The sequence below is a fragment of the Corythoichthys intestinalis genome, chromosome 3, assembly GCF_030265065.1.
Source record: "Corythoichthys intestinalis isolate RoL2023-P3 chromosome 3, ASM3026506v1, whole genome shotgun sequence".
NCBI classification, from domain to species: domain Eukaryota; kingdom Metazoa; phylum Chordata; class Actinopteri; order Syngnathiformes; family Syngnathidae; genus Corythoichthys; species Corythoichthys intestinalis.
Window position 1 is genome coordinate 55,808,727 of NC_080397.1, and position 576,716 is coordinate 56,385,442.

General features: G+C 39.7%; 13 protein-coding genes and 2 long non-coding RNA genes across 27 annotated transcripts; 4 read left to right on the forward strand and 11 right to left on the reverse strand.

The window, feature by feature from the left end:
- Nucleotides 1–4,220: 4,220 nt before the first annotated feature.
- On the forward strand, nucleotides 4,221–10,960 carry LOC130913770 (coiled-coil domain-containing protein 42-like). Of its 2 annotated transcripts, XM_057832613.1 has the most exons (6): nucleotides 4,221–4,426; nucleotides 4,518–4,662; nucleotides 6,986–7,078; nucleotides 10,026–10,208; nucleotides 10,299–10,520; nucleotides 10,605–10,960. In XM_057832613.1, exons 2-6 carry the CDS (start codon nucleotides 4,531–4,533, stop codon nucleotides 10,845–10,847), a joined length of 873 nt encoding a protein of 290 aa, XP_057688596.1. In that variant the 5' UTR covers nucleotides 4,221–4,426; nucleotides 4,518–4,530; the 3' UTR covers nucleotides 10,848–10,960. The 2 variants fall into 2 exon arrangements, with proteins under 2 accessions (XP_057688596.1, XP_057688595.1); XM_057832612.1 differs by lacking the exon at nucleotides 4,221–4,426 and having other exon boundaries at nucleotides 4,427–4,662.
- A 1,999-nt stretch (nucleotides 10,961–12,959) lies between these two features.
- Nucleotides 12,960–28,759, reverse strand: LOC130913725 (dynein regulatory complex protein 10-like). Its single transcript, XM_057832539.1, has 5 exons — nucleotides 28,525–28,759; nucleotides 19,201–19,861; nucleotides 17,088–17,309; nucleotides 16,936–17,007; nucleotides 12,960–14,994 (listed from the first exon to the last, which is right to left on the reverse strand). Exons 1-5 carry the CDS (start codon nucleotides 28,533–28,535, stop codon nucleotides 14,695–14,697), a joined length of 1,266 nt encoding a protein of 421 aa, XP_057688522.1. The 5' UTR covers nucleotides 28,536–28,759; the 3' UTR covers nucleotides 12,960–14,694.
- On the forward strand, nucleotides 28,231–73,658 carry LOC130913724 (two pore channel protein 1-like). Its single transcript, XM_057832537.1, has 27 exons — nucleotides 28,231–28,495; nucleotides 28,701–28,795; nucleotides 32,731–32,867; nucleotides 34,852–35,028; nucleotides 35,099–35,212; nucleotides 37,142–37,272; nucleotides 39,249–39,337; nucleotides 42,366–42,400; nucleotides 42,498–42,556; nucleotides 42,630–42,729; nucleotides 42,827–42,943; nucleotides 43,021–43,145; nucleotides 45,982–46,030; nucleotides 46,104–46,167; nucleotides 46,240–46,284; nucleotides 46,358–46,414; nucleotides 50,243–50,296; nucleotides 50,425–50,497; nucleotides 50,586–50,693; nucleotides 50,766–50,927; nucleotides 55,274–55,389; nucleotides 59,833–59,879; nucleotides 59,943–60,011; nucleotides 60,092–60,188; nucleotides 60,288–60,421; nucleotides 67,448–67,540; nucleotides 73,079–73,658. The coding sequence occupies exons 2-27, from the start codon at nucleotides 28,702–28,704 to the stop codon at nucleotides 73,220–73,222; spliced, it is 2,490 nt and encodes an 829-aa protein (XP_057688520.1). The 5' UTR covers nucleotides 28,231–28,495; nucleotide 28,701; the 3' UTR covers nucleotides 73,223–73,658.
- Nucleotides 73,659–93,850: 20,192 nt separating this feature from the next.
- Nucleotides 93,851–109,093, reverse strand: LOC130913539 (death-inducer obliterator 1-like). Its single transcript, XM_057832214.1, has 7 exons — nucleotides 108,167–109,093; nucleotides 107,934–108,056; nucleotides 107,653–107,752; nucleotides 95,452–95,640; nucleotides 95,111–95,349; nucleotides 94,945–95,068; nucleotides 93,851–94,011 (listed from the first exon to the last, which is right to left on the reverse strand). Exons 4-7 carry the CDS (start codon nucleotides 95,636–95,638, stop codon nucleotides 93,851–93,853), a joined length of 711 nt encoding a protein of 236 aa, XP_057688197.1. The 5' UTR covers nucleotides 95,639–95,640; nucleotides 107,653–107,752; nucleotides 107,934–108,056; nucleotides 108,167–109,093.
- A 13,301-nt stretch (nucleotides 109,094–122,394) lies between these two features.
- LOC130913242 (uncharacterized) lies at nucleotides 122,395–123,834 on the forward strand. Of its 2 annotated transcripts, none has more exons than XM_057831700.1 (2): nucleotides 122,395–122,471; nucleotides 122,850–123,834. In XM_057831700.1, the coding sequence occupies exon 2, from the start codon at nucleotides 123,229–123,231 to the stop codon at nucleotides 123,787–123,789; it is 561 nt and encodes a 186-aa protein (XP_057687683.1). In that variant the 5' UTR covers nucleotides 122,395–122,471; nucleotides 122,850–123,228; the 3' UTR covers nucleotides 123,790–123,834. The 2 variants fall into 2 exon arrangements, with proteins under 2 accessions (XP_057687683.1, XP_057687682.1); XM_057831699.1 differs by having other exon boundaries at nucleotides 122,397–122,471; nucleotides 123,197–123,834.
- Nucleotides 123,835–155,772: 31,938 nt separating this feature from the next.
- LOC130913239 (mitochondrial import receptor subunit TOM70-like) lies at nucleotides 155,773–240,277 on the reverse strand. Its single transcript, XM_057831695.1, has 14 exons — nucleotides 240,252–240,277; nucleotides 238,595–238,793; nucleotides 227,687–227,860; nucleotides 227,462–227,588; nucleotides 213,836–213,924; nucleotides 213,611–213,759; nucleotides 202,339–202,558; nucleotides 188,221–188,355; nucleotides 179,413–179,520; nucleotides 179,220–179,342; nucleotides 179,056–179,153; nucleotides 172,923–173,063; nucleotides 171,772–171,898; nucleotides 155,773–157,207 (listed from the first exon to the last, which is right to left on the reverse strand). Exons 2-14 carry the CDS (start codon nucleotides 238,712–238,714, stop codon nucleotides 157,175–157,177), a joined length of 1,644 nt encoding a protein of 547 aa, XP_057687678.1. The 5' UTR covers nucleotides 238,715–238,793; nucleotides 240,252–240,277; the 3' UTR covers nucleotides 155,773–157,174.
- Nucleotides 240,278–243,183: 2,906 nt separating this feature from the next.
- LOC130913243 (uncharacterized) lies at nucleotides 243,184–290,256 on the forward strand. 2 transcript variants are annotated; one of them, XR_009062735.1, is made up of 4 exons: nucleotides 243,184–243,314; nucleotides 244,289–245,305; nucleotides 271,673–271,829; nucleotides 282,940–290,256. It is a non-coding gene; the product is annotated as an uncharacterized LOC130913243 (long non-coding RNA). The 2 variants fall into 2 exon arrangements; XR_009062734.1 differs by lacking the exon at nucleotides 243,184–243,314 and adding an exon at nucleotides 243,689–243,870.
- Nucleotides 290,257–291,057: 801 nt separating this feature from the next.
- On the reverse strand, nucleotides 291,058–346,244 carry LOC130913237 (mitochondrial sodium/calcium exchanger protein-like). 3 transcript variants are annotated; one of them, XM_057831689.1, is made up of 15 exons: nucleotides 345,818–346,239; nucleotides 343,572–343,724; nucleotides 336,115–336,167; nucleotides 335,797–335,854; nucleotides 335,601–335,706; nucleotides 335,365–335,532; nucleotides 327,160–327,273; nucleotides 327,027–327,092; nucleotides 311,718–311,848; nucleotides 311,502–311,643; nucleotides 311,285–311,406; nucleotides 311,057–311,210; nucleotides 307,611–307,691; nucleotides 299,887–299,951; nucleotides 291,058–292,105 (listed from the first exon to the last, which is right to left on the reverse strand). In XM_057831689.1, exons 1-15 carry the CDS (start codon nucleotides 345,974–345,976, stop codon nucleotides 291,923–291,925), a joined length of 1,755 nt encoding a protein of 584 aa, XP_057687672.1. In that variant the 5' UTR covers nucleotides 345,977–346,239; the 3' UTR covers nucleotides 291,058–291,922. The 3 variants fall into 3 exon arrangements, with proteins under 3 accessions (XP_057687672.1, XP_057687673.1, XP_057687674.1); XM_057831690.1 differs by lacking the exons at nucleotides 299,887–299,951; nucleotides 307,611–307,691 and having other exon boundaries at nucleotides 311,022–311,210; nucleotides 345,818–346,244; XM_057831691.1 differs by lacking the exons at nucleotides 299,887–299,951; nucleotides 307,611–307,691 and having other exon boundaries at nucleotides 345,818–346,242.
- Nucleotides 346,245–346,401: 157 nt separating this feature from the next.
- LOC130913236 (acyl-CoA dehydrogenase family member 11-like) lies at nucleotides 346,402–380,484 on the reverse strand. Of its 2 annotated transcripts, none has more exons than XM_057831688.1 (15): nucleotides 380,452–380,484; nucleotides 377,523–377,812; nucleotides 368,258–368,481; nucleotides 368,063–368,162; nucleotides 362,023–362,140; nucleotides 361,788–361,930; nucleotides 361,575–361,727; nucleotides 361,374–361,468; nucleotides 361,183–361,282; nucleotides 359,325–359,465; nucleotides 359,169–359,261; nucleotides 351,923–352,030; nucleotides 351,674–351,845; nucleotides 349,535–349,601; nucleotides 346,402–349,454 (listed from the first exon to the last, which is right to left on the reverse strand). In XM_057831688.1, the coding sequence occupies exons 2-15, from the start codon at nucleotides 377,793–377,795 to the stop codon at nucleotides 349,334–349,336; spliced, it is 1,908 nt and encodes a 635-aa protein (XP_057687671.1). In that variant the 5' UTR covers nucleotides 377,796–377,812; nucleotides 380,452–380,484; the 3' UTR covers nucleotides 346,402–349,333. The 2 variants fall into 2 exon arrangements, with proteins under 2 accessions (XP_057687671.1, XP_057687670.1); XM_057831687.1 differs by lacking the exon at nucleotides 380,452–380,484 and adding an exon at nucleotides 379,240–379,259.
- Nucleotides 372,876–375,824, reverse strand: LOC130913244 (uncharacterized). Its single transcript, XR_009062736.1, has 3 exons — nucleotides 375,484–375,824; nucleotides 375,254–375,394; nucleotides 372,876–374,683 (listed from the first exon to the last, which is right to left on the reverse strand). It is a non-coding gene; the product is annotated as an uncharacterized LOC130913244 (long non-coding RNA).
- Nucleotides 380,485–383,096: 2,612 nt separating the features above from the next.
- Nucleotides 383,097–441,058, reverse strand: LOC130913235 (ATPase MORC2-like). Of its 3 annotated transcripts, XM_057831684.1 has the most exons (29): nucleotides 440,962–441,058; nucleotides 440,338–440,458; nucleotides 436,255–436,308; nucleotides 432,740–432,774; nucleotides 432,601–432,669; nucleotides 426,289–426,379; nucleotides 426,040–426,148; nucleotides 425,704–425,863; nucleotides 419,028–419,139; nucleotides 416,219–416,344; nucleotides 416,063–416,142; nucleotides 415,882–415,964; nucleotides 415,700–415,785; nucleotides 413,731–413,871; nucleotides 411,353–411,507; nucleotides 407,018–407,092; nucleotides 406,611–406,739; nucleotides 406,423–406,528; nucleotides 404,215–404,347; nucleotides 404,059–404,145; nucleotides 398,887–399,129; nucleotides 397,205–397,453; nucleotides 396,901–396,975; nucleotides 394,981–395,062; nucleotides 387,192–387,330; nucleotides 386,932–387,099; nucleotides 386,683–386,776; nucleotides 384,076–384,264; nucleotides 383,097–383,983 (listed from the first exon to the last, which is right to left on the reverse strand). In XM_057831684.1, the coding sequence occupies exons 2-29, from the start codon at nucleotides 440,403–440,405 to the stop codon at nucleotides 383,915–383,917; spliced, it is 3,207 nt and encodes a 1,068-aa protein (XP_057687667.1). In that variant the 5' UTR covers nucleotides 440,406–440,458; nucleotides 440,962–441,058; the 3' UTR covers nucleotides 383,097–383,914. The 3 variants fall into 3 exon arrangements, with proteins under 3 accessions (XP_057687667.1, XP_057687668.1, XP_057687669.1); XM_057831685.1 differs by lacking the exon at nucleotides 407,018–407,092; XM_057831686.1 differs by lacking the exon at nucleotides 396,901–396,975.
- Nucleotides 441,059–447,270: 6,212 nt separating this feature from the next.
- LOC130913240 (transmembrane protein 248-like) lies at nucleotides 447,271–469,980 on the reverse strand. 3 transcript variants are annotated; one of them, XM_057831698.1, is made up of 7 exons: nucleotides 469,838–469,980; nucleotides 460,029–460,195; nucleotides 455,598–455,853; nucleotides 449,805–449,898; nucleotides 449,573–449,714; nucleotides 449,351–449,497; nucleotides 447,271–449,267 (listed from the first exon to the last, which is right to left on the reverse strand). In XM_057831698.1, the coding sequence occupies exons 2-7, from the start codon at nucleotides 460,188–460,190 to the stop codon at nucleotides 449,247–449,249; spliced, it is 822 nt and encodes a 273-aa protein (XP_057687681.1). In that variant the 5' UTR covers nucleotides 460,191–460,195; nucleotides 469,838–469,980; the 3' UTR covers nucleotides 447,271–449,246. The 3 variants fall into 3 exon arrangements, with proteins under 3 accessions (XP_057687681.1, XP_057687680.1, XP_057687679.1); XM_057831697.1 differs by having other exon boundaries at nucleotides 449,357–449,497; nucleotides 469,833–469,980; XM_057831696.1 differs by having other exon boundaries at nucleotides 469,833–469,980.
- Nucleotides 469,981–473,375: 3,395 nt separating this feature from the next.
- Nucleotides 473,376–494,255, reverse strand: LOC130913238 (putative phospholipase B-like 2). 2 transcript variants are annotated; one of them, XM_057831692.1, is made up of 12 exons: nucleotides 494,032–494,255; nucleotides 493,868–493,961; nucleotides 493,611–493,769; nucleotides 490,941–491,041; nucleotides 490,644–490,858; nucleotides 486,054–486,148; nucleotides 485,783–485,943; nucleotides 485,589–485,684; nucleotides 485,435–485,506; nucleotides 481,716–481,868; nucleotides 481,463–481,625; nucleotides 473,376–473,924 (listed from the first exon to the last, which is right to left on the reverse strand). In XM_057831692.1, the coding sequence occupies exons 1-12, from the start codon at nucleotides 494,235–494,237 to the stop codon at nucleotides 473,754–473,756; spliced, it is 1,686 nt and encodes a 561-aa protein (XP_057687675.1). In that variant the 5' UTR covers nucleotides 494,238–494,255; the 3' UTR covers nucleotides 473,376–473,753. The 2 variants fall into 2 exon arrangements, with proteins under 2 accessions (XP_057687675.1, XP_057687677.1); XM_057831694.1 differs by lacking the exon at nucleotides 473,376–473,924 and adding an exon at nucleotides 479,182–480,664.
- Nucleotides 494,256–496,334: 2,079 nt separating this feature from the next.
- Nucleotides 496,335–517,749, reverse strand: LOC130913962 (probable RNA-binding protein 19). Its single transcript, XM_057832958.1, has 24 exons — nucleotides 517,601–517,749; nucleotides 515,878–516,060; nucleotides 515,681–515,794; nucleotides 515,554–515,592; nucleotides 513,129–513,357; nucleotides 512,754–513,004; nucleotides 512,616–512,675; nucleotides 512,429–512,507; nucleotides 512,238–512,309; nucleotides 510,703–510,909; nucleotides 510,477–510,607; nucleotides 507,238–507,365; nucleotides 507,054–507,150; nucleotides 506,856–506,966; nucleotides 501,908–502,108; nucleotides 501,770–501,839; nucleotides 501,563–501,699; nucleotides 501,430–501,490; nucleotides 501,253–501,332; nucleotides 501,121–501,176; nucleotides 497,181–497,297; nucleotides 496,999–497,104; nucleotides 496,791–496,911; nucleotides 496,335–496,716 (listed from the first exon to the last, which is right to left on the reverse strand). The coding sequence occupies exons 1-24, from the start codon at nucleotides 517,634–517,636 to the stop codon at nucleotides 496,634–496,636; spliced, it is 2,769 nt and encodes a 922-aa protein (XP_057688941.1). The 5' UTR covers nucleotides 517,637–517,749; the 3' UTR covers nucleotides 496,335–496,633.
- A 4,953-nt stretch (nucleotides 517,750–522,702) lies between these two features.
- Nucleotides 522,703–565,650, reverse strand: LOC130912816 (solute carrier family 2, facilitated glucose transporter member 11-like). Of its 2 annotated transcripts, none has more exons than XM_057830884.1 (12): nucleotides 565,461–565,650; nucleotides 553,787–553,885; nucleotides 547,665–547,825; nucleotides 545,209–545,333; nucleotides 545,009–545,138; nucleotides 541,263–541,411; nucleotides 540,860–541,053; nucleotides 540,598–540,708; nucleotides 529,747–529,848; nucleotides 526,500–526,575; nucleotides 526,283–526,410; nucleotides 522,703–523,048 (listed from the first exon to the last, which is right to left on the reverse strand). In XM_057830884.1, the coding sequence occupies exons 1-12, from the start codon at nucleotides 565,503–565,505 to the stop codon at nucleotides 522,848–522,850; spliced, it is 1,521 nt and encodes a 506-aa protein (XP_057686867.1). In that variant the 5' UTR covers nucleotides 565,506–565,650; the 3' UTR covers nucleotides 522,703–522,847. The 2 variants fall into 2 exon arrangements, with proteins under 2 accessions (XP_057686867.1, XP_057686866.1); XM_057830883.1 differs by lacking the exon at nucleotides 565,461–565,650 and adding an exon at nucleotides 554,094–554,234.
- Between the last annotated feature and the right edge of the window lie 11,066 nt (nucleotides 565,651–576,716).

Genomic DNA, 576,716 nt, shown 5'->3' on the forward strand with positions numbered 1-576,716 from the left:
GTAAGTTTTGTTTGACTCTTGCCCTTTTGATCCCCAGTGGTTTTGGTTGTACTTTGTGTTTTTGATAGATATCATTAAAACGTTTTTTGAGTTCATCGCCATCTGCCTCCTGCCTTGCATTTTTGTTTCTCTGCTTTTGGGTCCACACAACCTGCCTGCCCAGCATTTCCTGACAGTTTGAAGCCTGAAATGTGGCGAAAGGTTGCAAGGTTCAAGGGGGGCGAATACTTTTGCAAGGCACTGTATAATGCAAAATGCCATTGAATAAACCTGATGCAAGTATTTTGTGGGTCTGATCTGATGCAAGTATTTTGAGGCGCCATTTGCTGTAGCGTGTTCGGGCCAACATTATCAGAAGCATCTGCAAGACAAAAGTGTGATATAAAGTGTGACTTTTGTGCTTGAAGTTAAAAAGTCACACATTTCACATTATTAACACTTGTCACTCACACCATCAATGAGGGCCATCATCATTAAAGTTTCATATGTACAGTGGGGCAAATAAGTATTTAGTAGGGCTGTCAAACGATTAAAATTTTTAATCGAGTTAATTACAGCTTAAAAATTAATTAATCGCAATTAATCGCAATTCAAACCATCTCTAAAATATGCCATATTTTTATGTAAATTATTGTTGGAATGGAAAGATAAGACACACGACGGATATATACATACAACATACTGTACATCAGTACTGTATTTGTTTATTGTAACAATAAATCCACAAATGGCATTATTGACATTCTTTCTGTTAAAGTGATCCACAGATAGAAAGACTTGTAGTTCTTAAACGATAAATGTTGTAGTTACAAGTAATAGTAATTTTATATTGAAACCCCTCTACATGTTTTCGTTTTAATACAATTTGTAAAATTTTCAATCAAAAGTAGAGTTCATATAATAATAAGAAGAAGAATAAAAATAACAATAATAAAAATAGAGTGAACAGTTTTACGTGTATTTTGCATAGCTATTTTGATATGGAATGCCAGTTCATTTTGCATTGTTGTTTAACTGTGTGTCAGAATAGGGCCTCATTACTATAGGCTAAAGTGCCGAATAATATTGCACGCTCCACTTTTCAGTTTTTTATTTGTTAAAAAAGTTTAAATTATCCAATAAATGTTGTTCCACTTCACGATTGTGTCCCACTTGTTGTTGATTCTTGACAAAAAATTAAAATTTTATATCTTTATGTTTGAAGCCTGAAATGTGGCGAAAGGTTGCAAGGTTCAAGGAGGCCGAATACTTTTGCAAGGCACTGTGTACATATATATACATATATATATATATATATATATCGTGCAACCGCTTTTGTTTCAACCCAGCCATTAAAAAAAAGTTAATTAACTATATCTATTATTTAAAATGTCATTTTTAGCTTAGAATCATTAATTGATGTGTAATATTTCGTTTTTTTAAAAAATGACTTTAAAAAATTATTCCCTCGCATATTTTAAACTTTTAAACAAATTACTTCAGAATGGAAAAATGGTGTCTGTAAAAGAGTCACGGATATCTGCGTCATAACTATCGCTTAATTGTATTTTTATGTTACTGTTGCATTTTCCCCGATATGTTATCTGATTAATAACTGATCCAAAGAAAGAAAAATTGAAAAAAACAAAAAACACGTTTAAAAGGGTAAATATATGAAAAAGAACATCTCGACCACTCTTTGATGTCTGCAATTTCTGCATCATGACCCTTGTTATATTACCATGTTTAACCCATAAAATCCCCCAAAAATCTGGCTGTGACCATTCCCCTCTGTGTCTTGACACTCGATGATACATGCTACATGGAGTTTTTTTAGATCGAAACAAGGTAAGTACGTGATAATATCTCGTTAAAATCATGACGTCTCTATATGCTCTCGCGTGTTCTCACCTCCAGTTAGGGTTTCGCTGTTTAAATTTTTTTTTTTTAAAAATGCCCACTTTTCAAAAAATTTTCCCCCAGAAAATTAAGATTTTAAGCATAGGCGGAGTTTGGCTTTTGGAGCGGGGGGGGGGCCAAAACATGTTGATGACCCCAAAACGCAGTGTCAGCAATAAAATTAACTTACAAGAATATTAATAATAATAAGTTGAAAATGAGCGTTTTTTGTTTCCCATTATTCTTGAGGGGAATTCTAAATCAGGCTGCTTAGGACAGCTATACTTTTCGCCAAGATCGTCATCCATTGAATATGGTACGCCAGCCGGTGTCGTGCCAATGTAGTTACCCCAGTCAAAATTGTGTGCCCTGGGCGGAGCCATATGGAGGTAGATTTGTGTCTTCATTATTCGATCCCCCAAAAAGTTGCTTCAATCAAAAAAAAGTTGCTTCAAGCAAAATGTATATTTTCAATATAAAAAAGTCACTTCAATTAAAAAAATGCAATTTTTCTTAGATTTTTTTTTTTTTTTTTTTTTTTGATTGAAGTAATGTTGTTTGTTGTTGTTGTTGCGTTTGGCTACATTTTGGCCGGGACATTTGTGTCTTTATTATTCAATCAAAAAATAAGTTGCTTCAAACAAAAAATATATATTTTCAAAAGAAAAATCACTTCAATCAAAAAAAAGAAAAATTTCAATCATAGAAAAAAAGTTTTTGAATGCGAAAAAATATTTGAGAGTCAAATATTTGCCTTTGAACACTTCATTTTTCATTAAAAAAGTTTTTCAAACCTTTTTGTGTGACATTTGTGTCAAAATCATTCAATCCCCACAGAAGTTGCTTAAGTCAAAAAAACATTTTCAAATAAAGAAAAAAATCATTTGAAAAATAAAATTGCCCTCCCCTAATTTTTTTTTTGGGGGGGGGATAATATATGCAAAGCAAATGACCGTCTAAGGTGATCGTCACAAGATCTGTTTGAAAAATCATTTTGAACCATTATAAAAATATTGTTTTTTGTTCATTTGTTCATTTCATTCATTTTTGTTGTTTGTTTTATTGCTTTACAACTTTTATATATGGCGGAAAACACAGACAAGACTGAAAAAGCAGTTTCTGCTCTTGCACTCCTCTTTAAAAGAAACTGCCGTATTTGAAGCCAAAACAACTGTTGTGTTTGATAGAACAACATGTCTATATGCAGCCATAGCAGATTCATGGCGCATAAAGCCTCCGAACTATTTTTAATTTGTCCGTTTTACCCTGAAAACTCACGCAACCGCTTTTGTTTCAACCCAGCCGTAAAACAAAGGTAATTAATTATATTTATTATTCAAAATGTCTGTCGTTTTTAGCCTATAATCATTAATTGATGTCTCATATTTCGTTTAAAAAAATAAAAACGACTTTTTAAAAAATTATTTATTACTTTTAAACTTATTATGTCACGATGAAAAAATGGCGTCTGTAAAAAAGTCACGGATATCTACCTCATAACTATCGCTTAATTGTATTTTTTTGTTACTGTCGCATTTTCTTGATATTTTAGATGATAAATAATCGACCCAAACCGGGAAAAAAATTGAAAAAAAAGTTTAGAAGGGTAAATATATGAAAAAGAAACTCTTGACCACTCCGTGATGTCTGCGATTTCTGCATCGCGACCCCTGTTAAATTATCATGTTTCACCCATAAAATCCCCCAAAAATCCAGCCGTGGCCATTCACAGCTGTGTCTTGACACTAAAGGATTCATGCTACATGGAGTTTTTGGATCAAAACAAGGTAATCACTCGATAATATCTCGTTAAAGTCATGGCGTCTGTAATTCTGCTCTCGCGTTCTCTCGCCTCCAGATGGGGTTTTGCTGTTTAAAATTTTTTTTTTTTCTAAAAAATGCCCTCCTGTTCAAAATTTTTTGTCCCCCAGAAAATTGAGATTTTAAGCTTTCCAATGATGTATCACACATGCATATTGGACAATTTTGAAAGTTGGCTAAATTGGGGGTCTCAGAGCGGAACTTCAATCACCTGAGTGTTTTCCGCCATATATAGGAAAGTCAATTACATGCAATGACACTTTTCTGCCACAAGGGGGGCCTTGACCCCCTCCCCCCTTAAATTCCGCTTATGATTTTAAGCTTTTCAATGATGTATGACACATGCATATTGGACTATTTTGAAAGTTGGCCAAATTGGGGCACTCAGAGTGGAACTTCAAGTCACAAGTTTTTCAAGTTTTTTCCGCTATATATATTTTTTTGCCACTGTTCAGTGAAAGAGCTTTAGTTTTTGTTTGTTAAAACTTCCTTACAAAATTTGAGTATTTTGGTGTAGAACTCTTGTTTATGTAAAGATCCTAGCGACTGTCTGGTGGTTACCATAACAACGACCAGAAGCACCCCAGCGTCGACAAAGACTTGGAAAAGTGATACCAATACAAGCCAAAGTACACTATCAGAGCCAACCTTCAAATTCAGTAGTTGAATTTTGGACATCATATATTAATCATCTCCGAGTTTCCCCGAGGAGAGCATTTCACACACAGTAAGTTGACACGAAACCGTGAAACTCGGCCACTGTCCGCGTGTCAGCCATCAATGATCATTAACACGCTCCTTGTTGTTGTGCGTTCAAGTGTGAAGTGCAGCATGTCCGAGGGTGGACGCTGCGTTGTGACGGCGAGGAGGAGGAACTTCGACAGGAACGACACGCTCAATGAGCTCATAAAAGGTCGTCTTGAGCAAGAACATCTAGTGGCCGTACTGGAGCAACGCGCACAGGTGGCTCCCCAATCTCTGCTTAACCCTTAGATCAGTACTTCTCAAATAGTGGGGCGCGCCCCCCTGGGGGGGGCGCAGAGCGATGCCAGGGGGGGCGCATGTGTCCTCGGGGAACATGCTTTTTTCTTTTTTTCTTTTTTTTTTGCCGGACTGGAATAAAGTGTACTTGCACATCCACTCAGTGGGTGGCAGTGGCGCTCTCATTTTCAGAGTGCGTGCAGTATTTTTGAACTAAGGAAGGGCACTCAGCACACAGAAAACAGATATGAAGAGCAGTGCGCCGCCGCCGTTTTCGAAAGCCGTTTTCCGACCGGACTCACTCACGCAGCGACCCACTGTCTTGTCCGGTTCTCACGTCGCCGCCCGAGAAGTGCCATTTTCGGCTTGGGATCGTCACGACGACCGCCCTCACCTACGGTTCTACCTCGGCCGCCGAGAATGCGCTTTTTTCGTGCCGTTTGCCTTTTAGCTTTGACTTTTAATACAGTGGGGTGATGAGGAAAGACTACTGTTTACTGTGTCTGAAAATAATTATAGCGGACTGCCAGAAGCCAAATCAATTAAGACGCCACTTAAAGACATTCGACCCCAATCTCATTGATAAGCCGCTTGATTGTTTTTCAGCGAAAACGTGTCGAATGTTGCCAACAATAGTCCTGCTTTGTCAGTGTTATATCAGTAAACCAGTGAGCATTGTTAGCATGCTCATTGCAAAATGACTCCACACCATTGCAAAGGAGGTAATACTGAGTGTGAGCAGCAAAAATAAAAACTGTCCTTCTGTCCAAGGACACTCTTTTTTTTCCTTTATTCATTTTTGTTTTTTCGGACAAATTTTTTGGCATATTGTCCTCATGAGTAAATGTTTCTAATCAATTTGAATTTGTTATTATTTACGGATTTTATTACATTTTATTTTTCTGTATCAAATGGTCAAAAATACTTTGAGTGTATTTTTACAGTTTGAATGTGACTTTTTTTTTTAAAATTCAGGCAAATTGATGCACGTCAAGTCTTCTCTGTTACAAACAAAACAATGTTAAAAAAGTTATACTTTATTATAAGTTCATCTGTTACTTTTTTTCTTTATTAGAAAAAAAGGACACAATGTTAGGCAGATGCGTATTTATAATAGTAATTTTATAGACGAATAATACTATTTACAGTGGCGGCGGAGAGTTTGGGGGGGCGCGAAACATTTACGTCTTGCTTGGGGGGGGCGTAACAGAAAATAATTGAGAAGCACTGCCTTAGATGCATTAGTGCAGGGGTCGGGAACCTTTTCGGCTGAGACAGCAATCAACACCACATATTTTTAAATGTAATTCTGTGAGAGCTACGGAAGCATATTGCATTCACATGAAAAAATTTTTAAATGGGGGGCTGTTTTTTTGAAAAAAAATTTTCAACTCTCCGTTTTTCTGACATTTATTTTTGGGGCTATTTTTTGAATTAATTTTTTTTTCAACCCTCCGTTTTTCTGAGTAATTTATTTTTAAGGTCGTTTTTTTTAATTAATTTTTTTCCCAACTTCGTTTTTCTGAGTCATTTATTTTTGGGTTTGTTTTTTGAATTAATTTTTTTCCCAACTTTGTTTTTCAAAATAATTTATTTTGGGGGTTGTTTTTTTAATTAATTTGTGTTTTTCCAACCTTGTTTTTCAAAATAATTTATTTTCGGGTTTGTTTTTTGAATTATTTTGTGTTTTTCCAACCTTGTTTTTCAAAATAATTTATTTTTGGGTTTGTTTTTTGAATTAATGTTTTTCTTGGTAGCCATTAGCATTAGCCAAGCTCAGGAAAAAATATTTATTTGAAAAACGACCCTTTGAAGGTCTCGCGAGAGGTGTCTTCCAGTATTGAACTTGCAGGACAGAGTTCGCGCGAGACTTCCAAGTGCTTGAATTTTGAATAAATATTTTTTCCTCGGGAGCCAAGCTCAGGAAAAAAAAAATTAATTCAAAAAAACAAACTCAAAAATACATTATTTTGAAAAACAAAGTTGGAAAAAAATTAATTCAAAAAACAAACCCAAAAATAAATTATTTTGAAAAACAAAGTTGGAAAAACACAAAATAATTCAAAAAACAAACCCGAAAATACAACCCCAGAATGGAACCGCAATGGTGCTATTTGTTTTGTGCTAGGTTTGTCCTCATGTGTGCTGCAAAAAAATTCGTTTGTGCTAGTAAATATTTTGTTTATTGATTTACTTTAAAAAAATGTCCTCAACATCAGAGGGCAGCACCCCACTTCCCGCTTCACTGATAACAAAATTCACAAAATGACAAAAGTAACCTTGTGCCTTTTGTTTCCCTATGTAGACGTTGGAGTGTTTGCAACGATGTGAAGATGAGCTACTTAATAAAGTGAAGACAGCCAAGAAATTACTCACAAACCTTGTTAATTCTCCAAAGGTACATTAGATGATAACTTCACAAACACTTTACATAAGACCTCATGATGACGCTCAATATCAATATCCCCCCCAAAAATTTGTGGAGTTCACACCTGGCTGTTTTCTCAAATCATGACATATTCGTTAGGCATTAAGGCAGGTAAATTATCATGAACTTTAAGGCTAGAGCACAAAGGAATGTTTTTATTGGGGACTCAAATCCCTTGAAACGTATCTATTACTGTAATGAAATTTGAATACCATTTCCCCCAAGTACATTTAGCATTTCCTACATGAAATCTAAAGCAACACTAGGTAACTTTTTAACCTTTATAAAATATTTTCATAACATTTGTGATGTCGACTTACAACTAGTTGAATGACACCTCTTTTATATCTGGAGGGGGTCTGTATCACTTTCACCGGCACTAATTAACTTTGAGGAGGGTGGCAGGAACTCTGCCACACAAAAAACTACAAATGTGCTGACTGCTTTACGGGATGGCCATACTAAGCCACACGGTCGCTAACCATCATATGTTATCATTAGCCACAATTGGATTCTTTACCATATTACCAGTGTTGTTAATAACGGCGTTACAATATAACGGCGTTACTAACGGCGTTTTTTTTTTCAGTAGTGGGTAATCTAATTAATTACTTTTCTTATCTTGGCAACGCCGTTACCGTTTCTGAGGACGGAAAGGCATGCATTACTATGCGTTATTATATTGGTCGAAAAGTCTGAGGGAGACGGACGGACTCACCGAGACGACAGAGCAGAGCAGGAGTGGGGAGGAGGCAAGAAAGTTGTAACGCCGAGCAAACGCGATGCTAGGTAGAGGTAGCTCCAATAATACATGTTGTAGCCGATAGGCTACAAACTACGCCCAAATGTTATGGTAGATATGGTAGACATGGTAGATATCACATATAATGTATATACAGTGCCTTGCAAAAGTATTCGGCCCCCTTGAATCTTGCAACCTTTCGCCACATTTCAGGCTTCAAACATAAAGATATGAAATTTAATTTTTTTGTCAAGAATCAACAACAAGTGGGACACAATCGTGAAGTGGAACAACATTTATTGGATAATTTAAACTTTTTTAACAAATAAAAAACTGAAAAGTGGGGCGTGCAATATTATTCGGCCCCTTTACTTTCAGTGCAGCAAACTCACTCCAGAAGTTCAGTGAGGATCTCTGAATGATCCAGTGTTGTCCTAAATGACCAATGATGATAAATAGAATCCAAATGTGTGTAATCAAGTCTCCGTATAAATGCACCTGCTCTGTGATAGTCTCAGGGTTCTGTTTAAAGTGCAGAGAGCATTATGAAAACCAAGGAACACACCAGGCAGGTCCGAGATACTGTTGTGGAGAAGTTTAAAGCCGGATTTGGATACAAAAAGATTTCCCAAGCTTTAAACATCTCAAGGAGCACTGTGCAAGCCATCATATTGACATGGAAGGAGCATCAGACCACTGCAAATCTACCAAGACCCGGCCGTCCTTCCAAACTTTCTTCTCAAACAAGGAGAAAACTGATCAGAGATGCAGCCAAGAGGCCCATGATCACTCTGGATGAACTGCAGAGATCTACAGCTGAGGTGGGAGAGTCTGTCCATAGGACAACAATCAGTCGTACACTGCACAAATCTGGCCTTTATGGAAGAGTGGCAAGAAGAAAGCCATTTCTCAAAGATATCCATAAAAAGTCTCGTTTAAAGTTTGCCACGAGCCACCTGGGAGACACAGCAAACATGTGGAAGAAGGTGCTCTGGTCAGATGAAACCAAAATTGAACTTTTTGGCCACAATGCAAAACGATATGTTTGGCGTAAAAGCAACACAAAACCTGTTGGTATCTGCACAAGACCTGAGACTGGGACGGAGATTTATCTTCCAACAGGACAATGATCCAAAACATAAAGCCAAATCTACAATGGAATGCTTCAAAAATAAACGTATCCAGGTGTTAGAATGGCCAAGTCAAAGTCCAGACCTGAATCCAATCGAGAATCTGTGGAAAGAGCTGAAGACTGCTGTTCACAAACACTCTCCATCCAACCTCACTGAGCTCGAGCTGTTTTGCAAGGAAGAATGGGCAAGAATGTCAGTCTCTCGATGTGCAAAACTGATAGACGCATACCCCAAGCGACTTGCAGCTGTAATTGGAGCAAAAGGTGGCGCTACAAAGTATTAACGCAAGGGGGCCGAATAATAGTGCACACCCCACTTTTCAGTTTTTTATTTGTTAAAAAAGTTTAAATTATCCAATAAATTTTGTTCCACTTCACGATTGTGTCCCACTTGTTGTTGATTCTTGACAAAAAATTAAAATTTTATATCTTTATGTTTGAAGCCTGAAATGTGGCGAAAGGTTGCAAGGTTCAAGGGGGCCGAATACTTTTGCAAGGCACTGTAAGTCTTAAGTTATTTCAAGAAATCTCATTGAGTAAAATCGATTTCAAGCGCTGTAGCAGTAGCAAAATTAGTGGAGTGTACCCCACCTCCACAACATTGACGTCTTTTCACATTACTTACAGTGGCTGCTGCTCGCAGGAAAAACTTCTAATATCCCTCGTCTTTGAAGGGGGGGGGGGGTCACTTTAGCAGCCAATCAAACCTGCGTTTTAGGGGAAAAAAATGGACTGGCACATTCATAGAGTGAAAAGGGGTCAGTGTAAGTCTGAACATAATAAAAGTACTGTAATTCACTTAATAATGGTAGGATCAATTTTATCCTTACAACATATAGGAAGATAGGAAGGATATATAGGAAGAAATTACCTATATAACTGAAGTCGTTATATAATGCAAATAAGGTTGCTTAAAAGTTGGTGGGGATAATATGAGCATCCTGAAAAGTTGGTAGTGTTATGTCCCTACCGTCCCTATGCAAACACCTTTGGGTTTTACTGTAAATGACTGTCTTTTAAAGCCAAAATATCCCCTTGTGAAGGAACAAGCTGCAGATCAAAATGTTAAAAAAGCAGAGAAAGAAGCCAACGAGAAAGAAGTCGAGATGAAGATGCTTAAGGAAGAGTACACACAAATGCAGCACACAAAACAGGAGCTCCTTCTTCGCATGCAAAGTTATACAGTTCATCAGGACTACATGCAGCAGGTGGTAAAACTAACTCGGGTAAGGTAACAAAGTCACATGATTGCACAGCAACGTGAAGAGAATCGGTTATGTAATTTTAGTCTCTGACATGTTTGTGTATGTGAACAGTTTGAAGATGAAGCATCTCTAGCAGGTCATCTGGAGAATCTTCTTCGCATCAGGGAGCAGCTTTGTGAGAAGCAGAGGTTAGCAGAAGATCAGATGGACCAGCAGAGGAAAGCCCTGCTGACCTTTAACAGCCAGCATCACATGATGCTTCTGCAATGCAACAATCAGCTGGCACAGATGCACCGCAAACTGGATAGGGCCCATTCTGAAGCAGAACACTGGGTATTGAACCTAATGCCCATGAAAAGGAATCTTATGTTGAATGTTGTACCATAGTAATTGTTTTTCTGTCATTCCTTTATACAGGAGACAAAGTGGAAGCACATTCACAGCACTGCAGCCAAGGAAACGCTCTTACTGGGACAGATCAAGATGGCGACACTCAACCTCTACGAGTTGACGGGCGGTGACATGGAAGGAGAGAAAGGTGTCCCTCTGAATGACAATGACACACAACTGGACAAGGTAGGTACCCTGACGGAGCAACTACTGCAGCAGATACAGTGTATCACAAAAGTGAGTACACCCCTCGCATTTCTGCAGATATAAGATATCTATTCATGGGACAACACTGACAAAATGACACTTTGACACAACAAAAAGTAGTCTGTGTGCAGCTTATATCATCGAGTTAATTTACTTTCCATTCAAAATAACTCAAAAATTAGCCATTAATATCCAAACCCCTGGCAACAAAAGTGACTACACCCCATAGAAGCTACGTACATCCCTAAATGTCCAAATTGAGTACTGCTTGTCATTTTCCCTCCAAAATGTCATGTGACTCGTTACAGGAGTGCTGTCAGCATTGCTGCAGAGATTGATGCATGGCTGTCACCCCAGGAGGAAGAGGCTTCCTCCTGGGGTGACAGCTATGCACACCAATTTGATGCAGAGTGCAGCGCAAACACGGCACTCCCCATACGCATAACACGCACTGCGCGTAGGGCACCAACTCTGCCTGAAGGGGCACAAAAAAAAAAAAAAATCAAGTTTGTAAAAAATCCTAAAAAATAGTAATTGTAATAATAACAACAATATATAGTATTTAAAATAAAACTTTGTAAAGCCTGATAAATGCAATTAATACAAATATAAGTAACATAGGCTCATTATTTACACAAAAAAAGAATCTCCTGTATGGCCCTCTCGTCAGTCTACCTTTGGTGCCGCCCCCCCCCCCCCCCCCCCCCCCCCCCCCCCCCCCCAATTCCCTAGTGGTTTGCTCCATTATGCTTCAGTCGCAAATTTGGCAGAAGTTTTATTCTTGAAAGGAAATGTCATCGAAAAGACAACAAGAGTCGGGGGCGGAAAAAAAGAAGAGGAAAAAGCAGCGAGATGATGCCCGCGCATCACTTGCAGGTAACAATGTTGTTGTTTTTTTTTTAAACAAGTGTTTATTTATTATCAGCTACGTTTACATGACTACAATAATCTGATAACTGGGAATAACCATGTAATGACAATAATGAGATTTGACGCATTTACGTGCACTTCAATGATGTGATAATCAGGAAAAAACTGGTTTACATGTTAAGTCAATAGTTCGATTTCTTTCCAAGTACATGATGTAAAACTCTTGGTCTCAGCATAGGCCTTCCTCCATGTTTACCAAAAACCCATGCTTGCTTGAAGTTGTCCCACTGAACCTCTTCAAATGCGAGTTGTTACACAAGCTCGCTAACTGCAGAGTAGGCCCATAGGCTGAAAGCGAATCAGTTTGGCGTCCCTAATTATAAGGCCTCTCTAGCGACATCCGTTTTTCCATTTGTACACATGCTCAGAGATGTAAAATAGCTGTGTTTATCAGATAAAGGATAGCGGATCATGCTCTTTACATGACCACTTGAATAATCTGGTAACTCCAGAAATCAGGTTATGAACGGTTTATTAGTGTGCACAACCAAAAAAAAAACACTCCAAAACGCTGTGGTGGAAATGATGTGACTTGCAAATTCATTGCACAATGAAAATTAAATGGAATGTTACGAGACATACCGGTAGTGGTTTTATGCAACGACTATGTTGATACCGAAAATTTTCCATTAGTAAGAAGCCGTAGTCATTTTCGAGAGGTTCAGAGGCCAAGAGCGACATCTACTGGTGAAACTAATTAGTAAAAAAAAAAAAAAAACAATCTTAAAGCTACAGTGCCTTGCAAAAGTATTCGGCCCCCTTGAATCTCGCAACCTTTCGCCACATGTAAGGCTTCAAACATAAAGATATGAAATTTAATTTTTTTGTCAAGAATCAACAACAAGTGGGACACAATCGTGAAGTGGAACAACATTTATTGGATAATTTAAACTTTTTTAACAAATAAAAAACTGAAAAGTGGGGCGTGCAATATTATTCGGCCCCTTTACTTTCAGTGCAGCAAACTCACTCCAGAAGTTCAGTGAGGATCTCTGAATGATCCAATGTTGTCCTAAATGACCGATGATGATAAATAGAATCCACCTGTGTGTAATCAAGTCTCCGTATAAATGCACTTGCTCTGTGATAGTCTCAGGGTTCTGTTTAAAGTGCAGAGAGCATTATGAAAACCAAGGAACACACCAGGCAGGTCCGAGATACTGTTGTCGAGAAGTTTAAAGCCGGATTTGGATACAAAAAGATTTCCCAAGCTTCAAACATCTCAAGGAGCACTGTGCAAGCCATCATATTGAAATGGAAGGAGCATCAGACCACTGCAAATCTACCAAGACCCGGCCTTCCTTCCAAACGTTCTTCTCAAACAAGGAGAAAACTGATCAGAGATGCAGCCAAGAGGCCCATGATCACTCTGGATGAACTGCAGAGATCTACAGCTGAGGTGGGAGCGTGTCCATAGGACAACAATCAGTCGTACACTGCACAAATCTGGCCTTTATGGAAGAGTGGCAAGAAGAAAGCCATTTCTCAAAGATATCCATTAAAACAGCGGTCTCAAACCGACTCCACAAAGGGGCGCAGTGGGTCCTGGTTTTTGTTCCAACAGATCCAGCACAAACAGTTCAACCAATGAGGTTTCTACTAACATAAGCAGCACCTGATTGCAATCAACTGATTACACTTGTAAGAAACCAGATTGGTGAAAAGGTATTTGTCTCGTTTGGTTGGAATGAAATCCAGTACCCCCTGCGGCCCTTTGAGGACCGGTTTGAGACCACTGCATTAAAAGTCTTGTTTAAAGTTTGCCACAAGCCACCTGGGAGACACACCAAACATGTGGAAGAAGGTGATCTGGTCAGATGAAACCAAAATGGAACTTTTTGGCCACAATGCAAAACGATATGTTTGGCGTAAAAGCAACACAGCTCATCACCCTGAACACACCATCCCCACTGTCAAATGCCGTATTCCAAAAGCCATTTTGCCATATACCAAAAAAATGCCATATGCTAAAAGCCATTTTGCCACATGTCAAATACCACTTTTCGTTCTCGCTATCTCTTCATTTTAGGAGGCTGACGTTGGATCACTATTCAACAGTCCCATGTTGCCATCATGTGGTTGAACAAGGAAACAGCAACTGGTGGGTAATTTGTGTTCTAGTTTATCAATCCTCCGCTAAACAACTTTAATACAAGCTTACTTGGTAAATGTGAGGTGGAAAAACTTGGAAAAAGCTCAGACTTTCCTTTCTACTACAATTTTGTGTATATCTGCTGCTTGGCTTGTCTTTCACTGGGAAGAAAGGTCACTAAACCCTTTCATATAAAAAATATGATTTTTTTTTTTTTACCCTTACAAGGCACTCATTTAACTCATCATGCTTATCTTTCAGTGTCATTGACAGCGCTCGACATCTAATCCCTTTTGACTGAGAGGGGCGAATGAACACAGATTGGATGTCTAGCACCGCCAATGGCATTGAAAGATCAGCATTCACGGCCAGTCCTCCCAGTTTAAATGAACTGGAAATCTATCACCGTTAATGACATGTAATGAATTAAACACTATGACAAAAAACTACTTTAGCGTGTACATCCATTTTTAGTCATTTAAGTAGCTTTTAATAACATTATATAAACTCAGAAAACTATTACAGTAAAATACTGTAATATAAAATATACTATATGTAATTAATCATTTCAATGATACATATAATATGTAAGTTGTCCTCTGTAGTGACCACTGTCCCTGAAAGGGGTATTACTATAGTACAAGGTATAGGTTGACCGCATAAACCAACCAAAAAGTGTAAATATACACTAGATAAAAATGCTTGTTTTTTTCCCACTGTCTGGACTCAGACTAAACTTTTCCTGCTTTAGGTCAGTTAAGATTACCAAAATCATTTCCATTTACTTTATAGCTAGTTTAATGAAAAGGGTTTATAAAGCAGACTTTTCCTTGCTTCAAAACTAAAGTAGGAAAAGTTGAGTGGCATTCGATGACATTAAAATCTGGACTATTTCTTCTTCTTGCCTTTGCCTTTACCTTTGCCCTTGCCCTTGGCTTTCTTTTTGCCCTTACTACTAGGTATGATGGGGTTAGCGAGTAACATCTTACGAGTACAGTAGCCCCTCCACCATGATTGACAATAGAGAGCAACCTTGAGCTTGCACTCAGAAACTCTTTTCTCATCTGCAATCCGCCGCCTCTCCATGATGTGGTCATATTCCTTCTCCAGGTCTGCGTAAGGCTCCTCCAACCTTTTACGTTCCCCCTCTTCCCTCTCGACATCGATCTGACATAACTCCAGTTCAGTCTGAGAGACAAAGACAGTGAAGTGGATTAGATCACTTTGTGGATTGTCACAATTTCATATCCAGTTCTAGATTTTTTTTTTAGATTATGTCTCTATAAGAGGAAATGCATCTATGATTGAAATTTCAGATTTCTACCTATTTTCTAAGTGGGTGAACTTGCAAAATCACAAGGGGTGCAAATACTTCTGCTCACTGTACATTATTAAAGGGATCCTCTATTCTTAAGACATAAATGTTAGTATGAGTTATAATAATTTGATATTAAAACCCCTCTTAATGTTTTTGTTTTAATAAAGTTTATCAAATTATTTTCGGTGATAGGTCGCCATTCTTGTTACGTCGCAATGCGTGACGTCACTGGTCCCGTTGGCGAAATTCCAGCGCGTCACTCGTTAGCTTTCCCAACATGTCGTCAGTTCTACCCTTCCTATTTGAACCAGATCTGAAAAGTGAAGAGCAGGACAGCACTGTCGGTCGTTCACAAGACGAGCTTCAGGGAAAAATGCGTGCAGCAAATACCTGATAAGACAAAAGTTGGGCAAAACTGGTGATGCGAGAGAGTCCTGTTGTGAACTCCGGTTGGGAGCGAGAGTGCATGCTGTTGGGATTCGGGAACTCCGGTTTTATTAGCAGATATTCAAGGTAAGCATATTGCATTTTCAAACGTTTTCCCAATATAATTATGTAGATTGTTAGCATCCAGAGCTGTCGTGTGCTTTACATACAGTACAGGCCAAAGAGCACACCTTGTGTAATCCAGGTCGTGTACATTGTAACGCGTGGTAACTAGGATACGTGTATAAAAGTACCAGAAAGGAGAGAAGCTTCCACTTATGCACATTCATTCACAAAAAATAATATTTCCACCTTGACCACTCTTCACTCGGGAGCTCAGCAGTACGCAAACACGCATTGCCTGACGAACTCCAACATTGTTGTAAGGTCCACGTCAGAGTCACTGTCGTCACTGTAGCGTGCCATAGTGCATTAATTATTTAGTATGATTTGGGGAAAACTCCCACGAAGAATAGTCAACAAAAAAGATAGCTATACTAATCCAAATCCACGTTTTTTACTCACTCGAAGATCCAGGAATTAGACCGATCCCATTGCAATATCGCAGCCGCGATTAGGCCGTCGATTCCACAAAAGAGACTGATCCGAAAAGCCGCTGTGGGACCGACGAATAACAATAAATGGACAGATCCAAAACCATTATTGCAGATGCGATGGGACCCTTACTTGACTGAGGATCCAGGAAAAATGTTCGGGCGCCAGTTGTAACGCGTGGTGGGTAGGATACATGCATACAGGGACCAAAAAGGGGGAGAAGCTTCCACTTATGCACATTTATTCAATAAAAATAATAATTCCACCTTGACCCCTCACTTCACTCCCCTTTATTCCATTTGACTGGAAATTGCATCCAAAAGCAGCACATCGTGGCATTTTACTTCGCGAGTTTATAAGCAATTGTTGAACACGCTACACATTTGGAAAGATACCAATTACGTCATCACTGCGAGCCCGGAAACCATGGTGCCAACTAACGGTCAAAATATGGACTAAATATTATGAAATATTGCCATTGATTTAACATTTTATGAGTTTATAACAACATTTTTTAGTACAAGAGAACAATTGTGGTTTATTAGAGCCTACATGTATTTAAATCAGAGGATCACTTTAATAATATAATACTTGCTAACATTTCTTGTTTTTTTGATGACCAAAAATGCTCTTTCGTATTAACTTGCTATACTATACATTGGGTTAAACTTCTTAACTGTTAACAAAAATAATAATTCCCAAAAGTAGTCACTTGCTCTATAAAAGGCTAAAGAGCTTAAGTGTCAGCTTTTGAATAGCTGTCCACTGTAGTAACTAATATCCATCAAAGGGTGAAGTAACAAAAAAAGAAAAAACTCAAAAGTTTGTACCTGGTGTTCTTCTATTTCATCGTCAAACTTTTGGAGCAAGTACTCAATTTCCATTTCCACATTTTCATTTATCTGCCAAAGAAGGAAAAACAGGAGGTTCATATAATCCCAGCCACATAAATGATGTCATAAGAAGCTATAAAAGTGCACACCTCTTGGAGTGTTTTCTCCCCCTCTCTGAATTTAAGTGTCGAAGTGTGGATTCGGATGTTGAGTCGGTCTATTTCCTGCTGGATGCTGGTTTGCTTCTCTTGCGACGCCTTGATGATGGACTGGCATTGTTCATCAGCGAGAAGCTGCCAGTCAACTGGTTCTATCTGGTTCTCCTTAAGAAGACGCTCCAAAGTTTGGATGTCATCTGTCTTCTCGGAAATCTAAGAATCCAATCCAAGAGTTGGGAGAGGTCACACAAGTGCTCTGAGTCACGGTATTTTATTGCTATTTCCAACAAGGGATGAATAAACAGTGGACATGCCCCTGTTAAAATACTTTTCTTGCCAAAGTAATGTGGCAGTTTATATTCTTACATAAAAATGCATGTGATGAGACACTAATGCTATCTTACAGAACATTGTTTCTATGACAGTATTGTATCTTTTCTGGAGTGGAAATCATTTTCATTTCGGTATTCACCACCCTTCTACAGTATCTTCTAAAAGTATCTGAACCTTTTGGAATTTCTCACATTTCTGCATAAAATCACCATCAAATGTGATCTTTTTGTCAAAATCACATAGATGAAAAAAAACGGTGTCTGCTTTAACTAAAACCACCCAAACATTTATAGGTTTTCAAATTTCAATGAGGATAGCATGCAAACCATGACAGAAGCGGGAAAAATAAGTGAACCCTCTACGTAAGGAGAGTTAAAGAGCAATTGAAACCAATTTTTCCAAAACAATTTAAGTCAAGTGTGTGCCCAATCACTGATGAGTGGCTTAAAGCTGCCCTGCCCACTATAAAACACACACCTGGTAAGAAATGTCTTGATGAGAAGCATTGTCTGATGTGCATCATGGCTTGGTCAAAAGAGCTGCCTGAAGACCTGCGATCAAGGATTGTTGACTTGTATAAAGCTGGGAAAGGATACAAAACCATCTCTAAAACTCTGGATGTTCATTAATCGTCAGAAAAGTTGTCTACAAATGGAGAGAGTTTGTTGCTTCTCTCCCAGGGAGGTGCCGTCCACCAAAGATGACGCCAAGAGTTCAGCGCAGAATAATCAGAGAGGTAAAAAAAGAATCCTAGAATGTCTGCTAAAGACTTACAGAAACCACTGGCACAGTCTAACATCTATGTGGACACATCAACTTATGTAAAACTATGCCCAAGAATGGTGTTCATGAGAGGACTCCACGAAGAAAGCCACTGCTGTCGGAAATAAAACAACAACAAAAAAAACACTGTTGCTCGTTTAATGTTCGCAAAACGGCAGTTGGACACTCCACAGAAGTTTTGGCAAAATATTTTGTTGACTGATGAAACCAAAGTTGAATTGTTTGGGAGTAACACACAATGTCATGTGTGGAGGAAATATGGACCAGCTTACTAGCATCAACACCTATTCCCCACTGTGAAGCTTTATGGAGGGAGCATCATGATTTGGGGCTGTTTTGCTCCCTCAGGACCTGGACAAATTGTAATCATTATTGGAAGAATGAATTCAAAAGTTTATTAGGATGTTTTGCAGGAAAACCTGAGGCCGTCTATCAAACAGTTGAAACTAAAAAGAGGATGGATGCTGCAACAAGACAATGATCCAAAACACAGAAGTAAATCAACTTCAGATTGGTTTAAGAATATCAAAATACATGTTCTGGAGTGGCCAAGTCAGTCTTAAACCCCATTGAGATACTTTGGCATGACTTAAAGACAGCGATTCATGCCAGATCTCCCAGGAACCTGACTGAACTACATCAGTTTGGTAGAGAAGAATTGGCCAAGATCTGCAGAAACAGGAATCTGGTTGAAGTTACTGCAGCCAAAGGGGGGCACAAAAAATTGAATGTGATGGTACTTATTTCCCCCCCTTCTGTCATTGTTTGCTTACTATCCTCATTAAAAAATGAAAACCTATAAATGTTTGGGTGGTTTTAGTTAAAACAGACGTTTTTTTTCATCTGTGTGATTTTGATAAAGATTAGCTCACATTTGATGGTGACTTTATTCAAAAATGTGAGAAATTCCAAAAGGTTCAGATACTTTTTCATACCACCGTACATTACATTTTGGCAACACGGAAGATGTGATTATACAACGTCTCACCTCCACATCTTTTTGTATGATAGCTGCTGCCGTTTCTTCTAGTTTGACTATAAGTTCCGTGTCAGGTGACACGGTCTCAAGGGCTAACATAATTTCCTCTTCTGGGGTGGTCTGCAACCTTTCCATCATATGCACATGAAATTTCTTCAGTCCCACTACGAGTGTGGACTCCATCTCCCCGACGTCAATGCTAACCTCTGGTCTCAAACCCAAAAGGGTGTCAGGGTGGCTGCGGAAAAACCGGAGCAAGTCCCTGACAGAGTACTTGAATTCCCTCTCTAGCTGAGCCTTCCTTTTCCTTCTGGCACTTTCTTCTCCCGCCGGTCCACCTATGATCTCCTGGAAGTCATTGGAAGATTCCAGCCTTTCGCTTAACATTTGATGCGCAGCGAGAAGTCTGGTAAACTCCTCTTCTACATCACCACATGGACAAGCTAATTGGGAGAAGCCAGAAAGGGATGATACGATCTCTATTTGACTGATGCAGTTCTCCAGAATGTTTGAGACAGTCTGGGCCTCGGCAGAAAGAAGCCTCTGCTGTGGCACCTCATTGACGAGACCAGCTTCCCAGTCGTCGTCCTGCTGCAGACTGGGGGACAAGCGCGGTGGGCTATCCTTGTCTCTCTCCCTCTCCAGCAGCAGAACATCAGACATGCTGTCACTGATGGAGAAAAGAACCGGGATGTGAGACTGCTGATTTTGAATAATGGGATCAGTGTTGTTTTCATCAACGATGACGAGAACGAAACTAATTCGTCAATGAACACTTTTTTCATGACGAAGACGAGACGATAACAATCTATAAGTGTGTTTTGGGAGACTAAAACATAATGAGACCAATCCAGTTTTCATCTGACGAGAACAAGATGAAAATGCGCAATGGTTTCTGTTACCGTAATTTTCGCACTATAAGGCGCAACTGACTATAAGCCGCCGCACACCAAATTTGACATGAAAACGACATTTGTTCATAGATAAGCCGCACTCTACTATAAGCCGCAGCCTTCCTCACTGTATTATGGGATATTTACAAAAGATATTAACCGATAACACTTTATTTGACAGCGGCATCTTAAGGCTGTCTAAGACCAAATGTACCACCATGAAGCTTCGAACCAATTGGCTGCAAAGCGTAACGAATTAATAATTAATAAAAGAAGCCTCATTTGGCAATCACTGTTCCCTTGGAGGAGACAGTCAACTTCTGCTACCACCTGCTGTCAACACTGTTGTCATCCAACATGCCTCTTAGCATGCATTCCAGCCCTACAGATATAAATAATAGTCAAAATGCATGTACTGTTCAAATTATTTCTTCAGTTACTGTTCCAGTTGTTTCATTAATTGCTTGTTACACGTTATTTGACAGTGGCGCCATAAGACTGTCATTAGACAATCATAATTATGACATGAGACTGTCATGAGCATTAATGAATGTTTATAGCAGATGTCTTTTAGTGTTATCCGGCAAATTCTCACATTTTGAATGGATGTAAAACATCCAAGATGGACACAAATGGAGTTAGTGACATAATTTGCCAGATGACACTTAATGACATCTGTCATAAGCATTTAGTAATGCCCATGATAGTGTCATGCAGGGGTCGCGTTAACCGAATATTTTCCGTCGTTGACCGTTTTTTTTAAAACGGTGACGGAAAAAACTGAAGTCCATCTGTCATTTTGACAGGTTGCAATTCACACCCCAGACCACAGGGTGGCGAGTGAGCATATTAATTAGCTATTGTCTCTCTTGATGCATGACGTCGTTGGCCTTACTCGGAAAAATGTCAAAGCAACTGAGTGTCCGAAGTTTATTCAAAAAGCCCCAAAACGACGATGGAGTTGATTAAAGAGGTGAAAAAAGAGGGACTGCACAAGCGGGCACGCAATACAAGTCCATGCGCACTTGGAGGAAGGTGTGAGACTGCGTTCAGGCAACACAGCAGGTGAACTATTAATTTCATTGTTCCATATGTAGCCTTCCTACTGGGGCCACAGTCAGCTGTTTTTGTCACTGCGGAGAAAAAGTTACATATTCATCTGCTTGATGTGTGATGGCACGGTGTGGATTCTCTGTTAAGCTTGTTCGGACAGAATATTAATTAAAAATGAATGAAAACTAAATATTATTGAATATGTCATTATTATCATTTTAAAAATTTAAGTGACGGGTAAAAATAGATTATGACCGGATTTTTATGACCCTGTCAGTCAAAATGACAGACAACGAAAAAGTCTAGCGCAACCTCTGGTGTCATGTTATAACTATGACGGTCTTATGATGCCACTGTCAAAAAAAAATGTGTTAACTATTAACCCAAATAAATCAACAAATAAGCCACACTGGACTATAAACTGCAGGATTTAAAATGAATGAAAAAAGTAGCGGCTTATAGTCCGAAAATTACGGTACATGTTCATAATGTATGACATTTTGTGTAGTTGGCCTGCATCGTAGCAGCGTCTGGTTGTGTCACTCGTGACGTTTTGCGCCCCGCCCCCGTCCCAACTCACCAGTGTGTCGTTCCAGTCTCCAGTCAGGCTCGCATACATGGTAAGATTTGTTTTTTTTGGCCAGAGAGAATATGCAATGTTGCTTTAGGCTTTAAAGGCCTGTGCTGAGTGATCATCACACATTAAATGTAACTCATAGCGTTAGCATTAAGCTAACGCTAACAGCGAGCATCCTCTAAACTGTGGGACAACTGTTTTTTTTTTCATACCGTTTGTGGCGTTCAGGTGTCTGTAATTAACTCATTCACTCGGCAGCAATTTTCACCAGAGAAACCCCCTTCGCTCTTGGCCGTTTTACTGGATTTTGACTGATTTTGCAAGCAAGGCCCACAGAAAATTTTGTTCTATTGCTATATAAACATTGAACCAGCCGAAAGAAAGATTAGACTTTCTTCTTTCAGCAGGAAAAAAAGTAAGTTCGTATCTTTTTCCATTCTTTAGATATCAGCATTAGAAAATAGCTTAGTTTGCGCAATTTTCCAATTTCTAATGAAAAAACAAGAGAAATTGAGCTTTTTGTAAAAGCATATATTTCAAACATAACTTTGACTTTAACACAGCTATTTTTTTCTTTTGTGACATCCCAAACATCTGAATAATGTTCCCCTTCTACAAAATAACAAACAACAAGACAAATAGAGCTTTGGATAGCAAAGTAACAATTTATTTACACATAACTAAACTATTGAACTGAGAGATGACGCTGTTGTGGCCGCGGCTGTATCGGCAGACGGGGTAAAAATTTTCCCTCATCACCGCCTCTCTGTCTCATCAAGATAGATTTTTTTTTAATCTTTCTTTTGTAGTGACCACTACCTCATAAAATAATTCACCTAGGGAACTTGTGCGGGGCATGTGCCTTGTGTTTAAATCGTTCTCCGCATTTTTCTCACGCTTCTTACTTCTTCCTGACTATTTCTCTTCATTCATTTCCTTTCGTGGTCCGATATGAGTTCTTACCAAATGCGCAACTGCCCTCCAGTGGCCAGTTTTATTGTTTTAAAATGGATTTTGAGCATTGTGCTTTGGAGCAAACTTGCATCAGAACCTAGAGATGTCTGTTGTGAAAAAAAAAACGTAAAAGACGTATAAATACGTTTTTGGGACACTTAAACAATTAAAAATAGAACGTATTTATGCGTTTTAGGGAGCAAATGAGTTAATTGAAAATAATTTACTGTTTTCCTGCTGAGTGAGTACTATCATCAAGTTTGTGTTGTCCTTGTAGATGCTACAAGATCTGCTCATCTGTCAATGTTCAAATACATAGTTGAATAGAAATAGTTGGAAACCTTTATTTGTTATTTTTGGAGTTTTTTTGTTTTTAATTTTACAGACCCAAAAATGTTTCTTAAACATCAACTAAAACTAGACAAAATTAGTCTTGAGTTTTCGTCAACAAAAACTAGACGAAACAAATACATTTTGAGATTAACAAAATATGACCAAGACAAGTATTATCATCTAAAAGATTAAGACTGAGACGAAAATGAAAAGGGCTGCCAAAAACAACACTGAATGGGATATGACAACACATTGTTAGCCTCTACTTTATAACAAAATAAATATCGATTGTGAACGAAGTTATCATCTTACTTGAAATTGATTTTTCTAAAAATTTAATGGATCCGCCCCAACATCATAGGCGGAGTTTGATTTTTGTAGGGAGGGGCAAAACATGTTGATGACCCCGAAACGCAGTGTCAGGAATAAATGTAACATTTACAGTTGTGGTCAAACGTTTACATACACTTGTGAAGAACATAATGTCATGGCTCTCTTGAGTTTCCAGTTATTTCTACAACTCTGATTTTTCTCTCATAGAGTGATTGGAACAGATACTTCGTTGTCACAAAAAATATTCATGAAGTTTGGTTCTTTTATGACTTTATTATGGGTGAAAAGAAAAAAGTGATCAAATCTGCTGGGTCAAAAATATACATACAGCAGCGCTAATATTTGGTAACATGTCCCTTGGCCATTTTCACTTCAATTAGGCGCTTTTGGTAGCCATCCACAAGCTTCTGGTTGAATCTTTGACCACTCCTCTTGACAGAATTGGTGCAGTTCAGTTAAATTTGATGGCTTTCTGACATGGACTTGTTTCTTCAGCATTGTCCACAAGTTCTCAATGGGGTTTAAGTCAGGACTTTGGGAGGGCCATTCGAAAACCTTAATTCTAGCCTGATTTAGCCATTCCATTACCACTTTTGATGTGTGTTTGGGGTCATTGTCCTGTTGGAACACCCAACTGTGCCCAAGACCCAATCTTCGGGCTGATGACGTTAGGTTATCTTGAAGAATTTGAAGGTAATCCTCCTTCTTCATTATACCATTTACTCTCTGTAAAGCACCAGTTCCATTGGCAGCAAAACAGACCCACAGCATAATACTACCACCACCACCGTGCTTGACGGTAGGCATGGTGTACTTGGGGTTAAAGGCCTCACCTTTTCTCCTCCAAACATATTGCTGGGCATTGTGGCCAAATAGCTCGATTTTTGTTTAGTCTGACCACAGAACTTTCCTCCAGAAGGTCTTATCTTTGTCCATGTGATCAGCAGCAAACTTCAGTCGAGCCTTAAGGTGCCGCTTTTGGAGCAAGGGCTTCCTTCTTGCACGGCAGCCTCTAAATTCATGGAGATGCAAAACACGCTTGACTGTGGACACTGACACCTGTGTTCCAGCAGCTTCTAATTCTTGGCAGATCTGCTTTTTGTTGATTCTCGGTTGAATCTTCACCCTCCTGAGCAATTTTCTCTCAGCAGCAGGTGATAGCTTGCGTTTTCTTCCTGATCGTGGCAGTGACAAAACAGTGCCATGCACTTTATACTTACAAACAATTGTTTGCACTGTTGCTCTTGGGACCTGCAGCTGCTTTGAAATGGCTCCAAGTGACTTTCCTGACTTGTTCAAGTCAATGATTCGCTTTTTCAGATCCATGTATGTATATTTTTGACCCAGCAGATTTGATCACTTTTTCTGTTAACCGATAATAAAGTCATAAAAGAACCAAACTTCATGAATGTTTTTTGTGACAAAGAAGTATCTGTTCCAATCACTCTATCGGAGAAAAATCTGAGTTGTAGAAATAACTGGAAACTCAAGAGAGCCATGACATTATGTTCTTCACAAGTGTATGTAAACTTTTAACCACAACTGTATACTGTAGTATATCTTGACACTGTTCGTATTCAATCCTTGGGTCATGCGCAGTTGTTGTTGAAGCTTTTGAAAGCTGAGGTTAAAAAAAAATATTGTTATCTTTCTTGCCTCCTCAGGTGTAGTTTTGGCAAAGCAAAGCAAAGGACCGTCTCTAAGGTCACATGATCCGTTACAAAAATAAATTTGATCTATTATGAAATACTTTGTAGGAGTCTTGTTCATTTCATAATTTTTCTGGTTTGTTTTATTGCTTTACAACTTTTATAGACAACATTGTAAGGCTAGGCCTTTAGTCTAAAGGGGAAATTCAGAATTTTTGACATTAGGAATAATCTTCAAGTTAGTGGGGGTTTAATTATTCGGTGGAGTTGATTTCAACAAATTCCATGCAGTTTGTCAGTTATTTGTTAGTTTCAGGGCTCCGGAGTGGCTATGCTAGCGCGAGTCAATGGTGCCTGCTTAGAATGCCAATAAAAAAAAAAAATGATATCAACAGATCTAACATGGTCAAGTAAATACAAAATGCAGATCATTGTTCGAAATAACCAACAATGTCACACCAAACTGCCGTAATTCATTTCATTCTGCAGGACTATTTTTTTTAGATGCGTAATGCAACCAAAATAGAGAGGAGTGCTTCGGCCACTCGTGCTCAGTCTGCTGGGAGTCCCTTTTGCCCCCCCCCCCCAAAAAAAAACAGCGGTGAGAAAAACAAATGTGATATCACTCTGCCCTGTTTGCCAAGACAGCCTGTTCCCTTCAGAGCTGCCCAATTACAAATGTTGCTGTTCATACTACAATTATCGATATGCAATGATAAGTTTTGATAACTTTATCCTGAAAACAAAGCCAACATTGTTGATTGCATGGGTCATCGGTGATTCTCATACATGCATGTTTTTTATTGGTATGCTAAGCAGGCACCGTTTACTTGCGCTAGCTTAGCCACTCCAAAGCCCTAAAACAAAAAAATAACTAACAAACTGCATGGAATTTGTTGAAATCAACTCCACCGACTAATTAAACACTCGCTAACTTGAGGATTAAAATGCCTATGACAGCAAAAAGCATGTTTATTTCATATTTTCCGCGGTATTTAATGCTCCTGAATGAAATGGACCCCTTGGATGTGTGTCAAAGCGATCGATATATTTATTTAGTTGTTTTTTTTCCCGCACCATGAAAATGAGCGACTTCCTGTTTTGACGAGGATTGCTAATGTGACGTCAGCGGGATAGTCATCGTCAGTATACAGCCAATGCTACAGTATGCAGAACGACTGCGGATTCAGCTGATTTTGCGGATTAATTTGTTTATTTTTCGCATCACGTCAGCCAAACGGCTGCAGAAAAATGTTGCTGCACCAGGGAGAGGCATGTGAGCCTTTTTGGGGTTTCAAAAGGTTCCCATTTACCGGCAGGTATTCACCAAAGCAAGCCCTACTACTGCGGGACCACTGGACTTACGAGGAAGTGAGTAAACTTTGTGTTTTGTATTATGTCAAATACTGGGATCATTTTAATACGGAGGTGGCTTGCATTTTGTTGTTGACATGCTCCATGTCCACTCGGCCGACGACCGGCGGCCTGTCGCACACCCCCCCTCCGGGAGAGCACTATACCTATTGCCCTTTGGTGTGCCCAGTGTTCTGTCAAATTTTCCACCCAATCAGAAATTGCAACTTTGTGTTAAAAATGGCCGGGTTTTACAAAGTAAACTCCACAAACTTTCTTTAAATAAAGAACTATTTATTTACGTTTGATCCTGGATGGGCATGTAGAAAAGCTCTCCTAGGCTCAGACACATTCTGCCATGTTAGCTGCACAACAACTGCTGCTGCTCTCCTATAACTCTCTCGCTGTTTACGTCTTCGCTGTGTCGTAAAGCACTATTTTGCCGTATTCGTGTTGACCATGTGGCAGCTACGCGCTCCTCCGACATCGGCCGGTTTGCTTCCCCGCAATCGTGCCCTCTGCCCTCAGCAGGGAACAACGAGCTCTAACATGCTCGCCACCGGCCGGGTTGCCAACCGGTGAAGACAATCGATAACCCCGCTACCGTGTGAAATGATCCGGGCTAGTTATGTGTTATTTATCGTTTCAAAGACTTTGAAACATTACTTGGTTCAGGTTAGCATGTTGGCTAGCTGTCACGCCTCTTGTTTTGTTTACATTCTCCGAAACCGGGGCAGGTAAATGACAAAAGCCCGACTAACTACAGTGGCATAAAATATCGTTTGGGAGGTGCGACAGTAAAGGTGAAGTAGACAGTTTTGACCATTACGGAGTAATTTTGCCATGTCGTACTGAATAAATGCATTTTTATTATTTCATATTCCATTTAGCACAAGACTCTTATTTGTCATTACCATACCATTTATTTAGCTATTGGGGAAAAACACTTGGATAAAAAGAATATCCTGTAAAAATATTGGAGTAGAGAGACTGAAACAATTACATTTTGCGGATGTCTTCCTCCCATTTTCCGCCTTCTGAATAATTCCCCCTCAATGGGCTGTATAGTAAAAAAGATGAAACCATTCTCCTGCCGACGTCATCCTCCTCTTGGGGATGCTCGAGCCCCATAATGGTCGGCGTGGCTAACCGTCAGATTAAAAATCTAATTTCTTGTCATCTGCGCTTTGCTAAATTGTTGTGTATAGTTGAATCATCTCAAAATATGATTATAATTCACATATTAATGCTATTCAAGACTTTTTCTCTTCTCCTGTCATACGCACTTTAAATTAATTTATAGGAAAGTCAATTACATGCAATCACATTTTTAAGCAAGGGTGGGGGGGGGTCATTGCCCCATCTGCTCCCCTCAATATCCGCCTATGCCTAATTACACTGACGACGACGTAACCGTCCAGACGTGTTTTTTTTTTTTTTTAAATGCACTTTCCATACTTATTCTGCATTTACATGCAACCATTTTAAAATGGTTGCATGCATCCTGATCCATTCATTTAATTTATTAAAGTTAATAAGATTCTGTTCTGATTCTACTGGAAGAAATAGCACAATATCACTATTATGGTCTTGGTTAATTGGCAAATAATAATTTTTAAAATAATTTACCAAAGGAAAATATTTCATATGCACTGGCCAAGATTAAATAGAAAAATTTAGAAACTACAGTACTCTACTTACGTTGGCGTGTCAGCCGCGTTCATACTGTTGCTATGATACTATCAACAACAATGGCGGCTCCATGAAATTCTCAAAATGTTCATGTACAACCATATCATCTATTAATAGGCCCATTAAAATATGTATAGAAATAAAGTGTTTATTGTATTGGGGACTTTTATTTTGAAATTACAATGCGACAGCTTGCCGTGAGTCGCTGAAATTGTCGTAAAAAAAACAAAACATTGCCACACCAAAAACCGACTTGGAATCAGAACTAGATTTAAATGCCCTACGTCCGTCAGCGTTGTTGCTTATGAGAAAATAGTCATCAAATAACTAAAAAGTTGGACTATTTTTCCAGCCTTCCAGATTCTGAAAATGCAGCGATGGACACAAGAGGACAGCTTCGGCTTGTGACACTTCGCCAATTGATTCCCTGACAGACGTCCCCTGCGTGCTAGGACACGACCAACGCTGTAAACAACAAAGAATTTTCCATACTTACTTGATATCCATTGCTTGTTTTCTCTCGGTAGTTGACTTGTTAGCTTCACGTTAGCGTTAGCTCCTTACCGCTGTGCACTTCTCCCGTGTACCCACATAGCTAGCTAGCTAGCTAGCTTTACAACTATATTTGCCTAATTATGTCGGGATACGTAATGATGTTTTATGTGTATTAAGAATGGAAGTCGACGACGATGACGTGCCTCTCATCCTCACATGGGACGATGCAAACAGCGGTCTACTTAATGAAGACCCAGAGAGGGGGGACGAGAGTGAGTACAGATATTTGTCTTCTTCACTTTTTGGACCCCAAATATAAATAATATTTTTCTAAATAGTAAAAATAACATGGAATGAATCAATTGAATCCAAGATGGTGTCCTGTACTGATGGTCGAGACTCTGTGTGTTAACCCTTTATAAAGCAAGTGATTGTTTTTGGTAATTTAAAAATAAATTAGATTGATTTTTTAATTAATTTTGTACTTTTCCGGGCTTGCACAATAAAATAAAATGTCTCCTTTTTAGGCTGGATACAGAATCACTAAATATACACCCATTGGCTCCCATTTACGTGATAGGTGGCCTATTCATTTGAACTGGGAGGGCTGACAGTGATCGTTCTCTGCCATCCTTTCCCCGTTAAAATGGATTGGACATCTATAGTCGTCCATGACACTGAAACATGATCCAATAAGCCATGAATGTACATCAAACTTAATTCATATGGTACAGCTTTGTATATAGCTATTTACAGTTGCAAATTATAGTATATGTACTAGTAATTTAAATGTCAAATATCTGTTTTCGAGATTCATAATCATGTTACACCAGTGGCTCTCAACAAGGCTGTCTTCACACTCCTTGTGGCATAAGAGATCAAAGAAGTTGGCCAATTTTATTTTATAAGAACATTTCAACAAATGGCAGAAGTAATATTTGTAGTCTCGCTCTGCCAGTAACTTACAAGCAGAACACTTGAATAGCTGTAATAAAGAGCATTAGTTTTTTTGTGTTGAATTGAAGAGGCCCAGATTTCACATTTAGTGTTTTTGAGTACTTGAAAGCAACACTAGGTAACTTTTTAACCTTTATAAAATATTTTCATAACATTTGTGATAATATGTCGACTGACAAATAGTTGAATGACACCTCTTTTATATCTTGATTGAGTCTTTCACCAGCACTGATTAACTTTAAGGAGGGTGGCAGGAACCCAGCCACACACAAAAAAAAGTACAAATGTGCTGACATTATGGCATACGTCACTTCCCCCTTTCATTATAAAGACGGAAGTCGTTGCGAACGCTTTCGCACGAATTCTGTAAAGATGTCAGCGCAACAAAAGAGACAAAAAGTCTGAGCAGGAGAAAACAATGGTTGCTACCAGGATATACAGAATAAACATTGGCCCGGGTTTCACTCGCTGGCATGACACCCCGCCCCCACCCCTTAAACGAACTCGGGTGGGGGAGTTAGCCACACTAAGCCGCACGGTTGCTAACTGTCATATGATATTGTTTAGCCACAACTGGATTCATTACCTTATTACTATTCATCCTTCACACAGCCCCTGGAAACAGAAATGTTGTTTAAGCCATCTGCAGGCGACCGGGTGATTGATTTTTGATTAGTTGATGATATTACGACACTGTGCGGCTGTGCGTTGGTCCTCATGGGAAACGCAGCACTGGTCTTCATGGGAAACGCAGTCTTCCTTAAGGCAAAACACTGCCACTTTTGTCCACTGGTGTCGCTAAAATCGACAAAAACTGAAAAGTTAACAAGTGTTGCTTTAAGAACAGGTCATCGTTATTTGCATTCATTATTTCAGACTTTTTGGTTTGGATTGGTAGTGCGCTGTTGGTATCATATATATGATATATACGTGTATTTCTGTATGTACAGTGGGAACCTCTTGGTACTTCACGATACGATACAATTTGCAATACAAAGTTCACGATCTTAATGATCTCATGATATGGCGATACGATTATCGATACATTGGTCAGGAATTCTTTCCAGAAAACAACTTACGAACAGAAAAACAAGCTTCATCCTTCTGCTGTAAGTTTATCACTATTTCAGGGTCACCTCTTGTTGCTTTTGGGGCATTTTATTGGTCACTTCCTGTTTAATTTTGGGTTGCAGAACAGGAGGTGACTCATGAATGAATAGGCAGCGACTCAAACTCAACAGGAATTGACCAGTAAATGCCCTAAAATAAACAGAAAGTGACCTGTAAATGCCCCGTAAATCGGAAAGAATGACAGTGAATGCGCTGGTTTCGAACGAACGAACGTTCATTTGCCCTTCCTGGTCCTAATGGACTGGGCGTCGAGCGCCGTCAGAATTAACTGAAACACTATTATGGCGAAGGATTTTGGTAGCAACTTGTTGGTTCCTTTTTTTTTTTTTTTTTTTTTTTTTTTTTTAAACATTGACACCTTTTTAAAACGATATCTTGATTCTTGGCACGAGCATATCGCTAACCCTTTTTGATGCAGAATATCAAGATATATCACCATTTTGATATTTTGTCACACCTGTAATAAATATACAGTATATACCGTATTGGCCCGAATATAAGACGGTGTTTTTTGCATTGAAATAGGACTGAAAAAGAGGGGGTCGTCTTATATTCGCGGTTTAGACATTATACCCATTCACGACGCTAGATGGCGCCAGATATCATTGAAGCGATGTTCTGTCATGACAGATCTCAGCTAATTTTTAGTTTAACCAGTTTGCATTGTTTTATTCCAGTGTTATTCCTTATTCTGATTTGTTTCAAGACTACAGTTACAGTTAGACTTCACTTTGATGGTTAATGCAGTTATTGCAATTTTGTTGTTTCATCACAATAGATTAGTTTATTTACATTTCGAAAACCAGAAGCCATTCATTTACGAATGTGATTGCACTTTAGTTTACATATTTAAATGATCAGATATTAACATTTGAATGAGGCAAAAGAACATGCTTTGTTGCTCAAATATATTGTTATAATCATTTGTTTCGGATGTACTGTAATTATTTTCTGTATAAAAATTAATTTGGTGTTCAAAAAGTATTTTTTCAAACTTGTCTCGAAAAAGAGGGGGTCGTCTTATAATCAGGGCCGTCTTATATTCGGGCCAATACGGTATATACACACACCAATTAGCATTGCTTCAATAAAGTGTTGGATCAATACTATTTTTTTCCCACCTGTAGTCCACTTTTGTAGGACATGCAAGCATCCTCTCAGCCTTTTGTGTCACTCTCCATAAAAGTTACATAGTGACTCATCAGAGAAAATGTTGCCTCAGCAGAATCCTCAGCCCCTCCTTGGTGGTCATGTGTAGCATGTGTGTGAATTTATGCTGTGTGCAGTATTCAAAGTGTATTTTGTGCTTGAGCGGATCAGGACTGGGCATGAACAGGAAGAGAAAATGTTGTTTTCAAGAATTCCGGAGACTGAGGAGTGTCTGATTAGAACGAAACATTCTGTTACTAGGGAATATCCTTGGCAGACTATTCCGAACGGACGGAACTCTTGAAATTGGATTCCTTGAATGAGACTGCAGTGATTACAAGTCATATGACGGGTCACATGATGCGATTTTCAGGGATCATAGCTCTTTTTCATGACTCTTTAGATCAGTCAGAGTTTTTGCTCCAAATGTGATTGTTCCCTGACATATCATGGATTGAAATAGCCGAAAGTGGACACTACTTGTGCTCCTTTCCGCATTAACGGTGAAATGGAATTTGAGCTTCACACTGTAGTGTCACATATCGACCACAAAAAAGGCTGTGCCTGCCTTTTTCAGATTTGAGTGTTTGATTGTGACAACATTTTAAGGCGTTACGCCTGAATCATGGAATAATTCACTTTGCGGAGGATGAGAACAGAGCGCAAGCATGCAGCTGGAGAAGCACAACATGTGTGTTTGTGGAATGTTGGCTATTTGTGTTAGGAAGCTGAAACAACTGTAGCATTGCAAATAACATGCTGTGGACTTCCATCACAGAGGAGCACACACACATGTAGATCTAAAAGGATCAATGGAGCATTTAAACAGCTATCTCACATCTTTACAAGATTCGAGAAGCAATGAGGTGCCTTTGGTGGTCTCCTCCTATTTTGGTAGGAGAAGCTGTGTACTACAACTGTGTTTATGTCTGATGTTTTGTTAACTCTTCTTTTAAACTTTCTCCACCAGATGGTGATGTGGGAAACAATGACGTAGTAAATAGCGGTGTGGTGTCAACACCTGGGCCTCAAACCCACCGAGCACACAACGTGACTTTGCGGCAAAGCTGGGAGATGAACTACCAGGAGGCGGCCATCTACTTGCAGGTATTCACGTGCATGCCTGCAAGAGTACTCTATTGTATTTGCAAGCAGAGCTGCGGCATCACATGATTTTATGGTTTTATTTCAACGTGTCAAAGTCGTTGATTGTGTTATTTTGAAGCTTCAAATGGTGCAATTCCTACAGAGGGTTCAGGAGTGAACTGTATAAAGGCCAGTGTTGTTAATTTTACTTTAAAAAAGTAATTAGTTACAGTTACAAATTACTTCTCCCAAAAAATAATTGGTGGTAACTCAGTTACCTCATTGTAAAAGTAATTAGTTACTCGGCAAAGTAATTGACGTTACTTTTTATGTACTACACGTTATTACATGTTACATTCTATAACATCTTTCACATAAGCATTCTATAACAATTTTCACATCAAACAATAGGAAAACAGTACATTATTTTCATCTAGCCGTACCAACTTGGACGACACAAACTGTTGGCCGGGAGTCAGAGGTTGCGCTAGACATTTTCGTTGTCTGTCATTTTGTTTGTCAGGGTCATAAAAATCCGGTCATAATCTATTTTTACCCGTCACTTAAATGTTTAAAATGATAATGATGACATATTCAATAGTATTTAGTTTTCATTCATTTTTTAATTAATATTGTAACGCTTGCTTGGCGGCGAAAAATTAGACACGGAAGTCGTGGTATTTTTCTCCCTCTTTTTACTCTGCTTACCGCCAACAACAACAGCAAAACAACAACTCCGCCCCCAAAGAAAAATAGGCAACTATATAGACCCCAATCACCAACGTCACACAATGATCTTAATTGTGGTTGTCAGCCCAAAATCTTCTAAATATATATTAAATGCATCTTACCAGGTATAAAATGACTACTACATAGTCTGTGGTGATCGTTTGGTGCCCAGATTTCTTGTCGAATTACAGCTGTCCATCTCGCTCTCCTCTTCGGGTCTCTCAGAATACGGTAGAACTTCAAGTCTCTCCGTCTATCTTCTCTGTTACTGCAACCAACTGCCACACACGCCTTCACCATTTTGATTATTAATGTTAACGAGCAGAAAAACACGCCGTAATAGGAGGAATGTACGTAGCCGTAACAGATAAACATGATGTGTTGACGGACAATTGGGCGGCACCAGTCAGGAGGGCGGAGTTGTGACGTCACGTGGGTTGGGTCTATAGAATGTTCTTGTAAAAAAAAAAAAACACAAAAGACGTATAAATATGTTTTTGGGAAAATGAAGCATTTAAAAATAGAACGTATATTTATACGTGTCTGTGAGTAAATGAGTTAATACTACCTGTCTGCAAAGCCATTGTCAGTGAAATGCTCGGCCCTAATGTGGTAAAAGACATTGCTAAAGTCCTCCTGTTTGATAATTCTAAGCTTTTCAAGCCGAACCATTCTAAAAAAAAAAAATTAAAACAGAGAGACGCTGAGAGCAGGTGAAGAAGGTTCCTGCCAGGATATCGGCTTTGTATTCATCTAAACACACTTAAGTTTCACACTGAGTAAGTATAAATACTGAGAAATGATTTTATAATCAAACATACTGTACAGAAACTAATTTTGGAACATTTTTGGTTTGTGGTGTGCCGCAAGATTTTTTCCAATGTAAAAGCGTGCCGTGACTCAGAAAAGGTTGGAAAAACACAGGCAACACCATTTTTGCGTCCAAGTTTGGCCTACATGCCTAAACTCATTGCTTGCCATTAACAATGATAAACGTCCAAATCATTTATAGTGGTGGAACTGGCTGTGAATGTTCACCTTTCAGTACCATTGACAACATCAGACTTCCAATCCATTCTGACTTGGTGGCTGGTTGGCTTCCAGTCACTCAGTCAAAAGGGATTGGAAATCTAGCGCCGTCAATAGCAGCCAATGAGTGCCCTATAAAGGGTTTAATGTATGCTTCTGTGAGTCTGGGGGGAAAAAAAACTTGTTGAATTTAATGTTGTAATGTTTTTTAAATGAAAGTATCTCTTTTTGTGACGTTCACCTATAGGAGGGAGAGAACAATGACAAGTTCTTTACCCACCCTCGAAACACCAAAGCGCTGGCAGCATACCTTTTTGCCCATAACCATCTCTTCTACGTGATGGAGCTGCTGACAGGCCTATTGCTCATGACGCTGTCGCTGTGTGAAGCTCCTGCGGTGCCTTCGCTGCGCCTGGACGTCTACGTGAGAGAAAACGCATGCATGTCAAAATAAATGTAAAACCTTCGCTGAACATGTTCGATCCCCCGTGCAGGTTCACGCCACCCTGGAGCTGCTCGCTTTGGTTATTGTGGCATTTGAGCTGTGCATGAAGCTCCGCTGGCTGGGCTTCCACACCTTCATACGACACAAGAGGACCATGGTTAAGGTATTTAACTGATGTGGCGCTTATAATGTTCAACAAATCTTGATATATACAACCCTAACCCTATTTGTACATTCAAGATAGTCAATGGATAGCCCATATGCGGCGCATTCGCTGCTCAACGTGTAGTTGCGCCACTGGGGATATACAGTGTGGCAAATAAGTATTTAGTCAACCACCAATTGTGCAAGTTCTCCTACTGGAAAAGATTAGAGAGACCTGTAACTGTCAACATGGGTAAACCTCAACCATGAGAGACAGAATGTGGGAAAAAAACAGAAAATCACATTGTTTGATTTTTAAAGAATTTATTTCCAAATTAGAGTGGAAAATAAGTATTTAGTCACCTACAAACAAGCAAGATTCCTGGCTGTGAAAGAGGTCTACGGTAACTTCTTCTAACGAGGTCTAACGAGCTCCACTCGTTACCTGTATTCATGGCACCTGTTTTAACTCATTATCGGTATAAAAGACACCTTTCCAAAATCTTAGTCAGTCACACTCCAAACTCCACTATGGCCAAGAACAAAGAGTTGTCGAAGGACACCAGAGACAAAATTGTAGACCTGCAGCAGACTGCGAAGACTAAATCTTCAATAGGTAAAACCCTTGGTGTAAAGAAATCTACTGTGGGAGCAATTATTAGAAAATGGAAGACATACATGACCACTGATAATCTCCCTCGATCTGGGGCTCCATGCAAGCTCTCACCCCGTGGCGTCAAAATGATAACAATAACGGTGAGCAATAATCCCAGAACCACACGGGGGGACGTAGTGAATGACCTACAGAGAGCTGGGACCACAGTAACAAAGGCTACTATCAGTAACACAATGCGCCGCCAAGGACTCAAATCCTGCACTGCCAGACGTGTCCCCTTGCTGAAGAAAGTACACGTCCAGGCCCGTCTGCTGATCGCTAGTGAGGATTTGGATGATCCGGAAGAGAACTGGGAGAATGTGTTATGGTCAGATGAAACCAAAATAGAACTTTTTGGTAGAAATACAGGTTTTTCTTGTGTTTGGAGGAGAAAGAATACTGAATTGCACCCGAAGAACACCATACCCACTGTGAAGCATGGGGGTGGAAACATCATGCTTTGGGGCTGTTTTTCTGCAAAGGGACCAGGACGAATGATCTGTGTAAAGGAAAGAATGAATGGGGCAATGTATTGAGAGGTTTTGAGTGAAAATCGCCTTCCATCAGCAAGGGCATTGAAGATGAGACGTGGCTGGGTCTTTCAGCATGACAATGATCCCAAACACACAGCCAGGGCAACAAAGGAGTGGCTTCGTAAGAAGCATTTCAAGGTTCTGGAGTGGACTAGCCAGTCCCGACCCCATAGAAAATCTGTGGAGGGAGTTGAAAGTCCGTGTGTCCCAACGACAGCCCCAAAACATCACTGCTCTAGAGGAGATCTGCATGGAGGAATGGACCAAAATACCAGCAACAGTGTGTGAAAAGCTTGTTACAGAAAATATTTGGCCTCTGTTATTTCCAACAAAGGGTACATAACAAAGTATTGAGATGAACTTTTGGTGTTGACCAAATACTTATTTTCCACCATGATTTGCAAATAAATTCTTTAAAAATCAAGCAATGTGATTTTCTGTTTTTTTTCCCCCCACGTTCTGTCTCTCATGGTTGAGGTTTACCCATGTTGACAATTACAGGCTGCTCTAAAATTTTCAAGTTGGAGAACTTGCACAATTAATGGTTGACTAAATACTTATTTGCCCCACTGTATATGTTAATGTAAATGTTGATGAAAGCTAAATGAAACTAAAATGTAAAAACAGAAATACACACTGGTTATAGCAGTGAATACTCATCTTTCAGTGCCAATGACAGCGCTAGAGGTCGAATCCATTTTGATTGGGAGGGGCGAATGAGCAAATGTGTCTTAGTTACAGCTCCCATCTCTTTTTCCAGTCATGTGTGTTGCTGCTGCAGTTCGTGGAGGCCATAGTGGTTCTGGTCCGACAGACGTCCCACATGCGAGTGACCCGCGCCCTCAGACCAATATTCCTGGTGGACTGCAGATACTGCGGCGCTGTACGCAGGTGAACCATGTTTGACCAGCTATGAATTGCTGTATACGCAAACATAAAAAAGTTGAGAGGTCAATGAGATTTTATTTACCTTGTTGCAGTGTTTCTGAATATCTTACTGGTTTTTTTTTTTAGTTTTGGAAAAAAAAGTATTTACATTAACTTATTATCTGCCGTTGACCGCAATGGACGGCTAATCCATTTCATCTGGTCGAAATGAGTTAGAAATCCATTGCAGCCAATTGCAGCCAATGAGTACAAAAAACCCAAGGGTGACCCAAAACCTTTGAGTGCTAGTCACTAATACAGTGCCTTGCAAAAGTATTCGGCCCCCTTGAACCTTGCAACCTTTCGCCACATTTCAGGCTTCAAACATAAAGATATAAAATTTTAATTTTTTGTCAAGAATCAACAACAAGTGGGACACAATCGTGAAGTGGAACAAAATTTATTGGATAATTTAAACTTTTTTAACAAATAAAAAACTGAAAAGTGGGGCGTGCAAAATTATTCGGCCCCCTTGCGTTAATACTTTGTAGCGCCACCTTTTGCTCCAATTACAGCTGCAAGTCGCTTGGGGTATGTTTCTATCAGTTTTGCACATCGAGAGACTGACATTCTTGCCCATTCTTCCTTGCAAAACCGCTCGAGCTCAGTGAGGTTGGATGGAGAGTGTTTGTTAACAGCAGTCTTCAGCTCTTTCCACAGATTCTCGATTGGATTCAGGTCTGGACTTTGACTTGGCCATTCTAACACCTGGATATGTTTATTTTTTAACCATTCCATTGTAGATTTGGCTTTATGTTTTGGATCATTGTCCTGTTGGAAGATAAATCTCCGTCCCAGTCTCAGGTCTTGTGCAGATACCAACAGGTTTTCTTCCAGAATGTTCCTGTATTTGGCTGCATCCATCTTCCCGTCAATTTTAACCATCTTCCCTGTCCCTGCTGAAGAAAAGCAGGCCCAAACCATGATGCTGCCACCACCATGTTTGACAGTGGGGATGGTGTGTTCAAGGTGATGAGCTGTGTTGCTTTTACGCCAAACATATCGTTTTGCATTGTGGCCAAAAAGTTCAATTTTGGTTTCATCTGACCAGAGCACCTTCTTCCACATGTTTGGTGTCTCTCCCAGGTGGCTTGTGGCAAACTTTAAACGAGACTTGTTATGGATATCTTTGAGAAATGGCTTTCTTCTTGCCACTCTTCCATAAAGGCCAGATTTGTGCAGTGTACGACTGATTGTTGTCCTATGGACAGACTCTCCCACCTCAGCTGTAGATCTCTGCAGTTCATCCAGAGTGATCATGGGCCGCTTGGCTGCATCTCTGATCAGTTTTCTCCTTGTTTGAGAAGAAAGTTTGGAAGGACGCCCGGGTCTTGGTAGATTTGCACTGGTCTGATGCTCCTTCCATTTCAATATGATGGCTTGCACAGTGCTCCTTGAGATGTTTAAAGCTTGGGAAATCTTTTTGTATCCAAATCCAGCTATAAACATCTCCACCACAGTATCTGGGACCTGCCTGGTGTGTTCCTTGGTTTTCATAATGCTCTCTGCACTTTAAACAGAACCCTGAGACTATCACAGAGCAGGTGTATTTATATGGAGACTTGATTACACACAGGTGGATTCTATTTATCATCATCGGTCATTTAGGACAACATTGGATCATTCAGAGATCCTCACTGAACTTCTGGAGTAACTTTGCTGCACTGAAAGTAAAGGGGCCGAATAATATTGCACGCCCCACTTTTCAGTTTTTTATTTGTTAAAAAAGTTTAAATTATCCAATAAATGTTGTTCCACTTCACGAAATTTCATATCTTTATGTTTGAAGCCTGAAATGTGGCGAAAGGTTGCAAGATTCAAGGGGGCCAAATACTTTTGCAAGGCACTGTATGTGTATATGTAATATGAGTTTGTCAGCATTACCACATGTGGATTTTTTTCTGCAAAGCTAATGAATTGTATTTCTCCTCTCTGATCAGAAATTTGCGGCAGATCTTCCAGTCGCTCCCACCATTCATTGATATCCTCCTTCTACTCCTGTTCTTCATGGTTATATTTGCTATCTTGGGTAAGTAGCAACATCAACCCATACATAGACCTCATCACTCGCACACATTAAGATAAAATTCAGAATAAAATGATTGTAACGGGTGCACGCAGGTCCGTTGTGTGCGTTGCATGGGAAACCATGCGGCTAGAGCTGCTGGCCTGGGCTTTCATCAGGGTTCCAGACTAACATTTTTTACAAGGAGCACATTGGTCCCTACCTTAAAAATTTAGGGGAGCTAGCCAAAATTTAGGGGCGCACACTGTGAATCGAAATGTTAAGATTTTCTCAAATTTTCTCATTTCAACCAATAAATACTCCATAATAAATGCGTAAAATTACAAACTTATGAATCTTTATTTTATTCTCTGTCAGTTTTGACATCAACCAGTGTACTGCTTACATTTGAGGTTAACATGGGATTTTTAGGGGGAGATCCAGCTGTAACATGGATGCGGATTGTACCATTTATGACCAAAAAAAATAAATATATATTTCCAGTGATCTCTCGCTACTTTGCGCTTCAAACTTTGCTTCAAACTTCGTGCCCACAGTCCATCAGGGATTTTTTTCCCTCATCAAAAAAAAAAAAAAAAGAATAAATGCAGTATTTTATAGAGCAGGCGTAAATCATTGTTTAACTTGTTAAATAGTTGTTGTGGCAACTCATTGTGTGTCAGTGAGCAGCTTGAGCGGATTTGAGTGGACTCACTCAATGAAGCATTTAATAAAGACAAGCATTGTTCTACTTTATTCTTGTTTAAAAATAATATGGTGGGACATCAACATGTTTAAAACTTATCATAATTATTAAATTTTAAGTGCTTATAAACCATTTATTGAAAAATACAGTATATATATATATATATATATATATATATATATAAACAACGAACAAACAACAACATAAACAACAAACGAACAAAAAAAACATTTGGGAGGTTTTTGGGGGGCAATACTATGCAGTTTTTCACTTATTGAGGCAGGATCTGGTCCCCATTAACTGCGAAAAACAAGGGGTCACTTTGCATGAAATTGAAATTAAATGATTATCACAGAAATTCATAATGGGTACTGTTAAAATTACCGTAATTTTCGGACTATAAGCCACTACTTTTTTCTCTCATTTTGAATCCTGCGGTTTATAGTCCAGTGCAGGTTATTTGTTGGTTTATTTGGGTTAACACTAGAGCTGGGCGGTAAAACGAAAATTTACCGGCACCGAAATTCTTCACGACGACCGACGTAATTTTAACCATGATGGTAAATTCGGTAATTTAATAAAACAAGAAAATATAGTCTTTTCATCCCGCTTTGACTCAATGTTCATTCCCCTTTAAGAAAGCAGAAAGTGTGCTTACGTATGGAGTCACGTGGTTATCAGGAAGCCAAACAAACAAGAGCCCTGTGGCTAACGCTAGCAGCTAACGCTACAAGCAAACGTGATGGAGTTGGGCTTAAGGGAGGTTCGCCAAACCTTCACCCGACATTAAATAGACTCTTGGCGGCATCCAGACAGGCTTTCACCCGCTGTCCTCCCTTGTTCTCACAATTTTTCAAAGAGGATGCTTTCAATGCTTTCTACTAGTAGCCAAGACACAGGGTAACGCTAGTGGCTAACGCAAGCGGCTAACGCTACAGATAAACGTGATGGAGTCGGATAGCGGCTCTAACCTTGGCGAAACAGCTGAACTTAATGAGTGGATTGGGCACGGACTGCATCCAGCAATTAGTATGTCACGTTATTGTGTATCTCTGTTTATGTGTGATTTCTGATGGCTGTTGTGACAGTAAAGCATTCAGCATAAAGTACAATCCAACAGTGAAAATTTTAATATGACTGTTTAATGGCTCCAGCTATTTTTCTGTATGTGGTTAATTCTGTGTCATTAGATCAATGCAGCTTTAATGTGTGTGTGTCTGTGTGGGGGTTCATGTGTGCTTGCATGTATCAAAAAATGCACTGGGGAAAAAAAAAACTGAAACCTTGAAGTAAAGACTTGTGTTAAGCAAATATGTCACAGCAGCCATGAACAATAAGTTGTCTTTTTGAAGTGTACTTTATAAGCTGTAAGTCATTTGTATTACAATGACATGTTTGCACAGGCATGTTGATTTTGACAATGTACGTTGTTCAAGCCATACAAGCTGTTATAAATGTTCATACTTGAATTCTTATTGTTTACAATAAATTTTTGTATACTCAATGTTTAGACTGCATGTACGATTGTTAAACATATTAAATTGAAAGCTGGTAAATAAATCAACAAGAAACGGTTAATCTATTTCATGCATTGATTCAGATTTTCAAATTATATAACAGTCCGCTTGGGCGAATTTATCGAAATCTGCTCAATTAACCGCGATACGTGCTTAAGGCCATATCGCCCAGCCCTAGCTTAACACTTTATTTGACAGCGGCGTCATAAAACTTTCATAAGACCGTCATAATTATGACATGACACTGTCATGGGCATTAATGAATGTTTGACAGATGTCATTAGGTGTCAGCTGGCAAATTTTGTCCCTAACTCCATTTATGTCCAGCTCAGATATTTTACATCCATTCAAAAGTGAGATATTTTCCCGAATGACACTAAATGACATCTGTCATCAGCATTCATTAATGCTCATGACAGTGTCATGTCATAATTATGACAGTCCTATGACGGCACTGTTAAATAAAGTGTTACCAGTTAATATCTTTTTGTGTAAATATCCCATAATACAGTGAGAACAACTGCGTCTTACAGTGCGGCTTATCTATGAAGAAATGCCGCTTCGTGTCAAATTTGGTGGGTGGCGGCTTATAGTCAGGTGTGCCTTATAGTCCGAAGATTATGGTAATACAAACCAACTGAATTCGAAATATTAAGGTAGGATCAAAAAAATAATAATTTTGAAATATACTTGGCTACTATATGTTTGCTATATGACTTTTTGCTGCAGATTTTCTTAAAGTGATTCACCTCAAATATGTTTTTTTTTTTTTTTTCCAAAAATGATTATCAACTTTTTTTATTGTTGTTTTTTGTTTGTTTTAATCTAGGATTCTGCCTCTTTTCCACAAACTCATCAGATCCGGTAAATTTAGATTTAATTTCTTTTGGTAATGTTCTCGTTTTGAGATGTTTGTGTGTATTCTGGCTAAATTTCTGGAGCATCTGTCTCGTCACCACAGTACTTCAACACACTGGAGAACAGCATGGTCAGTCTTTTTGTGCTACTGACCACGGCAAAGTAAGCGCAAAAGCACCATGTGACAGGGAAATAAACAACCATGAGTTATACTTGCCTTTTTTTTCTTTTGTAGTTTTCCAGATGTGATGATGCCAGCTTACTCAAAGAACCGCTGGTCTTGTATATTCTTCATTGTGTACCTGTCCATTGAACTCTACTTCATCATGAATCTGGTAGAGCCTTGCTTTAAGTCGTTCAAGCGCAACATGACTGATACAATGGTTCTTAATACTTTTCCAACCTTGTTGTTGCCTCTCCTGCACCCTCTAGCTCCTGGCTGTTGTGTTTGACACCTTTAACGATGTGGAGAAAATGAAGTTCAAATCTTTGTTGCTTCACAAACGCTCTGCTGTTGACTACGCCTTCCAGCTGTTAGTCAGCCGCCAGGTATAATTATAATAAGAGAGTACGTGTTTACTCCTCCACAATGACCAAATACGTGCTGTTCCGCCTGTTCCCTTCAGAGGCCGACTGGCGTCTCGCTGAAACAGTTTGATGGCCTGATGCGTTATTACAGACCGAGGATGTCTGCGAGAGACCGTTTCCTCACCTATAAAGCTCTCAACACCTCTGGCGCGCCTATGCTGAGGTGAATGACTCACCGTCTTGACTTCAAATCAAATTTTGCTTTGTTACACTTCTCATCTTTAACTCATTGGCTGCTATTGACAGTGATAGACGAACCAGATCTGCTCGAAAAATAAACTGATTTTTAGGGAAGTCCCAATCGCATAATTTTGCATCCAGTCACCTGACTTTGAGAATCTGCTGATACGAAGTCACCATCCGATACCGAAAAAAGTTTTTTTTTTTTTTTTTTTTTTTTTAAATTTGAACAAAAGTTCCAAACAGTACTGTACTGTTTACAGTACTCCCTCTTCTGCTTTTTCCAGGAAAGGGCACAGGTTTGCAACTTTGCGTGGGAACGGTAGGGACATAACACTAGCAACTTTTCAGGATGCTCAAATTGTCCCCACCAACTTTTAAGCAACCTTATTTGCATTATTAAATGAGTTCAGTTAAATAGGAAATGTAGATTGTTTTCCCATATGTTGTAAGGATAGAATCGACCCTACCGTTACCATTAAGTTAATTGTTTCCATCATGTTCAGACTTATATATCCCATTTCATTTGCTGGGCGTGCCGGTCTATTTTTTTCCCCCTCAAACACATTTGATTGGCTAATGACTTGCATTTATTTAAAGCAACATTAGATAACTTTTCAATCTTTTCAACTTTTCAACCTAAAATATTTTCATCACAGTTGTCATGCCAACAATATGCCAACTGACAACTAGTTGAATGACACCTCTTTTATACAGTGGGGAGAACAAGTATTTGATACTTTGCCAATTTTGCTGGATTTCCCACTTGCAAGCCATGTAGAGGTCTGTAATTTGTATCATAAGTTCTCTCCAACTGTGAGGGACTGAATCTAATACAAAAATCCAGAAAATCACATTGTATAATTTTTAAATAATACATTTGTATTTAACTGCATGAAATAAGTATTTGATACATTACCAACTAGTAATTATTTCGGCTCTTAGTACTTTTTTAAGAACCCCTCCTGTTCTCCACTCATTACCGGAAGTAACTGCACCTGTTTGAACTTGTTACCTCTATAAAAGACACCTGTTCACATGCTCAAACAAACAAACTCCAACCTCTCCACAATGGCCAAGACCAAAGAGCTTTGTAAGGACATCAGGGATAAAATAATAGACCTGCACAAGGCTGGGATGGGCTACAGGAAAATAAGCAAGCAGCTTGGTGAGAAGGTAACAACTGTTGGAACGATTATTAGAAAATGGAAGTTCAAAATGACGGTCAATCTGCCTCATTCTGGGGGTCCATGCAAGATCTCACCTCGTGGGGCATCACTGATCATGAGGAAGGTGAGGGATCAGCCCAGAACTACACGACAAGACCTGGTCAATGACCTGAAGAGAGCTGGAACCACAGTCTCGAAGAAAACCATCGGAAACACATTACGCTGCGATGGATTAAAATCCTACAGCGCACGCAAGGTCCCGCTGCTGAAGCCAGTGCATGTCCAGACACGTCTGAAGTTTGCCACTGACCATCTGGATGATCCAAGTGGTCCATGAGACCAAAATGGAACTTTCTGCTCTAAACTCTGCTCGTCGTGTTTGGAGGAAAAAGAAGGATTAGTACAACCCAAAGAACACCATCCCAACCGTGAAACATGGAGGAGGAAACAACATTTTTTGGGGATGCTTCTCTGCCAAGGGTACAGGACGACTGCACCGTATTGTGGGGAGGATGGATGGGGCTATGTATCGCCAGATCTTGGCTGACAACCTCCTTCCTTCAGTGAGAGCCCTGAAGATGGGTCGTGGCTGGGTCTTCTAGCATGACAACGACCCAAAGCACACAGCCAAGGCAACTAAAGAGTGCCTCCGTAAGAAGCATCTTAAGGTCCTGGAGTGGCCTCACGAGTCACCAGATCTGAACCCAATAGAAAATCTATGGAGGGAGCTGAAAGTCCGTGTTGCCCGGCAGCAGCCCCGAAACCTGAAGGCTCTGGAGAAGATCTGCATGGAGGAGTGGGCCAAAATCCCTGCTGCAGTGTGTGCAAACCTTGTCAAGGACTACAGGAAACGTTTGGTATCTGTAATAGCAAACAAAGGTTTCTGTACCAAATATTAAGTTCGATTTTTGTGATGTACCAAATACTTATTTCATGCAATGAAATGCAAATTTATTACTTAAAAATCATACAATGTGATTTTCTGTTTTTTTGTATGAGACTCCGTCCCTCACAATTGAAGAGAACTTATGATACAAATTATAGACCTCTACATGCTTTGCAAGTGGGAAAACCAGCAAAATCGGCAGTGTATCAAATACTTGTTCTCCCCACTGTATCTTGAAGGGGTCTGTATCGCTTTCACCGGCACTGATTAACTTTGAGGAGGGTGGCAGGAACCCTGCCACACAATTGTGTCTCTGGTGTCCTTCGACAGCTCTTTGGACTTGCCCATAGTGGAATTTTGGAGTGTGACTGACTGAGATTGTGGACAGGTGTCTTTTATACCGATAATGAGTTAAAACAGGTGCCATTAATACAGGTAACGAGTGGAGCCTCGTTAGACCTCGTTAGAAGACGTTAGACCTCTTGCTTGTTTGTAGGTGACCAAATACTTATTTTCCACTCTAATTTGGAAATAAATTCTTCAAAAGTCAAACAATGTGATTTTCAGTTGTTGTTTTTTTTTTCCCCCCACATTCTGTCTCTCGTGGTTGAGGTTAACCCATGTTGACAATTACAGGCCTCTCTAATCTTTTCAAGTAGGAGAACTTGCACAATTGGTGGTTGACTAAATACCCCACTGGCCCACTGTATGTCTATCACTCTCAACGAACGAGTTAAATGTGTGTTTTTCTCTCTTTTTTGTAGTCTTCAGGACTTTTATAAGTTCTATGAGGTGACGGGCCTTAAATGGAAGGTAATGAGCAATCATGCAGTTTAACATTTCAGATTTTGTGGCAGCTGATACAAATAAACATTGTATTGTTCAGGCACGTCGCAGTGGAGAGCATTGGTTTGATGACCTCCCGCACACAGCCTACATTATTTTAAAAGGCGAGTTCTTCACATTCCCTTTATCTTCTCCTCCTAAAGCTCACAGGCCTCTGTTAACATGCAATTTTACAGGAATCAACCTGCTCGTGAAATCTAAGGCCTTTAAGTACACCATGTGTAAGTATGTGAGCATTTATAATGAGTTCATTCATACTGTGCACGTGCCTCACTTTGCTTTTTCACATGACAGATGTCGTTGTGGCTATTAATGGCGTTTGGATACTTGTGGAGACATACACTCTTAACAGTAAGTCACTTTTCTCGCAATGCCAATGCTTGAAATGAAATGAACCCTTTCAGGGACAGTTCTCACTTCAGTGGACATCTATTCAAATATCGTCATTAGCTTAAATAATTCACTGCCATTTAGGCATGTGCCGGTGTGAGATTTTGACGGTATGATCACCTTAAGCAAAAATACCGCAGTACCACGGTATTGAAATTATAGCACTCAATATGTGTTATTTTGAGATGTTTGGGTTTTTAAAAAAAAAAAAAAAAACACCTTTTTTACATTGAACAGGATTTTCACAACATATTTGCAAATGGCGTACCGCACGCAGGCTATTTTTAGACCATGACGTCGCATCGTAAAGCGGAAGTAAAGCCGAAGTGGGACATTATAGACCCGCCCTCGCATAGACCCAACGTAATCCGGTAATCTTTCAAAAACAAACATGCCGATCACGCATTGCTTTTTTGGAACTTGTAGAAACGACTCTAGACATTACGACACATGAAGGATGTTTTCTTCATACTTTTTCGGAAACCAAAAACTCGAGAGGAAAAAATGTGAAGACCGAATCAACTTGCACGGACTTTAACACCAGCTCTGCGAATCCGTTCACGTTTCATATGCAGTAAACATTATGTTGGGTTGGCATGGTCTTTCAGAGGACAAAGAGGTAAGCCATTTTTATATTTTTAACTTATTTTTTTAGCGTAACGTTGTGCCGTACTGCTTCTGTCTGACACTGAATGACCTTAAAAGAATTACAATGGTATCTGACTGCCACTGTTACCGTTTCCGTTATATATATAAAAAAAAACAACTTTAGTAAGGGGGAAGTGTAAATAAATTATAGGATTAAGATGTGTTATCAATGAAAAAATGAAAAGTGTTCGTTGGCTGTCACTGAGTAGCATTTGCGATCGCTACACAAAGCTAACTAAATTACCCCCAAGAACGGTAAGAGACGCAGGACAACCAGAGGATATATAAGAAAGACAGAGCTGATGGTAAAGGATAACTTGTTGAAACAGGAGAATGTCATTGTCAGTCGTGTCGATATAAAAGCTAAAGCTATGCTTAGGTCGGCTGGTTTTTTCGTCTTTTACAGCCTTCAACACTAAAGCCATCTCTTTAACTGAACATTTTTAGGTTATGTTCTATCTTTGCCAGTGAATTTGGCACCAGGCACATCATTTTCAGAAAAAAATTGGTAGGTTTCACTCTGTAAACATCTCCTTCGTACACGATTTCCATTCATTTCCTATTAGGGACAAACGGTGGCTTGTCCTTATTTAGCAACAGTAGCTAATGTCATAAATATTAATGAGCGGAAGTGACGTGTTGCTTCAGTACGCCATTGGAACATAAACATGAATATAATGTTAAAATAAATATAAAAATAACAAAAAATAAATAACTGAACAGCCTCTCTCAACGCAGTTAGTCTCCTGAAAGAAAAAACACCACTGGCTGTATTATGAAAACATTATTTTGAACAGATGTTTACAACGACGAAAGACTTTACAAAAGTAGCCTAATGGTAGAGAGGAAACTAGTTAGCCGTAGTGGCATGCTAACTAGCTACGTTATCTGCCTCATTAACAAGCTTACATTCTAGTATTTGTTTAACCATCGCTAGACACACTAAACACGCTGGAGTGAACTCTCGTAGCTGGTGGAAAACGTTCATGACTGCGTTTACTTAACTTACCGTAATTTCTGGACTAGAAGGCCCACCTGACTATAAGCCGCCAGCCACCAAATTTGACATGAAAACGGCATTTGTTCATAGATAAGCCGCACTGGACTATAAGCCGCAGTTGTCCTCGTTGTGTTATGGGATATTTACACCAAAAGATATCAACTGGTAACACTTCATTTGACAATGGCATCATAAGACTGTCATGAAACCAAATGAACCACAATTAAGCTTTCAACCAATTTGGTGCAAAGCCTTATTGTTTTAAAAATCTTCATTTCGCCATCACTGCTCCCTTGGGGGAGACAGTCAACCTCTGCTGCCACCTACTGTCAACACTGTTGTCATCCAACATTCCTCCTAGCATGCATTGCGGCGCTACAGATGTAAAAACAATCAAAATTCATGTTCTGTGCTAATTATTTCTTCAGTTACTCTTCCAGTTGTTTCATTAATTGCTAGTTATGGTATTTAGTAACATTTTCTTGGATAGTGGTGCCATAACACTGTCATAATTTTTACATGACACTGTCTTAGGCATTATTGAATGCTTATAATAGATGTCGGTTAGTGTCATCCAGCAAATTATCTCACTTTTGAATGGACGTAAAAGATCTGAGCTGGACATAAATAGAGTTAGTGACATAATATGCAACATGACACATTTTGACATCTGTCATAATAATTCAGTAATGCCCATGATAGTGTTGTGTCATGTCACAATTATGACGTTCTTATGACATCTTATAATAATAATAATAATAATAATACATTTTATTTATAGAGCGCTTTTACCGGTGCTCAAAGGCGCTTTACAGTTGAGGGAAAAAAATAAATAAAACTCACACAACGTGAGCAGTACAAAACAATAGAGGAAAGAATTACACATTAAAAGCTAGTTTAAAAAGGTGAGTTTTTAACAATTTTTTGAATGTGGGAAGATCAGAACAGGTGCGGATGGTTTTAGGGAGTGCGTTCCAAAGTGAGGGGGCAGCAATGGAGAAGGCTCTGTCCCCCCAAGTACGGTGTGTTATTTGTGGGGGCAGTGCGAGAATGTTTCCATTAGATGAACGGAGGTGACGGGAGGGGGTGTGGGGACAGAGAAGGTCCGTGAGGTAAGGAGGAGCCAAGTTATTGAGTGCTTTGTATGTGAGAAGGATGATTTTGAAATTTATCCTGTGTGAGATGGGAAGCCAGTGCAGTTTGTGAAGGACGGGGGTAATGTGATTCCTGTAGGGGGTACGGGTGAGAAGGCGTGCAGCGGAGTTCTGGATATATTGTAGTTTATTGAGGAGTTTGGCTGGAGATCCGAAAAGAATGCTGTTACAATAATCGAGTCTGGAGGTGACGAATGCATGTATGAGGGTTTCTGCAGCAGAGTAGGTGAGGGAGGGGCGGAGGCGGGCTATGTTCTTAAGGTGGAAGAAGGCGGTTCTGGTGATGTGGTTGATGTGCTGATCGAATCTTAGTTTATTGTCGAAGATGATACCTAAGTTGCGGGAGTGTGTTGAGATAGGGAGGGTGTAGTTGTCGATGGTTATGATGCCGCAGTCTAACAAAGTGTTACCTATTAACCCAAATAAACCATGAAATAAGCCCCACTGGACTATAAGCGGCGGGAGGCCCCGGGGACGACCCAGGACACGCTGGAGAGACTATGTCTCTCGGCTGGCCTGGGAACGCTTTGGGATCCCGCCGGAGGAGCTGGTTGAAGTGGCTGGGGAGAGGGAAGTCTGGGCTTCCCTGTTAAAGCTGCTGCCCCCGCGACCCGACCCCGGAACAAGCGGAAGATAATGGATGGATGGATGGATGGACTATAAGCCGCAGGATTCAAAATGAGTGAAAAAAGTAGCGGCTTATAGTCCGAAAATTTGGGTAAATTTTGTGTAAAGTGATGGATGATGGTCACGTAAATGTGAAATCATGTTGGACTTGCTGCCTCCCCTGGCAACCACCTTCCGCAAGCATGTCGGGCCTCCTCTAATCCGCGCCCGTCTGTTTCTTTTCGGTAGCCGAAGTACTCCCATACACTTTCTTTTTTGAGTCACAGGGGGGTGCTCAGGTGTAGTTTCAGGACAACTTTTTAAGGAAATAAATTGTATATGATACGTTTAAAGAAATTTGACTTGAAATCTCTTCTGCAGGCAGTTTCTCCTGGTCAAGATTGGTGCCATGGAGTTACATTGTCTTTCTTACAAGTGAGCAGACTGCACAACCTCATCCACAGATGTGCAACTGAATCTTCTTCACATTAACTATAATCATTCTCTTGGCTGTCATCTCACTTGTTTGAATTTCTTTCTAACGCTTCTCATTCCACGTTCAGTTTATGGTGTGGAGGTGCTATTGAAAATATCCGGTTTGGGACCATTGGCTTATTTCAGTTCCGGATGGAATCTGTGAGTACTGGATGTACATTAAAGCAGGAGTGTGAATATTGATTTCAGTCTTCTTGTATGAGCATTTGGTTGTCCTCTTTGTGTCCAGCTTTGACTTCTCCGTTACCGTATTTGCCTTTCTGGGTCTGATCGCGCTGGCCTTCGACATGGAGCCTTTCTACTTTATCGTCGTGCTACGACCCCTTCAGCTGCTGAGGTGAACGTGCAGCTTTCTTTTTGACGTGTCGAGAGACCTTTCTGACTAATTTCACCTAATGCTTCCCTGCAGGTTGTTTAAAATCAAGAAGAGGTATCGCAATGTGTTGGATACCATGTTTGAGCTCCTCCCCAGGATGGCAAGTCTCGGTTTGACCTTGATCATCTTCTACTACTCCTTTGCAATTGTGGGCATGGAATTCTTCGCTGGTGCCGTCTACCCCAACTGCTGCAAGTAAGTCGGTGAACTTGTGTTGCTCTGGTCTTAAAGGAACAATACACCAAGAACTTTGGAAATGACAACAAAATAGCAATTTTTTTTCTGTGGAAAAATTATTCACACCTCATAAAACCCGTGTATGGGCGTGTGTGGTTACCATGGTAACCAGAGGCATACAACTAAATGGTTATCTCAAAAATATGAACCGCTGGTGTAAACTATGCTATTTATTGTTGATATTTGGTAGGTTAATGCAACTCAGAGAAACAAATGCTTTGAATGAGTATTTTTGAAAAATGCTATTTCCTGTTGCCATGACAACCATTAATGCCCAATCAGGATTCACATCAATATCTTAAAACTAAAGCACATAATTTCAAAATAACTCTTTGTGGAGCAAGTGACTATTTTTTGTCATTAAAAAAAAAAAAAACAAAGACTTCACTTTGACATGTGGACATCAAATTTCGGGTCAAGTAGGCCACAATATTTCATAGTTATATTACAGTATTACAGAAATTTTATATAATACAAGTGTGGCCTACATTAGCCAAAATGGATGTCCACATATGAGGACACCAGGTCTCAATTATACAGTGAGGAAAATAAGTATCTGAACACCCTGCGATTTTAAATCCCCACTTTGAAATGATGGGTAGATTTCAAATTTTAATGGCAGGTGCTTGTCCACAGTGAGAGACAATCTAAAAAAAATCCAGAAATCACAGTGTATGATTTTTTAACAACATATTTGTAATATGAAGCTGCAAATAAATATGTGAATACCTGTCTATTAGCTACAATTGTCGTCTCAAAGACCTGTTAGTCGCCTTGAGAAAGTCCAACGAATAAGTGGGGTGGAGGTGGACTTTTTGAGTCTAACTTTTTGACCTTTTTGATGCGGTTAGCTGCATTTAAACAGCTGTCCACCCTATACACCACAAAGAGCGATCCAAAGACACCAGAGACAGAATTATAGACCTCTACAAACCCTGTAGGGTTTCAGTGAGCCTAAAAATGGTGAGGAATCAGCCAAGAACTACACAGGCGGAGCTGGCCAATGACCTGAAAGGAGCTGGGAACACATTTCCAAGGTTACTGTTGGTAATACACAAAGACGTCATTGTTTAAAACCCTGCTTAAACCAGCACATCTGTTTTTAGTTTGCCAATGACCATTTGGATGATCCAGATAAGTCACGGGAGAAAGTCATGTAGTCATATGAGATCAAAATGGAAGATTTTGCTCTTAATTCCGCTCATAGTGTTTGGGGGAAGGAGATTGATGAGGACCATCCCAAGAACACCATCCCTACTGTGAAGCACAGGGGTGGTAGCATCATGCTTTGGGGTGTTTTTCTGCACATGGGACTGGAAGACTGCACGGTATTAAGGAGAGGATGACCAGGGCCATGTATAGACCCTACTCACATGATGTCACAACCACGCCTCCGCGCCATATTGTCAGTCTACTCGTCGTGTTGATGCATTACCGCTACATACATTCCTCCTATTATGGCGTGTTTTTCTGCTCTTTAACATTAATACTCAAAATGGTGAAGGCGTGTGTGGCGGTTGGTTGCAATAACAGAGAAGATAGATGGAGAGACTTGAAGTTCTACCGTATTCCGAGAGACCCGGAGAGGAAAGCGAGATGGACTGCTGCAATTCGACAAGAAAACTGCGCTCCGAACGATTACCACGGATTATGTAGTAGTCATTTTATATCTGGTAAGATGCATTTAATATATACCTGGAGGGTTTTGGGCTGACAACCACAATTAAGATCATTGCGAGGCTCATCGCCGACAACATACAGTTTCAAATTCAAGATGCTTATTTGTTCCACCATCATTATTTTTTTTAATAATATTTAGCTGGTAACAAGTGAAAGAAGTTAAACAGGTGTGTCCAAACCTTTTGCAAAGGGGGCCAGATTTGGTGTGGGGAAAATGCGGGGGGCGACCTTGGCTGATTTACATAGAACAATATATTTAAACAAATTTTAGCAAGCCCTTCTGTGTGTCACCTTTGCTTTATTATTTTTTTTAAATCATAATTTCAACAGTCTCGTCTTTGTGGCTTTCTCTTTCGACACTCGGACTCTTGGGAAATACTGCTACTGTGAAAAAATAAACTAGCTTCAAGTTGCTATAATTTCTCGCTGCGTATCTTTCCTGTAATGTTGTCGTACATGTCAGCGTGTCTTGTTTGATAATATTATTATCGCGTCACATCGAACTTTTTGAAAACAGAGACTGTCGCTTTGCAAATGAGGCAGACACAGTTGTTGCGTGTTTTATTGAAGAAATAGTCCAATATCCATCTATCCTTGAAGCGTCGGCCATCGCAGTCAACTTTTATTGTCATCATCATCATCATCATCAAAATCAAAATCATATTATTTTTTATTGTCGCTATTTTAGAAATCACACAGGGTAATGTTGCTTAGAGTGCTGCTCTTAAAAGTTTTTCAAGCTTTCGGGAGAATAGGCTGAGTTTCTGTGGACAAGATAGTTGTAGCTATCAGGGTAGCAATTGTCAGGCGAAGACAGCGGGTTGAAAAATATCGATTTAGGCATCAAATATGGATCTGGCGAATGGATAGACTGAAGCTTTTCTACATAATGCCTTTTATGCAACGCATCCAATGAGTTTACAGCGTCTGAAAGCACCGGGGCTTCCATGAATTGCTCTATGAACTGAACGACTAATTGAAGCCATTGAGAATAGGGCTAAACAGGGACGGACAATATGGCGGCCGGGTACAGCGACACGTCATTCTGTGACGTTGGTGAGTAGGGTCTATTGTCAGATTTGGGGGAATAAACTCTTTCCCCCAGTTAGAGCATTGAAAATCGGTTGTGAATGGGTGTTCCAACATGACAATGGCCCAAAGCAGACAGCCAGAATAACCAAGGAGGGGGTTCGTAAAAAGCATGTCAAGGTTCTTGCCAGTCTCCAGAACCTAAACCCTAAAGAAAATCTTTGGAGGAAGCTCAAACTCTGTGTTTCTCAGTGACAGTCCCGAAACCTGATTGATCTAGAGAAGATCGTTGTGGAGCAGTGGTGCAAAAGCCCTGCTGCAGAATGAAACGTTGGACTTCTGCAACTGCAATCAAAGGCTACTGTACCAAATATTAACATTGATTTTCTCAGGTGTTCAAATACTTATTTGCATGAGTATAATACAAATAAATTGTTAAAAAATCATATACTGTGATTTCTGGATTTTTTTTTTTAAGATTGTCTCCCGCAGTGAACAAGCACCTACCATGAAAATTTCAAACCCGCCCATCATTTCTAAGTGGGAGAACTCAAATACAGGGGTACCTCTACATACGATCGCATCGACACACGAACTTTTCGACATCCGACGTAAAATTTGACTCGCCATTTGTTTCTACATCCGACGACATGCTCGAAATACGACGACAATGGCAGCACCGCAGACGAATGCACGGCGGATTTTCTTGTGTGACAAATCAACACTCGTTTCAGAAAAGGTTGGTACAGGTGGTGAAACAAGGAAAAAGTTGATGCTTACCTTCTAAATGAAGATGCAAATGACAGAAAAATATGAACGTAGGGTGGGCATCCGTGAAATGGCTCAACAATACATCTCCACGGTCCTCCTCCGACCATCGTTCGCCAGTCTTTATAAGTTAAGCTGACAATTCTTATTGTGGTAACATCTCCAGAGAAATTGCCAACTTCGCCACGTTTTTATCATTTATTTCACAACTTATTCAAAACAAAAACACCTTCTGTCTGCCGCAATTGACGGTGTTCTCAAGAAAACATTCAAAGTGAAAGTGAAAGTCAAGCTCACCGGTCTGTCTCTGGCACGTCAGCCCCGCGGTGCGTTCAGGGTCAGCAAAAAACGTCGGCCACATTAGAACCCGATTCGTTACATTAATACAGGAATTATTATTATTATTATTCCGATTTTGATTTATAATTTATTTGTTTTGCTATGTGTAATTGCCATTTGTAATAGTACCAGCAGTATTTTTTAAGGATTTAGTGAAGGTTTTTGGGCTGTGAAACGAATTAATGGAATTATAATGTATTCCTATGGGAAAATCCTGCTCGACATACGACCATTTCGACTTACAAACAAGGTCCTGGAACGGATTAACTTCGTATGTAGAGGTACCACTGTACTTATTTTCCTCGCTGTTATTAAAAATTTTATATGGACAGAATGGTGGTTTTGGTTGAATCGGTAGCACGTCTGTCTCACAGTAATGAGAACAAGGGTTCTATCCAGTTTTCATGTTCTGAAAAAAATGTGATATTGATGTCATTTTCAATGTTCTTGCTGTAAGAAATAATTATAACACACACTTTGATCCCCAGCACCAGCACGGTGGCTGACTCTTACAGGCAGGGCAACGTCACACATGGTAACAAAACCGTGCTGGAGGAAGGCTACTATTATCTCAACAACTTCAACAATATTCTCAGCAGTTTTGGTAAGAATTTTTTAAAATGTTGTGTTTACAGAGTCACCACACTTTTGTCATAGGAGTGTGACATCTTAGGCACTCCACGATTCGATTCGATTACGATTCAGGGTGCTACGATTCGATTTTTGAACGATGATCACGGTAGTAGCGATGATCGCAATTATCACGATTATCTCTGCATCGTACATTACTGATTAATAAAGTAGCCTAACAAATTTATGTCCATTATTTTATTTAAAATATCCTTATGATTCAACAGGAATGATGGAAACATGCCCATACAACAAAAAGCTGCCCTTAAGCTTTTTTATTCATCTATTTTTTACAAGAACGTGCAAAAACATTAACCTTTTTAAATGGAATACTTATTTCTCTCAACAATACAATAAAATTTACACTGGTGGATTGAATTCCACATTTTCTGGACACAAAGTGTCTTTAGAAATAAGACTTCTTTTAACCAATATACAGTGGGGCATATAAGTTTTTAGTCAACCACTAATTGTGCAAGTTCTCCCACTTGAAAATATTAGAGAGGCCTGTAATTGTCAACATGGGTAAAGCTCAACAATGAGAGACAGAATGAGAGGAAAAAAACTGAAAATCACATTGTTTGATTTTTAAAGAATTTATTTGCAAATCATATGGGAAAATAAGTATTTGGTCAACACCAAAAGTTCATCGCAATACTTTGTTATGAACCCTTTGTTGGCACTAATGGAGGCCAAACGTTTTCTGTAACTCTTCACAAGCTTTTCACACACTGTTGCTAGTGTTTTGGCCCATTCCTCAATGCAGATCTCCTCTAGAGCAGAGTTTTTTTGGGGCTGTCATTGGGCAACATAGACTTTCAACTCCCTCCACAGATTTTCTATGGGTTTGAGATCTGGAGACTGGCTAGTCCACTCCAGGACCTTGAAATGCTTCTTACGAAGCCACTCCTTTTGTTGCCCCAGCTGTGTGTTTGGGATCATTATGCACGTCTCATCTTCAATGCCCTTGCTGATGGAAGGAGATTTTCACTCAAAATCTCTCGATACATGGCCCCATTCATTCTTTCCTTTACACAGATCAGTCGTCCTGGTCCCTTTGCAGAAAGACAGCCCCAAAGCATGATGTTTCCACCTCCATGCTTCAAAGTGGGTATGGTGTTCTTCGAATGCAATTCAGTATTCTTTCTCCTCCAAACACGAGAACCTGTGTTTCTACCAAAAAGTTCTATTTTGGTTTCATCTGACCATAACACATTCTCCCAGTCCTCTTCTGGATCATCCAAATGCTCTCTAGTGAACCGCAGACGGGCCTGGACGTGTACTTTCTTCAGCAGGGGGACACGTCTGGCAGTGCAGGATTTGAGTCCCTGGCGGCACATTGTGTTACTAGTAGTAGCCTTTGTTACTTGGGTCCCAGCTCTCTGTAGGTCATTCACTAGGTCCTCCCGTGTGGTTCTGGGATTTTTGCTCACCGTTCTTGTTATCATTTTGATGCCACGGGGTGAGATCTTGCATAGAACCCCAGCCTGAGGGAGATTATCAGTGGTCTTGTATGTCTTCCATTTTTTAATAATTGCTTCCACAGTTGATTTCTTTACACCGAGCATTTTACCTATTGCAGATTCAGTCTTCCCAGCCTGGTACAGGTCTACAATTTTGCCTCTGGTGTCCTTTGACAGCTCTTTGGTCTTGGCCATAGTGGAGTTTGGAGTGTGATCGACTGAGATTGTGGACAGGTGTCTTTTATACCGATAATGACTTAAAACAGAGGCCATTGATAGACCCAGTCACGTGACGTCACAGCCACGCCCCCGTGCCATGTTGTTCGTCTACTCATCATATTAACGCATTACCGCTTCGTAAATTCCTCCTATTGTGGCATGTTTTTCTGCTCATTAACATTAATAATCAAAATGGTGAAGGCGTGTGTGCCGGTCGGTTTCAAAAACAGAGAAGATAGATGCAGAGACTTGAAGTTTTACCGTATTCCGAGAGACCCGGAGAGGAGAGCGAGATGGACTGCTGCAATTCGACGAGAAAACTGGGTTCCAAACGACTACCACGGATTATGTAGTAGTCTTAAGATCATTGCGAGGCTAATCGCCGACAACATACAGTTTCAAATTCAAGATGCTTATTTGTTCCACCATCTTTATTTTTTGAATAATATTTAGCTGGTAACAAGTGAAAGAAGCTGGCCTCGTCTATGGATCATCGGTTAAACAGGGGTGTCCAAACGTTTTGCAAAGGGGGCCTGATTTGGTGTGATAAAAATGTGGGGGGCTACCTGGGCTGATTTACGTAGAACAATACATTTAAAGAAATTTTAGCAAGCCCTTCTGTGTGTCACATTTGCTTTATTATTATTTTTTTAATACATAATTTCAACAATCTCGCCTTTGTGGCGTTCTCTTTCGACCCTCGGGCTCTTGCGAAATACTGCTGCTGTGAAATTAAATTAACTTCAAGTTGCTTTAATTTCTCGTTGCGTATCTTCCGCGACTGTCTCTTTGCAAATGAGGCAGACACAGTTGTGTATTTTATTGAAGAAATAGTCCAATATACACCTATCCTTGACGCGTCGCAGTCACCTTTTTTTTTTTTTATTGTCGCCATTTTAGAAAATTGGAAGTAAAGGGTCACACGGGGTAATGTAATGTTGCTTAGAGTGCTGCGCTTAAAGTTTTTCAAACTTTTGTGAGAATAGGCTGATTTTGTGTGGACAAGATAGTTGTAGATATCAGGGTAGCAGATGTCAGGCATACACGGCGAAGACAGCGGGTCGAAAAATATCGATTTAGGCATCAAATATGGATCCGGCGAATGGATAGACTGAAGCTTTTCCACATAACGCCTTTTATGCAACGCATCTAATGAGTTTACAGCGTCAGATAAACACTAGGGCTTCCATGAATTGCTCTATAACTTGCACGACTAATTGAAAACAATGAGAATAGGTCTAAAAAATGATGGACAATATGGCGGCCGGATACAGCGACATGTCATTTTGTGACGTAGGTGATTAGCGTCTATAGAGGTAACGAGTGGAGCCTCATTAGACCTCATTAGAACAAGTTAGACCTCTTTGACAGCCAGAAATCTTGCTTGTTTGTAGGTGACCAAATACTTATTTTCCACTCTAATTTGGAAATGAATTCTTTAAAAATCAAACAATGAGATTTTGTTTTTTTTCACATTCTGTCTATCATGGTTGAGGTTTACCCATGTTGACAATTACAGGTAATCTTTTCAAGAAGTAGAACTTGCCCAATTGGTGGTTAATTACCGTATTTTTCGGACTACAAGTCGCTCCTGAGTATAAGTCGATCCAGCCATAAAATGCCCAACGAAGAGGAAAAAAAACATACAAGTCGCACCGGAGTATAAGTCGAATTTTTTGGGGAAATTTACTTGATAAAATCCAACACATAGAACAGACATGTCATCTTGAAAGGCAATTTAATATAAAAATACAATAGAGAACAACATGCTAAATAAATATACAGTGTACAGTGCATCAACAACAAAATGTGAATATACGATACGCTACGGCTCGGTCCTGGCAATACAGCGAACTCCCAAAAGACAATGCTGGACGTCCGTATAATTTGCTGAATCAATTTGGTCCTCGATAGAAAACAGGTTCGCATCAACGTAAATAAATGATAATTAGGTACTATTAGTAATAAGTAACAGGTTAGCATGCGTTCGCTATCATTAGCACATCGTTCAAACAACCACACAACTGGCTCTAAGTGTCCAATCGCGGGTGGAAAACACAACAACAACAGAAAAGATGATACACGCAGGCGTTGCCTCTGTAGAGATGATTTAAAAGCATAAACAATGAAAGTAGGTTCGCAGCCGTCTATTCTCTCTCGCTGTAACTCCCCCACTCACTCACTCAGAGCTACGTAGCTGTCCGTCTTCTTCTGGCGTGTGAGCACCCTTCTCCACGTAAACAAGTGCGAGTGCGCCTTCACGTGGGCGTGAAAGCGCCACAAACTAAATGCATCCATTTCAAGATAAAAAAGTCAATAATACAATTGAACATACACTACCAAAGTCAGAACGCGAACGTGGCCATAGCTATAAAGAGTTATTCAGATAACTATAGCATAAGAACATGCTAACAACTTTACAAAACCATCAGTGTCACTGCAAAACACCAAAATAACATGTGAAATTATATCATAATGTGTTAATAATTCCACACATAAGTCGCTCCTGAGTATAAGTCGAACCCCCAGCCAAAATATGAAAAAAAACGCGACTTATAGTCCGAAAAATACGGTAAATACTTATTTGCCCCACTGTATTTGTTGTCTTGCCACATAACTGTTCTATTGATATCTCTCAGCCCCTTAGTATTATAATACCCTTTCATGTGATGAATGTAATACAATTTTATTTTCGCCATTTTCAATCATACGCACATTTTTCCTATTACCTTTAGTGACTCTCTTCGAGCTGACTGTGGTCAACAACTGGTACATCACAATGGTGAGAAATTGATCACGTATCACTTCGCACATAGCGTCCACTTGACCACTGCCTCCTTTGTAGGAAGGTGTGACCTCCGAGACGAGCCACTGGAGCCGTCTCTACTTCATGACCTTCTACATCGTCACCATGGTCAGCCTTGACATCTTTAGTGTCACCAAACACCTTTCACTTTACTTTCTTGTCACTCGTAACATTGCTTTACCCCCCAGGTGGTTATGACCATCATTGTGGCCTTCATCTTGGATGCGTTTGTGTTCCGCATGAACTACAGCCGCAAGAACCGGGAAACCATAGAGAACCCAGGGGGTGAGAAGCTAGGTTTTTGTGTGCCATCACATTTGTCGGTCTTCCATTTGTTTAGTATAAATTAATATATTCAACTCATTTGCGACATGTGCATTCTAGATGAGAACGGAATCGTGTTTGAAGTAGAAGTGAGCCGAGCAGAAGCTCTGTCCACTTTAGAGTTATACAAGCAGATGTGTCCAGCGTCCCTCGGCTCGCTGGTGGCAGTCGTGCAAGTCATGGACCGCATTGGGGTAAACAACAAAAACATAGCCATTACATTTCCGTTCCTCAGTGAAGTTGGTCCCCCGTCAGCTGCAAATATGAAAATGATGTCAATCGTTTGTGCTGGTTGCGCTGCTATCATTTTAAAGATATTTATGTTGACATCACATTAGGGCTGCAGCGATCGAATATTTTAGTAATCGAGTAATCGACTGAAAATTCTATCGATTAATCGAGTAATCGGATGAAACAAATATATTTTTAGGTGAAGAGCAATTATAAATATACATGAGAAAACAAGACATTTAATCTAATCTTGAACCATTTTCAGTCAATCAATGTCTTTATTTTCAATGTATATTGTTGAAAACAGCCAACAATTACATCTCAGATGTAGCTAGAATTAAAAAAAAAGACTAATTGACTGCTTTCACTCAAAAAACCTTTAGATCTTATTAAAAAAAAAAAAAATTTAAATATATATATATATATATATATATATATATGTATATATATATATGTATATGGCGGAAAACACAGACACGGCTGAAAAAACAGTTTCTGCTCTTGCACTCCTTTTTAAAAGAAACTGCTGTATTTTAAGACAAAACAACTGTTGTGCTTGACAGAACAATATGTCTATATGCTGCCATAGCAGATTCGTGGCGCATGAAGCCCCCAAACTATTTTCAATTTGTCCGTTTTACCATGAAAACCACCGTTTACAGACGTCGCGCAACCGCTTTTGTTTCAACCCAGCCATAAAACAAAAGTAATTAATCATATTTATTGTTCAAAATGTCTGTCATTTTTAGCTTAGAATCATTAATTGATGTCTAATATTTCGTTTAAAAAAAAAAACGATTTAAAAAAAATATTCACTCACATATTTTCAACTTTTAAACAAATTATGTCACAATGAAAAAAATGGCGTCTGTAAAAAAGTCACAGATATCTACCTCATAACTATCGCTTATTTGTATTTTTTTTGTTAATGTCGCATTTTCTCCGATATGTTAGATGATAAATAATCGAGCCAAACAAAAAAAAAAGAAGAAAAATAACGTTTAAAAGGGTAAATATATGAAAAAGAATATCTCGACCACTCCTTGATGTCTGCGATTTCCTTATCAGCACCCTTGTTATTTTACCATGTTTCACCCATAAAATCCCCCCAAAATCCAGCTGTGGCCATTCACAGCTGTGCCTTGACACTCAATGATACATGCTACATGGAATTTTTGGATCAAAACAAGGCGAGTAGGTTATAACATCTTGTTAAAGTCATGGCGTCTGTAATTTTGCTCTCGCGTGCTCTCGCCTCCAGATTGGGTTTTACTGTTTAAAAAAAATTTTTTTTTTCAAAATGCCCTCCTGCTCAAAATTTTTATTCCCCCCAAAAATTGAGATTTTAAGCTTTCCAATGATGTATCACACATGCATATCAGACAATTTTGAAAGTTGGCGAAACTGGGGGTCTCAGAGTGGAACTTCAAGTCACCCGAGTGTTTTCCGCCATATATATATATATATATATATATATATATATATATATTAGGGCTGCAGCTATCGAATATTTTAGTAATCGAGTAATCGACTGAAAATTCTATCGATTAATCGAGTAATCGGATAAAAAAAATTTTTTTTTCTTTTTCTAGGTAAAGAGCAATTATAAATATAGATGACAAAAATACATTTAATCCAATATTGAACCATTTTCAGTTAATCAATGTAAGGCTAATATTTTAGTAGTCGATTAATCGATAGACTAGTTAGTTCGAATAATCGAGTAATCGGATAAGGAATATAAAAAATTAGAATACCTGAGCTGAACCTCAAACATTATAAATTTATCTTAAACAAATGAGAATCTATGTAAAACAAAAGAACAATTGGCTAACTTACATAGAAAAAGTCCACTAGCCTAAATGCTATAAAATGCTAAAGTTTTTTTTACAATGCTCTAAAAATTGGTTCAGACACATATTCCCACCCAAAAAAAAAAACGGCTAAAAATACCTATAAACTAGATTATAAATGCATTAAAAAAAACATTAGCTCAAACTAAAACTTAGCTTACGTTGGTCTTAACAGGGAGCAGTTGGATCCAGCCATGTGAAAAAAGGCGGACCAGACAGCAGTGTGTCCACCCTAATCAATAAAACTCAATGCAAACACTTTCAAAATAAACCATTACAATGCCACTTTAATTAAACGAATACTCGAGGCAACAAAATTTAATTCGAATATTTTTTTCTAATCGAATACTCGAGTTAATCGATTAATCGTTTCAGCACTAATATATATATATATATATATATACTGGACTGTCTCAGAAAATTAGAATATTGTGTATTCTAATTTTATGAGACAGTCCTGTATGTTGGTGCTATCGTCAACTGGATGTACAGTATATATATATATATATATATGTATATATATATATATATATATATGTATATATATATGTGTGTATATATATATATATATATATATATATATATATATATATATATGTATATATATATATGTATATGTATATATATATATATATATATATGTATATATATATATGTGTATATATATATGTGTATATATATATACAGGACTGTCTCATAAAATTAGAATACACAATATTCTAATTTTCTGAGACAGTCCAGTATATATATATATATATACCTAAAATGCTGTTACGCTTGATAACACACATCACTTAAAAGTCATGATTTTTTTCCCACGTGTTTCAATTGAATTTTCTAGTTGTGTTTTAAAGCCATTTTTAAGTTCTAGTTAAGTTTTAAGTTAGTCTAAACTGTAAGTCCTGATAGGATTTTGAGTTTTTGCAATGTTCAAGATAAATGTATGATACAGGCTGTATTGGAGCACATTAGGGACCAGTGCTACTTGGTGTTTTATCCAGCAATGACTACTGAGCTAAAATTGATCGTTAGCATTATTGAGTTTTTATTTTACACCCTCATCACTCCACAACGCTATGTTATGTTAAAGCCTGTATGTAAGACACGTTAGCCACGCATCGAAAGTGGTCATAATTATTAGAAACCTAGCCCTCGCAGGGCTAGCCAGAGGTTGCGCTAGACTTTTTCGTTGTCTGTCATTTTGACTGACAGGGTCAAAAAAATCCGGTCATAATCTATTTTTACCCGTCACTTAAATTTTTCAAATGATAATAATGACATATTCAATAGCAGTGTTGGTCAAAAGCGGTGCGTTACTTACTTAACTCTGAATAAATTGAAGAAACTACCAGCCATGTTGTGTCTACTCTCTGCTCTGTTGATTTGTCATCCAAGACTCGGGGTGCGTTCAGATTTGAGAATAGCGCACGTACTTCTGACTCCAAGCTGTTTGTCCCTGCTCATTCAATTAGGCTACGTTCATACTACAGGTCTTAATGCACAAATCCGATTTTTTTTGTCATATCCGTTTTTTTGGCGTGCCCGTTCAGACTGCTTTTGTCCATTGAGACCATTCAAGTATTACGCATGCGCTCTAATTCGCTGTCCGACACGCGCCAGTGCGCAGAAGCATCAAAACAAATGACAAGTCATCCGTCATTCCAGGGATATCATATTTTGCTTTTCAAAGGGAAGAGACAAATAACAGACATAAATAATCCCCGTTTAAGCTTATATTCAGTTTATATGGATCGATAGCATGCATGATGCACGCACTGTCCGTCCATGTCACACTGGCAGTTTGCCCCGACTCTCCAACACGGGCTGCAGCCAGACCCCTCTCCCGACTCTCGGCCGTGTAGGAAATGTTGAAATATAGCTCACATAGAGCAGAGAGAAAACCGATCATTCTCATGCTTATCCTCAACCCATTTTTACTTTTTTTATGACTGTTGTCAAGCCCGGCCCTTCCCCAAAAGCCGTGTTCACTGCAAGCTAGGCGCTAAGAACGCACAGCTGAAATCAGATTTGGGACACTGGACGGTACAGACCGCCGCGACAGTCTGGAAAAATGTGGCCCTGATCGGATTTGAACCACATACAAAAATGCCAATGTCACACCCCCGTACCGGTGCCCTATATTCGGCTTGGACTCCAGGAGACTCCGATGGCTGGATGGAGCCGTGGTGGCCATTATTCTTGCTTCATACTTTTATCCCATTGGCCCAATCGCCTGTCACTCAAACACACGGGAACTAGCGTTGAAGTTGAATCTTTGTGTCAAAATGATTCAATCGAAAAAAAGTGCCTTCAAAACTTTTTCCACTTCAAAAAAAAAAAAGTGTTCAAATTTTTTTCCATTTTGAAGTAAAAAGTTTTAAACTTTTTGCTTTTCAAAAAGAGTGACACTTCAATTAAAAAAATGTATATATTTAAAATAAAAAATATATTTTCAAAAAATATATATTTTTGCAAGTGATTTTTTTCTTTGATTAAAAATAGTTTTTTGATTAAAGCAACTTTTATTGTGATTGAATGATTTAGACACAAATGTCCTACCCCTAATATGGCTCAAACACAAAAAGGATTGCTTCAATCAAAGAAAACAGTTTGAATGAAAAATAAAATGTTCAAATGCGAATTTCTGAGTCTCAAATATTTTTTCACATTCAAACTTTTTTTTCTACGATTGAATTTTTTTAAATTTTTGATTGAAGTGATTTTTCTTTTGAAAATATAATATTTTTTGTATGAAGCAACTTATTTTTTGATTGACTAATAAAGACACAAATGTTCTAGCCAAAATGTGTTCCAAACGCAAAACTACATGACTTTAATAAAAAATGGTGTTTCAATCAAAAAAAACTTGACTTAAAATCCAAAAAAAAAAGAAAAAAAGTTTTCAAATATATTTTTTGAGTTTAAAATTCATTTTTGCATTCAAACACATTTATTTGATTGAAGTGACGTTTTCTTGGATTGAAAATATATATTATGATTGAGGCAACTTTTTATTTGATTGAAGCAACTTTTTTTTTTTTTGAATAATAAAGACACAAATCTACCTCCATATGACTGCCGAGCGGAAAAAAAAGCTGCCGAAAACCACGAAGAAGAAGCGCGTGTTTGTGCATTGCAACTTGATTACAACCATGGACACGGTGCGGCGGTGCTCAAAAGTTTGGCTTAACTTAACAAAAAAAACAAAATGACCAGTCAGCTCAGTGCAACATTTGCAACACAACTATATCATGCAAAGGTGATTGCATGACCAATCATACACAATCGGCTTCAAGGAATATAGACCCTACTCACCGACGTCACAGAATGACGTGTTGCTGTATCCGGCCGCTATATTGTCCGTTTCTGTTTAGCTCTATTCTCAATGGTTTCAATTAGTCGTTCAGTTTATAGAGCAATTCATGGAAGCCCCGGTGCTTTCAGATGCTGTAAACTCATTGGATGCGTTGCATAAAAGGCATTATGTGGAAAAGCTTCAGTCTATCCATTCGCCAGATCCATATTTGATGCCTAAATCGATATTTTTGGACCCGCTGTCTTCGCCCTTTCTGCCTGACATCTGCTACCCTGATATCTACAATTATCTTGTCCACACAAAATCAGCCTCTTCTCACGAAAGTTTGAAAAACTTTAAGAGCAGCACTCTAAGCAACATTACCCTGTGTGATTTCTAAAATAGCGAGAATCAAAAAAAAAAAAAAGTTGACTGCGATGGCCGACGCTTCAAGGATAGGTGGATATTGGACTATTTCTTCAATAGACCCTACTCACGTGACGTCACAGCCACGCCCCCAGGTCATGCTGTCCGTCAACCCGACGTTGTAACACATTGCCGCTACATATATTGTGTATGATCATTATTGTTAATAATTAGTATTGTATTCATTACGAAAGCAGTGTATTACATTTATATTTAATGTTTTTCCTGTTAATTTAGATATACGTTTGTACAGTATATGTTATGGACTACAAATAATATAAAATCAAATCAAAGGGAGTGTGTGATAGTTAATATTTTGAGGTTGTTTGTGTGTTTTGCTTTTTTAGACAGTTTACAATATTATTAGCATGTTTTACTGTCTGAATATGTCATTTCTGTTTGTTATTTATAATGTTTTGTGTTTATCATTTAATAAACAGGTCAGTTTCTTGTTACCAACCATTATGTGTTATTCCAACTCACCTAATTCAGCTGGCAAGTTGTTATCAAGACTACAAAAACCCTTTTCAACATGAGTCTGACAACTAAGTAAGGAGGCTAAATAACTTTAAATTAAACTTAAATACATGCTCAGAGAGGCCGGTATCGGTATTGGCCAGTATCGGTATCGGAAGTGCAAAAACCTGGATCGGGACATCTCTAATCAATACTGTTGTTTTTTACTTAAGAGGCAGGGTCTATTGTTTTTAATTGTGATTTCTTAAGTATTTATGAATTTAAGAGTAAATATTTATCGCGTTTAAATGGGTGTACTTGATCTATTAATATATACTGTATTCTCACTGTTATTGTAAATATGTTTTTAAAATATATGGGGGCGCAATAATATCGCATATCGCAATAATTTATGAGAATGATTATCGCACACTAAAATTTGTTATCGCGACAGGCCTAATGTCAATGCGCTGTAACACTAAGTGTTTTGTCAAAAATCACAGCCACACAAAAAAATTGGACGTGCATAGCTGTCACTGGCATGTACGTGAATGGCCAGCAAAAATAGCATATACCGACAACAAAAAAATGCCACATACCAAAAAAAAAAAAAATGCTACTGGTTTAAAGCGTTATTTCTGACTTTTTATGATAGATAAGTGCAATTTTTTTTTTTTTTTTTTTTGCCAGCTCGACTGTGCCCCAGTATTGTATTAGGTCTAGTGATGCCCCTGAACGATAGACACCATTTTTAGCCATTTTTAATTAAATGGGGTCTGATTGACCTCTAAAAGAGTTGTGAATATCTTAAAAATGATAGCAGCACAAACGTAGCACTAATGATTGACACCATTTTTATGTAAATTTGTGTCTGATGTAGGGTCAACTTCATGGAGGTCATTTTCATTCCTACTTAAATAAAAACTAAAAAAAAAAACTGCCTGTCCTTTTAATTTCAGAGCGAACAACACTCATCTTCTCTATTATACCAAGGGCGAAGGTCAAGGACAAAGTGTGACCTAAGCATGAAAATGTATGAGGAGGAGATGCAGGTAAGAATTAACACAACTAGAAGCATATTTTTGGCATTTTAGTCCGAGTCATCTGAATTTGAGGATCTGCAGATAGAGTCCTGATCCAAAACCTTGGAAATGAGTGGGTGAAAAAAATTAACAAAGCTATCCCAACTTAGCCATATAAAAATGTTATTAGTGCAGCAGTGGTTTCAACGAAGAAAAAAAAAAAAAAAAAAAAAACATCTTTTTTTTTTTTTTGCAAATCGGTCGTACAACACACAATGAGGTTGCAGGCAAATTACTAGTGCTTCAACGATTAATCGATTAACTCGAGTAGTGCTGCAACGATTAATCGATTAACTCGAGTATTCGATTAGAAAAAAAATATTCAAATTAAATTTTGTTGCTTCGAGTATTCGTTTAATTAAAGTGGCGTTGTAATGGTTTATTTTGAAAGTGTTTACATTTAGTTTTATTGATTACGGTGGATATACTGCCCTCTGGTCTGCCTCTTTTCACATGGCTTAATCCAACTGCTCCCTGTTAAGACCAACGTAAACTAAGTTTTTGTTTGAGCTAATGTTTTTGATGCATTGATGATTCAGTTTATAGGTATATTTAGCCTTTTTTGTGGGAATATTTGTCCGAACCATTTGTTAAGAGCATTGTAAAAAAAAAAAAAAAAAACTTTTGCATTTTGTAGCATTTAACCTAGTGGACTTTTTCTGTGTAAGTTAGCCAACTAACTGTTGTATTTAGATCCTCATTTATTTCTTTTTCCAATGGACTAGGGTTAGGGTTTAGATCCTCATTTAAAAAAAAAAAAGTATACCGTTTCAGGCTCAGCTCGGGTATTTTAATTTGTCATATTCCTTATCCGATTACTCGATTATTCGAACTAACTAGTCCATCAATTAATCGACTACTAAAATATTCGCTAGCTGCTGCCCTAAACTCGAGTAATTTGTTTAGAAAAAAAGCTTCGAATCAAATTCTGCTGCTTCGATTATTCGTTTAACTCATTCACGCCCAGCCATTGTCAATGGAGCAAGGCCCTTCGCTTCCGGCCGTTTTACTGGATTTTGACTGATTTTGCAAGGCCCACAAAAACTTCAGTTCTACTTCTATTTAAACATGGTACCCACCAAAAGAAAGATTAGACTCCCTTCTTTCAGCAGAAAAAAAGTACATATCTTTTTCCATTCTTTAGAAATCAGCATTAGAAAATAGCTTAGTTTGAGCAGTTGAGCTTTTTATGAAAGCATACATTTCAAACATAACTTTCCCAAACATCTGAATGTTTTCCTTTTACAAAATAACAGAACCAACAAGACAAATAGTAGTGATGCATGATAATACACTATACACTATACTATAATACTGCTCCTTCCACCCGATAACCGATAATGTCACGCCGATAATTCTTTTCAAATATGTATGTAAAATTTTAAAGTATACAAAGATCAAATGTTACTGTGCCAAAATGTAATTTTGTGCTATTTTTTCCACATCAAATGTGAACAAGTAGTAAATTCCAACATCTAAGCAATGGCATTGACATTGTGTAATGGTAAGCTTTTGGCAACAATTACTTAGAGAGTAAACACCCAAGTTGCACAAAAATGCCTTTAAAACTAAGCCCTTCCTAACATATATCACATTACTACAGTGCAAAAACACCTCCTTAAAACTAGCAGAATTGGAAAAAACTGTTGATTGCGCACATTTGGAGGCTAAATCAAGTATATAATTATCGGATTGCATTATCGGTTGAATTTAGTTTTATCTGGATTATCTGGGTGACGTCATAATTGCCATTATCGGCCGATAATTATCAGTTACTGATATTATCGTGCACCTCTAACAAATAGAGCTTTTGATAGCAAAGTAACAATTTATTTACACATAACTAACTGAAAGATGACGCTATTGTGGCCGCGACAGCCAGTTAAACTTTTCCGTCATCGTTGCCTGTCTCAAAAAGATGAATTTTTTTGAGTCTCTGCGGGCTCTGCTCGCGAGCAGCACGGGCTCAATGTTACGCCAAGGTTTCTGACTTGATTTGTAGCTGTAAGTGACATTGTGTTAAGTTCCCTGCTTATCTTTGACCTTTCCTTTTTTGGCCCAAAAATGATCACCTCTGTCTTCTCCACATTTACCTGGAGAAAATTCTGGCACATCCATTCATTGATTTGATGATTGCATTTACTCAGGGAGACTAAGGGACTATAATCATGTGGGTACACAGAAATGTACAGTTGTGTGTCATCTGCATAGGCGTGATAGGGAGATGTCATACTGTTCCATTATCTGAGCTAACGGAAGCATATAGATGTTAAATAAGAGTGGTCCAAGAATTGACCCTTGAGGGACTCCACACGTGAATTTGGTTCGTTCTGACTGATAGTTTCCGATTGACACAAAGAAATCCCTATCATGTAAATAGGATGTGAACCACTGAAGAATAGTGTCAGTAAGCCCTACCCACTGTTCCAATCTGCTGAGTAGTATGTTGTGATCAACCGTGTCGAACGCGGCGCTGATATCCAATCGTAACAGAACAGATGATTTGCCTGCATCGGTATTTCGACGAATATCATTTAGGACTTTGATAAGCACGGTCTCGGTGCTGTGTTGTGGCCGAAATCCAGACTGAAATGAGTTAAAAAGATTGTTTTGCATCATAAAAGTCTGGATCTGTTCAAACACAACCCTCTCGATAATTTCCCCCAGGAATGTCAGATTTGATATTGGCCTGTAATTGCTGATGGTTGAGGCATCCAGATTAGGTTTTTTTAGGAGAGGTTTTATTACTGCAGTTTTTTAAGTCTGTGGAAACTCCTGTTTGGAGAGAAGTACAGTGCCTTCAAACAGACAACTTATTGTTAATGGCCGCTGTGACATAATTACTCAACACAAGTGTTTACGTCAAGGTTTCAGTTTTTTTTTTCCCAGAGTATCTTTTAATACATGCACGTTAAGGCTGTCGCAATATGCAATAATTCCATTTATCGCACGGTAAATAAAAATGAAGGCGATAATTTTTCCGCTGCGATTTATCGCCCGTGCGGCTGACGTGCTGTTAAAAGTTCGGCTTCCTTGTTACCAACAACGCAAAATGCATTTTAGTTCTGTTTTTAGTTTAGTGCAGTTTAAGTTTAGTGCAGGTGGGGAAAAAAAGAGAAAAGGTGACGCTTACCATTGAAATGAAGACGTTAATGATAGCAAAATGCAAGTGTGCATCCATGAACTGGGTCGTAGAATGCCGATCTCGGCCGGCGGTCCCCCTCCGTTCGCCAGTCTTTATAAGTTAAGGTGACAGTTCTTATTGCGGTAACATCGCCTAAGAAATCGCCAGCTTCGTCAGGTTTCAAATCATTTATTCCATCAACTCGCCGAGTTTCCACTGCTGTTGACGCCAGGATCGAAACAGAAAGTAAAATAGCGCTCTCCTGCTCACCGTCAGGCCCGCGGTGCGTTCAGGTACACTAAAAAAAAGTCCGCCACATTACGCGGTGCGTTCAGGTACACTAAACAAAGGCCGCCACATTAGAAGCCGATTCGTTACATAATTACAGGTACTGTACGGTATTATTGTTATTATTGCTATTATTATATTATTGTTATTCTGATTTTTATTCATATTTTATTTGTTTTGCTCTTTGTAATTGCTATTTGCAATAGTAACAGCAGTATTTATTTAGGATGTAGTGTGGGTTTTTGGGCTGTGGAACGAATTATTGGAATTATAATGTATTCTTATGGTAAAATCCTGCTTGACATACGACCATTTTGACTTACAAACAAGCTCCTGGAACGAATTAACTCCGTATGTAGAGGTACCACTGTATTACACATGAAACGCCATAGCAGAAGCTATGAGGGGAAACGTTTTCATTTGCCTAGATCAGGGGTGACCAGTCGATCGCAACGCTAGTGTGGGTAGCTCGCAGCATCAAAAAAAAAAAAAGTTTTTTTTTTTTTTTTTTAATGTACATAGTTGATTATGTTATGTGAGCAAACATAATTTACCGTCCATTTTTTATTTATATTTTTTTAAATGTACAGCTATTTGTGTTTTGTGAGCAACATATTTTTTGTAGTTCACCCTCCTCTCTTAAGGTAGATCGCGGGAGGTTGTCTCATTTAAAAGTAGATCTTGGAGCAAAAAAACATTGAGCACCCCTGGCCTAGATGCTTAAATTATTAAGTGGAATTTTATTTTTCTTAAAAAAACACATTTTATTTCTTCTGTGTTTCTGTGCAGTATTAATATTGTTGTCTTTTCCTAAAAAGTATTTTGGAATTTAAGAGTAAACATTTATTGCGTTTAAATGGGTGTACATGATCTATTAATATATACTGTATTCTCACAGTGTTATTGTATTTTTTTTTTAATGGGGGGGGTGCAATAATATCGCATATCGCAATAATTTATGAAATAATTTATCGCACACTAAAATTTGTTATCGCGACAGGCCTAATGCACGTACATATACACCCCCCACACAGACACATACACACATTAAAGCTATATTGCTATTTTGCCAATGAAACATTTAAGACTTTGCACAGAATAAAGCAAGCACATACAAAAGATTCACTGTTGGATTATAATTTATGATAAATGCTTTACCATCATAAAAGGGATAGGCTATCTAGAAATCACACACACACACACAGATACAAAATAACGTGTAACACTGATTCCTAGATGCAGTCCGTGTCGACTGCAATCCACTCATTAAGTTCAGCCGTTTTGACAAGGTTAGAGCCACTATATGACTCCATCACGTTCATTTGTAGCTAGCGTTATCCTGTGGCCTGGCTTCCAGTAGAAAGCAGTGAAAGCACCCTCTCCTGAATGTGTTGTTCATTATAAATGACACTAAGTCGAGTAATGAACGAAAGAGCTGGTGCTCTCATTTATTAGCCAGCAACTTCGCTAGGCTTGGTTTTTTTTCTGTTGTTCGACATACCGGAAGTATCTATCCAAAAACTCCTCCCGTCAACACTCAACACAAATACAAACACATAGCGCCCTCTGCTGCTAATAATAATAACAACATCCATAATTTCACATATCAGGACACTGAAATCTTGAGAAAGCGGGCGAAAGCCCGTTTAGAGGCCGCCAAGAGTCTACTTAATGTCGGGTGAAAGTTTGTCGAAGCTCCCTTAAGTCCGACTCCATCATGTTTGCTTTGTAGTGATGGCCGCTAGCGTTGGCCTACCGGGCTTCTGTTTGTTAGAATTCCTGATAACCATGTGACTTCATACGTAAGCACACTTACTGCTTTCTTAAAGGGGAATGAACATAACCGAACAACAGAGTCAAAGCGGGATTAAAAAGACTATATTTTCTTGTTTTATTAAAATTATCAAATTTTCCGATATGGTCAAAATTACGTCGGTTATCGTGAAGAATTTCGGTAACGATAAATTTTTGATATGTTGCCCAGCTCTACGTCTAGCGTTGTCAATGGCAAGCAATGTGTTAAGTGACTGCCTTATAAAGGGTTAAGTCTTGCATACTGTTGAGTTTTCATATCCTGCATGTCACTCTTCTTTCAGGAGTGGTATTCAGAGTACTCAAGGGAAAACCTGCCTCAGCCAGACCAAAGTCAAGGACCCGACTCAGACAGTCCCACCTCCAGTCCGCCTTTTGTGCCTGCGCCTCAACTAAACTCACATACTGGACGTTACAGCATTAACTAACTCCTGTGACCAATGACCATCACACTCACTTCTTCCCACGCTGGGACTTGCTGGTGTTTTTTGAACTGATAAGAGATGAAGACATGTCTCTGGACAGACAAGATCACTGTACAGACTGGCAGGTGGTGCAGCGTCATATGAATGGGACCGACCTGCCAATACTTGTCTTATAGTATGTAATGTACATATAACACAAGAATCCTTTTGTGACCTAATTTAAACAAAGTCGGGCTGCAGTGGAAAATGTCAATTATAAAATATAGCTAATTAATTTCTTCAACATGTTAACAATTGATAAATTAGCCATGTTTTTCCAAATGAGCCCAAATAGCAATAACCATGTAATGCAGTAATTCTCTTATTGTGAATTACTAGGTATTAAGTCAGTTTTTGTATATTAACTAAAACTCTTTGTACTGTATTAAATTATATTATTTCTGTGTAACATAACGCCTTTGGAGTTGGTGTTTAAAAATTATCTTTTTCGTCCCAATGCCTTTAAATTAGTAGCTCAATGAAATCATAACCGAGTTTTAGCAGTTTCCCCTAGGATTTTTTTCGAAGCTGTGGTGGTGGTGGTAGGCTTCTTCGGAGTCGGACAGCCCCACCATGTCGTTCCGCGGAAAAATTGCCTCATGTCATGATAAATCAGATTTTTGATTTTTTTCACAAGAAGAACCATAACAAAGATCTTCGGAACGTGACGGTCTATATTAAGAGTGTGACAATATCTCGATACAGCGATATATCGCGATATTTTGCAACCCGATGGGTTATCGATATGCTCCCGCCAAGAATCGATACTTTTATTTAACATATTGGCCATACAATGGAGTATTGATGCTGTAAACTGCTCAATGTATGTTGAGCAATTCCTTGGCGGTCCACTAGCGGCGCTCGGGAGTGTCGGTGAGGGTAAAGTGCGCAGAAGTTGTCTAGAGAAGAAGAGAGGAAGCTCCAAGTGGGTTGAAAAAATAAAAAAGCTCCGTGAGAACGGTGGAGGAAAAAATGAGAAAAATATTGCTACAAATCACACATGGGGACACACTTTAGATTTTACACCAACAAGAAAGGAAGTAAGGTGAACAGGGACTTTGCTGTATGCAAGAATTGTCTAAGAAAAATAAGTTTCACTGGGAGCTGGTGACGTAGTGGACACCGGAGATTGTGAGCTTCGCTTTCATCACTTGAGGTAAGAAAGTTTTGCAATGTAATTGACTTTTTAATTTACATGTATTATTTTGATGACATTTGGTGTTGAATGATATAAAATAAACCAGGACCCTAAACTGGATGAAAATGAATATCGAACAAGCCCACGTGAATTTACCGATTTATTTGAGAACCAATTTCCATCTAGTTTACTACACAAACTGTTATTACTGTCATTTTGATACAATAAGCTATAAAAATGGTTTGAATAGGTTCCAAGATATATAAAGTGATGTGCATGATTATTAATGTAGAATTAAAAATTAAAAATAGGTAATTATTGAATTTTTAATTTCTATACATTCAATTCATATTTTTTTTAATTCAATACTTCCAACACAAAATAAATCAGGATTTCAACTCAAACGCTATGAAGTAGCTAATATTTTTTGTTTTATTTTGTTGTTTTTAAGGTGAGGAAGACTGTGACTGAGCAAGTCTGACATCTTAAATGCTGAAGCAGATAGCGGAAGTGCTCAAACCAAGCAACAAAGGTCATATACGAAGAAAAGACCCACCAATTTTATCATTGCCCCACTCCAAGCTCAACTGCTGACACCTACGGCACTTTTTATTTATTTTTTTTTTTAAAGATTTAAAACTTTAAAGAAATTAAGGGTGCCATTCATCATGATCTCTCCAAGCGATATCAGTGGTGGTGGTTGGTTTCCTCTATATGTGCAGGGGCACAATTTGCAGTAGATTTATATTTTACAGCAATGTTGCACAGAAAAGGTGTCACTGTTTAATAAATGACTTAAACAGTATTTTTTCTATTTTTAAATATCTTTTTTTTTTCCGTTTCAACAGTTGTATCGTAGAATGTCATGTATTCAATTTCTGACCAATATATCGATAATCACTATCGTGATATAATCGTTATCGTGAGCTGTGTATCGCGAATCGTATCGTATCGTGAGGTGCCCTGAGGTTCCCACTCCTAGTCTATATTTACAACGGTGTACATGTAACGGGTACGCGCAGGTCCGTTGTGGAGCATGGAAACCTCCCTGCTGAGTCCTTCATGTAAGGACGCAAGCGGCTGTGCCGTTGGCTCGATCTTATTGGCGCAGTGGTTACTGGTTACTGTCCTTGCCTGCTGTGTGGAAACGTCGCAGCGTGCGGGGTTCGCGTCCCGGCCTAGTCAGAGGTGGGAGCAGAACGCAGGGCGGCGCTGACACACCGGTTACATACAGTTTTAGGGCCAGATAAAAAATAAAATAAAGGACTACGAGATGGGGCTGGGCGATATGACCTTAAGCACGTATCACGATAAATTGAGCAGATTTACCTCGATGACGATAAATTTGCCCAAGCGGACTGTTATATAATTTGAAAATCCGAATCAATGCATGAAATACAGATTAACCGTTTGTTGATTTATTTACTAGCTTTCAATTTAACTCATTCACTCCCAGCCATTTTCACCAGAGCAAGGCCCTTCGCTCCCGGCCGTTTTTGTACGGATTTTGACTGATTTTGCAAGGCCCACGGAAAATTCTGTTCAATTGCTATATAAACATGGAACTAGACATGTGCCGGTTACCGGTTTCACGGTTTACCGTGGTGTGAAAACGTCGCGGTTTCAAAACCACTAAATTTTTCCGTCAGACCGTAGTATTAGTAGTAGTAGTAGTAGTATTCGCCATTTTTCATGTGTCAAAAACGCAGCCAGAAGTGGCGTGGCGTGGCAGCACTCACCCCCTCCCGTTTGTTGTTATGTGTGAAAGTGACTATCGGCTAAACAGCCAGCGAACCCTAAACAAATACTCCAAACATAAGGCTTCTTTTCTTCAATTTATTGAGCTCTCAAATCGTGGTAAGTGGAATATACAAGATGAATACATTTAAAACGTTGTACAATTGTATTTTTCCAAGTACAGTGTGAGTAGCTTCAACAAATTAGCACTAAAAAGTTCGCCAAAAACAAAACACATATTTTCCTTTGAAATTCGATATACAAACTAACTAAAAGCTTACAAAGACGAATGTTAGCCTAGGCTGAGCTGGGAGAGCAACTTCGTCGAGTGTTAGAGCCGCAGAGTGAGAAAACAAGCTTGATTCGCTTGAATGAAGGGGAAAAAAAGGCATAGCATCAAAGATCGTTAATTGAGGAAAGATGATTTTGCCCTAAGCACAAATCCATGTTCGTTGGATCAAGGAGAGGTCTCACTCCCAATGATTTTTTTTTTTTACTTTTTAGATGAAACCTTTCCACAACAATATTTACATTTTAACTAACTTATACATTTTTAACTAACTTATTAACTTTTGAATTCTTTGTTCTTTATAATTCAAAGGCATGACATCATGTAGACTAGAGTTGACATAGTGGTAGAAAATGGTGAAACTTCACTTGAGCTTTTCAATCCTCCCAAAAAATTATGCAGTATATATATTTTTTTAATTTATTCAGAAGTTTTTACTTTTTTATAGAAATTATTTTTTTCTTGCTCTAAACTTAAGCAATTTGAGCTGTGGCTGTGGGTATAGTCTGTTATATTTTAATTTTATTTAAAATGTTTTTTTTATTGATTATTTTTTATAATATATGAAAATATATATATTTTTTTTTTATAATTTGCAACTATGTTCTAAAAAAAAAAAAAAATCCTGTTCAATGGAAAAGAAGTTTTTTTTTAACCCATACATCTCAAAATAACACATTTTGGAGCTATAATTGCAATACCGTGATACCGTGAAACCGTGGTATTTTTGCTCACGGTTATCGTACCGTCAAAATCTCATACCGGCACATGCCTACATGGAACCCACCAAAAGAAAGATTAGATTCTCTTCTTTCAGCAGAAAAAAAAGTATGTTCATATCTTTTTCCATTCTTTAGAAATCAGCATCAGAAAATAGCTTAGTTTGAGCAATTTTCCAATTTCTGATGAAAAAACGGAGAAAATGAGCTTTTTGTAAACGCATATTAACACGGCTATTTTTTTTTTTTGCTTCAGTGACATCCCAAACATCTGAATGTTTTCCTTTTACAAAATAACATGAACAACCAGCCAAATAGAGCTCTTGACAGCAAAGTAACAATTTATTTATGCATGATTACTGAGAGATGACGCTTTGTCGCCGAGATGACGCCGTTGTCGCCACGTCAGCCGTGTAAACTTTTCCCTCATCATTGTCTGTTTCACAAAGATGGATTATTTTTGCGTTTCTGCGGGGTCTGCTTGGCGAGCCGATTTACCGAGCGTCTCACTCGTTTTGCGCAGTCGTCCAACGCCTGGCCTTCCAGCCGTCCTCTCGTTGTTTTGTTCGGTCGGAGCGCCGCCTGACATCATGCCGCCAGCGCTCCGACCATGCTGCCCGGCCGTTTACTGCTGTTGAATCGAGTTGCCTGGTCTTGCAAAATGCGCTACTGCCCTCCAGTGGCCAGTTTTATTGCTTTAAAATGGGTTTGGAGTGTTGTTCTTTGTTTTTCCAGATACAGCGAAAGGTATATATGCTTCTTATTTAAAAAAAAAAAAAAAAAAAAACGCAAAAGACGTATAAATACGTTTTTGGGACAGTGAAGCATTTAAAAATAGAACGTATTAATACGTTTCCGGGAGCAAATGAGTTAATATATTTAACAGTTGTACATGGTCTAAACATTACGTATACAAAAATTTATTGTAAACGATAAGAATTCAAGTTTGAACATTTATAACAGCTTGTATGGCTTGAACAATGTACATTGTCAAAATCATTATGCCTGTGCAAACATATCATTATAACACAAATGACTTACAGCTTGAACAGTACACTTCAAAAAGAAAACTTATTGTTAATGGCTGCTGTGACATACAGTGCCTTGCAAAAGTATTCGGCCCCCTTGAACCTTGCAACCTTTCGCCACATTTCAGGCTTCAAACATAAAGATATAAAATTTTAATTTTTTGTCAAGAATCAACAACAAGTGGGACACAATCGTGAAGTGGAACAAAATTTATGGGATAATTTAAACTTTTTTATCAAATAAAAAACTGAAAAGTGGGGCGTGCAATATTATTCGGCCCCCTTGCGTTAATACTTTGTAGCGCCACCTTTTGCTCCAATTACAGCTGCAAGTCGCTTGGGGTATGTTTCTATCAGTTTTGCACATGGAGAGACTGACATTCTTGCCCATTCTTCCTTGCAAAACAGCTCGAGCTCAGTGAGGTTGGATGGAGAGTGTTTGTGAACAGCAGTCTTCAGCTCTTTCCACAGATTCTTGATTGGATTCAGGTCTGGACTTTGACTTGGCCATTCTAACACCTGGATACGTTTATTTTTGAACCATTCCATTGTAGATTTGGCTTTATGTTTTGGATCATTGTCCTGTTGGAAGATAAATCTCCGTCCCAGTCTCAGGTCTTGTGCAGATACCAACAGGTTTTCTTCCAGAATGTTCCTGTATTTGGCTGCATCCATCTTCCCTGTCCCTGCTGAAGAAAAGCAGGCCCAAACCATGATGCTGCCACCACCATGTTTGACAGTGGGGATGGTGTGTTCAGGGTGATGAGCCGTTTTGCTTTTACGCCAAACATATCGTTTTGCGTTGTGGCCAAAAAGTGCAATTTTGGTTTCATCTGACCAGAGCACCTTCTTCCACATGTTTGGTGTGTCTCCCAGGTGGCTTGTGGCAAACTTTAAACGAGACTTTTTATGGATATCTTTGAGAAATGGCTTTCTTCTTGCCACTCTTCCATAAAGGCCAGATTTGTGCAGTGTACGACTGATTGTTGTCCTATGGACAGACTCTCCCACCTCAGCTGTAGAGCTCTTCAGTTCATCCAGAGTGATCATGGGCCTCTTGGCTGCATCTCTGATCAGTTTTCTCCTTGTTTGAGAAGAAAGTTTGGAAGGACGGCCGGGTCTTGGTAGATTTGCACTGGTCTGATGCTCCTTCCATTTCAATATGATGGCTTGCACAGTGCTCCTTGAGATGTTTAAAGCTTGGGAAATCTTTTTGTATCCAAATCCGGCTTTAAACTTCTCCACAACAGTATCTCGGACCTGCCTGGTGTGTTCCTTGGTTTTCATAATTCTCTCTGCACTTTAAACAGAACCCTGAGACTATCACAGAGCAGGTGCATTTATACGGAGACTTGATTACACACAGGTGGATTCTATTTATCATCATCGGTCATTTAGGACAACATTGGATCATTCAGAGATCCTCACTCAACTTCTGGAGTGAGTTTGCTGCACTGAAAGTATAGGGGCCGAATAATATTGCACGCCCCACTTTTCAGTTTTTTATTTGTTAAAAAAGTTTAAATTATCCAATAAATGTTGTTCCACTTCACGATTGTGTCCCACTTGTTGTCGATTCTTGACAAAAAAATTAAATTTCATATCTTTATGTTTGAAGCCTGAAATGTGGCGAAAGGTTGCAAGATTCAAGGGAGCCGAATACTTTTGCAAGGCACTGTATATTATATACAGGGGTGCACATAAGTGGTCCGCATGCGCGCATGCGTACTGGACGTAGACAAACGCACTGGCCCTCAACGGCTTCCATACGCTTTTGCGTACCGATGGCTGACCACCGTATTTGCGGCGGACACGAGAAAATAACTTCTCAAAATGTCGAAGAGGCAGGCCACACTGAGTAATTACTTCCGTGTTCCCCCACCCCCGTCAAAAGACAGACGACAGAGACGTCACCGGCGCTACCGAAAAAAAGGACTTCTGCCGAAAAGTGGCTACAGGAGGTACCGTGGCGAGAAGCAAATGATGCTCGCACGGAAATGCGGTACAAAATGTGCCGTGAGAATCCCAATGTCGCCGATGAGAGCAGCGCATTTTATGTAGGGTCAAAGAATTTCAGCCATCCAAACTTTGAAAAGCACGAAAAAAAACAGCATGTGGCAATTAAGCAAACTATCGATGTCAGCCACGAGCCCACTCGCCCTATGGACAAGTCACGGAATAAAGGTAATGAACAGCGACATACACTGACAAACGTGTTTTTGCTCGCATTTTACAAAGCTAAACATTGCACGTTTAATGAGGTCTTATGAGGAGGACATCCCACTTTTAAAAAGGCTTGGAGTTAATGTGGGAACCGCATAATGCCCTTTATTTTGAATTGGTGCTTTTATGTTTATTTCTTTACATTTCACTTCAAAGTAATGGCAATTTTGTTGTGCCAGTTGATGTTAATCCAGCATTAATTGTTAATATAATTAATTAAAGTTAATTGGCTCTAAGTAAAACTTGTCATAAATTTATCGCATCAGGCGGGTCGGCTCTCAAGCTCAATGAGGACCAAGTCACATCTCCAGGTCCTCCTCTGAGTACCTGGGCGAAAAAATTATGTGCACCCCTGAATATGAACTTACGTTTGATCATGGAAGGACTTGTAGAAAAGTTCTCTTCAGATACATCCTGCCATGTAAGCTTCACACAACAGCTGCACACCGCGCTCACCATTAAGGACTTCGCGTTGTCGTTAAACATTAATTAAGAAGCCCGCTTCACAAAGATACGATGTTGAAAATTGTAGCAAGGTTTTCAACGCTCTTGTCGCGATGTCAGGATATTCCAGAATGACTTTAATCCAGAACCTCGGTAGAGTTGTTGTCTCAAATGTACGTTTAATAAGGTCGCCGTCATTTGCGAGCTCTCTGTTTATTCACAAACGGGTCACGAGTCCACTCCTTCGCAGTTCGTGGGTCTTCGAGGTTGTAGGCTTGTCAGGTGCCCTTTTCGCCGTAAAAATATTTCCAAAGACGTCTGTTTTCCTGTTATCTTCGCTCGTGTGGAGGCTAATTATTTCCGGGAATAAATGTGCTGCGTCGCGGCCTAGTAATACGCTATTATCGAGGACAAGCGCACATAGATATATTATATACACAAACAAGATGTACTGTTAGCCGTCCAATCAGTGGACTTCTATGACACAATTGTAATCTATCCCGTAGTATTATATCTAGAGTAGACAGATATATTGGTGTGTTAAGCAGGGGCACAGGGTCAATTCAGCCAGAATGCGGTCGTTATTAAATTATTTTTTTCTTTGCGGCCCGGTCGCAAATGCGCCACGGACCGGTTCCGGTCCGCGGCCCGGCAGATGGGGACCCCTGCCCTACAGTATGACCAGCTTACCAGTTAAGCGTAAGAAAAAGAGAGGCAGGGAGCAAGGTGTTGAGAGAGAGTTGTGCGAAGAGCGCCATGAAAAGTGGCTGTGTCCCATGCTGGTTTTAGTTTTGTTAATAAAAGTCTCCAGCAAAATACCATCCAACGTGTCACTGCGTTTTTATACACATCACCACCTCTCTGAAGTAAGCATCGGGCGAATCGACGACAACAAGCCACGTTAATCGCCTGTCCACTACACACTACGGTGCAGAGTTGCAATTACCAAAAAGTGCAATTGGAAACACAGTGTACTTCCGCCAGCTCTCTGATTGGTCGGCTTTGTGACATTTTAGTAGCGTGGGCTGAATTAAACGCGCAGAGAAAAAAAATCCGACAAGCGCAGCAGTCGAGAAATTGGGGAAGAGCTGGAGGTGTGCTCAAAATCCATTATTGCTCGCATATAACGCCACAGGCAGAGTGGGTGAGAGGGGCGGTCCCGTAAAGCCCCTAAATAACAGGGCGCGCAACTGAAAATGCCTTAATTTCCGGTAAAAAGGCACATTGTAAATGGGCTCGCTTCCGCTATCCAAACAGCTAAACATGAAAAGGTTCACACTCCAGATGTTTTCAGTAATCCTTTATGTGTCTCTTTTCATTTTTATGAAACCAATGAAAAAATACATGCAATCAGCAACAATGCTGCAAATAACAAAAATGCCATCCATATATGCAAACACAATTAGCCTGTATTCAGTAGTTCTTAATTAGAAATATCAAACACATTTCCCCTCAAACATGCAACCTAAAGACAATATAAAGAGTGTAATTCTCAATTTGACAACAAAATACTCACAAACATGGCTCTAAAGACCACAAATGCCACTCAAGTTGTGAGAGTGGAGCTGCCATGTAACACACTGAATCCCATTTGAAGAACTTCCTATTTGCATTTTTCTTCTACTGTTTTAGAACCAATAAATAAAACGGCCACAAGATGGGGCGCTTCAGCAAGTGATAAAGATACAACCGACAATAAACATAACACGCAGTTTTTTGTTTTTTTTTTTGCCATGCCCTCGCGTGTCACTGGTTAACCCTTCGCGTGCTAGTGCTGACACGCGTGTCATAGGTTGCCGATCCCTGGTTTAACATAATCAAAATCAACACTAATAGGCATTATGGCTCATACAATTCCGGCCCCTAATTATTGTGTTACCGAAAGTATACCAATAATTACCATTACGATCATACTCCAATTCAATGACTACAAAAATACACATCATTGTCACATTGTAATTCAGTCATAATTACACTATAATAATAAATGCTTCATAAAACTGCATACCCTACCAGTAGGTGAAAGAAGTTAAGAAAAGAGTGAAAGATGTGTAAGACGAAGTTACTTGCACATGGCCTTCAGTCAGATGTGGAGCATTCACGTACCCATTGTCCATTGGCAAGGTCTTTAAGTCGTCTGCACAGTGCATAAAGGGCAAGGGGCAATGTTGCAAAGAAGAGATGTGCTTCTTAAAGTTCTGCCTCTTGCAACAGGCAAACCTTGCTGATAGGTCTGTTCAAATGTCCAAACTTGGTCTTGATCCGTAGCATGCGCACAAGTCCTTTGCTGTCTGTGATGGTCTCAACGACTTTGCCGATCGGCCAGGAGTTTCGTGGAGCTGAATCATCAACGACGATCACGATGTCTCCTGAAGAGAAGTTGCGTCTGGTTCGAGCCCATTTCTGCCGCTCCTGCAGTTGTGTAAGATATTCCTGAATCCATCTTTTCCACAATACATCCGACATGTATTGTATCTGTCTCCATCTGCGACGAGCATATGTCTTCTCAAACACTCCTGGTGGCAGTGATGGTTTGGAATTGAGAAGCAAAAGATGGTTTGGCGTTAATGCTTCAAGGTCATTAGGATCTGTAGAAGCCATAGTGATTGGTCGCCCATTGAGAATCGCTTCAGCTTCACAGAATACTGTTTGAAGTCCTTCTTCGTCCAGACTCTGCAGGTTTCAGGTAGAATTGAGAACTTTTCGCACTGACTTGATCATTCTCTTCCATACACCACCATGGTGTGAACCAGCAGGGGGATTGAAAATCCAGCGTATTCCTTTCTGGAGCAATGCATTGTGGATCTGCTCCTGATTCCAACCTTTAATGGCCTCCTTCAGCTCACGTTGAGCCCCAACAAAATTGGTGCCGTTGTCTGATCTTAGCTCCTTTATTTGTCCACGTCTGGCAATAAAACGGCGGAGGGCATTGATAAAGGAATCTGTGTCGAGTGAGGATGCCACCTCCAGGTGAACTGCTCTCATGGTCAAGCATGTGAAAATCACGCCGTAATGCTTCACCACACTCCTGCCACGCTTCACTCCAAAGGGTCTAAAGTAATCAACTCCAACATATGTGAAGGGTGGTTCGTCAGGTGAAAAACTGTCCGAGGGAAGATCAACCATCAGTTGTTGCCCAGGAGTAGCATTCAAGCGGCGGCAAACAACACACTTTGACAGAATCTTTCTGATTGACACTGTGGCGCCGGGAATCTAATATTTTTGGCGTAATTTGGATAACATGTAATTCCGGCCACCATGTCCTATCTCCTGATTTACATGTCTGAGAATGAGATTGGAGATGTGAAAATCCTTGCCAAGTATAATTGGATGCCTCTCTTCTTCCGGCATGGCTGCACGGCTGAGACGCCCTCCAACTCGCAGTACATCATTCTCCAGAATGGGATTGAGTTTATGAATGTGACTTTTTCTTGACATTCATCCCTCTTCTCAAAAAAGAGATTTCCTCTGCAAATCGCTTTTTCTGGCAAAAGCGGATGATCTGCATTTCAGCATGAGCCAGTTCTTCCACTCAGAGTCCAATGGCTTTCTGAGTGGTATGTGGATCACTCATTTGTTTCTTCTTCTTGCTTTGAAGCCATTCTTTGAATCTAAGCACCCATGCTGCAGCTCTCTTTAAACCAGTCCAGGTTGAGTAATGGTTGATGAAGCGGGTCGTTGGATCCACTTCCTCCATTATCAGAGTTGCGTTGACACTGATGCTCTTGACTTCACAGTCTTTGGGCGAGATTTCTTCCAGTCCATCTGGATTCCGAGGCCATTCTTCTTGTGCCTGCCGAAGAAATGAAGGTCCAGCTGGCCAGATCTCATTCTTCAGAAAGGCTTTCACTGTCAGACCTCGAGAAGCCATGTCTGCTGGGTTGTTCGCAGAATTGAAGTGTCTCCATTGCTGTACTTGTGACACCTTGGCAATCTCAGAAATTCTGTTCGCCACAAAGGTTCTGAATCGTGAAGTTTTGTTATTGATGTATTTTAGCGCGGAGGTGCTATCCGTCCAGAAAGTGGAGTCTGCCAATTCCATTTGCAGCTCCTTCCTCAACACTGTGTCCATTCTGCTCTCCGTTGTTGCAGCTGTCAACTCCATGCGAGGGATTGTGGATGGCTTTAATGGAGCCACTCTCGCTTCCATGACGAACACACAGTGTGCCTGGTCGGGATTGTTATGTAGTAACAAGTTCATTTTATTTTTGGATTCAAACTGGACCTGATTCCTTCCGAACTGGACCTGGACCTGGAACTGGTACCCCGATTCTACTGGGTAGAAGTGCCTGGGTTGGCCCTGCCGGGTGGTGGAGAAAAGTGTTGTTACAAGAAACAATTGTAGAAACAATTGCTAATAACCTGACTTTTAATTATTCAATTGGTTTCAGAAATGGCTAAGACCCTCCAAATGATGTTGAATGTACAAAAATGTATTTGTTTCACTGAAAAAAGATTAATCATTTAAAGGGGAACTGAAGAGCTTTTCAGATTTCGCTCTTAAAGGGGAACTTTGAAGTAAGGTTGGCCAACCATGTTTTTGAATAATATCAATGGCTAAACAATTATAAGCATATTTTCATTATTTTTTTTTACGCAACCCTTCCAGATTCTTTGTTTAACCCATAGCAACGCCCTTGACAACGAAAATGCTTTTCTTCGGCAATCTTCGGAAATTACGTCACACCGGGAAGTGCGAGGGAAGTCCGCCATAGAACAGTATTGTTTGTTGCATTGTTTCTCGGTAAGATGCCACCGCGGTGTGTGGCCATGTTTTGTTCTCACTCAAACGAAAAGTTGTATGAGTGGCCAAAGGATAGCAGGGCACGTAAATGGACATCTTTCGTTCGCACGAAGCGAATGAATTTCATGCCATCATCGAGTAGTGTTCTCTGCTGCAAACACTTCGAAGATGCCTGCTTCCTTAACCGGTCTGCTTATGATCAAGGATTTGCCAAAAAGTAAGTGTGATTTTTGGATAGATGACTGATGACTTTGTCAAAGCAGAGGCTGCCAACTGTTGTGGAATGAACAGTATAAGCTAGCGACGTTAGCCGAGGCTATCCCCGATCATAGTTGTTGTTGCGTTCGCTAGGTTAAGCGTGTTTAAATTGTGCGTCATCTACGATCTTGTCCGAAAGGGTTAATCCACTATCAATCGGGAAAGGGGTGTGGATGTGCACATAAGCGGGTCGGCGTCGCGATAATTCACGGTCATGTTGCAGATAGCCTTCTAGTTTGTGTTTCGCCGCTTTGCGAGAGCCGCTGACAGGTGACAAGTGTTGCTTTTAATGTCTGGCAGCGAATCAGCGAGCGCGCAGGCCACGCAGTGAATCATGGGAAATGTAGTCTCGGGACAACACTGAATTGGTGCTTTGTAATCTGTTCGCTTGTGTGAAAAAACTACATTTCCTCACGCCATTAGACGCCACTTTGTTTACTTAATGATGCCTCAAAAAAGTGAAGAAAGTCATCGGCGACTGTGATATAGTGGATATTATTTAGTTGTAATACGGGAATTGACCAGTAGAGTGTACGCATGTCATTTAGATGTGTTATTGTTTGTGCCTTACTCCTTCACTAAGAGAAAAACGTTATTGTTCAGAGTCACTTGGCAAGACGTTGAGTAAAGTTGTAAAAGCCAATAAAGGTGTCGTGTGGGTCACTCGGTCAAGATATAACAACGATTCATCTCCTCCCCCGCCCCCCCAACGTTTTTGTTTTATTATTTAATATGCACGAGAGCTGCCGGATCTGCCAAAGTGAACATGAAGTCTGATTTTTTTTTTATTTTTTTTTTTAACAATGTCATCAGATAGACAAAACCATAAAATTATGTGCAAATGCCTGCATCTTCAAATCATGAAAATAATAACAGCCTATATCTTACCAATGTTGTAATCTCGATGGGTCTTGTATCCATTCCATGTCAGGAAGTCTAGGCACATTGTTGGCATCCTGACTGGCGTCTGGCTAATAACATAAAATTCCAATCTCCTCTTCTTCCTCCAACTCTTCAAAAACTTGGATCTCCTCCCTTGCGCTTGATCTATCGCTGTTTGGATCATTGTTTGAAGGGCTTTGTATGGCGGCCGTATGTATGGAGGTGCCATCGCGTTCCCGGTGTGACGTATTACTTCCGGGTTCGTCCCCTTTCAGGCTCGAACTTCGGAAACGCGACTATTTTGTCAAATATACAACATATAAATTATTTTTTCATGCTTTATTTTTTGGACAATGTTTAATTACTTTACTTGTGACCCTATTTGGCATGTGAAGAAATTAGTTCCAACTACAGCTTTAAGTGTTTTACTCAGTTGAATTGTATTAAATGCGTCATTCGCTCTCTCAAAAAGTCACATAAAAAAAAAAAAATTTGACCGCGTAGTTTTTGAGTTATGGCCATAGCAACACCATAGCAACGAGGGACGCGCCGTCCTGCCGACCCCTACCTCGTGACGTAACTTCCAGGAAGCCTCGCCACCACTCAACACGGAAATATAGCACCACGCTAAATACATATTTCCCACTGCCATTATTATTTTTCAATGTTGCGCTAGTCCGTTGCTATCCTAACTTTGTGTTGCTTACTAAAATTATGCTCTTTGATGTGTGCCGTTGTGTGCTTGGTATAACATGTTGTGTCACAATCTGACAACGAAAGCTAATGCAGATTCAACATAAACCTGGTATTTATTATTGCGGCCCATTGAATATTTTTTCAGAATGTAATATAATTACAATATAATACATTAAACAGTCAACAAAATGTGTCAATGTTGTTAACAATTTATGGTTTTATTTTTCTTATGAAATTCATGCCCCTGTCAGTGCTTCAGCCTCCGCAAGTTTGGCTCTCACGTCTGGGATCTCCTGATGACACAGGCATACTCTTGGAAGGGTAATTACTTGACGGTTTACAGCAACACCTGGAAAATAAAATGGTTTTGTCATTTATTTTGAAATATCAATAACATATCATTCATTTAGCCACATTTGGGCTAGCTTTATCATATTTAGATCGGTAGGAGCTGTCCCATTACCTAAAATCCAGTTTTAGCTATGTGTAGAGCATTCATTTAGCCACATTTGGGCTAGCTTTATCATATTTAGATCGGTAGGAGCTGTCCCATTACCTAATATCCAGTTTTAGCTATGTGTAGAGCATTCATTTAGCCACATTTGGGCTAGCTTTATCATATTTAGATCGGTAGGAGCTGTCCCATTACCTAATATCCAGTTTTAGCTATGTGTAGAGCATGGAAAAATATACAACCATGTAATCGCATTCTAATAAAAAAATCACGATGCTGGACTTACCACTCACTCTCCCGTTCGTGAAGTGTCGAGCTGTCAATTGGCGTCATGACGCCATCTGCTGTGTCAAGTAAATCGCTGTCATCTGACGCCTCAGGTTCAAACATGTAGGGATTAATTGTAGTTCATCTTTCCTGGGAGCTTTTGCCATCAGTAGCGTCACGAAAGAGCGATCCTGAATGGTTACCTTTGGTGGAAATATCACTGACATCGTTGTTGCTGCTATGTTAGCTGTGGGTAGTCTTCTGTTGCCTACGTCACACTTCCGGGTTTGCGAAGGGACCATTAACGGAGTGCAAAAAAACTAAAAAAACGCAAATTATCCTTACAATTACGTGTTGATAATGTCATGGTTGTTTTGATGAACTTGTCCCAAGTTTATATTCATAAAATTACACCAAAATCCGGAAAGGTCTTCAGTTCCTCTTTAATGATGACATAGAGGTCAAATTTTGGCAAGACAAGTTTTTGTGTGAAAATTGAACAAAAAGTGTACTTCAAATTAAAAACTCACATTTTTTTTTTTTTTATCGAGTTAATCACAGCTTTTCTGTAAATGATTGTTGGAATGGAAAGTTAAGACACGACTGATGTATACATTCAACATACAGTACATAAGTACTGTATTTGTTTATTTTAACAATAAATCCACAAGGTGGCATTAACATTATAAACATTCTTTCTGTAAAAGGGACCCACGGATAGAAAGACTTGTAATTCTTAAAAGACAATTGCGAGTTATAGTAATTTTGATAGTTTGTATATTGTGGCTAAATATTGTCATCTAGTGTATTTGTTGAGCTAAATTAATTTTTTGAATAGAGTTTGACCACCAACGCCTGAGTATTATTTTGCATAGCTATTGTGATTGGGAATGCCAGTTCTCTTCGCATTGAGCGCTTTTCTTTTTGTGAACATTATTTTTTTTTTTTTTTTGTTTGTTTTTTTTGTGCGAGATAGGAATATTATTTTTGTTGTGCTTTCACTAAATGATACTGTAGCGGCTTAACTGTTCTTAACTGGCCAAATGCATGATGGGATGCTGGGCAACCATGACTGTCGGTGGTGGCTGCAAATGGTATATTTTCTCCGCGTTGTGCTCCATAAAGGGTGTTAAGAAAAAGATCATCTCTCATTCTTCCCCACATCGATCGCCACGATAGTTTTAATTGTTGTGGGAGAGATGCTAAAATCCCTTTTTATGTTTAGGAATGTTAGAGGCAGCTAAGATTTGTGGATATTTCAGACTGTTTATGTTGCCTTCCAACCTGCAGATCTCTCGAACACCCCCATACTGGATGTAACCCCAGACCATGATTTTCCCACCACCAAACTTCACTGTTTTGTGGCAAAAAGTGGATTTTTCAGATGAATCTTCCATTGCATTACAGCACAGTCGCCGCAAATGTTGCAGGAGACCTAGTGGAGCCCGCATGGATCCGAGATTCACTCAGAAAACAGTGACGTTTGGTGGTGGCAAAATCATGGTCTGGGGTTACATCCTGTATGGGGGTGGTGCGAGAGATCTGCTGGTTGGAAGGCAACATAAACGGTCTGAAATATCAACAAATCTTAGTTGCCTCTTACATTCCGAACCATAAAAAGGGACAAATTCTGCAGCGGGATGGTGCTCCATTGCGTACTTCAATCAAGATCCTCCAGGACTGGCCAGCCCAGTCTTCGGACATGAACAGGATGAAAGAGGAAGCATGGAAGGCGAAACCCAAGAATGTTGATGAACTCTGGGAGGCATCCAAAACTGCTTTCTTTGATGTTCCTCATGACTTGTATGAATCCTTGCCAAACCGCATGGATGCAGTCCTTCAAGCCCATGGAAGTCATACAAAATATTAAATTTGGATCTCACAGCACCACTACTTAATTCGCTTGTGTTATGTAACATATTTTTGTATTTGAAGTACCGTAATTTCCCGAATTTAAGGCGCACCCGTGTATAATGCGCACCCCAAATTTACTTGTAAAATCTAGGGGAATTTATTGTACCCGTTTATAACGCGCAACCTGATTTTAGCACCAATAAACAGAAGAATACAAGAAAACAGAGCTCGTGTACAGATACAGAAATGTCATTTTACTGACTGGTGAAACACAGCACAAGCATAGCACATTGGTAGTTCAAAACATGACCATAAAGTGACAATATTTACGGTAATAATATGATTTGACAACTTCTCCAACTTACCAGAATCTAGGAGAAAACAAAACAGATGTGACTTTTCTTTTAAAGGCTGCTGTATAACTTGCTCGTTTCATCACGATGAATAAAAGTTTCTCTCATGGATTGATACGGTAAAATGAAAGTGAGAATGTCAGTCGGAAATCCGTGAGAGCGCATCGCTGTCAACACGACAGTAACAATCGGAACTATTGTTATTTGGGTTTGAGTTTCCCGAGGGACAGATATAGTTGACGGACACAGGAAGTCTGTGTGCTTACGTTTGTTATGGTCCGAGTTAGGGGTGGGCGATATGGCCTTAAATACGTATCACGATAAATGGAGCAGATTTACCTCGATAACGATAAATGACGATAAAGTCGCCCAAGCAGACTGTTGTATAATTTGAAAATCTGAATCAATGCATGAAATACAGATTAAGTTTCTTGTTGATTTAGTTACCAGCATTCAATTTGATATATTTAACAATTGTACATGCAGTCTAGACATTAGGTTTATAAAAATGTATTGTAAACAATAAGAATTCAAGTATGAGCATTTATAACAGTGTGTATGGCTTGAACAATCTACATTGTCAAAATCCATATGCCTGTGCAAACATGTCATTGTAACACAAATGACTTGCAGCTTGAACAGTACACTTCAAAAAGACAATTTATTGTTAATGGCTGCTGTGACATAATTATTCAATACAAGTGTTTACTTTATGGTTTCAGCCCCCCCCCCCCCCCCCCCAAGTGCATTTTTTAATAAATGCAGGCATACATGAACCCCCAAACAGACAGACAGACACACATTAAAGCTATATTGATCTTCTGCAAATGAAACACTTAAGATTTTATGATAGCAATAATGACACAGAATTAAGCACATACAGAAAAATAGCTGGGGCCATTTCTCGGTCATATTACAAGTTTCACCGTTGGATTGTGCTTAATGCTGAATGCTTTACCATCACAAAAGCTATCAGAGAAATCACACACAGTCAGATACAAAATAACGCGACATAGTAATTGCTAGATGCAGTCCGTGCACAATCCACTGATTAAGTTCAGCCGTTTTGACAAGGTTAGAGCCGCTATCCGACTCCATCACGTTCATTTGTAGCGTTAGCCGCTAGCGGCCGCTAGCGTTAGGCGCTAGCGTTAGCCTGTGGCCTGGCTACCAGTAGAAAGCAATGAAAGCACCATCTCCGGAAATCGTGAGAACAAGGGAGTACAGCGGGTGAAAGCCCGTCTGGATGCCACCAAGAGTCTATTAAATGTCGGGTGAAAGTTTGGCGAACCTCCCTTAAGCCACACTCCATCACGTTTTGCTTGTAGCATTAGCTGCTAGCGTTAGCTTGCCGGGCTTCTGTTTGATTAGCTTCCTGATGATCACGTGACTCCCTACGTGAGTACATTCACTGCTTTCTTAAAGGGGAATGAACATAGGCGAACAACACAGAGTCAAAGCGGGATGAAAAGACTATTTTATTGTTTTATTAATTTACCGAATTTACCGACATGGTCAAAATTACGTCGGTCATCGTGAAGAATTTCGGTGACGGTAAATTTTCGGTTTACCGCCCAGCTCTAGTCCGAGTTGGGGAGCTGCAATAAACGTTGACTCAAAGGAGTTCAAGAAACTAAATTCTGTGCTTTATGAAGAGTGAAAAAAGCAGAATCTAACCTGGACGAAATCATTCGGCCGATTAGAGTGAAGTATTACCGAGACAAAATGGTGTACGTCACGTACCGTAATGGTCGGCAACGGGTCGCCGCATACGTTTCTTCAACACAACGTGGCCGTGTCAAAAAAAAAAAAAAAAAATTGGCATATATATATATATTTCTGTCTCCGTCCATGTAGCCGTTTATAATGCGCACCATGATTTTACAAGTTGATTTTGGGGGAAAAAAAGTGCGCGTTGTATTCGGGAAATTACAGTACATTTTTTTGTTCAATTTTCACACTACTTTCTGTAGGCGACAAAACTTTTGTCTTGCCAAAATTTGACCTTTATGTCTTCATCAAATGGTATATCTTTTTTCAGCGGAAAAAATATATTTTTGTACATTCAACATCATATGGGAGTGTCTTAGCTTTCATACGAGCCATTTCTGAAACCAAGGTTATTAGTAATTGTTTCAACAAAATGGATAAACGACAACTTTTGTCAGGGACTGTATAGTTAACCAAAACAATAAAAAAGAATCAATTTAATCTTTTATCTTACGGGGGTGGGGGAGGAGGCACGCTTCCCTGCTGGGTCTGCTGGGCCTGCGCCAGGCCCTAGTCCCAGGTCCTGGTACGAACTCTTGCTGGAAAGTAGGAAGAGATGATTCAGAAGTTTGTATTTCTTGTGGATGATTGTCCATATAATTTTTGTTCGGATATTCCAATTTAAATTTGCTTATGAAACCCAGAAACTTATTCTGGAGGTTTTCAAAATGTTTCTTTAGTAGTTTTTGAAAACAAAGGTTTGAATTGAACGGTGTACCACCTAAACCAGGAGTCGGGAAACTTTGGGGCTGAGAGAGCCATGAACACCGCAAATTTTTAAATGTAATTCTGTGAGAGCCATAAAATATGTTTAAAACTAAAAACACAGGTAATATGTGCATTTTATGCCATTTCAACACTTTTAAAGTACAGTCAAAATGCACATTTCAACACTTTTAAAGTACAGTCAGTCTCTGAATACTTTTTAATAACTTAAATAATAATTACATGAATACCTTCCTTGTATTGTAGTCAATACAATGTGTAACAGCATAAACTGCATGTACACTTTTTGCTGGGGACGGGACATTAATAAAACCAAACAGACTGGGTGAACGGGGGTCAGGGCTACATTTCTCACTAACGCGTACCTAACTAACTGATAGGCTAAATGATCAATGCAAAAATAAATCTGTATTGACTTGTAATAACTTTCACGCTGCAAATTTATAAAGTCTTAATCTGATCATTTTTCTTAGATCTTTTTCTTAAATCGAGACGAATAATTTTCTCCATCTTGTTTTGAGTGTTTAAGACTAGTTAACAAAACACTAGCTTAAAAAACTAGCTAATAGATTCATGGGTCAGATTATTCAATTTACGTTTGGTAAGTATTACCATTTGTTCTTATTAAGCCCATATATCCAAAGGTTGGTAATTTTTCACCAAAATCAAGGGAAAAATGCTTTCAAATAATGTTTTGAACGTGATAAATTCTTGAATTAAGAACATTTCTGACGAAAAAAAAAGAAAAGGTTTTTTTTTAAAGATTAAATATACTCACTTTTTGCCTGCTGGGCCTGCGGCCGGCCCTGGGCCTGCGGCCGGCCCTGGGCCTGCGGCCGGCCCTGGGCCTACGCCGGGCCCTGGGCCTGCGCCCGGCCCTGGGCCTGCGCCCGGCCCTGGGCCTGCGCCGGGCCCTGGGCCTGCGCCGGGCCCTGGGCCTGCGCCCGGCCCTGGGCCTACGCCGGGCCCTGGGCCTGCGCCCGGCCCTGGGCCTGCGCCCGGCCCTGGGCCTACGCCGGGCCCTGGGCCTGCGCCCGGTCCTGGTCCCACTTTTTGGCCGCCCTCTTAACCCTGTCTTCGTTGGGGCGTACGTATCTCCCATAAGCATAGAACATGAGGGCCTCTTTTGAGGCCTGACTACTCGGTCCCGGGTCCTGGTACGAACTCATTGCTGGAAAGTAGGAAGAGATGATTCAGAAGTTTGTATTTCTTGTGGATGATTGTTCATATAATTTTGGTTCGGATATTCCAATTTAAATTTGCTTATAAAACCCAGACACTTATTCTGGAAGTTTTTAAAATGTTTCTTTAGTAGTTTTTGAAAACAGGTTTGAATTGAACGGTGTACCACCTAAACCAGGGGTCGGGAAACTTTGGGGCTGAGAGAGCCATGAACACCGCAAATTTTTAAATGTAATTCTGTGAGAGCCATAAAATATGTTTAAAACTAAAAATACAAGTAATATGTGTATTTTATGCCATTTCAACACTTTTAAAGTACAGTCAGTCTCTGAATACTTTTTAATAACTTAAATAATTACATTAATACCTTCCTTGTATTGTAGTCAATACGATGTGTAACGGCATAAACTGCATGTACACTTTTTGCTGGGGACGGGACATTAATAAAACCAAACAGACTGGGTGAACGGGGGTCAGGGCTACATTTCTCACTAACGCGTACCTAATTAACTGATAGGCTAAATGATCAATGCAAAAATAAATCTGTATTGACTTGTAATAACTTTCACACTGCAAATTTATAAAGTCTTAATCTGATCATTTTTCTTAGATCTTTTTCTTAAATCGAGACGAATAATTTTCTCCATCTTGTTTTGAGTGTTTAAGACTAGTTAACAAAACACTAGCTAAAAAAAAAAAAAAAAAAACTAGCTAACAGATTCATGGGTCAGATTATTCAATTTACGTTTGGTAAGTATTACCATTTGTTCTTATTAAGCCCATATATCCAAAGGTTGGTAATTTTTCACCAAAATCAAGGGAAAAATGCTTTCAAATAATGTTTTGAACGTGATAAATTCTTGAATTAAGAACATTTCTGACGTAAAAAAAAAAGTTTTTTTTAAAGATTAAATATACTCACTTTTTGCCTGCTGGGCCTGCGGCGGGCCCTGGGCCTGCGGCGGGCCCTGGGCCTGCGGCGGGCCCTGGGCCTGCGGCGGGCCCTGGGCCTGCGGCGGGCCCTGGGCCTGCGGCGGGCCCTGGGCCTGCGGCGGGCCCTGGGCCTGCGCCGGGCCCTGGGCCTACGCCCGGTCCTCGTCCTGCGCCCGGTCCTCGTCCTGCGCCCGGTCCTCGTCCTGCGCCCGGTCCTCGTCCTGCGCCCGGTCCTCGTCCTGCGCCCGGTCCTCGTCCCGGTCCTGGTCCCACTTTTTGGCCGCCCTCTTAACCCTGTCTTCGTTGGGGCGTACGTATCTCCCATAAGCATAGAACATGAGGGCCTCTTTTGAGGCCTGACTACTCGGTCCCGGGTCCTGGTACGAACTCATTGCTGGAAAGTAGGAAGAGATGATTCAGAAGTTTGTATTTCTTGTGGATGATTGTTCGGAAAAAAAAGAAAAGGTTGTTTTTTTTAAAGATTAAATATACTCACTTTTTGCCTGCTGGGCCTGCGTCCGGCCCTGGGCCTGCACCAGACCCTCGTCCCGGTCCTGGTCCCACTGTTGGACTGCCCTCGCAAGCCTATCTTCGTTGGTGCGTACATATCTCCCAAAAGCGTGTAACATGAGGGCCTGTTTTGTGGCTTGACTACTAAGTCCCGGGTCCTGGTACGAACTCATTGCTGGAAAGTAGGAAGAGATGATTCAGAAGTTTGTATTTCTTGTGGATGATTGTTCATATAATTTTTGTTAGGATATTCCAATTTTAATTTGCGTATAAAACCCAGACACTTATTCTGGAAGTTTTCAAAATGTTTCTTTAGTAGTTTTTAAAAACAAAGGTTTGAATTGAACGGTGTACCACCTAAACCAGGGGTCGGGAAACTTTGGGGCTGAGAGAGCCATGAACACCGCAAATTTTTAAATGTAATTCTGTGAGAGCCATAAAATATGTTTAAAACTAAAAATACAAGTAATATGTGCATTTTATGCCATTTCAACACTTTTAAAGTACAGCCAGTCTCTGAATACTTTTTAATAACTTAAATAATAATTACATGAATACCTTCCTTGTATTGTAGTCAATACGATGTGTAACAGCATAAACTGCATGTACACTTTTTGCTGGGGACGGGACATTGATAAAACCAAACAGACTGGGTGAACGGGGGTCAGGGCTACATTTCTCACTAACGCGTACCTAATTAACTGATAGGCTAAATGATCAATGCAAAAATAAATCTGTATTGACTTGTAATAACTTTCACACTGCAAATTTATAACGTCTTAATCTGATCATTTTTCTTAGATCTTTTTCTTAAATCGAGACGAATAATTTTCTCCATCTTGTTTTGAGTGTTTAAGACTAGTTAACAAAACACTAGCTAAAAAAAAAACAAAAAAAAAACTAGCTAACAGATTCATGGGTCAGATTATTCAATTTACGTTTGGTAAGTATTACCATTTGTTCTTATTAAGCCCATATATCCAAAGGTTGGTAATTTTTCACCAAAATCAGGGGAAAAATGCTTTCAAATAATGTTTTGAACACGATCAATTCTTGAATTAAGAACATTTCTGGCGAAAAAAAAAGTTTTTTTTTTTAAAGATTAAATATACTCACTTTTTGCTTAAAATAAGTGTTTGGAAAAAGAGCCAGCTGAAAATTTTATTTCAAGAAATCTGAGTAAAATTTACTTGAAGCACTGCCAGATAATTGCACCCATTTCTAGTAGATTTACACTGACAGCAAGGGAATTTAGACATCAGCCAATCAAGCGCGCGTTTGAGGGGGAAAAAAATGGTGTCAGTCTAAGTCTGAACATAACGGAAGTAATTCGCTTAATAATGGCAGGGTCAATTGTATTCTTACAAAATATGCCAAGACATTCCAAATTACCTCTGTAACTGAACTCATTCTATAATGCAAACAGGGTTGCTTAAAAGTTGGTGGGGACAATTTGAGCTTCCTGAAAAGTTGCTCGTGTTATGTCCCTAACGTCCCTATGCAAACCTACACCATTGGTCCATTAACAGAAGGGCTATAATTGTTGTGGTAATGTCGTACGTATTAGGGCCAAATAAAAGGAAAAAGAAGTACTACGAGATGTAAATTGTACTATTCCTAGGAGAGAAAAAAGTGGGATTATTACGTAGGGTAATGTAGCTGTATCAGCTACGCATTTGACATACATGTACCAAAGCTGAGAGCCATGACATTAGCCTGGCTAATGAAATACTGTATTTCAAATAGATCTTTGTTATGATTGTTCTTGGAAAAGACAAAAAAAAAAACAAAAAGAAAAATCTCATCTGTCATGCTATGACACAATTTTGCCGTGGCACGACAGAGTGAGGCGGTCCGACTCCGAAGTAACCCACCATCCCAGCTTCAAAAAAATCCTAGGGGAAACCCTGTATTTATAAACAATTACAAGTTTTCGTGACAAAACATTTAACTTCTGCATTTTAGACACTACTAGCATTCACTCGTCGTCCGCTCGCCATTACGAAGACATCCGCAGTCATACATAAACATACTTAAAGAGTGACATATTTCTGACCTATATTAACACACAGTACACATCACAATCATCCTGAAATAAAGCAATCCGCTAATATACACAGTCAAATTATGCCCTTTTTCTCACCTGAAACAAGAAACGGTTTTATATTGTGTTTAATTGTGTATATACTTTTTAATCCATTCTTTGTGTAAGTGTGTGTGCACTCCCTCCATAGGGCAGCTTTGAATCTCATGACACTTTGTGTAATGACAATAAAGGCATTCTATTCTATTCTATTGTTGCACAGACGGCTCATTTCTTATTCGCTCTAAAATGCGAACACTTATTGCCCATGCACGCCGAGAAGTGAACCCTGCCCCCTGCTGGTTTCAAACCGTAAGTACAACAGTCTTCTCAGCCTGAAACTTGCGTGTATATTTTCCACAAACAACGAAATAAGATGAAACATTTAAAACATAGGGTGAATCTATCTGTGGACACATAAAAATTAGGGCTGTCAAATGATTAAAATTTTTAATCGAGTTAATTACAGCCTAAAAATTAATCGCAATTCAAACCATCTATAAAATATGCCATATTTTTCTGTAAATTATTGTTGGAATGGAAAGATAAGACAAGATGGATATATACATTCAACATACGGTACATAAGGACTGTATTTGTTTATTATAACAATAAAGCAACAAGATGGCATTAACATTATTAACATTCTGTTAAAGTTATCCATGGATAGAAAGACTTGTAGTTCTTAAAAGATGAATATTAGTACAAGTTATCGAAATGTTATATTAAAACGCCTCTTAATGTTTTCGTTTTAATAAAATTTCTAAAATTTTCAATCAAAAAATAAACTAGTAGCCCTATTCTGTCCTCAATGTGTGTGAGTACACAAATTGACAGAGAGCGAACATAAGTTCCAAAAAGAAATCAGACTGTGTGGCAAAGTTGCATGGGCTTTACTGAAGTCATCTCTTTTTGACAGTAGCACATTTCTTGTATTTTGGTAAAACTGAAAATAACAAGGCAATGTGTGAATAACTTGCATAAATCACAAAATAATATAAAATGTACACACACGTGTCCATTTGAGCAATAGCACTAGCCAATTAGCTCACAAGCATCTAACAATGTAACTGCATTTGACCATATATGTGAACAAATTCAAATACACATCATCAATAACCATCTAATGCTCATGAATATAAAAAAAGGAGGAATATAACTCACAAGCGATGCATGTGTTAGACACAAACAGTGTGATGGGGCTATGAGAACTGCCACTGAATACTGGATGCGGACGTTAGCTGTTCTGAATAGCACTGTCTATTAGTGTGAGTTCGCGTCGACATAAAATCACGTCAGAAAAGCGCGCCGAAACCCAAATAATCAGATGCACTGAATCGCCAGCAGAGGGCGACATTACGCCACATAACATATGCAAGTCACATCCAAGCGCCAGCAGAGGGCGGGAAAAACTCCATAAAACACAATTAACAAGTTGGCCTTTCACTGTACTAACATTTAAATCTGTCTGAGCGGGCCTAGTGCGTTAATTGCGTCAAATATTTTAACGTGATTAATTTTAAAAAATAATTAACGCCCGTTAACGCGATAATTTTGACAGCCCAAATAAAAATATTAAAATAACTATTTTAATATTATTTAATTATTATTTAACCTTTGTCTTGTGTTGGGGTCGGTACCGACCCTTTTGCAGTTTTAAATAATTATGAGCACTATATATATTTTTGGGTATCACATTAAGACTGACTTTATCAGCAACATCAATTAAAATGTTTTGAATTTTGGAATTCACCCCCTTTTTTTTTTAAATGATCACATCTTCGCTGAGGATGAGGCTGGGGACTCAGAGCAGCAGTGGGATACGGAAGACCTGAGTTCTGAGGAGGGAGACGTTGTGGAGTATCCATCGAAAGACACATCATTTCAAACATATACATCCGAATGTGGCACTATCTGTCTGTTCCTTCTGTCTGACTAAAAGTATAACAGCATTGAGCATTACCATGAGATTGGTAAAACTCCTTCCTGATCTCCAACCCAGGGCCAGAGGTGAAGGTGGATGAACATTTACTCCCTTTCCAAAGAAGATGCTCCTTTTGGCAACACATGCCCAGCAGGCCCACAATCGGGAGAACCGGGACAGTTCCCGGTGGGCCGGCCGGACGTTTGGGCCGGTCGTGATACACATTTTTAACGAAGCTTTCAGTTAAACTATTTACTAACGGTATTAACGCAACCCGCTTTGCGCAAAAAATTGTGGCCCTTCTCGCATTCCGTAGTTTGAAATTCGATACCCCGCAACAGGCTCCCATTCTCCAATGCCGCCAGCTCTGCCTCTGGGAAAGAGTATCATGATATCGTCCTGTTGACTTGATTCTGGAAAAACTTAATTTTGGGTTTTAATGGCCGAAATGGGGCACGTTGAGGCAGCATGACGAGCGTGAACCCGTCTGGCTATTGGCGCGACCCATTATCGTTGTTTTTGAGCATGTTTGGATAAAAGTACAGCGATAAACCTACCGGCTTGTTAGCCGCCCGAGCCGCCCTATGGGCAGGCAGAAGCACTCGGAGGCTACTGCAGTCAGACCAGCCTCACCCTCGGGGTGAAATCCCCTGGCCTTTGTATTTTTCTAGACCAAAATGTGGCACTCTTGTCATTTATTACTGCAATACACAGCAAACGTAAATGAACATGCAGAATGAAATCATTTTAATGAGAGCACCACTAAAACTTCCACCATGGAGGCTCCAGGCACTATTTTTGGGCACAAAGATGGAGGATTGGGGTGAAATCCACGTTCTCAGGCAAAACATAAGTTGGGCATTTTAACCCAAAACATTGCACTCTGAGGTGGACTGATGAGCATGAACTACCCTGAAATTAGGGCTGCAGCTATCGAATATTTTAGTAATCGAGTAATCGACTGAAAATTCTATCGATTAATCGAGTAATCGGATAAAACAAATATATTCTTAGGTGAAGAGCAATTATAAATATACATGAGAAAACAAGACATTTCATCTAATCTTGAACCATTTTCAGTCAATCAATGTCTTTATTTTCGATGTATATTGTTGAAAACAGCCAACAATTGCACCTCAGGTGTAACTAGAATAAAAAAATTAAAAAAAGACTAATTCACTGCTTTCACTCAAAAAACTTTTAGATCTTATTAAAAAAATATATACTGTATATATATCTTACCTAAAAATGCCGTTATGCTTGATAACACAATAAAACAAATTACATTGTGTTTCGCTCTCATAAAAAACAGGCCACTAAACAAATCTGCCTAAACATAAACAGAGAAAACATAGAAAGGGTCGACTCTACAAAATTTTTGGGAGTCCATATTGATGAGTGCCTTAATTTTAGAAAACATATTGATGATCTTACACATAAACTGTCAAGATATGCTGCTCTTTTCTTTAAACTGAGACACTATCTCCCACTCTCTGCACTTCTCATTTTGTATAAATCTTTATTTGAACCACACTTACAATACTGTAATGTCATATGGTGCAACACATATCCGACTTATTTAAAAAAGCTTGAAATACTACAGAAAAAAGTTATACGTGCCCTAACATGGTCTGAGTTTAATGCTCCAACTAAAATAATTTTTCACCGCCACCACCTCCTGAGGCTTAAAGACCACAACTATTACCAAAATGCTTGTGTAATGTATCAGATTATCTATCGACTAAATTATAAATTAGGTGACCTCGTCCCAGTCTGTACTCCTCAACACACATACACTACCAGAAGAAAACATCAAATCACAGGGAAAAAACGAAGGCTAAAGTGTACAAGCTTTAGCATTGTGTGCAAAGGACCACAGATTTGGAATGAATTGGATGAAACACTTAAAATGTCACACTCCATCTCCATCTTTAAGAAAAAACTCAAAACTCATCTCCTAGCAATGTATATATAATATGCTGATTATTTGAATAACACTACTGATGTCTCTTACCAAATCCAATGTAACCAAAATTTTGAAATTGTCCACAGTTAATTGTGTGTGTGCCTGCGTGTGTGTGTGTGTATGTGTGTGTTGTCTAACTGGGCCCCTGCTAAAAGCTTTGAATAGCTTCTTTGGAGTGTCCTATTTGCCCATCTTAACATGTGAACTGCTAGCGTATGATTATGTACTGTATTTGATGATGTGCGGATAAACTGAAACTGAAACACACATCACTTAAAAGTTAAGATTTTTTCCCCACGTGTTTCAATTGAATTTCTCTTTGTGTCAAGCCATTTTTAAGTTCTAGTTCAGTTTTAAGTTAGTCTAAACTGTAAGTCCTGATAGGATTTTGAGTTTTTGCAGTGTTCAAAATAAATGTATGATACAGGCTGTATTGGAGCACATTAGGGACCAGTGCTACTTGGTGTTTTATCCAGCAATGACTACTGAGCTAAAATTGATAGTTAGCATGATTAAGTTTTTATTTTACACCCTCATCACTCCACAATGCTATGTTATGTTAAAGCCTGTATGTAAGACACGTTAGCCACGCATCGACAGTGGTCATAATTAATTGAAATCTAGCCTTCTGCAGGGCTAACGTTACGTGAGCTAGTAGCGACAGTAACGTTAATCTTATTTATTAGCGCTTAGCGCTCTTTATTAGCGCTTAGCGCTCTACTGCTTTAAGATGGCGGCTGTTTACTAACGCTGCCCAGACGCGGCCGAGTCTGTCAATGCGCATATAGTTCAACATACATGTGATCTCTATGAAACGCATCAGACGCTACCTGTACCAACGTAGCATCGTGCGGGCTAGTATTTAGCAACGTCGGCGTCGTTTATGGCGGCTGTAGTAAGTTTTTTTTTTCCTTCTCCGCACGTGACAGCGCGTTGTCCCGCACTAAAAGTAGTCTGAGCAAAACGTGATGCTTAGAGCTGTCAAAATAAACGATTACTCGAGGTGAATAAAATTACTCGGATTAGTTTTTAAACTCGAGTTACTCGAGTACTCGTTTCAGCTCTACCTGAAATACACAGGTGTCTGAACTGTATAAGTGCATTTGGACACAGCCGTTTTGGTGAGTTCAATTATTCTTTCAATCAGTCATTCAATCTTTCACATTTCATTTTTTGCGGTAATTGTATGTCATGAATAATATGAAAACACTCATAAGCAATGATATATTACATGATTTTTTTTGGTTTATTTAAACTATATACAGTACGCCCCCAAAATTCTGAATAACAAGTAAAAGTTGTTTTATTTTGGTCGATTAAACCAACAAAATGGAGTATGTCAATTTGCATGTACCACAAAAAAAAAAAGAATATGATGAAAAGCCTGTTTTGTACACACTTGCCACATGTGTAATTTAAAACACCTGCAAAAAGTTCCTCATTCTTTAAAAAGTCAGTCTAATATAAGGTAAAATTATAGCTAGTACCCCAAAAATAAAATGGTAACTTCACACAGAACCCGCGCTTGAGCCCTTGATCCCAGAACTGTCAGTAGATATGCTCTTCCTCCGTGCCTCCCTTTTTACAAGTTATTTGGGGAAAATTCGTATTTGATTCATCCCTACAAGTGTAAAGGAACTCTTTTCTTGTTTCAAATGAGGCTTAAATTTGATGAACTCCTGTGCTAATAGGTGTATTTACAAATTGAAATATATCATTTATGCATTTTTTAAAAATTGCAAGTTTACTATTGACATCATGTGATTAGTCTCGATTTAAAAAAAATTAATCGCTTGACAGCACCATTATTATTACAATATTTTAATAAGGTAGGTCATGACATAAAGAGGGCCGGTCTGTGGCACGAAACTCCAGGGCTGAAAATGAGTCCCACTCCGGCCCTGATGCCCAGGAAGGCAGGAAAATATGGCATAAAAATATGGGCAACCTGTGACGCAGAAACAAGCTCCGCCTGGAATCTTCAGATTTACACTGTCAAATCTGCGAGTGGCATTCTCCATAAAAAACAAACATACAAACAAACAAACGGTGGCATTCGCCAGCCCTACCTAAACATCATCCAAAACGCCCACAGAGAAATTACAAGATTTTCCCCCCCTTTTATTTCTAACTAAATATATATGGGTCGAAATTGACCCAAACACCATATATGTTCCTATAGTTGATAAAAATATTCGAATTAAAATATATACAACTATGAACATTTGACCGATGCCTTCTCTTATCCCTCAGGATAGTCTGGTAGCATGACAACCTTTACATTATTTATCTAATTGTCTTGGGATTTTTGGAAGTTTTTTTTTTTTTTTTTTTTTTTAATATTGAACGAGTATGCTGCCTAAAGAAAAACCCTCGATGGGTACAAGAAAAATATTTAAACCTTTTTTTTCCTCACAGATGAAGAATCCTAACAAGTAACCGAGAGAGAAAAAAAACATTGGATCATAATAACAGGCATGAAAATGGGTCAGGGGTTAAAAAGGTGAGAAGGGTGTGGAGGAAATATGTTCCAGTACACTGTACACCCCAACAAAATATAGAGCTCTGTCGAGCCACACTGTGTTTCATCAGGGGCGTGCAGAGACCGGTGGAGGGGCGGGTGCTCGTAGATCAAAAGGAGCACATGAACAAGTATTTAATACACCTTATAACAACATAACTTCAATCTTCAACTGCGACTGTGACATACTTTAATTGGGAGGGGGCAACAGTGAATAGAAATCTAAACTGTCATCAACACTTTATGACTGACTCAGTCAGTCTGCCTCTTTTCTTCCTTCAACCTCTGCATCAAAACTTCCTTCCTCAACTTGTCCATCTGAGAACAAACCACATCAGATGGTCACTGACCCACCAACAGCACAGTTTTCTCAAATTATTTCATTATTATCCATACTTAACAACTCTAGCACCTAATGATTAATAAAGCAATGACATAAAAATCTTATAGAAAAATAACATTGTAATTGTGTTTATAATTGGATTTAATACCCGACTATCCTTGCAAACTTGTTCTTACCAGGTCTGCTATTCACCCAGCTGATGAGGGATCCACTGCCTTTAGCAGCCTCATCCAACTCCTTTTTTTATCCCTCAATCTCCCTTCCCTACGACGCATGTCTATGTAATGAAATAAATATTTTAAAAAACAGACTCCCCGGTGGCTTTTAGTTTTAAAGCTTTCTTAATTTCTTTCTCTCTCAATAACGATTTGTGTTTGTATTATTCAATCAAAAAACAAAGTTATTCCTATCAAAAACAAAGTTGCTTCAATCAAAATACAGTATATACTTTTAATCCCCAAAAAGTCACTTCAATAAAAAAAAATGTTTTTGATTGCAAAAATAAATTTGAGACAAAAAAAGCATTTGAAAACTATTTTTCTTGATTGAAACAAATTTTTCCATTGAAGTAATGTTGTTTTGCATTTGGGCCACATTTTGGCTAGGACGTTTGTGTCTTTATTATTCAATCAAAGAAGTTGCTTCAAACAAAAAAATTTATATAAAAAGAAAAACTTTGCACATGTGTCAATCACTGTTTACCAAAGCCTGAGAGGGTTTGAGTAGACTCACTATGAAGCATTTAATAAAGCCAAGCATTTTCTTACTACTTTATTCTTGTTTAAAAATAATTCGGTGGGGCAGTAACATGTTTAAAACTTATCATAATTCTTACATTTTGAAGTGCTTGAAAGCCATTCATAAATGATACTTTGGTGAAAAAAGTGAAAAAACATGTCTTATATATATGTATCTTTTTTCCAATGTAAAATCTGAATAAATGCATTGAACACGCACAAAAAAAGGGGAGGGGGGGGGGCGCTACTTCACGGTTTTCACTTATTGCGGCGGGTTCTGGTCCCCATTAACCGCGAAAAACGAGGGATCCCTGTATTTCTGAAAAGCTTTAAGAAGCAGGACTTTCCCACCACTCGTCGGGCCGGTGTTGTGCCGACACAAATCCAAATCCAAGCCGAAAATAATGCGTCTCCGGCGGACGACGGGAGCGATGTGAGGCGCCCCCTCCATCCGAGAGCATGCCGCTTAATTTGACTCAACAGCGTGGTTCTTCGTTTGTATTACCGCTAAATACACAAGCTTGACGCCAATTTAACGGGAGCTATTTTTTTTCATGGGAGATTTGGCTAGCTCTGGCAGTGTTCAACGCAAGCTGCAACGAATGGCAGTAACTTTTTTATATCGCAAAATGTGAAAACGATTGAAACCATTACTCACCAACTTCAATCTGCTGGCAAATACAGGCAAGTGTGTATGCTGCGCTCTGGTCTGCCCCGGTGTGGATAAGGCCTGCTTTTTGTTTTCGCAGCTTTGCAATGCAACGAAAGGCTCTCCGAGCACTCCATGTACAGTAAGGAGTGCGCGCGTTTGGAATAATGGAACGCAGCTTGGGCCGATGATTGGTTCTCGTCAGCGAAGCATCTAGAAGGATTTGCTGACTGTGCTCTTAAGTGCTCAGTTTACGTACCAAGTTAATCACATGATGATAATAATAATAATAATTAAATAAAACCTCCCGACCCCCCCTCCTCCCAAAAAGAATTTCTCCTCGGATCTACGCAATTCACGTAGGTCGTCCTTTTTGACTTCAAAACGGCGAATTTCGCCGAAAGGTGAGAGATTTTCATGCCTGTAATAAATATTTGTTTTTTGATGGTATTGTATGGCAGATTTAAAAGACGGGTCAAAAACCACCCGAGCACCGGGGAAAGTAACAGAAAGCTAAATATTTGTTTTTTGATGGTATTGTATGGCAGATTTAAAAGACGGGTCAAAAACCACCCGAGCACCGGGGAAAGTAACAGAAAGCTAACACAAGACGATGGTTAAATAACAATGATGTCATATGAAAATAGTAGTTTTAATATTTTTGTGTCCACAGATAAATTCGCCCTATGTTTTAAATGTTTCATCGTATTCCGTTGTGTTTGTGGAAAATATACCTGTACCCCAAAGTTTCAGGCTGAAAAGACTGTTGTACTTACGGTTTTAAAGCAGCAGGGGGCAGCGTTCACTTCCCGCGAAGCAGCAGCCGTTGGGTTTTATTAATGTCCCGTCCCCAGCCAAAAGTGAACATACGGTTTATGCCGTTACACCTCGTATTGACTACAGTAGAAGGAAGGTATTAAAATAAGAATAAGCACTAGGTAAAAACTTGAAGCTACACCATAAAACAAGTGGAAATATTATCTAAACACCATTCGCAAGAAACGTGAAGCTTCAAATTAATCTTAATACTGTAGATTGACAAGCACCCAAGTTAGCAAAGTCAGCAACGTAGCTACTTGATTTTTTTTTCCTGATACTGAAAACATTCCCATGTTGCTGACATGTACTTCGTCAACATAAGTGAAAATAAAATATTGTGCTTAGTTAGAAGCAGGGGCGTGTCTAAGATTTTTTTCTTGGGGGGGCCAAACAGGGTCACAATCTGTAGAGGGGTGGCATATTTTACTGTAGGGGTGTAACGATACAAAAAAAGTCACGATTACCTCGGTTTTGGGGTCACAATTCGTTTCAGTAAAGTACAGGAATAACATGTTAAACCATTTGCTTGCTCAGCATGTTGTTTATTAAAACAAAACTCACATGATCAAATCAAGGATTTGCTTCCTCATGAATGATTAAAATCCTTACCTAATCACCCCAATCATGAATGAATACCCTCTTGAATATTACTGCAAATGCAGTGGCAGCATGCAATCATGGCCTATGTAAACTGACTGCAGGCCAGCGTTCAATACAGCATTGTATTGAACCTAACATTCGATTGCGAGCGGTTTGGTAAATATACATGTACTTTTACACCCCTATTGTATTGACATAAAATGGTTTAAAGTTTCCAATGATAGCTTCTGATTTTAGGTGATGACAATAATGACCAGTAAACTAGATTACAAGTAATGACTTCATCAGGGTTAGGGGTTAGGGGCCATTTGGGGGCCCTTAGCAAAATAATGCCAAGGGGCCCATACTTATGGCCCACCATTTCATCACAGTGTACTGTGAAACCCATACATGCAATCCAACCCATACGTCCATATTTTGTATATTAATCAGATTTTGTTACACTGCATACTTCAAACTTCTCACCCCAAATGATTGTCAGTACTTACAGTAGATGGCGCAAAACCTTTTTCTAAAAGAGGAAAAGAAATGGGAAATGTTGGTACCATGAGCTGTTAAAGGATCTCTTCCTCCCTGCCTGCACCGTCCTGGGATACATCCTCAGGTATGGCCGTGATGGTCCATCGGCTGGGCACCGTGATATATCTAGGAAAAAATATATATATTATTTTTTTAATTACTGAACGTTTTTATGCAATGGTAATAAATTGTAAGTGTTGTTGTGACCTAATCCTGGGTCAGCAATTAAATAATGCACCCAACTGCTTCATCCATATTTTTTGTACAAGTTTTCCTTAATCTTCAAACAAAACTAGAAGTTAACTACCTGATGACTGGGACGATGTGGGGAGCGGAGAATGTGGAGCCTCGTCTGTGTCGCTGCCACTTTCACATATAGACGCTTATGGATCCTCATCTGAATGGCTGTCACCCTCACAGATGAGAATCTCTGACCACACAAAGAAATATTCAATTAATGCATAAACATAAGGACTATATTTCAACTTGTTGTCTTACAGATAAGTACACATTTAGAACTTAATTTTATGATATATTTACCTGCTGAATGCTGTCCTGAAGAGGATGCTGTAGCCCCACTGTCTCCAGCAGCTGATCTTTTTTTCTTCTTGACAATAAAGAATGTCTCAATGTTTTGAGATCTCTTCATTGTTCTTTCCCTTATCTGCCCGAGAAAATGAGGCCATAATGCTCAGGCATTTATCATGTTGAAAAAAACTAAAATCACAGCAAACGCAAACAAACTCAAGTGAAAATTACCCCAAGAAAAAGGCAAGAAAAAGGAAAAAAACTACCAAGTTCTAATCAGTTAAATTCTTTCAAACGATTCGCGCTAGTGTTGCTAACATTAGCTTCTTAACTCGAAAAAGCAAGTATCCGCCATTGCGTAAAGTGTTCAAAATGCCTCAGACTTCAGCGAGGCTCGTCGGGGTCACCAGTGAAGCGGGATGCGTTGTTAAGAGTCTTTATTGCACAATTGCTGTGTCCAGCTCTGTAACTACTCTCTGTGAACTCTCGTACACTCTCTCTAATGAGCCGGAACGCGCGCAGCTCTTTATAGTTTCTGTCACGTGACTGACGCAGCCGGTAACGCGCACGGCCAAATGGACACTCAAGTATGGTGGGTGAATTGTGCCAAACAAAGGGTCACCACACAGGTCCCCCTAGAATTCACCCACACAGGACGCCATGCGCAACCCGAATCAACAGCACAGAACGGAAGGGTTGCGCGGCCAGGGCGTCAGTGGAGAACGACCGAACGGACAGTCAGGCGGCCGTCCAGGATGCCAGATGCGGGACGCCCAAGCAGAACAGTCTGGAGGACGCCCAGGATGTCAGTCAGCGGGCGACCGAAAGCGACGGTCAGGCAGCCGTCCAGGACGCCAGATGCGGGACGTCCGAGCAGAACGGTCTGGAGGACGCCCATGACGAAGAGCGCGCCGTGCAGCACCGCGCAGGCGAGGCCGGAGAAGCGGACGCCAACAGAGGTGTTGCTCAGTGGCGGTAGAGGAAGAGGTCGAGACGTGCGACGAGCAGCACCAACCAGTCGAGGCTGCAGACAAGGGCAACGAGCACGGCGGTCGGAATGGACTGGTCGAGGCCGGAGACGAGGGCGACCGGCGTGGCAGTCGGAGTCGCCCGGCTGTGGACAAGGGCGACAGGCGAGACGAACCAAGTCGACCGGTCGTAGCAGGAGCGGGGGAAACGCCGAAACCGGAGCGACGCCATCGTTGTCCAAAGGCGGCGGACGAGGAGAGACGTCGGGGACGACGTTCGCTGGCCGATGTGCAACCTCGGAGACTTCCGGAGGCGCCAGCACAGCAGCAAGGCTAGCGGCGATGGCCAGCGACGTAGGCTGAGGACTGACCTCGGAGACTCCCGGAGGCGCAGGAGCGAGGTCAGAGGCAGCGGCGTCCAGCGGCGCCGGGAGAGGAGTGACCTCGGAGACTTCCAAGGGCGCAGGTGCTGGAGCGACGTCAGCAGAGGCCAGAGACGCAGGCACAGGAATGACGTCGTGAGGAAGGCCAAGAGCAGGCTCAGTGTCGACAAGACGACCAGGGCCGGACGGGGCGCCGTCGAGTAGACTGGAGACGGACGGGGCGCCTTCGAGTAGGCCCGAGGCGGACGGGGCGCCGTCGAGTAGGCCCGAGGCGGACGGGGCGCCGTCGAGTAGGCCGCAGGCGAGCGCACCGTCGTCGAGTAGGCCGCAGGCGAGCGCACCGTCGTCGAGTAGGCCGCAGGCGAGCGCACCGTCGTCGAGTAGGCCGCAGGCCGGCGCCGAAGCCGAGAAAGCCAGGGACGGGCGCAGCGGCGTCGGTGGAGAGTGGCGCCGGAGGCGAGGCGAGCGAGAGCGGGGCCGGAGGCGAGACAGAAACGTCGGCGTCGGGAAGTGCCAGAGCGGAAGCGCGCGGCAGTGGCGCGGGTACCGGGACAGCAGTACGGCTGCAAGGAACCGGGGCGGAAGTGCCGCCATTTTTGGCGGGAACCTCGGGCAGCAGGGAACTTCTGAAGTCGGTTCGTACGACGGCTCAAAAAGTCTGAGGAGGTGCGCCTTGAGCCCCGTGTACTTGTCGACCTTCGGCGGATAAACCACGAAGTGCTGTGCTCTGACCACCGTTGAGTACCCGAGCGCGGCCACCACGTGGTACAAGCGCATGGTGTCGTCGGAAACACCACGGAGGACGTTAGCGAACCACGCGGCCGCAGAAGACTCGTTGAATGTCGCCAGCTTGAAAAAGCAAGTATCCGCCATTGCGTAAAGTGTTCAAAATGCCTCTGAGACTTCAGCGAGGCTCGTCGGGGTCACCAGTGAAGCGGGATGCGTTGTTAAGAGTCTTTATTGCACAATTGCTGTGTCCAGCTCTGTACCTCTACTCTCTCTGTGAACTCTCGTACACTCTCTCTAATGACCCGGAACGCGCGCAGGTCTTTATAGTTTCTGTCACGTGACTTTGACGCAGCCGGTAACGCGCACGGCCAAATGGACACTCAAGTACGGTGGGTGAATTGTGCCAAACAAAGGGTCACCACAACACAAACGTTACCCAACCACCTGTGACATGCCTATACATTAAACACTAACATTCACATTTTTTTCAGTTTGGACATTCTCACTTACCTCAATTATGAATGGTGTTTAACCACCGCCGTGGTAGTAGTGTTCTCAAGAACAATATAAACACCAAATTGTCCAACTTGGTCTGTTGTGAATGCATGATATTGACGTTCCTGTGCATCCTATTCGCCTAAAGTCACGTGAATGAGGAAAAAGTATTCGATTGGCTGCTTCCTCCTCGACGCCAAACTCAGTCGCAGAAAGTTCAACCAAACCATCTCCTTGGTGGTGCGTTAAATTTGACGAGCTACAGTCAATTTGGCGTCATCGCATCGCCCCGACGCGACATGTGTGACACGTTCACATTTACTTTCATGGGAGCCCGCGGCGCGACAAGCAAATTAAGCAGCCGGTGTGAACGTAGCTTTACTGAGGTGGTGGTTGGTTGGGGGTGCACTTAGGGTGGCCAACCAAATTTCAGGCCGGCCACCCTTGTGGCCACGCCTATGGTTAGAAGATAAGTGTTAAACCATTGTTCTTACCAGCAACGCAAATTGTTTTTTTTGTCTTGTTTTAAGGAGCAGAGAGCCTTCTTCAACGTCGCGCCCCGCCGACTCAAATGAATGCTGCCTTCACATGCGCTGAGAAAGATGAAGCTTACTTTCGCTAATTACTAAGTACGAGTATGTCCTGTTCGTTAGTGTTGTATCGGTCTCAAACGATTCGTTCTTTTTGAACGAATTGTTTGGGTGAACGAGACCGAACTAATCACCATCTGCACTGATTCGTTCTATGAGGTTGGTGCTTGTTCGCTGCGTGGGAGGGCGTTGAGCAAGCGGCAGCGTCTTCTGACATCGCACACGACCAATCAGACGCCAGCCTCATCGCGGGCAGGGGAGGGAGCGGAAACAGAATCAGGGCGTCTGTCACTCACTTCCACGTGTAGCCAATAAGCAGCCAGCGTGCAGGCAGGAGGGCAAGACTGAATTATGTCACTTGCCGTTCAGTGACTCGGTCCTCCGGAGGCTCCGGTTCCTGACCTAGCTTGCTGCTAACTTGACTTTGCAGTAATGCGGTGAACGAGTCAAAAAATGAAAGGAAATGACTTTGTCACATATTTGTTAATGTGGAGCCTATCAAATGCTGCTCAAACAGACAAAAATACCACACAAACCTAGCGAGCATGGTTTAGTGTACTACTTTTTTCAACAGACTCGGGACTACATATAATGACATACTATCAAATTTACAGTAGTTTAAAGAGCATATGACACCAGAAAAAAAGTCTTAAATGGCATTATTATGTGAATTAGAATCATATTTTGAGACGATTCGACTATATACAACAATTTAGCAAAGTGCAGATGACGAGAAATTAGTCTTTTAATCTGCCGGTTAGCCACGCCTACCATTATAGGGCTTTAGCGTCCCCAACAGGTGGATGACGTCAGCGGTAGACTGGGCTCATCGGTTTTACTATTCAGCCCATTGCGGGAGAATTGTTCAGAACGGGGAAAACGCGACGAAGAGAGCCGCAAAATGTCATTGTTTCAGTCTCTCTACTCCAATATTTTTACAGGATATTCTTTTTATCCAAGTATTTTTCCCCAATAGCTATATAAATGGCTTGAGAAGGACCAGTCAGCCCGTCGAGGGGGAACTATTCACAATGAGGAAAACGCGACGAAGAGGGCGGCAAAATGTCATTGTTTCTGTCTCTTTACTTCCATATTTTTACAGGATATTCTTTTTATCCAAGTATTTTTCCCCAATAGCTATATAAATGGTTTGAGAAGGACCAGTCAGCCCGTCGAGGGGGAACTATTCACAATGAGGAAAACGCGACGAAGAGGGCGGCAAAATGTCATTGTTTCTTTCTCTTTACTTCCATATTTTTACAGGATATTCTTTTTATCAAAGTATTTTCCCCAATTGCTAAATAAATGGCATGGTCAAGACAAATAACAATCTTGTGCTAAATGGAATATGAAATAATAAAAATCCATTTATTCAAGACGACATGGCAAAATTACTACATAATGGTCAAAACTGTCGACTTCACCTTTACTGTCGCACCTCCCGAACGATATTTTATGACACCTAAATCGGACATATGTCATTTCCCTTCCCCGGCTTCGGAGAATGTAAACAAACCAGAAGGAGTGACAGCTAGCCGACATGCTAACCCGAACCAAGGGATGTTTCACAGTCTTCGAAGTGGAAAATCACACTTAACTAGCCTGGATTATTTGACATGACGACCCGGTTGTCGATTGTCTTCGCGGATCGGCAAAACGCCCGGCGGAGAGCAATTTACAGTTCGTTCCCGGGAGGAGGGTGGCTGGAGTTGTTGTGCAGCTAACGTGCTAACAGCTAACTGCTAACGAGCATGAGGAGAGCTTTTTACATGCCTATCAATGATCAAACGTAAGTTGTCCTTTATTTAAAGGAATTTTGTAGTGTTTACTTTGTAATCACTGTATTCGTATTTGACATAATACAAAACAAGATGTTTACTCACTTCCTCGTAAGTCCAATGGTCCCACAGTAAATATCCACGGTGAATGGGAACCTTTTGAAATTCCAAAAAGGCGCATACGCCTCTTCCTCATACAAAATGATTTTTCTGCAGCCGTTTGGCTGGCGTGATGCGAAAAATAAACGTATTAACCCGCAAAATCAGCTGAATCCTTCGTCCTCATACACAACAGTACACTGTAGCATGAAGAGGACGTCTTCTACCGTACACGTCACAGCGCCCTCCTCCTCAATGCAAGACCGAAGCCGGAAGTCACTCATTTTCCTGGCGCGGGATTCAAAAAACTAAATATATATAGCGATCGCTTCCACACACATCCAAGCGGTCCATATCATTCAGGAGCATAAAATACCGCGTGTATTATGAAATAAACATGCTTTTTCGTGTCACAGGCACTTTAAAAGACTTTCGCAGGTAGCTACGAGGCAAGCATAAGCTGAGTTGCGGTCGCGTGACGGCAGTGCGGGGGGAGAAAACTCATTTTATGGAGGCTTCATGGCAGCGATATTTACCTCATACGTGCACAGAAAAAAAGAATATTTAGTATGATCACCATAATACTGATTTGCAATGAAACTGTATATACATTTCAATTTTTTCCGACTGTTTTATTTTCTTTCGTGTCACAGCGTGTCGGGTGTTAGTTGGTTTGACAAATTATGTCCATCCGTCCATCATGTGCTACTCAAGCGCCCAAAAACAACGCACGCGGACACGGGAGATGTCGCAATATGTCTACATTTTTCTTAACAGACTAATGAGAGTAGAAAGGCAACTTCGTAAAGAGCAAACAATTATTTCTCGTCAGCATTTGACGATCTGAGATGAGGGGACGACAGGGGAGCTGACCGGATTATTTTATTTGTTAATACCAGTGCAAAAATTCAATACGATCATCTTAATACTGATTTGCAATTAAACTGTCAAATATCAAAATGAAGTATTGTTTTTATTTCAGAGCAGCAACATTTGACAACTAGCTATTTACACTTTAGTTTTAACAATAGTGACCAAAGATAATAGTGATGAGCATAAAAACTAAAATACAACAGAGCGAGAGGTAAATATGATGTGTTGGTTGTTCCATATTTAGAAATTAAACTTTCGATTTATCTTTATTTTCGTGACAGCAAGCATGCCGCGTTGGCTGGTAGCAGCAGCATTGTATATGTGATCAAGAACATGCTAAAGAAAGTCCATACGCCCCCGACCCCACACCCCCACTCCCCCCACAAAAGGAAAATGTTTAACCGTGTCCTAAATCGAAATGCAAGCACGAGCCATGACTTTGATCCCATTGAACTAGGACAGACGACGCGGAAGTTCTCCCTCGCTTTTGCAGCAGCGGGAGGGAGACGAGGCTGTTTGTGAAAGCAGAATGATATCGCCTGTCACTCATTTCTGAAACTACGAAGAGTGGTCAATGAGGAGCCTGTGTGCAAGAGAGGGAGGGACCAGGCAATGTCACTTCCCGTTCAGTTATACTGCGAAGCGGTCTTTGGTGATTCGTTCGGCAACGTCACTTCCCGTTCACTAACCGAACGATTCATTTGGGCGGGGAGGGATATGAGGGGGGCGAACGAATCTTTTTACTGAACGAACCGGAATGGGTTCGTTTACTCAAGTGAACGACAGATCCCGTCACTACTGTTCATGTGCTATAGACTCTACCTACCGGCGTCACAAAATCACGTGATCGCTGTATTGTTCCGCCCCCTTGTCCGTCATTTTGTGTCTGTATTATCAATGGTCTCAATTGATCGAGCAATTTATAATGCATTTAATGGAAGACCCGGTGCTTTCGGATACCGTAAACTCACTTGATGCGTTGCATAAAAGGCGTTATGTGGAAAAGCTTCAGTTTATCCATTCGCCAGATCCATATTTGATGCCTATATCGATTTTTTTCGACCCGCTGTCTGCGCCGTATTTGCCTAGCATCTGCTAGCTACCCTGATATTTACAACTATCTTGTCCACACAAAATCAGCCTATTCTCACGAAAGTTTGAAAAACTTTAAGAGCTTGGAGGCTTATAAATACTTCGTTGCTGGTTGGGTGAAACAGGTCCTCGTCCACGAAAATTCGGCAGGAATCTATCTTGTGCTTGGAAAGGCGAGTTACGAAATTTTCAATTCAAAATCTTTTGTTCTTGCTAACATCCACTATGAAGTCCAATGTATTTCATGTCATTTGTCAACGGAGCTAGGGCTTTTAATGTTTATATGGTTTAGCGATAGCACTCTCACTACATACATACGTGTATGTTGTCGGCGATTAGCCTCGCAATGATCTTAATTGCGGTTGTCAGCCCAAAACCCGCTAAATATATATTAAATGCATCTTACCAGATATAAAATGACTACTACATAATCTGTGGTAATCGTTTGGAGCCCAGTTTTCTCGTCGAATTGCAGCAGCCCATCTCGCTCTCTCCTCTCCAGGTCTCTCGGAATCCGGTTGAACTTCAAGTCTCTCCGTCTATCTTCTCTGTTATTGCAACCGACCGCCACACACGCCTTCACCATTTTGATTATTAATGTTAACGAGCAGAAAAACACGCCGTAAATAGGAGGAATGTACGTAGCCGTAACAGGTAAACATGATGTGTTGACGGACAATTGGGCGGCACCAGTCAGGAGGGCGGACTTGTGACGTCACGTGGGTAGGGTCTATTGCGGGGTATCGAATTTCAAACTACGGAATGCTAGAAGGGCCACAATTTATTGCGCAAAACGGGTTGCGTTAATGCCGTTAGTAAATAGTTTAACTGAAAGCTTCGTTAAAAATGTGTATCACGACCGGCCCAAACGTCCGGCCGGCCCACCGGGAACTGTCCCGGTTCTCCCGATTGTGGGCCTGCTGGGCATGTGTTGCCAAAAGGAGCATCTTCTTTGGAAAGGGAGTAAATGTTCATCCACCTTCACCTCTGGCCCTGGGTTGGAGATCAGGAAGGAGTTTTACCAATCTCATGGTAATGCTCAATGCTGTTATACTTTTAGTCAGACAGTCAGAAGGAACAGACTGATAGTGCCACATTCGGATGTATATGTTTGAAATGATGTGTCTGTCTTTCGATGGATACTCCACGTCTCCCTCCTCAGGTCTTCCGTATGCCACTGCTGCTCCGAGTCCCCAGCCTCATCCTCAGCAAAGATGTGATCATTAAAAAAAAAAAAAAAAAGAGGAGGGGGGGGTGAATTCCAAAATTCAAAACATTTTAATTGATGTTGCTGATAAAGTCATGGAGTCTTAATGTGATACCCAAAAATATATGTAGTGCTCATAATTATTTCAAACTGCAAACGGGTTGGTACTGACCCCAACACAAGACAAAGGTTAAATAATAATTAAATAATATTAAAAGTTATTTTAATATTTTTATGTATCCACAGATAGATTCACCCTGTTTTAAATGTTTCATCTTATTTCGTTGTTTGTGGAAAATATACACGCAAGTTTCAGGCTGAGACTGTTGTACTTACGGTTTGAAACCAGCAGGGGGCAGGGTTCGCTTCTCGGCGTGCATGGGCAATAAGTAGAGCGAATAAGAAATGAGCCGTCTGTGCAACAATAGAATAGAATAGAATAGAATAGAATGCCTTTATTGTCATTACACAAAGTGTCATGAGATTCAAAGCTGCCCTATGGAGGGAGTGCACACACACTTACACAAAGAATGGATTACAAAGTATGTACACAATTAAACACAATATAAAACCGTTTCTTGTTTCAGGTGAGAAAAAGGGCATAATTTGACTGTGTATATTAGCGGATTGCTTTATTTCAGGATGATTGTGATGTGTACTGTGTGTTAATATAGGTCAGAAATATGTCAATCTTTAAGTATGTTTATGTATGACTGCGGATGTCTTCGTAATGGCGAGCGGACGACGAGTGAATGCTAGTAGTGTCTAAAATGCAGAAGTTCAATATGTTTTGTCAAGAAAACTTGTAATTGTTTATAAATACAGGGTTTCCCCTAGGATTTTTTGAAGCTGGGGGTGGTGGGTTACATCGGAGTCGGACCGCCTCACCCTGTCGTGCCACGGCAAAATTGCGTCATAGCATGACAGATGAGATTTTTCTTTTTGTTTTGTTTTTTGTCTTTTCCAAGAACAATCATAACAAAGATCTATTTGAAATACAGTATTTCATTAGCCAGGCTAATGTCATGGCTCTCAGCTATGGTACATGTATGTCAAATGTGGAGCTGATTACAGCTATATTACCCTACGTAATAATCCCACTTTTTTCTCTCGTAGCAATAGTACAACTTACATCTCGTAGTCCTTCTTTTTCCTTTTATTTGGCCCTAATACGTACGACATTACCACAACAATTATAGCCCTTCTGTTAATGGACCAATGGCGTAGGTTTGCATAGGGACGTTAGGGACATAACACTAGCAACTTTTCAGGAAGCTCAAATTGTCCCCATCAACTTTTAAGCAACCCTGTTTGCATTATAGAATGAGTTCAGTTACAGAGGTAATTTGGAATGTCTTGGCATATTTTGTAAGGATACAACTGACCCTGCCATTATTAAGCGAATTACTTTCGTTATGTGCAGACTTAGACTGACACCATTTTTTCCCCCTCAAACGCGCGCTTGATTGGCTGATGTCTAAATTCCCTTGTTGTCAGTGTAAATCTACTAGAAATGGGTGCAATTATCTGGCAGTGCTTCAAGTAAATTTTACTCAGATTTCTTGAAATAAGAATTTCAGCTGGCTCTTTTTCTAAACACTTATTTTAAGCAAAAAGTGAGTATATTTAATCTTTTTAAAAAAAACTTTTCTTTTTTTCCGCCAGAAATGTTCTTAATTCAAGAATTGATCATGTTCAAAACATTATTTGAAAGCATTTTTCCCTTGATTTTGGTGAAAAATGACCAACCTTTGGATATATGGGCTTAATAAGAACAAATGGTAATACTTACCAAACGTAAATTGAATAATCTTACCCATGAATTTGTTAGCTAGTTTTTTTGTTTTTTGTTTTTTTTTAGCTAGTGTTTTGTTAACTAGTCTTAAACACTCAAGATGGAGAAAATTATTCGTCTAGATTCAAGAAAAAGATCTAAGAAAAATGATCAGATTAAGACATTATGAATTTGCAGTGTGAACGTTATTACAAGTCAATAGAGATTTATTTTTGCATTAATCATTTAGCCTATCAGTTAATTAGGTACGCGTTAGTGAGAAATGTAGCCCTGACCCCCGTTCACCCAGTCTGTTTGGTTTTATTAATGTCCCGTCCCCAGCAAAAAGTGTACATGCAGTTTATGCTGTTACACATCGTATTGACTACAATACAAGGAAGGTATTCATGTAATTATTATTTAAGTTATTAAAAAGTATTCAGAGACTGACTGTACTTTAAAAGTGTTGAAATGGCATAAAATTCACATATTACTTGTATTTTTAGTTTTAAACATATTTTATGGCTCTCACAGAATTATTTAAAAATTTGCGGTGTTCATGGCTCTCTCAGCCCCAAAGTTTCCCGACCCCTGGTTTAGGTGGTACACCGTTCAATTCAAACCTGTTTTCAAAAACTACTAAAGAAACATTTTGAAAACTTCCAGAATAAGTGTCTGGGTTTTATAAGCAAATTTAAATTGGAATATCCGAACAAAAATTATATGAACAATCATCCACAAGAAATACAAACTTCTGAATCATCTCTTCCTACTTTCCAGCAATGAGTTCGTACCAGGACTCGGGACCGAGTAGTCAGGCCTCAAAAGAGGCCCTCATGTTCTATGCTTATGGGAGATACGTACGCCCCAACGAAGACAGGGTTAAGAGGGCGGCCCAAAAGTGGGACCAGGACCGGGATGAGGGCCTGGCGCAGGCCCAGGGAAATACAGAAATACAAACTTCTGAATCATCTCTTCCTACTTTCCAGCAATGAGTTCGTACCAGGACCCGGGACCGAGTAGTCAGGCCTCAAAAGAGGCCCTCATGTTCTATGCTTATGGGAGATACGTACGCCCCAACGAAGACAGGGTTAAGAGGGCGGCCAAAAAGTGGGACAAGGACCGGGACGAGGGCCTGGCGCAGGCCCAGGGCCCAGCAGGCCCCGGGCCGGACGCAGGCCCAGCAGGCAAAAAGTGAGTATATTTAATCTTTAAAAAAAAACTTTTCTTTTTTTTCGCCAGAAATGTTCTTAATTCAAGATTTGAAAGCATTTTTCCCTTGATTTTGGTGAAAAATGACCAACCTTTGGATATATGGGCTTAATAAGAACAAATGGTAATACTTACCAAACGTAAATTGAATAATCTTACCCATGAATGTGTTAAGCTAGTTTTTTTTCTTTTTTTTTTTTAGCTAGTGTTTTTGTTAACTAGTCTTAAACACTCAAAACAAGATGGAGAAAATTTTTCATCTAGATTCAAGAAGAAGATCTAAGAAAAATGATCAGATTAAGACGTTATGAATTTGCAGTGTGAACATTATTACAAGTCAATAGAGATTTATTTTTGCATTGATCATTTAGCCTATCAGTTAATTAGGTATGCGTTAGTGAGAAATGTAGCCCTGACCCCCGTTCACCCAGTCTGTTTGGTTTTATTAATGTCCCGTCTCCAGCAAAAAGTGTACATCCAGTTTATGCTGTTACACATCGTATTGACTACAATACAAGGAAGGTATTCATGTAATTATTATTTAAGTTATTAAAAAGTATTCGGAGACTGACTGTACTTTAAAAGTGTTGAAATGGCATAAAATGCACATATTACTTGTATTTTTAGTTTTAAACATATTTTATGGCTCTCACAGAATTACATTTAAAAATTTGCGGTGTTCATGGCTCTCTCAGCCCCAAAGTTTCCCGACCCCTGGTTTAGGTGGTACACCGTTCAATTCAAACCATTGTTTTCAAAAACTACTAAAGAAACATTTTGAAAACTTCCAGAATAAGTGTCTGGGTTTTATAAGCAAATTTAAATTGGAATATCCGAACAAAAATTATATGAACAATCATCCACAAGAAATACAAACTTCTGAATCATCTCTTCCTACTTTCCAGCAATGAGTTCGTACCAGGACCCGGGACCTAGTAGTCAAGCCACAAAACAGGCCCTCATGTTACACGCTTTTGGGAGATATGTACGCCCCAACGAAGATAGGCTCGCGAGGGCGGCCCAAAAGTGGGACCAGGACCGGGACCTAGTAGTCAAGCCACAAAACAGGCCCTCATGTTACACGCTTTTGGGAGATATGTACGCCCCAACGAAGATAGGCTTGCGAGGGCGGCCCAAAAGTGGGACCAGGACCGGGACCTAGTAGTCAAGCCACAAAACAGGCTCTCATGTTACACGCTTTTGGGAGATATGTACGCCCCAACGAAGATAGGCGTGCGAGGGCAGCCCAAAAGTGGGACCAAGACCGGGACGAGGGCCTGGCGCAGGCCCAGCAGGGAAGCGTGCCTCCTCCATTAGCACACAGAGTTTCACCTGACGAACCACCCTTCACATATGTTGGAGTTGATTACTTTGGACCCTTTGGAGTGAAGCGTGGCAGGAGTGTGGTGAAGCGTTACGGCGTGATTTTCACATGCTTGACCATGAGAGCAGTTCATCTGGAGGTGGCATCCTCACTCGACACAGATTCCTTTATCAATGCCCTCCGCCGTTTTATAGCCAGACGTGGACAAATAAAGGAGCTAAGATCAGACAAGGGCACCAATTTAGTTGGGGCTCAACGTGAGCTGAAGGAGGCCATTAAAGGTTGGAATCAGGAGCAGATCCACAATGCATTGCTCCAGAAAGGAATACGCTGGATTTTCAATCCCCCTGCTGGTTCACACCATGGTGGTGTATGGGAGAGAATGATCAAGTCAGTGCGAAAAGTTCTCAATTCTACCTTAAACCTGCAGAGTCTGGATGAAGAAGGACTTCAAACAGTATTCTGTGAAGCTGAAGCGATTCTCAATGGGCGACCAATCACTATGGCTTCTACAGATCCTAACGACCTTGAAGCATTAACGCCAAACCATCTCCATCTCCAAACCATCACTGCCACCAGGAGTGTTTGAGAAGACAGACACATATGCTCGTCGCAGATGGAGACCGATACAATACATGTCAGATGTATTCTGGAAAAGATCTTCAGGAGACATCGTGATCGTCGTTGATGATTCAGCTCCACGAAACTCCTGGCCGATCGGCAAAGTCGTTGAGACCATCACAGACAGCAAAGGACTTGTGCGCATGCTATGGATCAAGACCAAGTTTGGACATTTGAACAGACCTATCAGCAAGGTTTGCCTGTTGCAAGAGGCAGAACTTTTTAAGAAGCACATCTCTTCTTTCAACATTGCCTCTTGCCCTTTATGCACTGTGCAGACGACTTAAAGACCTTGCCAATGGACAATGGGTACGTGAATGCTCCACATCTGACTGAAGGCCATGTGCAAGTAACTTCGTCTTACACATCTTTCACTCTTTTCTTAACAGCTTTCACCTACTGGTAGGGTATGCAGTTTTATGACGCATTCATTATTATAGTGTAATTATGAGTGAATTACAATGTGACAATGATGTATATTTTTTTTGTCATTGAATTGGAGTATGATCGTAATGGTAATTATTGGTATACTTTCGGTAACACAATAATTAGGGGCCGGAATTGTATGAGCCATAATGCCTATTAGTGTTGATTTTGATTATGTTAAACTATTTCTTTTGTTTAAGAGCCTGGTTATCTTCCTTTGCTTACTGTTTGACTGTCACCTTTGGTTTCTGGTAGGTGTGGGCGTGGTTTTAGGTAATCAGCCTTTGACACATTTCAGCTGTTATGCCTACTTCAAATTGGGCTGTCAGAAGGAGCCAAGTCAGTTGAACACACAGAGCGAGGGGGTTACCTGGCTCAAGGCATATTTTCTGTTGACCGTTGTTTCACTGCTGCACGTTATTGTTTAGTTGTTTATTTGATTAGAAACCACAAGTAGTATTGTTTGAATTTTGAGTTGGAATAAACACCTTAACCCTTTGATGTTTAGCTCGACAATTTGGTAGATCACATTTTGTGTCCCTATATTTATGGTATAATGTGTTGAACTGAACTCAACCTGATTGTGTCCTCTCTACAACTTGGTTGAGATATGCTGTGCGTAAAAAATCCACTAGAGGTCACTGTATTTTTCGTTAGTAAGAGTTTTCACTCATCCTTCTGCTAGCAAGGTTTCAACAGAAAAATCACTCCTGACATGTGGGCAACTTTTGGCTACAATATGACAGGTAGATTCTTTTTTTCAACATATTTGATCTTCTAACATGTTACTTTACAGAATCATGTAACTTAATGCAAGATAAAACCACATTATAAGAGTCAAATAATTTTTCATGAATGTGCTTGATCAAACGGTTGAGTTGTCACTTGATGGTAAAAATTGGTATGGAGTGACAGCTCAACCATATGGTTACTACGGTGAATTTATGCAAATTTTATTGAAATATAAATACTTCTGTTAATCCATTGTTGTCAATATGTCACTTATATAATGATAATAAATTTATATAAAATGGTGCATGATTAAATTTTTAGCCTTCCATTTTTTTAATTCTATTTTTTTAGATTAGATTCAAAAGATGAATGCTAAATATCTTTGTTTCAAGAACATGGAATTTTCTGGCCTTTGTACCAGAAGATCCTCAAGACTCTGAGGCTGATCTGAGTGATGATGACACAGTAGGGGATCCTGATTTTCTGCCCAAATAAGTAGAGTTGATCGGGGATCTTTGCACTCAATCTTCAGATGAAGAGTTGCCCTCTAAAAGCACATCTGCAAAGAGGAAGAATACCCTAGAAACATTCAAAGAAGAGGTGGATGAGGCTCCCTTTTCACCCCCGGTGTCAAAAAAGAAGAAAACGTCAGAAAAGAAACAAAAAGAAGCCAGGAGGATCTAGAAGCATGTAGATATTGAGGAATTCCAGGTCCCTGATTCATGTTTTGCATCCCCAGATCCTGTCAAGACACTCTTCCAGTACTTCAAAATGCTCTTGACTGATGGGATGATTCAACATATTGCTTTTCAAACCAACCTGTACTCTGCCCAGAAGTTGGGGGATCCCATCAAACACAAACCTAGTGAGATTGAAGATTTCCTGGGTATGCTATTTTTCATGGGTATTCTTCAATTTCCGACCATAGCAGACTACCGGTGCCCTGCATCACATTTTGACGTGATTGCTGACATCATGCCAAAGAGGAGATTCATGCTGTTCCGTGGCATTGATCTTTCCGACATGCTAGTTCACCTATACAAGACCCCAGCCAAGTCAACCCGTTGGTACTTCCCCCTGTTTGGATACGCCCTAGATCTGTGCATCTCCAATTCCTGGCTGGTCTACAAGAGAGACTGTGGCCTTCTGAAGGAAAAACCAATTCCTCTGAAAATGTTTCGCTTGGATGTGTCCCACACTTTGAAACAAGTCAACAAGCCAGCATCCAGAGTAGGCCGACTACCGTCTGCCAGTCCACCAAATATGTCCTGTGAGAAGAAACACTTTTCTCCACCACCCGGCAGGGCCAACCCAGGCACTTCTACCCAGTAGAATCGGGGTACCAGTTCCAGGTCCAGGTCCAGTTCGGAAGGAATCAGGTCCAGTTTGAATCCAAAAATAAAATGAATTGACAGACCAAATGACTGACAGCTTCGACTTTCAATGTGTTGTGTTTAAAGCCAATTCCTACACAAGGCTAGGCATGTGCCAGTATGAGATTTTCACAGTATGATAACCTTAAGCAAAAAATACCGCGGTTTCAATATAAAATTATTGTAACTCATACTAACATTCATCTTTTAGGAATGACATGTCTTTCTATTCGAGGATCCCTGTAAACCAGGGGTGCCCAAGTTGGGTCCTCGAGAGCCCCTATCCAGCTTGTTTTCCATGTCTCCCTCCTCCAACACACCTGAATCCAATAATCAGGATTGTTATCAGGCTCCAGCAGAGCTTCCTGATGAGGTAATCATTTGATTCAGGTGTGTTAACGGAGGGAGACGTGGTAACCGGGGGGGGGAAAAAAACGGATAGGGGCTCTCGAGCAAGGGCGTAGGTTTGCATAGGGACGGTAGGGACATAACGCTACCAACTTTTCAGGACGCTTAAATTGTCCCCAGCAACTTATCAGCATTATATGATGACTTCAATTATATAGATCATTGAAATTGTCTTCCCATTTTGTATTAGAATTAACCCTACCATTATACATTGACCCCTCTTGACTTGCTGAATGGGCTAATCCATCCCCCCGCCTCAAACCAAGTTCGATTGGCTGATGACTTGACATTTACACACGTTCACAGCCGGTGTTCTGACAACTTTTTCACCCTGATACTATTTTGCACCCGAAGCTTTTGTGGTGGTGAATAAATGGCACTCTTTTAAATTCAGTTGGACTCTCAAAAGTTATCCAAAGGTGCTAAATAAACAAGAGATTAATTAGATTATTTTTTCGCAAGCAAGTAGCTCTATCGATTTCACCAATGAGACGTCGCAAAAATAATCACAAGACTCCATTGCACCAATCAGAGGCAAGTTTGCCGTTCTAGCTTCACGCAGCCTGCTGAATCATGTGGTGTCTTTAGCACCGTAAAAAATGAAGTATTTGATATTGAGCGCTGCTCTCGACATGACTCGAAAGTGCGGATTTCAACCTCTCTCCCAGTTTTTATTTGGCACTGATTGACCAAGGAAAACCGGATATATGCTCATTTTAATTTCTAAATTGTAATTATGAAATAACTCTTCACTATTCAAACTAGGAATTATTTTCTCCACCAGAGGGCGTCAATGCTCTTTGGACGAATAATGCATTTTTTTTTCCTCATTGGAATTCAAGGTATTTTTATTTTCTTTATTGTATTTATTTATTTTTTATTATTTCTTTGGCTTAATGTGGTTATGTGTTATTGTCCAGTATCATTATAACAACGGTTCATATACCATTGTTTAAAAAAATCAAACAAAAATAAGTAAGAGTAACATTTTCAGTAACTGCTTGAGTATTCTTTTCACTGTATACTTGTACTTGGGTACATTTTTTGGATGACTACTTTTACTTGAGTAATATTATTTTGAAGTAACGCTACTCTTACTTGAGTAAAATTTTTGGCTAATCAACCCACCTCTGCGTTTAAATATTGCAATTTAAATTTGCTTATAAAATCTTTAGTCTGGAAGTTTTCCAAATGTTTCTTTAGTAGTTTTTGAAAAGAAAGGGTTGGATGGAACGGTGTACCACCTAAACAACCAATACATATGCACTGCAAAACTTCACCTTCTTAAAACGGAGAGAAAAAAAATTAACTTCCCTTGTTTTCAGTGTAAATCTACTAGAAAGAAGTGAAATGATCTGCTAGTGCTTCAAGTAAATTTTACTCAGGTTTCTTGAAATGAGAAAAATACCAAGCAGAAGATAAGCTTAACAGACTTATTATAAGAAAAACGTTGGTATATTATATATATATATATATATATATATATATATATATATATATATATATATATATTAGAGCTGTCCCGACTAGTCGACATTGTCGACGTCATCGACGACGTAAATCCGTCGACGAGCGCAACATCCCGTCGACGGTTAATAAAGGGTTAAAAAAATATATGCGTGGAAAGTTCTGAATGTCGGACGCGCTCCGTATGCAAGCGGGGAAAGCGGCACAAAGCCAAAAAAAGCGCACCAGAGTGTCCAAAACATTGACTTATTTCAAAGAAACAAAGGAAGGTACACTCTTTGTCTTGTCTCTTCAATGCCAAGCTTGGCTGCACGTCGGCCGTGAATAAACACCTCAAGCGCCGTCGCTCAGTTTGTAAGTCCATCTAACTAACTAACGACATGTTTTATTGAAGTTGCTAAGCCTGTCGCGATATGCAATGAGTCCATTTATCGCAAGGCAAATAAAAATGAGGGCGGTAATTTTCACGGCTGCCTTTTATCGCTGCGCGCGTGCGTGCGTGCATACATTGGTGCGTGCGTGCTGATGGCATGTGAGACTCCTTTCTCTTATCAACACGCTGTAGAATTAAAGTTCAGACATATAAAATAAGAAAACACATCTATATTAAACACTGTAACGTTAGCATTGCTACACTGAGGTGAATGGGGGGAAAAAGGCAACCTACCGGTACTTTAGCCTGCTATGAAACATTGGCTGTCGTCTCGTGAAAGCAAACTTGCGGTTAAAAGGTGACATTTCAAACATGAAAAATCGCTGGTTAACAGCATTTGCAAACGAAAAAAATGGCCAAAAAAAATCTATTATTGACACATGCAATGACAAAAAGGGCTTTTTTTGCGGAGTGTAAAGCTGAAGTTAGCGGTTTAGCGAACGTACTTCCGGTTAGCGGTTTAGCCAACGTACTTCCGGTGAACATTTCAAAATAAAAGCATGTCATGTTCGTCATATAAATAACGATTTCAGGAGTTAATCCCGCATACTTCAGAATTTAGATTCTACACTAAGAATACCTTTAAAATGACACCTTTATGAAAAATCTGATTGGCAATGAATAATTATTATAATTATTATAAAACTATTACATATAGTACCATATTATAATATTAAGGCTAAGTGTTTTTTTAAGGATTGTTTTGAATCATGTTGGAAAGGCGAACTCAGTGTTCTGAATCTGTTTACATTCCATTGTTTTGCACTAGTTAATTCTACCAGCATTTGAACTCATTGTTTATTTGTGATTTATTATTGTTATTTACGTGTTTATTTGTACTTTAATAAATAATTTAAGTGTTCCAATGTTTTTGTGAATTGATAAGCGTCAACAAAAATTTAATTGCTAAATTAGTAAAAAAAAATTTTTTTTTTTTTTTTTTTTAATAGATTAGTCGACTAATCGTAAAAATAGTCGGCTGACTAATCGGGAGAAAATTAGTCGTTTGGGACAGCCCTAATATATATATATATATATATATATATATATAATTATTAATTTTTATTTTTTTAACTTGTCAGAAATGTTCTTAATTCAAGAATAGATATTGTCCAAAAGATTATTTGACAGCATTTTTTTTTTCTTGATTTAGGTGAAAAACGAACAACTTGTAATTGTATGGCCTTAATAAAAAAAAATACTGTAGTAATATTTACTTCAAGTAAGTGGAAGAATCTGACGCATTAATCTGTTAACCAGCCTTTAACACTCAGGACAACATGGAGAAAATGATTCGACTAGATTTAAGAAAAAGGATCAGATTAAGACGTTATAAATTTGCAGTGCATGCGGAAGTTAAATAAATTTGTATTTATTTTGCATTAATAATTTAGCCTATCAATTAACTTGGTTCACATTGGTGAGAAGTGTAGCCGTGACCGCCGTTCACCCAATCTTCTTGGTCTTATTAATGTCCCGTCTCAAGCAAAAAGTGTACATGGAAGTTATGCGGTTATATCGTCCCTACCAATACTGGGACCAAACCTACGCCCTTGGGCACACCATGCTTTAAGCATTGTTTTACGTGTGCGCCCTTATTCCACCATATATTACGCTAGAATATGGCTGTATTTGTGTTCAATACTTTTTGTTGTGACGTATTCCTCCTCAGCTGAGAAAGAGAGAGCGAGCCGTGTGGAGCGCGCAGATGCGAGCCTGTCTTTATAAGTTGCAGTGTTTCCCACTAATGGACGAGACTGTGGCGGCCCGCCACAGTCTCGTTTGGGCCCGCCACAGTCTCGTTTGCGCCCCCCCCCGAAAAAAAAAAGATACTAATCAGATGCGTCAGTCAGCCGATTACACAGCTGTAGCCCACTCCACTCTACTACCCGCGCGAGCGAGAGCAGCATTTTAGAGCAGTATTTTATTTATTTATTTATTTATTTATTTAAGAGACGCAAGGGGAACGAGTAGGAAGAATGGGAGAACGAGCGAGATAGCGAGAGATAGCGGTCGCATGTCGTAGCAGCCCGCTGTTATTTTGTTATTGTTTCTCTCTATTATTGTTACCACAATCGAGTGGTTAAGCAAATACAGACTTCTCTCCTTCTTCCCCATATCCGGGGCATTACAATAGTTTCGATCGGACTTTTCGGCGAAAGTGAGCGGTGGACGGAAAGCAAACTTTGATTGAACTTGCGCGGAGAGGCGGGGCCCAAAATAAAGCCTTGCTCTATTTTCAGAGCGTTGGTCACAGTAAAGTATTTATTAGTTCAAGCAGAGTAAAATGATACATATTCACGGTGCAAGAACGTCGTTTCCGTGTCCATCGATTGGTAAGAAAAGGCTGTTTGTACGAGTGACGTGTGGGCGCTCCCGTCGGGGGGACATTTCGCGTGGAGTGGCTATTTTTCGGCACAACACCGACGCGCCAACTTCAGACAATTATGGCTGACGAAAGTTGGATAAATGCGCACCCCCCACACACACAATTTCGCGAGCTCTGGGACACTCGAAAAATGACTCTCTTACCTCTCCTTGCTAAGTTAATGGTACCTCGATGTGCGTTTGTGTGGAAATTTAGTTAACGAACAACGGGGAAAAAACTATTCACCTTCTCACCGAATCAAGAAAAACTCTTTACACGGCCATTAGAATTCCCCCTGTCCTGTAAATGGGACAGTTGACAGAAGGACTGTTATTGTTGTGGTAATGTAGTACTTATGAGGGTCAAATAAAAAGAAAAAAGGAGGGCTACGACGGCGGTCTGAAACCCGCGGCTCTTGGGCCGCATGCGGCTCTTTAGTGCTGCTTCGGAGCTTTTTTTTTTTTTTTTTTTTTTAAATGGAAAAAGATGGGGGAGGGAAATATATTTTTTGTTTTAATAGGATTTCTAGGAGGACAAACATGATACAAACATTCTTTCAATTCATTAATATTGTAATGAAGTTAAACTTGTGGTGTCATCGTACAACAGAGTAGTCACGTGGTGCGCGATAGGATCCATAGCAGGGAAAATAAACATTTAATCATGAAGGCTAAATATTTCTAGTATTTCTAGCCAACTTAGTCATTTTTATAGTAGGCTAATATAGCTAGTATTGATAATTATAAGGCTTGTACAAGGCTTTTAATTTTTTGCTGCTCCAGACATACTGTATCAGTTTTATTTTGTTTTTTTTTTTGGGGGGGGGGGGGGGGGGGGGGGGTCAAATATGGCTCTTTTCAACAGTTTGCCAACCCTGAGTCACTACGAGATGTAAGTCGTACTATTGCTACGAGAAAAAAAGTCGCATTATTACATAGGGTAACGTAGCTGTACTCAGCAACGCATTTTACATACATGTACCGTAGCTGAGAGCTATAACATTAGCCTAGCTAATGAAATATTTCAAATATATCGTTGTTATGGTTCTTCTTGGGGGGAAAAAATAATGAAAAAAAAAAAAAATTCGCCGTGGCATGACATGGTGTGGCTGTCCGACTCCGATGCAGCCCACCACCACAGTTTCAAAAAATCCTATGGTCAGAGACCCTCCCACCACAGTCTCCTAAAATCCTGTGGGAAACACTGAGTTGCCAATGTGCAAATAAGTATGTCAGTTCAAGGCTAAACGTCAAGACACGCAAGACAGTCTGTGTTTCTTTTTCTTTGGCTACTTCAGGTGCAAATTTGACCAATCCGTGTTTATGAATCTTTTCAGTGTTTGGATAATACACCAACAAAGCTGGACTATTTTTATCGTAGCCCACAAATACACCCTGTTCACATCTCGACTCCAGTTTGTCTTTGTCTTGTTTGTAAACAAAACAGACTGATCCAAATTTTTGTAATTTGGCTACATTTGGTTCTTTGCCATTTAGCAATTGATATGTTTTCTTTGTACGTCTACTGTAACACCTATTTTTCACATAGGCTGCTGTTTGAATTGCGTAATTCCACAATTTGTCTGGAAGTTTGCCCTCTATCAAAAAGCATCTGCCCATTTCATATAGTGTTCTCCATTCTCTCTCCGCAGTGCCATTTTGGTACGGTGAGTCGGGTGACGACGTTTCATGTCTAATCTTAGTTTTTCTCAATAGTGCTTGAAATTCTCTATTTGTGAATTCAGTGCCATTGTCTGAACGAAGACATTTGACTTCCCCATAAGGTGCTATGCCTGCCAAGAATTTTTCGGTCGCTTGTATGGTGTCACTTTTAGACTTTAGAAAATACAATATGGTACCGGAAAAGTCATCGGTAAAAGATTGTGCATATCTATGCCCTTCTATGCTTGGTGTTCGCATAGGACCTGTCAAGTCAGTATGTATCAGCTCTAAGGGTTTCTTAGCTTTTCTATCTGGCTCCCTATTTCTCGATTGTGTAAATTTTCCTTTTCTACACACTTCACAAAATGTCGACTTTGCATTGCTCATGATTTTCATACCTTTGACTACACCTTGTAATTTTTGTACGTCTTGGTAGTTGCAGTGGCCCAAGATTTCGTGCCAGGTCTGTATATCATGGCTCACACATTGTTTACATTGATCAACAACATTGTTTTCAATAGTTGGTAAGTAAAACAAGTTGCCACTTTCATGGATGTCAAACCTGGTACTGTCCTTGGTAACGATGTGACTGTTCTCCTTTTCAAAGATGATTTTGGCTCCTCCATTTGTCGCTCGTCACTAAAAATAAATTGTGAGGATATGAAGGCATGTACAGCGCCTCCCGCAGGTGCGTTGTGTGTCGACGTCCGTTGCTGTCTTCGAGGTAGATCACCGCTGTTCCTCTGCGTTTCTTGTTCCATCTGCCAACTCCACTGAATGGGATTCCGGCTTGAATGAGTCGTCGAAACTTTAAATTTTTCCGATGTCATTCACGATGTGCGATGTTGCTCCTCCGTAGGCCTGTTGCGATAACAAATTTTAGTGTTCGATAATTATTCTCATAAATTATTGCGATATGCAATATTATTGCGCCCCCCCCCCCCGATTTTATTGAAACCAATTTACAATAACACAGTGAGAATACAGTATGTATTAATAGATCAAGTACACCCATTTAAACGCGATAAATATTTACTCTTAAATTCAAAAATACTTGTCAAGAAATCACGACTAAAAACAATAGACCATGCCTCTTAAGTAATAAACAACAATATTGATACCACACAGAAACACTGAATAAATAAAATGTGTTTAAGAAAAAAAAGCACTTAATAACTGAAGCATTAAGGCAAATGAAAACTTTTCCCGTCACAGCTTCTGCAGTGGTGTTCCATAGGGATGCAACGATACAGTTAAGTCACGGTTCGGTACGATTTTTGATATGGGGGACACGATTTTCGATCCAATTCAATACATTTAATGCTCTGTAAAAAAAAAAAAAAAAAAAAATTTTTTTTGTTTCGGGTTTTTTTTTTTTTTTTTTTGCTAACGAGCAAAAATTAAATTGCCATCATATAAACATGCATTTTAGTGCATAATATTTATGTGCTTACTTCTTACTGATCTGAAAAAATGTTGTATAAAAGTGCTGAGAACAATCTTTACTATTTGTAAAGTGAGGCAGGGCACAATGTTGACTGCTACAGCTCTCTTAGCAGCTAGGTTCACTACATGAGCAAGACATCCTATTTGTGGTCCGTAACCATCTGTGTCACGTACTGAATTAACAATATTTGCAACATTATCTATAGTCACTGTTATGGATTGATTTGGCCTTCTTAACTTCCATTCAGTCATGACAGTTTAGAATTCATCGATGTAGTATATGGACTACGTGTCCCATAATCACTCTGGGCTGATGTAGCCAATGGCGCGGGACATAGCACATCTAGTTTGCCATTTCATTATATGGTAAATGGTGTTATACTTATATAGCGCTTTTCCACCTTTCAAGGCGCTCAACTAGTGTGTGGGCGCATTAAAAAAGTTAGCAAGCGCCGCTGAAGTCACGTCTGCTCATTACTACACAACATCAGCATATGACAATCGACTTTCATAAACAGGACGAGTTTGAAGCACAGCGCCCTTAATTTCATTCAGCTGTTCGTTGCCAAAGCGAGGTTGTTCGTAGCAACCAAGTCGGTAACAATGCTTTGGCAGACTTCGTTGTAAATATCCGGCGTTGTGCCGAAAAATAGCCGCCCCGCGTGAAATGTCACTCCTGACGGGAGCGCCCACACGTCAACAACACCGGGGCGCCGTATATGGTCCACAGTCACTCCGGAGCACTGACGCGGCCGGTATACGTTGAACAATAGGATATAATGGGAACGATTGGCTCCGGTGCTAGTTTTTGCCAGACCTGGAACGAAGATGCATTTTGCGCAGTTGGTAACGTGGAATCAGAACTTTTAACAGCACGTCTGCCGCACGCGCGCAGGCGATAAATCGCAGCGGAAAAATTACCGCCTTCATTTTTATTTATCGCGCCATAAATGGAATTATTGCATATTGCGACAGGCTTACTCCTCCGTCGACCATAATGCCTTTCTTCTTCACGTTGTCCGCTGGTTTCTCCTGCTTTCTGTGGTCGGCCTTGAAGAACTGGTCCTGGTCACTCGTTTCTTCCTCAGCGACTTGTCTTGCTCCATCTTGAGCTCCTTTTTTCTTGTAAATTGATTCGTGGTGAGTGTTGCTCTTACAATGTCCGCACCACACTTTTCTGGAACATGTTCTTGATTTGTGTCCTTTTGTCCCACATCTATAAAAGATTATGTCAGCAGCATTCTCATCGTTCTTGGTGCTGGTGTGCTTCTTGCTGAAGTTTCGTCCTGGCTTCACACAAGTTTTCATCACGTTATCCGCACAGTCTGCTGCTGATTTCATTTTTTCTGTCTTCTCTTGAAATCAGTGAATGTGATATTGTCTTCATTCTGCGTTACGTGTACAGCAAGGGGTTTGAAGGACTCTGGTAGGCCGTTCAACATCATGGCTATAGTCAGCCCATCACTCATTGTCTCACCCGCATCTCGCAGAGCAGTAATGAGGTTTTCTGTTCTTATCATGTAGTCTGTTACAGTTTCATTTTCAGCCATGCTTAACTCATTTGCTCCCAGAAAGGTATGAAGACGTTCTATTTTTAAATGCTTAACTGTCCCACAAACATATTTATACGTCTTTTGCGTTTTTTTGTACAAGAAGCATCTAGAGCAGGGGTCTCCAAACCGGTCCTCGAGGGCCGCTGTGGGTCCTGGTTTTTGTTCATACCGATCAAGCACAGACATTTTAACCAATGTGGTTTGTACTACAACAAGCAGCACCTGACTGCAATCAACTGATTACACTTATAAAACACCAGATTGGTGAAAAGCTGTGGTCTTATTTTGTTGGAGTGAAATCCTGCACCCACTGCGGCCCTATGTGGAATAGTTTGGAGACCACTGATCTAGAACTTCCGCTCTATCGCCAAAACAAAAAACAAGCCTCAAAACCCATTTTAAAGCAATAAAACTGGCCACTGGAGGGCAGTAGCGCATTTGCTAAGAGCCCACAACTCAATTCAAACACTACAACTTTATTTGGGAAGTTAGCAGAGCCCCTCCGCAGCTTGCTGCTCACGTCCACTGCACGCTCGAGTGTCCTGCACGGAAACGCGCACGGCCAAACCAGTTCCCCCCCAGGAACATAACTTCCCCTGGCGAACGAGACAGTGGTCACCACAAAAAAAGACTTAAAAAAAAAATCCATCTTCACGAGACAGTCGGCAATGAGGGAAAAGTTTAACCGCTGTCGCAGCCACCAAACGTCATCTCTCAGTTAGGTAAGTGTGAATAAATTGTTACTTTGCTATCAAAAGCTCTATTTGGCTGGTTGTTCATGTTATTTTGTAAAAGGAAAACATTATTCAGATGTTTGGGATGTCACTGAAGCAAAAAATAGCCGTGTTAAAGTCAAAGTTGTTTGAAATTTTGGCATTTACAAAAAGCTCCTTTTCTCCGTTTTTTCATCAGAAATTGGAAAATTGCTCAAACTAAGCTATTTTGTAATGCTGATTTCTAAAGAATGGAATAACGTATGAACTTACTTTTTTTTCTGCTGAAAGAAGAGAGTCTAATCTTTCTTTTGGTGGGTTCCATGTTCATATAGCAATAGAACAGAATATTTTGTGGGCCGTGCAAAATCAGTCAAAATCCAGTATAATGGCCGGGAGCGAAGGGCCTTGCTCCGGTGAAAATGGCTGGGAGTGAATGAGTTAAATTTGTATACCTCGCTGACCAAGTTATTATTCTAGGTTTACTTTTACCTGAATAATGTTCCCTCAGGATTTTAAGGGCTTTTCTTCCATCGTCTGCTGCCTCATGTCTGATCAGTGATAGGCTTTTATCATCCAACAGCCTTATTAGCTCAGCATAGCAATCTGCATTTTTCGCCATATCTTCAGCAAGCTGTTCAGCGTTGGCGCCATCCCCGGGCTCCTTCAGAATTGTCCTTTTCAGCTTACGAATGTGCAAGTGGCCCAAAAACCTTGTTTCCCTCAACTCATATTTGTCTTCTGAACCATAGAATACAAGCTGCGTCGTGATTATTCCAGCCATCGAACTTGCCGCCATCTTTCCTGACTCGCGCCGTCGCCGCCTGAGGCCCGTCAACCGTTAGCTTGACTTTCACTTGTTGCGCTAGCTCGTTAGCATTCACGCTTAATAACACGCCACTTTTTCCGTGATATTTAACAAATCCACTTAGCTCCACCTTGATACACGTAGCTTTACTGGTGGTCTCACAGGAGTTCCGCGTCTCTTCTTCGCGTTAGCTCCCTCGGTAACTTCGTCCGACGAGACAACTTTCACTTTTGCTCGTGTTCAGGCTTCGCATCGTGCTCTGGGCCCATAACCTGTGACGAGGTTTACACGCAGTGGTGGCAACCTCTCGTCCGTACGTGGTCACTGCGTGGAAAAATAGAAAGGACTTGTAGTCAGCCTTCACGTGCGTATTTATTTGCGCATTAAACTTACAAATGCAATAACAAAATGCTGGCCTTGGCGCGCTCCACACAGCTCTCTCTCTCTCTCTCTCTCTCTCTCTCTCTCTCTCTGCTGGGGAGGATTACGTCACATAAAGAAAAAAAACTCAAATTCAGCCACTTATCACCGTAATATACTGAGTAAGGGCGCATACTTAAAACAATGCTTAACACAACCACAATTAAGATCATTGCGAGGCTAATCGCCGACAACATACAGTTTCAAATTCAAGATGCTTCTTTCTTCCACCATCATTACATTTTGAATAATATTTAGCTGGTATCAAGTGAAAGAAGCTGGCCTCGTCTACGGATCATCAGTTAAACAGGTGTGTCCAAACCTTTTGCAAAGGGGGCCAGATTTGGTGTGGTAAAAATTCGGGGGGCTACCTTGGCTGATTTACATAGAACAATATATTTAAACTAGGGCTGTCAAAATTATCGCGTTAACGGGCGTTTATTATTTTTTTTAATTGATCACGTTAAAATATTTGACGCAATTAACGCACCCGCTGGCATATTGCCTCAAACATTACAATGAGGCCGTTTATGGACATTAAGAGTGAAGAGAATGCCACCGGCCGCTTGGTGGCAGCGCCGTTCCATACTCATGTTATTTCTTCTACACGTGGGAGAATTAGTAGTTGTGAGACGTTTATGCTGTATTCACAATGCAATGCAGATTGCTATATGTGCTCCACAAATATTTCGGTAAGTTTTCTTTCTTTTAGTGGCAATTATTTGTCTCCTGTTGTATTTTGGGTAAGATAAGTACAGATATATGTTATACAGTAAAGGCGAGTGGACACAGGCATTCTTTGGACCGCGCCGTTTATTGGCAACTCCTTCACAACAAACATACAGTGGGGAGAACAAGTTTGGCAGTGTATCAAATACTTGTTGTCCTCACTGTAAGTATCGTTTAGTGAAAGGAATATTATTTTTGTTGTCTCCAAAAAATAATAATGTTCACAAAAAGAAAAGCACTTCAGTCTGTAGTAATGAGGCCCTATTCTGACATAGTTTAACAACAATGCAAAATGAACTGGCATTCCATATCAAAATAGCTATGCAAAATACACGTAAAACTTAGACTTTGGTCACTCTATTTTTATTATATTAACTCTACTTTTGATTGAAAATTTTACAAATTTTATTCAAACGAAACATGAAGAGGGGTTTTAATATAAAATTACTATAACTTGTAACTATACCATTTATCGTTTAAGAACTACAAGTCTTTCTATCCGTGGATCACTTTAACAGAAAGAATGCCATTTGTGGATTTATTGTTACAATAAACAAATACAGTACTTATGTACAGTATGTTGTATGTATATATCCGCCGTGTGTCTTTCCATTCCAACAATAATTTACAGAAAAATATGGCATATTTTAGAGATGGTTTGAACTGCGATTAATTACAATTAATTAATTTTTAAGCTGTAATTAACTCGATTAGAAATTTTAATCGTTTGACAGCCCTAATTTAAACAAATGTTAGCAAGCCCTTCTGTGTGTCACATTTGCTTTATTATTATTTTTTAATTCATAATTTCAACAGTCTCGTCTTTGTGGCGGAGAACGGTACGTTGCCCTGTCGCGGCACACTGGTCGGACCCCGATATCACCCCCCAGGCGCGGAGGCTGGCGGTCAAGTGGACGGCCCGCGAATGACACGACACTCATTTAAAGCTGAAGCGATGGGGCTGCGGCGACTCGCCGGTAGTCCACTCGCTTACTGGGCAGGCTAGTGTCGGGCCACTCGCCGACCACTCCCGTACCGGCGCGTCGCGCACACTCCGGTTGGAACCAATTGCCAACCGTCACGTCAGGGCAGCGGGTGAAGTTCACCGTTTTGAATCACATTAAGCAGCACGGCACCGTACTCCGGTGAAATGCCGATGTCACACCCCCGTACCGGTGCCCTATATTCGGCTTAGACTCCAGCAGACTCCGATGGCTGGATAGAGCCCTGGTGACCATTATGCTTGCTTCATACTTTTATGGCATTGGCGTAGCCACCTGCCACTCAAACACACCGGAACTAGCGTTGAAGTTGAATCTTTGTGTCAAAATGATTCAATCGAAAAAAAAAAGTGTGTTCAAAACTTTTTCCACTTCGAAAAAAAAGGTTTTAAAACTTTTTGCTTTTCAAAAAAAGTGACACTTCAATAAAAAAAATTATATATTTCAAATAATATGCAAATATTTTTTTTCTATGATTAAAAATAGTTTTTGGATTAAAGGAACTTTCATTGCGATTGAATGATTTAGACACAAATGTCCTACCCCTAATATGGCTCAAACACAAAAAGGATTGCTTCAATCAAAGAAAACAGTTTGAATGAAAAATAAAGTGTTCAAATGCGAATTTCTGAGTCTCAAATATTTTTTCACATTCAAACCTTTTTTTCTACGATTGAGTTTTTTAAAATTTTTGATTGACGTGATTTTTCTTTAGAAAATATATATTTTTTTGTTTGAAGCAACTTATTTTTTGATTGAATAATAAAGACACAAATGTCCTAGCCAAAATGTGGTCCAAACGCAAAATTACATGACTTCAATCAAAAATGGTGTTTCAATAAAAAAAAAAAAAAACTTGACTTTAAGCAAAAAAAAAAAAAAATCAGTCAACGAAAAAGTTTTCTAATATATTTTTTTGAGTTTCAAATTTATTTTTGCGTTCAAACACATTTTCTTTGATTGAAGTGACATTTTCTTCGATTGAAAATATATATTTTGATTGAAGCAACTTTTTATTTGATTGAAGCAACTTTTTTGGGGATTGAATAATAAAGACACAAATCTACCTCCATACGATTCCTGTGTCCCGTCATTATATTGACATTTACACACGTTCACAGCCGGTGTTCTGACAAATTTTTCACCCTGATACTATTTTGCGCCCGAAGCTTTTGCAGTGGTGAATAAGCACTCTTTTACATTCAGTTGGACTCTCAAAGTTATCCAAAGATGCTATAAATAAACAAGAGATTATTAGATTTTTTTTTTTTTGCAAGCAAGTAGCTCTACCGATTTCACCAAAGAGACGTCGCAAAAATAATCACATGACTCCATTATACCAATCAGAGGCAAGTTTGCCGTTTTAGCTTCACGCAGCCTGCTGAATCATGTGGTGTCTTTAGCACCATAAAAAAAAAATGAAGTATTTGATATTGAGCGCTGCTCTCGACATGACTCGAAAGTGCAGATTTCAACCTCTCTCCCAGTTTTTATTTGGCACTGATTGACCAAGGAAAACCGGATATATGCTCATTTTAATTTCTAAATAGTAATTATGAAAGAACTCTTCACGATTCCAACTAGGAATTATTTTCTCCACCAGAGTGCGTCAATGCTCTTTGGACGAATAATGCTTCATTCATGTTTTTTTTTTTGCTCTTACGGAAGCGTATTGCATTCACATGAAAATTTTTTTTAAATGGGGGGCTGTTTTTTGAAATAATTTTTTTCAACTCTCCGTTTTTCTGACTAACTTCTTTTTGGGGCTGTTTTTTTAATTAATTTGGTTTTTTTTTTAACCCTCCGTTTTTCAGAGTAATTTATTTTTGAGGTCGTTTTTTGAATTAATTTTTTCCCCCAACTTCGTTTTTCTGAGTAATTTATTTATTTATTTATTTTTTTTCCAACTCTGGTTTTCTAAATAATTTATTTGGGGGGTTGTTTTTTGAATTCGTTTGTGTTTTACCAACCTTGTTTTCAAAATAATTTATCATCGGATTTGTTTTTTTAATTAATCCCCCCCCCCCCCCTTTCCCAACTTTGTTTTTCAAAATAATTTATTTTTGGGTTGGTCTTTTGAATTATTTTTTTCCCCAGCTTTGTTTTTCAAAAGAATTTATTTTTGGGTTTGTTTTTTGTATTATTTTTGTTCCCTGAGCTTGGCTCCCGAGGAAAAATTTTAAAAAAAAAATTTTCATTTATTCAAAATTCAAGCACTTGGAAGTCTCACGCGAACTCTATCCTGCAAGTTCAATACTGAAAGACACCTCTCGCGAGACCTTCAAAGGGCCGTATTTCAAATAAATATTTTTTCCTGAGCTTGGCTAATGCTAATGGCTGCCAAGAAAAAAAAATGAATTCAAAATTCAAGCTCTCGTGAGTTATCGAGGTACTTGGACGTCTCTCGCGAACTGCGACCTAGTGATGGGCGATACCAGTGATTTTGGATTCGATCCGATACAAAGTAATACCAAGGCCAAATATTGCTATCCTGATCCGATATCGATACCGGAAGTTCATATTTTATATATATATATATATTATATATATAGATATATATATATGTGTGTGTATATATATATATATATACTTTATATATATGTATATACAACCCTGCAGAGTTCTCAGCCATTCTGATTATATCTAATGTACAACAACAGCAAGCACTCAAAAACTAATAAAAGTCTCTTTGTGTCAAATATGCATTGCAATGGAAAAACTGCTGCTTTTAAGAACTAGCAAAGCAGTTTCCCTCCAAACTCACAAACCAATCCATCAACAACAAAATCTGATTAATCAGTCTCACTCTATAAACATGACCCTTAAATTCATATGCACAGAAGATTTCCCTGCTACACGTTGTATTTGATCAAATTTTAATCTACCTAAATTAAATATTTTGAATCTAATTAAAGAAGGGATTAATAGTAGCATGTTACCGCCCTCTAATGATAGATCATTGAAAACAAATCGAATAAACAATAGTCACTTGCAATTAAAAAAAAAGGAATAATAGCTCATGTTAGAAATACAGTGAGATGTGTGTGTTTAAAATGTTAAGTAATAACTCATATATTTTTTATACCCAACTTGCTTGCTAGTAGTTCACTTGACTATCCTATGGAATGTGATGTGGGCTGATTTGTCCTCATTGTATCAAAAATCAATAAAATGGAGACTCACATTTAGGTTACAGTAATACTTCACTGTTGAATATGGTCATTTTACCGTTTTTATATAATGCGGTATGAACTTTGCTTTTCACAAACAAGATGTAGCTATAACTTTCCATTACAAAGCATATTCAATAGTGCTGCAAAGTTCCTTTTATGTGAGATGACAAAAACACCATATTTATCGTTTCATATTGCACATCAGCCACTAATGCTTATATCGTCTCTGATTATCTATTAGCACCTACGTTACCTGGATAAGTCCTGCCTTTCGCAATCGCCCCTTCTAAAGTACTTTGCTTTGCTTCGGCGGCGTGCTCTTGTCTTTTCTTGTGTCCTCCTCGGCTTGAGCGGCATGTTTTTCATTTAATTCGTCGTGTGCTTCGGGATGCACGTTTCTTAAGTGTTTCGTGAGGCTTTTGGTGTAACCAGAATATCTGACAGTTTTGGCACAAACTGTGCACATAGCCTCGACCTTTCCGGATTTTGGTGTAATTTTATGAATATAAACGTTGGACGAGTTCGTCAAAACAACCATGACATTATCAACACGTAATTGTAAGGATAATTTGCGTTTGCACTCCGTTAATAGTCCCTTCGCAAACCCGGAAGTGTGACGTAGGCAACAGAAAACTACCCACAGCTAGCATAGCAGCAACAACGATGTCAGTGATATTTCCACCAAAGGTTCAGGATCGCTCTTTCGTGACGCTACCGATGGCAAAGGCTCCCAGGAAAGATGAACTACAATTAATCCCTACATGTTTGAACCTGATGCGTCAGATGACGGCGATTTACTTGACACAGCAGATCTGACAGCTCGACTCTTCACGAACGGGAGAGTGAGTGGTAAGCCTAAATCCAGCAACGTGATTCTTTTATTAGAGAGAATGCGATTACATGGTTGTATATTTTTCCACGCTCTCCACATAGCTAAAACTGGATATTAGGTAATGGGACAGCTCCTACCGATCTAAATATGGTAAAGCTAGCCCAAATGTGGCTAAATGAATGATATGTTATTGATTTTTCAAAATAAATGACAAAACGATTTTATTTTCCAGGTGTTGCTGTAAACCGTCAAGTAATTACCCTTTCAACATTATGCCTGTGTCGTCAGGAGATCCCAGACGTGAGAGCCAAACTTGAGGAGGCTGAAGCACTGACAGGGGCATGAATTACATTAAAAAAAAATAAAACCATTAATTGTAAACAACATTGACACATTTTGTTGACTGTTTAATGCATTCTGTTGGTACAGTGCCTTGCAAAAGTATTCGGCCCCCTTGAATCTTGCAACCTTTCGACACATTTCAGGCTTCAAACATAAAGATAAGAAATTTAATTTTTTTGTCAAGAATCAACAACAAGTGGGACACAATCGTGAAGTGGAACAACACTTATTGGATAATTGAAACTTTTTTAACAAATAAAAAACTGAAAAGTGGGGCGTGCAATATTATTCGGCCCCTTTACTTTCAGTGCAGCAAACTCACTCCAGAAGTTCAGTGAGGATCTCTGAATGATCCAATGTTGTCCTAAATGACCGATGATGATAAATAGAATCCACCTGTGTGTAATCAAGTCTCCGTATAAATGCACCTGCTCTGTGATAGTCTCACGGTTCTGTTTAAAGTGCAGAGAGCATTATGAAAACCAAGGAACACACCAGGCAGGTCCGAGATACTGTTGTGGAGAAGTTTAAAGCCGGATTTGGACACAAAAAGATTTCCCAAGCTTTAAACATCTCAAGGAGCACTGTGCAAGCCATCATATTGAAATGGAAGGAGCATCAGACCACTGCAAATCTACCAAGACCCGGCCGTCCTTCCAAACTTTCTTCTCAAACAAGGAGAAAACTGATCAGAGATGCAGCCAAGAGGCCCATGATCACTCTGGATGAACTGCAGAGATCTACAGCTGAGGTGGGAGAGTCTGTCCATAGGACAACAATCAGTCGTACACTGCACAAATCTGGCCTTTATGGAAGAGTGGCAAGAAGAAAGCCATTTCTCAAAGATATCCATAAAAGTCTCGTTTAAAGTTTGCCACAAGCCACCTGGGAGACACACCAAACATGTGGAAGAAGGTGCTCTGGTCAGATGAAACCAAAATTGAACTTTTTGGCCACAATGCAAAACGATATGTTTGGCGTAAAAGCTACACAGCTCATCACCCTGAACACACCATCCCCACTGTCAAACATGGTGGTGGCAGCATCATGGTTTGGGCCTGCTTTTCTTCAGCAGGGACAGGGAAGATGGTTAAAATTGACGGGAAGATGGATGCAGCCAAATACAGGAACATTCTGGAGGAAAACCTGTTGGTATCTGCACAAGACCCGAGACTGAGACAGAGATTTATCTTCCAACAGGACAATGATCCAAAACATAAAGCCAAATCTACAATGGAATGGTTAAAAAATAAACGTATCCAGGTGTTAGAATGGCCAAGTCAAAGTCCAGACCTGAATCCAATCGAGAATCTGTGGAAAGAGCTGAAGACTGCTGTTCACAAACACTCTCCATCCAACCTCACTGAGCTCGAGCTGTTTTGCAAGGAAGAATGGGGAAGAATGTCAGTCTCTCGATGTGCAAAACTGATAGAAACATACCCCAAGCGACTTGCAGCTGTAATTGGAGCAAAAGGTGGCGCTACAAAGTATTAACGCAAGGGGGCCGAATAATATTGCACGCCCCACTTTTCAGTTTTTCATTTGTAAAAAAGTTTAAATTATCCAATAAATTTTGTTCCACTTCACGATTGTGTCCCACTTGTTGTTGATTCTTGACAAAAAAATTTAAATTTTATGTCTTTATGTTTGAAGCCTGAAATGTGGCGAAAGGTTGCAAGGTTCAAGGGGGCCGAATACTTTTGCAAGGCACTGTATATAGCTATTGGGGAAAAATACTTGGATAAAAAGAATATCCTGTAAAAATATTGGAGTAGAGCGACTGAAACAATGACATTTTGCGGCTCTCTTCGTCGCGTTTTCATCGTTCTGAATAATTCCCCCTCAATGAGCTGAATAGTAAAACCGATAAGCCCAGTCTACCGCTGACGTCATCCGCCTTTTGGGGACGCTAAAGCCCTATAATGGTAGGCGTGGCTAACCGGCAGATTAAAAAACTAATTTCTCGTCATCTGCGCTTTGTTAAACTGTTGTATATAGTCGAATCGTCTCAAAATATGATTTTAATTCACATAATAATGCCATTTAAGACTTTTTTTTCTCCTGTCCTATGCTCTTTAATCTTTGCGTTAGCGGGGGTTTAATTAGTCGATGGAGTTGATTTCAACCACCATTGACTCGCGCTAACTTAGCCACCCCGGAGCCCTGAAACTAACAAATAATTGACAAACTGCACGGAATTTGTTCAAATCCAACTCCAACGACTAAATAAACCCCCGCTAACTCCAAGATAAAGGCTAATGTCAAAAATTCTGAACTTCCCCTTTAAAATAAAGACCTAGCTGTTAAAATATTGTATATAAAAGTTGTAAAGCAATAAAACAAACAACAAAAATTAATGAAATGAACAAGAATCCAACGTATTTCATAACGAGTCAAAATCATATTTCGAGCAGATCATGTGACTAGCACCTAAGAGACTAGCTTTTGCTTTGCTAAGCCAAAACTACACCTGTGGAGGCAAGATGGATATTTAGAATTTCTGTAACCCTAAGCTTTCAAACGCAACCAACAACAACTGAGCTTGGACAGTTTTATATATATATGTATTAGGGCTGTCAAAATTATCGCGTTAACGGGCGTTAATTTTTTTGATTAATCACGTTAAAATATTTGACGAAATTAACGCATGCACTGAATGAGCCGCTCTCGCATTGCCTCAAACAGATTTCAATGATGCCGTTTATGGACATTAAGAATGAAGAGAATGCCACCGGCCGCTTGGAGGCAGCGCAGCGCCGTTCCATACTAATGTTATTCCTTCTAATAGTGGGAGAATTAGTAGTTGTGAAACGTTTATGCTGTTGCTTTTTGCTCCACACATATTTCGATAAGTTTGCTTTCTTTTAGTGGCAATTAAGTGTCTCTTGTTGTATTTTGGGTAAGATATGCACAGAGATATATCTGTTATAAAGGCGAGTGGACACAGGCGTTCTTTGGGCTGCGCCGTTTATTGGCAAAAGCTTCTGCAACTCCTTCACAACAAACAGAAGTATCATTTAGTGAAAGCAGAACAAAAATAATATTGCTATCTCTCAAAAAAAATAATGTTCACAAAAAGAAAAGCACTTCAATTTGTAGTAATGAGACCCTATTCTCACACAGCTAAACAACAATGCAAAGTGAACTGGCATTACTCAGAGTTTGGTCACTCAATTCTTATTATTGTTATTTTTATTCTTATTATTTTATTAACTCTACTTTTGATTGAAAATTGTACACGTTTTATTAAAACGAAAATATGAAGAGGGGGTTTTATTATAAAATTACTATAACTTGTAACTATAACATTTATCTTTTATGAACTACAAGTCTTACTATCCGTGGATCACAAACAGAAAGAATGTTAATAATGCCATTTGTGGATTTATTGTTATAATAAACAAATACAGCACTTATGTACAGTATGTTGTATGTATATATCCGTCTTGTGTCTTATCTTTCCATTCCAACAATAATTTACAGAAAAATATGGCATACTTTAGAGATGGTTTGAATTGCGATTAATTACGATTAATTAATTTTTAAGCTGTGATTAACTCGATTAAAAATTTTAATCGTTTGACAGCCCTAATATGTATATATACAGTATTGGCAAAAGTTTGGCGACACCTCAAAAGTGGATACTTTGAAGAATGTAGAATATAAAACCTGCTTTCAGTTATTTCACTTTTTTTTGCCATTCCACCTGTACATTCATTATTTTGATGTATTCAGAGAGGATTTACAATAGTAGTGAAAATATATAAAACGTAAAAATGTTTAGGTGTGTCCAAACTTTTGACTTTAGTTTCAGTCATCAACATTCTTTGCCCCCAGCCCCACAAAAGTTCAATTCAATTCAATTTTATTTGTATAGCCCTAAATCACAACAAGGATGTCTCAAAGGGCTTTGCAGAGGCAATATAATACACAATCAGAAACAGCAAGTAAAGCAAACAAAGATGAATAAAGCAAGTTCAAGTCCTGGGCATCCCCGATCCTTAGACCCTCCATGTCGGCAAGGAAAAACTCCAAACACTCCAGAGTCTTTGGGAGAAAATGTGACACCTTGGGGAGTACCACAATCAGGAGAGATCCACTCCCAGGACGGATAGACAGGAAGCACCAGGACTGCTAATGGGAATTAGCAGGATGCAGTGGAGTAAAGGAACAAGAAGAGGTCCATCTAGCCAGATGAGACGGGGGTAGTAACGAGGACGTCCATCCAGCCAGGGGTCCGGACAGTCAGGAGGCTGCACCTGAAAAATAGCCCCTCCCCAGAGGGAAGGGGGGAAAGGGGACACCGGGTGACTAGTGATGAAGAGACTAGACAACAAGATATTAACAATGGAAAATAGAAATAAAGTAAGACAGTTGGTAGGTAGAGTGAGAAAAAGGAGATAGAACTCAGTGGCTGTACTTCCCCCAGCATTATAGCTTCTAGTGCAGCTTAGACTAAACTGTGAGTCTACTCCAACTTCAACTAGCCTGACCATAAGCTTTGTCAAATAGGAACGTTTTTAATCTCATCTTAAATGTGCAGACTGTCTCGGCTTCTTTAATACTAGCTGGATGCTGATTCCATAAAACGGGGGCTTGGTGGCTAAAGGCTCTAGCTCCGACAGTACTTTTAGAAAACCTGGGAACAGGGGTCGCGTTAACCGAATATTTTCCGTCATTGACCGGTTTTTTAAAATGGCGACGGAAAAAACTGATGTCCATCTGTCATTTTGACAGGTTGCAATTCACACCCCAGACCACAGGGCGGCGAGTGAGCATATTAATTAGCTATTGTCTCTCTTGATGCATGACGTCGTTGGCCTTACTCGGAAAAATGTAAGGCAACGGAGTGTCCGAAGTTTCTTCAAAAAGTCCCAAAACGACGATGGTGTTGATAAAAGAGGTGAAAAAAGAGGGACTGATGCAGTGGAGGATGAAGGACAGCCTCTGCAACAATCCCACTTGAGACATTTGATTATGCACAAGCCGGCACGCAATGGCGTACCGCACGCAGGCTATTTTTAGACCGTGACGTCGCATCGTAAAGCGGAAGTAAAGCCGAAGTGGGACATTATAGACCCACCCTCGCATAGACCTGACGTAAAAAGTGCTACTTTTCTCCGGTAATCTTTCAAAAACGAACATGCCGATCACGCGTTGCTTTTTTGAAACTTGTAGAAACGACTCTAGACATTACGACACATGAAGGATGTTTTCTTCATACGTTTCCGGGAACCAAAAACTAGGGAGGAAAAAATGTTAAGACCGAATCAACTTGCGCGGACTTTTAACACCAGCTCGGCGAATTCATTCACGTTTCATATGCAGTAAACATTATGTTGGGTTGGCATGGTCTTTCAGAGGACAAAGAGGTAAGCCATTTTTATATTTTTAACTTAATTTTTTAGCGTAACGTTGTGCCGTACTGCTTCTGAAAAGAATTACAATGGTATTTGACTGCCACTGTTACCGTTTCTGTTATATATATAAAAAAAACAACTTTAGTAAGGGGGAAGTGTAAATAAATTATAGGATTAAGATATGTTATCAATGAAAAAATTACAAGTGTTCGTTGGCTGTCACTGAGTAGCATTTGCGATCGCTACACAAAGCTAACTAAATTACCCCCAAGAACGGTAAGAGACGTAGGACAACCAGAGGATATATAAGAAAGACAGGGCTGATGGTAAAGGGTAGCTTGTTGAAACAGGAGAATGTCATTGTCAGTCGCGTCGATAAAAAAGCTAAAGCTATGCTTAGGTCGGCTCGTAGCCTACCTACTGGGGCCACAGTCAGCTGTTTTTGTCACTGCGGAGAAAAAGTTACTTATTCATCTGCTTGATGTGTGATGGCACAGTGTGGATTCTCTGTTAAGCTTGTTCGGACAGAATATTAATTAAAAATGAATGAAAACTAAACACTAGTGAATATCTTATTATTATCATTTTAAAAATTTAAGTGACGGGTAAAAATAGATTATGGCCGGATTTTTATGACCCTGTCAGTCAAAATGACAGACAACGAAAAAGTCTAGCGCAACCTCTGCCTGGGAACTACCAGTAGACCTGCATTCTGAGAGCGGAGTGTTCTGTTGGGGCGGTATGGAACCAGAGCATCGGTGAGATAAAATGGCCCCAACCCATTGATGGTCTTAAATGTAAGAAGGAGGATTTTAAATTTAATTCTAAACTCGACTGGAAGCCAATGAAGAGCCTGGAGCACAGGGGTGATGTGCTCTCTTCTATTGGTTCCTGTTAAAAGTCTTGCTGCTGCGTTTTGGCCAAGCTGAAGACCTTTTCGAGAACTTTTAGGACAAGCTGCAAGTAGGGAGTTACAGTAATCCAATTTCGATGTAACGAATGCGTGAATTAATTTTTCTGCATCGTTTTTAGATAAAATATTTTCAATTTTGGATATGTTGCGCAGGTGAAAGAAGGCCGTTCTGCAGGTTTGTTTAATTTGAGCTTTAAACGGTAAGTCAGGGTTGAATAGAACTCCTAGGTTTTTAACTATGGTGCTGGAGGCTACACTTACATTGTCCAGAGTGACTATCTGGGCAGCTAAAGAATCTCTCACACTTTTCGGGCCTATTATAAGGACTTCTGTCTTTTCAGGGTTAAGTAGAAGATAGTTAGTGCTCATCCAGGTATTTATATCTCGGACGTAGGTGCTTAGTTTGTCCACTTGCCTGATCTGCTCAGGTTTAATTGATAAATACAGTTGTGTCGTCAGCATAACAATGAAAGTTAATGCTATGTTTTCTGATGATACTACCTAGAGGAAGCATATACTGGACTGTCTCAGAAAATTAGAATACACAATATTCTAATTTTCTGAGACAGTCCTGTATATTGTTCTATGTAAAGGACGTCAGCCAAGGTCGGCCCCCCACATTTTTACCACGCCAAATCTGGTCCCCTTTGCAAAACGTTTGGACACCCCTGCTTTAAATGGTGGATTAATGTACAGGACTGTCTCAGAAAATTAGAATATTGTGTATTCTAATTTTCTGAGACAGTCCAGTACAGCGTAAACAAGATGGGCCCGAGGACCGATCCATAACTAACTCTAGAGTACGGTGATGATTGCTGGTTTAAGTTGACAAACTGGTACCTATTAGATAAATATGATTTAAACCAGCAGGGCTGCTCCTCTAACGCCTATGTCACATTCTAGTCTCTGCAATAAGATGTTATGGTCGATTGTGTCAAAGGCTGCACTTAGGTCCAACAGAACCAGGATCGAGACTAATTCAACGTCAGCGGCTAGTAACAAGTCATTAGTTACTTTGACTAATGCAGTTTCAGTGCTATGATGAGCTCGAAAGCCAGACTGGAAATGTTCAAATAAACTATTGTCCTGTAGGTGCTGACAGAGCTGTTTAATTAGCACTCTTTCAAGGACTTTGAGAGAAATGGTAGATTAGAGATAGGTCTATAATTGGCCAAGATGTCAGGATCAAGACTAGGTTTTTTCAAAAGCGGTTTAATAACTGCATATTTAAATGACTGCAGCACGTAGCCAGTAACTAATGAGGTATTTATTATATTTAGGATAATGTCAATAGCTAGAGGCAGGGTCTCTTTAAAAGTTTGGTTGAATCATCCACAGGAGAGCTCCAGCAAAGGGCGGTGGGACGGGCGGCTGGGCAGAAACTCCATGCTGCAGTCCCACTGCCCTAAGCCAAGCTCTCCTATTTTAATGCATACATTGCACTACCCTCCCCTCACACTCCCATCACGGTGCTGGGTGATGGCTGCCAGTCGGGAACCTGGCAGCCACAGTAATAGGGTGGTAGGTGGGTCCCACACTTTTTCCACATGGCGTGGCTCCTGGGGTGTGGCCTCCCTTCTGCCTGGGCTGCCGGCCGTGGGGGCGGGTTGGGGGGTCGGGGCTCCGATCTTGCATCGCCCCGTGGCCGTTCCTGGGCGTTCTCCTGCTTCCGCCTCCCCCTCTCTTCTCTGGCTGGGCATCCGCCTTGCGCTCCGTTGCAGGTCGCTGGCTGGGCGCCGGTGTATCTGCGGGGTGTCGCCTGCACCGGCGGGGGGACCCTGCCTTGCCTGGGGCTTGGTGGGCCGCTGGGGGTCCCGTGGCGTGCTGTGGGGTTGGGGGGCTGCGGCTGTGGCTCGTGGCCCGGGTGGGTGGGCGGGCGGGGGTGGGGGTAGACGTGGGGTTGGTGGGGCGTCCCCTCCGGCCATCCCTGAAGGCCAGTTGATGGGTGCGCGGGTGGCCCGGGGGACCACCCTGGGTCCCGGGGGGGGGGGACGGCTCCTTTGCTGGGCTGCAGGAGGAGGGATGGGCTGCGCTTCGCCCCCCGGCCCCCCGCCCTCCCTCCCCGGGCTGGCTGGGTGGGGGCCGTGGCCCTGGGATGGCGCCCGCGCGGCTTCTCCGCCCGTCTGCGTGGCTGTCGCGCGCCCGGTGGGGCTTGCGTGCTGCTGGATGTGGTAGGGCATGCTCGGGTTGGGGGTCCCGGTGCTGGGATTGGCGATGCGGCGGCGTAGGGTTGGTCGCCAACGGGCTCACACTCATAAGAGATTCACACGATTACTGGGTTCTAGATCACAGAACTGATTTGTGTACACTCTACCCCTTTCAAGCACTTGGCTTATAAGCTTATAGACACCCCCACCTACATCCCCCCACACATGGTGTAAACCGGAAATACACCTCGCTGACGATAGCACCAACATATTAGTGACTCGTCTAGTTGTTCAATGTATTTCTTGTTTTGTTTGTGTATGTATTTCTTTTCTTTCTTCTTTTGTATTCCTTTTCTTCTGTCCCCCCATAATCCCTTCCTGTTCGCTGTTTTGTCATAATAAAAAGATATTTTGAATGATCACAATGGGAGTATGTCAGACTCTCAATGTGAAACATTAAAACTGTTCAGACTATTCGGGCACTTAGATTTCCATTCTCTGTGTCAAACAGCTGAACAGGACAGGTTTAAAAAAAAATAAATAAATAAATAAATAAAAATAAAAGTTTGGTTGGGATCGGGTCTAGGAGGCACGTTGATGGTTTGGAGGACATTATAATTGAAATGACATCGATTTGGTCTACAGTGGTAAAGTTATTTAATATTTTAGAGGGGTTTATAGGAGATTCTGAATTTTTAGTCTGCACTTTATCAGACCTAGTAGTTGGAAGTAATTCATTTATTTTATTTCTAATAGTTGCAATTTTATTGTTAAAATTTTTTAGCAAGTCATCACAGCTAAAGGTGGTTGGGATATAAGGTTCTATTGAGCTGTGACTGTCAGCCTTGCTGCAGTGCTGAACCTAGGATTATTTTTGTTTTCATCTATTAAGGATGAGTAATATCTGGTTTTAGTTGTGCGCAAGGCCTGTTTATAAGTCACTAAACTGTGTTTCCAGGCAGAGAAAGTGTGCTCTGTGTTGGAACGGCGCCAAAGTCTTTCTAATTTAATTGTTTAAGAGAGCGTGTTTCAGCATTATACCAGGGAGAGGCTCGTCTCGGCTTGACAAACTTTAATTTAGGGGGAGCGACAACATCGAGAGTAGTCCGCAGAGTAAACATAACACTATCAGCAAACTCGTCATTAACAGCAATGCCGGACATTATTCCTTCATAATCAGATGAAATGGAAGCAAATATTGGCTGAATTATCGGTTTATACTCTGAAACAGAGCGATCACATAATGTCCTTTTCATCTGAGTTCTAGTCACTAGTGAAATATGAGTTCTAGTCCCTAGTGAAGGATTATCTTGGAAGCACAAACTGAAAGGTAATTAGAAAATGATCAGACAATACAGGGTTGTGAGGATGGACACTAAGATCACTGATCTCTGTACCATAGGTTAAAACCAGGTCCTGGGTGTGCTTGTGACTGTGAGTTGGTTTATTTACATTTTGAATGAAGCCAGTCCCATCTAGTAGGTCATTAAAGCCTTACCAAGAGAGTCACCGTCATTATCAACATGTATATTAAAATCCCCTACAATTATAATTCTATCCCTGCTTAGCAAAATAATGGATAAAAAGTCAAAGAAATCTAACAAAAACTGTTGAGTAGGGACCAGGGGGACGGTAAACCACTATGAAAAGTGTTGAGGTGGTTGCAGCTCAACGTTTCATTCGTAGGAAGAATTAACGGAGAATAAGTTGTCTTTTAGCCAAAACTCGGCGTATTTAATTCCCCTTCACATGCGGATACATCCTCTCTCATTGCTGTCTTCACAGGCGATCCCACAAATCAAAGTCGCCAAAGTCAAACACAAAGAAGTAATAAAAGTAGCACTTTAGACAATTAAGTCCCATTCTGCCATCTTGTGGCGAAAGGTTAATATGTCAATAATAACAAGCAATAGGAGCATTGTTTCCACATCAACTGAGGACACATTTATGAATACAAAACATTTCCTCCACCATTTCTCTCAACAAAAAGAACTGGTTTTTGGTTCTTCCAGTTAGCATCTATAATTGATAGCAATAGACTTTCAAAGGAGTTATAAATGTAATTAGCTTTACTTTTTGGGCTCATACCTAAACAAGATATTACTGCCACCCCCCCACCACGGACCGTGCTTCTAGCTGCGTGAAAATTCATGTGACTTTGGGTTGTGGATTCATTAAGTCTAAAAAAGTCATCCTGCTGAAGCCAAGTTTCAGTCAGGGCCAAAATATGAATATTATAATCCCCAATTAAGTCATTAACTAACAGAGATGTGGGCGAGATTGACCTGGTGTTTAATAATCCGCATTTTCTATATTTATTGAAAGTTATTTTATTTTCACTGCAATCAGGGGCTCTATGTATTAAATTTTTTGGCCTCGTTTCTATAGTACTCTGTTTTCTACTGTTCACTATACGAGGCACGGACACAGTCTCTATCTTCTGTCCTAAATGTTGGATTTGTGACAGCGCGGAAAAAGACGAGTGATCACTATTAACAGAGTTGTGTTTTACACTACAACACTGGGCCCGGGCCCCCACTCTGGACTGTCACTTTGGGAGACTAAGGCTACGTTCATACTACAGGTCTTAATGCACAAATCCGATTTTTTTGTGTTTTTCCGACTCGAGTGAGGCATTAACTTGACGGTCTGAACGTGACAAATTGCATAGAACGGGACCATTTCAATTCCGATCTGGGTCACTTTCGTATGTGGTCTAAATCCGATCTGGGCCACATTTTTCCAGACTGTCGCGGCGGTCTGTACTGTCCAGTCCCGCAAATCGGATTTAATGCAGCAATTACGTCATCAAATAGCGAGAGAGTCATTACCGTAGCGATGCAGCTGTGCGTTATTAGCGCCTAGCTTGCAGTGAACACGGCTTTTGGGGAAGGGCTGGGCTTTACAACATTCATTCATTCATTTTCCATGCCGCTTATTCCTCACGAGGGAGGTGCTGGAGCCTATCCCAGCTAACTACGGGCAGTAGGCAGGGGACACCTGAACTGGTCGCCAGCCAATCGCAGGGCACAAGGAGACATACAACCATTCACCCATACACTCATACCTATGGACAATTTAGAGTGTTCAATCAGCCTACCATGCATGTTTTTGGGATGTGGGAGGAAACCGGAGTTCCCGGAGGAAACCCACGCAGGCACGGGGAGAACATGCAAACTCCACACAGGAAGGCCGAAGCCTGGGATTGAACCCTTGATCTCAGAACTGTGAAGCAGACGTGCTAACCACTCAGCCACCGTGCCGCCTTTACAACAGTCATAAAAAATAAAAATGGGTTGAGGATAAGCCTGAGAATGCTCAGTTTTCTCTGTTCCAAGTGAGCAATATTTCAACATTGCCTACACGGCCGAGAGTCGGGGCAAACTGCCCGTATGTGTGTGTGACGTGCACGGACAGTGCGTGCATGCTATCGATCCATATAAACTTTGAATATAAGCCTAAACGGGGATTATTTATGTCTGTTATTTGTGTCCTCCTTTTGAAAAGCAAAATATGATATCCCTGGAATGACGGATGACGTGTGTCATTTGTTTTGATGCTTCTGCGCATGCGGGTCTTCTTGGTCAGCGCGTGTCGGACTGCGAATTAGTGCGCATGCGTAATACTTGAACGGTCTCAACGGACAAAGGCAGTCTGAACGGGCACGCCAAAAAAACGAATATGACAAAAAATCGGATTCGTGCATTAAGACCTGTAGTATGAACGTAGCCTAAGTTTGGCGGCCATGTTTCGAGTTAAGAGAGCAGCACAAATCGGATGAATGCCGTCGTTACGTACGAGGCCGGGCTTCCCCCAGAACGCATGCCAATTATCAATAAAGACTGTCGTTTTCTGGGCACCATCTAGACAACCAGCAGTTAAATGATGAGAACTGAGAGTACATCTCATCATTGACCAGATTAGGCAGAGGACTAGAGAATGCTACGGTGTCCGCCATCGACTTAGAAAGCTTACACACCGAGGCTACGTTTAATTTAAGCACCTCAGACGGTCTCCGCTGGGCGTCGTTATCGCCTGCGTGAATCACGGTACAGCGGAACCTCTTCCTACTCTGCTTTAAGAGCCTGAGGTTTCCTTCGATGTGACCGACTCTGGCCCCTGGGTAACACCTGACAGACATCGCCGGGTGGTTCAGCCGGTGTGTCGCTGGGGGGTCAAACCTATTGCTGACGTGAAGCTGCTGGTGCACTAAGGTTGTGTGTTTACCACTACGCTTCCCCCGTACAGTCACAAATCCATCCTTAATTTCCCCCGGCTGCACGGGGCTCGCTGGGGGGCTAACTGCGCTAGCATCCCTGCTACCGCAAGCACGACCTGCGGGCCCTGCAACTACCTGGCTATAGCTCGGATTAGCTTTCGTCTCTAGAGTGCAGAGCCGTGCTTCTAGCTCAGAAACCCTGGTCTCCAGCCCTGAGACTAAGCTACACTTCCTACAGCTACTACTGTCCTCGACGAAGGAGCCAGGGTGCTCGCTATGCATACAGCACACTGAGCAGAAAAGACAGGAGGGAGAAGGCAGAGGGCTAGCCATGGCTCGGATAGGCTAGGCTAGCAAGATAGAGCTAAAGAGGAGAGTAGTTTTAATCCACGAGCAGGCGTTTACGCTGTTAAATCGTGGTAAAAACAAATTGAGGAGCACTAGGAGAGTCGAACCTGCCTAGGATCGATTCTCCGATGTGTCCGTGGGATAAAACAAATTGAGGAGCACTAGGAGATTAGCGACTAGTAGCAGTGCTAACAAACAAACAATGCACTCACCGGATGTGACGCCAGCAACCGTTTAGATGGAAAAGTAAAACTCCACCTATGGTTACAAACACTGACAATAAAATGTCCATAAAAGCTGGTTACAAACTGTAGAAGTGCTGGCTGTTTTATTACCTGTAGGCTTTGTTTCGAGGGTTAGGGTCGCGTTGTGCTGTAATTCCAAGTGCTTCCTTGTTGAATTGGATGTAGAGTTTTTAGCGGCCGACAGTCTTTTTCAGCCAGCGTAAAGTTTGCAACTCACCGAGATATTTTTGTCATCTTTACTGGACAGAAATTTGAAGTAATGGCTGTATTTCCAGTGAGCAAAGCATCCATTTGCGGTATATATCCTGCCTTTCACTGTTAGCCTCGCTGCCTCGTCAGAATGCTATGTTGTTGACCGCCGTGGCAGACAGCGCCCAGCCTCAAACAGCATTGTAATACACGTGACCCTATTTTTTTTCCCCGATGAGAAATGCTCTTCGTACATGACTACAGTATTCTTCATTCTACATACATTATGAGGCAAAAACAAAATAGTAACGCACAGGCACTAGGGAAACTAACTTTAATCGGATTACTGGCTTGGGAAAATGAACGCGTTAGATTACTCGTTACTGAAGAAAGCAATCAGATTACAGTAACGCGTTACTGACAACACTGCTTATAACTCAATGTGAAAAGTAAGGTGTCATTATCATATCTTGGGCAGAAAATAATACAAATAGCCAGCAATCAAACAATTGAATGCATTCATTCGTTTTCCATGTTGCTAATCCATCTTAAAGTGTATGTCAACACCTGGGGAAATGCTAATATTCCATCATTTATCCATAAACGAATGCCTTTTGGATTCATATCATGTCACTTCGTGTAATTACACACATCGCAACACCAAGAAAATGAGAGAAATTTGGGTCAATTTCAAGCTAAAAAGACCCGCCCCCGAGATCCCGGAAATCTGGAAGATTGTGGGCGTGACATCAAAACAAGGAAACAACCGCCTCAGTGCTTTAGCACTGAATGGCGGCGATGATGGCGGACAATTACGTTTCTAGTTGCAGCGACGAATCCGACGTAACGAACATTCTTCTAATGGTGAAGAGGAGAGTTATGAACCTTTCTTTGGTGTTTTGGGTTATCAATTTGAGCCCAAACGAAAGCCAATGCAGCCTAATGAAAGGACCATTGAGGGGAGCAATCACACTGATGAAACCCCGACAACAGTTCGTGTGGGGAAACACCAAATGGTATGTTTTGCATTTCTTTTTGTGAAGCTGATACACCGTGACCGCAAAGTAATGTATAGAATAATTATCATTTAATATGTTATATTCAGTTGGACTCTCAATCTTATCCAATGGTGCTAAAAAACTATTTACATCACAAACATACATGTGCAACACGGAAATGGCGTAAATTAACGCTAACGACACGGCGAAGTCATTAAGTGAGAGGGCTACGTGCAGTTGTTATGTGACCCAAACATGGCAAACGTAAGTTAATATTCCTTTCTTTAAAGAAAGTTTGTAGTGTGTACTTAGGAATCGCTGCATTTGCGGTCCTTTTTAACGTTACGCGCATGCCAACTTTGTCAGAACACCGGCAATGTGCGGCAGAAAAATACAGCAAATATAAAATAGCATTTGTTTTTAGCCCCGTCGTGTTAAGTGCAGGGAAAAAATACAACTCACCTGCTGAATCAGTGGGAGGGCTGAGTTTTGTTTCGTTGAGACGAGATGGGAGAGTGAGAGAAGCTAGCATCAAGCTAGCGATGTTGGAAATTGTAGCACAGTTTTCAGCGCGCTCCGAGCGATGTTGGGATATTCCGAAATGACTTTAATCCAGAACTTCGGTAGAGTTGTTGTCTCAAATGTACGCTTAAGTCGCTGTGATTTGCGATCTCTACAAGCTGATATTCCTGTTCCACAGACATGCTCGAATCACTCGATTTATTCACATACGGGTCACGAATTCACTCCTTCGCAGTTCGTGGGTCTTTAGTGATAGGGAAGTAGCATAAATTTTGTTTTCTTTGAGGTTGTAGGCACATCTTCTGGCTCGTCAGGTTCCCGTTTCCCTGTAAAATTGCAAAATTAGCCCTCTTAGCACTGACGAACTTTACTCATTGTCTGCGTAGTCCAGCTCTTTTTCTCACGTTCGGGAACTCATTAGGACTACATTGCGACAAATGGCTATTTGTAAACCACATAGCATGACAGGTTTAAACCATTTTAGCTATTTTTTGATAGAAAAGGAACGCAACTCTCTCGTCGATAAACAACGATGGCACCTGCCTCGACCTTTTGTTTCCTTGTTATGACGTCTCCGCCCCATTCGGCTGTTTCCGAACACTTTCGGAAATGTTCGTCATTTTCGATCTATTTTCGATAATTGCTCATTAATGTGATTGATTTTTTTTGTTAACTTTATCAATATTTGTTATCTTGGCACATAACGGTTCTATTGATGTCTCACACCCCCTTTGCGTTTTCATACCCTTTAAATACGACAAAAAGTTAGCTATTTTTTATGTATTTACTAAATCTTTAGCCACAGGTGCTTTTTAACTGAACTAAATTGGTAGCGGTAAAGTACACTATTTAGTAATTTGAACCATCACACTAGTTGTTTCACACAGTATTTAAAAAAACATTTTATATCAAGTACATTCCACTGAAAAACAACCCGATACAGTAAAGAAAAAGCACCACATCTCTTTCCAGGAAACATAACTTTATTCAGATTTAAGTTCTATTTTACTTTGGTCACCATATGTATCGAAGAATATCAGAAGAACTTGTCAGTCAAAATCAAAGTGGCTGACTTGAAACGTCTGTCAAATGAGAGAGAGAAAAAAAGACAGGCTCAGGGAATGATTTGAAATTTAGAAACAAAAAAAAAAAACGAAAATAGAACTGTACTAGAGATTTTAGTCATGTATGAGCTATAAAAAGGAGGCATTTGGGTCAGCCTGATAGCAAAGGTTTTTCTCTTATTCAAACAGCGCAGGCGTTGGATTTACATGACAAAGTGTACGTGCTGCACAAAAAATGGGGGGAAAAAAGGGTAATTCAATATTTACTAATTTTTTTTATTTTATTTTTTATAGTTAGCTGCTTCTCACATACAGGCCTATTATCCATCAATTATTACATTATTACTTATTACAAACACAGACATTACACACTTGGTTTCGTGGTTTTAATTTTCAATGTGCAAACGATATCGGTACATATTGAATAGGGTTGTGCATCCTTTGGAATTGAACGGTTCCGATTCTGATTCCACTTTTCGATTCCGGTTCCGAACGATTCTGATTCTTTTAAGAGGCGGCATCAAAAAAAAAAAAAAAAAAAAATTAAATTATATGAACTTCTCATAGGGCTATTTTTGTATATAAATATCAGTCTGTGAACTTAAATGTGATGAGGATTCTTTCCACAAGAGTGCACTTTCACAAAGGTGTTCATTTTTCAAAAACATTTACACATATTCTTTTGCCATACATGCACCTTAGTTGGGAGCTACGACCAAGCATTAGTATACAGTGAGGCAAATAAGTCTTTAGTCAACCACCAATTGTGCAAGTTCTCCTACCTAAAGATTAGAGAGGCCTGTAATTGTCAAGATAGGTAAACTTCAACCATGAGAGACAGAATGTGGAAAACCCCCCAGAAAATCACATTGTTTGATTTTTAAAGAATTTATTTCCAAATTAGAGTGGAAAATAAGTATTTGGTCACCTACAAACAAGCAAGATTTCTGGCTGTCAAAGAGGTCGAACTTGTTCTAACAAGGTCTAACGAGGCTCCACTCGTTACCTGTATTAATGGCACATGTTTAAAGTCATTATCGGTATAAAAGACACCTGTCCACAACTTCAGTCAGACACACTCCAAACTCCACTATGGCCAAGACCAAAGAGCTGTCGAAGGACACCAGAGACATAATTGTAGACCTGCACCAGGCTGGGAAGACAATCTGCAATAGGTAAAACGCTTGGTGTAAAGAAATCAACTGTGGGAGCAATTATTAGAAAATGGAAGACATACAAGACCACTTATCATCTCCCTCGATCTGGGGATCCATGCAAGATCTCGCCCCGTGGCGTCAAAATGATAACAAGAACGGTGAGCAAAAATCCCAGAACCACACGGGGGACCTAGTGAATGACCTACAGTGAGCTGGGACCACAGTAACAAAGGCTACTGTCAGTAACACAATGTGCCGCCAGGAACTCAAATCCTGCACTGCCAGATGTGTCCCCCTGCTGAAGAAAGTACACGTCCAGGCCCGTCTGCGGTTCGCGAGAGAGCATTTGGATGATCCAGAAGAGGACTGGCAGAAAGTGTTATGGTCAGATAAAAACAAAATAGAACTTTTTGGTTGAAACACAGGTTCTCGTGTTTGGAGGAGAAAGAATACTGAATTGCATCCGAAGAACACCATACCCACTGTGAAGCATGGGGGTGAAAAGATCATGTGAAGCATGGGGGTGGAAACATCATGCTTTGGGGGTGTTTTTCTGCAAAGGGACCAGGATGACTAATCTGTGTAAAGGAAATAATGAATGGGGCCATGTATCGAGAGATTTTGAGTGAAAATCTCTCCCAAAGCAGAGAAGATATAGCATTTGCTGCAACCACACACTGTCATGGTGCACCACTTCCACACAGTCATGGCCACTTCCCATCATGCATTTGGGAAAACTCTATTCAAACACTTCGTTTAGCCCAACGAATACACTAGATGGCAATATTTAGTCACAATATACAAACTCACATGTATCCTTTAAGAATTACAAGTTTTTTTATCAGTGGATCCCTTTCACAGAAAGAATGTTAATAATGTTAATGCCATCTTGTGGATTTATTGTTATGATAAACAAATACGGTACTTATGTACAGTATGTTGAATGTATAAATCTGTCTTCATCTTTCCATTCCAACAATGATTTACAGAAAAATATGCTTTTTTTTTTTTAGATGGTTTGAATTGCGATTAATTATGATTAATTTTTAAGCTGTAATTAACTCTATTAAAAATTTTAATCGTTTGACACCCCTAATATTTTTTAATTAAATCGTTTTCTAATTGTATTTAATGTTACAGACAAAATGTCTCACACTCATCCAGAGTCTTTAGTTTTGGTTTAAAGATTGGTTCATAATAACAACAAACATCCTCCCCTGCCATTTATTGTCGCACTCACAAAGTGTGGCACCGAAAAAAACTTGGAACATTGTCAGCGTTGTCATGTTGGACAATAAAAAAAGATACTTGGAGCAATTGAATTAAGTTTTATTTATTTATTTTTCTTAATGCATTGGCAAAATGTATATGATCGGGAAAAATTATCGGGAATGTTTGGAATTGAATCGGGAGCAAATAAAAGCAATCGGATTTGGAAATATCGGGATCGGCAGATACTCAAACTAAAACGATCGGATCGGGAGCAAAAAAACATGATCAGAACAACCCTAATATAATATAAAACATGTTTTTTCTCACTTATTTCCCCCCAAAGTACGATTATGAAAAATGTATATATGGCGGAAAACACTCAGGTGACTCGAAGTTCCGCTTTGAGACCCCCAATTTAGCCAACTTTCAAAATTGTCCCATATGCATGTGTGATACATCATTGGAAAGCTTAAAATCTCAATTTTCCGAATGGATAAAAATTTTGAACAGGAGGGCATTTTAGGAAAAAAAAAAGTTTTTAAACAGCAAAACCCCAACTGGAGGCGAGAGCACGCGAGAGCAGAATTACAGACGCCATGACTTTAACGAAATATTATCGAGTGCTTACCTTGTTTCAATCCAAAAACTCCATGTAGCATATATCACTGAGTGTCAAGACACAGCTGTGAATGGCCACAGCTGGATTTTGGGGGGATTTTATGGGTGAAACATGGTAATTCAACGGGTCGCGATGCAGAAATCGCAGACATCAAGGAGTGGTTGAGAGTTTATTTTTCATATATTTACCTTTTTAAACTTTTTTTCCAATTTTTTTTGTTTGGGTCGATTATTTATCATCTAAAATATCGGAGAAAATGTGACAGTAACAAAAAAAATACAATTAAGCGATAGTTATGAGGTAGATATCCGTGACTTTTTTACGGACGCCATTTTTTTCATTGTGACATAATTTGTTTAAAAGTTTAAAATATGCGAGTGAATAATTTTTTTAAGCGTTTTTTTTTTTTTAAACGAAATATGAGACATCAATTAATGATTATAAGCTAAAAACAACAGACATTTTCAATGATAAATATAATTAATTACCTTTTTTTTACAGCTGGGTTGAAATAAAAGCAGTTGCGCGACGTCTGTAAACGGGGGTTTTCAGGGCAAAACGGACAAATTAAAAATAGTTCGGAGGCTTCATGTGCCATCAATCTGCTATGGCAGCTTATAGACCCTACCCACGTGATGTCACAACTCCGTCCTCCTGACTGGTGCCGCCCAATTGTCCGTCAACACATCGTGTTTACCTGTTACGGCTACGTACATTCCTCCTATTTACGGCGTGTTTTTCTGCTCGTTAACATTAATAATCAAAATGGTGAAGGCGTGTGTGGCGGTCGGTTGCAATAACAGAGAAGATAGACGGAGAGACTTGAAGTTCTACCGGATTCCGAGAGACCCGGAGAGGAGAGAGCGAGATGGGCTGCTGCAATTCGACGAGAAAACTGGGCTCCAAACGATTACCACAGATTATGTCGTAGTCATTTTATATCTGGTAAGATGCATTTAATATATATTTAGAGGGTTTTGGGCTGACAACCACAATTAAGATCATTGCTAGGCTAATCGCCGACAACATACACGTATGTATGTAGTGAGAGTGCTATCGCTAAACCATATAAACATTAAAAGCCCTAGCTCCATTGACAAATGACATGAAATACATTAGACTTGACAGTGGATATTAGCAAGAACAAAAGATTTTGAATTGAAAATTTCGTAACTCACCTTTCCAAGCACAAGATAGATTCCTGCCGAATTTTCGTGGACGAGGACCTGTTTCACCCAACCAGCAACGAAGTATTTATAAGCCTCCAAGCTCTTAAAGTTTTTCAAACTTTTGTGAGAATAGGCCGATTTTGTGTGGACAAGATAGTTGTAAATATCAGGGTAGCTAGCAGATGTCAGGCAAATACGGCGAAGACAGCGGGTCGAAAAACATCGATTTAGGCATCAAATATGGATCTGGCGAATGGATAAACTAAAGCTTTTCCACATAACGCCTTTTATGCAACGCACCCAGTGAGTTTACGGCATCCGAAAGCACCGGGTCTTCCACGAAATGCATTATAAATTGCTCGATCAAATGAGACCATTGATAATACAGACACAAAATGACGGACAAGGGGGCGGAACAATACAGCGATCACGTGATTTTGTGACGTCGGTGGGTAGGGTCTATTGACATGTTGTTCTATCAGACACAACAGTTGTTTTGGCTTCAAATGCAGCAGTTTCTTTTAAAGAGGAGTGCAAGAGCAGAAACTGCTTTTTCAGTCTTGTCTGTGTTTTCCGCCATATATATTTTCATAAATGCTTTTTAAGCACTTGAAATGTAATAATTATGATCCGTTTTAAACATAACTGTCCGACTGAATCATTTTTAAACAAGAATAAAGTACTGTAGTAGACAAATGCTTGGCTTTATGAAATGCTTGTTTTTACCTAACATGGCTGTGACTCTTGGAGTGACATGTAGAAATTGCAAACTCCTCATAATCACTTCTGGCGTTTATTTAAATGTCTTGAAGTCTCCACATTCTCCCCCCACAGACACACACATTCATTCCAGCCCGCGCTTCCTTGCAGAAACTGTTTAACAAGTTAAACGATGATTGACAGATTGCTGCCTGGCTTCTTTAATAAGCAAGTGCCGCAGTGACTGTGAGCTGGGAAAGGGGGTGAGAGAGGCTGTGCGAGTGAATGAGCAGAACAAAGGTTTGTGGATAGGAAAAAAAAACTATCGCACGTCCTTGCGATGGGACTTTCGCGCATGCGCACATCGCGATGGTGATGTTTAACCCGAAGACACCGAATGTGTCGGCAGCGACGCGTTTACGCATATCGTCTTTGAAGCTTCGTCATGCTGTAATTACGTCACCCACGTGCCGCTGGTTGGTCTCATTTGAAAGTGCGGAAGTTGATGTCTACACCAGTTTTTATTTGAAGTCAATCGACCAAGAAAAACGGGAGATAGTGTCATTTGAGTTTTATAGTTTTATTGCACTCATAAACATGCATTCAAACGCTGCATGGACCATGTATCTATCTTCATATTTTCATCATTTTTTGTCCTTTTTCAAAACCGAAAGTAGCGCAAAAGACTACATGTCAAGATGTCAAGAAGGACGAACAGAATGCGATCATTTTGAATAAATTTCCGAACGAGGCGCCAACTAATGAAAGGGAGGCATGCGACGCAAGCAACGGCCGGTTGGTTTGAGCGAGCGACTTTGAAACGTGCAGAATGAATCTAAAAGTACATTTAGCGCAAGCCAATGCATTATTTCATTAACTCAAGGAAGAAGATGAGCCCTATTTGTTGTCTTTTTCTTTGCATGAGTCGGCGTCTCGGCGAATAGAAGTGACGGCAGCGCGCAAACGGCGAAAGAGTAGGGTGTGTGACGTTGTGTGTGATGCTGCTCTGTGACCTGTTCAAGCTTTATTGAGTGCGCAAAAAACACAAAAAGAAAAAAAAAACAACCTTTATTGGGTCGCATGCCTGAAAATTGAACTGAACTACTTGTCAATATTTTTTAAAATACTTTTTTTCAATGTTATATATATTTTTTCTTTACTATAATCTTTTCAATATTTATGTACATGTGTGTTCGAGAAGCTTGATTGCATGTAGGTATATACTTTTGATAAGGTGATGGGTACAACACCTAACTTCACAAAGAGATATCCTCCAAATCCTTTTTGTGTTAGATGATATACAGTGCCTTGCAAAAGTATTCGGCCCCCTTGAATCTTGCAACCTTTCGCCACATTTCAGGCTTCAAACATAAAGATATGAAATTTAATTTTTTTGTCGAGAATCAACAACAAGTGGGACACAATCGTGAAGTGGAACAACATTTATTGGATAATTTAAACTTTTTTAGCAAATAAAAAACTGAAAAGTGGGGCGTGCAATATTATTCGGCCCCTTTACTTTCAGTGCAGCAAACTCACTCCAGAAGTTCAGTGAGGATCTCTGAATGATCCAATGTTGTCCTGAATGACCGATGATGATAAATAGAATCCACCTGTGTGTAATCAAGTCTCCGTATAAATGCACTTGCTCTGTGATAGTCTCAGGGTTCTGTTTAAAGTGCAGAGAGCATTATGAAAACCAAGGAACACACCAGGCAGGTCCGAGATACTGTTGTGGAGAAGTTTAAAGCCGGATTTGGATACAAAAAGATTTCCCAAGCTTTAAACATCTCAAGGAGCACTGCAAGCCATCATATTGAAATGGAAGGAGCATCAGACCACTGCAAATCTACCAAGACCCGGCCGTCCTTCCAAACTTTCTTCTCAAACAAGGAGAAAACTGATCAGAGATGCAGCCAAGAGGCCCATGATCACTTTGGATGAACTGCAGAGATCTACAGCTGTGGTGGGAGAGTCTGTCCATAGGACAACAATCAGTCGTACACTGCAGAAATCTGGCCTTTATGGAAGAGTGGCAAGAAGAAAGCCATTTCTCAAAGATATCCATAAAAAGTCTCGTTTAAAGTTTGCCACAAGCCACCTGGGAGACACACCAAACATGTGGAAGAAGGTGCTCTGGTCAGATGAAACCAAAATTGAACTTTTTGGCCACAAATCAAAACGATATGTTTGGCGTAAAAGCAACACAGCTCATCACCCTGAACACACCATCCCCACTGTCAAACATGGTGGTGGCAGCATCATGGTTTGGGCCTGCTTTTCTTCAGCAGGGACAGGGAAGATGGTTAAAATTGACGGGAAGATGGATGCAGCCAAATACAGGAACATTCTGGAAGAAAACCTGTTGGTATCTGCACAAGACCTGAGACTGGGACGGAGATTTATCTTCCAACAGGACAATGATCCAAAACATGAAGCCAAATCTACAATGGAATGGTTCAAAAATAAACGTATCCAGGTGTTAGAATGGCCAAGTCAAAGTCCAGACCTGAATCCAATCGAGAATCTGTGGAAAGTGCCGAAGACTGCTGTTCACAAACACTCTCCATCCAACCACACTGAGCTCGAGCTGTTTTGCAAGGAAGAATGGGCAAGAATGTCAGTCTCTCGATGTGCAAAACTGATAGAAACATACCCCAAGCGACTTGCAGCTGTAATTGGAGCAAAAGGTGGCGCTACAAAGTATTAACGCAAGGGGGCCGAATAATAGTGCACGCCCCACTTTTCAGTTTTTTATTTGTTAAAAAAGTTTAAATTATCCAATAAATTTTGTTCCACTTCACGACTGTGTCCCACTTGTTGTTGATTCTTGACAAAAAATTTAAATTTTATATCTTTATGTTTGAAGCCTGAAATGTGGCGAAAGGTTGCAAGGTTCAAGGGGGCCTTTTACTTTTGCAAGGCACTGTATATAATTTTCTTTTCTCACTATTTTGCACTGTATATAACCTGTTTTGACCACAGTATGTGTAAAGGCCAAAAACGCCTATGACCATACCTGCTGTTTGTGTTGAATTGTCAAACATAAAACTATTCAATCTTATTTTTTTTCTATTGAATAAATATGATCAAGCTTCAAAACGGTTGGTCGAGCATGTTTGGTTGTCTGTGGGACGTCAACATTACAATTTTTTTTTTAAAGATTTTGGGATTTTTTTCTCTTTTTGGGTCCAAAATGTGGATTAAAAGTGGTCAGTGAAGAAAACAACAGTTTGGACATGAAGTTCAAGGTGTCCTGAAAAAAGGGACCCAACTTGGCCATTGTAAACAATTTTTTCTTTGTAATATAAAGGCAACATCAAACGCATGCAAATTCGGCCAAAATAGGCTTAGGTGTTAAAGGGTTAAACGGTATATCGTTCAGGCTTACTTGAAAGTTCCTCTCTGAGACCCCCAATTTGGCCTAATTACAAAATTGTCCAATTTGCATGTGTGATACATCATTGGAAAGCTTAAAATCTCAATTTTCTGGGGGAAGAAAATTTTTGAACAGGAGGGCATTTAAAAAAAAAAAAAATTTAAACAGCAAAACCTTAACTGGAGGTGAAAGCACGCGAGAGCATAATTATAGACGCCATGATTTTAGCGAGATTATCGTGTACTTACCTTGTTACAATCCAAAAACTTCATGTAGCATGTGTCATCGGGTGTCAAGACACAGATTCCAATGGCCACAGCCGGATTTTGGGGGGGATTTTAGGGGTGAAACATGGTACTATTACTAGGGTCGCGATGCAGAAATCGCAGACATCGAGGAGTGGTCGAGATGTTCTTTTTCATATATTTACCCTTTTAGGCTTTTTTTCCCCCCAATTTTTCTTTGTTTGGATCGATTATTAACATATTGGGGAAAATGCGACAGTAACAAAAAAATAAAATTAAGCCATAGTTATGAGGTAGATATCCGTGACTTATTTACAAACAGCATTTTTTTCCCATTGTGACGTAATTTGTTTAAAAAAATAATTCACTCGCATATTTTAAACTTTAAAAGTCGTTTTTTTTTTTTTTAAACAAAATTTTAGACATCAATTAATGATTCTAAGCTAAAAATGACAGACATTTTAAATAAGAAATATAATTACTTACCATTTTATAGCTGGGTTGAAAAAAAAAAAGCGGTTGCGCGACGTCTGTAAACGGGGGTTTCCAGGGAAAATAAAACAAGCAAATTAAAAATAGTTTTAATGCGCTGAATGATTGACTGTAGTTTAAGAGTAGATTGCAATTCATTCCATTTAAGAGTAGCATAATAGCTAAAGCCAGTTCTGCCAACATTAGTGCGTGTGACTGGAATGTTTAGGGTTAAGTAGTTAGTTGATCGTGTTTTGTATTTACTGGATTTGAATGACAGGAGAGATGTGAGGTAGTAAGGACGTTTACATAGAAAAGCCTCATAGATGAATAACATGATGTGAATATTTCTTCTTGACTGTAGTGAAGACCAACCAACGTTTTGATAAAAGGTACAATGATGAGTGCAGAAATTGTCATTGGTGATGAAATCTAGTGCACTGTGATAGACCGGCTTTAACTGACGAAGAGTTGATGGAGCTGCACGACAGTACAGGATGTCCCCATAATCAAGAACAGAACACAATGGTTTTTCGGTTCGAGGTTGACAGACAGCCTTTGATTCTATACAGGAAGCTAAGTTTGAATTTAAATTTACGAATTAGATGATGAATATGAGTTTTGAATGATAAATTACTGTCAATCCAAATTCCTAAGTATTTGTATGAATCAGTGAGAGAAATTTGGGTACCATTTAGGTATTTGATTCCGGGTAGGTCATTGTCGGTAATGGTGGAAGTAGAGAAAACCATGTATTTGTTTTTTTCAGCATTTAAAACTAAATTGTGCCCCTCACCTCTGGAACAAGTTACCCGAACATCTGAAGTATGCTCAAACTGTTAGCTCCTTTAAATCAGGGCTAAAAACGCTTTTGTTTGGCACTGCATATCCATAACTGTCTATATATTTCAACCTACCTGCCTTCTATTCCTCTTGTGCTTATCTCCATTGCTGATTTCAATGATTATTAGTAGTAATAGTTTTTGCTTTATTTTAATTTTATTTTAATTTATTTATTTTTATTCTGTGATTAAATGCGATCTTTTGTCTTGGTTTTTACGTTGTGTTGATTTAAATGTGATTTTTATGGTCTTCATGTGATGTAAAGCACTTTGAATTGCCTTGTGTTGAATTGTGCTATATAAATAAATTTGCCTTGCCTTGCCTTGCCTTATGAAGAGATATTTGTAAACAATCAAAAGCAGTCTGTAAATGAGTCAGAGCTAGAGCTGTGGAAGAAACAGGAGGAAAATCAGCAATCATCAGCAAAAAAGTGGACATTACAACATTGATTAGGAAGAATAATATTATTAAAGTGTATGTCAACACCTGGGGAAATGCTAATATTCCATCATTTATCCATAAACGAATGCCTTTTGGATTCATATCATGTCACTTCGTGTAATTACACACATTGCAACACCAAGAAAATCAGAGAAATTTGGGTCAATTTCAAGCTAAAAAGACCCGCCCCCGAGATCCCGGAAATCTGGCAGATTGTGTGCGTGACATCAAAACAAGGAAACAACCGACTCAGTGCTTTAGAACTGAATGGCGGCGATGATGGCGGACAATTACGTTTTTAGTTGCAGCGAAGAATCCGACGTAACGATCATTCTTCTAATGGTGAAGAGGAGAGTTATGAACCTTTCTTTGGTGTTTTGGGTTATCAATTTGAGCCCAAACGAAAGCCAATGCAGCCTAATGAAAGGATCATTGAGGGGAGCAATCACACTGATGAAACCCCGACAACACTTCGTGTGGGAAACACCAAATGGCATGTTTTGCATTTCTTTTTGTGAAGCTTATACACCGTGACCGCAAATAAAGTCATGTATAGAATAATTATCATTTAATATCCTATCAACGGTTTCGCTCTGCCAACCAACACAAATATGAATGGGATTAGAGCAGGGGTCCCCGGTGTGATTTGGGTCTTTTTTTCACGGACCGGTGTCCCTCTTTTATATTCAGTTGGGCTCTCAATGTTATCCAATGGTGCTAAAAAACTATTTACCATCACAAACATACATGTGCAACACGGAAATGGCGTAAATTAACGCTTAACGACACGGCGAAGTCGTTAAGTGAGAGGGCTACGTGCAGTTGTTGTGTGCGCCAAACATGGCAAACGTAAGTTAATATTCCTTTCTTTAAAGAAAGTTTGTAGTGTGTACTTAGGAATCGCTGCATTCGCGGTCCTTTTTAACGTTACGTGCATGCCAACTTTGTCAGAACACCGGCAATGTGCGGCAGAAAAATATAGCAAATATAAAATAGCATTTGTTTTTAGCTCCGTCGTGTTAAGTGCAGGGAAAAAAATACAACTGACCCGCTGAATCAGTGGGAGGGCTGAGTTGGTTTCGTTGAGACGAGATGGGAGAGTGAGAGAAGCTAGCATCAAGCTAGCGATGTTGGAAATCGTAGCACAGTTTTCAGCGCGCTCCAAGCGATGTCGGGATATTCCGAAATGACTTTAATCCAGAACTTCGATAGAGTTGTTGTCTCAAATGTACGTTTAAGTCACGGTGATTTGCGATCTCTACAAGCTGATATTCCTGTTCCACAGACATGCTCGAATCACTCGATTTATTCACATACGGGTCACGAATTCACTCCTTCGCAGTTCGTGATTGGGAAGTAGCATAAATTTTGTTTTCTTTGAGATTGTAGGCACATCTTCTGGCTCGTCAGGTTCCCGTTTTTCCCTGTAAAATTGCAAAATTAACCCTCTTAGCACTGACGAACTTTACTCATTGTCTGCGTAGTCCAGCTCTTTTTCTCGTGTTCGGGAACTCATGGGTACTACATTGCGACAAATGGCTATTTGTAAACCACATAGCATGACAGGTTTGAACCATTTTAGCGATTTTTTGATAGAACAGGAACGCAACTCTCTCGTCGATAAACAACGATGGCACCTGCCTCGACCTTTTGTTTCCTTGTTATGACGTCTCCGCCCCATTCGGCTGTTTCCGGAACACTTTCGGAAATGTTCGTCATTTTTTATCTATTTTCGATAATTGCTCATTAATGTGATTGATTTTTTTGTTAACTTTATCAATATTTGTTATCTTGGCACATAACGGGTCTATTGATGTCTCACACCCCCTTTGCGTTTTCATACCCTTTAATGTATAACGTAAAAAGGAGTGGTCCAAGGACAGACCCCTGCAGCACCCCATTTTTAATAGTAAGTGGACTTGATTGAACACCGTCAGCAGCAACAGTTTGTATTCTGTCTGTAAGGTAGGACTTAAACCACTTGAGAGCATTAATATCTAAACCAATGGCCTGCAGTTTATGAAGAAGAATTTCATGATCAACGGTATCAAATGCTTTTGAAAGATCAATGAAAAGAGCAGCACAGAACTGGTTGTTATTAAGAAAGGAGACAATGTTATTTAAGACAGAAACTGTAGCTGTAATTGTACTGTGACCTGGGCGAAAAATAGACTGTTGCGGTTGAAGTATGTTAGATGAGTCAATAAAAGAACGTAGTTGAGAATTGATCAAAAATTCAAGAATTTTATATAAAAACGGAAGCTTGGATATTGAACGGTAATTATTGAGGTCAGAGATGTCACCATTTTTATGTAGCGGGAGAACAGTAGCAGTTTTCCAAGAGGTTGGTATGATGACAGAATTAAGGGTTTGGTTAAAAATATGAGCTAAATATGGACTGATAAAATAAGCACTTACAGTGCCTTGCAAAAGTATTCGGCCCCCTTGAACCTTGCAACCTTTCGCCACATTTCTGGCTTCAAACATAAAGATATAAAATTTTAATTTTTTGTCAAGAATCAACAACAAGTGGGACACAATCGTGAAGTGGAACAAAATTTATTGGATAATTTAAACTTTTTTAACAAATAAAAAACTGAAAAGTGGGGCGTGCAATATTATTCGGCCCCCTTGCGTTAATACTTTGTAGCGCCACCTTTTGCTCCAATTACAGCTGCAAGTCGCTTGGGGTATGTTTTGCACATCGAGAGACTGACATTCTTGCCCATTCTTCCTTGCAAAACAGCTCGAGCTCAGTGAGGTTGGATGGAGAGTGTTTGTGAACAGCAGTCTTCAGCTCTTTCCACAGATTCTCGATTGGATTCAGGTCTGGACTTTGACTTGGCCATTCTAACACCTGGATACGTTTATTTTTCAACCATTCCATTGTAGATTTGGCTTTATGTTTTGGATCAATGTCCTGTTGGAAGATAAATCTCTGTCCCAGTCTCAGGTCTTGTGCAGATACCAACAGGTTTTCTTCCAGAATGTTCCTGTATTTGGCTGCACCCATCTTCCCGTCAATTTTAACCATCTTCCCTGTCCCTGCTGAAGAAAAGCAGGCCCAAACCATGATGCTGCCACCACCATGTTTGACAGTGGGGATGGTGTGTTCAGGGTAATGAGCTGTGTTGCTTTTACGCCAAACATATCGTTTTGCATTGTGGCCAAAAAGTTCAATTTTGGTTTCATCTGACCAGAGCACCTTCTTCCACATGTTTGGTGTGTCTCCCAGGTGGCTTGTGGCAAACTTTAAACAAAACTTTTTATGGATATCTTTGAGAAATGGCTTTCTTCTTACCACTCTTCCATAAAGGCCAGATTTGTGCAGTGTACGACTGATTGTTGTCCTATGGACAGACTCTCCCACCTCAGCTGTAGATCTCTGCAGTTCATCCAGAGTGATCATGGGCCTCTTGGCTGCATCTCTGATCAGTTTTCTCCTTGTTTGAGAAGAAAGTTTGGAAGGACGGCCGGGTCTTGGTAGATTTGCAGTGGTCTGATGCTCCTTCCATTTCAATATGATGGCTTGCACAGTGCTCCTTGAGATGTTTAAAGCTTGGGAAATCTTTTTGTATCCAAATCCGGCTTTAAACTTCTCCACAACAGTATCTCGGACCTGCCTGGTGTGTTCCTTGGTTTTCATAATGCTCTCTGCACTTTAAACAGAACCCTGACACTATCACAGAGCAGGTGCATTTATACGGAGACTTGATTACACACGGGTGGATTCTATTTATCATCATCGGTCATTTAGGACAACATTGGATCATTCAGAGATCCTCACTGAACTTCTGGAGTGAGTTTGCTGCACTGAAAGTAAAGGGGCCGAATAATATTGCACGCCCCACTTTTCAGTTTTTTATTTGTTAAAAAAGTTTAAATTATCCAATAAATTTTCTTCCACTTCACGATTGTGTCCCACTTGTTGTTGATTCTTGACAAAAAAAATTAAATTTCATATCTTTATGTTTGAAGCCTGAAATGTGGCGAAAGGTTGCAAGATTCAAGGGGGCCGAATACTTTTGCAAGGCACTGTAATTGAAGAAGATATGGATCTAGATGTTCTGCACCAGCATTTTTGGAAGCCTTCCCTTTACTCAAAATTTGAATGATATCAATTCAAGTGAATGAGGATATCTGGTGAGGTTTGGTGAATTAAGACTTTAATAATCTATTTTTGGGAGCAGAGAAAGCTTAGTTTTCCACCATATATTTCCAGAAGGGCTCTTATTTTTTTTAGAATTACAACTCTGATTTTTTTTCCCTTGCTTGAACAAATGGATGCAAAGCTTAACACAGTGACGGTTGGAGAATAACCATCCCTCAGTATGGCGGAGGAGTTACCTGATCCCTTACTTCCCTGAATACCTCTCTGTGGGTGTACGCGTCTTCGCGCTCTGTGTAATGGGTACCCACGTCATTAGCCGTTTTAGCCTCGGCAGACATTTCGATTGCCTTGCCGTAATCACACCTGAAAAGGAAGTTATGCTTAGTTATTTCATGTCAAAATAACGTGGGTCATAAGACAACTTGTATTTTATGTGCGCTAGGATCAGACAGTCAACCCGTTCGGGCAGTTTATGGATGAACATGGCTGTTATGGCTGTTATATTTGTATTCTGTTAACATTTGAAAATGAATGTGCACTAGTGGCTATCCTCAACAATAGATCTGCTCTAAAAATTAACTTTTTACATTGACCACATTGTAACTTTGAAATATTACCAGTTCCAAAACTCGAAAGGAAACAGATCACCAACCTTTCTACTGTTTTAATTGCTTTAATGTTATTTCATATACTAGTCCTTCACAAAAAATTAGCATATTCTGATATAGGTCATTATTTTCTGTAATGTACTGATAAACATTAGTCTATCAGGATTTCATTTTCCAGCATGATCTGGCACCTGCCCACAGTGCCAAAACCACCAGTAACTGGTGCACTGACCATGGCATCACTGTCCTTGATTGGCCTGCTAATTCCCCTGACCTGAACCCCATCGAGAATTTGTGGGGTATAGTTAAGAAGAAGATGAAAGACACCAGACCTACAAATGCAAATGAGCTGAAGGCCGCTATCGAAGCATCCTGGGCATCAATAACACCTCAGCAATGCCACAGGCTGATTGCCTCCATGCCACGCCGGATTGATGCAGTAATCCGTGCAAAAGGATTCCCAACCAAGTACTGAGTGCATCAATGGACATTTTCAAATGTTTGATTTAGTTTTGCTGTTATAAAATTATTTTTTTACTTGGTCTGAGGAAGTATTCTAATTTTTTGATATAGGATTTTTGAGGTTTCTTAAGCTGTAAGCCAAATTCAGCAATATTAAAATAATAAAAGGCTTGAAATAGTTCAGTTGATGTGTAATGAATCCAGAATGTATGACATTTTTGTTTTTTTAATTGCATTACAGAAAGTAAAGAACTTTATCACAATATTCTAATTATCTGAGACAGTCCTGTATATAGGAAAGTCAGTTGTGTCCTCACCTTGGATGTTCGACATGTCCCAATGATTCGTAAGCAAAGGCACATTTGTTGTCGATTTCGATGGCTTCTTTGATGAGGTCCAGGCCCAACTCACACAAGCGTCTCCAGTCCATGCCTCGTTTCCACTGGAGCTGTAATAATCTGCAGTAAAACAGGGATCGAGAATTAATTTAAAAGTCCCATAACATCTTTTCAGCTGACACTTCACACATTCAAGTTACAAAGTAAAAGAGAAGGCAAAAAAAAAATCACCTTTCAGGTGATATTGCTTGGCATTATAAGGTCTCCTTATGTGCATGTGTGGCATAGGTGGATTTTGACTTTTGGGGCAAAGGGGGGCACAACATGTTGATGACGCAGTGTCAGCAAAAAAATCTAACTTACAAGAATATTTATAATAATAAGTTGTGTTTCCCATCATTCCTTAGGGGAATTCTAAATCAGGCTGCTGGAAGGACAGCTATACTTATCGCCAAGATCATCATCCATTGAATATGGTACACCCGCCAGTGTCGTGCTGAAGGAATTCGGCCACCCGGGCCAAGCCGCGGAAACGGAGACAGCCGAACGAAGTGGCGCTCTGCTGACGCCGCCCCCAAAGAGACTGGTGGGGGCAAATATTGCGCACGTTCCCTTCCTGTGTTAACCCTTTGTACTAACTCCATGATCCAAAAGTTTGAAGAAGGCTCACCGAAAACAAGTTGACAATTTATTCGTCGACAATGGTCAAAAAACAAGGTCAAAAACATACGACGGAGGGACAATTCTGGATCCAGGGTCGTCAAAACAACGGCTACATAGCAATGATCCCGAGCAGCAAAAACGTTTGCTATCTCAGTGTCCAGTCTTTTTTGAAAGCTGCCGTGGAGTGGGCCGGGCCGAAGGTGTGGCTGGGTGTTGTCTTGGGATCATCCCTCTGTGGCCGGTTTTGGGCGGTTAGATTTGTGCGTGGCTGGGACGTGGTTGCCACAGCGACCGACGCTGGTCTTGACGTCCCAAGCGCCCGCTATCAACTTTGTTATCCTGGCTGGGCGAGACCCTACTTGGTTTAGGACAGAGCGCCCTGCTCTTTGTCCTTGGAGTAGCCGGGAGAACGGATTGCAGGAGTTGGTGCGTCAATCTTGCTCGTGACGCACACGTTGGGCTTCTGTGATAAGATGGCGTTGTGCATCTATTCTGCTTCTCTTCATTAAACTATGGTGTGCTATTTATTTTCTATTCGATGTTTTAGAGTAGTACAAACAATCCTACAGTACAAATGAGAAATTATACTATTCCCTGATTGATTGTATTACGTGTGTTAGAGTAATGCAAACTGTTAGACTGTGCCTACGAGAAACGGTACCATCTTATTCATTTCCCCCTCAAAAGCGCCGACAGGGCTGATAAGGTGATTCACTTTACTGTGTCCAAGGGCATGGAGTTAAGTCTGCCTAAACTATAGTTAGATGCTTTACTATAATGAATGTGTTAGAGTTTTAGAGTAATACAAACAATCCTACAGTACATATGAGAAATGATACTATTCCCTGATTGATTGTATTACCTGTGTTAGAGTAATGCAAACGGTTAGACGGTGCCTCGTTACCTCAGTCAAAAATTGTATCTCCTGGACGGAGCTGGGGGAGGTATAGTTGTGTCTTCATTATTCAAAAAAAATTTTTTTTAAAGTTGCATCAATCAAAATATATATTTTCAATAAAAAAAGTCACTTCAACCAAAAAAAAAGTTTGAATGCAAAAATAAATTTGAAACTCAGAAAAATGCATTTGAAAGCTATTTTTATTTGAATTTTTTTTTTTTTAATTTAAGTCAATTTTTTTTGATTGGAGCATTTTTTTAGTTTTTTAATGTTTTGTGTTAGAGCCACATTTTGGCTTGGACATTTTTGTCTTTATTATTGAATTAAAAAATTAGTTGCTTCTTACAAATTTTTTTTTTTTTTTTTCAAAAGAAAAATCAATCAAAATAAGAAAATTTTCAATCATAGAAAAAAAAAAGTTTTTGAATGCAAAAAAATATTTGAAACTCCAAAATTTGCATTTGAACACTTCATTTTTCATTAAAAAAAAGTTTTGATTTGAGCAATCCCTTTTGTGTTTGGGCCATATTATGGGTAGGGTTGCGCTAGACATTTTCGTTGTCTGTCATTTTGACTGACAGGGTCATAAAAATCTGGTCATAATCTATTTTTACCCGTCACTTAAATTTTTAAAATGATAATGATGACATATTCAAAAGTATTTAGTTTTCATTCATTTTTAATTAATATTGTAACGCTTGCTTGGGGCGAAAAATTAGACACGGAAGTCGTGGTATTTTTCTCCCTCTTTTTACTCTGTTTACCGCCAACACCAACAAAACAACAACTCCGCCGCCAAAGAAAAAGAGGCAACTATATAGACCCCAATCACCAACATCACACAATGATCTTAATTGTGGTTGTCAGCCCAAAATCTTCTAAATATATATTAAATGCATCTTACCAGATATAAACTGACTACTACATAGTCTGTGGTGATTGTTTGGTGCCCAGATTTCTTGTCGAATTACAGCAGTCCATCTCGCTCTCATCTTCCGGTCTCTCAGAATACGGTAGAACTTCAAGTCTCTCAGTCTATCTTCTCTGTTACTGCAACCAACCGCCACACACGCCTTCACCATTTTGATTATTAATGTTAACGAGCAGAAAAACACGCCGTAATAGGAGGCATGTACGTAGCGGTAATGTGTAAACACAACGAGCTGACACACAATATGGCGGCTCCAGTCAGGGGGGCGGAGTTGTGACGTCATGTGATTGGGGTCTATACACAGGCTGCAATCTAGTCCACCAATTGGATGACGCGCTGGCACACCGGGTGCACCAATAAGAACCTCGCATTGATGTGTCAATCACGGTGCCGCCGCCAGACCCCGGTGACGCTACAATATTCCAAGAGAGTCTGGCTGCAGCCCGCCTCCCCTCCAATATTCTGACAGAAAAGCCAATGACGTCATGCATTAAGAGAGACAATAGCTAATTAATATGCTCACTCGCCACCCTGTGGTCTGGGGTGTGAATTGCAACCTGTCAAAATGATGGACGGACTTCAGTTTTTTCCGTCACCGTTTTAAAAAACTGCTCAACGACGGAAAATATTCGGTTAACGCGACCCCTGGGTAGGACGTCAATAATTACCCCAAAAAGTTGCTTCAATCAAAAAAAAAAAAATTCAATCAAAGGAAAAAATCATTTGAAAAATAAAATTGCCCTCCCCTATTTATTTATTTATTTATTTATTTTAATAATATGCAAAGCAAATGACCGTCTAAAGTGCTAGTCACATGATCTGTTCGAAAAATAATTTTGACCCATTCTAAAAATATCTTTTTTTGTTTTCTTGCTTTACAACATTTCTATACAGTATTTGGCGGAAAACACTCAGGTGACTTGAAGTTCCGCTCTGGGTCCCCCAATTTGGCCAACTTTCAAAATTGCATGTGGGATACATCATTGGAAAGCTTAAAATCTCAATTTTCTGGGGGAAGAAAAATTTTGAGGGCATTTTTTAAAAATATATATAATTTTTAAACAACGAAACCCTATCTGGAAGCGAGAGCAGAATTAAAGACGCCACGATTTTAAGATATTATTATTTAGAGATATTATCGCGTATTTACCCTGTTTCGATCCAAAAACTCCATGCAGCATGTATCAGCGAGTGTCAAGACAGAGCTGTGAATGGCCACAGCCGCATTTTTTGGAGATTTTATGGGTGAAACATGGTGATATAACATGGGTCGTGATGCAGAAATTGCAGACAACACGGAGTGGTCGAGATTTTTTTTTTTTTATCATATAGTTACCCTTTTAAATGTCATTTTTCCATTTTTCTTTGTTTGGATCGATTATTTATCATCTAACATATCGGGAAAAATGCGACAGTAACAAAAAATACAATTTAGTGATAGTGATGAGGTAGATATCCGTGACTTTTTTACGGACGCCAAATTTTTCATTGTGATATAATTTGTTTAAAAGTTTAAAATACGCAAGTTTTTTTTCCAAGTGTTTTTTTTTTCCTTTCATTTTTTTAAAGTCATTTTTCTTTTTGGGACTAAATATTAAACATAAATTAATGATTCTGAGCTAAAAATGACAGACATTTTGAATAACAATAATTACTTACCTTCTTTTTGTGGCTAGGTTGAAACAAAAGCGGTTGCGTGATGTGTGCAAACGGGTTTTCAGGGTAAAATGGACCAATTTAAAATAGTTCGCGGGCTTAAAGCGCCATGAATCTGCTATGGCAGCATATACACATATTGTTCTATCAAACACAACATTTGTTTTGTCTTAAAATACTGCAGTTTCTTTTAAAGAGGAGTGCAAGAGCAGAAACTGCTTTTTTAGTCTTGTCTGTGTTTTCCGCCATTTACACATACACATACAGTGCCTTGCAAAAGTATTCGGCCCCCTTGAACCTTGCAACCTTTCGCCACATTTCAGGCTTCAAACATAAAGATATAAAATTGTAATTTTTTTGTCAAGAATCAACAACAAGTGGGACACAATTGTGAAGTGGAACAAAATTTATTGGATAATTGAAACTTTTTTAACAAATAAAAAACTGAAAAGTGGGGCGTGCAATATTATTCGGCCCCCTTGCGTTAATACTTTGTAGCGCCACCTTTTGCTCCAATTACAGCAGCAAGTCGCTTGGGGTATGTTTCTATCAGTTTTGCACATCGAGAGACTGACATTCTTGCCCATTCTTCCTTGCAAAACAGCTTGAGCTCAGTGAGGTTGGATGGAGAGTGTTTGTGAACAGCAGTCTTCAGCTCTTTCCACAGATTCTCGATTGGATTCAGGTCTGGACTTTGACTTGGCCATTCTAACACCTGGATATGTTTATTTTTGAACCATTCCATTGTAGATTTGGCTTTATGTTTTGGATCATTGTCCTGTTGGAAGATAAATCTCCGTCCCAGTCTCAGGTCTTGTGCAGATACCAACAGGTTTTCTTCCAGAATGTTCCTGTATTTGGCTGCATCCATCTTCCTGTCAATTTTAACCATCTTCCCTGTCCCTGCTGAATAAAAGGAGGCCCAAACCATGATGCTGCCACCACCCTGTTTGAAATTGGGGATGGTGTGTTCAGGGTGATGAGCTGTGTTGCTTTTACGCCAAACATATCGTTTTGCATTGTGGCCAAAAAGTTCAATTTTGGTTTCATCTGACCAGAGCACCTTCTTCCACATGTTTGGTGTGTCTCCCAGGTGGCTTGTGCCAAACTTTAAACGAGACTTTTTATGGATATCTTTGAGAAATGGCTTTCTTCTTGCCACTCTTCCATAAAGGCCAGATTTGTGCAGTGTACGACTGATTGTTGTCCTATGGACAGACTCTCCCACCTCAGCTGTAGATCTCTGCAGTTCATCCAGAGTGATCATGGGCCTCTTGGCTGCATCTCTTTTCTCCTTGTTTGAGAAGAAAGTTTGGAAGGACGGCCGGGTCTTGGTAGATTTGCAGTGGTCTGATGCTCCTTCCATTTCAATATGATGGCTTGCACAGTGCTCCTTGAGATGTTTAAAGCTTGGGAAATCTTTTTGTATCGAAATCCGGCTTTAAACTTCTCCACAACAGTATCTCGGACCTGCCTGGTGTGTTCCTTGGTTTTCATAATGCTCTCTGCACTTTAAACAGAACCCTGAGACTATCACAGAGCAGGTGCATTTATACGGAGACTTGATTACACACAGGTGGATTCTATTTATCATCATCGGTAATTTAGGACAACATTGGATCATTCAGAGATCCTCACTGAACGTCTGGAGTGAGTTTGCTGCACTGAAAGTAAAGGGGCCGAATAATATTGCACGCCCCACTTTTCAGTTTTTTATTTGTTGAAAAAGTTTAAATTATCCAATAAATGTTGTTCCACTTCACGATTGTGTCCCACTTGTTGTTGATTTTTGACAAAAAAATTAAATTTCATATCTTTATGTTTGAAGCCTGAAATGTGGCGAAAGGTTGTAAGATTCAAGGGGGCCGAATACTTTTGCAAGGCACTGTATATAGAAAAGTCAAATACATGCAATGACAGTTTTCATCCACCAGGGGGCAACTGCTTAAGAGCGTCACCCTTACCCTTTGTGAACATAATGGTTGGCGTTGTCTGGTTCTACTTCAATACACTTGTCGTACATCTTGTCTGCCTTGCTGAAGCGTCCCTCCTCGGTTAAAGCCTGGGAAAGACAACGAAAGAATGTTAAAGTTCAGTTGTCACAGTAAGAATGAATACACATTGCTACCTGAGCGTATAGTGCGTAGCCCTCTGCACAAGTGGGAAACCTTTTGATAACGTCCTGGAATCCATCCATGGCTTTCTGAACGTGTGTCTTGGATGGGAAGAGCTCGGCCTTTGCTTGTTTGTACTGAAGACCACAATTGTCTCTTTTAACCCAAAATATTCAACAAACGTGATGGATGGTCATTAAAACTCACCAGAGCGAAGGACCTCTGCGCCTGGGTGAGAGCAAAGTCAGGTCTGAGCAGGATGCTTTTGTCAAAGTCTTCTACAGCTTCATCCGCCTGGTACAGCACCATGTTAACCTGAGAGTAAATAGAACCGCAGTATGTCACCTTTGGGAGCCCAAACGTCCACTTTTGCTCAGACTAGACCTCTTTTGATATCCTATTTTAACCGTCTGGCCGGGTTTTATAAATTCATGAAAAAATCCGGTTTTTATGATTTTTCACGGGACCAATTTGAAGAGAATCCCTCCGGCCGCTGGGGGGCAGCACTTGCCTGCGTTGACGTGGCTCCTACGAGTATTAGCGGGAGAATGAGTAAGTCTTCTTCTTGTTTTTTGTTGCCAGTTTACGCCTTGCATCATGGGACATTACCGCCATCTACTGGGTTGACGGTTTGGCGGGAGATCAGGCAGTTAGAGACCACAATAAGGAGTAGTTCTGTGACGTTCATAGTAGGGCTATCAAACGATCAAAATTTTTAATCGAGTTACTCACAGCTTAAAAATGAATCGCAATTAATTGCAATTCAAACCATGTCTAAAATATGCCATTTTTTTTGTAAATTATTGTTGGAATGGAAAGATAAGACACAAGACGGATATATACATTCAACACACTGTACATAAGTACTGTATTTGTTTATTCTAACAATAAATCCACAAGATGGCATTAACTTTATTAAAGGGTATGTAGCAGCAAAGGGGGTGTGAGACATCAATAGAACCGTTATGCCCAAGATAACAAATATTGATAAAGTTAACAAAAAAATCCATCACATTAATGAGCAATTATCGAAAATAGATCGAAAATGACAAACATTCCCGAAAGTGTTCCGGAAACAGCCAAATGGGGCGGGACGTCACGACAAGTGATTGACAGTCGAGGCGGAGCCAGGTGCCATTGTTTTTTAACGAAGAGAGAGTAACGTTGGGGTTTGTTTAACGAAAACATCACAAAAATGGTTCAAAACTGCTATGCTATGTGGTGTACAAATAGTTATGGATACTATATTCCGATAAATGAGTTCCTGAACGCGAAAAAAAAAGCTGGACTACACAGAAAATGGGTAAAGTTCGTCCGTGCAAAAAGGGCTAATTTTCTCGACACAGCCTCCGGCACGCTTTTCTGTGGTGCGCATTTTCCAACTGAAAGCTTCTCGAACTATGGACAAGAGAAATCGGGTTTTGCTACAAGATTGCTGCTCAAAGGAGATGCGGTGCCGACCATACAGGCACAGCCACCTAAATGTCCCGAGATATCAAGAGAGAGAAAGATGACTGGTAAAGGAGGCTAAAGCTAAGCAAAGGAGGGAGCAGCCAAGCTCGAAATGGCCAGAGTGAGTACTCTTTTATAATTAAAAAAAAAAAAGTCACGCATTGGATACAGGACTCGACACATGTATAAATTATCGTTCGTAAAATATATAGAACAAATCTTCTGATCCCATTCATATTTGTGTCTGTTGGCAGAGCGAAAAGCTATGATAGCGCAATATATGATAATTATTCTATGCATTCCTTTATTTTGCAGTCACGGTGTATCAGCTTCACAAAAAGAAATGCAAAACAAATCATTGGTGTTTCCCACATGATCTGCTGCCGATGTTTCATCAGTGTCATTGCTCCCCTCAATGACCGTTTAATTACGCTGCATTGGCGTTCGTTTGGGCTCAAATTGGCACCGATTAAAGCTTTGTAACTCTCCTCGTCACCATTAGATGAACATTCGTTACGTCCTTCTACGTCGGATTCGTCGCTGAAACTAGAAACGAAATTGTCTCCCATCATCGCTGCCATTCAGTATTAAAGCACTGAGCCTTTTTCTTGTTGAAGAAACAGCCCTCACTGTCAATTCTGAATTCTCTTTTATTGACAACGAGGGGTGTTTCTTCATGAAGGAACCTGGAATATGTGCAGGACGAACACAATGCATCAGCATAAACAGCTCAAAACACCCCTAATTCTCCCCACACTAGAAGGAATTATATTGATGCAGACAGGCGCTGCCCCCCTAGTGGCCGGTGGCACTCTCTTCACTTGTCGTGACGTCACGTACACAATCTGCCAGATCTCGGGCGCCGGTCGCTTTAGCTTGACAATCGAGCCAAATTTCTCTCATTTTCTTGTGTGTAATTACACGAAGTGGCATGATATGAATACAAAAGGCATGCGTTTATGGATAAATGATGGAATATCAAAATTTTCCCAGGGCACTACATCCCCTTTAACTACGTAAGGTACTGATTGAAATACACCACAAGGTGTCAATAGTGAGCCAATGTGTTTGTTTTTTCCCTGACTGACGTTGTAGCCGTTTTTTTTTTTTTAGACTGGGTCTATTGTGATTCACGTTCATTTGAGTGCTGGCTTCACAACGAACAAGACCTCTGATAGTTTGTATATTGTGAAAAAACATTGCCATCCAGTGTATTTGTTGAGCTAAACGAAATGTTTGAATAGAGTTTGACCAAAGTCTGAGTAAGGTTTATGAGTATTTTGCATAGCTATTTTGATTGGGAATGCCAGTTCTCTTTGCATTTTTGTTTAACTGTGTGAGAATAGGGCCTCATTAATACAGATTGAAGCGCTTTTCTTTTTGTGAACAATTTTTTCGAGAGATGGGAATATTACTTTTGTTGTGCTTTCCCTAAATGATACTTATGTTTATTGTGAAGGAGTTGCCCAAGCTTATGCCAATAAACGGCGCGGTCCAATGAATGCCTGCGTCCACTCGCCTTTTGTTTTTTGTTTTTTTGCCTCTTAGCTCTCGCAAAAAACACCGTCATTGTATTGCGTTTGAGGCAATGCATGAGCGGGTCATTCCGCGCATGCGTTAAATGCGTCAAATATTTTAACGTGATTAATTAAAAACTTTAATTACCGCCCGTTAACTGGATAATTTTGACAGCACTAGTTCATAGTGCTCCATACACCTTTCAAGTTTATCTCTTAAAGGGTATGAAAACGCAAAGGGGGTGTGAGACATCAATAGAACCGTTATGTGCCAAGATAACAAATATTTATAAAGTTAACAAAAAAATCAATCACATTAATGAGCAATTATCGAAAATAGATCGAAAATGACGAACATTTCCGAAAGTGTTACGGAAACAGCCGAATGGGGCGGAGACGTCATAACAAGGAAACAAAAGGTCGAGGCAGGTGCCATCGTTGTTTATCGACGAGAGAGTTGCGTTCCTTTTCTATCAAAAAATAGCTAAAATGGTTCAAACCTGTCATGCTATGTGGTTTACAAATAGCCATTTGTCGCAATGTAGTACCCATGAGTTCCCGAACGCAAGAAAACGAGCTGGACTACGCAGACAATGAGTAAAGTTGGTCAGTGCTAAGAGGGCTAATTTTACAATTTTACTGGGAAACGGGAACCTGAAGAGCCAGAAGATGTGCCTACAACTTCAAAGAAAACAAAATTTATGCTACTTCCCTATCACTATAGACCCACGAACTGCGAAGGAGTGAATTTGTGACCCGTATGTGAATAAATCGAGTGATTCGAGCATGTCTGTGGAACAGGAATATCAGTTTGTAGAGATCGCAAATTACGGCGACTTAAGCGTACATTTGAGACAACAACTCTACCGAAGTTGTGGATTAAAGTCATTTCGGAATATCCCGACATCGCTTGGAGCGTGCTGAAAACTGTGCAACAATTTCCAACATCACTAGCTTGATGCTAGCTTCTCTCACTCTCCCATCTCGTCTCAACGAAACAAACTCAGCCCTCCTACTGATTCAGCGGGTGAGTTGTATTTTTTCCATGCACTTAACACGACGGGGCTAAAAACAAATGCTATTTTATATTTGCTGTATTTTTCTGCCGCACATTGCCGGTGTTCTGACAAAGTTGGCATGCGCGTAACGTTAAAAAGGACCGCGAATGCAGCGATTTCTAAGTACACACTACAAATTTCTTCAAAGAAAGGAATATTAACTTGCGTTTGCCATGTTTGGCGCACACAACAACTGCACGTAGCCCTCTCACTTAACGACTTCGCCGTGTCGTTAAGCGTTAATTTACGCCATTTCCGTGTTGCACATGTATGTTTGTGATGTAAATAGTTTTTTAGCACAATTGGATAACATTGAGAGTCCAACTGAATATAAAAGTGGGACACCGGTCCGTGAAAAAAAGACCCAAATAACACCGGTCCGTGGTGCAAAAAAGGTTGGGGACCCCTGCTCTAATCCCATTCATATTTGTGTCAGTTGGCAGAGCGAAACCGATGATAGCATATTATATGGTAATTATTCTATACATTATTTTGCGGTCACTGTGTATCAGCTTCACAAAAAGAAATGCAAAACATACCATTTGGTGTTTCCCACACGAACTGTTGTCGGGGTTTCATCAGTGTGATTGCTCCCCTCAATGATCCTTTCATTAGGCTGCATTGGCTTTCGTTTGGGATCAAATTAATAACCCAAAACACCAAAGAAAGGTTCATAACTCTCCTCTTCACCATTAGAAGAATGTTCGTTACGTCGGATTCGTCGCTGCAACTAGAAACGTAATTATCCGCCATCATCGCCGCCATTCAGCACTGAAGTACTTAGCCGGTTGTTTCCTTGTTCTGATGTCACGCCCACAATCTGCCAGATTTCCGGGATCTCGGGGGTGGGTCTTTTTAGCTTGAAATTGACCCAAATTGCTCTGATTTTCTTGGTGTTGCGATGTGTGTAATTACACGAAGTGACATGATATGAATCCAAAAGGCATTCATTTATGGATAAATGATGGAATATTACCATTTCCCCAGGTGTTGACATACACTTTAATGTCGATCATTTGTCTGGTCTATATTGGCTTATATGTGTCCACAGAGATGCAGTATATTGTATTAGTCTTATTACGTATTACTTGTTCTGCGTTCATGTATCCTGTTGAATGTTAGTATTATATTTATGGATGGGAATCGAGAACCGGTTATAAGAACCGGTTCCACATGTATCAATTCCATGGAATCGTTTGGCAGATTTTTTAACCATTCTCTTATAGATTCCTAACAGTACTATCAATTTATACATAGCCTATTGTGTGTGTGTATTGACTGGACGACATTTCCATGGGTCTGCATTACAGTATTTTTCGGACTACAAGTCGCACCTGAGTATAAGTCGCACAAGCCATAAAACGCCCAACAAAGAGAAAAAAAACATATAAGTCGCACCGGAGTATAAGTCGCAATTTTGGGGGAAATTTACTTGATAAAATCCAACACATAGAACAGATATGTCATCTTGAAAGGCAATTTAATATAAAAATACAATAGAGAACAACATGCTGAATAAATGTACAGTGTACAGTGCATGAACAACAAAATGCAAATATACTGTCCTCACCAGGACGCTACCGCTCATTCCTGGCTATATACAGCGAACTCCAAAAAGACAATGCTGGACGTCCGCATAATTTGCTGAATCAATTTGGTCCTCGACAGCAAACAGGTTCGCATCAACGTAAATAAATGATTATTAGGTACTATTACAGCAATAACGTAACAGGTTAGCATGCATTCGCTAGCATTAGCACACCGTTCAAACAACCACACAACTGGCTCTAAGTGTCCGATTGCGGGTGGAAAACACACAACAACAACAGAAAAGATGATACACGCAGGCATTGCCTCTGCAGAGATATTTTAAAAGCATAAACAATGAACGTAGGTTCGCAGCAGTCTTTCTCTCTCGCTAACTCACTCACTCAGAGCTACGTAGCTGTCTGTCTTCTTCTGGCGTGCGAACGCTCTTCTTCACATAAACAAGTGCGAGTGCGCTCCCACGTGGGCGTGAAAGCGCCACAAACTAAATGCATCCATTTCAATATAAAAAAAGTCAATAATACAATTGAACATACATTGCCAAAGGCAGAACGCGAACGTGGCCATAGCTATTAAGAGTTATTCAGATAACTATAGCATGCTAACAAGTTTACAAAAACATCAGTCCAAAACACCAAAATAACATGTCAAAATATATCATAATGTGTTAATAATTTCACACATAAGTCGCTCCTGAGTATAAGTCGCACCCCCAACCAAAATATGAAAAAAACACGACTTATAGTCCGAAAAATACGGTATATCTTTTTTTTTTTTTTTTTTTTTTGCGTTTTTATTGTTTGATTATTTTTTTAGTAAGAATAAAGCCTGTTGAGTAATACAAATATTTCCATCTAGTACAGTGGGGCAAATAAGTATTTAGTCAACCACCAATTGTGCAAGTTCTCCTACTTGAAAAGATTACAGAGGCCTGTAATTGTCAACATGGGTAAACCTCAAGAGAGACAGAATGTGGAAAAAAAAAAAAAAAAAAACAGAAAATCACATTATGATTTCGATATCCGTGACTTTTATACAGACGCCATTTTTTTCATTGTGATGTAATTTCTTTAAAGGTTTAAAATATGCGAGTAAATAAAATATTAGACATCAATGAATGATTCTAAGCTAAAAATGACATTTTGAATAATGTACTTACCATGTTTTCATGGCTGGGTTGAAACAAAAACTGTTGCGCGACGTCTGTAAACGGGGGTTTCCGGGGTAAAACGGGCAGATTAAAGTGTATGTCAACACCTGGGGAAAAGCTAATATTCCATCATTTATCCATAAACGAATGCCTTTTGGATTCATATCATGTCACTTCGTGTAATTACACACATCGCAACACCAAGAAAATGAGAGAAATTTGGGTCAATTTCAAGCTAAAAAGACCCGCCCCCGAAATCCCGGAAATCTGGCAGATTGTGTGCGTGACATCAAAACAAGGAAACAACCGGCTCAGTGCTTTAGTACTGAATGGCGGCGATGATGGCGGACAATTACGTTTCTAGTTGCAGCGACGAATCCGACGTAACGAACATTCTTCTAATGGTGAAGAGGAGAGTTATGAACCTTTCTTTGGTGTTTTGGGTTACCAATTTGAGCCCAAACGATAGCCAATGCAGCCTAATGAAAGGATCAGTGAGGGGAGCAATCACACTGATGAAACCCCGACAACAGTTCGAGTGGGAAACACCAAATGGTATGTTTTGCATTTCTTTTTGTGAAGCTGATACACAGTGACCGCAAAATAATGTATAGAATAATTATCATTTAATATGCTATCATCGGTTTCACTCTGCCAACCGACAAATATGAATGGGATTAGAGCAGGGGTCCCCAACCTTTTTTGCACCACGGACCGGTGTGATTTGGGTGTTTTTTTCACGGACCGGTGTCCCTCTTTTACATTCAGTTGGACTCTCAATGTTATCCAATGGTGCTAAAAAAATATTTACATCACATACATGTGCAACACGGAAATGGCGTAAATTAACGCTTAACGACACGGCGAAGTCGTTAAGTGAGAGGGCTACGTGCAGTTGTTGTGTGCGCCAAACATGGCAAACGTAAGTTAATATTTCTTTCTTTAAAGAAAGTTTGTAGTGTGTACTTAGGAATCGCTGCATTTGCGGTCCTTTTTAACGTTACGCGCATGCCAACTTTGTCAGAACACTGGCAATGTGCGGCAGAAAAATACAGCAAATATAAAATAGCATTTGTTTTTAGCCCCGTCGTGTTAAGTGCAGGGAAAAAATACAACTCACCCGCTGAATCAGTGGGAGGGCTGAGTTTGTTTCGTTGAGACGAGATGGTCCCGAGATGGGAGACTGAGAGAAGCTAGCTAGGATCACAAATACAAGATGTTGGAAATTGTAGCACAGTTTTCAGCGCGCTCCTAGCGATGTCAGGATATTCCGAAATGACTTTAATCCAGAACTTCGGTAGAGTTGTGGTCTCAAATGTACATTTAAGTCGCCGTGATTTGCGATCTCTACAAGCTGATATTCCTGTTCCACAGACATGCTCGAATCACTCGATTTATTCACATACGGGTCACGAATTTCCTCCTTCGCAGTTCGTGGGTCTTTAGTGATTGGGAAGTAGCATACATTTTGTTTTCTTTGAGGTTGTAGGCACATCTTCTGGCTCGTCAGGTTCCCGTTTCCCTGTAAAATTTCAAAATTAGCCCTCTTAGCACTGACGAACTTTACTCATTGTCTGCGTAGTCCAGCTCTTTTTCTCGCGTTCGGGAACTCATGGGTACTACATTGCGACAAATGGCTATTTGTAAACCACATAGCATGACAGGTTTGAACCATTTTAGCGATTTTTTTGATAGAACAGGAACGCAACTCTCTCGTCGATAAACAACGATGGCACCTGCCTCGACCTTTTGTTTCCTTGTTATGGAGTCTCCGCCCCATTCGGCTGTTTCCGGAACACTTTCGGAAATGTTTGTCATTTTCGATCTATTTTTGATAATTGCTCATTAATGTGATTGATTTTTTTGTTAACTTTATAAATATTTGTTATCTTGGCACATAATGGTTCGATTGATGTCTCACACCCCCCTTTGCGTTTTCATACCCTTTAAAAATAGTTCGGGGGCTTAATGCGCCATGAATCTGTTATGGCAGCATATAGACATTGTTTTATCAAACAACAGTTGTTTTGGCTTAAAATACAGCAGTTTCTTTTAAAGAGGAGTGCAAGAGCAGAAACTGCTTTTTCAGTCTTGTCTGTGTTTTCTGCCATACATTTTTTTTCATAAAACTGAATTTTTCTATCCAGACGGAAGAGGCACAATTTAAATATAATAAAGTTATACAGGCCATCTTTGAGTGATCTTCGAGTAAAATTCAAGTATCTCAAGGCCGGGCCGAGTGTCCTTTTCTTTGGAAATCAAAATATGGACACCCTATCGTTACTCCTACCTGCCCCCTGTGATGGTACACATCGGGATTGCATGCGTCGATCTCTGCTGCCATGTTGAAGTGCTTTCTGGAAAGCAAGCGTTCGTGAGTCTGGTTGTACAGGCTCCCACGCTTGATGAGGGCGTTGGCACGCAGCTGCGGACAACCATGGAGAAGAAAATGAATGAGCAGGTATATAAGGAAGCATTTTAAATAGGATTTTCCCCAGTGCTTTATCAGGCTGGTAGGCCACCATGCTTAGATCTTGGGGCTTTGGGTAGATTTAGTGTCTCTGCCTACTAGCAGAAGTGTGCCATTATATAACAACACTCTTGAGTTATAAAGTGTAGCAGTCCGCGTTTATCGTGGACTGTCAAAGCGTAATAGTGCTAGCATTCCCGCGGCATCGTTTGTGAGAAGACGAGCTAATCACCAGTATAGGCTGACAACATGTTTTATGATAATACAGAAGAAGAATTTAAGGCTAACTTTTTTTTTGTTATGAATAAACAGCCACATTTTGCTTAGACGAAGTTGCTATACTAGCGAGCCACTTGCTGTGTTCGTGAGGCACTATCGGATTTTATTGCTAAAGAGGACTAATGATTTCTACCACGACATAAGAACAAGTTAAGGCTAGCCATGAGTAGTTTTAGAGATTTAAAAAGAAAGGACATCCACATTATGTTACAACGAAGCTGCCATGGTAGCGCTAGCACTTACAGCCTTTAACTCCGAGTTACTATGGAGATTTTAAAGCGCCTACGACAGTAAAAAAAGTTTAAATAGCAATATTATGTGAATTAGAATCATTTTGAGACGATTCGACTATATACACAACCATTTGGCAAAGTGCAAATGACGAGGAATTAAATCTTTTAATCCGCCGTTTAGCCACGCCTACCATTAAAGGGCTCTAGCGTCCACAACAGGAGGATGACGTCGGCGGGGTCATGGTTTCATCTGATTTAGAATTCAGTCCATAGAAGAGGAATTTTTCAGAAAGGAAAATGTGACGAAGAGAGTCGCAAAATGTCATTGTTTCTACTTCAATATTTTTACAGGATATTCTTTTTATCCAAGTATTTTTTCCCAATTGCTAAATAAATGGCGTGGTCTTTACAAATAACAGTCTTGTGCTAAATGAATATGAAATAATAAAAATGCACTTATTCAGGACGACATGGCAAAATTACTCCATAATGGTCAAAACTGTCGACTTCACCTTTACCGTCGCACCTCCCGAACGATATTTTATGACACCTAAATCGTGCTTCTGTCATTTCCCTTCCCTGGCTTTGGAGAATGTAAACAATGGGAGGCGTGACAGCTAGCAGACATGCTAACCCGAACCGAGTGATGTTTCAAAGTCTTCAAAGTGGAAAATCACACATAACTAGCCCGGAACATTTGACATGACGACTGGCATGTCGATCGTCAACGCTGATCGGCCAACCGCCCGGCGGAGAGCAATTTACAGCTCGTTCCCCGGAGGAGGGTGGCTGCAGTTGTTGTGCAGCTAACGTGCAGCTAATGTGCATGAGGAGAGCTTTTTACATGCCTATCAATGATCAAACATAAGTAGTCCTTTATTTAAAGAAAGTTTGTAGTGTTTACTTTGTAATCGCTGTATTCGCGGCTATTTTTAACACAAAGTTGCAATTTCTGATCGGTCGGAAAATTTGACAGAACACCGGGAACATAAAGAGGGCAGTAAGCCGAGTAGACTATAGCCTAACCGATAAAATGCAAGCCACCTACATATTAAAATGATCCCAGTATTTGACATAATACAGAAAACGATGTTTACTCACTTCCTCAATATCCACCGATAAATGGGAACCTTTTGAAACCCCAAAAAGGCGCACACGTTTCTCTCTCATACAGCAAGAGTTTTCTGCAGCCGTTTGGCTGGCGTGATGCGAAAAATAAACGTATTAATCCGCAAAATCAGCCGAATCCTTAGTCCTTCCCATACAACAGTACGGCTGTATAGTGAAGAGGACTCCTTCTACCGTACACGTCACAGCGCCCTCTTTCTCAACTCGAGACTGTTGCCAGAAGTCACTCATTTTCGTGGCGCGGGATTCAAAAAACTAAATAAATATAGCGATCGCTTCCACATACATCCAAGCGGTCCATTTCATTCAGGACTAGGGTTGTCCCGATCCGATATTTGGCTCGGATGGACTGCCGATATGCGCAAAAAAATGCGCATCGGTATCGGGTCGGCCGACACGGATATATTCCGATCTAGACCACCGATACAGTTTTTTTGTGAATTCCGGTCCGGGTTTCCCAGCGCACCGATTTACATAATACATTCCAGTTTTTTGCTTTGGTTTCCCTAAAATCCGGTCCGCATTTTAAGGCACACCTTCAGCACACTAGCATTACCGTCTCCCAATTTACCTCCGTGGCATCTCCTACATTATGACTGCAATGTAAGTTTAAAGTTAATCGGTAAAAATGTCAGCTGTCACCTGAGCATCTTGAAATGCTTGTCTTTGTCCCCATCATGCTGGGACTGCATCCAGGGCAAACAGCTGAAGGGAATGTGTAGAATAGATGGAGATGGAGCAACAAAGTGTGGAGAAGATTGGAGAGTAGAAGCCATTTTTGGTTTAAAATGGTATTATTTGCACTGATTTTTTTAAAGCCTTGTTACAGTTGTTCAAGAGCAGAGAACTGATGCTGAGTTAATTGTTTATTTTCCACTGAGGTTGTTTGTGTGTTTTGCTTTCTTAAGACCGTTTACAATATTATTTGCACGTTTTACTGACTGAATATGCCATTTCTGTTTGTTATTTATTATGTTTTGTGTTTATCACTGAATAAAAAGGTCAGTTTCTTGTTACCAACCATTGTGTGTTATTCAAACTCGCCTAATTCAGCTGGGTAGTTGTTATCAAGAGTACTAAAACCATTTTCAACATGAGTCTGACACAGAGGTTGCGCTAGACTTTTTCGTTGTCTGTCATTTTGACTGACAGGGTCATAAAAATCCGGTCATAATCTATTTTTACCCGTCACTTAAATTTTTAATAATGACATATTCACGAGTATTTAGTTTTCATTCATTTTTAATTAATATTCTGTCCGAACAAGCTTAACAGAGAATCCACACCGTGCCATCACACATCAAGCAGATGAATATGTAACTTTTTCTCCGCAGTGACAAAAACAGCTGACCGTGGCCCCAGTAGGTAGGCTACGAGCCGACCTAAGTATAGCTTTAGCTTTTTTATCGACGCGACTGAGAATGACATTCTCCTGTTTCAACAAGCTATCCTTTACCATCAGCCCTGTCTTTCTTATATATCCTCTGGTTGTCCTACGTCTCTTACCGTTCTTGGGGGTAATTTAGTTAGCTTTGTGTAGCGATCGCAAATGCTACTCAGTGACGGCCAACGAACACTTGTATTTTTTTCATTGATAACCTATCTTAATCCTATAATTTATTTACACTTCCCACTTACTAAAGTTGTTTTTTTTATATATATAACAGAAACGGTAACAGTGGCAGTCAAATACCATTGTAATTCTTTTCAGAAGCAGTACGGCACAACGTTACGCTAAAAATAAGTTAAAAATATAAAAATGGCTTACCTCTTTGACCTCTGAAAGACCATGCCAACCCAACATAATGTTTACTGCATATGAAACGTGAATGGATTCGCCGAGCTGGTGTTAAAGTCCGCGCAAGTTGATTCGGTCTTCACATTTTTTCCTCCCTAGTTTTTGGTTCCGGAAAAGTATGAAGAAAACATCCTTCATGTGTCGTAATGTCGAGAGTCGTTTCTACAAGTTCCAAAATGCAATGCGCGATGCATGATTTTTGAAAGATTACCGGAGAAAAGTAGCACTTTTTACGTTGGGTCTATGCGAGGGTGGGTCTATAATGTCCCACTACGGCTTTACTTCCGGTTTACGATGCGACGTCACGGTCTAAAAATAGCCTGCGTGCGGTACGCCATTGCGTGCCCGCTTGTGCATTATCAAATGTCTCGAGTGGGATTGCTGCAGAGGCTGTCCTTCATCCTCCACTGCATCAGTCCCTCTTTTTTCACCTCTTTTATCAACACCATCGTCGTTTTGGGGCTTTATGAAGAAACTTCGGACACTCAGTTGCCTTGACATTTTTCCAAGTAAGGCCAACGACGTCATGCATCAAGAGAGACAATAGCTAATTAATATGCTCACTCGCCGCCCTGTGGTCTGGAGTGTGAATTACAACCTGTCAAAATGACTGATGGACTTCAGTTTTTTCCGTCACCGTTTTAAAAAACCGGTCAATGACGGAAAATATTAGGTTAACGCGACCCCTGGTCTGACAACTACGTAAGGAGGCAAAATAACTTTAATACGTGCTCAGATTGGCCGGTATTGGTATTGGCCAGTATCAGTATCGGATCGGAAGTGTAAAAACCTGGATCGGAACATCCCCATTCAGGAGCATAAAATACCGCGTGTATTATGAAATAAACATGCTTTTTTGTGTAACAGGCAGTGTAAATGTGATTTTTATGATCTTCATGTGATGTAAAGCACTTTGAATTGCCTTGTGTTGAATTGTGCGATATAAATAAATTTGCCTTGCCTTTTGTGGTTTCAGGCTGGCTATATAAAAAAAAAAAAAAAAACAGTATGGACAAAAACAGTACGACTTGTGACACCAGTTGGCTGTATATGAATGACAAGAACATAGCATATTAAGGAGAAGGATGCCACTTGACATGATTTAATTTGAATAACAGATTTTTGGTCATTGAAATCTTTCAGTGAACCGTATTTCTACATAGAAAACCTCATATTAAAACACAGACACCTGCGGCTTATAACATAGTGCATTTTTTTTTCTCAAATTTTGGATAGTGAAGCTCTAGGTGCGCTCTGTAGTGCCGAATTTACGGTAATCAGGGCATCGATAGTGAAAGCTGACGGCAACCCAGCTCACTCCCAACCCTGTACATGCCACCATCCTTAAAGTGCATATGACACGAAAAAGCATGTTTATATCATAATACACGCGGTATTTTATGCCCCTGAATGATATGGAGCGCTTGGATGTGTGTGGAAGCGATCGCTATATTTATTTAGTTTTTTGAATCAGCGCCATGAAAATGAGTGACTTCCGGGTTCGGTCTTGCATTGAGGAGGAGGGCGCTGTGACGCGTACGGTAGAAGACGTCCTCTTCACTATACAATGTATTGTTGTGTATGAGGACGAAGGATTCAGCTGATTTTGCGGATTAATACGTTTATTATTTGCATCACGCCAGCCAAACGGCTGCAGAAAAATCATTCTGTATGAGGGAGAGGTGTATGCGCCCTTTTAGAGTTTCAAAAGGTTCCCATTCACCAGGGATATTTACTGTGGGACCATTGGACTTGCATCTTGTTTTGTATTATGTCGAATACGAATACAGCGATTACAAAGTAAACACTACAAACTTCTTTTAAATAAAGGACTACTTACGTTTGATCATTGATAGGCATGTAAAAAGCTCTCCTGGTGCTCATTAGCAGCACGTTAGCTGCACAACAACTCCAGCCACCCTCCTCTGGGGAATGAACAATCGACAACTCAGTCATCATGTCAAATAATCCAGGGGAGTTATGTGTGATTTTCCGCTTCGAAGACTTTGAAACATCACTCGGTTCGGGTTAGCATGTCGGCTAGCTGTCACGCCTTTTGGTTTGTTTACATTCTCCGAAGCCGGGGAAGGGAAATGACATACATTATGTCCGATTTAGGTGTCATAAAATATCGTTCGGGATGTGCCACAGTAAAGGTGAAGTCGACAGTTTTGACCATTATGGAGTAATTTTGCCATGTCGTCCTGAATAAATGCATTTTTATTATTTCATATTCCATTTAGCACACGACTGTTATTTGTGTCATGACCATGCCGTTTATTTGGCAATTGGGGAAAATACTTGGATAAAAAGAATATCTTGTAAAAATATTGAAGTAAAGAGACAGAAACAATGACATTTTGCTGCTCTCTTCGTTGAGTTTTCCTCGTTGTGAATAGTTTCCCCTCGACGGGCTGACTGGTCCATCTCAAGCCATTTATATAGCTATTGGGGATAAAAATACTTGGATAAAAAGAATATCCTGTAAAAATATTGGAGTAAACGCTCACATATCTTCAACAGCGCCGATGAAGCCGAACACTTCGTTAAGAAAATTCAGTCGGATGACCAACCAGACTGAGGTATGGATGAACAGATGACACCGTGGAAAGGTGATCTAAAACTACTGTTGGAATACTAATTTGATATCCTGAGGCTGTAGAGACATGAGTGGAGTTCAGAGTGAAAGTTAATTTGTTACACAGTTCTGATTTCTCTCACTCCCCTGCTTATTGTTAAGGGACAATTTACTGATTTAATATACACTGTTCAACTAAGAAAATATGGAGGTCTCATCATTTGTTGAGCTGTTTTAAAAGATTTATTTGAATTACAGTAGCAGAGTAGTTAGATTTATTCTGTATTTTAATTTTTACATCAGCATAGCTATACTGTTCCTCACATGGTGTGGACCAGCTTTTTGCTTTCTGGAAGTCTAGTCAATAGAGGGGGGTAACACCTGATGGGAGAACATTCAGGTGGATTGATAATGGTTAGGGGAAATGGTTTTTTGTTCTTTGTTCTTTTTGTTTTGTTTGAAATTACTCAAGTGTTGGGGAAATTCCAAATCATTTACTTATATGTCCGTTGATCTAAAGGTCAAAATTACATCCTGGAACTGCAGAGGGCTACAAAAAGCAAAAAAAAAATCAAACAAGTTATGAACAGGATTAAAACATTACAGTCTAATATAGTATTCCTTCAAGAAACCCATCTAACACAAGAAAATGAGCTCAAAGTAAGGAGGAGATGGAAAGGTAAAGTTTTATCAGCTCCCTTTACCTCTCAGGCAAGGGGTGTCATGATTTTGATTCACGATTCTATTCCACTACAGATTGTCAATGTTATCAAGGACAAGGCAGGACGATACCTGATTATTCAGGGAAGAATTCTCAGGGAACAATTCATTCTGATAAATATCTATGCCCCGAATACAGATGAACCCAAATTCTTCCAGAACTTATTTCTTACTATTGCTTCTTTGCCTGGTGCTTGTATTATGGCAGGCGACTTTAATTGCACTTTAGATCCACAGAAGGACAAAAGTACAGGAATAGATCAATCACATTCGAGAAGCAGAGGTGTAATTCATAATTTCATGAAAGAAATTAATCTAGTTGATGTTTGGCGAGCGGACAATCCCAACGGGAAAAAATATTCATGTTACTCCAGTACGCATCAGTCATATTCCCGTATAGATTTCTTTCTGGTTTCAGCACTACTAAGATGTAAAATAAAGAATGTTTCCTATGATGCCATTCTCCTGTCAGACCATGCCCCAACCTCCTTAGTCTATTATGATCCCAAATTGGTCAATGATATTCCTAAATGGAGATTTAAAACAAAATGGATGGCGGATACTGGCTTTGTTAATTTTCTAGATGAACAAATTAAATACTATTTTGAAACAAATACAACAGAAACGTCAGGAAGTATTAGATGGGAAGCGTTTAAAGCCTTTATCAGGGGACAAATAATTAACATTACAAGCTCTAAAGCCAAAGAAACTTATATGAAAACAAAATCTTTAGAAACAAAAATTAAGAAATTGGAAGGAGAATACTACCAGTCAGGTTCTAAGGATACTCAACAAGAACTTTTCCAACTTAAAACACAATACAATGAAATATCTGCTACCAAAGCTTTATCAAGTTTACTACGACTTCAACAGACATTCTATGATCAAGGCGAAAAGCCTGGCAGAGTGCTCGCATGGCGCATCAAACAACTACAGAATGAAAGACTTATAAGCTCATTACAAAACGACAATAATGAAAATATTGTAGATCCAATTAAAATGAATGAAATCTTCACAAAATTTTATGAAAAGCTTTATAGCTCAAATATAGATCCAAATACAACTGAATTGAATAATTTCTTGAACAATATTCAAATTCCTAGGATATCAAACATAATTAAAGAAGAATTGGAGAAAGAGATAACTTTGGCAGAATTATCTCTGGCTATTGACAACATTAGAGGAGGAAAAACCCCTGGACCGGATGGGATACCCATAGAGGTTTATAAAAAGTACAAACATAGACTGTTAACACCATTATTAGAAATGTTTAAAGAATCTTTTCATAATGGAATCCTCCCAACATCCTTAAGAGGAGCTTTAATCACGTTGCTGCCTAAACCAGGCAAACTGAATAACAAGTGTGAAAATTTTAGGCCAATCAGTCTATTAAATGTGGATTTAAAAATTTTGAGTAAAATAATAGCCAGGAGGCTTGAGAATATAATGCCAAATATTATTGACAAAGATCAAAATGGCTTTGTGCAAGGTAGGCAAGGCTTCCATAACGTTAGGAGAATCTTAAATATATTACTCAAGGAAAAAGGAGCAACAGATACAGCATTACTGTCATTAGACGCTGAAAAAGCTTTCGATAGGTCGAATGGCCCTATTTATTTGAAATTCTTAAACGTTTTGGCCTTGGAGAAAATCTTAATGGATAAAACTACTTTATACAGAACCATACGCTGAATCGTAATAAATCCAAAACTATTAAAATACAAAGAGGATGTAGACAAGGAGACCCCGTATCCCCTTTACTATTTATTATGGCTATAGAACCCCTGGCAATAGCAGTAAGAGCACACCAAAATATAACTGGTATAACAATTGGGCAACAGGAACACCGCCTGACTCTATTTGCAGATGATATAATAATATTTCTTAAAAATATAGAAAAATCCCTTCCTGAATTATTAGAACTTATTAACATATTTGGAAAATTCTCAGGATATAAATTAAATCAATCAAAATCATCAATAATGCTTTTAAATCCATTAGAAAGTAGAAGCCCCCCTAAAACTGCCACTCAATTTAAAACCGTAGATTGTTTTACATATCTGGGCATTCAAATTGTCCCACGCCTCGAAAATATTGCAGCCAGTAATTATGAACCATTAATTCAAGAAATTTCAAAGTCGCTGGATAGGTGGGCACCCATACCAATGTCACTAATAGGGAAAATAAACATCCTTAAAATGAACGTACTGCCTAAATTGTTGTATTGGTTTCTAAATATTCCACTTCCTCGTCCAAGTAGCCTGTTCACTCAGCTTAAAAAATTGTTAGGTTTTTGTGGAATAATAGACGGCCTCGGACTCGACTCTCACTATTGTACTTACCCTTTTGATAGAGGGGGACTTAAGTGTCCTAACCCACTCTGGTATTACTGGGCAGCACAGCTGAGAGCAATGATGTTTCACTTCTCAGAAGGAGACGCTCCTCTGTGGAAGAAAATGGAGGAACTCCAACTAACTATGCCCCTTCCTACATACCTATACTCAGCAAGCACTAAAATCCTAAAAAAGAATACAAAAAATCCTATAGTAAAAAATAGGATTACAGTGTGGCATCAAGTTAAAAAATATCTGGGAGAAACGTCCTCTCTCTCTCTGCCTTCAGCCCAATATGGAGAAATGAATCCTTCCCTCCAGGGAAAACAGATGGGGGATTTAAATCTTGGGCTTCCAAAGGACTAAGAAAAATAGGAGATCTTTACAACATGCAAAAGGTTCTGATGACATTTGGAGAAATAGTTGATAAATTTAATATACCACGTAATCACTTTTTTAAATATGTACAGTTGAGAAATTTCATCAGAACGCACCAAAATCAAATGCTATGCTTTCCCGAAATGTCTACCACAGAAAAACTAATGAATGATAATTGTTTAAAGTGCCTGTGACACGAAAAAGCATGTTTATTTCATAATACACGCGGTATTTTATGCTCCTGAATGATATGGACCGCTTGGATGTGTGTGGAAGCGATCGCTATATATATTTAGTTTTTTGAATCCCGCGCCAGGAAAATGAGTGACTTCCGGCTTCGGTCTTGCATTGAGGAGGAGGAGGGCGCTGTGACGTGTACGGTTGAAGACGTCCTCTTCACGCTACAGTGTACTGTTGTGTATGAGGACGAAGGATTCAGCTGATTTTGCGGATTAATACGTTTATTTTTCGCATCACGCCAGCCAAACAGCTGCAGAAAAATCATTTTGTATGAGGAAGAGGCGTATGCGCCTTTTTGGAATTTCAAAAGGTTCCCATTCACCGTGGATATTTACTGTGGGACCGTTGGACTTACGAGGAAGTGAGTAAACATCTTGTTTTGTATTATGTCAAATACGAATACAGTGATTACAAAGTAAACACTACAAAATTCCTTTAAATAAAGGACTACTTACGTTTGATCATTGATAGGCATGTAAAAAGCTCTCCTCATGCTCGTTAGCTGTTAGCACGTTAGCTGCACAACAACTCCAGCCACCCTCCTCCCGGGAACGAACTGTAAATTGCTCTCCGCCGGGCGTTTTGCCGATCCGCGAAGACAATCGACAACCGGGTCGTCATGTCAAATAATCCAGGCTAGTTAAGTGTGATTTTCCACTTCGAAGACTTTGAAACATCCCTTGGTTCGGGTTAGCATGTCGGCTAGCTGTCACTCCTTCTGGTTTGTTTACATTCTCCGAAGCCGGGGAAGGGAAATGACATATGTCCGATTTAGATGTCATAAAATATCGTTCGGTAGGTGCGACAGTAAAGGTGAAGTCGACAGTTTTGACCATTATGTAGTAATTTTGCCATGTCGTCTTGAATAAATGGATTTTTATTATTTCATATTCCATTTAGCACAAGATTGTTATTTGTCTTGACCATGCCATTTATTTAGCAATTGGGGAAAATACTTGGATAAAAAGCATATCCTGTAAAAATATGGAAGTAAAGAGACAGAAACAATGACATTTTGCCGCCCTCTTCGTCGCGTTTTCCTCATTGTGAATAGTTTCCCCTCGACGGGCTGACTGGTCCTTCTCAAGCCATTTATATAGCTATTGGGGAAAAATACTTGGATAAAAAGAATATCCTGTAAAAATATGGAAGTAAAGAGACAGAAACAATGACATTTTGCCGCTCTCTTCGTCGCGTTTTCCTCATTGTGAATAGTTCCCCCTCGACGGGCTGACTGGTCCTTCTCAAACCATTTATATAGCTATTGGGGAAAAATACTTGGATAAAAAGAATATCCTGTAAAAATATTGGAGTAGAGAAACAATGACATTTTGCGGCTCTCTTCGTCGCGTTTTCCTCGTTCTGAACAATTCCCCCGCAATGGGCTGAATAGTAAAACCGATGAGCCCAGTCTCCCGCTGACGTCATCCACCGTAGGCGTGGCTAACCGGCAGATTAAAAGACTAATTTCTCGTCATCTGCACTTTGCTAAATTGTTGTATATAGTCGAATCGTCTCAAAATATGATTCTAATTCACATAATAATGCCATTTAAGACTTTTTTCTGGTGGCATATGCTCTTTAAGGAGGGGTTTAATTTCCAAAATGTATAAACGCCTGGTAGATGGAAGCACAGAATCATCTGCAGGACGACTGGGGGCATGGAGGGAGGACCTTGAGGAAGATCTCTCAGTGGAAAAGTGGGAAGAGGCATGTACTAAAGCACAACTGAGAACTACTAACACCCGCCTAAGACTACTGCAATACAATTGGTTGATGCGAACGTATATAACCCCAGAAAAACTTAACAGATATAACAGTGCTATACCAGATACTTGTATTAAGTGTGAAGAAGCAAAAGGTACATTTTTCCATTGTATTTGGCAATGTACAGAAATACAAACATTTTGGCAAGAAGTGAAACAATGTTTTCAAAATATTTTACAAATTCAAGTACCCTTAATTCCACAGCTGTTTTTATTAGGTTTATACCCAGATAAATTGAAGATTAAAAGGAATCAACGAGTATTTGTAGATTTAAGTATACTGACAGCAAAGAGAGTAGTAGCCCTCTCATGGAAGAACACCAGGAGACCAACACTGAGCAGGTGGTTATCTGAGTTATCTTCAACGCTCCCCTTAGAGAAAATTACCTATACAATAAAACACCAACAGCATCATTTTCATCAGATATGGGACCCCTTCATTTATTATGTGTCAAGAACAGATCTGTCATGTGTGATGGAAGAGCCCGGGGATATGTAAACAGTAGCCCTCTGCAGTAATCAATAGAATAGAAATGTGTGTGGGGGTCTATCTTTTCCCCACTTTTTGCAATACAGTTAATTGAAATGGACTAGAACTCATTATCTTGACCCCCAACCAAGAGACAGAGTAATTTGATGTGTTTGTGTTTGTTTAATACATGTTATTGTATTTTTGTTATGTTGTGGAAATAAATAAATAAAAAGACTGTTGGTAAAAAAAATATATATATTGGAGTAGAGAGACTGAAACAATGACGTTTTGCGGCTCTCTTCGTCGCGTTTTCCTCGTTCTGAATAATTCCCCCTCAATGGGCTGAATAGTAAAACCGATGAGCCCAGTCTACCGCTGACGTCATCCACCTGTTGGGGACGCTAAAGCCCTATAATGGTAGGCGTGGCTAATCAACAGATTAAAAGACTAATTTCTCGTCATCTGTGCTTTGCTAAATTGTTGTATATAGTCGAATCGTCTCAAAATATGAATCCAATTCACATAATAATGCCATTTAAGACTTTTTTTCTCATGTCGTATGCTCTTTAAGTTTCCTGATATTACAACTAGTGATGCACGATAATACATTTTTCAACCGAGATCGATAACCGATAATTTCCTGCCCTTTCCACCCGATAACCGATAATGTCACGCCGATAATTCTATTCAAATATGTATGTAAACTTTTAAAGTATACAAAGATCAAATGTTACTGTGCAAAAATGTAATTTAGTGCTATTTTTTTCCAAATCAAATGTGAACAAGTAATAAATTCCAACATCTAAATAAAGACAGATTGTCTGACATTGTGTAATGGTAAGCTTTTGGCAACAATTACTTAAAGAGTAAACAATCAAGTTGCATAAAAATGCCTTTAAAAGTAAGCCGTTCCTAACATATATCACATTACTACACTGCAAAGACACCTTAAAACTAGCAGAATTGGACAAAACCGTTGATTGCGCACATTTGGAGGCTAAATCAAATACAGTGGTACCTCTACATACGAAGTTAATCCGTTCCAGGACCTTGTTTGTAAGTCGAAATGGTCGTATGTCGAGCAGGATTTTCCCATAGGAATACATTATAATTCCATTAATTCGTTCTACAGCCCAAAAACCTTCACTAAATCCTTAAAAAATACTGCTGGTACTATTACAAATGGCAATTACACATAGCAAAACAAACAAATTATAAATCAAAATCGGAATAATAATAATAATAATTCCTGTATTAATGTAACGAATCGGGTTCTAATGTGGCTGACGTTTTTTGCGGACCCGGAACGCACCGCGGGGCTGACGTGCCAGAGACAGACCGGTGAGCTTGAGTTTCACTTTCACTTTGAATGTTTTCTTGAGAATTGCGGCAGACAGGTGTTTTTGTTTTGAATAAGTTGTGAAATAAATGATAAAAATGTGGCGAAGTTGGCGATTTCTCTGTAGATGTTACCACAATAAGAATTTTCAGCTTAACTTATAAAGACTGGCGAACGATGGTCGGAGGAGGACCGTGGAGATGTATTGTTGAGCCATTTCACGGATGTCCACCCTACGCTCATATTTTTCTGTCATTTGCATCTTCATTTAGAAGGTAAGCGTCAACTTTTTCCTTGTTTCACCACCTATACCAACCTTTTCTGAAACCAGTGTTGATTTGTCACACAAGAAAATCCGCCGTCCAGCCGTCTGCGGTGCTGCCATTGTCGTCGTATTTCGAGCATGTCGTCGGATGTAGAAACAAATGGCGAGTCAAATTTTACGTCGGATGTTGAAAAGTTCGTGTGTCGAAGTGATCGTATGTAGAGGTACCACTGTATATAATTATTGGATTGCATTATCGGTTTAGTTTCGTTTTATCTGCATTATCTGTGTGACGTCATTGCCATTTTTGCCATTATCGGCCGGTAATTATCGGTGACCGATATTATCGTGCATCTCTAATTCCAACCATTCATCCATCCATGGGATCCGGTGCTACTAGCAAGTGTACCTTGACGTTGGCTTCCTGCATATTGATGATGCGGTCCAAGTCGACACCAGCGTCCACTTCGTTGCGAGTCAACAGGTGAAAGGTGGCGCGCAGGAGCAGCGCCTCAGCCATGTAGCAGCCCTCCGAGTCCACCTCCTTAGTGCATTCGCTGATGATTTTGTCGTAGTCCTCCTCATCCATGTATTGCTTGGCTTTCAGGTAGCCCGAACTCAGGTGGTGACTGTTGGGAGAAATGTTTTTGTAACGAGTATGAGCAGTGTTGTTCAGAGCACCACTGAGGTGACAAAATAGTGGGCATATCAGGTAGATCATGTTTGGCTACTGGAGAGCAGCGGCAATGAATAATGACAAATTTGTTTGATTGAATGAAAAGTGTATTAAAGAAATGTGATACAGAGACATATTTCCAAAATCTGACTGTGTACACAATTTAAAGTTGATCAACAGAGAGAGGGGAAAAAAAAAACAAAAAAGTTTGCTTTCCCCACCCCGACGTTCGTAAGTTACAGTCAACAGCATGAATGAATGCCTTCAGTTTTATGGAGATACAAGGTGGGTGTCCATTTGCGCTACTTGAATCATTACAAGTTGAATGGGTATTTGAAGTGCTTGACTTGAGTCGTGGGGAGAGAAAAACGGACTGCAGAGCCTCCTACCAGACCCTGACTTGTATTGAAGACAAGGAAAAAGGATCGTCAGGCTCCTGGCTCAAGTTCTAGCTCGCCATCCGTATGTTGGAGTGGTCCCAAGGCAGGGCAGGACCACCTGGCCTGCATGAACCAACCAACCCAGTTACAAAAAAGCAATACTATTCACATGTTAGCATTAGCATGTTAGCATTAGCATTTTAGCATTATCATGCTAACATAAAAATACACAATAACGAAACACCAATACATGAAAACGCAATAGTATTCACTTGTTAGCATTAGCATGCTAACGTAACAAAATACAATAATAAAGCACCAACAGACAAAAATCGCATGAACCCATAAAGTAGTGTAAGTTAGCATGGTGGCTAATCCGCTAACAACGGATGGAAAAAAATTCAGACTCACCGGTTCACTTGGATGTAGTTGAGCACACACACACTAAACAGGTCTCCAAAACAATTAAAAAGGTCTGTGGCCTATACTGCGAACGGAGTTCAACCTCCCCAGAAGGAATCCTGCTTACCAGCGGGTAACCGGAGTTGACAAATCCTGGTTATCTAGTTTGTGGTCAATCGGTGCTACGACGCCGATTATGAGGTTGATTAGTCGAACCTACAGTGCCTTGCAAAAGTATTCGGCCCCCTTGAACCTTGCAACCTTTCGCCACATTTCAGGCTTCAAACATAAAGATATAAAATTTTAATTTTTTGTCAAGAATCAACAACAAGTGGGACACAATCGTGAAGTAGAACAAAATTTATTGGATAATTTAAACTTTTTTAACAAATAAAAAACTGAAAAGTGGGGCATGCAATATTATTCGGCCCCCTTGTGTTAATACTTTGTAGCGCCACCTTTTGCTCCAATTACAGCTGCAAGTCGCTTGGGGTATGTTTCTATCAGTTTTGCACATCGAGAGACTGACATTCTTGCCCATTCTTCCTTGCAAAACAGCTCGAGCTCAGTGAGGTTGGATGGAGAGTGTTTGTGAACAGCAGTCTTCAGCTCTTTCCACAGATTCTCGATTGGATTCCGGTCTGGACTTTGACTTGGCCATTCTAACACCTGGATATGTTTATTTTTGAACCATTCCATTGTAGATTTGGCTTTATGTTTTGGATCATTGTCCTGTTGGAAGATAAATCTCCGTCCCAGTCTCAGGTCTTGTGCAGATACCAACAGGTTTTCTTCCAGAATGTTCCTGTATTTGGCTAAATCCATCTTCCCGTCAATTTTATCCATCTTCCCTGTCCCTGCTGAAGAAAAGCAGGCCCAAACCATGATGCTGCCACCACCATGTTTGACAGTGGGGATGGTGTGTTCAGGGTGATGAGCTGTGTTGCTTTTACGCCAAACATATCGTTTTGCATTGTGGCCAAAAAGTTAAATTTTGGTTTCATCTGACCAGAGCACCTTCTTCCACATGTTTGGTGTGTCTCCCAGGTGGCTTGTGGCAAACTTTAAACAAGACTTATTATGGATATCTTTGAGAAATGGCTTTCTTCTTGCCACTCTTCCATAAGGGCCAGATTTGTGCAGTGTACGAGTGATTGTTGTCCTATGGACAGACTCTCCCACCTCAGCTGTAGATCTCTGCAGTTCATCCAGAGTGATCATGGGCCTCTTGGCTGCATCTCTGATCAGTTTTCTCCTTGTTTGAGAAGAAAGTTTGGAAGGACGGCTGGGTCTTGGTAGATTTGCAGTGGTCTGATGCTCCTTCCATTTCAATATGATGGCTTGCACAGTGCTCCTTGAAAGGTTTAAAGCTTGGGAAATCTTTTTGTATCCAAATCCGGCTTTAAACTTCTCCACAACAGTATCTCGGACCTGCCTGGTGTGTTCCTTGGTTTTCATAATGCTCTCTGCACTTTAAACAGAACCCTGAGACTATCACAGAGCAGGTGCATTTATACGGAGACTTGATTACACACAGGTGGATTCTATTTATCATCATCGGTCATATAGGACAACATTGGATCATTCAGAGATCCTCACTCAACTTCTGGAGTGAGTTTGCTGCACTGAAAGTAAAGGGGCCGAATAATATTGCACGCCCCACTTTTCAGTTTTTTATTTGTTAAAAAAGTTTAAATTATCCAATAAATGTTGTTCCACTTCACGATTGTGTCCCACTTGTTGTTGATTCTTGACAAAAAAATTAAATTTCATATCTTCATATTTGAAGCCTGAAATGTGGCGAAAGGTTGCAAGATTCAAGGGGGCCGAATACTTTTGCAAGGCACTGTATGTCAACCCAGTCAGAGTTACTTCACATCTACTAGTGATAAACTAATTCCAATTCACACTGGAAGCTTGTTTTTATGTTAATTAGTTGTTTGTAGAATATCTTAGAATGATTTCCTGACCAATGTATCGATAATCGTTGTATCGCTATATCGTCAGATCGTCGTTATCGTGAGCTTTGTATCGCAAATCTTATCGTGAGGTACCAAGATGTTCCCACTCCTAGTTAGAGGAATGTGAAATTTCCGATTCTTAGATTATTCGCCGATGATTCGGCCATGGAAGATTCCAGAAAGATTCACAAACATCTAAATTCTAATTATTTATTTATGTCAGGTAAAGCGGAACAAAAACACAGCGTTAAGGACGCAACAATAATCGGTTTTATATTGAACCGTTCGATATGCCCTCTTCGATTCAATACGCAAAAACATTCGATCCAAACAAAAAGCTCCCAAAAAATGTATTTTCCCAACTTTTTTTTTGTCCAGCGCATATGTTTATTTCATATTTTCCGCAGTATTTCATGCTCCTGAATGAAATGGACCGCTTGGATGTGTGTGGAGGCGATCGATATATTGTTTTTTGAATCCCGCGCCATGAAAATTTGCGACTTCTTGGATTGACGAGGATTCCGAATGTGACGTCAGCGGGATAGTCATCTTCAATATACAGTGGGGCAACAAGGTATTTAGTCAACCACTAAGTGTGCAAGTTCTCCCACTTGAAAATATTAGAGAGGCCTGTAATTGTCAACATGGGTAAACCTCAACCATGAGAGACAGAATGTGGGGGGAAAAAAAAATAACAGAAAATCACATTGTTTGTAAGGCTGTCGCAATATGCAATAATTCCATTTATCGCACGGTAAATAAAAATGAAGGCGATAATTTTTCCGCTGCGATTTATCGCCCGTGCGGCTGACGTGCTGTTAAAAGTTCGGCTTCCTTGTTACCAACTACGCAAAATGCATTTTAGTTCTGTTTTTAGTTTAGTGCAGTTTAAGTTTAGTGCAGGTGGGGAAAAAAAGAGAAAAGGTGACGCTTACCATTGAAATGAAGACGTTAATGACAGCAAAATGCAAATGTGCATCCATGAACTGGGTCGTAGAATGCCGATCTCGGCCGGCGGTCCCCCTCCGTTCGCCAGTCTTTATAAGTTAAGGTGACAGTTCTTATTGCGGTAACATCGCCTAAGAAATCGCCAGCTTCGTCAGGTTTCAAATCATTTATTCCATCAACTCGCCGAGTTTCCACTGCTGTTGACGCCAGGATCGAAACAGAAAGTAAAATAGCGCTCTCCTGCTCACCGTCAGGCCCGCGGTGCGTTCAGGTACACTAAAAAAAAGTCCGCCACATTACGCGGTGCGTTCAGGTACACTAAACAAAGGCCGCCACATTAGAAGCCGATTCGTTACATAATTACAGGTACTGTACGGTATTATTGTTATTATTGCTATTATTATATTATTGTTATTCTGATTTTTATTCATATTTTATTTGTTTTGCTCTTTGTAATTGCTATTTGCAATAGTAACAGCAGTATTTATTTAGGATGTAGTGTGGGTTTTTGGGCTGTGGAACGAATTATTGGAATTATAATGTATTCTTATGGTAAAATCCTGCTTGACATACGACCATTTTGACTTACAAACAAGCTCCTGGAACGAATTAACTCCGTATGTAGAGGTACCACTGTATTACACATGAAACGCCATAGCAGAAGCTATGAGGGGAAACGTTTTCATTTGCCTAGATCAGGGGTGGGCATTACGTCGATCGCGATCGACCAGTCGATCGCAACGCTAGTGTGGGTAGCTCGCAGCATCAAAAAAAAAAAAAAGTTTTTTTTTTTTTTTTTTAAATGTACATAGTTGATTATGTTATGTGAGCAAACATAATTTACCGTCCATTTTTTATTTATATTTTTTTAAATGTACAGCTATTTGTGTTTTGTGAGCAACATATTTTTTGTAGTTCACCCTCCTCTCTTAAGGTAGATCGCGGGAGGTTGTCTCATTTAAAAGTAGATCTTGGAGCAAAAAAACATTGAGCACCCCTGGCCTAGATGCTTAAATTATTAAGTGGAATTTTATTTTTCTTAAAAAAACACATTTTATTTCTTCTGTGTTTCTGTGCAGTATTAATATTGTTGTCTTTTCCTAAAAAGTATTTTGGAATTTAAGAGTAAACATTTATTGCGTTTAAATGGGTGTACATGATCTATTAATATATACTGTATTCTCACAGTGTTATTGTATTTTTTTTTAATGGGGGGGGGGTGCAATAATATCGCATATCGCAATAATTTATGAAATAATTTATCGCACACTAAAATTTGTTATCGCGACAGGCCTAATTGTTTGATTTTTTTAAATAATTTATTTGCAAATCATGGTGGACAATAAGTATTTGGTCAATACCAAAAGTTCATCTCAATACTTTGTTATGTTGTACCCTTTGTTGGCAATAACGGAGGCCAAACGTTTTCTGTAACTCTTCACAAGCTTTTTACACACTGTTGCTTGTATTTTGGCCCATTCCTCCATGCAGATCTCCTTTAGAGCAGTGATGTTTTGGGGCTGTCGTTGGGCAACACGGACTTTCAACTCCCTCCACAGATTTTCTATGGGGTTAAGATCTGGAGACTGGCTAGGCCACTCCAGGACCTTGAAATGCTTCTTACGAAGCCACTCCTTTGTTGCCCTGGCTGTGTGTTTGGGATCATTCGTCATGCTGAAAGACCCAGCCACGTCTCATCTTCAATGCCCTTGCTGATGGAAGGATATTTTCACTCAAAATCTCTCGATACATGACCCCATTCATTCTTTCCTTTATACTGACCAGTCGTCCTGGTCCCTTTGCAGAAAAACAGCCCCAAAGCATGATGTTTCCACCCCCATGCTTCACAGTGGGTATGGAGGTCTTCGGATGCAATTCGGTATTCTTTCTCCTCCAAACACAAGAACCTGTGTTTCGACCAAAAAGTTCTATTTTGGTTTCATCTGACCATAACACATTCTCCCAGTCCTCTTCTGGATCGTCCAAATGCTCTCTAGCGAACCGCAGACGGGCCTGGACTAGGCCTGTCGCGATAACAAACTTTAGTGTGCGATAATTTTTCTCATAAATTATTGCGATATTATTGGGCCCCCAATTTTTTTTAAACCAATTTACAAAAACACAGTGAGAATACAGCATATATTAATAGATCAAGTACACCCATTTAAACACGATAAATATTTACTCTTAAGTTCAAAAATACTTTTTAAGAAATCACAACTAAAAACAATAGACCATGCCTCTTAAGTAAAAAAAAAAAAAAACAATATTGATACCGCACAGAAACACAGAATAAATAAAATGTGTATAAAAAAAAATTGCACCTGAATTTTTCTTTAACTAATTAACTAACCTAATAACTTTTAGGCAAATGAAAACTTTTACCATCATAGCTTCTGCAATGGTGTTCCATAGGGATGCAACGATACAGTTAAGTCATGGTTCGGTACGATTTTTGATACGGGGGACACGATTTTTGAGCCGATTCAATACATTTAATGCTCTGTAAAAAAAATAACAATTATATTTTTGGTTCGTTTTTTTGGTGTTTTTTTTTTTTTTGTTAACGAGCAAAAATTAAATTGCCATCATATAAACATGCATTTTAGTGCATAATATTTTTGTGCTTACTTCTTACTGATCTGAAAAAAATTTGTATGAAAGTGCTGAGAACAATCTTTACTGTTTGTAAAGTGAGGGAGGGCACACTGTTGATTGATACAGCTCTCTGAGTAGCTAGGTTTACTACATGAGCAAGACATCCTATTTGTGGTCCGAATCCATCTGTGTCACGTACTGAATTAACAATATTTGCAACATTATCTATAGTCACTGGTATGGATTGATTTGGCCTTCTTAACTTCCATTCAGTCATGACAGTTTAGAATTCATCGATGTAGTATATGGACTACATGTCCCATAATCACTCTGGGCTCACGTAGCCAATGGCATGGAACGTAGCACATGTAGTTTGCCATTTCATGATATCTAGTGTCTGCGCGCATTAAGAAAGTTAGCAAGCGCCGCTGAAGTCACGTCTGCACATTACTACACAGCACCAGCAAATGTCAAAATGACTTTCATAAACAGGACGAGTTTGAAGGAGCTGTTCGTTGTCAAAGCGAGGTTGTTCGTAGCAGCCAGGTCGGTAACAATGTTTTGGCGGACTTCGTCGTAAATATCCGGCGTTGTGCTCCTGACGGAGCGCCCACACGTCAACAACACCGGCGCGCCATAGATGGTCTACAGTCACCCCGGAGGACTGACGCGGCCGGTATACGTTGAACAATAGGATATAATGGGAACGATTGGCTCCGGCGCTAGTTTTTGCCGGACCTGGAACGAAGATGCATTTTGCGCAGTTGGTAACGAGGAATCCGTACTTTTAACAGCACGTCTGCCGCACGCGCGCACGCACGTGCACGCGAGGCGATAAATCGCAGCGGAAAAATTACCGCCTTCATTTTTATTTATCGCGCGATAAATGGAATTATTGCATATTGCGACAGGCTTAGCCTGGACGTGTACTGGCTTCAGCAGGGGGACACATCTGGCAGTGCAGGATTTGAGTCCCTGGCGGCGCATTGTGTTACTGATAGTAGCCTTTGTTACTGTGGTCACAGCTCTCTGTAGGTCATTCGCTAGGTTCCCCCATGTGGTTCTAAGATTTTCGCTCACAGTTCTTGTTATCATTTTGACGCCACATCTTGCATGGAGCCCCAGATCGAGGGAGATTATCAGTGGTCTTGTATGTCTTCCATTTTCTAATAATTGCTCCCACAATTGATTTCTTTACACCAAGTGTTTTACCTATTGCAGATTCAGTCTTCCTAGCCTGCTGGAGGTCTACAATTTTGTTTCTGGTGTCCTTTGACAGCTCTTTGGTCTTGGCCACAGTGGAGTTTGGAGTGTGACTGACTGAGGTTAGACTAGAAAAGGTTAGACCTCTTTGACAGCCAGAAATCTTGCTTGTTTGTAGGTGACCAAATACTTATTTTCCACTCTAATTTGCAAATAAATTCTTTAAGAATCAAACATTGTGATTTTCTGTTTTTTTTTTTTTCCATATTCTGTCTCTCATGGTTGAGGTTTACCCATGTTGACAATTACAGGCCTCTGTAATCTTTTCAAGTAGGAGAACTTGCACAATTGGTGGTTGGCTAAATACTTATTTGCCCCACTGTATATAAAACTAGATGCGAAATGACAGACTCGGCGGCATTAGCATATGTATAGAGAACTAGATGCGAAATGACAGATTTGCCGGCGTTCATAAACGTCTCTGGAAGGCTCTGTTGTAGCCAACCTAATTAACTTTTTCTCGAAAATACTCTTAAATTGGCAAAATCTTGACTTGAATCTATCCTTAAATGATGAAACAGTTTTAAAACTTCACATGTCGAAAGTAGACAAAAGGGAAATTATGGAATAACGGGAGCAATTTTGAAAACCAACAGTTGATTCACAACAGTAAATAGTTTAAAGCTGCCAATACAGACTGGGTACTTGAGATTTTTTTTATTAATGTTGTGAACTGTTAACATGTTACTTAAATAGTAGTTTGTTTAATAAGCCTGAGAGAATTTTTGTACAATTTTGGAACTAATGTACGAAGCATTAAAGGGTATATAGTGCCCTGGGAAAATTTTAATATTCCATCATTTATCCATAAACGCATGCCTTTTGTATTCATATCATGCCATTTCGTGTAATTACACACAAGAAAATGAGAGAAATTTGGCTCGATTGTCAAGCTAAAACGACCGGCGCCCGAGATCTGGTAGATTGTGTGCGTGACGTCACGACAAGTGAAGAGAGTGCCACCGGCCACTAGGGGGGCAGCGCCTGTCTGCATCAATAGAATTCCTCCTAGTGAGGGGAGAATTAGGGGTGTTTTGAGCTGTTTATGCTGATGCATTGTGTTCGTCCTGCACATATTCCAAGTTCCCTCATGAAGAAACACCCCTCGTTGTCAATAAAAGAGAATTCAAAATTGACAGTGAGGGGTGTTTCTTTAACAAGAAAAAGGCTCAGTGCTTTAATACTGAATGGCGGCGATGATGGCAGACAATTTTGTTTCTAGTTTCAGCGACGAATCCGACGTAGAAGGACGTAACGAATGTTCATCTAATGGTGACGAGGAGAGTTACAAAGCTTTAATCGGTTTTATAAGTTACCAGTTTGAGCCCAAACGAACGCCAATGATGCGTAATTAAACGGTCATTGAGGGGAGCAATGACACTGATGAAACATCGGCAGCAGATTGTGTGGGAAACACCAATGATTTGTTTTGCATTTCTTTCTGTGAAGCTGATACGCCGTGACTGCTAAATAAAGGAATGCATAGAATAATTATCATTTATTGCGCTATCATAGCTTTTCGCTCTGCCAACAGACACAAATATGAATGGGATCAGAGGATTTGTTCTATATATTTTACGAACGATAATTTATACATGTGTCCAGTCTTGTATCCAATGCGTGACATTTTTTTATTATAAAAGAGTACTCACTCTGGCCATTTCGAGCTTGGCTGCTCTCCTCCTTTGCTTAGCTTTAGCCTCCTTTGCCACTCATCGTCCTCTTTCTTGATATCTCAGGACATTTAGGTAGCTGCGCGTGTATGGTCGGCACCGCATCTCCTTTGAGGAGCAATCTTTTAGCAAAATCCGATTTCACTTGTCCATAGTTCGAGAAGCTTTCAGGTGGAAAATGCGCACCACAGAAAAGCGTGCCGGAGGCTGTGTCTAGAAAATTAGCCCTCTTTGCACGAAGGAACTTTACCCATCGTCTGCATAGTCCAGCTTTTTTTTTCGTGTTCGGGAAGTCATGGATACTATATTCTAGGGTAGTTCCGATCATGTTTTTTTGCTCCCGATCCGATCCCGATCGTTTTAGTTTGAGTATCTGCCGATCCCGATATTTCCCGATCCGATTGCTTTTTTTGGCTCCCGATTCAATTCCGATCATTCCCGATCATTTTTCCCGATCATATACATTTTGGCAATGCATTAAGAAAAAAATGAATAAAACTCGGACGAATATATACATTCAACATACAGTACATAAGTACTCTATTTGTTTATTATGACAATAAATCCTCAAGATGGCATTTACATTATTAACATTCTTTCTGTGAGAGGGATCCAAGGATAGAAATACTTGGGACTTTGTGTATTGTGACTAAATACTGCCATCTAGTGTATTTGTTGAGCTTTCAGTTCTGATACTGCAGCATGCCCCAAGGCATGATGGGAAAGTGGAACCATGATGGGAAAGTGGAACCATGACTGTGAGTCATCGTAAGAATGGATATACTATCTCTGCTTGGAAAACAAGTTATGGTGAAAAGACAATGATTTATTGCAGCCTTGTTTCACATAATTCTTCCCATGATAGTCCTAATCATGGGGTGGACTTATGCAAAACTTTAATCAAATGAGGGGAGATGTCAAAGGCAGGCAAATATCACATTACTCAACTATTGCTGACCTTTAACTCTCTACGTAGGTAAAATGGCGGCACAACAGATTTAGTATGACAATGAATGAAAGGGTCATACATCGTAAATAATAATAGCTTAAATACTTTAACGTGATTCATTTATAAATCATGTAAATACCACCCTCTTCAGGATATTTACGAAAACCCAATGCGAAGCCTACACTACAGACTGGATGACAGTAATATATTATTTCTGTAACATTAAAAACAATTAGAAAACGATTAATTAAAATATTTGTATATTATAAAATGGCATGGCCGACATATTTTTGCCGATTCCGATACTTTGGAAATTACGTGATCGGACCCGATCGATCGGGAGGCCGATCGGGGCATCTCTACTATATTCCGATAAATAACTATTAGTACACCACATAGCACAGCAGTTTTGAACCATTTTTGAGATGTTTTCGTCAAACAAACCCCAACGCTACTCTCTCGTCGTTTAAAAAACAATGGCACCTGGCTCCGCCTCGACTGTCAATCACTTGTCGTGACGTCGCCACCGCATTCGGCTGTTTCCGGAACACTTTCGGGAATGTTCGTCATTTTCAATCTATTTTCGATAATTGCTCATTAATGTGATTGATTTTTTTGTTAACTTTATCAATATTTGTTATCTTGGCACATAACGGTTCTATTGATGTCTCACACCCCCTTTGCCGCTACATACCCTTTAAAAGCAGCTAAAAGCTGGGGGGGTGGTGGGGCATCAATAATCAATTTGTTGCCTCTGAATCGTAATCGAATCGTTAGGTGCCACAAGATTCCCACCTCTATTAACCATGGTGGCAAAATGTTCTCTAGTACCTAGCTGTGACCTCGGCGGCCTCGCCCTCATTGTCCTTGTCTTCATCTTTCTTCTCGCCCATCTGTAGCGGCTGCGAGATGATGTCATCGGTGAAAGAACCAAAGTAGGATTTGATGTACTGAGGAGAAGGCATCGTCCACTCTCGGTTCTAGAACCCAAAGAAAGGTTTTACTATTTTTTTTGTCGAACAACGTGGACGTTAATATCAAAAGCACAGCACACACCTTATATTCGTCTAGGGCCTTATTTCCCATAGGGGGCGTCTTGCTCTCCTCGTTCAGCTCGTCCTCCGGGATAGACGGAGCGATGCTATCTGACAGAAGTAACGCAACAACCGTTAACATACCTGTCAAGTTGTACGGTTTCGGCGTAATTTGTTCAAGTGAGCACTGATTTTTAAATGTGTACACCATACATTAAAAATCTGTACGTTTTTCTTGCATTCCGTTTTTCTTTCTCCGGATTTCAGCAGCGAGACAATGTGCGTTACTATGCGTTACTACGTTGGTTGAAAGACGTGAGAAAAGTCATACACGGAGAGAGAGGAGAGTGTTTGATGTATGTTTGATGTTTGATGTGTTTGCTGTAGCAAACACGATGCTAGTTCAGATGGCTCCAATAGTTCCTGACTGTAGCCGACAGCCTACAATCTACGCCTACATATCACATGCATATAGAACTACATGTGAAATGACAGACTCGGTGGCGTTAGTTCTCAGGAAGGCTCTGTTGTAGTGAACCTTCCTAGCGAACTTTTTATCTAAATACTCCTAAATTGGCAAAATCTTGACTAGAATCTTTCTTTAAATGATGAAACCGTTTTAAAACTTTCACATGTCGAAAGTAGACAGAAGGGAACTAATGCAAAAACGGGAGCAATTTTAACAACTTTTACAGTTTATTCACAACATTAAAGACTTCCAACCATAGGAAAGGTTACTGTGTTTTTTGAAAAAATGAGGAGGAAAAAAAAAAAAAAAAAGAAACATAACACCAGTTACTTTGCCAAGTAACCAATTACTCTTACATTCAGGTAACTGAGTTACTAACAATTACTTTTTGGGAGAAGTCATTTGCAACTGTAATTAATTACTTTTTAAAAGTAAGATTAACAACACTGGTCATGAAGATGGAAGTCTGCAGAATGAGAAGTGACGAAAGCGGAGATTTTATTTTGCCATTTTGTTGCCGAACACCCCCCCATGAGTCATCACCTTATCGTGGTGGAGGGGTTTGCGTGTCTCAATGATCCTAGGAGCTATGTTGTCTGGGGCTTTGAGCCCCTGGTAGGGTCACCCATGGCAAACAGGTCCTAGGTGAGAGGCCAGACAAAGTATGGCTCAAAAAGACCCCTTATGATGAGCAAGATTATTGAACCCCAGTTTCCCTTGCCCGGACGCGGGTTACCGGGGCCCCCCTCTGGAGCCAGGCCTGGAGGTGGGGCTCGAAGGCAAGCGTCTGGTGGCCGGGCCTGTCCCCATGGGGCCCGGCCGGGCTCAGCCCGAAAAGGCAACGTGGGTTCCCCTTCCCATGGGCTCACCACCTGTGGGAGGGGCCAAAGGGGTCGGGTGCGTAGGGAGTTGGGCGGCAGCCAAAGGCGGGGGCCTTGGCGGTCCGACCCCCAGCTGCTGAAGCTAACTCTTGGGACATGGAATGTCACCTCTCTGGCAGGGAAGGAGCCTGAGCTGGTGTGTGAGGCAGAGAAGTTCCGACTAGATATAGTCGGACTCTCCTCCACACACAGCTTGGGTTCTGGTACCAATCCTCTCGAGAGGGGTTGGACTCTCTTCCACTCTGGAGTTGCCCATGGTGAGAGGCGCCGGGCAGGTGTGGGCATACTTATTGCCCCCCGGCTTGGCGCCTGTACGTTGGGGTTTACCCCGGTAGACGAGAGGGTAGCCTCCCTCCGCCTTCGGGTGGGGGGACGGGTTCTAACTGTTGTTTGTGCTTATGCACCGAACAGCAGCTCAGAATACCCACCCTTTTTGGAGTCCTTGGAGGGTGTGCTAGAGAGCGCCCCCTCTGGGGACTCCCTCGTTCTACTGGGGGACTTCAACGCTCACGTGGGCAATGACAGTGAGACCTGGAGGGGCGTGATTGGGAGGAACGGCCCCCCCGATCAGAACCCGAGTGGTGTTATGTTATTGGACTTCTGTGCTCGTCACGGTTTGTCTATAACGAACACCATGTTCAAACATAGGGGTGTCCATATGTGCACTTGGCACCAGGACACCCTAGGCCGCAGTTCGATGATCGACTTCGTAATCGTGTCATCGGACTTGCGGCCGCATGTTTTGGACACTCGGGTGAAGAGAGGGGCGGAGCTGTCAACCGATCACCACCTGGTGGTGTGTTGGCTCCGATGGCGGGGGAAGATGCTGGCCAGACCTGGCAGGCCCAAACGTATTGTGAGGGTCTGCTGGGAACGTCTGGCAGAATCCCCTGTCAGAAAGAGTTTCAACACCCACCTCCGGCAGAACTTCTCCCTTGTCCCGGGGGAGGTGGGGGACATTGAGTCCGAGTGGGCCATGTTCCGCACCTCCATTGTTGAGGCGGCCGATCAGAGCTGTGGCCGTAAGGTGGTTGGTGCCTGTCGAGGCGGCAATCCCCGAACCCGCTGGTGGACACCAGCGGTAAGGGATGCCGTCAAGCTGAAGAAGGAGGCCTATCGGGCCTTTTTGTCCTGTGGGACTCCGGAGGCAGCTGACAGGTACCGGTTGGCCAAGCGGACTGCGGCCTCGGCAGTCGCCGAGGCAAAAACTCGGACATGGGAGGAGTTCGGTGAGGCCATGGAAAACGACTTCCGGATGGCTTCGAGGAAATTCTGGTCCACCATCCGGCGTCTGAGGAGAGGAAAGCAGTGCACTATTAACACTGTGTATAGTGAAGATGGTGTACTGCTGACCTCGACTCGGGACGTCGTGAGTCGGTGGAGAGAATACTTCGAAGCCCTCCTCAATTCCACCGACACGCCTTCCTTTGAGGAAGCAGAGTCTGGGGACTCTGAGGTGGGCTCTTCGATCTCTGGGGTTGAAGTCACTGAGACGGTTGGTAAGCTCCTCGGTGGCAAGGCCCCGGGGGTGGATGAGATCCGCCCGGAGTTCCTAAAGGCTCTGGATGTTGTAGGGCTGTCATGGCTGACACGCCTCTACAACATCGCGTGGACATCGGGGACAGTGCCTCTGGATTGGCAGACCGGGGTGGTGGTCCCCCTTTTTAAGAAAGGGGACCGGAGGGTGTGTTCCAATTATAGAGGAATCACACTCCTCAGCCTCCCCGGTAAAGTCTATTCAGGGGTGCTGGAGAGGAGGGTCCGTCGGGAAGTCGAATCTCGGATTCAGGAGGAGCAGTGTGGTTTTCGTCCCGGCCGTGGAACAGTGGACCAGCTCTACACCCTCAGCAGGGTCCTCGAGGGTGCATGGGAGTTCGCCCAACCAGTCTACATGTGTTTTGTGGATTTGGAGAAGGCGTTCGACCGTGTGCCTAGGGGAATCCTGTGGAGGGTGCTCCGGGAGTACGGGGTACCGAGCCCCTTGGTAAGGGCTGTTCGGTCCCTGTACGACCGGTGTCAGAGTCTGGTCCGCATTGCCGGCAGTAAGTCGAATTCGTTCCCAGTGAGGGTTGGACTCCGCCAAGGCTGCCCTTTGTCACCGATTTTGTTCATAACTTTTATGGACAGAATTTCTAGGCGCAGCCGAAGCGTTGAGGGGGTCCGGTTTGGTGACCTCAGCATTGAATCTCTGCTTTTTGCAGATGATTTAGTGCTGTTGGCTTCATCAAGCCGTGACCTCCAACTCTCACTGGAGCGGTTCGCAGCTGAGTGTGAAGCGGTTGGGATGAAGATCAGCACCTCCAAATCCGAGACCATGGTCCTCAGTCGGAAAAGGGTGGAGTGCCCTCTCCGGGTCGGGGATGAGATCCTGCCCCAAGTGGAGGAGTTCAAGTATCTTGGGGTCTTGTTCACGAGTGACGGTAGGAGGGAGCGGGAGATCGACAGGCGAATCGGTGCGGCGTCTGCAGTAATGCGGACGCTGCACCGGTCCGTAGTGGTGAAGAAGGAGCTGAGCCGAAAGGCAAAGCTCTCGATTTACCAGTCGATCTACGTTCCTACCCTCACCTATGGTCACGAGCTTTGGGTCGTGACCGAAAGAACAAGATCCCGGATACAAGCGGCCGAAATGAGTTTCCTCCGCAGGGTGTCCGGGCTCTCCCTTAGAGATAGGGTGAGAAGCTCGGTCATCCGGGAGGGACTCGGCGTCGAGCCGCTACTCCTCCGCGTAGAGAGGAGCCAGCTGAGGTGGCTCGGGCATCTGGTTCGGATGCCTCCCGGACGCCTCCCTGGAGAGGTGTTCCGGGCATGTCCCACCGGCGGGAGGCCCCGGGGACGACCCAGGACACGCTGGAGAGACTATGTCTCTCGGCTGGCCTGGGAACGCCTTGGGATCCCGCCGGAGGAGCTGGTTGAAGTGGCTGGGGAGAGGGAAGTCTGGGCTTCCCTGTTAAAGCTGCTGCCCCCGCGACCCGACCCCGGAACAAGCGGAAGATAATGGATGGATGGATGGATGTTGCCGAACACAATTTACCTGCAACTATTGCTGATCACTTCTCACAATTAACAAAAGAAATGTTCCCTGACTCAAAGATGGCATCGGTAGGTTAATTTTATCAATTGACCTTTTTAATTTATAATTGGACACACTAACGCAGTGTTTTTTCCAACCAGTGTGCCGTGAGAGATCGTAAGGTGTGCCGCGAGAAATTATCTAATGTCGCATTTATATATAGCGGAAAACACAGACAAGACTGAAAAAGCTGTTTCTGCTCTTGCACTCCTCTTTAAAAGAAACTGCTTGATTTTAATCCAAAACAACCGTTGTGTTTGATAGAACAATATGTCTATATGCTGCCATAGCAGATTCATGGCGCATTAAGCCCCCGAACTATTTTTAATTTGTCCGTTTTACCCTGAAAACCCCCGTTTACAGACGTCACGCAACCGCTTTTGTTTCAACCTAGCCATAAAAAGGTAAGCAATTATATTTATTATTCAAAATGTCTGTCTTTTTTAGTTTAGAATCATTCATTGATGTCTAATATTTAGTTTAAAAAAAGAAAACGACTTTAAAAAATTATTCACTCACATATTTTAAACTTTTAAACAAATTACGTCACAATGAAAAATTTGACGTCTGTAAAAAAGCCACGGATATGTACCTCATAACTATCGCTTAAGTGTTTTTTTTTTTTTTTGATGCTGTCGCAATTTCCCCGATATGTTAGATGATCCTAACCTTCCAAGCGAACCTAATTAACCTTTTATCTAAAACATTCCTAAATCAGAAAAATCTTGACTTGAATCCATCTTCAATACAGTTTTAAAACTTTCACATGTCAAAAGTAGACAGAAGGGAAATTATGGAATAACGGGAGCAATTTTAACAACTTTAACAAGGCAAGGCAAATTTATTTATATAGCACAATTCAACACAAGGCAATTCAAAGTGCTTTACATCACATGAAGATCATAAAAATCACATTTAAATCAACACAACGTAAAAACCAAGACAAAAGATCGCATTTAATCACAGAATAAAAATAAATAAATAAAAATAAAACAAAAATGAAAATAAAACAAAAACTACTACTACTAATAATAATTGAAATCAGCAATGGAGATAAGCACAAGAGGAATAGAAAGCAGGTAGATTGAAATATATAGCCAGTTATGGATATGCAGTGCTAAACAAAAGTGTTTTTAGCCCTGATTTAAAAGAGCTAACAGTTTGAGCATACTTCAGACGTTCGGGTAACTTTTCCAGAGGTGAGGAGCATAATAACTAAATGCTGCCTCACCCTGCTTGGTTCTTGTTCTTGGAACATGCAGAAGACCGGTTCCAGACGACCTTAGGGGTCTAGATGTCTAATAGGAATCGAACAAGTCAAGCATGTATTTTGGTCCAAGGCCATTAAGTGTTTTGTAAACGAGCAGTAGTATTTTATAGTCTATCCTTTGACTCACTGGAAGCCAGTGTAGCGATTTCAAAACCGGTATAATGTGGTCCAGCTTCCTTGTATTTGTAAGGACTCTGGCTGCAGCATTCTGTACTAGCTGCAGCTTCCTGACTGATTTAAAAAAAAAAAAAAAATTTAATCAAGACCTGTAAATATACCGTTGCAATAGTCCAATCTGCTGAAAATGAATGCATGCATAAGTTTTTCCATGTCTTGTTGAGTCAGAATCCCCTTAATTCTGGTTATATTTTTTAGGTGGTAATAAGCGGATTTAGTGACGGACTTTAGATGGCTATCAAATTTTAGGTCTGAGTCAATAATTACGCCAAGGTTTCTGACTTGATTTGTAGCTGTAAGTGACATTGTGCTAAGTTGGCTGCTTATCTTTGATCTTTCCTTTTTTGGCCCAAAAATGATCACCTCTGTCTTCTCCACACTTAACTGGAGAAAATTCTGGCACATTCATTCATTGATTTGATGAATGCATTTACTCAGGGAGACTAAGGGACTATAATCATGTGGGGACACAGAAATGTACAGTTGTGTGTCATCTGCATAGGCGTGATAAGAGATGTCATACTGTTCCATTATCTGAGCTAACGGAAGCATATAGATGTTAAATAAGAGTGGTCCAAGAATTAACTCTTGAGGGACTCCACACGTGAATTTGGTTCGTTCTGACTGATAAGTTTCCGATTGACACAAAGAAATCCCTATCATGTAAATAGGATGTGAACCACTGAAGAATAGTGTCAGTAAGCCCTACCCACTGTTCCAATCTGCTGAGTAGTATGTTGTGATCAACCGTGTCAAATGCGGCGCTGAGATCCAATAGTAGCAGAACAGATGATTTGCCTGCATCGGTATTCCGACGAATATCATTTAGGACTTTGATAAGCACGGTCTCAGTGCTGTGTTGTGGCCGAAATCCAGACTGAAATGAGTTAAAAAGATTTGTTTTGCATCATAAAAGTCTGGATCTGTTCGAACACAACTCTTTCGATAATTTTCGATAACAGTTGATTCGAAAAAATAAATTAATTGAATTTAGTTTAAAGCTGATGATACAGAAGGGGGACTTGAGTATTTTATTGACTGTTTTAAAATATTAACTTGATACTGAAATAGTAGTTTATTTAAACCTGAGAGGCTTTTAAAACAATTTTTATCACTAATGCACGAAACATTAAAAGCATCTAATAGCTTGGGGAGGTTTGTGGGATTTTCCACTGAGGTTGTTTGTGTGTTTTGCTTTTTTGAGACAGTTTACAATATTATTTGCACGTTTTACTGACTGACTATGCCATTTCTGTTTGTTATTTATCATGTTTTGTGTTTGTCACTGAACAAACAGGTCAGTTTCTTGTTACCAACCACTGTGTGTTATTCAAACTCAACGAATTCCGCTGGCTAGTTGTTATCAAGAGTACTAAAACCCTTTTCAACAAGAGTCTGACAACTAATTAAGGAGGCTAAATAACTTTTAAACTTTAAAGCATGCTCAGATTGGCCGGTATCAGTATCGGCCAGTATCGGTATCAGATCGGAAGTGCAAAACAATATCAGTATCGGATCGGAAGTGCAAAAACCTGGATCGGGACATCCCTTTTTTAAATCAATTCTAAAATGGACCGGAAGCCAGTGGAGCGATGATAGCAAGGGGGTAATATGTTCATGTCTAGGTGTACTGTACCTGTTAAAAATCGAGCAGCAGCATTTTGAACAAGTTGGAGACGAGAAATCTAGGACTTGGGAAGACCAACATAAAGCGTGAATTGCTTTTTCAAGGTCGTCGCGAGTAAGAAAAGGCTTCACTTTGGCCAAGAGACGGAGCTGGAAAAAACAGATTTTTAACATGCGTCTTAAAAAAGGACAGGGCCGTTCCTGACCAGTAGTTTGGTTCCCTAGGCAACACATTTGCTGGCAACCCCCCCCCCTTTTTTTTTTTTTTTACCACATATACAGGACTGTCTCAGATAATTAGAATATTGTGATAAAGTTCTTTACTTTCTGTAATGCAATTAAAAAAACAAAAATGTCATACATTCTGGATTCATTACACATCAACTGAACTATTTCAAGCCTTTTATTATTTTAATATTGCTGATTTTGGCTTACAGCTTAAGAAACCTCAAAAATCCTATATCAAAAAATTAGAATACTTCCTCAGACCAAGTAAAAAAATAATTTTATAACAGCAAAACTAAATCAAACATTTGAAAATGTCCATTGATGCACTCAGTACTTGGTTGGGAATCCTTTTGCACGGATTACTGCATCAATCCGGCGTGGCATGGAGGCAATCAGCCTGTGGCATTGCTGAGGTGTTATTGATGCCCAGGATGCTTCGATAGCGGCCTTCAGCTCATTTGCATTTGTAGGTCTGGTGTCTTTCATCTTCTTCTTAACTATACCCCACAAATTCTCGATGGGGTTCAGGTCAGGGGAATTAGCAGGCCAATCAAGGACAGTGATGCCATGGTCAGTGCACCAGTTACTGGTGGTTTTGGCACTGTGGGCAGGTGCCAGATCATGCTGGAAAATGAAATCCTCATCTCCATAGAGCTTTTCAGCAGATGGAAGCATGTAGTGCTCTAAAATCTCGTGGTACACAGTTGCATTTACTCTGGACTTGATGAAACACAGTGGACCAACACCAGTAGCTGACATGGCTCCCCAAACCATTGCTGACTGTGGGAACTTCACACTGGATTTCAAGCAACTTGGATTTTGTTCCTCTCCAGCCTTTCTCCAGACTCTGGCGCCTTGACTTCCAAATGAAATGCAACCTGTGAACAGCCTGCTCTTTGAGAAATTTCTTTTTGTGTCTTACCCTCCTGATGGAGGGTATCAATGATGGTCCTCTGGACAGCAGTCAGATCAGCAGTCTTCCCCATACTTGTGATTTAGTTTACTGAACCAAGCTGAGTGTTTTTAAGGCTCAGGAAACCCTCGCAGGTGTTTCGAGTTAATTACAGTAGATGATTCAGGTGATTAGTTGAATAGCCTACTTGTATACTTTTTCATGATATTCTAATATTTTGAGATAGGATTTTTGAGTTTTCTTAAGCTGTAAGCCAAATTCAGCAATATTAAAATAATAAAAGGCTTGAAATAGTTCAGTTGATGTGTAATGAATCCAGAATGTATGACATTTTTGTTTTTTTAATTGCATTACAGAAAGTAAAGAACTTTATCACAATATTCTAATTATCTGAGACAGTCCTGTATTTAAACACTCACACTGAAAAAGCACATTATCTCTTTGTAACTGTATTATATTATAAAACACAACGAACAAGTGCAGAAATTAAAAGAAAAATGCTGGAATAACTATTCAAAAACACCAATAAAAACACTTCAAAAATGAATGCATTAAATAAATTACAATTGTTATTACAATATGATTAACACCCGCCCACACGAACCTATATAAAGAAACACAGAACACTTTAAAATGAATTTTTTTTTTTTTTTTTTTTCACCTTGACCTATAACCTTACTCAGCTTGTCTTTACTGATGTAAAAGCATCTATTGCACTTTCAAATGACAGTTGTTTTGGAAGGTGCACTTCTTTCCTGGACTTGGTGGGCTTGGACTTGGTGCTGATGTGGATACGTTCGCTGTAAAAGATGGCCCAGGATGTACAGAGATAGAAGGAAAATATTTCAGAAGAGCATTTACAAAGAGAAGAAAGTGGAATGTTACATTATATTAGTCAAATAGTTGTTGATTGTGAAACTAGCATGACATAACCATAATAGCGCCTAAATTCTGGCAGCCTACTGTACCTGTCTATTGGATCTGGCCACTATCTTTGATAGGCGTAGTTAAAAGAAAATAAATTCTTGAAGCACAGCAACTACACAGGACTATCCAATAATTTAATTTTTGATTTAATATATGATAGCAAAAAATAATAATAATAAATTGAATATGTTTTTACTTGAACTTGATCGCCATTTTAATTAATTAATGACACATTTAATAACAAATGTTTGCATTTAAATCCGTGGCACTTTTAGTCCCCCATACCGCAGAACTTTTAAATTATTAATTGCATATTTAATGGTGTATTTATTTAATTACCCTTGGCACTTTTAGGCAAGGCAAATTTATTTGAAAAGCGCAATTTGACACAAGGTAAAAGTGGTTCACATCACATGAAAATAAGCAAGACAATTTTAGTCTCCTATACACTTTGTCCAAATTTGTCTAAAATTGGAGGGGGAGTAAATTTAACTGAAACTAATCCACAGCTGGCTGAATACAGAAAATATTTCTAAAACAACAGCCTAGCTAATGATACAGTATAATTTAGCTTATGCACTAAGTCATATAAACTCTATGTAAATAACCGCTAGCTTGCAGTTGCGCCAAGTCTTCGTGCTTATGCTGTTGAAAACAATCACAACAAACCTGTTTTTCTTCACGTCTTTGCTCTCTTCTTTCTTTTTCTTTTGACTCGGAGGGCTTCTTTTCATGAAGTTGACTTGTCACCGTAACGTCGCTCAATTGCAAAGGCTAAAAACAGCCCCTTCAGGTAGCTCTCTGGTCTGCTGGGTGGTGAGAGAGACTAGGGTCTGTGGTGAAATTATCGCATCACAGGAAAAAGTGAAACGAGCAGAAGGCACACTAGAAAATGATTTCATTATTATTTAAGGACTTATTATGAACGGTTTTGTTGTTTTATTTGTTTTATTGCTTTGTATAATTATTTGAATACTCCTTTCATCAAATAGTATTTGAATATTTTTCTTGATGCCTTGGACGCTGGTGTGCGCTTAGGCGGTTGCTTAGCTCGCCTTATGAGCGGCACGGGTCTGAAAAAGGGAGCCAGAGCGCCAGAGTTGGGCTCAAGGGCATTTAACATACAAGGTGTGCCAAAAGCAATATATTCAGTTTTGCTTTCGTTAAGATGTCAAACGTTTTGTGCTAGCCACTGCTTCACATCGGATATGCACTCCATTAATTTAGTGAGAGCAGTTTGTTCGTTGGGTCTCTGGGGGAGATACAGCTGCAGATCATCAGCATAAAAATGGAAAGATATATTATGTTTTTTTATAATTGATCCTAATAGAGCCTTGTGGCACCCCACAAGACAGAGAGGTTTGTGAGGAGGAAAATTCCCCAATCATTGCCGAGAAGATCCCAGGTACGATTTAAACCACTGTAGAGCATTACCACGGATACCTATAAAGTGTTCTAAACGAGATACAAGGACTGTGTGGTCAACTGTATCAAATGCTGCTGTGAGGTCTAGTCAAACAAGGATTGCTGGGTTTCCATTATCTACAGAAAGGGCAATGTCGTTGTGCACTTTTAACAGTGCTATGTCTGGACCTGAAGCCTGATTGGAACTTGTCAAGGGTGGAGTTTGCCTCTAAAAATGTTTGCAATTGAATTAAAACAACTTTTTCTAGAACTTTAGAAAGGAAAGACAAATGGGAGACGGGTCTAAAATTGGACAGCACAGAGGAGTCGAGATTTTTTTTCGTAAGAAGGAGTCTGACAACAGCCTGTTTGAAGGCAGCTGGGACAGAACCGGAACTGAGAGTTAAAAAGTTACTTAGGTTCGCTAGGAAAGTTCACTGCTACAGAGCCTTTCTGAGAAGTCTACTGCTTTAAAGAGCATACGACATGAGAGAAAAAGTCTTAAATGGCATTATCATATGAATTAGAATCATATTTTGAGACGATTCGACTATATACAACAATTTAGCAAAGCGCAGATGACGAGAAATTAGTCTTTTAATCTGCTGGTTAGCCACGCCTACCATTATAGGGCTTTAGCGTCCCCAACAGGTGGATGACGTCAGCGGTAGACTGGGCTCATCGTTTTTACTATTCAGCCCATTGAGGGGGAATTATTCAGAACGAGGAAAACGCGACGAAGAGAGACGCAAAATGTCATTGTTTCAGTCTCTCTACTCCAATATTTTTACAGGATATTGTTTTAATCCAAGTATTTTTCCCCAATAGCTATATAAATGACTTGAGAAGGACCAGTCAGCCCGTCAAGGGGGAACTATTCACAACGAGGAAACGCGACGAAGAGAGCTGCAAAATGTCATTGTTTCTGTCTCTTTACATCAACATTTTTACAGGATATTCTTTTTATCAAAGTATTTTCCCCAATTGCTAAATACATGGCATGGTCATGACAAATAAAAGTCTTGTGCTAAATGGAACATGAAATAATAAAAATGCATTTATTCAGGACGACATGGCAAAATTACTCCATAATGGTCAAAACTGTCGACTTCACCTTTACTGTCGCATCTCCCGAACGATATTTTATGAGACCTAAATCGGACATATGTCATTCCCCTTCCCCGGCTTCGGAGAATGTAAACAAACCAAAAGGCGTGACAGCTAGCCGACATGCTAACCGAACCGAGTGATGTTTCAAAGTCTTGGAAGCGGAAAATCACACATAAATAGCCTGGATTATTTGATATGACGACTGGGTTGTCAATTGTCTTTGCGGATCGGCAAACCGCACGGCGGAGAGCAATTTACAGTTCGTTCCCCGGAGGAGGGCGGCTGCAGTTGTTGTGGAGCTAACGTGCTGCTAATGTGCACGAGGAGAGCTTTTTACATGCCTATCAATGATCAAACGTAAGTAGTCCTTTATTTAAAGAAAGTTTGTAGTGTTTACTTTGTAATAGCTGTATTAATATTTGACATAATACTAAACAAGATGTTTACTCACTTCCTCCTAAGTCCAATGCTCCCACTGTAGTCGGGCTTGTTTTGGACAATATCCACGGTGAATGGGAACCTTTTGAAACTCCAAAAAGGCGCATACACCTCTCCCTCATACAGAATGATTTTTCTGCAGCCGTTTGGCTGGCGTGATGCGAAAAATAAACATATTAATCCACAAAATCAGCTGAATCCTTCGTCCTCATACACAACAGTACACTGTAGCGTGAAGAGGACGTCTTCTACCATACACGTCACAGCGCCCTCCTCCTCAATGCAAGACCGAAGCCGGAAGTCACTCATTTTGATGGCGCGGGATTCAAAAAACTAAATAAATATAGCGATCGCTTCCACACACATCCAAGCGATCCATATCATTCAGGAGCATAAAATACCACGTGACGTGTATTATGAAATAAACACGCTTTTTCGTGTCACATGCACTTTAAGATGTTGGCTGTTTACTAACGCCGCCGAGTCTGTCATTTCGCATGTAGTCCTATATGCATGTGATATGTAGGCGTAGATTGTAGGCTGTCGGCTACAGTCAGAAAATATTGGAGTCATCTAGCCTAGCATCGCGTTTGCTACAGCGTCACAACAAACACTCTTTTCCCTCAGTGTCTCTCACTTTTCTCACGTCATCCAACCAACCTAGTAACGCATAGTAAGGCTCATTATCTCGTTGCAGAAACGGTGACAAAATCCGAACGGAGAAAAAAACGTAATGCACGAAAAACGTCCAGATTTTGAACGTAGGGCGTACACATTTAAAAATCAGTGCTCACTTGTACAAATTACGCCGAAACCGTACAACTTGACAGGTATGGGCCGATGATTTGTTCTCATCAGCAAAACAGCCAGAAGGATTTGCTGACTGTCCAAGTGAAACTTTTTTTAAAGGACCGATTTCTGAAGAGGTCAGTTTACGCACAGAGTTAATCACATGATAATAATAATAATATAATAATAATTTAACACCCCCCCCCCCCCCACACACACACACACACACAATTCACGTAGGTCACCCTTTTTGACTTCAAAACGGCGAATTTCACCAAAAGGTGAAACATTTTGAAGCCATTAATTTAGTGTCAGGACCGATCAAGGTTTGACTAGTTTTACTCACCTTCCAGGCATTCTTTCTTATCGTCCAGTCTTCTATTAGCCTCGTAAAGCTTCAAGAAAGCTGCGTAGTTGTGTGGGTCGAGCATTAGTACCCGTGATCTGTCTCGCGACACTTCAGTCCATTTCCTCTATAGTAAAAGGCAACCGTTGGTAACAGAAAAGTTTCCCATATGCAGCAGAGTCACAAGAAAGCGCTCTTTGCTAATTTAGGAGAGTATGTGCCAACCTGCTTCTCATAAGCCTCCGCTCGGTTGCGATAGAACACCGACAGGTAGCTCTTCTGTTCAGTGGGGCAGAGTTCAATGGCCTCTGTGTAACACTGGATGGCGTTCTCATACTTGGCCGCCTTAAAGTATTTGTTGCCTTTTTGATTTGCCTCTCGGGCACGTTCAAAACGACCCTAAAAAGGGGAGAAAGATGTCTATTAGGCCAGTGTTTTTCAGCCGGTGTGCCGCGGCAGTGCCGTGAGAGATCGTCAAGTGTGCCGTGAGAAATGATCCAATCGGTCTTTGTCAGTTGATGTAACGCTTGCAACAGCTGCAGCACATTTTATACGGCTATGGTCGTCTCGTTTGAAAGTGCGGAAGTTTAGGTTTACTCTCGTTTTTACTAGGGCTGTCAAACGATTCAAATTTTTAGTCGAGTTAATCACAGCTTAAAAATTAACTAATCGTATTTAATCGCAATTCAAACCATCTATAAAATATGCCATATTTTTCTGTAAATTATTGTTGGAATGGAAATATAAGACACAAGACGGACATATACATTCAACATACTGTACATAAGTACTCTATTTGTTTATTATAACAATAAATCAACAAAATGGCATTAACATTAACATTCTGTTAAAGCGATCCATGGATAGAAAGACTTGTAGTTCTTAAAAGATAAATGTTAGTACAAATTATAGAAATTTTATTTTAAAACCCCTCTTAATGTTTTCGTTTTAATAAAATTTGTAAACATTTTTAATCAAAAAAGAAACTAGTAGCTTGCCATTGTTGATGTCAATAATTACACAATTCTCACCTTAAAAGCAGTCGCACCAAAGCGCCAGCAGAGGGAGACAAAAAAAACAAGTAACAAGTGGCCATGACACTGTTCTCTCATTTTAATCTGGGCATCTGCGTTAATTGTAGAGGTGTGCAAAATTTCCGATTCTTAGATTATTCGCGATCCGGCTGTGGAAGATTCGAGAACGATTCACAAACATCCAAATTCCGATTATTGAAATATGCGAAGTAAAGCAGAAGTACAACACACTGAGCGGCCAGTGCGGTCTTCGGGAGCGAGAGTAGCTAAACATCATGCTTCTCATTACCCGGCCCCTCGGGTAACGCCAATGCTCAACTCTCGGCTCTAGCTCAACTCATGCCACGAGATTAAAAAAACAACAACATACCTGACTGCTGCCGAAAAGCTGCTACAAAGTACATCCACATTATGTTGCGGTAGATATCATTTATATACGACTAGATGTAATATAGATTCAGTAGCGTTAGCAGCACATCTACAAAAAGTTAGATGCGGGCGTTAGTAAACGGCTGCCATTTTAAAGCAGTACACTTCCCTGCAAGGCTGTTGTAGCGAACCTTCCAAGCGAACCTAATTAACTTTTTATCTAAAATACTCCTAAATCGGTAAAATATAGACTTGAATCTATCTTTAAAATAATTTTAAAACTTTCACATGTCGAAAGTAGACAAAAGAGAAATTATGGAATAACAGGAGCAATTTTAACAACTTCAACGGTTGATTCACAACATTAAATTAATTGAAAGTAGTTTAAAGCTGCTGATACAGAATGGGGACTGGAGTTTTTTATGTACTGTTATTTTTGTATATTTGTTTACTGCTATATGTTAACTTGATACTGAAATAGTAGTTTGGTTCAGCCTGAGAGTATTTTTGAACAATTTTGGAACTAATGTACAAAACATTAAAAAAAAAAAAAAAAAAAAAGGAGGGGGGTGCATCAATAATCGTTTTATAATCGAATCGGAGCCTCTGAATCGTAATCGTAATCGAATCGTTAGGTGCCCAAAGATTCCCAGCTCTAGTTAATTGCGTCAAATATTTTAACGTGATTAATTTAAAAAATGACCGCCCGTTAACGCGCTAATTTTGGACACCCTTATTTTTACTTGAAGTCAATCAACCAAGTAAAACGTGAGATAATGACATTTAAGTTTTATTGTCCACTCAAATCAACATTAAAACGCTGCATTGATTGTTTGTTTAGGTCCATATTCCCATCATTTCTTGTCCTTTTCCAAAACCGAAACATATCCAAGGATACACTTCTGACGTCACAATGGAAGCAGACAATGCGACAATTATAAATATGGCGGAAAACACTCAGGTGACTTGAAGTTGCGCTCTGAGACCCCCAATTTGGCCAACTTTCAAAATTGTCCGATATACATGTGTGATACATCATTGGAAAACTTGAAATCTCAATTTTCTGGGGGAAGAAAAAACTTTGAACAGGAGGGCAAAACAAACACAAGAAAAAAAAAAAAACATTTTTAAACAGCAAAACCCTAACTGGACGCGAGAGCACGCGAGAGCAGAATTAAAGACGCCACGATTTTAACGAGATATTAATAATAATATTAATACATTTATTTCTAGAGCGCTTTTCAGACCACACAAAGACGCTTCACAAAAGACATGGAATCACAGTACGATCAGGGGTCGCGTTAACCGAATATTTTCCGTCGTTGACAGTTTTTTTTAAAACGGTGACGGAAAAAAATGAAGTCCATCCGTCATTTTGACAGGTTGCAATTGACACCCCAGACCACAGGGTGGCGAGTGAGCATATTAAGTAGCTATTGTCTCTCTTGATGCATGACGTCGTTGGCCTTACTCGGAAAAATATCAAGGCAACTGAGTGTTTGCCTGGCACGGCCAGACTGTTCTCCCTGTATTTTTCAAACAGAGAGAAAAGTCTGGGACACAGCCTCTCGAGTAGGTACAAAATCAATCGACAAATCAGATTTGTTTATTTGCGTGACGTGCTCTTCAAGAGTAACGTCACTCTTGCGCGTCGAAAGTCGTCTCTACATCAACACGGATGGCGACGGGAAAGCCGAGAATATGTTCCAATCCGCGGTATTCAGTTTTAAATGAGCTAAAACACATCGACACGAGTCATTGACAACAGTCTGTCTCGCGCTAGCCATGTTGAATAAACTCCGTTGTCCTCGTATGTTTACTTCCGCGCGCAAGTCCCTCGTCCTGCCCTCGTTGCTTTGTATGGAGTTAGATTTTAACTCCATAGCTTTGCTAACGGCACGTCTGCCCGTCGCTGATTGGTGCACTCCGCTGTCTGTTTGCCTCTTGTTAAGCTTGTTCGGACGGAATATTAATTAAAAATGAATGAAAACTAAATACTATTGAATATGTCATTATTATCATTTTAAAAATGTAAGTGACGGGTAAAAATAGATTATGACCGGATTTTTATGACACTGTCAGTCAAAATGACAGACAACGAAAAAGTCTAGCGAAACCTCTGAATACGATATAAAGGTATTAGAAGGATAAAAGATTAAAAGCAAAATAAAGAGAAGTAAAGATATAACAGAGCTAGGGGTTATGGTGGATAAGAAAGAGTGAACAGGCGTGTTGTCAGTCTGGATTTGAAGAGTGATAGGGTAGATATGCTGCGGAGATCAGGGGGTAGGGAATTCCAAGCTGTGGGGCAAACTGACTAAAAGCTCTGGAACCAAAGGTGGAGAGGCGGACACGGGGGACGGAGAGGGGGAGAATAGTGGTAGGGCGAAGTGGACGGGTTGGATTGTTTAAACGGAGTAGATTGCAAAGGTAAGGAGGGGCCAGGCCGTGGAGTGTTTTGAAGGTGATGATGAAGATCTTGTAATTGATTCTTTTTTTGACGGGAAGTCAGTGAAGTTGACGGAGGATGGGGGTGATGTGGTGTGTTGCAGGGGTTCAAGTGATGAGGCCTGCTACTGAGTTCTGGAGGAGCTGGAGTTTCTGGAGGGACTTGTTAGGGAGACCGAAGAGCAGTGAGTTACAATAATCGAGCCGGGAGGCTATTAGATTACAGACCAGGGTGGAAGCGGTATGGCGGGTGAGAAAAGGGAGGAGACGAGAAATGTTGGTATGGTGGAAATAGGCTGATCTGGTGATGCTGTTGATATGTGACCGGAAGGAGAGCGTGCTGTCGAGGATGACACCCAGACTCTTAACCTGAGACGAAGGTAAGATCGGTGCATTGTTGATGATAATAGAGAACTTATGGACATGAGAGAGCATGACGGTGGTTCCAACTAGGAGGACTTATGTTTTGGAGCTATTGAGTAGGAGGAAGTTAGAGGAGAACCAAAAGTTAATGTCATCCAAGCAGAGGGTGAGGGAGGAAGGTGGGAGGGAGGCAGTTGGTTTTGAGGAGATGTAGAGCTGGGTGTCATCCGCGTAATCCGTGAATGTTGTGTTCGCGGAAGATGGAACCGAGGGGGAGAATGTAAATGATAAAGCGAAAAGGCCCCAGGACAGAACCCTGGGGCACGCCAGCGGAGACAGGGAGGGAATTGGATTTATGCAGCCGAATTTGATGAATTGTGTGCGGTTGGACAGGTAGGAAGTGAACCAGGATATTATCGCATACTTACCTTGTTTCGATCGAAAAACTATGTAGCATGTATCACCGAGTGTCAAGACACAGCCGTGAATGGCCACAGCCGGATTTTGGGGTGATTTTATGGGTGAAACACGGTGATTTAACAAGGGTCGCAATGCAGAAATCGCAGACAACGAGTGGTCGAGATTTTCATATTTTTACCCTTTTAAACATTATTTTTCAATTTTTCCTTGTTTGGATCGAATATGTATCATCTAAAATTTTGGGGAAAATGTGACAGCGACAGAAAAAATACAATTAAGCGATAGTTATGAGCAGATTTGTCAATGAGTAACGCGTTACTGTAATCCGATTACTTTCGTTCGGTAACGAGAAATCTAATGCGTTCATTTTTCGAAGCCAGTAATCTGATTAAAGTTTGTTTCCTCAATGTCTGTGCGTTACTATTTTGTTTTTGCCTCATGATGTATGTAGAATAAAGAATACTGTAGTCATGTACAAAAAGAATCTGAATAGAAAATATTGCTCTTGAGTTTGACAGTGACATCGGATGTCACGTTTTCTCATCGGGGAAAAAAAACGGGTCACATGTATTACCATGCTATGAGCGCTGTTGGCAGCCAACAAACAACGTAGCCTGGCTATCTCTCAGGATGCTAACAGTGGAAGACATGGGAGAAGGACCACAAACGGCTGCATTTGCTTATTGGACATAAAGCCATGACTTCACATTTACCTCCAATAAACATGACAAAAAATATCTCCGTCCGTCGCAAACTTTGCGCTGGCTCAAAAAGGCAGTCGACTGCTAATAACTCTACATCTAATTGAAGGAACCACTTGGAATTACAGCACACCGCGACAAAAATCGAAACAAAGCCAACAGGTAACGAGACACCCAGCAATTTTAGAGTTTGTAACCAGCCTTTATGTACATTTTATAGTTATACTTTGCAACCATAGGCGGAGTGGACTTTTTGTGTGTGAGTCCAAAGCAAAAGAGCGAGTCCAAAGTTTGGCCACGCCTCATCATTTGTGCGTTTTATATATTTTCACTCCTATTGCAAATTATCACTGAAAATATCAAAACTATGAATGAACATGAGGAATTATGTACATGAAAACAGGTTTTATATTCTACATTCTTCAAAGTATCCACCGTTGAGGTGTCTCCAAACTTTTGGAATATACTGCATGCGTTATGAAATACTTTGTAGTAGGCCTCAACGATATATCGTTTAAACATCGCCATCGCAATGTGTGCGTGCGCAATAGTCCCATCGCAAGGACGTGCGATAGTTTTTATTTTTTTTAATCCACATACGCCCTGCTTTCTGCTCTGCGCACATCCTCACACCCTTCCTCTCCCAGCTCTTTGAACCTCACAGTCACTGCCGCACTTGCTTATTAAAGTGAACGATGCGGGTATCTTTGATCTTGCCAAAGAAGGGGACATCAAAGCGCAGCAGGTGTCAATCATCGTTTAACTTGTTAAACAGTTTCTGCAAGGAAGCCGCTTTGGAATGAATGTGTGTGTGTGTGTGGGGGGGGGGGGGCGTTTGAGACTTATAAATTAAATGCCAGAAGTGATCATGAGGAGTTTGTATTTTCTACATGTCCACCAAGAGTCACAGCTAAGGTAGATAAACAGAAGTATTTAATAAAGCCAAGCATTTTTCTACTACAGGACTTTATTCTTGTTGAAAAATGATTTGATTGGACAGTTATGTTTAAAATTGATCATAATTATTATATCTGAAGTCCTTAAAACCATTTATATCCATTTGTGTATATATATATATATATATATATATATATATATATATATATATATATATATATATATATATATGGCGGAAAACACTCAGGTGACTTGAAGTTCCGCTCTGAGACCCCCAATTTGACCAGAATTCAAAATTGCCTGATATGCGCGTGTGATACATCATTGGAAAGCTTAAAATCTCAATTTTCTGGGGGAGGAAAAATTTTGAACAGGCGGGCATTTAAAAAAAAAAAAATTTTTTTTAAACAGCAAAACCCTATCTGGTGGTGAGAACACACGAGAGCAGAATTACAGACACCATGACTTTAACGAGATATTATCGCATACTTATCTTGTTTTGGTCTGAAAACTCCACCTAGCATGTATCACTGAGTGTCAAGACACAGCTGTGAATGGCCAAAGCTGAATTTTTTGGGGATTTTATGTGTGAAAAATGGTAACATAGCAAGGGTCGCGATGCAGAAATCACAGACATCAAGGAGTAGTTGAGATGTTCTTTCTCATATATTTACCCTTTTAAATGTTATTTTTCAATTTGTCTTTGTTTGGATCGATTATTTATCATCTAACGTATTGGAGAAAATGCGATAGTAACAATAAAAATACAATTAAGCGACAGTTATGAGGAAGATATCAGTGACTTTTTTTACGGACACCAATTTTTTCATTGTGACGTCATTTTTGTAAAAGTTTAAAATATGCGAGTGAATAATTTTTTTCTAAGTAATTTTTTTTTAATTGAAATATTAGACATCAATTAATGATTCTAAGCTAAAAATGACAGACATTTTGAATAATAAATATGATTACTTAACTTGTTTTCATGGCTGGGTTGTAACAAAAACGGTTGTGCGACATCTGTAAACGGGGGTTTTCAGGGTAAAACGGGCAAATTAAAAATAGTTCGGGACCTTAATGTGCCATGAATCTGCTATGGCCGCATATAGACATATTTTCGTATCAAACACAACAGTTGTTTATGCATAAAATACAGCAGTTTCTTTTAAAGAGGAGTGCAAGAGCAGAAACTGCTTTTTCAGTCTTGTCTGTGTTTTCCGCCATATATACATATATATATATGTATATACACACACACACACATTTTTTAAAATCATACTTTGGGGAAAAAGTGAGAAAAAAAACATGTCTTATATGTATCTCTTTCCAATGCTAAATCTGAATAAAAACATTGAGCACACACACAAAAAAATTAAAATTTGGGGGGCGGGGTGCGCAATTTTGCGGTTTTTCACTTATCGCGGCGGGTTCTGGTCCCCATTAACCGCGAAAAACGAGGGATGCTGTCAAATGCGAAGTTGCGAACTCTCAGGATGCTGACTCTAAAATGACGAGCGGTCAAATGACTTTTGTTAACGCTGCCTTTATTTGGTTAACAAGACTCAGGCACAATACAACACACGCGGGTATGCAAGCTCAAACAACAGCCTAATAGTACAACCGTGTATCGGATTAGCTGCCGTAAATCAAGTGTCGTTATTGCCACAAATGTAAACAAAGCGCTGCATAATGGATACGTGTCAGACAGCGGCTAGTTCGGGTGGCCCATCAGCGGCTGTGACGTCTGCCCATCCGGCGTCAATCAGAGCACGCCACGTTGGGAGTGGAGGCAGCCAGTTGGCTGACGCGGCAATCAGATGACTGACAGTCTCAAAAAAGATAATTAAACGATGAGGGCCGTCGCACCACTCAGAAGTGCAGTGAGCAGCGTGGGTAACGGTTAAATGTAAACATGGAAGCAGGTTGGCCCTCCGGGTGGGGAATTCAAATGAAAAAAGAATATAGATGGAACAACTCTCAGAAAATGTAAATAAGTTGGTTTGATTCAGCGATTGGCTAGAGGATGAGTAGGGAAGAAGACCACATTTATGTGTACACTACACACACTTTGCACAGATTATAAATCATACCTGTTAAGTTGTAGAAATTGCAAATAGGGAGATTTCTGTTTGCCAACCCCTATGACGCGCGTGACAATCGCTAAGACAAAATGCAACCATTTTTTTTCAAGTTCATTTTGGTCACAACATGTGTAAAAATTAACTACACTGTCAAATAACCTCTTTTTGGTGGCATCAGAGATAGTCTTCAACTTGCTCCATGTATTGTCTGGCATCATGTGATACTGCTATGTTGCCTGTGTCATGCCAGTTCTCCTTGTTCCTGTAATCAACATCTAGGATATCCTCAGCTTTCCTGATCACATCCATTTGCACAAATTTGGACATCAGCTTCCTCAGCAGCCTCTTCATCTCATCAACCATCACTCCAATTAGGGTTACGTCAGACTAAATCAGCAAGATTAAAAACATTAATTACATCATCTAGAAAATTAATCATATTTGTTTTTAAAAGTATCTTTGTCATGGCAGTTTTTTAATTGAATTGTAACCTAGAATTGAAACTATATTTTTTGTTTCAGCACAGTAATAATGATATAATGTAATAAAGTGTATAGTATACACTTTAGCTTTAGCATAATAGCGAATCTAAATGATTAAACTTCAAGTAAGTAACGATACGCTTTCTCACTTAAATTCATATATTGTGGGGGTAGGACCGCAGTGGTTTAATATTCCATAATGTTTGATCCACGAAAACACAGAGTAAAGCAGCGACTTCTTCCTCGTCATCGTTCTCCCATCATTAGCTCTAATGCTATTAGCATTAGGCTAGTTAGCTATCGCTGGCAGGTAAGACTTACGGCAATTATGTTGACGAACGTCGTTTTTCCCGAATACTGGAGGCCGACCACGGTCAGCTCCATCTCTTCCTTCCAAAATAAAGACTTGAACCAGTCTAAAAGCCGGTTTATTAGTGCCAGCATCTTGGGAAGTCGGTGGTGCTTCGCCTCTTCCCTCCCTGTCAGAGGGGGAGGGAGGGCAGGGAAGTCGGAGACGGCCAGGCTATTCGTTGTTGGTCACGTTCCGAATCGGGCCGAATGGTATCGTTACAAAACGGTGACAAACAAAAACGTAAAAAAAAAATTAAAAAAATTGACATTTTTGGAAAATCGGGAGATTTGGCTTTTTAATTGTGAGGCGTGAGCATTAGGGTCAAAATCTGGAGTCTCCCGACCAAATCATGAAACTTAACAGGTCTGATAAATAATACTGTTTCAGTTACTGGTCTAAGGCTCTGTTGTGTGTTTGTTTTTGCAGAGAAAAAAAATTTCTTCAACAGAAACAATGTTAATGTTAATGCCATCTTGTGGATTTATTGTTATAATCAACAAATACAGTACTTATGTACAGTATGTTTTAAAGCCGATAATGGCAATTATGACGTCACACCGATAATAGATATTCTAAAAAATTCAACCGATAACGCAATCCGATAATTCTATACTTTATTTAGCCTTCAATTGTGGTGGTGGTGGTGGTGGTGTTATACTTATATAGTGCTTTTTGTGCAACCGACACAGTTTTGTCTAATTCTGGGCCGGCACCCCAACCCCACCTTAAGTTATTTTTGTGCAATTAAGTAATTAATTTGTAAGCATTATGAATATTAATTAATATACAATGATTCGACGTTGGAATTTACTACTTGCTCACATTTGATTTGGAAAAAGTAGCGATAAATTGTATTTTTGCACAGTAACATTTCATCTTTTTTATAATTTAAATTTGTATATATGTATATCTTTTCAATTGAGTTAACGGCTTGACATTATTGGTTATCGGCTGGAAGGAGAAGGTGATTATTGGTTATCGGTATCGGTTGAAAAATGCATTATCGTGCATCACTAGTATGTTGAATGTATATAGCCGTCTTGTGTCTCTTTCCATTCCAAAAATAATTAACAGAAAAATATGGCATATTTTAGAGATGGTTTGAATTGCGATCAATTACGATTAATTAATGTTTAAGCTGTGATTAACTCAATTAAAAATTGTAATCGTTTGACAGCCCTAAATAACCCTTACTTTTCAAGGCTGTGGTCATAAAGTTAATGAGAAACTTGAAACTGTTCAGTGTTGCAACTGTTCAATTTTGCACATCAGATATTTTTTTAAAGAAAAAGTCTTAGCCAAAGTTATTTATTTTTATTTTGTTTTTCAAAATATCAACATTTCAGAATATTGTATTTTCTGTTTTTGAGCAAAATTCTTTGTATAGGCTAATCTTCCTATTGTTGAAAGCACAAAAGTGTGTCATAAACAACTAGCACAATTATATTTTGCAGTTTGTTTTCTTACTGTACTGAAAATGAACCGAACCGTGACCTCAAAACAGAGGTACGTACCGAACCGAGATTTTTGTGTACCGTTACAGCCCTAGTGGCAAGTAGCGCCATCTACTGTCGCAGAGTTTGAAAAAGAAACGAATGAGTCTCGGCCCAAAATCAGATTGTTTTTGGTTTTTTTTGCGTGAGAAATTGGACGTGTGTGCTTGAGAAAACAGGCAATTGCGTGAGAGTTGGCAGCTCTGATTTGAATGAATAGGTTCAAAACGGTTCGTTGAGCATGTTTGGTTGTCAATAAGACATCATATTATAAATTTTGACAAAAATTTGGATTTTTTTGTTGTTGTCTTTTTGGTCCCAAAATGTTGATTTATAATTGGTCAGTGAAGAAAACAACAGTTTGGACATGAAGTTCAAGGTGTCCTGAAAAAAGGAACCAAACCAGGCCATTGCGAACAATTCTTTCTGTGAAATATAAAGGCAACATCAAAGGCGTGGAAAATCAGACAAAACGTGTAGCATTTAGTCCTACCTTGCGGTTCCATAGATACACGGCTGTCACCCCGACTATGGGCGCGCCGAACAGCAGAGCGAGCTGCCAACTGGGGACGCCGGTGCCTGACTGCGGCTCGAATGGCTTGGAGGCAGCCATTATGAGCAACCCTGGTGTGGCTAGCGAGTCAGCAGCACTGGGCCAGTCGTCTTCTGCGCAGCGTATGCCGTGCGGAACTCTGGGATATGAGATGATGGAGGGAGATATGGGACAAAAAGATTTGTTGTCGAGTTTACACATTCATGTTCGTATATAAAATATTTGTGTTCTTATATAAACATTTGTATTCATATTTACGGATTCGTGTTCATAATTAGGCCTTTGTATCTGTAAACACAAAATTCTGACGTCAGATTTTTTGTGGGTATGTAAATACTAGTGTTGCACCGATACCATTTTTTGGTACTACAATAGGTAGGATGTGTCTGAGAACTTTTGTACATGTCCTTACATGATCAAACTTAAAGTAAATATTCCTTTCTTTAAAGAAAGTTTGTAGTGTTTACTTTGGAATCGCCGCATTCGCAGCCATTTTTAACATTACGCGCATGCGCCAAACCGCAAGGTAGCAATTTTTGATGGGTTGCAAAATTTGTCAGAACACCGGACTCACGCAGGGACCGACTGTCTTCTCCGGTTCTCACGTGTCCGCCCGAGAAGTGCCATTTTCGGCTTGGGATCGTCACGACGACCGCCCTCACCTACGGTTCTCCCTCGGCCGCCGAGAATGCGCTTTTTACGGGCCGTTTGCCTTTTGGCTTTGACATTTAATACAGTGGTAGGTGAGGAAAGACCGCTGTTTACTGTGTCTAAAAATGATTATAGCGGACAGCCGGAAGCCAAATCAATTAAGACGCCACTTGAAGACATTAGAACCCAATCTCATTGATAAGCCGCTTGGTTGTTTTTCAGCGAAAACGAGCCGAATATTGCCAATAATTGTCCCGCTTTGTCAGTGTTATATAAGTAAACCAGTGAGCACTGTTAGCATGCTCAGTGGAAAATAACCCCACACCATTGAAAACTGGAGGTGATACTGTGAGCAGTGAGCAGCGAAAATAAAAAGTGTCCTTTTGTCCAAGGACACTTTTTTTTTTTTTCAATTCGGTTTAGTTTTTTCGGTCAAATTTTTTGGCATATTGTCCTCACGAGTTAATGTTTCTAATCAATTAGAATTTGTTATTATTTACTGAGTTTATTTTTCAGTACCAAATGTTAAAAATGTACCTTGAGTCTATTTTTACAGATTGGATGTGAATTTTTAAAAAAAAATTTTAAATTCAGGCAAATTGATGAGCTTTAAAGTGTATGTCAACACCTGGGGAAATGCTAATATTCCATCATTTATCCATAAACGAATGCCTTTTGGATTCATATCATGTCACTTCGTGTAATTACACACATCGCAACACCAAGAAAATGAGAGAAATTTGGGTCAATTTCAAGCTAAAAAGACCCGCCCCCGAGATCCCGGAAATCTGGCAGATTGTGGGCGTGACATCAAAACAAGGAAACAACCGGCTCAGTGCTCTAGTACTGAATGGCGGCGATGATGGCGGACAATTACGTTTCTAGTTGCAGCGACGAATCCGACGTAACGAACATTCTTCTAATGGTGAAGAGGAGAGTTATGAACCTTTTTTTGGTGTTTTGGGTTATCAATTTGAGCCCAAACGAAAGCCAATGCAGCCTAATTAAAGGATCATTGAGGGGAGCAATCACACTGATGAAACCCCGACAACCAGGCCCGGAGTGACTAATCGGGAGCTTCTGGACGATTCCCGATGGGCCGGTCGGCCAGATGGGCCGGTCCGGGTTTTATATATAAAAAGAAAAATTACACAGTTATAATTTTTTTTGTTTGGTATTTATTTATGACAGTGTCAGTGAGTATAACTTACATTCTGTTCCCGCTGTCCCTGTGGGCCGTCTTTAAAAAAAAAAAAAATATATATATATATATATATATATATATTTCCCCCCAAACACATCCTCACGTGTGCAGACGAAAAATACAGCATGCAGCTCCGCCCCCTAATTGTAGTCTGCATTGAGCCAAATTAGCTGCTATCTCGGTGCTCGGATGGATAAAAAGAGCAAGGGTGGCGCTGAAAAAATAAGAATTAAAAAGAGAAAAGCACTCGTTAAAGAATCGGCAAAATGCGCAATAATATCTAATTTTTTTGTAAGCAACGACCTCTCTGCCTCAAACTACAGAGGATTACAACAAAAGTGGTAAGGCCAGATGGCGTATAAAATGCAACTTGCACCGTTTGATACGACAATATGTAATTGTGGAAACTTTGGCTGCTTGTAGCACCTCACAAGGGGTATGTAGCAGCAAGCATTAGCCATAATGAACACACAGGTGCAGAGCTGGAAGGTAGGATTGCCATGTTGTTCAGTGAGTGAAAATTAGAATTAATATAATCAATTACGTGGCATTTTTAAAGTGGAAATGGAAAATGGATAATAGTATCATTAGAAGTTGTTACAACGTGCAATACTTTTTCATATTGTTATGTTGCTATGTTTGTTTTATCTGTAAGCACTCATTTTGTTTATTTATGATGTTGTAGAAAAGGTCTTATTTATTAATTGATTTTTCAAGGGTATCATTTAATATAGTATAGTAAATCCATTTTTAAATTTTAATGAGTGGGCCGGTCTGAGGCACAAAATTCCAGGGCCGAAAATGGGTCCCACTCCGGCCCTGCCGACAACAGTTCGTGTGGGAAACCCCAAATGGTATGTTTTGCATTTCTTTTTGTGAAGCTGATACACCGTGACCGCAAAATAAAGTAATGTATAGAATAATTATCATTTAATATGCTATCATCGGTTTCGCTCTGCCAACCGACACAAATATGAATGGGATTAGAGCAGGGGTCCCCAACCTTTTTTTCACCACGGACCGGTGTGATTTGGGTCTTTTTTTCACGGACCGGTGTCCCTCTTTTACATTCAGTTGGACTCTCAATGTTATCCAATGGTGCTAAAAACTATTTACATCACAAACATAAATGTGCAACACAGAAATGGCGTAAATTAACGCTTAACGACACGGCGAAGTCGTTAAGTGAGAGGGCTACGTGCAGTTGTTGTGTGCGCCAAACGTAAGTTTATTAACTTACGTTTCTTTCCTTTCTTTAAAGAAAGTTTGTAGTGTTTACTTAGGAATCGCTGCATTCGTGGTCCTTTTTGATGTTACGCGCATGCCAACTTTGTCAGACCACCGGCAATGTGCGACAGAAAAATACAGCAAATATAAAATAGCACTTGTTTTTAGCCCCGTCGTGTTAAGTGCAGGGAAAAAATACAACTCACACGCTGAATCAGTGGGAGGGCTGAGTTTGTTTCGTTGAGACGAGATGGGAGAGTGAGAGAAGCTAGCATCAAGCTAGCGATATTGGAAATTGTAGCACAGTTTTCAGCGCGCTCCAAGCGATGTCGGGATATTCCGAAATGACTTTAATCCAGAACTTCGGTAGAGTTGTGGTCTCAAATGTACGTTTAAGTCGCCGTGATTTGCGATCTCTACAAGCTGATATTCCTGTTCCACAGACATGCTCGAATCACTCGATTTATTCACATAGGGGTCACGAATTCACTCCTTCGCAGTTCGTGGGTCTTTAGTGATTGGGAAGTAGCATAAATTTTGTTTTCTTTGAGGTTGTAGGCACATCTTCTGGCTCCTCAGGTTCCCGTTTCCCTGTAAAATTCCAAAATTAGCCCTCTTTGCACTGACGAACTTTACTCATTGTCTGCGTAGTCCAGCTCGTTTTCTCGCGTTCGGGAACTCATGGGTACTACATTGCGACAAATGGCTATTTGTAAACCACATAGCATGACAGGTTTGAACCATTTTAGCGATTTTTTGATAGAACAGGAACGCAACTCTCTCGTCGATAAACAACGATGGCACCTGCCTCGACCTTTTGTTTCCTTGTTATGACGTCTCCGCCCCATTCGGCTGTTTCCGGAACACTTTCGGAAATGTTCGTCATTTTCGATCTATTTTCGATAATTGCTCATTAATGTGATAGATTTTTTGTTAACTTTATCAATATTTGTTATCTTGGCACATAACGGTTCTATTGATGTCTCACACCCCCTTTGCGTTTTCATACCCTTTAAAAAAAAACGTAAAAACACAAGGCAAGAAGAGGGATTATTTTCTGACTGGCATGTTTTAAATGCTCAGCTGTAATACAATCGGTACAACCAGCCTTATTGTTTTGTAGTTCAGTAATAGCTTTGTGGATTTCATCCGGGGTTATCACTAAAATCTCACTGAGGTCAACATTATCCGGTATGTATATATCACTTAATACAGTTAAACAGCTCATAGTAGTGCTGTCTCCATAATTCCGCAATGTTGTTCGAGCCACATACTCCGTTAATGTTAAAAGGCAAGGGAGCTTTATAATTATTCAATATTTTCACCTCTTTCCAAAAGTCACTGTATCTATGATTACTAGAGCTTATTATTAGAGCCTACATGTATTTAAATCAGAGGATCACTTTAAAAGTGATGATGAGGATCTTGTAGTTGATTCTTTGTTTGACGGGAAGCCAGTGAAGTTGACGGAGGATGGGGGTGATGTGGTGTGTTGCGGAGGTTCGAGTGATGAGGTGTGCTTCTGAGTTCTGGAGGAGCTGCAGTTCTGGAGGGACTTGTTAGGGAGACCGAAGAGCAGTGAGTTGCAATAATCGAGCCGGGAGGGTGAAATCGATAGAGCTACTTGCTTGCAAAAAAAAAAAAAAAAAACGTATTTTTCTGACTATAAGTCGCAGTTTTTTACATTGTTCGGCTGGGGGTGCAACTTGTACAGACCTGTTAAGTTTCACGATTTGGTCGGGAGACTCCCGATTTTGACCCCAATGCTCACGCCTCACGATTGGAAAGCCAAATCTCCTGATTTTCCCAAAATGTCAATTTTTTTTTTTTTTTTACGTTTTTGTTTGTCACCGTTTTGTAACGATACCATTTGGCCCGATTCGGAAAGTGCCCAACAACGAATAGCCTGGCCGTCTCCGACTTCCCTGCCCTCCCTCCCCTTCAGAGCCGGAAAAGCCCAACCAAACATCTGACAGGGAGGGAAGAGGCGAAGCACCACCGACTTCCCAAGATGCTGGCACTAATAAACCGGCTTTTAGACTGGTTCAAGTCTTTATTTTGGAAGGAAGAGATGGAGCTGACCCTGGTCGGCCTCCAGTATTCAGGAAAAACGACGTTCGTCAACGTAATTGCCGTAAGTCTTACCTGCCAGCGATAGCGAACTAGCCTAATGCTAACAGCATTAGAGCTAATGATGGGAGAACGATGACGAGGAAGAAGTCGCTGCTTTACTCTGTGTTTTCGTGGATCATACATCATGGAATATTAAACCACTGCGGTCCTACCCCCACAATATATGAATTTAAGTGAGAAAGCGTATCGTTACTTACTTGAAGTTTAATCATTTAGATTCGCTATTATGCTAAAGCTAAAGTGTATACTATACACTTTATTACATTATATCATTATTACTGTGCTGAAACAAAAAATATAAAGTTTCAATTCTAGGTTACAATTCAATTAAAAAACTGCAATGACAAAGATACTTTTAAAAACAATTATGATTAATTTTCTAAATGATGTAATTAATGTTTTTAATCTTGCTGATTTAGTCTGACGAAACCCTAATTGGAGTGATGGTTGATGAGATGAAGAGGCTGCTGAGGAAGCTGATGTCCAAATTTGTGCAAATGGATGTGATCAGGAAAGCTGAGGATATCCTAGATGTTGATTACAGGAACAAGGAGAACTGGCATGACACAGGCAACATAGCAGTATCACATGATGCCAGACAATGCATGGAGCAAGTTGAAGACTATCTCTGATGCCACCAAAAAGAGGTTCTTCGACAGTGTAGTCAATTTTTACACAAGTGTTGTGACCAAAATGAACTTGAAAAAAAAAATGGTTGCATTTTGTCTAAGCGATTGTCGTGCGCGCGCGCGCGCGCGTCATCGGGGTTAGCAAACAGAAATCTCCCTATTTGCAATTTCTACAACTTAACAGGTATGGTTGTACTCTGGAGCGACTTATGTGTGCAATTATTAACACATTATGATATCATTTCACATGTTATTTTGGTGTTTAGGAGTGACACTGAAAGTTTGGTAAATTTGTTAGCATGTTCTTGATGGGAGAAATATAATATATAATATGACCCGGAATGAAATGGCACATTGGGTTGATTCCCTTAGTGACTGTATCAGCCTATTGTGATGAATCCCTTTTATGACTATAACCTTATTTTCGCCACTTTGGCGTCCTTATGATGTCATCTTCGCTACTTTGGCGTCCTTATGATGTAGGATTCCCTTTGCCTTGATGTTATCTTCGCCACTTTGGCGTCCTTATGATGTAGGATTCCCTTTGCCTTGTTTTCCTCGCCACTTTGCCATCTTTGTTATATGTGATTGCAAAACATGTGTCACAAACACATCTAGCGATATCATTGGGCGAGTGGTCATCATCTGAGAAAGGAGGTTGGCCCCCTCTCGCTGACGTGATGTACCACTATAAAAGCTAGGATTTTTCCTTCCCCTGTTAGTCAGCCGTGGTAGTCGTACGTATCGCTCGGCCTGTATTCCTCTGCAACTCTCTCGGGGTGTTGGCTCTCCGCCTGCTTGTCAACGGTAAGAGTTTTGATTGCTTAATGTAATATCTTGTGTGCTTTAACAGTAGCGCAGGGATCTTAGAAGTGACAATCTGTATCTAGCGTTATTGTTTGCTTTCTTCCTTTTTCTACATTAAACATTGTATCGTTCTAATAAACTTCATTCATTTGCAATTTCTAATCAATAAACATTGTCTATTTGGCGAAAGTGTGCCTGTCTATTTAATAAACATTGTCTATTTGGCAATAGTGTGCCTTTTGCTGACTCACTGCGCACCTTGAAATTTCGTAAAACAGTTCTTTATGCTATAGTTATCTGAATAACTTAATAGCTATGGCCACGTTCGCGTTCGGCCTTTGGTAATGTGTGTTCAATTGTATTGTTGACTTTTTTATATTGAAATGCATGCTTTTAGTTTGTGGCGCTTTCACGCCCAGGTGGGGGCGCGCTTGCTTTGTTTACGTAAAGAAGAGCGCTCACGCCAGAAGACCTACAGCTACGTAGCAGAGTGAGTGGGCGAGTTAGCGAGAAAGAAACATGACTGCGAACCTACGTTCATTGTTTATGCTTGTAAAAAACTACAGAGGCAACGCCTGTGTGTATCATCTTTTCTGTTGTTGTTGTGTTTTCCACCCGCGATTGGACACTTAGAGCCGGTTGTGTGGTTGTTTGAACGATGCGCTAATGCTAGCGAACGCATGCTAACCGTTTTTGTCATTGTTGTAAAAGCAGCTAATTATCATTTATTTACGTTGATGTGAACCTGTTTGGTATCGTGGACAAAATTGATTCAGCAAATTATACGGACGTCCAGCATCGTCATTTGGGAGTTTAGCCCGCTGAATAGCCAGGACCGAGCTGTAGCGTCCTGGTGAGGACAGTATATTTATCTGGTCTTTGCTTTTTGGCAAAGCCCGATAATTTTATTCTGAGACTTTATTGTTATTATTTATTAATCAACTTATTCTCCGCATTTTTTCGGCGCGCCGCACAGCCCGTACCACTGCACCGATCGGCACCGTTCAGGTATCGACACGTCCGGAATTTTCGTGTGACTGGCTTTTTGTCAAACGGCCTCGAAAAATTTTCAGTTTTCACGTAAACGCCGATTTTCCGATTTTTAAAAAAAAAAAATTCAAAACGCTACTTGTCCTACGACTTTTGACCAAATCCCATAATTCGGACATCAAAAATTCCGGGACGGTGAGGGGCATAAAGATTGTTTACAGAATTTGGAAAAAATTTACGGTTCCCCGGTAATTTGCCAAAAACTTTCCCATTCATTTTAATGGGAAATGTCCCATTCACTTTGAATGGGATTTCCAATAGAATCTACATTGCATTGTTGCCATTCACGGTCATGTATGTAAAATCTATTGATGCTAATGGACTTGAATTCAATTGACTATATGGATGTCGATGCCATTGACGGCCATGGACCTCAAAAATTTTTCCCATTCATTTTCAAAGGGCAAAAAACAACATTTCCCCAATCAACAAAAAATGACCAGATATCAATAAGACGTGTCCCCCAAACGACCCCGATTCCATTGACGCTGGTAGGGGGTGCTGCCATTGACGGCCATGGACGTACAAATTTCCCATTCATTTCTCATGGCATTTACTTTGTTTAATGCCATCGACGGGCATGTTTCTCCATTGTATTGATGCCAATGTACTTGCTTTCCATTGACGCCTATGTAAGTCGTTGCCATTGACAGCCATGAACGTCCCAAAATTTTCCCATTCATTTACAATGGGGAAAAAACAACATTTCCCCAATCAACAAAAAATGACCAGATATCAATAGGACGTGTCCCCCAATCTTCCCCGCTTCCATTGACGCTTATAGAGGGTGCTGCCATTGACGGCCATTGATGTCCAAATTTCCCATTCATTTCTAATGGCATTTACTTTGTCTAATGCCATTGACGGGCATGTTTGTCCATTCTATTGATAGCCCTGGGCGGGGGTAAGATCTGTATCTCCACACAGCAAAGACCAGAAGTAATTTCTCCCAAAATTGCAGTTTCTAGTCATATTTCGTTGTTCATGCATCATGTAACATTATCATACTGTGCACCTATTCAGCATGTTGTTCTCTATTGTGTTTTTATTAGGGCTGTCAAAGTTAACACATTAACGAGCGGTAATTTTTTAAATTAATCCTGTTAAAATATTTGACGCAATTAACGCACAAATGCCCCGCGCAAACATATTAAAAGAACAGCAAAGTGAAAGGTGTACTTGTTGTGTTTTTCGGAGTTTTGCCGCCCTCTTCTGGCGCTTGGGTGCGACTGATTTTATAGGCTTCAGCATCCATCAGCATTGTGTAAGTAATTATTGACATCAACAATGGCGGGCTACTAGTTTATTTTTTGATTGAAAATTTTACAAATTTTATTAAATCGAAAACATGTAGAGGGGTTTTAATATATAATTTCTATAAATTGTACTAGTTATTATCTTTTATTTATTTTCTATAAATTTGTATAAATATTTATATATTTTGTTATATATTTATATATTTTATTTATTATTTTTATTTATCTTTTAAGACCTACAAGTCTTTCTATCGCTTTAACAGAATGTTAATAATGGTAATGCCATCTTGTTGATTTATTGTTATAATAAAGAAATACAGTACCTATGTACCGTATGTTGAATGTATATATCCATCTCGGTCTTATCTTTCCATTCCAACAATAATTTACAGAAAAATATGGCATATTTTATAGATGGTTTGAATTGCGATTAATTACGATTAATTAATTTTTGAGCAGTAATTAACTCGATTAAAAATTTTAATCGTTTGACACCCCTAATTTTTATATTAAATTGCCTTTCAAGATGACATGTCTGTTCTATGTGTTGGATCTTATCAAGTAACTTTCCCCAAAAAATGCGACTTATACTCCGGTGCAACTTGTATATGTTTTTTTTCTCTTCGTTGGGCATTTTATGGCTGGTGTGACTTATACCCAGGTGCGACTAGTAGTCCGAAAAATACAGTAATCTAATATTCTCTTGTTTATTTAGCACCTTTGGATAACTTTGAGAGTCCAACTGAATGTAAAAGAGTGTTTATTCACCACAACAAAAGCTTCTCGAGCAAAATAGTATCAGGGTGAAAAATTTGACAGAAATCTGGCTGTGAACGTGTGTAAATGTGAAGTCATCAGCCAATCAAACTAGCGTTTGATGGGGTAAAATGGACTAGCATATTCAGCAAGTGAAGAGGGGTCAATGCAAGTCTCAACGTATTGAAAGTACCTTAATTAGGGCCCGAGCACTAAGCGTGCGAAGGCCCTATTGTTTTGCAAAGGATTATTATTATTATTTTATTTTTATTTTTTTTTCATGGCAAATGAAAACGGCCACGAAAAGTCACGAAAATTTGCACATACGTGCGGAAAATTGTAAATTTCGATAATTTTGCAATGTTGCAAAAACATGTAATAAAATGGCTCAGTGGCGCCCACTTGAAATTTTTAAATTAGCCTATAACATTAGGGTCTGTCAGCGTAGAGCAATGAAATTTGGGGGGTCTATACCTTGTCCAAAACCGCTCCAAAAAAGCATTTACACCCATATTCCAAACCCAACAGGAAATCGGTTATTTTGGATCGAATATGAAATTTTTATCGATTTACAGGGTGCACATTTGAGACCTTTTCGCCGAGGGAGTTAGTTGGATCATCTTCAAAATTGGTGACTGTTCAGGAGACATATGAGATCTTAAGTTTTGAAAATGGTGCGTTTTCATTCACGGGTCTGACCTGGGCGTGGTGCCAAAGTCGGCCATTTTTTCGGCAAAATGACAAATTCAGTAAATGGCTAATAGTTCGTTGACACAACGTTCAATCTTTTTCATATCTGGCATGTATGTGCGGTATCCCACCCTTAACATGAGTGCATTGAAATATTACCCATTAGGCCTAGCGCCCCCTAGTGAGAACAGGAAATGCCTTTTTTTATGAGACAGGTTCCTCCTCCAAGGGAAAAAAATCTGTTGACCTCAAACCTGCATCAGGGGCACCTTAAGACCTGTGTTCAGGTGCCTGATTAAAAATATTGAGGTTTCGTTGAGGCGGAGGGGTCCAAACAGGAAAGTGAAAATAATCGTCAACAATTTGTCACGTAAAAAACTTTGAAAAGTCATAACTCAGCAGATATTCAACATATCTGCGCCAAACTTCCCGTGCTTGTTGAGAGTCATACCCTGAAGGGTCTTGTAAGGGTCATTTGCATCAACTCTACAGTGCCAACTAGTGGCGACAGAAAGGAGTTTTAAAAAAGGCCTTTCCCATTGGGTTTTTTCAACGTAGAGCAATGAAATTTGGGGAGTATATACCTTATGCAAAACTGCTCCAAAAAGTCTCTTGCACCCATTTTCCAAATCCAACAGAAAATCAGGTATTTTGGATCGAATGTGAAATTTTTATCCTTTTGTAGTACAGTTTACGTTTGGAGGCCTGAACATGCACGAACACTCACCATATTTTGCACATACATGCGGCTTTGCGTGTATTTCAATAATCTTGCGATGTTACAAAAAAATGTAACAAAAGGGCTCAGTGGCGCCCCCTTGAATTTTTCAAAAAGGCGTTTCCTATTAGGTTTTTTTAACGTAGAGAAATGAAATTTGGGGAGTCGATACCTTGTGCAAAACTGCTCCAAAAAGTCTCTTGAACCCATATTCCAAACCCACGGGTCTGACCTGGGCGTGGACCTAAGTCGGCCATTTTTTCGGCAAAATGACAAATTCAGTAAAAGACTAATAGCTCCTTGACACAACGTTCAATCTTTTTCATATCTGGCATGTATGTGCGGGATCCCACCCTTAACACGAGTGCATTGAAAATTTACCCATTACGCCAAGCGCCCCCTATTGGGAACAGGAAATGCCTTTTTTTTTACTAAACAGGCTCCTCCTCCAAGGAAAAAAAAATATATTCACCTGAAACCTGCATCAGGGGAGCCATAAGACGTGTTCAGGTGCCTGATGAAAAATACTGAGGTTTGGTGGAAGCAGAAGAGTCCAACAGGAGAAGTGAAAATGACTGAAGCCCTTTCGTCTCACCACAAGTTTTGAACAGTCATAACTTCTACAACATATCTGCGCCAATCATCTCGTGCTTGTTGAGTCATACTCTGAAGGGTCCTGTAGGGGTCATTTGCATCAACCCTACAACGCCAACTAGTGGCAATAGAAATTCACTCATTTTTCTAATATATGTCCAGTTCTTTTCAGGTTGGTCATTATAGTTTCAAGACCTTTTTAAATATTTATTTCACGGCCCATGTCCACATGTCTCTGTCTGTTGCCGTGACGACCCTTTATTCGCTCCTTTTTTGTAGTACTCTGTCCAATAGCGGTTTTTATCTATTAGGTGTGTGAATGTAAAGAGGCGACTTTCGAGCATGTTAGGTTCTAATGAGATGATTAGAGAGGACGATCTGCCACCACCTTGACCTGCACTGTCCGAGTTGCGCTAGATTGCGAGGGCCCGTTCAGTCCTGCTTGCAGGCCTAATTCCCTTTATAATGGTAGGGTTAATTCTATCCTTGTGACATGGGATGACAATTTGAATTATTTATATAATTGTATAATTATAAAGTCATAATATAATGCAAATAAGGTTGTGTAAAAGTTGGTAGGGACAATATAAGCATCCTGAAAAGTTGGTAGTGATATATCCCTACCGTCCCTATGCAAACCTACGCCCTTCGTCTGAACATAATGAAAATAATTCACTTCATAATGGTTAGGTATTTTCTATCCTTATATTTGGGAAGACAATCAAGATTACCCATACAACTGAACTCATTGTATCATGCAAATAGGTGGCTTATAAGTTGGTGGGGTCAATTTGAACATTCTGAAAAGTTGCTAGTGTTATATCCCTACCGCCCCATTGCAAACCTACGCCCTTGATATCTACAGACCCTACTCACCTACGTCACAATATGACATGTTGCTGTATCCGGCCGCCATATTGTCCGTCATTTTTTAGACCTATTCTCATTGTTTTCAATTAGTCGTGAAAGTTATAGAGCAATTCATGGAAGCCCCGGTGTTATCTGACGCTGTAAACCAGACATGTCCAAAGTCCGGCCCGGGGGCAAAATGCGGCCCTTGGTCGAATTTCATCCGGCCCCCAGCCTCTGTCATAAAATCAATAACGTCTGGCCCGCACACAGACTTAATAAATTGGTCAGCAATACTGCTACCAGCATATGAAGTAGCTTACACACTAAATGCTGCTCCTCATTTACCCGCTAAGAGGCAACAGCACTCTACGCAACATTACCCTGTGTGACCCTTCCAGTTTTCTAAAATGGCGCTAACAAAAAAACAAAAAAAAGTTGACTGCGACAGCCGACGCTTCAAGGATAGGGGGAAATTTGACTATTTCTTCACTGAAATACACAACAACTGTGTCTGCCTGATTTGCAAAGACACTCGCTGTTTTTAAAGAGTTCAATGTGAGGCGATATTATCAAACAAGACAAGAGATGTACGACAAGATTAGTGCTGCAACAATTAATCGATTAAGTCGAGTATTCGATTACAAAAAAAACTAATTTTGTTACTTCGAGTATTCGTTTAATAAAAGTGCCGTTTTAATGGTTTATTTTGAAAGTGTTTGCAATTAGTTTTATTGATGAGGGTGGATACACTACCCTCTGGTCTGCCTCTTTTCACATGGCTGAATCCAACTGCTCCCTGTTAAGACCAACATAAGCTTTTTAAGTTTTTATTTGAGCTAATGTTTTTTAATGCATTCTCAATTTAGTTTATAGGTATATTTAGACATTTTTGGTGGGAATTTGTGTCTGAGCCATTTGTTAAGAGCATTGTAAAAAAAAAAAAGGAAAAAAAAAAAACATTAGCATTTAAGCTAACAGACTTTTTCTATGTAAGTTAGCCAGTTGTTCTTATGTCGTACATTGATCCTCATTTATCCTCAGAGAGTCAAAACAGAATGCCATAAAGGCTAGTTGCGAGATTGTTTAAATTATTAATTAAAAGTAATAATAAAGCAAATGTGACACATAGAATGGCTTGCTAAGATTTGTTTAAATATATTGTTCTACGTAAAGGACGTCAGCCAGGATCGGCCCCCCATATTTTTACCACACCAAATCTGGCACCCTTTGCCAAAAGTTTGGATACCCCTGCTGTAAACCCATTGGATGCGTTGCATAAAAGGCGTTATGTGGAAAAGCTACAGTCTATCCATTTGCCAGATCCATATTTGAAGCCTAAATCGATATTTTTCGACCCACTGTCTTCGCCCTCTCTGCCTGACATCTGCTACCCTGATATCTACAACTATCTAGTCCAAACAAAATCAGCCTATTCTCACAAAAGTTTGAAAAACTTAAAGAGCAGCACTCCAAGCAACATTACATTACCCCGTGTGACCCTTTACTTCCAATTTTCTAAAATGGCGATAATAAAAAAAAAAAGGTGACTGCGACGCGTCAAGAATAGGTGCATATTGGACTATTTCTTCAATAAAATACACAACTGTGTCTGCCTCATTTGCAAAGAGACAGTCGCGGAAGATACGCAACGAGAATTTAAAGCAACTTGAAGCTAATTTAATTTCACAGCAGCAGTATTTCGCAAGAGCCCGAAGGTCGAAAGAACGCGACAAAGGCGAGATTGTTGAAATTATATATTAAAAAAATAATAATAATAAAGCAAATGTGACACACAGAAGGGCTTGCTAAAATTTCTTTGAATGTATTGTTCTACGTAAATCAGCCCAGGTAGCCCCCCACATTTTTACCAAACCAAATCAGGCCCCCTTTTCAAAAAGTTTGGACACCCCTGTTTAACCGATGATCCGTAGACGAGGCCAGCTTCTTTCACTTGTTACCAGCTAAATATTATTCAAAAAATAAAGATGGTGGAACAAATAAGCATCTTGAATTTGAAACAGTATGTTGTCGGCGATTAGCCTAGCAATGATCTTAATTGTGGTTGTCAGCCCAAAACCCTCTAAATATTAAGGTTGCACTGATGCCGATACCAGTATCGGCAGGGGGCGCCGATCCGGCCCGAATTGGTGGTATCGGTATCGACGAGTACCAACATTTAGGGCGCCGATACCATGTACTGACATCATTTGAACGCAAATATACTGTCCTCCCCACGTGAGCGAACTTCCCTAAATCAGTACATCTGTATGTCTTTGTCTTGAAATGACCACACGAAATTTACACCTTCGTCTTCAATATTACGGATGTACACTACAACTCCTATCCGGGATGTTAGGCTGCTCATTTAACATGGTATTCACAAATGATTGGCATGCACAAGCTAACGCTTGTTATTGTAGCGCCGATGGGATCAGAAAGGTTAAGACTGTGGGAGACTCAGCAAACTCATGGTTTAATGATGAACAATGAGTGGCAAATTAAGAGCCTCGTACTTCAAACTCGTCCTGTTTATGAAAGTCGATTGTAATATGCTGGTGTTGTGCAGTAATGAGCAGAAGTGACTTCTGTGGCCAGAAAACACTCTAGCGGCGCAGCACGCACACTAGATATCATCAAATAGCAATCTAGATGTCCTATGTTAGATCCCATGCCATTAGCTGCGTGAGCCCAGAGCGACGCGTAGTCCATAGACTACATTGATTAAATAGAAACCGCCATGACTGAATGGAAGTTAAGCAGGCCAAATCAACCCATACCAGTGACTATAGATAATGCTGCAAATACTGTTAATTCAGTACATGTTACAGATGGACTCGGACCACAAATAGGATGTTTAAATATAGCTGCTAAGAGAGCTGCAGCAATCAACAGTGTGACCCACTTTACAAACAGTAAAATAAATAAACTTAAAAAAATAATAATGATAATAACAGTTGTATTTTCTGTTTCAGAGCATTAAATGTATTGAATTGTATCGAAAATCGTACCGAACTGTGACATAACTGTATCGTTGCATCCGTTATACGCATATATATATATATATATATATATATATATATATATATATATATATATATATATATATATATATATTTTTTTTTTTTCAAACAGAGTGGTATCGGAATGGTATCGGTATCGGCCGATACTGCACAGCCAGGTATCTGTATCGGTATCGGGCCCAAAAAATGGTGTCGGTGCAACACTACTAAATATAGATTAAATGCATCTTACTAGATATAAAATGACTACTACATAATCTGTGGGAGTCGTTTGGAGCCCAGTTTTCTCATCGAATTGCAGCAGTCCATCTCGCTCTCCTCTCCGAGTCTCTCGGAATACGGTAAAACTTCAAGTCTTTCCGTCTATCTTCTCTGTTTTTCCAGCCGACCGCCACACACGCCTTCACCATTTTGATTATTAATGTTAACGAGCAGAAAAACACGCCATAATAGGAGGAATTTACGAAGCGGTAATACATTAACATGACGAGTAGACGGACAACATGGCGCGGGGGCATGGCTGTGACGTCACGTGAGTAGGGTCTATTGGCTGCCATTCCAAGAAATTGGAACGCTATCGGCTGCCATTTCAAAAAATGTCCGAAATGGTAGAATGAATTTAAGACGCAACTCGTATCGGCATTTGCTGCCACTTGGTGTAACTCGCAACACTGTTGGCAGCCATTAGTGCCAGTTAACGTTAAGTTTGGTTATTTTTTGAAATTCTTTTCATGTCCCAATTAGGGGTGTGACAAAATATCAAAATGGTGATATATCGTGATACTTTGTATCCCAAAAGGTTATCGAAATGCTCCTGCCAAGAATCGAGATATCGTTTTAAAAAGGTGTCAATGTCTAAAAAATAAATAAAAAGAAAGGAGCCAACAAGTTGCTACCAAAGTCTTCCACCACAATAGTGTCTCAGTTAACTCTAAAGCTGCACTGACGGTGCTCGACAACCCATTTAGACTGGAAACGTTCGTTCATTCGAAACCAGAGCGTTCAGTCATTCTGTCCCAATTTTTAAGGCGTTTACAGTAAGCTTGAGAACGATAAACCGATACGACCGGATATCCGGTTTTACAGGTGAGAGATACAGCTGTATCGATTGTAAAGTTACCATTCGACAGTAATTTGCCATTAAATATTCAACGAACCGATTGTAGAGCTATAATTCGGCTATCGCGAGCACAAGAATCGGCTTCTAATGCCTAATTCAATGCATTGCTTAATGGAATGATAATTTAGCTTTTACTTCACTTGCTGCGCTTGTGTCATTCACCACACAGCGCGCTTAGATTGAGACCGCACGCATGCTATAATATGGACAAGCACAACTCACGGTATGGTTGCCTCTACTACCCATGCATTTCGGCAGAACCGCTACTAGTCGCCGTCATTGCCCGATCGTCACGGGCGTGCCACAACGCGAGAGCTAACAAAACCACTGTAACGCACGCTCCATAGCTTTTTCTTCCCAGCCCAAAACGAAAACGAAACCGGTAGGGACAACAAAGCAACATGCTAAAACAATGGACAGTTTGAGCACCGACGCCAGCGACGTGCAGCGATTGATTTTCAACGCACCCAGGAAATACAAAAGTCGGACTTCGAAGTGAGGAAGGCAGCCAGATCTGTTCGCATGAGACAGAGCTAGTGTGAAGTGAGGAGCGGTACAGGGATTTTGAGTTTTTAACCCTGAAAAATAACCCACTACAATGGTGGAAAGGGCAGCACGCTCCTTTGGAGATTTTTTTCCCACGAAACGCAGTCTACTTAAACTAATCCACATGTTAATGTTTATCTTCCTCAAGAAAAAAATCTGCCCTTCAAAAAAGATATGGACAGTGATGAGGAATAAAAAAAAATGTGGAAGCACAGGCATAAGTGAAAGACTCTGCTGTGTATAAGGTAAAAGTAATGATTATTGACCTGTCTGTCTAAAATGCCATGTTTTTATTCCCCCAATTATACCAGTGGTAAAGCATAATTTATTTATGATAACATTGCGGGTTTAATTCTTTTTTTTCTAGAGCTGCTGCATATAATTAATATTTTTTGTTGGTAAGATGTTTACGTTGAAAGTTTGCACTTAAATTGCTTACCTATTGTGTTTGAAACACCAGGAAATACACTAATTGATTTACTGCACTTTATTGTTTTATTGTCACTGCTTTATTGTCACTGGAGTTTTATTTTATTATAAATCCCATCCAACAAAATGACGGTCATATAGTAAGCCTTATTTTTAACATTGGTATGAAATTTTGTTGTTTAATTTTGCTATTAGAAATGTGGTCTTTTTTATGTTTAAAATATTGTTCGAACACACACAACAAATGTTTACTATCTTATCGTTTTCACTCTGTATCGAACCGTATCGTTCTTAAACTGTATCGAATCGTATCGAATCGGTCGGCCTTAAAAACGTATCGTTTTTTTAATCGAATCGTAACCTGTGTATCTAGATACATATCGAATCGGCTTCATGCCAGAGATTCCCATCCCTAGTTTACAGGTCACTTGCTGTTTTATTTGAGGGCATTTGCAGGTCATTTCCTGTTGAGTTTGAGTCACTGCCTATGGCGGAAAACACTTAGGTGACTTGAAGTTCCGCTCTGAGACCTCCAATTTGTCCAAATTTCAAAATTGTCCGATATGCACGTGGGATACATATTTCGAAAGTTTAAAATGTCAACTTTCTGGGGGAAGAAAAAATTTGAACAGGCGGGCATTTAAAAAAAAACAACAACAAAAATTTCAAACAGCAAAACCCTAACTGGACGTGAGAGCAGAATTAAAGATGCCACGATTTTAATGAGATGTTATCGCGTACTTACCTTGTTTTGATCCAAAAACTCCAAATGTAGCATGCATCATCGAGTGTCAAGACACAGATGTGAATGGCCACAGCTGGATTTTTTGGGGGATTTTATGGGTGAAACGGTAATATAACAAGGGTCGCGATGCCGAAATCGCAGACATCAAGGAGTAATCGAGATTTTCATCTGTTTACCCTTTTAAACTTTTTTTTCCCCAATTTTTCTTTGTTTGGATCGATTATTTCTCATCTAAAATATTGGGGAAAATGCAACAGTAAGGAAAAAAGTGCAATTAAGCGAGTTATAGTTATCTGTGACTTTTTTACAGACGCCAATTTTTTCCACTGTGACGTAATTTGTTTCAAAGTTTAAAATATGAGAGTGAATAATTTTTCAAAGTGCTTTTTTTTTTTTTTTTTTTAAACGAAATATTAGACATCAATTAAGGATTCTAAGCTAAAAATGACAGACATTTTGAATAATATAATTACTTGACTTCTTTTTATGGCTGGGTTGAAACAAAAGCGGTCATACGACGTCTGTAAACGGGGGTTTCCAGGGTAAAATGGACAAATTAAAAATAATTCGGGGGCTAATGCGCCATGAATCTGCTATGGCAGACATATTGTTCTATCAAACACAACGGATCTTTTGGCTTAAAATTCATCAGTTTCTTTTAAAGAAGGGTGCAAGAGCAGTTTTGTCTGTGTTTTCCGCCCTATTCATTTGAGTGATTCCCAGGTCACTTCCTGTTCTGGAACTCAAAATAAACAGGAAGTGACCCATAAAATACACCAAAATCAACAGGAAGTAACTGAAAATCAACAGGTAAATGACCTTAAAGAGCATACGACATGAGAAAAAAAGTTTTAAATGGCATTTAAATGGCAAATTGGAATTATTCAGAACGAGGAAAACGCGACAAAGAGAGCCCCAAAACGTCATTGTTTCAGTCTCTCTACTCCAATATTTTTACAGGATATTCTTTTTATCCAAGTATGTTTCCCCAATAGCTATCTAAATGGCTTGAGAAGGACCAGTCAGCCCGTCGAGGGGGAACTATTCACAACGAGGATTTTTTTTTTTTACAAAATATTCTTTTTATCCAAGTATTTTCTTTTTATCCAAGTATTTTCCCCAATTGTTAACTCGTTCACTCCCAGCCATTTTCACCAGAGCAAGGCCCTTCGCTCCCGGCCGTTTTTTCCAGATTTTGACTGATTTTGCAAGGCCCACAGAAAATTCTGTTCCATTGCTATATAAACATGGAACCCACCAAAAGAAAGATTAGACTCTCTTCTTTCAGCAGACAAAAAAATTAAGTTCATATCTTTTTCCATTCTTTAGAAATCAGCATTAGAAAATGGCTTAGTTTGAGCAATTTTCCAATTTCTGATTAAAAAACGGAGAAAATGAGCTTTTTGTAAACGCATACATTTCAAACATAAGTTTGACTTTAACACGGCTTTTTTTTGCTTCAGTGACGACCCAAACATCTGAATAATGTTTGCCTTTTGCAAAATAACATGAACAACCAGCCAAATAGAGCTTTTGATAGCAAAGTAGCATTTGATTCACACATGACTACTGAGAGATGACGGTTTGTCGCCGAGATGACGCCGTTGTCGCCACGTCAGCCGTGTAAACTTTTCCCTCATCGTTGTCTGTCTCACAAAGATGTATTATTTTTGCGTTTCTGCGGGGTCTGCTTGGCGAGCCGCTTTACTGAGGGTCTCACTCGTTTTGCGCAGTTTTGAAACGCCTGGCCTTCCAGGCGTCCTCTCGTTGTTTTGTTCGGTCGGAGCGCCGCCTGGGCTCCTCCGCCAGCGCTCTAACAATGCTGGCCGGCCGTTCACTGCTGTTGAATCGGGTTGCCTGGTCTTGCAAAATGCGCTACTGCCCTCCAGTGGCCAGTTTGATTGCTTTAAAAGGGGTTTGGAGTGTTGTTCTTTGTTTATGCTTTGAAGCGGTCTGCAATGTTAAGAGTCTTTAGCTCAAATGCTGTGTCCAGCTCTTTTACTCTCCTGCACTCTGTGAACTCTCGTACACTCTCTCTAATGAGCCGGAACGCGCGCGGCTCTTTATAATGTGTCACGTGACTGTGACGCAGCCGGTAACGTGCTCGGCCAAACAGACACACAAGTACGGTGGGTGAATTATGTCCAACAAAGGGTCACCACTAGCCTGGCTCTGCCAGACTATTCTCCCTGTATTTTTCAAACACTGAGAGAAATAGTCTGGGAACCATCCCATTAACGGCCTTTTCGAGCAGATACAAAATCAATCGACAAATCAGATTCGTTTATTTGCGTCACGTGTTCTTCACGAGCAACGTCACTCTTGCGCGTCGAAAGTCGTCCCTTCAGCAACACAGACGGTGAACGGCAGAGCCCAGAATATGTTCCAATCCACGGTAAAATCAGTTTTAAATGACCAAAAACACATCGACACGAGTCACTGACAACAATCTGTCTCGCGCTAGCCATGTCGAATAAACTCCGCTCTCTTCGTATGTTTACTTCCGCGCGCAAGTCCGTCATCCTGAAGTCGCCATTTTACTAACGTCACGTCTGCCCGTCGCTGATTAGTCCACTCCGCTCTCTGTATGCTGTGGCTTGCTCCGCCCTGGAAATTGTTTCCGTGGGAAGGGTGGCCAGACTCAATAGCTGGAACAGCGTTGAGTCTGGTGTACCAGGCTAGGTCACCACACAGGTCCCCCCAGAATTCACCCACAAAAGACACCAGGCGCAACCCGAATCAAAAGTACGGAACGGAAGGGTTGCGCGGCCGGGGCGTCCGTCAGACGACCGAACGGACGGTCAGGCGGCCGTCCAGGATGCCAGAGGCGGGACGCCCAAGCAGAACAGTCTGGAGGACGCCCAGGATGCCAGGCAGCGGGCGACCGAAAGCGACGGTCAGGCGGCTGTCCAGGACGCCAGATACAGGACGTCAGAGCAGAACGGTCCGGAGGACGCCCAGGACGAGGAGCGCGCCGTGCAGCACCGCCCAGGCGAGGCCGGAGAAGCGGACGCCGAGAGAGGCGGCACGCATTGCTCAACGGCGGTCGAGACGTGCGATGAGCAGCACCACCCGGTCGAAGCTGCAGACGAGGGCGACGGGCGCGGTGGTCAGAATCGACCGGTCGAGGCCGGAGACTAGGGCGATCGGCGTGGCGGTCGGAGTTGCCCAGCCGTAGATAAGGGCGACAGGCGAGAGGAACCAAGTCGACCGGTCGTAGCAGGTGCGGGGGAAACGCCGAAACCGGAGCGACGCCATCATTGTCAAAAGGCGGTGGACGAGGAGAGACGTTGGGGGCGGCGTTTGCTGGCGCTGGCCGATGTGCAACCTCGGAGACTACCGGAGGCGCCGGCACAGCAGCAAGGCTAGCGGCGATGGCCAGCGGCGTAGGCTGATGACTGACCTCGGAGACTCCCGGAGGCACTGGAGTGAGGTCAGAGGCGGCGGCGGCCAGCGGCGCCGGTAGAGGGGCGACCTCGGAGACTTCCAGAGGCGCAGGTGCTGGAGCGACGTCATTAGGAAGGCCAGAAGCAGGCGCAGCAATGACGTCGTGAGGCGAAGTGTCGCCGAGAAAACCAGTGCCGGACGGAACGCCGTCGAGTGGACCAGGGCCGGACGGAACGCCGTCCAGTGGACCAGGGCCTGATGGAACGCCGGCGAGTAGGCCCGAAGCAGACGGGGCGTCGTCGAGAAGGCCGCAGGTGGACGGGGCGTCGTCGAGTAGGCCACAGGCGAGCGCACCGTCGTCGAGTAGGCCGTAGGCCGGCGCATCAGCGCCGAAGCCGAGAAAGCCAGGGACGGGCGCAGCGGCGTCGGTGGAGAGTGGCGCCAGAGCCGAGGCAAGCGAGAGCGGGGCCGGAGGCAAGAGAGCAACGTCGGCGTCGGGAAGTGCCAGAGCGGAAGCGCGCGGCAGTGGAACGGGTACCGGGACAGCAGTACGGCTGCGAGGAACCGGGGCGGAAGTGCCGCCATCTATGGCGGGTACCCCGGGCAGCAGGGCTCTCGAGGCGGGCACCGTGGGCGTCAACGAAGTCAACTTGTATGACGGTACAAAAAGTCTGAGGAGGTGCGCCTTGAGCCCCGTGTACTTGTCGACCTTCGGTGGATAAACCACGAAGCGCTGTGCCCTGACCACCGTTGAGTACCCGAGCGCGGCCACCACGTGGTAGAAGCGCATGTTGTCGTCGGAAACACCACGGAAGACGAACTGCTCCTCCGCGTTAGCGAACCACGCGGCCGCAGAAGACTCGTTGAATGTCGTCAGCTCGAAAAAGCTAGAGTCCGCCATTGCAATAAAGTGTTCAAAATGCCTCTGAGACTTCAGCGAGGCTCGTCGGGGTCACCAGTAAAGCGGTCTGCAATGTTAAGAGTCTTTAGCTCAAATGCTGTGTCCAGCTCTTTTACTCTCCTGCACTCTGTGAACTCTCGTCCACTCTCTCTAATGAGCCGGAACGCGCGCGGCTCTTTATAGTGTGTCACGTGACTGTGACGCAGCCGGTAACGCGCTCGGCCAAACACACACAAGTACGGTGGGTGAATTATGTCCAACAAAGGGTCACCACAGCTTCTTATTAAAAAAAAACGCAAAAGATGTATAAATACGTTTCTGGGACAGTTAAGCATTTAAAAATAGAACGTATTTATACGTTTCTGGGAGCAAATGAGTTAAATAAACGGCATGGTCATGACAAATAAGTCTTATGCTAAATGGAATATGAAATAATAAAAATGCATTTATTCAGGATGACATGGCAAAATTACTCCATAATGGTCAAAACTGTCGACTTCACCTTTACTGCCGCACCTCCCGAACGATATTTTATGACACCTAAATCGGACATATGTAATGTCCCTTCCCCGGCTTCGGAGAATGTAAACAAACCAAAAGGCGTGACACCTAGCCGACATGCTAACCCGAACCGAGTGATGTTTCAAAGTCTTCGAAGCGGAAAATCACACATAGCTCGCCTGGATTATTTGCCATGACGACTAGGTTGTCAATTGTCTTCGCGGATCGGCAAACCGCCCGGTGCAGGGCAATTTACAGTTCGTTCCCCGGAGGGGGGCGGCTGCGGTTGTTGTTGTTGAGCTAACGTGCTGCTAATGTGCACGAGGAGAGCTTTTTACATGCCTATCAATAATCAAACATAAGTAGTCCTTTATTTAAAGATAGTTTGAAGTGTTTACTTTGTAATAGCTGTATCAATATTTGACATAATACTAAACAAGATGTTTACTCACTTCCTCGTAAGTCCAATGGTCCCACAGTAGTCGTCGGGCTTGTTTTGGCCAACATCCACGGTGAATGGGAACCTTTTGAAAGTCCAAAAAGGCCTCTCAACGCCTCTCCCTCGTACAGAACGATTTTTCTGCAGCTGTTTGGCTGGCGTGATGCGAAAAATAAACGTATTAATCAGCGCCCTCCTCCTCAATGCAAGACCGAAGCCGGAAGTCACTCATTTTCATGGCGCGGGATTAAAAAAAACTAAATAAATATAGCGATCGCTTCCACACACATCGATGCGGTCCATATCATTCAGGAGCATAAAATACCGCCTGTATTATGAAATAAACATGCTTTTTCGTGTCACATGCACTTTAAATGGCCAAAATGACCTCATTGCCTGGCAATGGCTGCCAATGACGGCCATAGAACGAATGTTCATTCGCTGCCACTCTCCCACTTCAAATGGATTGGACGTCTACTAGTGATAAACTCATTACAATTCCCAGCAGAAGCTTGTCTTTCGGTTTCTTAGTTGTTTGCAGGGGCGGACTGGGACTAAAAAGCAGCCCTGGACTTTGACTCAGCCCAGCCCACAAGAATCGCTGTACATAGACCCTCTAGGAGAATTAAAAAAAATATTTTATTGTAAAATGGATCAATTTCGTTCACTTTGAGAGAAAAATGAAGAAAATGTGTCTAGACTTTGACTGTCTGACTTGGGGCGCTCAAAGTACTGCAAGGCTGAACTGGAGTTGGATTCATCTTTCTCTATAATCAACCTGAATAAACAAATAAAAGGATTTATTTTTGAAAGCAGATTTTATGTATTCAATTGATTATAATAACACCTATCCCCTGTGTCTATAATATGACTTCATTGTTTATGCCATAATTAATCTTGCCACGCCAATAATAAATTTAAATGAAAATACAATAAACATTTCAAGACAAATCCTGTATACATAACCTTTATTGGAAAGTATTAACCAGAAAACAAAACGATATATAAATGATTAAAAATATATATCATATCAATTTAACTACCTAAACTTTAAAGTAAAACCATTCATTTTATTAATATTTTGTTATATTTCTTCTGAATTAATATTGCTGCTGCGTGTGCATAGGTTGTTTTACAGCTAAAATGTTTTTTGCTGGCACTAGCCCTTTAATTGCCATTTATTTCATTTAAATTGTAGCTACCTGGTGGATAACAATTGCCAATATACCTAGCAAGTAACCCTCTTCATTCCATCAGCCAGGTGGCAACTAGAAAGTCCGCCAAAGCTCTTATCGCTCTATCCTTCTCTGGTGGCTACCACTACCACCACTATTTAGTGTTTCAAGATTTATTTATGTGATATTTTTTTGGACATGTATTTTCTAATGGGTGCACACTTTAGTTAATATTTGTCTGAATGCTTACTAGATTTTATTTGCCATTTTGTGGTAACGACCACAGCTGTGTAAGATCTGGCACCTACCATTCTGAAGGGGGGTTATTTAAGTTAAGTTAATTATGATTGTTTTGGAGTAAAGTTTTCACCGTTTAAATGCACATTAGTTATTGTTTGATTATATGTACATTTTCATCTGTCATTGTTTTATTAAGTTACAATGTTTGGCTAATTTGTCATACCTCCTTCAGGTGGTCGTTAGTAGAGTCCAACCTGATTTAAACGGCCACAGAGATGTGTCTGGAGGTCAGGTCAGTTTGGTTGAAGCCTTTTGTCATGTTGGCCTCTTTTATGTTGGGCCCAAGATATTTTGTTAAACTGTTGTTTTGTGACTTTATTAAATTGAATTTTTACCTAAGTTGAAACACCAGTGTCCACGTGTATGTTTGGTCCACTACACTTTCCCTTTCATGGGCCACACCAAGTCTTTCAGCCAGGCGCATTGCTGCCACCTGTCGGATTGGATGCGAACTGTAGATAATCACAGAGTATAGCGGGGATAAAAACAGTTGCCACGTTTACATGGAGCCAAATATTCCAATTACAATCGGAATATTTGTTCAAACCGAATAAATGTGTTCCATATAAACACCTCATTCGGAATGAACAGGCCCAAACCGAATGGAATTTCATTCCGATTCACAGGGGTGGAATATTCCTTTTCCCAAACCGATTAGAAGTAAAATTATATCATGTAAACAGGGAAGCGGAATGGTGTCTGGTTGCGTTCTTTCTGCGCATGCTCCGTACTGACGTGGTGACGTCACTTGGTGACGTAAGTAACGTCACTTGCAACATGGCTTCCAAGCACACGCACAGCGCACCCACACAACTTTTTAAATGAACGGCGTATCATTCTGAAGTTTTGTTTCCACTCGAAAAGTTAAAACAGCAGCTGATCTGACGATCGATCTCCATGTTTTGCAACGTGACGCTTTGTTTTGATTAATCTGCGCATGTCAGACGGCAGTTGTCAAACGTCCTTTCGGAATAAAGGCAGTCACATGTAAACGCTGGATCGGAATAGATGAAGTGACATGTAAACAGCTGATGTGAAATTTCCATTTGGAATGATTTGAATCGGTATGAATAAAAGTCAGCATGTAAACGTGGCTAGTGATGTATGTATGGCGGCAGCCGGCCGTCCAGAGCACCGGCCGTTCTGTGATCCTCCAGAAGCTACAGATTACCAGTCCGCCCCTGCCTCTAGTTAACAGCATATCAGTGCTAATGCAAAACAATGCAAACTGACTGCACAAAATTGCATAGGTGGTGGCGGGCGCGGATGCGCGTGCACAACCCGGAAGTACTCCTTTCAACGCACACGCGGTCAATTTAGCCGCAAAACGTGGCGGCAACTAACCTATTTACACTCAATCGGACTTACAACACATCCCACAGATGCTAAACGAACACATCACCTCACGGCATAAATTTGCAACACGCATTTGATGTAAACAAAGCTTACCAACTTGGAGCGATGACTGCCCGTCGTTGCCACGGCAAAGCTACGAAATGGCCGCGCATGCAGGGGTTCCAACCTTTTGCTGATACCCACCTTCATTCACCGATATCCACAGATCAACATTCCCTCGCAACGTCTCAACACTCTGCTCGAATGTCCACCCACCTGGCCCATGCCTTCAGTCCCACAACCAGTGTTGTTAATAACGGCGTTAGAATATAACGGCGTTACTAACGGCGTTATTTTTTTCAGTTATGAGTAATCTAATTAATTACTTTTCTCATCTTGGCAACGCCGTTACCGTTACTGAGGCAGGAAAGGCGTGCGTTACTATGCGTTACTAAGTTGGTTGAATAAAAAAACTCTGAAACGGACTCATGGAGACGAGAGAGCAGAGCAGGAGTGGGGAAGACGCCGTTGCAACCGCGATGCTAGGTGGCCGACAAACAACGCCCACATGACACGGTAGATATCATATTATAGAACTAGATGCAGATTACAGACACAGCTGCATTAGCAACATATTTTAAAGTGCCTGTGACACGAAAAAGCATGTTTATTTCATAATACACGCGGTATTTTATGCTCCTGAATGATATGGACCGCTTGGATGTGTGTGGAAGCGATCGCTATATTTATTTAGTTTTTTGAATCCCACGCCAGGAAAATGAGTGACTTCCGGCTTCGGTCTTGCATTGAGGAGGAGGGCGCTGTGACGTGTACGGTAGAAGACGTCCTCTTCATTATACAGCTTACTGTTGTGTATGAGGACGAAGGATTCAGCTGATTTTGCGGATGAATACGTTTATTTTTCGCATCACGCCAGCCAAACGGCTGCAGAAAAATCATTTTGTATGAGGGAGAGGTGTATACGCCTTTTTGGAGTTTCAAAAGGTTCCCATTCACCGTGGATATTTACTGTGGGACCATTGGACTTATGAGGAAGTGAGTAAACATCTTGTTTTGTACTATGTCAAATACGAATACAGTGACTACAAAGTAAACACTACAAACTTTCTTTAAATAAAGGACTACTTACGTTTGATCATTGATAGGCATGTAAAAAGCTCTACTCACGCACATTAGCAGCAAGTTAGCTGCACAACAACTGCAGCCACCCTCCGGGGAACGAACTGTAAATTGCTCTCCGCCGGGCAGTTTGCTGATCCGGCGAAGACAATCGACAACCCAGTCGTCGTGTCAATAAATCCAGGCTCGTTATGTGTGATTTTTCGCTTCGAAGACTTTGAAACATCACTCTGTTCGGGTTAGCATGTTGGCTAGCTGTCACGCCTTTTGGTTTGTTTACATTCTCCGAAGCCGGGGAAGGGAAATGACATATGTCCGATTTAGGTGTCATAAAATATCGTTCGGGAGGTGCGACAGTGAAGGTGAAGTCGACAGTTTTGACCATTATGGAGTAATTTTGCTATGTCGTCCTGAATAAATGCATTTCTATGATTTCATATTCCATTTAGCACAAGACTGTTATTTGTCATGACCATGCCATTTATATAGCTATTGGGGAAAAATACTTGGATAAAAAGAATATCCTGTAAAAATATTGTAGTAGAGAGACTGAAACAATGACATTGTGCGGCTCTCTTCGTCGCGTTTTCCTCGTTCTGAATAATTCCCCCTCAATGGGCTGACTGGTCCTTCTCAAGCCATTTATATAGCTATTGGGGAAAAATACTTGGATAAAAAGAATATCCTGTAAAAATATTGGAGTAGAGAGACTGAAACAATGACATTTTGCGGCTCTTCGTCGCGTTTTCCTCGTTCTGAATAATTCCCCCTCAATGGGCTGAATAGTAAAACCGATGAGCATAGTCTACCGCTGACGTCATCCACCTGTTGGGGACGCTAAAGCCCTATAATGGTAGGCGTGGCTAACCGGCAGATTAAAAGACTAATTTAGTAATTTCTCGTCATCTGCGCTTTGCTAAATGGTTGTATACAGTCGAATCGTCTCAAAATATGATTCTAATTCACATAATAATGCCATTTAAGACTTTTTTTCTCGTGTCATATGCTCTTTAAGGACTACATGCGTTAGTAAACAGCCGCCATTTTAAAGCAGTAGACCTCTCAGGAAGGCTCTGATGTAGAGATCCTTCCTAGCGAACCTAAGTAACCTTTTTTTTTTTTTTTTTTTTTTTTAAATCTAAAATGCTCCTAAATCGGAAAAATCTTAACTTATCTTTAAATGATGAAACAGTTTTAAAACTTACACATGTTTAAAGTAGACAAAAGGGAACTAATGCAATAACGGGAGCAATTTTAACAACTTTAACGGTTGATTCAAAATTTTAAATGACTTCCACACATAGCAAAGGTTACTATCGAGTACCCTTGTGTCTAGTTAAGTGGAGGGTAAATAATTGGCTAGGGCCAATTGTCCCCCAAACCCTTTAAACTTCACATTGCGTGACCTGTTTTTTTTTTTTTGTTTTTTTTGAGAAAAAAAATAAAATGATCACTAGTTACTTTGCCAAGTAACTAATTACTCTTACATTCAGGTTACTAACGCAATTACATTTTGGGAGAAGTCATTTGTAACTGTAATTAATTACTTTTTTAAAGTAAAATTAACAACACTGCCCACAACACATGTGACGCGGGACCAAAACAGGAAATAGCTAAGAGGTTGTCATGGAAACACGTATGGGGAACCTTTTATTTGAGCATTTTCTATTCAAAATGCTCTTCGTACATGACTACAATATTCTTCATTCTACATACGTTATGAGGCAATGAAAAAAATAGTAATGCAGAGACACTAAGGAAACTAATCAGATTACTGGTGTGGAAAAATTAACGCGTTAGATTACTCGCTAAGTAATCAGATTACAGTAACTGACAACACTAGTCCGTTGGGGAGGTCGAATCTCGGATTCAGGAGGAGCAGTGGAGTTTTCCTCCCCGCCGTGGAACCGTGGACCAGTACTGCACCCTCATTTTTGGGGGGGTACATTATTTATGCCTGTATACATCTAAACAAAACAAGTTGAAAACGCACTGTAGTACTTTGTGTGTCAAATTCGCCTCATGTAGCACGTTTCACCTATGTAGGACATTTTGGCAGGACACCGGTGCCAGACTTAAAGTGCCTGTGACACGAAAAAGCATGTTTATTTCATAATACACGCGGTATTTTATGCTCCTGAATGATATGGACCGCTTGGATGTGTGTGGAAGCGATCGCTATATTTATTTAGTTTTTTTGAATCCCGCGCCAGGAAAATGAGTGACTTCCGGCTTCGGTCATGCATTGAGGAGGAGGGCGCTGTGACGTGTACGGTAGAAGACATCCTCTTCACTATACAGCGTACTGTTGTGTATGGGGACGAATGATGCAGCTGATTTTGCGGATTAATACGTTTATTTTTCGCATCACGCCAGCCAAACGGCTGCAGAAAAATCATTCTGTATGAGGGAGAGGCGTATGCGCCTTTTTGGAGTTTCAAAAGGTTCCCATTCACCGTGGATATTTACTGTGGGACCATTGGACTTACGAGGAAGTGAGTAAACATCTTGTTTTGTATTATGTCAAATACGAATACAGCTATTACAAAGTCAGCACTACAAACTTCCTTTAAATGAAGGACTACTTACGTTTGATCATTGATAGGCATGTAAAAAGCTGTCCTAATGGTCATTAGCAGCAGCCCGTTAGCTGCACAACAACTCCAGCCACCCTCCTCCGGGGAACGAACTGTAAATTCCTCTCCGCCGGGCGGTTTGCCGATCCGCGACGACATTAGACAACCGGGTCGTCATGTCAAATAATCCAGGATAGTTACAGTGCCTTGCAAAAGTATTCGGCCCCCTTGAATTTTGCAACCTTTCGCCACATTTCAGGCTTCAAACATAAAGATATGAAATTTAATTTTTTTGTCAAGAATCAACAACAAGTGGGACACAATCGTGAAGTGGAACAACATTTATTGGATAATTTAAACTTTTGTAACAAATAAAAAACTGAAAAGTGCGGCGTGCAATATTATTCGGCCCCTTTACTTTCAGTGCAGCAAACTCACTCCAGAAGTTCAGTGAGGATCTCTGAATGATCCAATGTTGTCCTAAATGACCGATGATGATAAAAAGAATCCACCTGTGTGTAATCAAGTCTCCGTATAAATGCACCTGCTCTGTGATAGTCTCAGGGTTCTGTTTAAAGTGCAGAGAGCATTATGAAAACCAAGGAACACACCAGGCAGGTCCGAGATACTGTTGTGGAGAAGTTTAAAGCCGGATTTGAATACAAAAAGATTTCCCAAGCTTTAAACATCTCAAGGAGCACTGTGCAAGCCATCATATTGAAATGGAAGGAGCATCAGACCACTGCAAATCTACCAAGACCCGGCCGTCCTTCGAAACTTTCTTCTCAAACAAGGAGAAAACTGATCAGAGATGCAGCCAAGAGGCCCATGATCACTCTGGATGAACTGCAGAGATCTACAGCTGAGGTGGGAGAGTCTGTCCATAGGACAACAATCAGTCGTACACTGCACAAATCTGGCCTTTATGGAAGAGTGGCAAGGAGAAAGCCATTTCTCAAAGATATCCATAAAAAGTCTCGTTTAAAGTTTGCCACAAGCCACCTGGGAGACACACCAAACATGTGGAAGAAGGTGCTCTGGTCAGATGAAACCAAAATTGAACGTTTTGGCCACAATGCAAAACGATATGTTTGGCGTAAAAGCAACACAGCTCATCACCCTGAACACACCATCCCCACTGTCAAACATGGTGGTGGGAGCATCATGGTTTGGGCCTGCTTTTCTTCAGCAGGGACAGGGAAGATGGTTAAAATTGACGGGAAGATGGATGCAGCCAAATACAGGAACATTCTGGAAGAAAACCTGTTGGTATCTGCACAAGACCTGAGACTGGGACGGAGATTTATCTTCTAACAGGACAATGATCCAAAACATAAAGCCAAACCTACAATGGAATGGTTAAAAAATAAACGTATCCAGGTGTTAGAATGGCCAAGTCAAAGTCCAGACCTGAATCCAATCGAGAATCTGTGGAAAGAGCTGAAGACTGCTGTTCACAAACACTCTCCATCCAACCTCACTGAGCTCGAGGTGTTTTGCAAGGAAGAATGGGCAAGAATGTCAGTCTCTCGATGTGCAAAACTGATAGAAACATACCCCAAGCGACTTGCAGCTGTAATTGGAGCAAAAGGTGGCGCTACAAAGTATTAACGCAAGGGGGCCGAATAACATTGCACGCCCCACTTTTCAGTTTTTTATTTGTTAAAAAAGTTTAAATTATCTAATAAATGTTGTTCCACTTCACGATTGTGTCCCACTTGTTGATTCTTGACAAAACAATTAAATTTCATATCTTTATGTTTGAAGCCTGAAATGTGGCGAAAGATTGCAAGATTCAAGGGGGCCGAATACACTGTATGTGTGATTTTCCGCTTCGAAGACTTTGAAACATCACTCTGTTCGGGTTAGCATGTCGGCTAGCTGTCACGCTTTTTGGTTTGTTTACATTCTCCGAAGCCGGGGAAGGGAAATGACATATGTCCGATTTAGGTGTCATAAAATATCGTTCGGGAGGTGCGACAGTAAAGGTGAAGTCGACAGTTTTGACCATTATGGAGTAATTTTGCCATGTCGTCCTGAATAAATGCATTTTTATTATTTCATATTCCATTCAGCACAAGACTGTTATTTGTCATGACCATGCCATTTATTTAGCAATTGGGGAAAATACTTGGATAAAAAGAATATCCTGTAAAAATATTGAAGTAAAGAGACAGAAACAATGACATTTTGCGGCTCTCTTCGTCGCGTTTGCCTCGTTCTGAATAATTCCCCCTCAATGGGCTGAATAGTAAAACCGATGAGCATAGTCTACCGCTGACGTCATCCACCTGTTGGGGACGCTAAAGCCCTATAATGGTAGGCGTGGCTAACCGGCAGATTAAAAGACTAATTTCTCATCATCTGTGCTTTGCTAAATTGTTGTATATAGTCAAATCGTCTCCAAATATGATTCTAATTCACATAATAATGCCATTTAAGACTTTTTTTCTCGTCTCATATGCTCTTTAAGTCCGCATTGCCGACAGTAAGTCGAATTCATTCCGAGTGAGGGTTGGACTCTGCCAAGGCTGCCCTTTGTCACTGATTCTGGTCATAATTTTTATGGACAGAATTTCTAGGCGCAGCCAAGCGTTGAAGGGGTCCGGTTTGGTGGCCTCAGATGATGTGGTGCTGTTGGCTTCATCAAACCGTGACTTCCAACTCTCACTGGAGCGGTTCGCAGTCGAGTGTGAAGCGGTTGGGATGAAGATCAGTACCTATAGACCGGCGTATTTTCTGGGCGTCCTTGATCTATGACAGATCACTTTAATTCGCATTTGATTTATGATCAGTACAATGTGCAATCACCGCCAAAGTTTGTGCTCTCGTTGTAGCAGTGCCGTCTGACAGTTATGTCGGGAGATCCATCAGTTTTCTGGAACGTCGCCTGGGGACTAGTATCAACATGATGCTTGGAGCAGTGGTTTTGTCCGCTGGTGTGGTTATATCTAACCTGAGGCGCAAAACAGGAATGCTTCAGTGTGACTTGAGGTGAGTACATACACCAGTTTAAAGTTTACGTTTCAATCCCAAAAAAAAAATGTGTGCCACATCCAATACATGGGTCAGGAAATCATTTAACGAATTTCTACAACAAAGAAAAACAACCTCTTTTCATTCTTCTGCGGTGAATTCCAATAAGTTCATCACGAGTAGACGTCCAGTCCATTTGAAGCGGGAGGGTGGCAACGAATGGATGAATATTTTCTGCCATCCATCCCAGTTCAAACGGACTGCACGTCTATAGACCCTACTCACCTACGTCACAAAATGACGTGTCACTGTATCCGGCCGCATATTGTCCGTCATTTTTTAGACCTATTCTCATTGTTTTCAATTAGTCGTGCAAGTTATAGAGCAATTCATGGAAGCCCCGGTGTTATCTGACGCTGTAAACTCATTGGACGCGTTGCATAAAAGGCATTATGTGGAAAAGCTTCAGTCTATCCATTCGCCAGATCCATATTTGATGCCTAAATCGATATTTTTCGACCCGCTGTCTTCGCCCTCTCTGCCTGCCATATTCTACCCTGATATCTACAACTATCTTGTCCACACAAAATCAGCCTATTCTCACAAAAGTTTGAAAAACTTTAAGAGCAGCACTCTAAGCAACATTACATTACCCCGTGTGACCCTTTACTTCCAATTTTCTAAAATGGCGACGATCAATAAAATGTTTTTTTTTTTTTAAAAAGGTGACTGCGACGCGTCATAGGTGCATATTGGACTATTTCTTCAATAAAATACACAACTGTGTCCGCCTCATTTGCAAAGAGACAGTCGCGGAAGATACGCAACGAGAAATTCAAGCAACTTGAAGCTAATTTAATTTCACAGCAGCAGTATTTCGCAAGAGCCTGAGGGTCGAAAGACAATGCCACAAAGGCGAGATTGTTAAAATTATATAATAAAAAAAAAAATAATAAAGCAAATATGACACACAGAAGGGCTTGCTAAAATTTCTTTAAATGTATTGTTCTACGTAAATCAGCCCAGGTAGCCCTCCACATTTTTACTACACCAAATCAGGCCCCCTTTGCAAAAAGTTTGGACACCCGTTTAACCGATGATCCATAGACGAGGCCAGCTTCTTTCACCTGTTACCTGCTAAATATTATTCAAAAAATAAAGATGGTGGAAGAAATAAGCATCCTGAATTTGAAACGGTATGTTGTCGGCAATTAGCCTAGCAATGATCTTAATTGTGGTTGTCAGCCCAAAACCCTCTAAACATAGATTAAATGCATCTTACCAGATAAAATGACTACTACATAATCGTTTGGAGCCCAGTTTTCTCGTCGCATTGCAGCAGTCCATCTCGCTCTTCTCTCCGGGTCTCTCGGAATACGGTAAAAACTTCAAGTCTCTCCGTCTATCTTCTCTGTTTTTGCAACCGACCGCAACACACACCTTCACCATTTTGATTAATAATGTTAACGAGCAGAAAAACGCCATAATAGGAGGAATTTACGAAGCGGTAATGCGTTAACATGACGAGTAGACGGACAACATGGCGCGGGGGCGTGGCTGTGACGCCACGTGAGTAGGGTCTATAGCATGTCAATGACAGCTTAGAAGTTAACTTTGCGGCATTTTGGTTCATTTCCTGTTGAATTCGGATCACTTCCTGGAGATTTTGAGGCATCTTTTAGATGTTCATCGAAGTGCACTGTCTCTATTAAAAAATATATATATATATGTATATATATATATATATATATCAGAGGTTGCGCTAGACTTTTTCGTTGTCTGTCATTTTGACTGACTGGGTCATAAAAATCCGGTCATAATCTATTTTTACCCGTCAATTAAATTTTTGAAATGATAATGACATATTCACTAGTATTTAGTTTTCATTCATTTTTAATTAATATTCTATCCGAACAAGCTTAACAGAGAATCCACACCGTGCCATCACACATCAAGCAGATGAATATGTAACTTTTTCTTCGCCCCAGTAGGTAGGCTACATATGGAACAAGGAAATTAACAGTTCACCTGCTGTGGCCTGAACGCAGTCTCCACACCTTCTTCCTGGTGCGCATGGACTTGAACGGCGTACCGCAAGCAACACGTCACTTCCACTCATTAATACTCATGACATTAGCTACTCTTGCTAAGTAGGGACAAGCCACCGTTTGTCCCTAATAGGAAATGAATGGAAATCGTGTACGAAGGAGATGTTTACAGCGCTAAGCCTACCAATTCTCTCCGAAAATGATGCGCCTGGTGCCAAATTGACTGGCAAAGATGTGGAAGTTAGTGTCGAAGGTTGAAAAAGACATAAAAAACGAGCCGACCTAAGCATAGCTTTAGCTTTTTTATCGACGCGACTGACAAGGATATTCTCCTGTTTCAACAAGCTATCCTTTACCATCAGCCCTGTCTTTCTTATATATCCTCAGGTTGTCCTACGTCTCTTACCGTTCTTGGGGGTAATTTAGTTAGCTTGGTGTAGCGATCGCAAATGCTACTCAGTGACAGCCAACGAACACTTGTAATTTTTTCATTGATAACATATCTTAATCCTATTATTTATTTACACTTCCCCTTTACTAAAGTTGTTTTTCTATACATATAACAGAAACGGTATCAGTGGCAGTCGAATACCATTGTAATTCTTTTCAGGTCATTCATTGTCAGACAGAAGCACTACGCTACGCTAAAAAAATAAGTTAAAAATATAAAAATGGCTTAGCTCTTTGTCCTCTGGAAGACCATGCCCACCCAACATAATGTTTACTGCATATGAAACGTGAATGGATTCGCCGAGCTGGTGTTAAAGTCGGCGCAAGTTGATTCGGTCTTCACATTTTTTCCTCCCTAGTTTTTGGTTCCGGAAACGTATGAAGAAAACATCCTTCATGTGTCATAATGTCTAATCGTTTCTACAAGTTCCAATAAAGCAATGCGTGATCAGCATGTTCGTTTTTGAAAGATTACCGGAGAAAAGTAGCACTTTTTACGTTGGGTCTATGCGAGGGCGGGTCTATAATGTCCCACTTCGGCTTTACTTCCGCTTTACGATGCGACGTCACGGTCTAAAAATAGCCTGCGTGCGGTACGCCATTGAGTGCCTGCTTGTGCCTAATCAAATGTCTCAAGTGGGATTGCTGCAGAGGCTGTCCTTCATCCTCCACTGCATCAGTCCCCCTTTTTTCACCTCTTTTATCAACAACATCGTCGTTTTGGGGCTTTTTGAAGAAACTTGGGACACTCAGTTGCCTTGACATTTTTCCGAGTAAGGCCAAAGACGTCATGCATCAGGAGAGACAATAGCTAATTAATATGCTCACTCGCCGCCCTGTGGTCTGGGGTGTGAATTGCAACCTGTCAAAATTACAGATGGACTTGTTTTTTTCCGTCACCGTTTTAAAAAAACGGTCAACGACGGAAAATATTCGGTTAACGCGACCCCTGATATATATATATTACAGATGCACCGATACTGGTATCGGCAGGGGGCGCCAATCCAGCCCAAAATGGTGGTATCGGCGAGTACCAACAAAGAAGGCCACGATACTATTTACCGGTCCATTATTATAACATTTGACCGCAGCATTTTTTTTTTCCACCTGCCGCTCACTACACTCTCTCTGTGTTGTGTGATGACACGTGAGCACCAAGCAGCTATCGCTATTGGCCTGCTCCAGACCAATGAGAGCGGGCCACTCCTAACCAATGACAAGGCCGCTTTTTTATATGGAGAAAACACAAACCAGGAGAAATGGCGGCGGTCGGGAAGTATTTCAAAACAGAAATCCCGTCAATTAAAATCAATAACTGCATGCAAGATTTGCGGCCTGAAAGTTTCGAGATGTGGAGTTAAATCGGCCAATTTCAATACCTCGAACCTGATAAAACATTTAAAGACGAAATGTGAACGAACACAACGAGTTTGAGCCTGCAAGAGCCGGAGTGGTATCCAGAGGAAGGGGGCTGGACCGGAGCAACAATCTCTGGTCACTTCACTACGTCTACTTTACTTTTATTGTGTTTCACTGAAAGAAATGCCGCAGTAATTTGGGAACTGTTTCCAAAGTAGGGTTGCCACCTTTCAGAAATAGAAATAAGGGAGTCCCCCCTCCCGAAAAAAGGAGGCTAATAGAGAGACTGGATGCTGTGGTAATTATTATTACAATTGTTAGCGTCCGCAAATGCGAAAACAAGGTTGGAACTCGAAGCAGACAGCAAGCGTGGGATACGTACAAGGGTTTAATGATTGCAAACAAAAAATAACACGCGATCGCGGGATAGAAGAAATAACAAAAGGAGTCCGTGACAGCCGGTCGTCTACAAACTCGAAGGTTATCTAAGACGATAGGCAGCCAAAATAAAAACACTCAAGCAAAGCAAAAAATGAATTGAAAAAACATGTTTAAGAGGGTAAATATATGAAAATGAAAATCTCGACCACTCCTTCATGCGATTTCTGCATCGCGACCCTTGTTATATTACCATGTTTCACCCATAAAATCCCGAAAAAATCCAGCTGTGGCCATTCACATCTTTGTCTTGACACTCGATGATACATGCTTTATGGAGTTTTTGGATCGAAACAAGGTAAGTACGCGATAATATCTCGTTAAAATCTTGGCGTCTTTAATTCTGCTCTCGCGTGCTCTCACCTCCAGTAAAGGTTTTGCTGTTTGAAAAATATATGGCGGAAAACACTCACTTGAAGTTCCACTCTGAAACCCCCAATTTGGCCAACTTTTAAAATTGTCCAATATGCATGTGTGATACATCATTGGAAAGCTTAAAATCTCACTTTTCTGGGGGAAGAAAATTTTTGAGCAGGAAGGCTTTTTTTTTTTTTAAACAGCAAAATCCTATCTGGAGGTGAGAGCACGCGAGAGCAGATTTACAGACGCCACGAATTTAACGAATTATTAAAACTCCATGTAGCATGTATCACCGAGTGTCAAGACAAAGCTGTGAATGGCCACGGCTGGATTTTTTGGGAATTTTATGAGTGAAACATGGTAATATAACAAGGGTCAAGATGCAGAAATCGCAGACATCAAGGAGTGGTTGAGATGTTCTTTTTTTATATTTTACCCGAATAAAGGTTTTTTTTTTTTTTTTCCTTTGTTTTGATCGATAATTTATCATCTAACATATTGGGGAAAATGCGAAAGTAACAAAAAAAATAATATTAACTGATAGTTATGAGGCAGATATCTGTGACTTTTTTTAAAGACACCAATTTTTTAATTCTGAAGTAATTTGTTTAAAAGTTCAAAATATGCAAGTGAATAATTATTTTAAGTCTTGTTCTTTTTTTTAAAAGGAAGTATTGGACATTGAATAATCAGAAAAAATTACAGACATTTTGAATAATAAATATTCTTTTTATGGCTGGGTTGAAGCAAAAGCGGTTGCACGATGTCTGTAAACGGGGGTTTCCAGGGTAAAAGGGACAAATTAAAAATACTTCGGGGCTTAATGGGCCATGAATCTGCTATGGCAGCATATAGACATATTGTTCTATCAAACACAAAAGTTGTTTTGGCTTAAAATACAGCAGTTTATTTTATAGAGGGTTGCAAGAGCAGAAACTGCTTTTCCAGTTTTGTTTGTGTTTTCCACCCAATATATTTTTAAAAAGCCCCGCTGTTCAAAATTTTTCTTCCCCCCAAACATTGAGATTTTAAGCTTTCCAATGATATATCACACGTGCAAATCGGACAATTTTGAAATTTGGACAAATTGGGGTCTTAGAGCGGAACTTAAATTCAACTGAGTGTTTTCCGCCATATACAGTGCCTTGCAAAAGTATTCAGCCCCCTTGAACCTTGCAACCTTTCGCCACATTTCAGGCTTCAAACATAAAGATATAAAATTTAAATTTTTTGTCAAGAATCAACAACAAGTGGGACACAATCGTGAAGTGGAACAAAATTTATTGGATAATTTCAACTTTTTTAACAAATAAAAAGCTGAAAAGGCCCCCTTGCGTTAATACTTTGTGGCGCCACCTTTTGCTTCAATTACAGCTGCAAGTCGCTTGGGGTATGTTTCTATCAGTTTTGCACATCGAGAGACTGACATTCTTGCCCATTTTTCCTTGCAAAACAGCTCGAGCTCAGTGAGGTTGGATGGAGAGTGTTTGTGAACAGCAGTCTTCAGCTCTTTCCACAGATTCTCAATTGGATTCAGGTCTGGACTTTGACTTGGCCATTCTAACACCTGGATACGTTTATTTTTGAACCATTCCATTGTAGATTTGGCTTTATGTTTTGGATCATTGTCCTGTTGGAAGATAAATCTCCGTCCCAGTCTCAGGTCTTGTGCAGATACCAAGAGGTTTTCTTCCAGAATCTTCCTGTATTTGGCTGCATCCATCTTCCCATCAATTTTAACCATATTCCCTGTCCCTGCTGAAGAAAAGCAGGCCCAAACCATGATGCTGCCACCACCATGTTTGACAGTGGGGATGGTGTGTTCAGGGTGATGAGCTGTGTTGCTTTTACGCCAAACATATCGTTTTGCATTGTGGCCAAAAAGTTCAATTTTGGTTTCATCTGACCAGAGCACCTTCTTCCACATGTTTGGTGTGTCTCCCAGGTGGCTTGTGGCAAACTTTAAACGAGACTTTTTATGGATATCTTTGAGAAATGGCTTTCTTCTTGCCACTCTTCCATAAAGGCCAGATTTGTGCAGTGTACGACTGATTGTTGTCCTATGGACAGACTCTCCCACCTCAGCTATAGATCTCTGCAGTTCATCCAGAGTGATCATGGGCCTCTTGGATGAGTGATCATGGGCCTCTTGGCTGCATCTCTGATCAGTTTTCTCCTTGTTTGAGAAGAAAGTTTGGAAGGACGGCCAGGTCTTGGTAGATTTGCAGTGGTCTGATGCTCCTTCCATTTCAATATGATGGCTTGCACAGAGCTACTTGAGATGTTTAAAGCTTGGGAAATCTTTTTGTATCCAAATCCGGCTTTAAACTTCTCCACAACAGTATCTCGGACCTGCCTGGTGTGTTCCTTGGTTTTCATAATGCTCTCTGCACTTTAAACAGAACCCTGAGACTATCACAGAGCAGGTGCATTTATACGGAGACTTGATTACACACAGGTAGATTCTATTTATCATCATCGGTCATTTAGGACAACATTGGATCATTCAGAGATCCTCACTGAACTTCTGGAGTGAGTTTGCTGCACTGAAAGTGAAGGGGCCGAATAATATTGCATGCCCCACTTTTCAGTTTTTTATTTGTTAAAAAAGTTTAAATTATCCAATAAATGTTGTTCCACTTCACGATTGTGTCCCACTTGTTATTGATTCTTGACAAAAAAATTTCATTTCATCTTTATGTTTGAAGCCTGAAATGTGGCGAAAGGTTGCAAGATTCAAGGGGGCCGAATACTTTTGCAAGGCACTGTATATATTGGCTACGTCCACGAGAACTACTTCTGCTCTCTGGTGAGAACTACGGTGCAAGTAGCTACCCAGACATTCAGCTGGCGTGTTTGCTATGCGGCTCTGGCGAGCTGACGCCAGATCTGGCACACCTGCTGTCGGGGTAGTTCAATTGATTCCATTTATCACAATGCGATTTTGTTTTCTGCCCATTTTTATTTTATTTATTTATTTTTTATTCATTTCATTTCAGGCAGTTATTCATCTTCACGAATTCAGTTCTTTGCTTTCAAGAAACACAGAGAAAAAAGAAAAAAAGAAACAAAACCAAAACAAATGCCTGAAAGGGAGTGGGACGAAGAAAACTTATTAAATCCCACCCCGAGTTCTCAATTATCATCACATAAATATTTTCCTGCAACCTGTTTTTTAAGTTACATAGTATACGTTATTCCCCAACACATGTAACGGGAGGGCAGAACCCTCAATGCCGATTCCCTCAGTCAGCAATAGAGAAAAGAAAGACAACAAAACAATAATATGTAGATGGCGGAAAACACTCAAGTGACTTGAAGTTCCGCTCTGAGACCCCCAATTTGGCCAGATTTCAAAATTGTCCGATATGCATGTGTGATACATCATTGGAATGCTTAAAATCTCAATTTTCTGGGGGAGGAAACATTTTGAACTGGAGGGCATTTTTGGAAAAAAATATTTTTTTTAAACAGCAAAACCATATCTGGAGGCGAGAGCATGTGAGAGCAGAATTAAAGACGCCACGATTTTAACAACATATTATTGCAAACTTGTTTCGATCCAAAAACTCCATTGAGCATGTATCATGAGTGTCAAGACACAGCTGTGAATGGCCACAGCCAGATTTTTGGGGGATTTTATGGGCGAAACATTGTGATATAGCAAGGGTCGCGATGCAGAAATCGCAGACAACAAGGAGTGGTTGAGATTTTCTTTTTCATATAGTTACCCTTTTAAATGTTATTTTTCAAATTTTCTTTGTTTGGATCGATTATTTATCATCTAATATATCGAAGAAAATGCGACAGTAACAAAAAAAATAGAGTTAAGCAATAGTTATGAGGTAGATATTCGTGACTTTTTTACAGACGCCAAATTTTTCATTGTGACGTAATTTGTAAAAGTTTAAAATATGCAAGTGAATATTTTTTTTAAAGTCGTTTTCTTTTTTTTAATTAAATATTTCTTTTTTTAAACCAAATATTAGACATCAATTAATAATTCTAAGCTAAAAATTAGAGACATTTTGAATAATAAATATAATTACTTACCTTCTTTTTGTGGCTAGGTTGAAACAAAAACGGTTGCGCGACGTCTGTAAACGGGGGTTTTCAGGGTAAAACGGGCAAATTAAAAATAGTTTGGGGCGCTTTGTAAGCCATGAATCTGCTATGGCAGCATATAGACATATTGTTCTATCAAACACAAACGTTTTTTTTTGGCTTAAAATACAACTGTTTCTCTGCAAGAGGGGTGCAAGAGCAGAAACTGCTTTTTCAGTCTTGTCTGTGTTTTCCGCCATATGTATTAGGGCTGTCAAAATTATCGCGTTAACGCGTGGTAATTAATTTTTTAAATTAATCACGTTAAAATATTTGACGCAATTAACGCACATGTCCCGCTGAGACAGTATTCTCTGCCTTTGGTAAGTTTTACGGCAAGGCTTTTTGTGCTGTCCAACAGCGAACTCTTGTGGTCACTTTGCGACATGGTTTATTTTTTTCTTGCCAGTTCAATATGGCTGCACGACGTCTCGGGCTGACGCCTACGTTGTAATGTTGTGCTTATATGATCCTTGGACATGATTTGTCCGTAAGTATGGTTGTTGTAAAGAATGTACATATTACGTTAGTAAGCGAAATGTTATATTCTTTGTATGAGACGCTTTTTGTTTATGTTTAGTGAACCTGTATAGCGTGCTAAGCTAACGTTGTTGCTAATGCAATGCTTGTGTACTTTTTTTGGGTAGTTTTACGACGGTCTGAAGGGGACAATGGTTTGAGGCCATTTTATTAATAAATCAGATGAAAAAGGAAGAAGTCTGATTATTGAGGCGTCGTTCACTAACTGTCTAGCTTTGGAAAAAGTAGACGCTTCGGGGTGAGGACAGCATAGACCCGATTTAAATGACAGTAGAGTGAAATGCCCACTACAGTCCTTATGTACCGTATGTTGAATGTATATATCCATCTTGTGTCTTATCTTTCCATTCCAACAATTTATTTTACAGAATTTATATATAATTTACAGAAAAATATGGCATATTTTACAGACGGTTTGAATTGCGATAAATTACGATTAATTTAAGCTGTAATTAACTCGATTAAAATTTTTAATCGTTTGACAGCCCTAAATACATATACAGCAGGGGTCGCGTTAACCGAATATTTTCCCATCCGTCATTTTGACAGGTTGCAATTCACACCCCAGACCACAGGGTGGCGAGCGAGCATATTAATTAGCTATTGTCTCTCTTGATGCATGACGTCGTTGGCCTCATTCGGAAAAATGTCAAGGCAACTGAGTGTCCGAAGTTTCTTCAAAAAGACCCAAAACGACGATGGTGTTGATTAAAGAGGTGAAAAAAGAGGGACTGATGCAATGGAGAATGAAGGATGACAACGAATCAAGTGAATCGCCGGTTCACTCCTCACTGCGGCAAGCAGTTGAAAACACCGCCAATTACCAAGAAGGGCAAGTGATAACACGGTTAAAGCGGCATAAAGCCAAAAAAGCGGACCAGACGAGCCACAGCTTGAAATTATTTCAAGGAAAATATGGAGGGTGCCACCACTGTGTGTACTCTTTTTGCTAAACTGAGTTCGCATACCACGGTAGCACGTCGGCTATGAACGAACACTTGACGCGCCGTCACCCAGGTGTATTTCGGAAGACAACAGGAAACAACAAGCTAGCGGATTGTAATCCATAAAATTTTCTAACGACTTTTTTAAAAAGTTGCTTTTATGTGCGTTGCATCAACGTGCATTTTTATTTAATAATAATAATTTTAAAAAATTAAAAAATATATATATAATGGAATTATATAATATTTAATATTATAACTTGGGGGGTGTATATATATATATATATATATGTATATATATATATATATCCTGTATATACATAATATAATAAAAATATATATGGAAACACAGCACTGGCCTGTTTACTGTAATCCATGACTTCACTAACGTTAGTTACTTTATATTATAAAGTATTAATGTATTATTGTGTGTATATACATATAGTGACTGCATCAAGATATAGTCATTTTAAAAATTTAAGTGACAGGTAAAAATAGATTATGACCGGATTTTTATGACCCTGTCAGTCAAAATGACAGACAACGAAAAAGTCTAGCGCAACCTCTAATATACAGTTCACACACATTTATATTGCGTGTATCCATACCAATATGTAAGAAGACTTCCACAAACATATATATACATTTAAGACCCTCCCTGAATATATTTTGACCAAATGAATTGTTTATAGTGCAACTTAAATATATGAATATTTTTACACTCTCGAAGTAATGAACTCAAGATTGTTCCATAATTTAAATTTAAAATTTATGGGTTTACGTTAAAGATTTTGCAGTTCATCTCAAAAACAATAAATTATCTTGTTCAGAACAATTCTAGACTTTTGTAGGGATGAAATCTAACACTTTTCCCTCTGAAAACAGACCCGACAACGACCCGGCACCCGTCCATGGCGTTACCAACGACAACGACCCGGCGCCTCATAGGGGAGTGTGACTGACGGTGCAGGGCCCTGGCCCAGGCTCGTGAGCCTCTTCAAACTGCGGGAGATATTAATCGGCCCCCAGGGAGGGGGAACTACTTTCCGCCCGGTGCGCGTCGTCACCCGGAGGTGGGAGATAGGGATAAGAGTACTTGACGAAAATCAAATCAATAAAATCAAGTTTAATCCAAATGACTGACAGCATATGTTGCATTTAATGCCAGTTCCTACACAAGGCATGTTGACAATGCATGTCAAGCATGTAGCAGTCCATGAGTTGGTCAAACGTTCCGATTTGTTGGTTTCCGTCTGAGGACTTGTTCGTGATTGCAGCTAATGGATCGAAAAACAATACACATACTATCACTCGTTTTTTATCCAAATAATGTGCGTGGCAGTCCTCTTGTGTGCAAAGTAAGGTGTTTTTATCATCTCTTGGGCAGAGCAGGAGATAGTCATGTAGGATTTGTAATGGGCAAAGCAAAGTTGACTCCTCTTCCAGAGCAAACAATTCCAAGGTTGGAACTCTGTGCTGCTGTGCTTGCGGTAGAGTTAGCAGACCTAATCTCGGAAGAGCTCGACCTCCAGCTGGATGCCACAACCTTTTATACAGACAGCAAAGTAGTTTTGGGCTACATTTCCAATGAAACCAGGCGCTTCTACGTTTACGTAAGCAACCGGGTGCTACGTATTCGAAGGTGACATAAAATTGAAGCTTGGATCATTTTTAATTTGAGCCTGTTGGCTGACAAATTCTACAAAATAGTGGAAGGGAGGAAATGAAACATTATATTCCTGCTTGTACAGTGAACCAATTGTTGCCCACTTCTCCTGCATATTAAATGGAAGTTTTTGCACAATTGGGTGAATGCCTCTTGCTGTGTCAAGAAAAGAGAGACCAGGCAGGTCTCCTTCTGCTCTGGCTGATTCAAGTTCCATCAGAAGATCACTCAATTTTGTTAATTTTGAATGATCTCGGTTTGCTAATTTTGGAAAGGCATCCACTCGTTTGAAGAGAGCATCTTCTATTGCTTCTGCTGAGCCATAAGTTCGTTCGAGCCTATCCCGTATCATGTCCAATCCCGTTTGTGGATTGTTTATGTGTATTGCTCTTATCTGTTCAACATGTTCTGACGACTCTTTGCCAAGCCACCTAAGCAGAAGGTCCATCTCTTCACATGGTGTCAGGTTCAAGTCTTGTGTGGCGTTCTGAAAAGAACGTTTCCATGCACGATAGTTTTGTGGCTTGTCATTAAACTGAAGCAAACCTGTAGCTACAAGTTCCCTTCGAGCAAAGTACCTTACAAAGTCACTCATATTATCATTGTTGTTGTTGGAGACTGAAGGTGTGTTGACGCGTTGAGGTACGTGATGAACATTCACATGTCGATGTCCAGATAGCAGCATAGGAGTGTCACATGGTTTCTCGAACATCACTCCACGATGCCTTTGAAGACCTTCATCCTTATAAGTGTGAGTTCGTTGTGTGGTGAGATGAGAAGATGCATGAGCTTGGTTTGTTAAGAAAGGTTTAGCTTCCGGTTTAAGCTGTGAAGGAGAATAACTGTAAGTGTGACTTGGTTCCGTTTTTGGCAGGACACCAGCATCATGAAGTTCTGACTCTCTTTCTTTCGCTTGTTCGGTAACATATTGTTCAATGCGTTTTTGAGCTTCTAAAAGAGCAGAATCAGCACTTAAACTGCTGCGATGCTCTTCCATCTCGTTCTCTACAGCAGCTTCGAGTGCTTCTGCCTCAGCAACGGCTGCTGCCGTTTCTTTTTTAGCATTGAGCAAGTCCATGGATGCTTCCAACTTAGCTTTTTCAAGTTTCAACTTCATCTCTTCTTCTGCGTAGAGAAGACGTGCTTTTGCTGCTTCTGCTCTCGCCCTTGCCCTGGCTGCGGCGGACCCAGTTGATGAAGCACTTAAAGAGTTTGAGGTGTGGGAGCGCGTCTTTAATGAAGCTTCTGTAGCTTCCAAAATGACATCGCAGGGCACGGTTTCTCAAAAGACGGGCACTTTATTGCTTTTCTGTGAAATGCCTTCGAATGCCGTGAAAACTAAAAGATGTACAAATAAAGCTTAGACACTTAAACAAAAAAAGGTAACGTGCTAAACAGAAAACAAAGCTAACCTCGTGGCCGCCTGCCACTTTGGAGGTCCTGGGCGATTGAACGCGAACTCGTGTGCATACAAAGCTTTACAAAACAATAGTCCAATTAATAACAGTTACAAACACATTGTACATATCATAATATAACAGAAAATACCTTGCGCAGCTAGCACCTGTTTATTTCTATGCAGCTCGTCAAGTCTCTGCTGCTGCGTGTGGCTTAATGGAAGTCCTTTTTTGTCTGAGCGAGAGCAGGTCTCGCTGTAACTCACGCCACGCAAATCTCGCGAGACTAGTGGTAACCAAAGCAATTACTATACAAATATTTACAAACAAGTAATTTTCAATATGAATGAAACGACTTTCAATAAATACTGTAACTTTTTACCTTCAACAATTACTAAAACATTATTTTAATACAAGAACTATTTGTTAACCGTTACACTCCCACAACTAGCCAGGAATCAAACAATTTAATGCATTCATTCGTTTTCCATGTTGCTAATCCATCGTAGGCATTTATTTACGGCATATCATGGACTTCATTACCTATTGACATGACAGTTCGTCATTCTTTGCGTTTAACAGTTTTAGCTCTGTGGCATGATGCATTGTCCACTTGGAAAATGACATTTTCAATTGAAGGGATAAGAAAGCTGTCTAAAATTTCAATGTAAACTTGTTTAAGGTTTAACCACAGCCATCTCCCCAGTGTCTTTGCCTGACATGCAGCCCCATAACATAAGAACTGAGGGAATTTTGATGTTTTCTTCAGGCAGTCATCTTTGTAAATCTCACTGGAACGGCACCAAACAAAAGTTCCAGCATCATCACCTTGTCCAATGCAGATTCTTGACTCATCACTGAAAATAACCTTCATCCAGTCATTCACACAGTCCACGATTACCTCTCCTTAGCCCATTGCAGTATTGTTCTTTTAAGTTTCAATGTGTGTCAAAATTAAAGCCCACAACATGCTGCCTTGACATCCTTCCTTCAAACTTTATCAAAACTGTTTTTTATAGCCCCAGACATACTTCAGATTAAAAGGCTTCTCTCCAAACAGCAGAGTTTCCACAGACTTTAAAAACCTCTTCTAAAAAAAAAACAAATCTGGATGCCTCAACCATTAGTAATTATAGGCTCATATCAACTGACATTCCTGGGGAAAATTATCGAAAGGGTTGTGTTCGAACAGATTCAGGTTTTTATGATGCAAAACAATCTTTTTAACTCATTTCTGTCTGGATTTCGGCCACAACACAGCTCTGAGACCGTGCTTAAAGTCCTAAATGATATTCGTCGGAATACTGATACAGGCAAATCATCTGTTCTGCTACTATTGGATCTCAGCGCCGCATTCGACATGGTTGATAACAACATACTACTCATCAGATTGTAACACTGGGTAGCGCTTACTAACACTGTTGTTCAGTGGTTCACATCTTATTTACATGATAGGTATTTATTTGTATCAATCGGAAACCATCAGTCGGAACGAACCAAATTCACGTGTGGAGTCCCTCAAGGGTCAATTCTTGGACCACTCTTATTTAACATCTATATGCTTCCCCGAGCTCAGATTATGGAACAGTATGACATCTCCTATCACACCTCTGCAAATGGCACACAACTCTACATTTCTGTGTCCCCACATGATTATAGTCCCTTAGTCTCCCTGAGTAAATGCATTCATCATATCAATGAATAGATGTGCCAGAATTTTCTCCAGTTAAATGTGAAGAAGACAGAAGTGATCATTTTTGGGCCAAAAAAGGAAAGGTCAAAGATTAGGAGGCACCTTAGCAAAATGTTACTTACAGCTACAAATCAAGTCAAAAACCTTGGCGTTATTATTGACTCAGACCTAAAATTTGATAGCCATCTAAAGTCCGTCACTAAATCTGCTTATTACCACCTAAAAAATATTGCTAGAATTAAGGGGCTTCTGACTCAACTAGACATAGAAAAACGTATGCATGCATTCATTTTCAGCAGATGGGACTATTGCAACAGTATATTTACAGGTCTTGATAAAAAGTTCGTCAGGAAGCTGCAGCTAGTACAGAATGCTGCAGCCAGAGTCCTCACAAATACAAGTTAAACCGGACCACATTACACCGGCTTTGAAATCGTTACACTGGCTTTCAGTGAGTCTAAGAACAGACTATAAAATACTACTGCTCGTCTACAAAACACTTAATGGCTTTGGACCAAAATACATGCTTGATTTGTTAGATTCTTGTGAAACATCTAGACCCCTAAGGTCGTGTGGAACCGGTCTCCTGTATGTTCCAAGAACGGAGCTGGGTGAAGCAGCATTGAGTTATTAGCTGGAACAAGTTACCTGAAGGTCTAAAGTATGCTCAAACTGTTAGTTCCTTTAAATCAGGGCTATGAACGCTTTTGTTTAGCACTGCATATCCATAACAGCAGTATTTCGCAAGAGCCCGAGGCTGCCGTATTGTCCGTCATTTTTTAGATCTATTCTCATTGTTTTCAATTAGTCGTGCAAGTTATAGAGCAATTCATGGAAGCCCCAGTGTTATCTGACGCTGTAAACTCATTGGATGCGTTGCATAAAATGCGTTATGTGGAAAAGCTTCAGTCTATCCATTCACCAGATCCATATTTGATGCCTAAATCGATATTTTTCGACCCGCTGTCTTCGCCCTCTCTGCCTGACATCTGCTACCCTGATATCTACAACTATCTTGTCCACACAAAATCAGCCTATTCTCACAAAAGTTTGAAAAACTTTAAGAGCAGCACTTTAAGCAAAATTACATTACCCCGTGTGACCCTTTACTTCCAATTTTCTAAAATGGCGACAATCAATAAAAAAAAATTGTTTTAAAAAGGTGACTGCGACGCGTCAAGGATAGGCGCATTTTGGACTATTTCTTCGCATTTTGGACTATTTCTTCAATAAAATACACAACTGTGTCTGCCTCATTTGCAAAAAGACAGTCGCGGAAGATACGCAACGAGAAATTAAAGCAACTTGAAGCTAATTTAATTTCACAGCAGCAGTATTTCGCAAGAGCCCGAGGGTCGAAAGAGAACGCCACAAAGGCAAGATTGTTGAAATTTTATATTAAAAAAAATAATAATAAAGCAAATATGACACACAGAAGGGCTTGCTAAAATTTCTTTAAATGTATTGTTCTACGTAAATCAACCCAGGTAGCCCCCCACATTTTTACCACACCAAATCTTGCCCCCTTTGCAAAAAGTTTGGACACCCCTGTTTAACTGATGATCCGTAGACGAGGCCAGCTTCTTTCACTTGGTACCAGCTAAATATTACCGTAATTTCCCGAATATAACGCGCACTTTTTTTCCCCCCAAAATCAACTGGTAAACTCATGGTGCGCATTATAAACGGGTACATGGATGGAGACAGAAATATATATGTATTACATATATATATAAACCGATTTTTTTCATTGACACGGCCACGTTGTGTTGAAGAAACGTATGCGGCCACCCGTTGCCGACCATTGCGGTACGTGACGTCACCGTTTTGTTTCGGTATTACTTCATTCGGCCAAATGATTTCGTCTGTGTTAAATTCTGCTTTTTTCACTCTTCATAAAGCACAGAATTTAGTTTCTTGAACTCATTTGAGTCGACGTTTATTGCAGCTCCGAAATTCGGACTATAACAAATGTAAGGACACACACTTCCTGTGTCCGTCAACTATATCGGTCCCTCGGGAAACTCAAACCCAAATAACAATAGTTCCTTTTGTTACTAGTGTCGTGCTGACAGCTATGAGCCTCTCACGGATTTCCGACTTACGTTCTCACTTTCATTTTACCGTATCAATCCATGGAAGAAACATTTATTCATCATGAGGAAACGAGCAAGTTATACAGCAGCCTTTATAAGAAAAGTCACATCTGTTTTGTTTTCTCCTAGATTCTGGTAAGTTGGAGAAGTTGTCAAATCATAGCCTGGCTCTGCCAGACTATTCTCCCTGTATTTTTCAAACACTGAGAGAAATAGTCTGGAACCCCTCCCATTAACGGCCTTTTCGAGCAGATACAAAATCAATCGACAAATCAGATTCGTTTATTTGCGTCACGTGTTCTTCACAAGCAACGTCACTCTTGCGCGTCGAAAGTCGTCCCTTCAGCAACACAGACGGTGAACGGCAGAGCCGAGAATATGTTCCAATCCACGGTAAAATCAGTTTTAAATGACCAAAAACACATCGACACGAGTCACTGACAACAATCTGTCTCGCGCTAGCCATGTCGAATAAACTCCGCTCTCTTCGTATGTTTACTTCCGCGCGCAAGTCCGTCATCCTGAAGTCGCCATTTTTCTAACGTCACGTCTGCCCGTCGCTGATTGGTCCACTCCGCTGTCTGTATGCTGTGGCTTGCTCCGCCCTGGAAATTGTTTCCGTGGGAAGGGTGGCCAGACTCAATAGCTGGAACAGCGTTGAGTCTGGTGTACCAGGCTAGTCAAATCATATTATTACCGTAAATATTGTCAGTTCACGTTAATGTTTTGAACTACCAATGTGCTATGCTTGAGCTGTGTTTCACCAGTCAATAAAATGACATCTCTGTATCTGTACACAAGCTCTGTTTTCTTGTATTCTTCTATTTATTGGTGCTAAAATTAGGGTGCGCGTTATAAACGGGTACAATAATTTCCCCTAGATTTTACAAGTAAATTTGGGGTGCGCATTATACACGGGTGCGCCTTATATTCGGGAAATTACGGTATTCAAAAAATAATGATGGTGTAAGAAATAAACATCTTGAATTTGAAACTGTATGTTTTCGGCGATTAGCCTCGCAATGATCTTAATTGTGGTTGTCAGCCCAAAACCCTCTAAACATATATTAAATGCATCTTACCAGGTGTAAAATGACTACTACATAGTCTGTGGTGATCGTTTGGTGCCCAGTTTTCTCGTCGAATTGCAGCAGTCCGTCTCGCTCTCCTCTCCGGGTCTCTCGGAAAACGGTAGAACTTCAAGTCTCTCCGTCTATCTTCTCTGTTACTGCAACCAACCGCCACACACGCCTTCACCATTTTGATTATTAATGTTAACGAGCAGAAAAACACGCCATAATAGGAGGAATTTACGTAGCGGTCATGCATAAACCCGACGAGCTGACGGACAATATGGCGTGGAGGCGTGGTTGCGACGTCATGTGAGTGGGGTCTATTGGTGTTTCTCCAAAAATCCATCTGGACATGCTCAGAAAACACTTGTAGATAACTTAAAAAAAAAAAAAAAAAAAAAAAACACCCGAACAATTAATTTGATAGTTTTTATTCATAGTTTTTTTAAAGACTACTTAGATGGACTCACGATTTCTCAAGAAAGCAACTTCATCTTATTTCTTGTTCATTATAATATCAATGTTATCTATGGTAACATTGAACTATTAATGTTTATTTTCTTGTTTTTTTTGGTTGTTTTTTTTTTTTTTTTTGTGTGTGTGTGTGTGTGGGTCTTGCTGTATTTTGTTTTGTTAGTGATGTATGTAAGAAGAACCTGCTCACAAAACAGCCAATCACAACTCTGGAATTGTGTCAGTCTAAACGTTCACTTTTCGTTCGTATACCAGATGACCATGCTAAGATTAATAGATCTGTTATTTCTGTTCTGGCTGAGATGTACTGCATTAAAAAATTCAAATAAAAAGATATATATAAAAAAAAAAAAATTAAATTAAAAAAAACACCCAAAGAACAATTAATTTGATAGTTTTTAACCATGACTTGGAGTAATATTTTTGTGATTGTGTTTTACAACAGATTATTTGGCTGTACTGGTAGTTTTTTTTTTCTAAAGTAGTTACGGGTGACTTGTGTCTCTAAAAACGCGACAAGGGGGGAGACAAAACTCATGCACTAGTAATTAGTGATTTTTAACCTGTAACAAAGAAAAAACACAAGTAGAACAAAAAAAAAAAATCACTTGCAAACGGAAAAAAAGAATTTAATACATTTTTTTCCCATGTTTATTTCACAATGCAAAATTGTTTTGAACGTTTTTTTTGTTTGTTCTCAGATGAACAACAAGTTGAGGAAGGAAATTTGGATATAGACATTGAAGGAACAAAAGAGGCAAAGACTTGACTGAGTCACAGCCAAAAAGTGTTGATGACAGTGTTGATTTCTATTCACTATTCCCCCTCCCAATTAAAGTCTGTGACAGTCACAGCCAATTATACTGTTAAACTGGAAATTATGTTGTTGTAAAGTGTATTAAATTCTTATTCATTTGCCCCTTTTGATTTATGAGTACCTGCCCCTCCAGGTCTCTGCACGGCCCTGAAACCCTGAGTCTAGTCTTTTCTCAACTCATTCCTCAAGCACTTACTGCAAATGTTCCTTTATAGAAGATAATGGATGGATGGATACTTAATTGCTGTACTTAGTACAGGGATTTTAATAAACTCTTCAGACTCATTTTTGGCAGGTTGTGAAAATAAAAAAGACAACACTGTGTGAAAAGCATAATACTGTAATTGCTTCCAAATGATCTTGATTGTCATGTACTGTACACTTAGTGATTATATAAAGTTAAAAAGCAAAACTGCTTCATTGATTTGTCCTTTTTTTGGACACCCGCATTACAGTGTCAGATTTTTAAAAATACTATGGCACATTCATGGTCTGGCATTCGCCAGTAAAAACTGCTTCATACGATGAATATAATTTTACATTTACAAGCAGCAGTTAAACTGAGAATAAAAACAGTGCTTTGGTGGTTCCAGTGTGTCAATTTCACTTCCCTTCTGTGAGACTGGCCTCTACAGAGTAGTGTCTCCATTGCTTAAACAATGTGAAACTCGGCGAGCAGAGCAACCAAGAGGAAAATGGCGTAGAAGGTGAGGAGAAAGACGCCGTAAGGCCGACCCAAGTGGAAACGGCTCAATGGAACGATGAGGAAGGACAGAACCAAAGACAACCCTAGAGAACCTGCCAGGATCCACGTCAGCAGTCCCTCTGGTTCCAACTGAGAAGGAAAAGAAGCAGTGGTTAATTCATGGATGGCGATAGATTTTATAAATACAGTAATGTAGTAACAGGTGTGGATAGAGTAGCCCAAAATTTTATTCAAGTAAGAGTAGTGTTACTTCAAAATAACATTACTCAATTAAAAGTAGTCATCTGAAAAAATGTACTCAAGTTGGAGCCGGGCGGTATACCGAAAATTTTCCGTTACCGAAATTCTTCATGATGACCGACGTAATTTTGACCATGTCGGTAAATTCAGTAATTTATTAAAACAAGAAAAGTATTTTCATCCCGCTTTGAATCTGTTGTTCGGCTATGTTTTAAGAGTGTTTTAAGAAAGCACTCAGTGTGCTTACCTTCATCAGGGGTCGCGTTAACCGAATATTTTCCGTCGTTGACCGGTTTTCTAAAACGGTGACGGAAAAAACTGAAGTCCGTCATTTTGACAGGTTGCAATTCACACCCCAGACCACAGGGTGGCAAGTGAGCATATTAATTAGCTATTGTCTCTCTTAATGCATGACGTCGTTGGCTATTCTGTCAGAATATTGTAGCGTCACCGGGGTCTGGCGGCGGCACCGTGATTGACACATCAACGCGAGGTTCTTATTGGTGCACCCGGTGTGCCAGCGCGTCATCCAATTGGTGGACTAGATTGCCGCCTGTGTATAGACCCCAATCACATGACGTCACAACTCCGCCCCCCTGACTGGTGCCGCCATATTGTCCGTTAGCTCGTCGTGTTTACACATTACCGCTACGTACATGCCTCCTATTACGGCGTGTTTTTCTGCTCGTTAACATTAATAATCAAAATGGTGAAGCCATGTGTGGCGGTTGGTTGCAGTAACAGAGAAGATAGACGGAGAGACTGAAGTTCTACCGTATTCTGGGAGACCCGAAGAGGAGAGCGAGATGGACTGCTGTAATTCGACAAGAAATGTGGGCACCAAACTATCACCACAGACTATGTAGTAGTCATTTTATATCTGGTAAGATGCATTAAATATATATTTAGAAGATTTAAAACGAAATTCTATTGAATATGTCATCATTACCCTTTTTAAAAATTAAGTGACGGGTAAAAATAGATTATGACCGGATTTTTATGACCCTGTCAGTCAAAATGACAGACAACGAAAATGTCTAGCGCAACCTCTGGTATGAAGTCGCAGGGTTATCAGGAACTCAAACGAACAGAAGCCCGGTAGGCTAACGCTAGCGGCCAGTGCTACAAGCAAACATGATGGAGTTGGCCTTAAGGGAGCTTCGCTGAACTTTCAACCGACATTAAGTAGATTCTTGCCGGCTAACGCTACAAATGAACGTGATGGAGTCTGATAGCGGCTCTAACCTTGTCAAAACGGCTGAACTTAATGAGTGGATTGGGCACGGACTGCATCTTGCAATTAGTATGTCACATTATTTTGAATCGGTGTGTGTGTGTGATTTCTTTGATACATTTTATGATGGTAAAGCATTCATCATAAATTATAATTCAACAGTGAAGCCTATGATATGACAGTTTATTGGCCACAGCTATTTTCTGTATGTATTTTTTGTATGCTTGCTTTATTCTGTGTCATGACTGCCATCATAAAATCTTAAATGTTTCATTGGCAAAAGAGCAATATAGCTTCAGGTACAGACTGCATCTAGCAATTAGTGTGTCGCATTATTTTGTATCTGTGTGTGTAATTGATATATTTTATGATGGTAAAGCATTCATCATAAATTATAATTCAACAGTGAAGCCTATAATATGACCGTTTAATGGCCACAGCTATTTTTCTGTATGTGCTTGCTTTATTCTGTGTCATGACTGCCATGATAAAATCTTAAATGTTTCATTGGCAAAAGAGCAATTTAGCTTCAGGCACGGACTGCATCTAGCAATTAGTGTGTCGCGTTATTTTGTATCTGTGTGTGTGTGTGTGATTTCTTTGATATATTTTATGATGGTAAAGCATTCAGCATAAATTACAATCCAACAGTGAAGCCTATAATGTGACCGTTTAATGGCCACAGCTATTTTTCTGTATGTGCTTGCTTTATTCTGTGTCATGACTGCCTTAAATGTTTCATTGGCAAAAGAGCAAATTAGGTAAAAAAAAAAAAGCACAGAGAAACAGTTAATTTGTATTAATATTATATTATCGTCATTTATCATTATCGAGGTAAATCTGCTCAATATACCGTGATACGTACTTAAGGCCATATCGCCCAGCCCAAACTCAAGTACAGTGGGGAGAAGAAGTATTTGATACACTGCCGATTTTGCTGGTTTCCCCACTTGCAAGCCATGTAGAGGTCTGTAATTTGTATCATATGTTCTCTTCAACTGTGAAGGACGGAATCTAATACAAAAATCCAGAAAATCACATTGTATAATTTTTAAATAATACATTTGTATTTAACTGCATGAAATAAGTATTTGATACATTACCAACTAGTAAATATTTCGGCTCTTGGTTCTTTTTTAAGAACCTCTCCTGTTCTCCACTCATTACCGGAAGTAACTGCACCTGTTTGAACTTGTTACCTGTATAAAATACACCTGTTCACATGCTCAAACAAACAAACTCCAACCTCTCCACAATGGCCAAGACCAAAGAGCTGTGTAAGGACATCAGGGATAAAATAATAGACCTGCACAAGGCTGGGATGGGCTACAGGAAAATAAGCAAGCAGCTTGGTGAGAAGGTAACAACTGTTGGAGCGATTATTAGAAAATGGAAGAAGTTCAAGTTGAAGGTCAATCTGCCTCGTTCTGGGGCTCCATGCAAGATCTTACCTCGTGGGGCATCACTAATCATGAGGAAGGTGAGGGATCAGCCCAGAACTACACGGCAGGACCTGGTCAATGACCTGAAGAGAGCTGGAACCACAGTCTCAAAGAAAACCATAGGAAACACATTACGCCGTCATGCATTCAAATCCTCCAGCGCACGCAAGGTCCCGCTGCTGAAGCCAGTGCATGTCCAGACACGTCTGAAGTTTGCCACTGACCATCTGGATGATCCAGAGGAGCACTGGGAGAAGGTCATGTGGTCGGATGAGACCAAAATGGAACTTTTTGGTCCGAACTCGGCTCGTCGTGTTTGGAGGAAGAAGAAGGATGAGTACAACCCCAAGAACACCATCCCAACCGTGAAACATGGAGGATGAAACATTAGTTTTTTTGGGGCTGCTTCTCTGCCAAGGGTACAGGACGACCGCACCATATTGAGGGGAGGATGGATGGGGCTATGTATTGCCAGATCTTGGCTGACAACCTCCTTCCTTCAGTGAGAGTCCTTAAGATGGGTCGTGGCTGGGTCTTCCAGCATGACAACGACCCAAAGCACACAGCCAAGGCAACTAAAGAGTGGCTCCGTAAGAAACATCTTAAGGTCCTGGAGTGGCCTAGCCAGCCACCAGATCTGAACCCGATAGAAAATCTATGGAGGGAGCTGAAAGTCCATGTTGCCCGGCAGCAGCCCCGAAACCTGAAGGCTCTGGAGAAGATCTGCATTGAGGAGTGGGCCAAAATCCCTGCTGCAGTGTGTGCAAACCTTGTCAAGGGCTACAGGAAACGTTTGGTATCTGTAATAGCAAACAAAGGTTTCTGTACCATTAAGTTCGATTTTTGTGATTTATCAAATACTTTTTTCATTCAATTAAATGCAGATTTATTATTTAAAACTCATACAACGTGATATTGTTTTTTTGTATTTTTTGCTGGGAAAGCCAGCAAAATCGGCAGTGTATCAAATACTTGTTCTCCCCACTGTTTGAGTAAAAAAGTATTTGGTGAATGGAGTACTCAAGTAATTAGTAACATTGTGAGAAAATCCTTAAAATGTTTTATCTTAAGATGATTATGTAAACTGTTATTATTATACTGTACTATAATATATTGCATAACCACATTAAGCCAAAGTACGATGCAGGATTAGGGTCAAATCAAGGAGAAGAAACAAACAAAAAAAAGGACCACGAGATTAAAGTCGTACTGGTAATACAAGAAAATAAGTCGTATTATTATACTGTATAGGGTAAACCGCTACACACTTTACGTACAGTGCCTTGCAAAAGTATTCGGCCCCCTTGAACCTTGCAACCTTTCGCCACATTTCAGGCTTCAAACATAAAGAGATAAATTTTTAATTTTTTGTCAAGCATCAACAAGTGGGACACAATCGTGAAGTGGAACAAAATTTATTGGATAATTGAAACTTTTTTAACAAATAAAAAACTGAAAAGTGGGGCGTGCAATGTTATTCGGCCCCCTTGCGTTAATACTTTGTAGCGCCACCTTTTGCTCCAATTACAGCTGCAAGTCGCTTGGGGTATGTTTCTATCAGTTTTGCACATCGAGAGACTGACATTCTTGCCCATTCTTCCTTGCAAAACAGCTCGAGCTCAGTGAGGTTGGATGGAGAGTGTTTGTGAACAGCAGTCTTCAGCTCTTTCCACAGATTCTCGATTGGATTCAGGTCTGGACTTTGACTCGGCCATTCTAACACCTGGATACGTTTATTTTTGAACCATTCCATTGTAGATTTGGCTTTATGTTTTGGATCATTGTCCTGTTGGAAGATAAATCTCTGTCCCAGTCTCAGGTCTTGTGCAGATACCAACAGGTTTTCTTCCAGAATATTCCTGTATTTGGCTGCATCCATCTTCCCGTCAATTTTAACCATCTTCCCTGTCCCTGCTGAAGAAAAGCAGGCCCAAACCATGATGCTGCCACCACCATGTTTGACAGTGGGGATGGTGTGTTCAGGGTGATGAGCTGTGTTACTTTTACGCCAAACATATCGTTTTGCATTGTGGCCAAAAAGTTCCATTTTGGTTTCATCTGACCAGAGCACCTTCTTCCACATGTTTGGTGTGTCTCCCAGGTGGCTTGTGGCAAACTTTAAACAAGACTTTTTATGGATATCTTTGACAAATGGCTTTCTTCTTGCCACTCTTCCATTAAGGCCAGATTTGTGCAGTGTACGACTGATTGTTGTCCTATGGACAGACTCTCCCACCTCAGCTGTAGATCTCTGCAGTTCATCCAGAGTGATCATGGACCTCTTGGCTGCATCTCTGATCAGTTTTCTCCTTGTTTGAGAAGAAAGTTTGGAAGGACGGCCGGGTCTTGGTAGATTTGCAGTGGTCTGATGCTCCTTCCATTTCAATATGATGGCTTGCACAGTGCTCCTTGAGATGTTTAAAGCTTGGGAAATCTTTTTGTATCCAAATCCGGCTTTAAACTTCTCCACAACAGTATCTCGGACCTGCCTGGTGTGTTCCTTGGTTTTCATAATGCTCTCTGCACTTTAAACAGAACCCTGAGACTATCACAGAGCAGGTGCATTTATACGGAGACTTGATTACACACAGGTGCATTCTATTTATCATCATCGGTCCTTTAGGACAACATTGGATCATTCAGAGATCCTCACTGAACTTCTGGAGTGAGTTTGCTGCACTGAAAGTAAAGGGGCCAAATAATATTGCACGCCCCACTTTTCAGTTTTTTATTTGTTAAAAAAGTTTAAATTATCCAATAAATGTTGTTCCACTTCACGATTGTGTCCCACTTGTTGTTGATTCTTGACAAAAAAATTAAATTTCATATCTTTATGTTTGAAGCCTGAAATGTGGCGAAAGGTTGCAAGATTCAAGGGGGCCGAATACTTTTGCAAGGCACTGTACATGTACTGTACCTTAGCTGGGAGCTACGACGAAGCATCAACGTACAGCCATCTATTGATTATAATTTGATGAGCCAAAAGAGAAAATATTTCCTTATTTATGAAGCAGATTCTAAAATATAGACTCAGGAGATTCACAATATTATTCCAATTTGCTATCATGTCACTCACGTCGTAAAGCTACTACGTAGCTGGGAGCTACGACGAAGTGCTGGTAGGCTATAAATCATTGTATTGATCATGATTTGATGTAGATGAGCCAAAATATGAAGGATTTCCTTTTACTTATTTTTAAAACTGATTTTAAAGACACAATATGCTTTCAATATTGTGGATTTTAGCAGAGGCAAAGCGCTACGGAAAGTAAGCAGCAGTTTATTCAGCTACATTAGCCCAACAAATTAATACGACTTTTATTCTGGTAGTAACAGTTCGACTTTTTTTTTCTCATGGTAATAGTATGACTACGAGAATAAAAGTCATATTATTAGTTGGGCTAATGTAGCTGAATAAACTGCTATTTACTTTACGTAGTGCTTTAAATTAATACTGCACGAATGCTATTTTGAGACCGTGATGTCGCATTGTAAAGTGGAAGTTGGACATTATAGACATGCCCTTGCATTATATTTCGGCTAGTTTTCGCCGGTAATCATTCAAAAACGAACATGCCGATCAAGCACTGCTGATATGGAACTTATAGAAACGACTCTAGACATTACGACATATGAAGGATGTTTTCTTCATACGTTTCCCGAAACCAAAATGTCGGAGGAAAAAATGTGAAGAATAGATCAACTTGCGCGGACATTTAATGCCAGCAAGGTGAAGCCATTCACATTTCATATGCAGTAAACATTTTGTTGGGGGGCATGGCCCTTCAGAGGATGGAGAGGTAAGCCCTTTTGATATTTTTTACTTATTTTTTAGCATGGCGTTTTGCCGTGCTGTTTCTGTCTGACAATGAATGACCTGAAAAAATTAAAATGGTATCTGACTGTCACTGTTACCTTTTCCGCTGTAAAAAGACAACTTTAGTAAGCTGGAAGTGTAAATAATAGAATTAAGATTTGTTATTACTGAAAAAATTAAAAGTGCTCATTGGCTGTCAACGAGTAGCATTTGCGATCGCTACACAAATATAGCAATGTAAATTGCCCAAAAGAACGGTCAGAGAGGTAAGACAACCAGAGGATATAATACATAAGAAAGACAGGGCATATGGTGGTAAAGGATGGATTGTTGAAACAGGACAATGTCATAGTGGCGTAAGAAAAAGGTGTCGATAAAAAAGCTAAGGCTAAGCTTAGGTCGGCTTGTTTCTTTTTTCCGTCTTTTTCAGCCCTTGACACTCGAGCCGTCTCTTTAACTTCCTCCACATCTTTACCAGTGAATTTGGCACAGGGGACATCATTTTCGGAGAGAATTGGTAGGTTTAGCGCTGTAAACATCTCCTTCGTACACCGTTTCCATTTATTTACTATTAGGGACAAACAGAAGCGTGTCCTCCTCCTTAGTTGCTAACGTCATGAATATTATTGAGTGGCCCGCCATTCCAGCGAGAGAAAAAAAATCTACAGAAATTAAGCACCATTCATCCAAAGACCACGAGTGCCCTCTAGTGGAGAAAACATTTCCTACTACAGTGGCTTTTAACCTAGCTAAAAGTACCAAACGCCAGGACTTTCACAGGTGCACTCACCAAACCCTTCGGAATTTAATAACAAATTTCACAAATTTCATTACAAATTTAAAACTGAGCAAGCTAACATCTAAGTAAATTCCTGATTAAATTTCCTGCTTCTAATTTTGCCTTTTGCTGTTGATTTTAAAAAAGTGTACATGCAGCTTATGCTGTTATATCATCCCTACCAATGTTGAGACCAAACGTACGCCCTTTATTGCCACAATGTTTTTAATTTCAAGTTTTCTTTAAGTGTTTTAGTGGGTCATGTCAATGATCTACTTTTATTTTGTACACCATTAAACAACTGTGTGAACATCACCCGAGACTGGTGATTCCATGATTTTTGCCAGAGGATGAATGACGTGTGTTTCATGCATGCGTGTGCATGTGTGTGTGAATTACCTGCACTTCAATGTGTGTTTTGATCCTCTGCACGAGACAGCCCAAACCCACTCCAAACAACATATCTGGTAGAGATGCAGTTAAGAATAACTGCATAGCATTTCGTAATACAGTGGTACCTCTACATACGATCGCTTCGACACACGAACTTTTCGACATCCGACGTAAAATTTGACTCGCCATTTGTTTCTACATCCGACGACATGCTCGAAATACGACGACAATGGCAGCACCGCAGACGAATGCACGGCGGATTTTCTTGTGTGACAAATCAACACTGGTTTCAGAAAAAGTTGGTACAGGTGGTGAAACAAGGAAAAAGTTGACGCTTACCTTCTAAATGAAGATGCAAATGACAGAAAAATATGAGCGTAGGGTTAGCATCCGTGAAATGGCTCAACAATACATCTCCACGGTCCTCCTCCGACCATCGTTCGCCAGTCTTTATAAGTTAAGCTGACAATTCTTATTGTGGTAACATCTCCAGAGAAATCGCCAACTTCGCCACGTTTTTATCATTTATTTCACAACTTATTCAAAACAAAAACACCTTCTGTCTGCCGCAATTGACGGTGTTCTCAAGAAAACAATCAAAGTGAAAGTGAAACTCAAGCTCACCGGTCTGTCTCTGGCACCTCAGCCCCGCGGTGCGTTCAGGGTCAGCAAAAAACGTCCGCCACATTAGAACCCGATTCGTTACATTAATACAGGAATTATTATTATTATTATTATTATTCCGATTTTGATTTATAATTTATTTGTTTTGCTATGTGTAATTGCCATTTGTAATAGTACCAGCAGTATTTTTTAAGGATTTAGTGAAGGTTTTTGGGCTGTGGAACGAATTAATGGAATTATAATGTATTCCTATGGGAAAAACCTGCTCGACATACGACCATTTCGACTTACAAACAAGGTCCTGGAACGGATTAACTTCGTATGTAGAGGTACCACTGTATTATTTTACTGATCTATTGTCTCATATTCATCTTTTAAAGGGATCCTCTATTTTTAAGACAAGTAATTCTTAAAAGATAATTGTTAGTATGAGTTATAATAATTTGATATTAAAACCCCTCTTACTGTTTTTGTTTTAATAGAGTTTGTAAAATTATTTTAAGTGATAGGTCGCCATTCTTGTTACGTCGTAGTGCGTGACGTCACTGGTCCCGTTGGGGAAATTCCAGCGTGTCACTTGTTGGCTTTCCCAACATGTCGTCAGTTCTACCCTTCCTATTTGAACCAGATCTGAAAAGTGAAGAACAGGACAGCACTGTCGGTCGTTAACAAGACGAGCCTCAGGGGAAATGCGTGCAGCAAATACCTGATAAGACAAAAGTTGGTCAAAACTAGTGATGCGAGAGTGTAATCAGTGCATGCTGTTTGGAACTCCGGTTGGGAGCGAGAGTCCCTGTCCGGTTTTATTAGCAGATATTCAAGGTAAGCATATTGCGTTTTCAAACTTATCCCAATAAAATTATGTAGATTGTTAGCATCCAGAGCTGTCGTGTGTTTACAGTACAGGCCAAAGAACACACCTTGTGTAATCTATGTCTTGTACATTGTAACGCGTGGTAGCTAGGATACGTGTGTAATAGTACCAAAAAGGGGAGAAGCTTCCACTATGCACATTTATTCACCAAAAAAAATATTTCCACCTTGACCACTCTTCACTCGGGATCTCAGCAGTACGCAAACACGCGTTCCCTGACAAACTCCTAACATTGTTGTGAGGATTACGTCAGAGTCCCTCAACACTAGAAGGCATGAGCGACATTTGAATGAAGTCAGAGACTCACAACTATGATGTCAGCGCATGCGCACTTCCTTTTGGAACGTTGGCCTTTTCTGAGGGGGAAAAGTTTTGTTCGCCCCAGAAAGAAATTTTAAAAAGATAAAGAAAAGCAAATTGACGAATGCATCAACTGTTGCTGTGTGGCGTCTGTTGCTTGAAGCGAATTCAGACGGTCGTGAAAATATTGAGCAGAAACCACTCGGTAAGATGTGGGAACAATTTGCTAATTCGCTAATGCTAAATTTGCATTCATGGCTAACTGCTAGGACCTTATTCATGCAGGCCAAAAGCCTTGTGTGAGAGGAAGAGGACCAGGCGTCGTCAGTTAAGACTATTCGGTGAGATATTTTCATTAAAATATACTGCTGTTTGAAATGGTATAAAATATATTTTCCATTTAAAAGGGAAAGAAAGGTAATTTCTGTTTTTGGTTATGGAATATGTACCATTTACAAAGGGGGCCAGATTTGGTGTGGTAAAAATGTGGGGGGCCGGCCTTAGCTGACGTCCTTTATGTAGAACAATTTATTTATGCAAATTTTAGCAAGCCATTCTGTGTGTCACATTTGCTTTATTATTTTTTTAATTAATGATTTTATTTTTTTAATTAATAATTTCCACAACAGTGTTGCAACTCGCCTTTGTGGCGTTCTCTTTCATCTCTTCTCGCTGTAAAATTAAACTAGCTTAAAGTTGCTTCAATTTCTCGCTACGTACCTTCCCTGTAATCTTGTCGTACATGTCAGCGTGTCTGTTTAGTTATATCGCCTCGCATTGAACCCGTTAAAAACAGCAACTGTCTCTTCGCAAATGAGGCAGACAGTTTTTGCGTATTTCAGTGACGAAATAGTCCAATTTCCACCTATCCTTGAAGCGTCGGCCGTCGCAATCAACTTTTTTTTTGTTGATTGTCGCCATTTTAGAGAATTAGGAGTAAAATGTCACGCGGGGTAATGTTGCTTAGAGTGCTGCTGCCTTTTATTGGGTAAATGAGAAGCAGCATTTAGTGTGTAAGCTACTTCATATGCTGGTGGCAGTACTGCTGACCAATTTATTAGGTCTGTGTGCGGGCCAGACATGATTGATTTCATAACAGAGGCTGGGGGCCGGATGAAATTTGACCACGGGCCGCATTTGGCCCCCGGGCCGGACTGTGGACATGTCTGATTTACAGTATTGCATGAAGAAATGCTTTTGAGAGCCTAATTGACATTTTTGTGTTATGGAAATGTCATTTATTGCATACAAAATGGTTTGTAATTGACTAGAAATATTTTCTTGAGTGTTTACTCTCAGTAGTGTTTGAAAAAGTTGTACAACAAAAATGAAACTGAAACATTGAAACTGAAAAGATTGTAACTCAGGACCTGTGTTAAATACAGGTCAGGTTTTTTTTCTGATTGGAAAAAAAGAACATCAGATTGGATTCAACAATGGCGAGCTAACCCAGCGTGATTGAAGAACCAAGAACATCGCTAATTCTGGAATAACAGATGGACTGTCTGTCCGGTAGGATTGTATCAGTCATTGGACTGATATATACATTTTTTTCTTCAAAAAGAGTGCACTCTAACTAAGCCTGTCGCAATATGCAATAATTCCATTTATCGCGCGATATATAAAAATGAAGGTGGTAATTTTTCCGCTACGATTTATCGCCTCGGCAGACGTGCTGTTAAAAGTTCGGATTCCTCGTTACCAATTGCGCAATATGCATCTTCGTTCCAGGTCCGGCAAAAACTAGCGCCGGAGGCAATTGTTCCCATTATATCCTTTTGTTCAACGTATACCGGCCGCGTCAGTCCTCCGGAGTGACTGTGGACCATCTATGGCGCGCCGGTGTTGTTGACGTGTGAGCGCTCCCGTCAGGAGTGACATTTCACGCTGGGCGGCTGTTTTTCGGCAAAACGCCGGATATTTACAACAAAGTCCGCCAAAACATTGTTACCGACTTGGCTGCTACGAACAACCTCGCTTTGACAACGAATGGCTGCTTCAAACTCGTCCTGTTTATGAAAGTCGATTGTCATATGCTGGTGTTGTGTAGTCATGAGCAGACGTGACTTCAGTGGCGCTTGCTAACTTTTTTAATGCGCGCACACGCTAGATATCATGAAATGGCAAACTAGATGTGCTATTTCCCATGCCATTGGCTACGTGAGCCCAGAGTGATTATGGGACACGTAGTCCATATTCTACATCGATGAATTCTAAACTGTCATGACTGAATGGAAGTTAAGAAGGCCAAATCAATCCATACCAGTGACTATAGATAATGTTGCAAATATTGTTAATTCAGTACATGACACAGATGGATTCGGACCACAAATAGGATGTCTTGCTCATGTAGTAAACCTAGCTGCTAAGAGAGCTGTGGCAATCAACAGTGTGCCCTGCCTCACTTTACAAACAGTAAAGATTCTCAGAACTTTTATGCAAAATTTTTTCAGATCAGTAAGAAGTAAGCGCATAAATATTATGCACTAAAATGCATGTTTATTTGATGGCAATTTAATTTTTGCTCGTTAGCAAAAACAACAACAACAACAAAAAAAACGAAACAAAAAATATAATTGTTACTTTTTTACAGAGCATTAAATGTATTGAATCGGATCAAAAATCGTGTCCCCCGTATCAAAAATCGTACCGAACCATGACTTAACTGTATCATTGCCTCTCTATGGAACACCATTGCAGAAGCTATGACGGGGAATGTTTTCATTTGCCTGAATGCTTAAGTTATTAAGTGCAAATTTTTTTTTTTTTAATTTAAATACATTTTATTTATTCTGTGTTTCTGTGCGGTATCAATATTGTTGTTTTTTACTTAAGAGGCATGGTCTATTGTTTTTAGTTGTGATTTCTTAAAAAGTATTTTTGGATTTAAGAGTAAATATTTATCGCGTTTAAATGGGTGTACTTGAACTATTAATATATACTGTATTCTCACTGTGTTATTGTAAATTGGTTAAAAAAAAAAATTGGAGGGGCGCAATAATATCGCATATCGTAATAATTTATGAGAATAATTATCGCACACTAAAATTTGTTATCGCGACAGGCCTAACTCTAACGAACATTTGGAAAAAAAAAACTATTGCAATAGTAAAAACTTGAGACATTGTATTAGTTGCCATTGCAACTAATATTCGACGATTTTGACTTTGACAAACACTTGGCTGAGACCCAACACGACTTTTTTTTTCATGTTGTTAATTTTATAGTGTGTAAAATAATAGTTCATTGTGTGTTTAATTGTTAAAAATTGTTTTTATATTGTTCATTAAAAATCTATAAAAAGCATTCCAATTGCCTAAACCTGATGTTTGATGTGGTTATCGTATCCAAACAAAATAAAGCGAACCTAGATTGCAGCCCCTATCGGTATAAGGGTATAGATAGGAGCTAAACTTGTCAATGTCTTCACTAGATTTTCTATTCATTTTGCAACTCATTTGAAAAACATAAGTGTGACTTTTGAAGGAAAACACAAAATTGTCTGGGTGACCCCTAACTTTTGAACGGTAGTGTATATTTTAATTGAATGAACTTTTTTCTGATTGAATAATAAAGACACAAGTCTACCTCCATACAGTGGGGCAAATAAGTAATTAGTCAACCACTAATTGTACAAGTTCTCCCATTTGAAAATATTAGAGAGGCCTGTAATTGTCAACATATTTAAACCTCAACCATGAGAGACAGAATGTGTGTGTGTGTGTGTGGGGGGGGGGGGGGGGGGGGGGGTTTAAACATTTATTTGCAAATCATGGTGGAAAATAAGTATTTGATCAATACCAAAAGTTCATCCCAATATTTTGTTATGTACCCTTTGTTGGCAATAACGGAGGCTAAATGTTTTCTGTAACTCTTCACAAGCTTTTCACACACTGTTGCTGGTATTTTGGCCAATTCCACCTATCAGATCTCCTCTAGAGCAGTGATGTTTTGGGGCTGTCGTTGGGCAACACAGACTTTCAACTCCCTCTTCACCCAGTGGCGTCAAAATGATAACAAGAACGGTGAGCAAAAATCCCAGAACCACACGGGAGGACCTAGTGCAGGGGTGTCCAAACTTTTTGCAAAGGGGGCCAGATTTGGTGTGGTAACAATGTGGGGGGCCGACCTTGGCTGACGACCTTTTCGGAGAACAATATATTTAAGCAAATTTAAGCAAGCCATTACGTGTGTCACATTTGCGTCATTTTTTTTTTTAAATTAATAATTTCAACAATCTCGCAACTAGCCTTGTGGCGTGCTCTTTGAACTCTCGGGCTCTTGCAAAATACTGCTGCTGTGAAATTAAACTAACTTCAAGTTGCTTCCATTTCTCGCTGCGTATCTTCCCTGTAATCTTGTCGTACATGTCAGCGTGTCTGGTTTGGTAATATCGCCTCACATTGAACTCTTTAAAAACAGCAACTGTCGCTTTGCAAATGAGGCAGACAAAGTTGTTGCGTACTTTATTGAAGAAATACTGTAGTCCAATTTCCACCTATCCTTGAAGCGTCGGCTGTCACAGTCAACTTTTTTTTGTTGATTGTTGCCATTTTAGAAAATTGGGAGTAAAGGGTCACACGGGGTAATGTTGCTTAGAGTGCTGCTAGCTTTTAGTGGGTAAATGAGGAGCAGCATTTAGTGTGTAAGCTACTTCATATGCTGCCAGTACTGCTGACCAATTTATTAAGTCTGTGTGCGGGCCAGATGTTATTGATTTTATGACAGAGGCTGGGGGCCGGATGAAATTTGACCACGGGCCGCATTTGGCCCCCGGGCTGGACTTTGGACATGCCTGACCTAGTGAATTACCTACAGAGAGCTGGGACCACAGTAACAAAGGCTATTATCAGTAACATAATGCGCTGCCAGAGACTCAAATCCTGCACTGCCAGACGTGTCCCCCTGCTGACGAAAGTACACGTCCAGGCCCGTCTGCGGTTCGCTAGAGAGCATTTGGATGATCCAGAAGAGGACTGGGAGAATGTGTTATGGTCAGATGAAACCAAAATAGAACTTTTTGGTAGAAACACCGGTTCTTCTGTTTGGAGGAGAAAGAATACTGAATTGCACCATACCCACTGTGAAGCATGGGGGTGGAAACATCATGCTTTGGGGCTGTTTTTCTCCAAAGGGATCCGGACGACTGATCTGTGTAAAGGAAAGAATGAATGGGGCCATGTATCAAGAGATTTTGAGTGAAAATCTCCTTCCATAAGCAAGGGCATTGAAGATGAGACGTTGCTGGGTCTTTCAGCATGACAATGATCCCAAACACACAGCCAGGGCAACAAAGGAGTGGCTTCGTAAGAAGCATTTCAAGGTCCTGGAGTGGCCTAGCCGGTCTCCAGATCCTAACCCCATAGAAAATCTGTGGAGGGAGTTGAAAGTCCCTGTTGCCCAACGACAGCCCCAAAACATCACTGCTCTAGAGGAGATCTGCATGGAGGAATGGGCCAAAATACCAGCAACAGTGTGTGAAAAGCTTGTGAAGAGTTACAAAAAACGTTTGGCCTCCGTTATTGTCAACAAAGGGTACATAACAAAGTATTGAGATGAACTTTTGGTATTGACCAAATATTTATTTTCCACAATGATTTGCAAATAAATTCTTTAAAAATCAAACATTGCGATTTTCTGTTTTTTTTCCACATTCTGTCTCTCATGGTTGAGGTTTACCCATGTGGACAATTACTGGCCTCCCCAATATTTTCAAGTGGGAGAACTTGCACATTTAATGGTTGACTAAATATTTATTTGCCCCACTGTACGTATGTCGAGGTTGCGCAGCACACGCACGCACAAATGTATGAACGAGCGCACACCGCCCTTAATTTTATTTAGCGTGCAATAAATTGATTTATTGCGTATCGTGACAGGCTTATTCTTAACTCGAAAATGACAAGAGCATGTGAGGTGGAAGTAAGGATACTGAAAATGATGCCCCCGAAGCAGGCTGATATGGCCATCCTGGGGTAACCCTGTCGAGCGAGGGTGATGTCTGAAAAACAGTCTAATTTGACAAAAAGGGAATCTGAATATTAAAAGCATGGTTCATGATTTTGATCCTCGTAGCCGAGGCGTATAATATATCAGAAAAGTGAGTACACCCCTCGCATTTCTGCAGATATTTAAGTTGACTGTGTGCAGCTTAAATAATGGAGTTAATTTATTTTCCCATCAAAATATAGCCATTAATATCTAAACCCCTGGCAACAAAAGTGAGTACAACTCTCTCGTCGATAAACAACGATGGCACCTGCCTCGACCTTTTGTTTCCTTGTTATGACGTCTCCGCCCCATTCGGCTGTTTCCGGAACACTTTTGGAAATGTTCGTCATTTTCGATCTATTTTCGATAATTGCTCATTAATGTGATTGATTTTTTTATTAACTTTATCAATATTTTTTATCTTGGCACATAACGGTTCTATTGATGTCTCACACCCCCTTTGCGTTTTCATACCCTTTAATAAATAAAATAACCCGGTCAGCTCCCCTGTCGTCCCCGCATCTCAGATTGTCAAATGCTGACGAGAAATAATTGTTTGCTCTTTACGATGTCGCCTTTCTACTCTCATTAGTCTGTTAAGAACAATGTAGACATATTGCGACATCTCCCATGTCCGCGCACGTTGTTTTTGGGCGCTTGAGTAGCACATGATGGACGGACTGACATAATTTGTCAAACCAATCAACACCCAACACGCTCTGACAAGAAAAAAAAAAAATAAAACACTCGGGAAAAAATTGACATGTATATAGTTTCATTGCAAATCAGTATTATGGTGATCATACTAAATATTCTTTTTTTCTGTGCACATATGAGGTAAATATCGCTGCCATGAAGCCTCCATATAGTGACAGTTCTCTGCCCCCTTCACTGCCGTCACGCGACCGCAGCTCAGCTTTTGCTTGCCTCGTAGCTACCCATGTTTTACATTACTGTAAATTTGATAGTATGTCATCATAGGTAGTCACGAGTCTGTTGAGAAAAGTAGTACACTAAACCATGCTCGCTAGATTTGTGTGGTGTTTTTGTCTGTTTGAGCAGCATTTGATAGGCTCCACGTTAACAAATGTGTGACAAAGTCCTTTCCTTTCATTTTTTGATTCGTTCACCGCATAGTCATTACTGGAAAGTCAAGTTAGCAGCAAGCTAGGTCAGGAGCCGGAGGACCGAGTAAGTGAACGGGAAGTGACATAACTCTCGCCCCCTGCCTGCACGCTGGCTGCTTACTGGCCATACGTGGAAGTGAGTGACAGACGCCCTGATTCTGTTTCCGCTCCCTCCCCTGCCCGCGATAAGGCTGGCGTCTGATTGATCGTGTGCGATGTCAGAAGACGCTGCCGCTTGCTCAACGCCCTCCCACGCAGCGAACAAGCACCAACTTCATAGAACGAATCAGTGCAGATGGTGATTAGTTCGGTCTCGTTCACCCAAACCGTTCAAAAAGAACGAATCGTTCGCGACCGATACAACACTAGTGTTACTAGGTCCAGGTGTGCATAGGGAGTGGGTGTGTTCAAATTTGTAGTGCAGCTCTCACACGCTCTCATACTGGTCACTGAAAGTTCCAACATGGCACCACATGGCAAAGAACTCTCTGAGGATCTTAAAAGTCATATTGTTGCGCTACATGAAGATGGCCAAGGCTATAAGCCATGACACCAATTTGATGTAGAGTGCGGCGTATGGTCTGAGGACAAACAGGCTGACCCCCTGCCTCTTCAATCTCTGCAGCAATGTTGACAGTACTCCTGTAACGAGGCACATGACATTTTGGAGGGAAAATGACAAGCAGTACTCAATTTGGACATTTAGGGATGTAGTTTCTAAGGGGTGTACTCACTTTTGTTGCCAGCGGTTTAGATTAGAGATGTCCCGATCCGATACCTGGATCGGATCGGACGCCGATATGGGCAAAAAAATGCGTATCGGTATCAGATCGGCCGACACGGAAAAATTCCGATCCAGACGTCCGATCCAGTTTTTTTTTTTTAAATCCGGTCTGGGTTTTCCAGTGCACCGACTTACATAATCCATTCCAGTTTTTGCTTTGGTTTCCCTAAAATCCGGTCCGCATTTTACGCACACCTTCAACACACTACATTACTGTCTCCCAAATGACTGAGAAGACTCTCGGTAAAAATGTCAGATGAGCCATTATCTCTCCTGAGTAAAGTGGGATTTAGACGCATCGGGCAGACTTTTTTCAAAAAATATAAATTTATATTGTAGGAAAGCCCCATTGTGAGTGTGTGTTTGTTTAATTCTTGCTGCGCTGGCCCTTTAAGAAAGTGAAGCGCACGAGCTACATTCTCTCCTCCCTTGACTGCCGTGTGCACGAGTTACTTCTCTCCTCCTTTCACGGCGTGCAGTTCGTTCTAAAGCTGCCGTTCTGTTTGTTTGCCATCCGAATGTTGTGAGTGAATGAGGGAGGTGGGTATAGTGTAAATACTCTGGCAGATGACTTACCTGTTTATGGTCCATTGCATTGGTTAGGCGCGACGAGCTAACCGCTAGGCGCTAATGCTAATCGTTGGTCCTTTTGGCTACATTGTGAAGGCTAAGAGTTTTGTTGTTGCCAATTCACATATCAATATTGTTGTTTACTTTCCTGCTTAACGTGTATGATCATTATTGTTAATAATTAGTATTGTATTCATTACGAAAGCAGTGTATTACATTTATATTTAATTTTTTTCCTGTTAATTTAGATATACGTTTGTACAGTATATGTTATAGGCTATATATATTATTTTACAAATAATATGAAATCAAATCAAAGGCAGAGTGTAATAGTTAATAGTTTGAGGTTGTTTGTGTTTTGCTTTTTTAAGACAGCTTACAATATTATTAGCATGTTTTACTGTCTGAATATGTCATTTCTGTTTGTTATTTATAATGTTTTGTGTTTATCATTTAATAAACAGGTCAGTTTATTGTTACCAACCATTATGTGTTATTCCAACTCACCTTATTCAGCTGGCAAGTTGTTATCAAGATTACTAAAACCTGTTTCAACATGAGTCTGACAACTAAGTAAGGAGGCTAAATAACTTTAAACTTCAATACATGCTCAGAGAGGCCGGTATCGGTATCGGCCAGTATCGGATCGGAAGTGCAAAACAATATCGGATCGGAAGTGCAAAAACCTGGATTGGGACATCCCTAGTTTAGATATTAATGGCTATATTTTGAGTTATTTTGAGGGGAAAAATACATTAACTCTATTATATAAGCTGCACACAGACTACTTTTCACAGTGTCAAAGTGTCATTTTGTCAGTGTTGTCCCATGAAAAGATAAATATCTGCAGAAATGCGAGGGGTGCACTCACTTTTGTGATACACTGTACGCGTTGAGTGTGCTCACCGCCTATGCTGTTCCCCCAGGCCAAGAGAGTCAAGCCCAGCACAGTGTTACTGAGACTGAGCACCACTCCCAGCATGTGCAGAATACTGACCACTTCGGATGCAGCAGCACTGATCAGCACCGCGCTCACCACGAATCCTAAAAGAGCAAAAATCTGCCATTCGAACAGAACAATAGATTTGTTTTAGTGGTGCAAAAAAAGCCCGACACATCTTTACACACACTTACAGGGTGATATTTAGGTGGACACTCGTTCGTGGTGCTGCAGAACACGATAGAACACAGGAAGAGTCCCAGCAGAAGAGTCAGCAACCACAAAGGAAACTGGCCCTCGATTAAATAATTTGCAACTAGACAAAGCAAGAATCCTTATTGTTGAGATAAAAATAAAAACATGTCTACATTGGCATCAGACGAGATGAAAATGCGTCATTTATCCACTTACACATTCCCGACTGGAGAGTGAGGACGCACACGAGTGGCGCGGTGACCAAATGAAGACAGTTGAGCGGTCGTCTCCAGTTCTTGTCTTCTTTGTCCAGATCTACAACGGGAATGCACAGCAGCAGCATGACCTCCACGGGGGTCTGAGAGGCCGACGCCGCCCTTTAATAACGCGTTCACACCGTTCGCACTTTGTTGGAGCGTGTCTTTGGCGCACCTTCAATACTTTGACGACTCGCCATTTCCAGTTTTTTCTCCTCCACTTCCTGTTGTCCACCGGATTGATAGAGTTCAGAAAAATCTGCCAGGTGGACTCGTTGTACTGCAGGAGCGGCCTGTACTCTGACTCTAAAACACACAAGATATGGACAAATACACAACTGACAACAAAGTAAAATGCTATTTAAACATCTCGAGTCTTATCCCATAGCAAAAATTTGCTACTCATCTGTTGCTTAAAGAGCATACGACACGAGAAAAAAAGTCTTCAATGGCATTATTATGTGAATTACAATCATATTTTGAGACGATTCGACTATATACAACAATTTAGCAAAGCACAGATGACGAGAAATTAGCCTTTTAATCTGCCAGTTAGCCACACCTACCATTATAGGGCTTTAGCGTCCCCAACAGGTGGATGACGTCAGCGGTAGACTGGTCTCATCGATTTTACTATTCAGCCCATTGAGGGGGAATTATTCAGAACCAGGAAAACGCGACGAAGAAAGCCGCCAAATGTCATTGTTTCAGTCTCTCTACTCCAATATTTTAACAGGATATTCTTTTTATCCAAGTATTTTTCCCCAATAGCAATATAAATAGCTTGAGAAGGACCAGTCAGCCCGTCGAAGGAGAACTATTCAGAACGAGGAAAACGCGACGAAGAGAGCAGCAAAATGTCATTGTTTCTGTCTCTTTACTTCAATATTTTTACAGGATATTCTTTTTATCCAAGTATTTTTCCCCAATAGCTATATAAATGGCTTGAGAAGGACCAGTCAGCCCGTCGAGGGGGAACTATTCACAATGAGGAAAACGCGACGAAGAGAGCAGCAAAATGTCATTGTTTCTGTCTCTTTACTTCAATATTTTTACAGGATATTCTTTTTATCCAAGTATTTTCCCTAATTGCTAAATAAATGGCATGTTCATGACAAATAACAGTCTTGTGCTGAATGGAATATGAAATAATAAAAATGCATTTATTCAGGACGACATGGCAAAATTACTCCATAATGGTAAAAAATGTCGACTTCACCTTTACTGTCGCACCTCCCGAACAATATTTTATGACACCTAAATCGGACATATGTCATTTCCCTTCCCCGGCTTCGGAGAATGTAAACAAACCAGAAGGCGTGACAGCTAGCCGACATGCTAACCCGAACCGAGTGATGTTTCAAAGTCTTCAAAGCGGAAAATCACACATAACTATCCTGGATTATTTGACATGACGACCCGGTTGTCTAGTGTCGTCGCGGATCGGCAAACCGCCCGGCGGAGAGCAATTTACAGTTCGTTCCCCGGAGGAGGGCGGCTGGAGTTGTTGTGCAGCTAACGGGCTGCTGCAAATGACCATTAGGACAGCTTTTTACATGCCTATCAATGATCAAACATAAGTAGTCCTTCATTTAAAGGAAGTTTGTAGTGTTTACTTTGTAATCGCTGTATTCGTATTTGACATAATACAAAACAAGATGTTTACTCACTTCCTCGTAAGTCCAATGGTCCCACAGTAAATATCCACGGTGAATGGGAACCTTTTGAAACTCCAAAAAGGCGCATACGCCTCTCCCTCACACAGAATGATTTTTCTGCAGCCGTTTGGCTGGCGTGATGCGAAAAATAAACGTATTAATCCGCAAAATCAGCTGAATCATTCGTCCCCATACACAACAGTACGCTGTATAGTGAAGAGGACGTCTTCTACTGTACACGTCACAGCGCCCTCCTCCTCAATGCAAGACCGAAGCCGGAAGTCACTCATTTTCCTGGCGCGGGATTCAAAAAACTAAATAAATATAGCGATCGCTTCCACACACATCCAAGCGGTCCATATCATTCAGGAGCATAAAATACCGCGTGTATCATGAAATAAACAAGCTTTTTCGTGTCACAGGCACTTTAATCTCGTCTCGTGAGACGAATTTGATCATCTCAAATTTATCTCATTCTCTGCTTATTTGTTTCTGAGTTTGTCCTCCTAAGGGTACCCTTAGAAGCAAGTGATGAGTCAAATTGAGCAAAGACATCATTGAGACAAAGGAGGTTGATTGGAGAAAGCCAGGTTTGAGCAATATTTGAGAAGAGAAATTCTCTTAATTAAAAATGGAGTTAGACTCGTACAGCACCATTCGGGCACTCAAAGCACTTTGACACTATAATCCTCATCTACCTGCTGGTGACGTAACAACCTCGGGTTCAGTGTCTTGCTCAAGAATACTTAGATGAATTCATCCGGACAGAGAGTTGAACTCACAAACTCTGGGTTGGGGAACGACTTCTCTACCACTGAGCCACACACGGGCTCAGATGCACTGTGCTCGATGTGACGTGGCACATAAATGGAAAGCAACTTTAGAAACAGCGTGTAGCAGCGATGAAGAAAATTTATTATATTTTTGTTCATGTAATTTATATTTCTTTCATATTCCAAAGAAACCCTTCCAAATCGCAGACATGTTGCCTGTGCGCCAGTACAGTGGTACCTCTACATACGATCGCTTCGACACACAAACTTTTCGACATCCGACGTAAAATTTGACTCGCCATTTGTTTCTACATCCGACGACATGCTCGAAATACGACGACAATGGCAGCACCGCAGACGAATGCACGGCGGATTTTCTTGTGTGACAAATCAACACTGGTTTCAGAAAAGGTTGGTACAGGTGGTGAAACAAGGAAAACGTTGACGCTTACCTTCTAAATGAAGATGCAAATGACAGAAAAATATGAGCGTAAGGTGGGCATCCGTGAAATGGCTCAACAATACATCTCCACGGTCCTCCTCCGACCATCGCTCGCCAGTCTTTATAAGTTAAGCTGACAATTCTTATTGTGGTAACATCTCCAGAGAAATCGCCAACTTCGCCACGTTTTTATCATTTATTTCACAACTTAGTCAAAACAAAAACACCTTCTGTCTGCCGCAATTGACGGTGTTCTCAAGAAAACATTCAAAGTGAAAGTGAAACTCAAGCTCACCGGTCTGTCTCTGGCACGTCAGCCCCGCGGTGCGTTCAGGGTCAGCAAAAAACGTCCGCCACATTAGAACCCGATTTGTTACATTGTTACAGGAATTATTATTATTATTATTATTATTATTCCGATTTTGATTTATAATTTATTTGTTTTGCTATGTGTAATTGCCATTTGTAATAGTACCAGCAGTATTTTTTAAGGATTTAGTGAAGGTTTTTGGGCTGTGGAACAAATTAATGGAATTATAATGTATTCCTATGGGAAAATCCTGCTCGACATACGACCATTTCGACTTACAAACAAGGTCCTGGAACGGATTAACTTCGTATGTAGAGGTACCACTGTAGATTGTAATATGCTGGTGTTGTGCAGTAATGAGCAGAAGTGACTTCTGTGGCCAGAGGCAGAGAACACTCAAACGGTGCAGTGCGCACACTAGATATCATCAAATAGCAATCTAGATGTCCTATGTTAGATCCCATGCCAACTGTCGCGCGCACACACTAGATATCATCAAATAGCAACCTAGATGTGCTATATTAGATCCCATGCCATTAGCTGCGTGAGCCCAGAGCAACGCGTAGTCCATAGACTACATTGATTAAATAGAAACCGCCATGACTGAATGGAGGTTAAGCAGGCCAAATCAACCCATAACAGTGACTATAGATAATGCTGCAAATACTGTTAATTCAGTACATGTTACAGATGGACTCGGACCACAAATAGGATGTTTAAATATAGCTGCTAATACAGTAAAATCTAGTAAAAATAAGTAGTAAAAATACAGTAAAAATTGTTTTCAGCACTTGTATACAAAATTTTTCTTCAGGTCAGTAAGAAGTAAGCACATAAATATTATGCACTAAGATGCTTGTTTATATGAAGGCACTGTTATTTTTGCTTGTTAGCAAAAAAAAAAAAAAAAAACTCAATAATAATAATATTAACAGTTGTATTTTCTGTTTCAGAGCATTAAATGTATTGAAAATCGTTTGTCTGGTACACCAGACTCACCGCTGTTCCAGCTATTGAGTCTGGCCACCATTCAAGCGGATACAATTTCCAGGGCAGAGCAAGCCACAGCAAACAGACAGCGGGGTGGACCAATCAGCGACGGGCAGACGTGACGTTGGTAATATCACGAGGGACGGACGAGGGACTTGCGCGCGGAAGTAAACATACGAAGAGAGCGGAGTTTATTCAACATGGCTAGCGCGAGACAGACTGTTGTCAATGACTCGTGTCGATGTGTTTTTGGTCATTTAAAACTGATTTTACCGTGGATTGGAACATATTCTCGCCTCTACCGTTGACCATCTGTGTTGTGGAGATGACTTTCGACGCGCAAGAGTGACGTTGCTCTTTAAGAACACGTCACGCAAATAAAGGAATCTGATTTGTCGATTGATTTTGTACCTGCTCGAAAAGGCCGTTAATGGGATGGTTCCCAGACTATTTTCTCTCAGTGTTTGAAAAATACAGGGAGAATAGTCTGGCAGAGCCAGGCAAGAAAATCGTACCGAACCGTGACTTAAGTGTATCGTTGCATCCGTTATACGCACACACACACACACCCACATACACATATAGTCTGTTTTGGGACCAAAATTATTTAATATTTATATCAATGATATATATAGTGTATCTCAGTTATTGAAATTTATACTTTTTGCAGATGACACAAACATATTCTATAGTAGTGAAAACCAAAATGAATTGGTAACTACCGTAAATGAGGAATTAAGTAAATTAAAGAGGTGGATGGATATAAATAAATTATCATTTAACTTAAATAAGACAAAGGTAATGATATTTAGTAACCTAAAATGTAATGCAGAACTACAAATAAAGATTGATGGGGTCCCAATCGGGAATGAATTCAAATTTCTAGGAGTTATTGTAGATAGTAAATTATCATGGAAACCCCACATCAGACACATCAAAACCAAGATCTCCAAAAGCCTGTCACTAATAAACAAAGTGAAATCATACCTTGATGACAGTGCACTCCGCACTTTGTACTGTTCTCTAGTGCTCCCATATTTCACATATTGTATTGAAGTGTGGGGAAACACTTACAAATCTGCCATCAACTCATTAGTCACATTTCAGAAACGTGAGGTACGAATCATACATAAGGTTGGATTTCTCGATCACACCCACCGTTTATTTGCTCTCTCAAAACTATTAAAAATCAAAGATCTTGTAAACTATCATACAGTTATAATGCTATTTAAAGCAAAAAATGAATTACTGCCCCAAAATTTACAAAACCTATTTAAAGTGCCTGTGACACGAAAAAGCATGTTTATTTCGTAATACACGCGGTATTTTATGCTCCTGAATGAAATGGACCGCTTGGATGTGTGTGGAAGCGATCGCTATATTTATTTAGTTTTTTGAATCCCGCGCCAGGAAAATGAGTGACTTCCGGCTTCGGTCTTGCATTGAGGAGGAGGGCGCTGTGACGTGTACGGTAGAAGACGTCCTCTTCATTATACAGCTTACTGTTGTGTATGAGGACGAAGGATTCAGCTGATTTTGCGGATGAATACGTTTATTTTTCGCATCACGCCAGCCAAACGGCTGCAGAAAAATATTTTTGTATGAGGGAGAGGCGTATGCGCCTTTTTGGAGTTTCAAAAGGTTCCCATTCACCGTGGATATTTACTGTGGGACCATTGGACTTACGAGGAAGTGAGTAAACATCTTGTTTTGTATTATGTCAAATACGAATACAGCGATTACAAAGTAAACACTACAAACTTCCTTTAAATGAAGGACTACTTACGTTTGATCATTGATAGGCATGTAAAAAGCTCTCCTAATGCATTAGCAGCAGCATGTTAGCTGCGTTAGCTCCAGCCACCCTCCTCCGGGGAACGAACTGTAAATTGCTCTCCGCCGGGTGGTTTGCCGATCCGCAACGACAATAGACAACCGGGTCGTCATGTCAAATAATCCAGGATAGCTATGTGTGATTTTCCACTTTGAAGACTTTGAAACATCACTCGGTTCGGGTTAGCATGTCGGCTAGCTGTCATGCCTTCTGGTTCATTTACATTCTCCGAAGCCGGGGAAGGGAAATATGTCCGATTTAGGTGTCATAAAATATCGTTCGGGAGGTGCGACAGTAAAGGTGAAGTCGACAGTTTTGACCATTATGGAGTAATTTTGCCAGTAAATGCATTTTTATGATTTCATATTCCATTTAGCACAAGACTGTTATTTGTCATGACCATGCCATTTATTTAGCAATTGGGGAAAATACTTGGATAAAAAGAATATCCTGTAAAAATATTGAAGTAAAGAGACAGAAACAATGACATTTTGCAGCTCTCTTCGTCGCGTTTTCCTCGTTGTGAATAGTTCCCCCTCGACGGGCTGACTGGTCCTTCTCAAGCCATTTATATAGCTATTGGGGAAAAATACTTGGATAAAAAGAATATCCTGTAAAAATATTGTAGGAGAGAGACTGAAACACTGACATTTTGTGGCTCTCTTCGTCGCGTTTTCCTCGTTCTGAATAATTCCCCCTCAATGGGCTGAATAGTAAAACCGATGAGCATAGTCTACCGCTGACGTCATCCACCTGTTGGGGACGCTAAAGCCCAATAATGGTAGGCGTGGCTAACCAGCAGATTAAAAGACTAATTTCTCGTCATCTGTGCTTTGCTAAATTGTTGTATATAGTCGAATCGTCTCAAAATATGATTCTAATTCACATAATAATGCCATTTAAGACTTTTTTTCTCGTGTCATATGCTCTTTAAGGTTCGTGATAATATCCATAGTCTGCGAGGCTCTGGAGATTTTATGTTGCCAAGGTTTCGAACCACTTGCAAACGTTTTCGTGTGTCTGTATGTGGAGTGAAACTCTGGAACGATTTAGACAATCATTTCAAGCAGTGTCAGAATATCCAAAAATTTAAATCGCTGTATAAAAATATGGTCTGGTCACAATATAATGACATTTGCTTACAATGTGTGTTGCTGTTTATGTCAGTTGGTGTAAATATTGAAATTTTTTGTGAATGAGCCAACATTAGTTGGTTGTCTGTTGGTTTAGTTGTTTTTGTGTTTTTCCTTTTTCTTCTTTTTCATTGTGTGGACAGGAGTATCCCACGAGTAAGGATGCTGGACAATGAGATCAGGGGTGGGACAAAATAAGTTTTTTCTTCTTCCCACTCCCTTTCGAGTGCAATTATTTTTGTTGAATTATATTGTATGTTTTTTGTTTCTTTTGTGTGTGCATGCTCGAAATAAAAAAAAAGTTTCATATACATCAGGGGTCGCGTTAACCGGATATTTTCCGTCGTTGACCGGTATTTTAAAACGGTGACGGAAAAAACTGAAGTCCGTCCGTCATTTTGACAGGTTGCAATTCACACCCCAGACCACAGGGTGGCGAGTGAGCATATTAATTAGCTATTGTCTCTCTTAATGCATGACGTCGTTGGCTCTTCTGTCAGAATATTGTAGCGTCACCGGGGTCTGGCGGCGGCACCGTGATTGACACATCAACGCGAGGTTCTTATTGGTGCACCCGGTGTGCCAGCATCCTTGTCATCCAATTGATGGACAAGATTGCCGCCTGTGTATAGACCACAATCACATGATGTCACAACTCCGCCCCCCTGACTGGAGCCGCCATATTGTGTGTCAGCTCGTCATGTTTACTCATTACCGCTACGTACATGCCTCCTATTACGGCGTGTTTTTCTGCTCGTTAACATTAATAATCAAAATGGTGAAGGCGTGTGTGGCGGTTGGTTGCAGTAACAGAGAAGATAGACTGAGAGACTTGAAGTTCTACCGTATTCTGAGAGACCCGAAGATGAGAGCGAGATGGACTGCTGTAATTCGACAAGAAATCTGGGAACCAAACGATCACTACAGACTATGTAGTAGTCATTTTATATCTGGTAAGATGCATTTAATATATATTTCGAAGATTTTGGGCTGACAACCACAATTAAGATCATTGTGTGACGTTGGTGATTGGGGTCTATATCGTTGCCTCTTTTTCTTTGGGGGCGGAGTTGTTGGCGGTAAGCAGAGTAAAAAGGGAGAAAAATACCACGACTTCCGTGTCTAATTTTTCGCCGCCAAGCAAGCGTCACAATATTAATTAAAAATGAATGAAAACTAAATACTATTGAATATGTCATCATTATCCAGGGGTGCACATAATTTTTTTGCCCAGGTTCTCAGAGGAGGACCTGGAGATGTGACTTGGTCCTCATTGAGCTTGAGAGCCGACCCGCCTGATGCGATAAATTTATGACAAGCTTTACTTAGAGCCAATTAACTTTAATTAATTATATTAACAATTAATGCTTGATTAACATCAACTGGCACAACAAAATTGCCATTACTTTGAAGTGAAATGTAAAGAAATAAGAAGCACCAATTCAAAATAAAGGGCATTATGCTGCTCCCACATTAACTCCAAGCCTTTTTAAAAGTGGGATATCCTCCTCATAAGACCTCATTGAACGTGCATGTTTAGCTTTGTAAAATGCGAGCAAAAACATGTTTGTCAGTGCATGTCGCTGTTCATTACCTTTATTCCGCCACTTGTCCATAGGGTGAGTGGGGTCCTGTTTGACATCGATAGTTTGTTTAATTGCCACATGCTCTGTTTTTTTTTCGTGCTTTTCAAAGTTTGGATGGCTGAAATTCTTTGACCCTACATAAAATGCGCTGCTCTTATCGGTGACATTGGGATTCTCACGGCACATTTTGTACCGCATTTCCGTGCGAGCATCATTTGCTTCTAGCCATGGTACCTCCTGTAGCCACTTTTCAGCAAAAGTCCTTTTTTTCGGTAGCTCCGGTGACGTCTCTGTCGTCTGTCTGTCTTTTGACGGGGGTGGGGGAACACGGAAGTAATTTAGTGATGGCCAAATGAAGCCTCATGAAGCAATGAAGCTTTGCAGCCAATTGGTTTGCACATGTAGCAAAGCTTCATGGTGCTTCATTTACCCTATGGCGCCATCAAGTGGTCTAGAAGCCCAAGAGGTCAACATTGTTAAGAATTCAATGGCTATTTGCTTAAGACAAAGATATGAATGTGCTTGTGTAAGTAATTTAGTATGTGAACAAAATACAACAAGTGCTAAGGGTAATTTGTTATTCATTTTTATTTAGAAATAATAGCTTTCCCACAGTGGCTGGCTTTAAACAGTTTCTTTTTTTTTTTTGGAAAATATTTCACCAGCTAGGCGGCACGGTGGCTGAGTGGTTAGCACGTCTGCCTCACAGTTCTAAGATCATGGGTTCAATCCCGGGCTTCGGCCTTCCTGTGTGGAGTTTGCATGTTCTCCCCGTGCCTGCGTGGGTTTCCTCCGGGAACTCCGGTTTCCTCCCACATCCCAAAAACATGCATGGTAGGCTGATTGAACACTCTAAATTGTCCGTAGGTATGAGTGTGTGCGTGCGTGAATGGTTGTATGTCTCCTTGTGCCCCGCAATTGGCTGGCAACCAGTTTAGGGTGTCCCCTGCCTACTGCCCCGAGTTAGCTGGGATAGGCTCCAGCACCTCTGCGACCCTCGTGAGGAAAAGCGGCATGGAAAATGAATGAATGAATGAATGAATTTCACCAGCTTTAGAAAATATTCTTTCACAAGGCACAGATGAAGCTGGGGTGCAGAGAAAGTGCCAGTTTATATAAATTTGGGTTGGTATTCTTTTGTGCCTCCCAGTACACTAATGGATTGTTCATTCTGTTGATGTTTGGTTCAGATAAGTACACACACACACTCACATTTATATTAAAGTAGTTTTTCTCCCTTACCTTTTTGAAAGCATTCAAATCAAAATGTTCCCATACAGGGGAGGATCGCTCTTTTCGCGCAGGTTCCATCGCAAGCAAAGGACAAGGCTCGAAAAAAGATTGCACTGGTTGCACTGTTGCGCACAGATGTAACAAGTACAAGAGCCCGAAATCCACAAAATGTGAGATAACAGGCGATCGCCATTGCGTTTTGCAACCAATTTATACCGTAGTCTGTCCTGTTTTTGCAATGTGCGCCAAACGTTGGATCACTTCCGAAGCACTCACGAGATTCAGCCGGCCGCCGGCGAGGCTTCCCGCGTCATCATTTCCGGGTTTTGCCGAAATGAAGCGCGCCTCGCTACAAGCTTCGTGGAAACCCCCCTCCCATTACTCGACACAAGCTTCGGAACCTCGGCTCATTTCGTCCCATAACTAAAGTAATTACTCAGTGTGGCCTGCCTCTTCAAAATTTTGAGAAGAATTTTCTCGTGTCCGCCGCAAATAGAGTGGTCAGCCATCGGTACGCAAAAGCGTATGGAAGCCGTTGAGGGCCAGCGCATTTGTCTACGTCCAGTCCGCATGCGCGCATGCGGACCACTTATGTGCACCCCTGTCATTATCATTAAAAAATTTAAGTGACGGGTAAAAATAGATTATGACCGGATTTTTATGACCCTGTCAGTCAAAATGACAGACAACGAAAATGTCTAGCGCAACCTCTGATATACATATAATTTTTTTTTTTTTTTTTTTGCAAACAGAGTGGTATCGGAATGGTATCGGTATCGGCCGATACTGCACAGCCAGGTATCTGTATCGGTATCGGGCCCAAAAAATGGTATCGGTGCAACACTACTTTTAAGAGCTACAAGTCTTTCTATCCGTGGATCCCTTCAATCAATTCAGCTTTTCCATGTAGACAAAAGCCTATTGTCAGTATTTATTCACATGCTCGCATGCTCTTTTGCTTCAAATAAATACTGGTAAAACTGCTTAGTTGCGTTTGTTTGCTTTGGAATCCACTATCAGCATTTTACGCACCGTTACACAGAGGGAAGTGGCCTCTTAAGCCCTCTTAGTCATAGTCTTATCAGACGGTTCATTTTTTTTAATGTTTTCGGTCTGACACCGGTTTTTAACAAATTTCTGGGTACAGAATCCCAAACAAATCTCAGTTTTTCTCTATCACTTCAAGTGTTTGAACAATAGGTTTCTAGTTTTCTAAAAACTTTATCATTATTCATTCTGTGAATAATGGAAACCTACTTGTCCTTGTTTTACTAAACCGCGGACTATCACAGCAGCATTCTCCTCGTATCTCGTTAAGAGCACTTTTTTGGTTTAAATCGTACCTGGAACATAGGACCTTCTCGGTAATAATTGGAGAATTTTCCTCCTCACAAACCTTGTGGGGTGCCACAAGGCTGTATTTTAGGGCCTGATCTGTTTGCACTTTATCTGCTACTTCTAGGATCAATTATAAAAAACATAATACAGTGATCCCTCGCTACTTCGTGCTTCGAATTTCACGCCCTCAGTCTATCGCGGATGATTTTTTCAGGAAAAAAAAATATATATATATACATATATATATATATTAGGGCTGTCAAAATTTACGCGTTAACGAGCGGTAATTAATTTTTTTAATTAATCCCGTTAAAATATTTGACGCAATTAACGTACAAATGCCCCGCTCAAACATATTAGAAGGACAGCAAAGTGAAAAATGTACTTGTTGTGTTTTTCGGAGTTTTGACGCCCTCTGCTGGCGCTTGGGTGCGACTGATTTTATAGGTTTCAGCATCCATCAGCATTGTGTAAGTAATTATTGACATTAACAATGGCGGGCTACTAGTTTATTTTTTGATTGAAAATTTTACAAATTGTATTAAAACGAAAACAAGAAGAGGGGTTTTAATATAAAACTTCTATAACTTGTACTAGTTATTATCTTTTATTTATTTACTATAAATATTTATATATTTATATAATTTATTATTTTTATTTATCTTTTAAGACCTACAAGTCTTTCTACCTATGGATCGCTTTAACAGAATGTTAATAATGGTAATGCCATCTTGTTGACTTATTGTTACAATAAACAAATACAGTACTTATGTACTGTATGTTCAATGTATATATCCATCTCGGTCTTATCTTTCCATTCCAACAATAATTTACAGAAAAATATGGCATATTTTAGAGATGGTTTGAATTGCGATTAATTACGATTAATTAATTTTTCAGCTGTGATTAATTCGAATAAAACTTTTAATTGTTTGACAGCCCTAGAATATATATATATATATTAGGGGTGTCAAACGATTAAAATTAATATATTATTATATTATATATTAATATTATATATTAATATATTAATATGCCATATTTTTCTGTAAATTATTGTTGGAATGGAAAGATAAGACACAAGAGGGATATATACATTCAACATACTGTACATAAGTACTAGAGGTGTGCAAAATTTCCGATTCTTAGATTATTCGCGATTCGGCCGTGGAAGATCCGAGAACGAATTACAAACATCCAATTTCCGATTATTGAAATATGCCAAGTAAAGCGGAAGTACAACACACTCAGCGTGCTGCGCGGTCTTCGGGACGCAATTAGGGACGGAGCAAGAGTAGCTAAACATCATGCTTCTCATTACCCGGCCCCTCGGGTAATGCCAATGCTCAACTCACGGCTCTAGCTCAACTCATGCCACGAGATAAAGAAAACACAACAACATACGTGACTGCTGCCGAAAAGATGCTACAAAGTACATCCACATTATGTTACGGTAGATATCATTTATATAGGCCTAGATGCAATATAGATTCGGTAGTGTTAGCAGCACATCTACAAAAAGCTAGATGCGGACTTAGTAAACGGCCGTCATCTTATAGCAGTACACTTCCCTGCAAGGGTGTTGTAGCGAACCTTCTAAGTGAACCTAATTAACTTTTTATCCAAAATACTCCTAAATCGGTAAAATATTGACTTGAATCTATCTTTAAAATAGTTTTAAAACTTTCACATGTCGAAAGTAGACAAAAGAGAAATTATGGAATAACGGGAGCAATTTTAACAACTTTAACGGTTGATTCACAACATTAAATTAATTGAAAGTAGTTTAAAGCTGCTGATACAGAATGGGGACTAGTTTTTTATTTACTGTTATTTTTGTATATTTGTTTACTGCTATATGTTAACTTGATACTGAAATAGTAGTTTGGTTTAGCCTGAGAGTATTTTTGAACAATTTTGGAACTAATGTACAAAACATTAAAAAAAAAAAATGAGGGGGATGCATCAATAATCGTTTTATAATCGAATCGGAGCCTCTGAATCGTAATCGAATCGTTAGGTGCCCAAAGTTTCCCAGCTCTAATAAGTACTGTATTTGTTTATTATAACAATAAATCCACAAGATGGCATTAACATTATTAACATTCTTTCTGTTAAAGGGATCCACGGATAGAAAGACTTGCAGTTCTTAAAAGATAAATGTGAGTACAAGTTATAGTAATTTTATATTAAAACCCCTCTGTATGTTTTCGTTTTAATAAAAATTAGTAAAATTTTCAATCAAAAAAATAAACTAATAGCTCGCCATTGTTGACGTCGCCGAGCGGGACGTCACATGGGCTCCCTGCCGTTCTTCCACAGTGTCTTTAACTACGTAATGTATTGATTAAAATGCACCACAAGGTGTCAATGGCGAGTTTTAAATTACCGTATTGGCCCGAATATAAGACGGCCCTGATTATAAGACGACCCCCTCTTTTTCAAGACTCAAGTTTGAAAAAAGACTTTTTGAACACCAAATCAATTTTTATACAGAAAATAATTACAGTACATCCGAAACACATGATTGTAACAATATATTTGAGACAAAAAGCATGTTATTTTGCCTCATTCAAATCTTAATATCTGAATATTTGAATATGTAAACTAAAGTGCAATCACATTCGTAAATGAATGGCTTCTGGTTTTTGAAATGTAAATAAACAAATCTATTTTGATAAAACAACAAAATTGCAATAACGGCATTAACCATCAAAGTGAAGTCTAACGTTAACCGTAGTCTTGAAACAAATCTGAATAAGGAAAAACATTGCAATAAAATAATGCAAACTGGTTAAACTTGAGAGTAGCTGAGATTTGTCATGACAGAACAACGCTTCAATGATATCTGGTGCCATCTAGCGTCGTGAATGGGTATAATGTCTAGACCGCTAATATAAGACGACCCCCTCTTTTTCAGTCTTATTTCAATGCAAAAAACACCGTCTTATATCCGGCCCAATACGGTAATTAGAGATCTAGCCACTAAGTACGTTTTGCCCCTTGATGGACGTCGTAGTTTCATTGTACCTTACGTTCCTTTGAGTGTAGACTTCACAACGTACGAGACCTCTGATAGTTTGAATATTGTGACTAAATATTGCCACCTGGTGTATTTGTTGAGCTAAACGAAATGTTTGAATAGAATTTGACCAAAGTCTGAGTAAGTTTTATGTGTATTTTGCATAGCTTTTTTATTGGGAATGCCAGTTCTCTTTTCATTGAGCGTTTTCTTTTTGTGAACATGACTTTTTTTGAGGGATAGGAATATTCTTTTTGTTGTGCTTTCACTAAATGATACTGTGGTGACTTAACTGTTCCGCCCAAATGCATGATTGGAAGTTGGGCAACCATGACTGTCAGTGGTGGCTGCAAATGGTATATGTTGTGCGTTGTGTTCAATGAAGCGTGTTAAGAAAAAGATCATGTCCTGTCATTCTTCCGCACGTCGCTCGCCACAATAGTTATGTTTGTTGTGAAACAGTTGCCAAAGCTTATGCCAATAAACGGCGTGGTCCAATGAACGCCTGTGTCCACTCGCATTTCTCTACCTCTTAGCTCTCAATGTGCAATAAAACCGCGTCTTTGTAATCTGTTTGAGGCAATGCATGAGCAGGTCTTTTTGCGCATGCGTTAAATGCGTCAAATATTTTAACATGATTAAATAATAAAATTAATTACCGCCCGTTAAAGCGATAAATTTGATAGCACTAATATATTCTTATATATATATATTTTTTTTTAAATTAGAAAATATGGCATAAAAGCTGCCCGTTCGCGAGCAGAAGGCAAGGAGAGCCCGTCCTCAAACTCAAAATCCACTGATCTGATTCGCTGGCCAGCATCACTCGAGAATAACGCAAGCTGATTGGCCGGGACGTTTAACCTTTTGTTTGTATGTCGTACAGCTTTCAGACTTTTTCAACATAAATCCAGCGTTGGATCGCAGCATGTCTCGCTTCCACCGACTCCGAATAACTGAAGTGGATTGTGGGATGGCGCCTTACTTGAAGGCGTGGTGCACTGAACGTCGAATCTGACCTGTCAATCATTATGAAGTCTATGCGCTACTCTTACTTGAGTAAAATTTTTGGCTACTCTACCCACCTCTGTCAATGGCACTGTAAGAGTTAAAAACAGTTTTTGTGTCTACTCATGTATGTGTCATTGTGTGTCTGCTTTCCCACCGTATTCCTCCGTTCCAGCGAGGAGAGGGGGAATGTTATCATACGAGTCCGACGACTCAAACGCCTCTGCGGAGGAAACAAAGTATTAAGGAATTTGTCTCGGTTCCTGCGTATTCAGGCGTGTTAATTAAACCTTGAATATGTGAAACACTGTCGATCGTGGCACTTCGCATCCGTTTCTGTCTGCTATAGATGTAGGCGCTGATGATGACTGTCATCACATACACCACATACAGGCCCAAGTACCCTGCAAACATGAAATATGCACAAAAATATTACAAGCCATAGACATCATCACTATTGACCTGTCACTTCGTCATTCTTTGTGCGACGCCTTATCAGAGGGGGCTGAGCTTCATTTAGTAATAGCTGAAGACTGCAAACGCATGTCGGATTTAAGCTTGGATTTACTTACGATTGGATTTACAGTGCCTTGCAAAGGTATTCGGCCCCCTTGAACCTTGCAAACTTTCGCCACATTTCAGGCTTCAAACAAAGATATAAAATTGTAATTTTTTGTCAAGAATCAACAACAAGTGGGACACAATCGTGAAGTGGAACAAAATTTATTGGATAATTTAAACTTTTTTAACAAATAAAAAACTGAAAAGTGGGGCATGCAATATCATTCGGCCCCCTTGCGTTAATACTTTGTAGCGGCACCTTTTGCTCCAATTACAGCTGCAAGTCGCTTGGGGTATGTTTCTATCAGTTTTGCACATCGAGAGACTGACATTCTTGCCCATTCTTCCTTGCAAACCAGCTCGAGCTCAGTGAGGTTGGATGGAGAGTGTTTGCGAACAGCAGTCTTCAGCTCTTTCCACAGATTCTCAATTGGATTCAGGTCTGGACATTGACTTGGCCATTCTAACACCTGGATACGTTTATTTTTGAACCATTCCATTGTAGATTTGGCTTTATGTTTTGGATCATTGTCCTGTTGGAAGATAAATCTCCGTCCCAGTCTCAGGTCTTGTGCAGATACCAACAGGTTTTCTTACAGAATGTTCCTGTATTTGGCTGCATCCATCTTCCCGTCAATTTTAACCATCTATCCTGTCCCTGCTGAAGAAAAGCAGGCCCAAACCATGATGCTGCCACCACGTTTGACAGTGGGGATGGTGTGTTCAGGGTGATGAGCTGTGTTGCTTTTACGCCAAACATATCGTTTTGCATTGTGGCCAAAAAGTTCAATTTTGGTTTCATCTGACCAGAGCACCTTCTTCCACATGTTTGGTGTGTCTCCCAGGTGGCTTGTGGCAAACTTCAAACGAGACTTTTTATGGATATCTTTGAGAAATGGCTTTCTTCTTGCCACTCTTCCATAAAGGCCAGATTTGTGCAGTGTACGACTGATTGTTGTCCTATGGACAGACTCTCCCACCTCAGCTGTAGATCTCTGCAGTTCATCCAGAGTGATCATGGGCCTCTTGGCTGCATCTCTGATCAGTTTTCTCCTTGTTTGAGAAGAAAGTTTGGAAGGACGGCCGGGTCTTGGTAGATTTGCAGTGGTCTGATGCTCCTTCCATTTCAATATGATGGCTTGCACAGTGCACCTTGAGATGTTTAAAGCTTGGGAAATCTTTTTGTATCCAAATCCGGCTTTAAACTTCTCCACAACAGTATCTCGGACCTGCCTGGTGTGTTCCTTGGTTTTCATAATGGTCTCTGCACTTTAAACAGAACCCTGAGACTATCACAGAGCAGGTGCATTTATACGGAGACTTGATTACACACAGGTGGATTCTATTTATCATCATCGGTCATTTAGGACAACATTGGATCATTCAGAGATCCTCACTGAACTTCTGGAGTGAGTTTGCTGCACTGAAAGTAAAGGGGCCGAATAATATTGCACGCCCCACTTTTCAGTTTGTTATTTGTTAAAAAAGTTTAAATTATCCAATAAATGTTGTTCCACTTCACGATTGTGTCCCACTTGTTGTTGATTCTTGACAAAAAAATTAAATTTCATATCTTTATGTTTGAAGCCTGAAATGTGGAGAAAGGTTGCAAGATTCAAGGGGGCCGAATACTTTTGCAAGGCACTGTAACTACAAAAGTTGTACTGCATACAAACAGGAAGGATTGTCTCAGGAGTGATTTGTTTGAGGATTCAAGGTAAATACGGTATTTTTCGTACCATGTATGCGTGATTGAAGCATTTATTCGCAGGAATTTTCTTCTTTGTTTATACATGGAGGCGGCTAATTTTTGTAACTGACTAGCCTCATAGTTTACTTTTAACCAAGAATCAAGACCAGGGGTGTCCAAACTTTTTGCAAAGGGGGCCAGATCTGGTGTGGTAAAAATGTGGGGGGCCGACCTTGACTGACGTCCTTTACGTAGAACAATATATTTAAGCAAATTTTAGCAAGCCATCCTGTGTGTCACATTTGCTTTATTATAGGGCTGCAGCTATCGAATATTTTAGTAGTCGATTAATCGATGGACTAGTTTGTTCGAATAATCGAGTAATCGGATAAGGAACATGAAAAATTAAAACACCTGAGCTGAGAGCTGAACCTCAAACGATATCTTTTTTTTTTTAAAATGAGGATCTGTGTACAACAAAAGAACAATGGGCTAACTTGGATAGAAAAAGTCTACTAGCTTAAATGCTATAAAATGTTAAGTTTTTTTTTGTTTTTGTTTTTTACAATGCTCTTAACAAGTGCTTCAGGCACATATTCCCACAAAAAACGGCTAAATATACCTACAAACTAAATTAAGAATGCATTAAAAAAACATTCGCGCAAACAAAAAGTTAGCTTATGTCGGTCTTAACAGGGAGCAGTTGGATTCAGCCATGTGAAAAGAGGCAGACCAGAGGGCATTGTATCCACCCTCATCAGTAAAATTAAATGCAAACACTTTTAAAATCAACCATTACAATGTCACTTCAATTAAACGAGTACTCGAAGCAACAACATTTAGTTCGCTTATTTTTTTCTAATCGAATACTCGAGTTAATCGATTAATCGTTGCAGCACAACTTTTTTTTTTTTTTTTTAAATAATTTCAACAATTACGCAACTAGCCTTTGTGGCGTTCTCTTTCGACTCTCGGGCTCTTGCGAAATACTGCTGCTGTGAAATCAAACTAGCTTCAAGTTGCTTCAATTTCTCGCTACGTATCTACCCTGCAATCTTTTCGTACATGTCAGCGTGTCTTGTTTAGTAATATCGCCTCATATTGAACTCTTTAAAAACAGCGACTGTCTCTTTGCAAATGAGGCAGACACAGTCGTTGCGTATTTTAGTTACGAAATACCTATCCTTGAAGCTCCAGCCATTGCAGTCAACTTTTTTTTTGTTGATTGCCGCCATTTTAGAAAATTGGGAGTAAAGGGTCACATGTGGTAATGTTGCTTAGAGTGCTGCTTCCTTTTAGTGGGTAAATGAGGAGCAGCATTTAGTGTGTAAGCTACTTCATATGCTGGTAGCAGTACTGCTGACCAATTTATTAAGTCTGTGTGTGGGCCAGACGTTATTAATTTTATGCCAGAGGCTGGGGGCCGGATGAAATCTGACCACGGGCTGCATTTGGCCCCCGGGCCGGACTTTGAACATGCCTGGTGTAAAGGAAAGAATGAATGGGGCCATGTATCGAAACATTTTGAGTGAAAAATCGCCTTCCATCAGCAAGGGCATTGAAGATGAGACGTGGCTGGGTCTTTCAGCATGACAATGATCCCAAACACACAGCCAGGGCAACAAAGGAGTGTCTTCGTAAGAAGCATTTCAAGGTCCTGGAGTGGCCTAGCCAGTCTCCAGGTCTCAACCCCATAAAAAATTTGCAGAGGGAGTTGAAGTCCGTGTTGTCCAATGACAGCCCCAAAACATCACTGCTCTAGAGGAGATCCGCATGGAGGAATGGGCCAGCAACGGTGTGTGAAAAGCTTGTGAAGAGTTACAGAAAACGTTTGGCCTCCGTTATTGCCAACAAAGGCTACATAACAAAGTATTGAGATGAACTTTTGGTATTGACCAAATACTTATTTCCCACCATGATTTGCAAATAAATTATTTAAAAATCAAACAATGTAGTTTTCTGTTTTTTTTCCACATTCTGTCTCTAATGGTTGAGGTTTAACCGTGTTGGCAATTACAGGCCTCTCTAATATTTTCAAGTGGGAGAACTTGCACAATTAGTGGTTGACTAAATACTTATTTGCCCCACTGTAGGTGATTATATCTGCATTTGGTGATTGCATCTAGTGTAAAATCTGAGACTTTTATAGCCATTTTAAGTTATACTTATATACAGGGGTGCACATAATTTTTTTGCCCAGGTTCTCAGAGGAGGACCTGGAGATGTGACTTGGTCCTCATTGAGCTTAGAGCCGACCCGCCTGATGCGATAAATTTATGACAAGCTTTACTTAGAGCCAATTAACTTTAATTATTTATATTAACAATTAATGCTTGATTAACATCAACTGGCACAACAAAATTGCCATTACTTTGAAGTGAAATGTAAAGAAATAAAAAGCACCAATTCAAAATAAAGGGCATTATGCGGCTCCCACATTAACTCCAAGCCTTTTTAAAAGTGGGATGTCCTCCTCATAAGACCTCATTGAACGCGCATGTTTAGCTTTGTAAAATGCGAGCAAAAACACGTTTGTCAGTGCATGTCGCTGTTCATTACCTTTATTCCGCCACTTGTCCATACGGCGAGTGGGGTCCTGTTTGACATCGATAGTTTGCTTAATTGCCACATGCTGTTTTTTTTCGTGCTTTTCAAAGTTTAGATGGCTGAAATTCTTTGACCCTACATAAAATGCGCTGCTCTTATCGGCGACATTGGGATTCTCACGGCACATTTAGTACCGCATTTCCGTGCGAGCATCATTTGCTTCTAGCCATGGTACCTCCTGTAGCCACTTTTCAGCAAAAGTCCTTTTTTTCGGTAGCTCCGGTGACGTCTCTGTCGTCTGTCCGTCTTTTGACGGGGGTGGGGGAACACGGAAGTGATTACTCAGTGTGGCCTGCCTCTTCGACATTTTGAGAAGTTATTTTCTTGTGTCCGCCGCAAATACAGTGGTCAGCCATCGGTACGCAAAAGCGTATGGAAGCTGTTGAGGGCCAGCGCGTTGTTCTACGTCCAGTATGCATGCGGACCACTTATGTGCACCCCTGCTTATATAGAAAATAATTAATCGGGATTTTATTTTTCCGCTGCTCATGGAGACTCATACAGTTGTGGTCAAAAGTTTACGTACAGTTGTGAAGAACGTAATGTCATGGCTCTCTTGAGTTTCCAGTTATTTCTACAACTCTGATTTTTCTCTGATAGAGTGATTGGAACAGATAATTCTTTGTCACAAAAAACATTCATGAAGTTTGGTTCTTTTATGACTTTATTATGGGTGAACAGAAAAAAGTGATCAAATCTGCTGGGTCAAAAATATACATACAGCAGCGCTAATATTTGGTAACATGTCCATTGGCCATTTTCACTTCAATTAGGCGCTTTTGGTAGCCATCCACAAGCTTCTGGTTGAATCTTTGACCACTCCTCTTGACAGAATTGGTGCAGTTCAGTTAAATTTGATGGCTTTCTGACATGGACTTGTTTCTTCAGCATTGTCCACAAGTTCTCAATGAGACTTTGGGAAGGCCATTCGAAAACCTTAATTCTAGCCTGATTTAGCCGTTCCATTACCACTTTTGATGTGTGTTTGGGGTCATTGTTCTGTTGGAACACCCAACTGCGCCCATGACCCAATCTTCGGGCTGATGAAGTTAGGTTATCTTGAAGAATTTGAAGGTAATCCTCCTCCTTCATTATCGCATTTACTCTCTGTAAAGCACCAGTTCCATTGGCAGCAAAACAGCCCCACAGCATAATGCTACCACCACCGTGCTTGACGGTAGGCATGGTGTACTTGGAGTTAAAGGCCTCACCTTTTCTCGATTTTTACCACAGAACTTTCCTCCAGAAGGTCTTATCTTTGTCCATGTGATCAGCAGCAAACTTCAGTCGAGCCTTAAGGTGCCGCTTTTGGAGCAAGGGCTTCTTTCTTGCACGGCAGCCTCTCAGTCCATGGAGATGCAAAACACGCTTGACTGTGGACACTGACACCTGTGTTCCAGCAGCTTCTAATTCTGGGCAGATCTGCTTTTTGGTGATTCTCGGTTGAATCTTCACCCTCTTGACCAATTTTCTCTCAGCAGCAGGTGATAGCTTGCGTTTTCTTATTGATCGTGGCAGTGACAAAACAGTGCCATGCACTTTATACTTACAAACAATTGTTTGCACTGTTGCTCTTGGGACCTGCAGCTGTTTTGAAATGGCTCCAAGTGACTTTCCTGACTTGTTCAAGTCAATGATTCGCTTTTTCAGATCTATGTATGTACAGTGCCTTGCAAAAGTATTCGGCCCCCTTGAATCTTGCAACCTTTCGCCACATTTCAGGCTTCAAACATAAAGATATGAAATTTAATTTTTTTGTCAAGAATCAACAACAAGTGGGACACAATCGTGAAGTGGAACAACATTTATTGGATAATTTAAACTTTTTTAACAAATAAAAAACTGAAAAGTGGGGCGTGCAATATTATTCGGCCCCTTTACTTTCAGTGCAGCAAACTCACTCCAGAAGTTCAGTGAGGATTTCTGAATGATCCAATGTTGTCCTAAATGACCGATGATGATAAATAAAATCCACCTGTGTGTAATCAAGTCTCCGTATAAATGCACCTGCTCTGTGATAGTCTCAGGGTTCTGTTTAAAGTGCAGAGAGCATTATGAAAACCAAGGAACGCACCAGGCAGGTCCGAGATACTGTTGTGGAAAAGTTTAAAGCCGGATTTGGATACAAAAAGATTTCCCAAGCTTTAAACATCTCAAGGAGCACTGTGCAAGCCATCATATTGAAATGGAAGGAGCATCAGACCACTGCAAATCTACCAAGACCTGGCCGTCCTTCCAAACTTTCTTCTCAAACAAGGAGAAAACTGATCAGAGATGCAGCCAAGAGGCCCATGATCACTCTGGATGAACTGCAGAGATCTACAGCTGAGGTGGGAGAGTCTGTCCATAGGACAACAATCAGTCGTACACTGCACAAATCTGGCCTTTATGGAAGAGTGGCAAGAAGAAAGCCATTTCTCAAAGATATCCATAAAAAATCTGGTTTAAAGTTTGCCACAAGCCACCTGGGAGACACACCAAACATGTGGAAGAAGGTGCTCTGGTCAGATAAAACCAAAATTGAACTTTTTGGCCACAATCCAAAACGATATGTTTGGCGTAAAAGCAACACAGCTCATCACCCTGAACACACCATCCCCACTGTCAAACATGGTGGTGGCAGCATCATGGTTTGGGCCTGCTTTTCTTCAGCAGGGACAGGGAAGATGGTTAAAATTGACGGGAAGATGGATGCAGCCAAATACAGGAACATTCTGGAAGAAAACCTGTTGGTATCTGCACAAGACCTGAGACTGGGACGGAGATTTATCTTCCAACAGGACAATGGTCCAAAACATAAAGCCAAATCTACAATGGAATGGTTCAAAAATAAACGTATCCAGGTGTTAGAATGGCCAAGTCAAAGTCCAGACCTGAATCCAATCGAGAATCTGTGGAAAGAGCTGAAGACTGCTGTTCACAAACACTCTCCATCCAACCTCACCGAGCTCGAGCTGTTTTGCAAGGAAGAATGGGCAAGAATGTCAGTCCCTCGATGTGCAAAACTGATAGAAACATACCCCAAGCGGCTTGCAGCTGTAAGTGGAGCAAAAGGTGGCGCTACAAAGTATTAACGCAAGGGGGCCGAATAATATTGCACGCCCCACTTTTCAGTTTTTTATTTGTTAAAAATGTTTAAATTATCCAATAAATGTTGTTCCACTTCACGATTGTGTCCCACTTCTTGTTGATTCTTGACAAAAAATTAAAATTTTATATCTTTATGTTTGAAGCCTGAAATGTGGCGAAAGGTTGCAAGGTTCAAGGGGGCCGAATACTTTTGCAAGGCACTGTATATTTTTGACCCAGCAGATTTGATCACTTTTTCTGTTAACCCATAATAAAGTCATAAAAGAACCAAACTTCATGAATGTTTTTCGTGACAAAGAAGTATCTGTTCCAATCACTCTATCGGAGAAAAGTCATTATGTTCTTCACAAGTGTATGTAAACTTTTGACCACAACTGTATATGGCTAAGGTAGGTGCCTGTTTTGGTTTTAGGCCCCGCACCCTGTCAACTGATAGTGATGTCTATGATATTTTGGTCCAAAAGACTAGGACTAAGGCAAAAATGAAAAGGCTTGCCAAAAACAACAGTGCAAGCAAAGCAGGGATATCGATTCTTGTGTGTTTTACCCAGTGTTTCTCCAAGTGTGGTAGTCCCTCTGTACAGGATGAGGTAAGTCCAGAAAACTGCCACCATGTAGAAGATGACGTCACGCAGAAAAGGACGAGAGGCGACGGTGAAAGGTTTGACCAGGGCCACGCTTCCCGCCACGACCGTAGTGACAAATATACCGGCACCTGCCAACAACGCAGATCATTTGCACGAGTCGGCATTCCGATTCGAATCTTACGGTGCGACGACTTACCAAATAAAGCTCCGACTGCCAGCCCGGCGGTGTGAGGGTGAGAAAACGCGGCTATGGCGCTGAAGATGTCCGGAGCTCCATTACCAAGAGCGAGGAAGGTCACACCCTTGGCACAAATGTTAGTCAAGGAAAAACTTCAAGTAATTTGAAGACATAAAAAATTGTTCTATTGCTATTTTTTTAAAATGAAGGATACAGCTACGTTGTGAGTGAGACGCAGACTTGTGGAGATCGCGGAGAGGTTGGGACAAAAACTTGAGAGAAGCACACAAGAACTTTTAATAATATATATGCAAACATCTCCTTTCCTGCTCACGGTCAATGGGCTGACGTAGAAAAACAGAACAAAGTCCACTTTCATAACGACACAAGTGAAGTGAAACAAATGAGAACTTTACAGTCTAATGTTCATGTGACCGAAGTAGCCACACTATGAATAGGTCAATTCACAGCCTCTATGGCTGAATATAATCAATATATTACAGAATAAAATGATTGTGGCCCTGAAACTTACAATTTAGATGCGACGAGACCAAGTATGACGAACAAAAAGAACAGCCATATAATCTGTGGAAGATTAGAAAAAAGACATATTAGATGTATTCTATTTTTTTCTGGGATCGAAAAATAACATGCTGAGAAGGTTTCGGAATCATTAGCGAACGACATAGCCTGGTCAATAAATATTGGGTCGGCAACACGACATATTTCGGCGGAGTTCCCCCACCGTAATGTTTATTAAGATCATCGAACAAATGTGAATCACAAAGATAACTAGGGATGTCCCGATCGATCGGGATGCCGACCGATCGGGTCCGATCAAAAAAAAATATCGGCCAGGCCTTTTTTTAATAAATATATATTTTAATTAAATCGTTTTCTTATTGTATTTAACGTTACAGACATAATATATTACACTCATCCAGAGTCTTTAGTTTAGGCTTAATGTAGGGTTATCAAAAATATCCGGCAATTAATTTATTAAAAAATGTGTCACATTAAAATATTTAACACTATTAAAATCTCCGCTGCATGATCCTCTCACTCATTATCGCGCTCAATCTGTAATGACACAGTTTTACCTTTATAGAGAGATAAAAGGCAGCGCAACATGAGTAGAGAGAACTTTGGCAGCCTTTGAAGCGTTTCTTCAATTGGCTAATACGTTGCAATCCCTCTCCCTATGATTAGAAATCTCATGGGAAGCAAGGTGGCAATAGATCTTTGTCTTTACATCTAAAGTTATTTCCCAAAGCAGAGAAGATATATCCATTGATACAGACCCGGCTACAGAAATAAATTACAGGGGGGGCATTACATTTTTTTTGGGGGGGGGGGCACTTCTTCAACGAAAATGTAGCCGTAACAGTGGCGTTTTTACCTGTTACAGTGCCTTGCAAAAGTATTCGGCCCCTTTGAACTTGCAACCTTTCGCCACATTTCAGGCTTCAAACATAAAGATAAAAAAATTTAATTTTTTGTCAAGAATCAACAACAAGTGGGACACAATTGTGAAGTGGAACAAAATTTATTGGATAATTGAAACTTTTTTAACAAATAAAAAACTGAAAAGTGGGGCGTGCAATATTATTCGGCCCCCTTGCGTTAATACTTTGTAGCGCCACCTTTTGCTCCAATTACAGCTGCAAGTCGCTTGGGGTATGTTTCTATCAGTTTTGCACATCGAGAGAATAACATTCTTGCCCATTCTTCCTTGCAAAACAGCTCGAGCTCAGTGAGGTTGGATGGAGAGTGTTTGTGAACAGCAGTCTTCAGCTCTTTCCACAGATTCTCGATTGGATTCAGGTCTGGACTTTGACTTGGCCATTCTAACACCTGGATACGTTTATTTTTGAACCATTCCATTGTAGATTTGGCTTTATGTTTTGGATCATTGTCCTGTCTGAAGATAAATCTCCGTCCCAGTCTCAGGTCTTGTGCAGATACCAACAGCTTTTCTTCCAGAATGTTCCTGTATTTGGCTGCATCCATCTTCCCGTCAATTTTAACCATCTTCCCTGTCCCAGCTGAAGAAAAGCAGGCCCAAACCATGATGCTGCCACCACCATGTTTGACAGTGGGGATGGTGAGTTCAGGGTGATGAGCTGTGTTGCTTTTACGCCAAACATATCGTTTTGCATTGTGGCCAAAAAGTTCAATTCTGGTTTCATCTGACCAGAGCATCTTCTTCCACATATTTGGTGTGTCTCCCAGGTGGCTTGTGGCAAACTTTAAACGAGACTTTTTATGGATATCTTTGAGAAATGGCTTTCTTCTTGCCACTCTTCCATAAAGGCCAGATTTGTGCAGTGTACGACTGATTGTTGTCCTATGGACAGACTCTCCCACCTCAGCTGTAGATCTCTGCAGTTCATCCAGAGGGATCATGGGCCTCTTGGCTGCATCTCTGATCAGTTTTTTCCCTGTTCGAGAAGAATGTTTGGAAGGACGGCTGGGTCTTGGTAGATTTGCAGTGGTCTGATCCATTCCTTCCATTTCAATATGATGGCTTGCACAGTGCTCCTTGAGATGTTTAAAGCTTGGGAAATCTTTTTGTATCCAAATCCGGCTTTAAACTTCTCCACAACAGTATCTCGGACCTGCCTGGTGTGTTCCTTGGTTTTCATAATGCTCTCTGCACTTTAAACAGAACCCTGAGACTATCACAGAGCAGGTGCATTTATACGGAGACTTGATTACACACAGGTGGATTCTATTTATCATCATCGGTCATTTAGGACAACATTGGATCATTCAGAGATCCTCACTGAACTTCTGGAGTGAGTTTGCTGCACTGAAAGTAAAGGGGCCGAATAATATTGCACGCCCCACTTTTCAGTTTTTTATTTGTTAAAAAAGTTTAAATTATCCAATAAATGTTCTTCCACTTCACGATTGTGTCCCACTTGTTGTTGATTCTTGACAAAAAAATTAAATTTCATATCTTTATGTTTGAAGCCTGAAATGTGGCGAAAGGTTGCAAGATTCAAGGGGGCCGAATACTTTTGGAAGGCACTGTATATTTTATGATGATAGTGTCAGTCAGTGAAACTGCAGGAGGTGGCAGCGCTATCCCTTCATGTTGACTTTCGGCCGCGTCTTTGTCATGGCTTGAGTTTGTCTTTAGTTTCTTGAAAAAAACACGGATGTCCATTTCAATTTGAATAACCAACGGAATAGCCGCTAAATCGCCATTTCTGTACCCGGAGCAATCCCTGTCCAATCGCATTACCCAATGGCCGGCTACTCAGCCCGCCCCCCCCCCCCCTTATCTGTGATTGGCTAGAAATTGCCTACATTCGCTGCTCAGATTGGTTGAATTGAATGATGACAGCTCAAGATAGGATGAATAGTGTCGTGTTTTTCAACCTTTTCTGAGTCACGGGACGTTTATACGTTGGAAAAAATCTCGCGGCACACCACACCAAAATGTTCCAAAAATACTTTCTGTACAGTATATTTAATTACAAAATAATTTCGCAGTATTTATACTTACTCAGTGTGAAACGTTTAGCAATTAGGCTTGAAAAAGTATCAGACAGGGGACTTGAGCCATGTCTTTAAGCACATCAGGGCTGACAATGGCTTTGCAGGCAGGTAGTAATAACGTCTCCGCCACAGTTTGGGACTTTTGGGATTTAGCAACAAAGTAACTGCCTTTCAGGACTTTCTTATTTACCTTTGTAGTTTTTCTCAAAAAAGTTGCCCATTTCTCTGTGTTTTCACAAAGGCGTACAAAATAGTCCATCGACTTGTTCTGAGGCGACAAGCATTCGTTTGGAGATGACGTTTAAGCTTGTATGGCGCCAGATAGCCGCTCGTGTCGCGTTCAAGAACTGCTCGGATTTCTAGCCATCTCCCACCTTGCTGTCTTCGATAATGTGTTGGAATAAAACAAAAAGGGATGATTAACGGTCGCCACATATGGATAAACTAGAAAGGACACTTTTGTGTATATCGACACTTGACGATTCAAATAATGGACAGTAGACGTGGTGGGGTCCACATTGTTGCGTAGAGCAAGGTGGCTGATGGCAAGAAATCCGAGCAACTCTTGAACGCAACACGACTCATCGGCACACAACCGAGAACTTTTTGCCTACTCCTTCCTTTCTACTGTAACTTTGCCCGACGACGTTAAAAAAAGTGACATTGGATCATTTCTCGCGGCACACCAGACGATCTCTCACGGCGGCGGCACAATCGGTTTAAAAACACTGGAATATCCTGTTTCATCCTCTCCGTGTGTGTATGTTTTTGTGGAAGATTAAAAAAAAAAAAAAACATTACACAGTACAGTTTAATCGAGCTAGGGCGGGCACGGCCGTCCCTCATGCCCCATGCCGCCGGGTCTGCATTGATAGCACGACGCACAGTCATGGTTTTACTTCCCATCATGGTTCCACTCCCATCATGCATTGAGGCATGCCTGCAGTATCATTTACTGAAAGCTCAACAAATACACTAGATGGCAATATTTAGTCACAATATACAAGGTCACATTTATCCTTTAAGAATTACAAGTCTTTCTATCCGTGGATCCCTCTCACAGAAAGAATGTTAATAATGTAAATGCCATTTTGAGGATTTATTGTCATAATAAACAAATACAGTACTTATGTACTGTATGTTGAATGTATATATTCGTCCGAGTTTTATTCATTTTTTTCTTAATGCATTGCCAAAATGTATATGATCGGGAAAAATTATCGGGAATGATTGGAATTGAATCGGGATAAAAAAAAAAAAAAAGCAATCGGATCGGGAAATATCGGGATAGGCAGATGCTCAAACTAAAACGATTGGATCGGGAGCAAAAAAACATGATCGGAACAACCCCAAAGATAACCCAAGTAAATATAAAACATAGTTTTTAAACTGCATATGAAATGACATAAAAATCTCAAATAGCATTATTATTGTCATTAAAATCATTTTGAGACAGTTAAAACATATTTTGTGGTAAGAAAAGGTACCTGAACCTTTTGGAATTTCTCACATTTCTGCATAAAATCCACATCAAACATGATCTTATCGTTTTCAAAATCACACAGATGAAAAAACAGTGTCCGCTTTAACTAAAACCATACATTTATAGGTTTTCCTATTTTAATGAAGATAGCATGCAAACAATGCCAGAAGGAGGAAAAATAAGTAAGTGAACCCTCTGCCTAAGGAGACTTAAAGAGCAATTGAAACCAATTTTTACCAAACAATTTAAGTCAGGTGTGTGCCCAGTAGGGGTGTAACGGTACACAAAAATCTCGGTTCGGTATGTACCTCGGTTTTAAGGTCACGGTTTGGTTCATTTTCGGTACAGTAAGAAAACAAAATGCAGCATATAAATGTGCTAGGTGTTTATTACACACTTTTGTGCTTTCAACAATAGGAACATTAGCCTATACAAAGCTAGAATTCTGCTCAAAAAGTAGCGGGTGTTTAAAGATAATAATCCAACAACAATTTGCCTTTCAGACCCCACGTATTGGTCAGCTTTCTTTCTGAAAGAAAGAAAAATAAAAGAAGTCCTGTGCTATAGAGAAAAGCAATCCCAATGACAAAGATTTTAACACGTATTTTACAAATGAAATGCCTCAATGAATCTTTTTTTTTTCGTATGAACGGTTTTCAAAAGCTTTATTGGTGGATTTTCTCAAGTTAAAGCGACACACAGAAATTTATATATTTAATTGTGTAAGCAGGATCTGTGTATTATTCTTATTATTTAATTACAGGTGTTTTAGCTCATTTCGATTTATTTTATTTGAATGGGCTATTATTTATTTTATTATGTGTTTATATTTTATAAATGTGATGTAGTATTCATTTATATTGTATATTTTATGTTGTATAACTTTAGTTCCTATGTGAATATTAGTTCCTTCTTGTTTTGTTGTAGTAGGAGGGTTTTGTATTGAACACGGGGCCGTGTTGGTTATTATTAGAGCAGAGAAGACAGCAGTAAATCAACAAAGACAAGTCAACTATTACCCGATCTACCACTCAGGAGATCTGATGGACTCAAAAAGAGGATTACAATTGCATATTAGTTTGAAAATCGACCGGATCCACCGTATTTTTACACGAGTGACTTCCGGTCTGCCCGATCCTAGCTAGTAGTATTGACGCAGGAGGGCGTCAATATTGCTATTGATCCTGAAAATATACAGTGGGGCAAATAAGTATTCAGTCAACCACTAATTGTGCAAGTTCTCCCACTTGAAAATATTAGAGAGGCCTGCAATTGTCAACATGGGTAAACCTCAACCATGAGAGACAGAATGTGGAAAAAAAAACAGAAAATCACATTGATTGATTTTTAAAGAATTTATTTGCAAATCACGGTGGAAAATAAGTATTTGGTCAATACCAAAAGTTCATCTCAATACTTTGTTGTATACCCTTTGTTGGCAATAAAGGAGGCCAAACGTTTTATGTAACTCTTCACAAGCTGCTGGTATTTGGCCCATTCCTCCATGCAGATCTCCTCTAGAGCAGTGATGTTTTGGGGCTGTCGTTGGGCAACACGGACTTTCAACTCCCCCCTCACCCCGTGGCATCAAAATGATAACAAGAATGGTGAGCAAAAATCCCAGAGCCACACGGGGGGACCTAGTGAATGACCTACAGAGAGCCGGGACCACAGTAACAAAGGTTACTATTAGTAAGACAATGTGGCCGCCAGGCACTCAAATCCTGCACTGCCAGATGTGTCCGCCTGCTGAAGAAAGTACACGTCCAGGCCCGTCTGCGGTTCGCTAGAGAGCATTTGGATGATCCATAGGAGGACTGGGAGAATGTGTTATGGTCAGATGAAACCAAAATAGAACTTTTTGGTAGAAACACATGTTCTCATGTTTGGAGGAGAAAAAATACTGAATTGCATCCGAAGAACACCATACCCACTGTGAAGCATGGGGGTAGGAACATCATGCTTTGGGGCGTTTTTTCTGCAAAGGGACCCGGACGACTGATCTGTGTAAAAAAAAAAGAATGAATGGGGCCATGTATCGAGAGATTTTGAGTGAAAATCGCCTTCCATCAGCAAGGGCATTGAAGATGAGACGTGGCCGGGTCTTTCAGCATGACAATGATCCCAAACACACAGCCAGGGCAACAAAGGAGTGGCTTCATAAGAAGCATTTCAAGGTCCTCGAGTGGCCTAGCCAGTCTCCAGGTCTCAACCCCATAGAAAATCTGTGGAGGGAGTTGAAAGTCCGTGTTGCCCAACGACAGCCCCAAAACCTCACTGCTCTAGAGGAGATATGCATGCAGGAATGGGCCAAAATACCAGCAACAGTGTGTGAAAAGCTTGTGATGAGTTACAGAAAACGTTTCGCCTCCGTTATTGCCAACAAAGGGTACATAACAAAGTACTGAGATGAACTTTTGGTATTGACCAAATACTTATTTTCTACCATGATTTTCAAATAAATTATTTAAAAATCAAACAATGTCATTTTCTGTTTTTTTTCCACATTCTGTCTCTCATGGTTGAGGTTAACCCATTTTGACAATTAAAGGCGTCTCTAATGTTTTCAAGTGAGAGAACTTGCACAATTAGTGTCTGACTAAATACTTATTTGCCCCACTGTAATACAAATAAATTGTTTAAAAAAATCATACACTGCGATTTCTGGATTTTTTTTTAGATTCTCTCACAATGGACAAGCACCTACTATGAAAATTTCAAACCCGCCAATCATTTCTAAGAGGGAGAACTTGTAAAATCCCAGGGTGTTCAAACATTTATTTTCCTCACTGTAAAACATAGTTTTTAAAGCGCAAATGTAAATTGTGCCCATATCCTAATATTTATGGACGTGACTGCATTAATGCCGCTATCTACAGCGGCTTTGAGGTCTTGCAATCTGTGACGTCAAGACTGAGGAAAAACCCGAAGTGTTGATAAAGTGAAGTTCCCCAAACTTCCTCAAATGGCACACAACCGCACACATACACGAGACTTACACAGAGGATGACTGTGAGTGGTGTAAGGTTGGGGGGAAGCAGACAGAAGGCCACTTGAAGATAGTTAAAGAAGCCATCTTCAATTCTGCAGTCGGGTGTGTTCTTGACAAACGCACAGCGGTCTGCAGCACTGACGTTCATCACATCATCACACTGAACACAAAAATACACATACACTGTAAATATCAACTTACATTATTTCCCTCTGTGCTCCAAAAACCTTTCAAATATTCAATATCACAGTTCAAAGTTTTAAATAAATTGTCGGCAAAATGGTATGTACTATTTTCATAGTATGCACATTTCCGAAAATAGTACAGTAGCTTGCATTCGCTAATAATGTGGTAACACACATTGCTTAGACAACCCCTGGCAAAAAGTATGGACTAGTAGTAAGACTAAAAGTAAGGACTGAGGGAATTTTGATGTCTTCTTCAGGCAGTCATCTTTGTAAATCTCACTGGAACAGCACCAAACAAAAGTTTCAGCATCATCACCTTGTCCAAAGCAGATTCTTGCATCTTGACTAGGGCTGCAGCTATCGAATATTTTAGTAATCGAGTAATCGACTGAAAATTCTATTCAAACCTACATCCCTGCATCAAATTTCAACGTGTTAAAGCAGGGGTCCCCAAACTTTTTCCTGTGAGGGCCACATAACTTTTCCCTTCTCTGATGAGGGGCCGGGTCAGTTTGTAACAGAAAAAGTGTGACGATTGCCGCAGTGCCTAAATGTAAAAATGTATTGTTTTTCAGAAAGCCACAATCAAATAACCCTTTCTGGATTCTTCCCGGAACAAAATTAAATCAAAATAATAATAATATAACGTAACATAATAATATAATACAATATAATAATTAGGGCTGTCAAAATTATCGCATTAACAGACGGTAATTAATTTTTAAAATTAATCATGTTAAAATATTTGACGCAATTAACGCACATGCCCCGCTCAGACAGATTTAAATGACAGTACAGCGAAATGCCCACTTGTTAATTGTGTTTTAAGGAGTTTTGCCGCCCTCTGCTGGCGCTTGGGTGCGACTGATTTTAAAGGCTTCAGCACCCATGAACATTGTGTAAGCAATTATTGACATCAACAATGGCAGGCTACTAGTTTATTTTTTGATTCGAAATTTTACAAATTTTATTAAAACGAAAACATTAGGAGGGGTTTTAATATAAAATTTCTATAACTTGTACTAACATTTATCTTTTAAGAACTACAAGTCTTTCTATCCATGGATCGCTTTATGTTAATGTTAATGATGTTAATGCCATCTTGTTGATTTATTGTTATAATAAACAAATACAGTACTTATGTACCGTATGTTGAATTATGCATCCATCTTGTCTTATCTTTCCATTCCAACAATAATTTACAGAAAAAGATGGCATATTTTATAGATGGTTTGAATTGCGAGTAATTACGATTAATTAATTTTTAAGCTGTAATTAACGCGATTAAAAATTTTAATCGTTTGACAGCCCTAATAATAATATAATAACAGTACTATTAATTAAATAGATAATAATCAAATAACCCTCTGTGGGTTCATCACAGAAAAAAGCCATGAAATAAATAACACTATTGGGAAAAAAAAAAAAAAAAATTGTTCAGGGGGCCGGGCCGTAGTTTGGGGACCCCTGTGTTAAAGCATTGAAAATATGCAATCATATACAATGAAACTGACAAAAAATAAGGAAGTTCGAATTAATGTATTTTCTGAATTTGGTTTAGTATACATTATTTTAAGTGTTTATTTCATGTTGAATGCACAAGCATAAATTACGTTTTTCCCAAATAGTTTTATTATTATGTTATTCCTGTCATAAAAATGTCATTTAACGTTTTCTTTTTTTTTGCATTGAACCGTATTTTTGTACCGGAGAAATCAGCGTAATTTTTAGGTTTAGCATTATTTTAAGTGGTGACATTATTGTAATACTGTACAATGAAGAAAAATGTTTAATAAACAAATAAATACACACAATGTGTATTACAGGAACCAATCAATCGTGTGAGGTGTTGCCTACTTCGCTTTTTTAGGTTTGGTTAATAAATACTGTACAAGTAGGTACATGATTTCAGCAGTCGTTGTTCGTGCCTACAGGTCATGTGACTCAAACCTGGTGGTAAAATTTTGGAATCTATTTAACGAGGATATATTTTCCATTAAAGCAGCTAATAGACATTTTCTCCCATGAAGAGTGACAGTTCATGTCCACTTCTTATCGCACCAACCTCGTCGTTGTTATTCTGAGACATGACGGCCAGTGAAGCATTTACGGACCCTCCGTCTATTGCAACACCTGTGCTGGTCTTGAAGACAGTCAAGTTCGACGTAGCTTCCTGGAACAACGAGGTCCCGACCAGGAAAAGAAGCAGAGTACTCACAGACATGACAATCTCAGTCTTTGTTTTTATCCAGGAGCCACGTCCATTCTGGTGACAGCTTACAAGCAAGACGACAGCGGAGGTTCCCGACCTATGCAGTTGTCAGTCAGCTAAAACCGAACCAAAAATAGTGTCGCTCAACACTGAAATGACAAAAAGCTCAGTTTCTGTAAAGGTGAACATTCGCATGAATGTGTAGTCTGATTATTTGGCCGTCTTTACGCATGCGACTTCTAAATATATAAAAAGAAAGAAAAAAAAAAAAGGTCGGGGAATTCGCAACACTTTAAGGAAAGCTCCGCCCATCACAACACCAACGACGTGTGCTTCCTTCAATGACTTCTTGTAATGTCGAAACTTACCACTCGCTTCACTTTTTACAATAAATACTTAGAACAATCGTAAAAAAAAATCGTATTTTTATTATTCGTGTTGAAAAGCATTGAGCAGGATTTAATACGAAACTAAAATTATACACGATATATACAACTAAATACCCCAACAACATGGTCGACATATGAAATGGAAAAACTCAATTATTAAAACGTTGTTACGGTGGCACATCTTTTACTATGCCCACGTTTTCAAAGTTTTTAAGGCACCACGATTATGAACAACGTCACCATTTAACTACCAGATTTGCTATGCAATTAAATTTGGATTTAATTTGTTAAAAAGGTATGAGCAGAGGTGGGCAGAGTAGCCAAAAATTAGTAGCGTTACTTCCAAATATTATTACTCAAGTAAAAGTAGTCACGAAAAAAAAAATGTACTCAAGTACAAGTAAAAAAGTATTTGGTGAAAGGAATACTGTGCTCAAGTAACATGTAACATTGTGAGTAACTGCTTAAGATGGTAGATCTTGCCAACGGCATTTTTCCTCAGCACAATTTATTAATATGAACTTTTATCATATTGTACTATATAATATTACATAACCACATTAAGCCAAAGAAACACACAAAAAAGAAAACATTGAATTCCGACAAGAGAAAAAAAATCTACAGAAATGACCGTAATTTTTGGACAATAAACCGCTACTTTTTCCCTCATTTTGAATCCTGCGTCTTATAATCCATTGCTGTTTATTTGTTGATATATTTGGGTTAATAGACAACACTTTATCTGACAGCGACGTCATAAGACTGCCGTAAGACTGTCATAATTATGACATGACATTATTATGGGCATTAATGAATGCCTATGACAGATGTCATTAAGTGTCATCTGGCAAATTTGGTCACTAACTCCATTTATGTCCAATTTGGAACTTTTACATCCGTTCAAAAGGGAGATAATTTGCCGGATGGCACCAAATGACATCTATAATAAGCATTCATTAATCCTCATGACAGTGTCATGTCATAATGATGATTGTCTATTGACATTCTTATGGCACCACTATCAAATAAAGTGTTGTCTAATTCCATAACTAGCAATGTATGAAACAACTAGAACAGTAACTGAAGAAATAATTAGCAGAGAAAATGAATTTTGATTTGTTATTTACATCTGTATCGCTACAATACATGTTAGGAGGCATGTTGGACGACAACAGTGTTTACAGCAGGTGGCAGCAGAGGTTGAATGTCTCCCTCAAGAGAACAGTGAAGCTTCTTGAAACAATGATTCATGGTGGTTCATTCGGTCATGTCTTATGATGCCGCTGTCAAATAAAGTGTTATCGGATTATATCTTTTAGTGTAAATATCTCATAATACAGTGAGGACAGCTGCGGTTTATAGTCCAGTGCGATTTATCTACTGTATGAACAAATGCCGTTTTCGTGTCAAATTTGGTGGGTGGGGGGTTTTAGTCAGGTGCACCCTATAGTCAGTGCGTAATTTGTAAATCATAAAGTGCCGGAACGCAAAGTACATATGACAGCGCAGGGATGACGAGACAGGCACATGCCCCGGAACATACGCAGAAAATGATACTGAAAACAACACGCACATGCCCACTTGGCATGCTGTGGGACTTACAAGCCTCAATTTCAGATAACATCCATGGTATAAATGTTATGACATCAATTTACAATTTTTTAGGCTATACGCTACACAGTACGGGCAATTGCCCAGATAAGCACAGGTGGGACTTACAGTACACAGTCAGCAATTAGTTTCTCAACAGGCCTAACTTGTAAAACATTAAAAAAAAATCATAGATTACAATAAATAACACAAACCCATTCTTTTGCGAGTTTCATCCCCCCCTCGTCTTCTCTGGCCCCAAAGTTCCTACAACCTTGCAAATTGTGCAGTCCAAACCCGAATTTTCCATAAGGGTACTAGCCTGCTGATCCGGCTGTTGGTGGTCCAAATGGCTGACTGCTGGCGCTGTAGCTGGCCCTCACTCCGGGTGGCGCTGAACCTGACCAGCTGCTGCCATGGTAGCAGCCTCCTGCCCCGGCTTGGCTGGCTGTCCGTGAACCTGGCTAGCTGCTGCGACGCTAGCCTCCTGCTGCACCCCGTCCTGACCGTTAGCATGATCATTGCAGCTGCCCTCATCGCCGGTTATTGCTTTTCTGACTCGTTTTGAACCATCTTCCTTCTTTTTTAAAAAAAATACAGTAAATTCAACTTACATTCTTTTGTTTACATTCTGTTTGGCATGTTGAAATACAGTTTGATCCATTTTTTTGTCAGGGGCGTAATTTATTGGTCCAGCTTTTCAGTGCATCAACAAATCTCCGACTTTTTCAAATGATGGTCATTTTTTATGAACAACATGCAATTCTTGGAATTTGTCCTGTAAATTAATTTATGGATATTATTATTTAATTTTATACATTTTTTAAAAAACATTTTTATATTATTATGATTTTCCATACACGAGAGGTGCCAGATCTGCCCAAATAAGTCCCGGAACACAGGGATGCCAAAATCAAGAGGTGCCGGATCTTGTTCCAGAAGGATCCGGCACAAGTTAACCCCTGCCTATAGTGCCAAAATTTCGGTAAGCGTGATTCGTTCAAGGAGCATGAGTGCCCTCTAGTGGAGAAAACATTTTTAATATGAAACTAAAAGGATCATACTCCGGTTTTCCGTGGTCAATCAGTGCCAAATAAAAACTGGGAGATAGATTAAAATTAAAATCTTATATGTAGAATAAAGAGGAAAAATGTAACAACTAGTGTAGCTCAAAGTAGCAGAGTAAAAGTAGCGTAGTTTTTCACAAATCTAATCAAGTATGAGTAAAAAGTATGGCTTGCTAAAACTACTATTAGAAGTACATTTTTTCTCAAAAAGTTACACAACTAAATGTAACGGAGTAATTGTAATGTGTTACTACCCACCTCTGGGTATGTGATATATTAATTAACAAAGCTGAAGTTAGAGGTACAGTGGCCTACAATATGTATCAGTGTCCACCCTCCGTTTCCTGGTCATACACAAGAGCTGAATCAACTCCTGCTGAAGTGGCATCGTAGTATCCTCTTGTCTTATTTGATGCCACCACACATAAGTCTTGTTCACACCACCTGATGAATCAATATAAAAAGATTACACCGGTAAATGCTTTGTTTTTTCATTCAGTTGTCTGATCATTTTAAAATTGTACCTGAGTGCTGCATAGACATCAGCTTGAGACCTTCCATTCCAACTTGCATGATCAATGAGAAGGGCACCTATGACGAAAGAAGGTAAAAGTTATCCAGTGAGTCGATATAAGTTTAATCTACTCTACAGTCCCTGACAAAAGTCTTGTCGCTTATCCATTTTGTAGAAACTCTTTTGTAGAAACTGTCACTGTTTTCTGAGTGAATGTCGGATCCATGCGGGCTCCAGTAGGTCTCCTGCAATATTTGTGGCGACTGCGGTGTACTGAAAAATCCACCTTTTGCCACAAAACAGTGAAAATTGGTGGCGGCAAAAATCATGGTCTGGGGTTACATCCAGTATGGGGGTGTGCGAGAGATCTACAGAGTGGAAGGCTACATAAATAGTCTAGGGCTGTAAAACGATTACAATTTTTAATCGAGTTAATCACAGCTTAAAAATCAATCGTAATTAATCGCAATTCAAACCATCTGTAAAACATGCCATACGTTTCTGTAAATTATTGTTGGAATGGAAAGATAAGACACAAGACGGATATATACATTCAACATACAGTACATAAGTACTGTATTTGTTTATTAAGACAAGAAATCAACAAGATGGCATTAACATTATTAACATTCTCTTAAAGCGATCCATGGATAGAAAGACTTGTAGTTCTTAAAAGGTAAATGTTAGTACAAGTTATAGAAATTTTATATTAAAACCCCTCTTAATGTTTTCGTTTTATTAAAATTTGTCAAATTTTCAATCAAAAAATAAACTAGTAGCTCGCCATTGTTGATGTCAATAATTACACCATGCTCACACATTGTGCTGAATATTTTAACGTAGTTAAAAAAAATAATGACCGCCCGTTAACGCGATAATTTTGACAGCCCTAATTAAAACCTCTCCTAATGTTTTCGTTTTAATAAAATTTGTAAAATTTCGAATCAAAAAATAAACTAGTAGCCCGCCATTGTTGATGTCAATAATTACTTACACAATGTTCATGGGTGCTGAAGCCAATAAAATCAGTCGCACCCAAGCGCCAGCAGAGGGCGGCAAAACTCCATAAAACACAATTAACAAGTGGGCATTTCACTGTACTGTCATTTAAATCTGTCTGAGCGGGGCTTGTGCGTTAATTGCGTCAAATATTTTAACGTGATTAATTTAAAAAATTAATGACCGCCCGTTAACGAGATAATTTTGACAGCCCTAATTAAAACCCCTCCTCATGTTTTCGTTTTAATAAAATTTGTAAAATTTCGGATCAAAAAATAAACTAGCAGCCCGCCATTGTTGATGTCAATAATTACTTACACAATGTTCATGGGTGCTGAAGCCTATAAAATCATTTGGACCCAAGCGCCAGCAGGCGCCAAACAACAAAAAGCAAGTAACAAGCGGACATTACACTGCTGTAATTTTAATCTGTTTGAGCGGGGGCATGTGCGTTAATTGCGTCAAATATTTTAACGTGATTAGTTAAAAAAATTAATTACCGCCCGTTAACGCGATAATTTTGACAGCCCTAAAATAGTCTGAAATATCTTACATTCCTAACTGTAAAAAGGGACACATTATGCAGCAGGATGGTGCTCCATCGCATACTTGAATCTCTACCTCAAATTTCCTCAAGGGATGAACGGGATGAAAGAGGAAGCATGGAAGACGAAACCCAATGATGAACTCTGGGCGGCGCGCAAGCCTGCTTTCTTTGATGTTCCTGATGACTTCATCAACAAATTGTATGAATCCTTGCCAAAGCCCATGGAAGTCATACAAAATATTCAATTTGGATCTCACAGCACCACTACTTAATTCGCCTATGTTATATAACATATTTTTGTATTTGAAGCACATTTTTTGTTCAATTTTTTACACTACTTTCTGTCGGCGACAAAGCTTTTGTCTTGCCAAAATTGATGACCTTTATGTCTTCATTAAATGATAAATCTTTTTTCAATGAAACAAATATATTTTTGTACATTCAACATCATTTGGGAGGGTCTTAGCTTTCATATGAGCCATTTCTGAAACCAATTGAATAATTAAAAGTCAGGTTATTAGCAATTGTTTCTACAAAATGGATAGGCGACAAGACTTTTGTCAGGGACTGTATAGTGTATGATTGCATTTAATGTCTATGTACCCATATAGATGCGAGCCAGGGTAAATGCCAAGTCTCTGGCTGCAAGTTCCAGGTAGCCTGGCATTCTAGTGGCTGCCTCCTGGATAAAGCCTTCTAGTTGAGAGAGAGCCCCATCTACTGCTCTCACAGCTGGATCCAGAGAGGACACACTGGAAGCTCCTGCAAGCAGGGTCTACACCCACACAGTATCGCTAGATCATTCCTGTCTGACTAGTTTGCAGACTCGCTTGGTGTGTTATCCAATTTTACTTTGACATGAGTGAAGTAAGCACGGAGAACCATCCCTGAACTTCGAGCCACACATCGCAGCACATCCAGGGACAAAACATTTGTTGTACCTTCCCATATGCTCAGCACCTAAACACAAAAACAGAACGTGTTAGGTATATGTTTTGGTCCTGTATTCAAATTTGACTGTGTGACAATTAATAGGCAGTGTTGCCAGTGCTTCTCAATTATTTTCCGTTACGCCCCCCCAAGGAAGACGTAAATGTTTCGCGCCCCCCCCAAACTCTGTAAATAGTATCAATTGTCTATAATATTACTATTAAAAGTACGCCTCTTCCTCACATTGTATCCTTTTTTTTCTATTAGAGAAAATAACAGAGATCAACTTATAAAGTATAACTTTATTAACATTGTTTTGTTTGTAACAGAAAAGACTTAACGCGCATCAATTTGCCTGAATAAAAAAAAATAAAAATAAAAAAGTCACATCCAAACTGTAAAAATACACTCAAGGTACATTTTTGACCATTTGATACTGAAAAATAAAATCAGTAAATAATAACAAATTCAAAATGATTAGAAACATTAACTCATGAGGACAATATGCCAAAAAAATTGGATCGAAAAAACAAAACTGAATAGAAGAAAAAAAAAATGTCTTTGGACAGAAGGACAGTTTTATTTTTGCTGCTCGCTGCTCCCAGTATCACCTCCAGTTTGCAATGATGTGGAGTTATTTTGCAATGAGCATGCTAACAGTGCTCGCTGGTTTACTGATATAACACTGACAAAGCGGGACGATTGATGGCAATATTCGGCACGTTTTCGCTGAAAAACAACCAAGCGGCTTATCAATGAGGTTGGGGTCTAATGTCTTTAAGTGGCGTCTTAATTGATTTGGCTTCCGGCTGTCCGCTATAATCATTTTTAGACACAGTAAACAGTGGTCTTTCCCTGTCTACCACTGTATTAAAAGTCAAAGCCAAAAGGCAAACGGCCCGAAAAAAAGCACATTCTCGGCGGCCGAGGGAGAACCGTAGGTGAGGGCGGTGGTCGTGACGATCCCAAGCCGAAAACGGCACTTCTCAGCCGGACACGTGAGAACCGGAGAAGACTGTGGGTCGCTGCGTGAGTCCAGCTCTGCATGAGTCTCTTCCGTGTGCTCTTACTTACTTCAAAAATACTGCGCGCACTTTGAAAATGAGAGTGCCACTGCCACCCACTGAGTGGATGTGCAAGTACAATTTATTCTAGTACGGCCAAAAAAAAAAAAAAAGCATGTTCCCCGAGGTCACACGCGCCACCCCTGGCATCGCTCTGTGTCCCCCTGGGGGGGCGCGCCCCACTATTTGAGAAGTACTGCTGTAATCTGATTAGAGTTGAAACGAATACTCGAGCAACTCGAGTAACTCAAGTTTAAAAACTGATCCGAGTAATTTTATTCACCTCGAGTAATCGTTTATTTTGACCACTCTATGCATCACGTTTTGCTCGCACTCCTTTTAATGCGGGACAGCGCGCTGATGTCACGTGAGTAGAGGAAAAAAACAAACAAACAAAAAAAAACCAACAACAACAACTTACTGTAGCCGACAGCCGCTACAAACGACGCCGACGTTGCTAAATACTAGCCCGCACGATCCTACGTTGGTAGCCGGTAGCGTCTGATGAGTCTCATAGAGATCACATGTATGTTGAACTAGATGCGAAATGACAGACTCAGCAGCGTCTGGGCAGCGTTAGTAAACAGCCGCCATCTTAAAGCAGTAGAGCACTAAGCAGTAATAAAGAGCGCTAAGCGCTAATAAATAAGATTAACAAAACTGTCACTAGCTCACGTAACGTTAGCCCTGTAGAGGGCTAGGTTTCTATTAATTATGACCACTTTCGATGCGTGGCTAACGTGTCTTAGATACAGGCTTTAACACAACATAGCGTTGTGGAGTGATGAGGGTGTAAAATAAAAACTCAATAATGCTAACTGTCAATTTTAGCTCAGTAGTCATTGCTGGATAAAACACCAAGTAGCACTGGTCCCTAATGTGCTCCAATACAGCCTGTATCATACATTTATTTTGAACACTGCAAAAACTCAAAATCCTATCAGGACTTACAGTTTAGACTAACTTAAAACTTAACTAGAACTTAAAAATGGCTTGACACAAATAGAAATTCAATTGAAACACGTGGGGAAAAAATCCAAACTTTTAAGTGATGTGTGTTATCAAGCGTAACGGCATTTTTTAGGTATACATATATACACATATATATATATATATATATTTAATAAGATCTAAAGGTTTTTTTGAGTGAAAGCAGTGAATTGGTCTTTTTTTATTCTAGTTATATCTGAGATGCAATTGTTGGCTGTTTTCAACAATATACATCGAAAATAAAGACATTGATTGACTGAAAATGGTTCAAGATTAGATGAAATGTCTTGTTTTCTCATGTATATTTATAATTGCTCTTCACCGAAAAATATATTTGTTTCATCCGATTACTCGATTAATCGATAGAATTTTCAGTCGATTACTCGATTACTAAAATATTTGATAGCTGCAGCCCTAAATCTGATTACTTTTTTCAGTAACAAGTCTAACGCGTTCATTTTTCTACACCAGTAATCTGATTAAAGTTAGTTTCCTTAGTGTCTCTGCGTTGCTATTTTTTCATTGCCTCATAACGTATGTAGATTGAAGAATATTGTAGTCATGTACGAAGAGCATTTTGAATAGAAAATGCTTAAATAAAAGGTTCCAGGTACGTGTTACCATGGCAACCTCTTAGCTATTTTCTGTTTTGGTCCCACGTCGCATGTGTTGCGGGACTGAAGGCGTGGGCCAGGCGGGTGGACATTCGAGCCGAGTGTTGAGACGTTGCGAGGGAATGTTGATCTGTGGATATCCATGAATGAAGGTGAGTATTTTTCCTTCATTCTGGAGGGTATCAGCAAAAAGTTGGACCCCCTACATGCGCGGCCGTTTCGTAGCTTTGACGTAGAAACGACGGGCAGTCATCGCTCCAAGTTGGCAAGCTTTGTTTACTTCATATGCGTGTTGCACATTTATGCCGTGAGGTCCAGCCTATCGCTGGAACCCTCCAAAATGAAGGAAAAATATTCTATTTCATTCATGGACGCACACAGATCAACATTCCCTCACACATCTCAAGAGGTGACTGCAATTGGCTCGAATGTGCACTCACACTGGCACACGCCTTTCTCAGTCCCAAAACACTTAGCGCATGTGACTTGAGACAAAAACAGGAAGTAACTATGAGCTGTTACCATGGAAACATAGACATAGTGGGAACTTATGTAAGATTTTCTATTCAAAATGCTCTTCGTATATGACTACAATCTTCTTCATTCTACATACAATATGAAACAATAACGAAATGGTAACCCACAGACACAAAGGAAACTCACTTTAATCAGATTACTGGTTTGGAAAAATGAACGCACTAGATTGCTCGTTACTGAAAGAAATTAATCATATAACAATAACGCATTAGTGACAACCAGTGTTGTTAATAAAGGCGTTAGAATATAACGGCGTTACTCACGGCGTGATTTTTTTCAGTAGTGAGTAATCTAATTAATTACTCTTCTCATCTTGGCAACACCGTTACCATTACTGAGGCTGGAAAGGCGCGCGTTACTATGCGTTACTAAGTTGGCTGAATAACAAAAGTCTGAGAGAGACGGACTCACGGAGACGAGAGAGCAGAGCAGCAGTGGGGAAGATGGCGTTTTAAACGCGATGCTAGGTGGCTCCAATAATACCTGACTGTAGCCATAGCCTACAAACTACGCCCACATGATACGGTAGATATCACATATTATAGAACTAGATGCAAATGACAGACACTGCTGCATTGGCAACATGTTTTAAGGACTGCATGCGTTAGTAAACAGCCACCATCTTAAAGCAGTAGACCTCTCAGGAAGGCTCGGATGTAGAGATCCTTCTTAGTGAACCGAAGTAATTTTTTTTTCTTTTTTCTTTTTTTGAAATCTAAAATGCTCCTAAATGGGCAAAATCTTGACTTAAATCTATCTTTAAACGATGAAACAGTTTTAAAACTTACACATGTTGAAAGTAGACAGAAGGGAACTAATGCAATAACGGGAGCAATTTTAACAACTTTAACGGTTGATTCACAACTTTAAATGACTTCCACACATAGCAACGGTTACTATCTAGTTATCGCAAAACCCTTGTGTCTAGTTAAGTGGAGGGTAAAGAATTGGGCTAGGGCAGTGCTTCTCAATAATTTCCTGTTACGCCCCCCCCCCCCCCCCCCCCAGGAAGACGTAAACGTTCCACGCCCCCCCAACTCTCTGCCACCACTGTATATACAGTGCCTTGCAAAAGTATTCGGCCCCCTTGAACCTTGCAACCTTTCGCCACATTTCAGGCTTCAAACATAAAGATATAAAATTTTACCTTTTTGTCAAGAATCAACAACAAGTGGGACACAATCGTGAAGTGGAACAAAATTTATTGGATAATTGAAACTTTTTTAACAAATAAAAAACTGAAAAGTGGGGCGCGCAATATTATTCGGCCCCCTTGCGTTAATACTTTGTAGCGCCACCTTTTGCTCCAATTACAGCTGCAAGTCGCTTGGGGTATGTTTCTATCAGTTTTGCACATCGAGAGACTGACATTCTTGCCCATTCTTCCTTGCAAAACAGCTCGAGCTCAGTGAGATTGGATGGAGAGTGTTTGTGAACAGCAGTCTTCAGCTCTTTCCACAGATTCTCGATTGGATTCAGGTCTGGACTTTGACTTGGCCATTCTAACACCTGGATCCGTCTATTTTTGAACCATTCCATTGTAGATTTGGCTTTATGTTTTGGATCATTGTCCTGTTGGAAGATAAATCTCCGTCCCAGTCTCAGGTCTTGTGCAGATACCAACAGGTTTTCTTCCAGAATGTTCCTGTATTTGGCTGCATCCATCTTCCCGTCAATTTTAACCATCTTCCCTGTCCCTGCTGAAGAAAAGCAGGCCCAAACCATGATGCTGCCACCACCATGTTTGACAGTGGGGATGGTGTGTTCAGGGTGATGAGCTGTGTTGCTTTTACGCCAAACATATCGTTTTGCATTGTGGCCAAAAAGTTCCATTTTGGTTTCATCTGACCAGAGCACCTTCTTCCACATGTTTGGTGTGTCTCCCAGGTGGCTTGTGGCAAACTTTAAACAAGACTTTTTATGGATATCTTTGAGAAATGGCTTTCTTCTTGCCACTCTTCCATAAAGGCCAGATTTGTGCAGTGTACGACTGATTGTTGTCCTATGGACAGACTCTCCCACCTCAGCTGTAGATCTCTGCAGTTCATCCAGAGTGATCAAGGGCCTCTTGGCTGCATCTCTGATCAGTTTTCTCCTTGTTTGAGAAGAAAGTTTGGAAGGATGGCCGGGTCTTGGTAGATTTGCAGTGGTCTGATGCTCCTTCCATTTCAATATGATGGCTTGCACAGTGCTCCTTGAGATGTTTAAAGCTTAGGAAATCTTTTTGTATCCAAATCCGGCTTTAAACTTCTCCACAACAGTATCTCGGACCTGCCTGGTGTGTTCCTTGGTTTTCATAATGCTCTCTGCACTTTAAACAGAACCCTGAGACTATCACAGAGCAAGTGCATTTATACGGAGACTTGATTACACACAGGTGGATTCTATTTATCATCATCGGTCATTTAGGACAACACTGGATCATTCAGAGATCCTCACTGAACTTCTGGAGTGAGTTTGCTGCATTGAAAGTAAAGGGGCCGAATAATATTGCACGCCCCACTTTTCAGTTTTTTATTTGTTAAAAAAGTTTAAATTATCCAATAAATGTTGTTCCACTTAACGGTTGTGTCCCACTTGTTGTTGATTCTTGACAAGAAAATTTAATTTCATATCTTCATGTTTGAAGCCTGAAATGTGGCGAAAGGTTGCAAGATTCAAGGGGGCCGAATACTTTTGCAAGGCACTGTATACTGTAGTATCATTTGTATTTAAAATTCTTATTATTATAAGTACAACTCTGCATTAACATACATTGTGTTCTTTTTGATATTAAAGAAAAAAGTAATATACAGTGGGGAGAACAAGTATTTGATACACTGCCAATGGGAAACCCATTGGCAGTGTATCAAATACTTGTTCTCCCCACTGTAGATCAACTTACAATAAAGTGTAAAAAAAACAACAACAAAAAAACATTTCCATTCAGTAAAAATACACCCAAGATAAATTTTTTGACACTTTTTGCTGCTGAAAAATAAAAATTAATAATATCAATAAATAATAATAAATTCAAATTGATTAGCAACATTAACTCATTAGGACAATATGTCGAACAATTAGACCGAAAAAACAAAAATTCATACAACAAGAAGGACAGTGTCATTGGACAGAGGGACAGTTTTTATTTTATTTATCATTATTTTGCACTGATCAGCTTGGTATGCCACTTTATATGATGCTGACAGTGCTCGCTGGTTTACTGATGTAACATTAACAAAGCAGGAGGATTGTTGGCAACATTTGGCACTCGCTGAAATAATAAAAAATCCTGCTGTCCGCTGCGAAAGTAAACAGTCTGGTCTTTCCTCGTCTCCCACTGTACTAAAAGTCAAAGCTAAATGCTACATACTGTATGCGTCGTCATATTTCCTTGTCTAAGCTTTTCATATCTCCAGACCTCTTTGCTGTGTGCTCTTGTTTCGTTCAAAGATACTGCGCACACGCTGAAAATGAGAGTGTAATTGCCACCCACTGAGTGGATGTGCAATTACATTTAATTCTACTATGACAAAAATGTATGTTCCCCAGGGTCACATGCGCCACCCCCAGCATTGCTCTGTGCCACCCTGGGGGAGCCCGCCCCACTATTTGAGAAGTACTGGGCTAGGGCCAATTGTCCCCAAAACCCTTTAAACTTCACATTGTGTGACCTGTTTTTTTTTGTTTTGTCTTTTTTTTTTTGAGGAAAAAAAAAAAACATGAAAATTATCACTAGTTACTTTGCCAAGTAACTAATTACTCTTACATTCAGGTAACTGACTAACACAATTACTTTTTGGGAGAAGTAATTTGTAACTGTAATTAATTACTTTTTTAAAGTAAAATTAACAACACTGGTAAAGAGACGCCACAAAAATGACAAAAACCTTTTTTTTTTCTAACTATGATTGATACATCATAGAATGTTTTCATATATGCAATTAAGTGTGTTTTAATGCCAAAAAATCTGGGTTTCGTTACCTGCGCATCTCGAAGTAGGACAGGTAGCCCGGTGTCCTCAATGTAGCCCTGCCCGCCAAAACTCTCCAAACCCTCTGACACCACAGCGACTGCCTGAAATTAATCATGAGCTCAGGGGTCCATATTCACTATTCAATGTATACTGTAAGTGCTCACCTGTTTGCCAGTGTATAGTTTGACAACGGGTGTGAGCAGACGTAAGAGGTGAGCGTCAAGCTGCGTGGCGACGCCGCTCTCTTCTCGTCCCAGTAGCCGACACACATCCATCACCAAGAGGAAGGCGCCACGGGTCTCGACCTGCATGCGTGTATGGCAGGCATACAAAAAGTCCAGGTAGAAGGTTTCGGTCGTGTGCAGATAAGCAGGGTATTGCTTTTGTCATGTTCAAGAACTGCTCGGATTAGTAGATTTGACTCGGAAAAGGTTGAAAAACACTGTACCAGTGTTGTTTTCATCAACGATGACTATAGACCCCAATCACGTGACGTCACAACTCCGCCCCCCTGACTGGTGCCGCCATATTGTCCGTCAGCTCATCCTGTTTACATATTACCGCTACGTACATATTATGTCTGTAACGTTAAATACAATTAGAAAACGATTTATATTATATATATATATATATATATATATATATACATATTAGGGCTGTCAAACGATTAAAATTTTTAATTACAGCTTAAAAATTAATTAATCGTAATTAATCGCAATTCAAACCATCTATAAAATATGCCATATTTTTCTGTAAATTATATATATATTCTGTAAAATAAATTGTTGGAATGGAAAGATAAAACACAAGATGGATATACACATTCAACATACGGTACATAAGGACTGTAGTGGGCATTTCACTCTACTGTCATTTAAATCATTGAAGTCTATGCTGTCCTCACTCCGAAGCGTCTACTTTTTCCAAAGCTAGACAGCTAGTGAACGACGCCTTAATAATCAGACTTCCTTTTTCATCTGATTTATTAATAAAATGGCCTCAAACCATTGTCCTCTTTAGACCGTCGTAAAACTACAAAAAAAAAAAGTACACAAGCATTGCATTAGCAACAACGGGTCCCGATAAGCTTCTGCTTTTTTCCCGTCTCCTTTGTCATGTCTATTCTCATCTTCTTTGGATAAACAAACATATGCGATGATTTCCTTCTTTCTTTTTCTCTCTCCTTTCTTGTGACATTGATTCTAATGTTGATGATGATGAAGATGATGATGATGATGATGATGACAATGACAATAAATTCAATTCAAATTCAAACGTTAGCTTAGCACGCTATACAGGTTCACTAAACATAAACAAAAAGCGTCTCATACAAAAAATAGAACATTTCGCTTACTAACATAATATGTACATTTTTTACAACAACCATACTTACGGACAACTCTTGTCCAAGGATCATATAAGCACAACATTACAACGTAGGCGTCAGCCCGAGACGTCATGCAGCCATATTGAACTGGCAAGAAAACAATAAACCATGTCACAAAGCGACCACAAGAGTTCGCTGTTGGACAGCACAAAAAGCCTTGCTGTAAAACTTATCAAAAGGCAGAATACTGTCTGAGCGGGACATGTGCGTTAATTGCGTCAAATATTTTAACGTGATTAATTTAAAAAATTAATTACCGTGCGTTAATGCGATAATTTTGACAGCCCTAATATATATGTTAAAAAAAGGCATGTCCGATATTTTTTTACCGATTCCGATACTTTGAAAATGACGTGATCGGACCCGATCGATCGGGACATCTCTAATAGAAATGATCCTAAAACAGTTTTCTTTGCATTTCAGTAGTTTAAGAGGTTTGAACCCCCCCCCCCCCCAAAAAAAGAAAGAAAAATTAAAATTTCTGGCTCTGTGGCGAACATCACGTTGGGGAGTTCCGGCAAGAAATTCTGGCCACTTTCACCCCTGACTATAAAACGTTAATGGTCACAGAGATGTGTAAGAAAAGCAAGGATAGGAAATGCTGACAGGAACTTGCTGCCTCATGGCCAGCCTACCTCCAACCTGGCGAGTGTCTGCACATGCAACGGGTGCTCTTTAAGCTGCTTTCCGAAGGCGGTGCGGCGAGTGGAGTAGTCACGCGCTAACTGGACCACCCTGTGAGCACAGAGCACGCAAGTATAATTAATCAAGCAGAAGAGAATCAGCTTTATCAGTAATTAATACAAGTGAAAGAGTTCTATTGTGCCTTCTCATTGCTGCTGCTGCAGAGATGCTGTTGTGGATTCTGGTTATAGTTAGCATGTTCGCAATGGAGGCCACACCTCTTCCTTCTTCTGACAGCTGGTTAAAAAAAATCAGAGAAAATAGACAATAATTTGTACATAGTGTTATTTGGGAGTGTGCAGCCTCCATTTGGATTCAGTTTATACAAGTGTCCGGATTTAACCCTGTGTGCTCGTAGGCCGTCCAGAAGAAGCTCGGCTGTGGGCATCTGTCTGGTTCCCAGTTTGTCCTTCAGCTTCTGAACCTCAATCCCTCTCAGACAGCCATTACGGTCTCGACTGACCTCCGCGTAGAACAGGGACAAACCTCTGCTGCCCTGAAAAACACACATGTCATCAATGAAATGTCACCCTCACACTTACAGTGTGTGCAGTACCGGTGTGGTTTTTCCTGATTGGTCACACACTCTGGCTAGTGTGAGAGTCATGTCTGCATCGGTAGCGGAGGTGAACCACTTGTAGCCGTAAAGTTTGTACCAACCATTTGTTTGGGGAACTGCCACTGTTTCTGTACCACCGGCTGAACACACGCACACAGATAGACAAATGTAATAAGCACAGAAACACAGGAGTGGATGTTCTAATAGTGTAAGTATTGGAAGTCCAACTCACCTACATCAGAACCTCCTTGTCGCTCTGTCATCCACTGTCCTGATGTCCAGAAATGTTCAGGCTGACGGCTAGTTAGTCGGTTGAAGGCTTCTTGTACAGGCCAAGAAATGCCTATGGACTTTACATACAGTTGTGGTCAAAAGTTTACAAACACTTGTGAAGAACATAATGTCATGGGTCTCTTGAGTTTCCAGTTATTTCTACAACTCTGATTTTTCTCTGATAGAGTGATTGGAACAGATACTTCTTTGACACAAAATACATTCATGAAGTTTGGTTCTTTTATGACTTTATTATGGGTGAACAGAAAAAAGTGATCAAATCTGCTGGGTCAAAAATATACATATAGCAGCTCTAATATTTGGTAACATGTCCCTTGGCCATTTTCACTTCAATTAGGTGCTTTTGGTAGCCATCCACAAGCTTCTGGCAAGCTTCTGGTTGAATCTTTGACCACTCCTCTTGACAGAATTGGTGCAGTTCAGTTAAATTTGATGGCATCTGACATGGACTTGTTTCTTCAGCATTGTCCACCAAACACATTGCTGGGCATTGTGGCCAAACAGCTCGATTTTTGTTTCGTCTGACCACAGAACTTTCCTCCAGAAGGACTTATCTTTGTCCATGTGATCAGCAGCAAACTTCAGTCGAGCCTTAAGGTACCGCTTTTGGAGCAAGGGCTTCCTTCTTGCACGGCAGCCTCTCAGTCCATGGAGATGTAAAACACGCTTGACTGTGGAAACTGACACCTGTGTTCCAGCAGCTTCTAATTCTTGGCAGATCTGCTTTTTGGTGATTCTCGGTTGAATCTTCACCCTCCTGACCAATTTTCTCTCAGCAGCAGGTGATAGCTTGCGTTTTCTTCCTGATCGTGGCAGTGACAAAACAGTGCCATGCACTTTATACTTGCAAACAATTGTTTGCACTGTTGCTCTTGGGACCTGCAGCTGCTTTGAAATGGCTCCAAGTGACTTTCCTGACTTGTTCAAGTCAATGATTGTTCAAGTCAATAATCACTCACAAGAAATTGCTAATTTGTGTTGCTGTATGTATATTTTTGACCCAGCAGATTTGATCTCTTTTTCTGTTAACCCATAATAAAGTCATAAAAGAACCAAACTTCATGAATGTTTTTTGTGACAAAGAAGTATCTGTTCCAATCACTCTATCGGAGAAAAATCAGAGTTATAGAAATAACTGGAAACTCAAGAGAGCCATGACATTATAGTCTTCACAAGTGTATGTAAACTTTTGACCACAACTATATATCAAATTATAATCAACAGAAGAATTTATACTAATGCTTCGTCGTAGCTCGCAGCTTAGGTACATATATTTAAAGTGCGTAGCGGCTCACAGCTACCTTACTCCTACGTAATATTTGCGACTTTCTCTCGAGTTCTCATATTTATGCATTCAAGCTTCATCTACACCCAGTGAACGTGTGTTCTCCACTGCAAGAGACACTATTTGTCCAGAACGCTCATGCTTACTGCTTGAGAAGGCAGATATGATCATTTTCCTCAACAAAACCTGTTTCTGATTTGACCCTGTACCCATGCTAATCTGGACTGGGTTTTACAAGTTGTTTTTTTGTTTGTGTATTTCGTATTCTGCTCAAGGTTAGCCCATTAGTGGGAGCTCAGTAACATGTAAAAATGCCCGCAGTATAAGACACACTAAAACATAGGCAAAAGAATATGTGTAAATGTTTTCCCCGTGAGCTTTTTAAAAATAAACATCTTTGTGCATGTGCACTCCTGTGGAAAGAAACGTTATCATATTCAAGTTCAAAGACTGACATACACTTACCGGCCACTTTATTAGGTACACCATGCTAGTAACGGGTTGGACCCCCTTTTGCCTTCAGAACTGCCTCAATTCTTCGTGGCATAGATTCAACAAGGTGCTGGAAGCATTCGTCAGAGAGTTTGGTCCATATTGACACGATGGCATCACACAGTTGGTACAGATTTGTCGGCTGCACATCCATGATGCGAATCTCCTGTTCAACCACATCCCAAAGATGCTCTATTGGATTGAGATCTGGTGACTGTTGGAGGCCATTTGAGTACAGTGAACTCATTCTCATGTTCAAGAAACCAGTTTAAGATGATTACAGCTTTATGACATGGCGCATTATCCTGCTGAAAGCAGCCATCAGAAGTTGGGTACATTGTGGTCATAAAGGGATGGACATTAGCAACAATACTCAGGTAGGCTGTGGCGTTCCAACAATGCTCAATTGGTACCAAGGGGCCCAAAGAGTGCCAAGAAAATATTCCCCACAGCATTACACCACCACCACCAGCCTGAACCATTGATACAAGGCAGGATCCATCCATGCTTTCATGTTGTTGACGCCAAATTCTGACCCTACCATCCCAATGTCGCAGCAGAAATCGAGACTCATCAGACCAGGCAACGTTTTTCCAATCTTCTCTCGTCCAATTTCGATGAGCTTGTGCAAATTGTCGCCTCAGTTTCCTGTTCTTAGGTGAAAGGAATTGCACCCCGCATGGTCTTCTGCTGCTGTAGCCCATCTGCCTCAAACTTCGACGTACTGTGCGTTCAGAGATGCTCTTCTGCCTACCTTGGTTGTAACGTGTGGTTATTTGAGTCACTGTTGCCTTTCTATCAGCTCGAACCAGTCTGGCCATTCTCCTCTCACCTCTGGCATTTCCGCCCACAGAACTGCCGCTCACTGGATATTTTTTCTTTTTCGGACCATTCTCTGTAAACCCTAGAGATGGTTGTGCGTGAAAATCCCAGTAATCCCAACAAACATGCCACGTTCAAAGTCACTCAAATCACCTTTCTTCCCCATACTGATGCTCGGTTTGAACTGCAGGAGATTGTCTTAAACCATGTCTACAGTGGGGAGAACAAGTATTTGATACACTGCCAATGGGTCATTGGCAGTGTATCAAATACTTGCTCTCCCCACTGTACATGCCTAAATGCACTGAGTTGCTGCCATGTGATTGGCTGATTAGAAATTAAGTGTTAACAAGCAGTTGGACAGGTGTACCGAATAAAGTGGCCGGTGAGTGTATAAATACAAGTTAAAAAATAGCCTTGTGAGAAATTCATAGTTAATTGAAAGTTCATAACTTCATATAATTAAAAATAATAATAATTGAGAAGTTAAGAAATTAATACAAACCATGCATTTTTTTGGACACTGCCTATTAAAAGAATCGGAATCGAGAATCATTTGGAACAAGAATCGCAACGTGGAATCGGATCTGTTCAAATTCAAACGATGCCCAACCCAAATTATCGGCCCCTCTAACTACTAATGATCAGCATCGGTCCTGAAAAACCCACGTCTATCTCTACAGCACACCATGTCATAAAACCTATATTCTATACATCATACTAAAATAATGAGGATACATGAAAGATACATAATTTGTAGTAAATAAAGTTGGACCAATCAAGTGTTTTTTTGTTGTATACACCAAAGTAGTGCTGCAACGATTAATCGATTAAATAGAGTAATTCAATGAGAAAAAAGCTTCGAATCAAATCCTGCCGCATCGCTGATTTGTTTCATTAGAGTGGCGTTGTAATGGTTTGTTTTGAAAGTGTTGCAATTTATTTAATTGATTGGGATCAGGAGTGCCCAAGTCCAGTCCTCAAGAGTCCTTATCCAGCTTGTTTTCCATGTCTCCGTCCTTTAACACACCAGAAAAAAATGATCAGCTCATCAGCAAGCTCTGCAACAGCCTCATCATGATCCTGATGATTTGATTCAGGTGTGTTGAAGGAGGGAGACATGGAAAACAAGCTAGAAAGGGGCTCTCAAGGACCGGACTTGGGCACCCCTGATTTAGTTGGATACACTGTCTTCTAGTGGCAAGAGTGAATATGACATAACTCCTCTAACATGGCTGAATCTATTTGCTCCCTTTTAAGATCAACATGAGGTCGAAAGTTTTTGTTTAAGCTAATTTGTTTGTTTATGCATTTGTAATTTAGTTTAGAGGTGCATTTAGCATTTTTTTTAATATGTGGGAATATGTATTTGAACAATTTGCTAAGAGCTTTGAAAAAGTTAGCATTTTATAGCATTTCAGCTACCGGACATTTGGTATGCAAGTTAGCCAATTGTTCTTTTGTTGTACTTAGATGCCGATTGATTGATTTTTTTAGACCGTTTGAGGCTAAGCTCAGCTATTTTAATTTAAATGCATATATTGCTCTTGTAAATGAAAGTGCAATTTTTGTTTGAAGAAACACTCAGCTATTTTACGTATTTTGAATTCGCATTTAAAGCTCTTTTAAAAGTGCAATGTTCGCGAGCCAAAATAAATATTATTGCAGGCATAAGTGTTTGTAATCCGATTACTCTATTATTTGAACAAACTAGTCACTAGATTAATCGGTTACGTAAATGATCGGTAGCTGAAGCCCTACGCCAAAGTACAGTGGGGCAAATAAGTATTTAGTCAACCACCAATAGTGCAAGTTCTCCCACTTGAAAATATTAGAAAGGCCTGTAATTGTCAACACGGGTAAACCAGAAAAAAAAAAAAACAGAAAATCACATTGTTTGATTTTTAAAGAATTTATTTGCAAATCATGGTGGAAAATAAGTATCTGGTCAATACCAAAAGTTCATCTCAATACTTTGTTATGTACCCTTTGTTGGCAATAACGGAGCCCAAATGTTTCTGTAACTCTTCACAAGCTTTTCACACACTGTTGCTAGTATTTTGGCCCATTCCTCCATGCAAATCTCCTCTAGAGCAGTGATGTTTTGGGGCTGTCGTTGGGCAACACGGACATTCAACTCCCTCCACAGATTTTCTATGGGGTTGAGATCTGGAGACTGGCTAGGCAACTCCAGGATCTTGAAATGCTTCTTATGAAGCCACTCCTTTGTTGCCCTGGCTGTGTGTTTGGGATCATTGTCATGCTGAAAGACCCAGCCACGTCTCATCTTCAATGCCCTTGCTGTTAGAAGGAGATTTTCACTCAAAATCTATCGAAACATGGCCCCATTCATTCTTTCCTTTACACAGATCACTCGTCCTGGTTCCTTTGCAGAAAAACAGCCCCAAAGCATGATGTTTCCACCCCTATGCTTCACAGTGGGTATGGTGTTCTTCGGATACAATTCAGTATTCTTTCTCCTCCAAACACACGAGCCTGTGCTTCTACCAAAAAATTCTATTTTGGTTTCATCTAACCATAACACATTCGCCCAGTCCTCTTCTGCATCATCCAAATGCTCTCTTGTGAACCGCAGACAGGCCTGGACGTGCACTTTCTTCAGCAGGGGGACACGTCTTGCAGTGCAGGATTTGAGTCCCTGGCAGCGCATTGTGCTACTGATAGTAGCCTTTGTTACTGTGGTCCCAGCTCTCTGTAGGTCATTCACTAGGTCCCCCCGTGTGGTTCTGGGATTTTTGTTCACCGTTCTTGTTATCATTTTGACGCCACAGGGTGAAATCTTGCATGGAGCCCCAGATCGAGGGAGATTATCAGTGGTCTTGTATGTCTTCCATTTTCTAATAATTGCTTCCATAGTTGATTTCTTGACACCAAGCGTTTTACCTATTGCAAATTCAGTCTTCCCAGCCTGGTGCAGGTCTACAATTTCATCTCTGGTGACCTTCGACAGCGCTTTGAACTTGGCCATAGTGGAGTTAGGAGTGTAACTAACTGAGGTTGTGGACAGGTGTCTTTTATACTGATAATGAGTTAAAACAGGTGCCATTAATACAGGTAACGACTCGAGTGGAGCCTTGTTAGAAGTTAGACCTCTTTGACAGCCAGAAATCTTGCTTATTTGTAGGTGACCAAATACTTATTTTTCACTCTAATTTGGAAATAAATTCTTAAAAAAAATCAAACGATGTGCTTTTCAGTTTTTTCCCCCCCATTCTGTCTCTCATGGTTGAGGTTTACCCATGTTGACAATTACAGGCTCTAATCTTTTCAAGTAGGAGAACTTGCACAATTACTGGTTAACTAAATACTTATTTGCCCCACTGTACTTACCGTGTTGAAAATCTATCAAGGTATTCACCTGTATGACTTTGGCAGCTCCGTCAGTCATAGCCAGAGGACAAGTGTAGAGGCCAGACGAGGGGGAGAAGATGTACAACTTGCTCATTTGATAAACCCGACTAGAACAAAAACAAACTTGGATCAACTCATCTTGTCAATGACAATACTGGTTATTCAATTAAGAGGAGGACGCAAGGGCTCGACGGTTAAAAACCTCCATTCTGCATGCGGCCTCTCGTAAGCGATCGCGACCAATCCCTCCTGCGCTGACAGATCTTTCATGCGTTTCCATGCTGGAGAGGTCACAATGTGGTCCACCCTGCGTCCCCAAGGGTCAAAGTGCACCAATCGAGGGGGAATGACTTCACACTCTCTTCCCCACGCATCTACCTCCGTCGCCACACGCTCGCCAAAGGCACACAAATCTGCAGACACTGCCTAGGAAATGGAAATTACACGGTAAATGATCGTATGTACTGCAGTTGCTGCCTATTTTTTTACTTTAGGATGCTAATTAGTATATTGACAATCTTGTATGAGTATGTGCTTGCCTGTAAAATCGCTTTCTGACAGTAATTTCAAATTTCAGCACTGCTTTTTCCATGATATTTACTTCTGTTGTCAACAATAATCCATGCGGCGATGCATCCCGATGCGGGGCATGGACGATTCGATTCGATGCGGGCAACAAGCCGAATCGTTCAGCGCATTTTAAAATATTTAAGACTAATAGCCTAGATTTTGAGCCCGAACCCGACCCGACCTGAATTTCGGGCCGAGTCGGGCCTAAAATGTCAATGATTTACATTCGGGCCGGGCCGGGCCGGACTTCTCGCTCGCTTTTTTTTTTTTTTTTTTTTAAATAAATATATGGCGGAAAACACAGACAAGACTGAAAAAGCAGTTTCTGCTCTTGCACTCCTCTTTAAAAGAAACTGCAGTATTTTAAGCCAAAACAACTGTTGTGTTTGATAGAAGAATGTCTATATGCTGCCATAGCAGATTCATGGTGCATTAAGCCCCCGAAATATTTTTAATTTGTCCGTTTTACCCTGAAAACCCCCGTTTACAGATGACGTGCTTCCACTTTTGTTTCAACCTAGCCATAAAAAGAAACTAAGTATTTATATTTATTATTCAAAATGTCTGTCATTTTTATCTTAGAATCATTAATTGATGTCTAACAGCTGCCACCTGCTGTCAATATTGTTGTCGACCAACATGCCTCCTAGCCTGCATTGCAGTGCTACAGATGTAAATAGCCATCAAAATTCATGTACTGTGCTATGTTCCATTTGTTTCATTAATTGATAGTTTTGGTGTTTGGTAACACTTTTTTTGACAATGGCACCATAAGACTGTCATAAGACAATCATAATTATCACACTGTCATGAGCATGAATAAATACTTATAACAGATGTCATTTAGTGTCATCATGCAAATTATCTCATTTTTGAATGGATGTAAAAGATCCCAGCTGGACATAATCACATAATATGCCGGATGACATTTAATGGCATCTGTCATAAGCATTCAGTAATGCCCATGATAGTGTCATGTCATAATTATAGTTTTGAAAATAGGCCCCCTACGGATCGGCCCCGTTTCCCGTGTCATGTCAAGTATTATGAAGTGTATGGCTCATGACAGTGTCATGCAGGGGTCGCGTTAACCGGATATTTTCCGTCGTTGACCGGTTTTTTAAAACGGTGACGGAAAAAACTGAAGTCCGTCCGTCATTTTGACAGGTTGCAATTCCCAACCCCAGACCACAGGGTGGCGAGTTAGCATATTAATTAGCTATTGTCTCTCTCAATGCATGACGTCGTTGGCTCTTCTGTCAGAGTATTGTAGCGTCACCGGGGTCTGGCGGCGGCACCGTGATTGACACATCAATGCAAGGTTCTTATTGGTGCACCCGGTGTGCCAGCGCGTCATCCAATTGATGGACAAGATTGCTGCCTGTGTATAGACCCCAATCACATGACGTCACAACTCCGCCCCCCTGACCAGAGCCGCCATATTGTGTGTCAGCTCGTCATGTTTACTCATTACCGCTACGTACATGCCTCCTATTACGGCGTGTTTTTGCTCGTTAATATTAATAATCAAAATGGTGAAGGCGTGTGTGGCGGTTGGTTGCTGTAACAGAGAAGATAGACGGAGAGACTTGAAGTTCTACCGTATTCTGAGAGACCCGAAGATGAGAGCGAGGTGGACTGCTGTAATTCGACAAGAAATCTGGGCACCAAACGATCACCACAGACTATGTAGTCGTCATTTTATATCTGGTAAGATTAGACATGTGCCGGTTACCGGTTTCACGGTTTACCGTGGTGTGAAAACGTCGCGGTTTCAAAACCACTAAAATTTTCCGTCACACCTTAGTACGGTATTCGCTATTTTTCATGTGCCAAAATGCAGCCGAACTGACTTGGTGCGGCAGCGCTCACCCTTCCCGTTTGTTGCCGTGAGTGTCAGTGATGCTATTCAGCTAAACAGCCAGCAAACCCCCAAAAGAAGCCCTCCAAACACAAGGCGTACTTTTCTTCAATTTATTGAGCTCTCAAATCGTAGTGAAATATACAAATGAATACATTTAAAACGTTGTACAATTGTATTTTTCCACGTGTGATTCGGTTCAACAGGATAGCAATAGCAACATTAAAAAGTTCGCCAAAAACAAAACACACATTTCCCTTTCAAATTCAATATACAAACTAACTAAAACTTACAAAGACGAATGTTAGCCTAAGCTAAGCTGGGAGAGCAGCTTTGTCGAGGTTTTATAACTCTCAGCCGCTGAGTGAGAAACAAGCTTGAATGAAGGGGGAAGAAAAAGGAGCGCGTCAAAGATCGCTAATTGAGAGAGGGAGGTCTCACTCCTCACTTTTTTTTTTTTTTTTTTTAAGATGAAACCTTTCCACAACAGTATTTACATTTTAACTAATTTATAAAACTAACTTATAAATTTTTAACTAACTTATTAACTTATTAAATTTTTGTTCTTTTTAACACAAAGGCATGGCATCATGTAGACTAGAGTTGACACAGTGGCTGAAAATCGCGAAACTTCACTTGAGCCCCCCCCCCCCCCCACACACACACACACACAAAAGAAAAGTCATAAAGTATATATTTTTAATTTTATTTAGAAGTGTTTTTACTTTTTTATAGCAATTATTTTCTTTTTACTCTAATATTGAGCAACTTGAGCTGTGGCTGTGGGTATAGTCTAGGTTCTATATATTTGAATTTTATATTTAAAATATTTATTTTTTGATTATTTTCACATAATATTCATGTTCCAATTTGCAAATAAGTTTTGAAAAAAAATCCTGTTCAATGGAAAAAATTTTTTTTTTTTTTTTTTGGAAAACCCATACATCTCAAAATTTTGGAGCTATGATTGAAATACCGTGATACCGTGAAACGAGGTAAACCACCTCCGTGAAGTTGGCCCCCCATCAGACGCAAATTTATATAAAAATTATGTCAATCGTTTGTGCTATGATTGTGCTGGTTTGTGCTGCAAAAAGTTTCGTTTGTGCCATCATCGTTTTGCAGTTATTAAACATTGTTTTTTAGGTCATCCAGAGTTCACCCAGCCCCCCATCTGTGGCAGAATGGAACCCCAGTGGTGTCATTTGATTCTGCCTCGTTAGTGCTGGATTGTGCTGAAAAAAGTTTTGTTTGAACTGCTACGGTTTTCGAGATATTCATAAAAATGTACAGTGATGACGTCACGCGCAGCCCCCCATCAGACGCAAATTTATATAAAAATTATGTCAATCGTTTGTGCTATGATTGTGCTGGTTTGTGCTGCAAAAAGTTTCGTTTGTGCCATCATCGTTTTGCAGTTATTAAACATTGTTTTTTAGGTCATCCAGAGTTCACCCAGCCCCCCATCTGTGGCGGAATGGAACCCCGGTGGTGTCATTTGATTCTGCCTCGTTAGTGCTGGATTGTGCTGAAAAAAGATTTGTTTGAACTGCTACGGTTTTCGAGATATTCATAAAAATGTATAGTGATGACGTCACTCGCAGCCCCCCATCAGACGCAAATTTATATAAAAATTATGTCAATCGTTTGTGCTATGATTGTGCTGGTTTGTGCTGCAAAAAGTTTCGTTTGTGCCATCATCGTTTTGCAGTTATTAAACATTGTTTTTTAGGTCATCCAGAGTTCACCCAGCCCCCCATCTGTGGCGGAATGGAACCCCGGTGGTGTCATTTGATTCTGCCTCGTTAGTGCTGGATTGTGCTGAAAAAAGTTTTGTTTAAACTGCTACGGTTTTTGAGATATTCATAAAAATGTCTAGTGATGACGTCACGCGCAGCCCCCCATCTGCGGCGGAATGGAACGGCGATGATGCCATTTTTTTCTTCATCGTTAGTGCTGGTTTGTGCTGCAAAAAGTTTCGTTTGTGCCATCATCGTTTTGCAGTTATTAAACATTGTTTTTTTAGGTCATCCAGAGTTCACCCAGCCCCCCATCTGCGGCGGAATGGAACCCCAGTGGTGTCATTTGATTCTGCCTCGTTAGTGCTGGATTGTGCTGCAAAAAGTTTTGTTTGAACTGCTACGGTTTTCGAGATATTCATAAAAATGTCTAGTGATGACGTCACGCGCAGCCCCCCATCTGCGGCGGAATGGAACGGTGATGATGCCATTTTTTTCTTCGTCGTTAGTGCTGGATTGTGCTGCAAAAAGTTTTGTTTGAACTGCTACGGTTTTCGAGATATTCATAAAAATGTCTAGTGATGACGTCACGCGCAGCCCCCCATCTGCGGCGGAATGGAACGGCGATGATGCCATTTTTTTCTTCGTCGTTAGTGCTGGATTGTGCTGCAAAAAGTTTTGTTTGAACTGCTACGGTTTTCGAGATATTCATAATAATGTGAAGTGATGACCTCAGTTTTCAGCGCTGCGGGCCGCACAATAGATCAGGAATAAGATTGCGTCCACTGACAGGTTTCAGTGACGTTCTCCGCTGATCTATCGGTTGTTGTCTCCTACGTCATCACGACCACCTGAGCCGCCATCTTTCGTGTATCTCAGTGACCTGGACTACATCCGCCGCAGTCACGTTTGTTTTGTTGAGTTTTGCGGGGAAGCAGCCACGCGAATGTCACATCAAAATGGAAAAAAGCCTGAAGAACGACAAGACTCCTTATGTGGAGAAGCTTGAAAAGGAAGCGAGAGATCGGTATTTGTCAGTTATGGTGCTTCTGCCGTGGTCTGAAGACCAAAGATGACTTGTTGCGTGTGATAATGAGAACTGCCCCATTATTATTTAACCTGTGTTGGTCTACACAACATGACACAGCTAAAGACATATGTCAGTTCTGCTCTCTGTGCTCCACTTAAGTTAGTGGTGATTGGTAGTTTGTGATTTGCTTTAACTGACAATTTGGCAACATTAAAAGTACTTGGCCAAAGTAGTAAACTGTCGTCCTTTGTATAAACATTATTATGCGTGTGTGTGTGTGTATATATATACATATATATATATACATACATACATAAAATACAGTATTGACACAAATGCTGTACTTACAAAGAATAGGATTCAAGATGACAATGTTTTATTAAGTACAATCAAGTCACAACAAAATACAAAAAATCAACAACAGCTAAATTTGAAAGGCTGAAACTGTTAGCATACTAAATGGTACCTTTCACGTATAACAGTACAAACTACAAAACAGTTGGGCAAAGGTTTGTAAGGGCACCGCAAACATAAAACAATCTTTACAACAATGTGCAATCTTCGCCATCACATGGCAGAACCACGTTAATAGGTATAGTTCCTGTTAGGATCTTATACTTCTGGCAAAGATTACCAATTACCTGTTCAACATGGATCCTCAAATGTGCCATGTTCCTAGTTTCCTCCACATCCCTACCAGCTAACTGACAGCGACCGTTTGTGAACGCAGGGAGTTGGACCTCTGCACATAACATACCCACGTGTTCTTGAATATCAAAACCTCTGTCAGCCAAGACAATGTCCCCAGGCAAAAGGTTATTGAGCAAAGCACTGTTCAAGGTGATATGTTTGTCACTTGTGCAACCACCCCAACCTTTTGACATGAAACAAATTCCCCACTTTGGTGTGATTCCAATTAGGTATTTCATGGTGTAGTTATGCTTATAACTAGAAAACATTTGCGCACGGGCCTTAATATTTGATGGTTTCTCTGTAATTTTATTTTATTTTTTTTTTAAATCAATAATCACTGCAACTCTGCGTCTGAAGGACTCAACAAACTCGTGAGGCATTGTTTTATAGAGTGTTTCTCTGTTGGGCCAAACAATTGCTCGTCTCAAATTAGCATGTACAAAGGGCACCATGTCATTGAATACTCAGTACACAGTCTTACGGGAAACATGGAATATGTGTGCAATGTGTAGTGCAGACAGGTCCTAACGCAGGCGCATGAAGGTCAGAAGGAGCATCTGAAGGGCGCTGAAGGCTCCTCCTGTAGCGCACCAACGTCCTCCTCCATCCTCAATTTCTCATGCCTACTTCGTCTAGAAGAGCGGTCCACGTTGGTGGGTTGAACACATGTGTGTCCCAGGCGTAAGGATGGTGCCCAGTCAGGGTCTGCCTCATTTCTTTCATATGCTGGTTTTCCTGCAATTACAAAAGTCGTATCAGTCATACAACAGGTTAACATTAGTTACTTAAATTGGATTTTAAAGCTCTGTAGTGTGTCTAAACTGGTGGGAACTGCCTTCATATGGCACTGATGTGTATGCAACAGATTTTTTAAAATTTATTAATTATTTATTTTTTAAGTTTAACTGATCATTAGGCATAACAAACAAGCAGAAGATTTCTTCTGGTGATTTAGTAGATCTGTAGTCTCCTCCACAGACTGCTTGGTCAAGCATATCAGTAGCCTAAGCGGGAGGTAAATATAGCATTTTTTTCTAACACATCTCCCATACTTATAATCATTCATGGTGTGCTGTTACATCTTCATTAATACCCTTACTTTGTTACCTTTGAACTGTTTTTTTGTGTACTAGTATCATACGGTGAACGCCTGTGGTTTATGCACAGTTAGCCAGTAGGGCTACAGTTAGCCTCTCTTAGACACTAGCGTGGTTAGCCAAAGCAAGCAACACAACCACACGCCATAAGCGTTTAAATGCAGTCAGTATCAGCGTCCGAAGAACATTAACACTTCCAGTTACTTACCTTTATGGAAATGTAGGGAACAGACCGACATGTTTTCAGTTGATGAATGAAAAGCGATGGCCTTTCTTCTCACCGCTGCAACCATTCAAGCCTCTTGGTCAACTCATCGGAGTTCCATATTTTCTCTTCCAGGCGGGAATGCTAAAAAAAAAAAAACGTATCCCATCCTTTTTGCATTCGTTTCTATCATGGGACCTAGAATGGCAGTCTTTCAAACAACACGAGTGTACCATTTTCAACGATTACCACGCAGAATGGATGCCGAGCAAAGGATCGCGTCACGGGCTTGTTGTTGTTGTACAATACACGAAAACCCACAATGCATTGCGCCAGAAACGTCACGAGACAAGAACCGATTGTGCGGCCCGCAGCGCTGAAAAAAAGGTCATCACTTTACATTATTATGAATATCTCGAAAACCGTAGCAGTTCAAACAAAACTTTTTGCAGCACAATCCAGCACTAACGACGAAGAAAAAAATGGCATCATCGCCGTTCCATTCCGCCGCAGATGGGGGGCTGCGCGTGACGTCATCACTAGACATTTTTATGAATATCTCGAAAACCGTAGCAGTTCAAACAAAACTTTTTGCAGCACAATCCAGCACTAACGACGAAGAAAAAAATGGCATCATCGCCGTTTCATTCCGCCGCAGATGGGGGGCTGCGCGTGACGTCATCACTAGACATTTTTATGAATATCTCGAAAACCGTAGCAGTTCAAACAAAACTTTTTGCAGCACAATCCAGCACTAACGACGAAGAAAAAAATGGCATCATCGCCGTTCCATTCCGCCGCAGATGGGGGGCTGCGCGTGACGTCATCACTAGACATTTTTATGAATATCTCGAAAACCGTAGCAGTTCAAACAAAACTTTTTGCAGCACAATCCAGCACTAACGAGGCAGAATCAAATGACACCACTGGGGTTCCATTCCGCCACAGATGGGGGGCTGGGTGAACTCTGGATGACCTAAAAAAACAATGTTTAATAACTGCAAAACGATGATGGCACAAACGAAACTTTTTGCAGCACAAACCAGCACAATCATAGCACAAACGATTGACATAATTTTTATATAAATTTGCGTCTGATGGGGGGCTGCGCGTGACGTCATCAATGTACATTTTTATGAATATCTCGAAAACCGTAGCAGTTCAAACAAAACTTTTTTCAGCACAATCCAGCACTAACGAGGCAGAATCAAATGACACCACCGGGGTTCCATTCTGCCACAGATGGGGGGCTGGGTGAACTCTGGATGACCTAAAAAACAATGTTTAATAACTGCAAAACGATGATGGCACAAACGAAACTTTTTGCAGCACAAACCAGCACAATCATAGCACAAACGATTGACATAATTTTTATATAAATTTGCGTCTGATGGGGGGCCAACTTCACGGAGGTCGTGAAACCGCGGTATTTTTGCTCACGGTTATCGTACCGTCAAAATCTCATACGGGCACATGCCTAGGTAAGATGCATTTAATATATATTTAGAAGATTTTGGGCTGACAACCACAATTAAGATCATTGTGTGACGTTGGTGATTGGGGTCTATATCGTTGCCTCTTTTTCTTTGGGGGCGGAGTTGTTGGCGGTAAGCAGAGTAAAAAGGGAGAAAAATACCACGACTTCCGTGTCTAATTTTTCGCCACCAAGCAAGCGTTACAATATTAATTAATTAAAAATGAATGAAAACTAAATACTATTGAATATGTCATCATTATCATTTTAAAAATTTAAGTGACGGGTAAAAATAGGCTATGACCGGATTTTTATGACCCTGTCAGTCAAAATGACAGACAACAAAAATGTCTAGCGCAACCTCTGGTGTCATGTCATACTTATGACGGTCTTATGACAGTCTTATGACGCCACTGTCAAATAAAGCGTTACCTATTAACCCAAATAAATCAACAAATAAGCGGCACTGGACTATAAGCCGTAGGATTCAAAATGAGGGCAAAAAGTAGCGGCTTAGAGTCCGAAAATTTCGGTATATCTGAAAGTATACTATTTTCATTTGACTTCAACCAGGAGCCAATAAAAAGTTGTTTAATGTCTGACCGCTTGTGTTGCCTCATGGTTCACGAAAAATATGCTTTGCTTTAGAATTTTAATGCATGCCAGGCTTTAATGCATCGCGATGCATTGCCGAATCGAATCGAACCGAATCGTGACCCTCTGAATTGAATCGTGGCCCTCCGAATCGTAATCAAATCGTGAGGGCAGTGCCGATGCACACCTCTACTAGTTACGCACCTCGTGAGGCAGGTGTCTCCTCAAGTATCCCCTCAAAAGGGCATCCTCCAGAAAAGGGTTCTTGAGCACAGGTCGGTCCTGAAAGAACGATCCAAGCCTGGCTGCAGAAAAAGGCAGAGCTGCCGCCGTTTCCCAGAGTTGCTCTTCCTCAGATGGCCTCGAGCCTGCTTTAACACTACTGATATATCTGATGTTGATAGGGGTCCTGGTGGCACCACACAGCACCTTCCAGCCACTACAGCCTGCAGAGAGGCACTGCTTTGCGCCAGACATGGCTCTCTGTCCCCGAGCTGAAAAGGAGTGGGAGTCAGAAAAACAAGCTATTTTCATGCTTCTGTTGTGAGTTTATCGCTAGTAGACGTCCAATCCATTTGAAGTGGGAGGGATGGCAGCGAATGAACAAATTTGGCAATGGCATCCAATGAGTTTCATTTGGGGGCATGTCAAGTAGTGGCGTGGGAAGTGGGGTGCTGCAGCAACATGTACAATGGGGTAAATAAGTATTTGTGCAAGTTCTCCCACTTGAAAATATTAGAGAGGCCTGTAATTGTCAACATGGGTAAACCTCAACCATGAGAGACAGAATGTGGAGAAAAAAAAACAGAAAATCACATTGTTTGAGTTTTAAAGAATTTATTTGCAAATCATGGTGGAAAATAAGTATTATTGGGATAAATTTGATAACCCTACCTTAAGCCTAAACCAAAGACTCTGGATGAGTGTAACATATTATGTCTGTAACGTTAAATACAATTAGAAAACGATTTAATTAAAATATAAATATTTACAGTATATTAAAAAAAGGCATGGCCGATATTTTTTTGCCGCTTCTGATACTTTGAAAATGACGTGATCGGACCCGATCGATCGGCATCATCTCTAAATAAAATACCTAGCTGAAAATAAGCTTAACATACTTATTTTAAGCAAAAGCTTTGTATATTTCATATAAAAAAAACTTGTCAGATATGTTCTTATTTCAAGAATAGATATTGTTGAAAACATTATTTGAAAGCTTTTTTTCTTGATTTAGGTGAAAAATTACCAACTTTTAGATGTATGGGCTTCAGAACAAAAACTAGTAATATTTACTTCAAGTAAGTGGAGGAATCTGACGCATTAATCAGTTAACTAGCCTTTAACACGCAAAACAAGATGGAGAAAATTATTCGACGAGATTTTTAAAAAAATGATCAGATTAAGACGTTATACTTGAAATTTGCAGTGTGAAACAAGGGTCCCCAGGGGCCCCAGGCAACATGGGGCCCTTTGAGCATGTGGAAGTAAGGGGGACAGTTGGACTTGGAGCAATAGCATATTTAATAAAAGTCTAATAACGCCTCGCTCTCATGGAGCGCTTTTTAGGACATTCAAAGTGCCCCCCCCCCAGTTGCATTAATACATACATATTTGTGCAGTAAAATGAACACGAAGGTGGTGGGGGGGGCGGGGGGTTCGAGTCTTGGCCATAAAAATGGCGAAAACTAAGCGCTTTACACTCATATGGATGTACAACATCATTTTAAGATGCTAAACTAACACCTTCCCTCTTAAAGCAAATGTGCAATGCGAATATAATGTAAAGAACGCTCTCCTCGACGCAGCGAGAACGAGTGGGATCAACCAGCCGACGTAACAGGAAAAACACGAAACGGTCGCGCTGATAACGGCTCTAACTTATCATAAGAACTTTATGGCATGAACAGGAAATACTTACATTCGTTCATGGACGCACAGATTAATCCTCTAACAGGTGGGGTGGCCGTCCTCTGCTCGAAATGCGCACCGTACGCTTACGCCTATTCTTGTTCTCAGAATATGCAGCGCTTGTGACATAGGACAAAAACAGGACTGGTTCCTATGGGAACGTACGCAGCGGCATACCGCATACCCAAGGAACCTTGCTAAAAGGAGTATTAAAATTGCTAATAAAATCGTTTAGGATTGTTTTAGATGCATATATGTTATATTTTTCTTATAGAGTATTCAATGAGGAATACGTTAGACCCATTAATAGACTTTCTTGGAAAAATCACCATTTCTTTAAGTAGTCACATGAATAATGAGATGGACTGTGAAAACCAACATAAAATATTACAGCAAGGACATTTCATAAAGTTCTTGGTGAATCACTCTTTGCACATACATGCAGTGTTAAAACTGATTGGACTTGCTTAAACATGTATGCAAATTGGGACTGATAACAAAAATGTTGGATAATCTGCCAAATGATTCCATGGTATTGAATCACTCCCAATACTTGTAGCTACAACAGTGCGGTGAAGGTGAGTGTGTTAAATCTTTGTGTGTCAAATCTGTTGGCCCTCTGGGGGCCCCTGCTGGCTGGGGGCCCTAGGCAATTGCCTGCGTATGCCTAATGGGACGCTACACCTCTGGTTAGTTTGCATTTACCATTTAGCCCATTTTAGCCTATCAATTAATTAGGTTCACATTGGTGAGAAATGTAGCCCTGACCCTTGTTCACCCAATCTGTTTGATTTTATTGAGGTCCCATCCCCTGGAGCCTGTCCTGCAGTTGATTTCCTCTATTTAGGAGTGTTATTCATTTTAATTTGTTTAGACCCAAATGATAAAAGTGGAGAAAACCAAACCAAACGCAGAAGTCGAAAATGCTGTCAGAAACTGGGCAACCACAGGTAGGTTGACCTCGTATCTGGGTCAAAGTTCATTTAATGTCATTATCGGTGCGGAATAACATGTTTCTTATTGTTTAGTCATGTTTTGGTTAGCTTCTCTACCGAGTTAGCAGAGTTTTACGAGAACTTTGCAAACCAGTTGAACTCGGTCTAGTTGCCCAACTAGTTTCTTTTATAGCTATTTATGGTGACAACTAGAGTGTTCAAAGTGATTTTGTCATGTTGCGTCATTAAGCCAAACGTAAATAAGAGGTTAGGGAAGGAGTGCTTACCTAGCAGAGAAGCAGCTGTTTATTTTCACCAAGCCTTTCAAAATAAGAGCATGCAGTAGTCGTCTGCATTATAGGTCAGGTGACTGAAAACTTAACCTATTAAAGAGATATCGCCCACATATACGTGGATATTTGGTATATAAAATAGGGTGACTAAAATGCTTTTAAATAAACACATTTTAATATTTTATTATTGCTATGAATAAATAAAATTATAAATGAATAAAAATTTTAATAAAACTAAAATGAATAAAAACATACACTGGTTATGGCCCCTCATAACTGACGTTAATGAAGAAATTTTTAAAAAAAATAAATTTAAAAAAAAGGTGGGGATGCGCGCGCCTTCGTCCCTTGGGCCTGTCTTCAACTCCGTCAGCCTCTCCACTGCTGCCATTCTATCCGTGGGGTCTTCGGCGGCCCCCGTGGGTGGGGCTTGCTGTCCCTTGCTGTGGGGGTGGTTGTCCCCTGGTCTCAGGCCTATGGTGTGGTGCCTGTTCGGGGATGCGGGGTGGATGCCCAGGGGGCAGGAGCGGCGGAGGTGGGGTGGGTATTCTAGGACGGGGGGGTGGTTGGGGCCCTGGTGCTTCTCTCCCCCTGCGGCCGGTGGTTCTGGCAGGCGGGGCCCCGCCTGTGGGAGCCTGCCTATAAACTCACGCAAGCTTCATTTTGCACTGCAAGTATCTTTCACCTTCTGGCACCTACTCACTCATTCGTGTCTTCAGAGAGAGTCGGAATAGGGCCGTACAGTCCCGGGCTGACTCCCCCTTGATTTTAGCCGCCCCAAGGATTTGGGGCGGCTAGGACTGGTTGGGGGTGGTGACATGACAATTGCTTCCCTGCCGCAGGCACCGTCATTTCTTCACTTCTTTTAACACACCAAGAGGGGCTTCGGCGAGAGGCGGTGAGATGTGCGGCTGGGAAGAACTTCCATGCGGCGGTCCCACTGCCCTCAGCCGGGCTCTTCTATTTTAATGCATATACTGCACTACCCTCCCCACACAATCCCATCACGGTGCTTTGGCAGCTATAGTAATAGGGCGGAGATGGGACCCACACTTTTTGGCGCGGCTCCCGGGTGTGGCCTCTCCTTCACCTGGCTGCCGGTTGCGGGGCTCTGGTCCCGTGCCGCCCCGCGGCAGCTTCTCTGCACTCTCTGGCTTATGCCATCCCCTCTCTTTTCTACGGGGCGGGTCGCTGGTGGGTTGGCAGGGTGTCCTCCACTCCGGGTGGGGACCCTGTCCTGTGCCGTGACTGTTGCGGGGTTGCGGCGGTGGCTGGTGGGCTGGTCTGTGCTGGGGGCGGGCGTGGGGAGCGGTGGCGCGTCCCCTCATCCCTTCCCTGAAGCCCGGTTAATGGAGGCGCGGATTGTCCGGCGGGGGACCCTCCTGGATTCCTGGGGGATGGTGGCAGCCCCCTTGCTGGAGCAGCGGGAGGAGGGATGGGTTGCGCTGGCTCACCTCTCTGATTGACCGGGAAGGGGCCGTGGCCCTGGGGTGGCCCCCACGCAGTATTTCCACTTGTCTACAGGACTATCACGTGTATGATGGGATTCACACATGACTCGGTGCAATTAGACATGCTCATGTAGAGAAACTATCGGTGCCAGGATTAGCGATCAGGCAGCATAGAATAGGATGTCAACATTTCCATACTTACAGTGATTCACATAATACTGGGTTCTACACCTCACATCGCTGATTTGAGTACGCTCAACCCCACCTAATCAAATTTCTGACCCCTCCACACCCAGGAGGACCAGGAGTGCAAAAAATACACAAATAAATTATTAAATGTGTCATTAAAATGCTTCAAATTCAATATTTATTTCAAACAATTTATATTTATTTAAATTTATATTTATTCATTTTTTTATTCATTTCAATTTATATTTATTTTTTTCACTTTTTATGTATTTATTTCAATTTTGGGAACAAGAGTGCGAGAATGAAATAAAAAGAAATAAATGTTGAAATAAATAAAAATTGAAATATATATCTAAATGTTGACATATTGAAATAAATGTTGAAATAGAAATAAATGTTGAACTAAAAATTGACAAAAAGTGAAAAAAAAAATTGAAATAAATAAAAAGTGAAATAAACACTCAAATATAAATATTTAAATAAATATTGAAATAGAAGCATTTTAATGACACATTTAATAAAATTTTTTTTGGGTGTATGTATTTAATTTTTGCATTCCTGGTCCTCCATGCACAAGGCGAACAAGAGTGCAAGAATGAAATAAATAAAAATTGAAATAAATGCTGAAATAAATGTGGAAAAAAAATCAAATAAAAATTGAAATAGGTAAAAAATAAATGTTTTAAATTGAAATAAGTAAAAAGTTAAAAATATATAAATTGAATAAAAATTTAAATAGAAGCATTTTAATGCCACTTTTAATATTTTGTGTATTTATTTATTTTTTGCACTCCTGATCCTCCAAACTGAACAGCACAGGTTTAAAAAAAAAAAAAAAAAAAAAGACTGGGATCACTGCCAGCCCTAAATCAAAATTGATTGTATGACTAAAGCCGTCAGTGACAGCCAATGAGTGCTACTTGTGTCATACGGTGTGAGATCATTTGCTGAAGCAACAGTTTTTTCCTCACCTTTTTATATTTAAAAAAAAAAACAGTGTCGCTGAACCAGTTTTATTGTTGAAGATTTTTCAAAAATACAGAACCATTTCTCCCAACTTACCAAGAACACTGAAACATGCAAAGTTGAATAAAATGTTGAAATGCTAAAATATGTTCCAAAAGACATAACGATTAGAGTAGGAAAACTCTACCTTTGCATTAAACAGACTTTTTTCTCCAAATGAACAGAAAACGCGTTAACTTTTATACTGATAAAACCCAGTATGCATTTCATAGTGTGATACAGTATACTCAGTCTTCTAGTTGAGCTGGTCAGGATGGGGGAGTATAATGAACAAAACTAACATATTTGAGTGTACAAAAATAATAGTAAGTGTTTATATATGGACAGATAGAGTATTGGTTAGTCAACCCCAACTCTTAAAACACTGGGTATCAACGTGTCACCTGACAATAGCGCAAAATAAACAGCAGTTTTTTTTCTCACTGCCTTAAAGTGACTAAACTGTATTAAACCTACAAAGTTTAAAGTAAGATAGGATGGCTTCGTCACTGTTTAACAAATACAGAACAGTAGAAGCAGGTTGATAAAAAAACAAACAAACAAATGAAATCCACATGCTAAATAGAGGGCTGTCAACAATGTAAAAACAAAAATAAAAGACAAACACCAGAACGGAGTGTATGCTTACTGCTTAATAAAAGAAAACGGTGCATCTTTAACAATGAAAACATTCCTAAATGTTCACATGGAACTCAATTAGGAGTGCCGGGGGTGATGTAAGTATCATGGCTGTCAGTCGTTTAGTGAGAACAGTCTTTTTCCTTCTTGTTGATTTCTCTGGTCCATCCCGTTTAATCTCCTTTAGTGAGAAGGTCCTCAATATATGCATCAAGTTCATCATCGGTGTTAATGTCAATATCCTAGGTGAGGGGAAACAATTATTACTTTACATTCATCATCATTTCAAACACCACAAATAAATAAATAAATGCAATCCAGGAAGCTGTCCAACCTCTTGAACTTTTTGTAGAAGTGCAACAATGTTGGTCCGTAATTTTTGGAGTTTCTCATCTGCTTCCTTCAGTTTCAACTCTGTGCTATTGCTTTTCTCTTCCACAGCTTTGGCCTTGGCGTCTGCTCTGCTCTGGTACGAGTTGCACAGTGACTGCAGACCTGATTCGTACTGCTGGAAATACTCTTTCTAAAGTTGACAAAAGAATCAAATACATCACCGATAAGAAAGCACGGTACAACTTCACTACCACAGCAAGAAGTGCACCTCGATGAACAATGTTTCTGTTGAAAACTATTTCAAGGGTTAAAGCAGCGTGAAGTAACTTTTCAGTTTTGGTCGATTTTAGCGATGCCGGTGGACAAAAGCGGTAGTGTTTTGCCTTAAAGAGCATACGACACGAGAAAAAAAAGTCTTAAATGGCATTATTATGTGAATTAGAATCATATTTTGAGACGATTCGACTATATACAACAATTTAGCAAAGCGCAGATCACGAGAAATTGGTCTTTTAATCTGCCGGTTAGCCACGCCTACCATTATAGGGCTTTAGCGTCCCCAAGAGGTGGATGACGTCAGTGGAAGACTGGGCTCATCGGTTTTACCATTCAGCCCATTGAGGGGGAATTGTTCATAACGAGGAAAACGCGACGAAGAGAGCCGCAAAATGTCATTGTTTCAGTCTCTCTACTCCAATATTTTTACAGGATATTTTTTTTATCCAAGTATTTTTCCCCAATAGCTATATAAATGGCTTGAGAAGAAACAGCCCGTCGAGGGGGAACTACAGTGCCTTGCAAAAGTATTCGGCCCCCTTGAATCTTGCAACCTTTCACCACATTTCAGGCTTCAAACATAAAGATATGAAATTTAATTTTTTTGTCAAGAATCAACAACAAGTGGGACACAATCGTGAAGTGGAACAACATTTATTGGATAATTTAAACTTTTTTAACGAATAAACTGAAAAGTGGGGCATGCAATATTATCCGGCCCCTTTACTTTCAGTGCAGCAAACTCACTCCAGAAGTTCAGTGAGGATCTCTGAATGATCCAATGTTGTCCTAAATGACCGATGATGATAAATAGAATCCACCTGCGTGTAATCAAGTCTCCGTATAAATGCACCTGCTCTGTGATAGTCTCAGGGTTCTGTTTAAAGTGCAGAGAGCATTATGAAAACCAAGGAACACACCAGGCAGGTCCGAGATACTGTTGTGGAGGAGTTTAAAGCCGGATTTGGATACAAAAAGATTTCCCAAGCTTTAAACAACTCAAGGAGCACTGTGCAAGCCATCATATTGAAATGGAAGGAGCATCAGACCACTGCAAATCTACCAAGACCCGGCCGTCCTTCCAAACTTTCTTCTCAAACAAGGAGAAAACTGATCAGAGATGCAGCCAAGAGGCCCATGATCACTCTGGATGAACTGCAGAGATCTACAGCTGAGGAGGGAGAGTCTGTCCATAGGACAACAATCAGTCGTACACTGCACAAATCTGGCCTTTATGGAAGAGTGGCAAGAAGAAAGCCATTTCTCAAAGATATCCATAAAAAGTCTCGTTTAAAGTTTGCCACAAGCCACCTGGGAGACACACCAAACATGTGGAAGAAGGTGCTCTGGTCAGATGAAACCAAAATGGAACTTTTTGGCCACAATGCAAAACGATATGTTTGGCGTCAAAGCAACACAGCTCATCACCCTGAACTGAACACACCATCCCCACTGTCAAACATGGTGGTGGCAGCATCATGGTTTGGGCCTGCTTTTCTTCAGCAGGGACAAGGAAGATGGTTAAAATTGACGGGAAGATGGATGCAGCCAAATACAGGAACATTCTGAAAGAAAACCTGTTAGTATCTGCACAAGACCTGAGACTGGGACAGAGATTTATCTTCCAACAGGAGAATGATCCAAAACATAAAGCCAAATCTACAATGGAATGGTTCAAAAATAAACGTATCCAGGTGTTAGAATGGCCAAGTCAAAGTCCAGACCTGAATCCAATGGAGAATCTGTGGAAAGAGCTGAAGACTGCTGTTCACAAACACTCTCCATCCAACCTCACTGAGCTCGAGCTGTTTTGCAAGGAAGAATGGGCAAGAATGTCAGTCTCTCCATGTGCAAAACTGATACAAACATACCCCAAGCGATTTGCAGCTGTAATTGGAGCAAAAGGTGGCGCTACAAAGTATTAACGCAAGGGAGCCGAATAATATTGCACGCCCCACTTTTCAGTTTTTTATTTGTTAAAAAAGTTTAAATTATCCAATAAATTTTGTTCCACTTCACGATTGTGTCCCACTTGTTGATTCTTGACAAAAAATTAAAATTTTATATCTTTATGTTTGAAGCCTGAAATGTGGCAAAAGGTTGCAAGGTTCAAGGGGGCCGAATACTTTTGCAAGGCACTGTATCTGAGTTTGTTCTACATAATAAATCCTTTTTAGAATGTTATCTCGATTTTTGGCAGGAGCATGTCGATAACCTTTTGGGATACAAAGTATCACGATATAATCACCATTTCGATATTTTGTCACACCCCTACTGTAGGCTACTTCAAGATTGTTTTTGGTGCACTTGTGCAAAGTGTTTTTAATCCCACCAGAGGAAAGGCCACCAGCTCCTCTGCAGTCATGCCATTGACGTCATCCTTAGGAATCTGAAAAGCAGGCGGGAAGAAGTAACGCAGCATTGTCCTGAAAAGAAAAGCAACATAGGTGTCAGTCACATGTTCATCTAACACACTCCAGATTTAAAGGATTAAGGGTGTAAACTCATTCTTGCAAATTGTGGGCAAAACGGCTTTTTTTCTGTTTTCTTCATTGAAACGAGTGACAGGAGTGCCACTTACCTCAACATGGTGACCAGGCTCTCTGTCACCTCTCGACTGGTGCCAGGTTGTGTGGTATCTGGCTCCATGGCTGCAGAAACCCTCTCATTCTCCTGCTGGGTGTCAGGCGTCTGGGTGATGGGAGACGGCGGACGCATCAGGCGGACTTCATCGCTGCCTTTAAACACCCTTCACAAACATTCACAATCAATTAATTCACAATCAATTAAATAATACATAAACGAATTGCATTTATTGGATATTGGACAAAAAGTTTTCACCATCTGTCTTTCGGCGTGGCTCGGGGCACATAGTCAAACTTGACTTTCCAGCGAACACTCTGTTTGTTTGATTCCACAGCAACGACTTTTCCTGTGAACCACTCCTTATTGACACGGACTTCAACTAGCAGTCCCTTATCTTTAGAAAATAGAACAGAATCTTTGTGTCAGGACTGCCTAAAACCAACCATTAAAAGCACATCTGCATTTCAGTTTCTGGGGAAGCTTTGTGGTAAGGACTGACTGGAAGAAATGTAACTGAGACATGAGAAACAGTTCGAAACAAGGCTGTTGGATTAATCGATTTTGAACTGAAACCGACTTTTCTGGTTAAAATGTTAAAAACGGTCAAATCGGTACGTTCGGTTTTCAAAACCACACCATTTTAGTTTATCTAAGCCGCCGTAGTTTCCTTTGCATTTCCGCTTCATCCCACAAGAATGCACAGTCTTAAACGACAAGAACAATAACAACCATGGATACTGGCGATTCTGCTACTTTGCCCAGCCAACTTTGGACACAAATTGCATAAACCCAAGAGTAAGTGTATTATCTCATGATGTACTTAAAGTATTGTTGTACTAGTCCTTCTCAAAAAATTAGCATATTGTGATATAGTTCGTTATTTTCTGTAATGTACTGATTAACATTTGACTTTCATATATTTTAGATCAATTACACACAACTAAAGTAGTTCAAGCCTTTTATTGTTTTAATATTGATGATTTTGGCAAAAAAGTCAAGAAAAAACAAAAATCCCTATCTAAAAAAATTGGCATATTTTATCCGACCAATACGGAAAAATGTTTTTTAATACAAAAAAAGTCAACCTTGAATTAATTATATCAGCTATGCACTCAATACTTGGTTGGGAATCCTTTTGCAGAAATGACTGCTTCAATGCGGCGTGGCATGAAGGCAATCGGCCTGTGGCACTGCTGAGATGTTATGGAGGCCTTAAGCTCATCCACAGTGTTGGGTCTGGTGTCTCTCAACTTCCTCTTCACAATATCCCACAAATTCTCTATGGGGTTCAGATCAGGAGAGTTGGCAGGCCAATTGAGCACAGTAATGCCATTGTCAGTAAACCATTTACCAGTGGTTTTGGCACTGTGAGCAGGTGCCAGGTCATGCTGAAAAATGAAATCTTCATCTCCATAAAGCTTTTCAGAAGATGGAAGCATGAAGTGCTCCAAAATTTCCTGATAGCCAGCTGCATTGACCCTGCACACAGTAGACCAACACCAGCAGCTGACATGGTACCCCAGACCATCACTGACTGTGGGTACTTGACACTGGACTTCCGGCATTTTGGCATTTCCTTCTCCACACTCTGATTGATTTCCGAATGACATGCAAAATTTGCTTTCATCTGAAAAAAGTACTTTGGACCACTGAGTAACAGTCCAGTGCTGCTTCTCTGTAGCCCAGGTCAGGCGCTTCTGCTGCTGTTTCAGGTTCAAAAGTGGCTTGACCTGGGGAATGTGGCACCTGTGGCCCATTTCCACCACACACCTGTGCACGTTGGCTCTGGATGTTTCTACTCCAGACTCAGTCCACTGTTTCTGCAGGTCCCCCAAGGTCTGGAATCTGCCCTTCTCCACAATCTTTCCCAGGGTGCGGTCACCTCTTCTGGTTGTGCAGCGTTTCCTGCCACACTTTTTCCTTCCCACTGAGGTGCCTAGATACAGCAGTCTGGGAACAGCCTATTCGCTCAGAAATTTCTTTGGGTGTCTTAGCCTCTTGCTTGAGGGTGTCAATATTGGCCTTCTAGACAGCAGTCAGGTCGGCAGTCTCGCCCATCATTGCGGTTTTGAGTAATGAACCAGGCTGGGAGTTTTTAAAAGCCTCAGGAATCTTTCGCTGGGGTTTTGAGTTAATTCATTGATTCAGTTGATTAGGTTAGTAGCTTCTTTAGAGTACCTTTTCATGATACGCTATTTTTTTGAGATAGAGATTTGTGGCTTTTGACTTTTTTGCCAAAATCATCATTATTAAAACAATAAAAGGCGTCTGTAATGAATCTAAAATATACGAAAGTCTAAACATTATCAGTACATTACCGAAAATAATAAACTTTTCACACATATGCAAATTTTTTTAGAAGGACCAGTATATGTGAAGGAATTGCAGTGGATTGTCAAATAAAACACATAGCCTTGAAACGTTCAGCACTTCCTCATTTACTTCGGCTGCACATTAGAATACAGTAAAGGCCGAGTTATGCTTCCGCGTCAGACCTGCGTCATCAAGGAAGACCCAATTTACGACCCTGCGCCGTAACCTGTCTTCCTCCTTCTCAATTTTCTGACTTCGTGTCGCGTCAATGCGTGTGACGTAGTGGAAATGGACTGCGATTGGTCGTTTCCGGTTCAGCTCGAAATCACCGCCATTGTCAAACATGATTTTTCTACACACTTAAAAATGGACCAAGCCGACGAGAGTATCAACGAAGAGCAAGTACAACAACTTCTTCAATGTCTCATCAAGATTGCCAAATGGCAAGCAATTCATGGGAGAAGATTGCTGAAAATACGGGGCTGGAGGTCAGCCGGCGATTGAATAAAAAAATGGAAGAACCACCGAGAAAAGTATGTGTGTGTTCGGAATCGAATGGCCACACGAAGCGGTGACCCAGTCCGCTAAAAACTGCAGTTTTTTATCACTTTATGTCGTATTTTTGGTTGGTGTACTTCATCATTTATTGTGTACATATGTTTGCTGTGAGTCTGACTTATTTACATGTCACACTTCAAGTATATAAAGAATAAAGCACAGGTATGGTGTCAAAAGAGTTGTTTGCTGTTTAATTTTCAACTACAGTTCACACACTTGATACATCATCACTCATTGAGAGTGCCTCGTAAACTGCTGTATTTTAAGCCAAAAGAACTGTTTTGTTTGATAGAACAATTTGTGTATATGCTGCTATAGCAGATACATGATGCATTAAGGCCCCGAACTATTTTTAATTTGTCCGTTTTACCCTGGAAACCCCCGTTTACAGATGTCACGCAACCACTCTTGTTACAACATAGTAATAAAAAGTAATTATATTTATTACTCAAAATGTCTAATTTTTCAGTTTAGAATCAATGTCAAATATTTCGTTTAAAAAATGACTTTAAAAAATTCTTCACTTGAATATTATAAACTTAAACAAATTATGTCACAATGAAAAAAAATGGTGTCTGTAAATAAGTCACGGATATCTACCTCATTACTATCGCTTGTTTTTTTTGTTACTGTCGCATTTTCCCTGATGTCAGATGATAAGTAATCGATCCAAACAAAGAACAATTTTTGAAGGAAAAAAAAAAAAACGTTTAAAAGGGTAAATATATGAAAAAGAAAATCTCGACCACTCCTTGATGTCTGCGATTTCTGCATCGTGACCCTTGTTATATTACCATGTTTTACCCTTAAAATCCCCCCAAAATCCAGCTGTGGCCATTCACAGCTGTGTCACTCGGTGATACATGTATGTGACAATGTCTCGTTAAAATCATGGCGTCTTAAATTATGCTCTCGCGTGCTCTCACCTCTAGTTAGGGTTTTGCCGTTTAGAAAAAAATTTTTTTTTTTTTTTTTAACTGCACTCCTGTTCAAAAAAATGTTCCCCCGGAAGATTGAGATTTTAAGCTTTCCAATAATGTATCGCATATGCATATATGACAATTTTGCAATTTGGCCAAACGGGGGGTCTCAGAGCGGAACTCCAAGTCACCTGAGTGTTTTCCGCCATATACTTATAATGGGGAGGCTGCCATCCCAGAATGTGGGTCACAATCATGGAGAAGAGCGCCAGACCCGGCGGCATGGGCGGGCATTAGGGGGTCGGGCCCGCCCTGAGAGACTGCTGTGCTCGCCCTAGCTTGATTAGATTGTACTGTGTAATTTTAACTAGTGTTGCACCGATACCATTTTTTGGCCCCGATACCGATATCTGGCTGTGCAGTATCGGCCGATACCGATACCATACCGATACCACCCCGATTATATATATATATATATATCATTTTTTTCTTTCTTTTCTTTTTTTCCCCCAAAGAGCTACATAATTGGATGTGAAATCATTGCTATCAAGGCTTTGTCAGGCTGTTGCTTACCTTTGCAAAATAGGAAAAAGTACACTAAACCCTAGTAGACAATAGTTGAATAAACCTTCCGCTCTCAAAGGCCAAAATAGTGCTAAATTTGTGAAATTAATAAACAGGCATGCAAACTGGTTAGGGGTGAAAAAGGTGACAAAATAACATGGACACACGGCATGAGCGGAAAAGTGCATTTCATAGTGCAATCAGAGACATCTCGAATTAAACACAGTACATAATAATTTAACATATACAAGTCTAAATCTCTCAGCCTGAAATCAGAACATATAAGACACATTAAGTAGCAAATTATACAAAATCTAAATTATAAAATATACAGTATGTCCCATTTGCATTAAGCAGAGAACAACTTTACTCCCGTCTCTCACTTTTGTCAGTCATTTGTTGTCACGAGAAGAGAGTGGCGGTGATAGGTCTGGGTCATCGGACTAGAGCAGGGGTCCCCAACCTTTTTTGCACCACGGACCGGTGTTATTTGGGTCTTTTTTTCACGGACCTGTGTTCTGACAAATTTTGAACCCCATCAAAAATTGCAACGACGTGGTTATGCGCGCGTTAAACATACCTGCAAAATGCGCAAATGCAGCGATTCCAAAGTAAACACTACAAACTTTCTTGAAAGAAAGGAATATTAACTTACGTTTGATCATGGAAGGACTTGTAGAAAAGTTCTCCTCAGATTCATCCTGCCATGTAAGCTGCACACAACAGCTGCACACCGCGCTCACCATTAACAACTTCGCCTTGTCATTAAACATTGCTTAAGAAGCCCGCTTCACAAAGATACGATGTTGGACATTGTTGCAAGGTTTTCAAAGCTCTTGTCGCGATGTCAGGATATTCCAGAATGACTTTAATCCAGAACCTCGGTAGAGTTGTTGTCTCAAATGTACGTTTAATAAGGTCGCCGTCATTTGCGATCTCTCTGTTTATTCACAAACGGGTCACGAATCCACTTCTTCGCAGTTCGTGCGTCTTCGAGGTTGTAGGCTCGTCAGGTGTCCTTTCCGCCGTAAAAATATCCTTTTCGTCGTAAAAATATCTCCAAAGACGTCCGTTGTCCAGTTATCTTCGCTCGTGTGGGGGCTAATTATTTCCGGGAACAAATGTGCTGCGCCCGCGGCCTAGTAATACGTTATTATCGAGGACAAGCGCACATAGATATATTATAAACACAAACAAGATGTACTGCCTGCTGTCCAATCAATGGATTTCTGTGACGACATTTTAATCTATTCCGTAGTATTATATCTAGAGTAGACAGGGATATTGGTGTGTTAAGCAGGGGCACAGGGTTAGTTCGGCCAGAATGCGGTCGTTATTAGATTATTATTTCTGTGCGGCCCGGTGGCAAATGCACACCGGTACCGGTCCGCGGCCCGGCAGAAGGGGACCCTTGGACTAGAGTGTAGTTTTGAGCATGGACTACGGTTTTGAAGTTAACGGTTTCACTCGCTCGTTGACAGACACCCCCCCCGCCATCGCCCCATTTTTTTCTCCTCGGATCTACGTGATTCAGAAAAATGACCCATTTTGATTTCAAAACGGCGAAATTTCGCCGAAAGGTGGCAAGTTTGCATGCCTGAATAAAACATGTATAATACTAGCCCAATAGTAAGAAAGTAAAAATAAATTCATAATAGTAAACTCTGAATGAACTGAATAAACTTTTTGAAACCTCTCAAAGTCCAAACAGTGCAACTTTCATGAAATTATTGTCACATTCTGCTGCTGGTTAGATTGTGTTTTGTTGCTGGGCGTGGCACTTGAATCCAATGCAGGCTCATCAACGCAGCATTTAAGCACGGGTGATCTCAGAGAAGGCTGCCGAGATATTTGGCTTGCTGATCGCTATTTGACATCTGGCACAATAATCTCGCTACATTTGCTTGTTATGCCCCTGCATTGGGGTTTTCTGTTAGTGTGCTGCTCTCGTTTGTAACCGCTGCCTATCGTCTTAGTTTGTCCGTCGACCTGCTGTCACGGACTCCTTTTGTTATTTCTACTGTCCCGCGATCGCGTGTTATTGCTGCTTGGTGTTCACGTGTCATCACACAACATAGAGACAGAGTGTAGTGAGCGCCAGGAGGAGAAAAAGGCTGTGGTCAAATGTTATAATAATGGACCGGTAAATGGTCTCAGCGCCGTCTTTGTTGGTACTTGCCGATACCGATACCACCATTTCGGGCCGGATCGGCGCCCCCTGCCGATACTATCAGTATCGGTGCATCTTTAATTTTAACACTCACACGGAGAGGACGAACCCTCTATTCCAGTGTTTTTCAACGATTGTGCAGACGCCGTGAGAGATCGTCAAGTGTGCCGCGAGAAATTATCCAATGTCGCTTTATTTATTTATTATTATTATTTTTTTAAAAACATCGTCGGGCAAAGTTGCAGTAGGAGGGAAGGAGTAAGCAAAAAGTTCTCGGTTGTGTGCAGATGAGCGAGGCATTTTTCGTGTTGCGTTCAAAAACTGCTTGGATTTCTAGCCATCAGCCACCTCCTCTCCGCAACAGCGTGGACCCCAGCACGTCTACTGTTCATCATTTGACTCGTCAAGTGTCGATATACACAAAAGTGTCTTTTCCATTTTATCCATATGTGACGACCGTCAATCCGCCCTCTGTGTTTTATTCCAATACATTATCGAGGACAACAAGGTGGGTGATGGCTAGAAATCCGAGTAGTACTTGAACGTGACATGAGCAGCTATCTAGCGCCATGGCGCCATAAAAGCCTAAATGTCATCTCCAAATGAACACCCGTCGCCTCAGAACAAGTCGATGGACTATTTTGTTCGCCTTCGTGAAAAGACGAAGTTTTTCAAGCCTAACTGCTAAAACGTTTTTTAAAAATAAAAACAGAGACTGAGAGCTGTTGAAGAAGATTCCTGCCAGTTTTTTCGCTTTGTGTTCATCTTAACAGGCTCAAGTTTCACACTGAGTAAGCATAAATACTGAGAAATTACTTTATAATTAAATATACTGTACAGAAAGGAATTTTCGAACATTTTGGTGTGGTGTGTCGTGAGATTTTTTTCCAATGTAAAAATGTCCCTTGACTTAGAAAAGGTTGAAAAAAACTGCTCTATTCATCCTATCTTGATCTGTCATTCAATTCAACCAATCTGAGCAGCGAATGAAGGCAATTTCTAGCCAATCACAGATAAGGGGGGCAGGCCGAGTAGCCGGCCATTTGGTACTGCGATTGGATAGGGATTGCTTCGGTCACAGAAATGGCGATTGAGCGGCTCCTCTGTTGCTAATTCAAATTGGAATGGGCATCCGTGTATTTTTCAAGAAACTAAAGATGAACTCAAGCCATGACAAAGATGCGGCCGAAAGTCAACATGAAGGGAAAGCGCTGCCACCTCCTGCAGTTTCACTGACTGATACCATAATCAGAAAATACAACGGGTAAAAACGCCACTAATCAGGCTAAATATACGTTGAAGAAGTGTGCCCCCCTCCCCCAAAAATGTAATGCCCCCCCGTAATTTCTTTCTGCAGTCTGCAAAGTCTGGAGAGCGCGCGATCGATTGTTTTAAAAAAAAAAAAAAAAAAAAGTCTGATATTTTATACACTATTCATGTCATTATATACTAAGTCATATAGAAATGGCACAATGTTGATGACAACAAACAACAAAATCTTCTACGCTCAATTTGATACCTTTCGAAGCATTCTCTGGTTCTTGCTGTAGTGCCTTCACCGGTGCTTTCTCGGGCGCCTTTTCTGGCGCCTTCTCTGGCACCTGCACAGGGAAATGTATCCCAAATCAAACCATATTAAGGCATATACAGTGGGGAGAACAAGTATTTGATACACTGCCGATTTTGCTGGTTTTCCCACTTGCAAGCCATGTAGAGGTCTGTAATTTGTATCATAAGTTCTCTTCAACTGTGAGGGACAGAATCTAATACAAAAATCCAGAAAATCACATTGTATAATTTTTAAATAATAAATTTGTATTTAACTGCATGAAATAAGTATTTGATACATTACCAACTCGTAAATATTTCGGCTTTTAGTTCTTTTTTAAGAACCCCTCCTGTTCTCCACTCATTACTGGAAGTAACTGCACCTGTTTGAACTTGTTACCTGTATAAAAGACACCAGTTCACATGTTCAAACAAACAAACTCCAACCTCTCCACAATGACCAAGACCAAAGAGCTGTGTCAGGACATCAGGGATAAAATAATAGACCTGCACAAGGCTGGGATGGGCTACAGGAAAATAAGCAAGTAGCTTGGTGAGAAGGTAACAACTGTTGGTGCGATTATTAGAAAATGGAAGAAGTTCAAGTTGATGGTCAATCTGCCTCGTTCTGGGGCTCCATGCAAGATCTTACCTCGTGGGGCGTCACTGATCATGAGGAACTACACGGCAGGACCTGGTCAATGACCTGAAGAGAGCTGGAACCACAGTCTCGAAGAAAACCATCGGAAACACATTACGCCGTCATGGATTAAAATCCTACAGCGCACGCAAGGTCCCGCTGCTGAAGCCAGTGCATGTCCAGGCACGTTTGAAGTTTGCCACTGACCATCTGGATGATCCAGAGGAGCAATGGGAGAAGGTCATGTGGTCGGATGAGACCAAAATTGAACTTTTTGGTCTAAACTCGGCTCGTGGTGTTTAGAGGAAGAAGAAGGATGAGTACAACCCCAAGAACACCATCCCAACCGTGAAACATGGAGGAGGAAACATCATTTTTTGGGGCTGCTTCTCTGCCAAGGGTACAGGACGACTGTACCGTATTGAGGGGAGGATGGATGGGGTTATGTATCGCCAGATCTTGGCTGACAACCTCCTTCCTTTAGTGAGAGCCCTGAAGATGTGTCGTGGCTGAGTCTTCCAGCATGACAACGACCCAAAGCACACAGCCAAGGCAACTAAAAAGTGGCTCCGTAAGAAGCATCTAAGGTCCTGGAGTGGCCTAGCCAGTCACCAGATCTGAACCGATAGAAAGGGAGCTGAAAGTCCGTGTGGCCCGGCAGCAGCCCCGAAACCTGAAGGCTCTGGAGAAGATCTGCATGGAGGAGTGGGCCAATATCCCTGCTGCAGTGTGCGCAAACCTTGTCAAAGACTACAGAAAACGTTTGGTATCTGTAATAGCAAACAAAGGTTTCTGTACCAAATATTAAGTTCGATTTTAATGATGTATCAAATACTTATTTCATGCAATTAAATGCAAATTTATTATTTAAAAATCATACGTGATTTTGATTTTTTGTATTAGATTCCTTCACTCACAGTTGAAGAGAACTTATGATACAAATTACAGACTTCTACATGCTTTGCAAGTGGGAAAACCAGCTAAATTGGCAGTGTATCAAATACTTGTTCTCCCCACTGTAAAATTTGAATGCAAATGGATGTACAGACATGTTCAATCCATGTTAGTGAAAGGTGTGAAATTACAGTGAATTTCAGGCTGAAAGCATCTTGACTGCTCAACACAGAGTTAGGAGAATAACGGCTCCACCTCAAGTGGGCGTTATAATAACCATCTTAATAATTAAAAGTTGGAAAAAGCCTCAAGCCAGCTTAGGAGAAGCAAAGAGTTCGAGCGAGGGGTAAGGGCTACCTTGGGTTTAGCAACAGGGCTCTGTCGTGGGGAAGTAGCTACTCCTTTCTTCGCAGGCTGTGATTGTTTGCTAACCTGTTAGGTTCACAGCAGACGGGCTTTGTTTGAGCTTGTAGCGACAGCTAGCGTAAAACTAAGTTCTTTCTTTGATAGCTTTCTTCAATGGAACAGATGGCAATGAAAGAGAACTGATGCTGGTAGAGTTTAAGCAAGCAACACAGTCGCTGACGCAGTTATTCATGCATGCGCACATTCACTTTGGCCAAAGTGTATATTCATCTTGATCATATTTACTGATGTTTACCTCGTCTAACTTTCCACGTTTGGCGGGTGGGACTTTCTCCACCGCTTTAGCCCGGTTACCAGCCGCAGTGTCCATCTTTGACTTCTTTGTCTGGGGTTCTTCATCTTCACTCTCCCCAGTTCCTTCTTCTTCCTCTTCCTCCTCCTCTTCTTCTTCGTCTTCCTCCTCATCATCATCACTGTCCTCCTGCACAATTATTCTCCTACGTTGTAGTGCAGCAGCAGGTTTAGCTGATGCTTTGGTGAGTGTCTATAAAAGAAACAAGTTTACTTTTTAGTAATGAATTTCATGCTAATATAACACATAGACTTCAATATCAATTGACGGGAACCTGGGCCGCTCCGTTGGGGTTTTATTTTCAACAGTGTTGTTAATCTTACTTCATCAGGGTCCCCCCCAGAATTGATTAATCTAAATGCAAGACTTTTAAGACCTTTTTTAATGCCATTTCAACTGAAAATTAATACTTTTCTTGCACCAATTATTTAGACCATATTGAATCATATTAAATAAATAAAGCACTGAACAGCAAATTTAACCTCAATTACTAAGATTGTTTGACAAAAGAATGCACATATATTGAAGATACAATTTGAACACATTGAAAGTAACGTTATAAAGTCTGTCAGAATTTTTTTAAACCCACACACGCACACAAAAACTTAAATAGAGCTGTCCCGACTAGTCGACATAGTCGACGTCATCGATGACGTAAATCCGTCGACGAGCACAACATCCCGTCGACGGTTAATGAAGGGTTAAAAAAATATATGCGCGGAAAGTTCATAATGTCAGATGCTCTGTATGCAAGCGGGGAAAGCGACACAAAGCCAAAAAAGCGCACCAGAGTGTCCAAAACATTGACTTATTTCAAAGAAACAAAGGAGCGTACACTCTTCCGTCCTGTCTCTTCAATGCCAAGCTTGGCTGCACGTAGGCCGTGAATAAATACCTCAAGCGCCGTAACCCAGTTTGTAATTTTTTTTTTTTTTTTGTCTTTTCATTTTTTGTACACCAGAGGGTGCTGTCGCCTTACTAAATAATAATGTTTCATTGACAATGGGCCTATAAGTGCTATTAGTATCGTTCTTAATGCTAACTGAAAGGTTTATTTCATGTTATGGTTTATTTTATGGTATAGAAAATTATATAAGGTTAAAAGGTCATAAATATATACAGTATATACAGTGATTGCTCTTAAGGGAGAGATTGTCAATGATAAGGTAATAAATTAAGGTAAAGGCAATTCATATAGGCAATTCATTGATATATAAATAAGGTTTAAAAGGAAAAAGGTGAAAAGTTTTCGTTAATTTCTAATTGTGTTGTTTTATTTGTGTGCACCGTAGCTTTTACAGTGTGATTACATCAAGGATGGAATAAAAGTTGTAAACCATCAGTTTAAGAGACCATCTTTTCAATCGGGATGCTACACTAGTTTTTGTAAATGAAGTACTCCAGTTAATCGATGAACCGTAGCAGCACTACATGTATGCACTAAAACTTCCGTGCCGTTTTCACCTAAATCCGGCATTAGGACGTGTTTGAGTTTATCGCAGTAAAAGCTACCATGACGCTCTGCCTGGCCCGGCCCCCTAGGGAAAGCCGTGGCGCAATGTCTGTAAGAGCCGTCTCATCAACTGATAGTGAAGTCTATGTATGAGTATGACATGTATTTTTACCCTTGAAGGGCGGCTTGGTGGGGGTGGTTTGGAAGGTTTGGCAGTGGGCTTTCCTGCGTGTGACTTTGCCGTTGCTTTGGCTCGGGATGGTTCAACCTTAGGTGGAGCAGGGGGAGGAGCAGGTGTCCGCGTGGACCGCTGAGTGACGGCGCGGGGTGGAAGAGTACTCTGTGGCATCTTGAGGTGAGCTGGCAGCGGCGGTGAACGGGGGCGGGTCACAGACCTCTCTGAGGAGCGACTCGCCTTCAATGGAACCGTTTGGGGTGGAAAAAAAAAAGAAAAATTGTTGCAACAACAAAAATACTGCTAAAATAATGTAATATTAACATAACCATAAAACATACAGTGAGGAAAATAAGTATTTAATCTCCCACTTAGAAATGAAGGTCTGGTTTGAAATTTTCATGGGAGTTGCTTGTCCACTGTGAGAGACAATCTAAAGCAGACATGTCCAAAGTCCGGCCCGGGTGCCAAATGCGGCCCGTGGTCAAATTTTATCTGGCCCCCAGCCTGTCATAAAATCAATAACTTCTGGCCCACACTAGAGCAGGGCGGTAAACCGAAAATTTACTGTCACCGAAATTCTTCACGATGACCGACGTAATTTTGACCATGTCGGTAAATTCGGTAATTTAATAAAACAAGAAAATATAGTCTTTTCATTCCGCTTTGACTCTGTGTTGTTCGTCTATGTTCCTTCCCGTTTAAGAAAGTCGTCAGTGTGCTTACGTAGGGAGTCACGCGGTCATCAGGAAGCCAAACAAACAGAAGCCCGGTAGACTAACGCTAGTGGCTAACGCTACAAGCAAAACGTGATGGAGTGTGGCTTAAGGGAGGTTCGCCAAACTTTCGCCCGACATTCAGTAGACTCTTGGTGGCATCCAGATGGGCTTTCACCCGCTGTCCTCCCTTGTTCTCACGATTTCCAAAGATGGTGCTTTCAGTGCTTTCTACTGGTAGCCAGGCCACAGGCTAACGCTAGCGGCTAACGCTAGCGGCTAACGCTAGCGGCTAACGCTACAAATGAACGTGGTGGAGTCGGATAGCGGCTCTAACCTTGTCAAAACGGCTAAACTTAATGAGTGGATTGGGCACGGACTGCATCTAGCAATTACTATGTCGCGTTATTTTTTATCTGCGTGTGATTTCTCTGATAGCTTTTGTGATGGTAAAGCATTCAGCATAAAATACAATCCAACAGTGATGACCGATTAATGGCCCCAGCTATTTTTCTGTATGTGCTTAATTCTGTGTCATTATTGCTATCATAAAATCTTAAATGTTTCATTTGCAGAAGATTAACATAGCTTTAATGTGTGTGTGTCTGTTTGGGGGTTCATGTGTGCGTGCATGTATTAAAAAAATGCACTGGGGGAAAAAAAAAACCTGAAACCATGAAGTAAGCACTTGTATTGAGTAGTTATGTCACAGCATCCATTAACAATAAGTTGTCTTTTTGAAGTGTACTGTTCAAGCTGCAATTCGTTTGTGTTACAATGACATGTTTGCACAGGCATATTGATTTTGACAATGTACATTGTTCAAGCCATACATGCTGTCATAAATGTTCATAATTGAATTCTTATTCTTTACAATACATTTTATATTTGTTTAGACTGCATGTACAATTGTTAAATACATCAAATTGAAAGCTGGTAAATAAATCAACGAGAAACTGTTAATCTGTAGTTCATGAATTGATTCAGATTTTCAAATGAGAGAACAGTCCGCTTGGGCTAATTTATCGTCATTTATCGTTATCGAGGTAAATCTGTTCAATTTACCGTGATACGTGTTTAAGGCCATATTGCCCAGCCCTAGCCCACACACAGACTTAATAAATTGGTCAGCAGTACTGCTACCAGCATATGAAGTAGCTTACACACTAAATGCTGCTCCTCATTTACCCACTAAAAGGAAGCAGCACCACAAGCAACATTACCTCGTGTTACCCTTTATTCCCAATTTTCTAAAATGGCGACAATCAAAAAAAAAAAAGAAAGTTGACTGTGACTGCCGACGCTTCAAGGATAGGTGGAAATTGGACTATTTCTTCACTAAAATACGCAACAACTGTGTCTGCGTCATTTGCAGAGACAGTCGCTGTTTTTAAAGAGTTCAATGCGTGGCGATATTACCAAACAAGACAAGCTGACATGTACGACAAGATTACAGGGAAGATACGTAGCGAGAAATTGAAGCAAATTGAAGCTTGTTTAATCTTACAGCAGCAGTATATCGCAAGAGCCAGAGAGTCGAAAGAGAACGCCACAAAGGCTGGTTGCGAGAAATAATTGAAATAATTAATTAAAAAGAAATAATAAAGCGAATGTGACACACAGAATGCCTTGCTAAAATTTGCTTAAATATATTGTTCTACGTAAAGGACGTCAGCCAAGGTCGGCCCCCCACATTTTTACCGCACCATATCTGGCCCACTTTGGAAAAAGTTTGGACACCCCTGATCTAAAGAAAAAAAAATCTAGAAATAAGTGTATGATTTTTTAAAAACAATTTATTTGTATTATACTGGCGCAAATACGTTTGTGAACAGTGGTCTTTTAGCTGGAGTTCTGAACCTCAAAGACCTGTTAGTCGCCTTTAAAACATCCAACGAATAAGTGGTGGAATAAGAGGTGGACTTTTCGAGTGACTTTTTGACCAGTTTGATGCGGTTCGCTGGATATAAACACCTGCCCACACCATACAATCAGGAAGACTCCTATAGACCCCAATCATGTGACGTCACAACTCCGCCCCCCTGACTGGGGCCGCCATATTGTCCGTCAGCTCATTGTGTTTACATATTACCGCTACGTACATTCCTCCTATTACTGCGTGTTTTTCTGCTTGTCTAAGGAATCACCGCCTAGTAAACAAACTAGGGCTGTCAAAATTAACGCGTTAACGCGCGGTAGTTGATTTTTTACATTTATCACGTCAAAATATTTGACGCAATTAATGCACATGTCCCGCTCACACAGTATTCTGCCTTTTGGTAAGGTTTACAGCAAGGCTTTTTATGCAGTCTAACAGCGAACTCTTGTGGTCGCTTTGCGACATGGTTTATTGTTTTGCCAGTTCAATATGGCTGCAAGACGTCTCTGTTGTGCTTATATGATCCTTGGACAAGATTTGTCCGTAAGTATGGTTGTTGTAAAGAATGTACATATTATGTTAAGAAGCGAAATTTTATATTTTTTGTATGAGACGCTTTTTGTTTATGTTTAGTGAACCTGTATAGCGTGCTAAGCTAACGTTGTTGCTAATGCAATGCTTGTGTACTTTTTTTTGTAGCTTTACGACGGTCTAAAGAGGACAATGGTTTGAGGCCATTTTATTAATAAATCAGATGAAAAAGGAAGAAGTCTGATTATTAAGGCGTCGTTCACTAGCTGTCTAGCTTTGGAAAAAGTAGACGCTTCGGCGTGAGGACAGCATAGACAGATTTAAATGACAGTAGAGTGAAATGCCCACTACAGTCCTTATGTACCGTATGTTGAATGTATATATCAATCTTGTGTCTTATCTTTCCATTCCAACAATTTATTTTACAGAATATATATATAATTCACAGAAAAATATGGCATATTTTATAGATGGCTTGAATTGCGATTAATTGCGATTAATTACGATTAATTAATTTTTAAGCTGTAATTAACTCGATTACAAATTTTAATCGTTTGACAGCCCTAAAACAAACCCAAAAACCTTCCTGACAATCGTTAACATTGATTAATCAAAATGGTGAAGGCATGTAGGGCGTTTGATTGCAGTAACAGAGAAGATAAACGGTCATTTTTACAGGGTCCCCCCAGGATTGATAAATCTAAATTCAAAACTTTTAAGACCTTTTTTAATGCCATTTCAACTAGGATGCACGATAATATCGGTTACCAATAATTATCGGCCGATAATGGCAATTATGACGTCACACCGATAATAGATATTTTAAAAAATTCAACCGATAATGCAATCCGATAATTCTATAATTTATTTAGCTTTCAATTGTGTGCAACCGACACCCAACCCCTCCTAAAGGCATTTTTTGTGCAATTAATTAATTTGCAAGCATTATGAATATTAATCAATATACAATGATTTGTTGTTGACGTTGGAATTTACTACTTGCTCACATTTGATGTGGAAAAAGTAGCGATAAATTGTATTTTTGCACAGTAACATTTCGTCTTTTTTATAATTTAAATTTGTATATATGTATATCTTTTCAATAGAGTTATCGACTTGACATTATCGGTTATCGACCGGAAGGAGGTGATTATTGGTTATCGGTATCGGTTGAAAACTGCATTATCGTGCATCACTAATTTCAACTGAAAATTAATACTTTTCTCGCACCCAATATTTAGATAATATTGATTCATATTAAAAAAATAAAGCACTGAATATCAAATTTAACCTCAATTACTAAGGGTGTTTGACAAAAGAATGCACATTTATTGAAGATACAATTAAAACGCATTTAGATATAAGGCCTTTCAGAATTTTTTTCCCCAGGATAAAATGGATTTTACACTATTTTTGTAAAGCAACTTCAGAAATTACATTTGCATTACAACAGGTTTCCCTTTTAAGAGGACCTAGTCAAGATGGTAGGTAGGTGATTGACAAATTGGCCACCTTAACTGTAAAGTGCTTGCAATTGGCAGTGAAAGTTTAAAAAACAGCCACTAAATGGCAGTAGTTTACCATTAATTATCACAAAATAAAAAAGCTACACATGACCATTTCCCTTGGTAATTGTTTTTTTCTAATCACATTACAAGAAGTATACAAAACACATCTTAATCCTAGCCAGTCTCCAGACCTAAACATAATAGAAAATCTTTGGAGGAAGCTCAAACTCCATGTTTCTCAGTGACAGCCCAGAAACCTGTTTGATCTAGGTAAGATCTGTGTGGAGCAGTGGTACAAAAATCCTGCTTCAGATAGTCTCTCACAGTGGACAAGCACCTACCATGAAAATTTCAATTTCAAAGTGGGAGAACTTGCAAAATCGGAAGGTGTTCAAATACTTATTTTCCTCACTGTACGTTTGTTGTTAGTTTTACCCAAAGGGCAGCTTCAAATACTGTATAAAGAAAACAAAAACCTAATCTAGCCACATTAGAGGGTAACGAAATAAAAAATGAGAAGATGTCCAATGGGCACCTTTGAGGGGCTCTCTGCTGCTGGCCTCATGCTAACATCCAGTGGTAACTTCTTAATGTCTGCTGCAGATTTGACAGTGTTGGTTTTCTAGAGGAGGAGAGAGAAATTAGTGAGGTACCAGTGCAAAATTCAGGCTGTGCTGATTCAATGAGCTACCTGCAAGGCCTCCAGTTTATCCTGCTGCTGTTTGATTTTCTCTTCAAGCTCTTTTTGTTTGTCTTCACTTGTTTGTTTTTCTTTTTTCAGGATACCACATGGCAAATTGGGTTTCTTCTCAGGAGCGTCACACCTATGAAATCACAACCCAAGTGTCACAGAGCGAAACCCTTTGCAAATTGGACAGCGTTGCCTTCCAGCCACTACTTTCTCCTGCAGTATTTATTAATGAATGAAACCTTATAATTGAAGTTGTCCGATACTATCAACTGCTTGATGATAATGGCCGAGAAGAGCATTTAAATTACTATAATTAAAATATTGGTATCGGTTTTGCGCTGGTGTGTATGCAGAAGTCAAATGTACAAGTCTGCAGCTTTTGTGCATGGGCTGATCAAGGTTCAGCACAGCAGCTGTGCTTAGAGTGACCTCTAGATGTCTCTGAACTAAGATGCTTGGGATTTGTTACTGTAAATTTAAAAATAAATGAATCATAAACTCATTACATAAAACTACCGCGTCACCAGATAGAAATATTCACCAAGAAAAGTAATAAAACATATAATTACAAATATATTACATTATTATATATTATTATTAGGGATGTCAAAATTATCGCGTTAACGGGCGTAAAATATTTTTAAAAAATTAATCACGTTAAAATATTTGATGCAACTAGCGCATGCACTGAATGAGCCGCTCTCGCATTGCCTCAAACAGATTTCAATGAGGCCGTTTATGGACATTAAGAGTGAAGAGAATGCCACCGGCCGCTTGGGGGCAGCGCAGCGCCGTTCCATACTAATGTTATTCCTTCTAATAGTGGGAGTATTAGTAGTTGTGAGACGTTTATGCTGTTGCTTTGTGCTCCACACATATTTTGGTAAGTTTGCTTTCTTTTAGTGGCAATTACGTGTCTCTTGTTGTATTTTGGGTAAGATATGCTCAGAGATATATCTGTTATAAAGGCGAGTGGACACAGGCGTTCTTTGGGCTGCGCCGTTTATTGGCATACGCTTCTGCAACTCCTTCACAACAAACAGAAGTATCATTTAGTAGAGCTAGGAATCTTTGGGAACTTAACGATTCGATTCCGATTACGATTCAGAGGCTCCGATTCGATTATAAAATGATTATTGATGCACCCCCCTCCTTTTTTTAAAAAAAATGTTTTGTACATTAGTTCCAAAATTGTTCAAAAATACTCTCAGGCTAAACCAAACTACTATTTCAGGATCAAGTTAACATATAGCAGTAAACAAATATACAAAACTAACAGTAATTGAATGTACTTTGTAGCAGCTTTTCGGCAGCAGTCAGGTATGTTGTTGTGTTTTTTTTATCTCGTGGCATGAGTTGAGCTAGAGCCGTGAGTTGAGCATTGGCATTACCCGAGGGGCCGGGTAATGAAAAGCATGATGTTTAGCTACTCTTGCTCCGTTCCTCATTGAACGCACGGCGCGCTGAGTGTGTTGTACTTCCGCTTTACTTGGCATATTTCAATAATCGTAATTTGGATGTTTGTGAATCGTTCTCGAATCTTCCACGGCCGAATCGCGAATTATCTAAGAATCGGAAATTTTGCACACCTCTATCATTTAGTGAAAGCACAACGAAAATAATAATGCGATCTCTCAAAAAAAAAAAAATGTTCACAAAAAGAAAAGCACTTCAATCTGTAGTAATGAGGCCCTATTCTCACACAGCTAAACAACAATGCAAAGTGAAATGGCATTACTCAGCGTTTGGTCACTCAATTCTTATTATTGTTATTTTTATTCTTATTATTATTATATTAACTTTTGATTGAAAATTGTACAAATTTTATTAAAACGAAAATATGAAGAGGGGTTTTAATATAAAATTACTATGACTTGTAACTATAACATTTATCTTTTATGAACTAAAAGTCTTACTATCCATGGATCACTTAAACAGAAAGAATGTTAATAATGCCATTTGTGGATTTATTGTTATAATAAACAAATACAGCACTTATGTATAGTATGTTGAATGTATATATCCGTCTTGTGTCTTATCTTTCCATTCCAACAATAATTTACAGAAAAATATGGCATACTTTAGAGATGGTTTGAATTGCAATTAATTACAATTTTTAAGCTGTAATTAACTCGATTAAAAATTTTAATCGTTTGTCACCCCTAATTATTATATATTATATTATATATTATATGTGTGCATCTGTACCTATCCTGGGTGCCATCTGGGTTCATCAAACACACCCAACTGTCTGGATAGCGTTTATCAACAGCATCCATCTGGAATGGCAGTGTTCTCCACTTTAAGCATTTATCTGAAATAATAATTAAAAAAAAAATCAATAAATGTCTTGTACCTGCAGGTTTGTGGCAAATGTGCCAGCATCTGGGACTTACCACACTGAATGGTAAGTGGAATCTCCATGGCACGACGTCTCTTATATCTAGCCTCCGAAGACGGAGGTGCAGACCAGCTTGCTGACAAGTATCCAAACTCATCCCAGAACTTCACGATGCCTTTCTGAGCTGCATCACATAAAATTATAGCTAGCATTTCACATGGAACACATGGACACAGCACTCAACTCTTAACCAATAAAATCGAACAGGAATCCAGCATGCATTAACACCTCCCCATGCGCGGCATTGAACATTTGAACTGCCGAACTTCAACAGGAATGCTTTCAGAACAGCATCATGCATGAACATTATCAAGATTTCATGAAGAACGCATGAACATTCTAAATGATAATACCCAACAGGGACTGTCTCTTGGCAAAAACCTTGTTCCTTGCAACACTTACTATTTTTCTCAAGTACAAAAGTTACGTTATCATCACTGCAGCTTCCTTGCGAGATGACTGTTGTGATGAAGTAACCTGCATTAAATATGTCAACAACATTCATTGCGACATCACCTTGCATGTATTTTGCTACAACACTTATTGCGTTAACCTATTATAGGGCAAGCGAATATTTTTTGTATTTTCAAAAAAACCCCACAAAGATTGGGCATCCCCATACATTGATACATTTTTGTGTCATGTAAGCCACAACATGATAAGTGTGGCCTACATGATATACAATGTGATGTCCACGTACAATACAGTGCCATGAAAAAGTACACAGCTAAAAAAAAATGAAGGGAACTAGTGCTGCAAGGATTAATCAACTAACTCAAGTAATTTGATTAGAAAAAAGCTTCCAATTATATTTTACTGCTTTGAGTATTAGTTTAATTAGAGTGGTGTTGTAATGGTTTGTTTTTAAAGTTTTTGCATTTCGTTTTACTGATTTGGGTGGATAAACTGCAACCTAGTGGCAACAGTGAATATGAAATAACTCATGTAACATGGTTGATTTCAGATGCTCCCTATTAAGACCAACATGAGGTGGTAAGTTTTTGTTTGAGCTAATTTAAAAAATAATAAATTCGTAATTAATTTAGATGTATATCTAGCCGTTTCATTGTGGGAATATGAGTTTGAACAATTTGTTAAGAGCATTGTAAAAAAAACATTAGCATTTTAGAGCATTTAAGCTAGCGGACTTTTGCTATGCAAGTTAGCCAATTGTTTTTTTGTTGTACTTAGATCCTCATTTATACCATTTGAAGCTAAGATCACATATTTTACCATATTTTTCAGACTATAAGTTGAAGTTTTTTTTCATAGTTTGGCTGGGAGTGCGACTTATACTCTGTAGCGACTTATGTGTGGAATTATTAACACTTTATTATATCATTTCAAATGTTATTTTGGTGTTTTTGAGAGACACTGATGGTTTGGTAAACTTGTTAGCATGTTTTTTATGCTATAGTTATCTAAATAACTCCAAATAGCTATGTTACGTTAACATACCGGCCACGTTCGCATTTCGTTGTTCATGCATCATGTAACATGATCATACTGTACACTTATTGAGCATGTTGTTCTCCATTTTATTTTAGGGTTATGGTTTAAATTATCTGTTCTATGTGTTGGATTTCATCAAGTAAATTTCCCCCCAAAATGCGACTTATACTCTGGTGTAGAGGTTAGATTTTGTGCCCGAACCCGACCCGACATTCGGGTCGGGTCGGGCCCACATTTTAAGCATTCACGCTCGGGTCAGGTCGGGTCAGGCCGCCATGCCTGACTTACAAATTATTAAAAAAAAATAATATATATTTTTTTTAAATGGAGAGCAGGCTCTCTGTATTGCGCTTTTGCTTGTGCGTGTGCACGAACGCCGTGGCGCCGGCAGCTTTTTCTTCTTGTCCTCCCGTTGCATCGTTTGCGCACGGCCGAGGCACCGCCCTCATTTTCATTTCCTTGTCAGAGAGGCGCGTCCATGTGAGAACAATATCCCACACACTCAGAAATATGTTTAACAAACTTTCCCAGCGTTATTTCGTTGTGTGAATGCTTTGATAATTCTCAAAAAAATATGTAGATTATTTAAACATTAAGAAAACTTGCGTCTTTTCTGCCAACTCGAAGAAATGAAAATAAATTGCTGCTGCTGCGTTTTTTCCGCGTCACTCAAAAAAAAAAAAAAAAAAAAAAAAAAAAAAAAATGGAGAGCAGGCTCTCTGCATTGCGCTTTTGCTTGTGCGTGTGCACGAACGCCGTGGCGCCGGCCGCTTTTTCTTCTTGTCCTCCCGCTGTACGAGGCGCCGCCCTCATTTTCATTTCCTTGTCAGAGAGGCGCGTCCATGTGAGAACAATATCCCACACACTCAGAAATATGTTTAACAAACTTTCCCAGCGTTATTTCGTTGTGTGAATGCTTTGATAATTCTCAAAAAAATATGTAGATTATTTAAACATTAAGAAAACTTGTGTTTTTTTCTGCCAACTCGAAGAAATGAAAATAAATTGCTGCTGCTGCGTTTTTTCCGCGTCACTCAAAAAAAAATAAAAAATTAAAAAATTAAAAAATAAAATTAAATTAAAAAAAAAAAAAAAAAAACAGGTTTTTCGGGCTCGGGCCTGCAAATCTAGTTAAGTGATCGAGCTCGGGCCGGGTCGGGCCTCAATACCAGCGGGCCGTGTTGGGTCGGGCTGGATACTCTGGTGCGACTGATGTTTGTTTTTTTTACTCTTCGTTGGGCATTTTATGGCTGGTGCAACTTATACTCAAGTGCAACTTATAGTCCGAAAAATACGGTAATTTATTTTTTCATGAAAGTGCAATAGTTTGAAGAAATTTTTTGCATCTCTTAAAACATATTCTACAACTCATTAAATGTTCCTAATCTGATTATTCGATTATTCGAACAAACTTGCTGATAGATTAATCGACTACTAAAAAAAAATTGATAGCTGTAGCCTTAATTTAAATGGATAATTCATACTTATGCGGAAATCCGGGTTACATCGCCAGCGAAGGAACGGAACTCCTTCGTAAAACAGGGACAACATGTACTTTGTTCTTTCCATAGTTGAATGTGCTGACAGCAAAATGACTTGGAGTTATACTCGAAATGAAAGTGGAAAACTCACTACATGCTGATCTAACTTTTCATGTAATGTCCCTTAAACAAGTCAAAAATAAGGCTCAGTAGTGTGTTGCCTCCGCGTAACTGTATGACCTCACTACAATGCCTGGGAATGCTTCTAATGAGACCACAGAGGGTGTCCTGGGGGATCTCCTTCCAGATCTGGACCAGGGCATCACTGAGCTCCTGGACAGTCTGAGGAGCACCCTGGTGGGGCCAGATGGACCTAAACATAATGTCCCAGAGGTGTTCTATTGGATTTAGGTCAGACAAACGTGGGGGCCAATCAATGTTATCAGTTCCATCTTCCTTCAAAAACTGCTTGGATACTCCAGTCACATGAGGTTGGGCATTGTCGTGGACCAGGAGGAACTCAGGTCCCACTGCACAAGCTTAGCTTATGACAATGGGTTGATCCTAGGGCTGTCAAACGATTAAAAATTTTAATCGAGTTAATTACAGCAATTCAAACCATCTATAAAGTATGCCATATTTTTCTGTAAATTATTGTTGGAATGGAAAGATAAGACACAAGATGGATATATACATTCAACATACAGGACATAAGTACTGTATTTGTTTATTATAATAATAAATCAACAAGATGGCATTAACATTATTAACATTCTGTTAAAGCGATCCATGGATAGAAAGACTTGTAGTTCTTAAAATTTAAATGTTAGTACAAGTTATAGAAGTTTTATATTAAAACCCCTCTTAATGTTTTCGTTTTAATAAAATTTGTAAAATTTTCAATCAAAAAACAAACTAGTAGCCCGTCATTGTTGATGTCAGTAATTACACAATGCTCATGGGTGCTTAAGCCCCTAAAATCAGTCGCACCCAAGTGCCAGCAGAGGGCGACGAAACTCCAAAAAACACAAGTAACAAGTTGGCATTGCACTGTGCTTTCATTTTATTCTGTTTGAGCGGGGCATGTGCGTTAATTGCGTCAAATATTTTAACGTGATTATTCTAAAAAATTAATTACAGCCCGTTAACGCGCTAACTTTGACAGCCCTAGTTGATACATTTGATTTTTATGCAATTTTTGTGTGACTTTGTCATAGCACATTCAACGATGGAAAGAAAGTATTTAAGAGAAATATTTCATTCATTCAGATCTGCAACATGTTACGTTAGTGTTCCCTTTATTTTTTTGAGCTGTGTATTTGCCCCCCTCAAAAGAATTTTGTTCATCACACCAATTTTAAAAACACAGAGACAAGCCAGGGAAATACAAATTGTAGTTTCTATTGTTAATGAATTATTGTAATAATTATCACGGCAGTACATGAGGGCGACAAGTCCCAAACATTATCATTATTATTATTAATATTTTGATCAATTAATACAATTATACATTGATAAAATGTTAATAAAACGCATACAATTAAATTGGCTGCCATTGATAACGACTTCTAGAAAGAATGCAGGAGACATTCTGCCATTTTGGCTGAGAGGGCTGGCAGCCATTTTTTGCTGCCATCCTCTCCCAGTCAAAATGGATTGGACGTCTATCACTGTCAAGAGCAAGCCATGAGTTAGATAAGGGAAAGATATAACCAAGTCATGCAGAAATTATGCATGGTTTTATCATTATTTATTTCAACAGAAATGGGGAAATTTTCGACTAGAAATGACAGATGTTCCTCACCAATATTAGTGTCCTTCCAATACTGAGCCAGATGTTCCCCCATGGACTTAAGCAAATGCCGATACTCTTTAGCATCTGCAAAATCTTGCTTGTTGTGAGTAGGCTCCAAAACTAAATATGGGACATCCACCACACCGACAACACCCCCACAGGCCCTGATGAAAAAAAAAAAAAAAACATAACCAATTAAATATAATCTAGAGTACATAGTGACCTTGATAGTTAAGGCTGCAAATACTAATCGATTAAACAGATTAATAAATTAGTTGCCATCTAATTTCATAATGGATTTTTGCCCAGTTTGGGTCCTTGTTTGTGTGTAATGTGAGGCTGCACGTGCCAGTGATTAGGGTGAGAGAGAGAGTTCACTGCAGCAACTACTGCTGCTGGGTTGCTGAATCAATATTACTATAAGTGTGGAGAGTTCGATTGTCTTTTGTGTTATTAGATCTAGTGATGCCTCCGTCAGAGGTGAGTATATGATGCCAAATGTATTGTTTGTATTCTTAGTTGATGAGATGTTACTACTTAGCACCGAGCGCTAAACTAGTTAGCGATTAGTCTAATCAGTGTCTTAAATGTCCGTTTGTATTGTGCTTTGGAGAAGCATATTGGCACTTGAGTTCTTGTTAGATAGTTGGATCATTTCTTTTTATGAAGAAACCACACATATAACCACTTCATATTAAAGCTTAGTCTACTTTCAACACAAACTAAATTGTCATACAAGAGCGTGCTTTGAAATTGGATTTGGATTGTATTTACGGACAGCTGTTTGATAAAGAAAACTGATTCATTATCAGTTCAGTTGTGGCTAAACAATAGTTCAAAATTCTTCTTATTTTGACAGCCTGTTTTATAAACAGGTCAAAATTTAAGACCACATTGCCCATTGGTCTGTTGTATTCCTTCATACCAAGTGTGAGTCAACCTTCCACTGGGCAAACCAGTTCCTCCTTCTATCAGACCGAGGACTAGCAATTAAAAGAAATAGATTAAGCCTGTAACCCTTGTCTTTTGTTAAAAAAACAAACATTTTTGCTGGTGAATTAAATTTGAGCTGTAAATTTACTTGGCCTTAACTCATTCACTCCCAGCCATTTTCACCGGTGCAACCCCCTTCGCTCCCGGCCGTTTTACTGGACTTTAACTGATTTTGCAAGGCCCACAGAAAATTCTGTTCTATTGCTATATAAACATGGAACCCACCAAAAGAAAGATTAGACTCTTCTTTCAGCAGGAAAAAAAAAGTTAGTTTTTCCATTCTTTAGAAATCAGCATTAGAAAACAGCTTAGTTTGGGGCAATTTTCCAACTTCTGATGAAAAAACAGAGAAATTGAGCTTTTTGTAAAAGCATACATTTAAAACATGACTTTAACACAGCTATTTCTTTGCTTTTGTGACATCCCAAACATCTGAATAATGTTTTCCTTCAACAAAATAACATAAACAACGAGACAAATAGAGCTTTTGATAGCAAAGTAGCAATTTATTTACAAATAACTAAACTATTGAACTGAGAGATGACGCTGTTGTGGCCACTGCTTTCTTGGCAGACAGGGTAAACTTTTCCCTCATCACCGTCCGTCTCATCAAGATATATTTTTTTTAATCTTTCTTTGACGATTGCGTATTTTTTTTCCCAAAACACTCCTCCAGTGTCGTTTGCCTTTTGTTTTCCATCGTTCTCCACTTGTTTCTCACGCTTCTTAATCTTCACAAGGTCCCTCAAACTTCTGTTTCCTGACTATTTTTCTTCACTTCACTTCCTTTCATGGTCCTAAACGAGTTCCTACCAAATACGCTACTTCCCTCCAGTGGCCAGTTTTGTTGCATTAAAATGGGGTTTCAGCATTGTGCATTGTAGCGAAGTTGCATCAGAACCTAGAGATGTCTCTTATGAAAAAAAAACGTAAAAGATATATAAGTACGTTTTTGGGACACATAAACAATTAAAAATAGAACATTGTCATACGTTTTTGGGAGCAAATGAGTTAATTAGTGCCGGTGAAAGTAATATAGACCCCCTCAAGATATAAAAGAGGTCATTCAACTAGTTGTCAGTCGACATATCACAAATCTTACGAAAATATTTCATAAAGGTTGAAAAGTTTCCTAGTGTTGCTTTAAAACAGTACAGTTGTAGACTAAAAGTCAGGAAGCTGTAATAAAATATTTTTAAAAGAAATAGTCATCCATTTTGTCTTCATTGTTACGTACAACATGCCTAAAACAAGTTAAAGTTGAAGTGTGAAAGTAATTGGAAAAAAGTGACATTTATCCGAATATTCGATGAATTAATCGTCCGATGAATCGATTATAAAAACAATCGTTAGTTGCAGCCCTATTGATAGTCAATGTTGTGCACACTACTCACATGCCTCCATCCAGCTGCGGACCTGTCTTTTCGTACATCTTAATAAGACGAGAGCAGTTGTATACAAACATCCCATCCAGGTCCCTCTGTTCAATGTTAACTCCAAAAATGAAGTTCAGTTCCTTGGGCTCCTTTAACGCTCTGAGAAAAGAGAATATGACTTAAATTATGTTAAAATTCTGAGATTCTACAAAGCAAATTGTCTAAATATGTACTACTACTAGAGCTGGGAATCTTTGGGCACCTAACGATTTGATTACGATTCAGAGGCTCCGATTCGATTATAAAACGATTATTGATGCACCCCCTCCCTTTTTTTTTTTTTTTTTTTTTTTTAATGTTTTGTACATTATTTCCAAAATTGTTCAAAAATCAATCCTCTCAGTCTAAACCAAACTACTATTTCAGTATCAAGTTAACATATAGCAGTAAACAAATATACAAAAATAACAGTAAATAAAAAACTCCAGTCCCCATTCTGTATCAGCAGCTTTAAACAACATTCAATTAATGTTGTGAATCAACTGTTACAGTTGTTAAAATTACTCCCGTTATTCCATAATTTCCCTTCTGTCTACTTTTGTCAAAGTTTTAAAACTATTTCATCATTTAAAGATAGATTCAAAACAAGATTCTGCCGATTTAGGAGTATTTTAGATAAAAAGTTACCGTAATTTTCGGACTATAAGCCGCTACTTTTTTCCTTCATTTTGATACCTGTGGATTATAGTCCAGTGCGGCTTATTTGTTGATTTTTTTTAGGTAACACTTTATTTGACAGCGGTGTCATAAGACTGTCATAAGCTCATCAATATTATGACATGACACTATCATGGACATTACTGAATGCTTATGTCATTAAGTGTCATTTGGCAAATTATGTCACTAACTCAATTTTTGTCCATCTTGGATCTTTTGCATCCATTCAAAAGTGAGATCATTTGCCGGATAACACTTAATGACATCTGTTATAAGCATTCATAAATGCTCAGGACAGAGACATGTCATAATTATGATTGTGTCAGTCAGTCAGACAGTCTTATGGCACCACTGTCAAATAAAGTGTTAGCAAATACCATAACTAGCAATTGATGAAACAATTGGAACAGTAACTGAAGAAATATTTAGCACAGAACATGATTTTTGATTGTTATTTACATCTGTAGCGCTGCAATGCATGCTAAGAGGCATGTTGGATGACAACAGTCAACAGCAGGTGACAGCAGAGGTTGACTGTCTCCCCCAAGGGAGCAGTAATGGCCAAATGGAGCTTCTTGAAGCAATAAAGCTTTGCACTAATTGGTTCAAAGTTTAATGATGGTTCATTTGGTCTTACGACAGTCGGTTGGATAATGCCGCTGTCAAATAAGGTTGTACCGGTTAATATCTTTTGGTGTAAATATCCCATGATACAGTGAGGACATCTGCTGCTAATAGTCCAGTCTTATCTACGAACAAATGCCGTTTTCGTGCCAAATTTGGCGGGCTGCGGCTTATAGTCAGGTGCGCCTTATAGTGCGAAAATTAGGGTAATTAGGTTCGCGACAACAGCTGTTTACTTACACCGGAAAGTCTGTCATTTCGCATCTCTGCTCAATAATACATGTTTAACGCCGACGCCGTCTGTCATTTTGCATCTAGTTCTACATATATATGATATCTACTGTAGCCATATGTTTGTAGCAACTAACAACTGGGCGTTGTTTGTAGCGGCTGTCGGCCGCAGTCAGGTATGATTGTTTTTTTTATCTAGTGGCATGAGTTGAACATGATATTTACTCTCGGTCCGTTCCTCATTGCGTCCCAAAGACCGCACTGCCTGTGTTTTACTTCCGCTTTACCTGGTATAATTCAATAATCGGAATTTTGATATTTGTGAATCGTTCTCGAATCTTCCACGGCCGAATCGCGAATAATCTAAGAATCGGAAATTTCGCACGCCTCTAACTACTATGGTCATCTATCGTACTTCTGTTTGGCCTCAAGAATTATTTTCTTCATGTCGGCATCCCGTCTCAGCATCATGGCGGAATCCTGGGTTTTTCTCAGGATCGTCTAAAAGATAGGAAGGGAAGTGACGGGTTAGCGTTAGTACGAGACGAAGACGTGCAGCCAAAATGAACTCTGAAGGAGATCCCGTTTGTATCTTACTCGAGAATCTTTAGACAAATCATCTCCAAGTCTTTCCTCCATGGCTAAACGCTTGCTTTCTGCCTCTCTGGCTTTCTCCTCCGCTTTTTTTGGATGACAGAAAATAAAGTCAGTAAATACGACAGCACACAGAGGGCAAGAAATAAGAGACAAAAAGATCGGAAGTATATCACCAACTCACCAATCTTTGCAAGGTGATCTGCTTTCTTGACTTCCTGTTCAGCACGTGTCTTAAAACGCGTCGATGAGTACTTATAAACCCTGTGAACAGAGCAAGAAACCAGATGAGTAGCTGTCACCTGACACAAGGTTGTTTGAAGTACCTGTGTCACATTACCTAGGTTTATAAAGACAGCAGGACAACCTCTTGGTCCTCACTTTATGTCCCTGGATAAAAATCCTCATGCGGGGGTCGATGTACAACACTGCAGCATATGCTCTAAACGACCTTCTCTCCGGTTTCCTATAAGTGAGCAGAGGGCAAAGGGCAATCATATTAAGGTCATGGTGTGACATCGTCCATCTTTAAATCATACTGTTTTATATCATTTTGTCCTGTCAGAGATGTGCAGTAATCAATTCCATACAGTGGGGAGAAAAAGTATTTGATACACTGCCAAGGATTTTACGTCTGTGTTGTAATACATTTATTAAGGGTGTAACGGTACATGCATTTGTATTGAACCGTTTCGGTACGTGGTGCTCGGTTCGGAACGTAGGTGTACCGAACGAGTTTCTGACGTAATGTAACCCTTACTTTTCGAGGCTTTGAGTCGATCGGGTTAGTTTCTTTGTGTAGATTATATTTACACAGTCTTCTCTACTATAATGAGGACCAACACGGTAGGACAGCATAACCCAGAAACGTCAACGGTGCGACAACGTGGCCGCCGCGAAAACGCAGTGAAACGCGGGCGTTAAAGTCGGTCAGCCAATGCACAACAGTCGCAGTGCCGCCGCGTGTTAGACACGTCCCAGAGGCAGCTCAACACGACGCACGCGAAAAGAACGGCAGAGTTTATTATTTGACGCGAGACGCGATCCTCCTGCGTCAATACTACTACCGGTAGCTAGGATCGGGCAGACCGGAAGTCACTCTTGTAAAAATACGGTGGATCCGGTCGATTTTCAAACTAATATGCAATCGTAACCCACTTTTTGAGTCAATCAGATCTCTTGAGTGGTAGATCGGGGCACAGTTGTCTTTGTTGATTTACTGCTGTCTTCTCCGCTATAATAATAACCAACACGGCCCCGTGTTCAATACAAAACCCTTCTACCACAACAAACCAAGTAGGAACTAATATTCACATAGGAACTAAAGTTATACAACATAAAATATACAATATAAATGAATACATCACATTTGTAAAATATAAACACATAATAAACAATAGCCCATTTAAATAAAATAAATTGAAATGAGCTAAAACACCTGTAATTAAATAATAAGAATAATACACAGATCCTGCTTACACAATTAAATTTATTAATTTCTGTTTGGCGCTTTACCTTGAGAAAATCCACCAATAAAGCTTTTGAAAACTGTTCATAAGAAAAAAAAAATGATTCATTGAGGCATTTCATTTGTAAAATACATGTTAAAATCTTTGTCATTGGGATTGCTTTTCTCTTTAGCACAGGACTTCTTTTTTCTTCTTTCTTTCAGAAAGAAAGCTGACCAATACGCGGGGTCTGAAAGGCAAATTGTTGTTGGATTATCTTTAGATACCCGCTACTTTTTGAGCAGAATTCTAGCTTTGTATAGGCTAATGTTCCTATTGTTGAAAGCAGAAAGGTGTGTAATAAACAACTAGCACATTTATATTTTGCATTTTGTTTTCTTACTGTACCGAAAATGAACCAAACCGTGACCTCAAAACCGAGGTACGTACCGAACCGAGATTTTTGTGTACCGTTACAACCCTAACTAGGGTTGTTCCGATCATCTTTTTTTGCTCCCTATCAGATTCCGATTGTTTTAGTTGAGTATCTGCCGATCCCGATATTTCCCGATCCAATTGCTTTTTTTTGCTCCCGATTCAATTTCAATCATTCCCGATTATTTTTCCCGATCATATACATTTTGGCAATGCATTAAGAAAAAAATGAATAAAACTCGGACGAATATATACATTCAACATACAGTACATAACTACTGTATTTGTTTATTATGACAATAAATCCTCAAGATGGCATTTACATTATTAACATTCTTTCTGTGAGAGGGATCCACGGATAGAAAGACTTGTAATTCTTAAAGGATAAATGTGACTTTGTATATTGTGACTAAATATTTCCATCTAGTGTATTTGTTGAGCTTTCAGTAAATGATACTGTAGCCATGCCCAAATGCATGATGCGAAGTGCAACCATGGCTCTGCGTAGTGGCACCAATTGATAAATCTTCTCTGCGTTCGGAAATAACAGGGTGTTAAGAAAAAGATCAACTACTACCTTTCTTCCCCACATTGCATTCCACAATATTTCTAATTGTGGAGAGAGGGATTTTAAGGCTTTAACCTATTATAAAAGGCTCCAAAGACTGCCTAAATTCACTCTACTCATTTTACGTTATCTTTTCGCTCTATATGTACGTAAAACGGCGCTATTATATATTGAACGCGACAATGCGTGAGTGGGTCGTGCAGCACATGCGTTAATTGCGTTAAATAATTTTACGTGATTAATTTTTAAAAAATTAATTACCGCCGTTAACGCGATAAATTTGATAGCCCTACTTTAAGTCAAAACTAAAGACTCTGGATGAGTGTAAGACATTTTGTCTGTAACGTTAAATACAAATAGAAAACGATTTAATTAAAAAATATAAATATATTTAAAAAAGGCATGTCCGATATTTTTTTGCCGATTCCGATACTTTGAAAATGACTTGATCGGACACGATCGATCCTTTACCCCTAACATTTATGAATTGATTTTTTAAGTCAAAAATTCATGCATCTCTTGGAAATGCGGGAAGAAGCCAGCCAGTTCCCGGAGAAAATGCCAAATTTATACAGAATAGCATGAACCTGGACACGATCCTACAATCTTCTGCGTTTGAGGCAGTCATATAAGCCATATGCACCGCTGCACTGCTTTTCTAATAAGATTACCGTAAACTACAATGACACTGGACTCACACTCCTTCAGCAACCATTCCAGCCATTAGTATGTCCTGGTGATCTGTCTCCACGTCCAACTCTGGTTCTCTGTTGTCCATCAACTTCAGATTATAGATAATCACCAGGGTACCTTGATACATAACACAAAAGTTACAATCACAAAATCATGCACACATCTTGGTTAATGACAAACTATTACTAGGTTAATACCACAGGTCTTAATGCACAAATCCGATTTTTTTGTGTTTTTTCGCCGCAAGTGTGGCATTAACTTGACGGTCTAAACGGGACAAGTGGCATAAAAGTGGACAATTTCAAATCAGATCCAGGTCACTTTCGTAAGTGGTTAAAACCCGATCTGGGCCAAATTTTCCCAGAATGTGGCTGCATGCCGCCTTCACAATGTGAATTATTTTTAGACAAGAATAACATAGAAAAATGCTTGTCTATAATAAATGCTTCACTGAGTGAGTCCAGTCAAATCCGCTCACTGTTGAAAACAGACGCGCGCACACACACACAATGAGTTGCCACAGCACACTAATGTTTAACAAGCTAGACCAGGGGTGTCCAAACTTTTTGCAAAGGGGGCCAGATTTGGTGCGGTAAAAATTTGGGGGGGCGACCTTGGCTGACGTCCTTTACGTAGAACAATATATTTAAGCAAATTATAGCAACCCGTTTTGTGTGTCACATTTGCTTTATATCGGGCTGCAGCTATCGAATATTTTAGTAGTCGATTAATCGATGGACTAGTTTGTTCGAATAATCGAGTAATCGGATAAGGAACATGAAAAATTAAAACACCTGAGCTGAGCCTTAAACGATATAATTTTTTTGTTTTTAAATGGGGATCTGTGTACAACAAAAGAACAATTGGTTAACTTGGATAGAAAAAGTCTGCTAGCTTAAATGCTATAAAATGCTAAATTTTTTTTTTTTTTTTTTTTACAATGCTCTTAACAAGTGGTTCAGACACATATTCGCACAAAAAACGGCTAAATATACCTACAAACTAAATTAAGAATGCATTAAAAAACATTCGCTCAAACAAAAACTTTGCTTATGTTGGTCTTAACAGGGAGCAGTTGGATTCAGCCATGTGAAAAGAGGCAGACCAGAGGGCATTGTATCCACCCTCATCAGTAAAATTAAATGCAAACACTTTTAAAATCAACCATTACAATGCCACTTCAATTAAACGAATACTCGAAGCAACAAAATTTAGTTCGAATATTTTTTTCTAATCAAATACTCGAGTTAATCGATTAATCGTTGCAGCACCACTTTTTAAAAAAAAAAATGAATTAATAGTTTCAACAATTTTGCAACTAGCCTTTGTGGCGTTCTCCTTCGACTCTCGGGCTCTTGCGAAATACTGCTGCTGTAAAATTAAACTAGCTTCAAGTTGCTACAATTTCTCTGTACGCATCTTCCCTGTAATCTTGTTGTAGATGTCGGCGTGTCTTGTTTGGTAATATCGTCTCACGTTGAAATCTCTAAAAACAGCGACTGTCTCTTTGCAAATGAGGCAGACACAGTTGTTGCATATTTTAGTGAAGAAATAGTACAATTTTCTATCCTTGAAGGGTCGGCCGGCGCAGTCAACTTTCTTTTTTTTTTTTTTGTTGATTGTCGCCATTTTAGAAAATTGGGAGTAAAGGGTCATACGGGGTAATGTAGCTTAGAGTGCTGCTGCCTTTTAGTGGGTAAATGAGGAGCAGCATTTAGTGTGCAAGCTACATTGTATGCTGGTATCAGTACTGCTGACCAATTTATTAAGTCTGTGTGCGGGCCAGACGTTATTGATTTCACGACTGAGGCTGGGGGCCGGATGAAATTTGACCACGGGCCGCATTTGGCCCCCGGGCCGGACTTTGGACATGACTGAGCTAGACGATGGTTGACACATTCGGCGTCCTTGAAGGTAGCGCTGCCAAGCTTCTCTAGCAAGATCAAAGCTTCAACACCTGTCAAACATCGTTAACTTTAACAAGCAAAACTTGCAGTGCACTGCCGACCACGAAAATCAGCTGGAGGGAGAGTGAGGCCGTACAAGCATGATGAGGAAAAAAAACACAAAGTACATCTCCATCCTCTACTGATCCTTCAAAAGAAAGCGATTCGGATCATCCATAACGCGCCATTCAGATCACACACAAATGAGCTCTACATCAAATCCAAGCTTTTAAAATTTTATGATTTGATACACTTCAAAACTGTTCAAATGATGTACAAGGCCCACTCAAATTGTCTCCCGTCTAACCTACAAACTTGACTCCAAGTGAGGGAATTCAATTATGACTTGAGAGGGAGCAGATAGTTCTAACTTTGCGATAAGTAAACAACCTTAAAATCACTTTCGGTTATTAACATTGACGCTCGCCTCTGAAATGCCATTGACCCAGCAATGTCCAGCATGAAATCACTGGCTGCCTTCAAAAGGACATACAAGGACAGCATTTTGAATCGCTACCATGAATAACCGCAAAACAATAACACTACAGGTACTGCCACACACACAGACACAACATAGTGTTCCCACAACAAATAAATGATAGGAATGTCAGGGACAAAGAAAAAGTCACAACATTGCATGCCCTAAAAATAAGCCCCGTAGTAAATGCAGAACATTAACTGTGCATGCCGCTAGCTGATCTGAACTGTAACAGCTGTATACAATGGAGTTGCTAGACTTTTTTGTTAGAATTTTTTTCAACAATGCGACCTATATCTAACCAACGCCCATGCCCGGCCAACACCTTCACGAAATAAGTTTTGGGAAGAAAATTCATGTGAAGACATTAAAAAAAAAAGACTCATATTATGCAATGTACAATGCCTATTCTACCATGTTTTGATTGTGCGTCCTTGGCTGCAGGGGACGGGTCTTGATAAGCATTTGCTTCTCCCGACAGCCCTTGTCTCTCTTCCTTTTTTTTCTTTCTTCGGGTTGATCATATCACATTTTGTAACTGTCAATGATACCGATGATGATGACAATAAATAAATAAATCCTATCCTTTTCACCCGATTCCCATCCTCTGAAAAATGTCACGTTCTCTCTCTCCCTAGTTTTAAATTGACTTTTTCAAATTGGCCGGTCAGATTAAAATAAAAAGGGAGAAAAAGACAAGCCAACATGGTCAAGAATCGGAGCAAATACAGGGCACGCATGCATGACCCACACACATACAGTCAGTGCATGCGTTCCATCAATCCGTATAAACTTTGACTATCAGAAATAAACAGGGATTATTTATGTCTTATTTGTAGAGGCGTGCGAAATTTCCGATTCCTAAATTATTCGCGATTCGGCCGTGGAAGATTCGAGAACGATTCACAAATATCTAAATTCCGATTATTGAATTATACCAGGTAAAGCGGAAGTAAAACACAGTCAGCGCGGTCTTTGGGACGCAATGAGGAATGGACCGAGAGTAAATATGTTCAACTCATGCCGCTAGACAAAAAAAAAAAAAAAACAATCACACCTGACTGCGGCTGACAGCCGCTACAAACAACGCCCAGTTGCTAGTTGCTACAAACATACGGCTACAGTAGATATCATATATACAGTGGGGAGAACTGCCAATGGGAAAACCCATTGGCAGTGTATCAAATACTTGTTCTCCCCACTGTATGTAGAACTAGATGCAAAATGACAGACGACGTCGGAGTTAGAACTTGTATTAGTTAAAAGAGATGCGAAATGACTGACTTTCCAGCTTAAGTAAACAGCCGCCATCTTAAAGCAGTAGAGGGCTCTGTTGTAGCGAACCTAATGAACTTTTTATCTAAAATAAAATAAATATAAATAAAATAATATAAATCGGCAAAATCTTGTCTTGAATCTATCTTTAAATGATGAAATAATTTTAAAACTTCAACAAAAGTAGACAGAAGGGAAATTATGGAATAACGGGAGCAATTTCAACAACTTTAACTGTTAATTCACAACATTAAATTAATTGAATGCAGTTTAAAGCTGCTGATACAGAACGGGGACTGGAGTTTTTTTATTTACTGTTATTTTTGTATATTTGTTTACTGCTATATATTAACCCTTGAGAGTCGAAGGACGCGCCGGCGCGTCCTCAGCGCACGTCGTCTTTGAAGCACCCTCGCGTCTTAATTACGTCACCCACATGCCGTTGGTTGGTCTCGTTTTAAAGTGCGGAAGTTGCGGTTTACTCTCGTTGTTATTTGAAGTCAATCGACCAACTAAAACGTGAGATATTGTCATTTAAGTTTTATAGTTTTATTGTCCTCTCAAAAAAACATTAAAACGCTGCATGGATCATTTGTTTATGTCTATATTTCCATCATTTCTTGTCCTTTTTCAAAACGGAAGCTCCATGAAAAAAACACAAATCAAACGAACCCTTTCGAAGTCACAGTGGAAGCACAAAATGTGTTTTTTTTTTTTTATAAATATAACTGCCGTGCGAGGTTCCACCGAACGAGAGGCAGGAGTGTTCTGACGCAGCGACGGGCGAGCGACGGCCGTTTGAATCAAGCAAGCGGGCGAGCGACTTTGTGTGACTTTGAGGATGAACGGAAAACTAAATTTAGCGCAAGCAATTGTGCTTTTTGATCAACTTGAGGGAGAGGGTGGTCCAAATTCGTCATCATCGTCTTCTTCGGAAGAGTCCTCGAGTGAAGATAGTGACGGATTTGAACACGTGGGTGACGCCATCGACGAGCAGAGGTAAGCCAACTCACTTTTTTTTTTTTTTTTTTAATGCTGTAAAAGTTTCTTTTGATATTGCAAGACAAAGTTAATTTTGATGCAATATAAGTGCGTGTTTGTGTATGTAATAATAAAATGTGCATATCAGATCAAAGTATAATTTGTGGTCTTCTTTCTATATGAAGATTAGGGATGTAGCACATATTCAGCTACGGTATTCTTTCTATTGTCATACATATAGATTTCCATTATTATTTATTGCTGTATATATTTTTATTTTATACTTTATTATTTTCATAAATACTGACTTTTGTTTCATGTACATTTATAGTGACAATGAAAGTAAAGTGAAATGAAAATGGAAGGGTGGAAAGAGGACCGACACCCCATGGAAGTGTGGGCTGTGATGTAGCCCTGTGTCTAATTCCAGGACGAAACTGCTTTTCGGAGTGGCATGCCTGAAAAAAATTTAACTTGTTTATTGTAAATATTTTTGAAAATACTTTTCCCCCCAATGTTATATATATATTTTTTTTCCCACAATCAGTCTTCTCAATTTGTGTATATAAATGTGTGTTCAAGAAGCTTGATTGTGTGTACATAGTTTTCATCAGGTGATGGGCCGCAATACCTAAACTCATAAAGAGATGGCCTCTAAACACTTTTTGTGTTAGATGGTATATTTTTTCACTGTTCTTCACTGTTTGGTCTGCTGTATATAACCTGTTTTGACTAGAGCATGTATAAATGCAAAAAACGCCTATGGCTATACCTGTTGTTTATGTTGAATTGTCAAATAAAAGACTATTTATTCTAAATTTTTTTGGTTGAATGTTCATATGTTGAATAAATATTACAAAGTTTCAAAACGGTTCGTTACGCATGTTTGGTTGTCAATTGGACATCAATATTAAAAATTTTGACAAAACGATTTTGGAATTTTTGGTCTTTTTGGGCCCAAAATTATGATTTATAATTGGTCAGTGAAGGAAACAACAGTTTGGAAATGAAGTTCAAGGTGTCACAAAAAAAGGGACCAAACCAGGCCATCGTAAACAATTCTGTCTTTGAAATATAAAGGCAACTTCAAAGGCATGCAAAATCAGACAAAATAGGCCCAGACCTTAAAGGGTTAACTTGATACTGAAATAGTAGTTTGGTTTAGCCTGAGAGGATTTTTAAACAATTTTGGAACTAATGTACAAAACATTAAAATATATGGGGGGTGCATCAAAAATCGTTTTATATAATCGAATCGGAGCCTCTGAATCGTAATCGTAGTCGATCGCTAGGTGCCCAAAGATTCCCAGCTCTACTTATTTGTGTCTGCTTTTTGGAAATCAAAATATAATCACCCTAGAATGACATAGAGCCAGCATGTGTAGTAATTTGAAAGCAAAAAAAATCAGATATGACAACAATTTGAATTGTGCATTAAGACCTGCGGTCTGAACCTAGCCTATGTGGGTGATAAGGGACGGTAGATTTTATATCATCACGGGGGTGGGGTGTCTTTTATTTAAGCTTTCGGCTTGTGCATTGTGCGGCATACCTTACACATAGAGATCGCACCAAAAGCCAATCAGCGGGAAGAGTTCTCCCATATTTAAATTTGATACACCGGACCAAAATAATGGGATTCTGCCTGTCTGCAGAGCTAGGTGTAAAAGACCAACTACAATATTTTGTAGAGGAAAAAAAACATTCTGGGCATCAAAAAAACAAAAAGGGAACCTTCAATGAAGATCTCTGAAAATTGTCCGTGAGTTCAGCTCAAGTCTAAGCTAACATAGGAACAAATACGCTTCTACTTTCCTAGTGTCATTTTTGCATGGACGAACATAACATAAAAATATCAAATGTTTTAAACATCTACACGTACAATATACAGTGAAAAGAAATGTCTCTGAACAAACAACAACAAACTCGACAAAACATACTCGACATTTATCAGGCAGATGAAGGTTATTTTTACACACACAGATAGAAGCATTTACTAACCGCTTGCACTTTCTATTTTGCTGAACTGCTCCATCAACTCTTGTTCAGTTTTAAATGGTGAGTATTTAAATATCAGCTCTGTCTCAACGGCATACTTCTCTGGGTCAGACGTCACCGGCTGTTTAGTTTGCAAATTCCAGGACGGGAGAGGCACGATTACCTGGGGACACGAAATAATAAAGGATTCAAAATAAATTTAAAGGTCAGGGTGGGGAAAAAAAATCATACAAAATTAAAATGAAACTTCAGGAATTCAAATATAATGCAAATCCATACTACGGATATTCTGTTCAGATTTGAATCCCTGAAAAGTGAAATGAAATTCATAAGCCTGACCTCATCGAGACCTTCTTCTTCATGGAAAGTTCTTGATAAAAAAAGGCAAGTAAGACTGTTGCCCTTCTTTGTAAACAAGATGAAGTCTTTCCCAATTCGCATGGATCCCCTATCAATAGACACATACGTGGGAACCTTGTCAAGACATGAATAACGACAACATTTTGTTCTGTATACACTTGTGCGTACCACAATGACAAATATAGTCTACCTATCATGCACAGTTTCATCACTAAAGAAGGTTCTTACGATTTCAGTCCATTTCCGTATTGGCCTATTTGTGTGGAGTCAGGGGATCGTTTGCTTGACTTTCCAAATTGGATCACGTGGGTTGCCTCACCTAAAAAACAAACAAAAAAGAGGTTTCAACACAATAAGGAATGTGGAAACCTGCCTAGAAGAGGAATGTGCCGGTTACCGGTTTCATGGTTTAATGTGGTATGAAAACTTCACGGTTTCAAAACCACTAAAATTTTACGTCATACTGTATTACGGTATTAGCTATTGTTTATGTCCCAAAAATGCAGTGAGAAATCCGTGGCTTGGAGCAGCAGCGCTCATCTCTCCCCCTCCGGTTGTTGCTCTGTCCTGTGTCTGTCGGTGACACTACACCTGAGCTTTTTCCCCTCCCGAAAAAGACAAAGTCGCTAGTATGGGAGTACTTCGGCTACCGAATAGAAACAAAATGCCGCGGCTTAGAGGAGGAAGGACAGCAGAACCTGCAACCTGATTTCACATTTACACAACCATCATCTTTCACTCAACTCAAATTTTATGGTAAGTCAACGCTGTCATGAACGTAACCAGTGCTTAATTTGTAAATCATAAGGTGCCGGAACACAAAGTACATATGACAGCGCAGGAATGACGAGACGGTCACAGGTCCCGGAACACACGCAGAAAATTGTGCTGAAACAACACGCAAATGCACACTTGACATGCTGTGGGACTTACAAGCTTCAATTTCAGATAATATCTGTCGTATAAATGTTATGACAACAATTTACAATTATTTAGGCTATACTCTGCACAGCATGGGTAATTGCCTACATAACCACAGGTGGGGCTTAAAGTACACAGTCAGCAATTAGTTTCTCAACAGGTCTAACTTGTAAAAATCAGAAATCACAATAAATAACACAAATCTTCCATTATTTATTAAAATAACGGGTGGGTTTGAGGAATCTCTCTGATTGGTCAGTTGCCGTGTATTAATCGATATACCATGGCTAGATGATTAATACATGGCTAGGGCCTCATTCCCAAATGTATCACTGTGCCGTTATATTCGTGCCTTGAGTCTGTGGTTTACAAAATTATTTACCCTATCATATTTATGAACACATTTTAGGCTGATTTAAATGTGGTGGTCTGTTATATAATCGCAATAGTACACTTGATGCTGTCGTTTAACGTCATTGGTGGTACTCGAGTACAGCGTACACAGCACTCTCGTACCACTAATGACTGACGTTCAACAACAGCATTTCGTGAACTATTGCTTAAAAGATTGGCACGGTGGCCTATTAAGTATGATTACCATATTCCAAAACATTCCACACCGCGAGCATGTCCGGATTCTCCTCGCCTCTATGTTTCGGGTTTTACTGCGTGTATCAGTGGCAATTCTGTGTCCTTTGGCCACCCACTACCCCACGTACGGGACTGGATTGAATTTAGCCAGTGGAAGTCCAACAACATTTTGGGAGAGTAAATATGGTATGGTGGATGTGAGCAGAGACGCACGGTTCGGAGTGCAAATCAAGTTCATTTGAGAAAATCCGCGCTCACATTCAGCACTTGCAATGGGAATACTGTTGACAGCCACATGTACAGTGCCCTCCATAATTATTGGCACCACTGGTTAAGATGTGTTTTTTAGCTTCTAATATTTTTTTTTTTCAAATAATATGGGACCTTAATGGAAAAAAAAAGAGGAAAAATTCAACCTTCAATACAAGTGCATTTATTCAGTGGGGAAAAAATCCCACATAAAGAAATAATTATTTGACATCAAATAATGTGTGTCACAATTATTAGCACCCCTGGTGTTAATACTTTGCACAACCCCCTTTTGCCAACAAAACAGCACCTAATCCTCTCCTGTAATGTTTCACAAGCTTGATTTTGTGTCTGGTGAACCATTTCTGTGTAGATTTGGCCATATGTTAGGGTCATTGTCTTGTCCAGTTTAAGCCTGGGACTGTGTGCTTTGGTCAGATGAGACCAAGATTGAGCTTTTTGGCAACAAACACGAAGTGGGTCTGGCGTGCCACAAAAGATGCGCATGCTGAAAAGCACCTCATACCCACTGTGAAATATGGGGTTGGGTCAGTGATGCTGTTTTGCTTCCAAAGGCCCTGGGAACCTTGTTAGGGTGCATGGCATCATGAATGCTTTGAAATACCAGGACATTTTAAATCAAAATCTGTTACCCTCTGCCCGAAAGCTGAAGATGGGTCGTCACTGGGTCTTTCAGCAAGACAATGACCCTAAACAAATGGCCAAATCTACATAGAAATGGTTCACCAGACAAAATCAAGCTCCTCCCATTGCCATCTCAGTCCCCAGACCTTGTTTTGTTGGCAAAAGGGGGTTGTACAAAGTATTAACACCAGGGGTGCTAATAATTGTGACACACATTATTTGATGTCAAATTACTATTTCTTTATGTGGGATTTTTCACCACTGAATGAATGCACTTGTATTGAAGGTTGGATTTTTCTCTTTTTTTTCCATTAAGGTCCGATATCATTTGAATTAAAAAAAATATATATATATATTAGAAGCTAAAAACACATCTTAACCAGGGGTGCCAATAATTATGGAGGGCACTGTATATCCAATTTTATCTGGCCACCAACCTCCTTGAGTGATTTGTTGGTCCAGCTTTTCAGTGTATCAACAAATCTCCGACTCTTTTAAATGGCGCTAATTTTTTTTTTATAAACAACATGTAATTCTTGGAATTTGTACTGTAAATGAATTTAAGAATATTATTTCATTTTACAGCGTAATGTCCGTAATTATGCACAGTCGATTTAAGAGACGCTGGGAGTGGAGAGCTGTGAGGCAGTATGAAGCGAGGGGGAGACTGGCGAGAGGCAAAAGTTAGCGGTCGAATGTGGCAGCAGTCCGCTGTTATTTTATCGTTTTCTTATTGTTGCCACAATAAAGTGGAGAAAGCCATCAAAGACTCTTCTTCTTCCCCCCATTCAGGGTTATTACAATACATTTAAAAAAAAAACTTTTTAATATTATTATTATTTTCTATACACGAGGGGTGCCGGATCTGCCAAAATCAGTCCCGGAACACAGGGAGGCCACAATCAAGAGGTGCCGGAACTTGTTCTGGCACGTTCCGGCTCAAATTAACCCCTGAACGTAACCCAGCAGCTACTACAGTAGTTCACTCCAGCCTGTTTAGTGTGTCTAGCGATAGTAAAACAAATACGATAGCGTAAGCTTTTTGACGAGACAGATAACATGGCTAGTTAGCATGCCAATATGGCTAACTAGTTTCCTCTCTACGCCTATTTTTGAAAAGTCTTCCGCCACTGTAAACATCTGTTCACAATCACATTTTCATAATACAGCCTGTGGTGTTTTTTTTTCTTCTCTCAGGTGACTTTGTGTTGAGAAAGGGTGTGGGTGTGTATAATGTGTAAATAAAGATACGAGTCATACACGCACTCTGTATCTTGCTCTCCAATAATATGTGTTTTACATTTATATGATCAAATTGATGATCAAATTGCAGTTCTATTTTTTTTTTGTTCTTGTGCTAATGTTGAGCTTTAGCAACTTTAGCTGTGGGTTTAGTCTGTAAGCTATAGAGCTGAAACGAATACTCAAGCAACTCGAGTTTAAAAACTGATCTGAGTAATTTTATTCACCTCGAGTAATCGTTTATTTTGACAGCTCTAAGCATCACGTTTTGCTCGGACTACTTTCAATGCGGGACAACGTGCTGATGTCACGTGCGTAGAGGAAGAAGCAAAAAAAAAAAACAAAACAAAAAAAACAAACTTACTGCAGCCGCCACAAACGACGCCGACGTTGCTAAATACTAGCCCGCACGATGCTACGTTGGTAGCAGGTAACGTCTGAAGAGTCTCATAGAGATCACATGTATGTTGAACTACATGCGCAATGACAGACTCGGCCGCGTCTGGGCAGCGTTAGTAAACAGCCGCCATCTTAAAGCAGTAGAGCGCTAAGCGCTAATAAATAAGATTAACCTTACTGTCACTAGCTCAAATAACGTTAGCCCTACGGAGGGCTAGGTTTCTATTAATTATGACCACTTTCGATGCGTGGCTAACGTGTCTTACATACAGACTTTAACATAACATAGCGTTGTGGAGTGATGAGGGTGTAAAATAAAAACTCAATCATGCTAACTATCAATTTTAGCTCAGTAGTCATTGCTGGATAAAACACCAAGTAGCACTGGTCCCTAATGTGCTCCAATACAGCCTGTATCATACATTTATTTTGAACACTGCAAAAACTCAAAATCCTATCAGGACTTACAGTTTAGACTAACTTAAAACTTAACTAGAACTTAAAAATGGCTTGAACATACAAATTCAATTGAAACACGTGGGAAAAAATCCTAACTTTTAAGTGATGAGTGTTATCAAGCGTAACGGCATTTTATATACACACACTCACATATATATATATATATATTATATATATTAGAGCTGAAACGAGTACTCGAGCAACTCGAGTAACTCGAGTTTAAAAACTGATCCGAGTAATTTTATTCACCTCGAGTAATCGTTTATTTTGACAGCTCTAAGCATTACGTTTTGCTCGGACTACTTTCAATGCGGGACAACGCGCTGTCACGTGCGGAGAGGAAGAAGGGGAAAAAAAAAAAAAACTTACTGCAGCCAACAGCCGCCACAAACGACGCCAACGTTGCTAAATACTAGCCCGCACAATGTTACGTTGGTAACAGGTACCGTCTGATGCGTCTCATAGAGATCACATGTATGTTGAACTAGATGCAAAATGACAGACTCGACCGCGTCTGGGCAGCGTTAGTAAACATCCGCCATCTTAAAGCAGTAGAGCGCTAAGCGCTAATAAAGAGCGCTAAGCGCTAATAAATAAGATTAACGTTACTGTCGCTACTAGCTCAAATAACGTTAGCCCTACGGAGGGCTAGGTTTCTATTAATTATGACCACTTTCGATGCGTGGCTAACGTGTCTTACATACAGACTTTAACATAACATAGCGTTGTGGAGTGATGAGGGTGTAAAATAAAAACTCAATCATGCTAACTATCAATTTTAGCTCAGTAGTCATTGCTGGATTAAACACCAAGTAGCACTGGTCCCTAATGTGCTCCAATACAGCCTGTATCATACATTTATTTTGAACACTGCAAAAACTCAAAATCCTATCAGGACTTACAGTTTAGACTAACTTAAAACTTAACTAGAACTTAAAAATGGCTTGACACAAAGAGAAATTCAATTGAAACACGTGGGAAAAAATCCTAACTTTTAAGTGATGTGTGTTATCAAGCGTAACCCTTTTTAGGTAAGATTTTTTTTTTTTTTTTTAAGATCTAAAAGTTTTTTGAGTGAAAGCAGTGAATAAGTCTTTTTTTTTAAATTCTAGTTACATCTGAGATGCAATTGTTGGCTATTTTCAACAATATACATCGAAAATAAAGACATTGATTGACTGAAAATGGTTCAAGATTAGATGAAATGTCTTGTTTTCTCATGTATATTTATAATTGCTGTTCACCTAAAAATATATTTGTTTTATCCGATTACTCGATTAATCGATAGAATTTTCAGTCGATTACTCGATTACTAAAATATTCGATAGCCGCAGCCCTAATATATATATATATATATATATATATATATATATATATATATATATATATATATATATATATATAATTTTTTTTTTTAATAAGATCTAAAGGTTTTTTGAGTGAAAGCAGTGACAGTCTTTTTTTATTCTAGTTACATCTGAGATGCAATTGTTGGCTGTTTTCAACAATATACATCGAAAATAAAGACATTGATTGACTGAAAATGGTTCAAGATTGGATGAAATGTCTTATTTTCTCATGTATATTTATAATTGCTCTTCACCTAAAAATATATTTGTTTTATCCGATTCCTCGATTAATCGATAGAATTTTCAGTCGATTACTAAAATATTCGATAGCTGCAGCCCGAGTAAGTTATATTTCAATCTTATTTAAAATACTTCAGTTATTTATTTTTGTTATTTATCTATTTTAACATTATATTCATGTTGATGTTCCAAATTCGCAAATATGTTGTGAAAAATGAAAAAAATCCCATTGACTAAAAAAAAGTTTTTTTTTTTTAAACCCATACATCTCAAAATAACACATTTTTTAGCTATAATTACAATACCGTAATACTGTGAAACCGCAGTATATTTGCTAAAGGTTATCATACAGTCAAAACCTCAAACCGGCACATGCCTAGACTGGAACTGATCTCACATACACAACAATGTTTAACCTTCAAGGAAGGTCGTTGATGCTACTTACTTGGTTCCATTCCAATGCCATCATCAAGAAAACATAGCATGTAGCCGCCCCGTAGCTCTGACCTTTTCTCTGTTAACAAATTATGAAGTTAGGTTAGATGCAAAGTGCACACTTTACTGTATTGAATCAACACAATTACCTGTGTAAATGTCTATTCGTGTGGCATTGGCATCCCTGTGAAAGGAAAAGCCTTGTTTAATTAACAAACAGTGATCTTTAGGTCTTCATAATACAGGCAGTCCCCGGGTTACGAAATACCCGACTTACGTGATTGACTTAACAAAGCGTGTCTCGTTAGCCGTTTTTTCTCCAGTCATTTTCCCCCCATCTTTATTTCTTTTTGTCCGTCACCTCTCAGCATTGATAGTAAGTACAGTATATTAATTGTCATTTTTTATTCGGTCTAAGTAATCTAAATGGTTGATCTCCAGTTATTGTATGCATATCTGGTACTTCATTATACTAAAGTATATGTGCGGTCCGCTTTCCTTTGTTACACTCGGACTTGTTTGACATCACACCAGCAATATTTTCTGTTAGTTTCAAACGTAGCTTTCACGCTGGGGTGAACGCCAGTTAACATTTCAAGAAGGCAGAGAAACGGTAAATGGGGCGGGCTCGATGATGCCCCACCCCACCCCTGTTAACTCGGTATTAGCCCGCTAGCTTATTGAGCAGCATACGTTTTCACAGCTGGACCGGTGCCACTAATAGCTGCCGTTTTCCTTGTTGAATTCATTTGGACCTTATTTCCCTCGGTACTATTGTGCAGCCCTTTAGGTAAGTTTTTGTCAGCAAATATGTCTCTCTTCCAGTGGTTCTTAACCTGTGTTCGATTGAACCCCAGGGGTTCAGTGAATAAGTCTATGGGGTTTGGCGAAAGTAAAGAAATGCAGAGCCCTATTTTTGTACGCCGATTAAATCTAGGCAAAGTGGCTTTTTCGACAAGGTTTTGGACTGGTTTGAGTCCAATTTACACCTCGTATTGTGTTGGGGTCAGAATTGACCCGTTTTCAGATTTTCGTACACAAAAATCATTTGTACTTTTGACATCCCAAACTTAAAAACGGGTCAATCTTGACCCGAAAACAATATACTGCAAAGGTTGGGTATTTTAACTGATTTGCTCCCAAAACGTATAAATACGATCTATTTTTGTTTCAGTGTCCCAAAGATGTATTTATACGTCTTTTACGTTTTTTTTCGCAAGCGACATCTCTAAGTTGTGATGGAACATAGCTCCAAAGCACAATGCCGAAAAACAATTTTAAAGCAATAAAAATGGCTACTGGAGGGGAGTAGCGCATTTGGTAAGACCCACAACCCGATTCAACGGAGCGAACAGCCGGGGTGCCGGGGGAAGGCGATCGAATGGACGTCCAGAATGCCAGGCGGCGGGCGACCGAGCGGAAGAACCGGGAGGACGCCCGGGATGCCAGGCGCTGGACGACCGAGCAGAACGACCGGGATCACCCGTGCGGCGGACGATGTCGTTGAGTCCGTGCTCAGCTGCTCGTGTCCCCCCACACCCTCCGGTGAACCGCGACTCAGCCGGAAACGAGCACAACCAAACCAGTTCCCCCCCTCAGGAACACAAGTTCCCCAGGCGAACTCCGCCACGAGGCAGTGGTCACCACAAAAGAAAGACTCAAAAAAATACCATCTTGATGAGAGGCGGCGATGAGGGAAAAGTTTACCCCGGCTGTCACGGCCACAACAGCGTCATCTCTCAGGTCAATAGTTAAAGTTATGTGTAAATATATTGTTACTTTGCTATCAAAAGCTGTATTTGTCTTGTTGTTTATGTTATTTTGTAGAATTAAAAACATTATTCAGATGTTTGGGATGTCACAAAGCAAAAAATAGCTGTGTTAAAGTCAAGTTATGTTTGAAATGCATGCTTTTACAAAACGTTCTATTTCTCTGTTATTTCATCAGAAATTGGAAAATTGCTCAAACTAAGCTATTTTCTAATGCTGATTTCTAAAGAATGGAAAAAGATATGAACTAACATTTTTTTTTCCTGCTGAAAGAAGAGTTTCATCTTTCTTTTGGTGGGTTCCATGTTTATATAGCAATAGAACAGAATTTTCTGTGGGCCTTGCAAAATAGGTCAAAATCCAGTAAAACGGCCGGGTTGCATCGGTGAAAATGGCTGGGAGTGAATGAGTTAAGGCCAAGTAAATTTACAGCTCAAATTTAATTCACCAGCAAAAAAATGTTTTTTTTAAACAAAAGACAAGGGTTACAGGCTTAATCTATTTCTTTTAATTGCTAGTCCTTGATCTGATGGGAGGAGGAACTGGTTTGCTCAGTGGAAGGTTGACGCACACTTGGTATTAGGGAATACAAAAGACCAATGGGCAACGTGGTCTCAAATTGTGACCTGTTTATAAAATAGGCTGTCAAAATAAGAAGAATTTTTAACGGGAACTTGGTAAATTAATAGCTTGCTAGCTTAGATATATCAGTTTTGAATTTGAAAAAAATTGCTTTATTATATAATTCCGAAGGGTTTGGTGAATCCACATGTAAAATGTTCGGTACCTTTAACAAGGTTAAGAACTAAGGATGCCCCGATCGATCGGGTCCGATCACATCATTTTATAAGTATCGGAATCGGCAAAAAAATATCGGACATGCCTGTTTTTTAAATATATATATATATTTTTTAATTAAATCGTTTTCTAATTGTATTTAACGTTACAGACAAAATGTCTTACACTAATCCAGAGTCTTTAGTTTTGGCTTAAAGTAGGGCTATCAAATTTATCACGTTAACGGCGGTAATTAATTTTTTAAAAATTAATCACGTTAAAATATTTAACGCAATCAACGCATGCGCTGCACGACCCACTCACGCATTGTCGCGCTCAATATATAATGGCGCTGTTTCACCTATACATAGAGCTAAAAGGCAGCGTAAGATGAGTAGAGTGAATTTTGGCAGCCTTTGGAGCCTTTTTTTAATTGGCTAAAGCCTAACAATCCCTATCTCAACAATTAGAAATATCGTGGGACGCAATGTGAGGAAGCACGGTAGTAGTTGATGTTTTTCTATGTTATTTCCCAACGCAAAGAAGATTAAGACTAAGATTAAGGTTATTCATTTTTTTCTTAATGCATTGCCAAAATGTATATGATCGGGAAAAATTATCGGGAATGATTGGAACTAAATCGGGAGCAAAAAAAAAAAAAAAAAGCAATCGGATCGGGAAATATCGGGATCGGCAGATACTCAAACTAAAACGATCAAGATCGGATCGGGAGCAAAAAAAACATGATCGGAGCAACCCTATTAAGAACCACTGCTCTATGCATTTACTTTATAGCATTATTGTACGCTCTTTGTCATTGTTGTATTTTATTTCTTAACAGTGTGTTCATAGATAGACGGTGACAAATTAATAGAATATAATGCCGGTTGTAAGAAGAACTATGATGTGATCAGTGTTACCAGAGGGAAGTAATATCTTTCTATCTTATTTTTTACTCCATAAATATTATGCATAATACATGCTACATGTAGTATTTAAGGGTACCTAATGGGTTAATACCGATTTATGCAGAAATTTAGTTTATGTCGCCAGCGTAGGACTGGAACTTGTTCGTAACCCCGGGACTACCTGTAGATATAAAAATCAATACAAATACCTGGAATTGTCCACAAGCTCTGCCAAGGCCCCAAACAAGAACTCATGGGTTGTTCTAGAAAAAAAGACCACTTCAGTTATTCAATCAATCAAATGATCATTCAGAATGACTACACCAGGGGTCGGGAAGCTATGGCTTACGAGCCAGCTCTGGCTCTTTTGACGGTTGCATCTGGCTCGCAGACAAATCTTTAATTATTACTTAAAAACAAAAAAAAAAACAGGGGTCATTATACTCCTTTACACACTGCGCGAAACGGTGACGGTCACCGACGACTAGAAAGCCTGTTCGCAGTAATTTTAATGGGAAAGTGGCAAACATACATATTGTTGTGTCTACAGTGCCCCCCATAATTATTGGCACCACTTTAGCTTCTAATAATTTTCTAAAATTCAAATATTCAGTGGGGAAAAAATCCCACATAAAGAAATAATTATTTGACATCAAATAATGTGTGTCACAATTATGAGCACCCCTGGTATTAATACTTTGTACAACCCCCTTTTGCCAACAAAACAAGGTCTGGGGACTGAGATGGCCATGAGAGGAGCTTGATTTTGTGTCTGGTGAACCATTTCTGTGTAGATTTGGCCTTATGTTTAGGGTCATTGTCTTGCTGAAAGACCCAGTGACGACCCATCTTCAGCTTTCGGGCAGAGGGCAACAGATTTTGATTTAAAATGTCTTGGTATTTCAAAGCATTCATGATGCCATGCACCCTAACAAGGTTCCCATGGCCTTTGGAAGCGAAACAGCCCCACAGCATCACAGATCCACCCCCATACTTCACAGTGGGTATGAGGTGCTTTTCAGCATGTGCATCTTTTGTGGCACGCCAGACCCACTTAGTGTTTGTTGCCAAAAAGCTCAATCTTGGTCTCATCTGACCAAAGCAAATGGTCCCAGTTGAAGCCTGGGACCGTGTTTTAATATAAAACTTCTATAACTTGTACTAACATTTATCTTTTAAGATTTACAAGTCTTATATCCATGGATTGCTTTAACAGAATGTTAATATTGCTAATGCTATCTCGTTGATTTATTGTTATAATAAACAAATACAGTACTTACGTAGCGTATGTTGAATGTATATATCCATCTTGTGTCTTATCTTTCCATTACAACAATAATTTACAGAAAAATATGGCATATTTTATAGATGGTTTGAATTGCGATTAATTACGATTAATTAATTTTTAAGCTGTAATTAACTCGATTAAAAATTTTAATCGTTTGACAGCCCTAATTTTTTAAATTTCATATTCCATTTAGCACAAGCTTGTTATTTGTCATGACCATACCATTTATTTAGCAATTGGGTAAAATACTTCGATATAAAAAATATCCTTTAAAAATATTGGAGTACAGAGACCGAAACAATGACATTTTGCGGCTCTCTTCGTCGCATTTTCCTTGTTCTGAATAATTCCCTCTCAATGGGCTGGATACTAAATCAGATAAAACCATTCTCCCGCTGACGTCATCCACCTGTTGGGGACGCTAGAGCCCTACAATGGTAGGCGTGACTAGACAGCGGATTAAAACACTAATTTCTCGTCATCTGCGCTAAACCTGAACGATATATCGTTTAAACATCGCCATTGCAACTTGGCGGTTTTTCACTTATCGCGGCGGGTTCTGGTCCCCATTAACCGCGAAAAACAGGGGATCACTGTAAACTGGTCATTGAGAGTCATCCAAAGTCTTTCCAAACAGCTATTCAAGTCATCTAGTGAAAATTTCTTTTAAAAATAAATAAATATATAAATGTTTTTAATATCGCAATATTAAATTGCAAACCCCCCAAAAATCGCAGCAATAGTTTTTTCCAATATCGTTCAGGCCTAATCTGCGCTTTGCCAAATTGTTGTATATAGTCGAATCATCTCAAAATATGATTCTAATTCACACAATAATGCTATTAAGATTTTTTTTCTCCTGTCGTACGCACTCTAAAAGTGTTGAAATTACATAAAATGCACACATTACTTGTATTTTTAGTTGTAAACATATTGTATGGCTCTCACAAAACTACATGTAAAAATATGTGGTGTCCATGGCTCTCTCAGCCAAAAATGTTCCCGATCCCTGGTCTACAAAGTATTCTCCTTCATGTCGACGTCAATAAGAATCATGATTTAAGACCCGTCAGCTTTGCATACAAACAGGAGAATTTAAAGTGCTTGTGACACGAAAAAGCATGTTTATTTCATAATACACGCGGTATTTTATGCTCCTGAATGATATGGACCGCTTGGATGTGTGTGGAAGCGATCGCTATATTTATTTAGTTTTTTGAATCCCGCGCCAGGAAAATGAGTGACTTCCGGCTTCGGTCTCGCATTGAGGAGGAGGGCGCTGTGACGTGTACGGTAGAAGACGTCCTCTTCACGCTACAGTGTACTGTTGTGTATTAGGACGAAGGATTCAGCTGATTTTGCGGATTAATACTTTTATTTTTTGCATCACGCCAGCCAAACGGCTGCAGAAAAATCATTCTGTATGCGGGAGAGGCGTATGCGCCTTTTTGGAGTTTCAAAAGGTTCCCATTCACCGTGGATATTTACTGTGGGACCATTGGACTTACAAGGAAGTGAGTAAACATCTTGTTTTGTATTATGTCAAATACTAATACAGTGATTACAAAGTAAACACTATAAAATTCCTTTAAATAAAGGACTACTTACGTTTGATCATTGATAGGCATGTAAAAAGCTATCCTCACGCTCATTAGCAGTTAGCTGTTAGCACGTTAGCTACACAACAATTCCAGCCACCCTCCTCCAGGGAACGAACTGTAAATTGCTCTCCGCCGGGCGGTTTGCCGATCCGCAAAGAAACTCGACAACCGGGTCGTCATGTCAAATAATCCAGGCTAGTTATGTGTGATTTTCCACTTCGAAGACTTTGAAACATCCCTCGGTTCGGGTTAGCATGTCGGCTGTCACTCCTTCTGGTCTGTTTACATTCTCCGAAGCCGGGGAAGGGAAATGACATATGTCCAATTTAGGTGTCATAAAATATCGTTCGGCAGGTGTGACAGTAAAGGTAAAGTCGACTGTTTTAACCATTATGGAGTAATTTTGCCATGTCGTCTTGAATAAATGGATTTTTACTATTTTATATTCCATTTAGCACAAGTTATTTGTCATGACCATGCCATTTATTTAGCAATTGGGGAAAGTACTTGGGTAAAAAGAATATCCTGTAAAAATATTGAAGTAAAGAGACAGAAACAATGACATTTTGCCGCTCTCTTCGTCGCGTTTTCCTCATTGTGAATAGTTCCCCCTCGACGGGCTGACTGGTCCTTCTCAAGCCATTTATATAGCTATTGGGGAAAAATACTTGGATAAAAAGAATATCCTGTAAAAATATTGAAGAGACAGAAACAATGACATTTTGCCGCTCTCTTCGTCGCGTTTTCCTCTTTGTGAATAGTTCCCCCTCGACGGGCTGACTGGTCCTTCTCAAGCCATTTATATAGCTATTGGGGAAAATACTTGGATAAAAAGAATATCCTGTAAAAATATTGGGAGTAGAGAGACTGAAACAATGACATTTTGCAGCTCTCTTCGTCTCGTTTTCCTCGTTCTGAACAATTCCCCCTCAATGGGCTGAATAGTAAAACCGATGAGCCTAGTCTACCGCTGACGTCATCCACCTGTTGGGGACGCTAAAGCCCTATAATTGTAGGCGTGGCTAACCGGCAGATTAAAAGACTAATTTCTCGTCATCTGCGCTTTGCTAAATTGTTGTATATAGTCGAATCGTCTCAAAATATGATTCTAATTCACATAATAATGCCATTTAAGACTTTTTTTCTGGTGTCGTATGCTCTTTAATCATTCAGGCTTGTCAGGCGTTATGTTATGACGTGCAAAACCAATTCATAGATTTTGTGCGTGTCACTATTGGATAATGGCATAGAATCATGAACAAATATAATGATTCCCACTGCAGCGGTTGGGAATCACTGATGAATGCCAATGTGAATACCGCATGACATTCCATGCAGTCTAAACAGAGTGACTGTTTTTGTTTTGAAATATTTCCAATGCGAAATGGTGAGGCTGCACTTACGAGTTTGTATGCAGGTATTCAAAGGTAAGTTGAGCTCTGCTCAAGTTGCTGTAGTTCGAGTAGGCCATGATTACTCCACTAGCCTCTCGATGACCAGATTGTTACTCCAATAGTTCAAGTCCTGTTGGAGGGGGGAAAAAAAGCAAAATTAAACATTAATGTTAGTTTACTGTAGCTCAAGAGACTGCCGTTCCCTATCCAGGATTTGTGGTTTAAGTGGTTTTGCGAAGGAATTGGAGGGAAAGTATTGTTGTGGTTCATGGAACTGGACCACATGACTGGTACGTGGACCAGTCGATGAGGTTTGTTCCCAGATTCCACGTGAAGCTCAAAAAAACGATATTATTCTAGGTATAACTGTTTATACATCCGACATGGGGCGTACATTGATGCACGCATGTATTTTTAGGCTAACACGTTAGCTGGCGTTAGCATAGTTGGACATTGTTTATCAAATAGCAATAGCTTCACAACGAAGGTTAGCTTTATTGACGAGCGGTTAGAGGATAATGACTGGCATTTTCTGTTGTTATTTCAACATGTACGGGGACGTCTAATGCACTTTGGGAAGTTGTAATTGTAGCTAGCCGACATAATGCATTCGTAGTTGTGGAATGTGCTTACCTTACGATCTAAACTTGCTTTTCCTCCTGGCCTTCAAAGCCACGCCTCTGTTCTTCTTCTTCTTCACTTCCAATGGTAGGAGTTGCTCACAAGTGACGAAAGCGCTTTGCTACCACCTACAGCTTTGGAGTTGAAGAGCGTTTAGCGTACCCAAAAGTTCGATAAAAGTTCCCATATAAATTGTCATTTTATTTTCCTCTATAGGTGGATCTCTCAAAAATATAAATTAAGACATGCAAAGAAAATGTCACTGTAAAAGGCATGAACATAAATTGCAACACTTGCAATTATGTAGCTGATGCCTTGCTTAAGGGCACTGTGACAGTGATCAGGAATTAGACAAGCAATTTTCCAACAGTAAAAAATTCTGCAGTTTGAAGGGAATAGTATATTTTCTCATATTTACTGTTTGTATTACTCCAACACAATATAATCAATCAGGGGATAATATCTTTTCTCTAGGGCTGTCAAAATTATCGCGTTAACGGGTGTTGATTAATTTTTAAAATTAATCACGTTAAAATATTTGACGCAATTAACGCACATGCCCCGCTCAACTATGGAGGTAGACTTGTGTCTTTATTATTCAATCCCCAAAAAAGTTGCTTCAATGAAATAAAAAGTTGCTTCAATCAAAATATGGCGGAAAACACTCAGGTGACTTGAAGTTCCGCTCTGAGACCCCCAATTTAGCCAACTTTCAAAATTGTCTGATAAGCATTTGTGATACACCATTGGAAAGCTTAAAATCTCAATTTTCTAGGGGAAGAAAAATTTTGAGCTGGCCATTTTTTTTTTTTTTATAAATATTTTTTAAACAGCAAAACCTTATCTGGAAGTGAGAGCACGCGAGAACAGAATTACAGACGTCATGACTTTAACTAGATATTATCGCGTACTTACTTTGTTTCGAACCGAAAACTCCATGTAGCATGTATCACTGAGTGTCAAGACACAGCTATGAATGGCCACAGCTGGATATTTGGGTGATTTTATGGGTGAAACATGGTAATATAACAAGGGTTGCGATGCAGAAATCGCAGACATCAAGGAATGGTCGAGATTTCATTTTACATATACAGGTATTTACCATTTTAAAAGTTTTTTTTCAACTTTTTTTTGTTTGGATCAATTATTTATCATCTAACATATCGGAGAAAATGCGACAGTACCAAAAAAATACAATTAAGCGATAGTTATGAGGTAAATATCCGTGACTTTTTTACAGATGCCATGTTTTTCATTGTGACATAATTTGTTTAAAAGTTTAAAATAAGTGAGTGAATAATTTTTCAAAGTGTTTTTTTTTTTTTTTTTTAAACCGAAATATGAGACATCAATGAATGATTCTAAACTAAAAACGACAGACATTTTGAATAATAAATACGATTAATTACCTTCGTTTTATGGCTGGGTTAAAACAATAGCGGTTGCGCGACGTCTGTAAACGGGGGTTTTCAGGGTAAAACGGACAAATTAAAAATATTTCGGGGGCTTCATGTGTCATGAATCTGCTATGGCAGCATATAGACATATTGTTCTATCAAACGCAACAGTTGTTTTATCTTAAAATACAGCAGTTTCTTTTAAAGAGGGGTGCAAGAGCAGAAACTGCTTTTTCAGTCTTGTCTGTGTTTTCCGCCATATATATTTTCAATGGAAGAAAACGTCACTTCAATCCAAAAAAATGTGTTTAAATGCAAAAATAAATTTGAAACTCAAAAAAATATATTTGAAAACTATTTTTGTTTGATTGAATTTTTTTTTTTTTTTATTTAAGCCAAGTTTTTTTTGATTGATACACAATTTTTGATTGAAGTCATGTAATTTGGTGTTTGGACCACATTTTGGCTAGGACATTTGTGTCTTTATTATTCAATCAAAAATTAAGTTGCTTCAAAGAAAAAAATATATTTTTTCAATAGAAAAATCATTTCAATGAAAAATTTTTATGTATGACACCCCCTTATTGGTGCCTTATATTCGGCTTGGACTCCAGGAGACTCCGATGGCTGGATGGAGGCCTGGTGGTCATTATTCTTGCTTCATACTTTCATGCTATTGGCATAATCATCTGCCACTCAAACACACCGGAACTAGCGTTGAAGTTGAATCTTTGTGTCAAAATGATTCATTCGAAAAAAAGCGCCTTCAAAACTTTTCCCACTTAAAAAAAAAAAAAAAAAGTGTGTTCAAAACTTTTTCCTCTTTGTAAAAAAAAGAGTTTAAAACTTTATGCTTTTCAAAAAAAAAAGTGACATTCAATTAAAAAAATATATATTTCAAATAAAAAATATATATTTAAAAAAAAAAAAATTTTTTTTTACAAATTTTTTCTTTGATTAAAAATAGTTTTTTGATTAAACCAACTTTTATTGCGATTGAATGATTTTGACACAAATGTCCTACCCCTAATATGGCTCAAACACAAAAAGGATTGCTTCAAAGAAAACAGTTTGAATGAAAAATAAAGTGTTCAAATGCGAATTTCTGAGTCTCAAATATTTTTTCGCATTCAAACCATTTTTTTCTACGATTGAATTTAAAAAAATTTTTGATTGAAGTGATTTTTCTTTTGAAAAAATATTTTTTTTTGTTTGAAGCAACTGAATTTTTGATTGAATAATAAAGACACAAATGTCCTAGCCAAAATGTGGTCCAAACGCCAAATTACATCACTTCAATTAAAAATGGTGTTTCAATTTTAAAAAAAAACTTGACTTAAATAAATAAATAACAATTTCAATCAAAGAAAAATAGTTTTCAAATATATTTTTTTGAGTTTCAAATTTATTTTTGCATTCAAACACATTTTAAATATATTTTGATTTGAAGCAACTTTTTATTTGATTGAAGCAACTTTTTTTTTTTGATTGAATAATATAGACACAAATCTACCGCCATACTCAAACAGATTAAAATGACAGCAGTGTCATGTCCACTTGTTACTTGTTTTTTTTCCTCCCTCTGCTGGCGCTTTGGTGCGACTGATTTTATGGGTTGACATCAACAATGGCGAGCTACTAGTTTATTTTTTGATTGAAAATTTAAACATTTTATTAATACGAAAACATTAAGAGGGGTTTTAATATAAAATTTCTTTAACTTGTACTAACATTTATCTTTTAAGAACTACAAGTCTTTCTATCCATGGATCGCTTTAACAGAATGCTAATAATGTTAATGCCATCTTGTTGATTTATTGTTATAGTAAACAAAAACAGTACTTATGTACACTTTGTTGAATGTATATATCCGTCTTGTGTCTTATCTTTCCATTCCAACAATAATTTACAGAAAAACATGGCATATTTTAGAGATTGTTTGAATTGCGATTAATTACGATTAATTTTTAAGCTGTGATTAACTCGATTAAAATTTTTAAATAATTTACCATCATTTTCGCACTTTAAGGCACACCTGACTATAAGCCGCCACCCACTAAACTTGACACGAAACTGCCATTTGTTCATAGATAAGCCGAACCGGACTATAAGCCACAGCCGTCCACACTGTATTATGAGATATTTACACCAAAAGATATTAACCGGTAACACTTTATTTGACAGAGGTATCATAGGACTGTCATGACACCAAATGAACCCCTCATTGCTTAAAGAGGCTTCATTTGGACATCACTGCTCCCTTAGGTGAGACAGTCTACCTCTGCTGTCAACAACGTTGTCGTGCAACATGCCTCCTAGCATGCATTGCAGCGCTACAGATGTAAATAACAATCAAAATTTATGTTCTGTGATAATTATTTCTTCAGTTACTGTTCCAGTTGTTTCATTTATTGCTAGTTATGGTATTTAGTAACACTTTATTTGACCGTGGCGCCATAAGACTGTCATAAGACCATCATAACTATGATACAACACTGCCATGAGCATTAACGAGCGCTTATGACGGATGTCATTATGTGTCATTCAGCAGATTATCTAAATTTTGAAAGGATGTGAAGGATCCGAGCTGAACAAAAATGGAGAAAGTGATACAATTTGCCGGATGGCACTTAATGACATCTGTCATAAGCATTAAGTAATGCCTATGTTAGTGTCATTTCATTATTATGACAGTCTTATGACACCGCTGTCGAATAAAGTGTTACCTATTAACTCAAATAAAACAACAAATAAGCTGCACTGGACTATAAAATTCAAAATGAAGGAAAAAATTAGCTGTTTATAGTCCAAAAAATACAATACTGTTTAACTGTTTGTATTACTCTAACACACCAATATAAACTAAATAGCATCTATATCGTAGTTTAAGAAAAATAAGCAGAATATATTAGATATTCTGAACAGTTGGACTTGAAATGATTAGAATTTGCAGCCACAAGACAACGGGCAGATAAGGGCATAACAGATACAGGGTGCCTTCTGACCATGGGAGCCCAACGCACGCGTCATGCAGCTGACTGAGCAAGATTGACGCTGACAAGCAGGTGACAGGCAAAACCTCGACAAGCCCACGTCTACACCACCAAAGCCCGCAGTCAGCTCCTCTGGACAGTCCGGAACAAATGGTGGGACATCTTGTCTTGCCACAAGGAACACGCGACCGAGAAGTGAACACTCAACACTCACGTGGCGCTGAGGATGACCAAATCCTTAACTCTCGTTGCTCTGACAACAGTAACGCCTAAATTCTCCTCTCCAACAGACAATGACCCTAAACAACGCCCAAAAACACCCTTCTTCCAGACCACAGCCCACCTCACCAGTGCCTTTAAAAGACAATGTTAAACCAATCGTTGTCTTTCTCTCTGGAATCTTTTTAGACTTGTGATATGGTGACCCTGGATCCAGGTCGTCTCCTCGCTTGGGTCTCTCTGTGCTGTATGATTGCTGGAGACTTGGAATAAATTGTCAACTTGTGTTTCGAAGCAGTTTTCCAGCTTTTAAAATGGGAGTCAGTACTAGGGGTTAAGGCTAAGGTGAACACGTGGAGTTTGGCCTTTTGGCCGAGTTGCCTGATTTCTGCCGGCCCGGGTTGTTGGACTTGCACTAGCGTGGTTCCGGTGTTTCAGATGGCGTGATTCCGGCAAGCTAGCTAAAAGGTCAGATTCCTTCAAGGTTGACTCGAAACTCCTCAAGTTCCAAAGGTCCGGTCCTTACAGCTACTTAATTTAATATTTTTCTCCATATTCTTAGCATTGCAAGAAAACCACATCATTTGAGCTCACTGCCCTCCCATTTGAAATGGATTGGACGCCAATCACCGTAAAAAGCAGGCAAAAACAAAAAACAGCTTGAACTCTCAAAGTTAGTCCTAAGAAATGTTATTGGCACATAAAAAGTAAAATCAATGTCATATTTGTAGTTGTAATTTATTACAGTTCATAAATCTACTTGAAATAATACTTCATTTGCCATTTATTGTACATACTGTACATAGTCTATAATCAAGGTTTAACAGTAGAACCCGCATATCAATATATTATATTTACCTTTATGAATACAGTTTAACTTTGAAATATCAATATTAGCATCTTGAAATTATATAAAAATAACTATTTTTAACTATTTTAAAATTTAACATAACCTTTTCATCCACTGATGTGACTTTTTCATCTGGATCTATTCAATATACAGTGTATCACAAAAGTGAGTACATCCCTCGCATTTCTGCAGATATTTAAGTATATCTTTTCATGGGACAACACTGACAAAATGACACTTTGACACAATGAAAAGTAGTCTGTGTGCCGCTTATACAATAGAGTTAATTTATTTTGCCCTCAAAATATAGCCATTAATATCTAGACCCCTGGCAACAAAAGTGAGTAGACCCATTAGAAACTACGTACATCCCTAAATATCCAAATTGAGTACTGCTTGTCATTTTCCCTCCAAAATGTCATGTGACTCGTTACAGGAGTGCTGTCAGCATTGCTGCAGAGTTTGAAGAGGTGGGAGGTCAGCCTGTTGGTGCTCAGACCATACAACGCACTCTACAACAAATTGGTGTGCATGGCTGTCACCCCAGGAGGAAGCCTCTTCTGAAGACGGCACAAAAGAAAGCCCGCCCGTCTCATCAGACCATTGGACATGGTTTCAGTAATCCATGTGCTTTGTTGACATGTCTCCAGCAAACTGTTTGCGGGCTTTCTTGTATACCGTCTTTGGAAGAGGCTCCTCCTGGGGTGACAGCCATGCACACCAATTTGATGTAGAGTGCGGCGTATGGTCTGAGCACTAACAGGCTGACCCCCCACCTCCTCAAACCCTGCAGCAATGCTGACAGCACTCCTGTCAAGAGTCACATGACATTTTGGAGGGAAAATGACAAGCAGTGCTCAATTTGGACATTTAGAGATTTATTCATTTAGTTTCTAAGGGGTGCACTCACTTTTGTTGCCAGTGGATTATAACACACACAAAAACACACACGGTCCCAGGCTTCAACTCGGACCATGTGCTTTGGTCAGATGAGACCAAGATTGAGCTTTTTGGCAACAAACACTCTAGGTGAGTCTGGCGTGCCACGAAAGATGCGCATGCTGAAAAGCACCTCATACCCACTGTGAAGTATGGGGGTGGGTCAGTGATGCTGTGGGGCTGTTTCGCTTCTAAAGGCCCTGGGAACCTTGTTAGGGTGCATGGCATCATGAATGCTTTGAAATACCAGGACATTTTAAATGAAAATCTGTTGCCCTCTGCCCGAAAGCTGAAGATGGGTCGTCACTGGGTCTTTCAGCAAGACAATGACCCTAAACATATGGCCAAACCTACACAGAAATGGTTCACCAGACACAAAATCAAGCTCCTCCCATGGCCTTCTCAGTCCCCAGACCTTTTTTTGTTGGCAAAAGGGGGTCGTACAAAGTATTAACACCAGGGGTGCTAATAATTGTGACACACATTACTTGATGTCAAATAATTTTTTCTTTATGTGGGATTTTTTCCCCACTGAATGAATGCACTTGTATTGAAGGTTGGATTTTTCTCTTTTTTCCATTAAGGTCCCAAAGGAATTTAAAAAAATATTAGAAGCTAAAAAACACACCTTTTTCAGGGGTGCCAATAATTATGGAGGGCACTTTAAACTGTATATTAATGGCTATATTTTGAGTTATTTTGAGGGGAAAATAAATTAACTCTTATAAAAGCTGCACACAGATTACTTTTCATTGTCATTAAAATTTGATAGCCATCTAAAGTCCGTCACTAAATCCGCTTATTACCACCTAAAAAATATAACCAGAATTCAGGGGCTTCTGACTCAACAAGACATGGAAAAACTTATGCATGAGCATTTTCATTTTCAGCAGATTGGACTATTGCAACGGAATATTTACGGGTCTTGATAAAAAATCAGTCAGGAAGCTGCAGCTAGTACAGAATGCTGCAGCCAGAGTCCTCACAAATACAAGGAAGCTGGACCACATTACACCGGTTTTGAAATCGCTACACTGGCTTCCAGTGAGTCAAAGGATAGACTATAAAATACTACTGCTCGTCTACAAAACATTTAATGGCCTTGGACCAAAATACATGCTTGATTTGTTGGATTCCTATGAGACATCTAGACCCCTAAGGTCGCCTGGAACCGGTTTCTGCATGTTCCAAGAACAAGAACCAAGCAGGGTGAGGCAGCATGTAGTTATTATGCTCCTCACCTCTGGAACAAGTTACCTGAACGTCTGAAGTGTGCTCAAACTGTTAGCTCCTTTAAATCAGGGCTAAAAACGCTTTTGTTTAGCACTGCATATCCATAACTGTCTATATATTTCAATCTACTTGCTTTCTATTCCTCTTGTGCTTATCTCCATTGCTGATTTCAATTATTATTAGTAGTGGTAACTCTGTTTTATTTTTATTTATTTTCATTCTATTTGTTATTAAATGCGATTTTTATGTATAATTTTATTTCCGATTTTGATTGTCCTGGTTTTTACGTTGTATTGATTTAAATGTGATTTTTATGATCTTCATGTGATATAAAACTCTTTGAATTGCCTTTTGTTGAATTGTGCTATATATAAATAAATTTGCCTTGCCTTGTGTCAAAGTGTCATTTTGTCAGTGTTGTCCCATGATAAGATACCTAAATATCTGCAGAAATGCGAGGGGTGTACTCATTTTTGTGATACACTGTATATTAACTACAACTCAACATACCTTTTACAGCTTTACTTTACAACTGGCATAAAGTTACACAATGCAAACACCTGAGACTCTGGATAATAGTGAACAAAAAACTGGTTATGTAGAGAAGAATCTTTTTCCCCCCTCACAACTTTGGCTCAGATCTTCCAACATTCCTTTCAATAAATGTTATGTGTCAAGCAAAGGTTCCTGCAAAAAACAACAATAGCGGCGTTAAAAAAAACAACAAAGTTAGGCATTCTCGACAAATGTATGATAAGAGAAGAAATGACATTTACATTTTGAAGATCCAGTCCCTTCCTGTGGTAGTTCTGAATCATTGAATGTGTCAGGCTTGCGGCTAAGCAAAGTATTAAACAAACTCCTATCAAACATACACTAACTTCTATTAGATGTCTCACTGCCACCCATTGCTCCTCCTAGGGATGAGGAAAAATGACCAGTTGACACGAGTTCTTCATCTGTAGGTTACTCATATTTCACCCATGTGGTACCTTTGTCAGCATGACAGTAAGAGTGGGGTCATTTCTGAAGACAAGACTATAGCAGGCTTGGGATGCTGGAAGTTGTGGGTCAGTTGCCTCCACGTGGACAAGTGAACGGTTGTTGCCAGGTGCATGACACACTGGGGGAAGTCTACATGAAAAATAATAATACAACACACATTAAAATGCAGTATTTTCATACTTGCAGTTTAAAAATGCACACGAGTGCAGCAAAACTTACCGACTCATTGGAAAAAGTGCTATTGGCGCTCTTATAGTCAGGCAGCTGTAGGTATCATTTACAGAGTGGATGTCTACATTCACAATCTCATTACCTAACAAGGAAAAAATATCAACATAAACAATCATTTTCAGACTATAAGCCGCAACATTTTTTCCGCTCATTTTGAATCCTGCGTCTTATAGTCCAGTGCAGCTTACTTGTTGATTTATTTGGGCTAATGGGTAACACTTTATTTGACAGCGGTGTCATAAGACTGACATAAGACCGTCATAATTATGACATGACATTATCATGGGCATTAATGAATGCTTATGACAGATGTAATTATAGTTATGGTCAAAAGTTTACATACACTTGTGAAGAACATAATGTCATGGCTCTCTTGAGTTTCCAGTTATTTCTACAACTCTGATTTTTCTCCGATAGAGTGACTGGAACAGATACTTCTTTGTCACAAAAAACATTCATGAAGTTTGGTTCTTTTATGACTTTATTATGGGTGAACAGAAAAAAGTGATCAAATCTGCTGGGTCAAAAATATACATACAGCAACACGATTAGCAATTTCTTGTGAGTGATTATTGACTTGAACAATCATTGACTTGAACAAGTCAGGAAAGTCACTTGGAGCCATTTCAAAGCAGCTGCAGGTCCCAGGAGCACCAGTGCAAACAATTGTTTGTAAGTATAAAGTGCATGGCACTGTTTTGTCACTGCCACAATCAGAAAGAAAACGCAAGCTATCACCTGCTGCTGAGAGAAAATTGGTCAGGAGGGTGAAGATTCAACCGAGAATCACCAAAAAGCAGATCTGCCAAGAATTAGAAGCTGCTGGAAAACAGGTGTCAGTGTCCACAGTCAAGCGTGTTTTGCCTCTCCGTGGACTGAGAGGCTGCCATGCAAGAAGGAAGCCCTTGCTCCAAAAGCGGCATCTTAAGGCTCGACTGAAGTTTGCTGCTGATCACATGGACAAAGATAAGACCTTCTGGGGGAAGGTTCTGGGGGAAGGTTCTGTGGTCAGACGAAACAAAAATCGAGCTGTTTGGCCACAATGCCCAGCAATATGTTTGGAGGAGAAAAGGTGAGGCCTTTAACCCCAAGTACACCATGCCTACCGTCAAGCACGCTGGCGGTAGCATTATGCTGTGGGGCTCTTTTGCTGCCAATAGAACTGGTGCTTTACAGAGAGTAAATGGGATAATGAAGAAGGAGGATTACCGTCAAATTCTTCAAGATAACCTAATGTCATCAGCCCGAAGATTAGGTCTTGGGCGCAGTTGGGTGTTCCAACAGGACAATGACCCCAAACACACATCAAAAGTGGTAATGGAATGGCTAAATCAGGCTAGAATTAAGGTTTTCGAATGGCCCTCCCAAAGTCCTGACTTGAACTTGTGGACAATGCTGAAGAAACAAGTCCATGTCAGAAAGCCATCAAATTTAACTGAACTGCACCGATTCTGTCAAGAGGAGTGGTCAAAGATTCAACCAGAAGCTTGTGGATGGCTACCAAAAGCGCCTAATTGAAGTGAAAATGGCCAAGGGACATGTTACCAAATATTAGCGCTGCTGTATGTATATTTTTGACCCAGCAGATTTGATCACTTTTTTCTGTTCACTCATAATAAAGTCATAAAAGAACCAAACTTCATGAATGTTTTTTGTGACAAAGAAGTTTCTGTTCCAATCCCTCTATCAGGGAAAAGTCAGAGTTGTAGAAATAACTGGAAACTCAAGAGAGCCATGACATTATGTTCTTCACAAGTGTATGTAAACTTTTGACCACAACTGTAAGTGTCATCTGGCAATTTATGTCACTAACACCATTTAATCCAGCTCAGATCTTTTACATCCATTCAAAAGGGAGATAATTTGCCGGATGACAGCTGTCATAAGCATTCATGAATGCTCATGGCAGTGTCATGTCGTAATTATGATGGTCTTATGATAGTCTTATAACACCACTGTCAAATAAAGTGTTACCAAATTCCATAACTACCAATTGATGAAACAACTACAACAGTAACTGAAGACATAATTAGCAAAGACGATGAATTTTGATTTGTTACCGTAATGGCCCGAATATAAGACAGCCCTGATTATAAGACCACCCCCTCTTTTTCAAGACTCAAGTTTGAAAAAAAGTTATTGAACACCAAATTAATTTTTATACAGAAAATAATTACAGTACATCTGAAACAAATGATTATAACAATTAGGGCTGCAGCTATCGAATATTTCAGTAATCGAGTATTCGACTGAAAATTCTATCGATTAATCGGATAGAACAAATGTTTTTTTTTATGTTAAGTGCAATTATAAATATACAAGAAAAAACAAGAAATTTCACCTATTTTGAACCATTTTCAGACAATGTTTTTATTTTCGATGTACATTTTTGAATACAGCTAAAAATTGCATCTCAGATGTGACTAGAAAAAGGAAAAAGAAAACAAATTCACGGCTGTCACTCAAAAAGCTGCTAGATCTTATAAAAAGAAATCTTATTTCCTACCTAAAAATGTCATTATGCCTGATAACACACATCACTTAAAAGTTAGTTTTTCCCATGTGAGTCAGCTGAATTTCCATTTGTGTCAAGCTATTTTTAAGTTCTAGTTAATCAAGTTTTAATTTAGTCTAAATTGTAAGTAGGGCTGCAACTATCGATTATTTTAGTAGTCAATTAATCGATTAACTACTTACTTCGAATAATTGAGTAATCGGATAGGGAACATGAAAAATTCAAATACCTGAGCTGAGCCTCGAATGGTATTAAAAAAAAAAAAAAAGGATCTACTGTATATACAACAAAATTTACATAGCAAAAGTCCACTAGCTTAAATGCTATAAAACTGTAACATTTTTTTTTTTTTAACAATGCTCTTAACAATTGTTCAGACGCATATTCCAGCAAAAAAAAACTGCTAAATAAACCTATAAATTAAATTACGAATGCATTGAAAAAAAAACATTAGCTCAAACAAAAACTTGGCTTATGTTTGTCTTAACATGGAGCAGCTGGATTCAGCTTTGTGAAATGAAGCAGACTAGAGGGCAGTGTATCCATCCAAATCACTTAAACTTTCAAAATATACCTTTACAATGCCACTTTAATTAAACGAATACTCGAAGCAGCAAAATTTAATTCCAATCTTTTTTTCCAATCGAATACTCGAGTTAATCGATTAATCGTTGCAGCACTAATAACGATATATTTGAGAGAAAAAGCATGTTATTTCGCCTCATTCAAATCTTAATATCTGAACATTTAAATATGTAAAATAAAGTGCAATCACATTCGTAAATGAATGGCTTCTGGTTTTTGAAATGTAAATAAACCAATCTATTGTGATAAAACAACAAAATTGCAATAACTGCATTAACCATAAAAGTGAAGTCTAACTGTAACTGTAGTCTTGAAACAAATCGGAATAAGGAAAAATATTGCAATAAAATAATGCAAACTGGTTAAACTTGAGAGAAGCTGAGATCTGTCATGACAGAACATCGCTTCAATGATGTTCTGTCATGCGCCATCTAGCGTCATCAAGCGTGAATGGGTATAACGTCTAAGCCGTGAATATAAGGCGACCCCCACTTTTTCAGTCTTATTTCAATGCAAAAAACACCCTCTTATATTCGGGCCAATACGGTATTTACATCTGTAGTGCTGCAATGCATGCTAGGAGGCATGTTGGACTACAGCAGTGTTGACAGCAGGTGGCAGCACAGGTTGACTGTCTCCCACAAGAGAACAGTGATGGTCAAATGAAGCTTCTTGAAGCAATGAAGCTTTGCAAGCAATTGGTTCAAAGCTTCATGGTGGTTAATTTGGTCTTATGACTGTCTAATGTTGCTTATTTGTTGATTTATTTGTGTTAATAGGTAACACTTTATTTGACAGCAGCGTCATAAGGCTGTCGTCATAATTATCACATGAAAATATCATGGGCATTAATGAATGCTTATGACAGATGTAATTAAGTGTCATCCGGCAATTCATATCACTAACTCCATTTGTGTCCAGCTCAGAGCTTTTACATCCATTCAAAAGGGAGATATCATAAACATTCATTCATGCTCATGGCAGTGTCATGTCATAATTATGATGGTCTTATGACAGTCTTATGGCACCACTGTCAAATAAAGTGTTACCAAATGCCATAACTAGCAATTGGTGAAACAACTAAAACAGTAACTGAAGACATAATTAGCAAAGAACATTAATTTTGATTTGTTATTTAAATCTGTACCATTGCAATGCATGCTAGGAGGCATGTCGGATGACAACAGTGTTGACAGAAGGTGGCAACATAGGTTGACTGCCTCCCCCAAGAGAACAGTGATGGTCAAATGAAGCTTCTTGAAGCAATGAAGTAGAGCTGAAACGAATACTCGAGCAACTCGAGTAACTCGAGTTTAAAAACTGATCCAAGTAATTTTATTCACCGCGAGTAATCGTTTATTTTCACAGCTCTAAACATCCCCTTTTGCTCGGACTACTTTTAATGCGGGACAACGCGCTGATGCCACGTGCGTAGAGGAAGAAGCAAAAAAACAAAAACTTACTGCAGCCGACAGCCGCTACAAACGACGCTGACGTTGCTAAATACTAGCCCGCACGATGCTACGTTGGTAGCAGGTTGCGTCTGATGAGTCTCATAGAGATCACATGTATGTTGAACTAGATGCTAAATGACAGACTCGGCCGCGTCTGGGCAGCGTTAGTAAACAGCCGCCATCTTAAAGCAGTAGAGCGCTAAGTGCTAATAAAGAGCGCTAAGCGCTAATAAATAAGATTAACGTTACTGTTACTAGCTCACGTAACGTTAGCCCTGCAGAGGGCTAGGTTTCTATTAATTGTGACCACTGTCTCTGCGTGGCTAACGTGTCTTACATACAGGCTTTAACATAACATAGCGATGTGGAGTGATGAGGGTGTAAAATAAAAACTCAATAATGCTAACTATCAATTTTAGCTCAGTAGTCATTGCTGGATAAAACACCAAGTAGCACTGGTCCCTAATGTGCTCCAATACAGCCTGTATCACACATTTATTTTGAACACGGCAAAAAACTCAAAATCCTATCAGGACTTACAGTTTAGACTAACTTAAAACTTAACTAGAATTTAAAAATGGCTTGACACAAATAGAAATTCAATTGAAACACGTGGGGAAAAAATTCCTAACTTTTATGTGATGTGTGTTATCAAGCGTAACGGCATTTTTAGGTATATATATATATTTTTAAATAAGATCTAAAGGTTTTTTTGAGTGAAAGCAGTGAATTAGTCTTTTTTTTTATTCTAGTTACAACAGAGATGGAATTGTTGGCTGTTTTCAACAATATACATCGAAAATAAAGACATTGATTGACTGAAAATGGTTCAAGATTAGATGAAATGTCTTGTTTTCTCATGTATATTTATAATTGCTCTTCACCTAAAAATATATTTGTTTTATCCGATTACTCGATAGAATTTTCAGTCGATTACTCGATTACTAAAATATTCGATAGCTGCAGCCCTACAATGAAGCTTTGCAGGCAATTGGTTCAAAGCTTCATGGTGGTTCTTTTGGTCTTATGACAGTCTATTGATGGCGCTTTTAAATAGTTACCGGTTGATATCTTTTGGTGCAAATATCCCATAATACAGTGAGGACAGCTGCGGCTTATCTATATAAACAAATGCTGTTTTCGTGTCAAATTTGGTGGGTGGCGGCTTATAGTCAGGTGCAAAAATGACGGTAAACGCAAACTGAAGTACTCAAATGCAATACCAACCCTCAAGATGCAACTGACTGGCTGTGAAGGTTGTAAAAAGGTCAACATTTTTCGGAAGGTCGTGGTTTGTTGTGATAGCGAGAGGAACCGCAAGATGCAAAGTGGTCGTATGTGACGTTAAATCAGGTGAAATAGTTCCATCTGTTCCCTGTTCTGTAAGAGAAGGTGGGCCTCGGGACACTGGCACATCTGAACTCCAGTTTTTTCTTGCACACAGGTGGAAATGTGCTAAGGTAGAAAGGAGATGGTTCCAGTCCTAAGAGACAAAACAGCATTTGGTATAATCTGTAGGAAGTACAGTAAAGTTTTGTTCAAATTCCCGTGTAATTTTAAAAAGCACTTGACTGCACTTGGGAAAAATAATAAACAAACAAAAAAAATGGTTTCAGTGAGCAATATTAGATTGCTGTGGCTCTCCATGGAAACAAACTTATTGTCATTGTTTAATTAAATTACAACATTTGATTAAAAATTTCTTAGTACGTTGAGAAATAACGATCTAAAAGTTTTTTTTTGTTTTTTTCTGACATGTTACAGACCAAAACAGTAACTCAACTAGAACCAATCAATTAACGTTGGAGCATTTTCTGTACTGTCAATTTTTAAAGGTTTTTGGTTTTAAAGGGATTCGATTAGGCATGTGCCGGTTACTGGTTTCAAGGTTTAATGTGGTATGAAAATGTCAAAGTTTCAAAACCAGTAGCATTTTTCCATCATACCATAGTACGGTATTAGCTATTTTTTATGTCCCAAAAATGCAGCGACAGCAGTACCTCCAACATGATTTCACATTTACGTGACCAGCATCCATCACTTTACACAAAATTTAAGGCAGGTAAATGCTGTCAGGAAAGTTTCCCTCCAGCTACGAGAGTTCACTCCTGCCTGTTTCGCGTGTATAGCGATGGTAAAACAAATACTATGACGTAAGCTTGTTAACGAGGCAGATAACGTGGATAGTTAGCATGCCAAGACACCTAACTAGTTTCCTTTCTACCATTAGCCTACTTTTTTAAAGTCTTCTGCCATCTGTTCAAAATAACATTTTTGTCATACAGCCTGTGGTTTTTTTTTCTCTGACGACTTTCTGTGTTGAGAAAGGGTGTGTGTGTGTCTCTAATGTGTAAATAATGACGTGTGATACACACATGCTCTGTCTCTTGCTCTCGTTCTCCATTAATATTCAACTAATTAATATCAATAGTAGTAGTTAGGGTTGTTCCGATCATGTTTTTTTGCTCCCGATCCGATTGCTTTTTTTTTGCTCCCGATTCAATTCCAATCATTCCCAATAATTTTTCCCGATCATATACATTTTGGCAATGCATTAAGAAAAAAATGAATAAAACTCGGACGAATATATACATTCAACATACAGTAATGGTAAATGGTGTTATACGTATATAGCGCTTTTCCACCTACGTAAGTACTGTATTTTTTGATTATGACAATAAATCCTCAAGATGGCATTTACATTATTAACATTCTTTCTGTGAGAGGGATCCACGGATAGAAAGACCTGTGACTTTGTATATTGTGACTAAATATTGCCATCTAGTGTATTTGTTGAGCTTTCAGTAAATGATACTGAAGGCCATGCCCAATGCATGATGGGAAGTGGAACCATGACAAGTGAAACCACGACTGTGCGTAGTGCTACCAATTCATATATCTTCTCTGCGATGGGATATAACTCACGGTGTTAAGGAAAAGATCAATTGCTTCCATGCTTCCCCACGATATTTCTAATCGTAGGGAGAGGGACTGTAAGGCTTTAGCCAATTAAAATAAGGCTCCAAAGGATGCCAAAACTCATTCTACTCATTTTATGCTGCCTTTTAGCTCTCTATATTGTGAAAGCGGCGCCATTACAGATGGAGCACGACAATACGTGAGTGGACCGTGCATTGCAGCGCATGCATTAATTGCGTTAACGTGATAAATTTTTTTAAAAATTAATTACCGCCGTTATTGGGATAAATTTGATAACCCTACCTTAAGCCTAAACTAAAGACTCTGGATAAGTGTAACATATTATGTCTGTAACGTTAAATACAATTAGAAAACGATTTAATTAAAAAATATAGATATATCAAAAAAAGGCATGGCCGATATTTTTTGCCAATTGCGATACTTTGAAAATGACGTAATCGGACCCGATCGATCGGCATCGACATCTCTAGTAGTAGTGATATATGTTTTACTTACAATCAATTTTATCATATGTTGTTTAAGTCCAGGTCTATATTACCACAGGTTCTTGTTCTAATGTTGAGCAACTTGAGCTGTGGCTGTGGGTTAAGTCCATGAGATCTTTTTATTTCAATTTGATTTAAAATATTTGTTATTTTTTTGTTATTGTAGTATTTTATGGAAGTAGATTTGTGTCTTTATTATTCAATCCAAAAAAAAAAAAAAGTTAATTCAATCAAATAAAAACTTGTTTCAATCAAAATATATATTTTCAATCGAAGAAAAAGTCACTTCAATAAAAAAAAATGAGTTTGAATGCAAAAATAAATTTGAAACTCCAAAAAAATGTATTTGAAAACTTTTTTTCTTTGATTGAATTTTTTTTATTTTATTTAAGTCAAGTTTTTTTTTAATTGAAACAACTTTTTTGATCGAAGTGATGTAATTTTGCGTTAAGACCACATTTTGGCTAGGACATTTGTGCCTTTATTATTCAATCAAAAAATAAGTTGCTTCAAACAAAAAAATATATATTTTAAAAATAAAAATCACTTCAATCAAAAAATAAAAAAATTCAATCGGATTGGGATGGAATGATTTAGACACAAATGTCCTACCCATAATATGGCTCAAACTCAAAAAGGATTGCTTCAATCAAACAACCAGTTTAAATTAAAAATGAAGTGTTCAAATGTGAATTTCTGAGTCTCAAATATTTTTTCACATTCAAACCTTTTTTTCTCCGATTTAGTTTTTAAAAATTTTTGATTGAAGTGATTTTTCTTTTGAAAATATATATTTTTTTGTTTGAAGCAACTTATTTTTTGATTGAATAATAAAGACACAAATGTCCTAGCCAAAATGTGGTCCAAAAGCAAAATTACATGACTTCAATCAATCAAAAAAAAAAAAAATTTCAATCAAAGAAAAATTGTTTACAAATAAATTTTTTTGAGTTTCAGATTTATTTTTGCATTCAAACACATTTTTTTTTTTTTATTGAAATGACTTTTTCTTCAATTGAAAATATATATTTTGATTGAAGCAACTTTTTTTGGGATTGAATAATAAAGACACAAATCTACCTCCATAGTATTTAACATTACTGGACTGTCTCGGGAAATTAGAATACACAATATTCTAATTTTCTGAGACAGTCCTGTATATTGTTCTATGTAAAGGACGTCAGCCAAGATCGGCCCCCCACATTTTTACCACGCCAAATCTGGTCCCCTTTGCAAAAAGTTTGGACACCCCTGCTTTAAATGGTGGATTAATGTACAGGACTGTCTCAGAAAATTAGAATATTGTGTATTCTAATTTCCTGAGACAGTCCAGTATATTCATGTTGATGTTCCAATTTGCAAATATGTTGTGAAAAAAAATCTGGTTCAATTGAAAAAAAGTTAATTTTAACTAGGGCTGTCAAAATTATCGCGTTAACGGGCGTTAACTAATTTTTTAAATTAATCACGTTAAAATATTTGACGCAATTAACGCAGATCCCCCGCTCAGAGATTTAAATGACAGTACACAGTGAAACGCTCATTTGTTGTGTTTTATGGAGTTTTGCCACCCTCTGCTGGCGCTTGGGTGCGACTGATTTAATAGGCTTCAGCATCCATGAGCATTGTGTAAGTAATTATTGACATCAACAACGGCGGGCTACTAGTTTATTTTTTGATTGAAAATTTTACAAATTTTATTAAAAAGAAAACATTAAGAGGGGTTTTAATATAAAATTTCTCTAACTTGTACTAACATTTTTCTTTTAAGAACTACCATTCCCTCTATCCATGGATCGCTTTATGTTTATGTTAATAATGTTAATGCCATCTTGTTGATTTATTGTTATAATAAACAAATAGTCCTTATGTACCGTAGGTTGAATGTACATATCCATCTTGTGTCTTATCTTTCCATTCCAACAATAATTTACAGAAAAATATGGCATATTTTATAGATGGTTTGAATTGCGATTAATTGCTTGTAATTACGATTAATTAATTTTTAAGCTGTAATTAACTCGATTACAAATTTTAATCGTTTGACAGCCCTAATTTTAACCCATACATCTTATGGTAACACATTTTAGAGCTATAATTGGAATACCGGGATACAGTGAAACCACGCTATTTTTGCTTAAGGTTATCATACCATCAAAATCTCATACCGGCACATGCCTAATCTCGATGAATGGTGTGATGTGCATGCTGGTTCCGACTTGCACAATCTTACTTTTGTTGTGTCAGGATTGGGCAGTGTGTGATTAATGCTATATGATCCGAGGCAGATGAACGAGATTGCCAGTGTCAGGAGACACAGGAAAAATGTCACAGCCGGTGGGTTCTGGGACATGAAGTCTTTAATATTGCTTACTGGTTGCCAAGAAGCCATCATCAAACCTGAAATGAAACAAAAAAAGGGTGGGAAATATCACTTTTAAAGCATATGTTAAAGGGAACCTCGGACTTAGGCGTGTAGGCTCTAATAAACCACAATTGTTCGCTTTTATGGTAATGGTAAAATTTATAATGGTAAATGAAGTTATACTTGTATAGCGCCTTTCCACCTTCAAGGCCCTCAAAGCGCTTTAGGCTACATCCCCATCCACCTACGGGTGACACAGGACCAGGAGCAACTTGGGGTTTAGTCTCTTGCTCAAGACGAGTTCATCAGGGCGGAGGACAACTACACTGCCACTGAGCCACGTCACCCCCAACTAACTAAAATATGTTATGAGAAACACATAGAATGTTGCCATTGATTTAGAAATCTATAATATTTAGTAGGGTTGTTCCGATCATGTTTTTTTGCTCCCGATCCGATCCCGATCGTTTTAGTTTGAGTATCTGCCGATCCCGATATTTCCCGATCCGATTGCTTTTTTTTTTTTTTGCTCCCGATTCAATTCCAATCATTCTCGATAATTTTTCCCGATCATATACATTTTGGCAATGCATTAAGAAAAAAAATGAATAAAACGAATATATACATTCAACATACAGTACATAAGTACTGTATTTGTTTATTATGACAATAAATCCTCAAGATGGCATTTACATTATTAACATTTTTCTGTGAGAGGGATCCACGGATAGAAAGACTTGTAATTCTTAAAGGATAAATGTGACTTTGTATATTGTGACTAAATATTGCCATTTAGTGTATTTGTTGAGCTTTCAGTAAATGATACAGTAGCCATTTAACTGTTCTGCCCAAATGCATGATGGGAAGTGCAACCATCACTGTGTGTAGTGGCACCAATTGATATATCTTCTCTGCATTGGGAAATAACATAGGGTGTTATGAAAAAGATCAATTACTTTCTTCCCTACATTGCTTCCCACTATGCTTCTAATTGTTGAGAGAGGGATTGTAAGGCTTTAGCCAATTAAAAAACAGCTCCAAAGGCTGTCAAAATTCACTCTACTTAGTTTACGCTGCCTTGTAGCTCTATATATAGGTAAAATGGCGCCATTATAGATTGAACGCGACAATGCGTGAGTGGGTCGTGCAACGCATGCGTTAATTGCGTTAAATATTTTAACGTGATTAATTTTTTAAAAATTAATTACCGCTGTTAACTTGATAAATTTGATAGCCCTACTTTAAGCCAAAACTAAAGACGCTGGATGAGCGTAAGACATTTTGTCTGTAACGTTGGATACAATTAGAAAACGATTTATTTAAAAAAGATATATATATTAAAAAAAGGCATGTCCGATATTTTTTTGCCGATTCCGATACTTTGAAAATGACGTGATCAGATGCCGATCGATCGGGACATCTTTAATATTTAGTACGTTTTGGCCTACAGAGGGCGCAATGTTTTATGGACGCTCGAGGTGACGGCGTATATTGTCACTGTCACTCTACGAATACTACCGGGTTACTGTAATAGCGTACCGCAAGTAACACGTCACCTTTGCTCATCAATATTCATGACGTTAGCAACTGTTGCTAGAGGGGGATCAAACTCGCGTTTGTCCCTCATGCTAGATGCATGTAAATAGTGTACGAACGAGATGATTACTGAGCTAAACCTACCAATTCTGTCCGAAAATGATGTCCCTGGTGCCAAATTCACTGGTAAAGATGTGGAGGAACATACAAATGTTCAGTTAAAGAGATGGCTTGAGTTTCGAGGGCTGAAAAATATGGGAAAAAGAGCCGACCTGATCCAGAGGTAGCTTGTTTATTGACGCCGTTTTCTTGTGTGCATTGCCTTACGCCACTGACAATGACATCCTCCTGTTTCAACAAGCTATACTTTACCACCATATGCCCTGTCTTTCTTATATATTATATCCTCTAGTCAGAGGTTGCGCTAGACTTTTTCGTTGTCTGTCATTTTGACTGACAGGGTCATAAAAATCCGGTCATAATCTATTTTTACCCGTCACTTAAATTTCTTAAATGATGATAATGACATTGTGGTGACCCTTTGTTTGGCATAATTCACCTTCCGTACTTGTGTGTCCATTTGGCCGAGCGCGTTACCGGCTACGACACAGTCACGTGACAGAGACACTTAAGAGCCGCGCGCGTTCCGGTTTGGATAGAGAGTTCACAGAGAGCAGCAGAGCTACAGCGGCTGGACACAGCAATTCGAGCTAACAAGACTCTTAACATTGCATACTGCTTCAACATATTCAATAGTATTTAGTTTTCATTCATTTTAAATTAATATTCTGTCCGAACAAGCTTAACAGAGAATCCACACCGTGCCATCACACATCAAGCAGATGAATATGTAACATTTTCTCCGCAGTGACAAAAACAGCATACTATGGCCCCAGTAGGTAGGCTACATATGGAACAATGAAATTAACAGTTCACCTGCTGTGGCCTGAACGGCGTCTCACACCTTCCTCCTGGTGCGCATGGACTTGAATGGCGTACCGCAAGCAACACATCACTTCCGCTCATTAATATTCATGACATTAGCTACAGTTGCTAAGTAAGGACAAGCCACCATTTGTCCCTAATAAGAAATGAATGGAAATCGTGTACGAAGGAGATGTTTACAGAGTTAAACCTACCAATTCTCTCCGAAAATGATGTGCCTGGTGCCAAATTCACTGGCAAAGATGTGGAAGAACAAAAAAATGTTCAGTTAAAGAGATGGCTTGAGTGTCGAAGGCTGAAAAATACGAAAAAAACGAGCCAACCTAAGCTTAGCTTTAGCTTTTTTATCGACGCGACTGACAATGACGTTCTCCTGTTTCAACAAGCTATCCTTTACCATCAGCCCTGTCTTTCTTATATATCCACTGGTTGTCCTACGTCTCTTACCGTTCTTGGGGGTAATTTAGTTAGCTTTGTGTAGCGATAGCAAATGCTACTCAGTGACAGCCAACGAACACTTTTAATTTTTTCATGATAACACATCCTAATCCTATGATTTATTTACACTTCCCCCTTACTAATGTTGTTTTTTATATATACATATATATAACAGAAACGGTAACAGTGGCAGTCGGTTACCATTGTAATTCTTTTCAGGTCATTCATTGTCAGACAGAAGCAGTACGGCACAACGTTACACTAAAAAAATAAGTTAAAAATATAAAAATGGCTTACGTCTTTGTCCTCTGATAGACCATGCCAACCCAACATAATGTTTACTGCATATGAAATGTGAATGGATTCACCGAGCTGGTGTTAAAGTCCGCGCTAGTTGATTCGGTCTTCACATTTTTACCTCCCGAGTTTTTGGTTTCCGGAAACGTATGAAGTAGGCCTGAATGATATTGGAAAAAACTATTGTTGCAATTTTTTTTAGGTTTGCAATATATTGCGATATTATATTGCGATATTATATATATATTTTTTTAATCTTTTTTAAAGAAATTTTCACTAGATGACTTGAATAGCTGTTTGGAAATACTTTACTTGACACACCGTGACCACAGTGTATTCATATAATACCGTTTCATTTGTGAATGATGAAGATTGCTTTATGAAGGGATCCAGGAAGCCATGTCTGCACAAAATAGATCATTTATTGAACACAATATTTTACACTTCAACAGCAGCAAATACATTAAATGATAAATAAAAGAGCAGGTGCATTAGTCCCCTAAGTTTTTGACAAAATGTAACAATAAATAAAAACTTCTGTAAAATAACAACAAAGTTGTAAACATATTTGAACAAAAATATTAAATATGACAAATAAAAGAGTTGTTCACAAACTATAACAATAAATAAAAACCTCAGTAAAACAACAAAGTTGTCAACATATTTGAACTTAAATATTAAATCTGACTAATAAAAGTGCAAGTGCATTAGTCCCCTGAGCTGTTTACACAAAATATTACAATATAAAACTGCAAAACGGCAACAAAGTTGTAAAAATATTTAAACAAAAATATTAAGTGTCAAAACTTTATGTGCAGCAGTACTATATATAGTTATTTGAAAACTACGATTTACAATAAATATAAAAGAAACAGAAACTCAATTGAACTTGTAAATAATTGACCTGAATAACTGCAAATAACTGATGAATAACAGAACCAAATTTCCTGCCTTCCTGATAGCTGTCACATGAATAAAAAGAAGAAAAGACATTCCTCCAGCTGTGTTATGTATTTGTCTGCATATCGTCCACCTTCCTTGCTCAGCAATTCTCAACTGGGTCTCATAGGTTTTTGGCCAAGACTACTAGTTTATCCACTATTGCAGGCTTGAGACAAGAACGTTGGCACGTAACAATGTTCCCACCTGTACTAAAAAGCCTCTGATGGGAAGGTCTTAGCAGGAATGCATAGATACCTGCGTTTTAAATGGTCCCACATGTTCGACAGATTACTTCTTGTTGATGCAACCATGGCGAGGCACTGTCGGCAGGGCTGTTTTTTGTCCCTTATAGTCTTTTTCTTGCCAAAATACTTCCAAAACTCCTTTTGGAGACGGTCTTGCCTCGTTTCCTTGCTTCAACGTGTTGCTTTCTTGCTTTCACTTTGAGAACGGCCCCTCCTCCCTAGCCTGGCTCTGCCAGACTATTCTCCCTGTATTTTTCAAACACTGATAGTATAGTCTGGAAACCATCCCATTAACGGCCTTTTCGAGCAGGTACAAAATCAATCGACAAATCAGATTCGTTTATTTGCGTGACGTGTTCTTCACGAGCAACGTCACTCTTGCGCGTCGAAAGTCGCCTCTTCAGCAGCACAGATGGTGAACGGCAGAGCCGAGAATATGTTCCAATCCACGGTAAAATCAGTTTTAAATGACCAAAAACACATCGACACGAGTCATTGACAACAGTCTGTCTCGCGCTAGCCATGTCGAATAAACTCCGCTCTCTTCGTATGTTTACTTCCGCGTGCAAGTCCATCGTCCTGCGGTCGCCATTTTACTAACGTCACGTCTGCCCGTCGCTGATTGGTCCACTCCGCTGTCTGTTTGCTGTGGCTTGCTCCGCCCTGGAAATTGTTTCCGTGGGAATGGCGGCCAGACTCAATAGCTGGAACAGCGTTGAGTCTGGTGTACCAGGCTACCTCCTCCCTCCGCTCTGCTGTTCGGCCCCTCCTCCCTCCACTCCGCTGCCGCGGGGGGAGGGGGAGGAGCCGATGACTTGCTGGAGGGAAAGAGCAGCTGTGCGCTCTCCTTCTCTCTCCTTCCTCAAAACAAACGTTTGTGGATTAAAAAAAATGAAATGAAAAAACTATCGCACGTCCTTGCGATGGGACTATTGCGCATGCGCACATCGCGATGGCGATGTTTAAACGATATATCGTTCAGGCCTAGTATGAAGAAAACATCCTTCGTGTGTCGTAATGTCTAGAGTCGTTTCTACAAGTTCCAAAAAAACCAACGCGTGATTGGCAAGTTCGTTTTTGAAAGATTACCGGCGAAAAGTAGCACTAATTGTGTTGTGTCTATGCGAGGGCGGGTCTATAATGTCCCACTTCGGCTTTACTTCCGCTTTACGATGCGACGTCACGGTCTAAAAATAGCCTGCGTGCGGTACGCCATTGCGATTAATTGTGATTAATTACGATTAATTAATTTTTAAGCTGTAATTAACTCGATTAAAAATGTTAATCATTTGACAGCCCTATGAGAAACACATAGAATATTGCCATTGATTTAAAAATCTATAATATTTAGTACATGTTTTGACCTACGGAGGGCGCAATGTTTTATGGATGCTCGAGGTGACGACGTATATTGGCACTGTCACTCAATGAATACTACCAGGTTACTGTAATAGCGTACCGCAAGTAACACGTCACCTTTGCTCATCAATATTCATGACGTTAGCAACTGTTGCTAGAGGGGGGTCAATCTCACGTTTGTCCCTCATGCTAGATGCATGTAAATAGTGTACGGACAAGATGATTACTGAGCTAAACCTACCAATTCTGTCCGAAAATTATGTCCCTGGTACCAAATTCACTGGTAAAGATGTGGAGGAACATACAAATGTTCAGTTAAAGAGATGGCTTGAGTTTCGAGGGCTGAAAAATATGGGAAAGAGAGCCGACCTGATCCAGAGGTAGCTTGTTTATCGACGCCTTTTTCTTTTGTGCATTGCCTCACGCCACTGACAATGACATTCTCCTGTTTCAACAAGCTATCCTTTACCACCATATGCCCCGTCTTTCTTATATATTATATCCTCTAATTGTCTTATTTAACTGATCGTTCTTGGGGCTAATTTATATTGCTATTTTTGTGTAGCGATGGCAAATGCTACTCAGTGACAACCAACGAACACTTTTAATTTTTTCATACAATGTTAATTCTATTTATTTACACTTCCCCCTTACTAAGGTTGTTTCTTTACAACAGAGAAGGTAAAGCTGTTAAGTCTAGAGCCTACCCTTTAGGGATGAACAGGCTTACGAGACCAAGACCAAGACCAAACATGGCTAATTTATTTAAATATCCGTATTTTAGAAGAATAGGCCTACATGACTGTTGTGCTATATATAAATTTCAGTCAAAGCAGTAGTACCACCTACAAGTAACTACGTAGGAAGCAACCTAATATATAAATATACATATAAACAGATTCAGATTGTTCATAAATATCACGATTGATACGTGAGTCAATCTGACTGTTGGTCCCCAACAAAATGTTTACTGCATATGAAGGTGAATGGCTTCACCTTGCTGGTGTTAAACTGGCCTTTTGCACGTCAGCACAAGTTGATCCGTTGTTCACATTTTTTCCTCTGAGTTTTTGGCTCCGGGAAACGTGTGATGAAAACAGCCTACATATGTGGACAGTCGTAATGTCTAGAGTCGTTTCTACAAGTTCTATAGCAGCAGTGTGTGCTCGGCATGTTCTTTCCTGAAAGATTACCGGCAGAAAACAAGCAGTACTAGCATTGGCTGTATGCGAGCGCGCTTTTATGTTGACCCCTTTCTGGTTTATGATGATGACGTCACCAAGCCTTGAGATCTTCCATGTCTTTACAGATTTGGGACAATACTTATTATCAACAATCTGAGTTTGCTGTCTATTCGAGGGCTTACAGAACCAAATGATTGTCTGCCCTTGTGACAGATGTCAAGTTTAGCCATGTTTGCATTAACATTTTTTTTTCAACCTCCTTTGTTTTGGGAACACTAAGTTTTGTTTACAGTTTGGATTTGTCACCCAGACTTTTCACATTGTGTACAGTTCTTATCATTTCAACAGTTAGATTGGTTCAGCAGCATAACTGTTCAATATAACTTGTTTATATTTCCTCTTAAAAACAGCCAACGACCCTGAGCTGGTCACTCCAGACAGTAGTGTTTCCACACATTTAGTGAAAAGTTCAACATTTTGCTTTTGCTGCTCGTTTTGCGTAACATCGACAGTGCTGTCGTGGTCATTAATGTTCCTCTCGGGTTCAATTTGAAAAGGGTGAAGAGATGACATGTTTATGTCACTAGAGTCATGCTCTGGAAGCCCGGCAGGGCAACCATGTGACGTCACCGCCCTGTGACGTCAACAACAATGGTGACCTACTAATAGACCCTACTCACATGACGTCACAACCACGCCTCCGCGCCATATTGTCCGTCAGCTCGTCGGGTTTAAGCATTACCGCTACGTAAATTCCTCCTATTATGGCGTGTTTTTCTGCTCGATAACATTAATAATCAAAATGGTGAAGGCGTGTGTGGCGGTTAGTTGCAATAACAGAGAAGATAGACGGAGAGACTTGAAGTTCTACCGTATTCCTAGAGACCCGGAGAGGAGAACGAGATGGACTGCTGCAATTTGACGAGAAAACTGGGCAGCAAACGATCACTACATATTATGTAGTAGTCATTTTATATCTGGTAAGATGCATTTAATATATATTTAGAGGGTTTTGGGCTGACAACCACAATTAAGATCATTGCGAGGCTAATCGCCGAGAACATACAGTTTCAAATTCAAGATGCTTATTTCTTCCACCATCATTATTTTTTGAATAATATTTAGCTGGTACCAAGTGAAAGGAGTTAGACAGGTGTGTCCAAACCTTTTGCAAAGGGGGCCAGATTTGGTGTGGTAAAAATGCGGGGGGCTACGTTAGCTGATTTACACAGAACAATATATTTAAACAAATTTTAGCAAGGTCTTCTGTGTGTCACATTTGCTTTATAATTTTTTTAATTCATAATTTCAACAATCTCGTCTTTGTGGCGTTCTCTTTTGACACTCGGGCTCTTGCGAAATACTGCTGCTGTGAAATTAAACTAGCTTCAAGTTGCTATAATTCCTCGCTGCGTATCTCCCTTGTAATGTTGTCGTACATGTCAGCGTGTCTTGTTTGCTAATATCGCGCCACATCGAACTCTTTGAAAACAGCGACTGTCTCTTTGCAAATGAGGCAGATACAGTTGTTGCGTGTTTTATTGAAGAAATAGTTCAATATCCACCTATCCTTGAAGCGTCGGCCATCGCAGTTTTTTTTTTATTGATTGTCGCCATTTTAGAAAATTAGAAGGGTCACACGGGGTAATGTTGCTTAGAGTGCTGCTCTTAAAGTTTTTCAAACTTTCGTGAGAATAGGCTGATTTTGTGTGGACAAGATAGTTGTAGATATCAGGGTAGCAGATGTCAGGCAGAGAGGGCGAAGACAGCGGGTCGAAAAATATGGATTTAGGCATCAAATATGGATCTGGCGAATGGATAGACTGAAGCTTTTCCACATAACGCCTTATATGCAACGCATCCAATGAGTTTACAGCGTCTGAAAGCACCGGGGCTTCCATGAATTGCACTATAAATTGCACGACAAATTGAAACCACTGAGAATACGGATCAACACTGACGGACAATATGGCGGCCGGATAAAGCGACATGTCATTCTGTGACGTTGGTGAGTAGGGTCTATTAAACTAATTTTACAAATTGTATAAAAAAAAAAAAAACATCAAGAGGGGTTTCAATATAGAATTATTTTAACTCATAATAACGTATATCTTTTAAGAACCACAAGTCTTTATATCCGTGGACCCCTAAGCATTAAATTAAATAATTTTAAATTTAGCAGAACAGATTTAATACTCGTATACTTTGTGATAAAAATATATTGCTGATCATTATTGTTTTTCCATGTGCTAATATAATTCAAATATGTACTTAATTGATTCAGTTGAGCAAAACTATAATATTTTAATTATAATTTTTAAAAAAAAACAACAACAAAAAACATACTTTTCACATACAAAAAAATAATCAAAGGGTGACGGTTGTCGGGCCGTTATTTAATTTTTTGGAAGGAGTTGGCAACACCACGTGCAAGCCTGGTAAAATATGGCATTCAACTTAATAAATTATTGTAAAAAAACAAAACAAAACAAAACAAAAAAAACAAAGTTATGAGCACTATTTTAGTTTTCTGTCGGGCAGTGAGGGCGAAGTGTTTAGTCTTCAGACACAAACACAGCGACTGCAACGAAGGAATAAGCTATTCAATGTATGCTGTTTGATTCCATGTTGAAAAATACATTATCCAAAAATGCACACGCATGTTTGCCTGTCCACCAGTTCGACGACATAACTACATTACTACAAATTAATACAAATTTACGTGCCATACCTTGAATCCGAGCAAACTAGTCTCAACCCGTTGTTATTCTTGAAAAATACAGTGTTTGAAAATACTTGCAAGCTGCATATTTTTGACAGAAAGTCAAAGTTCATGAAGCATTGTCATCCCTATTTTTACGACACTGTTGCCAGTTTACGGCTGTAAACAGGTTGGGCGACTCGAACCACGTGACCAGCGTTTTACAAATAATTTGACATCTGTGTGATGAAAAAAAATAATTATATTCTAATTTCATCCCTTAAAAGGAAGTTCATTGTCATGTCAATCCTAGAGGAAAGAATTGTGTTTAATAAATTAAAAGGAACAGAAAATGTATGTAAAAGTCAGTATTTCCCGGAAATGGCAGTGACAGCTCAACATGGCAGTAAACATTTTATTGATACTGATATTATTCAATCCAAACAAATGTGAATAATCCAGTTGAATCCTTGTTCGTTTTGTCATTATTCCATTATCATATGCATTTACGCTTGTCTATTATGCTGCATTCGAGGAAAGTGGAAAGTCGGAAATTTCCAACCTCCGATCAGGAGAAATACCATTGGAACGCCACTCGAACTGGGAGGTTCTAGTGGTGAAAACGGGGGCAAAAAATAAAAATAATAATATTATATTATTGTACGATTACAAAAAAATATTTATCTATCTGTTATTAATTTATTCAACACAGCTACCTGTAGCACCATGATTTTCACAAAGTTTGCATGAGAATTTGTTGCCATCTTTTTGCATGAAATTATCCGATGATTTGTACAAAAAATATTCCTTTATTTATAAAAATAAAGCAAATTATACAAATATATTGATCTTTATTTGATCGCTTACGAAGCAGTGGCGCGGGAATTGGGGTGCTGAAGGTGCTGCAGCACCCCCTGGTGTTGGAGAGAAAAAAGCGTTAAGGCAGAATCTTTTTTGTCTGTGTTAATACTGCAAATAAATAGAACATTGAAACAAAATCAATAAATAAAATATATTGAAACAACAGCGTATTTAACTTTGCGGATTACATATACATGTTGAAAATTTTTTTTTTTTTAGTAACACAACCTGACACATTGCTTGCTTACCGGTTCACGTTGAATAACGCGCTATTTGGAATGGAAAAGTAAACTGTTGACAGACACATGGCACAAAAACAAATAAGCAATTTTTTCCTTAAAAGCAGCGACATATTCTAAAATTCCATTTTTTTTGGTGCAAGGACACTACCATTTTCAATGTTTGATTAAACAGTTATCAGTGAACATACATGCCCACATAGTTTATAAGACAAATGTGTTTGTGTGTTATTGCGCTGTCTAGCTGCGGGGATTTGCATTAAAATACACAGGTGCTTTTATTTCTAATACAAAAACTCCAGCACACACTGTAGGTGAAATACAACACTGTCTTTGTAGTAGCCTAGTAGTTGTACATAAACAGCTCTGCATGCGTGTGTACTGCCATTGTACATGCCATGGAGAACGTGCGAGCATGGCAAATTTGGACCGAAATGGCTGTTTTTGGACGGGGGGAAAAAAAAGATCCTCAGCATCCCCTGCTGTGAGTGACTTTCAGCGCCCGTGACGAGAAGGCATGTTTGCTGGAGGTCAAAATGTCTTGTTATGGCCAAAATAAAAAACTTGTCGCAATCAACTATCTTTACTGTTTACATACGCTTGGAACGCTCTGAGGTCGCAACTGGTACCATATGAGTGGGATAAATCTTCCCACCTTCCTCGAATGCAGCATTCGTGTTTGACATCACAAAAGGGCTGCACCTGTAAGATGTTATTGTGTGTGTAAACAAATTCTTTTCTTCATTATCAGATGTCTTAAAAACTCACAATTTGAAGCAGCAGGGCTGAGAACCAAAAGTGGTATTTGCCATGTGGCATTTTTTTTTGCCATGTGGCAAAATTGATTTTGCCTTGTGACAATTTTTTTCATGTGGCATTTTTTTGCCATGTGGCAAAATGAATTCTGCCATGTGGCAAAATGGATTTTTCTATGGGGCATTTTTTGCAACGCGGCAAAATTGATTTTACCATGTGGCACTTTTTTTCATGTGGCATTTTTTTGCCATGTGGCTAAATGGATTTTGCCATGTGGCATTTTTTCCCACGTGGCAAAATGGATTTTTCTATGGGGCATTTTTTTGCCACGTGGCAAAACTGATTTTGCCATGTGGCAAAACTGATTTTGTAATGCGGCATTTTTTTTTGCCATGTGGCAAAATTGATTTTGCCATGTGGTGTTTTTTGCCATGTGGCAAAATGGAATTTTCTATGAGGCATTTTTTTGCAACGTGGCAAAATTGATTTTGCAATGTGGCTTTTTTTTGGTATGTGCATAGCCATCACTGGCATAGCCTGACTTGGTTGCCAGTTGAATGTCAATGCACTCTAATGTAAAGTATATAGTCAAAATTCACAGGTAAACATGTTTTTCTGCCATTTAAAATGGAAAATTTGGACGTACATAGCCGTCAGTGGCCTAGCTTGACTTGGGTGTCCGTTGAATATCAATGCTGTGTAATGGTAAGCGGGTGGCCAAAAATCACAGCCACACGTTTTCCTGCCATTTAAAATAAATGGAAAAATTTGGACGTGCATGGCCGTCAATGGCATGGGCGTGCATGGCCTGAAAAACTGCCATATACCCTCCCAAAAAATGCCATACACCCCCACAAAAAATGACACAAACCAAAGACAATTTTGCCACATACCAAAAAAAAATTCAAAATGTCAAAAATCCATTTTGCCACATGGCAAAAATGCCGCAAGGCAAAATTCATTTTGCCACAGGGCAAAAAAAATGCCACATGGCATAATCCATTTTGCCACATGGCAAAAAAAATGCCACATGACAAAATCCATTTTGCCACATGCCTAGAAAAAAAAAAAAAAAAAAAGCCACATGGCAAAAAAAATGCCACACGGCAAAATCAAGTTTTGCCACATGGCAAAATGCATTTTGCCACATGGCAAATACCACTTTTGGTTCTCGCCGTCTCTCATTTGAAGACTGTGGCGCGGGAAGTGTGGCGCTGAGAGTGCTGCAGCGCCCCCTAGTGTTAGGGGAGAAAAAAGTTTTGGTACAATTTTTCTGTGATTAAATCAATACAGAAAACACATTGAAACAATAGCGTATCTTTGGGGATTAAATAAATCCATTGAAAAGCTTTTTTTTTTTTTTTTTGTTAATACGGCCACCACCTGACACCCTGCTTGCTACCAGGTCACGTTGGATAAGGCGCTATTGGAACGGAAGAGTTAACAGAGGAAGCGTTAACATGGCGCAAAAACGAATTAACGATTTTTTTTTCCTGACAAAAAGAGTGAAATTTTCAAAAATTAAATTCGAGGTTGAAAAGGAAGATGGTTATGATGGTTGATAATAGTGCCCAGATTTGTGTGTCATTGCGCAGTCTAACGGCAGGGATTTGTATTATAATACACAGGCGCTTTTATTTCCAATACAAAAACACATACACAAACATCTTTTCCCATAGATATTTAGAATGAAAGAGTTCCACAATTTCGCATCAAGTCACAAAGCAATAACAATGACTGTTTATTTTGGAAATGTGTTTTCACCCCAAAAATAAAATATCAACATTCTGATTACCAAAATAAAATCTGTCAAAAAAAAACTACAGGTGTAAACATTCATTTAAGGTAAAGAAATAAGCGATTCAAACATGATCACACATATACCAATACAACAAGTTGCTTTCACAATTGAACAGTTTATATTCAAATCTACCTTCAGTACTTAAATCGAACAAAAAGTGCAATCGATACAGAAAATCCAGAACATTATCTTCATACAGAATATCATCTGTAATCAGAAAATTCATTTAGTTTAAGCATTATTTCCCTTTGCTTTCATTCCACTATGTCAATGCAAGGCATTATTGCAATTAAGGTGTCCAGGTCACTTTAACAGGTTTAAATGCCCAAATATCAGGTTGACCCATGTGCAGAAGATCCTTATATGGAGATGTGCTCCATTGGAATGGCGGGACCTGGTCCCAAGTGGGCCCACTTATTGCCAGCATCTCATACTGACGAAACATCCCGTAAGAGGTCATCTGCACAAAACAGACATACACTGTAGTGAATCAGTGTTTCAGATGAAACATGCCCATACAACAAAAAACTGCCCTTAAGTTTCTTTTTTTAGTTTTACAAGAAAGTGCAAAAACATTAATCATTTTAAAGGCAGTACTTACAGTGCCTTGCAAAAGTATTCGCCCCCCCTTGAATCTTGCAACCTTTCGCCACATTTCAGGCTTCAAACATAAAGATATGAAATTTAATTTTTTTGTCAAGAATCAACAATAAGTGGGACACAATCGTGAAGTGGAACAACATTTATTGGATAATTTAAACTTTTTTAACAAATAAAAAACTGAAAAGTGGGGCGTGCAATATTATTCGGCCCCTTTACTTTCAGTTCAGCAAACTCACTCCAGAAGTTCAGTGAGGATCTCTGAATGATCCAATGTTGTCCTAAATGACCGATGATGATAAATAGAATCCACCTGTGTGTAATCAAGTCTCCGTATAAATGCACCTGCTCTGTGATAGTCTCAGGGTTCTGTTTAAAGTGCAGAGAGCATTATGAAAACCAAGGAACACACCAGGCAGGTCCGAGATACTGTTGTGGAGGAGTTTAAAGCCGGATTTGGATACAAAAAGATTTCCCAAGCTTTAAACATCTCAAGGAGCACTGTGCAAGCCATCATATTGAAATGGAAGGAGCATCAGTCCACTGCAAATCTACCAAGACCCGGCCGTCCTTCCAAACTTTCTTCTCAAACAAGGAGAAAACTGTTCAGAGATGCAGCCAAGAGGCCCATGATCACTCTGGATGAACTGCAGAGATCTACAGCTGAGGTGGGAGAGTCTGTCCATAGGACAACAATCAGTCGTACACTGCACAAATCTGGCCTTTATGGAAGAATGGCAAGAAAAAAGCCATTTCTCAAAGATATCCATAAAAAGTCTCGTTTAAAGTTTGCCACAAGCCACCTGGGAGACACACCAAACATGTGGAAGAAGGTGCTCTGGTCAGATGAAACCAAAATTGAACTTTTTGGCCACAATGCAAAACGATATGTTTGGCGTAAAAGCAACACAGCTCATCACCCTGAACACACCATCCCCACTGTCAAACATGGTGGTGGCAGCATTATGGTTTGGGCCTGCTTTTCTTCAGCAGGGACAGGGAAGATGGTTAAAATTGACGGGAAGATGGATGCAGCCAAATACAGGAACATTCTGGAAGAAAACCTGTTGGTATCTGCACAAGACCTGAGACTGGGACGGAGATTTATCTTCCAACAGGACAATGATCCAAAACATAAAGCCAATTCTACAATGGAATGGTTCAAAAATAAATGTATCCAGGTGTTAGAATGGCCAAGTCAAAGTCCAGACCTGAATCCAATGGAGAATCTGTGGAAAGAGCTGAAGACTGCTGTTCACAAACACTCTCCATCCAACCTCACTGAGCTCGAGCTGTTTTGCAAGGAAGAATGGGCAAGAATGTCAGTCTCTCGATGTGCAAAACTGATAGAAACATACCCCAAGCGACTTGCAGCTGTAATTGGAGCAAAAGGTGGCGCTACAAAGTATTAACGCAAGGGGGCCGAATAATATTGCACGCCCAACTTTTCAGTTTTTTATTTGTTAAAAAAGTTTAAATTATCCAATAAATTTTGTTCCACTTCACGATTGTGTCCCACTTGTTGTTGATTCTTGACAAAAAATTAAAATTTTATATCTTTATGTTTGAAGCCTGAAATGTGGCGAAAGGTTGCAAGGTTCAAGGGGGCCGAATACTTTTGCAAGGCACTGTATTTCTCTCAGCAATACAATAAAATTTACAAAGCTGGAATGAATTCCACATTTTCTGGAAACAAAGTCTTTAGAAATAGACTTCCTTTAACCAATATACTTTGTTTTCACAGATTTCTGTACTATTTCCCATGTTTGTCGTGTTACCGCTGTACTTAATCATGGTTTTACACGTTCTGCATATGAAATACACGTTAGCGAATTAGCTAATTATCTTAGCGCTCGGCGCTAACTCTTAAAGCACACGGGTCTTTGCAACACACTCAGGACATTTTTCAATTGACATGACTTGAAACTACTGCTGGACATCTGAAAGACAAGGAGCAATGAACCATCTCTCTTCCCCTCTCGCTCTAAAAAATAACTTGCGTACAAAGGCGCGACCGCCGGGTCCCTGCCTGTCTCATACACAAATTTATTTTCTAGTCTTTTGAAAAGGAGTAAATCTCTAGCTCAGTAACCAGCAGAATCCATAATAATCTTGTGTGTGTGTCTGTTAAAGGTGTCTGGGCGGCAGCCGAGTCTTCAATTTCGTTCCGCTATGAGAGGCTGTCATACAGTTATCAGGGAAAATTATCGTTTTTGAACCTTTATGAATCGTAATTGTGAGAGAATTTTATTCATGCTTAAAACACAACCATTATACATCATATTTTGTATGCTTTTGTTACGCTTGCATGAGAACACTGTAGCATTAATCTGTTGAGTGTGCCTTCCCATAGCCTTCACAATATGCCCAAATATGGACTGTTATGTTCCTGTTTTTATAATATGCCCTGAATGAATACAATGAGCTTATCTTCGTTCTAGCCGGGACCAGCGCTCAAGGTCTCAGCTCAAAGATGTTTTTGGATGGAAAAATACCCATGTTTGTGAGATGATGAGTTTCGTTTCTTAGTAAGTTTCGTTTCACAGTGGGCTTCGGCACCGCCCTTTCAACAGTATAAATGTCCAGTCTCTATTGTACTTCTTGGTACTTTCTGGGTAATCACAGCTCCTGACTGGGTCACATCGGTTTGTACCCGAGAGCTCTTGTTCATAAAGCCTTCGAAGAAGAAGAAGAAATGAATACGACCCCAACCAATCCATGGTCGGGGTCGTATTCATTTCTGTAATCGAGCTATCGAGGCAGCACTTGTCTTGCAGTTCAAATTTGAGCTTCCCTGACAGTAATCTAATCATAACATGTCGAATCACGATGCATCTAATAATCGATTTTTGGACCTCCGTTAATAAAGACACCTGCCCACCCCATACAGTCAGTAAGACTCAAACTTGTAACATGGCCAAGACCAAAGAGCTGTCCACCAGATACAAAATTGTACACCTCCACAAGGCTGGAATGGGCTAAGGAGCAATTACCAAGCAGCTTGGTGAAGAAAAGGTCCACTTTTGGAGCAATCATTAGAAAATGGAAGAAGCTAACCTTGACGGTCAATCTCAATCAGTGGAGCCCCTGTAAGTTATCACCTCGTAGGGTCTCAATCATGATGAAGAATCCGCCCAGAACTACAGGACAGGAGTTGGTCAATGACCTGAAAAGAGCTGTTTCCAAGGTTACTGTTTGTAATACACTAAGATGTCATGGTTTGAAATCATGCATGGCACGGAAGATTCTACTTAAACCAGCACATGTCAAGGCCTGTCTTAAGTTGGCCTATGACCATTTGGATGATGCCGACGAGTCATGGGAGCAAGTTTTGTGGTCAGATGAGAGGGCAATAGAAGTTTTTGGTCGTAATTTCACTAACCGTGCTTGGAGGAAAAAGAATGAGGAGTACTATCCCAAGAACACCATCCCTACTGTGAAGCATGGAGGTGGTAGAATCATGGTTTGGGGTGTTTTCTGTGGATGGGACAGGACGTGTGCACTATATTAAAAAGAGGATGACTGGGGCCCTGTATTGTGAGATTTTGGGGAACAACCTCCTCCCCTCAGTCAGAATATTGAAGATGGGTTGGTGCTTGGGTCTTTCAACATGACAATGACCCAAAGCGCACAGCCAGGAAAACCAAGGAAGGGCTGCGTAAGAAGCATATAAAGGTTTTAGCATGGCCTAGCCAGTCTCCAGACCTAAACCCAATAAAAAAACATTTGGAGCGTGCTCAAACTCTGTGCTTCTCAGTGACAGCCCAGAAACCAACTGATCTAGAGAACATATGTGTGGAGGAGTTGGCCAAGATCCCTCCTGCAGTGTGTGCCTTGTGGAAAACTACAGGAAAGGTTTGACCTCTGTAATTGCAAACAAAGGCTACTGTACCAAATACTAACATTCGTTTCACATTGTTCAAATACTTACTGGACTGTCTCAGAAAATTAGAATACACAATATTCTAATTTTCTGAGACAGTCCTGTATATTGTTCTATGTAAAGGACGTCAGCCAAGGTCAGCCCCCCACGTTTTTACCACGCCAAATCTGGTCCCCTTTGCAAAAAGTTTGGACACCCCTGCTTTAAATGGTGGATTAATGTACAGGACTGTCTCAGAAAATTAGAATATTGTGTATTCTAATTTTCTGAGACAGTCCAGTATTTGCAGCTCTGTCACACAAATAAATCGTTGAAAAAAAAATCATACATTGTGATTTCTGGATTTTTCTTTTTAGATTCTCTCTCTCACAGTGGTCATGCACCTACGATGAAAAATTTCAGACCACTCCATGATTTCTAAGTGGGAGAAATATTTTCTTCACTGTACAGGGCGCACTGCATAATAAGGCGCAATAGTAGTAGTTGCTGGGGTTCAATTATGCATCCACTAGATGAAGCTGCTTTAAAGGATATGTCATGCCATGGCTAACTAATATTGATCCATTAATAGGTCGCATTGGATTATACGGCGCAGTATCGGCTCTTAAGAAAATTGAAGGCTTTTGGGTGCGCCTTTTAGTACGGAAAATACAGTAATTTTGGGCCATTTCAGGTCATTACCTGTTGATTTTCAGTCACTTCCTGATGATTTTAGGACATTTTATGGGTCTCTCCCTGTTGAAGTCGGGTTACAGAACAGGAAGTGACCCGGGAATCTCCCAAAACAATAGGCAGTGACCCAAACTCAACAGGAAGTGACCTGTAAAGGCCTTAAAATAAACAGAAAGTGACCTTTGAATGCCCCTGAAATCAGAACGACTGACTGTGAATACTCTGGTTTCGAGGAATGAACGTTCATTCGCCCTTCCCAGTCTTAATGAATTGGGCGTTGAGCGCTGTCAGTAGCAGCCATAGAGTTAACTGAGACACATCTTATTGAAGATTTTGGTAGCAATTTATTGGTTCCTCATTTTTCATTTTTAAGATTAACACTTTTTTAAAATGATATCTCGATTCTTAGCATGAGCATATCGATGACCTTTTGGAAGTATCACGATATATCAATATTTCTATATTTTTTCACACCGAAAATCGAAATGGTGATATATCGTGATACTTTGTATCCCAAAAGGTTATCGATATGCTCCTGCTAAGAATTGAGGTATCGTTGTAAAAAGGTGTCAATGTTTAAAAAAAAAAAAAAAAGGAACCAAGTTGTTATCAAAATCTTCCACCAAAATACAACACCTAGCAAAAAGTATGGAAACACCAGTCTCGAGCACTCACTCAGACATTTTATCATGTTGAACAAACTCTGATAGAAAGCTTGAAAAAATAATGAATTAGTTCAAAAGTGCAACTCTTTAGCATTCAGAAACTCTAAAAGAAATGAATAAAAAACATTGCGGTGGTCAGTAAATGTTAACTTTATAGAACAAGTGCAGGGAAATATTTATGGAATCGCTCCATTCTGAGGAGAAAAATATAGAATCATGAGAAACAAACAAAGAAATAACAATCAAAACACATCTGTAGTATTTAGTAGTATTTAGTAATTAGTAGAGATGTCCCGATCGATCGGGTCCGATCACGTCATTTTCAAAGTATCGGAATCGGCAAAAAAATATCGGCCATGCTTTTTTTTATTTTTTAATTCAATCGTTTTCTAATTGTATTTAACGTTACAGACATAATATGTTACACTCATCCAGAGTCTTTAGTGTAGGCTTAAGGTAGGGTTATCAAATTTATCCCGATAACGGCGGTAATTAATTTTTTAAAAAATGTATCACGTTAAAATATTTAACGCAATTAATGCATGCGCTGCACGACCCACTCACGCATTGTCGCGCTCAATCTGTAATGGCGCCGTTTTACCTATATAGAGAGATAAAAGGCAGCGTAAAATGAGTAGAGTGAATTTTGGCAGCCTTTGGAGCCTTTTTTTAATTGGCTAGAGCCTTACAATCCCTCTCCCTACGATTAGAAATATCATGGGAAGCAATGTGGGCAAGCAAGGTATGTTAGGTAATCTTATGTTATTTCCCAACGCAGAGAAGATATATCCATTGGTAGCACTACGCACAGTCATGGTTCCACTTCCCGTCATGCATTTGGGCATGCCTACAGTATCATTTACTGAAAGCTGAACAAATACACTAGATGGCAATATTTAGTCACAATATACAAAGTCTTTCTATCCGTGGATCCCTCTCACAGAAAGAATGTTAATAATGTAAATGCCATTTTGAGGATTTATTGTCATAATAAACAAATACAGTACTGTATATTGAATGTACTGTATGTTGAATGTATATATTCGTCCGAGTTTTATTCATTCTTTTTCTCAATGCATTGCCAAAATGTATATGATCGGAGAAAATTATCGGGAATGATTGGAATTGAATCAGGAGCAAAAAAAAACGCAATCGGATCGGGAAATATCGGAATAGGCAGATACTCAAACTAAAACGATCGGGATCGGATCGGGAGAAAAAAAAATGATCGGAACAACCCTAGTATTTAGTAGCACCACCTCTGGCTTTCATGACAGCTTGCAGTCTCTGAGGCATGGACTTGATGAGTATTCTTCATCAATTTGGTGCCAACTCTCTTTGATTGCAGTTGCCAGATCATCCATGCAGGTCGAAACCTTGCTGTGGACCATTAAAAAAATTTTTTTTTTCAATTTCCTCCACAGGTTATCAATAGAGTTGGGATCTGGGCTATTTGCAGGCCATGACATTGACTGGATGAGTCTTTCTCCAAGGAGTGCTTTAACAGTTTTAGCTCTGTGGCATGATGCATTGTCATCTTGGAAAATGACAGACGTGTCTTCAATTGAAGTAATAACAAAAGCTGTCTAAAATTGTGCATTTATTGAAGATTTAACCACAGCCCAGTGCCTTTGCCTGACATGCAGCCCCATATCATCAAGGACTGAGGGAATTTTGATGTCCTCTTCAGGCAATCGTCTTTGTAAATCTCACTGGAACAGCACTAAACAAAAGTTCCAGCATCATCACCTTGTCAAGAGTCAAGAATCTGCATTGGACAAGGTGATGATGCTGGAACTTTTGTTTGGTGCTGTTCCAATGAGACCTTAAATGGCCCAAAATGACCTAATTGCCTGGCATTGACTGCCACTGACAGCCATAGACGTTCAATCCGTTTGAAGTGGGAGGGATGGCAGCGAATGAACGAATCCCAGTTCAAATGGATTGGACGTCTACTAGTGATAACCTAATTCCAATTCACACTAGAAGTTTGTTTTTCTGTTAATTAGTTGTTTGTAGAATATCCTAGAATGATTTCCTGACCAATACATCCATAATCGTTGTATCGCCATATCGTCAGATCGTTATCGTGAGCTTTGTATCGCAAATCGTATCGTATCGTGAGGTACCAAGAGGTTCCCACTCCTACCCAATAAAGAATGTCAAAACAATAAATACCTTCATATCCGTTCCTCCATGGGATCTTTGTCGTAAGGCACCGAACGGGTAAGTGCCATTTGCCGGGTTTAGATCTGAGCGAGCAGAGATGGCGTTCTCGCCATTCTCAGGTGGATTGCAGCCTTGGCACCGTGACAAGGGGTCTTTTTTAAAGTTATTATATCTGAATAGAACAGAACATACAAATAAAGACGAATGAACGCCTCTGCCACATTTAAATCTGCATAACATTAGTATGTTTGATGGCGCAAACCTCATGAGGCGCATCATGGAGGCAACATCAGTCACAGCTTTCTGGTCTCTTTTGAATATCTGAGCACGCGGATTCTCGTCCAGAGAGAACCACGAACCGAACTTTTCGACCAGTTCATTACAGCCGCTAGCATTAAATATTTCTTCATAGTACCTGCCATCACACATGTTGCAAAAACGTTAAGTTGAAAACATCTGCTGATCACGTTAAACATAAATACAAGTAATCCCCGGGTTACGACTTGATTTCGACGGAGTCTCCGTCCTTTTTAAAAATTTTTTAAATAATGTTGACTTTTGTTTTGTAATGTATGCTTTTATTTTGGTGCACGAAGCCTAGAGCAGGTAGTACTTCCGCACACGAGAAAGAGCGCATGTACACACGAAGAAGAACGTATTTACGCACACGAAGAAGAGCGCACGCACACACAAGAGAAAGAGCCATTTGCTCCCACGAAAAGGGGAAAGAGCTGCAAGCCTGCGCGCACATTTGTGGCTTGTGAAGCATCCAAAGAGGCAACACCTCAGGGTCCCCCCCAGAATTTATAAATCTAAATTCAAGACTTTTAAGACCTTTTTTAATGCCATTTCAACTGGAAATTAATACTTTTCTTGCACCCGTTATTTAGATCATATTGGATCATGTTAAATAAAACACTGAACATCAAATTTAAACTCAATTACTGAGTGTGTTTGACAAAAGAATGCACATATTGAAGATACAATTTAAACACATTTAAAGTAACATTATAAAGTCTGTCAGAATTCTTTTAAACCCACACAATAATTATGGACAAAAAGAGGAGGACAGGACTCAGACCAGCCATCTTCTGTAACAGGCTAGCTGCTAGTGCACCTGCCAAGACCCCAGTAAACATGGCTAACTCTCGAGTTAAAGCGGCAAAATTCACATTTATTCGAAAGGGCAAACCGAAATGTTTAAGCAGATCCACCCATAAACTGCAACCTAAAGTATCTGGATGTAACTTGAGCCCCTATCACATACTCCAAAACAACGGGAATATCGCGGGACTTAACCGTGCAGCAGTTGTGAGTGAAAACAATTTCCCGTGTCGACTGACATGGGAAGCAGTGTGTATGAAAGCAGGCGTTAAATTCCCGGGTCAGAGCAGATGGCTGATGACTTAAATATTATAGCGGCAGCCGATGTAACTTCCTCCCTCTTCGCAGTAAGAGGAAAAGCGGTAAACAAACATTGCAATTATAAACATAGCAAGCTGGAAACAGCTAAATTAAACTGAAAACATAAATGTAAAATTAAAATGTCAAATATTACGTCGGGCCGGGGCAGGGTTCTTTCTCGCTAACTTTTTGAAATAACTATATTAACGAATGAATGACAAACTAAGGAATAATTGTTACAAAATAAATAATTTGGATTAAAAAAAGAAGGCGTTGTATGGTCATTGCAGAGCCAGAGCGTGCCTATACGCCCTTTTTAATCTTCCCCTGAGTCCGCAAAACCGCATCTGTTTATTTAGATTTAACAAACTTTTCCAGTGTTATTTTGTTGTGTAAATAAATTTATAATGATCATAAAAATATGTAGTCTATTTAAACATTAAGAAAATGTGCGTTTTTTTCCTGCTAACTGAGAATTCGTTACAAAAGACAGGGTTTTATGCAGACATCGTCACAAATGTTATCACACAAAACGCGGGTCGGGCTTTCATACCCGCGGACCAGTTCGAGTCGGGCTGGATTTTTTTAGGCCCGATTTTACCTCTATCTTAAAGTCTTAATGAACTTCAATTGGCTGCAGTTACGAAGTCGGGAAAGCTCCCTCCGGAAAAAAACACGATTTGACCAACATTATGTTTAACAAACTTTTCCAGCATTATTTCATTCTGTAAATGCATTTATAATGATCATGAAAATATGTAGACTATTTAAACATTAAGAAAATGTGCGTTTTTTTTTTTCTGCCAACTGAAAATTCGTTACAAAAGACAGTTACAACATCGGGAACGCTCCCTCTGGAACAAGACGCAATATGACCAATATTGTGACAACCGATGCCGACCAAAAATGACGTAACAGATCACCAATGGACTCATTTGAAGTATATGAATGGTGGTCTGTTTTGGTGTTCAGAATCCACAATACTTCTGCCTGCAGGGTTTTCGTTCCACCGACAAACGGACGCATTCCCGATGCAGAGGTGGGTGCATTTTCCGTTTTGCCGGTTGTGGTGGTTTGGCACGCACAAGTTGCATTTCATTTTGTAGTGCAGTGCATCGTAAAAATTCTATTCGTCATCTTCATTATGGATTAAAATAAACAAAAAAAAAACTTCGTCACGGATATAATTTAGGTTGCACTGAGATGTTCTTGAAAATTAAGACCACGGTGAAAAAATTCCAGACTTACAACAGCTAATTTAATACTTTTAGTACCTTTAATCATGTAAAACTAAATTCAATGCTTTTTAAATATTTTTAATAACCAGCAGGGACCCTGCAAATGTATGCTCGCATGCACGCGGTGATAAAACGCAGCAATGAAAATTACCGCCCTCATTTTTATTTACCTTGCGATAAATGGACTCATTGCATATCGCGACAGGCTTAGCAACTTCAATAAAACATGTCGTTAGTTAGATGGACTTACGACCCCCCCCCCCCGTCCCCCTGAAAAATGTTCCCCTCGGATCGACACAATTCACGTAGGTCATCCTTTTTTACTTCAAAACGGCGAATTTCGCCGAAAGGTGAGTGATTTTCATGCCTGAGATTCCTTTTGTTTGTTGTTTTGGCCTGGGCTTACCCTGAAGGCAAGCTTCTTTCGTATTTTGTATTCATTGTTGATTGTGATTTGGACTTGTAAATAAATTGAATCAATTTGTGAACCCGTTTTATGTTGCTCCCCTTAGCGAGCCTTCGATTTGGGACGAAACATCGATCATTCAGAAAAATTAGGGCTGTCAAACGATTAAAATTTTTAATCGAGTTAATTACAGCTTGAAAATTAATTAATCGTAATTAATCGCAATTCAAACCATCTATAAAATATGCCATATTTTTCTGTAAATTATTGTTGGAATGGAAATATAAGACGAGATGGATGTATACATTCAACATACGGTACATAAGGACTGTATTAGTTTATTATAACAATAAATCAATAAGATGGCATTAACATTAGTAACATTCTGTTAAAGCGATCCATGGATAGAAAGACTTGTAGTTCGTAAAAGATAAATGTTAGTAAGAGTTATAGAAATTTTATATTAAAACCCTTCTTAATGGTTTTGTTTTAATGAAATTTGTAAAATTTTCAATCAAAAAATAAACTAGTAGCCCGCCATTGTTGATGTCAATAATTACTTACACAATGCTCATGGGCGCTGAAGCCTATAAAATCAGTCGCACCCAAGCGCCAGCAGAGGGCGGCAAAACTCCATAAAACACAACAAGTGAGCGTTTCACTGAACTGTGATTTGAATCTGTCTGAGCGGGTCATCTGCGTTAATTGCGTCAAATATTTTAACGTGATTAATTTTAAAAAATTAACGCCCGTTAACGCGATAATTTTGACAGCCCTAAGCAAAATACAATACTTTTGGGTTTTTCGAATACTTATTTTGGTGTACTTAAACGATTAATTCAGACTTACGCAGAAATTCAGGTTACGTCGCCAGCGTGGGAACGTAACTCATTCGTAACCCGAGGACTACCTGCATTGTGGATCCATACTCACGGTATGTTGTAACTTGCCCAGTATCCTTTCTGAAGCAATTCTTGTGTTTTATCAGCAGAAACAATTTGACCCCTGTAATTTTAAAAGAGTTGAATGACCCATTTGTAAAAAGGAAAAACTAAAAAAAACTAAAAAGGGAGTTTAATAGACTTACGGAATTTGCTCCAATACGACAAATAGGTCCTCCATGATGTCTGTCTTCCCTGGAGCAAAGTTGTTATAGTCCACGATCATCCACTGGTTGTTATACCTTGACACAGCAGGCATCGGATAATTTTAGTGTTAACCCAGGATTCAAGATGTGGAATTCTGATGTTAGCATTGAGCTGAATGTTGCTTGAAACTTACGTGCCACTGTTGTACTTTCTGAATAACTCCACCCAGGCTTTGGCAGTAACTGCCAGGCGGTTTGCTACAATGTTCCTCAGCCATTCCATCACAGTGCCTGTGGGTTGAACGAACTTCCACAGAGCAGGGTTGTTGTTTCCAATGGTGGTTTCTAGGGTAACCTACAGCCAAGTAATGAATTATTCAAAACTCATCCATTTATTGTTGGCTAAGATCATTCAGTATGCTGTAAAATGAGTGTGTTGTAATGACTGCCAATGGGAGCGCTTACCAGGCCACTGCTAAGGATATAAAAGTCATCTCCAGAAAAAATAGACCCAGGGTAGGACGAGAATGCCTGGATCCGTCCAGGAAGGATAAGATTATCTGTAGACAACATTAATGCATACAGTTGTGGTCAAAAGTTTAAATTACGCTTGTGAAGAACATAATGTCATGGCTCTCTTGAGTTTCCAGTTATTTCTTCAACTCTGATTTTTCTCCGATAGAGTGATTGGAACAGATACTTCTTTGTCACAAAAAACATTCATGAAGTTTGGTTGTTTTATGACTTTATTATGGGTTAACAGAAAAAGTGATCAAATCTGGTGGGTCAAAAATATACATACAGCAACACGAATTAGCAATTTCTTGTGAGTGATTATTGACTTGAACAAGTCAGGAAAGTCACTTGGAGTCATTTCAAAGCAGCTGCAGGTCCCAAGAGCAACAGTGCAAACAATTGTTTGTAAGTATAAAGTGTATGGCACTGTTTTGTCACTGCCAAGATCAGGAAGAAACCGCAAGCTATCACCTGCTGCTGAGAGAAAATTGGTCAGGAGGGTGAAGATTCAACCGAGAATCACTAAAAAGCAGATCTGCCAAGAATTAGAAGCTGCTGGAACACAGCTGACAGTGTCCACAGTCAAGCGTATTTTGCATCTCCATGGACTGAGAGGCTGCCGTGCAAGAAGGAAGCCCTTGCTCCAAAAGCGGCACCTTAAGGCTCGACTGAAGTCTGCTGCTGATCACATGGACAAAGATAAGACCTTCTGGAGGAAAGTTCTGTAGTCAGATGAAACAAAAATCGAGCTGTTTGGCCACAATGCCCAGCAATATGTTTGGAGGAGAAAAGGTGAGGCCTTTAACCCCAAGTACACCATGCCTACCGTCAAGCACGGTGGTGTTAGTATTATGCTGTGGAGCTGTTTTGCTTCCAATGGAACTGGTGCTTTACAGAGAGTAAATGGGATAATGAAGAAGGAGGATTACCTTCAAATTTTTCAAGATAACCTAACTTCATCAGCCCGAAGATTGGGTCTCGGGCGCAGTTGGGTGTTCCAACAGGACAATGACCCCAAACACACATCAAAAGTGGTAATGGAATGGCTAAATCAGGCTAGAATTAAGGTTTTGGCCTTCCCAAAGTCCTGACTTGAACTTGTGAACAATGCTGAAGAAACAAGTCCATGTCAGAAAGCCATCAAATTTAACTGAACTGCACCAATTCTGTCAAGAGGAGTGGTCAAAGATTCAACCAGAAGCTTGCCAGAAGCTTGTGGATGGCTACCAAAAGCGCCTAATTGAAGTGAAAATGGCCAAGGGACATGTTAGCAAATATTAGCGCTGCTGTATGTATATTTTTGACCCAGCAGATTTGATCTCTTTTTCTGTTCACCCATAATAAAGTTATAAAAGAACCAAACTTCATAAATGTTTTTTTGTGACAAAGAAGTATCTGTTCCAATCACTCTATCAGAGAAAAATCAGAGTTGTAGAAATGACTGGAAACTCAAGAGAGCCATGACATTGTTCTTCACAAGTGCATGTAAACTTTTGACCACAACTGTATAATTGTGTTCTTGTTAACTAATTAAATCATAACAGCCTGCAACATTTCTTATTGTGGAGGATGCTTGCTGTCCTCCTTCAAAACAATGTACATGCATAGACTTCACTATCAGCTGACAGGACACGGGGCTCAGGGAAGGTAGGGGGCCTATTTTCAAAAATTAAAAATCAAGTATTTTCACAACAAAAGCAAAACAGGCACCTACTTTAAGCCTACATGAGCCTCCATGAGTAGCGATATCAAAAAATTCGAAGTCGTTCCCAATTTTTTTTTTTTTTTTTAATACAAGTCTAACAAAACTATGCAATGCTAAAATTTTCCGCTTGATTCACAAAAATCACCAAACGCAAAGATAATCACCTATATTTTCGGGATCAATAGCAATATTTACCATATCATACAGGTTTTTGCCCAAAATAGCAACTTCATTTTTTTAATTTAGTGCAAGTTTTAACCAGCTAAAAAAAATCACTGTTTTCACATCGGAAACTTAATACTTGATGATGCAGAATCATCTTAATTTTACTCAACAAAAGCAAAATTGGCATTTTTCTGGATACAATCACAACTTATTTAGGTTGAATTCCGCTATTGTGTAGGAATACAAAATCCAACTTGGCGGCAGTCACAAAACAAAGCTTTTTAAGTTGAAAATTCTTGTAAATAGATGCTTAAATTGCCGAATTTCTATACATGTGAACGTAAAACAGTCTATATTCCTGGTTAAAAGCAAAAAAAAAAAAAACAACAACAAAAAAACCCCCCAAAAAACGGACAGTTATCGTTCATTTTACGTAAATATTTCAAGCCAACGTTATGGTATTTTGTAATCCAACATGGCAGCCGTTACAAAACAAAGCTTTTTAAGTTGAAATTCTTGTAAATAATTGCTTATATTGCAGAATTTCTATACTTATGAACATAAAACAGTCTAGATTCTTGGTTAAAAGCAAAAAAACGGGCAGTTATCGTTCATTTTACGTAAATATTTCAAGCAAAAGTTACGATATTGTGCAATCCAACATGGCGGCTGTCACAAAACAAAGCTTTTTAAGTGGAAAATTCTTGTATATAGATGCTTAAATTGCGGAATTTTTATACAAATGAACGTAAAGCAGTCTAGACTCTTGGTTAAAAGCAAAAAAAAAAAAAAAAAAAAAAAAAAAAAAAAAAAAAAAAAAGGGCAGTTATCATTCATTTTACGTAAATATTTCTAGCCAAAGTTATGGTATTGTGTAATCCAACATGGCGGCCGTTACAAAACGAAGCATTTTAAGTTGAAATTCTTGTAAATAATTGCTTATAGTGCAGAATTTCTAAACATATGAACGTAAAACAGTCGAGATTCTTGGTTAAAAGCAAAAAACGGGCAGTAAATATTTCAAGCAAAAGTTACGGTATTGTGTAATCCAACATGGCGGCCGTTACAAAACAAAGCATTTTAAGTTGAAATTCTTGTAAATAATAGCTTAAAGTGAAGAATTTCTATACATATGAACATAAAACAGTCGAGATTCTTGGTTAAAAGCAAAAAACGGGCAGTAAATATTTCAAGCAAAAGTTACGGTATTGTGTAATCCAACATGGCGGCCGTTACAAAACAAAGCATTTTAAGTTGAAATTCTTGTAAATAATAGCTTAAAGTGAAGAATTTCTATACATATGAACATAAAACAGTCGAGATTCTTGGTTAAAAGCAAAAAACGGGCAGTAAATATTTCAAGCAAAAGTTACGGTATTGTGTAATCCAACATGTCGGCTGTCACAAAACAAAAGCTTTTTAAGTTGAAATTCTTGTAAATAATTGCTTAAATTGTGGAATTTCTGTACATATGATCATAAAACAGTCTAGATTCTTTGTTAAAAGCAAAAAAATGTGCAGTTATCGTTCATTTTACGTAAAAATTTCAAGCAAACGTTATGGTATTGCGTAATCCAACATGGCGGCCGTCACAAAACAAAGCTTTTTAAGTAGAAAATTCTTGTAAATAAATGCTGAAATTGTGGAATTTTTATACAAATGAACGTAAAGCAGTCTAGACTCTTGGTTAAAAGCAAAAAAAAAAAAACAAAAAAAAAACAGGCAGTTATCGTTCATTTTACGTAAATATTTCGAGCCAAAGTTACGGTATTGGGTAATCCAACATGGCGGCCGTTACAAAATGAAGCCTTTTAAGTTTAAATTCTTGTAAATAATTGCTTAAAATGCAGAATTTCTATACATATGAACGTAAAACAGTCGATATTCTTGGTTAAAAGCAAAAATCGGGCAATAAATATTTCAAGCAAAAGTTACAGTATTGTGTAATCCAACATGGCGGCTGTCACAAAACAAAAGCTTTTTAAGTTGAAATTCTAGTAAATAATTGCTTAAATTGCGGAATTTCTGGACATATGATCGTAAAACAGTCTAGATTCTTTGTTAAAAGCAAAAAAATGGGCAGTTATCGTTCATTTTACGTAAATATTTCAAGCAAAAGTTATGGTATTGCGTAATCCAACATGGCGGCCGTCACAAAACAAAGCTTTTTAAGTGGAAAATTCTTGTAAATAGATGCTTAAATTGCGGAATTTTTATACATATGAACGTAAAACAGTCTAGATTCTTGGTTAAAAGCAAAAAAAAAAGGGCAGTTACCATTCATTTTACCAAAATATTTCAAGACAAAGTTACACTAATTTTATCCAATAATTTTTTCACGTTTCAGAGTGCATGCATGGTACTATTTAATATAATAATTACCTTGAATCCTCGACCAAATCACTCCCGAGACACTCCTGCCTGCTTGCATGCAGTAAAACCTTGGTCCTTTTTCCACCTAAATCCAGTGTTAGAACACATTGTGTGTGTGTTTATAAAAGTGAAAGCCAACCCAACGTTCTGACTGGGTCGGCCCCCTACGGGAAGGCGTGACGCAATGCCTGTGGGAGCTGTTTTGTCAACTGATGGTGGAGTCTATGGTACATGACTGTAATCGTTCTAAATAATGAATATAAACGTATAATGCAGAACAGTAGTTTAAAAAGTACCTAATGGGGAAACTTTGAAGGAAAAGTTGTATTTCTTTATGATCCGCAACATTGACTGATAGGTATTCCAGGTGTCATGTGCAACAAGTAGATCCTTATTGTTTGGCAACAGCTTAATGAGAGCAGAGCAAGAGCCAGATCCAAGTGGCCGAGTCAGGCTGGATTTATTCAGAGCCGATTCCAAGTCTTCCAGATCTCCACCCATTTGGAAGAGTCTGGTTGGTAGTACAAGGCAGGGCAATGTCATTTTTCGCTGGCATTGATTAGATGGATTCTATGCAAATCACGTTTACTTACAGGAAACCAAATGGGTTAAATGATATTGGGCCAGTAGGAAATGACAGTTCTTCATTGTAACTGTCTTCCAGACCTTTGAGCTGAAGAAGAGCCAGGCGAACCTGCCATGAAAAAGAAAAAAAAAATCAAAAAGCTTCATCTCTTGTCCCATAGTTTGTACTTGTTCAGTTCTGCACTTATACAGTGCCCTCCATAATTATTGGCAACCCTGAAAAAGATGTGTTTTTTAGCTTCTAATATATATATATATATATTTTTTTTTTTTCAAATAATATGGGACCTTAATGGAAAAAAAGAGAAAAATCCAACCTTCAATACAAGTGTATTCATTCAGTGGGGGGGGGGGAATCCCACATACAGAAATAATTATTTGACATCAAATAATGTGTGTCACAATTATTGGTGTCAATACTTTGTACAACCCCCTTTTGCCAACAAAACAAGGTCTGGGGACTGAGATGGCCATGGGAGGAGCTTGATTTTGTGTCTGGTGAACCATTTCTGTGTAGATTTGGCCATATGTTTAGGGTCATTGTCTTGCTGAAAGACCCAGTGACGACCCATCTTCAGCTTTCGGGCAACAGATTTTGATTTAAAATATCCTGGTATTTCAAAGCATTCATGATGCCATGCACCCTAACAAGGTTCCCAGGGCCTTTGGAAGCAAAACATCCCATTGGTCCCATCTGACCAAAGCGCACAGTCCGAGTTGAAGCCTGGGACCGGGTGTATTTTTGTGTGGGACCAAGATGGAGCTTTTTGGCAACAAACACTCTAAATTGGGTCTGGCGTGCCACGAGAGATGCGCATGCTGAAAAGCACCTCATACCCACTGTGACGTATGGGGGTGGGTCAGTGATGCTGTGGGGCTGTTTCCCTTCCAAAGGCCCTGGGAACCTTGTTAGGGTGCATGGCATCATGAATAATTCTTTTGAACAAAATGTGAAGATTATGACTGGACTGTAACACAATATGCTGTCTGTGCGTCCCTGGCTGATGGGGGACGGGTTTCGATAAGCATCTGCTTTTCCCGTCTTTCCTTGTCTGTCTTCGTCTTTCCTTCGAGTAAAATTCCACACTCTGAAACTGTCAATGATTTTGATGATGATGACAATGACAATAAAAAAAAAAATTCAAAAAAAATTCAAATTCAATAAATTTAAACAATCGCACACCAGATTGTTTTTGTCATGTTCCGAGACAATGCAATGGTGACGATGTGTAATGTGTGTGTAATGCAGTAATATGTTTATAGTTGAGTCCAGAAGTAAAGCTCAACTAAATCCTGTAGAGCTGAAAAGAGTACTCGAGCAACTCGAGTAACTCGAGTTTAAAAACTGATCCGAGTAATTTTATTCACCTCGAGTAATCGTTTATTTTGATAGCTCTAAGCATCACGTTTTGCTCGGACTACTTTTAATGCGGGACAACGCGTTGTCACGTGCGGAGAGGAAGAAGGAAAAAAAAAAAAAAAAACTTACTGCAGCCGACAGCCGCCACAAACGACGCCGACGTTGCTAAATACTAGCACGCACGATGCTACGTTGGTACAGGTAGCGTCTCATGCGTCTCATAGAGATCACATATATGTTGAACTAGATGCTTAATGACAGACTCGGCCGCGTCTGGGCAGCTTTAGTAAACAGCCGCCATCTTAAAGCAGTAGAGCGCTAAGCGCTAATAAAGAGCGCCAAGCGCTAATAAATAAGATTAACGTTACTGTCGCTACTAGCTCACGTAACGTTAGCCCTGCGGAGGGCTAGGTTTCAATTAATTATGACCACTGTCGATGCGTGGCTAACGTGTCTTACATACAGGCTTTAACATAACATAGCATTGTGGAGTGATGAGGGTGTAAAATAAAAACTTAATCATGCTAACTATCAATTTTAGCTCAGTAGTCATTGCTCGATAAAACACCAAGTAGCACTGGTCCCTAATGTGCTCCAATACAGCCTGTATCATACATTTATTTTGAACACTGCAAAAACTCAAAATCCTATCAGGACTTGCAGTTTAGACTAACTTAAAACTTCACTAGAACTTAAAAATGGCTTGACACAAAGAAAAATTCAATTGAAACACATGGGAAAAAAATCCTAACTTTTAAGTGATGTGTGTTATCAAGCGTAACGGCATTTTTAGGTAAGATATATATATATTTTTTTTTTTAATAAGATCTAAAAGTTTTTTGAGTGAAAGCAGTGAATTAGTCTCTCTTTTTTTTTTTTTTAATTCTAGTTACATCTGAGATGCAATTGTTGGCTGTTTTCCAACAATATACATCGAAAATAAAGAGATTGAGTGACTGAAAATGGTTCAAAATTAGATGAATGTCTTGTTTTCTCATGTATATTTATAATTGCTCTTCACCTAAAAATATATTTGTTTTATCCGATTACTCGATTAATCGATAGAATTTTCAGTCGATTACTAAAATATTCGATAGCTGCAGCCCTAAAATCCTGTGTTATCATTTTTAGCACGCCGAAAAAGCTGGTGTCCGATGCGCGTCTTGAGTTTGTGGCCTATAAAAGGGAATTTACTGGTGCGCCCTAGATACTTTCTAGGGCGCACCAGATAGGTGCACACTCGATTTTGAAATTGATTGTATTTCTGTCTATGTCTTTTTAGGGGCCCTGTAATTCAGAGAGAAGACCTCCAATGTACCTGGTACCAGTATGGTGAATTTGGTTCCTTCTCCATTTGCTCCTGAATCCACTGCAGGTTCATCATGATGAAAGTTTTAAGGCGATTGCAGTAACCAGAATCTTTCGAGAAGGGTCCACAGTAACCCATTAGTGTGTTCATCCAGTGCTTGTAGATAAGCTACAGAAATACAAAATAAAATAAAAAAAAAAAGCATACTATGATATTGATGTGTCTTAGGACCTAGTGCAACCAAGAATGTTGTCTAAAAGGCTGACCTGAGATGTGACTGAAGCCTCCACGGCTCCAGCTGCATACGCCTGGATGCTATCATTGTATTCACTGCTAGTTGTCACCTCCAAGAAAGCCCAGCTGGTGTGATATAAACACATAAGACTCACTCAATAAGGATCCAACTATGTCGTCAAACCAACAGACCTACCCTGAAGTTTGAATGTCGTCGGTGAAGTTAGCCCAGGCCACGAAATCTTCTCTGTAACCCTCCAAAAGAGAAAGTTGCCCAGTGTTTTTGTCGATAATCGCCGTTTGTACTACAGCTTCAACCAAATTATTGAGTAAAACGCAACAACTTATTAAAACGAGGAAAATCCTGCGCAAGAAGGACATTTCGTCTGGTTTGTCAGCCATGTTCGCAGGAAAAGTCACATGATAAAACGTAAGCATCATCTGATCACAGCGCTTGCTTCGGATGTAAACGTCGGTGCTTCCGCCATATTGGATGTGGCGGATGCCAATAAAGGACGAGAACTCGTATGGCAAGATTTCCAAAAATATTAGGGGTGTCAAACGATTAAAATTTTTAATCGAGTTAATTACAGCTCAAAATTGAATTAATCGTAATTAATCACAATTCAAACCATCTATAAAATATGCTATATTTTTCTGTAAATTATTGTTGGAATGGAAAGATAAGACCGAGATGGATATATACATTCAACATATGGTACATAAGTAGGCTACTGTATTTCTATACTAACAATAAATCAACAAGATGGCATTACCATTATTAACATTCTGTTAAAGCGATCCATGGATAGAAAGACTTGTAGGTCTTAAAAGATGACTAAAAATAATAAATAAAATATATAAATAAATAAAATATATATTTATAAAAATTTATAGAAAATAAATAAAAGATAATAACTAGTACAAGTTATAGAAATTTTATATTAAAACCCCTCTTAATGTTTACGTTTTAATAAAATTTGTAAAATTTTCAATCGAAAAATAAACTAGTAGCCCGCCATTCTTGATGTCAGTAATTACTTACACAATGCTCATGGGTGCTGAAGCCTATAAAATCAGTCACACCCAAGCGCCAGCTGAGGGCGGCAAAACTCCGAAAAACACAACAAGTACACTTTTCACTTTGCTGTCCTTTTAACATGTTTGAGCGGGGCATTTGTGCATTAATTGCATCAAATATTTTAACGGGATTAATTAAAAAAATTAATTACCCCTCGTTAACGCGTTAATTTTGACAGCCTTAAAAAATATATATTCATTTTGCGTGATACTTATGTTTTACAAATATGTATTTATTAGGGCTGTCAAACTTATCGCGCCAACGGGCGGTAATTAATTTTTTGAATTAACCACGTAATATTTGACGCAATTAACGCACATGCCCCGCTCAGACAGATTTAAATGACAGTACAGTGACATGCCCACTGTTTAATTGTGTTTTATGGAGTTTTGCCGCCTTCTGCTGGCGCTTGGGTGCGACTGATTTTATAGGCTTCAGCACCCATGAGTATTGTGTAAGTAATTATTGACATCAACAATGGCGGGCTATTAGTTTATTTTTTGAGTGAGAATTATTCATAATATTAATGAATATAAAATTTCTATAACTTGTACTAACATTTATCTTTTAAGACCTACCAAGTCTTTCTATCCATGGATCGCTTTAACAGAATATTAATAATGTTAATGCCATCTTGTTGATTTATTGTTATAATAAACAAATAGTCCTTGTGTACCGTATGTTGAATGTATATATTCATCTTGTGTCTTATCTTTCCATTCCAACAATAATTTACAGAAAATACGGCATATTCTATAGATGGTTTGAATTGCGATTAATTGCGATTAATTACGATGAATTAATTTTGGAGCTGTAATTAACTTGATTAAAATTTTTAATCGTTTGACACCCCTTATATATATATATACGTTTACACTGTATATATATTTAAAATTTTAATAGTTTTTAAACACTTCAAACGTAATTATAAGTTTTAACTATGTTACTGTCCCACCAAATTATTTTTAAACAAGAACAAAGTAGAAATATGCTTGTCTCCATTAAATGCTTCATTGAGTGAGTCCACTCAAATCCGCTGAAGCTGCTCACTTACACACAATGAGGTGCCACACCAACTGTTTTAACAAGTTAACGATTATTGACGCATGCGGCGCTTTGAGGCTTAGGCTTCCAAGCATCTGTGGCAAGATCAAACATTGAACGTCTGTCGATCATCGATAACTTTAATAAGCAACTCCAGGACTGCCTGACCAACAAAGAGCAGTAAATACGTGATCGGGTCATCTGTATTTATTTATTGTTTTTTTTTTTTTTTTTTAAATTGTGAAAAAAACATCCGCAATGGACTGAGGGCACGAGGTTTGACGTGCGAAGTACCGAGGGATCACTGTATTGTCTTTAAAATTCAAAACGGACACCATAATTTAATTTAAACAAGTCTTTATTTAAAACATTTTCATTATTCTATACAAAACATGATAAATCCAGAGGCTTTTTTTTCTCCTCTATAAAAGCATACAAGATCAAGATTGTTCAGTATTCAGCAACGCATGGTGGCATTTTGCATTTCTATCCTTTTCTAGGCATGTACTGAAAAGGGTTGCAATGGCTTAGTGGCAGACTGATGGCCCTTAGATTATCTTGGGGGTGCAGTATGTTGCACAAAGATACCATACAATGGCTGCGAGGCAGGTAGAAATCAAACTCTTCAGTTTTAACCCCTCAATTCCGTATGGCTTCAAAATAGGCATAAGTTTTAGTCCTCTGCATCATCTTGAGTTTCCATGTTTTCCAGAATTCCCCCGAGCACCTCCGCTTTTCGTTGTTTTTTGCTGGCCACTAAAATTGAAACAGTGTAGTAAGAATGATTACCTTGAACGCACTAATCATCACACTTCAGAAGATAAATTTACCATGAAAATGTTCAGCTGTTTTCCGTCTCAGTGTCTCCACGGTGTCCTCCGCATCAGCCCATTCCAGCACAAGGCGTCTCCCGTAAAGATGGGTACTGTGGCACAAGGCGGCAAATGCTTTCTGGAAGTAAAAATGGACATGGTATTATTAATACTGTGTGTTCATGATAGACAAATTAATAAACACCAATACATTGTTTTTCCAAACCTTAGCATCCTGCTTGGTGACAAAGTCAATAAAGCCAAAGCCTCTATGATTTCCGGTACCTGCTGCTTTCTTTGGAAGGCGGACAGTTTTCAGCTCTCCAAATGTACTGACAAAACAATCGGAATCAATTCACTGTCCGTATACAATGGGAATGAATAGCTGTGTTTGTGTATGGATGCTACCAGAAGAGTTCTCGAATTTCCTTGACAGTGGCTTGGAAGGGGACATTTCGTACGAGGATCTTCGATCCTGTTTGTTTCTTTTCCACCTGCTTTTTCTTGCGGGACACTTCTGCAGTTCTGCACAAAGCGCAAGACAACATATGTTTGGATATATACCTAAAAATGCCGTTACGCTTGATAACACACATCACTTAAACGTTAGGATTTTTTCCCCACGAGTTTCAATTGAATTTCTATTTGTGTCAAGCCATTTTTAAGTTCTAGTTAAGTTTTAAGTTAGTCTAAACTGTAAGTCCTGATAGGATTTTGAGTTTTTGCAGTGTTCAAAATAAATATATGATACAGGCTGTATAGACCCTACCCACCGACGTCACAAAACCACGTGCTCGCTGTATGGTTCCGCCCCCTTGTCCGTCATTTGGTCTCTGTATTAGCATTGGTTTCAATTGATCGAGGAATTTAAAATGCATATCATGGAAGACCCGGTGCTTTCGGATGCCGTAAACTCACTGGATGTGTTGCATAAAAGGCGTTATGTGGAAAAGCTTCGTTCTATACAGTCGCCAGATCCATATTTGATGCCCAATTCGATGTTTTTCGACCCACTGTCTTCGCCCTGTCTGCCTGACATCTGCTACGCTGATATTTACAACTATCCTGTCCACACAAAATCAGCCTATTCTCACGAAAATTTGAAAAACTTCAAGAGCTTGGAGGCTTATAAATACTTCGTTGCTGGTTGGGTGAAACAGGTCCTCGTCCACGAAAATTCGGCAGGAATCTATCTTGTGCTTGGAAAGGTGAGTTACGAAATTTTCAATTCAAAATCTTTTATTCTCGCTAACATCCACTGTCAAGTTTAATTTATTTCATGTCATTTGTCAATGCAGTTAGGGCTTTTTATGTTTATATGGTTTAGCGATAGCACTCTCACTCTACATACATACGTGTATATTGTCGGCGATTAGCCTAGCAATGATCTTAATTGTGGTTATTTGTCAGCCCAAAACCCTCTAAGTATATCTTAAATGCATCTTACCGGATATAAAATGACTACTACATAGTCTGTGGTGATTTTTTGGTGCCCAGTTTTCACGTCGAATTGCAGCCGTCCATTTCGCTCTCCTCTTTGGATCCCTCGGAATACGGTAAAACTTCAAGTCTCTCCTTCCATCTTCTGTTAGTGCAACCAACAGCCACACACGCCTTCACCATTTTGATTATTAATGTTAAGGAGCAGAAAAACACGCCGTAAATAGGAGGAATGTACGTAGCCGTAACAGGTTAACACTATGTTTTGACGGTCGATTGGGCGGTACCATTCAGGAGAGCGGAGTTGTGACGTCACGTGGATAGGGTCTATTGGAGCACATTAGGGACTAGTGCTACTTGGTTAGCATTATTGAGTTTTTATTTTACACCCTCATCACTCCACAACGCTATGTTATGTTAAAGCCTGTATGTAAGACACGTTAGCCACGCATCGACAGTGGTCATAATTATGGTCATAATTAAAAGAAACCTAGCCCTCCGCAGGGCTAACGTTACGTGAGCTAGTGACAGCAACATTAATCTTTATTTATTAGCGCTTAGCGCTCTTTATTAGCGCTTAGCGCTCTACTGCTTTAAGATAGCGGTTGTTTACTAACGCTGCCCAGACACGGGCGAGTCTGTCATTGCGCATCTAGTTCAACATACATGTGATCTCTATGGCTACGTTCATACTACAGGTCTTAATGCACGAATCCGATTTTTTGTCATATCTGTTTTTTTGGCGTGCCCGTTCAGACTGCCTTTGTCCATTGAGACCATTCAAGTATTACGCATGCGCACTAATTCGCAGTCCGACAAGCGCTGAGCAAGACGTCCCGCATGCGCAGAAGCATCAAAACAAATTGACCACACATGCTGGCTGTCATCAGTCATTCCAGGGATATCATATTTTGCTTTTTAAAAAGAGGACACAAATAACAGACATAAATAATCCCAGTTTAGGCTTATATTCAAAGTATATGGATCGATAGCATGCACGCGCTGTCCGTGCATGTCACACACACATACGCGCTGTTTGCACCCGACTCTCGGCCGTGTAAGCAATGTTGAAATATTGCTTATATAGAGCAGACAGAAAACCGATCATTCTCAGGCTTATCCTCAACCCATTTTTATTTTTTTTTATGACAGTTGTCAAGTCCGACCCTTCCTAAAAAGCCGTGTTCAAGGCAAGCTAGGTGCTAATAACGCACAGCTGCACCGCTACCATGGCGTCTCTCTCGCTTTTTGATGACGTAATTGCTGCATGAATTCCGATTTGAGAGACTGGACAGTACAGACCGCCGCGACAGTCTGGAAAAATGTGGCCCAGATCGGATTTGAACCACATACGAAAGTGACCCAGATCGGATTTGAAATGGTCCAGTTCTCTGCGACTTGTCACGTTCAGACCGTCAAGTTAATGCCTCACTCGAATTGGAAAAACACGAAAAAATCGTATTCGTGCATTAAGACCTGTAGTATGAACGTAGCCACACATACGCGCAGTTTTCCCCGACTCTCGGCCGTGTAAGCAATGTTGAAATATTGCTTATATGGAGCAGACAGAAAACAGATTATTCTCAGGCTTATCCTAAACCCATTTTTATTTTTTTATGACTTGTCAAGTCCGACCCTTCCTAAAAAGGTGTGTTCGAGGCAAGCTAGGCGCTAATAACGCACAGCTGCACCGCTATCGTGGCGTCTCTCTTGCTTTTTGATGACGTAATTGCTACATGAATTCCGATTTGAGAGACTGGACCGTACAGACCGCCGCGACAGTCTGGATGTGGCCCAGATCGGATTTGAACCACATACGAAAGTGACCCAGATCGGATTTTGAAATGGTCCAGTTCTATGCGACTTGTCACGTTCAGACCGTCAAGTTAATGCCTCACTCGAGTCGGAAAAACACAAAAAAATCAGATTTGTGCATTAAGACCTGTAGTATGAACGTAGCCTATGAGACTCATCAGACGCTACCTGCTACCAACGTAGCATCGTGTGGGCTAGTATTTGTAGCGGCTGTCGGTTGCAGTCAGTTTTTTTTTTTTTTTTGCTTCTTCCTCTACGCACATGACATCAGCGCGTTGTCCCGCATTAAAAGTAGTCCGAGCAAAACATGATGCTTAGAGCTGTCAAAATAAACGATTACTTAGGTGAATAAAATTACTCGGATCAGTTTTTAAACTCGGGTTACTCGAGTTGCTCGAGTATTTGTTTCAGCTCCAAAATAGTTCGAATAATCGAGTAATCGGATAAGGAACATAAAAAATATAAAATACCTAAGGTGAGCGCCAAACAGTACGAAGTAAGATAAATAAATAAATAAATAAATAAATAAATAAATGAGGATCTATGTAGAAGAACAGTTGGCTAACTTACACAGCAAATGTCTGCTAGCTGAAATGCTATAAAATTTGAACTTTTTTTTTTTTTTTTTTACAGTGCTCTAAACAAATGGTTCAAACACATATTCCCACAAAAAAAAAAAAGAAAAAAAAAAAACGGCTAAATATACCTATAAACTAAATTACGAATGCATTTAGCTCAAACAAAAACTTTGCTTATGTTGGTCTTAACAGGGAGCAGCTGGATTCAGCCAGGTAAAATGAGTTGTCATATTCACTGTTGCCACTAGAGGGACGCATCCACCCAGAATCAATAAAACTAAAAGCAAACTTTCAAAACAAACCATTACAACACCACTTTAATTAAACGAATACTCAAAGCAGCAAAATTTAATTCGAATTTTTTTCCCCCACTCGAGTTAATCGATTAGTTGTTGCAGCACTACTGTATAACAATCCAACAAATCCATTATCGGAGAGTTCCCCATAAAATCTAGTTTCAATAACAGTCCTCAGGTTCCCAAATTTAGCATGTGAGAAGCATTTTATAATATTACCTGGTAGCTCTTTCTGAAACCTTCAGTTCTAAGCTGTGTCCGTCCACACTGCAGTGCTGGTCAAAGTGCAAAAGAAAATGCGGTTATGTGACATACAGACAAGTCAGAAGACAAGAAAAGAAATCCAAATACCTGAAGTTGTCGCAGGGCTTTTTGTGCCGCCTCAGATGTCTGATACTGAACAAAACCATAGCCCATTGACAGCATTTTGCCTACAAGTTAAAACAATTCAGTGTATGAATGCCAAATGTGTAGTGTTGCACCACATTGTTTGATTGACAGTGAAGACTATACGAGAACATAGAATACCCTTTTTGTCTTTTTTCTTGGAGACTGTGCAAGACTTCACCTTGCCACATTTTGAAAAAGTCTGCGGCAAAAAAGACAGAGCATTTAAAATCAGTGAGATTATTTTCCACTTTCTAGCGTGTTATAAAACTACCTCTTGAAGTGTTTCCTCCATTGTGCTGAAATTTAGATTCTTGATGAAAAGTGTGGAACCTGGAACATCTTCTTCATCCTCTTCGTCTTCATCTTCTTTTTCTTCCTCCCTCTTCTCTTCCACATCCTGTGCTTTTACTTTTACAGAGCCATAGATTGTTCATAACAGTGACATTAAACATCGTTACTGGGCAGTTTGGTATGGTACCTGGTACTGGCTTGGCTTCAACAAACACCCCCACAGGCGCCCACTCTAAATACAGTGGGACATGATGGAACTGTGGTACAGACATAAATCTATGATCTCAATTTTCTCAGCACTCAAATTGCTTGAAGTGGAACAAACCTTGCTGTAGGCCAGCCTAGTAAAAGCTCGCTTCGCTTCGGTGGGTTCCAGGAACTCAATGATGGCGGTGAGGCCGGAGGGCGGCAACAGCACTCGCCCCAAAGAGCCATGAGTGGAGAAAAGTTCTTCCAACTCGGACACTGTCACTCCGGCTGGGAGGTTCTTCACCAAGATCACAGAAGTGCTCCTCTCTGCTGCTGCCTGCACACCAGAACAACAACTTAAACAAGAAGAAAGGTGACCAGTGTTCAGTAGTAGCTACAGTAAAACTAGGCCTTCACGATAACAAATTTTAGTGTGCGACAATTTATCTCATACAGTGCCTTGCAAAAGTATTCGGCCCCCTTGAATCTTGCAACCTTTCGCCACATTTAAGGCTTCAAACATAAAGATATGAAATTTAATTTTTTTGTCAAGACTCAACAACAAGTGGGACACAATCGTGAAGTGGAACAACATTTATTGGATAATTTAAACTTTTTTAACAAATAAAAAACTGAAAAGTGGGGCGTGCAATATTATTCGGCCCCTTTACTTTCAGTGCAGCAAACTCACTCCAGAAGTTCAGTGAGGATCTCTGAATGATCCAATGTTGTCCTAAATGACCGATGATGATAAACAGAATCCACCTGTGTGTAATCAAATCTCCGTATAAATGCACCTGCTCTGTGATAGTCTCAGGGTTCTGTTTAAAGTGCAGAGAGCATTATGAAAACCAAGGAACACACCAGGCAGGTCCGAGATACTGTTGTGGAGAAGTTTAAAGCCGGATTTGGATACAAAAAGATTTCCCAAGCTTTAAACATCTCAAGGAGCACTGTGCAAGCCATCATATTGAAATGGAAGGAGCATCAGACCATTGCAAATCTACCAAGACCCGGCCGTCCTTCCAAACTTTCTTCTCAAACAAGGAGAAAACTGATCAGAGATGCAGCCAAGAGGCCCATGATCACTCTGGATAAACTGCAGAGATCTACAGCTGAGGTGGGAGAGTCTGTCCATAGGAAAACAATCAGTCGTACACTGCACAAATCTGGCCTTTATGGAAGAGTGGCAAGAAGAAAGCCATTTCTCAAAGATATCCATAAAAAGTCTCGTTTAAAGTTTGCCACAAGCCACCTGGGAGACACACCAAACATGTGGAAGAAGGTGCTCTGGTCAGATGAAACCAAAATGGAACTTTTTGGCCACAATGCAAAACGATATGTTTGGCGTAAAAGCAACACAGCTCTTCACCCTGAACCTTCATCATTTAAAGATAGATTCAAGTTAAGATTTTGTCGATTTCGTTTTTTTTTTTTTTTTTTTTTAAGATAAAAAGTAATTAGGTTCGCTTCAACAGAGCCTTCTAGAGAAGTCAACTGCTTTAAGATGGCGCCTGTTTACTGGCGCGGGAAAATCTGTCATTTCGCATCTAGTTCTCTAATATATGTTCTAACCCCGCCGTCGTCTGTCATTTCACATCTAGTTCTAGATATATGTGATATCTACCATAGCCGTATGTTGCCATATGTTTGTAGCAACTAGCAACTGGGGACTGTTTGTAGCGCCTGACGGCTGCAGTCAAGTTTCATTGTTTTTTGTTTTTTTTTAACTAGCTGCATGAGTTGAACATGATATTTACTCTCGGTCCGTTCCTCATTGCGTCCTGAAGACCACGCTGACTGCTTTACCTGGTATAATTCAATAATCGGAATTTGGATGCTTGTGAATCGTTCTCGAATCTTCCACGGCCGAATCGCGAATAATCTAAGAATCAGAAATTTCGCATGCCTCTAATAAATACGTTCTATTTTTAATTGTTTCAGTGTCCCAAAGACGCCTTTTACGTTTTTTTTTTTTTTTTCCCCCAAAAAAGACATCTCTGGGTCGTGATTCAATTTAGGTCCAAAGCACAAAGCTGAAAATCCATTTTAAAACAATAAAACTGGCCACTGGAGGGCAGTAGCGCATTTAGTAAGACCCACAACCTGATTCATCGGCAACGAACGGCCAAGCCACACGGCCGGGTGCCGGCGGAAGACGACCGAATGGATGCCAGGCGGCGGACGACCGAGCAGAACAACCGGTAGGACGCCTGGGATGCCAGGCGCTGGACGACCGAGCAAAACGACCGGGACCACTAGTGCAGCGGACGATGCCTTTGAGTCCTTGCTACTCGCGAGCAGAGCCCGCAGAGACTCATAAAAATTCATATTTATTTATTCATCTTTTTTTTTATGAGAAAGACGGCGATGATGGAAAAGTTAAACTGGCTCTCGCGGCCACAACAGCGTCATCTTTCAGTTAGTTATGTGTAAATGAATTGTTACTTTGCTATCAAAAACTCTTGTTGTTTATCTTATTTTGTAAAAGGAAAACATTCAGATGTTTGGGATGTACAGTGGCACCCCTGAAAAAGATGTGGTTTTTAGCTTCTAATATTTTTTTTCTATTCTAATAATATGGGACCTTAATGGGGAAAAAAAAGAAAAATCCAACCTTCAATATAAGTGCATTTATTCAGTGGGGAAAAAGCTCAATCTTGGTCTCACACAAAAATACACACGGTCCCAGGCTTCAACTGGGACCGTGTGCTTTGGTCAGATGAGACCAAGATTGAGCTTTTTGGCAACAAACACTCTAAGTGGGTCTGGCGTGCCACGAAAGATGCGCATGCTGAAAAGCACCTCATACCCACTGTGAAGTATGGGGGTGGGTCAGTGATGCTGTGGGGCTGTTTTGCTTCTAAAGGCTCTGGGAATCTTATTAGGGTGCATGGCATCATGAATGCTTTGAAATACCAGGACATTCATCAAAATCTGTTGCCCTCTGCCCGAAAGCTGAAGATGGGTCGTCACTGGGTCTTTCAGCAAGACAATGACCCAAAACATATGGCCAAATCTACACAGAAATGGTTCACCAGACACAAAATCAAGCTTGTGAAACATTATAGAGAAGATTAGGTGCTGTTATGTTGGCAAAAGGTTGTTGTACAAAGTGTTAACACCAGGGGTGCTAATAATTGTGACACACATTATTTGATGTCAAATAATTTTTCTTTATGTGGGATTTTTTCCCCGCTGAATGAATGCACTTGTATTGAAGGTTGGATTTTTCTCTTTTTTCCATTAAGGTCCCATATTATTTGAATTAAAAAAATATATATATTAGAAGCTAAAAAAACACATCTATTTCAGGGGTGCCAATAATTATGGAGGGCACTGTAACTAAAGCAAAAAATAGCTGTTAAAGTCAAAGTTATGTTTGAAATGTATGCTTACACAAAAAAGCTCAATTTCTCCGTTTTTCATCAGAAATTGGAAAATTGCGCAAACAAAGCGATTTTCTAATGCTTATTTCTAAAGAATGGAAAAAGATATGAACTAGGGCTGTCAAACGATTAAAATTTTTAATCGAGTTAATTACAGCTTAAAAATTAATTAATCGCAATTCAAACCATCTATAAAATATGCCATATTTTTCTGTAAATTATATATATATTCTGTAAAATAAATTGTTGGAATGGAAAGATAAGACACAAGATGGATATATACATTCAACATACGGTACATAAGGACTGTAGTGGGCATTTCACTCTACTGTCATTTAAATCTGTCTATGCTGTCCTCACTTCGAAGCGTCTACTTTTTCCAAAGCTAAACAGCTAGTGAACGACGCCTTAATAATCAGACTTCTTCCTTTTTCTTCTGATTTATTAATAAAATGGCCTCAAACCACTGTCTTCTTTAGACCGTTGTGAAACAACAACAAAAAAGTACACAGCACTGCATTAGCAACAACGTTAGCTTAGCACGCTATACAGGTTCACTAAACAAACAAAAAGCGTCTCATACAAAAAATATAACATTTGGCTTACGAACATAATATGTACATTCTTTACAACAACCATACTTACGGACAAATCTTGTCCAAGGATCATATAAGCACAACATTATCAGCCCGAGACGTCGTGCAGCCATAATGAAGAAAAGAAGAAAATAATAAACCATGTCGCAAAGCGACCACAAGAGTTCGCTGTTGGACAGCGCAAAAAGCCTTGCTGTAAAACTTACCAAAAGGCAGAATACTTTCTGAGTGGGACATGAGCGTTAATTGCGTCAAATATTTTAACGTGATTAATTAAAAAAATTAATTACCGCGCGTTAACGCGATAATTTTGACAGCCCTAATATGAACTAACTTTTTTTTCCACTGAAAGAAGAAAGTCTAATCTCTCTTTTGGTGTTTTGGTGTTTGGTGTCCATGTTTATATAGCAACAGAACAGAATTTTCTGTGGGCCTTGCAAAATCAGTCAAAATCCAATAAAACGGCCAGGAGCAAAGGGGGTTGCACCGGCGAAAATGGCTGGGAGTGAATGAGTTAACAACTTAAGGCAATTATTTATATTATACATACACAAATGAAAACTTTTCCCCTCATAGCTTCTGCTATGGCGTTCCATGTGTAATATTCTGATTGGATGTTTTCCGAGGCACCCTGAAGCACACGCAACGGTGACGTTGTTTTGTTCATGTGACGCGGCAGTGAGAGAGACACAGCCTGCCGAAAGCCACAGGTTGAGGAAGTGTTGTGAGAGCTGTGTGTTAATAAAAAACAAAGTTGTCAGCACGTCTTGTGTTTGATATCACTGCCAGAAAAACACATAATAGGACACCATACAACTTCCTTTTTAATGTTGTCCTTATAATGATGATCTGCTGCATCATAAATCAATTTGTGACTTTCCACCTCCATGATGGAGCGTTCTTTGTCCATGTTCGCTGGTTAAATCATGAATAAGCAACTGGGCTGATGACTCCAGGCCCGGCGAACTTTCAACAGCACGTCTGCTGCACGTGTGCACTTATTGATAAATCGCAGCGGAAAAATGACCCCCTTCGTTTTTATTAACTGTGCGATAAATCGAATTATTGCATATTGCGACAGGCTTGAGTAAAACCATACCTGACTAAAGGAATCCAAGCTCACACCGTTGTCTAGTAGAAACTGGCGAGTCTCTTGGACAATCTGGGTCTCACCTAAAGCCATTCGTACTGCAACACTTCCTTTTGTCTCCTAGAGAAACAGCAACAAATAAAGGACACAACTTAGATTTGGAAGGGCAGTATAATGGAGCATTCTGAGAAAACGGGAAGAATTTACATGGTCCAAAACTTGGCTTTTTGTGGTGTTGTATTTGTCAGCAATGGCATCGGCCACTGCACTTGTGCCCAGAAAGAGTGTATTCCAGTTATGTGAACTAAAAAACAAAAAAAATGAAACAAAAAACATGAAATCAACAGACAAGAAGAAAAGAGCAAAAGAGCATTAATCTGATTGTGGTTACCTTGAACTGGAAGCTTTGTTTTTTGCATCCTTTTGACGTTTATAAGACGACGAGCCTGGACCTCCAGCTTCTGATGATTCACCTTTTTCCTTCTTCACTGTGGACGGGAGCAGGTGAAGCATTCTGCCCTGAAAAAACAAAACAAAAAAACTTTCAACTTCCCCTGAAGTGCAGGCTTAACATACTCTAGTACACTGGCTTCTTGCATCCTTTTAAAAAGTCAAATGTAATGCTTTTTTACACATTTTAGGACCATAAAAATATAATTTAAGACGAAAACATCTCGCAACAATTTCTGATAAAGATAAAAACAACAAAACAACTAATGAACAAGCTCTTTTCATACTTCTGCTCTGAATCGGAATGAGTTTATCACTAGTAAACATCCAATCTGTTTGAAGTGGGAGGGTGGCAGCGATTCAACTTTGTTCATTCTAGGGCTGCAGCTACTTAATTTTTAGTAATCGAGTATTGTACTGAAAATTCCATCAATTAATCGAGTAATCGGATAAAACATTTTTTTAGGTAAAGAGAAATTATAAATAAACATGGGAAAACAAGACATTTCACCAGATACTGAACCATTTTTAGACAATTAAAGATGCACGATAATATCAATAACCGATAATTATCAGCTGATAATGGCAATTTTGACATTACACAGATAATCCAGATTTTAAAAAATTAAACTGAAAATACATTCCGATAATTATATACTTGATTTAGCCTCCAAATGTGCGCAACCGAAGCAGTTTTGTCCAATTCAGCACTGCAGCCTCCTCAACCCCTCCCCTGAGGGAGGAGGGATTGAGGAGGCGGAGTTACACAACAGAGGCACTCCAGTTGGAGATCATGGCGGCTCTGTCACCAGCGTGGCTGGATTTATCCGTGTGTGCAAAAAAACGACACTCTCGCCATCTGCAAAGCATGCACTGCAGAAGTTCCACGAGGCGGGAAAAAAAGCGTCCTCATTCAACACCACTAACCCGATCTGCCATTTAAAGCAGTAATGTGAAGTAATTTCTTCACAAGCCAAATAGGGTCACAAGTAAAGTAATTCAACATTGTCCAACAAATAAAGCATGAAAAAATCATTTATATGTTGTATATTTGACAAAATAATCGCGTTTCCGAAGTTTCAGTCTGAAAGGGGACGAACCCGGAAGTGATACGTCACACCGGGAACGCGATGGCACCTCCATACATACGGCCGCCATACAAAGCCCTTCAAACAATGATTCAAACTGCGATATAAGCAATAGATTGAGCGCAAGGGAGGAGATCCAAGTTTTTGAAGAGTTGGAGGAAGAAGAGGAGCTTGGAATTTTATGTTGGACCTAACATGTATTAGCCAGATGCTAATCAGGATGCAAACAATGTGCCTAGACTACCTGACATGGAATAGATACAAGACCCATCGAGATTACAACATTGGTAAGATATAGGCTGTTATTATTTTCATGATTTGAAGATGCAGGCATTTGCACATAATTTTATGTTTTTGTCTATCTGATGACATTGTTAAAAAAAAATAATAATCAGACTTCATGTTCATTTTGGCAGATCCGGCAGCTCTCGTGCATATAAAATAATAATATAAAAACGTTGGGGGGAAAAGAAGGAGATGAGTCATTGTTATATCTTGACCGAGTGACCCACACGACACCTTTATTGGCTTTTACAACTTTACTCAACGTCTTGCCAAGTGACTCTGAACAACTTTTCTCTCTTTTAGTGAAGGAGTAAGGCACAAACAATAACACATCTAAATGACATGCGTACACTCTACTGGTGAACTCCCGTATTACAACTAAATATTATCCACTATATCAGTCGCCGATGGCTTTCTCCACTTTATTGTAGCAACAATAAAACAAAGTGGCGTCTAATGGCGTGAGGAAATGTAGTCTTTTCACACAAGCGAACAGATTACAAAGCACCACTTCAGTGTTGTCCCGAGACTACATTTCCCATGATTCATTGCGTGACCTGCGCGCTTGCAGATTCGCTGCGAGATTGACTCAATGCCAACACGCTAAATTGTCACCTGTCAGCGGCTCTCGCGAAACAAACTAGAAGGCTATCAAGCGATCACCGTGAAAGAAACGCCGAACGGTACAAATGCAATGCAATGCTAGAAGCATGAAGGTGGAAATACATAATACAAATACAAATAAATGTGCACAAACTCAACGGCGGTGTGTGTCTCTTACTGCAACGTGACCGTGAATTACCGCGACGCCGACCCGCTTATGTGCACATCCACACCCCTTTCCCGATTGACAGTGGATTAACGCACAATTTAAACACGCCTAACCTAGCGAACGCAACAACAACTATGATCGGGGATTGCCACGAGTTAACTTTCGGCTAACGATGCTAGCTTATACTGTTCATTCCACAACAGTTGGCAGCTCTGCTTTGACAAAGTCATCAGTCATCTATCCAAAAATCACACTTACTGTTTGGCAAATCCTTGATCATAAGCAGACCGGTTAAGGAAGCAGGCATCTTCGAAGTGTTTGCTGCAGAGAGCACTACTCGATGATGGCATGAAATTCATTCGCTTCGTGCGAACGAAAGATGTCCATTTACGTGCCCTGCTATCCTTTAGCCACTCATACAACTTTTCGTTTGAGTGAGAACAAAACATGCGTGGCATCTTACCGAGAAGCAATGCAACAAACAATACTGTTCTATGGCGGACTTCCCTCGCACTTCCCGGTGTGACGTAATTTCCGAAGATTCCCGAAGATTGCCGAAGACAAGCATTTTCGTTGTCAAGGGCGTTGCTATGGGTTAAACAAAGAACCTGGAAGGGTTGCGTTAAAAAAAATAATGAAAATATGCCAACAGTAATTTACAGAAAAATATGGCATATCTTACAGATGGTTTGAATTGCGATTAATTATGATTAATTTCTAAGCTGTGATTCACTCGATTAAAAATTTTAATCGTTTGACAGCCCAAAATATAATAAATAATAATAACACTATTAATTAAATAGATAATAACCAAATAACCCTCTCTGGGTTCTTCACAGAAAAAAGCCAGGAAATAAATAACACCATTAAAAATAATTATAATTTTAAAAAATTGTTCAGGGGGCCGGACCTGTTGATTTTTGGGACATTTACAGGTTGTTTGCTGCTCCCTGTCAAAATTTGGACGTCTAGTGTCGCCAATGGTGTTGAAGTTGATCCTGATATTAAGTTAACAAGCATCATGTCAAAACATACCTGAAATATGTGTCCGTCCAGCTGGGCCAAAGCTGTCACAGCATTTTCTGGAATCATGTACGTTATGAAAGCAAAACCTTTAGGTCTCTTTGTAAGATTGTCAATGGGGAAGAGCACCTCAGATAAAGGACCTAATAGTGATGCAAAATATAAAGGAGCATTATTATTTTACCAAGGCGAGCTTCAACATAAATGTATTCATCCGGTTTTCGGATATTTAACTCGCCATGTTTCGAAAATAATTCTTTGACGTCTTCTTCTGCACAAGTGTATGGGAGATTTCGGACAAAAAGTCGTCCTGAATCTGCAACATCCTCTTCTTCCTCATCCTCCTTCAGCTTCCTGGTAAAGTTTCTGTCAATTATTTTGTCCTTTTGGTCATTCCTGTTCCATTTGGATGCATCGACTCGGAAAACCTCAATGTAGCGTCCTCCTAATGACATCCACAAAAACAGAAGCAAACTCATATCTCTTACAACAACGAGCAAACAGTATGGAATCACCAGTCTCGGACGAGCACTCACTCCATTATTTTGTCGTGTAAAACAAACTCAGATAAAAAGCTTGAAAAAATATTGAATTAGTTCCAAAGTGCAACTCTTTAGCATTCAGAAACACTAAAAGAAATGAATAAAAACACTGTGGTGGTCAGTAAATGTTACTTTTATAGAGCAAGTGCAGGGTAATATATATGAAATCACTCCATTCTGAGGAAAAAAATATGGAATCGTGAGAAACAAACAAAGAAATAACAATGAAAACACATCTCTAGTGTTTGGTTGCACCACCTCTGGCTTTTATGACAGATTCCAATCTCTGAGGCATGGACTTGAGTATTCTTCATCAATTTGGTTCCAGCATCATCAGCTTATCCAATGCAGATTCTTCCCTCTTGACGCCTTGCCCAATGCAGATTCTTGGCAAGGTGATGATGCTGGAACTTTTGTTCGGTGCTGTTCCAGTGAGATTTACTAAGATGACTGCCTGAAGAAAACATCAAAATTCCCTCAGTCCTTGATGACATGGGGCTGCATGTCAGGCAAAGGCACTGGGGAGATGGCTGTGGTTAAATCTTCAATAAATGCACAATTTTAGACAGCTTTCTTATCCATTTGATTGAAAATATGTTTAGTCATTTTCCAAGATGACAATGCATCATGCCACAGAGCTAAAACTGTTAAAGCATTACTTGGAGAAAGACTCATTCAGTCAATGTCATGGCCTGCAAATAGCCCAGACCTCAACCCTATTGAAAACCTGCGGTGAAAATTGAAAAATATGGTCCACAGCAAGGCTCCGACCTGCAAGGATGATCCGGCAACTGCAATCAAAGAGACTTGGCACCAAATTGATGAAAAATACTCATCAAGTCCATGCCTCAGAGACTGCAAGCCGGTATAAAAGCCAGAGGTGGTCCTACTAAATACTAGAGATGTGTTTTGATTGTTATTTCTTTGTTTGTTTCTCATGATTCCATTTTTTTCCTCAGAATGGAGTGATTCCAAATATATTTCCCTGCACTTGCTCTATAAAAGTAACATTTACTGATCACCACAATGTTTTTTATTCATTTCTTTTAGTGTTTCTGAATGCTAAAGAGTTGATCTTTTGAACTAATTCATTTTTTTTCAAGCTTTTTATCCCAGTTTGTTCTACATGATAAAATATCTGAGTGAGTGCTTGTCCGAGACTGCTGATTCCATACTTTTTGTTAGGAGCTGTATTATCACTTCACTTCACACCGTTAGATCAAGCTCTTACCAATATAATCATTATTTTTCTTCAAGGCTTTTTCAACATCTTCTTCAGAATGTAAATCGACATAAACATAGCCTAAAACAGAAACAAGACCTTGATGTTGATACACTGTATGTGTGTTTAAGATCCACAGGCTATTTAATAACATAATTTGTGCATAGGAAATTAAAATCAGCTCTCTATAAAACAAATACCTGTTCTGTTGCCACTTTCTTTCCTTCCAATTCTGATTGCGGCAGGCTTTTGTGGCGTCATGAATTCTCTAATTTGTTGCTATTTTTATATACAGACACAGTCATAGTGTTATTAATCAAAAAGTGACATTTATGACTATTTTTCACCAAACATAAACCTCTACAAATATAATGTAAGTGTACTCACCTCTTTAACATTGAATGGGACGCCTCTTAGCTTCACTGTGAACTCTGTTGTTGGTACCATCTAGGACCAAAAGAGGGGAAACTGCACAATGAAATACAGAGGTCAGTTATTTAAGAGTAAACATGAATGATTAGTCACCTCTTGCTTGGTATTTTTTTTGTCTTTTCCTGACTTCTTGTCCTCAGAGGACTCTGAGGTTTTCATCTCAAGGGCGTTTTCTCGGTCTCCGCTCTCATAAGCGCTGTCGTTGAGCTGTATAGGTCCGCAATCTTCTCCCTTTTTGCCATCAGTCTCTTGACTTTCATCCATTGGTTCCTCAGTTCGTACTATTTTTGTGCGAAGATAATCCATATCTGACAAATCGGACTTCAGAGCTTCTTTGGTGGTGCCTGTAAAACCCAATCGTGTTTACCACATCGCCTTTTTTGACTAAACTTTACAAAAAAATGTAGCGCATGAATAGTTAGTGGGGAAAATCTGTTGCTAATTCTTGAAATGTTCACTGTTACTTACAGTCATCTTCACTGCCCTCATCGTCGTCTTCTTCTCTTTCGTCAAATTCTTCCTCTGACTGGTCAGAGTCAAAGTTGAGGTAATCATCTGCGGCCACTTTTTTCTTGGTCTTTACTTTGGCGTCGTCAGGGTGGACCGCTTCCTGCACTGCATCGTTGGCCCATGTTGTTGCTTGGCTTCGATTCAGATGCACAGACAAGAACTCCTTGAACCCTTCATCCTCCACCAGCTGAGGCATATGATGATCAATACACAAAGGTTATGTTTGCAATCAAACAAGATGTAAGTGATGTGATTTGGGAAACCTTAGACTGTTAAAGATCAGTGGTCCCCAACCACCAGGCTAGGGAATGGTACCGGTCTGCGGCGCATATGGTACTGGGCTGCACAGAAGTAATAATTCACTCCCAACCGCATTCTTGCTTGTGCCTCTTTACACACCAATCTGCCTGCCTACTCTATTGACTAATGACCGAGTCGAGATACAGTGGGGAGAACAAGTATTTGATACACTGCCGATTTTGCTGGTTTTCCCACTTGCAAGCCATGTAGAGGTCTGTAATTTGTATCATAAGTTCTCTTCAACTGTGAGGGACGGAATCTAATACAAAAATCCAGTGTCGTGTATATACAGTGCCTTGCAAAAGTATTCGGCCCCCTTGAATCTTGCAACCTTTCGCCACATTTCAGGCTTCGAACATAAAGATATGAAATTTAATTTTTTTGTCAAGAATCAACAACAAGTGGGACACAATCGTGAAGTGGAACAACATTTATTGGATAATTTAAACTTTTTTAACAAATAAAAAACTGAAAAGTGGGGCGTGCAACATTATTTGGCCCCTTTACTTTCAGTGCAGCAAACTCACTCCAGAAGTTCAGTGAGGATCTCTGAATGATCCAATGTTGTCCTAAATGACCGATGATGATAAATAGAATCCACCTGTGTGTAATCAAGTCTCCGTATAAATGCACCTGCTCTGTGATAGTCTCAGGGTTCTGTTTAAAGTGCAGAGAGCATTATGAAAACCAAGGAACACACCAGGCAGGTCCGAGATACTGTTGTGGAGAAGTTTAAAGCCGGATTTGGATATAAAAAGATTTCCCAAGCTTTAAACATCTCAAGGAGCACTGTGCAAGCCATCATATTGAAATGGAAGGAGCATCAGACCACTGCAAATCTACCAAGACCCGGCCATCCTTCCGAACTTTCTTCTCAAACAAGGAGAAAACTGATCAGAGATGCAGCCAAGAGGCCCATGATCACTCTGGATGAACTGCAGAGATCTACAGCTGAGGTGGGAAAGTCTGCACACTGCACAAATCTGGCCTTTATGGAAGCGTGGCAAGAAGAAAGCCATTTCTCAAAGATATCCATAAAAAGTCTCGTTTAAAGTTTGCCACAAGCCACCTGGGAGACACACCAAACATGTGGAAGAAGGTGCTCTGGTCAGATGAAACCAAAATGGAACTTTTTGGCCACAATGCAAAACGATATGTTTGGCGTAAAAGCAACACAGCTCATCACCCTGAACACACCATCCCCACTGTCAAACATGGTGGTGGCAGCATCATGGTTTGGGCCTGCTTTTCTTCAGCAGGGACAGGGAAGATGGTTAAAATTGACGGGAAGATGGATGCAGCCAAATACAGGAACATTCTGGAAGAAAACCTGTTGGTATCTGCACAAGACCTGAGACTGGGACGGAGATTTATCTTCCAACAGGACAATGATCCAAAACATAAAGCCAAATCTACAATGGAATGGTTCAAAAATAAACGTATCCAGGTGTTAGAATGGCCAAGTCAAAGTCCAGACCTGAATCCAATCGAGAATCTGTGGAAAGAGCTGAAGACTGCTGTTCACAAACACTCTCCATCCAACCTCACTGAGCTCGAGCTGTTTTGCAAAGAAGAATGGGCAAGAATGTCAGTCTCTCGATGTGCAAAACTGATAGAAACATACCCCAAGCGACTTGCAGCTGTAATTGGAGCAAAAGGTGGCGCTACAAAGTATTAACGCAAGGGGGCCGAATAATATTGCACGCCCCACTTTTCAGTTTTTTATTTGTTAAAAAAGTTTAAATTATCCAATAAATGTTGTTCCACTTCACGATTGTGTCCCACTTGTTGTTGATTCTTGACAAAAAATGAAAATTTTATATCTTTATGTTTGAAGCCTGAAATGTGGCGAAAGGTTGCAAGGTTCAAGGGGGCCGAATACTTTTGCAAGGCACTGTAGTTAAGAGATCAAGAATCAAGAAAGATGCACATAAGGTTAAACGCCTACATGACTACACGCTAGCAAAGATGACTGAAAAACAGACGTCTTTGGACAGCTTTTTCACACCGGTCCATAATGCTAAAAAAGGTTGGGGACCTCTGGTATAGATGATTATATTAAGGCACTAAAACAGCAACTTACATTTTTTAGTGCACTGATGCCTTCCTTTTCCGCCTTCTCCTACAATTACAAAACAATACAAGCTGCAAATAAAACATACTAAAGGTGGGTTTCATTTACAGTTTCTGCTGAAGGAAGAATTTCCCACCTTTTTATTGGCAGGTTTACTCTGTATGGTTGGTTTGTCCGGTTCGGAGCTTTGAGTGTGTTTGCTCCAGGCTTTTGCTTTGGTGGGGTCTCCAAACGCCTTACACATCTCAACCTGCAGTGTAGCCCAACAATGTCACGTAAATGGCTATGGGAATATGTAATGTCTGTGATATTTGCAATAGGTCTAGAACATACGGTCACTCTGGATGTGTCCACAAAGCTCCTGTGAAAATGCTTCAACGCCGCATTTGCGTCTTCCTCGCTTTTGAAGCCGACAAAGCCAAACTTGCGGAACTTGCCGTCCTTTGTGAACTTGAGAGTGCAGTCGGTTACAGTCCCAAAGGCTGCAAACATACCTCGGAACCTCTCCTCCTTTATCTGAGCACAAGACAAGTTACTAGTAGGGCTGTTCCGATCATGTTTTTTTGCTCCTGATCCGATCCCGATCGTTTTAGTTTGAGTATCTGCCGATCCCGATATTTCCCCATCCGATTGCTTTTTTTTGCTCTCGATTCAATTCCAATCATACCCGATAATTTTTCCCGATCATATACATTTTGGCAATGCATTAAGAAAAAAATGAATAAAACTCGGACGAATATATACATTCAACATTGTTTATTAGGACAATAAATCCTCAAGATGGCATTTACATTATTAACATTCTTTCTGTGAGAGGGATCCAAGGATAGAAAGACTTGTAATTCTTAAAGGATAAATGTGACCTTGTATATTGTGACTAAATATTGCCATCTAGTGTATTTGTTGAGCTTTCAGTAAATTATACTGTAGCCATTTAACTTCTACCCAAATGCATGATGAGAAGTGCAACCATGACTGTGCGTAGTGGAACCTATTGATATATCTTCTCTGCGTTGGGAAATAAAATAGGGTGTCAAGAAAAAGATCAACTTACTACCTTTATTCCCCACATTGCTTCCCACGATATTTCTAATAGTTGAGAGAGGGATTGTAAGGCTTTAGCCAATTAAAAAAAATCTTCAAAGTCTGCCAAAATTCTCTCTACTCATTTAACGTTGCCTTTTAACTCTATGTATACGTAAAACGGTGCCATTATAGATTGAACGCGACAACGCGTGAGTGGGTAGTGCAGCGCATGCATTAATTGCGTTAAATATTTAAAAGTTATTACCGCCGTTAACACGATAAATTTGATAGCCCTTGTTCAAGCCAAAACTAAGGACTCTGGATGAGTGTTAAGACATTTTGTCTGTAACGTTAAACACAATTAGAAAACGATTTAATAAAAAAATATATACATATTAAAAAAAGGCATGTCCGATATTTTTTTGCCAATTCCGATACTTTGAAAATGACGTGATCGGACCCGATTGATCTAGGGTTGTCTAAAGTACCAATTCTAAAATGATGTATCCTGATCCGATGTTTGATTGCAAAAGTATTGATATTCAGTTGTTGTTGTTGTTTTGTACTACAGTACCATACGTTGCCAGAAATTTGTCATGGGGTAAATTTGGTTTTGCACTATTCTTGATTGTAATGGTCATTGTAGCATTTTTCTTGTTCACTTATTGGCTGCCATTGATGGCGCTAGACGTCCAATTCATTTGGACGTGCTGGCAGCAAATGGACGTTCATTCGTTCCTAGTTCAAATGGATTGGACGTTTAGTAGTGATAAACTCATTCCAATTCACAGCAGAAGGATAATTGGAAGCCACATGATTGGACGTCTGTCATCGTCCATGGCACTGAATTTAAAAAAGAAATAACATTTAATTTGGAGGTTTTTTTTAATGCAGTTTCAAATATTATATCGATTATTGTTTTTTTTTTTTCTCTCTAGCGTCAAGATCGAGTTGAACATTTTAGCATCGTGACAACAGTTCAGGTCGACTAACACCATAATAGTAATGTTTAGCTGTTTTGATTACTTACCCCATTTGGGAGGTTTTTAACGATGAGTCTCGACATGCTTGGGTCTGACAAATCTGCAATGAAGCAAAAGCTGGGATATTTTTTTTATATTTGTCAACAAACGAACGTGGACACTACACTAGGTCGCCATGTTTTAATGGTCTTCTTCGTTGCCGCACACCGCTTTCTTTGATTTTTTGAGAAATATCGCCCTCTGGTGGAATTGATAAAAATTGAACTCAAGGATCAAGTTGTGTAAAACAACTCATTACATTTTAATGTATTGTAATTTGTTGGAATTTTTTTTTTCAAGTAAATAATATTTCCATGTTTGTATTTATTCATATTACGGAGCCCCTAAAGGGACATCGACAGAAATAAAATAAATTTAAACCATCTGGTGCGAACCAGAAACTATCTGGTGGACAATCTAGTAAACATGAGCATTATTCTAGCATTTAAGCTAGCGGAGTTTTGCCAATTTAGCCAATTGTTCTTTTGTAAGATCCTCATTTATTTATTTTTCTTCAACCCCGAGCAAAAAGTATGGAATCACCTATCTCGGACGAGCACTCAATCAGACATTTCATTATGTAGAACAAACTCAGATAAAAAGCTAGAAAAAATAACGAATTAGTCCAAAAGTGCAACTCTTTAGCATTCAGAAACACTAAAAGAAATTAATAAAAAACATTGTGGTGGTCAGTAAATGTTACTTTTATAGAGCAAGTGCAGGGAAATGAACATAGAATCACTCCATTCTGAGGAAAAATATATGGAATCATCAGAAACAAACAAACAAACAAAAAAAAAAACAATCAAAACACATCTCTAGTATTTAGTTGCGCCACCTTTGGCTTATGACAACTTGCAGTCTGTGAGGCATGGACTTGATGAGTGACAGTATTCTTCGTCAATTTGGTGCCAACTCTCTTTGATTGCAGTTGCCACATCATCCTTGCAGGTTGGAGCCTTGCTGTGGACCATTTTTTTCAATTTCCACCACAGGTTTTCAATAGGGTCAGGGGTAAAAGTGGGCCAGAACGGTCAGGAACGCAGTTCCGATATAAGATTCAGGGCTGAAACGGCGTTCCGGTATAAGATTCAGGGCCGGAATGCTGTTCCTGTATATGGTGCTTTGATTCCGAAAATATGACGGCAACTGTCAAAACGCTATGTAGAAAAAAAAATACAAAGCTGCCACACATGCATTTCATCTCCAAGAAGAAAACAATCTACCAATATCAGATTTACATACACAAGTGTTAACAACAAGCAAAATGAAGTGCTTGTGTAGCGTAATCCGCTTCCACCGATATTTATTATTTATTTTATTCCACGGACGGCATGGAGGTTTCCCCAGCTGCTGCAGTTATCTGAGTCTGACGAGCCACGTCAATGTGCAAATACACGCAGCAAAGCAAAACGTCTGGACTAATTTATGCGTTCAATTGACTGATACGTTTACTGACATGTGATCGCCAGACATAGTTAGTTTTCTGAAATAGCAAAAAAAAAAAAAAAAAAAAAAGGGCAATGCAACAGAAAATAGATCAAATATTTAAGAGGAAGCAAAGAGTTAAGGAGGCTTATTTATAATATTTAGTTTTATTTGCTCTGATGGGGAGGTTCAAAACATCTTAGCTGTCAATGTGCACTTTGGACTTATATTTGTTCATTTATGTTAGGCTACTTACGGTAATCATTTCCTTATGATTTATAAAAAGTCAATGTTTGCATGATCTTTAAAATATATACCATTTCACTCTGCATAATAAAAGGCAATTGCACTTATTTTTCTTAATGTATGTTACTTATATCTTTATTAATAAAAAACACAACAAAAAGTAAATGTTTACATTATCTTTAATTTTACTATACATCCCATGTTCTTAAGTTGTTAAAATTGAGATCTGGCAAATAGTATGTGAGGAAATGAGGGGGGAAAAAATTAGGAGATGGCGGTTGGGGTTATAGCTGTTTTTGTTCACTTTTATTTTGCAAATCATTGAAAAAATACAATTTTGAATGAAAATCAGTTTTTGTATGTGTTACAGAAATAACTGACCAAAACAGTTTTCTTTGCATTTCAGTAATTTTGCGGCACCAAACAAAAGTTCCAGCATCATCTGAAAATCTGAAAATAATCTTCATCCAGTCATTCACAGTCCATGATTGCCTCTCCTTAGCCAATTGCAGTCTTGTTCTTTTCTGTTTAAGTGTCAATGATGGTTTCCTTTTAGCTTTCCTGTATGAAAATCTCATTTCCTTTAGGCAATTTTTCACAGTTTTGTCACATACCTTGACTCCAACTTCCTCCCATTTCTTCTTCATTTGTCTTGTTGTACATCTTCTGTTTTCAAGACATATGCTCTTTAGTTGTTTGTCATGACGTTTGGATGTCTTCCTCGGTCTACCAGTACGCTTAACTTTAACACCTTGCCATGCTGTTTGTACTTGGTGCAGATTTTTGATACAGCCGACTGTGAACAGCCCACATCTTTGGCAACCATACGTGTCGCGTTACCTTCTCCAAGAAGTTTGATAATCCTCTGCTTGGTCTCAAGAGACATCTCTCTTGTTGGAGCCATGATTCTTGTGAATCCACTTGGTCCAGCAGCCCTCCAAAGTGTGATAACTGCTGTTATTATAAACTATTTTTAACTGCTGACTAACGAGCAGATCTAATCTGTGTCTGTATTTTCTACTCAAAATGGAGTGATTCCATATTTTCTTCTTCAGAATGGAGTGATTCTATATTTATTTCCCTGCACTTGCGCTATAAAAGTAACATTTACCGACCACTACAATGATTTTTATTAATTTCTTTTAGTGTTTCTGAATGCCTAGGAGTTGCAGTTTTGAACTAAATCATTTTTTCAAGCTTTTTATTAATGCTGTCAAATTTATCGCATTAATCGGCGGTAATTAATTTTTAAAATGATTCACGTTAAAATATTTGACGCCTTTGACGCATGCGCGGAATGACCTGCCCATGCATTGCCTCAAATAGTTTACAATGACATTGTTATTTGCCCATTGAACATTAGAGGCAGAGAATTGCGAGTGGACACAGGCTTTCATTGGATCGCGCCGTTTATTGGCAAAAGCTTTGGGCAACATTTTCACAACAAACTTGACCATTGTGGCGAGAGACGTGGGTAAGAATAACAGGAGATTATATTTTTCTTAGCACGCTTGATTGAGCACAACACAGAACTTATACTATTTGCAGCCACCTCTGACAGTCATGGTTGCCCAACTTCCCATCATGCATTTGGGTGGAACAGTTAAGTCGCTACATTATCATTTAGTGAAAGCACAACAAAAATAATATTTCTATCGCTCAAAAAAATAATGTTCACAAAAAGAAAAGCGCTCAATGCAAAGAGAACTGACATTCCCAATCAAAATAGCTCTGCAAAATACACATAAAACTTACTCAGACTTTGCCTTGGCTAGATCTCTAATTCATTTAAAACTCGCCAGCGACACCTTGTGGTGTATTTTAATCACTACTTTAGGTAGTTAAAGACACTGTGGAAGAAAAGCAGGGAGCCCATGTGACGTCCCGCTCTGCGACGTCAACAATGGTGCGCTATTAGTTTATTTTCTGATTGAAAATTTTACAAATTTTATTAAAACGAAAACATTAAGAGGGGTTTTAAAATAAAATTACTATAACTTGTACTCACATTTATCTTTTAAGAACTACTAAGTCTTTCTATCCATGGAACCCTTTAACAGAAAGAATGTTAATAATTTCAATGCCATCTTGTGGACTTATTGTTATAATAAACAAATACAGTACTTATGTACAGTATGTTGAATGTATATATCCATCTTTTGTCTTATCTTTCCATTCCAACAATAATTTAGAGAAAAATATGGCATATTTTAGAGCTGGTTTGAACTGCGTTTAATTACGATTAATTTTTAAGCTGTGGTTAACTCGATTAAAAATTTTAATCGTTTAACAGTCCTACTTTTTACCTGAGTTTGTTCTGCATAATAAAGTGCTAATAGAGTGCTCGTCCGAGACTGGTGATTCCATACTTTTTGCTAGGGGTTGTATATCTTTTGAGGCTAAGCTCAGGCGCGAATCGGACACCAGCAGTTTCGGCTTGCAAAAAATGATAATACAGATGCACGCCTTAGCTTAGCCTCAAAAGATATAGAAAAATAAATAAATGAGGATCTCAGTATAACAAAAGAACAATTGGCTAACTTGCATAGCAAAAGTCCGCTTGCTTAAATGCTATATAATGCCTAAATGTTAACCAGATTGTTTCTGTTGCGGACCACATACTATCTGGGGCGCACCAGATGGTTTAAATTCATTTCATTTCTGTCGATGTCCCTTTAGGGGCTCCGTTATTATATACGTAGTACACACCCAATATCTTCATGGTCCTTGTAGGAAATTTTTTATCGCAGGGTGACGATTCATAGGCTTACATGTAAGACTTAGAGTGACTTTACAGAAAAATTTAAGAATAAAAAAAAATGCAATGTTCAATTAAGCTTAAAACCGTCATTATGGGTAATGTCACTGTTATATCATCTTCTTAATATTTCATTGTATTTACAATTGTGTTCAAAATTATTCAACCCCCACTGCAGTATAGTGTTTACAAAGCTATACGGCGCCCCTGGTTATATGTCTTTTTCTCTTATGTAGTTCACAACGCAAATGTCCTTAATGAATTCTTTAAACTATTATCTTTGCGACACACTCAATATATGAATGTAACTGCATTGTCAAAGTAAAGCAAAATGTTACGTGGCTGTTTTTAATCTCAGAAGACAATTTATCTATTACTGTGTCTAATGAGCTTTTACACTTCGTCCACACTTTTTGTTATGTCCTCTCATCCTTACTTCAATCCCCCAGGTTTTGGTGGTCTCCAGGGTCAGTAGATGGGATTTAGGGCCCTAAAAAATGTATGGGCCTCTCATATAATGTGTGTCATACATTATGCAGAATAATGTGATGTTTTGCTTCCTTTTCATATAAAATGCAGATACAGGTTTCGACTTTCTTTCCAGTAAGTACAAGTTAAAAAAAAAATTGAAGCTCTCTGTACAGCTTTAATGACTAGTTTTGAAAAGGAGAACTTTATTTGAGTATCTTAGTATATTTATTGAAACTGCAGAGTAAATACATTCCAGTAACAAAAAGTTGAATTTTATATTACAATTCAAGCTAGGCTATGAAAAAATGAAAAAAAGTGTTCTTCCCCCGAGAGTCATGAGATACAGTTCATGTCACATTGAGGTTGCCAACAGCGTCATACCAGAGCCATCTGTGCCATGGGCCATCTTCATCTTTTTTTTCCCAGATTTAAACTCATTCTGGATTTCCAGGAAAGTTTTGTTCTTGGTTTCAGGAATGATAAAGAATATATAAAGTGCCACCAGGGTGCAGATGGCCATGAACACCAGGAAACAGTACTGCCCCAATCCAATCTGTGGAACACAAAATAAATACGTTTTAAGTATGCCAAATGTTTTACCCACATCCACAAATGTTATGAGCACCGCTAGCTAGAAAGCCACTACAGGTAGTCCCCGAGTTACGAACGAGTTCCATTCCTAGGCTGGCCATGTAACCCGAATGTCCGCGTAAGTTGGAGTTAACCCTTTAATTACCCAGAAATACTCCCTAAACCTCAAAATAACTGTCCAAAACATATACATCATACTTCCTACTTCCTACTAACTCATTTGCTCCCAAAACCGTATAAATACATTCTATTTTTAAATGTTTGGCCACTGGAGGGCAGTAGCGCATTTGGTAAGACCCGCAACGCGATTCAACGGAACGAATGGCCGGGGCGCACGGAAGACGACCGAATGGACGTCCAGGACGCCAGGCGCGGGAAGTCCGAGAATGACGACCGGGAGGAGGTCCGGGACGCCAGGCGACGAACGACCAAGTGTGACGACCAGGAGGACGTCCAGGATGCCAGGCGGCGGACGACCGAGCAGAACAACCGCAGCATCAGAGCAATACAGCTTTGATCTGGTTGCAGATCCGGCGGCATGGGCGGGCATTAGGGGGCCGTGCCCGCCCTGAGGGACGGCTGTGCCCGCCCTAGCTCGATTAAACTGTACTGTGTAATTTTTTTTTTTTTTAAATCTTCCACAAAAACACACACACACGGGGAGAATGAACCCTATATTCCAGTGTTTTTCAACCGATTGTGCCGCCGCAGAGAGAAATTATCCAATGTCGCTTTTTTTTAACATCGTCGGGCAAAGTTGCAGTAGGAAGGAAGGAATGTGGAAAAAGTTCTCGGTTGTTTGCAGATGAGTCGTGTTGCGTTCAAGAACTGCTCGGATTTCTAGCCGTCAGCCACCTTGCTCTCCGTAACAATGTGGACCCCAGCATTTCTACTGTTCATTATTTGACTCGTCAAGTGTCGATATATACAAAAGTGTCCTTTCCATTTTATCCATATGTGACGACCGTTAATCCTCCCTCTTTGTTTTATTCCAACACATTATCGAGGACAGCTAGGTGGGAGATACCTAGAAATCCGAGCAGTTCTTGAACGCGACACGAGCGGCTATCTAGCGCCATACAAGCTTAAACTCATCTCCAAATGAACCCCCGTCGCTTCAGAACAAGTCGATGGATTATTTTGTACGCCTTCGTGAAAACAGAGAAATGGGCAACTTTTTTGAGGAAAACTACAAACGTAAATAAGAACGCCCTGAAAGTCAGTTACTTTGTTGCTAAATCCCAAAAGTCCCAAACTGTGGCAGAGACGTTAATACTACCTGTCTGCAAAGCCATTGTCAGCGAGACGACCAGCCCTAATGTGCTTAAATGCATTGCTCAAGTCCCCTGTCTGATAGTTTTTCAAGCCTAATTGCTAAACGTTTCACACTGAGTAAGTATAAATACTGAGAAATTATTTTATAATATACTATACAGAAAGTAATTTTGGAACATTTTGGTGTGGTGTGCCGCGAGATTTTTTCCAACGTAAAAACGTCCCGTGACTCAGAAAAGGTTGAAAAACACTGCTCTAGTCATCCTGTCTTGATCTGTCGTCATTCAATTCAACCAATCAGAGCAGCGAATGTAGGCAATTTCTAGCCAATCACAGATAAGGGGGGCGGGCTGAGTAGCCGGCCATTGGGTACTGCGATTGGATAGGGATTGCTCCGGTTACAGAAATGGCGATTGAGCCTGAAACCTGACGTAAACACTTGTGTTGAATAATTATGTCACAGCAGCCATTACCAATAAGTTGTCTGAAGTGTACTGTTAAAGCTGCAAGTCATTTGTGTTACAATGACATGTTTGCACAGTCGTCATATTGATTTTTATAATGTACATTTTTAAAGTCATACAAGCTGTTATAAATGCTCACACTAGAATTCTTATTGTTTACAAGATTTTTTTTTTTTAATACTTAATGTTTAGACTGCATGTGCAATTGTTAAAATGAAAGCTGGTAAATAAATTTGAGGAGAAACGGTTAATTTGTATTCCATGCATTGATTCAAATTTTCAAATTATATAACAGTCTGCTTGGACGAATTTATCGTCATTTATCGTTACCGAGGTAAATCTGCTCAATTTACCGTGATACCTACTTAAGGCCATATCGCTCAGCCCTACCCCCGCCCCTAAAAATGTTCTCCTCCGATCCACACAATTCACGTAGGTCACCCTTTTTGACTTCAAAACGGCAAATTTCGCCGAAAGGTGAGATATTTTCATGCCTGATAACAGAGGTGTCAACTAGTTCAACTAGTTGTCAGTCGACATATCGTTACAAATGCTCTGAAAATATTTTACAATGGTTGAAAAGTTAGCTAGTGTTGCTTTAAAAAAATACAAAAACGACTGGAGACAGAATGGCAGGCAAGACTCTGGTGTCGTAAAGTCAAAATCACGTAAATCAGGTACGTCGTAACCCGGGGATTACCTGTAATCTATAATTTATCAGCACTCAAAACTTGATAACGTGTGTAGATGCAGGGGTGAAAGTGGGCCAGAACGGTCAGGAACGCAGTTCCGGTATAAGATTCAGGGCCAGAACGCAGTTCCGGTATAAGATTCAGGGTCGGAATGCTGTTCCGTTACACGGTGCTTTGATTCCAAAAATATCACGGCAACTGTCAAAACGCTATGTAAAAAAAAAAAATACAAAATGCTAAGCTGCCACACATGCATTTCATCTTCAGGAACAAAACAATCTACCAACATAAGTTCAATTTTAATACACATCCTATGTTCTTAAGAAGTTAAAATTGAGATATGGCATTTAGTATTAAATGAGGGAAAATAAAAATTAGGATTTGGAGGTTGGGGTTATTGCTGTTTTTGTTAACTTTTATTTTGCAAATCATTGACAAAAATTTTTGTCTGTGTTATAGAAAGAAGAACTTATCTTTGCATTTCAGTAGTTTAAGATGTTTAACCCCCCCCAAAAAAAATAAAATAAAATAAAATTTCTGGCTTTGTGGCGACCTTCACATCGGTGAGTTTTCTAGCCACTTTCACCCCTGTGTAGATGTTCACATCTCTTAATTGGTTACTCCTATCAGTTTCAAAAACCTTCAACAGGTTGATTTGATCTCCCCAAAAAATAAATAGATAAAATTGAAAGTCGCCCAGCATTCCAGATTTTATTTGACTTAAGAGATTTCCCTTCATCCCCTTTATACATTTTGGCTACTTACCACAATAAAAGGGAAAACCATGCCGATGAAGAAGAAGCTAATCCAATTCATGGAACCTGCAATCATGTAAGCTGCAGGCCGCGCATTTTGCGTAAACAGCTCCATGGTCAAAATATTAGTCACGCCACCTTTGGAGAAGAAAACAAAGACACCAAACTCAGATTATTGTATCTGCCAGTCTCTGGCAAGGAGTGAACTGACAAAAAAAGCAAATTACCTGGCCCTAATCCAAAACTCAGAATAAAAGCAAAAACACATGCCATGCTGAGGTATGGAAACAATGGACTGACATCCTGAGGGTGAATAAAGAAGACAGTTAAGTCACATACAGTATTGAAATGCAGTATGCTTTATTTACAGTGAGTGACTATATTTGATGAGCCATAGACTTCATTACCTATTGACAGTGTTGTCAGTAACGCGTTAGTTAGTAACGCGTTACTGTAATCTGATTACTGTTTTCAGTAACGAGTAATCTAACGCGTTCATTTTTCTACACCAGTAATCTGATTAAAGTTAGTTTCCTTAGTGTCTCTGCGTTACTAATTTTTTCAATGCCTCATAGCGTATGTAGAATGAAGAATATTGTAGTCATGTACGAACAGCATTTTGAATAGAAAATGCTAAAATAAAAAGTTCCCGGTACGTGTTTCCATGACAACTTCTTAGCTATTTCCTGTTTTAGTCTCACGTCACGTGTTGTGGGACTGAGGCGGGTGGACATTCGCGCCGAGTATTGAGACGTTGCGAGGGAATGTTGATCTGTGGATATCCATGAATGAAGGTGAGTATTTTTCCTTCATTCTTGAGGGTATCAGCAAAAGGTTGGACCCCCTACATGCGCGGCCGTTTCGTAGCTTTGCCGTTGCAACGACGGGCAGTCACCGCTCCAAGTTGGCAAGCTTTGTTTACATCATATGCGTGTTGCACATTCATGCCGTGAGGTGATGTGTTCGTTTAGCATCTGTGGGATGTGTTGTAAGTCCGACTGAGTGTAAAGAGCTTAGTTGCCGCCACGTTTTATGCCCAAATTGACCGCGTGTGTGTTGAGAGGAGTACTTCCGGGTTGTTAATGTGCACGGCTGCACGCGCATCCGCGCCCGCCACCATCTTTGTGTTTATTGCACTGTACAATCCACTTGTGTGTTGTTGATTATTGTGCCGTCAGTTTGCATTGTTTTACATTGGCACTGATGCGCTGTTAACCATAACCCGAAATTCAGAAGTTTTGACATTAGGCTTAATCTTCGAGTTAGCGGGGTTTAATTGGTCGGTCAAGTTGATTTCATCAAATTCCAAGCAGTTTGTCAGATATTTGTTAGTTTCAGGGCTCCAGAGTGGCTAAGCTAGAGCGAAATTCTGATATTCCCCTTTAAATTCAATCATCGGAAAGTCAATTACATGTGATGACATTTTTCTGTTGTCATTCTTATGTTGAGGCGGCAAAGGGAGAAAAATGGGTATAAAGTAACTGATAGATTACTTTTAATGTAACTTAGTTACTTTGATAATGAAGTAATCAGTAAAGTAACTAGATTGCTTTTTTGAGGCGTAATCAGTAATTAAATTACTTTTTCAAGTAATCTGTGACAACACTGCCTATTGACACGACACGTCGTCATTCTTTGTGTCACGCCGTATCCGAGGGGGCCGAGCTTCATTTAGTATAGTCAGGCGAAGACGGCACATGTTCATATCTAAGCTGGATTCAAGCTCGAATTTTTGAAAAACTATGAAAGCTGTACCGCATACAAACAGGAAGGATTGTCTCAGGAATGATTTGATCGGGGATTCAAGGTTGTGAAAAAAAATTAATGGGATAATTTAAACTTTTTTAACAAATAAAAAGCTGAAAAGTGGGGCGTGCAATATTGTTCGGCCCCCTTGCGTTAATACTTTGTAGCGCCACCTTTTGCTCCAATTACAGCTGCAAGTCGCTTGGTGTATGTTTCTATCAGTTTTGCACATCGAGAGACTGACATTCTTGCCCATTCTTCCTTGCAAAACAGCTCGAGCTCAGTGATGTTGGATGGAGAGTGTTTGTGAACAGCAGTCTTCAGCTCTTTCCACAGATTCTCGATTGGATTCAGGTCTGGACTTTGACTTGGCCATTCTAACACCTGGATACGTTTATTTTTGAACCATTCCATTGTAGATTTGGCTTTATGTTTTGGATCATTGTCCTGTTGGAAGATAAATCTCCGTCCCAGTCTCAGGTCTTGTGCAGATACCAACAGGTTTTCTTCCAGAATGTTCCTGTATTTGGCTGCATCCATCTTCCCGTCAATTTTAACCATCTTCCCTGTCCCTGCTGAAGAAAAGCAGGCCCAAACCATGATGCTGCCACCACCATGTTTGACAGTGGGGATGGTGTGTTCAGGGTGATGAGCTGTGTTGCTTTTACGCCAAACATATCGTTTTGCATTGTGGCCAAAAAGTTCAATTTTGGTTTCATCTGACCAGAGCACCTTCTGCCACATGTTTGGTGTGTCTCCCAGGTGGCTTGTGGCAAACTTTAAACGAGACTTTTTATGGATAACTTTGAGAAATGGCTTTCTTCTTGCCACTCTTCCATAAAGGCCAGATTTGTGCAGTGTACGACTGATTGTTGCCCTATGGACAGACTCTCCCACCTCAGCTGTAGATTTCTGCAGTTCATCCAGAGTGATCATGGGCCTCTTGGCTGCATCTCTGATCAGTTTTCTCCTTGTTTGAGAAGAAAGTTTGGAAGGACGGCCGGGTCTTGGTAGATTTGCAGTGGTCTGATGCTCCTTCCATTTCAATATGATGGCTTGCACAGTGCTCCTTGAGATGTTTAAAGCTTGGGAAATCTTTTTGTATCCAAATCCGGCTTTAAACTTCTCCACAACAGTATCTCGGACCTGCCTGGTGTGTTCCTTGGTTTTCATAATGCTCTCTGCACTTTAAACAGAACCCTGAGACTATCACAGAGCAGGTGCATTTATACGGAGACTTGATTACACACAGGTGGATTCTATTTATCATCATCGGTCATTTAGGACAACATTGGATCATTCAGAGATCCTCACTGAACTTCTGGAGTGAGTTTGCTGCACTGAAAGTAAAGGGGCCGAATAATATTGCACGCCCCACTTTTCAGTTTTTTATTTGTTAAAAAAGTTTCAATTATCCAATAAATGTTGTTCCACTTCACGATTGTGTCCCACTTGTTGTTGATTCTTGACAAAAAAATTAAATTTCATATCTTTATGTTTGAAGCCTGAAATGTGGTGAAAGGTTGCAAGATTCAAGGGGGCCGAATACTTTTGCAAGGCACTGTATATGGCTAATGTAGGTGCCCGTTTTGGTTTTAGTTCGGTAGCAGCTTTGGTTTTGAAAATATTTTCAATTTGAAGTTTTTGAAAATAGGCCCACTACGAATCGGCCCCGTTTCCCGTGTCATGTCACTAGGTTATGAAGTCTATGTATGAGCAGTTAAATACCTGAAACGTAATGGTCAGAGTGAACAAAATGCAGCAGATAGTCATGAGCGTGTATCCTCCGGTAATCAGCACTTTGCGTCCCAGCTGCTCAATGAGCAAACCCTGTAAACACATGCACACACACGACAACACTGAAATCACTGCATGAAAACATTTTCTCTCAGCCTTCAACTGACCTTTTATGCTTGTTTTCTCCATTTTGTTCCATTCTACTGCACACTGGTAATGTGCGTTTTTCCCGGAAAATATCTCACGTCAGTGATGATGCAAGCAAAATTCTTTCACCTCTAAAACAATCACTTTTCAGCTCACCAAAAAGCATGTCAAACTGACTTGACATTTCACAGAGAAAGTCATTTTCAACATTTTAGATTTGTCAATATTTTGTGAACAGAAAAATGCACAAATGGACTGAGCAATAATATATATTTGGGGGGGAATAAAACTACACATCGTCATGTCATACAGTCCCTGACAAAAGTCTTGTCGCTTATCCATTTTGTAGAAACAATTGCTAATAACCTGACTTTTAATTATTCATTTGCTTTCATATGAAAGCTAAGACCCACCCAAATGATGTTGAATGTACAAAAATATACTTGTTTCACTGAAAAAAGATTTATTATAAGACAAAAAGGTCAAATTTTGGCAAGACAAAAGTTTTGTCGCCTACAGAAAGTAGTGTGAAAATTGAACAAAAAATGTACTTCAAATACAAAAATATGTTACATAACATAAGCGAATTAAGTAGTGGTGCCATGAGATCCAAATTTAATATTTTGTACGACTTCCATGGGCTTGAAGGACTGCATCCATGCGGTTCGGCAAGGATTCATACAATTTATTGATGAAGTCATCAGGAACATCAAAGAAAGCAGTCTTGCATGCCTCCCAGAGTTCATCAACATTCTTGGGTTTCGTCTTCCATGCTTCCTCTTTCATTCTACCCCAGACACCAAACTTCACTGTTTTGTGGCAAAAGGTGGATTTTTCAGATGAATCTTCCATTGAATTACACCACAGTCACCACAAATATTGCAGGAGACCTACAGGAGCCTGCATGGATCCGAGAGTCAAACAGTGAAGTTTGGTGGTGGCAAACTCATGGTCTGGGGTTACATCCAGTATGGGGGTGTGCGAGAGGTCTGCAGGGTGGAAGGCAACATAAATAGTCTCAAATATCAACAAATCTTAACTGCCTCCCACATTCCTAAACATAAAAAGGGACAAATTCTGCAGCAGGATGGTACTCCATCGCATACTTCAATCTCTACCTCAAAGTTCCCCAAGGCAAAGAAGATCAAGATCCTCCAGGACTGGCCAGCCCAGTCACCAGACATGAACAGGATGAAAGAGGAAGCATGGAAGACGAAACCCAAGAATGTTGATGAACTCTGGGAGGCATGCAAGACTGCTTTCTTTGATGTTCCTGATGACTTCATCATTCAATTGAATCCTTGCCGAACCGCATGAATGCAGTCCTTCAAGCCCATGGAAGTCATACAAAATATTAAATTTGGATGTCACAGCACCACTACCGTAATTGTCGGACTATAAGCCGCTACTTTTTTCCTTCATTTTGAATCCTGCGGCTTAAAGTCCAGTGCGGCTTATTTGTTGATTTATTTTGGTTAAAATGGAACACTTGATTTGACAGCTGTGTCATAAGACTGTCATAAGACCATCATAATTATGACATGACACCGTCATAGGCATTACTGAATGCTTATGTCATTAAGTGTCATCTGGCAAATGATGTCACTAACTCCATTTATTTCCAGCTTGAATTTTTACATCCAAAAGTGAGATAATTTGCCAGATAACACGAAATGACATCTGTTATAAGCATTCATAAATGCTCATGACAGCGTCATATCATAATTATCATTGTCTAATGACAGTCTTATGGCGCCACTGTCAAATATAGTGTTACCAAATACCATAACTAGCAATAATGAAAGAACTGGAACAGTAACTGAACAAATAATTAGCACAGAACATGAATTTTGATAGTTATTTGCATCTGTCGCGCTGCAATGCATGCTAGGAGGCATGTTGGACAACAACAGTGTTGACCGCAGGCGGTAGCAGAGGCTGACTGTCTCGCCCAAGGGAGCAGTGATGACTAAATGAAGCTTCTTGAAGCAATGAAGCTTTGCAACCAAGTGGTTCAAAGCTTCATGGGGGTTCATTTGGTCTTATGAAAGTTGTTTGATTTTGCTGTCAAATTAAGTATTACCGGTTAATATCTTTTGGTGTTAATATCCCATAATACAGTGAGCACAGCTGCAGCTTATAGTCCGGTGTGGCTTATCTATGAACAAATGCCGTTTTCATGCCAATTTTTGTGGGTGGCGGCTTATAGTCAGGTGCGCCTTATCGTGCGAAAATTAGGGTACTTAATTCGCTTATGTTATGTAACATATTTTTGTATTTGAAGTACATTTTTTTGTTCAATTTTCACACTACTTTCTGTAGGCGACAAAACGTTTGTCTTGCCAAAATTTGACCTTTATGTCTTCATTAAATGATCAATCTTTTTTCAGGGAAACAATTATATTTTTGTACATGCAACATAATTTGGGAGGGTCTTAGCTTTCATATGAGCCATTTTTGAAACCAATTGAATAATTAAAAGTCAAGTTATTAGTAGGGCTGTCAAAATTATCGCGTTAACGCGCGGTAATTAATTTTTTAAATTAATCACGTTAAAATATTTGATGCAATTAACGCACATTACCCGCTCAGACAGTATTCTGCCTTTTGGTAAGTTTTCCAGCAAGGCTTTTTGTGCTGTCCAACAGCGAACTCTTGTGGTCGCTTTGCGACATGGTCTATTGTTTTCTTGCCAGTTCATTATGGCTGCACGACGTCTCGGGCTGATAATGTTATGCTTATATGATCCTTGGACAAGATTTGTCAGTAAGTATGGTTGTTGTAAAGAATGTACATATTATGTTAGTAAGCGAAATGTTATATTTTTTGTATGAGACGCTTTTTGTTTATGTTTAGTGAACCTGTATAGCGTGCTAAGCTAATGTTGTTGCTAATGCAATGCTTGTGTACTTTTATGTTGTAGTTTTACGACGGTCTAAAGAGGACAATGGTTTGAGGCCATTTTATTAATAAATCAGATGAAAAAGGAAGAAGTCTAATTATTAAGGCGTCGTCTAGCTTTGGAAAAAGTAGACGCTTCGGAGTGAGGACAGCATTGACAGATTTAAATGACAGTAGAGTGAAATGCCCACTACAGTCCTTATGTACTGTATGTTGAATGTATACCAGTATATCCATCTTGTGTCTTATCTTTCCATTCCAACAATTTATTTTACAGAATATGTATATAATTTACAGAAAAATATGGCATATTTTATAGATGGTTTGAATTGCGATTAATTGCGATTAATTACGATGAATTAATTTTTAAGCTGTAATTAACTCGATTAAAAATTTTAATCGTTTGACAGCCCTAGTTATTAGCAATTGTTTCTACAAAATGGATAAGCGACAAGACTTTTGCAATTGGTACAGAAAGAAAGGGCATCAAATCCATGAAAATTGGTATCAATATGATTGGTTACCTATGAAAATCGATAGAATTATTATGCCTTTTTTTCAAAGAGTAGGTTATTTGTGTGGTCACAGATTCACATTGTTACTTTAATTCAGGGTAGCTCATTTTATTGTTCAACCATTCTTAATAGGTCACCTTCTTGTGAGACCTCAGTCACAACCAGAGGAGTAAAACGAAAGCTGTGATGCCCATTATGCACAGTTTGAAACGTAACGCTAAAACCGTACACATTAGTGTCGTGGTTTCAACGTATTTGTTAGAATACTAAAAAGTAATCCTTATAAAACGTGAGTCGTTGGGTGCAAATCAGATTTGTCAATGTGCAATGAAAAATTAGGACACACCACATTGTGTTTGTTCAGTGAGGAAACAATAAGCTTTTCAATGTAAGCATTTTTCTTTACACGAACATTTAAGAATATTAAAATATTACTTCAAATGCTTTAAAATGCCCAGTTTCGCAGCACTAACTGAGATTAAGCTGGATATTAGACTCAGTCCGGAAACGATGCCTTGTGACCCTGTGTAGCTAATCATTTTTGTGGTACATCCCCTACAAAGGGCACAAGGCTTTTACTTTACATTCTCGTATTTTATTCATTCATAATTCTCTGTGAACGTCTTTTGAGTGTATGAACTTAAACAGAAGGTAATACAAGGTCGGAAGCTAAAGTAGTCAGGCAAGGGAATGTTCAGAATGAATGAAAGGGTCTGTTTTGGCATTTTTTAAAACAAACACTGTATTAATGTGTGTCAACATTTGCACAAACACCGCCTCAACTAACTAATGGCATGTGATCTTGCAGATGTTCCAGATATTGTGAACGCGGGCCTTTACTAAGCCATGCTCTCCTCTTCCAGAATTTTGTATTGCAATCTATAAACACTTGTATTTTTATTTTATAAATTCTTATTTACTTAAATGTATAGGGCGTTGGACAAAATAATGGAAACACCTTATAAATCAACAAAAACTAATTTAAAGCAACATTTGGTAACTTTTCAGTTTTGGTCGATTTTAGCGACTGCTTTTTCTATAGGGCTGCAGTTATCGAATATTTTAGTAATCGAGTAATCGACTGAAAATTTTATCGATTAATCGAGTAATCGGATAAAACAAATATATTTTTAGGGGAAGAGCAATTATAAATATACAAGAGAAAACAAGACATTTCAGCTAATCTTGAACCATTTTCAGTCAATCAGTGTCTTTATTTTCGATGTATATTGTTTAAAACAGCCAAAAATTGCATCTCAGATGTAACTAGAATTAAAAAAAAGACTAATTCACTGCTTTCACTCCAAAAACTTTTAGATTTTATTAAAATATATATATATTACCTAAAAATGCCATTACGCTTGATAACGCACATCACTTAAAAGTTAGGATTTTTCCCCACGTGTTTCAATTGAATTTTTATTTGTGTCAAGCCATTTTTAAGTTCTAGTTAAGTTTTAAGTGAGTCCAAACTGTAAGTCCTGATAGGATTTTGAGTTTTTGCAGTGTTCAAAATAAATGTATGATACTGGCTGTATTGGAGCACATTAGGGACCAGTGCTACTTGGTTAGCATTATTGAGTTTTTATTTTACACCCTCATCACTCCACAACGCTATGTTTTGTTAAAGCCTGTATGTAAGACACGTTAGCCACGCATCGACAGTGGTCATAATTAATAGAAACCTAGCCCTCCGCAGGGCTAACGTTACGGGAGCTAGTAGTGACAGTAACGTTAATCTTATTTATTAGCGCTTAGCGCTCTTTATTAGCGCTTAGCACTCTACTGCTTTAAGATGGCAGCTGTTTACTAACGCTGCCCAGACGCGGCTGAGTCTGTCATTTTGTATCTAGTTCAACATACATGTGATCTCTATGAGATGCATCAGACGCTACCTGCTACCAACGTAGCATCGTACGGGCTAGTATTTAGCAACGTCGGCGTCGTTTGTAGCGGCTGTCGGCTGCAGTAAGGGTTTTTTTTTTTTTTTTTTCCTTCTTCCTCTCCGCACGTGACATCAGCGCGTTGTCCCGCATTAAAAGTATTCTGAGCAAAACGTGATGCTTAGAGCTGTCAAAATAAACGATTACTCGAGGAGAATAAAATTACTCGGATCAGTGTTTAAACTCGAGTTACTCGAGTTGCTCGAGTATTCGTTTCAGCTCTAGTTTTCTATGAGTACCAACCGACACCCGCAGTGTCGTTAAATCAATCAATCAATCAATCAATCAATCAATCAATCAATCAATCAATCAATCAATCAATCAATCAATCAATCAAAAACAAATCTCCCGGTCGCTTGCAGATGGATTAAACAACATATCTGTTTCCCCCGGCTGTGTGAAGGATGAATAGTAATAAGGTAATGAATCCAGGTGTGGCTAAACAATAGCATATAACGGTTAGCAATCGTGTGGCTTAGTGTGGCTAAACCCCTCACCCCACCCGTCACCAGCGCTGATGCGTTCTGTTGGGTGGGGGGGTCACGCCAGCGAGTGAAAGCCGGGCCAATGTATATTCTTGAGTATCCCGGTAGCCTCCCTTTTTTCCCTCCACGGACAAAACCTTTTGTCTCTTTTGTTGCTCTGCCATCTTTGCAGAATTAGCGCGAAAGCGTTCGCATTGACTTCCGGAAGTGGCGTGTCAGCACATTTGTAGTTTTTTTGCGTAGCAGGGTTCCTGCCACCCTCTTCAAAGTTAACTAGTGATGGTGAAAGTGATACAGACCCCTCAAGATATAAAAGAGGTATCTTTCAACCATTTCTCAGTCGACATATCATCACAAATGTTAGGAAAATGTTTTTTAAAGGTTGAAAAGTTACCTAGTGTTGCTTTAAATTCACAGAAGAAGGATGAAAACAGGTGCATGATTGGACGCCTATCCTTGTCAATGGCAGTGTATGTAATGTTTTTCCTTTTTTATGGTCTAGAATAGTTTCAGTACTTCTCCCCACTGGGTTATGGGATATGACAGATGTCCTGCCAATAATATTAAGCACCAGGTCTGTCAACAGACTTGTAGGGGCCCGGGGACAAGAGACCAATATAAGGCCCCCCCCACCCCACCCCTCCCACCAGCTTGTCACAACAACATATGCAGTACTTTAACGCTTTGCAAGCAATGACAGTGTAAATTTTTTAAATTACTTAATTTGAGATGGACAGTTAAATTTAACAGACCGTAACGTGATGTGACACAATATAAAAAAAACTATTTCCATCTATTGTTCCATATAGGCTACAATACAATACAACTGAGAGTGCTATGCCGGCCAGCTAAGCAACAAAACAGTTTAACTAAACACCCTGTGCCCGCCCCCTCAACATCCCTGGGGTTATCAAGACCTCAAACAGTGATGCGCCCAGATTTTTTGACAGCAAAGTCATTTATAACATATGTGAAATCCAGTTTTTGAGCAAGCTCAAGCTCAATGGAGAAGATGGTACTGGCATCCCCAGGGGGCCAATTTGGTGCAGATGAAGAGGTGGGCGAGCGTAAGGGGGTAAGACAGGAGTTGTTGAGAGTTGTGCAAAAAAAGGAAAAAAATATATATTTGAAATATTTAATATGTTAAAGCTTTTAAGTATATGGCGGAAAACACGGACAAGAATAAAAAAGCAGTTTCTGCTCTTGCACTCCTCTTTAAAAGAAACTGCTATATTTTAAGCCAAAACGACTGTTGTATTTGATAGAACAATATGTCTATATGCTGCCATAGCAGATTCATGACGCACTAAGCCACCAAACTATTTTTAATTTGTCTGTTTTACCCTGAAAACCCCCATTTACAGATGTCGAGCAACCGCTTTTGTTTCAACCTAGCCATAAAAAGAAGGTAAGTAATTATATTTATTATTCAAAATGTCTGTCATTTTTAGCTTAGAATCATTAATTAATGTCTAAATATTAGTTAAAAAAAAAAAAACTACTTAAAAAAATTATTCACTTGCGTATTTTAAACTTTTAAACGAATTACGTCACAATGAAAAATTTGGCGTCTGTAAAAAAGTCACGGATATCTACCTCATAACTATCGCTTAACTGTATTTTTTTTGTTACTGTTGCATTTTCCCCGATATGTTAGATGATAAATAATCGATCCAAACAAAACAAAAAAATTGAAAAATAACGTTTAAAAGGGTAACTATATGAAAAAGAAAATCTCAACCACTCCTTGTTGTCTGCGATTTCTGCATCGCGACCATTGTTATATAACCATGTTTCACCCATAAAATAAAAAAAAAAATCCGGCTGTGGCCATTCACCACTGTGTCTTGACACTTGGTGATACATGCTCCATGGAGTTTTTCGATCGAAACAAGGTAAGTACGCGATAATGTCTCGTTAAAATCGTGGCGTCTTTAATTCTGCTCTCGCGTGTTCTCGCTTCCAATTGGGGTTTTGCTATTTGAAAAAATTTTCTTTTTAAAAATGCGTTCCTGTTCAAAATTTTTGTTCGCCCACAAAATTGATATTTTAAGCTTTCCAATGATGTATCACACATGCATTTCGGACAATTTTAAAAGTTGGCCAAATTGAGGGTCTAAGACCGGAACTTCAAGCCTGAGTGTTTTCCGCCATATATCAAGTAGAACACAATATTTAATCAGACAATGATTTAGACAAAAAATAAATATGTGAATTAAAGTAAAATAAATTAAGGGTAATTCAGGGGCCCCTATGATCCAGAGGCCCGGGACAACATATCAGGTTGCCCCCCCCCCCCCCCCCCCCCCCGTCGACGGGCTTAATTCAACCAGTTGTCAGTCGAAAAGTCATCACAGATTTTAGGAAAATATTTTATAAAGGTTGAACAGTTACCTAGTGTTGCTTTAAATTCACAGAAGAAGGATGAAAACAGGTGCCTGGTTGGACGCCTATCCTCGTCAATGGCATTGAATGTGTAATGTTTTTCTTTTTTTATGGTCTAGAATAGTTTAAGTACTTCTCCCCACTGTGCCAGATATTACAGATGTCCTGCCAATAATATTGAGCACTAAAATCGGTGATCAGTGGTTAAATCAGCGATGTCAGAGACACTTTTACAAAACGTATGTTATAAAAGATTATTATTTTCGACGACATGAGATAACATCACATGGCCAGTGCTGACAGCAGCAGGAAAGCATCTATCCTTATCCATCCATTTTCTATGCTGCTTACACTCGCTAAAGGGTCACAGATGAGCTGGAATCTATTGTATCTCAGATGACTTTGTTCAAGTGACACACTAGTTGCATGACAATCAAATGAACAACCATTCCTACTTACAGTGCCTTGCAAAAGTATTCGGCCCCCTTGAATCTTGCAACCTTTCGCCACATTTCAGGCTTCAAACATAAAGATATGAAATTTAATTTTTTTGTCAAGAATCAACAACAAGTGGGACACAATCGTGAAGTGGAACAACATTTATTGGATACTTTAAAATTTTTTAACAAATAAAAAACTGAAAAGTGGGGCGTGCAGTATTATTCGGCCCCTTTACTTTCAGTGCAGCAAACTCACTCCAGAAGTTCAGTGAGGATCTCTGAATGATCCAATGTTGTCCTAAATGACCGATGATGATAAATAGAATCCACCTGTGTGTAATCAAGTCTCCGTATAAATGCACCTGCTCTGTGATAGTCTCAGGGTTCTGTTTAAAGTGCAGAGAGCATTATGAAAACCAAGGAACACACCAGGCAGGTCCGAGACACTGTTGTGGAGAAGTTTAAAGCCGGATTTGGATACAAAAAGATTTCCCAAGCTTTAAACATCTCAAGGAGCACTGTGCAAGCCATCATATTGAAATGGAAGGAGCATCAGACCACTGCAAATCTACCAAGACCCGGCCGTCCTTCCAAACTTTCTTCTCAAACAAGGAGAAAACTGATCAGAGATGCAGCCAAGCGGCCCATGATCAATCTGGATGAACTGCAGAGATCTACAGCTGAGGTGGGAGAGTCTGTCCATAAGACAACAATCAGTCGTACACTGCACAAATCTGGCCTTTATGGAAGAGTGGCAAGAAGAAAGCCATTTCTCAAAGATATCCATAAAAAGTCTCGTTTAAAGTTTGCCACAAGCCACCTGGGAGACACACCAAACATGTGGAAGAAGGTGCTCTGGTCAGATGGAACCAAAATTGAACTTTTTGGCCACAATGCAAAACGGTATGTTTGGCGTAAAAGCAACACAGCTCATCACCCTGAACACACCATCCCCACTGTCAAACATGGTGGTGGCAGCATCATGGTTCGGGCCTGCTTTTCTTCAACAGGGACAGGGAAGATGGTTAAAATTGACGGGAAGATGGATGCAGCCAAATACAGGAACATTCTGGAAGAAAACCTGTTGGTATCTGCACAAGACCTGAGACTGGGACGGAGATTTATCTTCCAACAGGACAATGATCCAAAACATAAAGCCAAATCTACAATGGAATGGTTCAAAAATAAACGTATTCAGGTGTTAGAATAGCCAAGTCAAAGTCCAGACCTGAATCCAATGGAGAATCTGTGGAAAGAGCTGAAGACTGCTGTTCACAAACACTCTCCATCCAACCTCACTGAGCTCGAGCTGTTTTGCAAGGAAGAATGGGCAAGAATGTCAGTCTCTCGATGTGCAAAACTGATAGAAACATACCCCAAGCGACTTGCAGCTGTAATTGGAGCAAAAGGTGGCGCTACAAAGTATTAACGCAAGGGGGCCGAATAATATTGCACGCCCCACTTTTCAGTTTTTTTATTTGTTAAAAAAGTTTAAATTATCCAATAAATTTTGTTCCACTTCACGATTGTGTCCCACTTGTTGTTGATTCTTGACGAAAAATTAAAATTTTATATCTTTATGTTTGAAGCCTGAAATGTGGCGAAAGGTTGCAAGGTTCAAGGGGGCCGAATACTTTTGCAAGGCACTGTATATAATTTCAACTACATGCGCACACATAGCCAAACAAAGCCAAGATTTGTCTCTCCTTTTTCCCTTTTAGGGCAAGACACCCGTCTGTTGCTAGATCCATCCCAAATTAAAAGCGAGGTGAAGGAGGGGCTAGGGACAACGATTGCGGAAGTTAGTTTCCCCTCCTTCTCCTTACAAGCTTTTCAACCGAATCTAGTGCCTTCTCTCCTTATTGTGGGTAATATTATGAATGTCTACCTAAGGATTCGTATTTGAACTTGACAGAAGATGAAGAAAAGAACGGGAAGCAAGCAAGGGTGTACTGTGAGGCAGATTTGCTAACCACTCTTTCACTGTGCCTTGGTAGTAAAACTTAGAATGAGGTCAAATACTTACACAGGTCAAAGCAGTGATGCATTCACAGGCACCAGTGCCAACTGTTGCATATGGTATTTTTTCATTGGGAATTCCTGCTTGTGCAAACACATAATCTGCATAGAAGTAAATCTGCAGCGAAAAGAGATGAGAGTGACAAATTCAGGCATTAGCCAAATACCAAGTGTGTGTAAGAGCCCCGTTCTAATTTTCTGTATTTAGTGAACATTTATGGTAATGCACACAAGGTCCACTGTTGCGGAATAGGAAGTACATTACGTACAGCGTTGATTCCGTTCAGCTGCTGGGCTGAATTGAGAAGCACAATAGTAAGAAGCTGCCAACGTATGCTTCGGTCTGCAAACAGCTCCCATGGCTTCTTAGCCTTGAGTCCTTCCTTGTCCAGGTTGTTCTTTTCCTTCTCCATGTCCTCCATTTCACCATCAAAATCAGCTGCACTGTGGAGCTGCCTAAGTGCTGCATGCAAGCAGATGATTAACAGATGATTTAAAATATTCACGTCATCCGCTGTAACCACACACTCGCCAGGAAAAGAACTATTATAAATCTCTCTGCCTCAGGTGATTTTCAAGACAGTTTATACCAAATTTAATGTTTTAAACCACAGTCATTTGCACTTGATAAGAACTGTACACAAAAAGAGTCATTTGTCATGTGTATTTGACCTTTTCTGCATCCTTCATAATCTCCTCTGTCAATGAGCAGGAAGCGTGGACTCTCTGGGAACCAGGGTAGAAATATGAGCTGCAGCACTGCTGGGATGCATGTAGTGGAAAGCAGGATGGGCCAGTACTCTTCTCTACCCAGCAGTTCGCTTTTCAAACACAGACAAATGTTAAATCAGTTGTTCTTAACCTCGTGAAGGGTACCGAAATCCGCAAGTTTCACATGTGCATTCACCGAAACATTTGGAATTTAATAATGAAGCAATTTTTATTTTTTAAAATTCAAAACCGTAAAAGCTAAGCTAGCAAGCTAATATCCGAGTGAATTCCAATTCAATTCTGTTCAAATTTACAACAAAAAATTTTGCATTTTGTTCCTTTTATACCAAGGCACCACTTCATTCTAATTAGGGCTGCAGCTATCGAATATTTTAGTAATCGAGTAATCGACTGAAAATTCTATCGATTAATCGAGTAATCGGATAAAACAAATATATTTTTAGGTGAAGAGCAATTATAAATATAAATGAGAAAACAAGACATTTCATTTAATCTTGAACCATTTCAGTCAATCAATGTCTTTATTTTCGATGTATATTGTTGAAAACAGCCAACAATTGCATCTCAGATGTAACTAGAATTAAAAAAAAAAGACTAATTCACTGCTTTCACTCAAAAAACCTTCAGATCTTATTTAAAAAAAAAAAAAAAAAAAAAAAAAATATATATATATATATATATATATATATATATATACATATTAGGATTTTTTCCTACGTGTTTCAATTGAATTTCTATTTGTGTCAAGCCATTTTTAAGTTCTAGTTAAGTTTTAAGTTAGTCTAAACTGTAAATCCTGATAGGATTTTGAGTTTTTGCAGTGTTCAAAATAAATGTATGATACAGGCTGTATTGGAGCACATTAGGGACTAGTGCTACTTGGTGTTTTATCCAGCAATGACTACTGAGCTAAAATTGACAGTTAGCATTACTGAGTTTTTATTTTACACCCTCATCACTCCACAACACATTAGCCTTGCATCGAAAATGGTCATAATTAATGCAAACCTAGCCCTCCGCAGGGCTAACGTCACGTGAGCTAGTGGTGACAGTAACGTTAATCTTATTTATTAGCGTTTACGTTTAGCACTCTTTATTAGCGCTTAGCGCTCTACTGCTTTAAGATGGCGGCTGTTTGCTAACGCTGCCCAGACGCGGCCTAGTCTGTCATTTCGCATCTAGTTCAACATACATGTGCTCTCTATGAGACTCATTAGACGCTACCTGCAACTAACGTAGCATGTGCGGGCTAGTATTTAACAATGTCGGCGTCGTTTGTAGTGGCTCTCGGCTGCAGTAAGTTTTTTTTTTTTTGCCTCTTCCTCTACGCACGTGACATCAGCGCGTTGTCCCGCATTAAAAGTAGTCCGTGCAAAACGTAATGCTTAAAGCTGTCAAAATAAACGATTACTCGAGGTGAATAAAATTACTCGGATCAGTTTTTAAACTCGAGTTACTCGAGTTGTTCGAGTATACGTTTCAGCTCTAATTCTAATGTGGCAATAATTCTAAGATTATAAACTAGGGCTGTCAAATTTATCGCGTTAACTGGCGGTATGTAATTTTTAAAATTAATCACGCTTTAATATTTAACGCATTTAGCCCATGACCCACTCATGCATTGCCGCAAACAGGCTACAATGGCGTCGTTTTTTTGTACATTGACAGTTAAGAGGCAGAGAAAAGCAAGTGGACTCAGACATTCATTGAAGACACGCCATTTATTGGTATAGGCTTTGGCAAGGCTTTCACAATAATCATAACTAGAGATGTGCCCATCGATCGGGTCCGATCACGTCATTTTCAAAGTATCGGAATCGGCAAAAAACATCGGCCATGCCTTTTTTAAATATATATATATATATATATATATATATATATATATATATATATATATATATATATATATATATATATATATATATATATATATATATATGTACATATATATATATATATATATATATATATATATATGTACATATACCCTAATCATAACTATTGTGGCGAGCGACGTGGGAAAGAATGACAGGCGGAACAGTGGAACAGTTAAGTCGCTACAGTATCATTTACTGAAAGCACAACAAAAATAATATTCCTATCTCTAAAAAAAAAAAAATAATGTTCACAAAAATTCCCAATCAAAATAGCTACGCAAAATACACGTAAAACTTACTCAGACTTTGGTCAAACTCTATTCAAACATTTCGTTTAGCTCAACAAATACACGAGCTGGCAATATTTAGTCACAATATACAAACTATCAGAGGTCTCGTACGTTGTGAAGTCAACACTCAAATGAACGTAAGGGACAATGAACCCGGAAACTACGGCGTCAGTCGAGGGACAAAACGCACTAGAAAAACTTGGCTAGATCTCTAATTAATTTAAAACTCGCCCTTGACACCTTGTAGTGTATTTCAATCACTACCTTGTGTAGTTAGAGACACTGTGGAAGAACGGCAGGGAGCCCATGTGACGTCTTGCTCGGCGCCGTCAACAATGGCGAGCTATTGGTTTATTTTTTGATTGAAAATTTTACAAATTTTATTAAGACGAAAACATACAGAAGGGTTTTAATTAGGGGTGTCAAAATTATCGCGTTAACGAGCGGTAATTAATTTTTAAAATTAATCCCGTTAAAATATTTGACCCAATTAATGCACAAATGCCCCGCTCAAACAGAAAGGACAGCAAAAAGGACTGCAAAGTGAAAGGTGCACTTGTTGTGTTTTTCGGAGTTTTGCCGCCCTCTGCTGGCGCTTGGGTGCGACTGATTTTATAGGCTTCAGCACCCATGAGCATTGTGTTGGTAATTATTGACATCAACAATGGCGGGCTACTAGTTTATTTTTTGACTGAAAATTTTACAAATTTTATGAAAACGAAAACATTAAGAGGGGTTTTAATATAAAATTTCTATAACCTGTAATATTAATTATCTTTTATTTTCTATAAATTTTTATAAATATTTATATATTTTATTTATTTATATATTTATATATTTTATTTATTATTTTTATTTATCTTTTAAGAACTACAAGTCTTTCTATCCATGGATCGCTTTAACAGAATGTTAATAATGGTAATGCCATCTTGTTGATTTATTGATATAATAAAGAAATACGGTACTTATGTACCGTATGTCGAATGTATATATCCATCTCGGTCTTATCTTTCCATTCCAACAATAATTTACAGAAAAATATGGCATATTTTATAGATGGTTTGAATTGCGATTAATTACGATTAATTAATTTTTGAGCTGTAATTAACTCGATTAAAAATGTTAATCGCTTGACACCCCTAGTTTTAATATAAAAGTACTATAACTTGTACTCACATTTATCTTTTAAGAACTACAAGTCTTTCTATCCGTGGATCCCTTTTAACAGAAAGAATGTTAATAATGCTAATGCAATCTTGTGGATTTATTGTTATAATAAACAAATACAGTACTTATGTACAGTATGTTGAATGTATATATCCATCTTATCTTTCCATTCCAACAATAATTTACAGAAAAATATGTCATATTTTAGAGACGGTTTGAATTGCGATTAATTACGATTAGTGAATTTTTAAGATGTGATTAACTGGATTAAAAATTTTAATAGTTTGACAGCCCTATTATAAACATGACGGTAATCACAAGCCATACAAAAAAAGGGAAAAAATATATTTACTTGAGGCCCATGACTTGTCCAGTAAGGATCCCGCCCGTCACAAAAAAAGAGGTTCCCATTCCCATGAAGCCACGAATAGATGTTGGAGCAATCTCCACTAAGTACAAAGGTTGAACACAAAGGCCAATTCCTAGACAAACAACATAATATTAACTGATCAAATCACGTATTGTAAGTAGTGTATAATTTAATGGATTTACCTGCATTTAATCCGATGAGAAGACGTCCGATGATGAGTAGTTCATATAGTCCTGTTGGGTAACTCAGACCCATCGTCATGGCAGCCAACATGGCAAGAACATTATTGACCAACAATGTCCCTTTCCTGCAATAAATAAATACAAAACAATCAAAAGTGAACATTATCTGACTAGTGAGGCCCAATACATTTAAACAGCTTTAGCAGGAAGAACAAATTAATGGTATCCTTTTACAGTGGTGGAATAAATTATTCAAAAAAATCATACAATGTTGATTTCTGGATTTTTTTAATTTTTTTTTTAGATTGGAGAGGCATCTATGATTGAAATCTCAGACCTTTACCTATTTGGGGGGTGAACTTGCAAAATCACAAGGGGTGCAAATACTTCTGCTCCTCACTGTATATTAGGGTTGCAACTAACGATTATTTTCATAATCGATTAACCGGACAGATTAAATGAACAATTAATCAATTAATTGGATAAATGTCACTTTTTTCAATGACCTGCACAATTTGCCTTGAAGTTGTTTTAGCAATGTTATAAGTAACAACCTGATCATATATATATATATATATATATATATATATATATATATTATGTATCGAGAGATTTTGAGTGAAAATTTCCTTCCATCAGCAAAGGCATTGAAGATGAGACGTGGTTGGGTCTTTCAGCATGACAATGATCCCAAACACACAGCCAGGGCAATGAAGGAGTGGCTTCATAAGAAGCATTTCAAGGTCCGAGAGTGGCCTGGCCAGTCTCCAGATCTCAACCCCATAGAAAATCTGTGGAGGGAGTTGAAAGTCTGTCTTGCCCAACGACAGCCCCAAAACATCACTGCTCTAGAGGAGATCCGCATGGAGGAATGGGCCAAAATACCAGCAACAGTGTGTGACCAGCTGGTGAAGAGTTACAGAAAACATTTGGCCTCCGTTATTGTCAACAAAGGGCTTTAAAAATCAAACAAAGTGATTTTCAGTTTTTTTCCCACATTCTGTCTCTCATGGTTGAGGTTTACCGATGTTGACAATTACAGGCCTTTGTAATATTTTCCATATATATATATATATATATATATATATATATATATATATATATATATATATATATATATATATATATATATATTAGGGGTGTCAAACGATTAAAATTTTTAATCGAGTTAATTACAGCTTAAAAATTAATTAATCATAATTAATCGTAATTAATCGCAATTCAAACCATCTATAAAATATGCCATATTTTTCTGTAAATTATTGTTGGAATGGAATGATAAGACACAAGGCGGATATATACATACAAAATACTGTACATAAGTACTGTATTTGTTTATTGTAACAATAAATCCACAAATGGCATTAATAACATTCTTTCTGTTAAAGTGATCCACGGATAGAAAGACTTGTAGTTTTTAAAAGACAAATGTTATAGTTACAATTTATAGTAATTTTATATTAAAACCCCTCTTCATGTTTTCGTTTTAATAAAATTTGTAAAATTTTCAATCAAAAGTAGAGTTAATATAATAATAATAAGAATGAAAATAACAATAATTAGAATAGAGTGACCAAAGTCTTAGTAAGTCTTACGTGTATTTTGCATAGCTATTTTGATATGGAATGCCAGTTCATTTTGCATTGTTGTTTAACTTTGAGAATAGGGCCTCATTACTATAGACTGAAGTGCTTCTCTTTTTGTGAACATTATTTTTTTTGAGACGGATAGAAATATTATTTTTGTTGTGCTTTCACTAAACGATACTTATGTTTGTTGTGAAGGAGAAGCTTATGCCAATAAACGGCGCGGTCCAAAGAATGCCTGTGTCCACTCGCCTTTACTGTATAACATATATCAGTACATATCTTACCCAAAATACAACAAGAGACACATAATTGCCACTAAAATAAAGAAAACTTACCGAAATATGTGTGGAGCACAAATAGCAATTTGCATTGCATTGTGCATACAGCATAAACATCTCACAACTACTAATTCTCCCACGTTTAGAAGAAATAATATTAGTATGGAATGCCGCTGCCCCCAAGCAGCCAGTGGCATTCTCTTCACTCTTAATGTTCCTAAACGGCCTCATTGTAATCTGTTTAAGGCAATGTGCGAGCTGGTCATTCAGTGCATGCGTTAATTGCGTCAAATATTTTAACATGATTAATTAAAAAAATTAATTAACGGCCGTTAACGCGATAATTTTGACAGCTCTAATATATATATATATATATATATACATACAGTATATTTATAAAGATAAAATACTTTTACTTTTTACTTGTAAATTTTAAAGCAATTACTGTACTTTATACTTTTACTTAAGTATTTTTTTTCACCTGTATCTGCACTTTTACTTGAGTAAAAGAGTCAGTACTTCATCCATCACTGCACTTTTATGATGAATACAAGTAAGCAACAACAACAACAACAAAAATATACTGTACCTTCCCAGCTTTATAGACAGCGTTCCCCCAACTGACACTCCTATTAGCCCTCCAAGGGTAAACACAGACACAATAGTTGACCACATTAAAGTGAGAACTCCAGACGAAACGTGAATTTGGTAGCGCTCGATCCAAGTTTGGTTGATGAAATCTTGCACATACTGCAAACATGAAAAGAGACAAAAGCTTAGAACAAATTTACAAAAAACAGATCAACAATCAACACTCAAAAAAGAAACGTGCATTATTTTAACTTATAATAGGTGGCTTTCATTGTATGTGCACATTAGGTTTGTGTTTTTACAAATTACTGAACCCATTGCTGTATTTACCATCAGAGGTGGGTATAGTAGCCGAATATTTTAATCAAGTAAGAATAGCATTACTTCAAAATAGTATTACTCAAGTAAAAGTTAAAGAAGTCATTCAAAAAATGTACTCAAGTACAAGTAAAAAAGTATTTGGTGAAAAGAATACTCAAGTAATGAGTAACATTGTGGGTAACTGCTTAAATTTTTGTTTGATTTAAAAAAAAAAATTGTATAATGGTATTTTTTTCCCTCAACACAAAGTTATCAATAGGAACTGTTGTTATAATGACACTGTACAATAATCCATTACAAAGCCACATTAAGCCAAAGAAATACAAAACAAAACAAAAACCCATTGAATTCCGCCGAGAGGAAAAAATTGACAAAAATGAAGCATTATTCGTCCACAGAGCATGAGTACCCTCTAGTGGAGAAAACAGTTCCTAGTTTTAAAAGTGAATAACGTATTGGTCGGAATATAAGACGGCCCTGATTATAAGACAACCCCCTCTTTTTCAAGACTCAAGTTTGAAAAAAGACTTTTTGAACACCAAATTAATTTTTAAACAGAAAATAATTACAGTACATCCGAAACAAATGATTATAACAATATATTTGAGAGAAAAAGCATGTTATTTTGCCTCATTCAAATCTTAATATCTGAACATTTAAATATGTAAACTAAAGTGCAATCACATTCGTACATGAATGGCTTCTGGTTTTTGAAATGTAAATAAACCGATCTATTGTGATAAAACAACAAAATTGCAATAACTGCATTAACCATCAAAGTGAACTGTAACTGTAGTCTTTAAACAAATCTGAATAAGGACAAACATTTCAATAAAATAATGCAAACAGGTTAAATTTGAGAGTAGCTGAGATCAGTCGTGACAGAACATCGCTTCAATGATATCTGGCGCCATCTAGCGTCGTGAATGGGGAGAGTAGCTGAGATCTGTAATGACAGAACATCGCTTCAATAATATCTGGCGCCATCTAGCGTCGTTAATTGGTATAATGTCTAGACTGCGAATGTATGACGACCCCCTCTTTTTCAGTCTTATTTCAATGCAAAAAACACCGTCTTATATTCGGGCCAATACGGTAGTTCCTTCATAATTTCTATTCTTTTGAAATTAAAAAGGATCATATCTTCATTTTTCTGTGGTCAGTCGGCACCAAATAAAAACTGGGAGAGAGTTTAAAGGTCATTCGAGTCATGTTGATGTCACGGCAAGGTGAGGGTTGACCTGTCTAGGTCTATTGCATACCTGTCAAGTTGTACGGTTTCGGCCTAATTTGTACAAGTGAGCGCTGATTTTTAAATGTCGTAGGTTCAAAATCTGTACATTTTTCAGCACTACGTTTTTTTTTCTCCGTTCGGATTTTGTCACCGTTTCGGCAACGAGACAATGTGCGTTACTATGTTGGTTGAATGACGCGAGAAAAGTCAGAGACACGGAGAAAGAAGAGCGGGAGTGGAAAAGGGGGAGTTGTGACGCCCTTGCAAACGCGATACTAGGCTAGGTGGCTCCAATAATACCTGACTGTAGCTCACAGCCCACATGATGCTATGCTAGATATCACATGTACAGAATATGAATTAGATGCGAAATGATACACTTGCTGGCGAGGGTAAACAGCCGCCATTTTAAAGCAGTAGACTTCTCAGAAAGGCTCTGTTTTAGTGAACCTTCCTAGCGGACCTAAGTAACCTTTTATCTAAAATACTCCTAAATTGGCAAAATCTTGACTTGAATCTATCTTTAAATGAGGAAACAGTTTTAAAACTTTCACATGTCAAAAGTAGACAGAAGGGAACCAATGCAAAAACGGTAGCAATTTTAACAACTTTAACGGTTGAATCACAACATTAAATGACTTCCAAACATAACAAAGGTTACTATGTTTTTTGTTTTTGTTTTTTTTTTTAAATGAAAAAAATAAAATAAAATAAAGGTAACACCAGTTACTTTGCCAAGTAACTAATTACTCATACATTCAGGTTACTGAGTTACTAACTCAATTACTTTTTGTGAGAAGTAATTTGTAACTGTAATTAATTACTTTTTTAAAAGTAAGATTAACAACACTGGTCATAAAGATGAAGTCTGCAGAATGAAAATTGACGAAAGCGGAGATTTTATTCTGCCAATCTGTTGCTGAACACAATTTGCCTATAGTTGATCACTTCTCTACGGTACGGAGCCCTACGGAAAAATGTAGACGGCCACCAAAGAAAATGTGCAATAGTTACCTTTTAAAACCCCTTTGTTCGCCGAGGGCAAAAGGTGCAGGTGCTTGCTCGGTCAGTCCCTCGGCGTTTGGAGTCCCCGCCAAACATTGGTGACTACAGTTTCCGGGTCATTGCTAAACTTTGGGTAGATTATTAATCTGTGGGTACAGTTTAGTAATCTGTGGGTACAAATTAGTAAACTGTGGTTACAGTTTAGTAATCTACAGATTAGTAAACTGTGGGTACAATTTAGTAAACTGTGGGTACAGATTGGTAAACTGTGGGTACAGATTGCTAAACCGTGGGTACAGTTTAGTAATCTGTGGGTACAGATTAGTAATCTGAGGGTACAGATTAGCTATGATTTTTAAATTTTTTTCTACCCTGGCACCCTGGAGGGCTCCGTACTAAACAAATCTGTGGGTACAGTTTAGTAATCTGTACCCACAGTTTGCTAAACTGTACCCACAGTTTCGTAATCTGTACCCACAGTTTGCTAAACTGTCCCCACAGTTTCGTAATCTGTACCCACAGATTACTAAACTGTACCCACAGATTACTAAACTGTGGGTACATTTTAGTAATCTGTACCCACAGTTTACAAATCTGTACCCACAGATTACTAAACTGTACCCACAGTTTACTAATCTGTTCCCACAGTTTAGCGATGACCCGGAAACAGTTGTCCCCAATGTTTGGCGGGGACTTCAAACGCCGAGGGACCGACCGAGCAAGCACCTGAACGTTTTGCCCTCGGCGAACAAAGGGGTTTTAAAAGGTAACTATCGCACGTTTTCTTTGGTAGCAAACACAACATGCCATATTGATGACACCTGAAAGTGAGATTTTAGACGGCCACCGCAAAACATTGGTGACTACTGTACATTGCTAAACTGTGGGTACAGATTAGTAAACTGTGGGCACAGTTTAGTAATCTGTGGGTACAGATTAGTAATCTGTGGGTACAGATTGCTAAACTGTGGGTAAGGTTTAGTAAACTGTGGGCACAGATTAGTAATCTGTGGGTACAGATTACTAAACTGTGGGTACGGATTAGCTATGATTTTTTTTTTCTACCCTGGCACGCGGGGGGCTCCGTACTTCTCAGAATTAGCAAAAGAAATGTTCCCTGACTCAAAGATTGCATCGGTAAGTTAATTTTATCAATTGACCTTTTTAATTTATAATTGGACACACTGACAAACTACCTTCAAGTCAAACTGAACTGCGAGCTGAAGTGCAGCCATCAAAAGACATGATAGAAATTGCCAAAAGTGCTACATACAATTATAACAAAAGTCACTGTTAAATTTTAGTACTTATGATCTTGCTGAAGATATTGATTGTTCTATGACTGCACCAGGTTATATGTGACAATATTACCAATAAATTCATATTATTTAAAAAATTGAGTTTTAGTTTTGTTTCATATTGCAGGCTATGTAAAACGTTGTAAGATGAGTCACCAATTTGTAAGGGGAGGGCATACGCCATTATTTGTAAGATTGCCAATGGCCTCGGGTTGACAGGTATGTCATTGTCATGTCTCTTCCTGTTTTATTTTGAAGCCTCACCCGCCTGTTTCCACCACTCACCCTTCATGCTGCCTCACCTGCCTCTGATTGTGATGACCTATTGTTCCCACCTGTGCCTCGTTCCTCATGTGTTTAAATTGTTTTTCACTCCCTAGTCTTGTGCCAAAGTGTCTTTGCCCTTAGTTGCCACTACAGCCAGTATCTGTAGCCAAAGATATTCTACATTGTAAGTTTGTTCATAGTGTTCTGTCATAGTCGTTGTTATTTTGTGCCTCATGACTAGCCCTTTGTTGTAGTTGTTTACTCCAGTGCATTTAGCTTGGCTTTCTTGTCTCTCGTTTGTATCATTTTGTTTCATAGCCCGTTATTTTCTCCTTCTGGCGCGCCCTCAGTTTATTTCTGCATCTCACCATTTGTGTTAATACAAGACTGCATTCTGCATCCGAGTCCTCTTCGTTCCGTCCAAGTGTGACAGTTGAGGGCAGCACTCTGTGTCAAATACTTCATTTTTTACGGTGCTTTAATGACGCCATGTGATTGAACAGGCTGGCGTGATCATAAAAACGGAAAGCTTGTGTCTGATTAGTATAACTGAGTCATGTCATTATTGTTACGTCGTCTCATTGGTGAAACTACTCTTGGCATCACTGGCAAAAAAAAAAACAACAAATATGGAGAATAAAGAGAAAATGTAACTGAAGTAGCAGAGTAAGAGTCGTGTTTTTTTGTTCTTCACAAATCTACCCTAGTAAAGGTAAAATGTATGGCTTAGTAAAACTACTCTTAAAAGGTTATTCAAGTATATATAACAGAGTACATGTAACCAGGGGTTAATTTGTGCCGGATCTTGTTTCTAGCTCACTCCCGTATCTCGTGACCAAAACAACAGTAACGTTGCGTGCTTTTCAGGGTGCCTCGGAATACATTATATCAGAATATTACACATAGTTACGGACATTACAGTATAAAATAAAATCTGCATAAATTCATTTACAGAACAAATCCCAAGATTTGCATGTTGTTCATAAAAATTTTACGTCATTTGAAAGAGTCAGAGATTTGTTGATGCACTGAAAAGCTTGACCAATAAATTACGCCCCGACATTTAAAAAATAAATATATATTTTTTTAAATTTGCGGCAAGCAGCCAGGATCAAACGGTATTTGAACATGCCAAAAAGAAGGAAGACTGTTCAAAACGAGTCAAAGCACAAAGAAAAGTCCCACAGCATGGCAAGTGGGCATTTGCGTGTTGTTTTCAGCACCATTTTTTGCGTATGTTCCGGGACCTGTGCCCGTCTCATCATCCCTGCGCTGTCATATGTACTTCTCATTCGGGCACCTTATGATTTACAAATTAAGCTACATGTAACGCGTTACTACACACCTCTGCCTAATAGTTACTTAAAGCAGTTCTCTGTAACCAGGTTTTTGCATAAATACAATGTTTCATTTTTTGAGTGTTGTGACACATTTTGCATGTAAAAGCTTTGAACAGGAATAGGATCAAACGATATTTCAACATGCCAAAAAGACAGTTGCATTGACTGTCTTTTTCCCAAAAAGAAGGAAGATGGTGCAAAACGAGTCAAAAGCACAAAGAAAAATCCCACAGCATGGCAAGTGGGCATTCGCATGTTGTTTTCAGCACCATTTTTTGCGTATGTTCCGGGACCTGTGCCCGTCTCGTCATATGATACCATACCAGGTTTTTGTATAAATACAATATTTCATTTTTTTATTGTTGTTACATATTTTGCATGTAAAAGGTTTGAATAAGAATTGCTTATATTGTTGAAGTTGTTTATTAAGTCTTACTTAAATCATTAGGCATTTTTCATTAAACTACATAACTTAATAGTTACTTAAAGCAGTTGTGTGAAACCACTTGAAACCACCAATTTCTTGCATAAATACAATGTTTCATTTTCAAGTGTGAAACAGATCTGCTAAGAACTGCTCCATTAAACCTCCCAGATACAAATACTCTGATCAGAATTTGAAAAATTACAAATATTTAGTAGAAGACATCATTACCTTGGTCGGTGCATTGATAACAGAGACGTTATATCCATACTGGAAGGTCCCTCCGATGCAAGCGGCAAACATAGCCATTAAAAGGTTTATGTTTGGGATCTGACAACAAAAGAAAATGTAAAATAAATAGAATTTAAAAATTGTAATAATAAAAAAAAAACATTTCAATAAGAAAGAAAAGCTCAAAATAAATCAACATCACAATATTAACTTTTCATGATTTTTTTTCCAAAACGCATCCTATGTTTTTCCTCAGCTTAATCTTAATAATTCACCCTAGCATAATTTAACACAATACTTAACATACCTTTAAAGCCTGCTTTGTTTCCTTGGGTTCTTTAATTAACAAAGGGGTATATTCATAGTCATTGTCCCAATTTTCTCTCGACATCTTTGCGTACGCTGCGGTGCAATAATAGTGTCCAAAGTGTCTGCTGCGTACCGAGCGTCCTCCTCATGAAGACTGAGCTCGAATCTAACAAGGGGGCTGGTTTTAAACTTCAACAACACAGAGTCCTTGTGCCCACTGCGAGCGAAGCATGTGAAGAATCAACGAATCTTCCCACTTCCCACAAGATGTCTCGCATTAGGCCGTGAAATGTGGATGCAGGGGAGATGACATTTCTCAAAAGGATTGTCTCAATTAAACCGAAAATAATCATTTTATAGTACAATTTACACTGCAGAATTTTTCTCAGGAAAGACAACTATTATATTAATTGTTCTTGTGTTATAACATCTGTGTGAGTCATCATATAATGTATGATCAGTAACATGTGAAGTTGTAGTCAAGCAACCATTCCAGTTCTAACAGTATGACCATCCCATTTGTGCACAAGGACATTTCATTTAAAACTGCTGTGGAATTTCAGAAAGAAAAAAGATGACAGTCACATGAACAGATTTCAGAATGATATCAAAAGCAACCACTCGCGTGTCATTCAAAACATTCCAATTCTTTCAGATGCGAGACTATGACAGGATGCCACGATGGATGTTTCATTCAAATATGAAGTAAAATTCCAAAATGTGTAAATATAGCAGTCATTGACTGAAAATGGGTTATTTTATAGTCATTAAATTAATCAGCATGTTTTCACTTATTCGGTTTGGGCATGTTGTTTATAATTGAGGTCTCATGCACACACAGTACTTAGGAGTAATGCTGCAACGATTAATCGATTAACACGAGTATTCGATTAGAAAAAAAGATTCGAATTAAATTTTGCTGCTTCGAGTATTCGTTTAATTAAAGTGGCATTGTAAAGGTTTATTTTGAAAGTGTTTGAATTTAGTGATTTGGATGGATACACTTCCCTCTAGTCTGCCTCATTTCACAGAGCTGAATCCAGCTGCTCCATGTTAAGACAAACATAAGCCAAGTTTTTGTTTGAGCTAATGTTTTTTTCAATGCATTCGTAATTTATAGGTTAGCAGTTTTTTTGCGTTTGAACAATTGTTAAGAGCATTGTTTAAAAAAAACAACGTTACAGTTTTATAGCATTTAAGCTAGTGGACTTTTGCTATGTAAGTTAGCCATTTTTCTTTTGTTGTACATACAGTAGATCCTTTTTTTTATTTTTTTTTATACCATTCGAGGCTCAGCTCAGGTATTTAAATTTTTCATGCTCCCTATCCGATTACTCAATTATTTGAAGTAAATAGTTAATCGATTAATTGACTACCAAAATAATCGATAGTTGCAGCACTACTTACAATTTAGACTAACTTAAAACTTGATTAACTAGAACTTAAAAATAGCATGACACAAATGGAAATTCAGTTGACACACATGGGAAAAACTCCTAACTTTTAAGTGATGTGTGTTATCAGGCATAATGACATTTTTAGGTAGGAAATAAGATTTCTTTTTATAAGATCTAGAAGCTTTTTGAGTGACAGCCGTGAATTTGTTTTTCTTTTTTCTAGTTACATCTGAGATCCAATTGTTAGCTGTTTTCAAAAATGTACATCGAAAATAAAAACATAGTCTGAAAATGGTTCAATATTAGGTGAAATTTCTTGTTTTTCTTGTACATTTATAATTGCTCTTTACATTAAAAAAAAATATGGTCTATCCGATTACTCGATTAATCGATAGAATTTTCAGTCGAATACTCGATTACTAAAATATTCGATAGCTGCAGCCTTACTTAGGAGTATTCTGACTGGGTTAAAATAACAATAAATTAACTACAGCTATTTTATGCAGAACATCATCGACCCAGTGACGACCCATCTTCAGCTTTCAGGCAGAGGGCAACAGATTTTGATTTAAAATGTCCTGGTATTTCAAAGCATTCATGATGCCATGCACCCTAACAAGGTTCCCAGGGCCTTTGGAAGCGAAACAGCCCCACAGCATCACTGACCCAACCCCCATACTTCACAGTGGGTATGAGGTGCTTTTCAGCATGCGCATCTTTTGTGGCATGCCAGACCCACTTAGAGTGTTTGTTGCCAAAAAGCTCAATCTTGGTCTCACACAAAAATACACACGGTCCCAGGACACAGAAATGGTTCACCAGACATAAAATCAAGCTCCTCCCATGGCCATCTCAGTCCCCAGACCTTGTTTTGTTGTCAAAAGGGGTTTTTACAAGGTATTAACACCAGGGGTGCTAATAATTGTGACACACATTATTTGATGTCAAATATTGTTTTCTTGATGTGGGATTTTTTCCCCACTGAATGAATGCACTTGTATTGAAGGTTGGATTTTTCTTTTTTTTCCCCATTAAGGTCCCATTGTAATTGAATTAAAAAAAATAAATATTAAAAGCTAAAAAAACACATCTTTTTCAGGGGTGCCAATAATTATGGAGGGCACTGTATGGGTGATTTATATTGTCCTCCCTTATGTTGTAAGGATTGAATAGAACCTACAGTGGGGCAAATGAGTATTTAGTCAACCACTAATTGTGCAAGTTCTCCTACTTGAAAAGATTAGAGAGGCCTGTAATTGTCAACATGGGTAAACCTCAACCATGAGAGACAGAACATGGAAAAAATAAACAGAAAATCACATTGTTTGATTTTTAAAGAATTTATTTCCAAATTACAGTGGGAAATAAGTATTTGGTCACCTACAAACAAGCAGGATTTCTGGCTGTCAAAGAGGTCTAAAGCCTGAGTTATACTCCCGCGTTGCGGTGACGGCGTAGCGACTACGGCGTCATTCGACATTCGATAGTTCTGCGGTGAGGGAACGTGTTGCTCTGTATTTCACCGCCAAGCCACTAGAGGGATGTGGCGTTATGTTTGTACGGTTTTGGGGCATGCTTGTTTACTTCCGCTAGTCGGAGAAAAATAAACAATGCAATATGGAACTCTTGAAAGTAAATATTCTGCTCATCAACACTGAATAAATATTGAACATACAAATGTTGAGGGGCAGGCGACGCAGAAGACGGTTTCGAGGCGGTTTGGCCGACTTTTGATGCCGCACAGAGAGTCGGGTCGAGGGAGCTAGCTGTGGCGGCTAGCTTCAAACTGGCGTCGAGCACTGCGTTCAAGATCTGCAAAGCCCTCCAGCCCGATTTGTTTGCCGTGTCCTACAACCAGCCAGTGGGAAGCCATAGCAGATTTCTGGCGTCCAGGGAACTTCCCAAACTGCGTTGGGAGGCTTGATTTTAAGGTTATCATAAAAAGCACCGAGGCACTCTCAATCAGTGATGATGTATCGTGTGTGTGAACTGTCTGTTATTGAAAATTAAAGATCAAAACAACTTTTTTGACACCAAATCTGTGCTTTATTCTTTATATACTTGAAGTGTGACACGTAAATAAGTCACAGACTCACAGCAAACATATGTACACAGTAAATGATGAAGTGCACCAACCAAAAATACGACATAAAGTGATAAAAAGTTGGCAGTTTTTGGCCGACTGGGTCACCGCTTCGTGTGGCCACTCGATTCCGACCACCCACGTCTCGGTGGTTCTTCCATTTATTTATTTTTTCGATTGCCGACCTTGCCATTTGGCAATCACAATAATAATTTCTTGACGAGACTTGCTCTTCGATGATACTCCCGTCGGCTTGGTCCATTTTTGCGAGTAGAAAACAATGTTTGATTCTATTGTACAATGGCGGTGTTTTCGCGGTAAACCGGAAACAACAGTCTGAGCGGACCAATCACAGTCCGTTTTCGCTACGTCATACGCGTCTACGCGACGCGAAGGTTACAAAAATCGAGAGGTGCGCGTCAGGCTACGGCGTAGGGTCGTAACTCGATTCTTCCTTGACGGCGTAGGTCTGACGCAGAAGTATAAAGGCCCAAGTACACTGCATGCGTGATCGTTGCGGTTCCGGTCTGGTTCAGTGTTGCCTGCGTGCCACGCAGTCCGTCAAAAACAGGCAAATCATACCGGCTGCTGCACAGCTGCGGTCCGCCAACCTCGTCCCCCCCGTGAGCTCTCGCGTGATCGCGCGCGATAATGTGCCATTTAAAACAACGAAAAACACACGGAGTCTATACTCATCAGAGAAGCAGAGAGAGAGAGAGCACATATTTTCTTTGCATATTGATATTTTAGTTAATCTGGAATTAAGAGACAGACATGACTGCATCATGATGAGATCAGGACAGAAAAACACACATAATAGGACACCTTGCAGCTTCCTTTTTTATATTGTCCTTATAGAAAGGATCTGCTGCATCATAAATGATTTTGTGGGTTTCCACCTCCATGATGAAGCGCTCATCATCCATCTTCGCTCGTGTTTAAACCGTGATTAGGCCCCTGGGTTGTTACGTCCAGGCCCAGCTCCGCCCATTTTGCCGGATGCGTGTCCGGCAAAAATAGAAAATAGCCTATACCATCCGGCGGGCATGCGGCACGCCGGAGGTGGTTCGCAGTCAAGCCGGAGCACTGACGCGGCCGGTATACGTTGAACAATAGGATATAATGGGAACGGATTGGCTCCGGCGGTATTTTTTACCGGAGTCGGACCGGAAACGCAACGATCACGCATGCAGTGTACTTGGGCCTTAACTCAGGCTTAACTTCTTCTAACGAGGTCTAACGAGGCTCCACTCGTTCCTTGTATTAATGGCACCTGTTTTAACTCATTATCGGTATAAAAGACACCTGTCCACAACCTCAGTCAGTCAGTCAACACTCCAAATTCCACTATGGCCAAGACCAAAGAGCTGTCGAAGGACACCAGAGACTAAATTGTAGACCTGCACCAGGCTGGGAAGACTGAATCTGCAATAGGTAAAACGCTTAGTGTAAAGAAATCAACTGTGGGAGCAGTTATTAGAAAATGGAAGACATACAAGACCACTCCACTGATAATCTCCCTCAATCTGGGGCTCCATGCAAGATCTCACCCCATGGCGTCAAAATGATAACAAGAACGGTGAGCAAAAATCCCAGACCCACACGGGGGGGCCTAGTGAATGACCTACAGAGAGCTGGGGCCACAGTAACAAAGGCCACTATCAGTAACACAATGCGCCGCCAGGGACTCGAACCCTGCACTGCCAGACGTGTCCCCCTGCTAAAGCCAGTACACATCCAGGCCCGTCTGCGGTTCGCTAGAGAGCATTTGGATGATCCAGAACAGGACTGGGAGAATGTGTTATGGTCAGATGAAATCAAAATAGAACGTTTTGGTAGAAACACAGGTTCTCGTGTTTGGAGGAGGAAGAATACTGAATTGCATCCGAAGAACTCCATACCCACTGTGAAGCATGGGGGTGGAAACATCATGCTTTGGGGCTGTTTTTCTGCAAAAGGAGCAGGACTGATCTGTGTAAAGGAAAGAATGAATGGGGCCATGTATCGAGAGACTTTGAGTGAAAATCTCCTTCCATCAGCAAGGGCATTGAAGATGAGACGTGGCTGGGTCTTTCAGCTTGAAAATGATCCCAAATACACAGCCAGGGCAACAAAGAAGTGGCTTCGTAAGAAGCATTTCAAGGTCCTAGAGTGGCCTAGCCAGTCCCCAGATCTCAACCCCATCGAAAATCTGTGGATGGAGTTGAAAGTCCGTGTTGCCCAACAACAGCCCCAAAACATCACTGCTCTAGAGGAGATCCGCATGGAGGAAGGGGCCGAAATACCAGCAACAGTGTGTGAAAAGCTTGTGAAGAGTTACAGAAAACGTTTAGCCTTCGTTATTGCCAACAAAGGGGACATAACATTTGAGATTTCATATTGAGATGAACTTTTGGTATTGACCAAAAATTTATTTTCCACCATGATTTGCAAATAAATTCTTTAAAAATCAAACAATGTGATTTTCTGGGTTTTTTCCCCCCCACATTCTGTCTCTCATGGTTGAGGTTTACCCATGTTGACAATTAAAGGCCTCTCTAATATTTTCAAGTAGGAGAACTTGCACAATTAGTGGTTGACTAAACACTTATTTGCCCCACTGTACCATTATTAGGTCAATTGTTTTCATTATGTTCAGACTTACATTCATCCCTTTTCACCTGCTGAATTTGCAGGTCCACCCCCCCACCCCCCAAACGTACGTTTGATTGGCTGATAACTTGACCCCCGCCCCCTCCTCCATTGCCTTTGAAGAGGAGGGACATTACAAGGTTTTATGTTTTTTTTTTTTTTTTGGCCAGCAGCAGCTGCAGCCACAGCATTTTTTGTAAAGACGTCAATGTTGTGAAGGTGGGGAGCATACCACTAGTTTTCCTACTGAAAGTCCAACCCGTATCAGCGTTAGCTTAACATTAAACTGTGTGAATTTGCTAACCTGCAAAACCTGAGTAGGAAGCTGCTTAGAAGTGTCCTCCTGTATGTATTTTTTCCTGTTAACGTTCATCATAGTGTTTGCTGACCTATAATTTTATAGAAATGCGCAATCGTTTGGAGGTATTTCCTCCTCAGCAGCCACCCTCCGCAAACATGTTTTTCATGTCGGTTGTATCTCCTTATATAAGCCGCAGCCGTCCGTAACTTTTCTGTAGCCGAAGTATTCCTACACAAGCGATTTAGTTTTCCTCGATTGGGGAAAAAGTTCAGTAGTTTCACCTCCTCCAGCCATCATGTAGCACAGCTGACTCACTGACAATTAACAACAACCGGTGGGGAACTGTTGAGCCTTGCAGCTGCAAGCGAGGGATTTCTCCCTGCATTTCTGGGACATAAAAAATAGCTAATACTGTAGGGACAGTATTAAGGAAAATTTTGGCGGTTTTGAAACCGTGACTCTTTCATACCACGGTATACCTTGAAACCGGTGATCGGCATAAACGTATCTGTACCTTTTGGAATTTATCACATTTATGCATAAAATCACCATCAGATTACTTGAGTTAAATATTCTAACGTGATACATTTAAAAAAAAAAAAAAATTACCGCCGTTATCGGGATAAATTTGATAACCCTACCTTAAGCCTAAACTAAAGACTCTGGATGAGTGTAATATATTATGTCTGTAACGTTAAATACAATAAGAAAATGATTAAATTAAGATATAGAGTGTATATATATTAAAAAAAGGCACGGCCGATATTTTTTTGCCGATTCCGATACTTTGAAAATGTCGTGATCGGACCGATGCCGATCGATCGGGACATCTCTATTTTAGGGCTGTCAAAATTATCGCGTCAACGGGCGTTAATTATTTTTTAAAATTAATCACGTTAAAATATTTGACGCAATTAACGCAGATGTCCCGCTCAGACAGATTTAAATGACAGTACAGTGAAACAAGTTTTGCCGCCCTCTGCTGGCGCTTGGGTGCGACTGATTTTATAGGTTTCAGCATTCATGAGCATTGTGTAAATAATTATTGACATCAACAATGGCGGGCTACTAGTTTATTTTTTTATTGAAATTTTTACAAATTTTATTAAAACAAAAACATTAAGGGGGGTTTTAATATAAAATTTCTATAACTTGTACTAACATTTTTCTTTTAAGAACTACAAGTCCCTCTCTCCATGGATCGCTTTAACAGAATGTTAATAATGTTAATGTCAACTTGTTGATTTATTGTTATAATAAATATAGTCCTTATGTACCGTATGTTCAATGCATATATCCATCTTGTGTCTTATCTTTCCATTCCAACAATAATTTACAGAAAAATATGGCATATTTTGTAGATGGTTTGAATTGCGATTAATTGCGATTAATTATGATCAATTAATTTTTAAGCTGTAATTAACTCGATTAGAAATTTTAATCGTTTGACAGCCCTACTCTATTTACAAGCTATCCTCATTAAAATATGAAAAGGTATAAATGTTTGGGTGGTTTTAGTTCAAGCAGATGCTGTGTTTTCATCGGTGTGATTTTGACAAAGATCAGATCTCAGTTGATGGTGATTTTATACAGCAATGTGAGAAATTCCAAAAGGTTGATACTTTTTCATACCTACCTGAATATGTGTGTATTTAGTGGTGCTTAAAGGGTTAATTCCGATTTACGCGGAAATTCGGATTACGTCGCCAGCGTAGGAACGGAACTCGTTCGTAACCCGAGGACTACCTGTTTATCATTATGTGTTAATCAGGGTCGACACATTCAAACAAATACCGTAATTTTCGGACTATAAGCCGCTACCTTTTTCCTTCATTTTGAATTCTGCAGCTTATAGTCCAGTGCGGCTTATTTGAAGATTTATTTGGGTTAATAGGTAACAATTTATTACAAAGCGCCATCATAACATTGTCATAAAACCGTCATTCATACTTATGACATGACAGTATCATGGGCATTACTGAATGCTTATGTTGTGAAGTGACATCCGGCAAATTATGTCAATATCTCAATTTATGTCCAGCTTGGATCTTTTACATCCATTCAAAAGTGAAATAATTTACCGGATATCATTACAGTGCCTTGCAAAAGTATTCGGCCCCATTGAATCTTGCAACCTTTCGCCACATTTCAGGCTTCAAACATAAAGATATGAAATTTAATTTTTTTGTCAAGAATCAACAACAAGTGGGACACAATCGTGAAGTGGAACAACATTTATTGGATAATTAAAACCTTTTTAACAAATAAAAAACTGAAAAGTGGGGCGTGCCATATTATTCGGCCCCTTTACTTTCAGTGCAGCAAACTCACTCCAGAAGTTCAGTGAGGATCTCTGAATGATCCAATGTTGTCCTAAATGACCGATGATGATAAATAGAATCCACCTGTGTGTAATCAAGTCTCCGTATAAATGCACCTGCTCTGTGATAGTCTCAGGATTCTGTTTAAAGTGCAGAGAGCATTATGAAAACCAAGGAACACACCAGGCAGGTCCGAGATACTGTTGTGGAGAAGTTTAAAGCCGGATTTGGATACAAAAAGATTTCCCAAGCTTTAAACATCTCAAGGAGCACTGTGCAAGCCATCATATTGAAATGGAAGGAGCATCAGACCACTGTAAATCTACCAAGACCCGGCCGTCCTTCCAAACTTTCTTCTCAAACAAGGAGAAAACTGATCAGAGATGCAGCCAAGAGGCCCATGATCACTGTGGATGAACTGCAGAGATCTACAGCTGAGGTGGGAGAGTCTGTCCATAGGACAACAATCAGTCGTACACTGCACAAATCTGGCCTTTATGGAAGAGTGGCAAGAAGAAAGTCATTTCTCAAAGATATCCATAAAAAGTCTCGTTTAAAGTTTGCCACAAGCCACCTGGGAGACACACCAAACATGTGGAAGAAGGTGCTCTGGTCAGATGAAACCAAAATTGAACTTTTTGGCCACAATGCAAAACGATATGTTTGGCGTAAAAGCAACACAGCTCATCACCCTGAACACACCATCTCCACTGTCAAACATGGTGGTGGCAGCATCATGGTTTGGGCCTGCTTTTCTTTAGCAGGGACAGGGAAGATGGTTAAAATTGACGGGAAGATGGATGCAGCCAAATACAGGAACATTCTGGAAGAAAACCTGTCGGTATCTGCACAAGACCTGAGACTGGGACGGATATTTATCTTCCAACAGGACAATGATCCAAAACATAAAGCCAAATCTACAATGGAATGGTTCAAAAATAAACGTATCCAGGTGTTAGAATGGCCAAGTCAAAGTCCAGACCTGAATCCAATGGAGAATCTGTAGAAAGAGCTGAAGACTGCTGTTCACAAACACTCTCCATCCAACCTCACTGAGGTCGAGCTGTTTTGCAAGGAAGAATGGGCAAGAATGTCAGTCTCTCGATGTGCAAAACTGATAGAAACATACCCCAAGCGACTTGCAGCTGTAATTGGAGCAAAAGGTGGCGCTACAAAGTATTGACGCAAGGGGGCCGAATAATATTGCACGCCCCACTTTTCAGTTTTTTATTTGTTAAAAAAGTTTAAATTATCCAATAAATTTTATTCCACTTCACGATTGTGTCCCACTTGTTGCTGATTCTTGACAAAAAATTAAAATTTTATATCTTTATGTTTGAAGCCTGAAATGTGGCGAAAGGTTGCAAGGTTCAAGGGGGCCGAATACTTTTGCAAGGCACTGTAAATGACATCTGTTATAAGCGTTCATAAATGCTCATGACAGTGTCATGTCATAATTATGACAGTCTTATGACACCACTGTCTAATAAAATGTTACCAAATGCCATAACTAGCAATTAATGAAACAACTGGAACAGTAACTGAAGAAATTATTAGCACAGGACATGGATTTTGATTGTATATACATCTGTAGCGCTGCAATGCATGCTCGGAGGCATTTTGGACAACAACAGTGTTGACAGCAGGTGGCAGAAGAGGTTGACTGACAGTGATGGCCAAATTAAACTTCTTGAAGCAATGAAGCTTTGCAGCCAATTGGTTCAAAGTAATTGGTATGACGCCGATGTCAAATAAAGTATTACTGGTTAATATCCTTTTTGTGTAAATATCCCATAATACATACATACATACATACATACATACTACAGGACAGCTGCGGCTTATGGTCCAGTGCGGCTTATCTTTGAACAAATGCCGTTTTCAGGCCAAATTTGGTGGGGGGGCGGCTTATAGTCAGGTGCGCCTTATAGTGCGAAAATTAGGGTATTACAAATGGGTTAAGCTAATAAGATAAAAACACCAATTGCTACGTAGCATAGAGGCCAGATGGAAAATGTTTGGTGGACACTCAAACCTGCCAGCACCTCCACTCCTAAATTCATACAAAAGCCAACATTCTGGGATCATATTTTCATGTGTATCTTGAGCATTGCGCAAACAATTCACACTCACTCCAAGACACTTAACTCATTCACGACCAAACATCATGTCGCAAGAAGAATTGTTCTATGGCTACAAGAATTCCGAAGTTACAAAAAGAAAGATTACATTCCTATCTTTCACATTCTCATCCTTTAGTTATGAGCAGTTGAATATCGTGAACGACATTGTTATAAATCTTTGGTATTGAATGAGTTAAAGAGGATGGAGAAACAGACATCAGTCAATATAAAACAATGTTATGTTGTATGAACGCACAACGTTTAATTCCTTGCAGGATTGTGCACATTTGCGTACATTTTTGTTCAGAGATCCACAACAACACGACTGGATTAGGAATTTGTAACAATTAACTCAGCACATTTGTTTGGTGGAAGAACAGGTTTTAGTTGAGAAAATCAAAACATTTCAGTAAGGATGAATTTCATTTCTTTTGTAAAAAAAAAAAAAACAACAACAACCTTCTACTGCATATCTATCATTCAGCAACTACAGACTTGACTTGACTTACCCTTCTTCTTTTTGATGGCACAGGTGGTCCTTCACTGAGCTCCATGATAAAGGACCAAAACCGCTATTAGGTTTGAATTAAGCGTAGAAAACGAATCTTCTCGGAATCAGTCTCGGATGAAAGTCTTGCATAACGGAATTCTCCTGCAAAGTGTAGCATATGATCCCTGCCCAGAGGAGGGGGGAGTGGTCCAGTATCCCCTCAAGTTGCATTCTTGGGGCTTGTGATTTGTGACCTAGATACAAAACACACAAAAAATTGTAAATTTTTTTAAAACTGTAAAGCATTGTCATCAAACTATTCATGCCGTTAGCGATCTGTGCTGCGGATTTTTCGGTAATAAAACAGTTATTTGGATGCCAATTATATTGTTTTATGTTCAGAGAGGAGCTTATAAAAATGATCAATCTGCTGCCAATTATAGGAGGAAAAAAGCAAACTAGAAATGTCCAAGGATAACTGCATATTCTAAAGAACCGCAAAAATCTAAAGAATTCGCGGCGACTGATGACAAGACAAAAACAAAATAGATAATAAAAAATGGTAACCATATTGTTATTCAGTATGACTACTAGAGATGATCGGGTCCGATCACGTCAAATTTCAAAGTATCGGAATCGGCAAAAAAATATCGGACATGCCTTTTTTTGATATATATACATATATATATATATATATCTTTTAATTGAATCGTTTGCTAATTGTATTTAACGTTACAGACATAATGTGTTACTCTCATCCAGAGTAGTGTTGGCTTAAAGTAGGGCTATCAAATTTATTGCGTTAAAGGCAGTAATTAAATTTTTAAAATGAATCACGTTAAATAATTAACGCATGCGCTGCACGTTCCACTCATGCATTGTCGCGTACAATCTATAAAGACGCTGTTTTACCTATAGATAGCGCTAAAAGGCAGCGTATAATGAGTAGAGAAAATTTTGACAGCCTTTGGAACCATATTTTATGTGGCTAAAGCCTTACAATACCTCTCAGCAATTAAGAATAATGTGGGAGGCAATGTGGGGAAGAAAGGTAGTAGTTAATCATTTTCTTAACACCCTATGTTATTCCTCAACGCAGAGAAGATATATCAATTGGTGCCACTACGTACAGTCATGGTTGCACTTCCCATCATGCATTTGGGCAGAAGTTAAATGGCTGCAGTATCATTTACTGAAAGCTCAACAAATACACTAGATGGCAATATTTAGTCACAATACACAAAGTCACATTTATCCTTTAAGAATTACAAGTCTTTCTATCTGTGGATCCCTCTTACAGAAAAAATGTTGCTAACGTAAATGCCATCTTGAGGATTTATTGTCATAATAAACAAATACAGTACTTATGTACTGTATGTTGAATGTATATATTCATCCGAGTTGTATTCATTTTTTTCTTAATGCATTGCCAAAATGTATATGATCGGGAAAAATTATCGGGAATGATTGGAATTGAATCGGGAGCAAAAAAAAAGCAATCGGATCGGGAAATATCGGGATCGGCAGATACTCAAACTAAAACAATCGGGATCGGATCGGGAGCAAAAAAACATGATCGGAACAACCCTAATGATTACCATAATTTTCACACTATAAGGCGGACCAGACTATAAGCTGCCACCCACCAAACTTGACACAAAAACGGCATTTGTTCATAGATAAGCCGCACCGGACTATAAGCCGCAGCTGTCCTCACTGTATTATGGGATATTTACACCAAAAGATATTAACCGGTCACACTTTATTTGACAGCGGCATCATACGACTGTCATAAAACCAATTGAACCACCGTGAAGCTTTGAACCAATTGGCTGCAATTAGGGTTGTTCCGATCATGTTTTTTTGCTCCCGATCCGATCCCGATCGTTTTTGTTTGAATATCTGCCGATCCCGATATTTCCCCATCCGATTGCTTTTTTTTGCTCCCGATTCAATTCCAATCATTCCCGATAATTTTTCCCGATCACATACATTTTGGCAATGCATTAAGAAAAAAATGAATAAAACTCGGACGAACATATACATTCAACATACAGTACATAAGTACTGTATTTGTTTATTATGACAATAAATCCTCAAGATGACATTTACATTATTAACATTCTTTCTATGAGAGGGATCCACGGACAGAAAGACTTGTGACTTTGTATTTTGTGACTAAATATTGTCATCTAGTGTATTTGTTGAGCTTTCAGTAAATTATACTGTAGTCATGCCCAAATGCATGATGGGAAGTGGAATCATGACTGTGCGTAGTGCTACCAATTGATATATCTTCTCTGCGTTGGCAAATAATATAAGGTGTTAAGATAAAGATCAATTGCTACGTTGCTTCCCCACATTGGTTCCCATGATATTTCTAATCGTAGGTAGAGGGATTGTAAGGTTTTAGCCAATTAATAAAAAGGCTCCAAAGGCTGCCAAAATTCACTCTACTGAATTTACGCTGCCTTTTATCTCTCTATATAGGTAAAACGGCGCCATTGCAGATTGAGCGCGACATTGTGTGAGTGGGTCGTGCAGCGCATGCATTGATTGTATTAAATATTTCAACGTGATACATTTTTTAAAAAATTAATTACCGCCGTTATTAGGATAAATTTGATAACCCTACCTCAAGCCTAAACTAAAGACTCTGGAAGAGTGAAACATATTACGTCTGTAACGTTAAATTCAATTAGAAAACGATTTAATGTAGAAAATATATATATATTTAAAAAAAAGGCATGGCCGATATTTTTTTGCCGATTCTGATACTTTGAAAATGACGTTATCGGATCAGGACATCTCTAGCTGCAATGCTTCATTGCTTCAAGAGGCTTCATTTGGCCATTACTGCTCCCTTGGGGGAGACTGTCAACCTCTGCTGCCACCTGCTGTCAACACTGTAGTCGTCCAACATGCCTAGCATGCATTGTAGTGTTACAGTTATAAATAACAATCAAAATTCATTTTTGAGTCAGTTACTGTCCCAGTTGTTTCATTAATTGCTAATTATGGTATTTGGTAACACTTTATTTGACAGCGGCATCATGAGACTGTCATAAGACCAAATGAACCACCACGAAACTTTGAACCAATTAGCTGCAATGCTTCATTGCTTCAAGAAATTCATTTGGCCATTACTGCCTCCTTGGGGGAGACAGTCAACCTCTGCTGACACCTGCTGTCAACACTGTTTTTGCCCAACATGCCTCCTAGCATGAATTGCACCATTACAGATGTAAATAATAATCAAAATCAGGGCCGGCCCAGCCTATACGCAGACTATGCAGCTGCTTAGGGCCCCTGACCACTAGGGGGTCCCAAATCTGGCAATTGTTTAATTTATATTCTATTTTGTTTACTGCAGTTTGCTTTATTTGACTTTTGTGAGTTTTGATACTTGATTACTAGCTTAAAAAAAATAAAAGTTCTTCCTTAACTTCTTTCTTTCCTCTTTTAGAAAAAGGTTTGGCGCTATCTACTGTAAGTACTGACAATCATTTGGGGTGAAAAGTTTGAAGTATGCAGTGCAACGAAATCTGATTACTATACAAAATATGGACATATGGGTTGGATTGCGTGTATGGGTTTCACAGTACACTGTGACGAAATGGTGGGCCAAAAATATGGGCCCCTTTGCATTTTTTTGCTTAGGGTCCCCAAATGGCCTGTGCCGGACCTGATCAAAATTCATCTTCTGTGCTACTTATTTCTTCAGTTACTGTTCCAGTTGTTTCATTAATTGCTAATTATGGTATTCAGTAACACTTTATTTGACAGCGGCATCATGAGACTGTCATAAGACCAAATGAACCACCATGAAACTTTGAACCAATTGGCTGCAATGCTTCATTGCTTCAAGAAGCTTCATTTGGCCATTACTGCCTTCTTGGGGGAGACAGTCAACCTCTGCTGCCACCTGCTGTTAACACTGTTTCCACCTAACATGCCTCCTAGCATGAATTGCAGCATTACAGATGTACTGAAAATAATAATCAAATTGCAGCATTACAGATGTACTGTAAATAATAATTAAAATTCATTTTCTGTGCTAATTATTTCTTCAGTTACTGTTCTAGTTGTTTCATTAATTGCTAATTATGGTATTTGGTAACACTTTATTTGACAGCGGCATCATAAGACTGTCATAAAACCAAATGAGCCACCATGAAGCTCATTTGGCTGCAATGCTTCATTGCTTCAAGAAGCTTCATTTGGCCATTATTGCTCCTTTGGGAGAGACAGTCAACCTCTGCTGCCACCAGCTGTCAACACAGTTATTGTCCAACATGCCTCCTACAATCCAAATTCATTTTCTGAGCTAATTGTTTCTTCAGCTACTGTTCCAGTTGTTTCATTAAGTGGTAATTATGGTTTTTGGTAACATTTTATTTGGCAGCGGCATCGTGACACGTTCTTAAGACCAAATGAACCACCATGAAGCTTTGAACAAATTGGCTGCAATGCTTCATTGCTTCAAGAAGCTTCATTTCGCCATCATTGCTCCCCTCGGGGAGACGGTCAACCTCTGCTGCCACCTGCTGTCAACATTGTTGTCATCCAACATGCCTCCTAGTATGCATTGCAACGACGCTGCAATGCATACTAGGGGGCATGTTGGGATCAACTTGAGCCATTTTCAGCTGCATTTTGTTTAATGATTATTTTTTTATTTAGATTCTTTATCTTTAGTAGAGGTTTTGTTCACTAAAAATGTTCAGCTGTATCAATGTTTGATACACATGTAAATAATAATCAAAATTCATTTTCTGTGCTAATCATTTCTTCAGTTACTGTTCCAGTTGTTTCATTAATTGCTAGTTATGGTATTTGGTGACACTTTATTTGACAGTGGCGCCACATGACCATCATAATTATGACATGACACTGCAATGAGCATTAACGAATGCTTATGACGGATGTAATTTTTTGTTATCCACCAAATTAATTCGATAAGAAAACAGTTATTTGCATGCCAATTATATTGTTGTATTTTCAGAGAGAAGCTTATAAAAATGATGCCAATTATAGGGGGAAAAAATGATCAAACTTAATGGGTGAAGCAAACTAGAAATGTCCACGGATAACTGCATATTCTAAAGAACCACAAGAACCGAAAGAATTTGCGAGAACAAATGACAAGACACAAAATAAGTATTAGAAAATAGAAACTATATTGTAATTCATTATGATTACCATAATTTTCACACTATAAGGCGTACCTGCACATAAGCCGCCACCCACCAAATTTGGCACAAAAACGGCATTTGTTCATATATAAGCCTCACTGTATTATGGAATATTGACACCAAAAGATATTAACCGATGAGGGGGAAAAAAGTAACCGCTTATTGTCGGAAAATTACGGTAACAACAAATAATTAACAAAACAAGAACAAAGCTCTTGACAGGAAAAAATGCAAACAGCATTTGGTAAGGCATTGAAGCAATTGTAAAATATCATCTGGAAATCATTAGCAACATTTCTGGAAGGCAGTGGAATTTCTCAATAATCCCCATAAGCCTTTGGGAGTTTACGTTGGATTCTGCACATGTTTTGAAACTGGAGGTCAACAGGAAACCGTGAGGTGAACTCATGTAAAGACAACAGATAAAGCAAGTTGAAATACTGTACATGTTCAGAAATATGCGAGCGAACAGCATTGCTGTTTCATTTTGAAAAGAGAAAGATGGAAAAAATGTGGTTTTGTCCATGAATATCTTGTTTTACTTAAAGCACTGCTTGTCTGCGTAAAAGGAGAAAAATGACAGGAATCTGAAAATTAATAAGACCAAACATATTGGGTGAACGGCGGTCAGGGCGATATTTCTCACCATTAAGAACCTGATTAATTGATAGGCTTAATGATTAATGCAAGATAAATCTGTACTGACTTATACAGAGGGATGAAAAAAGTATCTGAATCTTTTGGAATTTTTCACATTTCTGCTTAAAATCACCATGAAATGTGATCTGATCTTTGTCCAAATCACACAGATGAATAAAAAAAAAACTGTCTGCTTTAACTAAAACCACCCAAACATTTATAGCTTTTCACATTTTAATGAGGATCACAGGCAAACAGTGACAGAAGGGAGAAAAATAAGTAAGGACACTTAAAGTGCATGTGACACGAAAAAGCATGTTTATTTCATAATAAACGCGGTATTTTATGCTCCTGAATGATATGGACCGCTTGGATGTGTGTGGAAGCCATTGCTATATTTATTTAGTTTTTTGAATCCCGCGCCATGAAAATGAGTGACTTCCGCCTTTGGTCTTGCATTGAGAAGGAGGGCGCTGTGACGTGTACGGTAGAAGACGTCCTCTTCACTATACAGCGTACTGTTGTGTATGAGGACGAAGGATTCAGCTGATTTTGCGGATTAATACGTTTATTTTTCGTATCACGCCAGCCAAACGGCTGCAGAAAAATCATTCTGTATGAGGGAGAGGCGTATGCGCCTTTTTGGAGTTTCAAAAGGTTCCTATTCACCGTGGATATTGGCCAAAACAACCCTTACGACTGTGGGAGCATTGGACTTACGAGGAAGTGAGTAAACATCTTGTTTTGTATTATGTCAAATACGAATACAGCGATTACAAAGTAAACACTACAAACTTTCTTTAAATAAAGGACTACTTACGTTTGATCATTGATAGGCATGTAAAAAGCTCTCTTCGTGCACATTAGCTGCACGGTAGCTGCACAACAACTGCAGCCGCCCTCCTCCGGGGAACGAACTGTAAATTGCTCTCCGCCGGGCGGTTTGCCGATCCGCGAAGACAATCGACAACCCAGTCGTCATGTCAAATAATCCGGGCTAGTTATGTGTGATTTTCCGCTTCGAAGACTTTGAAACATCACTCGGTTTGGGTTAGCATGTCGGCTAGCTGTCACGCCTCTTGGTTTGTTTACATTCTCCGAAGCCGGGGAAGGGAAATGACATATATCCGATTTAGGTGTCATAAAATATCGTTCGGGAGGTGCGACAGTAAAGGTGAAGTCGACAGTTTTGACCATTATGGAGTAATTTTGCCATGTCGTCCTGAATAAGTGCATTTTTATTATTTCATATTCCATTTAGCACAAGACTGTTATTTGTCATGACCATGTCATTTATTTAGCAATTGGGGAAAATACTTGGATAAAAAAAATATCCTGTAAAATATTGAAGTAAAGAGACAGAAACAATGACATTTTGCAGCTCTCTTCATCGCGTTTTCCTTGTTGTGAATAGTTCCCCCTCGACGTGCTGACTGGTCCTTCTCAAGCCATTTATATAGCTATTGGGGAAAAGTACTTGGATAAAAAGAATATCCTGTAAAAATATTGGAGCAGAGAGACTGAAACAAAAAGTCTTCGTCGTGTTTTCCTCGTTCTGAATAATTCCCCCTCAATGGGCTGAATAGTAAAACCGATGAGCCCAGTCTCCCGCTGACGTCATCCACCTGTTCGGGACGCTAAAGCCCTATAATGATAGGCGTGGCTAACCGGCAGATTATAAGACCAATTTCTCGTCATCTGCGCTTTGCTAAATTGTTGTATATAGTCGAATCGTCTGAAAATATGATTCTAATTCACATAATAATGCCATTTAAGACTTTTTTTTTCTCCTGTCGTATGCTCTTTAAAGAGCAATTGAAACCAAATTTTACCAAACAATTTTAAGTCAGGTGTGTGCCCAATCACTGATTTAAAGTGGTTTAAAGCTGCCCTCCCCACTATAAAACACACACCTGGTAAGAATTGTCCTGATAACAATTTGACTTTTGTCAGGGACTGTAGAATCACTCCATTCTGAAGGAAAAAATATGGAATCACGCCATTTTCTGTAGAAAATACAGACACACCCAGTCAATTTCCTTTCCTTAATTGGGCCGCTGCCTCAGATTAGATCTGCTCGTTAGTCAGCAGTTAAAAACAGTGCAGTTATCACACCTTGGAGGGCTGCTGGACCAAGTGGATTCACAAGAATCATGGCTCCAACAAGAGGAGAGGATTATCAAACTTCTTGAAGAAGGTAACGCTACACATACGGTTGCCAAAGATGTGGGCTGTTCACAATCAGCTGTATCAAAAATCTGGACCAAGTACAAACAGCATGGCAAGGTTGTTAACGTTAAGCGTACTGGTAGGCCGAGGAAGACATCCAAATGTCATGACAAACAACTAAAGGCCATATGTCTTGAAAACGGAAGATGTACAACAAGACAAATGAAGAAGAAATGGGAGGAAGCTGGAGTCAAGGTATGTGACAGAACTGTGCAAAATCGCATAAAGGAAATGGGATTTTCATACAGGAAAGCTAAAAGGAAACCATCATTGACAATTAATCAGAAAAGAACAAGACTGCAATAGGTTAAGGAAAGGCAATCGTTGACTGTGAATGACTGGACGAAAGTTATTTTCAGTGATGAGTCAGGAATCTGCATTGGACAAGGTGATGATGCTGGAACCTTTGTTTGGTGCCGCTCCAGTGAGATTTACAAAGATGACTGCCTGAAGGAAACATCAAAATTCCCTCAGTTCTTGATGATATGGGGCTGCATGTCAGGCAAAGGCACTGGGGAGATGGCTGTGGTTAAATCTTCAATAAATGCACAAGTTTACATTGAAATTTTAGACAGCTTTCTTATCCCTTCAATTGAAAATATGTTTGTCATTTTCCAAGATGACATTGCATCATGCCACAGAGCTAAAACTGTTAAAACATTCCTTGTAGAAAGACTCATCCAGTCAATGACATGGCCTGCAAATAGCCCAGATCTGAACCCTATTGAAAACCTGTGGTAGAAACTGAAAAAAAAAAAAAAGGTCCACGGCAAGGCTCCGACCTGCAAGGATGATCTGGCAACTGAAATTAAAGCGAGTTGGCACCAAATTAATGAAGAATACTCATCAACTTCATGTCTCAGAGACTGCAAGCTGTCATAAAAGCCAGAGGTGGTGCTACTAAATACTAGAGATGCGTTTTGATTTTTATTTCTTTGTTTGTTTCTCATGATTCCATATATTTTTCCTCAGAATGGAGTGATTCTATATTTATTTCTCTGCACTTGCTCTTTCAAAGTAACATTTACTGACCACCACAATGTTTTTTGTTTCTTTCTTTAAGTGTTTCTGAATGCTAAAGGGTTGCACTTTTGAACGAATTCATTTTTTTCAAGCTTTTTATCCGAGTTTGTTCTACATAATAAAATGTCTGAGTGCGTGCTCGTCCCAGACTGGTGATTCCATACTTTTTGCTTTTTCACTCCTTGTTGCGTCATTGTCAATGTCCATGTCCACATTCTGTTCAGCATTATTGGCGTCTATCCAAGCCCGCGTGTTCCACGTAAGTTTTTTGAAAGCAGTCTTTTGTTAGTGACGGTTTTGTTTGCCTCTGTGATTTCTTTGGATTACCACAGTTTTTGTTTTGTACTTTATTTTTTTGTTGGCAGTAATTAAATCTTTTTTTGCACCGTTCATCTGCCTCGCCTCCCTTTCCCTGCATTTGGGTCCACCTTGCCTGCCCGCGTTCCTGACATACCCTGACTAGTTATTCATTTGGTTTCAGAAATGGCTTATTATGAAAGCTAAGACCCTCCCAAATGATGTTGAATGTACAAAAATATATGCAATATACCCAAGCTATCACCTACTGCTGAGAGAAAATTGGTCAGGAGGGTGAAGATTCAACCGAGAATCCCCAAAAAGCAGATCTGCCAAGAATTAGAAGCTGCTGGAACACAGGTGTCAGTGTCCACAGTCAAGCGTGTTTTGCATCTCCATGGACTGAGAGGCTGCCGTGCAAGAAGGAAGCCCTTGCTCCAAAAGCGGCACCTTAAGGCTGGACTGAAGTTTGCTGCTGATCACATGGACAAAGATAAGACCTTCTGGAGGAAAGTTCTGTGGTCAGACGAAACAAAAATCGAGCTGTTTGGCCACAATGCCCAGCATTATGTTTGGAGGAGAAAAGGTGAGGCCTTTAACCCCAAGTACACCATGCCCACCGTCAAGCTCGGTGGTGGTAGTATTATGCTGTGGGGCTGTTTTGCTGCCAATGGAAATGGTGCTTTACAGAGAGTAAATGGAATAATGAAGAAGGAGGATTACCTTCAAATTCTTCAAGATAACCTAACGTCATCAGCCCGAAGATTGGGTCTTGGGTGCAGTTGGGTGTTTCAACAGGACAATGACCCCAAACACACATCAAAAGTGGTAATGGAATGGCTAAATCAGGCTAGAATTAAGGTTTTCGAATGGCCTTCCCATACTCCCGACTTAAACCCCATTGAGAACTTGTGGACAATGCTGAAGAAACAAGTCCATGCCAGAAAGCTATCAAATTTAACTGAACTGCACCAATTCTGTCAAGAGGAGTGGTCAAAGATTCAACCAGAAGCTTGCCAGAAGCCTGTGGATGGCTACCAAAAGCGCCTAATTGAAGGGAAAAAATGGCCAAGGGACATGTTACCAAATATTAGAGCTGCTGTATGTATATTTTTGACCCAGCAGATTTGATCACTTTTTTCTGTTCACCCATAATAAAGTCATAAAAGAACCAAACTTCATGAATGTTTTTTGTGACAAAGAAATATCTGTTCCAATCACTCTATCAGAGAAAAATCAGAGTTGTAGAAATAACTGGAAACTCAAGACAGCCATGACATTATGTTCTTCACAAGTGTATGTAAACTTTTGACCACAACTGTAAGCGCTCCCGTCAGGGGGGACATTTCACGCGGGGCGGCTATTTTTCGGCACACACCGGCCCGTTGTCGAACCGCCGATCAATTTTCATTTTACATTCGTGACAATGGTGACGCTCAGCTGCCCAAATGTCGGTTTATTTTCGGGCCGGTGCCGATGTTGGGTACCCGACTCCTCATCTTGACATACTGTAAACTGGAGTATGATTGGAAATTTTGTGGTCTCAGGACGAGCTCTGACGCACGGGACGGGACCGGATGGGAGGAAACATCGATTTGGGAATCAAATATGGATCTAGCGACTGGATCGACCGAAGCTTTTCCAAATAACGGCTTTTATGCAACTCATCCAATGAGTTTACAGTAGTGGTGTCAACAATAATTGATGCGGCGATCAATGGCGCCACCAGGGGGTGGCCAAGGGTGGCCACGGCCACCCCTATAAATTTGTTGGCCACCCCACTGGCCGCCCCGCTTGCCAGTACTGTATATCGTTAGATTGTTGTAGCATCAGTTATGCATTTCATCCCAAATGCACAGGCAGGGAAGCCGTTGCTCCTTACCTTCACAGTA

Bases quoted from the DNA above. Each gene is read 5' to 3' on its own strand.
- LOC130913770 (XM_057832612.1), top strand. From the start codon at position 4,480: ATGATCATTAACACGCTCCTTGTTGTTGTGCGTTCAAGTGTGAAGTGC. The intron at 4,663-6,985 runs GTGGCTCCCCAA...TTCCCTATGTAG, and splicing joins TACTGGAGCAACGCGCACAG to ACGTTGGAGTGTTTGCAACG. The intron at 10,521-10,604 runs GTATTGAACCTA...TCCTTTATACAG, and splicing joins ATTCTGAAGCAGAACACTGG to GAGACAAAGTGGAAGCACAT.
- LOC130913725 (XM_057832539.1), bottom strand. The intron at 17,008-17,087 runs GTGTGCACTTTT...CTTCTTTGGCAG, and splicing joins GGGAGAAAACACTCCAAGAG to ATAAATGAAAATGTGGAAAT. The intron at 14,995-16,935 runs GTACAAACTTTT...TTTGTCTCTCAG, and splicing joins ATGAAATAGAAGAACACCAG to ACTGAACTGGAGTTATGTCA.
- LOC130913724 (XM_057832537.1), top strand. From the start codon at position 28,702: ATGGAAGTCGACGACGATGACGTGCCTCTCATCCTCACATGGGACGAT. The intron at 46,031-46,103 runs GTAATGAGCAAT...TGTATTGTTCAG, and splicing joins TGACGGGCCTTAAATGGAAG to GCACGTCGCAGTGGAGAGCA. The intron at 46,415-50,242 runs GTAAGTCACTTT...TCTCTTCTGCAG, and splicing joins GGAGACATACACTCTTAACA to GCAGTTTCTCCTGGTCAAGA.
- LOC130913539 (XM_057832214.1), bottom strand. From the start codon at position 95,638: ATGAGTTCGTACCAGGACCCGGGACTTAGTAGTCAAGCCACAAAACAG. The intron at 95,350-95,451 runs GTGAGTATATTT...CCTACTTTCCAG, and splicing joins GCAGGCCCAGCAGGCAAAAA to CAATGAGTTCGTACCAGGAC. The intron at 94,012-94,944 runs GTGAGTATATTT...CCTACTTTCCAG, and splicing joins GCAGGCCCAGCAGGCAAAAA to CAATGAGTTCGTACCAGGAC.
- LOC130913242 (XM_057831699.1), top strand. From the start codon at position 122,441: ATGTGGGCAACTTTTGGCTACAATATGACAG. The intron at 122,472-123,196 runs GTAGATTCTTTT...TTGCATCCCCAG, and splicing joins TTTTGGCTACAATATGACAG to ATCCTGTCAAGACACTCTTC.
- LOC130913239 (XM_057831695.1), bottom strand. From the start codon at position 238,714: ATGGCTGCCTCCAAGCCATTCGAGCCGCAGTCAGGCACCGGCGTCCCC. The intron at 202,559-213,610 runs GTACTAGAGAAC...TTCTCCCAACAG, and splicing joins GCCGCCGAGGTCACAGCTAG to TCACCACCTGAGTTCGGGCT. The intron at 173,064-179,055 runs GTAAGGGTGACG...GTTTTACTGCAG, and splicing joins AACCATTATGTTCACAAAGG to ATTATTACAGCTCCAGTGGA.
- LOC130913237 (XM_057831689.1), bottom strand. From the start codon at position 345,976: ATGTCTGTGAGTACTCTGCTTCTTTTCCTGGTCGGGACCTCGTTGTTC. The intron at 335,707-335,796 runs GTATCCTTCATT...ATTTGTGCCAAG, and splicing joins GTCTCACTCACAACGTAGCT to GGTGTGACCTTCCTCGCTCT. The intron at 307,692-311,056 runs GTGAGCACACTC...TTGTCAAATTAG, and splicing joins CTGGGGGAACAGCATAGGCG to ACTGTTTTTCAGACATCACC.
- LOC130913236 (XM_057831687.1), bottom strand. The intron at 361,728-361,787 runs GTACTGCACACA...TGTGTTTTTCAG, and splicing joins AATCAGGAAAAACCACACCG to GGCAGCAGAGGTTTGTCCCT. The intron at 352,031-359,168 runs GTAACGAAACCC...TTTTGTGTTTAG, and splicing joins TCCTACTTCGAGATGCGCAG to GTGCTGAGCATATGGGAAGG.
- LOC130913235 (XM_057831684.1), bottom strand. From the start codon at position 440,405: ATGGCCTACTCGAACTACAGCAACTTGAGCAGAGCTCAACTTACCTTT. The intron at 413,872-415,699 runs GTACGATAGATG...CTCTTTTCTCAG, and splicing joins ATTCTTGAGGCCAAACAGAA to AGCGTTAAAGGAGCCCAAGG. The intron at 407,093-411,352 runs GTGAGGAACATC...TATTTAATGCAG, and splicing joins TTGGAAGGACACTAATATTG to GTTACTTCATCACAACAGTC.
- LOC130913240 (XM_057831696.1), bottom strand. From the start codon at position 469,941: ATGAACTTTGACTTTCTGTCAAAAATATGCAGCTTGCAAGTATTTTCA. The intron at 460,196-469,832 runs GCACGTAAATTT...GTTTCATTTCAG, and splicing joins TTGCTCGGATTCAAGGTATG to GTTTGATGATGGCTTCTTGG. The intron at 455,854-460,028 runs GTAAGATTGTGC...TTTGTCTCTTAG, and splicing joins CCAATCCTGACACAACAAAA to GACTGGAACCATCTCCTTTC.
- LOC130913238 (XM_057831692.1), bottom strand. From the start codon at position 494,237: ATGGCTGACAAACCAGACGAAATGTCCTTCTTGCGCAGGATTTTCCTC. The intron at 493,770-493,867 runs GTCAGCCTTTTA...GTATTTCTGTAG, and splicing joins AGGCTTCAGTCACATCTCAG to CTTATCTACAAGCACTGGAT. The intron at 491,042-493,610 runs GTACATTGGAGG...TTTTCATGGCAG, and splicing joins ATTCACCATACTGGTACCAG to GTTCGCCTGGCTCTTCTTCA.
- LOC130913962 (XM_057832958.1), bottom strand. From the start codon at position 517,636: ATGTCGAGACTCATCGTTAAAAACCTCCCAAATGGG. The intron at 506,967-507,053 runs GTAAATTCTTCC...CTGTTTCTCTAG, and splicing joins AAAGCCAAGTTTTGGACCAT to GAGACAAAAGGAAGTGTTGC. The intron at 501,333-501,429 runs GTATTCTATGTT...TTTAACTTGTAG, and splicing joins CAAGAAAAAAGACAAAAAGG to GCAAAATGCTGTCAATGGGC.
- LOC130912816 (XM_057830883.1), bottom strand. From the start codon at position 554,177: ATGTCGAGAGAAAATTGGGACAATGACTATGAATATACCCCTTTGTTA. The intron at 541,412-545,008 runs GTAAATATATTT...GTGTTTGAAAAG, and splicing joins GGACAAGTCATGGGCCTCAA to CGAACTGCTGGGTAGAGAAG. The intron at 541,054-541,262 runs GTCAAATACACA...GCTTGCATGCAG, and splicing joins TTATGAAGGATGCAGAAAAG to CACTTAGGCAGCTCCACAGT.